Source organism: Camelus bactrianus, chromosome 8 (genome assembly GCF_048773025.1).
Source record: "Camelus bactrianus isolate YW-2024 breed Bactrian camel chromosome 8, ASM4877302v1, whole genome shotgun sequence".
In the NCBI taxonomy this organism is placed as follows: Eukaryota; Metazoa; Chordata; class Mammalia; order Artiodactyla; family Camelidae; genus Camelus; species Camelus bactrianus.
Genome location: NC_133546.1, coordinates 60,987,237 through 61,563,952, shown reverse-complemented (window position 1 = coordinate 61,563,952; position 576,716 = coordinate 60,987,237). Strand labels below are relative to the sequence as shown.

General features: G+C 38.4%; 11 protein-coding genes, 1 long non-coding RNA gene and 2 pseudogenes across 30 annotated transcripts; 8 read left to right on the top strand and 6 right to left on the bottom strand.

The window, feature by feature from the left end:
- The first annotated feature begins 35,150 nt into the window (after positions 1-35,150).
- On the top strand, positions 35,151-36,615 carry HTR1E (5-hydroxytryptamine receptor 1E). The gene has a single exon (XM_010948967.3). The coding sequence runs from the start codon at positions 35,296-35,298 to the stop codon at positions 36,391-36,393; it is 1,098 nt and encodes a 365-aa protein (XP_010947269.2). The 5' UTR covers positions 35,151-35,295; the 3' UTR covers positions 36,394-36,615.
- A 17,641-nt stretch (positions 36,616-54,256) lies between these two features.
- Positions 54,257-75,607, top strand: LOC105064145 (N-alpha-acetyltransferase 40-like; annotated as a pseudogene).
- An 11,786-nt stretch (positions 75,608-87,393) lies between these two features.
- On the bottom strand, positions 87,394-99,785 carry CGA (glycoprotein hormones, alpha polypeptide). Its single transcript, XM_010948966.3, has 4 exons — positions 99,684-99,785; positions 89,415-89,521; positions 88,176-88,360; positions 87,394-87,730 (listed from the first exon to the last, which is right to left on the bottom strand). Exons 2-4 carry the CDS (start codon positions 89,512-89,514, stop codon positions 87,653-87,655), a joined length of 363 nt encoding a protein of 120 aa, XP_010947268.1. The 5' UTR covers positions 89,515-89,521; positions 99,684-99,785; the 3' UTR covers positions 87,394-87,652.
- Positions 99,786-142,459: 42,674 nt separating this feature from the next.
- ZNF292 (zinc finger protein 292) lies at positions 142,460-231,988 on the top strand. Of its 5 annotated transcripts, XM_074368655.1 has the most exons (9): positions 142,460-144,958; positions 145,158-145,354; positions 184,693-184,847; positions 185,044-185,122; positions 187,358-187,493; positions 202,627-202,829; positions 208,949-209,085; positions 211,279-211,420; positions 222,448-231,988. In XM_074368655.1, exons 2-9 carry the CDS (start codon positions 145,187-145,189, stop codon positions 229,600-229,602), a joined length of 8,175 nt encoding a protein of 2,724 aa, XP_074224756.1. In that variant the 5' UTR covers positions 142,460-144,958; positions 145,158-145,186; the 3' UTR covers positions 229,603-231,988. The 5 variants fall into 5 exon arrangements, with proteins under 5 accessions (XP_074224756.1, XP_074224759.1, XP_074224757.1 ...); XM_074368656.1 differs by lacking the exons at positions 142,460-144,958; positions 145,158-145,354; positions 187,358-187,493 and having other exon boundaries at positions 184,817-184,847; XM_045512162.2 differs by lacking the exons at positions 142,460-144,958; positions 145,158-145,354; positions 184,693-184,847; positions 185,044-185,122; positions 187,358-187,493 and adding an exon at positions 208,429-208,489 and having other exon boundaries at positions 202,814-202,829.
- LOC105064138 (small ribosomal subunit protein eS26 pseudogene) lies at positions 198,973-199,891 on the bottom strand (annotated as a pseudogene).
- A 13,676-nt stretch (positions 231,989-245,664) lies between the features above and the next one.
- GJB7 (gap junction protein beta 7) lies at positions 245,665-258,157 on the bottom strand. Its single transcript, XM_010948970.3, has 2 exons — positions 258,038-258,157; positions 245,665-249,628 (listed from the first exon to the last, which is right to left on the bottom strand). The coding sequence occupies exon 2, from the start codon at positions 249,599-249,601 to the stop codon at positions 248,795-248,797; it is 807 nt and encodes a 268-aa protein (XP_010947272.1). The 5' UTR covers positions 249,602-249,628; positions 258,038-258,157; the 3' UTR covers positions 245,665-248,794.
- Positions 258,158-270,699: 12,542 nt separating this feature from the next.
- On the top strand, positions 270,700-277,015 carry SMIM8 (small integral membrane protein 8). The gene is made up of 3 exons (XM_074368654.1): positions 270,700-270,814; positions 273,916-274,067; positions 275,769-277,015. Exons 2-3 carry the CDS (start codon positions 273,933-273,935, stop codon positions 275,925-275,927), a joined length of 294 nt encoding a protein of 97 aa, XP_074224755.1. The 5' UTR covers positions 270,700-270,814; positions 273,916-273,932; the 3' UTR covers positions 275,928-277,015.
- A 152-nt stretch (positions 277,016-277,167) lies between these two features.
- C8H6orf163 (chromosome 8 C6orf163 homolog) lies at positions 277,168-296,516 on the top strand. The gene is made up of 5 exons (XM_045512160.2): positions 277,168-279,165; positions 282,462-282,556; positions 284,148-284,255; positions 288,833-289,035; positions 294,633-296,516. The coding sequence occupies exons 1-5, from the start codon at positions 279,018-279,020 to the stop codon at positions 295,060-295,062; spliced, it is 984 nt and encodes a 327-aa protein (XP_045368116.2). The 5' UTR covers positions 277,168-279,017; the 3' UTR covers positions 295,063-296,516.
- Positions 296,517-296,661: 145 nt separating this feature from the next.
- CFAP206 (cilia and flagella associated protein 206) lies at positions 296,662-344,976 on the top strand. 6 transcript variants are annotated; one of them, XM_074368651.1, is made up of 13 exons: positions 296,662-301,695; positions 321,755-321,863; positions 322,485-322,568; positions 324,037-324,127; positions 325,600-325,788; positions 326,651-326,809; positions 327,936-328,144; positions 333,647-333,766; positions 334,881-335,079; positions 336,618-336,758; positions 339,102-339,295; positions 341,306-341,449; positions 344,529-344,976. In XM_074368651.1, exons 2-13 carry the CDS (start codon positions 321,756-321,758, stop codon positions 344,757-344,759), a joined length of 1,869 nt encoding a protein of 622 aa, XP_074224752.1. In that variant the 5' UTR covers positions 296,662-301,695; position 321,755; the 3' UTR covers positions 344,760-344,976. The 6 variants fall into 6 exon arrangements, with proteins under 6 accessions (XP_074224752.1, XP_010947261.1, XP_074224753.1 ...); XM_010948959.3 differs by having other exon boundaries at positions 321,751-321,863; XM_074368650.1 differs by lacking the exon at positions 296,662-301,695 and adding an exon at positions 313,818-320,365 and having other exon boundaries at positions 321,751-321,863.
- A 6,692-nt stretch (positions 344,977-351,668) lies between these two features.
- Positions 351,669-377,257, top strand: SLC35A1 (solute carrier family 35 member A1). Of its 2 annotated transcripts, XM_010948954.3 has the most exons (8): positions 351,669-351,925; positions 356,181-356,358; positions 366,147-366,306; positions 366,502-366,654; positions 371,345-371,411; positions 373,505-373,681; positions 374,126-374,260; positions 376,330-377,257. In XM_010948954.3, the coding sequence occupies exons 1-8, from the start codon at positions 351,820-351,822 to the stop codon at positions 376,455-376,457; spliced, it is 1,104 nt and encodes a 367-aa protein (XP_010947256.1). In that variant the 5' UTR covers positions 351,669-351,819; the 3' UTR covers positions 376,458-377,257. The 2 variants fall into 2 exon arrangements, with proteins under 2 accessions (XP_010947256.1, XP_010947257.1); XM_010948955.3 differs by lacking the exon at positions 356,181-356,358.
- On the bottom strand, positions 373,795-438,803 carry RARS2 (arginyl-tRNA synthetase 2, mitochondrial). Of its 3 annotated transcripts, none has more exons than XM_045512158.2 (22): positions 438,666-438,803; positions 425,966-426,039; positions 418,011-418,113; positions 416,570-416,653; positions 410,254-410,351; positions 407,826-407,881; positions 405,414-405,497; positions 402,396-402,472; positions 393,982-394,140; positions 392,648-392,754; positions 391,234-391,329; positions 387,939-387,999; positions 386,680-386,756; positions 386,060-386,184; positions 385,397-385,464; positions 385,203-385,312; positions 384,672-384,767; positions 383,652-383,726; positions 382,059-382,122; positions 381,524-381,595; positions 375,403-375,473; positions 373,795-374,482 (listed from the first exon to the last, which is right to left on the bottom strand). In XM_045512158.2, exons 1-21 carry the CDS (start codon positions 438,699-438,701, stop codon positions 375,420-375,422), a joined length of 1,776 nt encoding a protein of 591 aa, XP_045368114.1. In that variant the 5' UTR covers positions 438,702-438,803; the 3' UTR covers positions 373,795-374,482; positions 375,403-375,419. The 3 variants fall into 3 exon arrangements, with proteins under 3 accessions (XP_045368114.1, XP_074224748.1, XP_074224747.1); XM_074368647.1 differs by having other exon boundaries at positions 425,961-426,039; positions 438,666-438,718; XM_074368646.1 differs by lacking the exon at positions 438,666-438,803 and adding an exon at positions 437,371-437,394.
- Positions 438,804-438,827: 24 nt separating this feature from the next.
- ORC3 (origin recognition complex subunit 3) lies at positions 438,828-499,482 on the top strand. 6 transcript variants are annotated; one of them, XM_074368645.1, is made up of 20 exons: positions 438,828-438,931; positions 441,277-441,331; positions 445,506-445,603; positions 447,265-447,409; positions 449,686-449,790; positions 450,776-450,927; positions 452,206-452,333; positions 454,135-454,294; positions 455,551-455,664; positions 459,419-459,552; positions 460,252-460,315; positions 474,022-474,138; positions 475,010-475,089; positions 487,349-487,482; positions 490,158-490,237; positions 491,184-491,284; positions 495,570-495,711; positions 497,330-497,446; positions 498,375-498,454; positions 498,972-499,482. In XM_074368645.1, the coding sequence occupies exons 1-20, from the start codon at positions 438,908-438,910 to the stop codon at positions 499,075-499,077; spliced, it is 2,136 nt and encodes a 711-aa protein (XP_074224746.1). In that variant the 5' UTR covers positions 438,828-438,907; the 3' UTR covers positions 499,078-499,482. The 6 variants fall into 6 exon arrangements, with proteins under 6 accessions (XP_074224746.1, XP_045368109.1, XP_045368112.1 ...); XM_045512153.2 differs by having other exon boundaries at positions 452,203-452,333; positions 498,965-499,482; XM_010948952.3 differs by having other exon boundaries at positions 438,829-438,931; positions 452,203-452,333; positions 490,161-490,237.
- Positions 499,483-505,628: 6,146 nt separating this feature from the next.
- On the bottom strand, positions 505,629-524,343 carry AKIRIN2 (akirin 2). The gene is made up of 5 exons (XM_074368648.1): positions 523,514-524,343; positions 509,107-509,250; positions 507,233-507,382; positions 506,239-506,310; positions 505,629-505,981 (listed from the first exon to the last, which is right to left on the bottom strand). Exons 1-5 carry the CDS (start codon positions 523,746-523,748, stop codon positions 505,971-505,973), a joined length of 612 nt encoding a protein of 203 aa, XP_074224749.1. The 5' UTR covers positions 523,749-524,343; the 3' UTR covers positions 505,629-505,970.
- Positions 524,344-556,413: 32,070 nt separating this feature from the next.
- LOC123615064 (uncharacterized) lies at positions 556,414-561,906 on the bottom strand. Of its 2 annotated transcripts, XR_012508870.1 has the most exons (4): positions 561,440-561,906; positions 559,787-559,905; positions 558,335-558,395; positions 556,414-558,055 (listed from the first exon to the last, which is right to left on the bottom strand). It is a non-coding gene; the product is annotated as an uncharacterized LOC123615064 (long non-coding RNA). The 2 variants fall into 2 exon arrangements; XR_006722585.2 differs by lacking the exon at positions 561,440-561,906 and having other exon boundaries at positions 559,787-560,208.
- Positions 561,907-576,716: the final 14,810 nt, after the last annotated feature.

The window sequence follows — 576,716 nt, the reverse complement described above, 5'->3', positions numbered from 1 at the left end:
TGTTTGGGAGGTTTTGCTACACGGCAATAGATAATTGGAACTGCAAGTTATATAACTTTTCTGAGGTTTGGTTTAATACTTTTCTAAGATTTTGAAAGGTTGTGTTGAAAATTAGAATTAATGTATGTAATTTACCTGGCACAAAATAAGTGCTCAGTAAATGATATCCATTCATGATAATGATTATCATTCATGTGCATTAACTATTGTCTCTTTAAGACCTGGCTGCTGCTGCTGCTACTTCATAATTGCCCTTCAAATTTGGTGATGCATAAGAATGTGAACAAAAGTTTCTGTATGACAGATGCTCTTTCAAAGCTAGCCATGCAAAAGGACCAGCCCTTTGGTTTCAGGTGACATCAGTCATTTGCCCAACAACTTGATCATAAGTTACTTTTTCGATTTATGTTTTCCTGAGTAGTTTAACAAATTAGAGGATGTTGTTTATTGAGGGGTCATGCTTCTGCAAAAGATACAGAGGGCACTTGCTGGTCCTGCACAGTCACAGCTGAAGACAAGAAGTGGTACCCATAGCCAGTCTCTTCCAGACTGATAGCACCAGTGTGTATATACCATGTGGCTGAGAAAAGAACTATCTCAGTGCCATTAAGGATTCGGCATCAGATTTAAATGTCAGCCTTGCCAACAGTTACAGAAACATTAAGCACTCTGACACATGTTATCTTTCTAGCTAGTTTTAATGATCTTCTATTTTCACTCTTAATAAATAAGCTTGTAAAATCGTGATTGAACCAGCTTTAAACTGTCATTATGCCATTATTTTTTATGATCTGAGTGAAATTATTGAGGCAGATATTGCATTAATGGTCATAATATAATTAAACAGATGTACTATTAAAAAAAAACAGTGGGCTATGTACAATGACACAAAGATAGGGTTAACAGTCCAAAAGGAGTTAATAGTCCTAATAATAATTAAGAAAACAGTCATCAAATAGACCTAAGAGAGCTTCTCAAGAATCCTTTCATTTTATATTTAAGGAAACTGAAATCGAGAAAAGTTACTCGAGCTGTTCAGGACCACACGTTCTTGGCGGCAGAGCTGGGACTCGAATCCAGGACTCTTGACTTCCAATAATTTATTCACTCCTTCCTTTAGGAAACATTTGTTTCCTGACAAGCACTTCCTGTGCTCCAGCCACTGGGGACTCAAAGATGAGTAGGAAACACTCTCACTGACAAGGAGGCCACAGTCTGATGGGAGGTACAGTCACAAAGGCAGATTAAGTCTAGAGCTGCAGGGTTGGAAGGTGGTCTGGGAGCCGAGAGGGACTGCTGACTCTTCTTTGTTGGGGAAAGATTCAGAAAGGAGATGGCGTTTGGGCTGAGTTTTGAAGGCTGAGTAGGAGTTTGCCAGGCAGAGAAAAGTATTCCAGGTAAGAATAACCAATTTTTATGACACCTTAGAGATATGACTCTGCATTTTTATTACACCAGAGTTTCAGAAATTCAGCTCCATAGACATATTCTCAAAGGACCTAGAGAATTTTTATCCTTTTTTATCCTTTTAAAGGGTAACATTTCAAGTTTATTAAACAGACATAATTCTTCATAAATAAAAACAATACAATACACATATAATACACATCTTTTCTAAAGAAACGTGTAGTGTCTAAATTGGAGAGGCCCTCCAAGCTCATTTATCTCAGCTCCCGTGTACACGCGGGCCACAGCTGAGGAGGAATACAGCTTAATAAGTAGGAAGATTGAAACCAGAGATGTAAAGAGCAAGAACAATTAAATGCTAAAATTAGATTATTATTCCCTTTAGTGCCCTTCCCCTGGCACATCACAAAATATAAAAGCAAAAGAGAGGGGAAAGAAAAACCCCAGCAAATGGAAAGACGCTACCTCTAGCCAGCTGATCGCCATTATAACATGGTATTTGTAAGAAGAAAAGACATTTTCAAAGGGCACCATTATTAATGCCACCAGGAAAGAATTGGAAAGTTGCCATTTAAATCATGGGTTTTGTGCCAGTTCTCTTTTTTACATAAATATCAATTCTCACTATGAGTTATTGCACCTTAATTTAGTTAGCAATACATATTAAAAAAGGCTCACGAGAAGGTGTGATTCAGTGGAGGGGAAGTATTACCAGCTGCTGCAGTGATCCATTAATAGCTGTTATTATTATTTAACATTCGTTAAACACCCACAGTGAGCTAAGTACCGTACGTACGAAGCTTTGGGAAGATATGGTTCTTTCCCTGGCAAGGAAAGACTAAAGACACAGAAGAGAGGAAAGCTTAAATCTACATAGGATCAGGGAAATTCATTTTTTCTACTCCAACTTTTCCTTGCTTTGCTTGTCGAATTAATATATTCAAGACAATAGACTAGTATTAATAATAGTCATTCCTTTCCTGTGCTCAGTGTTTTACCTTGCAAAGGGTTTTACATACACATCTCACTAGAGAACGTGGCATATAGTCTCTGGAAGGTGTGAGCGTTAAGGAGAGCTGGTTCATTTCAGGAGAAGACCAGAAAAGTTAGAGGGATCAGCTGACCTTCAGAGCATCAAAGGGCAGTTAGTTGTACCTGGTAGAGGAGAGAGATTTTCTTGGATAGGTAAAATATGCACAAAACCACCATCCCTCCCACCTCTGTCTTTCAGCCACAAGTTTCCCTTCATGGAGGCAGGCAATGAAATCAATTTGTGTATTCTTCCAGAGATATCAAATGCATATACTGGCATACAGCTTACACGTATAGTATCATGTTATCTGCACTGTTCTACACCCCACTTCTTTTTCTTATAATATATTTTGGAGATTATTTCATGCTGCATTATTGTTTTTAATGGTTGCATCATATTTCAGCATCATATTTCATAAACATGCCATAATTTAACTAGTCTACCAGCAAAGGGTATTTATGGGGAGTGTTGTTTTGGTTTTTTGTTTGTTTCTGGAAACTTCTATTATAAAGATTCAATACATATCCAGTAGAAACAACTCTGCAAGTATATAAAAATGTATATGAACTGGTAATGTTGATAGCTGTTGCCAAATTCTTCTCTGGAAAAATCTATATGGTTTGGAATTCCCAGCAGTAATGTATATAATGTATAGGAATGCCTATTACTCCACCGTCACTGACAAAACGTTACCAAAATTTGTGATCTTTGATAATCTGATAAGTAAAAAATAGATTCTCATGGTAGTATCATTTGCTTACCTTCCAATTTTGAGACTGCTTTTTGTCACAGTTTAAAAAACATCAGCATTTCTTTCTGGAACTCTGCTTGTAAGTTTTTCTTTTGGGGGTGACTGTCCTTTTCCTGATTGATTTTGGGGAATTATTTTAATACTAATGAAATACATAATCTGAATTGCATATATTTTTTTTCATAGTATGACATTTGTCTTTTGACTTTGTTAATGACATTTTTAACTTATAAATATGTCTAGTTTTAATAAATTAGTGAATTAAGCAAGCTTAGGAATGTGATGGCGATCTGGCTGCGACATCTATCACCCCATTGATCGCCAGGGTTGATTCAGCCGATCTGGCTGGCTAGGCGGGTGTCCCCTTCCTCCCTCACCGCTCCACGTGCGACCCTCGAAAGCTGCACGCTCAGTCAAAGAGGACAGCCATCCCCAACAGAGGAGGACCATTCTTCTCGGTCAAGGGTATACAAGTAGCTACACTTCTGGGCTAGAACCTCCAAACAAGCTCTCAAGCAAGCTTCGGTTTAGTTTCATGTGTATAAAAGTCTTTAACACAAGATTATTTTTAAAAGAAAAATTCCCTAGTTTTCATCTAATACTATGATTTTTGTGTGTAAATGATAAACCCATTTGGTGTTTATTTGGTGTGGTAGGGCTCTAACTTTTTGTTTTACTTGATGGCTCCCAAGTGGTCCCAACTCCATTCACAAATAAATCACCTTTCCGCCACAATTTAAAATGCCACTTCTATAAAATACTAAATTCCTTTATAGACAGGAGTGCTTTGCTGAGGCTATTGTTCCGTTTAGGGATCTAGAAATTCCCCCGGGTCAGTTCACCAGAGTCAATACTAGACATGACCCACTGAATCCTAGCACACGTGTGTGACCAGGAACACAGAAAAAGTGATACCCAGGAAACAGGCAGAGCACCAGCTGGCACCAAGATAGCAAATAAGAACAGAGGAAAATTAAGATAAAAATATAAAGGAAAAAAGAAAGATCCCAAAACAAATGCTTTATGATGCAGGAGTTGATCTACATTCCAAGTGCCTTCTTGATAAAATAGGTAATTGCCTATTCCAGTTGCCCTCATGATCAAGTTCAAATTCCATCACATGAAATCCAGGAACTGTCTGGTCTGACCTCTGCCTACCTCTCTAGCCCAGGATGGGTTACCCCTCCTTGTCTGTCAGGTTTCAGCCTCAGCACTATTTCCCCAGGTCTACTTCCCTGACCTGGCCAAGACTGAGCCAGGTGCCCCTCTTACGTGTCTCTGCAGGATTCTGTGCTTTATGGGGTCTCACAGTCTAGTCTCTGTTGTGGGTATTTTCCCCTAGCCCCCAGCTTCTGTATCTTTCTCCGGGTAACTGCATTTCTCTCTGGCGGACTGCCCCTTCTCTTACAGCAAAGCTCCACATTTCTGGTAGCATTGACTCCGCCCAGCCCAGAGGTCCCACCCGTGATCTAGAGCAAAGCCATGTAGCCCCAATCATTCTCCAAGCCCCGGTGATTGGTTCAGGGATGGGCATGTGACCATGGAAAGCTAACAGGACACAATGACACTTAGGCGGGGGAGCCTGAACACAGACTCACACCGCACATCATCTTAAAACAGGAAGCTACAGAATGAACTGAAAATAAAGAAGTGGGGCCAATAAATGGAGAGTGCAGAGAACTGCACTTGAAGCCCTGGCTCAAATCTGAAACCGGTCTTGTCCCTGGACTATTTAATGTTATGTGGCTTAAGACATTTCCTGTTTTTCCTTGAGTCACTTCAGGTTGGGTTTTCTGCCACTGCCAACTGCAACTTCTTAACAGCTCCTAAAATTTAAGCTTCTTAAGGGCAGAAACTGTCTTAATGCTATTGTATTCCTAGCACCATGCCTGGAGCACAGCAGCCTCCAATATGGGAAAAAACAGAATAAATAATCTGACAAAGTTCTTTTAAATTTAAATACAGTAACAATTGCTTCCATGTATTGATATTCTACTTGCAAAAGATCACTGAGCTGGCAGTTGTCTGGCAAAGCCTGGATTCAAATCCAGGGCTCCCTGGGTCAGAATCCTTGGTTTTCTCATCTATAAAATGGCAACAATAATACCTACTATGAAGTTCAACATAAACATGATGGTAAAATAGCAGTCAGAAGACCCGCCACACACCCCGCAGGCCAAGTCCAAGGTCAGGCGCATGGAGACCCATCCACACTGGATCCTGTGTTCTCCTCCATGTGGACCCAGCACTACCAGACCATGCGTGCCCTCAGGCTGAGATTAGTGCCTGAGGTACAGAAGAAGGTGTACCAAGTCCAGCGGAGTGCAAGGGGCTGGAGGACACCAGAGAGGGCCTGGAGATGATGGCCTGGAACCAGGCTGAGAACCTAGAGCAGGGGCAGCAGCTGGCCAAGCGGAGGGTCCCCAGGCTGGAGAGGCGCAGGCCCTGGGCACAGCTCAAGAAGCAGGAAGTGCTGCAGCCACAGGAATGAACGGAAAACCTCTTCACCCGAGAGAACCTGGAGGTGCAGAGACTAGAAGCACTAGGCCCCCCAGAGAGCTACAACTGGCCATCCTAGAGGGGGCTGGCGGCCAGGCCACAGCACAGGGCTCCTAGGGGCCCAGTGGGGACAGTGCCCACCCAGGGCCTGGAAAGCATGTGTGTAGGGAGTAAGGAGAGTTGAGTCTGATCTGGAATAAAGCAAGTGGTGCTTCTTACGAGGAAGGCTCAGCCTGTTCCAGCACAGCCCTCACCTTCTGGCCTCTGCACCCACCAGGGGGTCAGAAGCTCTCCAACCCAGTGCCCTGTTCCACCCACATGCACAACTCTCAGCACAGCACCTGAACCTGAGATGGTTTCCATCTCACAGAGGAGCAGACTGGACCAGAGTCCCCTTGGGCAGCCCGGTCATCTCTGAGTATCTTTAAGGGTGGTAGTTAGCACATTACAGCCCATGGGTCAAATCTGGGATGCTGCCTGGTTTTATAAATAAAGGTTTACCTTTATTTATTTACCTATTTATTTACCTAAAGTAAACCTTTACATACACACACATACACACATACAAACACACACACACACATACAAACACACACACATACACAGAAACACACATACACACATACAAACACACATATACACACATACACACATACACACACACATAAGTTGATAATAATCACAGCAAATATCAAATGTTTATTCTTAAACTGATTATTTCACCCTTTTTCTCCTATCGGCTTAATCCCCTTCCAAATCTTTATAGATTATGAAAAACCACATAGGAACTCTCTAAACTCTGAAAGGTATCATGGCTAAGAGAGATTACCCTGATTTTGCAAATAAAATCCTGTTTTCACTCAACTTCCAATTGTCTCTGCTGATGGGAGAATACAAAGTAGTGAATAATCCAAAGTCATTTATACGTTTTTGGGGACCTTGTTCTTTGATGAGTTCAGAGGTAAATTTTCCTTCCTAATTGCATTTTGCCCAAAGTGGCATTAGAATGAGTTTGGATTGTGTGAGTATATGTTAGCTGGGTGATAAAGAAGATAATCATTGTGGAGGACAGGAACAGAAGCCACTTTTAAATGTTTTAAATTTTTTCTTCATGCAATCCTCAAAGCAGATAATCCACAAAGCAGAGTGGTGAATGTCAATTGAGTATAAGAAATGTTTTTGTTAGACTCCATCATTACGATTTTTAACACAGCATTATGATTTTTTTATTTGGCAATAATTAAAAACAATTTTACCTACTTTGGTTAGAAGAACTTTTATTAATTGTAAGATTTTGTACCACTTCAATAATCTCCTGTTTCAATTACTATCTTCTCAAAATAGCACAAGTAAGAGCTGAAGCATTATTCATTCTATTCATAAGTTAATGCTGCTTTAATTCTGTTAGTGAAAGATATTAATAATTCTTTATGGAATTCTGCTGATCCACAGGTCACAGTAGGGGTAGCTGGGCTTTAGAGAACAAAATGATTCCTCTGTGCATGTATGACTGGAGAGCCAGGACAGGAGACACAAGAGCACAGATTTGTTTGCAGTGAAAACTTAGCATGCGCAACCGGAATGGGAACTATCCTCTGAGGTACTCCCCCATGAGATTTACAGGTCCAAGGCATTGCTAGAGGATTCCTTTCTTAAATGTCTGTTAAAAAGAAAATGTATTCCCATAGTGACATCAGCATCATGGCTTCAGGAGTTGCTCCCTTTATCTCTCCCCTTCAACTTAACCCTGATCCTAACTAATAAAACATCCATAACCCAACAAAGTTTCCTCCGCCCAACACACCAGGACGCCAGAAAGATCCGCACGTCTGTCGATCTAAAGGTGAGTGGACTGGAACAGAGGAGGCAGAGCCGGGGGACCAATGGAGGCGGTGTCCACAATCCCAGCCCCCCAGCCGCAACCCCAGAGAATGCAGAAGCAGCAGCAGAGGTGATGCTCACAACTCTGGCCTCCCAACACAGTAGCACCTGCAGTCACAGGGAACCAGGCGCAGTGGCGGAGGCACCTGCAACCTTGGCTCACCTCTGGCTTCCCTCACCACAGTGTAAGGAGGGGCGGGGGAGGGGCATGACCCACGCAACCCCAGACTTGGAAGAGGTGCCCACCATCCCTGTGACCCTGGTGGCAACACCAGCAACAGCAGCGACACTGGCAGCAGCAAAGCCCCAGCGGCCCCAGAGGTACAAGCCGTGATGACAAGGACGCCAGCAACATCCCGGCAGAAACAGTAGGGGATGGAAAGTGCCAGTTCTCAAATATAGCCAGAGGCAGGCGGTGCGGGTAAGAGAAACCAAAAACTTGTGCTATAGCGCCACCTACTGAAAACAAAAGAAAGGTCTCTAATTACCAACCTGTTGAATTGTTAGACTCAAGTTAAAAACAAAACAAAGAACAGCTTTACCTAAAGAAGAAAAGCGTTTGCTAATTCAGATGCATCACCAGCAAAGGAACAACTCCTCAAGCACCATTAAAAATCATGGTCACACAGAATCACAAAAAGAAAATGACAGTTCTCAGGAAACCAAACTTAAAAGTCATGAGAGATTGTGATCTGATAGAGAATTCAAAATAGCTGTTGTGAAGAAATTCAACGAGTTACAAGAAAACTCACATAAGCAGTTCAGTAAGCTCAGGAATAATATTAACAAACAGAAAGAATATTTTACCAAAGAGATTGAAACTAAAAAAGAACGACACAGAAATTCTGGAGCTGAAGAACTCAATAAATGAGATAAAGAATGCATTAGAAATTGGAAATAGAGCAGACCATATGGAAGACAGAATTAGTGAACTCAAAGGCAGAAATTTAGGAATGATTCAGGTAGAAGAGGCGAGAGAACCATTTTTTTTTTTTATTGAGAAAACTATGAGAACTACCTGAATCCATTAGAAAAGGCAACATAAGGATAAAGTTATCACAGAAGGAGAAGAGAGGGAGAAGGGAACAGAGAGGTTATTTAAAGAAATAACAGCTGAAGGGGGGATGGTATAGTTCAGTGGTAGAATGCATGCCTAGCACTCATGAGGTCCTGGGTTCAATCCCCAGTACCGCCGTTAAAAAATAAACAAAATTACCTACCCCCCCAAAAAAATTCAAAAAAATAAATTAAATTAAATTTTTAAATAAATAAAATTTTTTAAAAGAGAAAAATGTTTTTTAAAAAGAAATAAAGAAATGATAACTGAGGACTTTCCAAATCTGAGGGAGGAACTGGATATACAGGTCCACAAAGCTAATAGAACACTTTTTTATCTCAGTGCAAAAAAAGACCTTCTCCAAGACACATTATATTAAAGATGTCAATAGTTAATGATAAAGAATTTTTAAAACATCCAGGGAGGAAAAAAACAGTAATCTACCAACGAATTCCCATTAGGCATCAGCAGATTTCTCAGCATAAATTCTACAAGCCAGGAGAGTGGAACAACATACTCAAAATATTGGAAGATAGAAACTGTCTGCCAAGAATACTCTATTCAGCAAAGTTATCATTCAGATATGAAGGAGAAGTAAAGACTTTCTCAGACAAACAGAAGCTGAGGGAGTGGTAGAGTGACATTCAGGAGAATCTGACTTGGTCACAAAATCCCCTGGCAAAGGGCTTTGACCCTATAATCAGCTCCAAAGCAGTGCTACTGCCAAAATGAAAAAAATATTATCTATCCCAAGATTGTGGACATGTTTAAGTAAGTAATGCAGAAATTGTTAGTTCCTTTAATACACAACTGAATCAAACTGGCTTCTACAAGCATGGTATAGCCAATTTCTAGATTTTGTCTACATATTTCCTTACTGACACCTTAAAATAATTTCTATTTTGAGAGTCACTTTTGGAACCTACACAAGCATTGACATCTGCAAAATTGTGAGAATGTTCTTAGTCAAAACTTTAATGAGGAAAAATATTGATATTACATGTATAAATGGAATGCCTGCAACTCTTAGCATCACATTGATTTTGCTGCTTCAATAAAGAAAGAAACTACATATGCTGTAACTCAAGATGTCAATTTATCAGACTCAATCCTCTATCAACCACCCAGGAAGATTTTTTTTTTTTTGAGTGCTGTGGTCTTGTCAAAGTTATGATATTAAACCATTGCCTTTTTAACAGCTTTGTTTCCAAAAAAAAGTGTAACAGAATACGAAGTTCTTCTCTACTACACCTAAGATTGCTGGGTTTCCAAAAAGCATTCTTGAAACACAGTAGAACTCAGAGCAAGAGATGTAGAGAAAAAGAATAGCCATTCTCAGAATAACTCAATAGAGAGTTAATCCATTGTCTGGTTTAGTTAGCAGATATTTTAAGCTGAGGTAAGTCTTCCCACATGCTTCCTAAAGGGATATTATACATAACTGAAAAGATCAGTGGACAGCATGAGCTACCTTCCCAACATCCACTTCTCTTTCTCCCTTCCTCACAGAAAGCTAATTTTGTTTGTATATCTCCCCCAAAAGACTGAGGGAAAAAAGACCTCATTTTCAAAGTGCTCCTGCCATCAGTACATGATGTTGCTCTGGCTCCTGTTGTAGATGGAGAAGTCACGTGACTTGTGTTAGTCCAATCAACAGCTAGGGGAAAGTGTTCTCTCTGATTGAATAATAACTGGAGGTGGTCAGGAATTACCATGACAGGGAAAGAACAAGAAGGAATAAAATAAGATGTATTTTAAGAGTTTTGATACCGGCAGATAGGAAACTACCTCCTGGCTATGGCAAAATGGTTGCATATGTATTCACATCTGTTGCGGTGTGGTGGGGAAACACAGCATGCACATAGAAGTAACTGGAGCCTGTAAGATATTTAATGACAGTATACTCCAGTGCATGTATAAATTAGGTGCATGCCTCTATCAGTAAAAGTTCTGGCAGGAATCTTAAGGCACAACCAACAACCAAAAAGGGTAATTGAAGAGACTTTAATGAAAGGGATATTTACAAAAGAGTAAACACGATTGAGGGAAGCCACAGAGATGGTGAAGGAGCCTAGGATTAACAGCAATGAAACCTGTTACCACTCACTCTTAAACCCAAAGAGGTGAGGAGAGAGTTTTCTCAGAAGCTAGCCTAGTGAGAGTCATAGCTAGAGGGCAAGGTGCCTGACAGGAGCTTCGACCCTAGACAGGGATGCAGAAACTGCCAAACTGCAGACCAACAAGAAAAGAGTTGGGAACGTAAATGCCCCATCCTCGGACCTTCCACCAAAGCCTCTCATTGACCAAATCCAACACAGAAGCTAAGGGAAGGGGAGCTGGATTATCCTGTCTGAAGATGTCAGTCCCTAGGATCCGAATAGGATCAAGGGTGGAGAAGGGCCTGACAGGGCAGACACCATCCAACACAGCAGCTGCCCAAATGAGCGCGTGGGAGGGACTCTCATTAAGAAATGGATGGGTGGGGAGTGTAAAGCTCAGTGGTAGAGCGCATGCCTAGCATGCAAGAGGTCCTGGGTTCAATTCCCAGTACCTCTGTTAAATAAATAAATAAACCTAGTTACCTCCCCCCACCATTAAAAAAAAATTTAAGAAAAGAAATGGATGGGGGTAAGGATGGAGCCAGTGGTAGAGTGTGTGCTTAGCATGTGTGAGGTCCTGAGTTCAATCCCCAAGACCTGCATTAAAAAAAAGAAAGAAAGGAAGGAAGAAATGGAGATATTTGGTTCCACAATAGCTCTGGTATACATTTGGGCCAAGGTGCATGTTGTAGAATTCCTCCCATTTTGTTAATGTTAATTTTGCATCATTATCCTTCATGTTGACAACTTTTTGAATATAAACAAATCCATATTTCATAACTATTAACTTTCTGACAGTAAATCCAATCCTTTTTCTCTCCGGCAAAATCACTCTCCCAGTTCCATGATCTTGGCAGTACCTCATTACTGCCAAAGAGCAAAGTGTTTGTGTAAACTTGAGGTCATTTGCTTTGATTCCATCTCCAAACTATACTCCTTCACATTAGATTCATCTTTCTCTTTTGAGCTGCTATGAGCATAAATCGTGTCTGGGAGTGTGGGTAGGTGTGTGCAGCTAATTTACTAAACTGATCAACGGAGAGGTTGTGTGTACAGATGAGTTGGAGGCCACCACTAGCTCAACACGTCTGTGTCTTTTCGGGAGCTGATTGTATAGGTCGTGCAGTGCAATGGAAAACATTCTGGATTTGGGTCTGGAGGCACTGGTTATGATCTGCCTTTTCATTCACAAGCTGTAGGACCCCACAGATCCCTTCACCCCTCCAGCTTCACTTTTCTTTCCATTAAAAAAGGCTGAGGCAACAAAGGCTCTGATGTCACTTCCCACTTTAAAATTCTGTGGTTCTCACGCATGACCCTAATTACCACATCTAGTAGCTTTAGTGTGAAAGGGCTTTTTTCAAACTGATAACAGAGAATGCTAAATACTCTACTTTAAATTTTAATTTAAAGTAGATAAAGAGACAAGCAGATGACATTAAAATCCAGCAAATCCTCAGTGACTTTTTCAGAGTCTAACAGTTCTAGTCTCCCATGAATGCTGGGATTTCCTTGAATTGCATAAATTGTATTTACCATCTCACAGGTAAATATTTACACGCCTAAGTAACAACACCACAAAGCTATGAGGAATGAAGAGGATAATTTATGCTCTAGAGCAGAGCTGTGCCTTGTGATTCAGCTCCCTTGAAGAAGCTTTTCTTAGTAGCCTTTATTTCTTCTCCAGTGGCCTAGAACACAGAAAAGAGCCACTCAGCCACTGCTGAGGCTGAAGGATTCCATGCAAACTGGTACCTGTTTACGAAGGTAAATAAATCATTACCTTCATATTTAATACCTGCTCCATGCTGTATTGTGTATATTACATATGCTATTTAATGCTCACAACTGTCCTTTGATAATAAGTCCCATTTACTGGTCTCAGAGAAGTCAAGTAACTTAACTGAAGACAACCTAACAAGCAATGGAGCCAAGGTTTGAACCACACAGTCTACAGCTGATGCCTTCATTCTTGTTCCCCCTGTGTCTCCAGCAACACTGGTCCAATACATCCGCTACATCTCAAATATTTCATTTGTTTTTCATAGAAGATGAAGCTTTCCACTTCCCTTTGCTTTCCCCCTTGAGCGATACCTCTGCAGCCTGAGCCGTCTACAGGCTCCCTAGCAGTATCCACCACTCCGTCTGGAATGAGATCCAGGAGGGTTGCCTTCAAATTTCAGTGTTCTCAGGCTCCGTATCAGGGGCAACTGACACATCAGTGAGGCTTGTCTGAGGCATGAAAAGCCCTATCTCTTTTCACTCTTCTTAATTATTGACCACATTTTCCCCATAAGTATCTACCTCTTCTCTCTTCCACCGTAATTACCAGTTGTCCCCTATCTCAGGTCTTTCTAGCAAACACCTACCATCTAAATGCTCTTCAGAAAATGTTACACCTTTACTGGTCTTTGGAGAAGTGTGTGCCAAAGTTTGGTTAGAGCGTCCTCTGAGAAGATACATCTGCAGGGAAGTGAAGAAAGAAGGACTGAGGGAGGGAAGACCCAGGGATGGGTCAGCCCTGAAGAGTGGTCTCAGATAAGCCACATGGTGCACGCTGCATCCTGTCAGACTGGTGAACCTAATTTCTGTCTTCAGCTTAACTACCTGTTTCTCTTGCCAACAAAGGGTTTTTAAGGTTCTAAAGACCCAACTGGAATCTGACTGCAGAATTTAAAAGACCCTGATATTTCTCTCTGGGGAAACTAAATGAAACAAAGGATGACTGTGAAAGTTCTAAAAAATAAAAGAATGAAACCGGGTAATTTGAATAAAAGCCAGTCAAATCTGTGTGGAATATAGCATATTACTGATTGATTATCAGGCCAAATAACTTAATTATATTCTACTTTCCATGTAATTTTCACACCTTAAAAATTCCAGTGTGAAGTCCACATTGTCTGATTAGAGAAAACAGAAGAGACAGAGAAAGAAACCATGTAAAAAAAGTTTAGTTAAGGATGGCAGAATGCATTGCAAATTCAGAGACATCTTTAATATGTAAAAGAAATGATGCAAATTCATCTTTTGTTTTCTATAAATAAGCAGGGTTTGATTATCTTAAACTATTAGTAAGAATATCTTCACTTTCATCTTTCCTGAACTTGAGTCATTTATGGTTTGTATCAGATCTAACGTAACACGTAACTCTGTTGTTTCAGTTGAATTTAGCAAAACCCTGAAAGAAAATTCTTCCCAAAGATATAATTAATTTCTACAAAGTGTTGATTTAAGAGCTACTAAATTAGGAACATACATATCATTATTGCTAGGTTCTTCTGGTCAAGCTTTGAAGCTGTTCTCTCTAAATATATATATACCTCAAGTTCTGGGATAAGGAGGTTTTAGGGACTGAAAAATGCTGAGGAAAATGTAAAACTCTTACTTAAAAGTATCAGGTCAAACACATCGGTGACATTATCTATGCTGAAAACAATTATTTACTTTTGTCCTGACAAAAGATTATATAACAAATATGCAAATAATGCTGTTAGGTCTGATCAAATAAATAACCCCATAAGCAGTTCTAAACCCCATAAGCAGTTCTAAAGTTCTGAGCAGTATTTCTATATAAAGAGGTATGTATGTATGTATGTATATGTTTAAAATACTTCCCATAGTTTATAGTGTCCTAGGAATTATATACAATGCACTTTTAAGTCTGTCTCTAAAGGAGCCACCAGTAACACTTCATTTTAAATTAATCGTGCTTGAACAAGATATAAATCGTGGAAAGCAAAGTTTTTTATCTGTTTGATTTACACCATATCCCCAAGTGAAAGAGTAACTTGCCCAGAATAGGCACTCAATAAATATCTGTTGAATTAATAAATTAGGACAAGGTTAGTGAGGACTGTAAGACAATACTAAGAACAAGAAATGGTCCTGGCCATTCAATGAATGTACTTTATCTTAGAAAGAGAAATAGCAGGTATTTAAAACAAAAGGGTTCAATCTAAGTTTGGGTTAACACTAAAACTGTCTGTTGACATTTGTCCAAATTCTATCCACAATCTTGGATTCTTACATAAATGTTCCAAAACCTTTTAAAATAGGACAATAGGCATAAGCCCAGAACCATGACATCTTTGTTTCAATAAATAGAGACTTAAGAGGTGGCCTGTTTATGTAATGTCTCTAAAATGAAGTATTCATGCTGGGAAATCAACAAATCACTTACTAATTTCAGCCATAATGCTTAACTGTGTTGTTTGACCAAGAGATTGAAATGGTCCTGAAAAGCTCAGGAGAGACAGGAAAACTCGACAAGGAGTTACACCCCATGGAGTCACATAAAGACCCTAAGTGCTGCAGTATTGTCACTATTACATAACACACTTCACAGTTACCAAAGCACATTGATATACCTTATCTAAGTTGATGCTCAGGACAACTTTGTGAATCAGGTAACAGTACTGAAGCATGTTGGAATTTGGGAGTACTAATTACAACCCTTGGCAATCTAACCATTTAAAGTAATAACAATCATCATAATCAGCACTGAATAGCATTTATTTAAGTGCCAAGTACTACCATGCACTTTTATATCTGATAACTCACTGACTCCTCATAACAGTCACAAGGTTCCAAACAGGAATCAAGGCATCTGCTTCATTAAAGACAGTTGGCAAAGTCAGTTTCTACCTGATGCAAAAATTACAGTTTTTGTCCCTCTCGCCTCAGCTGAAGATAATTAGGGAATGACCTCCCTGACTTTTCCACCCAGGGTCCTGCTGTAAAGCTAGAACAGACAGAACTGAGGTCAGGCTGCACCAGGTTCATGCAGTCTGGGTTTGTTACTGTCAGGGCCTGAATGGGTAAGCTTCGGGCTTTCCCCAGTTTCACCAGGCTCTCACAAGTCTGTTCAGTGGGTGGAAAACTGCTGCTGAAGATGCTGCTGCTCCTTCCTGGGAAGCCAAGCAGATACCCTCCAGGTCACCACGGGAAACTGCAGGGAAGAAAGTAAGTGTTCTAGTCCATCCTTCCCCCAACATCTCCAACAGCCAAACGAGGAGAACTGAGGATCAGGTAGGCTTAGAAGCTTCCTCCAAATCAAAGATCTGGCACGTAGCAAAGGCAGGACTTGAGTGCTAGCACTCTGACAGCCATCCACACCACATTCACTCCACAGGACACGGGGAAAGTCTGATGAAAGCTGAAAGACAAAATTCTTTTTTGGAGGGAGGATTGGAATAAAAATTTTTTTAATCAAACCACAGAATTTATTTCTTGTCACAACCGTTGGCCTACTTAAATAGTTATTTGCAATTAGGTATCAACGAAGTAACAGAAATTTTACTTAAAACTTTACATTATCCTAACTAGATCTTCTCTCACGATAGTTTACTTTTTATTTAAGGATTGTTGGTTTACAATGATGTGTTAATTTCTGGTGTACAGCATAGTGATTCAGTTATACATATACATATTCCTTTTCATGTTCTTTTTCATTTTAGGCTATTACAAGGTACTGAATATAGTTCCCTGTGCAATACAGTAAGACCTTGCTGTTTATCTATTTTATATATAGTAGTTAGTATCTGCAAATCTCGAATTCCCAGTTTAATCCCTCCAGCTCACCTCCTTTCCCCCCAGTAACCGTAAGTTTGTTTTCTGTCTGTGAGTCTGTTTCTGTTTTACCACTAAATTCATTTGTCTCATTTTTTGAGATTCCACATGTAAGTGATATGATGTGGTCTTTTTTTTTTTCCTTTCTGGCTTACTTCACTTAGTATGACAATCTCCAGGTCCATCTATGTTGCTGCAGATGGCATTATTTTATTTTTTTTTATGGCTGAGTAGAATTCCATTGTATGTATATACCACATCTCCTTTATCCAGTCATCTGTCAATGGACATTTAGGTTGTTTCTATGTCTTGGCTACTGTAAATAGTGAGGCTATGAACACTGGGTGCATATATCTTTTCAAGTTAGAGTTTCCTCCAGATATATGCCCAGGAGTGGGATTGCTGGATCATATGGTAAGTATTTTTTTAAGGAATCTTGAAAAGCAAACCTTTTGAACACGCTTCTAGGAACACTTTCATGCCTTAACCAGATCCTCTTTTTCCCATAATTTTTTGCCACATGCTCTGAAAAGATATCATTCAAACCATTTCTTTCTGAGCCAAGTTAAGGGATGGAGTGAACAACAAAAAAGAGAAAAGAGAAAGAGATTGTAATTGTACTCCATCTCACATCAGTGTATTTAAAATTTGACCTTGCTCTATTTCCATTACTCAATAAGCACTCATATTGAGTAACACAGCAAAACATCTTCCATTTATAGAGTTACCCATTGTGCCAAAAGCATGAATATTTTGCTTTGGTGGACATCAGATTCAGGAGCAGATGGTGCATTGCTCTCTTATTTGTATTTTTTCATCAGTCTTCATTCAACAGGTATCCCAATATGAAACTGCTTGTTAGTTTACTTTCCACTAAATATCTACACGTAATTATTATGTGCTAGTTCATGGAGTATTTACCTTACTGTTTATTAATGGGCTCAAACTGCAGAGTATGAATAAATCTGACTACATGTTACCACCAAGAAAAAGTCTTATCAGTCTAATTCAATTAGAGGAGCTCCTCTCTCTAATTCATTTTGTGGGTTTTTAAATGACTAGTTTGAACGATTCACTGTATTTCTAAAGTCCTTCTTAAAAATTCCACCCTGGGAATTTAGAGTTTAATATCTAATCTCTCATGTAGCCTCTGATCTCTTAAACTATTCTCCCACCAATAAGCTCTCCAATTGTAACTATAAGAGATTCTATAACTTGTTAGAGTAGAATGTGAGACATGGGGTGGAAAGGGAATTAAGCAGGTCCCACAGTGCTGCCAATTTGGGACACCCTTAGTGAGTCTATGGGGAGCTCAGCACTTTCTCTTTCTGCTGTAATGCTTCCCGATCAAGTAAAAAATCTTAAAGGTTAAGTAACTTCAAGATCTCATACAATCATGAGAAAAATCATTTCAGTTTTGCACTAGCCACTAATTACTTTAGATAATGATATCCATTGCCTCTGTCTTCTACTTCTTGTGGACAAATTTTCCTGGGTGCCCTTTGAAAGGTCACTTGGTTTTCTGTTTGTTTGTCTGAGTAACTGTTGTTATGGTTATTCTTCATGGTATCCAATGTTTGCTTTTAAAAATCAACCAAAGTTGTTCTCACTAACCCTTCTAGAGCCAGACTATCCTTTCAGCTCACCCATCTTCATTTTATCTTCCAATGGATTTGGTTAGGTGTACAGTTGTATCCATTATTGGAGTCATAAGTTCTGAATAACTTCATTGCCCATGAAAATACAGAGCAAAAGCTTAAAAATCATCAAAGAAATGCATCTCAGTAGTATGAAAATGTTCCAAATCAATTTTTTTCTCTATTTCTGATTGAATAAACCTATTCATCTCACTAAGCAATTAGCTTTCAAAAATAACCAATACATAAAACTTTTAAAAAGTCAAAGATAATATCTTGAATTGCAACAAAGCTATATTTAAATAGGTATATACTTCTAGACTTATTTGACCTTTACTTAACTAATACTTTTCGTGATCAATCCCCTGATTAAACTCAATTTCATACTGCTCTATACTCATATTTATTTTTGGAAGCACTATGAAAAATTTTCCAAATTGGGCTTATTAACAAAGTTCATCCTCCCTACTGCTGTAAGATATTCCAGTATGATCCATTTGCTGGAGGTAATTGGATCTTAGTTGCTGTAGCCTTTGCTTCCATCGTTTTAATTTTTAAGATAAAAACTTCACTTCCCTAATACATTCTATTTCTGGGCATATGTATTTAGGCCTCAAAAGGCCACATTTTTAAACTTAAGAAACAAAAGCAGTAGTGGGTTCAGGATACATATGTAAAAATTATAAAATTGTCTTCCAGAGTGGGGGTCCTTTCATTATTAGGAAGTCCAGGAATCTGAGATGGTTTTTACAAAGTGAATAAATGAATTTGAACTGTTCAGTCCACAGTCTCTCAATCAGCCTTCCTTGAAACCAAAGCACAGCCCTCTTGAGCTTCAGTGCTTAGAGCAACTCTCTGACCTACACAAGGAGCCCATCCATGAACTTGGGTTTCAATACTGTGTCCTTAACCAATGGCAAAAGTGAGCCATCAAAAAGAAAAAACAGGGACACAAACTTTAAGTACTTAACTGCAATTCTATATAGGTCAGAGTCACCCTAAGAACTGGAGCAAATAATTCCTGAGGTGTCAGTGGCTTGACACAGCAGACATTTATTTCTTGGTCAAATACGATCCAGCTCAGGAACTCCTGACTGAAAGGTAGCTCTCCTATACCTGGTGATTCCAGTCACTCTCCTTTGTCTTTTGGTCCTTCCATTTAAAGCTTCATAATCTTCTGCATTCAGCTAATGAAAGAAGAAAGCATGGATAAACACCCTTGCTTCTTTAAAGCCAAGGCCCAGAAGTAATGCACATCACTTTTGCTCACATTTCTTTGATGAGAAATAATCACAAAATCAAACCTAGGTGCCAGGGAAGGGGTCAGAAAAGGGTCGAAAATGTAGTCCTTGAAGGGATGACGACTTCCCAGTGATAAACCTAGACTACTGAATAAGAAGCCCAAGTTTGCTACATAGCTAATCATCACCACTGCAAATACCATCAAACAACAATCGACTAACACCTGTTTTGTTCTAGATACCACATGAATAACCAATATATGTGTAGTGACCATAATTACAGTTTTTTCACTCAGTCATTCAACAGATGCTCATTAAACATCTACTCTGTGCCACTTGCTGGGCTGAAGGAAACAAGGAAAGTGCTCTCAATTCAGTGTAGGAGACAGGGCTGAACAGTACCAAATTACTGCCAAAGTAAATCAAGTACATTTTTAGGGTTCCAATGCAAGAGCACCAAAAATAGAGACTTCTGTTTCTTTTTCTCTAAAAGAAAGATTTTGAGACGATTTGATCTTTGATAGATCCTTAAAAGGCATTAAAATGTTCATCAAAAGAAAAGTGAGAACTTTGTGGGATCTCCTTATACTAAATTGTTTAACATTTTAAAATTACATGTAGGAAGAACAGCAAAATCCTTTCACAATGCCTGAGCTCTCTAAAGTCTCACCTTGCTCTTGGATATTCAAACAAATAACTTTAAGAATGTCAGAAAAGACCTCACAAATTGGATGGGATTTGGATGCTTTAAAAAAGAGTAGGGTTCAAATGAGGAGAGGAAATGAGGGAAGGTGTTCCAGGCCAAAGGCACTTGAATAGTGCTAGTCAGTAGACAGCGTTGGGGGTACCATTATGACTAGGAATGATCAATTAACACAGGATAGGGGGTGCATCCTCTAATCACTAGCTTCACTCAGGCTATAATTTAGAGGAATCGAGTCTATCTTTCCTGGAAAACTGTGAGCACCTCAAGGCAAGGACCACAGTCATCCTTTAGCTCCAATAATATCTGTCCAATGATAACTGCTGGCCCAGGTTTGGAGAATTGAATAAAATTGAATGTGTGTCCCAACTTGAATGACATACATTACATATCTATGGTGTACATTACAACAAGGGAAACTTTTAAAATAAATATCTTGACTTTGAAAACCATGTGCTGTCAGATTGAGATGGGAGGAAAGGAGCACTCTAATCTGTCTAGGATGGGAAGGCGTCTCATTTATATCACAAGTTAAATTCTCTGTACACTTCTCCTGTCATCACCTCTTACTTTGTATGGTAAATATATGTTCTCCACATAATCTTCACCCTAAAAAACTGGCATTATATATTCTATTAGTCACAATTATCTGTGAAGTGTTGGAAAAGCTATTAGTTAAAAATTCATGGTGGCATTCTTCACACACTGCAGAACAAATTCAGGTAATGATTATTATTTCCAACATCTAGAAGGCTGTTATTTACTATTCATGCTGTTGTAGAAGGGGAGAAAGTTATATCACTACCTTGCTGTGCTTCTTATAAACAATAAAAAAGTAGCATGGAGCGATACAATTCTACCACTTTTCTCATAAAGCTTGAATTCATAAACATGGTGATTAGAATTTATTTTTCTCTAAGTAGAACTGGGATTGAAATTCGAGTGAATCAAAATCATGGTCCTCAAGACATTTGCTGCCATTTTGAAGGACAATGGCTTTTTTTTCCGTAGGGAGATAAAAACATCTTAGGGAAATATAAAAAAATCTTGGCTATTCAGATACCAATCTAGTTATTAGTGACTTTTCACTCATCCGTCATAACCGCTCTTTCTGAGTCTAGATACCACCTCTGAATCGTCAGCCCAGGCTGAACTCCAGCAGCCAGGATCCATGAGTTGGAGTTTATATGAGGTAAAACTATCTGCTTCTCCTATTATACCTGAAGTACCTCACCTGTAACAGTTTAAAAAGAAAAATACATAATACTATAAAATTTACAGAGATATCCGTGCCCTTTAAAATTCTGATTAGTGCTACTTTCAACACTTTGCTGGAAAATAGTGAAATCTAATTAACCGTATTCTAGAAGGGACTGTAGCTGATAATAGCTTAGCAACTAAGAGGGTTCATCAGGGGTAAAAACAAACAAACAAAGATTCCTTGGCCCCCTAATAACCATAATATTGATGAAGGGGGGGAAAAAGGAGGCAAAATTTGACAAAGTAAACATTGTAAATTTGGGAGTCAGACAATATAACTATGGGAAAGTCAAATCACATTTCACTTTTAAGGCAAGACAGTCCAATGCGAAGTAAACAAATATAGGGAGGGGACAGCTCAGTGGTAGAGAATGTGCTTAACATGCTTGAGGTCCTGGGTTCAATCCCAAGTACCGCCATTAAAAATTAATTAATTAATTAATTAAAGTACCTACCCTTCCCCCCCACCAAAAAAACATAAAATTAAAAAAAAAAAAACAAGGAAATATAAGACAAAAAAAGGGCAAGTATACAGGATGCATGCTCTCTAGCCTTGTCCTACCTTTTGCTACACCCACAGCAAATATCACTTGCCATTCACAGCACTTCCAAGCTGAGCCCAGATGCAACCTTAGAAAGTCCAACACAGCAGTCCACGCAGCCACTGGTACAACTGATACATGAGACGAGGCTTAGTTATCATTCCCAGTCTTTTCTCTGTTGCCAAACTCCTTCTAAGTTTTTACTGTATACAGAAAGGCAGGGTTCTCCATGGCATATTCATGAGTCTTGAAACTTGCCACAAGTTAGCAATAAGGCAAGTAAACTGGTCTTATCCAACCTCCCAATAATAGCAAAGGAACTGGAAAACAAATGATAATTCTATGACACTCCATAATGTATAAAGAGATTTGTCAGTGCTGTCCAATAGAATTTGGAGCATTAGTAGAAATAGTATATATCTGTTCTACTCAATATGTAGCCACTAATCACATGTGCCTATTGAGCATTTGAGAAGTGACACTAGTTTAACTGAGGAACTGATTTTTAATGTAATTCAATTTTAATAGCCATATATGGCTGTCATATTGTATAGCACCAGTATATATTATCTTATTTTCTCTTCACAATAACCTTGTGAAACAGGTCATCTTCACTAAAAAGAACAGGAAAAAGAGGCGCAGAGATATTAAGTGACTTGCCAACATTGCAGAGCTAGAAAATGACCTAATGTATTCTTGAATCTGGTTCTTTGAGAATCCAAGTTCTCAGCTCTTTCTATGCTGCCACATTAAGTTCATGGTAAATTTGAATCAAGAAAGGACCACGCCCAAAACAAGTGATTCTATACAATCCACTAAAAGCTCACAATGGGCAGTACACTGCAAAGCACTAACTGTGAAAATCTGAGATTTTACCCTACTTATAAGCTAACAAATTAGCATGCCACAGTTTTGTGGAAACCATCAAAAGACAGGAGACTCCTGAGTCAGAGAGTAAGGAATTTATTATAGCAACAGCAGTGGCCAGAGTGCAGGAGACCTCTGAGATTTGCAGGTTTGGTTTCAGACCACTGCAATAAAGCAAATATCACAATAAAGCAAGCCACAAATATTTTTAGTTTCCCAGTACATGTAAAAGCTTACCCTATACCATAGTCTATTAAGTGTGCAATAGCACTATATCTAAAAACACAACATAGATACCTTAATTTAAAAATACTTTATTGCTGAAAAATGCTAACCATCATCTGCGTCTCCAGCAAGTTGTAACCTTTTTGCAATAACAACATCCAAGATCACTGATCACAGATCATCATAACAAGTATAATAATAATATCAAAGGTTGAAATGTTGCAAGAATTACCAAATGTGACACAGAGACATAAAGAGCAAATGCTGTTGGAAAAATGGTGCCGATAGACTAGCTCAACTCAGAGTTGCCACAAACCTTCAATTTGCAAAATATACAATATCTGCAAAGCTCAATAAAACAAAATGTGTCTTATTAGCATTTTTTGCACCGATTTCCCATGCCCAGATACCCACAGAGTGATGCAGAGAAGGCCAGATGACTCTTGCATATGCAGTGAGTATATTACAGGTTGAATACTGAGCTGCAGAGCCCAAATCTTTTATGATGGGCAGTAAACATCCTGCCTCTCACTCCAAAAAGGAGGCATTATCTTTATCATACTAGACTGTAAGCATGCCTTCCTATTCCCAATCTCTGTCATTCAAAGCTATTCTCTATACAAACATCCTTGAAATGATAGTCTGGCACAAAGGCAATCCCAAGATTTGCATAAATGTGAGAGACCACACACCAGCCATGACAAATGGCAAAGTGGAGAAAGTCCAAAAAAGAGAGAGATGGCTAAATATCAACATGAGAGTCATAGTGTAGGGATAAATGTGTATGTTTGACAGAAAGAGTATGTGTTCAAAGTTAAAAATAGAAGATTAATATTAAGACTATAAAATTAATGTGAAAGTAAATTTGAAAAATAGTAGTACTATATAAATGTCAGGAATCCTTGGCACTTTTATTGGGCATCAATAGTACATTTATAAATATAATTTCCCCTGACTAGAGGCTAATTCTCTCTCAGAATTGAATCATAAATATACTCACATAGCCTTCTTCCAGCCACCATAAGATCGTAGCATAAAAATTGTAGAATGTTTGACCTAAAAGAGTCTCAGAAATAATGTTCTAATTATACAGATAGGGAAACTGAGACCCAAAGGCATGGAGTGACTTTTTCAGGGCCACACAACCAATCATCAATATATCTAAGGTACATTCACAGGAGCCCTCTTCTCTTGACCCTTCCATTTCTATACAACACACTATTTCTCGCTTTTCAACCTAAAGTAGGTTGAGCCAAAAATAAAAATTAAAAAGAAAATGTACGTGCAAACCTCCCTCTTACAAATATACCCTTGGAGGCAGTTGGAATGGAGCCAAGTGGTCTGGGATAGCAATACTTCCCAAGGTGGAATCTCAGTAGGAACCCTTAGCTCTGCGGGCAGCTTCAATGCTCATTTCCTTGAGTTGGCTACAAAGGCACATTGCACTGCAGAAGATTTAAAAGAAAAATACATGCACAGCACAAGATGGAGCCCAGATCTTCTCTGGGGAATTGAGTACTTTAGTTGTGTCATTAAGCTGGGTCAAAAAGAAGTCATTTCATTTTTTTTAATGCTAATATAATCTCAAGCACCAGCTAGCTTAAATGACAGGCACTTCATAAAGTTCATTTTTATTAGTCTCAGCTGAAAAGTAAATAAGACTTCTACAGGTGCCTTTCATAATAAAAGGCTTTATTTTCCTGCAATAGAGACTGTCTATTGACTAAAACTTTATCTATACTTCATAAGACAGGTTATTTTTCCCTATCACCTTTCAAAGAGTTGTATCCAGTCCATATAGAACAAAGGAAAACAATCTGATAAAAGAGATGGTGCAAGAGAAGCTAACTGAAAGAGCTCTCAGTGACAATGACTGAAAAAGCTAGGACAATCTGAGCAGGAATACAAATAGCATAATATTGGATTATAACCCAGAAAATAAAATATTCATGAGTCTACACTGATATGAATAAATAACACAAATAAGCGTCAACAGCACTTTAATAAAGGTAATTTCCCTAAAACTAGAGGCTATTGCCCCCTTAGGACTGAGTCATAAGTGTATATACACATATATATGTATATATAAATTATTGAATAAGTAAATGAATGGTAGAGATGAGACAAATCTTCCTTAAAGAAGAATTTCAATAATTTACCTACATATTTCCCACTACAAGAAGAGGAGCTTAATTCCCCACCCTTGAGGGTAGGCTAGTCTTCCTGACTCACTTCCAAAAAATACAGTAGAGAAAGGGAAAAATAGTACCTTTGCAGTGGAGGATCCTGGCAAGCATCACCTTATCCAAGTGATGAAGGTTAACATCCCAGTGATGTCATGTGGATGGGCTGTGCTCCGATATGATGTCATGAGAAGGGCACTTCATCTCCATGGTATTCTTTCCCCAAACCCACAACCCCAGTCTCATCATGAGAAAAACTTAAGGCAAACCAAGATCAGGGGTCATTCTGCAGGATACCTGGCCAGTACTCCTCAAGACCATCAAGGTCATGAAAAAGAAGCAAAGAGTGAGAAGTTGTCACAGGCTAGAGGGAAATGTGACAATTAAGTACAATGTGATATCCTGGATTGAAACAGAAAGAGGGCATTAATGGAAAAACTGGTTAAATCCAAATAAAGTCTGGAGTTTAGTTAAGGGTAATGAATAAAAGCCACTTTCTTAGTTCTGATAAATGTCCTAGGTAATGTAGCATGTTAACAATGGGTAAAACTGGGTGATGGGTATACAGGAGCTCTCTGTACTTCATTTAAAACTTTTCTATAAATAAGAAATTATATCAAACTAAAAGGTTTATTTTAAAAAATAGATGGTACAAATTTATCTTACTGTATGCTCCTGCCTGAAGCACAGTAGAACTTTAGAGCTAATGAACTGCCCACAAAGCACAGTTAAAGAAGTCGAATGCTAAATGAGTTCAACAGGCAGAGCGGAGTGGGGAAAAACACACTGCAGAATGAAAGAGAAAGCAAAGTTTGTTCTTCACCAAACAAAGCGGTATCTGTGTAATAGTCTAAGAAGCACAATACGTTCTGAACATTATAAAAATTGAGCCTCTCCTTTACAGGTCAGCAAACATGATAAGGCAAAAGCCCAAACCAAACCAATGAGCTAACCAGATTTTAAAGAAACATACTCGCACTTACAGTTGGGAGATTTTAACACTCTTCTCGCAATCATTGACCAAACATCAGTAAAGGTATAGAAGATCTGAACAATTCTGTCAAGCAAATTACATGGGACAATCACAGAACACACATTCTTTTTAAACACACATAACATCACCAAGATAGACTGTGAACTGAGCCATAAAATAAGTCTCAATAAAATTTAAATGATTGAAATCATGCAGACCATATTTTGTGAGCCTAAGTACCATGGAATTAAATACCAATTCTTAGAAAAATCTATATAACCCTTAAATACTCTGTTAAGTTAGGTTAAGGAATGCACTCCTAGCTGTTGCATACGTCAAAAAGAAACCATGAAAGAAATTAGAAAAGATTTCTGACTGAATGATAATGAAAATACAAATACTAAAATTTGTAGGAGTCAGCTAAAATAGTGTTTAGAGCACATTTTTAAATTCTAAGTTCTTATACTGCTGGTGAAAAAAGCTTTAAACTAATTATTTTAGCTTCTACATTAAGAGACCAGAAAAAGAAGGGTGAGTTAAGTCAAAGTAAGTAAAGGAAGGAAATAATAAAGTCTGAAAGTAATTAAAGAATAGATAATAAAGGAAATCAAGTCATTCAAATGCTTATTCTTTGCAAAGATCAAGAAAATTGTAAAACCCTTACACAGGCTAATCAAGAGATAAAAACTAAAATTACCAGCATCAAAAATGAAGATGAGAATATCCCTATGGACGTTACAGGCATTAAAAGGGTATGAAAGGGCTATTACGACTAACTTTATAACTATGAATTTAATAACTTGGATAAAATTGACAAATTCCTTAAAGGATATAAATTACCAAAAGTGACACAAGAATAAATAGAAATCCTAAAAAGCCCTATATATGTTAAAGAAATTTATAATTTAAAATCTTTTCACAAGGAAAACTCAAGATCCAAAGGGATCCACAGGCACCTTTTGTTAAACATTTACAAATAAAATGACATCAATATTTCTCAAACTTTTTCAGAAAGTTTTTAAATTCATTTTTAATTCATTTTTTTTAAGGCCAGCACAGCCTTGATTCCAAAACTAGGCAAAATCAATACAGGAAAAGAAAATTTCAGACAAATATCTCTCCTGAACATAAATGAAAAATCCTTAACAAAATATTGGCAAATCAAATTTAGCAATATCTAGAAACAGCAATACACCTTAACTAACTGGGGTTTTTTCAAGACTGCAAGATTGGTTTAACATTCAAAAATCAATTAATGTAATTCACTACATTAACAGAATAAAGAAAAGATATCATAAAATCATCTTAATAGTTGATACATTTGGTAAAATTAAATACCCACTTTTTATAAAAACTATCAGCAATTCAGAAATAGAAGAAAATTCCTCAAACTAAAAAAAGGGATCTAAGAAAACCTTACAGCTGATTTCATATTAATGGTGAATGTTGAACATGTCTCCTTCTGATACTGGGAACAAGGTAAGAATGTCTGCCTTCACCTCTACTCAGCATTTTACTGGCATTCTAGTCAGTATGATAAAGCAAGACAAATAAATAAAAGCAATAAAACTGGAAAATGAAACTCCCTATTTGCAAATGACATGACTGTTTTCACAGAAAAATCATCAGAATCTACAAAATATCTACTAGAATTGATGAGTATCTAGCAAGATCACAGATTCAAAATTAACATCCAAAAGTGCATTGTATTTCTTTATACAAGCAATAAAATGGAAATTGAATTACAAATACCACTTGCAAAAACATCAAAAATATTAAAATACATAGAGATAAATTTAAAGAAATATGTACAAACCTCTGCACTGAAAATTACAAATACTACTGAGAGAAATTAAGAAATAACCAAAATAAATGGAGAATGCTACTTTCTTCATGGACTGGAGGACACACAATATTGATAAATTTCAATTCTCCTTAAATTAGTCTATAATTTCTACACAATCATAAATAAAATTCCAGCAGGGTTTTCATAGAAATTTACAATTTGATTCTAAAATTTATATGGAAATTCATAGATCCTAGAATAGTCAAAACAATCTTTAAAAAGAACAAAGTTGGACTCATACTACCAGATCTGAGGACTTACTATAAAGCTACAGTAATACAGATATTATTATATTGGCACAAAAGTAGATCAGTGGACCAGAAGAGAGGGTCTATAAATAGACTGACACATATTCAGTCAACTGATCTTTTTTTCAGTCAATTGATTTTTGACAAAGGCACCAAAGCATTTCATAGGGGAAGGAAAGTCTTTCCCACAAAAGGTGCTGAAACAACTAGACATCCATCTGGGGTAAAAATAGCCCACCCCTTGATAGGAAGGGGAGTTCTTACTATGATATGCTGAGAGGTTCCACCTGGAGGAACATGTCCGTAGGGGTTGGATAGGTTTGCACATTATCAACCACAGCTTCTGGGACAACATCCATGTTACCCAACCAAATGACTCCTCAAAACTTTATGGCAGTGCCTGAGCCTTGAATTTTTGCGGGTTCATTGTCTATCCTCTCCACAGAGGTTCCAGCAAAGTCTACAGCAGCAGGGGCCAGTCCTTATATGTTAACATTATATCATCAATGCAATGGGTCCGTTTTGTTCATGTGGGGAGAACGCACAATTTGCAACGTCAAAGGGACCTTCCTGACCGTAACTCTTTGTCCTCTGTAACCATCGATGGTGCTGAGGGGGCCAGAAAACTTCTAGGGTTACAATGTATTAGAAAACATTTGGCTCCCGTATCAACCGGAATCATCAAACTGGAATCATCACCTTTTGTTCATTTCTGGGGGACCAGTGTATAGTGACCTCGACATGAGGCTTCCAACTGCCTCCAGTCGCCCTCACCTGGAGGCGATCTTGGCCTGCATCCTCTACCTGGGGTGTGGGAGGCACCCACCCCGAATAGGACTGTATCTCTGAGGTCTGCTGGAGCAGGTGGGGCATCAGGAGTGATAGGGGCAGGTGGGGCAGGTCTGAACTGTTGTCCAGGTATTAAGGCTTTTCCACTGGCCAACCTGCCCTGCTTTGTGTTGCTGGTCTATGTTTTTAGGTGGGGTCCTGGCAACAAGGAAGTAAAGCTATATTTGCTTCCAGGTTACCTTTACTGGGTTACTTTTACAGCAGGTTGGGATAGACTTTCCGGCTTTATGAGTTCCCTCTCTGCCTGGGGGCTTTCCTGTAGCCCAAACCTGTTCCCAGGATTTGTCGGTTTCCCCCAGATCAGCAGTGGGTTGCCCATCATCGACGTGTCACCTGACGACTGGGCTCAGCGTGGAAATGAGCATCCCACACCAGGTGCTGGGGGTGGACTGAGGGGAGTGGCTTTCACTCCCACAGTGACCGTGGCCCAATTAGGGCTCAAAGACAAGGATATAGGTGGCCTGTTTTACCAAACTCCCCCAGAACTTGTTTACCTCCTCTATAGATTTCCAGGGTCCCACGTGCCCAGGGAGACGCCCCGCCTCGGTGGGCCGAGCCTCCCTGTAGGATAGAACACTCCCGTCTGTAAGAGAGTATCTTGCACCCTCTGAGCACCACGCAGACACTGCTAGAGGGCAGGAGTGTGGTCAGGGTGCTCATTCTCTCAGCTTCCTGGCTGGTCAGAGAAATGCCACCGCTCCCGGTATCCCCTGGCCTGGATACTTTCCCTGGCCTTTTGTTGGAATTTGGTAGTTACATCAATACGCTCCGTAGGGGCACATTCTCTCACTATGAGTGTTTCCTGAATTGGGGGCTGTCCCACTGGTTAGGGTTGTTGTTGCTGTTTTTGTTTTCCTTTGTATTAGGCAATCAGACGGCACAGCATGGGGCGTTTCATTGTCAATCATCATAACATCCTGTTCTTCATTCTAATCACCTTCCCAGGGATTCCACCTCTTAGCATCCCAATCAGGCTTTGTCACAAGCACTTGGACCTTAATTCTCAGCAGGCTGTGCCCTCCTAGCTTTGCAAGCCAGCGCACTAAGGTCTCTAACTTATTACCGTGCTCTCCCACCTCGTCTTAGAGCCCAGAAGCTAGCAGAGCGGTGGATAACTGCAAGTCCTTCTCCAACCTCAGCTCTCCTTCCAAATTCTAATGCAAGCTTGCGCCTCTAGTTGGACACCAGTAGCCAGCAAACTGACCACAGTAAAGCCTAGCCCACTGCCAGCCCTTCATTTCCGTTCTTTGCCTCAGTGCACCATGTAGAGTTCCTCAAACAAGCCATTCAGCCAGCCAGAGTTTCAGTGTCCCCGAACTCGTGTAGAGGACCACAGGCATCTGACATACACGTAACCCTTCCCCAAGGAGAGGTCGATGACCAATTCAGGGTTTCCCCCACAGGTGCCTCCTTCCCAAGACCCATTTCTCCAGTCTCCTGGCTGGCTCCCAGTTTGATTTGCAAATTCAGGAATTTCCGGCATGAACCTAAAATTGGCCGCCCTACACAGAGGGCAAGGAGAGACCAAAGAAAGAGGCAGACTACTCTAGATCGGCAGGTGGCAGGTTTACTAAGCAAGGGGCCTTAAATATGAGGCTGGTCTTGAGCGACCACAAGATGAACAGATCTCCACACCCCACCCACCAGAATCTTTATAGTATACATAGGAGCTGTAACTGGGTGCAGTCACATATCCCATCCAGATGGTCTCAGTAATACCTTAATGTCTCAAGACTGCGTCCTTGAAAACAGCTCCCCCTGTGGGAACTGTGAGCAGAACATATATTCCAAGGACGGGGGAGGGAGGAGCCTCCCGTTGCCCAGGTCCAGCTCACAGGTCAATTGGCAGTCATGTCCTCTGGGTGACCTCCCCCAAGATGAACATAAAACCTACAACTATTAAGCTTCTAGAAGAAAATATAGAAAAATACCTTTGTGACCTTGAGGTTAGGAAAAACATCTTAGGGCACAAAAAGCTCTAACAATAGAGAAAAAAATGGATCACTTAGATTTCATCAAAATTAAACTTTTCTGCTTTATCAAAAAACATCATTAAAAAATACAAAGGCAAACCACAGAGTGGAAGAAAATGTTCACAAAACATTGTTCTGACAAAAGACTTCTGTCTGGAACATGTAAACATCTCCTAAAACTATGTATGCTGTTTTGTTTGAATTTTTACAATGATAACGTTTTCCTGTTGTTATGAGTAAATAGCCTTGCAATAACCATATCATGTCCCAATCACAATTTAAATAAGAAAAAGAGAATAAGGAACCCCGCACTCCAGCATCTCCTCTACATCTTCCTTTGCTCGTACTAAAGATCAGCTTGAGAAACACACGACTGTCCAGCCTTCCTTTCCCCTGGACAGGCAAAGAAGAGTCTTCCTGAAGGCTGAGGAAGTGAATTTAACAAACAGTCAGAGAGATAAAATTAGTAATAAGAGGGCAAGCTGCTACTCTGGAAATAAAAAAAGAAGAAATTGGCACATATTTTCTAAATGATTTGAAGAAATTTGGGCAAAATGGTAATTAAAGGAGAGATGAAAGAATAGTTATGGCCAATTTTTAATAGTGCTTGAAAACCAACAGAAAACTAGATAAGAGGGTGAAGTTAAAATGAGTTGACTGTGCTCATAACTTCGTCTGGTGACTGGAGCTCTAACTGTCACTGGGATAATACAAATCAGAGGCTCTGAAGCATCTTGGTAAGTGGGAGCAGCAGGCAGTGAGCCGCTTGGCTTAAAGTGATTCTCTCCTATTTGTAATTTTAATGAAAAACCATTTCAGTATGGCTTTGGACTGCACTGGTATTTTCCATGTCATAATTAGAGCAGAAACTGAAAGTTACAAACCCCTCAAGATGATCCTGCATCAGCTCCTGACAGGATATGTCCGTTTTCAGCTATAATTATTGCAAGTAATTTTCCATTCCGGTGGACTAATAAAAGTTTGGTGCGTTGATGTCAGTATTTGCATTGGTTCTGCAGAATGTGTTCTGAGTTAAGTGTTATTACAGTCCCTTCTCCTGGACTATGTAGAAGCTAAAGATACTTAAGAGATTTTTCCAGGGCTATTTAACCAGCACTGTTCTAATTAGAAATCATACCACCTCCTAAAGGAGTCAATAGTGATTGTCAAAGTACGTGTTATTTTCTTAAGAAGGTAAAAGGAAGCCAAGACAATCACAGTTGGATAATTTCCTGAGTACGGCTGTATCTTTGGTCCCTTCACTGCCTCCAACATGATCCCTTAAATTGCTCTAGGAATCCACCCACCTGGTGTCCCCAGCCCCCCTGACTGACCCCAGTCTCCTCCATTTCTGCTTTCCTGCTTCCTCTTTTACATGTCACTCACTCCAAAAATGCTCTCTGTCCCAGTATAAAGGATATTGAGTGTAACAGTGAAGAAAACTATAAACAGCCTGGTTTAAAAAGACAATCTCTCCTCTTAAAAAGAAAGCAACCTTGACTCCACATTCCCCTCTACAGCTACTACCTTATTTCTCTGCTCCCCTTCTCAGTAAAACGTAAAGCAACTGCTCTTATTCTCAGTCTCTATTTCCTCTCCTCCCCTTCCTTCTTGAAACTGCCACGTTCAGCCTTTCACCGCCACTGCTGCACTGAACTACTCTTGTCAAGTTCATGGATGTCACCCAGGTTGCCTAGCCCACCACGGTCTGTCCACAGTGTTTATTTCCACAGTGGATCACCCTCTTACTTTACACACTCTCTTCACGTGGTCATGGGATGGAATTCTCTCTCAGTATCGTTCTCCTCCACCTCAGGAGCTTTTCTAGTCCTCTGATCTGCAGGCTCCTCCTTACCCACCTGATTTTTAAACAGTGAAGAGCTCCAAAGCCGAGTTCTCATGTTTGTTCAATCTCGCATCACTCCCTAGGTGATCTCACCCAGCCATTCAAAAGAACGTGTTACACGTGTTGTTGTGCAACAAACTTCAAGATAATGAAATGGAAAAAGATGGAACAGGGCAAGTTGGATGTATGCAGGAGTTCGGGGTTGCTGTCCATACAGGAATAGAAAACTTGACTTCTCCTCTGAAAGGCTCGGGCACCAATAAATCAGGAAGTCACATTAAAGAGCTGACAATGTAGTCCCCCAAAGTGTAATGTTTTTACTAATTTAACTAAAGGCAGTTAGAAAGAGGAATCAGGCATACATCCCACTGTCCAGAAAGGTATAGTCCGCTGGGGGAGGAATAAAAAATACCTATAAAATAAGGAACAAAACACTGTCACAATTGACAATTTGGAGCTATGGGAGCTCAGATAAACAGAGCAGCTTTTAAAAGCTCTATGAAGTTGAATAGGTTCTGGTTTTTTTTTACTGCACCCTTTTAAAATTAATGTATTGCCCAACTGCTTCTATTGTCAAATTGAAATTTCTGAAGTTTTCTGTCCCTTGTTCACGCTTGTCTCTATGCTCCCAATCTTACAACCAGAGTGGAAAAGCCTTTTTATTGAGAACTACTCTATCCCTCAAACCTCAAGAACCCAAGAAAAACATAGCTAAGGGTTAACATTTGGAGGAAAAAAATTATATAATTTTATTAAAGAGAAAGGTGTCAAAATGGAGAATCAAACACTTGGGACACAGGGAGAAATGCAGAGAGGCTGCCCTAAGCAGCTAGTAGACGGCACAGCTAGGATATGAATGCAGCTTTGTCTGATTCCAGAGCCCAGACTCTTTCAATTTAACAGCCTGGTCTCAAATATAAATGCACATTTAAACTGATTTAAAAAGGAGGGAAATGTACCGGTGGAGAAAATATTCAATTTACAAGAAAGAGGAAATTGTTGGTGGAGAAAATCCCCTGGAAGAACTAAAGAAACACAAGACATTCAAAAGTAGGTACATCCACAGAAACACTATAAAAATATAATGGAGACAGAAAGGCAGAACCATGCTCACTTAACTGCAGGAAGATGCAGACTATCTTAAAAACAACTGCCCTATTTTTGGTCGTTAGTGAAATCATCATTACTGTCTTTTATTTTCTATATCCATTTCCCTTCTTCTTGGTTTTTGCCCTATGAACAGGAGATATGAAATTTAGAGCTAGATCTCACCCAGGCTGGAGATCTTGATTCCTGCTCCCTGCCTTCCAGTCCCCACTTCATCCCAAGACCCCACCCACCTTCACTCCCGTTTCACACATCTTACATGCTCTTGCCCTCATCCTTTGCTAAATCATTATGTCTGTTGGGCCAAATCCACATCAGTCTATGTCCCTTCTGAAAATTGCTGAAACACCTGTTTTTCTTTGACGTTTTCCTGAACCTGATGCCATAGAGTCAAATCAGAGGATTTGATCTGTGGTGTAACCAGCTGTCATTAGCTGTGAATGTTCCTATGCAGATTTTGATTGAGTTGTTCTCATGAATATACATTTATTTTTGACTTTACTTTTTAAAAATTCCTTACAGCTGTGCATTCGATAAATGTCACTGTCTCACTGACTTCTCAGCTTTATCACAGCTACCCAGTATACAGATGATGACGATAGATAGATAGACAGACACATAGATAGACAGACAGACACACACAAACATACACACACACACACAGAGGACACAAATGCTAACCAAAACTAAATACATTTTTTTAATGTAGAGATCTTTGAGATTGTTAATAAGGTTGTTTCACAGTCAATTTACTGTATTCCTCTGAGAATAATTTGCCATAAACATCAAAGTAACGTTATATGCTTTTTTTCTCTCCTTTCTCCAAAGAAATGCACAGTGGGATATGTGAAGTGTCAGAAATAATTAGACAAAATTGCAGAATCCCATTGTGACACTAAAAATATCTCGAGTTGAATATTTGCTATGAAACTTTAAAATCTGGTTTGAAGGCTGCTTATTATAAACAATGTAATTTTTTCTTTAATGTAATGGCCTCAGAATTTTGAAAGCATATTATGTGAATGTGTTTCCAAGTGTAAAAAGCCTTATAAGTATAAATAAGAAAGTAATTTGGGTGGCAAGACACACTTAAAATTTGGTAATATCTTCCTCAGAAAGAACTTGGGAACTTAACTTTTTTTTTAAAAGTAGCATTTGAAGAATAATGTAAAGATGAAGTTTAGACTCAGAGATGAGAAATAAAATTATATCAAAAAGATGTAAAGAATGTATGAAAACCAAAATATTTTCATGTTTTCCAAGTAAAAGAATACGGTTTTTTCATTCCTTAACCAGTAGCATACTGTTTTCCAGAAACCCTCCATTCAGAAGAAATGCTGTGTTGCTTCCCTTTACCCACACAAAATGGAACCCAACAGACTACATAACTGAAGAAATTACAGCCTCCTTACAAATGAGAGACATTCAAGTCTACGTAGTTTCCAGCTGAATGAATATACCCAACAGCTTCTCCACAGTGTAGATCAGAACTAGGGAAAAATGAACATCACTAACTGTACCACAGAAGCCAGTGTGGCTGGGAGACCCAAGACCATCACTGAGAAGATGCTCATTTCCATGACTCTAGTGATCATCACCAGCCTGACCATGCTGCTAAACTCTGCCGTGATCATGGCCATCTGTACCACCAAGAAGCTCCACCAGCCTGCCAACTACCTGATCTGTTCTCTGGCTGTGACGGACCTCCTGGTGGCCGTGCTTGTCATGCCCCTGAGCATCATGTACATTGTCATGGACAGCTGGAAGCTAGGGTACTTCACCTGTGAGGTGTGGCTCAGCGTGGACATGACCTGCTGCACCTGCTCCATCCTTCATCTCTGTGTGATTGCCCTGGACAGGTACTGGGCCATCACCAACGCCATTGAGTATGCCAGGAAGAGGACTGCCAAGAGGGCTGTACTGATGATCCTCACCGTCTGGACCATCTCCATCTTCATCTCCATGCCTCCTCTGTTCTGGAGGAGCCACCGCCGGCTCAGCCCGCCCCCTAGTCAGTGCACCATCCAGCACGACCACGTCATCTACACCATTTACTCCACATTTGGGGCGTTCTATATCCCCTTGACTTTGATACTGATTCTGTATTACCGGATTTACCACGCAGCCAAGAGCCTTTACCAGAAAAGAGGCTCAAGCCGGCACTTAAGTAACAGAAGCACGGATAGCCAAAATTCATTCGCCAGCTGTAAACTGACACAGACTTTCTGTGTGTCTGACTTCTCCACGTTGGACCCTACCACAGAGTTTGAAAAGATCCACACCTCCATCAGGATCCCTCCCTTTGACAATGACCTAGATCACCCGGGAGAGCGCCAGCAAATCTCAAGTACCAGGGAGCGCAAGGCAGCCCGCATCCTGGGGCTGATCTTGGGTGCGTTCATCCTGTCCTGGCTACCGTTCTTCATCAAAGAGCTGATTGTAGGTCTGAGTATCTACACCGTGTCCTCTGAAGTGGCCGATTTTTTGACATGGCTTGGTTATGTTAATTCTCTGATCAACCCGCTGCTCTACACAAGTTTTAATGAAGACTTTAAGCTGGCTTTTAAAAAGCTCATCAGGTGCCGAGAACATACTTAGATGGTAAAAAGCCAGAAGGCATGACTTTTACCAGCCTCGTGAGTGCACGGGGATGAGGGGTGCAACTTACTAATTCTTGAACATAGTTGGTTCAGGAGAGGTTGTAAGCATGTGTGGTCTTGTTTTTTGTTTGTTTGTTTCTGTTTGAGGCTTGTTGTTTGGTGTGCTGTTTTCTACCTCTGGTCTTATTTATGGTACATAATTTCAAATAAACACTATCCTACAAAAACCAGAAATTTCATAGAAGTAATAAGGTAAAATAGTACAAACTTTTTAAAAATTTTTTTAGCTATTTCTGTTAATCCTGCAATTAAAGAATGCCAAAATAAATTTTCACTTGGAGAATTTCTTATTACTTATAAATCAAATGTCTGATAACTTGCCCTTGTGTGTGGCATTAATTCTGAGGTTATAGTTCCAAATGCTTACAAATGCCAGTGGGAATTGCCTGTCTACATAAAATATTTTTTTAAGTGGTGTGCTGTCATCTACTGCTTGCAGACCTGAGCTAAAGTCATTTACTATGATTACATAGCCCACTCCTTTCAGGCTCAGAGAGTACAGCTCGTATGTACTTTTTGGTTCACGATTAAATAAGCATGCTCATTCTCTAAAAAGAACCTAGAATGAATGTACTGTCACTTTGCTAGGCCTTTGACTATGAATGTGAAACATAAGCAAATAATGTTATAAAGTAGTCATCAAAATTGGTCAGTTTGTTGCTATATTACCTGAGAGACACATTGGGTCTCCTCCAGTGCTAAAAAGTGTCCCAGCTAAGTCTCGAATACCCTCTCCCACTCTAGCACAATCAAGGAGAGAACATATGTCTAATTTGCAGAACTTTTAAAGCAGCTTCATGGGATGCAGTGATTGAACGAGGGAATGTATGACCTGAAGAACTTTGTTGGAGAATGTTACTCATTAAATTACCAACTACTGCGTTTGGGGAAAAAATAAAATGAAAATTGAAAATCTGTTTACAGCAAAGTCCACCCACTAGGAAATGAGTATGAAATTGTGTCTCCTGGAATCTCTGTGGCCTCCCAATCAGACTGCAGCCTGGGGCCAGAAGGCTGCAGGCAGGAACCAAGGCCACACAGTGCATGGCCTGATTCAGCCTCGCCCACCTGGAGTGACCACTCCAGTCACATGGAAAAGCTTGCCACTAAGTCAGGTGTGATGACAGGAAGGACTGAAAGGGTGCAAGTTCTTGGACACTCCTAAGTGAGTGACTGTTCTAGACCTCTGTGTCTCACCTCTCATCCACAGCCTCCCCCCATCTCTTCACTCCCCAGAGGTCAGGTCTCTTCTTTATTTTCTGAGAAGACATCGGTTTGCCCCCAGTTCCCCACCTACGTCCATATTTTAGCCCCTAATTCTATGCCCTCTCCTTTCTATAACCTTGCTCCTTTCCTCCATCTCTCTCTCCTTCGCTTTCTCTCTCCCTCCCACCATCCCTTCCTCTCCGCATTCTTCTTTAATCTCACCTATCAATTTGCTGAAGCCTCCTGGACCCTAGAACAAGCATCTTCCGGCCCTAGTTCCTCCTTAAGCTCCTGCTCCATCTCTCTCCTCACTCTCGCACCTGAGTTTCCCCAATCATCAACCCAGTCCTGCGTTCACTCCTCACCTTCCACTGACTCTTCTCTCCTTTGTCAGTTGTGTGTGCCCCTTCCAGTTCCCTGAAAACACATCTCCCACAGGTCATTGGTGACTTGCCAGTAGGCAGATCTAGTGGCCTTCCCTCTGTCCATATCTACTTACCCTCTCATCACTTAAAACCATCCCTTTCTTGTTTAAGCCCATGCCTTCCAGGAGACTTTCCTCTCCTGGTTTTCCAGCTGTCTTCTCATTCTTTGCCTCCTTTTTTTTCATCCCAGGGGTTAATCCTCAGCTCTCACCTCCTTTGTCTTCATACTTTATCCCGACCTCCAACATTTCCACAGTTTCATGCCTGAGGCTCTAAAATGTGTGTCTATAATTCTGCTCTCTCTCAACCCCAGGCCCAAGAATTATGTCTGGTGAACAGCTCCCTACAAATACTCTGTCGGTGCCTCAAACACAACCTTTCTAAAATGAATTCATGGCTCATGATCATTTTCTCACACTCAAACCTTCTCCATTTCCACCTTCTCAGTCTCAGAGAACAGGATTAGCATGCTTTTTCTCACTCACATTAGGTAAATGAGATTCTCTCTCTTTATGGCTTGTCTCTCACATCCAGATAGTAATAAAGTCTTATCCATTTACCTCTGTAGAATTTGTTGGAAAGCAAAGGTCTAGGGCCCCACTGAAGACCTACCGAATCAGAAATTCTGAGGTGGGGGTGGTGGGGCATCACTCTCTGTCCTGCCAAGCCCCACAGGAGATTCTGGTGCATGCTCAAGTTTGAGACTCACTCTCCTAGAATGTACTATGATTTTTCATTGCAGTGCTCAAAATCCCCTATTATTTTCCCATCAATATACAATAAATTAAAATTCCTAAATATAACGTTCAAGGCTTCTTCTCTGTGTGGCTTCCAACTACCTATACAGAGTTATGTCTCACCACTTCTTCTCACCCACCTCACATTCCAGAGAAGTCTGGACATTTCCTATGTTTTCTGAGCTCCCCTAACATTTGTCCCCACTGCTTCAGAAACCTGACCCCATGGCTTCCCACCTTTCTTCCCTTAATCCTTCATCATGGAGTTCAAGTGCAATCTCTTCGGTAAAGTCTTCCTGAGACCCTCCTTCCTTCTCTGTCGCTAGGGACGTCCTCTCCCCCAGCTCTAAGCTCCCACAGAACCTCATTTAAATCTCTGTTATTTTAGACGTCCTATCCTGTAGTGCATTCCTTTGTGTATTTCTGCTGTCTGCCCTAGTAGAGTGTGAGCTCCTTGAAGGCAGGAACTATGTCTGTTTCATCTCTGTATCCCTAGAGGCTCCTACAGTGTTTTACACACAAGAGGCACTCAATAAATGTCTGCTAAAGTGAATGAAATGATGTCCCCAGAAAAGAAATGTAAACGTGCAATCTTCTCTCCCTAAGAAGAGCAAACATTTAAAATCCCGTGATACAATACGCAATTCCTTTTTCTTTAAAATGTACCCTCCCATTCCCAGCTGTGGTCAAAAGAAAATGCTAGAAATGCTTCCACATGCAAAGAAAATGGATTTCTCATTGAATAGAAATGAATGTCTTTATTAGTCAGTATTCAGGCTAAGCTGCTCTCCAGGAAGTGACCCCAAATACAGTCGGTCAAACGTGTCTCTCCCATGGCAGTCAAGAGGTAGGAGGGCAGCCAAGAGTGAGGAGGCTCTGCCCCACGACGTTGTCCCAGGACTCAGGCTGCTTGCACTTGGTGGCTCTGCCGTCCCCTCAAGGCTTGTCCTCAACCACATGGCCGAAGCTGACTCACCATCACATCCATGTTCCAGTCCATAGACAGGAGGAGAAGGAAGTGGGGAGCAAGCAATCTCCCTTTAAAGAAGGCCTATGGAAGCTGTACACATCACTTCTCGTATTCCACTGGCAATAACTTGGTCCCATGGCCACATCGAGTTGTGAAAGAGAATAAGAGAGTGAATCTCCAGTTGGGACACCATGCGCCTTGGTAAAAATGAGAACTATTTAATAAAAGGAAGAAGGAGAAAATGGATACAATGGGTCAATGAGCAGTCTCTCCCACACGGGGGACACCGGTTTCTGCATGTGCAAGTCAAACAACCTGGAACAAGTCAAATGGCTGCCCAGCTAGTGGCGATCTCTGCACAACGATGTCGAGACTTCCATTACAGGTGATTCAACTGAGATGGTGCCTATGCTGAAAGTCTTATCGTGACTGTAATACCTAGAATATCTAGAAACTATATGGGCAACCCACTTGCTTTCTCACCTCCCTCCATATGTCACTGTTGAAAATTCTTGGCAATTATAAGACTTTTAACATTTTAAGAGTCCAAGTCAATAAAAAGCAAAAAGCAGATGCATAACTAACTTTCACTTACTCGTTGTCACTACCTCATTTTCAATTTACTAGCTATATCCTAATGAAATGCATTTTCTCATGCCTACCTCAGACCTCAGCAAAGGAGAATCTGTATCTATTTCCTAAGATAAATCAAAGCTGTTGGAGAAAAAAAAATCTGTTGTTTGATTTACTCATCAAACTGATAATGCTACCTGCGACTTACCACTATTGCCCCTTTAAATTAAAGCTTGAATAAAGTAACAGTACCTTCTGATATGGTCGGTGTTTCTAGGGTAAACATTAGCAGATTAAAAGTAAACCCCAGGGATGACATTTCAATCACCTCTGTTAACTAATAAATTAGGACTCCCTGGTTTGTGTACTTGGTGAAAAAGTCTTGGTACCTGTCAGTCCCTTGGAGACCTGGTAGATGCTTGGGTTAAACTGGTGTCAGTAAGAACCCCCAGTAGCACTGCTACAGCTCTCTGCTTTGAATAACTGTACAGGCCTCCCGCACTTCTGAACTTCAGTATGCAAACTCTGATAATGATGTACAAGGTCAGTTGTAGTGCAACATCCCGCGACTGAGCTGGTTACCAGCCCACGTTATTTTCGTTTCAACCATCACATTGGTCTTAGTCTACTAGTGTATGTTTGCTGTGTTTGCTTTATTTTTAAGGCCTTCTATACACAACACCTTTTCATTATGGATTGTATTTGCAAAACCACTGAAAACAGAAAAATTAGTGAATGGGAGTCTATGACAACAACAGAAATACAAATAGGTAATTTTTAAATTAAAAGCGCTGAGAAAATGACAACTGTTGCATATGAGAATGGGATGAAGCCTTGTTCAGTTTACAAATGCCACCATAAGCAACATGTGAGAAGGCACTGTGTCTAAATTATCAACTATAATCAGCAGGAAACAAGGACAAGTGATTAATGAGATGGGAACATGTCTGAGTATCACACGGGAGTTCTAAAAGGCATTTGGGAATGTGTGTGGGCATGTTTAGTTACTTCAGTAGAGAACACTAGTGGTATTTTGTGGTAGAAGGCAGGGAGGCTAATCCTGCAATTTAAACAAAAAAGCCAGTCCCCCTCAATAAAGAATTGCCCCCCCCCCAAATACCATTATTATCACTGTCTGCTGAAAAAACCAGGTGTGTCAGCATCAATGTGGGACGCTCAGGAGCCTAATGTTAATTCAGGTGTTGGCTTGGGATATCTGAGAACTTAAAGCCCATGCATGGTGAAAGTGCTGCTTATGAGCTTTTATTGCAAGCTGTGGAGGATTTCAAAGGCTCAGGGCCAATTTGAATCTGCTCAATATCAAAATGAGGACCAGGCCAACAAACACAGACACCACGTTGGCTAAAGAGTTCCCCATGACATTGGCGGAGGTCATTAAGAAAAGGGACCCAATAAAATGTCTATCAGAAAAGAAGAGGTACTGATGCTGGAGAGGATTGACTCATAGCCTTATCTGCTGGAAAGGCTTTTGAAGACAAATACAGCCCCACTTAAGTCACCTCAGACTTAGAATTAAAAGAGAATCTCAACATCAACCCCATCCAAAACTGGGCAGAAGACCTAAGCAAGCAATTCTCCACTGAAGACATACAGATGGCCAGTAGGCACATGAAGAAATGCTGAATATCGTTAATTATCAGAGAAATGAAAATCAAAACTACAATGACGTATCACCTCACACCAGTCAGAATGGCCATCATTAAAAAGTCCACAAACAATAAATGCTGTAGAGGGTGTGGAGAAAAGGGAACCCTCTTACTCTGTTGTGGTAGGAATGTAGTTTGGTGCAGCCATTATGGAAAAGAGTATGGAGATTCCTTTAAAAACTAAAAACAGAGTTACCATATGATCCAGCAATCCCACTCCTGGGCATATAGCCAGAGGAAGTTCTAATTTGAAAGGATAAAAGCACCCCAATGTTCATAGCAGCATTATTTACAATAGCCAAGACATGGAAGCAACCTAAATGTCCATGGATCAAGAATATGTGGTATATTTATACAACAGAATACTACTCAGCCATAAAAATAATGAAATAATGCCATTTGCAGCAAAATGGATGGACCTAGAGATCATCAAGCTATGTAAAGTAAGCCAGAAAGAGAAAGACAAATATTATATGATATCACTTATACGTGGAATCTTAAAAAAAAAAAAAAAGGACACAAATGAACTTATTTACAAACCAGAAACTTACAGACATAGAAAGCAAACTTATGGTTACCAGAGGGGTAAGCGGTGGGAAGGGATAAATTGGGAGTTCAAGATTTGCAGATACTAGCTAATATATATATTATATTATTATAGAATATTACATATATAATAAACAAGTTTATACTGTATAGCACAGGGAACTCTATTCAATGTCTTGTAGTAACCTATAATGAAAAAGAATATGAAAATGAGTATATGTATGTATATGTATGACTGAACTGTTATGCTGTACACCAGAAACTGACACAACATTGTAAACTGACTATACTTCAACAACAACAAAAAAAGAATGTCAGACACCTGTCAGGAGGAGGAAGTGATATAGTAAATGGTAGGAAGGAAGACACTGAATGTTCCTGGGACGCTCAAATTATCCAGGGGACCTCCTTTCTCCCCATAAACCTTAGAGAATACACAGCAGGTTTCAGCCTTGCCATAAATTTGAAATTATTCCCTTCAGAACAGAAGGGAATCACTCTGAGGGGAGAACCACTTCAGGAAAGCAATCTGTTGGCTCCCTGGAAGCTCCTAGCACCCAGCACAGAAAGTGATGCATAGTAGCATTCAGTTTATATGATTTATGTCTGTTGAACTTGATTGAAATGAACACATTCATTACAGACTTCAAGAAATTTAAAAGCAGAACTATGTCCTTGGTAAGGATTGTACCTTCTTAGATGGAAATGGAATTGTCAACTATTTAATTTTTTAAAGAAAAGGAGGCATCAGGACCATGATGATATGTCAGAAACAGCAATGAGAGGAAAATAATTATCAACAGAGTCTCAGGTAATCAAAACTACTGATTGGCCATCTGCTATCAGTGTGGGTAGATCATGACAACTTTTCATCGAAAAAGAAAAAGAGGTATAACAGCAATGATACAAAGAAAGCAAGAATACAGCAACAGAAAGAGCAGAGGCCAGAAGATAATACCGGTGGTGGTTTGGGGTCCATAAACACCAAGTGAGCATCTGGCATGAGTCTGGCATCTACCTACGCACTGGGATCTCTGGAAGGGGAAAACAAAAGGGGGAAAAGGGCAGATAATCCAGGTGGAAAACTATGAGACCCTGATCTTAAGGGCAGATTTGCAGAAAGCTGATTATATTTACTTCCTATTCAGATAAAATAGAACTTTACAGAGAATTATAAGCATTGCCTTTGCTAAGAGGGTTGGGGAGAAATTAGGCAGAGGTGAGCATTCTGCACATCTGAGTCTTAGGGAAAATGAAGGTGATGCCAAAAACTCTGAAGAATGAAGGAGAAAGGATGGTTCTTCAAAGAAAATGTCTAAACTACAGGGATACAAGAATTTAGGTGGTAGTATGGACATGTTTCTCTAGTTTGGATGGTATCAAACAGTCACACATCAAGGAATGAGCAGGAAAAGCTAATTTATGAAGACTCCCAAAGGAATGATGATGGAAACCGTTCTCAGAGGAAAACTTAGACTTATAAACAACCCAACAATAAGCAGACCAATGACAATGACCCCAAGGGTTTCTGGTTCATGGTTAAGCACTCAGTAACGGATTGGCAAGTGAGTAAATCAACTACTCAGTTAAGCAACCAAGGCTGAGTTGGAATTTGGATGACAAAGGCAAGTAACTTGGGTATATATATATAGTATTTATGTAAGTCAATGAAAATAAAGATGCTGATAAAATATTCATTCAGTGGTATGAAACAGTGATATAAAAAGGCTGAGACTGCAAGCTGAACCATCAGCCATCCTTTCTTCTAGCTGTACTTTGTAGGTCGGGGGGAAGAAGAGGTGTTTCATAGAGAAATAAAAACATCCTAATGTAAATGGTGCTGACATAGACTATAAAACCTTTGAGGCAGGATGCAACTTCTTACCTGAAAACTTTACCTGACTACTTCTTATTCATCAGTTTCTAATGAAGAATTAAGGCCTGACTTCCCTTTCCAATCACATATACACCCCCTTAGAAACAACAACAGTGTCCTCCACCCCAGCAAGGAAAGCAAAGGTGTGTTTGATACAGGCAAGTGTCGTTGACTGAGTGGTTACAAGAGTCCAATTACAAATGCAAAGTCAGGTGTACCATGTACGGACATGTCATGTCCCCTATGACTGCTGAATACACTACAAACTGGAACAGGAGGATACAAGGATACCAGCCTTACCTGGACACCTGGGAGAAATCACGATCAGGTTTCCAAAATGTGTCTATACTGAAGAGGTCTTGTCTTAGAATCCCCACCTTGCCCACAAACTCTTCCTAAATTATTATGAGACGTGGCACCGGCTGAAAAAAATCAACTCTAGGTGGTTTTTTAAGCAGAGTCCACCAGGTGGCACCATGCCACAACCCCTCCCCAATTGGCTGGGGCAGGGGACAGAGGCCCATGAACAGCTGGATCTATCGGCTGGCCCGGTACAAAAGCTCCCTCCATACAGAAGGTGCTCAGTTGCAACGATGACATTCTTAACTCTCAGGAATTGGAATGGAAAAAAATATGAAGAGACCTTCCATCGTCAATAGAAGCGGGATTGGAAAGAAAAGCGAAAGGAGGCTGAAACAAAAAGAGCAGCCAACTCGTGCGGGTTTGTGGCAGAGCAGAAGAGTGAAGCTCATCTAATTCTTTCTGCCAAAGAACTGACAGTCACCTGTCTTCAAGAGCTGCCTCTCACAATCCCCAATAGCCTTCCGGTGCCCAAACAATGCTCCAAGCCCTGGAGGTTTAGCTGTAAAAATATTTCAGAATATGTCAGAGACTCGTGTCTTTTAATAGCAGTTACCGTAATGGTCAACCCCCACCACCTGACTTAACCTGCACTGTTCTCTCTTCCAACCATGGGAGCCCCGAGCTCCTAGACAGGCCCACTGGCTCCACTGGGACAGTAAGTGCCATTGGGCTAGGTTGAAGTCTTCTCTTTCCAGTAACCTTTCTAGAGTGAAAACATACAATTTCCATGACTCCCTGATAACCTTCAGTTACCCTCATAAAATGAAATCTCTCCATTTAGTTTTTACTGCATGGATTTCAAGTCTATCCATCATAGGTTGTTTTTGTTTTTGTTTTTATTTTTGTTGCTATTTGCCTTTTGTTTTGGTTCCTAGGATAAAGTGACCTACTCTTTGCCCAAGGAGCAAGTGATTTTGATTTCCTCAAATCTTAGCCTTGGGAGTGTTTGAAAGGACAAGGAAGGGGTCAGGGGGAGAATGGGCAGAGAGATCAAAGTGCTGTCTTAGTTTGCTGGGGCTGCTACAACAACAACAAAGAATGCCATAGAAACAGCAGAAATGGTTGACTTAGAAATAGAAATTTATTCCTCACAGTTCTGGAGGCTGGAAGTCTGAGACCAGGGTGACAGTACGGTCTGTTCTGATAAGGGCCCTCCTCTGAGTTACAGACTGCAGACTTTTCGCTAAATCGTCACCTGGCAGGGAGCAGAGAGAGAGACAGGAAACAAGCTCTCTCATGACTCTTATAAGGGCACTAATCCCATTCATGAGGACTCCATCCACCCTCAGGACTTTATCTAATCCAAACTACTTTCCCAAAGCCCCACCTCCCAATATGTTGTGCAAAGAGGGTTTTGATATGAATTTGGGCAAGATGCAATATTCAGTCCATGACAGGTACTAACAGGTATCTTTAAAGGTTTTGTGGACCAGGCTTCACTGATACCACTTGCATCTTCCCAGGGTGTTTTGAGGATTTGGGGGAGCAGTGGCATGCCATTAACGACCACTATGGACTCAGCCAGGCTTAACTCAATCACAACCACTCAGTCACAACCATCCAAGGGGATAGAATCACTTTCTTTCAACTTAAAAAATGTTGAATGGCTGAATATACTCCAGCAAATGGGCATATTTCCAGCAAGATGAGCCCTTTCTTAATAAAAATAACCAGGAGAAATTAATAAAGTCCAGCAAGGTTAGGAAGGGATTTAGTATACAAAACATTCAATTAACAAACATTTATTAACATCTGTGTGTCAGGCTTTGCAACACATTGTGTTGCAAATGAGACACAGCCCAGCCCTTAAGGAAAATATGGTCTACTGGAAGAGAAAGTGAAGTAAACAAGTCAGTGAATGCCATAGAGTGTGATACATTGCATAACAGCGATATGTATGCTGAGGTATGTGAGCACAGGAGAATAGACAGTTCTGTGGGAGACATGGGAGGGGAGCCTTCCCTGAAAAGTTGAGCTGGAACATAATATAAGAGTTCACTAGGCGGGGAAGGTATAGCTCAGTGGTAGAGCACATGCTTAGCGTGCACAAGGTCCTGGGTTTGATCCCCAGTGCCTCCATTAAAAATAATAATAAATAAGTAACCCTAATTACCAACACTCCCCAAAATAAATAAAATTAAATAGTTGCTTAAATAAAACTATAAATTAAAAAAAAAAGAGTTCACTAGACTGACAATTTATTCAGAGAAACAGCATGAACAAAAGTGTGGAGATGCCAAGATCCAAATGACAAGTGGCGCGTAGTGGCCAGCGTGCGGCTCAGAAAGGAGAGGGACAGGAGAGGAGGCTGGCTGGGCAGCCAGGTCCATGAGGGGCCTCCAGTGCCTCACTTAAGGACACTGGATATTTTTCTGCAAACAGCAGAAAACTGCCTGAGGATTTTAACCAAAGGAGAACAAGACCGGACATGCAGTTTCCAAAGCATCTTTGAATGAAAGGGGGGTGGAAGAATGAAGACTAGGTAAACAGGTATCGGAATAAGCCAGAGAGGGGTAAGAGGGAGTCTGTACCAAAGAAGAAAATTAAGAGAGGGGAAAGACAAGGTGGGGAGATTTTCGATTTCAGAGATAAAACTGGAGGACAGGCAAATCCGTAGATTTAACCGGAATATGATCTTTTAAATTGAAAGAGAGCAAAGTTTCAGACTGCCAAGGGGCAGATCATCGATCTCCCAATTTGAGGATAAAGTAGTAGGGGACAGCAAGAGCCCCCTCCTTTGCCAAATAGACCAGTCCTTTTCCCACTCTGGAGATGTCTACCCTCGCTTAATCACAGGCAACTGGGCAGAAAATCTCTTCTAGGAACTAACAATAGGATCAGAGGTGTTAATTACACACCTCATTTGTCTGCACTGTTAGCACTACTCTTTCATTGAGTCCCTCTAAACACACTGGTTACTTAACAACTGGGTTAAGCAAACAACCCCTACTCCGCAGATTTCCATTCATTTATCATTCAACAAACATTTACTGAGCACCTACTATCTGCCAAGAACCATGCTAGGTTCTAGATAGCCAATGGTGCACTAGACAATATAGATTCCTTACCTAACTGAGATTTTAGCCTAATGGAAGAGGGAGAGAATTTAAGTAGCATTTTCAATACAGTGTGTTAAAATGCAGTAAAAGGCCACATTTCTTATACTTTTTATTTGGTAGGTCAGGAGTGAGACCTGAGAGTGCGCATTGCTAACAAGTTCCCTGGTGATGCTGATGTCGCTGGTCTAGGGACCACACGCTGCATGACACAGAATCATGTAACTCAGTCTGGAACACTCTCATCCAAAACCATTTGAAGAGAAATTGGCAAGAGGAGGAAATCTCCTGCATTTCATAACTTGAACAGTGGCAATAAATAACAGAAAAAGAAATAAGCATAATACAAGCGTCTTTGCAGGACTCTGATGAGACTGAAGCAGAAAATCTGAGCTCATCTTTGAGCAGGCTGGAACAGAAAGACGGTGGGGATGGGTCTCCACACTGAGGACCTCAAGCACACGTGGAAGCAGAGCCGTGAAAGTTTAGAGAACAAGGGCCAGGACAGAGCACTCACCTCATCTCTCAGGATCTCATTTCTTTTGCCCATGGCACAGTGTAGAGGGATCAGATGACCCCAAATTAAGTTATACCAGTACTTTTAAAATTATTTTCTGTGTGTAGTTATGCTGAAGTTAACTGTTCAACCAACAAATGTAGTTTATAAACTTGGGCTCATGTCTTTTCAGCTAATCCATTGGTTGTCCTAATAAAATCTCTAGATCTTAAAAATCCTCTTCAGGCAACATTAAAGAAAGGACGTGAGCAAGGAGAATTTAACTAATCTGGGTCCTGAGACTATGTAAGCCATTGGGCACTTTGTCTTTTTTAAGGAAATGAAAAGGTCAAGAGAAATGGGAAGGAAATGGGAAGAGGCAGACAAATGCTCTGTTAATTGAGTCAGCCTCCTTCCCACCTGTCTGCATTGGACAGCGAAAACCCGGCATCCAACAGATGCAACAGCAAGATGCAGAAGCATAAAGCAGACCAGAAGGAGACATCAAGAAAAGACGCTTTCCTAAGGAAATGCTTTGTACTTTGCATTTTAATACAGTGTGAAGAACCTACAACGTGTGATTAAGTTCCACGATTTACATCTATTCTATTAACAGAAGATACTTAAATGTGCACCCAAGTCAGCATCCTGAGAAATGGCTCACCTGGCTCCCAGAGCTCCACCAGATCCTGTTCTATGAGTTTGGTACCCTCCAGGAAGCTGGAATTCCCAGCCCTGTGTATCCTATAAGCCCCAGGTGATTATGTACGTCATATCTCCTCACTGGACTGGCCCTACATTGTCAAGAAAAGCCAAGAATCTTAGTTTTACATTCCTTTGCTTTTATTATATTGGTAACCAAAACAGATAAAGATACATACATACACACACACACACACACACACACACACACACACACACACACACCCCAATCCTATCTTACAGGATACTTCTGAAGATAAAACCTTAACACCCTTAGACTCTGGGTCTTTCCTACACTTGCTCCTGGTTCTGTTCCTTGGCTGGCCCGAAGTAAAGGAGTCAGGTAAGGGAAGTTTGTTTTCTGTGTTCCTTCACTCCTTTGATAAGCATCAGACGCCAAGGTCCTCCTGCTGCTCCCAGCTGCCCACAGACCTTCCCTGAGGCCAACCATTTTATTTCTCTGTGCTTCTGGAAACAGCTCCTTCAATAGCTTGGAGAATTTCCCACTGAATTCATTTCATGTGGCTCCAGGGAGGATTTCAACTACAGCAAGCACCTTAACACCGCTCCCAGAGAGGAGTAGGCACGTGACCAAGGCCTGGTCAAAGTCCTTCCCTGGGATTTATGCATGGTCCCTGGGCATTGTAAAAATACGAACACAACAACCATATTCTCTGCTATCTGAAGGAGCCTGAGTTAGCGAGACCAACCCAAGAGGTAAGATGAAATGAGAGTTGGAGATGAGGGGAAAGCTGTAAGTGTTTTTGCTAATGCGGAATTAGAACAGCTAAGTCCTTCCACCTCTAAAAGCTTATGATTTGCAAATATATCCATGAGGAATTACAATTTAACAGACTACTCCTCTCAAGTAACATCAGGTGAGTTAGGACTTACCCTGGTAGACTGAAAAGAATATTGAATGTGGAGGAAGACAACCTAGATTTAAATTTCCACTCCAAAATTATTCGTGACACTGGGAAAAGCTGTTTAGTCTCTCTGATCCTCACTTTCTTCATCCATCAAAATAGGGTGAAAATATTTACTTGCCAGGTTGTTGTGAGACCAAGAGAGAGAGATTGGAGGGAACAGAAAGTGAAATCAGAAAACCTCTAAACTGTATAAGATAACTCAATGCAACAGGGTTTTATTTTGATAAATAATGCTGAGAAATCAGACACAGCGTCCAGAAACTGCAGGGCACTGTCAATCTGAGTTCTGGTTTGGTCGAGGGAGCCCTCCAGTGGCTGATAGGCAGAATGCCTCTAAATTCTGTTGGCAGTGGTGTTCCCAGAAGACAAGTAGACTCACTGTCTGTCACATCTTGATACTGCGTAGCTAGAAAAGACCTTGGAGAGCATCTTCTCAATCTTCCACATTAAAAGATGAGGAAACACTAGGAGGCTGTAGATACATATTTCAAAAGTTAGAACTCATATGACTTTTAAATATTTAACACTTTATATTTTCCCTAAGACTATCAAAATTCAACAATTTTTGTTTCAACATGAGAGCTACTCTCACTTTCAAAGTGTGTAACTAAGGCATGTCTCTAGTGACAGAGACCCGGGATTCTCACTCAGTCATGTAGCCATGATGTTGTCAACACATTTGCATCAGGGAATTACTTTAGTACAGATGCTTTGGCTGAAACTGTCCTGCAATTAAAACTGCAATATTTTTGTCTTTTCAAGACCTGTACTTGTGACAATTCCTTGATACCTTCTACTGGCCATCATGTTAGTATCCAGTGTACAATATGAATTATTTCTGCGTGGCCTACTCATCTACTCCATAATATGCCTCAACATTAGAAAAGCTGACTTTGGGGATAAAATAAGTTTTCTAAAAAAAGGAATACACAAATTATAAGTACACATCCAAAAAAAATGTAGGCAATGAAATAAACCCAAAATTCATTACTGGAGTAAGTTTTTGGAACGTTAAACAATTATAACATCAACTAGTGTCATCTGATATTTGATCTGGGCTGTAAATTTTGTTCTCAATGTAAAATTTTCCAACTGCATCAAATTCTATAAGGATGGCCTACTGAATGATTTATCATGGAATTTGACACAGAAAAACAGAGTTGCTAAAATTAAATCATCAAATGTTGAAAGATGCCGGGTTCAGAAGTGCAGGCAACAGAAAAACGTGAGTGAATGTCGTATCCACTCAAATAGCCTTTAGATTAAAATAAACTGAACTAAAATATATTCCTGGCTCCCATATGGTTTTATACCTACAAACATGCCCTCATGCCCTCCTGCCCACCCTGCACAGCATAAAATCATACTTTTGACCCAAAGAAAAATCACAACCCCTAAAATAAATCAAATTATGGTCATTAATTCCATAACCAGTCACATCACTGATGATCGCCCACGGTCCCCACCTACCACCACCACCTCATCATCTCTGGGTTCCCTGCCTTCCTTCCCCAGCCCCTCGGAGGTAAATCCATTTATACCTTTCCCACATGGAGGCCCAACAGGCTCTACCTCCCAAGCAACTATTTTTGGGCCCCCACGCCCCAGTCCTGTTGCATATCCTAAGGGAGGGGCTGTGATGTTCCCTGGGTCACACTCCCGGTCGGACCTGTAACTTCGCTCCATGTAGCACAGCTCCTTTCGCCCCTGTGCTCCCCAGCTCTGAGTCCCAACCTCCTCTTTGGTTCCTACTTGCTCCCCTTACTCTACTGGCCCCCGTATCCCAGCCTAATGTCTATCTTCGTTGCTAGGGCTGCCGTAACCCAGTACCACAGACTGGGTGGCTTAAACTAGAGAAACATACCTTCTCATAGTTCTAGACGCTGGAAGTCCAAGATCAAGGCTGCCCACAGATTTGGTTTCTCCTGAGGCCTCCCTCCTCGGCTTGCAGCCAGCCACTTACTGGCTGTGTCCTCACATGGTCTTTTCCCACGTGGCCCTAGGTACGTCCAAACTTCCTCTTCTAGTGAGGACACCAGTTAAATCGGATTAGGACCCACCCCAATTGCCTCATTTTCATTTAATCTTCTCTTTAAAGGCCATAGCACCAAATACAGTCACATTCTGAGGTGCTAGAGTTAGGGCTTTAACATAGGAATCTTGGAGGGGGACACAATTTAGCCCATAACACTGATGCCTAATAAGCTACAAGGAACAAGACCTCAGGCTCATGTGTGATTGAGGATCCCCAGCCCAGATGCTCTGCTCATCGACTGAGCCCCTCCTATCCACTCACGGAAGCCAAGGTTCTGACTGCTGCTTGACTCTACCCAAAACTTCTCCTTCCCTGACCATGGAATCTTCTCAATCTTGGGAACATCTCCAGCTCATGTTGACCATTACACTGCTTACTCTAACCTCCTGGGTGGGTGTCAGACAAATCACAGGTTCATCTATCTCCTCATCTACATCATGTCGCCAAAATATTACTCCTAGTACTTATAATAATAGCAGTTAAAACATTTACTGAGTTACAGCCATGTTCCAGTTACATCTTATGCATAATTCTCACTGTAATCCTATAAATTGGGTGCAGAATACATGAGAACTAACTGTACTATCTTTGCAACTCTTTAGTGAATCTAAAACTATTCTGAAATAAATTTTTATTTTAAAAGAATAGAAAGAATACCCACTACTGCTCTATCAAATTTTGACTGCTCTTTACAAAATTTCGGTGCATTACCTTCACTCATTTATATATACATTTTTGTAAACTCAGTTAACCATCTCATTATCTTAGATGTGACACTTAATAAACCCAAAAATCAAATGCTGCACTATTGACATGAATGTTTTGCTAAGCTGTACTCTCTAAGATGTCCCCTATAGTTTGGCACTTCATGTACATGTCCCGTAAAGAGCTCTCAAAGTAGGTGCCCAGGTAGCATATGGTGTATTTATCATCTGTGCTTAACTGTCCTTAGTGTCATTCATTACCACACTCACAATTATAAAACATATTTTTCTGTTGTGCTTTTCTACTTTGATTATAAGTTATTGATGGCTTATATTTAGATTTTGATTAATTTTCATTAATCATTTTGATTAATCTTCTTTCAATCTCCTCTCGTTCTCAATTCCAATCATTCTTCTTATAATAGAATGTTAAATGGGACATTTCCTAATCTCAGCTGAAACTAACAGGGGTCAAGTATCCCTCTGTTCTAAAGAGATGTGCCAAAAACACAAACAGAACTAGCTAAGAAGCATCCAGAAAACTGAAAATGACAATCCTTGGCACATTACCAATCTCCAGGATATGGGAAAGAAAGCTAAGAAATTAAAGGTATTGACAAGGCCTTTGAGCAGAACTGTTAGTGTTAAGCATTCCCCATTCCAATCCTTGTTAGAGGAGTGTCTCCCCACCCCCAAGCCCCACCACTAGCCAAAGGACAGGGTTTCCAGAGAACTATTCAGAGAGAACAGAGGATGAAGGGTGGACAACGGGAGGGTGCCCCAGGCGAGTGTTTACTGAGAAGCAGGTGTGTGTTAGTCTGCCTGGCGCCTGGGAGGGAGTGTAGCCCTGTGTCCTCCGGGGATGGAGAGTGCAGATTCTGGGGCCTGCTCTTATCTGGAAAATCTTAAAGAGACAGGCTGACTGGAATGCGTCTTGACTGCAGGGGAAGAAAAGAAGGCTGGGATGCAGAAAGCTGTCCTTGCACACACTGGTCAGGTTTCCTGAGGGCTAGAGTGGACCCAGCAGAAGATGCTCAGGCTTGAGTGACCTCCATGGGACCCTGCCCCAGGGGACAGCTGGAGAGATGAGGTGAGCTATGCAAAAGAAGACTGTATGGCATGGACTCAAGCAGGCATGGGATGGGGTCAGCCAGGGCACACTAAGCCAACTTGGAGAAATAGTGAAGGCTTTCCGCTGCAGGGGATGGGGTGGTGTCTGCAAAATCCACAAAGTGCTGCATGAGACAAAGAACCAGCCTCTAGGCATAAACTGGTTATAGCAGAGAACACCCATTCCAGGCTTTCATCATACCAGTTGAGGCAGAATTGCTTCTGTTTCAAATGACCAGAACTGATCTTGAAGCTATAGTAAGTAACCTACTAAAATAAAATGCTTCTCACCCTGAAAAGAAGACATTTTAATAGGTTCTGCATGAATTCACTGTTTTCTATTACAAAGAGAATAAAAACAGGTAGCATTTTGGAAGGGAGGGAAGGAGGCAATATTACTAGTATTATGCATCTTGGAGCACAAATAGTTTCTGGCAGACCAACTCTCACCATAGAATTGCACAAATTGAGTTTTAATGGAATGGAAAACCTGAAAGAGATCTGGGAAACACAGGTAAGAATTACCTTTCAAAATCATATTGATTCTGCCTGGAAACCAGCTATTATATAAACTGCAACGCAAGTCTGTTCAGGAAAAAGAGCTGGCTGGCATAGTATCAAATCATGCCCACCAGCCAAATGACAATCTACTCGCTCACAAATAGATGTGTCCATCCCTGTATTGTCAAGAGGGCAGTCACTCACCAACCTAAATTAGAGCCCATGAATCAATACTGTTTTAGAAAACATAACTACTCTCTCTCATCTGCACAAAAGTGCAGATTTCCTCAGGGAAATTTTCTCATGAATTTCTCACCCATGACCAAGATTTACAATAGCCCTTGCTAAGGTTTTGTCAAGAAATTATCCCTTAACACTTGAGAGCTGAATGTACATGATGATGTACAAAGTCAAGATCTGGGACCTCACATCCTTTAAAGTAATTCTAATAGAAATCTGCACCCTAGATACTTCCCGCGCCTAGAACCTGGTTATGGACAACAAGGCAAATAAAGCAGCTGTGAGCCCCAGCACACGTGCCCTAACGTCCTTCATTTTGAGGGTTACCACCTGCATGAGTCTGCTCTGGCTGCCATAACAAAGAACCACTGGCTGGGTGGCTTAAATAACAGAAATTTATTTCCTCACAGTTCTGGAGGCTGGAAGTCCAAGACCAGCGGTTGGAAAACTCAGCTTCTGGTGCGATCTCTCTCTCTCTGACTTGCAGATGGCCACCTTCTCACTGTGTCCTCTATGGCTTTCCTCTGTGCTCACACAGAGAGAGTTCGTATGTGTCTCTTTCTCTTCTTGTAAAGACATCAGTCCTATCAGATCAAGGTCCTACCCTTGTGACCTCATTTAACTTCAATTATCTCCCTAAAGTTCCCTCCAAAATATAGTCATATTGGGATTAGGGCTTCAACATATGAATTTAGGGGAGAGGGAGACACGACTGAGTCTGTAACATGATCGTTTCTGCAGTAACAGCACCCTGATTAACGTTAAAACAGCTTGAGATCAAAATGCAGAATATCCGTTCTCTAGCTCTTTCGAGTTCTAAGATAACGATTCAACCTAAGCAAATGCTGTTGACCTAGACACCACTAACGTAAAACTGATGTTGTTTGAACTGGGCAATCTGAAGCATCCACTTGTACCTTAAGTGCGAAAAAGAATTACTGAGGCAATTGCAAGTATTAACAAGTATGCAGGACTGGGGAACCAATAGAGAATAAATTTTACTTGCTTTACTTGCTGCCATTGGCATATAAATAACGAGCTGGTTTCCAATTACCCTTACCTGGTCATAAAATACTCTTGGTGGGCTCCCCCTTCAGGCATTCATTGACCAACTCCAGTCAACTAACTATAGGTTCAGTGCTCTAATCTTAAAATAGACAAATCTTCTCAAACATTTCTTAGTCCCTAATGTATAGAACTCACACTCAAGATCCTCATTTGGATAATCAAGGCCCTCCCTAATCCAGCTCTGTTTACATACCCAGCGCTGGCTCCCATTACTCCCAGCATAACCCCCTACTTCGGTAAGGCTACTTGTCTTCTGGCCCCTGGTCATTTGCCCCTTGCTTGCAAGGCTCACTTGCTCCTTTTGTCCTCAGTGCCTCAGAACCTTGGAATGAATTCTAAAGGCAGAATCTGGAAAATAGAGATGCTTCTCATGCTTCGGACTCCAACAGCTATGACCGAGGCTCTCAATTTCCTAGTCACTTTCACTTGAGAATTCCCACTTCCTGTAAATATCACCTCAAGTCCCACCTCCTTGAAGAAAGACTTCTGCTTCTAGTCATTTTTATGGAGTTGCTCTTTTCTGAATTTCAAGGCCCATTCCACCCACTCTAGCTATGCAGTGTAGCTTCTCTTCCTAGTTTGGTTTTGCTTTTTTTTTTTTTTTTTTCATAAGCAGGTCTTGAAGTGGAGTGTCAGTTTCTTCCAGTCAGGTATCACTGACTTTTACTGTTTTTAAACATCCAAAGAGCTCAACAGAGTGTGGAAACATAATTCAATAAAAAATTTTTTTCTTCAAAGTAGCTTGAGTTCAAACCTTTCCCTGCTTCAAATCAATCTTCCAAGTAATGCTAATCACTGAGGCTGGCTGTATCTAGCATTTTATTCATGCTTGACATCACAAATCAATTCTGGAGCAACAGGTATGTGACAGCAAGAAAGAAACTTAAAAAGGGTGTTGAAAAATCAACAAATTCCTTTAAAGAGGTGGAAAGAGTCACTGAGCAGTAGTCAAAGAATCACTTAGGGAAGTTTTAATGTAGAAAAGAAAGTTCTTACTTGAAATGTCAAGTGGGAAAACAATTTAACTTTATGTACTTTGGTGGCAATTATTTAGATGATGAGAACTAAATCAGATTTTCTTCTTTCTTAAAATTCAAATCTCTTGAATTTCCTGGAGCACTAAAGCAAGGTTTTGAGAAGAGTGGGCTGGGATAGATGAGGTGGGGAGGGTGATTGTATTTTATTTTTTAGATGCATCCTATCACTGAAGAGCAGTTTCTGCCCCTTTCCAAAAATGAGTTACAGGGGTGACACTCTAATATTGACAGTTATGGAAAAATGCCTCTTTCAGCTCTGTGAATTAATAATTCTCAACCACAACTCCACTGAAAGTCATCCGTGGTATAATTATATACACACTCAAAGGATAGAGGCTAAAAATACATACTTTTGCAAAAAATCCAGACACAAAAGGATGGAATGGATTGCACTGAATTACCTGAGACAGCCATTCTAGAATCCAAGCAAAGCTTCTCAGCACTTTCTAATACAAATTATAATTTCTGAACAGAGAGATCTCATAACCCCTTCTGACTGAATTTCATGAAGTCTGATCATCCAAACAACATTCCCAAAAGTTTTTGGACAAAGTGTTAATTCTAGCTGAACAGAGGGAGGGTATAGTTCAAGTGGTCGAGCCCATGCGTAGCACACATGAGGTCCTGGGTTCAATCCCCAGTACCTCTTCCAAATAGAAATAAATAAATAAACCTAATTACCTCCCCTTCATAAAACAAACAAACAACAACAAATTTTAGCTGAATATATCTATTATTTTTCATGAAGCCTGTCTTTGACCGGTCTCCAAAATATTTTTTTAAATGACAGATTTCGAGTTGTGCCAAAGTTATACAACAAAAATTCCCACTTAATTCAATGGTTGATCTTAATAAACCATATGGAGCAGGTTGGAAAAATGACTACACATTTCCTCTCCTTGTATCCATACTCTCTTTATCGTGGAAGTTTGCGCACCCTCAAACTTGACTCTGAGCTTGGCCATGGGACATGTATGACCAATAGGAAGCTAGCAAACATGATGCAAGCAAAGGATTGAAAAGCACTTGTGCACTGGGGCTCCTCCTCTTACCACTACCCCCCCCCAAATGAAGAAGCCCAAACAAGTGTATTGATGATGAAAGGACTGTTTCAGTCAGCCCTGCCACCCAAGCCAAGAGCGATTCCATCCCCGGAAGCAGAGCAGACCAAGAGCTGACTGCAGATAAATGAGAGTCAGCCTAAACCAGAAGAATCACTTCATGCGTTCCAACTGCAGACACATTCCAACTGCCAATGCAAAGAAGCGTGAACTAAATAAACGGCTGTTGTCTCAGACCACTAAGTTTTGGGGTGGTTTGTTATTCTGTAAAAGCTAATGGACACACCATGAGATTTCAAATAATATCCTACCATTCTTCCTCACCCCTCGTCTTCAACTCCAATTATCCCTTGTTTAAATCAGTTAAATTGCTAGATCTTTCATTTTCCCTAAACATAGTGGGATTATGGGATTGCAGTTCGGAAACCAATTCAGAGATTTAAGAGACTGTCTCATAAATGGAAGAATGGGAGTGTAATAGTTTTCACCAGCTGGGTTTTACTAATATTCAGCTGTCCTATCTCTACAATGTATTCCAAGTGGCTAAAACACACTGATGGCTAAAATACAAGCAAAAAGTCCAGCATCTTTTACTTGCAAAGTTATTTGAAATCTAGTGAAACAATGAAAGCTTTCAAGCAGAACAAGAGTTTTTCTTTGTGTTTTTTTTTTTACACTAAGCAGGTGGCATACAATAGCCACAAAAGAAGCATTCAAATTTCAATCCATCTCAACAGAAATTAGACAGTTATTTGGGTTAATCATGGCTCAAAGCCCCCAGATATCTGTAGTTTTTGTACTAGAGATTCCAAAATTGACCCAAGGGAGAATCATAGAACCAAGTTGTAGCATGTCCAAAATAAACCATTCATTTATGTCACTGATAAAAAATCATTGTTTTAATGCTACTACAGCCACAATTACTATGGGACTTATTTTTTCTGAATCATATCACATAATATGATGCTTTTTATTATTGCATATTCAATGACCATTCCTGTTTAAACTTTAGGACATTTGGATAGATTTCTCCATAAATTGCCAGGCTGAAATCCACCTTCATACCAAAACTTATACTAAATTATTTTTCTCATCTGCCTATGAGGAAGCAAAAATTGACAACAATTATTGCAAACAAATTGCAAACATATCATTTGAAAACAAATATGCTGGGGGAGGTTCATTTTAACATTTTCAGAGTAAAATCTTCAGATGGTGTTATTTCTAAGTTATCTTTTCTGCCATTTGGATGCTTGTTGCATTAGAGGGAATTAAAAGACAGAAGCGCTTTAATAGATCAGACTGGGAGACACTTTACAGGCTTTCCCAGTGTTCAAGAAATATGATGGTAACGGGTTAACCGTCTCCACTGAATGTAAGCGAGGGTCCGGCCTGGAGCCAGTCGCCGTGGGTTGGGCCTCTACCTGACCAAGACCGACAGGTAAATCATGTCTGAGCAAAACGAGTGGGGCTAGAACGACCGAGAGAAACGCAAGGAAAAGAAGGATGACCCAGCCTGGTACCTCATCGATTTGGAAAACATTGGATCCTTGGCGCCTTTTCTCACTTCCGGTTTGGTGGGAGCGCGGAAACGAAGTCCTGCATCGCTTCCAAGTGCGGATGGAGAGCCAGGTGCAGCCGGAAGGCCTGGGGAAGTCCCTCGTGCAATCCTGCAGCTCAGGGCCAACAGCACCCAGAAGGAGAAAGTGATGTTAACGGCATTTAGGCACAGTCGTGGGGCCTACCAGTTCTTCAGAGAAGCGCCGCAACTTGAAATCCGCGACCCTTCCCCATTCCGGCTGCTGTGGGAAGGAGGACTGCACCCTAGGAGATCCTGAGTTGGAGAACCAAGCTTGGGAAGAGCCACACTCCCCTGCGGCGGGCCCAGTGGTAGCGGCTGCCACTGAACTCCCGAGCCAGAACACCCTCTCCAAGGCCTGGCCTCTCCCCGCTCCCTCGTCGCTTGCTAGGAGCTGTGGTCTCCTCAGCCCTGCACGTTCCAGGCTGCACCCTGAGAGCGCAGACCCTGGGGAGGAGCAGGCCGCCAGGCGGGAGCAGAGCTGGTGCTGCGGAAGGAGCTGGCGGAAGTCTAGGCACAGCTGGCATTCTCCCACGGTGCCTGCCTTCTCACTCTGCGCTTGCGCCCTTGGGCGTACGCGTCTCCGACTTCCCTACAGCTGGATTCCGGACACGCCCTCCGCCCACCTCCCCATCCCACCGCCACACACAGTGGGACAAATGGAGTGTTTATACTCCTTTATGAAAGTCCTGGAGCCCTGGGTCAGGGTCTGGCTGGTTCTCAAAAAGGAATGGACTCTTTGTGAGATCTGAGCGCAGAGAGAGTCTTCGGAGAGAATCACGCTTCGTGGATGGAATGCTCTGATGGAAACCCTGGGGAGGTCTTTGGTGCCACGACGCTGGGAAGCGAGGGAGCTCTTTCTGGCAGTGTCCTTGTGGATCCACAGTTAAAGTGGAGTTGTCCCAGAGGACCAGCCGACTCTGGGAGGAAGGCTACCTCCCCCCTCCATTGCTGTCAGTGAGGGGCCTAGAGGACCAGGAACAGGTATGAATGGGGCCTGCCACCAGGACTTGCTCCTCTGGGCTTTTGGACTTGGCTGCATTCTGAGCTTAACCCCTTGATCTCCTGGCCGAATCGAGTTTTTCCTTCTGCTCTCAGTTTGCTCACGCCCCACCCTCTGCCCTGACTCAGGCCGCCTGTACGGGCGGAGCTCCCCAGAGCTGTTCTTGCTTCTCCCTAGATTACTGCTTGTGCATGGCCTGTGCCCCCGGTCTGCTTCCCCCCGGCCCATCCCCGCGCTGAGAGCTCTGCGTTGCTCTTGACCGCCAGCAGTGGACATGGCATGCCCTTGGAGAAGGCGTTGCGGCTTCACGCTGGAATAAGCCCACCTTTGCCCCTACCCTGCTGGCTCCGAGGGGATTTCACCCTAAAGGGAGAGTTTTAATTGCTAGGAGGACATTGAAAGGCTCCTTCCAAGAATCGTGAAACAACAGAAGCACATTTAGACAGAGTTTCCTCTGATCCCTGATGTCTCTCAAAGGACACAGAATGATAAATATTTACTGTCTCAGATTATGGATTTCTGAAACCTCCTACTCAAAAGGAACCCCAGTGTAAATCCTACATACGGTGAGTTCAGTGTGCGACATCTCTTTCCCCTCATTGGATATCTGCACCAAGCCCATTGGTAGACCGGCTCTTGGTGCCGGGCCCTGCTGGTCCAATCACCTCCGCCACTCCCCAAGGGCTGCTGGGAGCTGGGGGCTGGGGGTTAGGGGCTGGTGGGGGGTGTGGCTGGGCAGGGAGGCGCCACGCGAGACCAACGGGTCACCCTGTTGGTGATGTTGAGCCCTTTCAGTTCTCAACCATCAGTCCTTCTCCATTTCCCCAAGGTCTTGGTTTTGAGAAACCTAGCAGGACTTTTGACTAGGCTTTTCTGTTTGCTGTTTGTTTGGGGCATGTTAAAATATTGAGTTTGAGACTACTTTTTCGTTGTATGCACACTGTTTCAGGTTATTTTTGTTGACGGCAGATGTGCATATGACATGTATGTGGTTCTTCTTAACCCTTCCTGGGTCTTTTTAGAGAAAACTTTGAAGATAAACTCCTTCTTGAGATATAGAGAGATATATATAGATATAGATATAGATATATTTCTTTTTTCCTTTAGCAACTTATCACTGAAATCAAAGGGAAAACGTGATCTCTTTTTGCATTGGTTGTATTTGTATGTAACAGGTAAAAGACACTTTGTTCAGCGGCAAAAACAAACAAACAGAAAGAGGTTTAATGCTCTCAGTGGAATCTTGAGGGAGATACTGGACCTCTGTGAAGAATATATTTTCACCAGGGTTTCAGAAACTGCTCATGTAAGGCCAAAATGAGCTGAAATTAGAAACACTCCATTTAAAAAGCAGGTGTCTAATAGGCAGGTCAGCTAGCTATAAGAAGTTTCTGACCACAAACCAGTCATTTGTTGGTTTTTTTTTAAACTAAAAACTTGGTGGAATAAATACAGAATTGACATTCTCAGATTGAACAGACCTAAATCTTTGTTAAAACAGTAATAATTTTACTTATGTGTTGGATAAGGAAACGTCACTGAGTAAACAAGAGAGGGAATATTTAAGAGCATATACTTAATAAAAATGAAAAATAGATTTCTCATCCCATCAACTAATGATTAGACATTATTTAATAGCTTATTAGATCCTGGGAGAGAACAGACTAAGATCAATTTCATGACTGTTAGAAACCAATAGTGGTACCTGCAAGAGGAAGCTTGTTGAAAATTATACTCTAGCTTTTCTATAATTGAAACTATAATGTCCTGTCATTTAGATATTGAGTGGGCCTTTGGTGAGCACAGGCTTGAGTTCACATTATAAAAATAAATAATCCAGTGAAGCGCCTTCATGAGAGAAAATTTTTTAGAGCTAGAGGAAAAAGAGAAGGCCTGGTCTATTCAGAGTAAGGTTTCTGTGGTTTGCATTACATAATGCAAGTTCAATCCCTCAGGACACTGAACAAGTAATAAAATGAATAGCTATAACCCCTTTATGCAGAATCCAGGAACCAGGTTGACAGAAAGGCAACTCTGTGGGGCTTTCCTTCTGGTGGGTGTGAATTTATGACAGCAAGTATAACCTTTTCCAAACTTTCAATAGCTATGGACACTGTATTCTATGCGCTACATGCGAGATAGATGAGAAAATTGAGGTTAAGGAGTAAAGATAACTTGCCCATGATCACACAGCTTATAGACCATTAAGACAGAATTTGGACCAAAGAAGGGTTTTGCCAATAACTACATTCTTAGCCAGTCTCTTCCTCTTAACAAAAGAAGTAGCATTGGGGAAACTGGAAGACCCTCGGCTTTGTACTTGTAACTCATGTTCAACTTGGCCAATAAAGAGAGACCAAAAACAGTGGCTAGGCAGTACCAGTAAACCCTGCCATATATTACCTCTGACCCCTGGCGACATTTTCCTTATGTGCCTTCAGTCATTAAGCTTCAACACTCTTAATCAATGGAAACATATGTCAGCTGGGTTTATTGCATATGAAAAAATATCCAGGAACAAACAGAAAAAATAATATGTTGTTTCCAGGAGCAAGTGAGAGATTATTGATCATGGTACGTGAGCGTTCACTCAGGTGCTTTGCTGTAGTTGAGTGAGCAAGAGAAAAGAAAGCCAGGCTGGTGAAACAGAGCCCCTGTAAAGAGGTGGATGTTCTCCATGCTTCTGACAAACTCAATTTATGAGGACAAATCTGTGCCACAGACCTTGCCACCCAGCAACCACACAAAACCATCTGCACTTACCTAGTAACTGCTCAGAAGAACTTAATTCTCCTGTTTTCAAAGCTAATCATATACATAAAAGGAAAACATAGGGAATGGAAAGAAATTGCAGGGAGGTGGCATCTTTGCCGATGGTGGACTTAGCATTCTGAAAAAATTTCACCTTTAACAGATGGCTCTACTACATGACATTTTAATCTAAGAACCAACTGTCCTTTAAAACTCAGTTTTCAAAATTGACCTGTGTATACTGAAAAAGATCAATAGCAGGAGAAATAATAGCCCAGGGAAATAATGCAATTCAAATATACCAGGTTTTGGTAGAACATGTCTTCATGTGAGGATTGCATACTAGTTGGAGACCAAACATGAAAGAAAAAGCAACAGAAGAAAATTTTATGAGAGAGAATGCTCACAGTTCCACTTCAGTGGACTCTGAATAAAGAAACAATTGTGAGTTCTTTTGAAACATTTCTTGCCTCAAGCCATTATGAAGCATTTACACTATGCCTTTTACAAAAAGTAGAATTAAATTAGATTTTTCAAAGCTCCACTAACTTTGCCTGACATACAGTTCCTTGGTTACAGATTTAAACACCTCTAAAATTCAGAGTAAGCATTCTCACCTACAGGAGAAACACTCAGGATGAAATCACACATTCAAAACATTAGCTTGAAACTCACATAGTAAAGTGTGTGAGGAGAGAATATTCTAATGACTAAGGTGAGGAATACAGTCAAGGTGGTGCCTTTATCCTTAAGGAAATGAAGAAATGTGGTAAATGAGAGTGAAAACACAGATATCATTTATAAAGCTGTGAATTGTTTGCTTCGACTTTCTGTGAATTAAATAACTAAACTTACAGGCAAGCATTGGATGTCATTGAATCTTTAGAGGAAAACTATTGATATGTTATTCTACTCAGTTTTTCAGCTAATCTATCAGATAGGTGTTGTTACAAATGTCTCTCAAACAACTAATAATAATAATGATCAATTTAACACACTAAGCTAAGTTTAATATTACTAGTTCCTTATGAAAGCAAACATTTTTCCAGAAGTACAGCAAATAGGTTGGACTAAGTCAGTGTTTCTCAAACTGGAATCCACAGATGTATCCTCAAGGGAATGCCCAAGTACTATGAGAAAGTTATTATCGTCTTTCTATTTTAGTGATAATCTTTTTTTTAAAGTATATGAGTCATCTGGATAACTGCCTTACTACCAAGACTGCCCTATAATGCAATATTGTGTTTGTGTTTGCATTTGCAATCCTGTGGTGCCCAAGGAACACCTGTAATCATGGTATTTATTATTACGCACATGTCAGGCAACAAGTGTGACCACCTTTCTATTGGCATATTCTAACATCAAAATGACTACATTTCAAGGAGAGGGTAATAGCTCAGTGGTAGAGCACATGTTTAGCATGCAGGAGGTCCTGGGTTCAATCCCCAGTACCTCCATTAAAAACAAATAAAAATAAATGACTACATTTGCTTTTGTTTACCAGTCATAGATTAAAGAAATTTTTTTCTCTTTTACAATTTAAAGACATTTTTATAAAGTAGACTTCATTTCCTTAATTTACATATTAAATTGAAATTGATCTAATATTATTTTTAAACTGTAGTAAAGCAGAATGATGTGGTTCTTGCCACAGGCTAATGGGAAGAAAATAGATATAAATGTAATAAATAAATGATTCAGTTTGTACCAAGTTAAGTTACATGGTACCACAGCAGCAGTGTGCAATGAAGGGTTCAGAGTGGTTTGAACAGAGAATAGAGGTGCTAGGATTCAGGTATCACAACGCAGACTGAACGCACCAAACTAAAAACAAAGCAAATGACAATAAAAACAATGTGGCAGGCAGAGTCAAATGCACTTTGCTTACAAACATATTGCTCATCTATACCAATTGTTAGGATACATGTAGCAGCCAAAACTCAGAGAAGTGTTTTGGTTGAAGGAAAAGTTCTGTATCTCCAATGTTGGGATGTACCATAAATTTATAGGACCATTCAATAGATCGGTGCTTTCATGTGAGATCATTTTCTAAAAGGCAGAATCAATATCAATTGTAATAAAGGCTCAAATGATGGTCCAGATCAAAAAATCAGATCAACAAATGAGATACAAAACCAGAACATTTTTTATATTTTTATATTAAATTCAAAGTTATAAATTTGTTTTACCAAATAGTATGTCATACTGAATTGATAACTAGTCTTTGCCTGGGTTTTATAAATGTACCTATTTAACTATCATCATAATAGAGTTTAAGTCAACACCGAAAACGGAAAGAATTTTTCCTTTAAAGGAGGCCATGCTTTAATCCAGTTTGAGAAACCCTGCATAGATGAAATCTAAAATGTTTTCCAGCTATACTTTTCTACATCGCTAGCTTTTTATCCTCATGACCATGGACCCCACTGCCAGCTGGGTATCTTGCACAAGCAAGCTGATGATGACCATGAGCTAAAAAGAGAATGAGGCTCAAAAAAATCAATCTGTCATCACAACTGAGATACTATCACAAAGAGACTGATGCCAAGACGCTCGGGTCTCTTTCAGATAAAAAAGACAATGTGCATACATGTTGGATATCATCAAATTCATCTCCTTCCTTCAACATGTATTATCCTAAAAAGAATTATTTTTATCAATAAAAATGAACAAAGCAAGTTCCCCTGAAATGAAAGTGAGTGGAAAGTTAATGAATACAGCCTGTTCATGATTCCACACTGTTTATCAAAGATCCGCCGCTAGGAAAAAAAAATTATCCAGATCTCTCTTATCAAAAATTTTCAGGGAGCACAAGGGAAGTGGCAGGCAGCATTCTGGCCTTGCTGGGCATGAGTGTTCATGCCGGCTCTATTTTTCTCCTTGTTATCAGAGCTGGCAGTCAGTCATAATGAAATTCACATTTCCAGTGCTTCTACCTGAGATCCTCTTTGAGGAGAGTTGAAATTATTGCTTATTGCTTGTAAGTCTCAATATTTGACTATCTTTGGTGATTCTTATTGGGTTTTCTTTTTAAATTTTTAATTCCTATTAATGCCAATTAATAACCAAACATATCAAGTTTTTAGCGGTTAGGACTATATATAAACCAGATAAACAACTAATTTCTACTGTGTAGCACAGGGAATGATATTTAATGTCTTGTAGTAACCTGTAATGAAAAAGAATATGAAAAGGAATATATGTATGTGTGTGTATGACTGAAGCATTACGTTGTACACCAGAAATTGATGCAACATTGTAAACTGACTGTACTTCAATTTTTTTTAAGTAAAAAAAGAAAAAAAAGGTTCTGGCAGTTAGGAAGCACTTGCAGGACCTCTCATGTCCTACTGAAGTTAAATGGAAGCATCGTGCAGAGAAGGTGATATTTACTACCAAGATGATTGAATTCAGGGTGAATTGGCTTGTTTGCAACTTCTAGCTTTTACTAAACCAACCCAACAACAAAACCCAAAACAAAAGCTTTGTGAACTCCTAAGGTTGGGCTTGTTGTCTGGCTGGGCGCTGAGAGTAAGAAGCACTGCACACAGAAATAAATGATAAGGAAAACGGACCTGGATTCTATAACTATCTTAGTCTGGGTTTTATGAATGTACCTATTTAACTATTATCATAATAGAGTTTAAGTCAACACCGAAAGCTGAAAGAATTTTGCCTTTAAAATTCTTTGCTGTGAGGCCAGGGTCTGCAGCACAGTGAGGTTTTCTGTTTCTCCACCGGGATTTTGAGAGGATTATAATGCATGGTGTTTATGAAACATCTGCTACAGACAAAGCACTCAGTATAAGCTTTCCTGGGGAAGGTGTATCTCCTAGTGGAAGAGTACATGATCAGTATGCGTGAGGTTCTGGGTTCAATCCCCAGTACCTCCATTAAAAAATAAAAAATAAAAATAAGTAACTAAATAAATAAACCTAATTTCCTTCCCCTCAATAAAACAAACAAAAAAACCAAGAAATATAAAAAAGATTAATCTCAAACATAAGAGAACAGATTCTAAGATAGGTAGGTAAAATATGTATATATAGGTTGTCTTTATTTTTCAATACTATTATTATTACTGTAATTATTATTAACACAGTACCTGGCACTGAGTCATTTCTGAATAAATGTAAATTCTCATCCCTATGGCTCAGGTTACAAGAATCATTCCTCTGAAATTTAGTACATGGCACTCAGTAGACCAAAGATGAGCTACGGCATTTCTCACCCTTACTGCATCCCCCCTGCCTAGCCTGGGCCCTCTCAATGCAAATTAAACTCATGTTGTCTGGAAATACCAGCTCCCCTAGAAGTCCTTGAAGACCTTGTGTCTCTCCCCTCCACTCATCCTTCTCCCTGCATCAAGATTAATGTAATTATAGGAGGAAGGGATAGCTCTGTGATAAAGTGCCTGTCTAGCTTGCACGAGGTCCTGGGTTCAATCCCCAGTGCCTCCACTTAAAAAACAAGAATAAATAATCCTAACTACCTCCCCCTCTAAAAAGAAAAAAATGGAGGAAAGATTAAAGTAAACTACACTTGCATGACTCTTTACAATTTAAAAAATGCATTCACCTACATTACTGCATTTACTTCTTTTAATAGCTCTTATTTTATGTCCACTTTACAGATGAGAAAAATTAAGGTTCAAAGAAATTATAACAATAATAATAGTAAGTAACATTTGTCCCTAGCACTGTGCCAAGTACTTTACATCACTCAGCAAGTCCTTAAAGCAAGTCTAGTAGTGTGTGGGCACCATTCTGGGACGAACCTAAGACCCTGGCCTCACCCTTTTCCTTGTGCATACATACCCTGTACAACCCTTGCTACTGTGAATCTGATGGTTTTCTTTTTTTTTTTTTTAAGCTTAACATTTTCTATTGAGTTATAGTCATTTTACAATGTTGTCTGATGGTTTTCTCATTGAAGTAATTAAAAGCGGAGCTGGTAACCTCTTTTCATAAATAGCCATTGTCCTAGCCCTTTCCTCTGCCCCCTACCCTCCCATCTCCTCAAAATTCAAGCACTGAAGAATTAACCGCTGGCACAGCACATCCAGAAGGCACTCCTGAAGGGCTGATGACTGCGCCTTTACCATTGATAAATGTTTTTGATATTAACTCTGATGAGAAAGGCTCCCTGAACGTCCCTGATGTCCTGATGTCCACCTGTGTCCTTTGTGCGAAATGTATCCTTTGGATTTATCTCAGTAAAACATAACTTGCATATGGTTCACATCCTATCTGCCGAACCTCTCTGGGATTATATCAGGTGCATGATGAGGTGGTTGTAAGTGGCAGAACCCTGCAGGCTGTGTTCAGAGCCCTGGCTTTTGGCAGAGCACCATTCGGTTTTCAGACTACAAGGCTTCTGATTTTTCTCTGTTTCTTCCCATGATATCAAACCGTTGTCTGCTATTCCGTGTAGAAGTTAGTGTCACACAGCAGAGGGAATGACGGCTTTAACCTATAATGACACATTTTAGGGTGAGTTAAACATGGAGAACAGAACTGAAAATGGCACTTCAGGACAGAGTAACATAGCTCTGTCCCATACTCCAAACTTAGTTAAAAACAAGGAAGTTAAAAAGTGACTATGTAATATCACTTACGTGTGGAATTAAAAAAAAAAAAGGATACAAATTCTATTTACAAACCAAAAATAATTTCACGGACATAGAAAACAAAGTACGATTACAAAAAGGGAAGGGGTGGGGAGGGATAAATTAGGATTAACAGACACACACTGCTATATATAAAATAAACAACAAGGACCTACTGTATAGCACAGGGAACTATATTCAATAGCTTGTAATAACATATAATGGAAAAGAATCTGAAAAGAAAATGCATATATGTATGTATATGTGTAACTGAATTGCTTTGCTGTACAACTGAAACTAATATTGTAAATCAACTACATTTCAATAACAATTTTTATATAAATAAAAAAATAAAAAGTGCCTATGTAGCCAATCTTGATACATCATCGTTCATTTACTACAGTTTTTGCTCTGTCTTGAAGAAAAGACTCCTGCTCTTTTCTCTGTCTACTTACTCTTCTTTCCTGCAAAGCTCTACCAAATGTACAATCTACATTCTAAATCCTCAACAGTTAGAAGCAGGATACAGGCTGACACACTCACTTCCTCAGGAATAGCAGTCTGCAGGTTGATATCGTGGGAAGAAACATAAAAATCAGGAGCCTAGTTGTCTGAAAACATTTACTCTAAAGACAAAACAACAACAACAACAACAACAACAACAAAAAAAACCCTGCACATCTCAATAGCCCCTAAAGTATCATTAAATCAGAACAAATTATAATGAAAATTCTTTCATTATAATTTATTTATTCATTTATATATTCAAGAAGAGTTAACTCAGCATCTAGTATGTATCAGGAAGTGGACTAGTTGTTTGAGATACAACCATGAATGAGACAAAGTTCCAGTTCATTAAGGTTACATCTAAATAAGGACACATAGTATTTTGTTTTGTTTTGTTTTGTTTTTGTTTTTTTACTTCCTTCTTTTTTTAAATTTTACTTATTTATTTTTTTATTGAAGTGCTATCAGTTGTAATGTGTCAGTTTCTGGTGTACAGCACAATGTTCCAGCCATGCATATACACACATATATTCATTTTCATATTTCTTTCATTAAAAGTAATTACAAGATATGGAACACAGTACCCTGTGCTATACAGCAGAAACTTTTTTAAAATCTATTTTTATACATAGTGGCTAACATTTGTAAATCTCAAACTCCCAAATTTATCCCTTCCCACCCCCTTCCCCCGGTAACCATAAGATTATTTATTATGTCTGCAAGTCTATTTCTGTTTTATAGATGAGTTCATGGTGGGTTTTTTTTTTCTTTTTTTTTTTTTTAGATGCTACATATGAGTGGTATCATATGGTATTTTTCTTTTTCTCTCTCACTTACTTCACTTAGCATGACCATCTCTAGGACTGTCCATGTTGCTGCAAATGGCATTAGTTTACTCTTTTTATGGCTGAGTAGTATTCCATTGTATAAATATACCACAACTTCTTTATCCAGTCATCTGTTAATGGACATTTAGGTTGTTTCCATATCTTGGCTATTGTAAATAGTGCTGCTATGAACATTGGTGTGAATGTATCTTTTTGAATTACGGTTCCCTCTGGATATGTGCCCAGGAGTGGGATTGCTGGGACCTATGGTAAGTCTATTTTTAGTTTTTTGAGGAATCTCCATACTGTTTTCCATAATGGCTGCACCAAACTACATTCCCACCAGCAGAGGACACAGTATTTTAATACAATACAGTTGATTACAATAGAATAACAGAGAAAGGCAAAGAGTGCTACAGCTTCACCAAGGCCAGGAACACAGCATAGCAGAGGAAGCTCAGGAGAGGCTTCCCAGAGAAACTGGGGCCCACCAGAGGGCCTGAGTGATGAGTAGGAGTTAGCAGGGAAAGTGGAGGCTCGAGGAAGACTATTCCAAGCATCAAGAATAGTATGTGCATCTGCAAGTCCCAAACTCCCATATCCCTCACCCCCCTCCCCTGTACCCCACCACAGCCAGTAACCATAAATTTGCTTTCTACATCTGTCTGTCTCTGCTTTGTAAATAAGTTCATCTGTGCTATTTTTTTAGACTCCACATATAAGTGATATCATATTTGTCTTTGAAACTAACACAACATTGTAAGTCAACTATACTTCAAGATAGATAGATAGATAGATAGATAGGAATAGTATGTGCAAAGGTCCACAGGAAAATAACAGCCCAGGCCCAGCTTTATGAGCACACAGCTTGTCCACAGGCCCCCATGCTCAGAAGCCACGTACATACACACACACACCAGATTTTTTTAATATTCTGCTCTCACTGCCTTGAAATTCTTAATGATTTTATCTCTGAACTTGTGTTTTTGTAAGTGAAGTCCAATAAGACAATGAAGCATGTGTGTGAGCAGAGGACATACGATACATGCCGCCACCACCCCAGCTGCTCCATTTGCCTGTAGCATCATCTGACACACAGAATTCCAGCAGACCCACAATAGGTGAAGTTCAAAGAGACTCCATCACTCCCAAGTTGGGATGACCTCGGGCATGTCGCTTCATCTTCATGTCCATGCTTCTGTTTGATATAAAGGCCTAGATAGAAAAGATGATCCATAATGGTGCTGTTGTGATTCTTAATTTCACAACAGCCAGCTAAATTCCTGAAGCTACCCCCCAAAATGTTGATTAAGGGTCCTGGAGAGGACCCTTACGCATTATGGCCTTTGCTGGCCCTGTCCTATCCAACATGTTTATCGATAGCTTGAGACAGAGATGAAATTTCTAGACAGCACAAAAGTAGACCAGATGACTAAAACACTGAAGTGGACCCCAACAACACCAGGACCAAAGCCAATAAGGGGAAATTTGATGTGACTGAAAGGAAGACCCAGGCTTTATCTTCCTGACATCTGCCATTGAGACCCCACGAGCAGCAAGCCTCGCCTAAAACACCCCCGTGGCTTTGAGTGTGATATGAGCTAACAGAGCATGAGGGCCCTAGAATTCAGGTGACCTGAGTTCAGAGCAGTGTCCCAAAGAGAGCGGCAGAGGAGATGACAGAGCTCGCCCAGGCTGCAGGAGGCGGAAAAGGCAGCTCTCTCCTCATTAGAATCCGGTTACCTTCTGAGCCCCTCAGGATGTGGTGGGAACATGCAGACTTGGATTTCATACCAACCCAGTTTTAAACTACTAAAATCTCAATTTCCATAACAGCCTCAGGAAGTAGGTACTATAAACATCACAAAAGGTTTTTTTTAAAAAAAACACATGGTAGCAACAATATAACAAAATGGCACGAAATAACTAAAGAAACAAAAGCAAGAAGAGAGAAAAGGTCAGGATAACCGTCACGGTGATTGCGTGACCTGGTCATTCTCCTGCTTCTGATGCACCAGTTACTCTAGTTCCTTTAAAAGAAATCAATTTTTTTAAGGTTTTAGCTACACATTGCCACTGGGTGGCGCTCAAGGTCTATAGGAACGTCTTGGAATTGCCGGGAGCCAGTCAATAAAAAGCGGGCAGCCACTGACTGCTTCTCAGACATACTCAGAAAACATTTAAAATATTTTCCCTCTGGTGTTGACGCATAAAGAAGCACAAACACCGAAGGAAAGGAAGTGGCCATCTTTAGGAAGAAAGAAAGCATCTCTGCGACTGAAACAAAACAAAACAGACCAGCTAGGAAAGAGGCAGCCGAAGCAGATTTCAGATCAATAAGGCGCGATCTCCTTTGGCTGAGAGTGTGATGGGCGGCTTACAATAATGACAGAATTGAAGTCCTTGCACAGAGGGTTGTTGGTTTTTTTAATCAGCTTTTCTAGTTGCACAGAGGCGCTTGCCTCTTCTGCAGCTATATTTTGCATGTGTACACTGCGTGGACGTGTGCGACTTAGGAACATAGTTAAACAGGTTTCTATAAAGAAGGCCGGGGACTGCCCCTGGGGCCCAGACAGTCTGTCTGGCTCCAGCAACTCTCCCCTTGGGAAAATCAAATACAAAATGCCGCTCAAACAACCAATTATTGCACTGTTTTAGATAAGGCAGCTTGCACTTTCCCCCTTTGTCAAACTCCTGAAAGGAAGGGTTGCGGACCAGAAAAGGAAAGAATAATGAGCTTTTCATGATCTATAGGGCCTGTGCTGAAAGGTCCTTTGACAAAGAGAAGATGGGAATCAAGTGAGTCCTGACTGGCTCTAGCATTTTCTTTCTTAGCTATACTAACATTTTTCCAATGTTCGGTTTCCTTTTATCGTACTGATTTACCTACTACATGTTTAACAAAATGTAGTTGGGAAATACCAAAATTGCTGGTGGTGCCGGACAATTAAAAAAAAACAATAGCTGACACTTAATGAGGTTTTATTGCACGGCAGGTGCCAAGCAGTCTACCTCCTCGCTCCTTTTAACACTCACAGCAACCCTCTAAGGAAGGAATTTGTATCATCTCCACTTTGCAAATGTGAGAAAGAGGCCCCAGCGAGGTTAAGCAACTTGCACAAGGACACACAGCTAGGACGCGGCAGTACTTAGCTCAGACGCATCTCTGCACCAAAGCACACCCTCTTCCTTTCCCATAAGCACATTTCACTGAGATTTCAGGATGCCCCAGTTAAGGAACTCAGCCTGTGGGAAGGTGTCCTCATTAGGAGCTATCTTGCTGGCCCTGCCCGGTCAGCCCCTCAGTCCCACAGAGCAGCGCTGCCATCTGAGGATGAAGGAAATTCGGAATATGACCTATGTTTTCTACTGAGTGTGTATTTTCTTTTAGGTGAACTAGAGAAACTGGTGCTTCGAAAGCCAGAATGTGACCAGGTCATTGCAGTCCCCTTGGCTGTTATCCTCACCATCTGTATATTAATTTCTGTAGCTAAAGGTCCTCAGCTTGGCCTGGGAGATGTTCTGCAGGAATTTTTCACAAGAACAAAGCTGGAGAGAAGTCCTCTTCCAGCCTACCAGGAATCTGTATTTGTGGTCCTGAGAGGCTGGAAATTTAAGTGGAAGGATCTAAGAAGATGGAGGGGTCAGTCCTAGATTTCTTGGGGTGGTGAGGTATGGTTAGAATTGCCAAAGGGGGAAAACAGCCACCTCACTGGCACCAAGCTCTGAGCAGGTGGATCTTCCCTGAAGGCTCTAGCCAAAAAAACACGCCAGCAGCCTCTTAGGATGCAAGGGAGACTCCTATTACCAAGAAATATTAGGAATGATCAAGAAAGAATATACCATATACATATTATTTAAATGGTTTTAACATTCTTGACTAAGGAGCTAGACTCTAATTAAGTACCAGGGTCCTCTGGCCAAAAAGTTTGTAGAATAAAATATGTGCTTGCTTTCATAAGCAACTCATTGCTCTTCCAAACATTCATCACGCTGAAGAAAAACATAGCAAGGGAGCCCAATCTTGCAGTGTTTTCAAATACCCCATGATGCCTGTATTGGTCCTTCCGGGTAGGCAATACTGCAGAAGCCCAACAGAACAAAGTTGAATTTTTTCCCTCATGCTGCGTGTCCACTCCCATGCTGCAGGTGGGGAGCCCTACTGCACAGAGTCTCTCAGGGACCCAGGCGCAGAGAGGCTCCACTGTCTGGAACATCACCCTGAAACAGTGCCTGTGGGAGGCAAAGAGAATTCACCTCAACCTGGAAGTGACAAGTCACCCTTTCACTCGCAACTCATTGGCCAGAAGTGGTCCCACAGCCCTACCTACCTGTAAGGGAGAAAGTCTATCCAAAATGTCTTAGACACACTGCCCTGTGTCTCTGCTATGGGCAGACATCAGTGTCCACTGCTTCTGGGAAAGGTATAGGGACTCAATAATGTACTTAAATAAGTCACACGTGGGAAGAATAGAAAGCCCAGGTGGATGACTTCAGTGTGTTTAATTCCTGGATCAGAAATTAAATTCCTCCTGAGCCATATCAACATCTGTCTCTCTGGGTTAAAATACACATGGAGGCCTTCTTTGATGTTTTGATTCATGGAATGATTACAGAATGTGACTCAGTGGAACCTTTTCTCTACTTTCTGAATAAAGAATGGTCAGACAATAAACACTGGAATTTGTTTGGCCAAGAGTCAAGTTAAAGACCTAACATTTTCATTTATGTTGTGACTTCATGGAGTTGTTATTTGTGGTGGTAGTGATTTTTTTTTTTTGATCACCTATGTCCTAAAAGAAAGAAAATGCATTAATAAGAACTCCATAACCAGCTTTCTTCACATAAAACATGTGAAGTGACAAATGAATCTCCCGGGAAATTCCTCTCGTTTGAGTGAAGCCAAAACCCCTGAGACTAAAGGCCATAGTCCTTGCTGCTTTCTCATGCTGCTGCTTAGCTCAAGATGTTTATTCAAGAGAGTTAAGGGAGAAGAAATGCAAAATATAAGATTTTCAAGCAGTGCTTTGCAATTACAAGTAACACCCTTAGGGAAACGGATTTCAAAAGGAAGAATGGATGACACTAGTCCTCATTCTTATTTGAGTCCTTATAGCAAACTGAAGAGGACTTTTATCATCACCGGGAGCAGCATTTTTCAATCAAGGATGCACATAAGAAATATCTGTGGAGCCTTAAAGGGTACATATACTTGGACTGAAGCATCAGGGATTCTGATTCAGTGGTCCTGGGGTTGGGCACAAACAGCTATAATGTAATTTTTAAATTCTTAGATGATTTTTTTTTTGTAATTAGGAAGCAAAGTTTTAAAAGTATGATCTCTATTATCTAAAGGAAAGTGGCATTCTGCCTTTTCTTTCCCTGTGGAATTTACAGTCACTAATAATACATCCTCCATTTATTCAAACAGGAAAACTGAGTCAGACGACCAAGGCCCCACCACCACAGAGTCATTATTGGAGCTGAAATTACACCCAGGATTTTCTCAACCCATAATCATGCCCGATTATTTGCAGCCATATAAGTGATCATTAAATCCTGCTTATCAAAGTGACTCTCTGATTGTGTCCGTTCTTTATCTGGCTCTGAGCAGACTGTCAGTGTGTGACAGCAGAACAATTAGTGTTTACCTTCTTTTTGTATTTGGGGCAAAAGCAAATCCGGTGTGACACAGCCCCTGCCTACCTTCACTCAGTCCAGCCACACCAGCCAGCATTTTCTGCCTCAACACATCAGCTGGTCTCTAGACGGGACAGACCTGGATGGGCAGGAGCGTGGACTACAAGGCCCTTAGCATGGAGCAGCATGGCAGGGATGCGGTGGTGGGCTTTGGAACCACTGGACGAGCCTGTGCTCCACTCAGGGGTGGCTGGTCCGTGTCAGGGAGGTCCACCACTGAGTAAGGAGGGCAGGTGGCACCTGGTCACCGGGAATTCAGAAGTAATTGAAATCTGGAGAGCCACTCCAGCTAGACTTTCAGAGTCTAGAAAGGCATTGAATTCAGCCCCACATCTGGTTCTGAGTCTCCTTAAAACTAAGGCAAAAGGACAACAAGCTGATTTTAAGATTCATCTTCTGCTCTAATAAATACGGAAAATTATCTTACATAAATGTTTAATGAGTTGAAAGGTAGGAGGAATCTGTGACAGGAGTCATTGGTTAAGAAACATTTAAGTAGTTTAATTGACTTCATTAATTTTTTTAATGAAAACATGGATATGTCTTTCACTGACCTTCTTATTTTTTTATACCTCCATATTTTATTCATATTTTCTTAATATTTACATAATGTCCTTTCTTCTGTATATATATATTTTTATTGAAGTATAGTCCGTTTACAATGTTGTGTCAATTTCTGATGTACAACATAATGCTTCAGTCATACATGAACATACATATATTCGTTTTCATATTCATTTTCACCATAAGTTACTACAGAATATTGAATATAGTTCCCTGTGCTAAACAGTATAAACTTGTTATTTATCTATTATATATATATTAGTATGTGCAAATCTTGAACTCCCAATTTAACCCTTCCCACCTCCTTCCCCTCTGGTAACCATGTTTGTTTTCTATGTCTGTGAGTCTGTTTCTGTTTTGTAAATAAGTTTGTTTGTCTTTTTTTTTTTTTTTTTTTTTTTTAGATTCCACATATAAGTGATACCATATGGTATTTTCTTTCTTTTTCTGGCTCACTGACCCTCATATAGATTGAGAGCAAAACTTTCCCAAGAGGCAGACCAGCCCCTTCGTCATCTGGGCCTCACCTACACATGGCCATGGGCCCCCACATTTCACAGCCCACAGCACTGAGCACCCTGCCTGGGGCTGGAGCATGTCCTCACTCACACTCACAGGAGGCTGTGTCCTGCCTCAGAGCATGAGGACAAGGCATTGCTTCTGGCCAAAAGGTCCTTGGTCCTCCTGTTCTGCCTTGTGAAGACATGTTTATGGGTCAAAGCTCGGCTTAGACATTATCACCTGTCAAAAGTGTTCCCTGGGGGAGGGTATGGCCCAATGGTAAAGTGCATGCCTAGCATTTACGAGGTCCTGGGTTCAATCCCCTAGTACCTCCATTAAAAAAGTAAATAAACCTAATTACTACACCTCCAAAAAAAAATTTAAAAAAAGAAAGAAAGAAAGAAAGTGGTCCCTACCCCAGGCTGAGCCGATTCCCCACCTCTCTGCGCCTTGTTGCTAGTCCACCTCAGGGCACACTAGGGGCAGCCAAGGTTGAAAATCAATGTCTTAGAACTATTATTGATTACACATTTATTTGAAATTCAACAATTCTATCTTTTTCAACTCCAATAGGCTGAATCCAAGTGAAAGAAAATGTAATGGTTTTTATTAAACAGAAATATACAGTGTATCATGTTGGTCTGCGTGTTTATCCTTCTCTAGGTGTATCTGTTTCAATATCTGATTATGCTGATCGTTTCTGAGTCATGGGATTATGAGTAATTTTTGCACTTTTTTATGAAGTTACTTTATAAAATTCAATCATTCTATAAAATGAATAGTTGTTTTTAAAGAGGCCTTCTGACTCTCCCATCTAAAACTGCGCACCCACCTCCATGCCATTACCCTCTACCACTGCATGTGATGGATTTTCCCCATAGCCCCTCACCAACAATTTGTAATTCTATACTTACTTACTCATTTGTTTGTTTTTTGTATCTGCCTGTTAACTATAAATTCCAGGGAAGGACTTATTTTTATGTTATTTGACTCACCAAAGTACACTCAAAATCTAGCTCAGTGCCTGGCACAGAGCAGCTGCTCAAAAATCTTTGTCACTTAATGAATGGGTGGACATATGAATACGTAATATAATAGAAGGGAGTCCAGCATGCCTTGGAGAAAAAAAAAAAGAACAGGAATAAAGTTAGAGAGGATCCCAGAAGGCATCAAAGAGAAGAAGACACATGAACTGAGTCTGGAACAATTAAATAATTTTCCTGAGCAGTGAAGAAGGAAAGCTTATAAAAATATAAATACAAATTAAAAAAAAATATATATATATATATATAGTGATACATTTTTAAAGAAGATAAGCTTTCCAGGCAGTGAGAATACCCAGGACAGGTATACAGAGGACAAAAGTTGGCTGTGGCCAGAAGATTGGCAGGGTTATAAGAGGAAACAAGGCTGAACAGATGGATTGGAGCTCATTTTAAAAAGCTTTAGAAGTAGTGGGGATTTTAACTTACAAAGAAGACAACCTGAGAGCAAATAGAAAAAAAGGAGGGCGAAGGGCGAAACTCCCGGAAATACCTTCGTAAGAGAAGTAGAAAGAAAATGGGTTCAAACAGAAGAGTCAGAGAGAAGGAAAACCAAGGGAGGAAAGTGTAATGAGAGGCAGGGAGAAGATTTTAAGGAAGAAGAGGCCAAGAGTGTCAGATGCTGCAAAGAGGCAAAAGCACTAGAATTTGACAAATAAACAGATTGATCATGACCATAAGGAGACTCAACACAGTAGAGTAGGGGATGCAGAAATCAGATTAGAAGGAGGATGTTTGTTAACTTTTTACTTTGTTTTTTGTTTTGGTTTGGTTTTGGTTTTTTGGTGGGGGGAGGTAATTAGGTTTATTTATTTATTCTTGGAGGAGGTACTGGGGATTGAACCCAGGACCTTATGCATGCTAACCATATGCTCTACTACTTGAGCTATACCCTCCTCCCTAACTTTTCACTTCGAAATAGTTTTAGAATTGCAGAAAAGTAATAGTAAGTAATAAATTATAACTTTGGAGACATAGAGAAAGCTGGCAGTCCCCGCCTTCACCAAGCAATCACAATGAACATCCCCAGTAACAAGGTGTTATCAACATCACAAGCTCCTCAGAATGGTGTGCTGAGGACCAAAAATGCACAGCCTCAATCTGATCATGAGGAAGCATCAGGCAAACCTAAATTGAGGGCCAGTCAACAGAATAGCGGGCCAGATCTCTTTGAAAGTTTCCAAGTCATGACAGATGAGGGAAGATGAGCTGTCACAGATGGGAAGAGACACAAGAGACACCACAACAAAATGCAAAGTAGGATTCTTGGATTGGATCCCAGAATAGAAAAAGAACTGTAGTGGAAAAACTGGTGAAATCCAAATAAAACACATGAGTAAATGAGCCTACAGATACGAAGAAAAAAAAAGATATTACCTAGTGGCCCTTTTCCCAATCACAGGAGAGAAAAATGGACTTGGCGGAATGAACCTATGAAAATGCTTATAAATATCCTCATGTTCACTAATGTGGAACAATACAGACAGCAATCCAGATGAGGAGAAGTTTAATGCCATGTCACACATCTTAAATTAGTAATAGCATGGACTATGCAACTAATTCTATTTTCCGTTCTTAGTTTGCTAAACATTCTTCAGGATCTCCCTTTTCTGAGTGTTCTATAGATGCTTTGGGATATGCTTTGCTTTGTTACAAATGGCAACCAAACACAGCCTTTTTTTTAATCTGGTCATCATCCCACTGTTTCCCAACTTTTCATTTCATGGCACGGGAGAATTAGGGAAATGATGGGGTGAACTGGAGGGTACTTGGGGATGCCCAAATGGGGCTTGGTTAAAAAAAAAAGAATAACTATAGTTATTAGTAAGTATTGAGAAATCTACAAAGTAGCTAAATAGTATAAAACTTTCAAATAAAATATTTTCAGATATTTTAATGAGAAATGTGAGCTTATTTCTTTCTCACTTTTTGTCAAGTTTTACATTTGAAATGACCACATGAACTTCATCATCAAACTTTTTAATGACACTCTTCAAATTTTTCATAGTCACTGCTGACAAAAACTGTGCATGGAAGGAACAAAAAAATTCTTAAAGTCATTATTTCACAACCATTTAAAACTTTATAATAGTTTAAATTATATGTAAAGGACTTAATAGCTTTTCCTTTTCTTTCATTAGCGAATGTCATGTTGAAATCTGTGCAATAATGTCAATGCATTTGAGCTTATCAAAAATTTTTTGAAGTATAGTCAATTACAATGTTTCAATTTCTGGTGTACGATGTAATGTTTCAGTCATAATTATATATACATATATTCATTTTCATATTCTTTTTCATTATAGGTTACTACAAGATATTGAATATAGTTTCCTGTGCTATACAGTAGGGCCTTGTTTGTTTTATATATAATAGTTAATATTTGAAAATCTCGAACTCGCAATTTAATCCCATCCCACCCTCTCCCCCCTAGTAACCATAATTGGATATTTTTAAATAATGAAGCTATAATTTGCCAAGTGCCCACGCATTGGAGCTTTCACCCTGCAGCTAGTTGGATGCCACTAAAAAGGGCACAGCAGAGGCAAGTGAACAGAAGGATCCCATCCATATGAAGACAGTAGTCAGCTGGACCCATCTTGCCAAGCATCCTGGAAAAGCACACCTGCTCCCCTGCCCCAACCCCTGCCCAAGCCCCAGTCCCAGCCCAATCCACATCCCCGTGTTCAAAAGTGCAATACACCACTTGTCCACCAGGGGCAGCAGTGCCTCTGCAGCTGCCTGATGGGATGGAGGAGCTGGCAGTTGGGGAGAGGGCCACTCTCTGGCTGCACGGAGTTTTGCAGTGCTGGGGTGAGCTCTTGCGTCTTCAGCTTTAGGAACCACGGGGCACACCCAGAGCTCACTCTGCCCATGCAAAGGGTGACTACGTCCCTAATGTTCTGACTCTTCCACATCAGAGAGCGTTCCAGAGACATATAGTCACTAGAAAGAACCAGAATTTAATTTTTTTGAATTGAAGTGTAGTCTACAATGTGTCAATCTCTGGTGTACATTATAATGTTCCAGTCATACATATAACACATATATTCCCTTTCATATTCTTTTTCATTATAGGTTACAAGACATTAGATATAGTTCCCTGTGCTACACAGAAGAAAGTTGTTTATCTATTTTATATATAGTAGTTAATCTTTGCAAATCTCAAACTCCCAATTAACCCCTTCCCACCCCCTTTTCCCCAGTAACCATAAGTTTGTTTTCTATGTCTGTGAGTCTATTTCTGTTTTGTCGATAAGTTCATTTCTGACTTCTTTTTTCTGTTTTTAGATTCCACATATGATTGATATCATATGGTATTTTCTCTTTCTGGCTTACTTCACTTAGAATGACAATCTCCAGGTCCATCCATGTTGTTGCAAATGGCATTATTTTATTTTTTTAATGGACATTTAGGTTGTTTCTCATAATTTAATTTAGATAGTCAATACATTCTCCCCCTAATACCCAAGGTTAAGGGTTTAGTTCATCCTACCATGACATCAACCCAAGCATCCGCCAGCGGATCCTTGTATGCACACCCTTTCCCCTTCCTCCATCTTGTCAAAGCTGGGTGCTTTTCCAGGTCAAGGCCAAGTTTCCTTTCTTCCCCTTCCTTCATTCCCCTGAAGCCATCTTGGGCAAACCTCTACTTCTGCTCTGCCTCCCAATTCCTCTCCATTTCCTAGGCCTGGCCCTAATGCTGGCTTTTTCTAATAGCTCCAACATGAGTTGCAATTGAGAAAAAGATGTGTAGAAAGAATTTCACACATTCTGAGATTCTACTGACTGTCAACTTAGTTGGGACTCAATTAATGTTCACAGACAATTTACAACTGAATAAGTAACTGTAATTCAAACACACTTTCTGATCAAGAGCATTTGGAGAAAACTGATGCAGTTTTTTTGTGCTTCCCTACTTTTTGCAAACATTCCATTAATGAAAATGACTTTAAAGCAACAGAATGTCTTCTTTGAAAACATTCTTACAGATTCTCAATCATGTGCCAAGCTTTCAGCCACTTCTTCAGAATGTCCTACCTGACCCCATTTCCCTCACTCTCTTTCCAAAACCTCAGCTTTCAAGTCCTTCAGACGAGTAAGCCCTGGATGTCAGGTTCAGTAAGAAAGTACTTTTTGGAATACATACTCTTCGGAGGGTCAAAAGAAGAATTCATTAAAAAAGATCCAGCAGTTATTCCTTTTATATCTCCCGTTTTGAAGTTTGATGCAATAATTAACTTCTCTCTTTGCTCCAAAAAACCTCAAACCTGGCTTCAGTTCTTTGTGAAAACAGTGTTTAATATTTACAATTCCATAGGCTGTGCAGGTTTGAACAGGAGAATGTGGAAATCCTACTTAGCTTTCAGAACAGAGAAGTCTCTTTGTGTTCTCCTAATTAAGTTCAAAAAGGAAGTGTCTGAAGGAGTTGTTGAGTGAATCAAGAGAAACTATAAAGGTGAAGTTGAAGTCCACACTTCTAGATAGAACCTCAGTGGACAAGTCACACAGTTCAGGCTTCAATTTCTTTTAATGTGGTGGCTTCTCACCCGGGGAAAACCTCCAAGAGCGTTCTCCTCTTCATTACCCAGGGAGAAATAGGTCCTTTGTAGGTAAAGCAAAAATTTTATACCTTGAGAAAACATTGGCATTTGAAAGAAGCATCACAAAGCTGGAGCCGGGCAAAGCCGGGTGCTGGGCTGCACCGCGCAGCCCTGCAAGCCCTGTCCTCGCCCGGCTTCAAGAGTGAATAAAGAGCTGGAGTGAGAGACAGAGGCATCAGTGGTTTCATGAATGGTGAAATCTTACATGTCTGAATCAAAGTTCTGGAGTGACACTCCACTGTGTGCAGCATACAGCAGGCGAGACGAGGTGACAGTCTTCACCCCCAGGAAGGGAGAGGGGTCACCAGTTATAGGGAAACTTTTGTCAAGTTTGCTCATCAGTTACTTGGGAAACTAGCAGAGAGTCACGCCCCTCACTGCCCCTTTGATAAGCTACCCTGGTGGAGATTTTCTGATCTAAAGGTCAGAGCAATCACTAGCTGGGATGGGGGCAAGTACGTAGGAAGGTCAGTCATGTGAGGAGGGTATAGGTGAAGCAGGGACTGGTGGGGCAGGGGATGTCTGGAGAGCAAGAGAACAGCCACCCTGAGTGGTTGGTCCTACACCAGGGTCCCATGCATTCTCAGTCATACAGCCCCAAAGCTTTTTGTGCCCCTGTTTAGCTGGTTGTCAAATAGGGATGGTACCACTTGTCCCAACTTGCAGTCCACAAGGGGCTGAGTGAGACTGATTGAGGCATCAACTCAGAGGTTTCTGAGAAAGTTAAAGTGCTGTACTAAATTAAGGTGGTTTGATGTCGATTTATTTTTTATCAAACAAGCAGGCCTCTCTGGACCTCTTGAGGTTTGCAGTTCTAACCAGCCTCTTCTTGTCAGCTTCATGGTCATTTACACATGGATTCTTTGATTTTTCCTTCCTATTGGACCAGATTATGGGCAATTCATTTAGTTCCCTCATAGATGGCCAGGGCAAAAGAAAACAACCTGGGGCAGTATTTCCTCCAGAAGCTTCCCAACAGTGTAAGGATAATAAAGATATAAATATTTGGACTCTAAGATGTCAACTAAGATTCTCACCAATTTAAGACATCATCTCTCCAAAATGCACCAATAGTCATAGTAGGATGATGAGATTATGGGCAGGGCTGCCATGTAAGATTGCACAGTGTGGGCACTGCACACAGGTGCCCAGCCTGGGGTGAGGGCGGCCTGATATCCACTTTTCTGTGCCATTTAATTATGAAGCCATTTACTCAAGATGCTCTGCCTGCCCAGACAGACATCTTTTTCCGTTTATACAAAGGCTTTCTACAGGCTAGACGGCTTGACTATGGGTAATTACTTAGATTCCGTCGGTAGTTGGGAGCAATAGAAACAAGCAGAGTCAAAGCTTTTTCCTTCTGCTTTAATCCAGTCCAGCCACGACTGAGGCTCCAGACTCCTCTTGTGGCCCTTTTTGCCTCCCCTACTTCCCTCTCACACATTTTCCTTCCCCCAACTTGTCATGCCTGCCTCATGCTTCTTTTCTTCCCTTCCCTCGATCTCTTTCCCTCCCATCTTTTCCCGCCCTTTTCTCTCATTTCCAAGAGACAGACAGGAACCATCCCTGATTTCCTGACCTCCTCCTTGAGCCCTGGTCAACAGTGACACCCCTGCCATCACTTAGGAGTTTCTACCCGTGGTCAATTCTCAACACAACTACAAAGTAGAAGAAATCTTGCTTCTTTATTTGATCCCTCGACCGTCCTGCCTGACACCCCTCCCTCCCTGGTAGACAGGATCCAGGACCCGCAATGCAGACAGACCTGGTGGTCTGTTTAACTCATCTTGTGGTGTTAATGGCCAGCTGTGTTTCCCCAGTCAGAGGTGCTGTCATTTAAGAGGAAGGTGTGTGGGATCCCATGTTTTAGCCATAAAGAAGGAATCTGAAAGCGGAGAGTCTGGGGAAGCTCTCTGGCTGAGGTGAATCATGGAGCAGTTTTTTGCAAAGAAGCGCCCCTCAAGCACGTGCTTACCCTGTGGCACCACTTTTAGGCATTTTTCACAGGGAGGCTTAAAACAAAATTTCCAGCTTCCACACCCTCTCTCTTCCTCCTCAGGCTTATATATCTGAGACTGTCATCTTTTCTCCAGAGGGCTCCTATCAGAACTTCCTAACTGACTGTCCCAAAACACATCACACCTGCTTTCTCAGCCGGGCTGGTCCAGAATCTATCCTTGGTGGTCCGGCATCGCTTCCTCACACCCTCACACCCTCCAGAGCAATCCTAGCCACCCCTGTGGTGTTGATGCCACTGGCCATGGGTGACCCTCAAGCCCACACCTCCAGGCTGGAGGCCTTTCCTAAGCTCTGTGTCTGTCACTGTACACGCTGCCTGTTAGACACGTGCACCTGGTACCCCCAAGACACCCCAACTCAGCGGGTCCCAAACTGAACTGTCATGTCCCCACTCTGATGCTACAAAAACCTTTTCCAATTCCCAAGTTTGGGGCACAGTCATCCAGCAGCTGCCCCCTAAAAGCAGGAGGCACACTCACAGTCATCTCTTTGACTCCTCCTAGTTCCTCCCAAATCCACCCCTTCCTCTTAACCTCACCCTCGCTGCCACAGGGCACCACCATCTCTTGCCAAGACTATTTTCCAAAGGCCCCAACTCCTGAGCCCATGTCCAGCCTCTCACCTTCTCAAATCACACTTGACTTGCTGCCACAAAGATTTCTCCAAAGTGCAAAGCGGAGAGTGTTACTCCTTAAATAGCACCTCTCAAACTCCTCCACGTAAGTACTCCTAACGCAGGAAGAGGGAACCCGCTCCCAGGAGTTTGGGGACAGTCAGAGAGCAGGATCCAGAAGGCTCCACCCACAACAAGAAGTTTCTTTTTAAGTCACAATTTTTTACCCCATTTTGGCAATTTTCTACTTTATAACGTATGTGTTTCTGTTTTGAAATTAAGATAACATTGCTTCCAAATCTTCCATCCAAATTGATCCTACAGAAATCTGCATGTTTATCCTGTAGCTTCAGGAACCTTCAGGCCCACTAGTTTGAGAAGCGAGGGTCCGAGCTGGAATGCACACTACTTTGCATGTTATACAAGGACCTTCTTGGCGGCAGCAGCCCTCCAACCAGCTCCCTGCAGTCCAGGCACACTGAACTGCTTGTGATTCTGTGACCATCGGACTAGTTCCCATCTCAGAATATTTACCTCTGCTGTTTCCTCTCCCTATTGAACCCCTCCCCAATCTATCTACTTATCTTCTAGACTCAGGTATCACCTATCCTGTGCAGCTCTCCATGACGAACCCCAGAAGATGGACTTAACCATCCTTCTCCAAAATCCGTACCTCTCCCATAGTGTATCTCTCAATAGATCTTAGTTCTTTGGTTATGGCTTTTTCCCACCAAACTGTGGGTTGCTTCAGGGCAGCATCTGTGTCTTATTCATCTTGGCTTTCCCAAGACCAGCGCCATGGCCGGCACGCAGTTAGATGAGAGGTCAGTCTGGCCAAGACATTTCACCCGAGTGCTCACTAGGTAGATCTGATGGATCTGAACGACCTTGGGGATGTCCTCTTCCTCTCTCATTACTCCCTCCATCCCCTCTATCAAATGGGGTGATCCCAGATGGACAAAGGCATTACAGTCAAGGAGGTATCGTTAGCTTTCCTCTCCCGCTGATTCCTCCTACAGACTCACAAGACCTGACACATAGTAGATTCTCCATGAATATCTGTTAAATGTGTGAATGAACAGATGAGTAGCACTATTGCTTTCTCGAATTAAGGTGCATTATAGTTTCTCAATCTTATCTTCCAGAAAATCCTGAGATCTCTGAACCCCATGATCTAACAATGTGCCAGGACTTATTAGACATTAAATAAATATGTAATAAATGAATGAATAAGTTAAGAAATGGGTTTGTGTGCATTACAGTTTCTTTAAGAGTACATGCCCTCATTTTGATTTTTCACCCTAACATCTGGTGTGTCTACCAATCTGTTAGGAATTGGTTTTTCACTCAGAAATGGAATCTTGACAAATTGATGATAACTGAATTTTTTTTTTGAAAGCCCAATCTGTGACCAGTGTGATTTTTTTTTTTAATTTCAGGCTCCTTTAGGAGTTGAGCTTTGGCGTGGCTTTGATCTCTACCATAGCTAATATAATTTAATGGGTAAAAACCATGGTCCTCAAAGCAGGGACTATCTCTGTTTTTAAGTATAAATGCTCAATAAATGTGACTTTGAAGCATGACCCTGCTCTTAAGCATTTGGACAAAACTAAATGAAACTGACTGATCCTCTTCCTAGCCAACAGTGGGTGCCCATTGAATTCTTTGCTTATCATTTTTTCATACCCATCTGGACCTGGATGTGGAATATAAGAGGATGCTATCCCTGCCTTAGCCACCATTCGGTTACAACCTGGCTGCCAGGGACTAATAAGATGTGCTTTTTTTTTTTTTTTTTTTCTTGCCAGATATAAGCCAAGTTGATAGGAACTTCAGCCTGGGGAGGATTTTTGTCTTTACCAAACCCTAGAGCAGCATTCTTCTTCTTCTTCTTCTTTTTTTTTCTGACTGAAAACTTCTACCAGTGAAAAAGTTTCTGACCAAACATCCCCAATACATGCCTAATTATTTCTTTATAAATTTTATACAAGCATGACCATACTAATGTATCTGTACTTTTATAAAACTCATGAAAAGGGGCATCTTAAGGAGTGATGTAGAAATGAATATTCTAGAAATAAAAGTTTTATTTTCTTCCTTCACCCCAATTGATCGTGTCATCACCCCCTGGCTGAAGGACTCACAGCTTGCTCTGGAAGGCGTGGTGGGAACAAGGGTCTTCAGGGTCAGGTCACAGAGTACATAAGGGCCTGGCCAACCCACTGGCTCCCTCCCTTCAATTAATCCTATCAAAAACAACTGGCTTGAAACTTTTCAGAAAAAAAAAATTAGAATTCAATGATAGTATGATGATTTAAAAGACTTTATTTCCAGTGGAACCAGCTTTTTATGGTTATGCTAAATGCTGTAGTTCATTACAACTAAAAAGAGCTAGACTGCTGATTATACCGCAGGATAAAGAGAAAGGCAATAAAGCTGCAATCTAGTCTGAAAGCGCGTAAAAATGGTATGGTAAGGAAAAGGGGGGTTTTATCTCGCAAAGCCATAAACCCTGAACAAATTAATTTTCCATTCCAGGGAATGGGCAGTCATCAACACAGCCCTTTGCGAAACATTTAAGATTTGTGATAATAACAAGTACTGCAGTGGCACTCCGTGTGGTTCTCCACCCTGGCGTTGCCCAGGACTGTGGCCTAAAGGGGAAGGGAAGGGGGAAAAAAGATAGATGACAGCTAGATACATATAGATAGGTAGGTAAGCAAAATTGAAAACTGTTAAATAAAATTGTCTGTAGCCAGCTGAACTAAACAGATGCTTGCCGTATTTGCATACTCGTCTTTTCAGCTGGCATCTTCGCTCTGAAAGGTTAGGTCTGCACTGTGCTAATCTTCTATGCTGTCTCCCAGCCTGTCCCTCATCACCTCGCCCCTATTCTCTTCATTCTGAATAAACCCAGCCTCTGCCCACAAGCTTGCTGACTCTTCTGATTAAGGTGGCCAATTGCAGCCCTTCCCTCTCCAGATACCCAACCAAGGATGGGTCACTAGATACCTCTGGCATTAAGCCCCACAAATGGGCTCTGGGGACATTTCTCTGGTAGAACTGTTAGAAAGTTTCTGGGGCCCTTTAAGTTCCCACCTTGGTAAATGCTTTGGCCACACAGCATGTGGCTTCTGAGGTGATGTTCTTTGGGACCAACATTGTCTTCTTGGATCTTGCTGGAGTCGGATACGCTCTGGAGAAGCAGCAGCCCATGCACTGATAGACGGGGGCACCCAGCTTAGAAAAGTATTTGTTTTCCTTTAGCTTGCATTCTGGGCAGACTATCACAAAAACAAAACAAAAAAAAAAAACACAAAGAGTAAAATACTCCAAAAATTTTTTAAAGGAACTATGAATTTTTCCTTATTATGGGGTGATAAATATTCCTTTTTCTATTGGAAATAAAAGGAGATTGAATAAATAAATAAATAAATGGTTTGGGGCTGTATGTTAACCTTCATGCACAGTATCTATCGCGCTGATTACAGTTATCTTCATGGGAAAACAATTTTTGCAGCTATGCATGGGAAGTCTCAATAAGAGTCGTTTTTCTTTCTTTAAGCATGACTTCTTGATCTCAGTGCTAACAGTATGCCTATAGGGAATGCAAACGTGACAAGATGAAAACACCAGGTTCATCTGAAAGGAGAATTTTGCCCAGAGGCAAAATGTTTTCCCCTTTAGAACCTGCTATTGTTTTTTCCCCCACAGAAACTCCAAATACCAACAAAGGAAAAATATGTTGGACTTAAGAAAGCTTGGTGAGTGGGACAGCCTGATATGAGATCAGGCATCTGCATTTGGAAACTAGAATTAAAATATTACCACTTGTCTAGAGAAAAAACATCACCAATAGTAGCTCACAATTTCACAGCAGATGGAATTATATTGGCTACTATATGAGATTTTTCAGAAAATACAGCAAAACAAATTTACTGCATAAAATGGTTTTGTTTTCTCACTTGTTAACTGATATGAAAATTCATCGACAAAGGCAAATCTTCTGGGAGAAATGTAAAAAACAAAAATGAACTAAACTAAATAAGGAGCATTTTCTGCTTGTAAAACTCAGATAAAGAATAATCAGGATTCTGTTTCAGATGAAAATGTACAGACTGCTGTTTAAAATGGACATGTAAGATATCATTTCCACTGTACATTTTTGGAACCTAATTTAATTTTATGTTCACAATCTAAAAGTGCCTAGATATATATCCAGCAGCAAAGATTTATCACATTTGAAAAGGAGGTGGAAATATAATTAATAGAGTTATTGATGTACATCTAGAAATGTGTGCTTTTCTTATTACTGCAAACCCAAGTTTGGTCACACACCCTGCATTGTAAACTCTCCATCAGGAAAGGAATGGAGAATTTGCAGAAACACAGACAATACGGCCAGAATGACAGCTGCGTACTTTCCGTAGTAATCCATGGCTCTTCTGCAAAACAGATATGGGGGGAAAAAGTTACTCTAAAATTGGCTTACCAAGAACAACAACCAGTAGTTTGCACATTACTACTACGAAGTCATCAGTGTCTTGACCCCTCTGTTTACAGCTTCCAACACACTCTAAAGCCATGTATAAAAAAGCAATTTCTCTTTAGGAAAGAGATAGATAATTGAACCTTCCCATTTCTCGCATCAACCAGTAAAATTGGGTTTCATGATAACAATAATCAATTCTCTTTTTTTAATCTTAACATCCTCTTAAGAAGCCTCAATGTTCTTATTTATAAAGCATGAAACTTCAACATGGATGGATAGATAGATAGATGAATGAGCTTATATGTGATTTATAAAATATACAAGCTTTTGAGGACTTCCTTCCCACCACCACATTGCCAGGTGGGAGAACAGAAGGAAAGGACAATGTCTCTCCTGCTTTTTATTCACTAGTGGTAGGTGAACTGTAAGGCTAATTATCAGTGTGCAAAGTAAATGCTAACCCAGTAATGTGGCAAGAGTAGACAGCGGAGAGTATTAATCAAAGCCTTTCTAAATGCTTTTCCTGACTTGCTGTAGATACGGCTTTACCTCAGCATTCTGAGTGCATGAGAGCAGGCTATGCAAGGTCAGCCGAGTGATCGACCATATCCAGGCATTGACCTCACTGCATCTGAGAACTAGGTTGTATCCCTACATGTTATAGAAGAATCTTGAGTAAGATAAAAGGGACAGGTTTTTTAATCCCCATTTGTAGTGAAAATGTTATAGATTGCTTATGTTCAAACCATGGAAGATAAGAAAGACAGAGAATCATTACTAATACAAAGAAAATTCAGAACATTTAAAGAATTAACACCAATCTTACAGAATCACTTTAAAAAAAAAAAATAGAAGAGGGAACAGTTCCCAACTCATTTTATGAGACCAGGATTACCCTGACACCAAAACCAGACAAATATAGAACAAAACAAGAAAACAAGAGACCGGTATATCTCGTGAAATTAGATTAAAAAATCCTAAACAAAATAATAGCGAATTCAACCCAGAAATGAATAAGAAGAGTTATTCAACACAGCCAACTGGAAATAATTCACAATATGCAAGGCTGGTTCAATATTTGAAAATCATTTAATATAATTCACCACATCAATAGAATAAAGAAGAAAAATCATTTGATTATATCAATTGATACAGAAAACCATTTGACAACATCCGATACTTCTACCTGATGTCTATAGTTATACACAAGTCATTATGAATTTTATGTATCTTCAACCATAATTAACATGGAGTAAATATTGCTCTAAGTTGGTGGTTTTCAAAGCGTGATCTGAGGACCCTAAATACTTTTAGTGGGTTTGTGAGATCAAAATAATTTTCATAATAATACTAAGATGCTATTTGGGTTTTTCACTCTCATTCCCTTGTAAGTGTTCAGAGAAATTTTCTAGAGGCTATATGGCATATGAAATTTCAACAGATTGAAGAAAGAAGTGCGTGATGGGGGAGGGTATAGCTCAGAGGTAGAGTGCATGCTGCACAAGGTCTTGGGTTCAATTCCCAGTACCTCCATTAAAAAAAAAAACAAACCTAATTACCCCCCCGAAAAAAAAGAAGAGACAAATAAACAATAAATAAATATAAAATTTTTTAAAAAAGAAGAGCATGAGAATGTAGCATGTCCTAGTAGCCCAGCGCTTTTACAATTTTTTCAAAAAGATGAGACAATGCCATTCTTCTCACTGAATTTTTGTTTTGGAAATGTCATTTTTTAAATAAATATATGTTTGTGTTAACATGTGATGGCTTTAAAGTTGTTGCTTTTAAATGCATAAATATTTAAAAAAATTTTTCCAACATAATTCTGAATCAGTAAATACTGATAAATATAATTTCATTTAAAAAAAAAAGTTCTTTGGGCGCTTCAATAGTTTTTAAAAGCATACACAAGTTCTGAGACCCAAAAGTTTGAGAACCACTGCTCAAGTGATATACAAAGCCACAAGGAAAATTTCAGAATTGAAACTGGTTTCCTTTTTAAACTAGTATCATTTTTGTGCTTTGATATTGCAGCCCATATATTATGAAAATTCAGCATTATGCAGTGAACAATTATATCAGAATGAATTCAGAGAGAAGCGCTTATAACAAGATCACAGAACGTGAGCTCTCAAAGCCAATGCACATGTTAGGATTTTCTTTATGATAAAGTGAAGAGAAGACTGAAAAAGCAGAACTGCAGTCACCATTGCTTCAGCTTTAATAACAGAAATGGCTTTGTCTTTATTTCAAAAGGAGATGAGATTAACCAAGCAGAAAAGGATTAACCCTCAAATTCTAGGTGTTTTTGAAAACATTTTAATAAATGTTTTCATCATCCTAATCACCTTTAAGTCTTTCTGTTTTGGAATTTGGAAGAAAAACATTAAGATCTGGGACAGGAACAATAATTATGTTCAGCTGGGATTTATGCTATTTTGCAAAACATGCTCCATCTAAATCAGATGTACTAATCTCAGCCTCTTGCTATTCCGAGTTAGTATCTTGCAGGCATCACAGACTCTGTATAACCAACCCTGCAATGCATTTCCAACACCCACTCAGCAAGCTCCACCTCCTGCCACCTGCCACCTGCCACATCAGAATGACATGAGGCCAAGAAAATGTGTGTGTTCTCAACTTGACCCGTAAGGCCTTTCTCCCCCTTCTCAGCCCACCCACTCAGTCTTTTAAGGAGATGCCCAGCCTCCAGCTTCTCTGTGAAAGTTTTATCCAATCCCAAAGTAAGAATAAATAACTTCCACTGCATTTACCTATCACTGTGCTTATAATTTCTAGATGAAGTTCCACAGTCCGTCCTGAACACTAGGCAGTTATGTACATGTTTGTCTTTTCCATCCCTTCTTAAGGGTGGAAACTGCCCCCTCTCTCCTACCACTACCCTAGCACCAGCCCTCGCGAAGGGTGGATGCAGTTATGTTGCATTGGGACTTTAGAACAGCAATAAAAATATCAATCAAAAGTTGCTTGTATAGAGCTGTCATTCATACTGAGGAACAAGATAACTCTTGAATGACAACTTAGAATAAATGTTTAATAAAATAAAATATTTTCAGATAATAAATTCATTGGAGACAATGGTATTCTCACTTAGCTATAGAATTCGTAGCTGGCTAATATATGAATCTCTAAGTGTTAAATATGCCAAAAGTAGGAGTCATTTTATGCTAATATTTAAAAATGATAAGAATTCAAAAGAAAGCTGTAATAAAAAGCATATATAAAATCTTCAGGGTTTCAACTGAGTGTCTCTTAGTTTGTATCAAACTATGTATGTACACAAATTTAGATTCTTAGTATCATATGACTCCATGAGATTAAAAAAGTGTTCTTGAAATTATGAAATATTATTGCCATAATGTACTATTATTTAACATGTTTACATAATATTATATGTTGTGATTATATATAATTAATGTATTAAGTGATTTATAAAATATGTAAATCCCACTGTACCATACACACACATATATAGACATCATTATATATCTGTATATATCTCTCTATATGTATTGACTCACCAAGTACCATACACATACATGCCAACCCCGTGTAGGAAATGGGGTACAAAGATAGACACACTATTTTATGATGTGGGAGTGGCAAAGTCATACTGCAGAGGGAGTTTAGATTGAGAGATATTTTTGCAGCCACCCTTGATAAGTACACCTGACATAGCAGTGAAAACTTAGAGGCAAAGAACAATAAGGCAGCTTCCCTTTGCAGCTCTTCTGCTGTTTTTATCACAGAAAAAAAAGTATTTATAAAGTAAGGTGCCAAGATTGAGAAATCTGTAATCCCAGCCTGTCTACCCTAGTATTGAAAGGCTTCAAGGCAAATTAAATATATATATGTGTGTGTGTATATATGTGTACATGTATGTATGTACACACACACATATATATGTACATATATATATATATATATATATATATATATATATATATATATAAGATTGTTCCAAGAAGATGACAAACACTTGGTACAGTGTGACATCCTGTCCTTCATTTGTTTGCAGAGATGCTGCCATTGCTCCCCCACTGCCAGAGTGAGGTTTTCGATTTTTCTAATGATGGTGGTGATAAATGGGGTGACTCATTCATGCTCCCCACACCAGGAAGCCTAGCTGACTCATAGCACAGTTTTGAGATGACTGGCTGAAAGTAGAGGCATAGATCTTTGTTAACAAAACAGACTAAATCTAACCGATTTCTAGAGGGTTAACCTAAGCCTTCACCTCATTAGCCCCATCCAGCCCAGCTAACCACCAAGGACCAGAAAAGCAGGCTGCCTTCAGTGAACAATCGCTAATGAAAGAGACCCTTGAAAGCAAAGCCTTTAATCCTCGGCGCACTGCCTGGCATGAGATAGGAGTTCAAGAATTGTTTGTTAAACAGAGGAGAGGTCTGTAAGTTTTAGCATCTTGCCTGGTCCAGCAAAGATACCAGTAGTTTAGCCTGCATGAAAGATTTGGTGGAGAGTCACAAGCGTAAGTGGAATGTTCGGAATCCTTCATCCCGGCAACTCCCACGGACAGGTCCCTGGACAGGCTCACCTCTACCTCCTACCGAGTGACCACCTCTTGTCTCCTGGTGGACGAATTTAAAGAGTCTGGAGTCAGTGGTCAGGAAACTCAGCTTGGAGTGGCCTTGCCTACTAGTGTTCTCTCTTTGTTTGCTCTAGTTGCATTAAGTGGGTTTTTACCCTGTTCTTGTAGCATATTTTGAACCGCAGGTCTGGCAGCAAGTGTCTTCTATGAACCCATGCTCCAGCCCCCAACCTCGATAATCCTCCAGTTTCCCAGTTCTTCCAAGGAGACGTTCAAATATTGCTCCCAGGCACTAGAGAGACCTTGAGACCCATTAACACATTCACTGATCATTTACTCTAAAGGTAGTGACAAAGGATGGCTAAGAGATTAGGGGGATGGACGAAGAGAAGCTGGTTAATACTCTCATGATCTGCCTCAAAACCCCTCATCCATTCTTTGGTATAGATAATTAATGTTTTCTTTATTTTATGAAAAGATGCATTTTGGATAATTTGACAGTTCAACATTGTGAAGTGCAAAATATAAGGTCCAGATTGAACATCTGAAAGATTTAAAGACTTTGAATAAGTACCTGCTACATGCCAGGCACTGTGCCAAGTAGGGATGACACAAATATGAATAAGTTTCTTGCTCTCTGACCCAGATACAAAGGCAAATAACTACGAGTTAGAGTGATGTGAATGCTGTAATAAAAGCATTTGTAGACGTTGAAATTGATTGACTGGGGACTGGAAGATGGAGAGGTGAAAAACTAATAAGAATAAAGAACACGTACTTCACAGGGACGAAAAACATGACAGTAGTAAATACGTATTTTACTGTTTTGACATTTGTTCAAGAGTTTCAGGTATTCAGTAGTCCTCATAATTTCCCCAGCCTAATCACAGAGGTTGCAAATAGTGTATCCCCAAAGTGCCCCAGTATCCAGAGGAAACTAAGTCACAGAGTTCAGCAGCAGTATTTGGGGTGGAATTTCTGTTTATCAATCACTTAACAGTGTTTTGTGACTTCACAAAATTTTTAAAGGGAGCCACCTTTCCAGACGAAACAGAGAGAAAAAGAGTGAAAAAGGGGTCTCAGAGACCAGAGTTATATAAAACACAGCTTGTATAGCTATGCTTTGCAAAAGGAAGAAAAAGGGGGGAGGGTTCCATAAAAAAGAACAAAAAAAAGATGACCTTTAAATATTTATTCAAAAAAAGAAAAAGAAAAAGAAAAAGAGTAGGCAGTATTTAGAAGGAAATTGAAGTGCTCACAGAATTATAAAAATTTCAATTTCTTGAAGACCATTCTTGTAACAATCATATTTTGAGAAGTTTCTTTTCTTAATTGACTAAATTTAAGAGGCTTATAATAAGATGTACACTTTCTACTTTAATTGTTATTTAAAAGCACTTTACGATGTTAACATAATTATGTAGTTAGAATCTTAGTTCTTCTATTACCCTTCTAGTTTTTCTAGCACATCAGCATTTTTTAAACTGTCTGCATGCTAAATCAACAAGAAATTTTGATAGGACAAACTCTGTGCATTGTAAAATATTGTTTTAAATGAGAAATTCAAATATTTGTTGTTCAAAAATAACCATTTTTTTAAAAATTAACATTATTGCAGGAAGAAATGCTATCAGGAACAAAACATTGAATAGTATCAATTTATCACTCAGAAAAGTGAAACATCCAAAGGCCAGAAAAGTTTTATATGCAGCATTATTATATCACTATAAGAAACTTTCTTGTAACTTTTACGATTTGTGCATTATGTTTTGCTATGCTTATTTCAGCAATTTGCATACAATCTTTTGACACACCAAGCATCATTCCCATTTGAAAGCACTAAAGCACAGAAACATATTTAATTCACCTTATAGTCTTTCCATAATAGGATAGACAGGCTAGGATTATAGATTTCTCAATCCTGGCACTTTACTTTATAAGCATTTGTTTTTCTGTGATTAAAAACAGAGCAGACCTGCAAAGAGAAGCCTCCTTATTGTTCATTGCCCCTAAGTTTTCTCTGCTATGGCAGGTGTACTTTACAAAGACAGCCACAAAAATATCTCAGCCTACATTCCCTTTGCAGTATGACTTTGCCCCTTCCGCATCAACAAGTGGTGTGTCTATCTTTGCATCCCATTGATCTAGACGGGCCCTATGACTACTCACACCAATGTAATAAGGCAGGAGCAACACTGGGCCAGTTGTGGGGATATCCCTGCGTGGACTAGGCAGTTCCTGCTTCCTGCATCTTAGAAGCCAACTGCCTTGTAAGAAGTACTACTACTGTGAGACCACCATAAGAAAAGAAAGCTAAGATACATGGAGAGGCCCTGGAGAATGAGAGGCCACATGGAGAGAGAGAGAGGGGCCAAGAAGGAATGAGTGAAGAAGCCATCTGGACGACTAGCCCTGGCGAGCCTTCAGGTGACTCCAGCCCCAGCTACTATCTGATCACAAATGAATGAGAAACCCAAGTTAAGAGCTGCCCAGCAGAGCCCAATATACCTACAGAACCCTGAGAGATAATAATCACTTGCGTGAGGAGCGGGGTGTGTATAGTTCAGTGGTGGAGGGTGTGATCATCAAGCACAAGGTCCTGGGTTCAACCCCCACTGCCTCCATTAAACATAAATAAACAAATAAGCCTAATTACCTCCTTCCCCCAAAAAATAAATAAATAAAAAGAAAGAAACTGCCACCTTAAAAAATAAAAAAACCAGAAGTTTCAAAATTGAAATAAGTACCCAAAAAAGCCTTAAAAAATAACTTTTGTTTTATCTGCTGTTTTTCAGTACTTTGATGCACAGCAATACTGGAACAACTGCTCTCTCTTACAATAAAAATTTCTCCTCCAGGGTCTGAGATAGGGGACTCCAGTCTTTTCTCTCCACTGTCTCCTGGTACTTTTCCTCCATGGGGGTTATTTATATGACACATATTCAGTTCATCTATTAAGGGAAATCTAACAAAGTGTGAGGAAAATTTTGGAGTTAGCATTCTACACAGTTTCTGCCATATTGAATTTGGTAATAATAATAACTTCTACTCGAAAAAAGAATGCCTACCGTTAATTGAGCACCTGCGTGTTCTCGGTACTCTTTTGAGCTCCTTGAATACACAAATAGATTCAATACTCATGACAACCCTGTGAGGTATTATTCTCGTTTTGGCAGATAAAGAAATTCCAGAGGTGAAGTAACCTATACAAAGTCACAAGATCCATCACTGGCGGGGCCAAGATTTTAGAATGTATCTTTCCAATTCCAGACTCCAAGCTCTGAACCACACTTCATTATGCTGCCTTCAAGTCTTTCTGTTTCACAAAGAACTTCTTAAATGTTTTGTTTTTCAGGTGGTACATTCCTAAATAAAATGTTGACGTCTTTTTTTAGAGCAGCATTTTGTGGTGCTAGCTCAAGTATAACTCACTGACGTAGTTTTTATTTTGCATATTTGCTGACATTACCTTCTTTAGAACAGCTTTAAGAAAGACATTTCATTTGGATAAAGAGGCATCTGACACCCAATCAAGTTACGAGGACTAGCATTTGACTGGTGGGGAGTGGGAAAGCGGGTAGAAGCATTGGCTTTCATATCCATTCCCTTGTTTGGTTCTCTTTTTATGTTTCTCTGGAGAAAGTATTATTATGGCACCTATTTTATAGACTAGGAATCTATGCTTCTGAGAAGTAAAAGGATGTGCCAAAGTCACCTGGAAAGTGATCTGATGGCATGATAGTCCCCTTACTACCCTAGCCTAGAAGTACACAGTTAATCCATTTCCTCTCTTAGGACATGGATTGTGCTGTTACTGTTGTCTTTTCAAATTCAATTCAATCCAAATTCAATTCAATTCAAATTCAATTCAAGTGGGAGTGATTCAACTCCCACTCCAGCCTAAGCACGCGCTCTCTCTCTCTCTCTCCCCCCTCCTCAGTCCCCAGTGTATTAAGGATGCTGGAGCGTTTCTATGATGTTATTGCTGAGTTTGATGAAGCAAGAAATTACTGGATTACTTTGTGCAACATTACAATGCTGAAATGTTCCACACCAAAACCAGAACTTGCAAGGATCATAAGTTGATAGCAAACTACTCTAAGATTCACAGTCTATAAAAATGGAAGTTTGGTGCTGTAGGTCACACTGTTCTCAGTGGAAATATTAATTGATTCCTGTATATTTTCTCTTTGTGAAAGCAGATTATCTTGATCTACTTTTGAACAAAATGCACTTGTTACCTTCTAATTTTACTATTTCTATTTCCCAAATCTTACTATGAGTTTTCATGGAAACGTGAGTCCCACCTTAAAAAGAAATACACAATGAAAATGAGAGTCTGATCTGGAACATAATCAATGGCTTTTCTAACATTGTTCACCTGCTACCCTTTCCAGCAGGAAATGGTGAGAAATATGACTCAAAACTTCAAGTTAAACCAAAACCAAAGTTAAAGTTGAAACGAAAACACATATATTTTCCATAAATGATAATTGTTCTTTTCTTTTTAAAATAATTCAATAGGAAACTATTACAATCTGTGTGACTGATATTTTGAATAATTAAACTGGTGTTAAGTCAAGTTATTATTTAAAGACGTCTTCAGAAACTTAAAAATATTCCTCTATTCTAATATAAAGTATCTTACATTTGAGTGGGGAAAAGACTGTAGAGCTTAGGAAACAAAAATTCCTATAAAAGTGAAATGGAGCTCCTGTATTCTTAAGGGAGCCACATAGTGTCAGCCCATAATTCTTCCATGTGCCCAAATCCTGATCCTCAATGCTAGTAAGAAGGGACAAAAGGAAATTTTTATTTTCTAGTCTCAATTGCTCAACCAGCTGCCCCTTCAAGTAGTACTAATACAAATATAATTAAGATTAGCAAACATTTCTAGAAACTCTCATCAGAACAAACCAATTAGACTTAGCCAAGTGATTTAGAATCACAAGGTCCATCAGCAATAGTGAAAAATACTACCAACTCTTATTTTTGTAGCATTTTATGAAAGAAGAAAAAGGAAATGATGATGTTCAAGAGATTTTGATGTTATAATTCAATTTTACCCAAGAACATCTATTCAAAAAGATATCAAAAGCTATGGTCATTGGGATGAACAGGTGAGCTGTGTTACCACTGGCCAGCTGCAAGATACAGTTGTGCATCGTTTAAAAACTGATGATAAAACAATATCAGCAACTTATGTAAAGTCTACTCCCCCTCTGCCTGACCCCCAGAAGCCACTCAAAAGAATGCCTTTCAAATGACATCCAGTATTTCTTGAAGAAAATTTTTAGGTACTGATAGGCACTCACACAACTCAGCAGGAGAGAGTTGGTTTCTAGCTTCTGTTAGATAAAATCTTAGCCTGTGATCACAGACCACAATTTTGCAGACTTCCTCCCAGTTCAATCATGAGTGCTGAAAAGAGAATGTGTAAATGCCTGCTTCTCTTCTTACTAAGATTTATGCACAACCAGCTCCCTTGTATTCACAAATATTTTACTCCTCAGTTAAAATCCCCCAATTTTTTCATTCATATTACCTTCCTCTGGATTTTTTGCAGGATGTATTCAGGGCAGTTGATTGTGGATCTGAAGAGGGATTTTTAGCTTCGTCTTGTGATTTCTCAGTAACTGCAGCAGTTAATAAAGTCCTCACCTGTCTTTTATACCAGCAGAGTAACAAAAGCTGCATGTTCCCACTCACATCTAAGTCCAGGGAACAACAGTAAATTCCATCCAATGATTGAATGGTACTTTGTGTAATTACCATGACATCAATTTGATCTTATCTTGTTTCAACCCTTAGATCATTTTTTGTTTTGAGCCATTTTCAGGTGGTGTTGACTGCAAGGTCAGCCTATGAAATGAGAGTACCCTGTTATTTGTTCCATAATTTTATCAAGACTTAACACACAACATCCTGAAAGTTGACACTTTCCTATAAACAAGGCCCTACAAGTATCACATTTAATTAGCTAAGTACCTGCTGTTTACTTAAAACAGAGCTGTAAATTTCAGATAATAGATAGAGAGCATTCTAGGCTTACAACATTATTCCGGTAGAAAACAGGCAAATAAAACACATACCTATTTAAAGACTTCTAAAATTAAACGTGCACCTGGATTTAATGAGGATGCATGGAGAAGGTATGAGGCAATGCTGAGAAGGACTGGTTCTCAATATTTGTGCCTTTCCCCCCCCCCCGCCCTCATTTCACTGTTATAAAGCTCAGTTTCTTCCTAAAGCAGAAAATACATGTGTTACAGCTTGCCAGCCATGGGACATTTAGCCCCAAGGTTCCCAGGACAATGTCTTTCTAAAATCTACCAAGTGCCTCAGGCTACGGCTGTGGCTGCTTTTATCCTCCGTTTAGGATTAAGCTCCTGACAAAGTTTTCTGTCTTCATCTACTCTGCTCAATGCCATTTCTGTAGGAACTGGCTTAGACACAAACTACCAAATACCTCCCCAGGGTGGAGTTTAGAAGGTCCCCGGAACACAAAAAGGAACTCTTATTTAACATAAACTGTTAGAGCTGGTGAGAAATCCAGTCCACTCATTCATTTAGAGTTACCTCCCAGGTGCTAGAATTTGGAGTGCTCATTACCCACAAGGCAGACTGGCTAAAGACACTGGGGTGACAAGGCAAATAGCCACATTTACCAGGCAAAGTCCCGAAAGCATGTCATGGCACAGAGGGAATGTCAGGAACTTCTTCGCACAGCAGTAGGACACCGTGGGGTACCTACAGGCTATGCTAAATGCGTGAATTTTTTACTAATGAAGTTTTGCCATTTAATACACTGAATTTTTAAGAAATAATCCCTTTTGTAAATGTTTCATAGGCTTAGTTGATTTGTTTTATAAAACATAATTTGATCTTTCTAATACCAAAATACGATGATCACAAACACTATGCCATAACCAGAACCGCTGAGGTGTGTGACATCCTAGCTTTTCCAAGTGGCTTTTCCTTCCATAATTTAAAAGATCCACTACATGATTTTAAAATTTCAAGCAATACAGAAGTATATACAATGAAAAATAAGTCTTCCTCTTACCTCAGAGTCCTCTCTCCCATTCCCAACAACTTCTTAATGTTTCCTCAGATGTTCTATGTATATAAACAGGTTTTCAGGGGTGTTGCTGTATGCACATAGAAACATAATATAAGCACTTAGTGCCCTGATTTCTCTCTTCTTTTTAAATCTAATAGTGTATCTTGGTGGTTTTTTTCCTCCATATCCAAATATACAGCTCTAATCATACTTTTTAAATAATACAAAGTATTATGAATCATTAATTACTTAACCAGCCCTCTAAATGATTATTTGGATTATTTCCAGGCTTTTAACTATTACAAACAGTGCTATAATTATCATCCTTGTTCTCATGTACAATTATAGTTCTAAGGTACACTTTTATTAGTGGAATTGCTGGATCAAAGAATATGAGTATTTTAAACTTATATAGTAATTGCTTAAGTACCTTTCTCCGCCTCTCCTTAAAGCTGATGTCATGAAACACATTATTTTTTGTGAATAGATGATAAGAGTGTCTTATTTTCATTTATGTTTATATAATTTTGAGCAAGGTTGAACATCATTTCATAAACTAGGTCATTTATGGATTTTTTTCTGTAACTGCCTACTCAAAAATCATTCTCAAGTTTTTAATTTTATCTTTAATTTTCAGCTTGAGTTTTGACTCTTTTATGAAGTTTCACCAGACAATAATTCTTAGGTAGTCAAATATGTCTATCTTTAACTTTTTGACTTGTTGGTTTTATGCAATGCCAAGACACTAAAAAGAAGTACTTGTATGTTATTCTCGAGTGGATACAACTTTATTTATTTTCAGTTTAGATCTTTAATTCATCTGTAATTTATTTGAGGTTGAGAAGTGAAGTAGAAATTCAGCCTCTTTTTAAAGCTAAATGGCAAACCAGTTGTTAAAATACCAGGCAGGAACTAATCAATCTTTTTTTTTTTTTCTCAATTAATATGAAATGCTACTAAATTCCCAAATATTTGGGGGTCTAGTTTTGGGTTCTCTATTACGATTCATATTAATAAAAATGTTCAACAAAGGATAAGTATTTTAAATTTATTAAGATCATTAAGCATTAGATTTACTTAGTGTGTATCCACCAAGTGTACCAACCTAAGTGTATCACCAAAGAGAAATTAGACATAAATCATATCCTTAAATTGCTAACAATCTGGTGCTATAAATTTAAAATATTGGGATTTTTTTCCCCCTGAATATTCTCTTTGACTTGTCCTGAGGCTACTAAGACAAAACTCTGATTTCCTAACTTCCACTCAATTCTTTAATGTGTATATAGCTCCATCTCTGGTAGTCTGTCCCATGTTTCGTCTCAATCCAATTGATCAGTCTGTTTGTTTAAAAGACAGATTCCTGGGTCCCATCTGGGACCTACTGGATCAAAATCTCTGCCTGCTGAGTGGAGGTATTTGCAATTTACATACCAAAGCCTGCGAACCGTGATGGTGCAGCATTGTTTAGTAAGCCAGCAGTGTTGTTAAGGAGCAATATGGTGTGTTTTCATCTTCCGCTGCCCCTGTAGCACAACTAAATTGAAAATGGTGAAGTCATTTGTTCAGCTCTGTGAGCTTCCACTTCGTACAAACAGCTGGGACCCCTGGCTACAGGGAATCTGCAATAAAGATAAGCCCGGAGCACGGAGCACCTCTCCTATGGCCACAGGAACAAACTCAAGCAGGAGACAGTTTCTTGGTGGAGATAAGGTTTTTAATCAGCAGCAGCAGGTACAATGACTGACAGCCTGAAAGGACAACCTGAGACGTGATGTCTAACACATGTGGCGGCAGCATTCTCTACCCAGAAGTGATGGACAAGATGCACACCAACTTGACACATGCAAATCAGCCGAGAATACTCTCTGCTGTTTCCGTCAAAACAGCGTGGCCTGATCAATAATGCAAACGTCTTGTATCTCAGGCTAACAGCCTCTGTCATTTGAACCCTTGGAGAGATTTAAAAAACAAAAAACAAAAAACAAAAAACTGTCGATACATTTATGCCAGTAATCTTCCTCGAGTCTGAAATGTCAATAGACTAGGCAAATAATGCTGAAGATGAAGGGAGGAGAATCTCACAGGTGAAAAGTAATTTGTTTAACATTTTCCCATTTCTTTCTGCTTTGCACATATCTCCTCCCACTTCCATTTCAGAAAGCTTTCGGTAACAGACTATAATGAAAGACTTCACAGGAGAAATCGGTTTTGTGCAAAAATTTAAAAATAAGCAATTGTATTGATAGAGCAGTTTGGTTATATTCACAGGGCAGTAGGAGAGAGGAGAGTGAAGCCCAAAGGCCCTCTGTACCTCGCTTTGCAGGAGAAGTCTTAGGAGACATTAGATATGATACAGGGTTTGTCTAAAGCATCTCCATCCTAAAGGGCCCAGCTATTTTGCTGTGAGAGGTAAGGGTGCTACATTCAGAAAACTGTATTTTCCCTCTGTGTCTGTATAAATGGCCATGTGCAACTTTAGAGACAGTGAAGAATTTGGTGGGAGGGAATCCCAGCTACTTTTATTAAGTAAAAGAGATTTCCTTTGGACGAAGCTTTGCTGTGGGTCACAGGAGCCCTGTGATTCCTTCAAGAAGGAGCCCATGGTGCCAGCTGTCCCGGACTAAAGTCTTGGCTGCTATTCAAGGAAAAATATGTTTAAAGGGAAAGAGGGAGACCTTGTCACAAACATTATCCTGACACTCTCTCATCACATAACCAACCATCCCTACCCCGAGATTCTAGCTGAATTGGAGGGTGGAAGGATTCTGTCTAATCTCAGCGTCTAAAAGCTGCCTAAGCCTCATTTGGGCTGATAAGTCCCAGTCACTGTTCAGATAGTGGGAGACTGCTTCTCACCAAGATGCCTCTATATTTCTCCAGACTTGTAGAGGTAGTAGGAATCCGCCATCACCCTCCAGCCCTCTCCATCCTCATCTATTTCCCACACTCACTTCTCCAGGAAAACCGTACTCTCTGGGATCTGGGGGCCAAGTAGGAATAAGGGAACAAGCTGCCCCCAATTCATTGTTCCTCTCTGTGCCTGAGCAGATTCCACGGGAGTTGTTTTAACTGTGTCTCTCTGTGAAACACTAAAGGTGGGATCTGAGGTGGGGGGAAGGGGGAGAAAGAAGAGGAAGAGTGGAATATAAGGAAGTTGTATTTACCTGAAAATTGCCAAATGAATAGAACACCATAAAATACTGCAAGAGGGTAGAGATGGAGGGAAACCAGCATGGAAGGTGCAGTCTAGAGCTCAGAAAATGGGGAGAGCACAATTGTTATCCGAGTACGTGACCCCCGCTCCCGACCACCCCCCCTCCAAATACAATATTTTTATTTAATTTTGTTTTGAAAATTATTTATATCCTTTGAGATAGAGATATTCTGGATATGGTCCCAGAAATAGGATTGGAAGCTGTGGCCTCAAGCACAAAGCATTCAAAACTCACCCTCTCTCATAGTTTCACACAAAATCTCTGTTCCAGACCTGCCATCTCCCTTGAGCATCATGCCAGCATCTTTGTTCAGTGTACTAACTATCTATTGCCCAAACTTAACAGCTTAAAACAACAAACATTTATTATCTCACAGAGTTTCTGAGGGTCGGAAACATGGGAACATCTTAGTCAGGTGGTTCTGATTCAAGATCTCTCCTGAGATTGCAGCCAAGCTGTCAGATGAGGCTGTGGTCATCTCAAGGCACAGTCAGGGCAGGGAGCCCACTCCCAAACTCACTCACTCGGTTGCTGGCAAGCTTCAGTTCCTTACTAGCCAGGGTGGACAGGATAGTTACCAGGTGAACCTCTCCATAGGACTGCTAAGAACATAGCAACAAGGTAGCTGGTGAGGGTGGGGGGAGAGGGAAGAAGCATCCCAAACAGCCACTGGAACTCTCATAAATTATTAGTGGGAATACAAGTGATATTGTCACTTTAGAAAACAATTTGGCAGCCTCTTGAAACAATAAATATATATTTATGTTATGATCCAGCAATCTCTCTCCTAAGTATTTCTCCAAGAGAAATTAAAACGTGTCCATACAAAGACCTGTATGTGAAAGTTGACAGTAGCTTTAAGCAGAATAGCCAAAAACTAAAAATAATTCTATTATTCTTCAACTGGTGAAGATATATACAAAGTCTGGCACAGCCATACGACAAAATGCTATTCAGTAATAAAAAGAAACAAACTGCTGGTATTTGCAACACACAAATGAATCTCAAAATCCTCATGCTAAGTAAGGAAGTCAAGCACAAAGAGCTAGACACAGTATGATTCCATCTATATGACATTCTGGAAAAGGCAAAACTATAGGGAAAGAGATCAGATTAGAGTTTTGGAGATGAGGCGAGGGGTTTTTACTCTAAAGAGACACAGGGAAAATGCTCTGTTTGAGTGTAGTGGTAGTCACATGACCATATACTGTTGTTGATACTCGTACCATACATCTGGAAAGGATGGATTTTACTGTGTGTTGATTATACATCACTAAGGCAGACTTTAAGAATAATAAAAAATAAAGGTGGGAAGGACAAGAGAAAAGGCATGGAAGTATGACATATGGTGCACACTAGAAAGAGACTACAACAGTTCAAGGTCACAAGAGCATAACATTCAAAGAGAGGAGTAGCAAGCAACAGAGTCCTGAGCTTTTCACTTACGTGTCCAGCTTGCACCTCAAACTCAATATAACCAGCACTAAAGCCTCCACCTGTCTCCCCTGGAAAAGTACCATCTTGCCTGTTAATAATGTCATTTTCCCAGTCACCAAAACTGTAAAGCTAGAGTCATTCTCAACTTCTCCCTTCACCTGTCTCACCAAATCCATGCTACTCTCTTGCAATGCCATGGTTTTTGTGGTTTTGGTGTTGGCAGCAGTGGTACAATGATGACAGTCAGGGTGTTTCATTTCTCTCATGTACCATTTTTTTTCTTACCCCCATTGCTCTCATATAGTTCAGGCTTTTAGTTCTTCTCACCAAGATTGGAACATGGCAGCCCTCTAACTAGTCTCCGTGCATCCAGTAACTCTCTCTTCTTGCCAGACGAGTCTTCTGAAAATACCAACCTCATCCTACCACATCCTAATCAATTTTGATTGAAGCTTCAATGTTGGTTATATTGAGTTTGAGGCAAAAGCTGGTCAAGGTCAACGAAAAAGACTCTACTTGATCCTAATCTACTTTTCAAGTTGATTCCTCAATACACTCAGGTCAACAACCGGCTTCAGAGCCAGCCAGCTTGATGTGTCATTCCCACCTATATGCATTTTCTGCAGAATAGACCTTACAGCTCTGTCTGAGTTGCCCTCTCCTGCCCTCTCCATGTGTTTAAATCCTCCTCTTCCACCATGACTCAGCCCAAGTCCTACCTTCCCACTGTCACCTCTCTCTCTCAGTAGAATTCTTCAAGCCACACTGGCTTCCTTCTCAGAACTCTGCAACCCTGATTCTCCCACCCGGCTTGGGTTTAGTGGTCATATTGATCATGGTATTTCTACAGCCCTCAAAAGATTTCAAAGCACCTTCCTATTTACCATCTGATTTGAGGTCATCTCAACAAATCTAGGAAATTACTCCTGTTTCAAAGATAAAACATTTGAGGCTCCATAATGCACAGGGATTTGCCGAAGGGCACACAGCTAAGGAGAAGATTTTCAATACATTTTTCAAATGAACAAATGAAGACAGAGCCAGAAAATTAACTTAGCAATCAAGAGGAAGAGGCAGGATTGTTGTTTGTTTGTTGTTGTTTGTTTGTTTTAAAATCCCTATAGGCACAACCATAAGGTCTTTGAGAAAGGATATCTAGTTTATTTATTTTTTAACACCTTTACTGTGGTATGATTCCTGTACAGTAAACAACACATATTTCAGATGTACAATTTGATGGATTTCGATAGATGTGTACACCAATGAATCCACCACCACAGTCAAGATAGCTAACATTTCCATCACTCCCCAAGAGGGAAGCAAGACTGTTTTTAATGGAGAAAAACTATTTAAAGTCAGAAAAAGATTATGAAAGTCAGAATTTGACCGTGATTGCATTCAAGTAGAGCACACGGTCTGCTGGGCTTTTGCGAGATTGGTTAAGAGACAGTAAAGGGCAGAACTTAACCTAAACAGTTCAAAAGATGAATTTTTAATAAGCTTAAAACTGGAGAACTATACCCTCAGCAAGCACTTATTTCTGCCTTTGTGCCCGTTGGAGCTGGCTGTGTGGGAGAGTTAAGTGCTGCGTAAAATGTGGGATTAAAATTAAAAAGTTCTGATGTATATTTTTAGAGAACAGAAACAATTAAAATTAAATGTAACTCCAAATTCAGTAAGTAGAGTTGGCATTTAAATTGGCTGTTTAATTAGCAAAATTCTATATGATTAAAGTAGTCACTTGAAAATGGCTTTCAAAGTAAAGCGTTTTAACATGCTCCAATATTTAGATGATCCACATCACTTGATCTTTGTGTTCCCCTCTGGAATTGACTTGTTCTGCAGTTTGAGTTAAGGAGCTCCTGGACTCGTGTTTTAGAAAGGAGCTTATCAGAATGAAAGCAGAAAGTGAGTCTTATTTGACACTAAAATATACCAGGCCTTGAGATGCTATTAGTATCCTCATTGTAGAAAGGAGTATAGGGAGAAATCTTTTTCTTCATATTGAAGGTTTGGACCCTTATCTCACATTCCATCTGAGGTACTGAGTGGGGGATTAGCTTTGAGGGCACTGTTGAATCAGAATTCTTGAGGTTATGCTTTTGACCTAAAACATTTTTTAAACAAAGGGCACATTTTTTTAAAATCCCTATATGCACAACCATAAGGGTCTTTGAGAAAGGATGTCTAATTTATTCAATTTTTTTTTCATTTAAGCTACACCAAAACCACAACTTCTTTATTCATTCATTTGTTGATGGACACTTAGGTTGCTTCCATGTCTTGGCTATTGTAAATAGTGCTGCTATGAACAGTGGGGTGCATGTCTCTTTTCAAAAATAGGTAAACAACAAGGTTCTACTGTATAGCCAGGGAACTCTATTCAGTATCTTATAGTAACCTATATTGAAAAGAGTATGAAAAGGAATACACATGTGTGTGTGTGTGTGTGTAATTGAATCACTATGCTGTATACCAGAGACTAACACAACATGTAAATCGACTATACATCAAAAAATAAATAAAATAAAATATCCTTTAAAAAACGAAAAACCAAAAAACCATGACCAGCAGAAAAGAATCCAGTTTTTTAAATTCCCCATGGCAGAGAACACCTAGATATTCACCAAATACATTTCCTCTTCCTGTGCACCCCAATAAACCACACTTCCCAACTCCCTTGCACTTAGAAGGGACCATGTGCTTAGTCCTTGTGAATGACATGTGAGAGAGATGTGCCCTGGCCCTGCGAAGGCAGTTAAGAGGGATGCGCCTTCCCCATGTGCTCCCTCCTCCCCTGTGTGCTACCTGGATGACACCAGGTTGCCTTTGAGCTGACATGTTGAAGATGGCAGAGCCACAGCATGGAAGGAGCCTGATCCTTAACAGACTGTGTGCAGACTGCCCCCCATACACACACACTGATGCACAGTCCCACACCCTCCCATCTCCCACCAGTGACCGCACTGATCTTCGAGGTGACCAAGAAGTAAATTATTATGATAAGGCACCGGGGTTTAGGGGACTGTTTATTAGACCACCAGGTGTTGGTCCACCTGCTAGCTCTACACTCCCCCCAGAAGAACTGTCTGCCACTCTCACCCACCATGCAGTGTCTAAACAATGCTGTTTCATGGCCTTTTGTTCTAGTTGCTGTGCTAGAAGCCAGTGGGTCTTAACCTTCTTGAAGCCGAGGACTTTTTCAAACCTGATAAAAATGCAAAACCCCTATCCTTAGGAAAATAAACAACTGCACTCATGCACAAAATGTTGCCTAAAACTTCAAGATATTTTCAGAATCCCAAGCTCATCAACAGACCCCTCGGGCTAGGATCCCCGCTGTTAGCAGGGAGTGCGTTAGGAATGTGGAGGTGCCCTGAGTAAGTATTAAGCTTATATTATTTTCAGTCTTCCCACCTTTACTTGTCATCACCTTCGTATACAGCTGCCCAGTCATACCCATGTCTCTGATCTTTGAATTTTAAAAATGCAGAAAATTTAGTTCTTCAACATTGATTTTTCCCTCCCAGAGCAAAGATGTCAGTGTAACAGTCCCAAAGCCAAACATCGATTCCGTGACTAGGCCTTTGGATTTCTGTATCGATTGTGATCAGTCTCTGCGTCAGAACCATTAGCGATGTGACAGTCAATATTTTCTGCCAGGCGCTGTGCAATTGCTTTTGGAAACAGAACCTTAACTCCCTAGCATGAGCCTTGAGACCTTTTCAGTTTTGCACTGTCAAGCTCTCTAACCTCATTTCTCCTCAGTCTCCTGCGTAAACTTTTTGTTCTTAAAAAATCACACTGCTCATGGTGCACTGAATCTGTGGCTTTTCTTCATGCCTCTGTGACTTTGCCTGGAATGTTCTCCCTTGACTGTCCCCAAACTCCTATTGTCTTCTAAGATTCAGCTCATGCACCACCTTTCTGGTCATCACCCCTGGCCTCAGTACCCATCACACACAGTGAAGATTTGCTCCTCTACCTCTCATGAGACCGTTAGCTCCTTTCAGGAAAAGATTATATTTTATTGAATACGCTTTACATAGTGTAGGACCTGACATGCATCGAAGCATGCCACGTTCTCCAGGAAGTCAGCTTTGAGGCAGATAGTTAGGGACACATGAAGAAAATCAACCCAATGTAACATCCCATGGTTTAGTACTAGGGGAACACACAAGATGGAATAATTCATTCTGGAGGAGTGGAAGGTGATAAGAAAAAAGGGAGGGAAGGAAAGAAACAAGGAAGGTTTCACAGGGGGAGGGATTTTTGAGTTGGGTCTTGAGAACTGAGTTAGAGTTTACTAGAGAGAAGTCAGGAGGGCTTTGTTCTGGATCTCCCACTGGGACCCCATATGGGGAGGAGCTCTACCTCATTCTTGTAGAACCTGATCTTTCCTAGGCTTGCCTGGTTCTCAGTCATCTCAATCCTTTGTCAGCTCCACTCTCCCCAGGGTTCAACCTTGAATATCTTCCTGGTTTATCTGAAATGCTGACCACCCTGGACCAGGAGTGTGGCCCAGGAGGCCTGTCTTCTCTGTGAACGTGGCAGACATGTGCAAATTTGATTTCTATGACCTTGGCTTGGAAGAACTGAAGTGAGTTGTCCCACCTGTAGCAAGAGCGTAACTGAATTCTAAGTGTGATTCATTAGGTCTTCTTGGGTTGTAAGTGTTAGAAAGCCATTCAAATTAGTTGAGGCAAAAGGTGGAAATTTTGGAGACTGTGCTGACTCTTGTAACCTAACTGTAAGAGGCAAAAGTACACCTCGGTCTCCACCCTCTGCTTCCGTTTTAGTCTCCCTTCCAGGGGGCTCCATTCTTTTTCATTTATGCCAGCCTCTTCTGCACCTCAAGAAATATGATACTCCTGATGGGTCCTACACCTCACATGTCCATCACCATGGGTGATTTTTCTCAAGTTCCGAGGCAAAAAAAAAGAAAAAATCCAGAAGGACGCTGGCCTGACTTAAGGTCAGATTCTTACTCCTGGACCAATTATGATAGGGTAAATCATGGTCCTCTCGAAGATGCCCACATCCTAATCCCCAGAACTTGCCTTACATGGTAAAAGGGATCTTGTAGTTGTGATTAGGTTAAGGATCTTGGAAGAAAAAAGATTATCTTGGATTATCTAGGTGTAATCACAGTATACTCACAAGGGTCCTTATAATAGGGAGGCAAGAGGATCAGAGAGAAACAGAGAGATGTAAAGACAGAAGCAGAGGTCATGGAGGAGAGAAGATGCCACACTGCTGGCTTTGAAGATGGGGGAAGGGATCACAAGGCAAGGAATGCGAGAAGCCTTTGGAAGACACAAAAGGCAAGGAAAACACATTCTCCCCTAGAGCCTCCAGAAGGAATGCAGATCTGCTGGTACCAGTTTTTTCGAACGATTTTGGACTTCTGACCTCCAGAACTGTAAGATAATAAATTCATTTTGTTTTAAGCCAGTAAGTTTGTGGTACTATGTTACAGCAGCAGTAGGAAACTGATATACCAATCAAATACACCCGGGCAGCTGGCTAAGATTCGTCCACCTTGAGTTGGATCCTACCTCACATTGATCTCCTACGACCAATACCATCCATTAATAGTGTCTGCTTCTGGGCTACATCGGAAATCCAACAGATACGGAGTTATCTTTTTTATTTAAGCTATTAAACTTCCTTGACTATTCTCAACGTCTAAAATTTCTTCACTGTAACATGACCAATAAGGGGAATTAAAGCTAAGGATTCTAGTATCTTGACTTCTGAGTCATGTTTTTATTACTTTATTTTTTATTTGTTTATTTATTTATTTTCTTGGTAGGGGGTAGATAATTAGGTTTCTCTCTTTTTCAACGAAGGTGCTGGGGATTGAACCCAGGACCTCATACATGCTAGGCATGCACCCTACCACTGAGCTATACCTTCCCCCTCGAGTAATTTTAATATATACATTCTAAAAAGAATTAAATGTTATAACACATATATTATATGATGATATAACATTATAAGATTTAACTCTCTGTTCAGTCACTATAATTGATGGCCTCTCATGGACCAGACACCGTCCACCCAGATGCTGGTGATTATAAACAAAAATTTATATGTGAACAAATATGATCTCTGCTTTCAGTGTGTGTATTTTGAATAGGAGAGTAAACACTAAATAAACATACATAAATATATAATTACAAATTATAATAATGTTCTGAAGGCAAAGAGGAGACAAAACATGAAATAAAATTTAAAGGGAACAAAATTTAGCTGGGAAACAAGTCCAAGAACTTTTAGAGTTTTTACTAGTTCAAGATAAAAAAAAAACCATCAGAAATAAAGGTGAATTAGCCACACTTACCTCGTTTATCCTTTGGTAAATGTAACACTTACATTTCCTGAATAAAAGGCCACTCTAAATTTTGAACATATAGCTTCTCTTTTATGTTGTTGTATTTTTTATTTATTCTAAATAGCCCACTAAGGATTGGTGGTGACTTCCTGTGAAGCCTTATCTTAAGCTTTCGGGTGAGCCAATCTTTATGATAGAATATATTTATCTAAAAGGAAAAGTTCTCTGTTAATACGTTGGAGCACAGAGTCTGTGTGTGCTGAAAGTCAGCAAGTGAGAGGAATCTAGACAGAGCTCTGGCTCTCCTTCTACCTTGGATGTAGTCACAGATGATACCGTGTTTATTTCCTCCCTGTTTTCTCTCAAATTAAATGTTTGGACTAAAGTTATTATTTTTACCTTTTAAAAATTTCTTTCCACGGTTTACCAAGAAGCCATTTACACTTGGGGTTGGTAAAAATTAAGGCCGTGGGAAGGGTAAAGGGATCAGGAGTCTTCCTGATTTTGTGGCTGGCTTCTTGCTCAACGATGACTTCTAAAATTCAGCTCTTCTGCTTCAGAAGCAAGCTTGCTCCTCTAGCCTCCTATCAGTGGATTGCTGACCCCATACACATTGCTGCCTCTCAGCAGACGGGGCTCTCTCCTAGCAAGGAGTTTGATAAAGATTACAGGAGTCAAAAAAGCCACAATTAGTAAGACATCTGAAACAAGCTGGAAGATGCTGCTGGCTCCTTATTCCCTACACATGGTTAATCTCCTTAGTGATTTTTAAAATGGGAGAAAGAAATCACACGCACACACACGCACACACACACACACACACACACACACACACACACACACACACACACACACACCATCTTGGATTACAATACAGTCTGAATTTAACCATCAGATCACATCTTATAATGAGGGCAAGCTCTGGGGCCAAGTAAATTTGTAAATTAAGCTATGGAATCTCAGATCTTTGTCAATGAAACCATCATCATTTTCATCACATTATGAGTGATTTCTGAAGGCCAGAATCCAGACTAAGAAGTTAATATGCGTGATATTGCCATAACCATTTCTCACAACAACTCTGAAAGATCAAAACCTTTATCCCCATTTTACAAGTGAGTGAAAAGACACTTAGAAAACTATAGAACGATGGAGCCAACATTAAAGCCCAAACCCTAACTTTCCACATCCCAGGATGCTCTCTGACTGCATATTACTATTATTTTCATTGTTTACTGACTTTAAAAGCTCAACCAAAATAAATAATAGTACACTATTTTCTGACTCTAGATTGTTAAGCCTTAAACACTGTTTTGAATGTAGCCAAATTGTTTTCCTTCATTAACTCTACACATGTAAGCCTGTCATTTTAGATCCCAACACTAGTTTAATCTTCTTTGTCAAAGAACAGTACTTTACCCTACTGATTTACTATGTCTTCCATCCAATGTGTATGCCACTTCTGTGTTTTTTAAACTAATGCTGGCTTTCTCAAACCAATATTCATTGTGAAAAGAAGGAATTCTTTAGAGAAAGCCATTTCACTATTAACGTTTTTAAACTCTCCTTTTACCTTGTGGAGAAAATCTATTACAAAAATGCATCCTTTTTTTTTTAAAGACATAAACATGAAAGATTGGAAAAGGAAAAATGCATTAGTTGACATATACTGGGTTATACTGTGATAAAAATTAATCCTGAATCCTCAGTGGCTTAACACAATGAAGATTTATTTCTTGCTCATACTACATGTCCATCACAGGTTAGCAAGAATCTCTGCTCCAGGATGGGAGGGTATAGCTCAGTGGTAAAGCATGTGCTTAACATGCAGGAGGTCCTGGGTTCAATCCTCAGTACCTCCGTTAAAAAATAGTCTCTGCTCCATTCAGGAACCCAGACTGACCAAGACCCACCAACTTGTAGGTGCTCCATGTGGAACACATAGCTTCCTCATTTGGGAAAGATGAGAAGCGGAAAATTACATATAGGCTTTTGATTGCTTCAGTCTGAAGATCACTTTTGCTCCCATTTCATTGGCCAAAACTAGTGCCATAGGCTCACAAACTACAAGGGGGCTGAGAAACGTAGGAGAGTAAGTGGGACATTTGGTAAGCATTGCTGTGTCTGCCACCAATGATACAATAATCCTCTCATCCTTTATTCGTCTTTCTCGTCCTTTGAGAACAGTGTAAATTATTGGCCAAGTGGCAGGAACTCAAATAGAAATCCTTTTTAAATTGTGCTGTTTTGTCTTTTATGCTCATTTAAAATCTGTATCTATTTGAACTAGCCTATGAATTAGAGCTTGAAAAAGAAGAGTGGTTTCTTGGCATGCCAGCTAACAGTTTCCATTGAGGCAAAGCAGGCATCTGCAATGCACCTCCCCTTTTATATTTTCACCCTTGTGATTTGACAGCACTTTTCCATGATCTGGGTGCATGACCCCACCATGAAGAAAAGAAAGGTAAACACTCTCATCTGTAGATGACATGTCTATTCAAACACTCCAAGAATGGCTTTAAGATAGAATCAACTTTCGTATCACATTACTTCCCTCAGAAGTCTAGACAGCAAGTATTCTAGAATTAAAGTCAGTATTTTTGTTCATTATCACCCAACATTGCATGAGTTCATAATTTTAAACTCCATAAATCCATTTATTGATATTTTACAATCAGTTTAACTTAATATGTTCACCAAGAAATTCTATTTCTTAAATGTATACATTCTCTGGCTCCTTTACCAAAATAGTTTTACAGCCAAGGCCATTGCTTAGTTATAGCTGCTCTGAAGTTTTTCCAGAATGAAGTAATTGTGTACATGATTAGAGTGAAGAACTTTAACCTTCTGAGAGCTCGTTTGTCTGTGTTTTAGAGCTCACTATTATTACTTTTTGAGAAGAATCTTGCCCTGCCTAAAGATGCCATCACAGCTATCTCTGTGCAGAGGTGAGCTGACTTCCTTTTGAGACCCCTAAATTGTGCTCCCAGCCAGTTTGGTGTTAAAAGTTGAGGCTTGTGGCTTTACACATTGAATAATTGCTGCTCTCCAGACATTTGTCAGGGAGTATAACCTCAAACCCACTGCTGGCCCATCCCTATCCAAACTCCCAGAAAGGAAAGCAATATTCATGAACGGCTACCCTAAGAACGTGCGGGCTATCCCTTCATCTCTCTTATTACTCAGAGTGTGATCCCAAAACCAGAAGCATCTCCATCACCTGAGAGCTTGTTAGATTTGCAAAAACTGAGGCCCCCAACTCAGACCTAGAAAATTAAAATCTGCCTTTGAACAAGATTCCTATGCACAGTAAAATTTAACAAGCACTACTGTAAACCACACTCCTAACCATGAGTATATAGTTCCTTGGATGGGCCTCAGGAAGACTGTGAATTCCTTGACACTGTATTTAAGGGTTGTGCGTGTGCACTTGTGCATTTTCTGTGGAGATATTGCATGAATGTCTTCAGATTCTCAAAAGCGTTTGCTTCAGACATATTCACACAAGGTTAAAACCCCTAACTGTGGATTTTCTAAAATAAATTTCTTTGGTCTTGACTAAAGCATCAGAGCAGTTTGTACCTTTATCACTGCTCTTAGTTATCTGTTGCCACCTAACAGATTACTCCTAAATTGCGTGGTTTAAAATCACAAGCATGTATTAAATCACAGCTTCGTTCAGGAACCTGGGAGTGGCTTAGCTGCATGCTTTGGCTCAGCATCTCTCAGAGGATGAAGCCATATGAAGACTTGACTAGGGCTGGAGAATCCACTTCCGAGCTCCCCTGCCATAGCTATTGGCAAGAGGCCTCAGTTCCTTACTGGCTGTTGGCTGGAGAACTCAGTCCCTCACTTGATTTAGTCCCTCCATAACCCACCTGAGTGTTCTCTCAAACAACAGCTGGCTTTCCCCAGAGTGAGTGAACCAAGAGAGAGACAGAGTGAGACAGGAAGCCACAGTGCCTTTTAAGACCTGTCTCCAAATCACACACCATCATTTTAGCCTTACTTATTCCATCGCACAACGTTTTTGCGAGGATTGGATGACATAAGGCATGTAAATAAATATCTTAGGTATTTCTCACATGGTAATTACTTAGTAGATGTACCTATTGCATTGAAGGCTACTGTAAGGAGAAGTCCTATGAAGATCACTGTTACATAAACTGTAACAGTCTCGTTGAGGACACTGTCCACTATGCTTCACAGCAATGTCTTCACCAAAAAAGCCATGGGAGGATTTCTATTTGGCCTCAGTGAAATGAATGGATAATCATTGCTTGGATATTTTGAGTCAGATGCTTGTGGATTTCTTGTGTTGACTGCTAGAAAGCACATAACCACATTCATGGTCTGATCATAACAAGGAAATGGAGACCCCTTTAACAAGCATTTTGGGTTCCAATCTTGCTCTTGCTTTATGATACTTTCCTATCCTATATTCCAACTACTTTGATTCTCTTACATGTCTAAAATAATGTTTTATTTTGTTTCATTATATGTAATTTTACAAGCTATTAAAAACCTCTTTGGAACCATGCAAGATATAAAGCAATCTTTTTAATTTCGCTAATAAGAAAGCAGGCATTAGTTATAGGAAATCTGACCTAGCATACTCGCTTCATAAGTGGAGAGATATGGAATCTAAACTTTTTTTAGTAATAGTCACTTACTGATGAAAACTGTGAAAGTCCCCCACCCCTGCCCATGCATAAACACACAGAATTTTTAGCACAATTTTAGGGGGCTTTTGTAGCACACTGGAGCGCATCCACAAGTCCCGGTTGAGAACCAGTCTCTGTGGAGTGTCTCTGATATTTAATTCAGAGGATTCATCTTCCCTCTTCCAAAGCACAGTCTTCAAATGGGGTCTGCATGCCCCTGGGGTTACTCTAAGACTTTTCAAGGGATAAAGTGGCATGACTAGTTTTTGGACCATCAATTTCCAAATCCTCAGATTCCACAGGCATTATTTTCTAAATTTGATCTGCCTGGGAACATGCCACATTCAAGACATGATGCCTGTTTTCCTTTCCCACCTACTTTCCTTTCCCACCTACTTTCCTTCACCTTTCATAACAGCATTTCCCCATATTACAAAATAAAGACATGCTTCTCATGCATTCAAAACTTCCTATATTTTACTGCCCTGAGAGTAAACGCCACAGAGTGAAAACATAGGGGGAATTCAAAATATCTGTGTTGATGAAGCTATCTTTAATCAGGATACTGTTACTGAATTTGTCAATTGGACCCATGCCAGTGTCGGGGCCCAGGCCGAGACCCCTTGTCTCTGCCAGGAAGTCTATTTTTCTGCTCAGATTCACAGAGCCAGTAACAAAACTGAAGCTGAGGCTGGACCAGCACAAGCTTTATTCAGTAACAGAAGAATGGAGAAGCAGGAACTCAGTTTGCAAATCTTCTCAACCCCATTTGGGCAAAGACACCAAATGTAAAGAAGGGTTGAGGTCAAAGGGAAGGAATTGGAAAGAGTGGGAGGAATTTTCATAACTTATCCAAGAACAGGGTTGTGGTTTGGCCCCAGCACTGATGCAATCCCCCTTTTCAGTCCTTGCATGGGCTCTTCTGGTTGTTGTCATGGCAACTGTCAACTGTCATGGTGTCCGTGGGTGTGTCTTTTTGCATGCTAATGTATTACAATGGACGTATAGTGAGGCTCAAGGTTTACTGCAGGTCAGATCTTCTATCTTGGCCTAGTCCGTTTTAACCAGTTATTGTTTTTAATCTTTGCAACTTCATCCTGAAACTTAGAAGAGAGTAATTGGTTTCCATTCAAGGGAGGGGCACGGGTATGACTGTGGGGCAACGGCCTTGGTAACAATACCTTAAACCCAAATAGACCTTAGCACACTTCTCTGTCTTAAATCTGTATCTATTAAGAGTGAAGCAAGGTCTTAGATATCTCTGTTGGGATGTTTCAGTTTTAGATGTATGGTGTAGTGGAGCAGCAGAAGTCATGGCAATTTTTTGCTCAACAACCTCAACCCTTCCATTTTTTATCTATTTTACAAAACGCATTGCCCCTGAAGATAGAGTCTTCTGAGAACAAAGCAAAAGCGTCTCAGTAAGACAAAAGTAGCAGTCTCTTATTTCATTTAGTAACAAACTCCTGGCAAAGCTCCATGACTTATCTAAATACGTTAGCATTAGAATTAGAAAGGAATAATTGGTGGGATACAGACTAACTCTTATATTTGATTTGAAAATGAAACCATATTTCTTCTGATGGAAAGTAAATGTGATTGGGCTCATTGGTTTGACAAAAGGGCTGGTTTGGCTAATCATTTTACATGTCAGATATTTTCCACAGATTGAATAAACTAAATGTAAATATCCAAGGATGTAAGAAAAAATAACCAAGTCACATGTAAGATAAAATATTGTATTTGCAAAATAAAATAAAACTATGCCAAAAGATAAAAAATATATTTCCAAAGGGGAATTGACATTAACCATTTTTCAATTTTCCCAACCCTTTCTGAGTATGTCAAGATGCCTCTAAGTTATCGAGTAAGAATAACAAATACTCATCTGATAACTCTGACTGAGGTCCCTTGGGGTATTCCCAGAAATGAGAAGACTCTAATGACTGAGTAACAAACACTTTGCAAGTTAGGAGGTTTCTAATTCTGTGCTTTTGACAAAATTGAAAAAGCACCAAGCAGAGTTGTCAGTTACAGTATTTTTAGCACTTGAAAACTTGAAAGAGATTTTAAAAATTGAGTAATATTGCCAAATAAAACTTCTTCCATTCCCATTACTTAGGGGAATAAAGATTTCTCAGAGATGACATCATTAAAATTTTTTAAAAATTGAATACAATTGATTCTGAAAAATCCATCTTCTATTAATAAGTAATAGTTATTCATAGATGCATGTAAAATGTGAGTGGTAAGAATCACCACATCATAGGATTGCCGTGAACAGTAAATAAACTAACACAAAAAGAATGTAGACTATGCGTGGCAAAAAATTAGCAGAAATATTTGTTAGTTATTATTATTATTATTATTATTATTATTATTATTATTATTATTATTATTATTATTATCATTATCATTATCATTATTACCCTTGTGCTTTGCATAGAAGTGACAATCATATGAATTACAGCAATCTCCACATGCATTTCCAAAATGCTTTATGCTAATAATAATTTATCAAACCATAATATATGTATGTTGTTTTGATACATTGACCCTAAAAATAGTTTTTGTGGCAGAGAAGTATGTTAGGATTGAAACTGAGCGGAACTCTGTGGGGCCCTTCTGGGTACAAAATCCTTCATGTCCTCCATTTCTTGTTTGTAGGAATCAAGGAAGGAAGGGAATGCAGGGACATGGAAGAAATAGTCAGGAAACAATAGTGCAGCTCTGGGGCAAGGTCCTGGTTCCTCCAGAAGGAACATACATAACAATATCTTTGAGTTCTTCTGCGGGAACTAAGGCCCCACCCGTTGGATGATGGTAACCTCAGGCTGAGCACCAGATTCCTGGAACACCACCCTGTGACCTTACCACCAACCAGTCAGAAGAAAGTCACACACCTTGCAGTCCTCACCCCAAATTTTGCCTATAAAAACATCTCTTGGAAGACTACCGGGGAGGTCAGGGTGATTTCTGAGCACAAGCCACCTGTTCTTGCTTGGCCCTGCGATCAACCTTTCTCTGCTCCAAACTTCAACATTTCGGTTTATTCGGCCTCACTGTGCATTGGGCACAGGAACTTGTATTCAGAAACAGGATTACCCACCAAAGATTTTCCAAAATTAAAATACATTATGTTAGGATAAAATTATGTGGGTAAGTGCAATAGAAATAAGTTTGAAAGGAAAAGGTGACAATGTAAAATTCCTATGTCAAAGAAGATGTTCATATTTTTTAAATGGCTTATGATAGACAGCAAAGCGGTATAGCGTTTGGATTCCATGTGATAAATTTATAAGAGTGATGTAACCATTTTAATGTAAAATATCATATTTACTGGTGATCATTTTGTAACGTTTAACAGTTTTGTGCCTAGAACTAACGCAGTGTTGTAGGTCAATGACACTTCAATTTTTAAAATAAAATAAATGAATATATCAAACTTAGAATATGCAGGAAATCACACACTTTGCAACTACTTAAACTTGATGAGAAATTTTCATTACCTAAAAAATGTATGGACTGGGCGCATCTATTAAGTGCTATGAAGACCATTGCCCTGGAGGTCTGTCTGGCTTTCCACTCAATTCTGTCTCCTCTGCTTACATTGTTCAATTAGCTTCTCTATCATCAGCATTAACTGTTAAAGGAAGAGCCCCCAAGCAGACATCTCCCTCCCTCAAGCTTGCATTTTAGTTTGTATTTCCAAATGCTTGTGGAACGTCTCCAGTTACTGTTCTGCTATCGACCTCAAACACAACTTGTTCAAACTGAACTTATTTCTCTTCCAAATTCTGCTTTTTTATTCTATATTTATTAGTGCATTTTTTAAATTTACAAAGAACCTAATACAAATGGAGTTAACCTTAAAAGGGGATTTATTGGCTCATACAAATGACACTTCCAGTGAGAGGGATAGATGGAGCATGGCTGGCTTTAGGACTCTTTTTCTTTGAAGCCCAGCCTCCTTCTGCAGCCCCTGCCACTCTGCTCCCTTCTACCTTGCAGGCATCAGTCACATGTTCTGTGTAATAGCAGATGGCTGCCACAGCCCTGGACATAACCATCTCTGAATTCTAACTTGGCAATCAAAAGCATCTGCCTCTCTCCCAAAAACCTCAACAACAGACTCCTAGTGTCTTACAGCCTCCCTCGGGGGATCGGTCACTTGTTGGTAAACCAATCACTGGGGCCAAGGGAATGGAAGCCCAAAGACAGCATCATCTGGATCACCTACTCCATGTCCCAGAGCTGGATGGAATCCAATGCATGAGAGGTACACAGACTGAGACTCTGAGAGGAGATTCCAAACCAAAACATGAGGGCTGCATCTACAACCAAGGCGTGTGGATGTCGGGACACAGCTCAGATGTGCACTCTACAGCCTCACTTCGACTGCAGCTTCGTTCTCCATTTTTCTGATAATATCACCACTTTTCTTGGAACTTCTTTTGACTTTTCCTCTTTTGATCCCCACACTTATGTGGTCACCGGTATATGGTAGTGGTTAAGAATGAAGACTGTCTGGGCTTAACGCCCACCTCTACTCTTTCCTAGCTCCACTCTTGCCTTAGTCTCTTCATCTATAAAATGTGGGTAGTAATAGTACTGTCGACTGAAAAAAATACACAACCTAAAAGTTGAGAATTATGTTTTATTTGGCAGGCTTTCTGAGGACTTCAAGCCCAGGAGACAGCCTCTTAGATAGCTCTAAGGGACTGATTCAGAGAGATAAGGGAGGAGCCAGGATATATAGGAATTATTGCAACGAAGACCAGATAATCAGAACATCAAAAGATTACTGTTAATTAAAGAAAACCAGATATCTCAAGTTTAAGGAATTTAGTGCTTTTTTTGTGTATGGGAAGATGCAAGAGTCTGGGCTCATTGAAATCATCCCTTGGATGTGCACCTGGCTATCTATCCAGGGCCAGTAGACTGTGCTTTCCCATCCTGAGTCTCCTCAGGGTGCACTGTTAGGGGTGGCTGCAGGGGCTGAGGGCTTGATGGTGGGCATCCTGTTTGCATCCTGAGTTCCCTCAGGGCTCACCTTTGGGGCAGCTACAATGTGATGGCTTGATGGCTGCAACATCCTTCATTTACTGATGTGGCAGGCAATATTTTTCATTCACAGTACCTACCCTCTTCATGGGGTTGCTGTAAGATGTGAATAAGCCAATTCACATAAGGCATTTAGACAAAGACATAAAAACTGCTCTATCCATATCAGCTATTCTTCTTCTTCTTATGTGTAGACTTGGCACAGAGGTTACAAAGATCAATAATAGGGGCACGTCAGCACAAGCATACCAGCTCCTCCCTGGTCCCACACTGTTTTTCCAGTTTTATCTTGTTAGGATCAAATATGAAATTACTCTGGGAGCCTCTTACCTACTTTTCTGTATATTCTTTGTATTTCCTATTTTCTGCTTCTCCATTCTGTTCAGTTTACTCATTTTTCCTGAAGTGCCCCTGCTTTGTATGTCTGGGTTTGCCATGGTTTGGTGTTGGTTTATAGTTCTTTTGCTCTGTTATAGAGGCATGCTAAAATACTTGCAGGCTGGGTTACTGCGACCTCATCAAATACAAAGACATTTGATAAAATTGTGAAAATTTTGGGCATGTCCTTCTGACCAGCATCACAGGGCAAGACAGTCCCAGTGGCTCTGTGCAGGCCTGGTCACCATGAGGAGATGCCTCCCTAGGCAGCTGTAAGCGGGGAGGCCCTATCAGCTTGTCCGCATGCGATACTTTGTACAGCCCAGATCCTATGACATCCATTGTCATGGAGAAAGGATAATTTGGCACAACTCTATAGTTCTTAATCAAAACTAAGTTTGGGGTTTTTTTTAAAAGTAATATAAATTCATAATCCCACAGCTCTACATCTGAAATCTAAAAATCTCTTAAAACTGAGATTTTATTCATTACTCATTTGGCAGTAAAACCCGACCCAGCTCAGACTCATTTGGCAGTAAATCCTGGCCCAAACTGAGGAGATCATTTATAACCTTTATTTTACTTTGTGTCAATATTTATGTTTTGCTGAGAATTATTGGAGTGCTTGATTACTTGGTTACGAGTTACTTTCCTAAACTCTATCAGAGGAGATATACTATGTGTGTGTATATATATAGAGAGAGAATTTGTATATAAATACTTACATATATTTATACATATAATATAATATGTATACAGAGAATATATATTATATATAACTATTATATTCTCTCTCTATGTCTAGTTATGGCTTTTGGTGGAGTTTAGGAAAGTAAACTCATAATCAAGTAATCAAGCACGCTAATATTTTTCAGCAAAACATATATATGTGTGTGTATATACATAGATAGATAGATAGATAAAATTTTTCTAAAATTAATACTTAAAAATACTTTGAATGCTGAAACACATCTGTCCCCAAGAATTGCAGATATGGGCTTGTGAAACTGAACAGATATAAAAAAATCTATCAAACACAGTCTTCCTTCCAAATTTCCAGTCATAAATGAGTCATGGGGATGTCATATACAGCATAATGACTATAGTTAGTAATACTGTATTTCGGGGAAGGGTATAGCTCAAGTGGTAGAGCGTATGCTTAGCATGCATGAGATCCTGGGTTCAAGTCCTAATACCTCCATTAAAAAACTAACTAAATAAACTTAATTACCTCCTCCACCAAAAAAAAAAAAATACTGTATTGCTTATTTGAAAGTTGCTAAGAGAGTAAATCTTAAAAGTTCTCATCACAAGAAAAAAAATTCTGTAACTATGTATGGTGATGGGTGTTAACTAGACTCATTGGGGTGGTCATTTGAAATTTGTTTAAATATCAAATTTTTATGTTGTACAGCTGAGATTAATATAATGTATGTCAATTATACCACAATAAAAATTTTTTTTAATACAAAAAAAATACAGTCTTCCTTTCACCATGCATTTGACCTACTAGATAGGCCCTGGGGTTGAGGCTGGGTCTAGAAACATTTTAAATGAGTAATAATGGGCAACATACAACTAATTTCCATTCACCATTTCCTGTTTGCTGGAAACTTTTTAGAATCTCCTTAACGTGTAATCTCAAGGAAATGCTAGTGAACTTGTTTGACTTTTCTGGAGATAATACATACACCAGCTCTTACACTTTTCTTGTGCCTGCTTCTTTAGTCGAATGTTAAAGCCTTTCTGCTTTTATTACTCAGGGCTCTTACTGATACCCCAGAATCCCACTGTAGGCCTGAAGGGTGTTTCTGATTCACTTGCCCTTTTAGAGGCATTTCACTGTCCTTTGTTCGAACAGCTATAACAGGCTGTTTCCAACATTTGGATTTTTTGTTGTTGTTTTCATCTTTGGTTCTCTAGCTCAGGCTTTCTAAAATCCTATTTTTCTAATCTGCCATCAATACTTGTCATTTTCCTTTTTTTTTTTTTGATTTCTAATTCTCTCTCTTTCCTTAATTGACCCCTAAATAATCATTTACATATTTTGGAAATAAATTTCTCACGATTATCAAAATGCACATGAAAATGAAATTGAGTGTATTAGAATGTCCTGTAAAGGGAAGTTGTCCTTAGAGAAGGATTGCTGGCTTTACAATATAATTTGAATATAATTTCCAGCCATTACTTTCATGCAGACAGTCCCTGATTTTATATATATGCAGCACAGTCATAATAGTTTATGGGATATGTGACTTTTCCCAAAAGATGAGACTGAGCATTTCTGTTCCTGGCTTATGAGCAGCTTTGATAACTTAAATAGTTTATCTCCTGCACATGCCCTCACACCCAGTGCAAGCCATTGTCCAATCTGGAATTAATTTTATCTTTTAGTCTGATCAGTCTTTTAGTCTGATCATCCTGAAGGTTCTCGACACTATGCTTTGGAAGAAGGCTTTGCTACAGAGTCTGGCATTTGCTGTGGTAGATGGTTCAAATCGTGTTAGATTCTGCCTTTTTTTTTTTTTAGGTTTATGCTGATTCAACTAGACATACACATCCTTCAAGCAAAAAAAATCATGAGTTCTGTGTAAGCGACAATAATTAGGGGTACAAGATTATTTTTTTCCGCAAGACTGGCAGAGGAAGTTTGTGATCTATACAAATTGCAAAAGCATGACCCCAGGAGAGGAAGATATGAGACTCGACCCCTGAGGTAACCTTCGGGGCTCCTCTGTCATTCGTGCATAGTTCTCTTCTCTCAGCAAATACTCTCTTAAGTAAGTAACAATTGGTGTCTCTTTGCCGCTGGTATTTTAAGATTCGACCCAGTTCCAGCCCTGATATGATGATGCGTAACAGGTAAGAAGCCAAAGTTTATGTTCATCACAATGTATTCCTGTAAAGTAAATAATCAATTGACATTCAGGAAACATCTTCGTGCTGGTAAGTCCAATGCTTCAGTCTCCTCCGGCTGCCACAACTAAATACTGTAGACTATGGGGCTTAAACAACAGAAATTTCTTTTCTCACAGTTCTGAAGGCTGGAAGTCTGGGATCGGGGTGCCAGTGTGGTCGGGTTCTGTCTGAGGAGGATCCTCTCTCTGGCTTGCAGACAGCCACCTTCTTGCTGTGTCCCCACACGGCAGATAGGACAGGGCCAGCTGTGGCATCTCTCCCTAAAGGTCACTAAATGCATCACAAGGTTCTCAGCCTGATGACCTCATCTAAACCTAATTTACCTCCCAAGGGTCCTATCTCCAAATACCATGACAATGGGAGTTAGGGCTTAAACATGTTAATTGATGGGGAGAAGGGGGCAGGGTACACAATTCAGTCCTTAACAGCTTCACAATACCTTTTCCAAGCAAGCGACAAAATAGTTATGCAGAGGCTAATTTCTATGGGACAAGCACCCAGAAAGGAGTGATGTAGCAATAGAGGTACAGGTGCAAAGACTTTATTGTGAACGCTGTACACACACACACGCACACTCACACACACACACACACAAGCACGCACAAATGCACACATGATTTCACAACATGGCATCTGAGAAATTTCCCAAAACTTTAGTGCTTAGTTCTTTTTTTTTAAGCTTTATTTTTTAAATTTAATTTAATTTAATTTGGTGGGGGGAAGTAATTAGGCTTATTTATTTTTTTAGAAAAGGTACTGGGGATTGAATCCAGGACCTCGTGCCTGCTTAGCATGAGCTCTACCACTTGAGCTATACCCTCCTCCCCTAGTGCTTGGTTCTTAACATAAGCAGCAATACACTCTCCTGTTTGTTGATTTCATTAGAGAAATTTACATTTCAGAATCATTTTTGCTGGTTTTTGATGATTCCGCCTGAAGACTAGCCAGAGAAACAAAAATAAGGTACATTCTCCCCTGGCTGTTTTGCCTGTTGAAGTGAAGTCTCCTTGTATATCTACACCCACAGCTGAGCCTTCAGAAAGACCACGGTTTTCTCACAATGGTCTTTGCCCATTACTGGGTTGAACCAGTTAAGGGAAAATGAGTTATTATCATTTATCGTTAGTTCTTAGTTCTTTTTGGTTTCGGCATGTGATCACGCTTCAGTGGTTGGTTTAGCCTAGAGAGAATTCCAGAAATAAAAAGATTATCCTTTTGAAGACCTATTTTTTCTTTGCTTGTTTTTTGTGTTTTGAGTTTATTTTTACTAATAATCAATATGTCTCCTCCTTCTACCCCAAACCTATCACCTCCATAAATCTTATTTCATTGAACTCTGAATTTTTCTTTTTCTCTGGCTCTTAAAACATGTACTGTATGGGCTATACAATAATTTCCTCAATAGCTCCCTAAGGCAGTCACACAGAGCAGTCAGTAAATATTGGATTGATTCATGGATACTCTTTATAAATATTTCTAGTCTGTTAATTATGAATCTGTTACACAGTTTTTAAAAAGAGAGACAGAACAGGAGAGAAACAATTTGTATGCTTCTTCCTGGAAGCTTCTTTATTGTTTATACCACTCAAAGCATCTCATCTGACCCACAGGGCTACCTGGCAGAAAGCAGGATACCAGACACAGTGACTCCTGGATGCCCGACTTGACCTGGAGAGTCTATCAACATCATCCCTCTCCCAACCCAGACTTTTGTTTGGAGAGGTGAGACCTCCTTTCAAGGAACCACTCATCAACATTTACTCTTATTTTCTTTCCACTGTACCCTTCCTCTCCCAGTGTAAGATGAAAAAATAATTTTTTTTAAAATTTGCTCTCAGATAGGAATGAAAGGTCAGGGCAGAGTGGAACTCCTTTATCAAGTATCCTTTCCAGTCTTTCTGCTTTATACTTGGTCCTGGAGAGTCAAACTTTAAAAGCAAGCAAAGAAATGAACAAGAAGTTGCTGCCTTAGTTCTCTGGTTCCATTATCCTCGGGGCAATGGTGGTCCAACATCACACAGCACAATTGGGGCAGGGTTAGGGGAACAAAAGAAAATGCAGGGGACCACATCCATTACTACTTTGAAACATCCTTCAGGTGCAGATTATGGTGATTTGGTTCAATATCAAAGGTCATCTAATAATTATTGAAATTATTATTAAAATAATACTTTAGAGAAACAGAATTTAATAATACATTTAAATAATACTTTTAAAAGAATCATAAAATTATCTTTGTCCTAGATTCCTTCAGGTTTCTCCAATTCTTAGCTCAGGCAACAACTACCCTATCAACAACTTTTTTTTTTCCTTTGGAAGTCCATTAACAATGTATATCTATAAAGTGTGGTTTTGATCATTTGGTTGCTGTGAAGAGCAGTAGTTTGCTTTCAGCAAAGGTGACATTTTGCCCCTAATCAAGCAAGAGAATAGCTGTGTGAGGAGCTGTTATCTTGGTGTTAAAAATGGAGACTGTTCCTCTAACAAAGAATGTATTTGCAAGTTGTTGATCTCAGGGGAGATTTAGAGGAGGAAGTTAATATTTTCTTGCTAAATTCTCTTTTACCATAATACTATAGATTAAAGGGCATAAATAATGCAAAGGTTTGTAGGAGTGAAAATTATCTACATACAAAGAGCTGCAGGAAAGTAAATTTAGCTGCTGAAAGATACATGTTATAATGTTTTTTATTGAGAAGTGGTTAATATTACATTCTTCTCCCAATATTTCTACATTCTTATAAAGCTACTCAACTATGTTACAACAGGAATTTATTACATTCATTGTATTCCCATTAATCTTTTAAAAATAAATATTATATTGCTTTTCATTTTATTTCACCGCTATTGTTTTTCTGCTAAGCAATGATTTTTACCGTGAGGCTGAAATCAATAGAAATTTAACAAGTGCTGTACATAGGTTTATCATCAGTCAGAAACCCCAAGGACCTAACAAAGCACTTACTAAAATTGAATTTGAATTCATCCTCGCTATTGTATATTGTGAAACCTCTCTTAGAGGCTCTGGTTTATTTTACCCAGAAAATGATGCAGTTCTCAATAATAATTGACAAGAGATTTAAGGAAATGTAATTCAGAAAAAAAAATTTACTGCACATAGCTGGAAAATGAAAATGTGGAACCCTTTGCTTCCACACTCATTCTGCCTTGGTAATATAATAGAGAAGGATATTCTGAGACCACTTTGGTTTTATGTAACTTTTACATAGAAAACCTTGATTTAAAAAGGAGGTTGGAGATAGAGTATCTGCTTTTCAGGAAGGCAAAACCAAACTAACATTTTTTAGAAAGATGCAGAGATGACAAAGGTGAGTTGGATAAAACATGAAGTTGCCTTTGGTTGTCTGATTATGCTGCCTATCCCTCAGTCAAGAAACTGAAACAGGACAAGCCAAAAACTTAAAGGTCAAATTATTAAAACAATTGCAGCACTTTAGAATTAGAATATGGCACTAATCACTACTAGGAGTGGAAGGGAAAACATATAGTTAAAACTCAAGAAAGTTGAAAATATGGCTATAGATAGACCTATGGATCAAGCAAATCTAGCAAACAGTGAGGGCTCCTGGTGCTGACAACCAGAAGACTCCAGGTATAAAGATGCAGAGATGCCAGAGGTGAGCTGTTATGCCAGGACTTCAGATTTTTCATCCATCAGTTTCCTTGTATAATCTTCCGTAATCTGGTGCCCTCTTCGTTTACCATAGCCCGTCACAGTCCAGCTTGCCGTGCTTCCTTGGGTTCTGGAACCCACCTGCAGGTTTCTCCCACCTGCCGGGAAGAATTTTACGGCTGAGTGTTTACCAAGGAATAATTCTCACTTACATGAACACAGCACAGCGTCAACAGTGCTAGAAGCACTTTCCTTTCACTTAAAGAAACTTGCAGCAATTATTATTACACATTACCCGTACTAACTTGAACTTGATATTGTTTGAAATGGCAATGCTGCGTGTATGTGCATATGTACAGTTATAAAGGAAACTTCTCAGGGAATGTTTTGAGAGTAGGGAAAAGGAAAAGAAAGGAAGGGAAAAAACACTTTGTAGAGAATAAAACTTAGCAGCTAGAAATAAATCTCTGCAAGAAACGGGGAATTTTGTAGGCCTACCCGTAAAACCTCTGGGCTCACAAACCCTTCTGTAGTCAACCTGTCTTCTCCATAAAAGTTCTCAGAGGGCTATCCCTCCTCCTTCTCCTGCCTTTGGGTTTATAAATTAGAGTCAGGGGTATTTTGTTGAAAAGGACCAACAAACCAAAAGGGGAGAAGGCCCATTTAAAATGTGCAGTTTATGAAAAATCATGGTCTCTGGTCAGGGTCAGAGAATTCTTGCTTCGCTAAGGCTAATATTACTTTTGCGGAATATGATACAACTTAAATATGTGGTAATCTATAAAATGTTAGAAGAAAAATCAGGGTAACAATCATCACTCCAAGTTTACTTGGTATTTCTTGAGAATAGGGTGATTTTTCAGAGCCTTAAATGCTTACAACTGAAAACAGCTTATATGAATAAGAATAAGGTAGATTCTTACCAGATCAATAACTTGTTTTCAGGGGGCCAAGTTCTCATTCTATGTAACTATGGAAATCAGCTTACACAGGAAGGCAATCATCCCCAGAGAGAACTGGTTACAGGTGAACTTTCTGATACTGCTAGTGAAATTAAAATTCTAAATCCAGCTATATTGATTGAATTCAACACACTCTAATGGGCGTATGCATCCATTTTGTAGGCTTTATTTTAGTAAAGGGAAACAAAGCACAAATAATATGACTGAAAGACTTATTTGGTTTCTAAATATAATGCCACTGAACAAATGCAGAAACGTCTGGTGCATCAAGAATCTGGTTTAATGTAATATCCTTCAGCTACCTCCAGCAGTAACGCATTAGCAGTTGGTTTTGATAAATTATTATCTGAGTCAAATTATTGATATTTTTTCTAACATCTATCTTAAACATATCTATTTTAAAGTTTCAGGTTGTTCCTAATTATACTAAAATTTGTCAGTTTAAAGACAATCTTCCTTCCTTATATGATGTTAACATTTGCATTAGCTTCCTGTGACTACTGTAATAAGTTATCACAAACTTAGTAGCTTAGAACAATACCAATTTGTTTCCTTATAGTCCAGGAGTTCAAAAGTCCTAAAGGGGTCTTACTTTGCGAAAATCAAGGTTTTGGCAGGGCTACATTCCTTTGGGAGGCTCTAAGGAAAGAATCCATTTTCTTGCCTTTTCCAGTTAGCAGAAGCTGCCGCATCCCCTGGCTGGCGGCTCCCTTTCATCTTCAAAGCCAGCAATGGCTAATCAAGCCTTTCTCACATCAACTCATTCTGACCTTCTCTTCGGCCTGAATCTTCCACATGTAAAGGATACTTGTGATTACACTGAGCTCTCTCTGAGAACAATCACTTTATCTTAAAGTCAGATTAGCCACTGTAATTCCCTTTGCGACCCTAATTCTCCCTTGCCATGTAACCTGACATAGTCACTGGTTATAGGGATTAAGACATAGACATAGACATCGGCATAATTCTGACTATTGTTATCAAACCAAATTTGGGTCCATTTACCCACATGCAGGAAACATGTACACACTGGGTTCTAATGAAGAAAAGTGCAGCATTTATTGCAGGTGCCAAATAATGAGTACGAGCGGCTAGCGCTCAAAAGGTCTGAACTCCCCAGTGATTTTCGGGAAAATGTTTTCAAAGACAGGGTGATGGAGAGGATTGTGGGGTATGCGATCAGCTCCTGGACATTCTTCTGATTGGTTGCTGGTGAGGTAATCAGGCGTCAACGTCATCAACCTTCTGGTCGGACCTTCTGAGTCTGTAGTCTACGTGCTTGAGGTCAGCATACTGTTAACTTCTTTCACCTGGTGGGGGTTTCATTTATCTGCAAAACAGCTCAAAGGATATGGCTCAGAATCTTATCTATAGCCCTTGAGGAGAAGCTAAAGTCCTTGACTTTGTTTAATGGCTAAACTATTACTATTTTGTCCTGCTTGACTATTTTCCTTTGTTTCTGCATTTTCTCACTTTTCTCATTAAATTTATTCGTTGAAATTCAGGGAAGGCCTAGAAAGCTAAAGCTTTCCCACAAACAAGAGTCAGGCAGAGGACGTAGGTGTAAGGGTAGGAGCCTGTCCTGGGAAGGCCCCATAGGGTCCTGCTCAGTTACAACTATCAATACACTCCAGTATTTATTGTAATTTATCACATCATCACAGACTCATTTTTAGACTAAAATATATTTTAACTTTAAAAGATCTTTGTAGGTCACACTCTGTTATGGGTTGGATTGTGTCCTTCAAAAAGATATGTTGAAGTCCTAACCCCTGGTACCTGGGAATTTGACCTTCTTTGGAAATAAGAGTCCTTGCAGATATAATCCAGTAGATGAAATTGTTGTGGGGAGGGGTGCTAGTCCAATATGATTAGTGTTCTTAAAAGAAGCAGAAAATGCCATGTGACACATAGATACATAGGCAAAACGTCATGTAGACACACAGTGAAAAGGCTATGTGATGACAGAGGTGGAGATTGGAGTGACGTTGTTTTCAGCAACAAAGTGACATGATAGTAATAACTATTACCATCTGTTGGATGCTAATAAAGTGCCAGGGATAAGTGTTTTCTGAGCATATTTTCATGCAGTTGCCACAATTACAGATTGTAGGAATTATTATTATCCACAATACAAATAAGAAATAGAGAATAAAAGAGAAAGTGGCTTACCTAATTCTCCACCCTTAGTTCACTGCAGATTTGGGGGCTCAACTCTTCTAGATTATGTTGCCTTAAAGTCAGAATTATCCTCAGAAAAACAGCTCTAGCCAGAAATTCTTAGCACAAAATAGAAGCAGCAGCAGAGGTAAAGAGGCTAATTAAGAAACCCTTTCCTAGAGAGATTTCTGAGAGCCACTGAGGGCTGACTTTGAGAAGGGAGAAGAGGTGATACAAAGATTTATTTGGCAAGTTTGATTGCACATAAGGAAAGGGGAAGCAAAAAGTCAAAGCTGAAGTAAAGATTTGGAACCTAAGTCTTGGAAGGGCAGTAATGCCCTAAACAGAAGTAGGATAACAGGAGAAAGCTTATCCTGGGTGAAAGCAAGGGTGGGAGGGGAATTTATGGGTTCATTTTGGGATTGAGATACCAGAAAAACATAGGTGATGCTGTCCATCAGGCAGATGGAGATGAGAAGCTGAAATCAGGGAAATGTTCAGATGGGAGATACTGATTTGGTAGTCACGTTCATAAAAATAAGAATTAAAGTCATGAAAATGGATGAGATTGCCACAGCAGAGGACATAATGAGAAGGCTGATGGCAGAAACTTAGAAAAACATTTAGCAGCCTGAAGGAGTTTCTAGTGAGATCAAAGAGTCAATGTAACAGAACCACGTTATGTCGCTGGAGGCAAAAACAAAGAAAATAATTAATCACTTAATATCGAGAGCAACTAAGACAAGTTCAAGTCTTAAGGATTTTAGAAGATATGCCTCCCCCTCCCCCCATAGAAACTCAACAGTGGTAAATGTGTCAAAGGGAGTTATTTTCTGAAATAATTGTACAGAAAACGGCTTTATGAGATCAGAGGTGGAAATGAAGAGCTTAGGTTTCAATTCATGAAGGTCTTCGCTACAGATATTCTGGGCATTCTTCTTCACACACTGCAAGGCACAAGTATGAACCTGCAGTCATCTTCAACGGAACAAGGGGCTTTACTTTTACTATGTTTGGAAGGGAAAGTATTTGGAGTAACCGTGAAAATTCTTAGTGAAAAAACCTTATATAGGAAAGTAATGGTGAAGCAGGTACCCTTTTAAAACTAGCCTTTTGCTTCCTATATATATAGCTCAGTATATGAAAGATACAAAATACTCCAAAATCTTGCTCATCATAAAGCTAGTTTTTCATAGTTACAGCATTAGAACCTCAAATGAGTATGTACAGAGCAGTTTCTAATAATTCTGTGAGGAACAATGCTGATCATTTGGAAGTTGAAAAATAATGTTTGACTTTAATCTTGAAAATGTATTTGAAGCACGTTTGATTCATTTTTAAGTCCTGGTTTTACGCATTTGACAGGAAACCCAAGCAAAGAGAAACCATGAGAAATTCAGCTTTACTCCCCAGGTGTGTTGTACCAGTCAGCGCTCAGTGAGAAATGATTCTTACTCTCTAAATGATGCACCAAAGCTGCAGACAGTTGAGTGCTTGTAGGTGTTCAGTTACTTTCTACACTTGAAATAGGGCAGAGCACCAAAGAAGGAAATCCTACAGTGGGATGAAAATGAAAGCAGGACTTGAGCATATCCTGAAGCAAAGGTAAACAAAGTTACCTCCTTGGTTCACTGAATATTTCATATAAAATAAATAACTCTTACTAGAAATCAAGTCATTTACTTTCTGTCACTAATACAAAAGGGGAATAGTATACCGGAAAGTCATTCTTTTGGCTGAAATATTAAATAAGAAAAAAAAATGAGCTGTGTTTCAATTTTCCTTTATTGATATAAGAGAATAAGTTTTCCCCTGAAAGGTGTATTTTAACATCTAAGTTAATAAGCAATTTCAAGCCTAGTATATTCATGAAATTTTATATTCATATTATACAGAGTTAACAATTGCTTAAAATATTGTCTCTTAAGTGAATAAACAAAATAGGAAATGAAAGAGGAGAAATAAAAACCAATACCAAAAAGATGCAAAAAATCATAAGAGAATACTAGGAATTGTTATATGCCAATAAACTGGACAATCTACAAGAAACAGACAAATTTCTAGAAACATACAGCCTGCCAAGATTGAGCCAAGAAGAAACAAACAAATTGAACAGACTGATTACTAGGAGTGAAATAGAATCTGTAATTTAAGGAAGAAAAAAAAACCTTGCAAACAAAAGTCCAGGGATGGATGGCTTCATTGGGAAATTCTATCAAACATATAAAGAAGAACTTATACCTATCCTTCTCAAACTATTCCAAAAAACTGAAGAGGAGGAAACACTCCCAAATTCATTCTACAAGGCCACCATTGCCCTGATTCCAAAATCAGACAAAGACTACCAAAAAAAGAAAAAGACAGGTCAATATCTTTGATGAATATAGATGCAAAATCCTAAACAAAATATTAGCCAACTGAATCCAACAATACATAAAAAGGATCACACACCATAATGAAGTCGGATTTATTTCAGGGCACAAGGATTGTTCAACATATGTAAATCAATCAATGTGCTACACAACATTAACAAAAAGGAAAGACATAAATCATATGATCATCTCAATAGAAGCAGAAGCATTTGACAAAATTCAACATCTATTCATGATAAAAACTCTCATCTAAGTGGGTATAGAGGGAACATATCTCAACATAATGAAGGCCATTTATAACAAACTCACAGACAAGATAATACTTAATGGTGAAAAGCTGAACACCTTCTCACTAAATTTAGGAACAAGACAAGGATTCCCATTCTCACTGCTTATATTTAACATAGTATTAGAAGTCCAACCCCAGCATTCAGACAAGAAAGAGAAATAAAAAAAGTCCAAATTAGAAGGCAAGAGGTGAAACTGTCACTATTTGCAGATGACGTGATAGTCTATATAGAGAACCCTGAAGTCTCTACCTAAAAACTATTAGAACTAATAAGTAAACTCAACAAAGTTGTAGGATACAAGATTAACAGACAGAAATCTGTTGTGCTTCTATATACCAATAATGAAATATCAGAGATAGAAAGTGAAATCTTATTTTAAATCACATAAAAATACCTAGGAATAAACTTAACTAAGAAGGTGAAAGATCTACACACTGAAAATTATAAAACACTAATGGAGAAAACTGAAGATGATTTGAAGAAATGGAAAGATATTCCATGCTCTTGGATTGGAAGAAGCAATATTATTAAAATGGCCATATTACCCAAACAAATCTACAGATTTAATGCAATCTCTATCAAAAGACCCAGGAAATTTTTCACAGAATTAGAACAAATAATCCTAAAATTTATATAGAAACCACAAAACCTATAATTACCAAAGCAATCCTGAGGAAAAAACAAATCTAGAGACATAACCCTCCCAGACTTCAGACAATACTACAAAGCTACAGTAATAAAAACAGCATAATATTGGCACAAAAACAGATATATAAATCAATCGGACAGAATAGAGAGCCCAGAAATAAACCCATACACCTATGGTCAATTAATCTACGACAAAGGAGGCAAGAATATACAATGAAGAAAATACAGGCTCTTCAAAAACTGGTGCTGGGAAACCTGGACAGCCCCATTAAAACAATGAAATTAGAACATTCTCTCTACATAAAAATAAACTCAAATGGTTTAAAGACCTAAATGTAAGACATAACACCATAAAAATTCTAGAAGAGGACAGAGGTGAAACACCCTTGACGTAAATCAGAGAAATATTTTCTTGGATCAGTTTCCCAAGGTGAAAGAAATAAAAGCAAAAATAAACAAATAGGACCTAATTAAATTTAAATACTTTTGCACAGCAAAGGAAACCATCAACAAAATGAAAAGACAACCTATGAAATAGGAGAAAATATTAGCAAATTATGCAACTGACTAGGGGTTAATATACAAAATACACAAATAGCTCATACAACTCAAAATTTTAAAAATGAACAATCCAATCAAAAAAATGGGAAGAAGACTTAAACAGACATTGTTTATAAAGAAGACATACAGATGGCTAACAGGCACATGAAAAGATGTTTAACATTGTTAATTATTAGAGAAATGCAAATCAAAAACCACAAGAGATATCACCTCACACTTGTCAGAATGGCTATCATCAAAAAGTCTACAATTAACAAATGCTAGGGAGGATGTGGAGGAAAGGGAACTCTTTCACACTATTGTTGAGAACGTAAATTGGTGCAGCCACTATGGAAAACAATATGGAGATTCCTTGAAAAACTAATAATAGAACTACCATATGGTCCAGCAAACCACTTCTGGATATATATCCCAAAAACACTAATTTGAAAAGACACATGCACCCCAACATTCATAGCAGCACTATTTACAATAGCTAAGACATGGAAGCAACACAAATGCCCATCAACAGATGGTTGGCTTAAGAATATGTTATACATATATTTATGACAGAGTAACATTCCATTATATATATAATATATAATGTTATATAAATGAAAGCCAATATATGCATGTTCATATATGACTGAAGCATTATGCTGTACACCAGAAACTGACACAACATTGTAAACTGACTATACTTCAGTAAAAATACGTATACAAAAAAAGAGGAACTCCCTCCCCCCCAAAATTCTGTTTCTTAAAATGTTTCTTAAAAATGTCATTCTTAACTATATATATAGATATGTAAAATAAGCTTTTTATAAAAGGTCATAATAAAAATAGCTCTTTTCTTTGAGGAAAAAAAGATGCTCAATTTGACTCAAAATTTAAGAAATGCTCATCAAAATGAGATATGATTTTTAAACTATGAAATTTTTTTTAATTGAAGCATAGTCAGTTTACAATGTGTCAACTTCTGGTGTACAGCACAATGTTTCAGTTATACATATACATACATGTATTCCTTTTCATATTCTTTTCCATTACAGGTTACTACAAGATATTGAACATAGTTCCCTGTGCTATACAGTAGAAACTTGTTGTTTATCTATTTTATATATAGTAGTTAGCATCTGCAAATCTTGAACTCCCAATTTATCCTTTCTACTCCCATCCCCCCATATCATAAGTTTTAAACTATGAAATTATTTTATAGGCTTAACAAAACATAGTCAATTCTACTAAGAATTCCTGGAAACTAAATTCTTTCACACATTGTTGATGGGACTATAAGTTGGTCCAACATTTTGGAAGGGCAATTTGGCAACATCTGACTAAATTAAAATCACAAATTGCTTTGATTCAATAATTCCTCATTGAGCAATTTATCTCATAGATATTTCCTTGCTCAAATAATCAGATATGTGCACCAGGAAGGCCCCTGAAACAATTTTATAGTTAAAAAAAGAAAAGAGAAAATAACTTAATTGCTTATCAATGAAATAATTAATTAAATTACCTTCATTCATACCATGGACTATCATCTGGCCATTAAAAAGAATGCTGATATGGAAAATTTATAAATGAATTATTAAGAGAAAAAGATGAAGTGGAAAACTGCCCAAATGAGTCGTATGAGTAGATTTGTTAAGAAAGTAGAGTGGTAATAAGCACACAAACGCTTACATATGCAGAAAAAAGTTCTGAAGAATAAACAAACTATCGCTGAGTCAAGTAACAGGGTGGAACTCTATTCTCCAGGACAGGAGTGAAGAAAGATGTTTATTTTTTATTTTATGTCTTTCTTTACTATTTGAAAATTTTACCCAAACATGAATTATGTTTATAATTTAAAACTTTATGGCACCTAGTTAGCAATTACAAGAAATCTCAGGACCATGGATAATGGAATTCACAAATCCAATTTTACATTAATTCTTTCTTCCCTGTCCACTTACCCTTATACATATGGAAAAATGCATTTTATTAAGACTGATAAATACAGGGAAATTTTTGAACTCTCTTCTCCAGTCCTTTCATACCTCTTCTGATAGGGCTGTTAAGAAGTAATCATGTTGTTCTCCTCAACCAGTAGTCTTGCTAAAGAATGCATGAGGAGGAGGTTGAGAAATGCATGTCTAAGGAGAACGCACTTCCTGTGTGCCAAACATTAAAATGGCGGTTTAGAAGTCAGATGATTCACAAAACAAAGGCTTTGGATAATTAGACTGATTAGAACAAATAATGAAGAGTTGGCTACAACTTTTTAAAAGGTGGTTTGTGCTTGCTGGTGGATGGAGCAAGAATGAGGGTGTCCAGGCTTTTTTTTTTTTTTTTTTTTATACTAAATTGGTACCAGCCCCATGAGTTAGAGGGAAGGAAGGGAAAGCAGAAATTGGACAACTTCGGGTCTGGAACAGTATGAATAGAAGGATCCTGAAGTGATGGTTAGAAATGCAGGTTTCTAGGACCCAACCCCAGTCTACTTAATCAGACTTCCTAGAGTTGCAGCTTGCAAATCTGCATTTAAGTCAAAATATTTGAGTGATCTGTATGTACACCAAAGCTTTAGAGATTCTGCTGTAAGAGAATTCAGTTCCTGAAGCATAAGCCCTACCTGAAATCAGAGACAATCTTCTTACATTTATTTTCTCCTTAGATTCCCTAGGAAGGTAGTAAGGTCCCATATTAAGCAGTGCACTAGGTATTAGTGGGTAAACTCATGGTGAAGAAATTGAGAAAAGATTCAGTTATGTTAAGAAAACAATTGGATTGAAAATTTGGAATCTCTTGAGAAGATGACAAGAAAAAAATCAATGTGATAAAACGTAAGAGCAAAGACAAAATTAAATTAGATCTAAAGCACAGATTAAGTTTATGAAAGAGGATAGAGCCAGCATTTCTGCAGTTCATCTGATACAGTGTAACAACTGAGCATCTATCTTGTCTTCGTTTGATTCTACTTGCTATAACATTTGATTACAGATACTTTGGTTGATAAAACACAGATGCTCCAAATATTAGAAAGCCAGCTGTAAACAAGCTCCTAAATTTAGAGAGCATCATTGCTCTTCCTGTAGAGTCTAGGAGATTTTAGATAACAATGAGAATTAGTACAAATTCATATCCGTGACTGCCAAAAGTAAACTGAATTGAATTTAGTTCAATGGGCATTTATTGAATACTTTTTAAAAAATGGGGGTAATTTGGTTTGTTTGTTTGTTTATTAGAGAAGATAAAAGAGGATTGAACCCAGGACCTCCTGAATGCTAAACATGCGCTTTACCAATTCAGCTATACTTTCCCCCTTAAATACTCATTTTTACCTTGAAATGTGCCATAGGGTATTCAGGAAGGAAGCCTGGATATAAGACACAGTCTCTGCCCTCAAAGGGCTTACAGGCTTGTGAGTGTGGCTCATCTATAACAAGAATAACTGTCATAAAAGACAAGATAACAGATTTCAAGTCAAAATGCAGTAAGTGGTAGATCAAAGCTACATGAATTTTAAAGGGTGGTTGTTTTTGTATGGGAAATAGGGCTAAAGGAAAGCAGTACAAATCAATCAACTTAACTCTGGTGACAGATGTGTCCAGACTTCACTCCACCAGGAAGACAAAGGAAGAGTTCACAGAGGAGCTCTGGTTAGAGAGGAAGTCAAGAGGTTGAAGATGTGCAGAGAGGAATAGTGAGTAAGAGAGCATTTTTGTAAAAGTGTGATAGAGGGTAAGTGATTGGTGGGACTGATCCTGGTCCAGTGTATGAAGAGAACATGAAATACTCAAATTGATACTAACTGAATTATTATTTTTGTTGTTATATGGAAGAATATGTCTATAAGAATCACAGAAATTAGGGCACAGAAATTGGGTCCTTCCTACGAACAAATATCCTACAGGAGTCCCCCTGCACCACCACATTGCTGTTGGGCAGGACTGGTGGGACAGGGCTCAATACCGGAAGAAAAGCAGTAGTACTTAGTGGGAGAATTTGCCACCTAGAACCTGTTTGGTCCATGCATGGGTGGGCCATGTTTTATAGACATAAAGGCTTTGAACCTCTTTTCAAGGGAAAAAAGAGAGAGATTGTATATGCCATTCTATAGTATGGAAGTTATTTATTTACTTATTTATTTAAACTTTTTATTGGAGGGAGGTAATTAGCTTTATTTATTTACTTTTAGAGAAGGTACTGGGGATTGAACCCAGAACCTCATGCATGCTAAGCATGCACTCTACCACTTGAGCTATACCCTCTCCCCTACCCCAAAGATTTTTAGAACAATGGAAACACTTTGTATGACATTTTAACAATGGATATCTGTCATTATACTTTTGTCCAAACTAAGGTGAACTGTGGACTTTGGTGATTATGATGTGTCAGTGTATGTTCATCCTTAGTTTAGAAAAAAAGTACCACTCTGGTAAATAAAAGTAACATCTATGCATGTGTGTGGAGAGGAGGTATATGGAAATTTCTGTACCTTCCTGTCGATTTTGTTGTAAACCTAAAACTGCTAAAAAAAAAATCTTAAAAACCAGAAAACTCAGGGTAGACATTTTTGACAAAACTTTGATTTCAGTTATATACATATATTATATGTGTATGATTGTTGAATTGTGATGTAAAATGTATTTTTTAGGTCAAAAAAGTTTGCGAGCCACTGTAGCTAAGTTACACAGGCAAATAAAAGCAAAAATTAACCTCAAAAAACTGAAAAAGAATCACAGAAATCAGCAAAACTCCTAGGAAGAGAGACCCATGCATTTGCAAGTTCATCATACTTTGACATTCCTGCTCTTAAAAATTCAGATACCACATAAGTGATATTCTCTGATGGATTTCCAATGAGGTAAATGAGATACAGTGACTAAAACTTAGAAATATAAGAAAAGAGTCACTTTCTATATATCTCTCTTTGCTTCTTCGGAGAGATACTGTGAATCAATGCAAAGATTCTCTGCAGAGACAGTGTGTATCACATTTACACCTTCAAGATTTCATTATGCTTTGTTTTGCAGTTATTTTCACCTTGGTTAATTTGTGCTTGAACAATTCAGGTTCTAATAAAAGCATTTTCCTTAGAATGCTTTCTTATTTGCACTTGGTTGTTACTCATGGAAAGAAAAAAACCTAAAACAATCCAAATAAGCAATACAAATATCCTTCCTCATTTAGTTACCTGTTCATTTAAATATATATGCTCTCTTTCTGGGAAGAACTCAAGGACTAGAATTAATCCTTTTAAATGTGGGCCCAGTGTTTCTGGTGCCTTTGGAATCATTTCCATATGTGGCACTGCACCTGCCTCATGTCTTCAACATTGATTGGACTCCCTTCGCTGTTTCTCTCATGAAAAATGTCTTCCTCGGAAAAATGTGGTGTGTTTTTAACCGATTCCAGTAGACCTTCAATCCATGCTCCCTCTGTGTGTCTGTGGGCACAGGAGTGGTCCCCAGACTCTGGGGGGTACTTTCTAACGGGACCGATCCCCAGACAGACTCCGGCCCTCACCTCAGGAGGCGGCCTGGCTGGCGCAGGCGGCCAGCCCCTCGGAAGAGAGCAGGTAGAGCCTGCCGGGACCAGCAGCCGTACCCGCGTCGCGGCCTCCGCAGGACAGACTCTAGCATCGCTGCCCGGTCGGTTTCCGGAGCCCCGGCGCCCCGCCGCGCCCTGGAGAGGCTCCAGCATCCCTCGGCCTGGAGGCCCCGGGAGGCGGCGGCTCCCGGGCCAGGAGCCACAGCCGCTGTGCGGCCTTGATCTGCAGCGCTGGGTGGAAAAGCCGCGGCGGCTGATGTCGGGGCTGCGGCTGCAGAGCGCCGGCCCCCGGACGGAGGACCAGAGCACCCGTGCGGCTGCCAGGCGAGCGAGCTCCGGGCTGTGCCCCGGGAGCCCCGTCCGGCCTTGGCCAAATGGGGACCCGAGAATAGGGTCAGTCGAGCCGATCGGAGCCAGTCTCCGCCCGGCTCCAGCCCTGCGCCGCTTCCCGGTCGCGGTGGCCAGGGAGAGAGCCGGGGAAGGGAGAAAGAGCGGCGGGAGGGCAGCATGCTCTCGGCTCCGCGATCTCTCCCCGGGAGCGGGGCGGGGGCCGGGCCGTGGGGTTGCTCTCCGCCCGGGGTCGGAAGGACCTGCCGCGCCTCAGCCCTGAGCCGTCCGCCGCGCCGGCTGCATCCCTGGCGCGGCCCTCTGGCTCTGTTAGCCGGCACGACTCGGCTCTCTTCCTGACCCCAGGCCCTGCTATTTCAAGCATTTTAGGGAAAAAAATGTGCACCGGCGAGGTGGGGGCCGGGGCCGTCCGGGGAACTCGTGAAGCAGGTAGGCAGGCGCGGCCTGGACGCAGAGACATCTGTCCCCTAAGGGTCTCCCCAGCTTTACTGATCGCAGGGGTGGAGTAGTGTCTATTTCTGTCTCCCTGATTTACACTGAAATCGGTTCTCTTGGGAGTAAAAGCCCATATGATTGTATCACGTCCGTAGCAGTCGTGCTGTGTCCAAAATGGGCACGGGCAATCGCGGCGCAGGCACTGAGTCCCCCAGAGACGCGGAGTTTCTTGGCCCCGGGGCTTATGCTTGTTTTCTCGATGGAATGGGCCTCCGAATTCCCCCAGGAACGTCTCAGTAAGTAGGGGTCTGTGTGTGCGTGTGTGTAATGATTCCCATGAAGACAGACTTAGGTATTTAAAGAACAAATCGACCCAGGTACCATAAGCCATGTGTACTTGTTGATATATTTATTTTTTTAATGGATAAGAGTGAAATTTTTGAGATCGCCAAGAGAAGGTTGACCTGTCAAGGGATATAGTATTTCCAGTCCTCATTTAATTAAAACCCCTGCACTTCCGTAGAGATTAGGTGGACATTCCAGTCAGCACCTTAGACTACTCTGGTGTTCTGAGTTGAATCTACATGCATTTTCTTAATTGAACACTTGCCTCATGTACTGCCATTGCACGTCACTCTTCCACAAAACTGTAAGCTTCTCCAGGGATAGTTTTCACTCACCTTTGACTTTCCCTATATCAAGCAGTGCCTGCACTGAAGTACTCAATAAATGATTGTTAAATAACTACACCACTCACTCCTAGTCCTTACATTTCCTGTAGGCTCTAACAGAGGAATGGAGGAAGGGGGAGGCAGGGATGAAAGATACCAAATAAAGGTGAAGGACCTAGTTGTTCATGCTGAGGGACATTAGCCAGACAGTGATAATGCTCGGAATCAGTTTGCTAATCAAGTCTTTGATTTTAGGGCTATCATGGGCAGGAAATGGGAATGACCTACGTTCTCCAGCTTTTTTTTTTTAAATCAGTATGTGGATACATTACTCTTTAGATATATTTTCCTTTCTTTCCTCCTCCCTTTTTCCCCTTCTTTCTTTCTATAGATTAGGTCTTGGGGTAAGCGATTATACTTGAAGTGAAAATGTGCCTTGCTAGCCTTTGATAACTTGGATGTCCTTGGATTTACTGGGATATGTGGCTAATCTCATATTTTCCATTTTTTAAATGTTTTTCACTGGCATCCTAAAATAACAAACTGGAGGAACCTGGTTTGGATATCTAAAATACTTCACTTGGGAAACTGAGCTGCAAATATTAAAATCCATTAACTTTCTTAACTGTTGCTTTTTAAGCTCTCGGCGATACTTTTGTATCTTTGTTTTTGAGACTTTGAGTGTATTCCCCAGCCTCTTCCATGAGTAAATATTTGAAGAACCTGTATTGCTAATGTGTATTATCAGCACACATATACTATACTATTATTTTAGCTGATGCTGGTTTTCATGAAGGGTTCATTTGTGCAGACTCACCTTAAATAATGGCACTTATTATTCATCGTCATCACTGATGCATTACAAAACATTAATTCTGGATAACATACTGTCTAGAGCATTTTCCACTAACACTAGAAATCTCTTGAAGAAGATGCTACACACGATAGGGATTCTTTTTATCTTAAATGCTTGTACTAGAGAAATACACTTCACTTGGAATATGATAGTGAAAAGCCTAGGTGCCTCATCACTACCCTTGTTTCTGAATTTCCGAAGACCCATTCGGTTGTAAGAAAGATAAGCCTTTTTGTCTAATTTTCGGCTACTAACAAAACATTTGTTTCATTCTGAAATTTAGGCTTAAGCACTTGAATTTCTGTAGTACTTGTAGTGTTTTGTTCAAGTGCCAAGGGTTCATTCTTCCCAGGTTGTAAATAAAATATGGTTCAGAATGGCACCTCTACTTGCAGCACCAGGAAAAAACGCTGTTTAATTTATAATAACTCTCCATAACCTTGTTCTTTTATTTTAGCAATTTCCCCTCCTCCGTTGTGATTTTTAATGGAGTCCTTATTCCTGGTCTCTTTCTTTCTTTCTTTCTTTTTTTTTCTTGACCTACTTTCTTTTCAAGAGCTTTCATATATAGCATGTTTTCAGTGGTGGTGATTTCTGTAGCGTGTAGGAGAGTCCTAAATCACGGTGAAACAGATTAGTTGGCTATCGCTTATTCTAGAAATGTTTCCGTGATTTAAAAATCATCTGATTCCAACGTCCACAATTTCATGGTCTGAAATCTCGTTAAGCTATGCTTTTCTTAAGTTTGCTCCGTTCTCCAGACTTAAGATTTGAACTTCATTCCGCTGTGCTCCAATTGTTATTTTTCTTTGTTGCCTCCACCCCCTAGAGATTGTTTCCCAGGGAGAGGCGTTCTTGGGGCTGGAGAGGAGAGTAGAGCGGGACGAGATCTGGTACCACAGGCACTAGATCCCTCCTCCCCCTCCTGGTGAGAAGTCAGACAATTTTGACAGTTCACAGCCCTGCTTTGGCTCTCACGTTTGTGGGCCATGGATGGGCTTTACCTTCTCCCTCTTGCCCTGCCTCTGGCCTGCCTTCAGGCCAACCGCACATGCGGCCATTACCCCAGCCCACCCAGAGCTCTCCTGCACCGGTCCTCTTGGGGAACTGGGGCGTGTGTCCGTAGAAGTCTTCGGGGGACTGGGAAAGCTACGGCGGGATCCGGACGCTCGAAAGGACAGCCACTCCCCAGGCTTTTCCCCGCGTCGCGGCTCCCACGTGACCGAGAACAGGCCTCCACCGGCCCGCCCCTTTCGTCCACGGCTGCCCACTTCCCGCTCGGGGTAAGTAAACCGCGGTTTTCCGCACCGCCCAACCCCGCCCGCCTCCGTTCTCCTTCTCTTCACCTCCCTCCGGCCCCCTCGCGCCACTCTCCCCGCCCCCCATCCTCCCCACCGGGCCCTTTGTACGTGCTCGGCGGCGTGCGAGCGCGGCCGGCACGTGACCCCGCCGAACGTGGCATTGTGTTATCACGTGACCCAGGTGCGTACGCGACGGAGCGGGGTGTGAAGATGGCGGACGAGGAGGCCGAGCAGGAGAGGTTGAGTCGCGGCGGAGGCGGCTGCGCCGCGGAGCTGCAGCGCCTGGGCGAGCGGCTCCAGGAGCTGGAGCGCCAGCTGCGGGAGAGCCGGGTGCAGGCCGTGGAGGCGGCCACGGAGTACTGTCAGCAGCTGTGCCAGGTGAGGGCGCCTGGGGTCCCCTCCCCCTTTCCCCAGGCTGGAGAGGGAAGAGGGCGAGTGAGCGCCCGGCGGCCGAGCGGTGGTCGTCGCTGCCGTGGCATCGTCGGCGCCGCCGCCCGGGCGGGAGCGGGGAGTACGAGGAAGGCGCCTTTGTGTGGCTGCCGTTGAGGCGGTTGTTGTCGGCGGCTCTCGGCTGGGGGAAGGGAGTTGTGGTCAGGGCGGAAAATCCCCCCTCCTCTTTCCTTCCCCGAAGTCGGGACTGTGCGGTCCCTGAGGCCGAGAGATGTAGACGGCGAGGACGAGGGTCCGCTCCACCGCAGGGAGAGGAAAAGGGGGGAATGAAGGCCAGGCCCCTTTCTCCTCCTCTTATTGTGCTCTGGGGATTACCGCGCCCCCCGCCTCTGCGCCCCTGTTTCCCACTCCGACGGGCCTCCGCCCCCAGTGGTTTCATTTCTTTGCCTCTCCCTGCTTTCATCCGTCCCGCCCCGGCCCCGTTCTCGCTGTCTCCGGGCCTTTGTTGTTCGAGTTTCGCCTTAAGACTGAAGGGGCCTTTGTTGATGTTCCGAGGAGCAGTCCCCGCCGACCCCTTCTAGCTAGGCGAGACGTTCGTGGATGAGGGGCGCGGAGGTGTCCGTTCCTGCCTTTGCTTGCTAGGTGCACCGCTTCCAAGGTAAAGGTTGCTCTCGTCGGTGGAGAGAAGCTGTCCCTGTATGTGTATCCTAGGGTCGAATGTCCCTGTGGAGTAGCTTTTCCATGAATCCGCTTCTCTTGCTTACACCTTTGGAGGCGTATGGTTTTCTCTGTTCCTCCCCCGGCTACACACCCCCTCTGTTACTTGGACTCTTCCCTGTTTGGCCTCTTGGTCAAACGGAGAAGACTGAGGCCCATGTCGACCCGTGCTCTGGTCAGTTTCAGGCCTTTCCTTCCCTTTCTTGCACAAGGACAGTGATTTCCAGTAACTGCGTTCTAACCAGGATTTGGAATGTTAATAACACTGTTTGCTTGATAGAAATCGGAGCGTTTGGGTCTACATTTGCGCTTGATTACATACCCTCCAGTTTCGTTTGCAATTTCAAGGTGCTGCTGTTGGCTGTGGTGAAGATTTTGGTTAGATTACCCTCTTGAGGGGGGAAGAAGAATTTATACGGGTCACATTTAGAGTTAGCTTGTGAACGTATCGTTACAGAGAAGTTGTTTTGGAAAGATACTGAACTTAAGGTCGAACAATCTTGGACCATTTTAGCATTTCAAAGTAGATACATTTTCACTTAGTTTTTACCCTCCAAGTTCTGAAACTTTTCTTTATAAGATTAGGGAAACTTGATCCCATACCAAGAAATCTCCATTGCTGTATGCGCTTTATTGTCACAAATTATTTGATGGTTGTTCATTGTCTTAAAAAAACCACTTTTTGAAATTGGTGACTTGTCTAGGAGTATATGCAATGTGAAAGCCCCCCACTTAGGTAATGTAGGTCTAGTGAATACCTATGGCAATATTAGAGATTCTTCATTCCTTTGAGTCTTAGTTTTAAAGAATTGTTGAAATTTACCTACTTCACTACCATGGCCATACCCACTTTTTCTTAATTGATCTTTTAAATTAAAATATTTATTTTAGGTATTTTTAAAAAGTTAGTAAGGTACCATAAAAGGAATTCTTTTATTTGTAAGTGAAATGAGCTTTTTAAAAAGTCAGTGAAAAGTAAAGTCTAGCTTTGCTGAAAGACATTTTTCAGGTAACAGTTTCCACTAATGGATTTAACGCTAATTACTGTAAATACTGTTGACCAGCAATATTCATAAGTAGGATTAATAATTCTGGGAAACAGGAATCTCATGCACGTTGGACTTAATTTTGAGGGTGTGCAGCATCATAAATTTATCACTTTAAAATTGTGATGTATGAAACAACTTTTTTTGTCAGCATGAAAGTAATTTCCTGTATTAGCTTTAGGTGATCAGTCTAACAGCACGTGAATTGTTTTTACTGACCAGTGCTGCATGAAACAGTAATAAAACATGCTGGGTTTGTGGATTTCAAAAATAATGAAATATTTCAAGCACTAAAATCCCACAATAATGTAAATTCATTTAAAAGTGATCTTCATTATTTGAAGAGTAGAGTGTATCTGATGTTTGAGATCCCCTGTAGAACATTTTTCTATGTATTATTTTTAAAGTTTGCTTCTTGTTTCAGTGATCTTGCCAGATAGGAAGTAACTTGAAACATAATTGTTTCTTTAAAATTGTATCCTAGCCATTATTAACATTTTGATACAAGTTGAGCAAAGCAGTGGTTAACAATTACAGAATTCATTGGAGTCTAAAAACAATGCTAGAAGTACTAGGAGCTAGAAATTATAGCTTCGTTTCTATCCTTGAGATTATCATTTAACTTTTTCTATCTAAGCTTTTCCTGTAAAACTGGGATATTCACATGCTTCAAGAAGGAAAAGATGAATAAATACTTGCCAGAGTTAGTGGGCTTCAGAGTTAGTATTCTATAAGTGTTGATGCTTAGTGCTTGTGCAATCCCTGTTCTTGCATTTATTTTCAACATGAATTAGTTTATATTCTGAATTTTTTACCTCAACAAAAGGTGAATTTCTGAAGAATATAGGAAACCTGCAGGAATAGAAGTTGCTTACTCTTTCTTGTTTATAGATTTTTTTTTCTTTTTGAATGAGGTAGAATAGTAACAGATTTCTTAAGTTCTGAAAAGTAAAATAGAAATGAAAAACATTAAGGTTTTCTTATTGTTAACAGTATTGTTTTGCTCTTTATATTAGGTTGCTTCCTGGAAGCATGCCCCACTTTTACATGAACATTTGCTTAAAGCTTGAGTGGGAGGAGGGGAAGGTGGTAGAGGATGGGCATATGGGAGTGCCTGTCAAAAATCTTAGATTTCCTTATATCTTTACAAGCTAGCTGTAATCTGGGTAATGTAGTTGACTTACGAGTTTTCTTAAAATCAACTTAGAAAAAGAATATATTATAACTAGGAATAATTTCTTGCATTTATTTATTTCAGTATCATTATTATATATAAAAACTGATTATAGTTGGAACTTACTGGACAGTTTATTCTATTAGACTAGGCCAGTATTCACTCACTCATTCAGCATTGTTATTGTACCTACAGTAGGGTCCAGGCAATTATGATCATGGTCCCTGGCTACAAGGAGCCTGCAGTCTGGAGGAAGGTAGACAAGTAATTGTAGTAAATTGTGATTTATATCTTTTATTTCTGAGATGAGTATAGTACAGTAGCAGGTTATTTATTTGGGAGTTTAAATAGAAGCATTCTAAAAGAATAATTGATTATTGAAATGATTTGAAATGATTATATATTTTAAAATGAAATGATTATATATTTTAAAAGTTATGATTATATATTTTAAAAGTTAAGCCATTGTAATAATTGATGAATGATTTGTTGGACCATGATGTTTGTTGACAGCATTGCGCACTGGACTGGATGACCGGTTGATTGATTTATGAGTTGTGACTATTTTTGGTTGTTTATCATCTGGTGACTGATAATTGTTTTAAAAGGTTGGATTGCAGTTGTGGTATCATACACACACGCGCGTGCGCGCGCGCACACACACACACACACACACACACACACTTCATACATTGGTTCATATAAGCAGTTCTTCTCAACTGGGCAGAGTACTTTTTTCCACTGCAGTTCTCCCCTCAAGGGCATTTGAAAATATGCAGGGTCAGTTTTTTGGTTATTGAAGTGACTAGGGATGTGACAAGTGGTATTAAGTGCCCATGGTTCATGGATGCTACATTTTCTGAAGTGATCAGGACTGTCCCAGCCCATGGAAATTTATCCCTCTACCTAAATACCCACAGTGCCCTTTTGAGAAACGCTGAAGAGAAAGAAAAAGAATATGTTAAGGTTCCCCCCCCCCGGTCATTATGCTCTTTTCATGTTAATATAGTTATATTAAGAAATGTAGTTAATCTGGAAGAGATCCAGGTCAGTGCTCTTCAACCATATATAAATGCACACTGAGCTGGAGTGCACATTGCACTTGAAATTTTCTAATTTTTAGAAATTATGAGCAATTGTGTAAGCAATTACTAAAACAATTCACTTTTACTAGGTTAAAGAGGTAGCAAATTCAGCATAGTTAGTTGTCGTTATTAAAGCAGACCTTTTGATATAATTGAAATTCTGTTTTTAAGAAAGCATTTATTGCAAGGACCAGGGTTAAATGTTAGTGGATAGAAGATGCAGGAGATTCTAGTAGGGTATAAACTAATAGGGTATTTGAATATCACTTCAGGATGACAAGTGAGATGTCAAAAAGCTGTGTATCGTTAACAAATTTGTTTTATTCTCTTTTTTATTCTTTTTTTTTTTAAATCGAATATGTGATACATTGAAATGTATAGAAGAATGCAAGAACTGAGAAAGGGCATACAATGAAAACTTGATCTCCTTCCCACCCTAGGCCTTCAGTCACCTTCCGCAAAGACAATCCCCGATAGTATTTTATGCATATTTCCAGAAATACTGTTCACTCTTTTTAAAAAGAATAAAAATGAGGACATACTGTACATTGCATCTTGCTTTTTTCACCATGAAAGATATCTTCAAGATCATTCCATAGCTGCACATGTAAACCTATGGCTTTCTGTTTTAAACTGTATAATAATAATTCTAATCCATGGCTGTGTCTAATTAATGAGTTAATTATTGGTGGTTATTTGGAGGAATAAGTTAATTTTATGTATAGTAATTTCAATAAAGAGTTTAAAGAAGGTAGTAAACACTTCAGGCTAGGGTATCAGAGAAGGCTTTACTGAAGAGGTAGGATTTGATCTAGACCTTAATACCTTTATTAACTATGTTTAATGCCTTATTGGTATAAGAAACAAAAATCAAATTAAAACTTTAGGAGAGCTACTGAGTATTAAAATTGTGTAGTTACAGTATATACTTGTATATTTTTGTTTTATCTGTTTGATACAAGTTGATTCTTTTATTGGCATATTTTGCTTAGCTTTGGTTATAGTGGCAAGAATTTTGAAAATGCTTAAACATTTTCCTTTAGAAACTAGACTTTCTTCTGATTATTAGAGGATATCTTAAGCTAATTTGTAGGACACTTCAAATCCTACAGAAAGAAAAGATGGCTTACTTGTTAATTAGTGATAATTACTTTAGGTATTGAGGGAGTAATAAGTCATTTAAACTTTAAAAGTTTAGGTAATTCTCAGGAGAAATAATTTTTTAAATGTTCCTAATTAGTATGCATACTAGAGATATTCAGTTCCACTTTCCAGAATATACTTATACCAATTTTAGCAAAGGAAAGCTTTACCAAATTTTACTTGCTTCCTTCTTGACACTTCTTCTTGGTCCTAAATTAAAATGTGGAGGGGAGAGAAGATGTATTCTGCTATTGCCGTTCATGAAAATTTATATGGATAACTTGCAAAACCAAGGATTTTTGAAAATATATGGTCTTAACTATATGAACTGCTGTTGTACTTACTTTCCTTGAGATTCTGTCGATGTTGAGAAATTACCTTATTTTTCCCAACTCTCAGACATAAATTCAGTTCATGAAATTAACCAATCAGTATGTGAGTAATTCATTTATAAAATGGAGAGTTTACTTTCATTGATGTGTTTGTCACATACCCACTGTAACTTGTAACTATATGTTGTTTTCCAGGAGAGCCTCTTGATTCATTGTTTCTCTTTTGGCATTTAGAGTCACACAGTGTACCTCATTCCTTTTTCCCCTTTTACTTACATTTAGCGAAGATGATTTGTTGAGATTTAACCAGTTATACATGTCTTTTCTTAGTTTATTTTAATCAGATATTAAAATTTCTCTTTATGTGAGAGCACTAAGGGAGCTATGGAGAATAATGGTGTGGATAGAGCTTACAAAATCTGGTGCATATATTAATAGTTAAGCAACTAATACTACTTGGTAGTAAAGTGTCTTGTGGTAAATACAAAAAGTGGAGTATGAATTAACAGAATTAGAGCATTCTGAAGATACATAATTTAGCTAAAAATTGAACAGGAAACGAAAACACTGTTGTCATGGGTCTTGAATGTGGATAACCGAAGTGGGATGGATGGGAGTAAACCTTAAAGGAATAGAACAACTGTTCAAACTGGCATCTTGGAGAAAAATGTCAGGGGTTGGGATGAGAAATAGGATAGAAAGGGTAGATTAGAACCAGACTAAGGGTTTAGCATCCAAACCAAGGAATTTTAATTAATCTTGTAAGTGTAGATAATGTACGGTTACATATCCTAAAGACTTAGCCTTCCAAGTTTGAGGCATTGAAATAAATTTTTTTAAAAGATCAGAATGTTACAATCTTTGGTTTTTCTTGAAGTGTCCTGTATCAGTTATTGCCGTATAACAAACTGCCCCAAAACATAGTGACTTCAAAAGAACAGCCATTTTTATTACTGTTTTCAAGGCTGTGGGTCTGTTGGGGGGGTCTGCAGTCAGCTGGTCAGTTGTCTGCCATTCCAGATGGTCTTACTCATGTGTCTGGTGGGTTGGTTGAGGGGCCTCAGTTAGGTTGGCTCATCTCTGCTCCACTTTCACCCTGGAGCTCTTTACATTGCAGCCAGAGAGCAAGTTCTGTAGCACAACTGTTTTTCAAGCTTCTGCTTGTGTCATGTTCAGCATCATCCCATTGGCTCAACAAGTAGTCAAACCCAACCTCTTTGTGGATACATGGAGATGTGATTCTTCAGGGACCAATTTTATAACAATCTACCACGTATCCCGTATCCCTTTATTCTCCAGTGCAATTCCAAGCACTTCTATGGGTCAAATTTAAATTTTTCGTCTCTAGCCCTCCCTCTGCTCTCTGTCTTGTCACCCATATTCTATCATTGAAGCACATCCAGTTGGCCCTTTAGGGTTGGCAGAAGGTATTTCCATTTCTATTTTCTAATCTCAATCTCCAGATAGAAGAAGGGCATCCCACTCCATCATGGTAACTTTGGGAAATTTGTGGAACCACCTCTTATTTGCCATGGTTCTTTACCTTAATGTTATACCTAGTCTGTATTTTGTGTTTTGTGTTGTCTCTACCCTGTACAATCTAATGATAATATCCTAGCTCTTGTCCTGTATTTGAACTTCTTTTTTCTTAACTGGAGAACTTGCTTTCAGCCTTCAATTCAGTCTGAAATTCCCCAACACCCTGCTTTTATCCTTCTACCTTAGAGGCAGTCCAATACTCCTAACAGTGTTTCTCAAATTTGAGCTTATAGAAACCTAAGAGTGAGCCTGTAGATTTTAGAGTTACAAGTTTTTGACCTCAGCTCATAATAAGATGTAACTTTCTTTCTTTCCTTTCCTTTTTTCCCCCTACTTCCACCGCTTAGTTGTCACATTGAAACAAAGTTGTCACGGAACAATACGTATCTTTACTATGTGTGATGCATTCCACTTTGATTTCTTTGTCTGAAGTGAGGGTGAAGCTTGAAGTTAAGAGTCTAGACCAAAGAGATTGAAGAGGAAGAGAATTCATGTTCAAAACAGGCACTGTGTTAGATGCTTTACTAACAATGAATTGTTTAATCCAAAGACCTGTGAGATAGTAGGATTAAAAACCATTTAGCCTGTTTAAATGTCTCAGTTTAACCCAAATTGTCTCCTAGCACCTCTTCATTGCTATATACTACTTGATAGTGTGACACTGAATCCTCAGAAAATGTTCAGTTTTATTAGGCATTTGAACTGAGATGTATGGTTAAATGGCTAAAATGAAGCAGTTCTTTAAAAAATGAATTTGAAATATATGGGTAATGTATTCATGAGGAACTTTTGGCATCCTTTTTGATGACTAACATAAAGGAAATATTGTGTTTTAAGTTCATAACTCCTAGATACATAACTCCTACGTTTTATATTTAGAAAGAGGTAATCTAAATTTAAAAGTAGTAATTAATAATTCACTTGATCTCCTTCACAGTCAGTTTTATGGGGATATTAGAAAGCTATCATATCAAATATTTAAATTGTCCTGTAGTATTTTAATTGAAACAGATATTTGTGATTTTGAGAGAAATTTATTTCCAATAAGTCAAGATGATTTTACTACTTCTTTTAGATGAGCCGTAATCATCAAAGGTAGGCATTTAGAATTTCTATTTATACAAAATAAATAGCTTACATTTTGTATTTTCTAGATGAACATGTACATATTCTTTATATTTTCCTAAGTTTTGCAAGTATGATAAATCCCAGTCAACATAAACTTGAAACATTACACATCTAATTCAGAAGAATGAACATTTCTTCAATTTATATTCTGAAAAATACAATTTTACTTTCTGAACAAAACTTTTACAGGATTATATTTCAAAAGAATAAAACAAAGTTTAATGAAATACCTATTAAAATAGATACTTAAGTAGTTTAAATCTGTGACTTTCTATGACTTATCCAGTCCATATTTGTATAACTTTATTTTTAAACTTCTATTAGGGAAAATTAGGAAAAAAATTGCCTAAAATGAGATACTGCACATAACAAATATTGTGAATAAAATTTATATCTTCAAAGAAATTGATCATGAAGGTTATCATCAGCTTGAAGATATTTTATAGGAAACATTTCTGAATGCTTGTGTCATAACTACTGCTTCTTTAGTAATTAAGAATTTAACCCTAGTATGTAAAATTGAATATGTTGGCAAGAAATGAGTCAGACTTAGTATATTTCAATATTGTGCCCTATTTAGTATTTCTGAAAAAGCAACCTGATGTGGCAAATGCTGTCTAGAGAGAAAGGGACATTATTTTTAACACAAAAAGACCTTTGAGGATTTACCTATTGATTGAAAAAACATTTGTGGTGTTTGACCCCACCCCCCACAATCATCTTTTATAGACATTGTTTTACCAGATGAAAAAACCTACTCTATGAATTCTGTCTTTCATATATACTTTGCTTGGCAGCCCATTAGATACTGTGCATTAAAATATTGGAATTCTAAGGACAGCGGTTTTAATTTTCACAGAATTGTGTGTTGTGACCCTTGGCGTGCTACTTCTAACTTTTCTGTTTCATTATCCTTGCAATAGAGACCTTACAGACCATTGTTATAAGAATTGATCAGAGGCATGGTTAAAATATTTTAAATGATTGTTGTCAGACAAAGTAACATTTTCATTTACATTTAGAAATTACTTTGGAAACACCTTTGATTTTTTTAAATGATAATGACCTAGCATAATCTTATAACATTAATAATTCCGTAATTTTAAAGTCATCTGTTACCATTTTGAAAATAGTACTAGGTTATTGGTTTATCAACTTATTTGAAGCCTACATTTTAGAGAAGACAGGATTATATTTTATAATAATTCAAGAACGATCTTTTTGTCATTGGGGGTGGGGTGGCAGATTACTCGATGTGTGTGAATGTGCCAGGAGAAGATCATCGGCTTTGCAATTAAAATCTCCTTTGTCCAAAATTTTAAACCTGGATTTGAGAGGCTGGAATGAGAGAAGCTAGTATTATATAGTAACAAAAAGTATAGATTTTGAGCTGTTTGAATTCTGACTCCCTTATTTCTGTGGGACTTTAGGCTTGGTTTTGTGTCTAGGTCTTCATCTCTAGACTAGAGGAAGTAATAATATCTGCCTTAAAGCTGTTGTGATTAAGGTAGAATGTTTGCTGAGCCCTTTGTGTATTATGATGCTGAAAGTAGACAGTAAGTGTTAGCTATTAATGTATTTATAAGGACTAGATCTGAAATTTTCCTCACAAAACATTAATCTTAGGGTTTGTAAAATATTCTTTAGTTGCTTATCATACAGGTAGGGGCTTTCAAACTTAAAAAAAATAAAATGAGGGTAACTCCCTTTTCCTCCTGCCCCCAGAGTCTTACTTGATATCTTGATGTATAAAACAGAAAAGTTACCTCTGCAAACAGTTTGACAAGTGCAGTACTAATCTAGAAAATAACGTCATTTATTTATGCTCCTGCCAGAGCTTGTGAAGGGAGTTCAAGTGTAGTCCTCTTCTGACAGTACTTTCTTCTCAAAATTTTTTTTCTTATTTTTCCTTATTCTGCTGCTTCTCTACACTCTTCCAAAGATAATGAATGTTTTTGTGTTAGAGGCATAATAAAGCCGTTACTGAAGATTTTAATATATTTAATTTAGTTGTTAAAGACTTTTGCTTAGTCTTGTCTGACATAATAGGGCACATTAAAAAAAACTCAGTTTTTGGTACCTAAGATTTAATGTAAGTTTACTTTCTCTATTCATATATTTATTCTATTTTATATATTTATTTATATATTTATATTTACTTTATATTTATTTATTGCCTTCATTTCTTACCTTCTGTTGCTGTTTGGATTCTGCCCCTCACCACACCAAAGGAAATGCTCTTTTGAAAGTCACTTGCTTGACATATTTGTTGTACTTTAACAACTGTAGACCCAAGTAGCAATCCAGCAGTTCAGGCTATTTTATATGCCTGCACATTGTTTTTAAGAACATTTAATTGTCAGCATTTTAAAAATCATAAGCCTTCATGTTGAAATGAGGATGTTCAGCTTCTCTTTGAAAATCAGATCTGGCAATATTTGGACTCATTCATGGCTACAGGCTGAAGTGACTGCCTGCTCAGTCTCTTTTGGACTTTTAAAATGTTTGTGACCTCGTCTTATGTTCATCTCTCTTCAATTTATTTACACTACTCTCCTGATTCTCCTACCTTTGTGACTCCTCCTTTGTCGCCTTCACTGACTCTTCCTTTCATCTGCTGGGAATGCATGGTAATTGTTAGCTGGTATTAGTATATTTAAGAGAACTAGATCCAGCATTTCAGTATTTTTTGTGGCATTTCCTCAATGTTCTTTTCTTCTCTTTTGCTCTTCATTAGTGACCCTCAGCCATTTTCCCCACCTCATCATCATGTCTGAGACAGGACTCTAGTCAGAAAGTGGTTCATGAGCCCTGGTTGATGACCCATACTTCACATACTAATCTTCAGCAGGCATCCACTGTGACAGCATCTCCTGTAACTCTGGTAGGATTTCCAGACGTTTATTCATTTAGGCCTCACCACTCTTCTTAGCTTTTGGTTCCTATTTCCAACTGCCTGTGGAACTCTTCCTTGTAGAGTTCAGTAGGTAATTCTAATTAAATAGGTCTGAAATTGAACTCAGCCACTCTGCTTTTCACTACCTGCCCCTCACCCAAAAGAAAGCCTGTTGCTATTGGTGACATTCTTCCCCTTCCCCTCCCCCTCAAACTTAGGTTTTGAAACTTCGAGTCATTTTTAGCCCCTTCTTTCACCTCTATAGCCCAGTCACCAAGTTCTGTCAGTTTTATTCATGCACTGTTTCCTATATCCTCTGGTTAGATCTGATGTTATTAATGGCTGCTTAGTTTCTTGTAACAAAAAATTTAACAAAGTGTTTTATGAAGCTATTTTTCTGTCTTTCGTTTTCTAATCTATCTTCTTCTATATTGTCACTAAGATTATGCCATCTTTTCAAAGCATGTTTATTGTATTTTTTCCTTAAAGACTTAAAAGGCAGCACGATGTGGAAGAGTTGAGATTCTGTGTTGGACACCATGAGTTGAAATCTCAGGTTTACTAGTTATGGTCCCAGTTTCTTAACCTATTAAATGAGGATAATGGTACCTACTTCATAGGTTTGTGAGGTAAATGGGGCATCAGCACAGCACCCATCACATCAGTGAGCACCACATAAAATGCTAATCCATGAAAAATAAAATTCAAGCTCCTTAGCTTTTTTCATGACCTGGCACCTAGCATGCCAGCCTGGCTAATTGGTAGCCATATCTCTTATGTCTTTTTAAGCAAAGCCTTATGGATTTGTAGTCTGTCTTATACTACAGTTCACATAACCCCTCTCACCTCTGTGCTTTGGCTTTAACGTTCCTCTTTTATGTTTACTTCTTTTACCAACTCCTTTGCTCCATATTTCTTTCCCTCAACTTGTGATAGGATTATTAGATTTTACTACATTTTTCTTGAGGTTTTCCTATACTCCTAAATTGATTTAAAAACATATTCCCCATCCTTTTTATTGGACTGCATAAGCTTTCTTGGCTTTTATCATATTTTTTCTGTTTTAAGATTGTGATTGGAGCTTCTTAAAAGCAGGGCCGTGCCTTATTTTACTGAATCATAAGTGATTAAATCTTGTTGAATGATTGTGTCCTCTGTTTTGCTTAAATAGGCTGATTTTAATTGTGGGGTGAGTTTTGTGCTACTTACTGAAATTAGGTTTCTTCTGACCACTCTTATCTCAGTTCTGACATTGGGTATCTATGTTCAGGGCAAGGATTCAGTTTGATCAAGTATGTATATAGTTTTTATAAAGCAAATGTGGTTGTATGATAAGTAGTTGCCATCTTAATAGCTTATTTATTAAGGGCTGACTGTGTACCAGAAACTGTTAAGTGTGTATATGTGTGTGTGTGTGTGTGTTTGAGAGAGGGAGGGAGATTGAGAGAGACGGGCTCATTGTAGTCCGCAACAACCCTCTGAGGTAGAGAGAGGTACTATGCCTATTTATGTGAGACTGCTGAGGCTCAGAGAAATAAAGCAACTAGCACAAGTCAGGTAATTCAGACTTAATTTTTAAAAAACAAGCAACAAAAGCAGAACTGAAACTAAGTAAACCATTTCTGGGGAGGGGAGTAATATGTAGGTGTTGATTGTTAAAATTAGTTTTAGGGTACAAAGGGAATTTATAGTAGTAAACTTTAATCACTTGAGACTAAACTTCAGGAATGCAGAGCAATGAATGGAATTTGAGTAATAGCATTTTTAAGAATGTGTTAATGTTCTTTGTTTAGTAGTAGTGAGAATTTTATTAGTTTTTGAATTTCTTTGAGTAATGTATGGATCTTTTAAGGGTAACCAATACATATTTATAAATTACAATGAGAGCAACTTGTTGAAGAAGTCGGTTTCTAATCTCCAAGTATAACTAAGATCAATATTTTATTGGATTAAGGGGAAAAAAAACCCCTGCATTTGTGATATGTTTGGCCTCTCTGTATGGTACAATGAAGTACCTAAAATCCATGGGGAAAAAGTAGGTCATCAATGATCTTTAAGCTGCTTTTAACTGGGTATCCTATAGGTAAACATTTGGATATGAAACCTTAATATAGGACTATCTAATTACAAATCACATGTAACATACTATTTCAGCTTGTATGGTTGAGTCTGTTTATTAAATAATAATGTTTATATTTTAGATCAGTTTCATAAGATGGCCAGTGTTAAAAATAAAGATTCTAATGGCAGCAAGAGAAAATCAGAGTTAGTTACAAGGGAGCCCCTATAAGGGTCTCAGCTGATTTCTCTGCACAAACACTGCTGGCCAGAAGGGAGTGGCAAGATATATTCAAAGTCTTGAATGAGAAGAATCTGTAGACCAGAATACTCTACCCAGCAAGACTATCCTTTAGAGTAGGAGAGAGGAAGAATTTCTCAGACAAGTAAAAACTAAAAGAATTTAGTAATACTAAACCTATCCTAAAAGAAATACTGAAAGGTCTTATCTAAATAGAAAAGAAGGAGGAAGCTATAGAAAAGAGAAAACCATAATTGGAAATGTAACTACAATGAGCTACAAGAGAATAAACATGAAGATGTAAAAGAGGACATCAAAATCACAAAATTTGGGAGATGGGAGTGAGAAAATGTAGATTTTCTTTTCGTTTTTCATAGGATGTGTTTGAGCCTATATGACACCATTCTAAAGCAGACAGATATAGTAAATGGGTTAACATACTTGAAAACAGGGTAACCACAAATAATAGAGTCACAAAACCCGAAAAGAAACCAAGCAAATGCAAAAGAAAGTTATCAATCCACAAGAAGAAGAAAAAAGAAAGAAAGAAAGAAAGACCAAATCAACAGGAAAACAAATTTTAAAGTGGCAGTAAACACACATCTATCAATAATCACCATAAATGTCAATGGACTAAATGCTGCAGTCAAAAGACATAGAGTGGCATATTGGACAATTTCATAGAAAAAGTTTTTTTCCCCTTCTTCTGTCTTTCATTTTATACTCTATTTGGAAACCATTGGTTTATAGTTCTATGAGTAGCTGAGTTTCTGAGATATATTATTAAATAACTGCTGGATTTATTTTCCCCATTTTTGTAGTGTACTGGAGAAACGACAGTAGTGACCTAATAAGAAATTTTTTTCATACTGTCTTTTAGTCAAATTTAAAATAATGTGTATTTCCAGTTTATTGTTTCTGTCATGCTTTACCCTTTGTAATGATCCCTGAGTATTCAGTGTGCCAGCTTTCAGTTTCCCTCTCAGCTCTGAATCAACTCTTATTACTTGCTCTGTGATATTAGAGCTTGACCCTTTAAGCAGTTCTCCATTGATTGATGTTAAGCTTCATCAGTAGAGAATGCTGAAATGACACAAAGAAAGAGCTTCTGTTTTTGTTTCTTGCTCCTACTGCTTGGCCACTCTCATGGCACGGATATGGGGACATCCAGTGGTCCTCTGCCCCAGGTGAGTGCCCAGAATGTATAGCCTCTTGGTGAACTCACAGCCCCAACTTTGTGACCACCTCATCACAGTTCTCCTGACACGGACATGGCACACCCCAGCAGCCAACACCCCACCTTCCCCTGCATGTCTGCTTGCACCATAGAAGGTTGTTTTTCTTGGTCCTTCTTATGCAGGCACTGCTGGTAAGCAGGTTCTCAGGGTCTTGGCTCCCTTTGTCTGCTCACCTGCCAGCCACTTAGGCCCAGAAAACCCAAACTGGGAAACCTCTTTGCCATCCAGTAGTCTGTAGCCATACCTTCTCCAACACGGTCCAGACCCTGGGTTTGGGAAGGGCCATCTTCCAGCTTTGTTTCTTCCTTTGGTACTCTCTCAGCCCTCGGGTATTCTTTAGAGTTCTCTTATATGTGTTTATATGCGTTGCTCTCTTGTTACTAATTTTTTATGTGAAACTTTCCCTCTTTAAATTATTCTGTAGTCCCCAGTTTTTTGGTTTGACCCTATTTGATGCAGTGGGCTAAAATGAGATAAATTATGTACTATACTTGTGCACAAAAATCATAGGTTAGTAACCAATACTTTCCCCTTCATACATAGTGCATATTTGGGTTACCTGGTGGTCCATGGAAAGCAGTTTTGGTATTAGAAAATAAAATACCATGGTTGTAAATTCAGTTTCTCATTCTAGTGGGATTATAATTATGCATAATTGGTCCTTAAAAGTTACTGGTCCCAAAAATTGTTGAGAGGAGGAAATGGAATAATTATGTAAGTGTGCTCATACTTTATAAACAGTCAGGAAACACCAAGTGAGAACTTTTCAGTCCTGGTATTAGTATATTTGTTGCTCAGAAAATTTCCTCCTGGTTATTTCTTTTTGAATAAATTAGAAAGTGACAGGCATGAGATACCTTTAAAAAAAAATTCCCCAAGTAGGAGGTTGGGGTAAAAGAAAAGCACACCCACACTCCCAGAAGATGTGGGGCTGGTGAGGCAAGGAGACACAGAAGAAGAGCTATTTTGACTAATTTAATACTAGTACTAACTTGGTAAGTGGTTTATTTGTAGACATCTCAATTTGATTCTATTTATCATTTTCATATTTGAGTTTTCTTCTGGATATTTAAAATCAATATCTTTGCTAATTTTAAGATCCTTGTCATATCTTTAATAACATTTACTACATGTCTGCAGTTACTTATATACAGTTGACTGAAGTGTTCTATTATAGTACATTCATTCCCAGGAATTTTTTCACAATTCACTGGTTACTGGATTTCTGACTTATACTTTGGCTTTTGTGCACCCTAGTTCTAGCTTTTTCTTTGAAGCTGTGCTATATATTTAAAATGGATGACAATAGTGTTTCCATAAATCATAGGAGAAAAGAATAACAGTAACTTAATGATCATATTGTTGATTCTATAAAAAAACTTGTCAAGTTTGCTATGTCCAATAGCCTTTATGCTTGTATAGAAGTAATGAATCTGCATATTGTATTAAATAAATTATATATTTTTAAAAAACCAATTAAATAGTAGGACACCAGAATCCTATTTGAGGTGCTTCTTACCTCCTGGTCCTACTGCTTTAATTTCATGGTTTGTGACAACTTTGGGTAGAGATATCATTGAAGATAAATAAAACTGATGGCCCTGACTCTGTAGATGATGATCTTCCCAATGTAACATTCAGCCAGTTAATTTTTTAAGTAAAGTTTTAAAAGCAAATGATGTTTCCTATAAAGGAGCCAATTTTGTTTTTAACTTTGCTTATAATTACTATGTATACAGTGAATTTTTTGGAAAAGAAAAAAATGTGCTTTTTAATACAGTTACCAATAGGAATATTTATCCCTGCAGTGAAAAGAATTCTACTCTAAGTCTTGACATGTGAGATTCAGTAAGGGTGTGATGTGCTAGAGAATGAATATAATTACAAGGAGATGAATCTGATTATCTTAAAGGAAAACAATTCCTTGCAACAGTAAAAGTAATAGGATGAAAAGTAATTTATAATATGTGTTGCTGTCAAATGATTTTTTTCTTGCAGGCTGGCCCCTGCAAGAAAATACAATATGAAATTGAAGTATGTGGTATATATTGTATCTTATTAAAATGAAATTCAAGTATATTGTGCATGTTGTAACTTAGTAACAAACTACTTTAAAAACAAAAGCCCCTTCAGTTGACACAATATGGCAATTTATTTAATAGTAATAATTTAAATTTTGTTGGTGTACTCTTTGTGTTCTTTTAAAACTTTAAGCATATTTTTCTGTGTTATTAATGAAGGTAAAATTACCAGGCTAATCACAAGTCTTTTTATTCAGAGTGTGCTTTAATGTTGTTTTGTGTTCTAGGAACAGGATGTAATGCAGGAAAGAAGGGTTTCCTACTATTTTTTTTTGAGTATTAGGCAAGCTTACTGTCCAATTTAGAAATAATAGTTACTTTTTTTTTCCCCTTAACACTTCATTTTCGTTCCTTCTCCCTTCCCCTGTCCTCTTTCCCAAATAGCCATTGTTCTCGTATTTTGTGAGCCCCACTCTGCATCCTCTCTCAAACCCCCTGTTTCATTAGTATTGGAGAATTCAACTAGCTGTTAAGGAACTTCTGAACTAATTTATGATAACATGTGAGTATATCTTAGGTAGATAAGATTACAACTAGATAATAAAAATAGGGAAATATGGGTAATTTGGGGAAGGATAATTTGGAATGGAAGGGTTTTCAAAGAGACAGACTACCCTTGTTGCTGTTATCTGACTGAGTTCAGTTTTTTTTTTAAAAGAGTTGTTTCTGTACTCCTGAATTCAGAGTTTCTCTGAAAACTTGAACTCAAAACTTTCCTCCAGCTACTCCCATTGCATTATAGCCAGGGTTCATGGGGTAGATGAATAGGGTAAGGCTGGATGGAACCTTTGGTATGTGTGGTTTTGTAAACTTAGGATTCTGGTTATGTCACCATCACTCTAGTATTTTCCAGTTATTACATGAGTTAATAAATTACTTTTTTTTTCCCACTTAAGTGACATTGTGTTGAATTGAATCTAATTCTAATACAAATAATAATCCAAATTTTTAGGGAAAAATTAACTACAAAAATATAACAAGTTGTCAGTCTTCTCGACTTAAGTACATAAAATATGTACATAATTATGGGTCCAAATAAATCATGGTAAGTATCAGTGAACTTTTAAAAAATCATCTTGTCCAATAACTTACTTGACCTAATTTTTGGATTCCAAGGCCTGGCCACTTAGTACCAGAAAATACACATGTCTGTAGCCAGATCTTTAGCTGAAGGGTGGCTGGATAAACCTATTCTGTGGACAGATGTTTGATATTTACTGATGACCTAATGTAGTTCGGTGTTGCTGAGTTAAAAACTGCTTTCACTACTTGACCCTGTGCCAGTAGTGACAACATTAAGTGCCTGTAAACCCCAGGAATGTAAAGTAAATGAATGACTTGGGTAGGGAAAGAGCAGTGCTGGAGAGCTCCTACTGCGATTCCCCAAGTGCTGTCTGCCTGCCTGCTTATTACTGCTGTGCAGGATTCCTGACCCAGTGTTGCTAAATCATCTGATGTTTCAAGTAGAACTAGAAATCCAGATTTTTATGTGCAGTGTCCCAATTTTGAAATACTGGCATCTAATTCAAAATGTCTGGGGGAAAAGCCCCAAAACACTATGTGAGCCAAACAAAACATGTCTGGGGAATTTAAATTTATTCTTGGATATTTTGAGTAGTGTGTAGTTTGCCAGAAATAGAACATGAAAAAAACTCCTCCCCCAGAGTGAGATTTGGTTCTTTATGATTTCATCACAGTCAGTGTATTTCCCTTCTTCATTTGAATCTCCGGAAATTGTAGTCTCTTGAATGCATCTGGAAAGAGGTGTGTACAAATGGCCAATATGGTAAGAGGAGGGAAATAACTTGAAATGCTTTGGTGCCTTCTTTAGAATAGAGAGCTCTCTGAGTAAAGATTCCCATTAGCAGATACCTAAGAAATCTCTTACTGTCCTTGTGGTTTTGTATTTCTGCTATAGGACTCTGTACATTGTTTAATTTATCCTGAGACCTGACAGATTTCCAAACAATATTCTAAGTTTCTGGAACTATGTAAACATTTATATACCCAAGGGTGATTGTATGAGTTTATCAGTGGAAAGACAGAGGAGAACAAATCAGATAATACCAAGTTGCAACCATGTTAATTTGAAACTTAGGTGATTTATTTAAAGAGTTAAAATATGTTTATATTAAAATTAGGTTTTAGAATGTCAATATTCTTGCCTAATTTTTTGCATTACCTAAGAAAAATTCTTCAGTTTAGATTAATACATGGCCAACTGTATTTTTTTATTATTTAAGAAAGTTTAGTTCACTTGTTCTGTTTCAAATAAAAATAGCCAAATACTAGCCATTTCAAGTTTGAAAATGAGCATCATAATGAAAGATTTTTAAAAATTAAAAAAAAATTTTTAATAAATTTTTTAATTTGAAGAGTTTTAGATTTACAGAAACATTGTGAAGACAGTACAGTGAATTGCCATATACTCTATGTTCAGTTGCCCAGATTAGTCACATCTTGCATTCATGTGGCACATTTGTCATGATTAATGAATGTATAGTGATACAGTATCATTAACTAAAGTCCATACTTTATTCAGATTTCCTTAGTTTTTTAGCTTAATGTTTTTCTATTCCAAGATTCCATCCAGAATACCATGTTACATTTAGTTGTCATATCTCTTTAGGCTCCTGTGTACTGTGATGATTTCTCAGACTTTTCTTGTTTCTTAAGTTTTGAGGAGTACTGGTCAGGTTTTGTGTAGAATATCCCTCCACTGGAATTTGTCTAATGTTTTTCTCTTGATTAGACCAGGGTTATGGTTTTTTGGCAGGAAGACCACACAGGTAAAGTGCCATTGTCATCACAATCACATAAAGGGTATATATTAACAATGTGACCTAACACTGTTGATGTTAACTTGATCACCTCAGTAGTGTTTGGAGGTTTCGCCACTATAAGGTTACTCTTTTTATACCCTTTCCATGCTGTACTGTTTGGAAGGAAGTCACTACACTTAAGAGGTGGGAAGTTATTCTCTACCTCCTTGAGGGTGGAATCTAGATAAATTATTCATAATTCTTTTGCATGAGAGGTTTGTCTCTTTTCCCACATTTATTTATTTGGTCATTTATTTACATCAGTATGGACCCATAGATATTTGTTTTATACTTTGGGCTATGATTAATACTGTTTTGTTGCTCAGATTGTTCCAGTTTTGATCATTGGGAGCTCTTTCAGTTGACTCATATTCCTTTGAATTCCCCCACGCCCCCACCTCCATTTCTGTGTGTGTGAGTGGTGTGTGTGTGTGTTTTAGCTCAGTCTTTTGATCTAGAAGAAAAAATTTTGATTAGAGGTTAAGTTATATATACAGATAATCCTTCCATTTTTTACACTCTTGCTAACCCTAAGACCCCATAATAACTTAACAAAATTCAGTCATTATCGTTATGGGCTACTCTCAGCAATCTTTATTTAAGTACTTTCAGAGGCATTGATGAACATTATCTGGGAAGTGAACATTGTCAAGATAGAAGGTCCTGGAAGATGTTGAAGTTCTTGAAGCGGTGAAGAATGTCTATGCTTGCTGCAGGGAAATTTACCAGAAAATGGAGTTCTTAGGCCAGTGGATATATATACAGAGAAATTCCTGCAAAGGAATATTTAAATAGCTAATAAACATCTTTGAAACATGTTTATTTTACTTTTGATCAACTTTAATATTTTTTGATGATCAGACTCATTTCCAGAAATTAGACTGTAATATATAATCTGGCTGTAGAATTTGATATGCTAGGAACCAGTGAAGTCATTGGTTAGGGAGGGGTCACTGGTGTTAGTATATCCATAGAAATGTAATAGTTATCAGCATGCTCTGAAAGTCAATGCTAACGGTTTTCTAGGTAGTGGAAATATTCTTTAAGTTAGATAGATAAAACACTTTTATGTGATAAGTTTTTCTTAACTCCCCAGTATGTAGTACTTGTAATCTCTTTCCTTTTTTTTTTTTTTTACTGTTTTCTTTTTTAAGTTATAGAAATAACAATCTTGTTATTTAAAAATCCAAGCAGTACAAAACTGTTATCCTCCCTGTCCTGTTCCACTCTTCACTCCAGAGGTTACAAAATTGAGTATCTTTTTAGACATTTTCCTGTGCATTCACAGAAATGTAATTCATTTATATTTATATGTTCATATTTAAATAGCAAGATCATCTGATACATACTGTTCTGTGCTGCACATTTTTTTTTTCACCTGATAGTCTATCCTGGTCATCATTCCATGTCAGTAATTCAGACTACTTCATTCCTTTTAAATAAAATATTTCATAGTATCCACATACCCTAATTTATTAAACAATGTTCTGTCAGCGACTTTTAGATTGTTTCCAATATTTTGGATTACAGAAAGTGTCAAATATCCTGGTCTTTACATGTATGTGGCAGTATGTGGTTAGGATTGTTTTGTGGAACCAGAATTTTTGGTTCAACGATATGCCCATATGAAGTGTTTGTATTGCCAGATTGACCTCCAAAAGACTGTACTAGTAAACATTCTGCAGCACTGGTTGTTTATAAGGTTTTATAATTTTTGCCATCTTTGCTTTTAATTTTATATTCCTGGCAGCTGGGGATGTTTGAAAATTTCTTTTTCATAGACATATGTTTTGCAAAGGAGAAGAAGCCTTTCAGTTTTTGTTTTCCATCTCTGATTCTGGGTTATGAGGATGCTACAGTTAAAGTGGTTTTCAGATAATTTACATTTTAGGAGTATTTTTTGAACCTTTATGTCAGGTACCCCTGAATTGTAGTTAATTTTTTCCGGAAAAAGTAGTATGATCTTGAACCATTAATGTTTTAAGTAATGTTTAATATATATTGATCAGTATTTTCTTTCTCATTAGTTTCAAATTGATTCTATAAATCTGGTGAGTTAAATCAGGAAATTCAGACAGCTAGAGGTCTACATCTTAAATGTCACTAATTTGCTTAAAATTTAAATTCTAATATAATCAAGTCGCTTACAATTATGTGCTTCATGTTCAGTCACTTTAAAAAATATTAAAATAAGAACTAATTTGTAGTTGGGAAATGGATGATGCTTAATATAGGTTATTGTAAGATATAAAATACTTAAGTGTATTAGAAGAGCTTGGGAAGGTTATTCTTGTGAATTCACAATTCTTATCTGAAACCACTGAGGTCAGTTGCAGTTCAGATTTCAGAATTTTATGGGTTTCAGAAAAGTAACACAGTGCATATACTGTATATTACACAATACCTTCAGAGGGCTTTGGGTCACATCCTATAAACACACAGCAAAATATATGAATATTCTCACTAAATGAAATAAGAGCTATGAAGTACTTCATTCCTTTTCATTCTTTTTATTGGATAATATTCAGCCGTATGGACATGATATGTTTTATTTATCCAACCACACCATTTGATGGACATTTGGCTTATTCCCAGCTAGTGTTTCTATGAACATTCATCTTTTTTTTTTTTTTTTGTCGGCATGTTTTTATTTGTTTCTGGTGCTTTGCTAGTTGAATTGCTGTTTTGGATAGTAAATTTGTTTAACTTTTTATGAAACTGTCAGATTATTTTTCCAAAATGGCTGTATATACCATTTTACATTCCTCCCAGCAATGCATGAGGGGTCCAGTTTTTTTTTTTAAGTATTCTCACCAAAACTTGGTACTGTCTCTCTCTTTAATTACAGACATTCTAGTGGATATGTAGTGGTGTCATGTGGTTTAATTTGCATATCCCTAATGACTGGTGATATTTAGCATCTTTTCATGTGCTTTTTAAACCATTTGTTATCTCTGATAAACTGTCCATGTAAAACTTTTGCCCATTTTGAGGGGAGGTCATTTGTCTTTTTATATATTTCTTTATGTATTTTGGATACAAGTCCTTTATCAGATATATTATTTGCAAACATTTGTCACAGCCTAAGCCTTGTCTTTTCATTTTCTTTTTTTTATAGATGCTTTTAATTTTTTCCCAGATCTATTGAGATGTAATTAACAAAATTCTGTATATTTAAGGTGCAAGATGATGATTTGATATACATATACATAATGAAATGACTAGAATCAAGTTAACTTAGCATATCCATTACCTCACATAGTTACCATTTGTGTGTGTGTGGTGAGAACACTTAAAATTTACTCTCTTAGCAAATTTGAAATATCTAATACAGTATTAACTCTAGTCACCATAGTATACACTAAGTCCATAGAAACTGTTCATCTTATAACTGAAAGTTTATAGCCTTTGGCTAGCATGTCTTCATTTCCCCCACCACCCAATCTCTAGCAACACCATTCTACTCTTTGTTTTTGAGTTTGACTTTTTAATTTATTTTATTTTATTAAGATTCCACATATGAATGAGATCATGTAGTGTCTTCCTCTGGCTTATTTCTCTTAGCATAATGTCTTCCAGATTCATCCAAGTTGTAGCAAATAGTAGGATTTATTTTTCTTTTTTATGGCTAAACAATATTCATTGTGTATATATCCAACATTTTCATTAGCCATTCATCTGTCAGTGGACAGTTAGATTCTTTCCATATCTTGGCCATTGTGAAAAATGCTTCATGAACATGGGAGTACAGATACCTTTTCAAGGTACTGATTTCATTTCCTTTGATATATATCCAGAAGTGGAGTTCCTGGATCATATGGTAGTTCCATTTTTAAGTTTTTGGGGGATCCTCCATACTGTTTTCTGTAATGACTGTACCACTTACACTCTCGCCAATGGTGCACAAGGATTCCCGTTTCTCCACACCCTCACCAACACTTACCTGGTCTTTTTGATAATACTTATGCTAAAAGGTCTGAGGTGATAGCTTATTATAGTTTTGATTTGCATTTCCCTGATGATTAGTGATGATGAGCACCTTTTCATATCCTTGTTGGCCATTTGTATGTTGTCTTTAGCAAAATGTCTGTCCAGGGCCTTTGTTCATTTAAAACATTTTTTTTCTATTGAGTTATGTTGAGTTCCTTATATATTTCAGATACTAACCAACCCCTTATCAGATATAGGCTGCCCTTTTTTTTTGGTTGATTGTTTCCTTTGTTATACAGAAGCTTTTTAGTCTGATGTAGTCCTACTTGTCTATTTTTGCTTTTATTGTCTGTGCTTTTGGTGTCATAGCCAAAAAATCATTGCCAAGACCACTGTCTGGGAGCTTTTTTCCTATATTTTCTTCTAGGAGTTTTATGGTTCCATGTTTTCCTTACATTTAAGTCTTTGATCTATTTTGAGTTAATTTTTGTGAGTGGTTTAAGATGGAGTTTAATTTTGCACGTGGATATCCAGTTTCCCCAACAGCATTTATTGAAGAGACTATCTTTCCCTATTGTGTGTTCTTAGCATCCTTGTTAGAGATTAGTTGACCATATATATATGGGTTTATTCTGGGCTCTCTTCTGTTCTGTTTATCTATGTCTTTTTATGCCAGTACTTTACTATTTTGATTACTGTAGTTTTGTGATATAGTTTGAAGGCAGGAAGTATGATACATCCAGCTTTGTTCTTTCTCAAGATTGCTTTGGCTACTGGGATCTTTTGTGGTTTTGTACAAATTTTTGTCTCTATTGTGAAAAAATGCCATTGCAATTTTGATAGGGATTGCATTGAATCTGTAGATCACTTTGGGTAGTTATGGATATTTTAACAGTATTTTTCCAATCCATGAACATGGAATATCTTTCCATTTATTTGTGGTTTCTGCAACAGTGTTGTAGTTTCCAGTGTATAGGTCTCTACATCCTTGGTTAAATTTACTCCTTTTTTTAAAAATTGTTTTTGATGCTTTAGTAAATAGAATTGTTTTCTTAATTCCTCTTATAGTTTGTTTTCTTATAGACACAGTTTGTTCTCATAGTTTCTTAATTCTCTTATGGTTTGTTCTCATAGTTTTTTGGTAGTGTACAAAAATAGAATGATTTTTCTGTTTTGATTTTGTATCTTGCAACTTTACTGAATTTGTATTTTTTTCAGTATTTAATGAAGTCTTTAGAAGTGCAAAAGCTTTTAATTTTGATGGAGTTCCAATTTATCAACTTTTTCTTTTCATAGATCACGCTTTTAGTATTGTATCTAAGAACTCTTACCCTAATTCAGCTTCATTAAGATTTCTTATGTTTTCTTCTAGAAGTTTTATAGGTTTAGCTGCTTATTTAAGTATGGTCCTTTTTGAGTTAATTTTTGTGTATGGTGTAAGGTAAATGTCTTATTTCATTTTTATACATGTAAATATCCAATTGTACCAGTAGCATTTGTTATGTTGAGAATGGATTATAACCCATCATAGTTTAGCCTATATTGGTTAACATTTTTTCTAGAAAAAGAAGTAATTTTTTCATTTGTTTTTAATAAAAGCTCTTTGTAGATCAGTGGATATAAATGACTAAGGAAAAACTAGTTTTCATTGAATTTTATTACCATCCAAGATAATTATCATAAATTATAGAAATGAAGGGAACTGAACACCTTTTAAGCTGGGCTTTCTGCTAGTGTATTTCATGTTCTAAAGTAGATGTATTAGTCCATTTGGGCTACTACAATAAATATAAACTGGATGACTTATACACAATAGAAATTCATTTCTCACAGCTCTGGAGGCTGGGGAGTCCAAGACCAAGACACCAGCAGAGTCTGGTCTCGTGAGAGCCCACATTCTGATTCATAGACAGCACCTTTTCATTGGGTCTCACGTGCTGGAAGAGGCAAGGGAGCTCTCTTGGGTCTCTTTTATAAGGGCATTAATCCCATTCATGAGGGCTCTGCCCTCCTGACCTGATCACCTCTTACAGGCTCCACCTTCTAAAACTGTCACCTTAGGAGTTATTATTTCGACTTATGAATTTTGAGAGGACACAGATATTTAGTCCATGGCAGTAGGCATGTCATATATGTGGCAATTGGCCCAAGATAGAGAGACACGCCCAGTAGACTACAGTACCCTTTCTGGCTAAGCCGTAACAAGTTGAGATTAAAACTCATGCTACTAAGAAAAAAAAAAAAAAAAACAAAAAACCTCATGCTGCTGTTATTACTGGCAGCTTGACTATGCTTAGTATGATTTGAGTATGATTACACATGTATACTGTGCTTGTGGGTCCCTGGAGACACCAAGGTTATATTCTATGTAGGTTTTCCTCTCTGGGATTATGGATCTCCCATGCGGTATTTAGTTGTATGTTGGAATAAAATTATCACTATGAACTTGAGTCATACGTTTACTTTTGCTGTGACTGCTTCACTGTTGGAGTCATAATGTAAAGGTACAGGGCAACCAGACATATGCTACCATGATTCTTGGAGTATAAATACAAAGGTTGGAAATATTACGGAGACTAAACTGAAGTCAGAATTGTCACTTTTAGAGTGTCCTGGTGCTCACTTCAGCAGCACGTGTACTTTTAGAGTGTCCTGTATGCAGAAACAGTTATATAATGTTTTGAGAATTAGTTCAGTGGACGGAATCTTAGGTTATATACTAAATAATCTCTAGGTTATGTACTAAACATTGTTCTTTTTTTTTTTTAATCTCTACTCCATTACATAAGGTGTTTTAGGAAATTAGAATCAGTTGTGGGCATTGTGAACAGGTTAGTGTCAAACGTGTTCATGTTAGTCCAGGACTGAGACCCACTACTCCAAGAAACTGATCTAGTCGCTTTTGTAAAACTTGCCTATAACAAAGGATATACTACAAGAACTAGAGGAATTAATGGGCCACACCGTGTCAAGGTAGGGAATAGGAAATGTTGGGATTATGGTATTCATGCCACCAAAATGCTGCAAAGAAAATAAGCCTTGGGATCTGAAAAATTATGGAGAGTGTTTATAGCATCCATACTGGAGATTATTTAGAATTTAAAGCTATCAGAAGATTGGTTTCTGAATGATTACCTCATATCCTGAAATGAGTGTATGGGAGTGAGTTATGTCAAATTCATAATTGATTTCCTTTGAAAATGCTCAAGTGCTACTGAAATAACTACAGCAGTGGGCCGTTTGCCAAGAACTGTAGACTAAAGTATGGGGAACAGGTAGCTGGACCAGAATAATGTGGAAGTAAGATTATGAAGTAACCTTGGCTTTCATCACAAGTAAGAGAGACTCCTGAATTCTCACTGTGTAAGAGAAAGATGATAGAAAAGCAGCACTCTCGTAAGAAAATACTGTGATGGATAAGCTCAAACCTGAGATGCTGAGGCAGAGTTGGGAGGTGGAAATGATGCAATTGAACATCAGTTCTTTGAAGTCATGCTTCTGACAAGTTTGGTAGTTAGGAGTACCTTCCTTTACCAGTTCTAGTCAGGGGAACCTTTTATTATTAATATGTTAATATGTATTCTTGGGAATATGGGTTACAGATATTTTTTCCCAATTTGTAGCTTTTCATTAGGTTTTATGTGGGGTTTCAGTGAACCAAATTTTAAGTTCTAATGGAGCTGTAGTTGTCATTGTCTTCCTTTATGGTTGTGTGCTTTGTGTCTTCTTTAAGAAATCCTTCACTGTCCCTCGAGATAATCTCAAAATCTTGAGATATTCTCTTCTTGTGTTCTTAAAGTTTTAAAGTATTGCTTTTCACATTTAGTTATTTCATCCATGTGGGATATGATTTTGTTGTATGCTGAGAATAGTTGTAATTCTTTTCCGCTGAATAACTGGTTGTTTCAGCATTGTTTATGGAATGGCCTATGCTTTTTTCATTGATTACTAATGACACATCTGTTATATACCTACGTTCTCAGAAATACCTAACAGTTTTAAACCTCTAGTTCTCTCATCCATGCCTGTACCAATATCACGTTCTCTTAATTTCCATCTCTTTTAAGTCTTGTTATCTGATTAGGGCAGATACTCCCACCTGGCTCTTTCAGAATTAGTTTGGCCTTTTGTGTGAATTTTATAATCGACTTGTCAAGTTATATGAAAAGTCCTATGGGGAATTTCTTTGGCATTGCTTTGACTTTATACATTAAATTTGGGTCATATTGCTGTTTTAAAATTTTGTCTTCTAACATCTATGAATGCATTATTAACATTAATGCAAGCCTTTTTTATGCCTTTAAATGAAGTTTCATAATTTTTTTTAACATTTATGTTTTCTACTTGTTTGCTTATGAATAGAATTGATTTTTTTTGTATTGGTTTCATATCCTGTGACTAATCTGAATTCTCTTGAACTTCTTATGTATGCATTTTCTGCAGTAATGACATTTTAATTTTTCCTTTTCAGCCTTTATTATGTTCATTTCTTTTTCTCATTGCGCTGATTAGGCCTACAGTGTTGAATGGAAGCAGTGATAGCAGGCATTTTTATTTTGTTTCTGACTATAAAGGAAAATGCTTTTAACATTTCACCCTTAAGTATGAGGTTTGCTGTGGGTTTTATTGAATACATTTTGTCAAGTTAAGAAGCTTTCCTTCTATTCATTGTTGCAAAAAGGTTTTATTTTGTTTTGTTTTCTTTACCTTGAATGTGTTGTATTTTTATCATGTTCTTTTTTGGGTGATAATTGAGATAATCAGATAGCCTCCCTTTTAAATCTGTTACTATGATAAGTTAGTTTAAAATTAAAGAAATCTATACTGTCTTCATATTGCTAGAATAGATGCTCCTAGTCCAAAATATTTTTTAAAAATACATTGCAGCCCTCCCTCCTTCCTTCCTGAATTCATTTTGTGGGGAGGAGCAAAGTAGATGTCTAGGGGTGGGAGCAGGGGTGTGCTACATTGGTCCAGAATGAGTGTCAGAGCCCAGACTGGGTGACTAGCAGCGCTGTCGGGCAGGAGTTAGAGCTCAATTAGGACGAGGAGGGCTCCATACAAAGTTGGCAGGTGTGGCTGTGTGTCGGGATTTTTAGAGCTCAAGTGAGATGAATAGGTCATCCATGGAGAGGGGAGGGTGTATCCTGAGCCAGAGAAGGGTAAGGGAGGTTATTTCCATAGAGGGCAACCTGGCAGAGGATGTCAGAGACTATGCAGAGGGAGAAGAGGGAACTACTTAGAGACAGCCAGTTCCAACATGCTGAGCCCAAGCAGAGTGAGAAAGGCAGATCCTAACTTAAGTGATCAAAATGAACATCATCCATCATGGGACAAACTGGAATCATGTACTGCTTGATAGGATGCAGTGAGCAGAAATCATCATCGCTCCTGTGGTATTCCTGCCAAAACACATTACATGGATAAAATTATGAGAAAACACCAAACCCAGATTGAGGGATATTCTACAAAATAACTGGCATGTAATCTTTGATAGTGTGAGGGTCCTAAATGAGCCTGTAAGTTTCACTTAGGACTTAGAGACTGAAGGGACAGCTAAGAGCAAAGCATGGTTCTGAACTGTTCTTTTCTGTAGAAGACATCATTGGGGCCATTGGCACACTTGAATGGTGTCTGAGGATTAAGTGGTAGTAATGTATCAGTATTTCCTGATTCTCGTGGTCATACTCTAATTATGTAGGAAGTTCTTGTTTGTAGGAAATACACGCTAAAATATTTGAAGGCATTGGCATCGTTGGCAAGTAACTCTCAAATGGTTCAGGAAAAAATTAGCTCTGTACTGTATTTTCAACATTCTATAACTGATCATTTCAAAAATTTTTTTTACAGTTTTAAAAGTTTATTGGAGGATTTGGTTTGGTGATATTTGGGATTTTAAAATGAGTTTGTTAAGTGAGATTGGCCTGTGATTTTCCTTTCTTATATCACATATACCGAGTTTCCAAGTTTATAGTAGCCTCAAACAATGAATTGGGGAAATGTTCCCCACCTTTCCCCTTTCCTTTTTTCCAAGTTTTTATAGTAATGAAACAGTCTGTTTCTTAGAGGATTTGCTGGGTTTTCCTCTAAAAACCATTTCGATTCCTTTTTTAAAAAAATAATTGGATTTAATTTCTTTAGTGGGTAAAAGACTTCCTATTTCTTCTTGAGGTAGTTTTAGTAACTTTTTCTGAAATACTTTCCGTTTCATTCAGATTTTGAAGCTATTTCATTAAAAAACAAGTTTAAAAAAAAAGATTGTAAAGCTATTTAGGAATAAGGTTGTTCAGTGTATTACCATGGGATTTTTAGAAAATCTGGTTTGCTCCTGTAGCTGTGTTCCCTTTCTCATTCCTAATTATATTTGTTTGTGCCTTCTCTTTTTTTCTTGGTCATTTTTGCCAAAGGATTCTTTTGTTTGTTTGTTTTTGTTTTAAGTCTTTTCCAATGACCAGTGTTTGGTTCTAGTAATCCTCTCTGTTATATCTTTATTTTCTGTTTCATTTATTTCTGCTCTTTTACTACTTTTAAATTTTTGTGGTTTCTTTGAATTTATTCTCCTCTTTGTCTAAGTTAAGGTAGCTACTTAATTCAATTGTTTTCACAAAATTCTGCATAGTAACCACAAAACCCCTAGTGATATATAATAGTAAGTATGTATTGCTTATTCATCTGAGGTCAGGACATGGTTGGCTGGGAAATTTGCTGGTATTGTCTGGAGTAATATACAGGTTTGAGGTTGACTGGATGTTGATTGATAACAGGGTGACAGCTGGAGCAACGGGGATGACATCTACTTCTCATCTTCCTAGGAACAGCAGGCTAATCTGGACATATCTTCTTTTGATGATAGAAGCATAAGAGGGAGCAAGATTCTTAAACTCATAGATGATCTATCATCACTTCTGCCCCATTCTTTTGGTCTAAACAAGTCACATGGGGTAGAAAAATACTCTCTACCATTAGAAGTATTCCAAAGTCATGTGAAAAGGGTCTGGATACAAGAAAGAATGAAGAATTCAGTCTGCCACACTTGCCATCCTCAATATTTTGCTTTTCCAAACTTTTTATTATAGAAGCAGTGTGAAAATAATGCACTGAATACTCATATACCTTTCACAGGATTTCACCAGTTGTTAATATTTGCTATATTTGCTTTATTTCATTCTTTATTTCTTTTCTCTCTTTTTTTCCCCTAAATCCTTTAAAAGTTAGGCATCATGACATTGCTCCCCTTGTTATTTATCTCCTAAGTCCAAAAACACAATTGTCACATTCAGGAAATTTAACATTGATTCAATAATATTATCTAATTACAATATATATTCAGATTTCTCTGTTTGTCCTAATAATATCCTCTGACTGTTTTTCATTTATCTTTTCTAATGCAGCCAGTTTTGCCTTATCACAACATATGTATTCCTAGCAATCACCTTGCTGTGCAGAATTGCACAACAAAAATCATAAGGCTTATGGCGTAAATGAGGTTAGAGGCACAACACTCAAGAACTTCATCAGTGTCACACACACACACAGAACCTTACAAAGACAATAGTACAATTTTATACCCATTTAGTGGTTATGACATACGTTAAGTACTAAAATAAGTGTAGTGCTTTACCTTGTAAAAGACCTGAAGTTTATAAAAGTGGGTGTCGGCAACGATGCAGTTTGGGAGTTACTGTGTGATGGTGGAAGGCAAGTTCTGAAATTGGAGAGAAAGTTGTAACACCATGTGCAGATGGATGTGTCTCATCCCACACCTGATGAACTGACATAGCTGGTACATGTTTGAGTTGTGTGCATTTTGTATATTCCTACACAGCTTCATTCATCTGAGTATGTTTTACTGCTTTCACCTCATGTTTCTCCCTGAAAAAGATCACACATAAGGAAATTGAAGATTAATGTTTTGCTTATACTAAGTTGGAACAAATTCAGCTTTTTTAAAGTTATAGTAGAACTTGAAGTTTAAACATTTGCATCTGTAACTTTCCAAATTTAGATTGCTCTAGTTGCATCCTAGAAATTTTGATTTGTTTTTGCAGTAGTTCAAGTCTAAGTATTCTTTGATTTCTCTTATGGTTTCTTCCACCTATGATTTAGAAGTACATTTAAAAAATTTTAAGTTTATAGTTTTCTTTGTAGGAGTATTCTTTTGTTAATAGTTTCTAACTGTTAGTAGTTTGAACTGTGTTCAAAGAGTATGAAATGTATGATACTAATTCTTTGTTATTTCTTGTGATAGTGTGGCCTAGTTTGTGGTCAGTTTTTGTAAATGTTTTGTGCTTTTAAAGGATATGCATTCTCTGTTGAGTGCAGGTTAATATAGGCTTAAACTTTCCTTAGCTGAGTTTTCTATGTATACATAACTAATTCAATCCAAACTCTCCCTCAGTTGTGTAAGTCTCCTCTCAGCTTATTTCGGCACATTAGATAGTTTGTCAGGTTCGCCTTGAAGAAACTTGTCCTTGAGCCATCTGGTATGCTACAGTTATTCTTCAGGGCCGTTACACAGCTGTCTTCTTGGGATCTTTCTTCATCACTTCTTTCTTGTATAAGATCCCCTTTTTTCTAGATATCATTTTTACTCCTTTCCTGATTTATTCCCTCATTTTGGTGAAATTCCCCTTTCCGTAGCATCCTGAAAAAAAATATGCCTAGAAGTTGAAGTTTTTGAGAACTTTCATGTCTGAAAATGATTTTTCTGTCTTAATGCTTATGAAGGTTGGACAAAAATAATTTCCCCTCAGTTTTTAATGCAGTGCTTCATTTTCCTTTGGCTCCAGGGTTGCTGATGAGAAGTCTACTGTCCCCCTTTCCCCCTAAGCTTGTTGTGATCCTCTGTCCCTGAACTCTGAAATTTTATGAAGAAGTGCTTTGGTATAGGTCTAATATGAGTAATTGTGCTGGGCACTCAGAGGGTCTTTCCATTCTTAAAATTCATATCCTTAGATTCTAGAAAATTAACTTGAATTAGTTCTTTGATTTCCCCCCCCCTTCTCTGTTCTAATTTCCCAGAATTCCTGGTGTCAATTATGGGACCTCTGGCACTGTTCTTTGGATTTTCTTATCTTTTCTTTACTATCCCTTTTACTTTAATTTCTGGGGAGGTTTCCTCAAGTTATCTTCCAAATCATTTCTGCTATTATATTTTTAATTAAAATTTAAAAATAAACATTTCTAATGATGTGGTGTTTTTTCATAGGCCTAATACAGTCTCACTCATAGGATATTAATGACAGTTTTCTTGGAATTTCTTGTCTTCTCCCTGTATAGTCTCTGTGTGCTCCAAGTTTCCCTACCCCCTTTTTTAAACTAATTTGTTTTGATCTCTCACTTACTAGATGCTGTCCTCAGATGTCAAGCGAGCAGTCCTTGGCTGTTCATATTTAAAGTTATAAAATTGAAAAACTGACTGAGAGCTTCAGGCCCCTAAGTAGGATGTGTTATAGTCCTCACCGTAACGGGACCTAGCTGTTTTCTGTTCCCGGGGAAGGCCTGGTATCAGATCTTTGGTCTTTTCTCTTGAATTCCCAGAGCAGGACTCAGCTAAGGACTCAGCAGAGGAAGTTCTGGCAATGATTAGGGGAAAAGGACTTGAGAAGAGACATCTAGAGTCAGTATGTAAAGCTGACTTAATGCTTCCCTTAAACTCTGGCAGACACCTTTTTTTAATGTTTCTCTCCAGAATAAACTGCTGGAGATAGAAAGGAGTATCTAGGCTGGGTCACCTGGCTGTGGACAGGAATGAGGAAGCAAGAGAGGCCAACTGCTGAAATAGACTATCAGCCAGTGCTCTCAGTCTTGGTCTCCCCTGTGCCCCATTTCCAGAAGCGTCTAGTGCTCCCTAGTTCTTGAGCCCTTTGGTGATTCTGCAGAATTAGGTCTTTCCAAAGCCTACTTAGGAGTCACTTTTCCTAGAGTGCCAGTCTTCCATATGCTTTCCAGCATTTAAAATTTTGTTTCTCTTTATTCCTCTGTGTGTGTGTGTGTGTGTGTGTGTGTGTGTGTATACACACTTTTTTTTTTTTTTGTCCTTGTGGGTTTATGCCACTTAAAAAGTTACTGTTGTTTTAGTGAGGCTTGGAGAGAGCAAGGTGCAAAATGTGTGTGTCCAATCTACCATTTTCACACAAAACTTTCAAATGAGTATTGCATGCTCACGAAGGCTCAGTGGATACAAAAGGTCAAAACTATAAGATGTTATTTGCCTTCTTCATTCTTGTACAGTGGAGTTTTTCCAAAGGTTACATAATGTGTGATGTTGCAGCAGATTAAATGCAGAGATAGATATGAGAATCTTGCTCTTTTCTATTAAGCCAAACATTGAAGAGATTTGAAAGATAAAAAAAAATGCCACTCTTCTCACTAATTGTTTTGGAAACATTTTTTTCATTAAAAATACCTATTTACAGTAACATGTGATGGGTTTATTGTTATCTTAAATCCATTTATAAGTATATAATTGAACATTTCAGTTTTCATTTCTAATGTGGTGAATATAAATAGTTATAACCCACATAAACAAACGCTTTGGAATTCTCAGTAATTTTTAAGAAAGTAAAGGGTCATGAGATCAAAACTTTTGAGAACTTCTTCTCTAGAGAATCCTAAATTGGAACTGGAAGATGAATATAACAGTATAAACATAACCAACACTCCACTAGTCTTATCTTTACATAGGACAATAATGAAATTTAATCCTCATGTTCATTAAATTTAAAACCCCTGTGGTTTTCTTCCTCTTTTGTTTTCGCTCCTAGTAATCCTTAGAGGAACTGAAGGAAGCTGCTGGAAGTTAATCTATACTATCTTTCTCCCTAGAGTATATATGTTCTAGTCTCTGCTGATTTAGATAATGAGAAATCAGCTTAACAGCCAGAATATTAAACATGCAGTTTTGTTCCCAACGGGGTGAAATTTGGCTCTTAGGAGAGGGGAGAAAAAAAAAAAACTTAGATATCATAATAGCTTGTGGCCCATAAACAGATATATAGTACATCTATAATATTAAAATTTCATTAGGGGTGGGGGACAGGGAAAAAAGTTCAGAAGTTTCCTTAGGTGGGAATGATAGTGAAAAAGAGGTTGAGAAACACTGGGTTAGAGATCCTGTTGGAATATGATCCTTTAACTTTTTTTTGCTCATGTTTCTCCAATCCCATTGCTCCATAATACACACTATAGAATAGAAGTGGTGACCACAAATACCATGTAAGTGTCCAATAGGTCCCTTAATGGGGAAGGCAGCTAGGCGAGGCTTCTAGCAACCAGAGAGCCCACTCAGCTCCAGCCAGTTGTTGCAGTGCTGGAATACGGCCCCAGGTTGCCAGATTTCCCAAATTAAAAAAGAAAAAAGAAAAGCCAGAAATCCAAGTTTTATGAAAAACTTACGGTTTTTAAGTGTTAGAAACTAATTAAAATAATTTTTAAACAATATGCCCACCATTCAGAACTTCTGTGAGCCACCAGTTTAGGGACCCCTCCCCGACCCCCAGTACACATAAACTAGCGTAGTTGCTTCTGGTGTGATGAACTGTGTCTCCTCTGCAGCATTCTGAACTCAGAGTCACCTGCTCCTGCCTGAATTAACTTTGGTAGTAGGTTCTCCTATCCCAGGAGGCCAACCTGCCCTATTTTTGGTTAACTTTGATTGTTCGATGGTTAGCTTCAGGAAACAAATGTATCTCCTTGAAACTTTAACCTGATGGTCCTGGTTTGTCCCGTGAGACCTCGGGGAATAAGACTAACTCTTCTTTTATGTAACAAGTCTTCAAATTTGTTAATTTGGCTGTGAATCAAATTTTCATTTCTCTAAAAATGTAGAGTATAGTAGTTAAGAACTCAGACTCTGAAGTCAGACTATTAAGGTTTGAATCTTCTCTCTGTTTCTTAACTAGCTCTGGGATCTTGGGGGTTATTACTTTAACTGTTTTATGCCTCCGTTTGTCCATTTTAGTATAAGCATATTACTATAATTTACCTAATTGCTAATAGGTAATACATGTAAAACTTGCAGAACAGTGCCTAGCATATAGTAAATATTCAGTATGTGTTACTTATTGTCTTGACTAAGCATCCCATCCTTCCGTAGTTCCATCAGTCATTCTTCATATAACACAGCTTTAAATTTTCTTACCATACTTAGTTTACAGTTTACTCATTAGTGGAAGCAGTCTGGTGCCTCGTAGGAAGACTTCTAGGTGTCTTCCCTCATTATCCTGTGTACCATCTCCTCCCATGCCCCTCTCCAAACCAGGTCAGAATGACTTTTATTTTTGTTCATATGTGTGTGTGTATATAAACATAAACACACACACACAATGACTTACTCATTCTTGAATGCACGTGGGAATAAAAACATTGGTGAGACAACCAAAGTGTGAGACGTAGGCCCCTCCCCCGCTTTCCTAATAGAACCCTGATTTTATTCACACATTTTCCTTTCTCCACATGGCTTTGTGCTTCAGAGAAGCAGGCCCTGTCTTCCAGCTTAGAGAGGTGAGATCTAATTAGTTTAAAAGTCAACTATGAAATTCCTTTATGGCTGCATGATTTTTGACATAGGTGTCTGATGGAATTCTGGCCATTGAGACCTGGGGAGAAATCTGCTGATAGAAATTGGGTTTGAGGTTTCTGGGAAAGGTTTCTTGTTCCTAAAAGAGGTGCACATGAAGAGGAGGTCTCACATTTTCTTCTGGTTATTGCTGAGACCTGGAGATTGGGTGGGAGGACCACCTGAGAATGACAGGGTGAAGACAGAGGAAGGTCCTTGAAGACATTGTTGAGCTACTAAACCAACAAATCCTGGAACCTACCCTTCCTTTTAATTTCTTATTATGTGGGAAACCTTTCTTACTGTTTCTGCTTTCAGTTTGATCTTCTTACTTTCAGCTAAAATAAGTTCAACCAATAAGTCAAATTATTTATTTCTACTATGGCTGACAAATTGGATAGATTGTATACAACCTCATAGAGTTATGAGGAGTAATTGAAATAATAAAGTAATTAGAGATTTATAGTTCTGTGACATTATCACAAACAGTATTTGTAGTGGACAGAATGTTTCAAAGAGATTGTGGCTGCCTGGCTTTGCTAATTACCAATTCAATTAATACTTCAATTACTACTCTTTAAAACAGAATTAAGTGATCTTTAAAGTGTCTTCTGATTCTGTGTGAAGAATATGAGTCTGATTATTCTGGAGTTACCACCTGAAAGCCCTTTTTAATTAATTATTAACATTATTAATGTTGGGGATGCTTCCAATTTCATAATGGTTCTAGCGATCTTAGTGTCTTGAGAAACAAGGGAAGCTCTCCTGTCAATAAACTTAATGGTTATGAATATCAACTCATAGCTTTATACAAATACATATTTGCTTTTTAATCTAACTTTTTAACTTATTCTCCTGTGTGTAATCAGTATGAATATGTCTTTAGTTTTCTTTTCATACCATCTCTCATAATCTGCTGTCATCCTTTTCTTCTACCCTCTCCCTAGTTACATTATTCCCAAACTGTTAAAAAAAATCACCTAAATGGTTTGCTTTTCACCAGAATCTGCTTCCTCTCCCTCTTTCCTCATCTATAAAACAAGGTGAAAGGATATAATCTTTAAGATGATTTGTGGTTCTAACATTCTGTGATTTGCCAATTATTTTTCTCATCAGTTCGGTCTCTCATAACCAAAAGAACTCATCTTTGGTTACAATTAGAGTTAAGTTTAAAACTTTGTTCACCTGAGGACAGTAGAACTCAGTTATATACAGGAAAGAAGTCATGTATAAGTACCTTTTGCAGAGCTAGATGTATCAAGAAGTGTAGGGCTTGGGCAAAATGAAGATATATGTACATGCATGTAGATATATATAATTTTTAAGGTTTTTTTTTTGAGGGTTGAGAAACAAAACAAAGAAGCTTATCATTTCAAAGCTTTTGGAAAATCAGTGAGATATATTTTCTCTTCCAGCAAAAGTTAAAGCTATTACAGGAAATTGATTCATTACTTCAAGAGGACTAATGGGGAAACCTAAGTGTTTGATTGAATCCATGTTAGATTGGGAGCTTTTGCCAGACATGAAATTCCCTAGACATCTAACCTTTTTCCAGAAAAAGGAAAATATTATTTAATAACTTTATGTAGAAAGACAGATGTTAGCTAAAGAATTATATGCATAGTTGGTATTAATTCTGAAAACCTTGAAGATGAGAATGACCTCTTTCATCATATCACCATAAAATACCCAAGGAAAATGTTAAAACCAACCATGCCAGCATTTGTGTGTGTAACATTTTTTTAGACACAGATCATACTCAAGTTTTATTCCTCAAAATGGAGAGATAATCACAAAAGAGTTCCAGTATGTAATTTTCCCTTCAAATGGTAGGTTTTGTTTAGATTTTTAAAGTCCTGTTGAGAGATATTTTTATTGCTGACACCTAATACATGGTGTCTTTTCCAGTACCACTTCTCAAGCTCTCCAACACCAAATAGATGTCCTACAATTCAATTCAATTCAATTAGCATCCAACTCCTCACGTTAAAGGGCTCAGTCCCACAAGACTGCCCTCACTTCGCATGCCAGTTGCAAGTACTCGGTCTTCAGGTGACCTACCTTCTGTCCAGCTTGGAGAGGGACAGGGTCCATGGATATATGACTACTCAGAAAGTGAGTTGTTACTGTGTTACTCTTTAATTCACCAGGTTACCTTTTCTAGTCTTCCTTTCTTATTCTGTCTTTACTTACTACTTCTACTAGTTAAGATGTTAGTAAGAGGACAAGGTAGTGTTTTCTTTTGAGTGTTTGATAGTAGAGTTTAATCCCTTCTTCCCTTCCACCTGCCTGCCTGCATGTTTTTTAAAAGCTGCTTCTGTATGCCAGAGGATACAAACAATCCCTCATGAAGTTTTCCTTCAGGATACTCTCTTTTCTAGGAAATAACATCTGAATTGCCTCATTTTGATGAGTCTTAAACCTAGAAGTGTGAGAGAACTAATTGTGGCAATCTTCCTTATTATGAAATATGTAATTAGAGTTCTGTTTCATTTAACATAATTGTAGAACCTTTTAGATAGTTTTTAGTAACTCAAGATTTTAATAGTTGTAGAACATGTGGGTGTCTAACTTCTGCCAGTTTCTTCCATCTCTGTATTCTGTAGGATGAATAGCATTTTTGTTTTTCCTTTTGGTAATTCTGATAAAAGTGTATTTGAAATACTTCATTAAAGGGTGAGGAGTGTTTTTTATTTTTAAAAAACAACCACCTTATAAAATTTTCTTGCCCTTATAATCATCCTTTAATATCTTTAATTCTGATCTTATACATGTTGAACATCTTTAGATGATTTTTCAATGATAAAACTTATCATGAGAAACAGTAATATGCTGTGTACTATTATTTTTTATTAACTGAAAAATTACATGTCTTTTCTGACCATATGCAGTTGATTTATTGCTAGGTTGATTTTTATGCTCTTTGTATGAAAAATAGAAAACATAAATATTTGAAATTCTTTACTGCATGCCTTGTCAAGTGTTACTTGCCCACGTGTCTTCTTTTTAAAATTACTTTTAAATCTTATAATTTGGGAGTGGAAGTTGGCATTTTTGACTAGAGAAGAGAGGAGATAATGCTTGCACTATTTAAAACCAGCCTGTGTGAAATGACGCTATTGTTAGATGATTTAACACTAAACTTTTCTCCTACAGAGAGCTGCTGGAAATGACTATGGCTTTATTACTTTTCATATTTTAATTGGTATAAGTACCTTTTGTTCTTATAAATAGAAGTTATTTTTCAAAATTTCTCAGGGAGGAAAGAAAAACAGTTGATTAGTCAGTGTGTTCCTTGATTTACATTGAATACTTTTTATTATCCCTTCCAAAACAGACACTCCTTGAATATGCAGAGAAATGGAAAACTTCAGAAGATCCTTTACCTTTATTGGAGGTATACACAGTGGCTATCCAAAGTTATGTTAAAGCCCGACCTTATCTTACCTCTGAATGTGAAAATGTAGCATTGGTTCTGGAACGCTTGGCATTGTGAGTAGACCTTTGAGTAAATAAAAAATTAGATTTAGTTTTTCTGTTTTAACTCTGTATATCAGGTCTTATGACAGTGTAATTTTTAAATGGATTTAGCTATGGGGAGTTTACTGATACTAGAATTACTCATTTCATTTTATTTTACTTTAAATTTTAATAATCATTTGTATTCTTACCAACTTTGTTTTTTTAGAAGCTGTGTTGAACTTTTACTGTGTCTACCTGTCGAATTATCAGATAAACAGTGGGAACAATTTCAGACACTGGTGCAGGTGAGAATATTTACCTACTAGACTTAATATAGGTATATTTTATGCCAATTTTATTATTAATAAATTATTTGGTTAAACTTTAAAACATCTAAACATTAATTGCTGTTCTTATTAACACTAGTGTCTTGCCTACAGTAGATGCTCAGTAAATATTTGCTAAGTGACTATATACATTTAAATAGATTGGCTGAATATTGCACTTTTAGGTCAAATAGGACTTTGCCAGAGCAGTAAGGGAACACAAAAGAAAATGCCCTCATTTGTATTTAGAAACAGTTTAACTAGTTGCTGAAAATTGCAGTATGCTTTATAAGAATGAACATATTTCATTTAATCCTTATGAAAACTTTGTGGGGGTAGGTATATTTTTTCCACTTTAAAGGTGAGGAAACTGAGGCTCAACTCTAAAATATATATCTGCCCAAACTTACACAGCTAATATCACAGACTAGTTATTTGAACAAAGGTTCCTTATTCCCTAGCCCATACTTTTTCTTCTGTATCTAAAACACATGCTTTGTCTCTCATCTAGTGCTGTTATTCTACTTATAAAAGTATTGCACAGCTTAGCATTTAGTTATTTTAGTATTTTCAAGAATGTTAAATTTTGTTTAAGCACTAGATTGTGCTGGATATATTTTAGCTTCGAGTAAATTTTGATTAATTGGTTAGTTAAAGAGAATGATCCTGCCAGCTAGTCTCAAAAAATATAGCTGTCTCTGTTTATCTAGCCAGAGTTCTTAAAATATCTTTTGGCCTTACCTTTTTCTGTAGAGAGATATTAAAAGAGGGTTAGTCTCAAATTTTAGAAGCATGTGAAATAAACTGTAGTTAGGCAGAGAAATTAACTTTCTATTTTAATAATTAAACGTTAAAATCTACATCAAGTGCAAAATTCTCAAGGTAGGATTCATGTCTTTATACCATAGGATTCTATGTGTAGTTTTACACATAGTAGATAATAACTGTTTGTTGAAATGAAATTGTCTTGTCCTGTTTGTCACATTGCAACTAACTTTTTGATCATGCAATTTCTACTTCAGCGTATCAGTAACTTGTATCTCAGGTTTTTTCCCAGCAAGTGTTTATTTCTAGGTAAATGATTACTTAAGAACTTTTTTCATTATTTGGCATTCAGATACACTGCCACAGAATTAAGTAAGTAAGTTGTTTATAAACAGGTATACTGAATTCCTCATACTGTTTACTTTGTTTGTCAATATAAGGTAAACTTTTATCCTTTTTGAAACAATAGCACTAGATGATAATTCTTCATATGGGTTAATGAGAAGGAAATTAACTCTTTAAATCCCAGTATGGTAGCTCTCAGTAGTTGGTCCAAGAAAATTTCTTAATGAACTTGAACTTATTGCAGTTAGAAGGTTTTTAGGTTTTGAGGAATAGACTTTTTATATAAACATAGTATGCAGCTTTAAGAATTTCCATGACACTTTGCTTTCATTTCAGAGCTTCCTTGGGTTTATTTTTATACCTGCTTAACAGAATTTGTTTTATTTTGCCTGTGTTTAAACATTTCTTTACCCCACTAGAAGATAAGCTCCATAAACATAGGTTCTGGTTGCCCTCTTCCCTAGTACTTTGCCCATAGAAATTCTCAAACATTTTCTGAATTGCATAAGAATTGTTGGTCTTTGTGGCCTAAAGAATAACACTTGCATGAACACTTGGAAACAACAAGTAAGCAAAGTTCATGTCAGCTTTAATAAGATATCGCTAAGGCCATGTAATGAATAAATAGAAAATCATGCATTTAGTTATTTTCTTTTCAGAAGTCCCTTTTAATGAAATACTTGTAAGTTGTCACTTAGGCCTTGATGTACATTTGTCATTTGTTAATGGTAGAAGTTTTGGGGGAAAATTTTTTTTTTACTAACACAGAGGATGTAAAATGTTTTAAGGTCTTTCATGCTATGGATATTCTGATAGCTGCCTTGAGAAATAACTGCTCTTGGTTTAGGTTTTGGGGAAATAAATAATACGGACTTATTTCTAACAATACATTATATTTATTTAAAATTTATAATTAATTTAATTCTTATCCTTGAGACTCAGCTTTAAAAATCAGAAGTAAAGGATTCAGCACTTTGTATTGTGACAAGAAAAATTTAAGATAAAAGTCTTATTTTTCAAAAGTTTAGTATTATATTTAAAGCCTGATAAGCTTGCTTTTAAAAATCTGTTGTAATTCTTTGGATGTTTATTTAATATTTATAGGTAGCTCATGAAAAGCTGATGGAGAATGGCAGCTGTGAATTGCATTTTTTAGCTACTCTAGCTCAAGAGACTGGGGTGTGGAAAAACCCGGTACTGTGCACTATTCTTTCCCAGGAACCATTGGATAAGGATAAAGGTAAATTTTCTAGAGAGAGAGAGAAAAAGAGAATCATTAGACTAGAAAAAATAAGTACTTAAAATTGTCTTGATATTATTCATCTCAAGCTATTCCAAGAAGGACCGTTTAATTAAATTTTATATGAGGTACTTGAGGCCCTTCACCTTTATTTTATAGGGGGAAGATGTATTTATAGAATTACACAATCTGAGAGTAACAGAGAAACTCAATTTTTTTCCCAACATCATTTTATCAGAGGAATTCCCTCTGCAACATCCTGACAGGTGGCAATCTAGCTTGTATTTGATAACTAACTTATTTGACAGATGGAGAAGCAGGAATAGGGTAGTGAAATGATTTTCCTCAAAACAGAATGAGAAATTAACCCTAGAACTCTCAAGTCTTCTGTCTCTAAGATTAGTACTCTTTCTCAAACAGCTTATTGCCCAGACTTATTTTACCCTGCTTTGTTGTTACTGTATGAACTTAGGCAATAAAGATCCCAGTTAAACTCAAACTGGCAGGTATCCTATTAGAAGTAGATGGATGGCTAAATCACTAATATGTATAACACTTAATGTTCAGAGTTCAAAAATTGTATGTGCCACAAAGAAGCACAGTTATTATCTGATAATTTTCTTGAGATTATTTACAAAATTGCCCAGATTTCACCCCAAGCTTTCCCAAGGTATTTAACTAGAGAAGTAAATAAGCTACTTCCATTGTTTATTGATGTTTTTTCTTGTTGATTGATGGCAAACTCTAGGTATTTTGCTATGTGATAGGAATTTTTGAAGGCACAGAGAAGGGAATGTAAGCTCATTGTTTAACTCTTCTGGTACTCTGGTATTTACCAGGAGGCTTCCCAGCAAATGTCCAAACTTCTCTTCAACCTGGTTGTTCCTCTCTGACTCCCCTCTTAACATTTCTCCATACCTTCTGGATAGTTCTAGCAGTGTTATCTGTTTCTTAGTTTTCACAAGTTTATTTTTAGTACCCGCCCTTCCTTTGTGGGTATCTACAGATTAGCTCCATTGTTCTCAGACCTCAGAGAAATGGTCACTCATTATTTAAAATAATAATAATAAGAAGATTTAAAAGTAAAGAATCTTAGGAGTTTATTTGTCTTTGACATATCAGTTTTATTCCCAGTGTATTAATACCACCATGTTTTTACTCCTATTACCAAATTATACTTTTTAGTCTTCTCAGCTTTAGAAATGTTGGATGTAATATATTAATAATATCAAATTACATAGTATAGTTCCTAACAGTTTGAAATGTGCTTTTATATGCATGTTTTCATTTAACCTTCACAGTGAGTCCGTGAAAAAAGTTAGGATCTTCATTGCCCATATTTTACAGATGAAAAAAATAGAGGCTCAGAAAGATTAGTTGTCTTTTCTACATCACATTGTCAGTGATGTGAAGTAGAGCCAGGGATTGAAGTGAGGTCCCCACCCTCTCTCCTTTTTATATTATGCTATGTCGCACCTAGCCTAATAAAATAACATCACATCTAGCTTAAATAAAGAATTAACTCCTTTTTTCTATTGTCAGTTTCTGAAGAATGTCTTTGCCAAACTCACACATTATGCTATGGAACCCTTACCATAGAAGAGATTTAAAGTTTATTTTAAAAGAATATGTACTAAATTTCCTTACTTCTTTAAATGTGCCTAACATTGTTTCTGTTAACAAATGTCTCTGTCTGTCTCTGTGCTGCTTTATTTCTTGGTCTTCACCTGGCATAGCTACTGGAATAATTTGGACTATTAAGGCAAGAGGAATTTCTACAATAGTAGATAGATTATAGGTAGCCAGATTTTAATGCAATTTGTGAAGCAACCAGAGAGATGTTATATTACTGAGAGACTTTGCAGCCATAATCTTTACTTTGTCCTCTAGTATTTAGAATACCTCCTTGAAGGGAGCTAATTTATAGATTATCACATAAACCAGAACTGTATGTTTATTTCCTCTTTTGAAAAAGTTGAAGGAATTAACACTATACACATACATACTAATTTGTTTACATTTTCAAATTTCATGGTTCTACAACATTGTGGAACTTTTAGCTTTTTATATGATACATCCTGCCCCTTAGTTTAACTTACACTAACCTATAGCAAGTTTGATAGGAAGAGCTGGAGCTCAGATAATAATTAGTACACCTTAATAGGCTGGGTTTATTAGTTTGTTTTAGTGAAGCCTTTGAAGATTTGACGTAGTATTTGAACAGTAGATAATCCAGCTAATCCTGATTTGTTCTAAATAATTAATTAAATTTTTTAATGACTAATTTGGGAACTACTAAAACCCAGCTAAACCAAGAAATGCTGTTTGATTTGGGGGTTCAGGTTGGTGGGACCCAATTAAAAATGCTGGTTTCACTTGAAGGCCTTAGCATCCTAGAATAAGGTAACTCTAATAATAAACCAGCGAAATTCAAGTCAATGTCCTTTGAATAACACAGGAGCTTTAGGCTTATATATTACTTGTGCCATGCTTTAGTTACAATCTCAGAATTGGAAAGGCATTGAAAGCTTATTTATTTTTTACCCAGTTTTAACTTCCTTCTAAAACATACTGATAAATAATTGGGCCTTTGCTTGAACACCTCTAGAGAATGGTAACTGTGTAATTCAGCCCTTCTTAGCCTGCTATTAGAAAATCTTCATTGTGTAAATTGTGAAAACTCTATTCTTAGAGTTTCCATCTTTTGGACCTAGTCCTACCCCTAAAGCCATACCTAACAAAGTATAAATACCTCTTTCATCCCATAGCAATGGGAATACTTAAGGATCACTATCATGTTTACACTTAACTCATCTTTTTCCTAAAGACTAAAAGCCACCCTGATGTGGCATGGTTTTAAATCTACAATCATGATTCTTGACTTTTTAGTGTATTTTGCTTGTAGTTCTCTCATGGTAATTCTCAGAACTTAATGTGTACCCCAGATATGATCTGGCTGGCTCTGGGGTCGTGGGTACTCTCATCCCCTTCATCCTAACAATTTGTATTTAAGCTAGTATGACTTAAGAGATGACATTACCTTTTTGAGTAGCCTTACGATTCTCACAACTCAATGAGGTTACTAAAATCAGAAAAAAAAGTTTTAAAATACATGCTTCTCTTAAATTAACTGCATTTTTATCCTTTGTATATTGGCACACAAGGTAATCTTTTTTTCTTTTTTAATTTTACTGTGTTAGATCCATTCTATCTCTGCAGTGAGTGTATCAGTATCATTTTAAATCTTGATTTTGTTATTCAAGGTTTTTGTCTTTCCCAATTTAAGCAAATCTTATTAAGCATGCAGTCTGTTGACATCCAGGTCCTTGATAATAACCATTAAAAAGATCATATGCAGAAGCCTAGCCTCTGGGATACTTACAGAAATCTTCTTGTTTGCATTCAGTCTTTTAATCAATACCTTTTGATTATGGTTCATCAAATATGCCTATTTTCCTTATGTCTGATACATGGTTCTCCTTTTTGTCTATAAGGATTTGAGGAAAGACTGAAAGACATTTGGCTGGAGTTGTTTTACATAAGACTGTTTAATATTGAGGCTAGTCTGACCCAATTAATTTTAAATGAACTTTTTATTTTAGAATAGCTTTAGATTTGCAGAAAAATTGTAAAGAGTTTCCAAATACTCAACAATTAGTATTTCCTTAATATTAATATTACGTTAGTTATGATACAGTTGTCACAACTAATAAACCAGTATCAATACTTTGTTATCTAAAGTCCATACCTTATTCAGATTTCTTTAGTTTTTACTTAATGTCCTTTTTCTGTTCCAGGATGCCTTCTGGGACACGACATTACATTTAGTCATCATATTTCCTTAGGCTCCTCTTGGCTGTGACAGTTTTTCAGACTTTCCTTGTTTTTGATGATCTTGACAGTTTTGAGGAATACTGGTCAGGCATTTTGTAGAATATCCCTCAACTGGAATTTGTCTAATGTTGTTCTTATGATTAGAACAGGGCTTATAGGTTTTGGGGGAAGAAGATCTCAGAGGTAAAGGGCCGTTGTTACCACATCATACCAAAGGTCCATGTCTTCAGCATGGCTTCTCACTGTTGATGTTATCCTTGATCACCTGGCTGAGGTAGTGGCTCAGGTTTCTCCACTGTTAAATCATTCTTTTTTTCCCCCTTTCCATGCTGTACTCTTTGGAAAGAAGTTATTATTTGCAGCCCACACTTAAAAGGTGGAGAGTTAAGTTCTACTCCTTGAAGGGGCAGTATCTACACAGATTATTTGAAGTTCTCCACAGGAGGTTTGTCTTTTCTTCCCTCTTTATTTATTTGTCATTCATTTATCATTTATATCAGTATAGACTCGTGGATATTTATTTTATTCTTTTTAAATTTTTTATTTATTAATTTTTTAATGGAGGTACTGGGAATTGAATCCAAGCACTCACTCTATCATTGAGCTATCCCCCTCACCCTGGGGATATTTATTTTACACTGTGGTCATAATCCAGTACTTCTTTATTTTGCCACTCAAACTGTTTCAACTTTGGCCACTGGGACCTCTTTGAAATAAATTTCTCTGTTCTTTTGACATACCCCTATCATTGTGGGTTGTGTTTTTTGTTTGAGTACTTCCTTCCTTTCTGTCACTACAAGATGCTCCAGGCTTATCTTGCATATTCCTGCCCTAATCCTAGAATCGGCTATTTCTCCAAAGAACCCTGGTTCCTTTTGCTGGCAAATAGTATTAGAATCCAAGGCCTGGTAACTGGTGTGCTTGATGCTACTGGGGTGTCTTTGCTTCTAGCAGACAAAGCAAGAAAATACATGTAGGTATAACTAGTCTGTGTATATACACGTATCTATAAGTGTTTCTGTATGTAGCCATCTGTATCTATATTAAACTAAATGTGAGAGTTTATACTGATATCACAAACTCTAATCACATGGATCATTCTAGCCTTCTCTTGCTTATCTATAGTGTTTCACTTCAAAAGAATGTCATATAATTGGAATAATAGTATGAAGCCTTTTCAGATTTGCTTCTCGCACCATTGTCCGTCCATATACTTAGTGAGTCCCAACATACAGGTATAGGGGGTTTCAGAACTGATAATCTGTACCCCCATGGAAAACAACTTTATTGATTAGAGTACAGTGCTTATGTACAATTCTCTTTCAATTATATTTACTGACTCCATTCATCCAAAGTTAGTTAGGTGAGCACCTTGTTCCTCCACCTCTTCCTGTGAAGTTCTTTCATTACATATGTAAGACAGATTCTTTTGCCATATTCTGCATTCTATCCTGGACTTCCCAACCTCCTAAATAATTCTTTTAAATTAGCTTTAAGATTGCTTCTTCACTATTAAAAGTTCTCCGGTTTTTGACAAATGCATAGTACCATGTATCCACCATTACAGGATTATACAGAATAGTTTCACTGCCCTAAAAAAATAACTATGCTACACCTATTCACCCTTCTCCTGAACACCTGACAACTACTGATCCATTTACCATCTCCATAGTATTGCATTTTCGAGACTGTCATATAATTATAGACTTTCAGTCTAGCTTCTTTTACTTAGAATATGCATGTAACTTAATCTGTCTTTGAGTGGCTTAGTAGCTCATTCCTTTTTATTGCTGAATAGTATTCCATTGTATGAAGGTACCACAGATTGTTTATCCATTCACCTATTAAAGGACATCTTGTTTGCTACCAGCTTTTGGCATTATGAGAATTCCTGTTGCTCTAGATTCTCACTGGCAATTGCTATTGTCTATTTTGGGAATTTATCCATTTTAATAAGTATGTGGTGATACCACATTATTGTTTCAGTATATGTGCTGCTGAAGTGAGCACCACATGATTGTTTTAATTTGTGTTTCTGACAAATGATATTGAGCATCTTTTCATGCGCACATTTGCCATCTTTATCCCTTCTTGGGTGAGGCATCTGTTTAGATTTTTTGCCTATTTTTTAATCGAGTTATTTGTTTTTTTTATTGTTGAATAACAGTTGTTTGTATATTTTGGTGCAAGTTCTTTAGCAGATAGGAGTTTTACAGATATTTTCTTTACTCTGTGGATTGTCCTTTATCTTTACAGTGTCTTTCATAGAGGAGAAGTTTTAAGTTTTAATAAAGTCCAACTTACCAAACCAGTTTTTTTTCTTTCATGGATTGTGCTTTTGGTGTTTTATCTAAAAATACATTACCAAACTCAAGGTCCTATAGAATTTTCTTCTGTTTTCTCCTAGAAGTTTTATAGTTTTGCATTTTACATTTAGGTCTTTGTTACATTTTGAGATAACTTTTGTGAATGTATCACCTAATTTATGTTTAGTGAATCTGTCTTGGCTATCAATAATCACATTTTTTTTTCTGAACACTCACAAGCCATGTTTTTAATATAATTAGTTTTGAGACTCTTACACAGGAATGTATCTATTCCTGTAGTCTACAGTTTGCAAAATGGACCTTCAGCCCCATTTTGAAAGTTACATTTTCCCATCTGTTTCAATTTGCTCCATTGTTTGTTCTGCCCTTTTCAATCTAAAGCTTATTTTCAAAACTACCATAAGAATAAAGGAATTCTTTTCTCTGTAGTCCTAAATAATGCATAAACCCAAGGAGCTGGCCTTTTTCAAGAAGTTACTCACCTTCCCCAAGTGGATAATTCTCAACTTTTTTTGGTGAGCTAAGGGTCATCTTGGGTTTTAGCTTTGCTAACAGTTTGCATGGATTAGTACCATGTCTCTGATACCCATGGTGCTTGCATCCTTGGTCTTGGGCCTACTTTTCCTTCTTTGGTATATATCATTATTAAAAAGTCTAAACTTTGAAAGAGCCCCCTACTAATAGTCGCATTGAATTCCTTCAGCCCTTTCCCTTCTACTTCTATAATGGAATAATTTACAGTTGCATAAATTATATTCTTACCAGCTTGACAGTTCTTTCTTGAATCTTAGAGCCCTGTGGTTCTCTTTCCCCCACCCTCTGAACTCATTTTGAAAGGAAATTTCTAAAGCTTAAGCTTCTCCACAGTATTTATAAATTCTTCAGAACTTTGTGAGAAAATAAGTCTTTGTTTCAGAAATAAATTTTGCATTTTAAAGTGAACATGGAAAAAGTGCTGCCTGATTTACCAGATACTAGCATACTTAAGATATAGTATTTTAAAGAGAGAGGTGATGGGAGAAGAGAGAAAGTGAGAACCAGTACTTTCCAAGTAAATAGGGTAAGGCCAGATCTGATTATGTGCAGTGAAATTACGTGCTTTTGGAAGTAAATTTCCAGTTCTTTCACTTGTTAATACATTTGGTATTTTTTTATGTGTATATATCTTTACCTGCCTATGTAGAAAATATCAAAGGGGGTGATAATGAGACCTAGACTTAAACCTATTGAAAGTTTTCTTGTGTTAGGGCATTTCTTGAACAGAAAGTCGCTAGAAAGAACACCTTAATATCTTACAGACTGTGTTAAGTACTCTTAGAAATACAGTTTTCTTAACCTGTTTCTGTTTGGCTGTCTTTTTGGTTTTTTATTTGTTTTTTGTTTGTTTTGCTTCCTTTGCTCTTAACTGACCTTGTCTTGATATAAAAGCTAAGTAAAGAATGAAGTTGGGCACTGTCTTACACCATATATAAAAATTAACTCAAAATGGATCAACAAGCTAAATACAGTATCTAAAATCACAAAACTCCTAGAGGAAAACATAAAGGTAAACCTTCATGATCTTGGATTTGGCAGTGGTTTTACAGATATGACACCAAAAGTACAATAAAAAAAAAAAAGTAAATGGAGCATTTTAGATTTTATTTTTAAAGATCACTGCTAAATTAGATTGCCTTTTACTTGTGTATAACCCTGAGATCATTGAGGATCAGTGACTATGGATAGAATTAAGCTGATAGAACTTAATTGCAGTAAGCTTATAAAAGTATTCACCCTCCTACTTCAGGCTGATGATTTGTTATTTTGTTAACATTAGTAATATTCTACTATTGCATGATTTAATATAATGGCCACCAAATTCTTATTTTTGCTAAAAATGATTTTAAAACACACATTCGTTGGCTTTTCTAAACTTCCTAGAAAAATTCATTGTTTCTGTTCTGATGAGTATATTTCATAATACTGTTACATGGATAAAAATGTCAGAATTTAATTAAATGTAATAGTAATAATTAAATCTTATTTCACACAAACATTTTAGGGTTGCATACTTACGAGGTTCATCTGCAGCATGGAATCTTAAAATTTTTAAAAATTCTGTTTTATATCAGTCATGTAAAAAAATCAGTTATCATAAAATTTCAGACTTAATGAAAAAGCAAGCAACATGATTTAAGAAATTCTGAAATCTTCAAGTGAAAATTCTGTTTCTTGGAAATGTAACATATTCCCTCAGGAAAGAGTGAAAGGTGGGGTGAAGATTAAGACTGTCCCCAACTGGTAATTTGGACACTGGAATCTAGTTACCTAGAGCAGTGGTTCTTTATCCTGGCAGGGCTTTAATTGTCTGGAGAGTTTTTAGACATATCAGTGCTGGAGGCCTACCTCGAACCAATTAAATTAGAGTCTGCGTTTGAGCCCCAGGCATTAGTACTTTTTAGAAGTCAAGATAATTGTACAGCCAGAGTTAAGAACCACTGATGTAGAGCTTAAAGTGTTATGTTTTTATTAAATTTCTGAATTTGGACTTTTTGACTAACAATGTTGAATTGATTTTTAAAATTTTTTAAATTAAAAAATTTTTTTTATTTTTTAGTTAATTGATTTTTAATGCAGTTTTTTTTAACTTAATGCAGTTCTTAATTGTGGTAAAAGACAACATAAAATGTACTGTTTAATCGTTTTTAAGGGTACAGTTCAGTAGTGAGTATATTTATATTGTTTTGAAACAGATATCTAGAACTTTTCCATCTTGCAAAATTAAACCTTGTTTTAAACAGCTCCCTTTCCCCACCCTCCACTCCCAGCCCCTGGTTAACCAGAATTCTTTTTGTTTCTAAGATTTTTGACTACTTCAGGTACCTCATATAGGTGGAATCATACCATATTTACCTTTTTGTGACTGGTTTATTTTACTTAGCATAATGTCCTCAAGTTTTATCTGTATTGTAGCATGTGACAGAATTTCCTTTTTTTTTTCACGTTATCTTTATGGATGTATAAATGTGTGTATGTGTTTATTGCTGGGGGGTGGGAGTTAGGTTTATTTATTTAATGTATTTTTAATGGAGATACTAGGGATTGAACCCAGGACCTCGTGCATGCTAAGCATATGCTCTACCACTGAATTATACCTTCCCCTCCAGAATTTTCTTCTTTTTAAAAAGTGAATAATACTGCATTATTATTCATATATATATATTAAATACACCCCATTTATTTATTCATATATATATATAATACACCCCATTTATTTATCCATTCATCTGTTGATGGACATTTGAATTGCTTCCATTTCTTGGCCCTTCTGAATAGTGCTGCTATGAACATGGAAGTGCAGATATCTCTTTGAGACCCTCCATTTACTTCTTTTGTGTACATACCCAAAAGTAGGGTAGCTGGATCATATCATATGGTAGTTCTGTTTTTAATCTTTTGAGGAACTTCTAGACTGTTTTCCATAGAGGTTGCACCATTTTATAGTACCATCAGCAGTGTACAAAAGTTTCAATTTCTCCACATAGTTGCCAACACTTATTTTCTGTTTTGTTGGTTTTTTTTAAATAACCATTCTAAAGGGTGTGGTGATACTTCATTGTGGTTTTGACTTGTACTTCTCTGATAATTAGTGATGTTGAGTGTTTTTTCATATTCTTGTTGGCCACTTGTGTATCATTTTTAGAGAAAATCCTTTGCCTGTTTTCAATTGGATTATTTGATTTGTTGTTGTTGAGGTGTAGGAGTTCTTTATATATTCTGGACATTAACCCCTTATCAGATGTATGATTTGCAAGTATTTTCTCCCATTCTGTAAGTTACCTTTTTACTCTGTTGTTTCTATCCTTTGGTATGTAAAAGTTAACTATGATGTAGTCTCAATGGTTTATTTCATTTTTGTTGCTTATGCCTTGGTGTCATATCCAGTAAACCATTGCCAAGTCCGGTATCTTGAAGCTTTACCCCCATTGTTTTCTTCTGGGAGTTTTATAGTTTTGTGTCTTACATTTAGATCTTTAATTCATTTTGAGTTTATTTTTTATATGATATAAAATAAGAGTCCAGCTCATTTTTTTGGCATGTGGATATCCAGTTTTCCCAGCACCATTTTTTGAAAAGACTCTCCTTTTCCTATTGAGTGGTCTTGGCATCTTATTGAAGATCATTTGATTGTGTATGTAAGGGTTTCTTTCTGAACTTTTTCTATTCTGTTGCATTGCCTATATGCCTGTCTATATGCCAGTTTTGATTATTATAGCTTTGTAATATATTTGAAGTGACCTCCCACTTTGTTCTTTTTCAAAATTGTTTTGACTATTTGGTGTCCCTTGAGATTCCATAAGAATTTTAGGATAAATTTTTCAATCTCTACAAAATAGCCATTGCAATTTTGGTGGGATTACATTGAATCTGTAGATTGCTTTGGGTAGTTAGACATCTTAACAGTATTAAATTTTCCAATCTGTGAACATGAGGATCTTTCCATTTACTTATGTCTCCTTTAATTTCTTCCCGCAGTATTTTGTAGGTTTTAGTGTACAAGTCTTTCACTTCCTTGGTTAGATTTATTCCTAAGTATTTTATTCTTTTTGTTGCTATTGTAAATGGAATTGTTTTCTGAATTTCCTTTCCAGATTGTTCATTGTTAGTGTATAGAAACGCACATTTTTTTTGTTTTGATTTTTGTATCCTGCAACTTTACTAAATTCATTTATTAGTTCATATATATATATATATAGTGTGTTGGGGGGGGAATTTTTAGGGTTTTCTACCTTTAAGATTATGCCATCTGCAATCAGATGATTTTATTTCTTCCTTTCCAATTTAGATACCTTTTATTTCTTGCCCAAATATTGAATTGATTTTAAGAGGAAATATAAATTGTATTTTTTTAAAGGAATAAATGATGCAGATTCATGTAAGCCATGATGAGAATTTTGGTATTTATCCTTTGAAGGCAAAGGAGAACCACTGGGGGGTTTACCTGGGAGAAGACAATCAAGAGTGTCCTTAAAAAAAAAGAAAAGCACCCTGGATCCTAGTGGAGATGTGATGTGAGAGTGAATGCAGACTAACAGAGTGCAGCAAGAAATGGTCTGGTAGATTAATGATTTGGGTTGGGAGGAGCGAGGGAGTGGTAGGCATAGAGATGGAGAAAAGTGAATGGGATTGAGTACTTAGGAGTTAGAAATGACAGAATTAGATAGTGGATAGTTAAGGATGGGAAGGAGGCAGGAGAGAGCTTTTTTGTAAAGTATAATTTCCATTTTATTATTTTCTTCAGAGAATAGTATTTCTTCAGTCTTTAAGGACTTCGCTCCTTATATGGGCTTTGGTGGAGCTCGTGGGGCAGCACTCGCAGATCTAAATCGGGGTGAAGGTGTTCGGTCCTTCCGGGCTTCATAAGAACGATTTCTGACTACCTTGCTGTAAATGGCACAATTCATGCAGTGATGTAGTTTCACATACACCTTGGGAAGCACATAGGTGTTGGAAACACTTGCTTCGGAAATATCCCTAATGGCCACAACCTCTACTATTTTTCGAATGATGAACTTCTTAATGGCTTTGTCCTCAGGCATACATTAGAGACAGTGCAGTGAAAAAGTTGTGCGTGGCCACAGCCCTTTATGACATGACCATTGTTCCTTCTTTTTTTGGTCATCTTGGAAGCAAGGATGGAAGAAGAGAGAGCATTTTTAATGCCAACTCTTAGGTTTTTGGTGTGAACACAACTAAGTGGACTGAGGTAACACGTACTGTGGTATGGTGATTTTTGTATGCAGAGTTTGAAATGTTTGTGAAACAGCTCATTGGAGATCTGCAGAGGGAATTGTGTGTGAATCTGAGCATGGAGATACACTGCCAGTAAACAAGTTGACTCCACTTTGGCGGGGAATCCAGGACCTGGTCTTAAGTTTTGGTTATGGTACATGCTCAGTTAATATTTGTGTAAAGATTTAGCACAAATATTCAGTTATCTAATGTCATATATTTAAAGTTAATTATCTTTCATGTCTTTCTTTTTTACTATTATGTAAGTGGCATTTTAAGGGAGGAGGCCATTATGTCTTTCTTTCTTTTTTAAAAACATTTTTTTCCTACAATGAAACATATGTCAAAGATTTGCTGCATCTTGCCTAAGTTTGAAAAGACTTATTTTTTTTAATTGAGGTATAGTCAGTTTACAATATTGTGTCAATTTCTGGTGTACAGCACAATTCTTCAGTCATTTATGAATATACATATATTCATTTTCATTTTCTTTTTCACCATGAGCTACTACAAGATACTGAATTTATTTCCCTGTGCTATACAGTATAAACTTGTTTGTCTATTTTATATATACCAGTCAGGATCTGCAAATCTCGAACTCCCAGTTTATCCCTTCCTACCCTGTCTCCATTATTACTTTCTTAACTGAACTGGCTGAATGTCATTCATTTACATTGCCATTTTATGTCCTCCAGCTCTCCTGATGGGCTCAAATGTAGTAAAACTTGACCTTTTTTTTTTCAAGTACATAAATACTGAGGAAATAAATTAAAAGCCTATGGAAGGAAAAAATAAGATTTTTTACTTTTTTAGGATGGGAGCTGGTAAAGTAGGCTATGGAGTGAAAATTGATATGACTAGCAAAATTCTTTTCATAAGTATAGTAGTCTTTGATGTGATATTATAACTCTATAAGGAAAAATATGTCCTGGATTAGAGAGAAATAGAGAAAGATACAGAGGAATGGGGGAAAGGAAAAGAAAATGGAGAAAAGGGGGAGGGAGAGGGAAGTAAGCTTTCAATAGGTTCTGAATTGAGTGTAGAATGTAATCTACTTTTCATCCATTTGAACCATGAGCTTTAGAATACTTACTTACCTTTAAAAGCTAATGATATTTCACAGCTCTTTACTACTATTCTAATAAGAAGTAGACACACTACTTACATGAGAATATTTTTTTTCTCATTGCACCACTGTGCTAAGCTGAAAGTTGCAAGACCCCGTTATTCTGGTCCTGGTTCTGTCATTAACTGGCTTTATGACCCTAGGAAGTCACTTGCCTTCTGTGAGCCTCAGTTTACTCATCTGCCAAATGATGGAGCTGGACAAAATGATCTATGAAGTCCCTTCTCCTCTAGTATTCTGTACTTCTTTGAAATCAGTGTGTGATTCCCCTGTGTGTGGCAATGGTTTGTTTCCCATTGTTTAAAAAAGCAGGCCTACAAGTATGTTTTTGAAATGTGTAGTATTAACATATATTCTCCTACACACTGAGTTAGTACAGAAATTGTTTTGTACAATTTGTCATTCTAAATTACATGCTGCTCTTTGAAATTTTAGGAAGTATTTGAAATTCTCCTATTAAAATTCTCATTAGTTTTGTTAAAAACTTGCCCCCTTTAAATAATTTTTTTGCCATGGTCTTCAGAGTTTGTTGATGATGAATTCTTTTGGGAGTATTTGAAATAATTTCCAGAGTTTGTATTGCTGGAGTTTCCTAGACATTCAAGCTGTTTTTTTAAGTCTATGATTTATTTATAGCCAGAAAAACTTTATTTTAACTTTATTTACTTAACGTTTTAATTGAAAATCTTGACAGATTTTGTTTTGGCCATTGAACTAAACCGTGAAAAGATAGTTGCAATATAATTGTCCTAATAGGATCAGGATCATGTGATATTTAAAAAAAAGTAATGCCCTATCTAGGTCAGACATATTGTGAGAGACAGCAGAGAATTATGCACGTAGTTTATTTATCTGTGTTCAGTCTTTATACTTTTTGGCTTAGTTTAATAGGAAAAATAGAGAGTAGCAGGTACAAAGGTCTAGACTTCAAGAAAAGAATGAAATTTGGGATCCTGTGTTAAATTGCTTATATCTTCATGGTTTTAATACTGAGGAGCTGTGATCATACTATTTTAGAGAAGAGTTTTTTCATATGGTGGAGTACAGTCAGATCTAAAAAATAAAGCTGCTAGAGGGTAGCAAAGGATATTTAAAGAAGGGAAGAACGTCTCTTATTTTCCATCTTCTAATCTATAAATTACTTACTAGACATGTCTTCCAGTCTGTTCACAAGTGGAGAAACTGTGTTTTATTTATAGGGCATCTGAAGTTTTATTACTGAAAGCTTTCCAAAAGTTTCAGGCTAACAACCACCAAGTAAAATAAACATGATTTTCATCCTGGTAAAGGGAATTTAGGGAAAAGTTTAAATTTGCGTATGTTATAATTTAAATTCTTCATAAGTTAAAAAAAAGTTAAACTTGTATTTGTAGTTGATGAAATAAGCACTGGGAAATTCAAAGATTTGAGCAGAATAGAAATTTATTATGCATTAGTGGGTCTTAAGCAAGTGTTGAGGTTTATTGATTGTTTTAAAAATAACAAACCCACAGAACTTTCAGCAGACTACCCCCACCCCCTTATTTGTTTTTCTGTAGATACTTAAATTTGTTCTGAAACACCTGTTGAAGCAAGGTAGACTTAACCTTTGTAAAATGAAAAATACGTCCATTAGTATTGAACACAATGTTAGGTGAATTTCATCTTCTAGAATATCCAAACATCCTTTTATGGTTATCTATTTAAGTGTCTAATGGCCTACCCTTGCAAATTTCTAGAGATGCTAAACTCTGGTATTCAGGACTAAATGCTGTGAGAAAAAGAATTTAGCTTAATTTTAACAATCCTATTAGAATTTAATGCAGAATTATTTTTATCATCAAGAATTTAATGCACCTCTTTCTAAATGGTACTTTAAGGAGCAAAAATATTTAATGCAACTTTAAAAAGTTAGCAGTATAATCTACTTTTGCTTATAAGGTCAAATATTTTGTTTTAGCCTGAAAGTAATAGAAAATTGCAAAAAACCAGTTTTATTTTCTGTGCTTTAAAAAAATATATTCCTTATAAGTATTTGTGTAATAAATGAACCATTACAAAATGTTAATAATCTGTTATGTCTTGTTTTTTAAAGTGAATGAATTTTTAGCTTTTGAGGGTCCCATCTTGTTGGATATGAGAATTAAACATCTAATCAAAACAAATCAGTTAAGTCAAGCAACTGCTCTAGCAAAGCTGTGTTCTGACCATCCAGAGATTGGTACAAAAGGTAGTTTTAAGCAAACTTACCTTGTCTGTCTTTGTACATCATCACCAAATGAAAAGTTAATTGAAGAGGTGAGTATGTTTTCTTTTGTTAGTAATTATTTTTTAAAGTGAAGAAAATTATTTTTAATTAGATTAGGATGTCTTTGATTTCCTTGTCTCTTAGATAGTGAGGGTCCATTGTCAGTCTTAAATTTTTGGTAAGCTCTTGCATAGTGAGTCTAAGCAGCCTTCAGAATTATCTGTAAACTGATTTCACCTAGCTTCTATTTTAAATAATTTAGATATTTTAATTACTTTGACTAACTTATGGGAAACATGGTTGTAACTTAATTTAGTTAGGATGTTTATATTTGTTAGTATATGGGCTTTAATTTCAGTTTTACCTGATTTTAAGATACTTGCAGATATTTTTTAATTGGTTAATTTTTCAATAACTTAAAAAATTTATATGACTCCCCTCTAAGAATACTTTCTCTGTATATGTGTGTCTATATCTCTAACTATGTGTATAATCTCTTTCTGTCTTCTGTATCTGTATCTATGTAACAGATAAAGTATTCCTAGGAGGGAGTCACATGTATAGATAGATATCCAGAGATGGATATTTACCTATATCTATATCTATATATAAAGAAATTTTTATTTACATATTTAAGGTAAAACTTTATTGTAAGACAGGTGATTCTATTTTTTTGCTTTTGACATAAAGCATAGTATTCAAGTATTTGTGTTTTTTATACTACAGAATTCTGAGAGTAGAATCATGGTCCAGATGGGAATTTTGCATTTTGGAGGGCTCATAATTACCAAATGAAATCAGAGACAGGATAGGAGAATTAAAAGTTGTTTATCAAGAAACAAGGAATATGTATATAAAGAGTTTCGATAAAACTATATGTTGGACAGTGTTGTATGAGCATTTAATGTGTGTAAGTGTCTTGTATCTCTAATGTAAGTATCCTTCGACTCCAGAGCAATAGAGATTGGAGAACAAAGGGATTGTGGGACAGATTTTAGGATATGTAAAGGGAAAAGTTGAGATAAAAGACAAGAGAGGAAAGTGATCAGAGAATGCATGATCCCCTGGGTAGATAGAGATTGTAATCAGAGCCCAGAAGGAGGATAGCCCCAGACAGAAAGCTGAATGCCCTCATGAGGTTAGCAGTTGTAATTACAATGGTGATTGTGTGATTTTTCTTAAAAATAGATAATAAAGAGGAAGATGATAGCTTAAACCATGATTAGAAAGAAAGCATGCTGTGTATCTTGAGGATAATGAGAGTACTGGAAAGAGTCAGGCAATTTCTAGGCTGGGTAGAGCAGGCCAGGGCTCTAGCCTAGGAAATATCATTAGTTTGGACATTAAGTAAATTTTTTTTCTTTAATATTTCTCTTAATCTCAAGTAATGGGTTTTTCAGTCACTGTATAACAGATCAAAATAGAAGATTGAAGTTAATTAGTTCAGAATAACTTTGTAGACAAGTTCATTGGCAGATGTATAAAGTTTCTTAAGACGGTCTTTGAAATGTAACTTTTTTTATAGTCCTTAAATAAATTGTGCTGCTACATCTTAGATATTTTTCAGGTCTACTGAAGTTTTCATTATCAGTTCAGTCCCTGCCCTTAAGTCAGTTTGTCCATCTGTCCATCCTTCCTTCAGCAGATTTTTATTGAGTGAATGATGTGTGCTGTATAAACACTGGGGGAGTCAAAAGTCAGTAAGGAGTAGGCCCTATCCTAAAGAATACCTTCTAGTAGGAAACTGTCTAAACATAGGGTGGTTGGGTTCACTTTGAAAGATCTGTTTGAAGCTGAAGACTGAATTTGTAATCGCCAGGAAAACTCTATTTCTAGCTATCTTGAGTAATCAAAAGATCTTGCAATACTGAACCTTAATTCCCTTTTGGTTTAATTATCCAGAGTTAAGTAACAGCAGCCCAGCCTGCTTTGGGAGATCCTCAAGAAAATTCTCTCGGAGGACCCTGGGTATCTCTGATGTCATATGAAATCATTTTTTTTCCTTCTCATGTTAAGCAGATGAAATTAAAGAATTTCATGTTTTTTAAGCAGAGTTCACTAAAGTCTGTTCTCTACCCCAGAACAAAACTAGATCACATAATACAGAACAGGACAGGATATGTGTAAGGGTACACATTCCTTGTTCTTTTGTTTTTTTTCTTTTCATATTCCTTGTTAAAAACCCCTTTTTGCTTAGAGATTGATAACTGTTATTTCTGTTACAAACACAGAGAACATAGAGAAACTTGTTCTTCATTGTTCCATTGGAAGTAAATTATCTTATTATTTCTGCCCCAAGGGAAGGTAGTCACTTGGGAGTAATTGCCTGGACATTGCCCTCTTTGCACGAGGTCTGCTCTCTCTCTCTCTCACATGACTCACTTCAAACATTTACTTTAGCTGTCTGGTTCTTGTAAGCATTTGAGGTTTTTACACATTCCTTAGAGTAGGTGGGAATAGATATTGGAAAGAGTCAACCATGGCCTGGATCTATGGTCCTTTTGAGGAAATCCTTATCCAAGTGAGCCAGTAGGTAAGACTTTCCCGGGACGCTTTCAATGTGATAGAAGTAGCAGCTAGCCCTGGTAGGTGGCAGAGGAGTGGGGCTGAGAGAGATGAGTGTTTAATCTGGCTTCTCTGGAAGGAATGGACTTTGGGCTGGATTCTTGGTATAGGTATAAAAACAATGTTAGCAATGTTTTTATGTATATACATATATATATGTTTATGTATATATCTTTAGTTTTTCTATTGATTTTGTCATTAAAATACTCATAGCAGTTAAAAAAGTAAGATCTTCTATCGTGTCTCTCTCTAACCATAATTTCCCCATTTAATGCTCCCCAGGTAACTGTTAAGTGTGAAATTTGCTGCTGTTTCTGATATTTTATGCACACACACACAAAACATACATACACATTGTGGCTGCTAGTCCTTTTCCCTCCTTAGTATGGACATCTTTCCATATTTTGTATAGATCAACCTCATTCTTTCTCATGGCTGCATAATTCCATAGTATAGATTTGTAATATCTTAAACCAAACTGGGGGACAGTTTGTTGCCTTGTACATACATTTGTTGGGAATATTAGTAGAGTAAATTTCTAGAAGTGGAATTGCTGGGTCAAAGAATTTACACATTTTAAATTAATAGGGCCATACTACCATCCAAAAAAAAAAAAAAATGATGCCAGTTTATACTCCCCTAAACAGTATATGAAGTTTTTTTCTAACACTAAATATTATTTCTCTTTTAATGCTAGCTGAGATTTTTGCTGCCCTGAGAGTTGGAAAATACTAAGTATTTTAGTGCAACAGGTTTACCATTTCAGTTCTTTTCTAGATGGGAAGCAATTTTATTTTGATAAGCAAAAGACTATTCCTGAAATGTGATTACAGCAATACATTTAAAAAGTATACTGGGTAAATGTATGTGAAACATATGAAGTGTTCTATATTTTTTTTGAACACCTGGCATAAAGATCCATATTAAAACAAAAATCATGTCACATTTTTGAAATGATTTTTCTGCTTTACAAAAGGATTTAGCATAGTATATCTGTAACAAACAGATTGTCCTAAATGGCTTTAAATGTTTTATTCATTTCTAAATTTTCTGATACTGAAAATTTTGCTCGTTTTTCAAAGCAATACAGAATAGATACCGGTAATGTATAAATAAATTGTCCCTGTATAGGTAATGATATTGGTAATCTAATCCCTACTTTATCTGCCTTGGATTATTAAAATAATTCTTGTTCATTGATAGCTATATTTAACCTGTATTTCACTTTAATAATTTTGGTTCAGCCATTCATCAGTTTAAATATTGTTTCACTTTCTCGTCTTATTTTTTTCGAGTGGGCCATCTAGTGGCAAATCAGGGAAATGAAAGCTGTCAAGTGCACAGTAAAAATTGTAGGTAGTCATACCTATAAAAAGTAAGGTTTTCCATATTGAATATAACATTTCAGTTGGTATCTTGTGTATATAAGTATGAATAAATATATAGAGGCTATCTTACATACATACAAATACATATTTTTAATTTTTAAGTATAAGCTAATGTAGGTAATATCATTGAGAAAATAAATTTCTTTCCTTATATATAATGTATACATTTTGCATCATTTGAGCATTCAGCAGGAAGAATGGCTTAGGTTTTAGAAGAATAAAAAAATTTACTTCATTCAAAATAAATCAGACTTTCAAGATACAGGAATTTTTGTTAAACCTGAAAGTATAAAAACCAATATTTAGCAATGAAGAGCCTCAGTATGCTTGTGCATGTAAAATTCTGGAAAGAGCCTAGACTTTGAAGCTGGACCTGGGTTGAAATCTTGATTCTGCTAGTTAAGCATGTAAACTTTGAGTAAATAACCTCTCTGAGCCTCATCTCTAAGAAGAAGTAGTAGTATTTACCAGGCAAGCTATTGTGCTGATTAGCAATGCTATTTCTGAAGAATCTGGCACAAATAAATGAATAGTAGCTGCTATTATTGTTATTATTAACATCTTAAGGAAAAGTAAACAAAACAAAACTCAGGTTTATTTCCTAACATTTGTCTGCATGGGTGTGGCAGGATAATTGTTAAAAGTTAACATAACTTTTAGTAAAAAATAATGGGATTAAATGGAAAGAGTATGTAGGACTTTGATGTCCATCAGATATCATTTGATTTGTGGTCCTACCACATAACTTTCATAACTTGGGTGAATTACATAATTTCTTTGAACCCCACATTCCTTATGTATAAAATGTTAGGCATAAATCTACCTAGTAAAAAAAAAGGGTTAAATGGTAATTATATTTATAACATCTGAAATGCATTTAACTTATTGCACATACTTGAAAATATTAATTGTATAAATATGTATTTTTCAACCTTTTTTTGGTTTTGTTTACATGGGATCACTTAAAGATTTGTAAAAAAAAAAAAAGAGGCAGGCAGAGAAGTAATGGAGAGAGCATTGTGCTAGACTAAGGTTTCAGTCTTTTATTCTGCCACTAACTTCATACTTCCTTTTAAGAAACCATTGTTAAACACATAGACTCAGAATTGGGTTTTTTGTGTGTGTGTGTGTGTCTTGGTGTTTTCTAGCTCAATTTAATGTATAAAATGGAACCTCTGAATCTATCTGCATGCAGTCTTTATCCTCAATACAAAAGATCAACTTCAGGATTACCTGTATCCCCATTTAGACATTTGTTTAATCATAAAGATACTACATTTTACACACACACACACACACACACACACACACACACACACAGTTTTCCTATACTCAAAAATTAATGAGGAGACATAGAAGATCAATAAGGAGGGGCATAGTTACCTCTGTGGTACATGAGTGCCGATGGTCTGTATTGGTCTTCAGTTCTTTTTGCCTTTTGTCATTACCATGTTGGAATTAATCTTTCTGATTCTGTAGAACATCAGTGATCTGTGATTGCATGCTGTTTGTCACATCCTTGTCATATAGCAAATGCTTGTAGAGATTATAGGTAAATTGTTTTATGTAGTAAATCATTGTAATGAGATAGTAAATTTTAATTTTTTTAAAAATTAGCAATAGATATAAGTGCATAATTAAGTAAAGCAAGTTGCCTTCATCTAGGTTATACTTATGCATGCATGACTGTTGACAGGCTTTGAGATGGAATGAATTTATATGAAAAGAAAAATAATGGAGATTTATAGAAAACTGAGGTGAGCTTCATTATAAGTGTTATAACTACATAAAATATTTTATATTATACCTTTTTCCCTCAGATGAATAGACAGTATTAGTCTATTTCCAGTAGACCTTTCTATATCTTTTTGCTGATTCTGATGCTTTTTAATAAACATAAAGGGGAAAAATACAAGTACTGCAGCTTTTCTTTCTCAGTAACTGATTTAATGAGTAAAACTTGCTTATAATTAGTATTAGTTATTTACATATAAACGAGTACTTGTAAAGGTCTTGAAAATAGTTCTCTGATTTGAAGAAAGATAATTTCTTTAAACTGTAGCCCAGTAATGACAAATTATGAATTCATAGTGTATGAGTTAATCAGATTTACTGATGAAATTGACCTGTAAATGTCTAATAAAAAATTTAAAGTATATTACTGTATAGTCTAATATACAACCATTTTATGGCATATTTCTATACCCTTTCTCTAGATTTCAGAAGTTGATTGCAAAGATGCCCTAGAAATGATCTGTAACTTAGAATCTGAGGGTGATGAGAAAAGTGCTCTTGTTTTATGTACTGCATTTTTATCACGTCAGCTTCAACAAGGAGATATGTACTGTGCTTGGTGAGTTGATTTTCTTTTGTAAAATTAGATTACAAAATAAGAAATGTTTATTAGATAAGATTACAAGATAGGTTGTGAGAATTCAGATAGCTTTCAGAACATTTAAAAAAAATCTTTGTAGTCTTATCAAGACAAAGAACTTATTTTCAGATATTACATACTCTGCAAACTGGTTATCAAGTAGTTCATATTATAACTTTAAAAACTTTTTATATTAAAGACCACACAACTCCTAGGTATACCAGTAATGATCAATAATGATCAGGAAATTTTTATTGTTGGAAGATGAAAGGCTTATTTTTTTCTAATGCTTCAATAAACATTTTTTTTCAGATATTTAAGCAACCTGTGATTTAATGTGTGTATTTTTCCCCTGCATATTGCGTACTTTTTACTGTATAACTAGATGCTAGTTATTTATGTATAGAAATAAAGTTTACTTACCATCTATGTATGAGATATCATTCTACTTCACTAACTTCTTTAATATACTTTTCTTTATATGGTACATTTCCTAGTGGGCAGACCTGTTATAATCCTTTGGGAGAATAATAACAGAGATACTGACTTTAGTTAACTCAAAAAAACTTAAGATCAGCTGTCTTAAATTAGTGTTAGCTAAAACTAACAATTCATCTGGTTAGTCAACAGCATTATTAGTCTTTAGTTGTTATTATGGAAAAACAAAAGAAAATTTAGTTTACAACATTCTGACGTTTAAGAATATATGCCAAGCGACACATGGCTTACAAAGGAATATAGAACTAAGTAAATGATTGTATAATCAAAAAGAGTAAAGTTCATAGTTACAAAAGTTTTTTGAACAACTGAGCTTTGTTATGAAGGAAAAGTTGTACATGCAATACAGAAAGAATTGATAGATATAAAAGGCAGGTAGATTCTGAAGGGAGAATAAATAACATTTATTGAGGGCAAGTAGATTTTCTATATAATAAGTATCAGTGATTACAAAGATATTAATGTGTTATATGGGTTTAAAAAAGACATAAAAGTCTGGATTTCATATGAAAAACAAATGCATTGTATTTTAAGCCCTTAGTAGAAGGAGCAAAATACAAGTTTATGCTTAAGAAATACTGTTCAAGACAAGCAGTTGAGAATGCATGCCTGCACACTGAGGGCCAGTTGGGGGCAAGAAGGGACAGGGCAGAAGTTGAGTTGAGACAGGAAGATCAGCTAGAAAGCTAGTAAATAGTCCAGCTGGGAAGTTATGAAGGCTTCCTGTGGATGTCGGATGGGGTGGGGGATTGTTGACGATAATAGTCTTGATCAAAAACAGAGGCTGATAGACAGGTTTAGTGATAATGATACATTAAATTAGAAAGATGGTGGACTAGAAGGGATGTTAATCATCTTTTTCATATATTAAGTTTCAGGTCTCAAAAAAGATCAAAGTGAGGAAGTCTTATAAAGAACTAGAGAGGTGAAAGTGGTCAAGACTGGAGAGACAGATTTTGAGGTCCTTAATATGTAGGTTAAAATTCAGTAAATGAGCAGATTATGCAAGTAGATGGTGGAAAGGGCAGCTTTTCTAGGAGTGGAAACTAAGGAGAATACTTGGGGGAGAGGTTGGAGCAGGGAAGAAGATTTTTGTGAAAGTGAACTATGGAGGAAAGAAGAGAAAAAAGGATGATAAGTCAAAGGGAGGAAAATTAATCGCTTTAGTAGGATTATTTTCTATAGAAAATACAGCATAATTGCATTTGAAATAAATTTCAATATCTTTTTTGAAATTTCTTTTGTTTCACTGCTGTGGCACATACTAGTTACTTCTGGGTTCTGTGTCATCATTGATTCTTAATAATAATAAATTTTAAATGTAATTGGCCAGTTAAATTGGTCAATTTTAAATTTAAGTTAGAAGATAACAGAAGTTTCCATTTGTGTAACTTGTTTAAATGTCAGGTGCTTTCCTCGTGAAAGATAGCGAGGGCTTCTCCATCTAAGACTGAAAACTCATAATCAATAAAACGATAAATTATATCCTGATTTTATTTAGTAAGTGTCTAGAAAATTGAGGGTTTTTTCTTTTGAGCCTAATTCCACGTATACAATTAAAGTCTAAAACCAGTTTTAATTTCAAATATAGTGAAGACTGACATAGTTCATGATTTTCCATTACGTCTCCAACTTATTTTTTGCTTTTTTTTTTTTTTTTTTTTTTTTTTTTAGGGAACTCACTCTTTTTTGGAGTAAATTACAGCAAAGAGTAGAACCATCTATACAAGTGTACCTAGAAAGATGTCGTCAACTTTCTTTGTTAACCAAGACAGTGTATCACATTTTCTTCTTGATTAAAGTTATTAACTCAGAGGTAAGAAAGATCAAGGTATCTTAGTTTCAAATATATAAATTATCTCTAATAAAAATCTTTAACTTTATTATTTTGCCACCTCTTCCAGTGAGTTTTGTTTATTCATTTAGTGCTTTGAACATTTTCTTATTAGTCCTTTGAGACACTTGGTACGGAGAAACTTACAGGTACAAATGAGAGCCTGGGGCTTGCTCTTAGCCCGAAGAAAAGTAATATACATCATTTTTCTATTTAAGCATTCCACAAGTTTTACTCTTAGATGTTACACTGTTTTGATAATTTGGCTCTAGAAATTTAGAAAGTGTAAAGAGGAATATAGAGATGGTTTCCTTTGCTAGCAGTCCTGGCAGGATTACATTATCGAAAACTCCTTCTGCAAAACACCCAGAAATACTTGATAAAATGAAACAAACTTTTTTTTTTTTTAATGTGTAGCAGCTGAGATTGCAAGAATATTGGGGAAATCCCTAGGCTCAGAATGAAGAGGAACCTAAAAGCTGGAGCAGAAATCTTGAGCTGATGCTGGGGCTCTCCTAACCTGGTGGGGATTAGGGTATGTTACTACTTGCAGTGACTTGGGGGTTTAAGTTTTAATATCCACACAGGGGGTAGGAGATAAAATCTTAGGCCCTCACAAATTGGGGAGTTAGAACTAAGCTCTGTGTCCCCCCACACCCTTTCTCCCCACCAGTGTGTGAGGTACTATAATTTCACTGAAAAGTAGACTAGAAAAATGTTACTCTGTAGCACAGATGGATGATAGGAAACCATGTGCAAGTCAGACTGGACTGTGGGTCAGAGGAGGAAAATGTTTTCCCTAGGAAATTGTAACCATCGGTCTGTCCTCACACAGATTTGGCGGTCCACATTTACCCTATCTATATATCCAGGAATTCCCATGCTAAGTGTCAGGAAGGAAGAAATTTTCCTCTCCCTTTCCTTAGGTCTCCTGGCTGGTCTAAGAATTAAATTGACATGGAACAGATTAACAGGAGAAAATTAAGCAAAAGTTTGATAACATGTATACATGGGTGAGACCTAGGGAAACTGAGTAACTTGCCAAGATGACCAAACCCTCGCCTTAAATTTGGGGGTAGTGCTTTGGGACTTCTAAGAAGGGGAAGGCAGTTCACATGGAGATGGGAAAGCAAATGTTTATTGGGCAATACAGAGACAATGGGGCACAGTTGACTGATCTCCAAGCCCTGTGGCGTTCCGCCTGCCTCCCACCCCCCATATTCTTTGCAGAGAACTCTGGTAATAACTCTTTTCCAGGAACAGGCCCTTTAACTAAATCCTTTTAGGCAGTTAAGGAGGGGCTGGATGTAACAAGGTAAATTTCCTTAGTCTTCTGTTTCTTTAAAATAATCAGCCTAAAATAATAAAATAACCCTCATGCCAAAGAGACACATTTTGGGGTAGCAAATTTTACTCCATTATGGAGGTAAGTCATATTTAAGAGGGTAAGGATGGAGTCCTGGACTGGTAATACCTGGGATGCCTGGCAGGAGTAAATACAGAACTGCTTAGAAGAGACAGACACTCAATACAGGATTCTCAGATAATTCCTGCTTAAGTAGAGTTCACCATCAAATCAGTTTAAAAATCATGGAACAGTCTGCCATGAGGGAATTTTAGCAGAGAGAAATAACAATAGGATTAAACATGCAAGCATTAAAAACTCTAAATTACGTATATTTAAAGACATAAATAAATTAGCCATCAAGATTTATTAGACATGTGAAAAAAATCTGATGTGAATGAATTTCAGTAGACAGAAAGAATTGTTTGCCTAATACTTTTAATACAATTATGGATAAATCTGTAAAATACATATATTTAAAGACATGGAGTGTTAAAGTATGAGAAAGGAAAGTCCTACAACATGATGAAGCCGATTTTAAAAAGAGTCAGAAGAACTTTTAGGAATACAAAAACATAGTCTTTGAAATGAAAACAGTTGATAGATGGGTTAAACAGTAGACAAGACACAACTGGAAAGGGAAGTGATGAACAGAGATTGGGTATGTGTTCCCTTATTTACTAACAAAATTAGAATCCGAGTTTTATCAAATTATTTTTTTGTAGTAACCCTTGTAAGAATGCACTTGGTTTTCACTTTAAATTGCAAAGAAGACACTTTCCAAAGGTGCTACCATTGCATAGAATGGGATGCCACATACTTTTTAGGAATCCTTGGAAACCTGAATGTAGCATGATAAGAAGTATTTTTAAACTAATTTATCATTTCTTTTTGAAAGGAGGGGCTAAAAGATACTCTTATCCTTTTTTAAAAGTATCCTTTAAGATCTGTGGTTGATCAGCAAATCTTACATGTATCTTTATTTTTTCCTCCTGAAGTAATTTCTCTTCATTTTTCAGGAATAAAGAACAGGAATGAATCCTTCTGCTTTCCAGTTTTTCTCTGTCAACCATGTTAACTCATCCTGTTCTTTGATTTTATGTGTTGTAGTACTGCGGTTAAAAAATAAACTGAACAGTAAATTTCTTAGGAAATTACTATGTATTTTAAAATACATAGTATTTTATAGGTTGTGCCACTAGTTGATACCTAACTTAAAGAAAGCAGCATGGCAAAATAGATGGAGCTTGGAACTAGAAGTCAGACGAACTGAATGTAAATCTTGGCTTGCTGTTGACCACCTGGTAACCTTAACCACTTTGGATTTCATTTCTTAATCAGATGAATTGAGGAGGTTAGGTAAAAATGATTCTCTTCCCTCAGCCTTACACCCCACTCACAAGGAGACCTTGTTGGAGAGGGGGGAGAATCTTGGACAAGTGGTACACTGTTCATTATGGTAGCGATTAGCCTCTTGTGGCTATTGAAGTAGAATATAGAACCTTCTTCTTCAAGTACAGTAGCCACATTTTAGGTGCTCCTATGTGACAAATGACTGCCAGTTTGTACAACCCAGATAAAGGGCATTTTCATCATCACAGACAGTTCTGCTCGAGTAGTGCTTTTCTGGAGAGACTTTGGGTTCAAAAGTAAAGCATATGAGAAAGCACATAAAGCATGAATAGCTTGAGGAAGTTTGGCCAGGGGAGTAGACTTACTGACAAAGATAATGTGCAACATGGAATTGCTCTGCCCCCAAAATCTTGTTTCCCATTGAATAAGATTTTTCCCTTTGTTTTTTACTTTCTGAAATCTGATCAAACAGATTTTATCTTAAAACTGGAATGATAGATTATTATTGTTTTAGGACTGAATGAAACCTTTAGGTTATGTTGTCGTGGCTGTGTTTTGGTGTGTCTCCTCATTTTTACATGATGAAATTTAGCCTCAAGGTTAATGATTTGGATTAACTGGTGCGCCTCCTCTTGGTTCCCCAAAACTCCAGTTGTTGTTGAAAATTATTGCCCAGCTACTCACATATTAACTTAAAATAGTTGTTTCCTCCTTAAACTCTAATTGAGATCTGTAAAGGAAATGAAACAGATAGCTTGATTCATCTTTTTATTCATGCTTCTTGCTAGACTTCTGACGTTAAAGAGGAGAAGAAAATAGCCCTGCCTTTAAGGATTTCATAATCTGTCAATGGAGACACACTAACAGCTGCAGTGTAATATGGGTCTTTCTGTTATAGTGGAACATCAAGACTCCTGTGAGGACACATTGCTTAATACAGTGTTGATATAAAGTAGATACTGAATGAATAAAAGAAGTGGGCCGTCTAACCCATTTGTCTGTTTTGACTCTAAAATAGTGATGGCCAAACAAACCAGGAACGAGAGAGTGTTCCTAGTAACAGAAAAAGCATGAAAAGTGGTGTAAAGAAAAAACTGTGTTCTCTATTCCCTACTTACTGAATACTTCTGGTCACCAAATCTGTGGGGGATTTTTTTCCACACCAAGCAATCCTCTGATTCTCCAGATACCAGCTGGGTGTCCTCAGTTTAATTCAGTCCTGACACTGTTTACCTGGAGAGAGCACAGATTCCATAGGTTAAGGGCTCAGTCCTGCAAGACTGTCATTCTCCCCCAACTTCAGCTACCAACCTCAAGTCCAGATTGTCACTGGTGCTTCTGACTAACTGGCTCTAAATCAGAGGTTTCCATGACTTTCTCCCCAGATTCAGTTAGTTTACTAGAGTGGCTCACAGAACTCCAGAAAATAGTTTATCTACTAGATTACTGTTTATTATAGGAGAATACAACTCAGGAAGAGCCGGATGGAAGAGATGCATAGGGCGAGGTATGGGGGAAGGGGTGAGCTGCCCTTCCCAATTGCTGCTTGTTCACAAACCTGGGAGTTCCCTGAACCCAGTTCCTAGGTTTTTATGGAGGCTTCATTGGCCATTGGTGGTAGATTTAGCCTCCACCGTCTCTCCCATCCTTGGAAGTAGGGCTGTGGGACTGAAAGTTGCAACCCCCTCTGATCACAGGTTGGTTCCACTGGCAGCCAGCCCCCATCTTGTGGTTATCTAGGAGTTTTACAAAAATCCTCCCATTAACAAATTCCAGTGTGATTGAAAAGGCCCTTCCTGTGAATAACCAGAAAAAAAGCCAAACCGAAACAAAACAGAAACCCCACTCATTTCACTTTTGAGGCCGGAGCTATTTCAGAAGCTGGAAACAAATCATGCCCTTATAACTGTTAGCACTTAAGGAAATTACAAAGGTTGTAGGAGCTATGCTGGTAACTGTGGGTAAAGAGCAAAATACGTATTTTTTATCCGTGTATTACAGTGTCACAAGTGGTACCAAGATGAATGAGAGAAGGGCATACTTAAGGGAAGTACAGTTAGCCAGGTTGCCTGGAATATAGGCTGTTGGGTGTCGAGAAGGTAGAAGATGAAGCTAGACCAGGTGAGGCACAGGTCAGATTGTGAGCACCCTTTTGTATTCCACACTAAGAAGTTTAATTCTGAAAGACACAGATAACAACTTAAGATTTTTTTTTCAGTTTTATTGGGTAGAATTGTTACAATTTGACTGCACATATACAATATATTGCATGTAGATACATATACACAATATACTGCACATATTTTTAAATTTACTTATATGTACTGTTAATTGTTTCTAAGAAGTTTAGAGCTTTAGCTTTTTAATAGTTATCGAAGGAATAAAGGCAACCACAAAATAAGAATTAATTTAAAAAGATACATACACCCCGCTATTAATAGCAATACCCTGTTATTAATAGCAGCAGTATTTATAATGGCCAAGATATGGAAGCATCCTAAGTGCACATCAATAGGTGGATGGATGAAGAAGATGCAGCATATATATGTAACGGAATACAAGTCACCCATAAGAAAGAAGGGTATTTTGCCATTTGTGGCCCTTCATTCACTTTTTTTTTCCACTTCAGAAACCAGAATTTTGTAACTGGCATAAACATTTCCCTTGCATCAAAAACAACAAAATACCTGGAAATAAACTTAACCAAAGAGATTACCTATACTCTGAAAACTATAAAACATTGTTGAAGGAAATTGAAGATGATACAAAGAAATGGAAAGATGTCTTGTGCTCTTGGATTGGAAGAATCAGTGTTATCAAAAATGGCCATACTACCCAAAGCAATCTACAGATCCAATGCAAGCCCTGTCAAAGTACTCATGACATTCTTTACAGAACTAGAACAAACAATTCTGAAATTTATATAGAACCATAAAAGGCCCCGAAGTGCCAATCTTTTGTATGTCCTTTTTTTTTCTTTTCTCTTTCTTCTTTTGTTCTCTTTTCTTACGATTTGATGACTAGAGAAGTTCCTTTAACATTTGTTGTAAAACTGGTTTACTGGTGCTGAATTCTTTCAGCTTTTGTTTATCTGTGAAGTTTTTGATTTCTCCATCAAATCCAAACGAGAACCTTGCTGGATAGAGTGTTCTTTTTTTTTTTTTTAACATTTTTTTATTGAATAACAGTCGTTTTACAATGTTCTGTCAAATTCCAGTGTAGAGCACAATTTTTCAGTTATACATGAACATATATATATTCATTGTCACATTCTCCTTCGGTGTGAGCCACCACAAGATCCTGTATACGCTTCCCTGTGCTACACAGTACAATCCCATCCATCTGTTCTGCATTTTAAAATCCCAGTCTGTCCCTTCCTACCCCCTGCCCTCTTGGCAACCACAAGTTTGTATTCTGTGTCTATGAGTCTGTTTCTGTTTTGTATTTATGTTTTGTTTTGGGGTTTGTTTTTTTTCAGATTCCTCCTATAAGCGATCTCATATGGTATTTTTCTTTCTCTTCCTGGCTTCACTTAGAATGACATTCTCCAGGAACATCCATGTTGCTGCAAATGGTGTTACATTGTCGTTTTTATGGCTGAATAGTATTCTGTTGTATAAATATACCATATCTTCTTTATCCAGTCATCTGTTGATGGACATTACGGCTGTTTCCATGTCTTGGCTTTTGTAAATAGTGCTGCTATGAACATTGAGGTGCAGGTGTCATTTTGAAGTAGGGTTCATTCTGGATATATGCCCAGGAGCGGGATTCCTGGGTCATATGGTAAGTCTATTCCTAGTCTTTTGAGGAATCTCCACACTGTTTTCCACAGTGGCTGTACCAAACTGCATTCCCACTAGCAGTGTAGGAGGGTTCTCTTTTCTCCACAGCCTCTCCAGCATTTGTCATTTGTGGACTTTTGAATGATGGCCATTCTGACTGGTGTGAGATGATACCTCATTGTAGTTTTGATTTGCATTTCTCTGATAATTAGTGTATTGAGCATTTTTTCATGTGCCTATTGATCATTTGTATTTCTTCCTTGGAGAATTGCTTGTTTAGGTCTTCTGCCCATTTTTTGATTGGGCTGTTTGTTTTTTTCTTATTAAACCATATAAGCTGCTTATGTATTCTGGAGATTAAGCCTGTGTCGGTTTCATTTGCAAAAATTTTTCCCATTCCATAGGTTGTCGTTTTGTTTTACTTATGGTTTCCTTTGCTGTGCAGAAGCTTGTAAGTTTCATTAGGTCCCATTTGTTTATTCTTGCTTTTGTTTCTATTGCTTGGGTAGGCTGCCCTAGGAGAACATTTTTGAGATGTATGTCAGATAATGTTTTGCCTATGTTTTCTTCTAGGAGGTTTATTGTATCTTGTCTTATGTTGAAGTCTTTGATCCATTTTGAGTGTATTTTTGTGTATGGTGTAAGGGAGTGTTCTAGCTTCATTGATTTACGTGCTGCTGTCCAGTTTTCCCAACACCACTTGCTGAAGAGACTGTCTTTATTCCATTGTATATTCTTGCCTCCTTTGTTAAAGATTAGTTAACCAAAAGTTTGTGGGTTCATTTCTGGGCTCTCTATTCTGTTCCATTGGTCTATATGTCTGTTTTTGTACCAATACCATGCTGTCTTGATGACTGTAGCTCTGTAGTATTGTCTGAAGTCTGGGAGAGTTATTCCTCCAGCCTCTTTCTTTTTCTTCAGTAATGCTTTGGCAATTCTAGGTCTTTTGTGGTTGCATACAAATTTTATTATGATTTGTTCTAGTTCTGTGAACGGTTTGGGTATTCTTTGTATTTTCCAACTTTTTGCTAAAAACTTCACTCTGTGCATCTATACTCCTCTTGAGTTCTCTGAACATCTTCACCATCATTATTTTAAACTCTTCCTCAGATAAATTGCCCATCTCCTCATCACTTATTTCTTCTTCTGGGAATTTATCTTGTGCCTTTGCCTGGGAGATACTCCTCTGCTGCTTCATATTGTCTATCTTTCTATTTGTATTTTTAGGTAGGTTAGTTTTGTTTCTTGACCTTGGTGAGGTGGTCCTCTGTGGGAGACATCCTGTGCATCCCAGCAGCACACTCCTCTCTTGTCACCCAAGGGCTAGGGTCCAGCTGGTTCCAGTGTAGAGTGTGGACTGTATGGAATCCTTCCACAGGCTTTGGGATTTTTGTTTTATTTCTGGTATCTGCCCCTGGTGGATGAGGCTGGGCCAGAGGCTTATGCAGGTTTCCTGGAAGTAGGAGCCAGTGCCTGCCCACTGCTGGCTGGAGCTGGGTCCTGGACCTCTGGTGGGTAGAGCTGTGTCTAGAGGCCTTTGTGGCTTAGGAAGTCTGCTTTTGGGTGGGGCTAGGTTTTGGTGCTAAAGGTCAAATCAAGATGTCAGCCTCCAGGAAAGCTCATGTTGATGAACACTCCCGGAATGTCTGCCACCATCTTTTATGTCCCCTGGGTGAGCTGCAGCAGCCCCTCACTTTCCCAGGAGACCTTCCAAAACCAGCAGGCAGTCCTTGCCCAGGTTCCTATGAAATCACTGCCTCTGCCCTTGGACTTGGCGCATGTGAGATTCTGTGTATGTTCCCAAGAGAATGAAGTCTCTCTTTCCCCAATCCTGTGGGACTCCTGGAGCCAAGCACTTCTGGTCTTCTAATGTCCTGGAGTCTCCTCCTCCTCCCAGTGCTGAAACCCTGGGCTGGGGAACCCGACGTGGGGCCCAGAACTCTCGCTTCTGTGGGAGGGCCTCTACGACCCAGTTATTCCTTGGCTTGTGGGCTGCCCACCCTGGGGATACGGGGCCCAATTATATTGAGAGCACATCCTTCCTACTGTCTAGCTGTGGTTCCCTCTTTATGTTTCCAGTTGAAGGAGATTTTTTTTTTTTTTTTTTGCTAGGTTCCAGTCTTTTTGATGGCTGTTGAGCAGTCAGTTGTGGTTTCATTGTAATCGCGAGGAAAGGCAAGCTCATGGTCCCGTCACTCTGCCATCCTAATGGGAAATCTGACTGTTTAAGAATTTTAAAGCAGGGTGAGCCAGGATGCTATGGGTGGATAGGGAAGGGCTGAATGGGATGTTTATGGGGAACTAACATCAGCATTTAAGCCTTGGGTAGCTTTGGACCAAGGATACTAGGCAGCCAGGGAAAAGGAACAGAAAAGGTGGGTGCCAGTGTCAGAAAGGGGATGAGTCTTTTCCTCCTCTGAATTGACATCACTTCAGTTTCTTTCCTGTGACTCATAAATTCAGGCTGGTGCTACCAGTATTTTTATTAACTGATGTTATTAAGTAGATTTTTATGGGTTAATTACTTGTTTAATCACGTTGTATTTATGGGACATTGTGAATTCAAACTCAACTCTAGAACACACTTGTTATATAACCAGTTCATGACTTGAGTATTACCTGCAACTTAATTTTCAATCACACACACACACAGAAGGATTGAAAACTCAGAAGAATAAAAATTTTGATACAATTTGTTTTGTTGGCCTTATTTGTTAAGATTACAAATTTATTTACAACATTAAGATGTTCTCAAACAAATATATTCAAAGCTGTTTGTCTTTAATGAGTTGAAATGAACCCTTGAATCCAGTAGCAGGCTGTATTAGAAATGTCGGTTGAGTTCCTCTCAAATAATTTTAGTTGCATTTTTTAAGCAGTAAGTAGAATTTTTGAATCAGCTTTTGTCATTTCTGGAGAAAGGGCTCAACATTCATAAGACAGAAAATAGTTACAGTACCTTCCTCATGGCAGGTATCCTTCATCCACAAATCCTTTGTTTCCCGAGTCTTTTCTTGGTCATTTCTTTCTCCAGCATTTCCTAAATTTTCTAAATAATTACAGACTTTTTCAGAGTTCTTGCCCTCTACATACTCACCAGTCCTTCTGACATGGGCCTTCGTTGTTACTTTCAATCATCTTTACAGTTGACTTGGCCTTTAATTCCTCTAAGACTTCCTTCTTCAAACACTCTTCTCTCTAATACACAACTTCACTCACTGTTCACTCATCTTTTTCTTACAAATTGTAACAGAGGAGTGGCCTATTTGTCCACTATTATTAGTAAACCCTGAGGCATATAACAGACACTCAGATATTTTACTGTAAAATCTTTGTGGCTCACGTCTATCTCAAAATAGTATAAAGTAACTGTGCAAGTTTATGTGAACTCTTTCCAAGTTGTCTTTTCTTCTCTGTCACTTTTCAGTGGGTCTCATATCAATTATTCTTGTCTGTTTGCTTATTGGTCTTCGTGCCCTTGCTTTTCCTAAAATCAAGACCAGTTCAGTATCTCAATCTCCTTACTTCAGTCTCCTTTTGACCCACAAATGTAAACTTCCTTTTCAGTAAAGTATTTAATTTCCTTCTTAACCTGTAAAAATACAGAGCCTATCGGCTTTTTTAGACTTCTTTTCTTTCTTGCCTTTCAATCTTACATCACACAGATTCCATTCTCATGAATGTGGCCACATCTTGTGGCTGGCTTATTTCTCATATATTTGTTCCCTTTTAGCCTTTTAAAACCCATTGTTATCTCTTCATTACATGTATCTTTCAAATGACGCTTACCTTTACTACTGCTATCTTATAATATTACTTCAAGATGCTAATTCAGAAGGAAAAAAGCCTATTGTGTCTACTGCCACTCCTAATTCTTAAGATGGTCCAGCCGTGAGGTAGGTGATTCGGCATTCGGTTTTATAACAGAACTAGAATCCCTAGTATCAAGGATCAAATAACTTTATTCTCTTAAAAGTGAAAATCTCCTTTCGTTATTACTTAGGAAAGATGGAAACAAATCTGTTTTGTAATTAGGCTAAGAGAGTTTTGTTTCAGAAGGATTACAAATACAAACTTAGGAAATGAAATTTGTGATAAAGTTAATGACATTTATTGATCACTTACTATATGCCAGACATGATATTAAACTATACCACCTACTTTAGGTACATAATACCCATTAATGCTCACAGTAGTTTTATGAAGTTTAGGTGTTGTTTTGATCTCTGTAATGGGATATGAAAGGTCTGAGAAGTTAAATTTAACTTCCAAGTTGGCCTAGCTATTAGATCATTTTATACTTATCTTAGCTCCCAGTGCTGAGGCTTTTTCTGCTATTCTGTGCAGTTCATTTCACACACACCCACCCAGGCTGAGCTGCAGTGCTTTAGAAGGGGTATCTTCATACACTGGCTATTGCAAAATTTGAGAAAAACAAACCTCAGTTTTAAAATTAGTAATTCACAAGTATTCTGTAAACTGTATTGATTAGTATAAATTAACATTTCTTACTTGCTTTTTCACAGACTGAAGGGGCTGGACTTGCCACTTGTATAGAACTGTGCGTAAAAGCACTCCGCCTGGAATCTACAGAAAATACTGAAGTGAAAATATCTATTTGCAAGACCATTTCGTGCTTGTTGCCTGAAGATCTGGAAGTTAAACGTGCTTGTCAACTGAGTGAATTTCTTATTGAGCCTACAGTAGATGCATATTACGCTGTGGAAATGTTGTATAACCAGCCAGACCAGAAATATGATGAAGAGAATCTTCCGATACCAAATTCTCTACGCTGTGAGCTCTTACTTGTATTGAAAACTCAGTGGCCCTTTGATCCAGAATTCTGGGATTGGAAAACCTTAAAACGACAGTGTCTTGCACTGATGGGGGAAGAAGCATCCATTGTGTCTTCAATAGATGAACTAAATGACAGCGAAGTTTATGAGAAAGTAGCAGACTACCAGGAAGAGAGTAAAGAAACTTCTGTGAATGGCCTTTCTGGTGGAATTGGTACTAATTCTGGCCTTCTTAGGGACATTTGTGATGAAAAGCAGAAGAAGAGAGAGATAAAACAATTAAGAGAGAGGGGATTTATATCTGCCAGGTTTCGAAACTGGCAAGCCTACATGCAGTATTGTGTGCTATGTGACAAAGAATTCCTTGGTCATCGAATAGTTCGGCATGCTCAAAAACATTACAAAGATGGGGTTTACAGTTGCCCCATTTGTGCAAAGAACTTCAGTTCTAAAGAAACTTTTGTCCCTCATGTCACATTGCACGTTAAACAATCTAGTAAAGAGAGACTAGCAGCTATGAAGCCATTAAGAAGGTTGGGAAGGCCTCCTAAGATCACAACTACCATCGAGAATCAGAAGACTAATGCTGTGGCCAAGCAGGAGCAGCGGCCTATCAAAAAGAATAGTCTCTATTCAACAGACTTCATAGTGTTTAATGACAATGATGGTTCAGATGATGAAAATGAGGACAAAGATAAATCTTATGAGCCAGAGGTGATCCCAGTCCAGAAACCAGTACCTGTTAATGAATTCAATTGCCCTGTAACTTTTTGTAAAAAGGGCTTTAAGTACTTTAAAAATTTAATTGCTCATGTAAAAGGACATAAGGATAATGAAGATGCCAAGCGCTTTCTTGAAATGCAAAGCAAGAAAGTTATCTGCCAGTACTGTAGACGGCATTTTGTAAGTGTTACTCATCTCAATGATCACTTACAAATGCACTGTGGCAGTAAGCCATATATCTGTATACAAATGAAATGTAAGGCCGGTTTTAATAGTTATGCGGAGCTCTTAACCCACCGAAAGGAACATCAAGTCTTTAGAGCAAGGTGCATGTTTCCTAAATGTGGCAGAATTTTTTCAGAAGCTTATTTACTGTATGATCATGAAGCACAGCATTATAATACCTATACTTGTAAGATCACAGGTTGTGGTAAGGTTTATCGTTCTCAGAGTGAGCTTGAAAAGCATCTGGATGACCACAGTATTCCCGAAAAAGTGCTGCCTCCTGAAGACCAACTTAATTCATCTGGAGATCCTATTCAGCCTCCCAGAGTGAGTCAGAGCATTGAAGGGAACACTGAGAAAGAAAGATCTATGCTTCCTTCAGGAAATAATGTTGACAACACTTTACCAGAAGATAGAAGTGATGCTTGGGATAAAAGCAAGGCAGAGTCTCCTGTGACCAAACAAGAACAGACTTCTGCCTCGGAGCTCAGGCAGGCTGACGGACTGTTGCCAAATGGTTTGGAAAACCCTGCTGCTACTTCTCTGCTTCAGGCCAGCGAAGTAGCCGTGTCCATCAAGGTGTCCCTCAATCAGGGGATTGAGGGTAACTTTGGAAAGCAAGAAAACTCAGCTGTGGAAGGCACTGGTGACTCACTGGTCACAAACTTACATACACCAGTTGGAGATACGTGTAATGATTTGTGTCATACAGGTTTCCAAGAAGGAAAAGAACAGGATTGTTTTAACGAAGCCCAGATTACTCAGAATCCTTTGGTAGATTCAGAAACCCTCAAAATAGATGACCTTACTCCACAAAACTTGGAAAGACAAGTGAACAACCTGATGACCTTTTCTGTGCAAAACCAGGCAGGATTTCAAAACAGTTTACCAACTTCCAAGTTTGACTGTGGAGCTAGTGTTAAACCATCACCCAATCTGTATAATTTACCTCTGAAGACATTAGAAAGTATCACATTTATTCCACCACAGCCCAACCTAAGTAATTCTTTAGGAACTCCATCAGTGCCTCCAAAAGCGCCAGTTCAGAAATTCAGCTGCCAGGTTGAGGGATGTACTCGAACCTATAATTCTTCACAGAGCATTGGGAAACACATGAAGACTGCACACCCCGACCAGTATGCGGCATTTAAAATGCAGCGCAAAAGCAAAAAGGGGCAGAAATCTAACAACTTAAATACACCAAATAATGGAAAGTTTGTTTATTTTTTGCCATCACAGATGAGCAACTCTAATAATGCATTTTTCACACCACAGACCAAAGCCAATGGGACTCCTACGTGTTCTAACCAGTTGCAGCATGTCTCACCTTCCATTTTTCCAGCTCATTTAACAAGTGTGTCAGCTCCACTATTGCCCTCTGTGGAAAGTGTCATAAGTCCAAATATACCTACTCAGGATAAGAATGAGCAAAGTGGTGGTATGTTATGTCCCCAGATGGAAAATCTGTCTAATACTGCCTTGCCAGCACAAATGGAAGATCTCACCAAAACAGTTTTGCCTTTGAATATTGACAGCGGCTCAGATCCTTTCCTTCCTTTACCTGCAGAAAGTAGCTCAATGTCTCTCTTCCCTTCACCAGCAGATAGTGGGACTAATTCTGCTTTTTCCCAACTGGAAAATAGTACAAATCATTTTTCCTCACAGATTGAAGGAAACACTAATTCCTCCTTTCTAAAGGGAGGTAATGGTGAAAATGCAGTTTTTCCCTCACAAGTCAGTGTTGCAAATGACTTCAGTAGCACTAGTGCCCAACAGTCTGCACCAGAAAAAGTTAAAAAAGACCGTGGGCGAGGCCCAAATGGGAAGGAAAGAAAACCCAAGCACAACAAAAGGGCTAAGTGGCCAGCAATTATCAGAGATGGGAAATTTATCTGTAGCAGGTGTTACAGGGCTTTTACCAATCCCAGATCTCTGGGCGGACACTTGTCTAAGCGATCTTACTGTAAACCACTGGATGGAGCAGAAATTGCTCAAGAACTTCTGCAGAATAATGGACAGCCTTCTCTCCTTGCTAGCATGATTCTCTCCACAAATGCAGTAAACCTGCAGCAGCCGCAGCAGCCTGCTACCTTCAGTCCAGAGGCATGCTTCAAAGATCCATCATTCCTGCAACTTCTTGCTGCTGAAAGTCGCTCAGCAACATTTTTACCAAATACATTTCCTCGGACTGGTGTGACTAACTTTAGTACAAGTGTTAGTCAGGAAGGAAGTGAAATTATTAAGCAGGCTTTGGAAACTGCTGGCATTCCCAGTACGTTTGAGGGTGCCGAAATGCTCTCTCTCCCAGCAGGTTGTGTCTCAGATGCAGCACAAGTGACTGCAACAGTGATGCCAAGTCCACCTGTGCCAGCCCTGCTACAGACCGTGTGCCACCCAGCACCCCTGCTGACAGACCAGAATAGGACCCCAGACCCCAAAGCCCCCTCCATTGAAGAATGCAGCAGTTTGCCTGTTTTTCCAACAAATGACTTACTACTGAAGACTGTTGAAAATGGTTTGTGCTCTGGTTCGTTCCCTAATTCTAGTGGGCCATCACAAAATTTTACCGGTAACAGCTCACGTGTTTCAGTTATAAGTGGTCCTCAGAACACACGGTCTACTCATTTAAATAAAAAGGGAAACAGTGCTTCTAAGAGAAGAAAGAAAGTTGCTCCTCCACTAATTGCACCTAATGCTTCCCAAAACTTGGTCACAAGTGACTTATCGACAATGGGACTTATAGCAAAGAGTATTGAGATACCAACTACTAACCTTCATTCAAATGTAATTCCCAATTGTGAACCTCAGGGTTTGGTGGAAAATCTAACACAGAAATTAAATAATGTTGACAATCAGTTGTTTATGACTGATGTGAAAGGAAACTTTAAGACCAATCTTGAGTCCCATACAGTGTTAGCTCCCTTACCATTAAAAACTGAAAATGGTGATTCCCAAATGATGGCTTTGAATTCATGCACAACTTCAATAAATTCTGATTTACAGATTTCTGAAGACAATGTTATACAAAACTTTGAAAAAACTCTTGAAATTATTAAAAGTGCTATGAATTCTCAAATACTTGAGGTAAAAAGTGGATCTCAGGGTGTTGGTGAAACATCGCAGAATGCTCAGATAAATTATAACATTCAGCTTCCTTCACTAAACACTGTTCAAAATAACAAATTACCTGATGCTTCTCAGTTTTCCTCTTTCATAGGTGTCATGCCGACAAAAAGTAACATTCCTCAGTCTCAAGTACTACATAAGGAAGATCAAATACAGGAGATTTTAGAAGGCTTACAGAAACTGAAATTAGAAAATGACCTATCCACTCCAATATCCCAGTGTGTACTGATAAACCCGTCAGTGACCCTGACTCCCACTCCTGTTAAATCGGTTCCAAATGTCACAGTTGTTCAGCCAGTTTCTGAAATGATAAGCAACATTCAGTTTAGTGACAGAGTTAATAAACCCTTTGTGTGTCAAAACCAAGGCTGTAATTACAGTGCTATGACAAAGGATGCACTATTCAAGCACTATGGTAAGATTCATCAGTACACTCCAGAGATGATTCTTGAAATTAAGAAGACTCAGTTGAAATTTGCTCCGTTTAAATGTGTGGTACCTACATGTACAAAAACATTTACAAGAAATTCTAATCTGCGGGCACACTGTCAGTTGGTACACCATTTTACAACAGAAGAAATGGTAAAACTAAAAATAAAAAGGCCTTATGGAAGAAAATCTCAGACTGAAAATTCGTCAGCCTCACGAATTCCTCAAGTAAAAAGACAGCTAACTGTCACAGAGGAAAATAAAAGGGAATTCCAGCCTGCTTTAGAATTGGGAGTGATGAAGGAAAACGCCCTCAGTAATACAGCAGTGATCCCAGAAAAACAACTTACAGAAAAAAAAAGTCCTGAGAAAACAGAAGGCTCTTCACAGCTGGTTGCAGTTACTTCAGAACAGTGTAATACAAATTCTCTCATAAACATTCAAACCAAAGGACGGAAAGTTAGGAGACATAAAAAAGAAAAGGAGGAGAAAAAACGCAAGAAGCCAGTTTCTCAGTGTCCCGAGTTTCCAACAAGATACAGCCCCTACAGACCGTATCGATGTGTCCACCAGGGTTGCTTTGCCGCCTTTACCATACAGCAAAACTTAATTCTGCATTACCAGGCCGTGCACAAGTCAGATCTGCCTGCGTTTTCTGCAGAGGTTGAAGAGGAAAGCGAAGCTGGTAAAGAAAGTGAAGAAATTGAAACTAAGCCAACTGTGAAGGAATTTCGATGTCAGGTGAGTGACTGTTCTCGAATTTTCCAAGCAATTACTGGCCTCATACAGCACTACATGAAACTTCATGAAATGTCTCCTGAGGAAATTGAAAGTATGACCGCTTCTGTGGATGTTGGGAAATTTCCATGTGATCAGTCAGAGTGTAAATCTTCGTTTACCACGTATTTGAATTATGTTGTCCATCTTGAGGCAGACCATGGAATTGGGGTGAAGGGAAATAAAACTGAAGAAGATGGCATATACAAGTGTGACTGTGAAGGCTGTGACCGAGTATATGCGACTCGGTCTAATCTCCTCCGACACATTTTTAATAAGCATAATGACAAACATAAAGCTCATTTGATTCGGCCAAGAAGATTAACGCCTGGTCAGGAAAATATATCAAGCAAGGCAAACCAAGAAAAGACGAAGTCTAAACATCGGGGGACAAAATACAGATCTGGAAAGGAAGGGATCAAAATGCCTAAGACTAAACGAAAGAAGAAAAATAATTTGGAAAACAAGACTGCAAAGATTGTACAGATTGAAGAAAATAAGCCTTATTCTCTGAAACGGGGAAAGCACGTATACTCTATAAAGGCTCGGAACGATGCCTTATCTGAGTGTACAAGCAGGTTTGTAACCCAGTATCCTTGTATGATAAAGGGGTGTACATCAGTTGTTACAAGTGAAAGCAATATAATTAGACATTATAAATGCCATAAATTATCTAAGGCATTTACATCACAACACCGCAATCTTCTCATTGTCTTCAAACGGTGTTGCAACTCACAACTAAAGGAAACCTCTGAGCAAGAAGTTGAAAAGAGTGATGTGAAAGATTCTGACACGGGTTTATCAGAGAGCAATGATAACTCAAGGACAACTACAGTTCCTCAGAAGGAAATTGAAAAAAATGAAAAAGATGAAATGGATGAGCTAACAGAATTATTTATTACCAAATTAATAAATGAAGACAACACAAGTGTGGAGACCCAAGCTCAGACCTCTTCAAATGTAAGTAATGATTTCCAGGAAAGTAACCCCTGCCCGTCAGAAAAACAAAAAGCAGGTAATTTGAAGAGAGTTAATAAAGAAAAAAATACCTCCCAAAATAAAAAAAGGAAAGTTGAAAAAGTTGAACCAGCATCGGCAGTTGAGCTAAGTAGTGTGCATAAAGAGGAAGAAACTGCGGTTGCAATTCAAACCACTGAGGATCATCCTGCATCTTTTGACTGGAGCTCATTTAAACCAATGGGATTCGAAGTATCGTTTCTGAAGTTTCTTGAGGAGTCTGCAGTGAAGCAGAAGAAAAATAGTGACAAAGACCATCCAAATAGTGGGAATAAAAAAGGGTCCCATTCAAATTCAAGAAAAAATATTGACAAGACTGCTGTGACTGGTGGAAATCACATATGTTCTTGTAAAGAAAGTGAAACCTTTGTACAGTTTGCCAATCCATCACAGCTTCAGTGCAGTGATAATGTAAAAATTGTTTTAGACAAGACTCTAAAAGATTGCACTGAGCTTGTCTTAAAGCAACTTCAGGAAATGAAACCTACCGTCAGTCTGAAAAAACTTGAAGTACATTCAAATGACCCAGATGTGTCTGTTCTGAAAGAAATCAGTATGGGTAAAGCCACGGGGAGAGGGCAGTACTGATGACTAATGTACTATAAATACATTAATTATAGTTTTATTTTAAATAGGAAGCCATCAAGCATGCTAGAATTGTGAAACTCTTTCATTTTTTGTTGTTGCTGACATGAATTAACCTGGCCAAAAAAAGAAAAGGAAAAAAAAAAAACATGACATTTGTCATGTAAAACTTTTTTTTTTCATCCCTATGGGACTTGAGGAACAGAATCAATACTTTAGTACTGTAAATAGCTGAGCTAAACCTCAAATTTCTATCAACCAGTTGCCCTTTCCATGAACTAGGCTGAACTATCTGTGTGATTGACATGTCTCACCAGGTCACTGCTCATGTATAACAGTACTACTCTTTGTAGATACCTTTTTTGTATATATTTATTATTGTAAATCATTTGCTGCCACCAGCGGTGTGTAAGTCTAAACTATTAAATGACACATTTATATTTCGAATTTTAATTTTTAACTAAGTGATCAAGTTTTTAAAACTTCTTTTATTGATTTAAATTAAGAATTTTTTGAACTAAAACTAGAAACTCTGCCATAGTTCATTGTTTTTTTTACATAAGACATTTATTTACAAGATGATCTCAAAAAAAATTAATTTTCACAAAGTAGGCACATTATATCAACACTCTGCTCTGCTTTGTAAATTTACCCTCCAGGATTTTTGGGTGGTACTCGTGAAATTAAAGCAGATTCTTTAGCAGTTTCCTATAGCTACAGTTTTTTCTCAATGCTTCTAATTGGATATAGTTACTATGATTCCATGAAATATAATGGAAATGTGAATAAAGAATTTACTACATCAAAGATTTTAAACATTTGGTATTAAAAAAAAATCCTTTGTGAATGTGATAGAAACTAGTAGTGTGGAGCAGTGTAAATATTTGAGGTGGTGATTTGTGAAGTAGCCCAGTATTGCCTTAAATAAAATCACATTTCATTTCTTGTTTTATACATGTGATCTTATAAAGGTTTTTTTTTTTTCATTTTCTGAGATTTATAGATTGGTGTATAGCTTTAAACTGTATAAACTTTTGTGGAAAGATTTTTTTAAACATTTTTATAAATCTTAAAATTGGTATCATCAAAGTGAGCCCATCTTGTGTTTATAAAATGCAAGAGTCCTTAAACATTTATAATTACATAGATGAAACACTTTCTATAAGGAAGTTGGATGTTTTGATTTTACTGTTTATAGATGTTAGATTGTACAGATTTGTCTGTATTTTCCTGCCATATCTAATGATACTTTTTTCATTAGATTGGTCTTCCAGAGCAGTATTAGTTGTTATAATTATTTTGGTTATTCAGTATATAGTTAGCTCTTATAGTTTAGCTTTATTCACCATATTTATACTGTGGATTTATGGCCAGAGATAGAAGTTATTTCAGGAGCATTTATGACCTTCGTTTGGTTTGAAGTCCAACTAAAATCAGTACTGGAAACAAAAGAAAACATTCTTTAGATTTACTTTTGTTTCTGTTTGCCATAAATAGTAGCATTGATTTTTGACTTTGTGTTTGTTATAAACCAGTTGCGTTCACAATATTATTAGCTTGATACATTGATGATATTGTGATATGAAAATGTGTATATGCCCTGTACAACATCAGACTTGCAGGAAAAATGAAGCACTTAACAGTAACTGAAATTGCTGGTACTCTGAATAAATAAGCATGGTCAAGGAGTGAATTATTTTCTTTTGGAAAATATTTTTTTAAGTTTTATTATTAAAGTATTATAGTTTTATTTTTAGGGCCAAATGGGTTATATTGAATAGTTGGTTTCACCTCCTTAAGGTTTATTACCAATATGCATAAAACTTGACACATTAAAATCCCTACCCTTTGGTAAGCCCACTGTTATTTATTAAAATAAAAGTTCTTATGGGTGATGAATACATGGTTCTTTTCCTAAATTAATAATAACTCTGAGTCATTTTAATATTAAATTTTTGTTAATGACAATGTTTTCGTACAGTTTTCTTAGAAGTTGACCTAGCTCTTAAAGATAGGCATCTGGCAAACTGCCCTATATAGTGCAGTAGCAAGTAGGTTTATTTCTGATAAACGTAGTGATGGACCTGTTAAGTGAAAATGCCATTGTAGTGTATTGGGGCTTTTTTTTTCTCATTAGCTTTATTGACCACTAGACATTTCTGCAGTTGTTCCCCTGCATGTCAGGGGAAAAGCTTTGCCAACATTGATTTAAATTTTTTATATTCCAATTACTGTATGCCAAAAGTAATTACGGAATAGTGGGCTTTTTTGCATGGAACAGAAATCAAATTATGGTATAAAATAAATAATGAATTTATAGAACAGCATGTTGGTAACATTTGATACGGAATGTAATGCCGAAGTATTAAAAAAAAAGGATCAAAAAGTATATTTTTTTCATGGTATACTTTTCCTCAGTCTGTTGTCTTTTGGATATTTTCTTCCTACAGCATAAATTTGCCTAAGGTTTCATCTTTAAGAAATGGATTTTTTCCCCCTTCTTCTAAACCCAAAGAATTTGAGTCTTACAGATCAGAACATGTTATTCAAAATACATTATTGTGTTAAGTGAAATGCAAGTTTGGGAAATTTTCAGAAATTCAGCATAATTAAATTATTATTTTAACCTCCCAGAGGTAGAGTTTTAACAAAGCAAATTTTGATCATCAGGTAAGCTCACACAGTTGCTGTAGCTGTTAAGATAAAAGTATGTAGATATTACAGCTAGAGACATCAAGGGGGGAATGCTTTATTTTTCAGGGAAAAGAAGGTGGGTGGTTATGAGTGTTGATGGAGCTGAGTCTTGAAAGATTGAATGAGTGGTCCTCGGATAGTCGGTGGGGAGAAAGGGAATTCTAGGCATGAGGTATGAGGCAACATAGTGCGTTTGCCATATTGCAGGTTGTCAGTGTGGAAAGAGGGAGTTGGAGGAGCCAAAGCTGAAGCAGCAGGTGGCCTGGGTCATGAAGGTTCTTGTGTGCCATGTTTAGTCTTTACCATGTTTTGCTTTGTTTTTAAAGCAAAAACGTGGTTACTGAATGCATTTAATTTGAACAATTTAACCAGGTACCGATTTTAGAAAGATAATTATCAGTATATAGAGGATGGGTTGAAAAAGTTGAAGGTTAAGAAAGCAGGAAGACTTGCAATAGTCCAGGCAAAAATTGATGGGTACCAGAAGAAAGAATGTTGATGGGGTTGAGAAAGAGACCAGTGGATTTGAGAGGTGTTAAAAAAGTGGAGCAGTAAGGCAGCTTTTTGAAAATGCTTATTGTAGAGTGACACCAGTGGGTTGGAAGGTGACTTCTGTGATCAGAGAAGTTTTCTAAGCTGCTTGTCATAGCTCCCCTTAAAGAATCCAGTACTTATTAGCATATTGAAGATTGAAAAGTCCTGCTGTACAGAAAAGATGTTAACTGTTAATGTGGAAACTTTCCAGATTTAAGTGACCATGTAAAAAATTTTAATGTTAATACTGAAGTATATCCCACTAAATTAGTGTCTTAAGGAGCACACTTTGGGAAATAGCCGTCTAAAATGTCATTCGTTCAACCAGGGTTGATGATCCACAGGTGTGCACAAGTGCACCTGTATCCGCTGTTTACAAACAGTAGTTACTCTGATTCATCAATTTATCCATTCCAATTGATTGATCCCTCCTGTATTGGTTCTTAATGTTTCATCATCCTGCATCCAAATAATGTTTACTGAACATTGGGTGCACTTTGATTAAAATCCAGTCTCCTTGCTCCAAGCCCCTGCCAGTCTCTCCAAAGACTCTTACCCTACTTCTCATTTCCTGATGCTTCCATCCCCTTGAACAAATACCAAGCTTCCCCACCACCGCTGCCACCCTAAGGCCTTTACACATATTTTTTCCCCTGTCTGGAATGCTTACGCGTCTATTGTGGCTGAGCTTAAATGTCAACTCATCAGAGAGACACCCAGATCACTCTATAATGAAGTTCCACGTGTTCATTCTCCATACCAGTGTTTTAATTTTTATATTTGTTGTTTATTATCTGTGCCTCCGAACACTACTTTTCATTGAACAAAATTATGGTATCTTTTATTTCCCAACAACCTTGCTCGTTAGAGGTGCCTCTTATCAGTGATCTCCCCATGAATGGGAGCCCCACACTTTTGACATATTCATAACCTGTATCACTTCCAGATCGAGTTCAGATCCCCTTTTTCCAGCCACAGACTTTTTCCAGCTCACCTGATTGAGATGTCTTCTCTAAAAACTATTTCTGCCTCATCACAACTAACAGTTAATCCCACCGCTTGCTCACCATTCATCAGTTCACTCCCGTCCTCAACTTGTCTGGCTTAGAGAGTAGATCCCACCGTTAAACAAACTACTTTGCAGATAAACTCAGGCCATTCCCCTGCACCTCTCTATGGTCATGATCTGGAAAAATTGCGGAATTTTCTGTCTACCCTTGAGCAGTTGAATGGGAGAAAAATTTTTCAACAGGTAGGTTTATAATCTCAAAACTTAAATAGGCTCAAAACTGCCTGGCAAGTTTCTGCAGTTTTATTGTAACAACTTAGTTCCATAAACTTAAATGATTTATATACTCTTCTTCAAAAAATTTTTCTGCTCCCCTCATCTCATCTTTTAAATCATGTTTTGCTGAGAAAACAAAAACTTGACAAGAACCTTCTCAACTTTTCATCACCAAATTTACAAACCCTTCTCTATCTGCACTCTTAGACCTATCGAAAGCCAATTCCTCTTCACCTTCCCAAAGGCTTTTGAATTAACTACTCTCTTGTTTAATTAGCCTTTCTTTTACTAAATCCTTTCCAACAACTCATAGTATGTCCTTATGAACTACTATTCTTGAAAGAAATGGTTAGGGGAGAGTGGTCACTTGATTCCATCCAGCTATAACCCCTTTTATTTGGTTCCCATGGTAGCTAATCTGAGTTGCCTACTCAAACCCTGCTGTTTTCTTCATTTTTCATTTACTGCCACTTTTTATGTCCCTACGACTTCCATGAAATTGCTTTCATCAGGATCACCAGTCTATTCCATGTTGTCATATCTGCTGGTTCTTTTTCTCCCCTCATTTGCTGCTTCAGAAGCATTCAGTAGGGTTGATGGCTTCCTATCTGAAGTATTCCCTCTTGGTTTTCTCCTTACCCTTTCTGGCTACTCCATCATGGACCCCAACCCTAATACCTCTCCCAGGACCTGACTTTTGTCTCATATGTGTGTCTCCATAGAGTTTAGTATTAATCAGTGTGCCTGTCACACTTAAACTCATAACCCTAAGACCAGACTTACAGTTCCAGGCTTATATGTTCAACCGCCTACCTCATAGTTAATCATATCACATCTAAAATCATCATTTTCCACCACTGCACCTTCAACTCGTTCCTCTCCCAATACTCTTATCTGAAGTTACTACCTAGGTTTCTCAAGTTAGGTTCTCTAGTCCCATGACCAGTTACTCCATGACAGCACTCAACTTCCTTGAGGGCATTCATCTCGTTGTAATTGCTTTTCTTCTGCCTTGCTTAAATCTCACTCCACCACCAAACTGAACTACAGGTTGCACAAGGGCAGAATTCTTTCTAGTTAGCTCACCTATCACTTTATGACAATTACCTGGCCCAGCACCTTGAGCATAATAGGTACTTAACCGTTGTAAAAATTTATTGAATGCTTAAATGGAAGATAAAGAGAAAGATTCAGACTCCTGGAACTCAGAGTCTACACAATTACTGTAATTCTAGTTCTAAGGGTACTGTAGGAATATATATAAGGTTGAGAATATGATTCTGTATGATCTGCAGTGAGGGAAAGCAAAGACTTCACCAAAGAAGGACTTACTAGGGGAAGGAAGGCAGAGAAAGCTCCAGGCTCAGGGGGAATGGATGGAAAGCTCTGACAGGAATAGCTCTTGAGGGAATGGTAGAAAGCTGACAGTTGAAGTGAGTAAGGGAAGGTTAGCAAGGGCCACATCACATAGCTTCTTAGACTTAATTGTATTGGACTTTATCCTGGGTTCACACTTGTGTTTTAAGCAAAAGAATGAGATTCTTGCTTGCTTTTAAAGTTTTTAAGTTTCACTCAGATGAGGGAGCATTCTAGTGGGGAATTCAAGTAGACCAGGCTGGAAGGCTGTCCAAGTCATCCAGGGAAGAGAGGTTACTGTCTTGGTGTGGAGTGGCAATGGCCGAAGGAGAACAATGAAATGACTTGGGAGGTCTAGAATGTTTGACAGGACTTGATCATTATGGGTAATGGGAAAGGAGGAGGAGGGTAGAAGTAGAGAAAACTTCTAGGGTTTGGGGCTTGAATAGGTGATTGAAGATACACGATTTATTCAGGCACGTGAGACTAGATGAGCAGTTTTGCAAATGCATGATAGGCTAGGGGAAAGTGCACAGAAAAAGAAAGCAGGGCTGGACACTGAGGAACTCAGCATTTAAAAGTAGGTTAAGAGAAATAGGAAAATCTTGAGACCAACAGGATGGAAAGTATTCTTTAGATTTAGTGGTAAGAAAGTAATTAGTGATCCTTTGCAGTTACATAGTTTGAGTGGAAACCAGTTTGAGGAGTGTAGTGAGCAAGTGTAAACACCTATTTTGGGGAAGTTTGGTTGTGAAGGAAGGAAGATAGAATGGTAGCTGGTGAGTATTACAGAATCCAACTAGTTTTTACAAATAGAGCATATTCATGTGCCTATGAGAAGGATTTGGTAGAGAGAGGTTAAGTTGTGAGAAATAGCATATATTATAAAGTTCTGAAGTTTCTGGCTTGGGTAATTGTGACTGATGATGCTGTTCACCAAGATAGTACACTGGCACACTTCAGGCATACTGTGGGTTCAGTTCCAGACCACCAGAACAAAGCAAATATTGAATAAAGTGAGTCACACAAACTTTTTGGTTTCCCAGTGCATATAGAAGTTATGTTTATACTATACTATAGTCTGTTTAAGTGTGCAATAGCATTATGTCAAAAAATTTACATAATTTAAACATACTTTATTACTAAAAAACGCTAACCATCATCTGAGCCTTCAGTGAGTTGAAATCTTTTTGCAAGAGTAACATCAAAGATCATTGACCACAGACCACTATGACAAATAGAATAATAATGTTTGAATTATTGCAGTTACCAAAATGTGACTCAGAGACATGAAGTGATCAAGTGCTGCTGGAAAAATGGCACCCATAGACTTTCTCAATACAGGGTTGCCACAGAAACCTTCAGTTTGTAAAAAAAACAGCACCTGTGAAGCACAATAAAGTGAAAAGCAATTAAACATATGCTTATAGAAAGAATATAGGATTGAAGGAAATGTTAATACTGAGTTTGAGTTTCTTGTAGGTAATTAAGGCAGAGTATAGTGATAATCCTTTATAGGGGTCTGAAACTACAGCTCTGGACTTGAAATCTCTTGAGGACAAGTGTACTGTCTTTGTCTTCTATCTCCTGGGCATTTAGCCGATAACTTGAGGTATAGTAAGCACTTAATACATTTTGCTGGAATTGAAAGAAGAAGCAAGCATGTAGGAAAAAATAGGTCACCAAGGAGAGAACCCTGAGGAACACCAACACTTAGCAGAAGGAAAGAAACTAGCAAAGGCAACTTGGGGAGGAAGGGTTAGGTGGGAGCCAGGAAAGGAGATAAGAGGTATGGAGCATTAAGGAAGCCAGGAAAGAGAAAATAGTAAAGGAAATTAGCCAGTAGCTGGCTTTATTTGAAGGCCTTTAAGGTAAGATAGTGTACTATCTTAAATATATATGGATTCTGAGAAGGTACCCATTAAAGAGGTAGAAATTGAAGCAGAGGAGTAGATAGAACCTGGTCCCAAGAGCACAGAGGGAAGAATTAGCATTACAAAAATAGGAAGGGCATCTCTTAGACTAAGTCTTTGAAGTAGGAATGTTGAGCTGCTCATCACAAAGAAAGGAAACAACATTCCTGCCCAACAGCAAGACTAGGAAAATTAGGAAGTCAACCTTCAAATGTTAATGTTTGGAGTGAAGAATGGAAGAAGGAGCTAAGTAGATATAAAAGGAGTACGGATCAGCATTCAAGGCTGCAGCAGGTTAGGAGAGCATAGTCACGTAGCAGCACTGTGTGCGTGATTGTGCTGTATTGCCAGTAGTGTTCCTCAGCTTGAACGGAGTACGAAGAGGGAGGAGGTTGCATAGTCCCAGTAGGATATTTCATCAGTGAATTGAACCTGGGGTTAGGGTAGCCGACAAAGCTAAGAGGACAAAAGGAAATGGAGTGGTCAAGGGACTGGAGGTCTTAATGTGCCAAAGAGACGGTACAGTGGGAATAAGGCCTAGAATTAGGTATGAAAGACTAGAGCGTTGAAATTTAAGGTTGTAAGAGTAATGTAACTTGCAGTGTCAATAAGTGGCCATAGAAGTATATTACTGAAATAGAATGTAGATGAAAGTTGTTGGAGTTGATAAATCGAAACAACTTTTGGTCTAATTTATTGGATAGGCTGTATACAGAAGATGCTGTTAGTAGGAACTGGTGTAAGAAGACTGAGTTGAGGGCTGGAGTCCTAAATAAGGAGTTTCGGAGGGGAGCATGCTTCCACGCTATGTGGCACATGTAAGGAGTTTTGGAAAGGAGCTTTTTTGTGGTGTCCTTTTGGCTCAAAAGTCTTGGGAGATCTGGGTTGAGTTAAGATAAAGTTGCAGCATATACAGATGAGCTTTGAATTTTTTCTTCAAGACCAAGGGTACAGCCTAACAGCAATCTGCTCTATCTTGCTTTCCCAGGCCTAGGTCCCGTGTATCAGATCTGCTGGTGGTAGTAAAATAGTTAATGTTATTTGACTATTACTGTGTGCTAGGCACTATGCTAAGAACTTTCCTTGCATTTCTGTTTATTCCTGTATCAACTCTTAAGAGTTTGGTGTTCTTATCTTCATTTTAAGATGAGGAAAGGCTAGGTGTCCTGCCTAAGGGTCACACAGCTAGTATGTGGCAGAGCTGAGAACTGAAATCAGGGCAGACTGACTCAACTGACTCTAGAGTCTGCAGATGCCTTCTCGGTTTGGAGAACGTAGCCAGCCACATGAGGCAGCGGGCTGCTCAGTGTCTTCAGCCGGCATGATGCTGTGAAAGTTGTCCTGGTAGCTGGAGAAGATTCTCCCCAGATGATTAGGAAGCAGTATTAGGAGATGACTTGTAAATGGTATTCTTTTTTTAAGACCCACATTTATTAATTTTTTGTTTATAGTTTACTACTGAGTCCGGAAGGAGGGTGGAAACACTCCTGGAACCCAGTCTAGAGCCACAAAGGAGGTGGCAGTACTCATGAAGGCAGGGGACATAGAGGAGCGAAGGGTGCCCTACTAGAGATTGTCACTGAGGGTGTGAAAGAAAGCAAGGAAGCTGGGAGAGACGGAAGTGAGAAGCAGTTGTGGAGGGTTGAGTGGATTCTGTCCAGCTCTCTGCCTCTAGGCAGTGTGTATTGGGCGCCCTATCACTGAAACTGTGGTCAGAGATTTTGTTTGCTGCCCTCTTAGCTCCCAGATTGTCGTGTTCCCTTTGGATAGCCCTGTGCATGGCAGAAGAGCATGCCCTACGTGAGCTACTCCTGCCCAGGCTTTAATGCTCCCAGCCCTAGATGCCCTCAGGGCGGGTGGGGAAGAGGAACGGGACATCAGGGTGGTAACAATAGCCCTCATGTGCCAAGGTCCTGAAGAGCAGTGAGATGTGGAAATCACTGGGCTTTTGGGGACACAGGGTGGGTTTCAGACTATTCAGGAGCAGATCACACCAGGAAGTTCTTCATAGGAATCAGGTACCTACGAGTCATCCTCACAAGGGGAGAGCCCCGCTTCTTGCCAAGTCAAAAGGTGCCCTTTTTGAGGGCATCACGATGTTAACCAACACCCGGACACCAAAGGATGGGAAGGCGGATGGGATTAGTCACTCTCCCTTACGTGTTTCCAAAACACTTCTGCAGCCAACACAACCTAAATGCAAACAACTAAGTCATCTTGGTAATTCTTGCTTGTTGCCTCCAACCTTAAAAAACCACTTAGTTAGCTGGTTAACTCATTACATTTACTTAAAAATTTCAAAAGCATCCTTAATGTATTTACTGAACCTACTTACAGCTACTTAAAACTGGAGCATTACAAAGTTTTTTTCTCAACTATATCTTCCCTCAAAGAAAGTTTTCTAATCCACGATGGCAGTTGGGTGGTGTGCTAATCTGATTTATGCAGTTTAAACTGTAATTCTCAAACAATACCTGCCCCGTGAGAAGAATAGAGTTAGCAACTCTGTTTTATAGATGAAGACAGTGACATACAGGGAAGTTATTTTCATTTTTCAGGTGGGTAGGTAAATAAGTTTACTCATTTTGATGAAGGTCCTAGGGACTGAACCAGCATCCTCATTCATGCTAAGCACACACACTACCACTGAGCTATACCCTCCCCTCGACATATAGGGAAATTAAATGACTCATGACAGCAAAGGTACAGAACAAGCCTCCTGCCCTCTGGTTCAGAAGGCTTTCTCTGTCCTGCTGGCTGAAAGTATTGCCATTTCAAAGCAGAAGAATGAAGGTGGAGGCTGTCAGGGTTATACAGGGAAGGCTCTCACTGCGAACGTGGGAAGCAGTGTGGTATACTTATTTTAGTAATAAGGCAAAATTAAGTTCTGTCACATGTCATGGCATACGTTGATGTCTTACACTTTAAAAATAGCTTTTCTTTAAAAAAAAATGTAGTCTACGTATTACTGATATAAAATGTGAAGCTGAAGCATTCTAGTTTCTTCCAACAAAACTTTGATCCCACACCAGCACCCCAGCCAAAGGAAATGAAATATGAAAGGCAACAGCTGCTCTGTTAGAAGTGCGGCAACCAGACACCTCCAGAATGTTCTATGTGATAATGGCATGTGCCTTTCCAGCAGAAAATAGCGATTGGTTGTGTGTCATCATTGAGCTTTTAGCTTGTATTATTGGTCTCCCTCTCTCTCTCTCTCAGCTTGTATTTCTGACAATGAGAGAAAATTAAATTTTCATTTTAAAACTATGGGCTGGAACCCAGCACTTCTATGACCTGGCTACGTTTTCTTTCCCTCTTCTCTGACAAAGCTGTAACATATGCGCAGGCAGCTTTTCTCAGAGGTTCAGCACCGAAGCAAAGGGCAGACCTGCTGCGACAGAGCTTTCAAGCCTTTGGTGCACCGAGTCGGGCACTCAGTGGAGCAGCAGTTATGAAGCGCTAAGTTCCAAGATCCTGGGAGGGAGGCTTGGGAAACCCAAGACTGAGTCTGGCTCTATCTATCTGATAAGGACAATGGGTAATATTTAATAAGCAATCGTGTCAGACACTGCTCTGAGCTTCCTATATGTCAGCCCATTTCATCACAACCAAACGAATTAGCTGGCATTGGAGGTAACTGTCACAGAGGTTTAATTTGTGTGTCACCCATCATCTGACTCATCTACTCTGAGAGACCCATGTGTTCTTGCTGAGGTTAACAAGCCTAGAATGCTGCGTGAAGGAAGATGTATACAGTCGTCATAATAGTCTGTATGTATGTGTACCTTCAGCAGAGAAAGCAGACATTAGAGGAGATCTTATAATTCTGTCAGAGTGAGAAGAAAGACCTTGTCACCACTTGGATTTGGTGAAAATCTGTATTTAAAACCCTGTTATTACCTTGCTTTCCCATCTTTATTGGAGGCCATGTTCTTACTGGCTTCACGGAAAAAGTCCCGTGCACTCCTTTTCAGCAAACATGTATACATGTTCTATTCCACAAATATTTAGATGTTTTTTGATCGCTTGTGTCTCAGTGCATAGTTTTTAACTTGGTCATTCACTTCACTTGTAGCTGCCAGCATCTGCCTCTCTGATTTATGGTTTGTCAGCCTTTGCTGGAATGAAGTTGGTCTGGAAGTGAAGTTTGAGGTGCAGCTAATTTACATGCATATAAAATAAGTTAAAGAGTGGATGTGTGTGTATAAACTCATCAGTTTCAGAGGCCTCACCATATGTGGTGGTCAGACGCTGAGTTGCGCAGGAGTAAGAGGCCACAAGGTGGCAAACTAACACTGGAAATGTGTGTGCATCGCTAGGGTCCAAAAATTGAACCAAAAATTACCTTTTCATTGTTTTTAAATGTATACTATATAAAGGACATGGGTTAATATGAGGTGGTCATTTATATTTTTGAATATTTATAAACTGAACAGTTACTGAAACAGTTTTAAAAATTGGGAGATGACTACATCAGCTGTTGGTTCATTTTAGGATGACTAGACCGCCATTTACGTGGAAACAGACGAAGGTCACCTTGCATGGATTATACCTATTTTTAACTTTCCCCAAAGCACCAGTCAAATAATCTTGTTTTGATAAGAAGGTAGTCACATTTCTACATCTATATGCAAAGGAGACTTGGAAATGTGCCTTTTAAGCTGGCCATGTTGCCACTCCCGACAAAATCATAATCAGCAAAATCAGAATTGCATCCCTAATAAGGTAAAAAAAAAAAACAAACCCCAAAAAACAAACCAAAAAAAAGATATAACACAGTTGATCATTACTTAGAATACCAATATTCCAAAGATCTTTGAAACAATTGTGCAGAAAGCTTCTGGAATACTAGACTTGGAGTTTTAAAGAAGTGAACGCTTGCCCTGTCATGTCATTTAACACTAAACCAGTCACTTTATCATTCTGAGCGGTAGTCTGCTCATTTGTAGGTATTTTTAAGATTTCTTCCAATTTCAGAAGACTCTGATTTTTTTAGTTTATACAACGTAGTTATGCTGTAATTTTCATGAATACGTTAATTACTGCCAGCAACTACTGTGGGTTAAGTCCTAAAGGTCTGATGATGAAGGACTTGGCTCTTGCCTGCATTCAGTATGCTCATTATCTAGAGGGAGATTAAAAAAAAAAAAAGGACCAGCAGATACTATAGGGAGAAGTGATATAATAAAGCCGGGTAATGAGGGGGGGAGGGGGGCGCAGATCATCGAGGTGGTTTTTATTCATTTCTCCGTATTTTGATGTATTTTACAAGTTTCTTCAAGAAACATATCTTATATTTACATTCAGAAAATAACATTAAAATTCCTAAATATTTAAAACTGTTAAATAATTATTCTTGATCATTTGAACCTGAACGTAAGCCAAAAGCTTCCACTAGTTAAGAACAGAAAGCTTTTCAGCATTAAACACATAATAAAATATTCAACAGACATTTTATATGACTTGATCCATTAGTAGCAAGATAATCACATTTTTAGATGTAGAATAACAAAAAATTCTTAAGAAGTTTGCATTTATTTTAAAATTCATGAATTAGTATATTTTAGATTTGGTTTTTAAATCTATTTTTATATATAGTAGTTAATATTTGCAAATCTTGAACTCCCAAATTTATTCCTTCCCACTCCCTTTCCCCCATAACCATAAAATTATTTACTTTGTCTGTGGGTCTGTTTCTGTTTTGTAGTTGAGTTCATTAGTGTCTTCTTTTTTCTTCTTTCAGATTCCACATGTGAGTGATATCATATGGTATTTTTCTTTCTCTTTCTGGCTTACTTCACTTAGAATGATGATCTCCAGGTCCATCCATGTTGCTACAAATGGCATTATTTTATTATTTTTATGGCCGAGTAGTATTCCATTGTATAAATATACCAAACTTCTTTATCCAGTTATCTGTTGATGGACATTTAGTTTGTTTCCATGTCTTGGCTATTGCATATAGTGCTGCTATGAACATTGGGGTGCATGTATCTTTTTGAATTAAGGTTTCCTCTGGATATATGCCCAGGAGTGGGATTGGTGGATCATATGGTAAGTCTGTTTTTAGTTTTTTGTGGAATCTCCATACTATTTTCCATAATGGCTATAAGCTGTGAATTGTTAATTACAATATCTGACATTTTAAAAAGTAACCCCTATGTGCAATGCTTTTCATGGGTCATCTCATTTAATCTGTTCAACAATCTAGGAGATAGGTATTATTTATCCCTATTTTACATCAAAAATTTGGTCTCTGGTAGAAATAGTTGATCCAAGCCTTGAAATGAAATTAGAATTTTCCAAGGTGGAGAAAAGAAGAATGGAGTCATATAAAACATTGATTATTTTTACATGTCACTATAATGCCATGATTTTAAAGAAGATAAATCTTACAACTAGTTCTATGGAACTGCCTAAATTGTTTTAGTGAGCTCTCTTGTCATTGTACATGAAATTTGTTTTTTTAAGGTGATTCTCTATTAATCAGAGACCTTTCTGTGGTATCAGGTTTATATAGTGATATAGCCAATACAAAGTCTCCTTTTTTTGCATACATATTTTTTTTTCACTGAAGTACAGTCAGTTTACAATGTTGTGTCAATTTCTGGAGTACAGCATAATGTTTCAGTCATACATGCACATACATATATTCCTTTTCATATTCTTTGTCATTGTAGGTTACTACAAGATATTGAATAGAGTTCCCTGTGCTAGTCCAGCAATATTCTTGATCATCTCTTTCAGTGTTAGGCATCTCACTGCTTTATCAGGCAATCATATAATTGTGAGGCAGTTCAAATTAATAGAACATTTCTATATGAGGCAAAAATCTTTATCCCTTTGATGTTCACCCATTGGTCCTGTTTCTGAAATCTTGGCTCATAAGCTATTTGTCTTCCAAGCTTTGGGAAAGTCATCCCATATAGTCTGGACACAAACTGCTAGTGACACAGGATTCAATAAACTTTTTTTCATTAGTCTCATACTACACTTTGCTCATGTTCAGGTGATGGACAGCTAAAAGTCCAAGGACTTTATGTCATGAACTAATATCAATCCTGGTCTTATATTAAAATTTAAATCTTGATACAGAATGATTACTTGTTCCGTATCACCTGACTTGGTCTGAACAAAATTCTATTGAACTCATGCTTCACTTTTGTCATTCAATATCCTGAAATGTCTTTTGTCTTCAGTAGATATAAGCATGCCTTCTGTGTCTTCATCCGAATCACTAGGAACTGTTTTTGTCTATAAATAAAAGAGAGTCAATGACTTGCATCAGGTAGAAGTTAAGTTGTCTCTCACATAACAACAAGCCTTGACCTAGAAGCACGCAAGCTAGGTCAGCCCCACTTTTGAATTCTCCCCGAAGCATCAGTCAAAACATCTTGTTGTTTTGACAGAGTTTTCACACTGCTACCTCTACATGCAAAGGAGACTTGGAAATGTACTTTTTTAAAAGCTGGGCGCATTGCCACCCCCAACAAAAGTCAGAACTTTCATGTAGGGAGGAATAAATATTGGGTAGATGGAAGAGGTGAGAGGAACACAAAGATATTTTTCCCCAGAAACACTGCTCTTCGGTACCAGGGACCCAAGCTGTGGGGCTGCAAGAATGTGAAGAGGTGAGTAAGACAAGATTCTTGACCTTGGCCAGGCAGTAGTTTTAATGTCATCATCAAATTAATGCCATTAGGGGCAATCTTCTCTAAGAAGATTGGTTTATCAGGTTTGCTAATCTTCCACAGAAGGTCAAGCCTTAAGTTACTGCACTCACTCTGCTTTGAGGTAAATGCTTGTTAAATGAAGGCATTGGCTAACCTAGTGATTGATACTTCTTTCAGGGAATTGATGATCATCAATCTAGTTAATGACATTTTTATAGCAAGACTGTGGACATTGTATTGCTTAATATTTGTCTCCTCTGGCCCCAATCTACTGCAGAGTTTTAACAGTGACCTTTTCCCACAAGATAGGAATCTGGAATCTACTTCCTCAGCTGCCTGTTACTCTGCACAGACAAATAGATCCATCCCCAATCCTATACCACAGCCATTCTGTCCATCTCTACTCTAACAGGAGGCATTAATGTCTGAAAAAAATAATGAAGATAATAAGGTAACAAATTACGTTTATTATTTTTGTCTGAACAACATTTTTTGTTAATAGAAAAATCTCCACATCTGGGGAAGGATCTGATAACTTCACTCGTACGTAAATGGGAATGTTGTCTCATCTGCGTAACACCCAGAACTCACTTCCCTTTACTTTCAAACAGAATGTATGGAACAGAACAGAACAGAATTTTAAAAGATCATCTTCATCTTCTCAGACTAGGAAAGTTGTTTATCAGACTCTCTGGCACAATGGAAACAGACAGGTCTCACAACTCCCCACGGTCACCAATGTCTTTTGCAGCTGAAGGAAGATTTGCTTTGTGAGAAAAGACCCAATTGTATATTAAAGAGCTGTTGGCAGGTCTCTCCCAGAACACCCCCCTGGGGTTTTTATCATCAAAATTCAACTGAACACTGACATTTTTGCCTCCACCTGCCCCACCCCCACTTCCCTTCCTCACCAGTCCACAGATCTGTGAAGTACCCTCTCTTTTGTGCTCTGTGCCACATTAACTGTACAAACAAAATGAAATGTAAACTAGGAATAATTTGGCATCAGTATTTAAGGAAATATGCATGCATGTTACATGCATGTGCTGGGGGATGTGAGCTAGAAAAAGACACAGGGCACTTTGGGGGTTTTATTGCTTTATTTTCTTTATTAAAAATTTAAAAACTAAAGTACATGTGAAACAATGAAAAAGGTTTATAAAGAAAATTTTCTCTCTCCCTCTCTTATTGTAACCAGAGTTGACCTCCCTCCACGTCTTTCCTCCTATTTACACAAACATTCTGTACGTACACATGTGTAAAAGTTAGGATGCTTGAAGCCTGAAAAGGAAAGGCTGATACAAAAGAGGAGTCCTACCTCTTTTTTTCTATTCTACGGGGGAAAATGTATGAAGAACATGATTTTATTAGGACTCTTTCAGTTGCAAAACCCAGAAACCCGATTTAAACCAGCTTAAACAAAAATGAGGAATTAATCTTCCATGTAACTTAACTCCAGAAACTAGGGGTGGAGCCATCGTCAGAGACAGCAGGGGTGAAGAGTGCAAACGTCCTCAGGTCTTGGCCTTTCCCGCTCCCCTCTAGTTGTTGCAGTCTGTCTGTCTGAAGAAAACTGGCTCAGTTTCCTTGGGAAGATTGGAACCATAACCACTTGCTGGCCTCGGTATTCTTTGTCTAGGTACCTGAAAAAAATTTCCCTCCAGCTCCAATCAGAAGAAACCCTGTGGCCAGGGACAAAGTCTGTAACCAGTAAGATCTGGAGGGACAGTGCAAGGGAGTCAAAATAACTGAGTCAGGAATGGCTTGAATGAAATTAGGAAGACATTTGTTCAGTGATCTGGGAAGCCTGGTACGGGGAGAACGTGGTTTCAGGAAGACCAACGGTGATTTTTAATTCTGCTTTTCCTAGACCTATGTCCCAAATTATTCCCCTTCCTATCTAAACAACTCCGTGCATGGCCCTGGCTCCCATTACCTTTCAGTCTCCCCTCCACGCAAGGATGTAGATATCTAACCAATCTGTTTAGCTTGAGCAGAGCTTGCAGTCCTAACTGATGTGAAGAGGCTGAGGTCCCTAGAAATATTTTGGCAGGAAATTCATCCTCAGTCTGAAAAATTCCCTGGAATCCATTCCAGTTCTGGGCACTAAAACCCTGTTTTCTAGATTCCGTGCCATGATCAGGGCCTTCAAAATCTTAAACCTCTTTAACCACCTATTACTGTAGGAAAAAAAACAAAACATATTCCTGTAAGTCTTCACTGGTTATCTGTGTTTGTGAAGGCTGGCTTTTTCACATCACATGGTGCAGAGCAGTGGACGTAGTGCGTGAGTCCCGCAGTGATCTGCAGTGTAACCGGAGGAAGGGGAAAACCACAAAGTTCACGTCCTCTCTGCTGTCTGGGACACAGTTGCTAAGACAGATTATGACCCCTGTGGGCTGTGTCATGACACAAATCACCTTCATTATGCATGAACTGAAATGAGACATTTTAGGTTAAAGAGGGCAGACCACGGAAGACATGACATAATTGGTTTTAGTTAAAATTACATTTTTATGTGCTGACTTCTCATTTAAAAAAATCCCAGTGGGGAAGAATGATTTCAGAGCTATCTTTACCAAGCAGGGTTGCAAATCCTATTCTAAAACTGTCAGAACAAGTTTTATTTCACAGAATAATCATGCCCAGTGCACCCAAGTAACACGGTATCAATGACAGCCAAATAATACCTCAGAACCACTTCATTTTCATCCTGAAGAAGTGTGCATATGTTAGAGAATTAAATCCAAGGAGAATGTACCTGTGGTTTTTTTTTTTTTTCAGTAGGAAAGTAAAAGAAAGCCACAGTCTTCAAATCAAGTGATAATAAACATCTTTTTAAACATTTTTTTGCACCAATATGACAGCACAGTACACATCTTATTATCTATTCTAGAGGGAGATATACTAGTAAATTGTAGTCAAACTATGACAAATAGTACATTATGAATTCCTGCTTATTAAAAAGTCCAGTGACATGGAAATTTACAAAGTATGTCAATGTTCTATGGTTAAAGATAAGTGTTCAGTCATTATCAGGTGGGCATATTCTTTTTCTGGGTCCTTCCCCGCTCCTGCTCCCTCCCTATCAATGTGCTTCCTTCTGTGGGTCCTGCCTTCCCTCGTGACTCTGGAGTGACCCTTTCAGATGTCGGCTAGTTTAGGCTTAAGTGGGTATCTCCCAATAATATTGGTATTTCACTTGGAGACCACTAAACGTTGGATTGCATCCCACTTATATCCAGGGACACCTAGGCTGCAAAGGGTCCTGGGCTCTGTGGTCCCTTCCCCAAGCTGGGCCTTCTCACTGAATGTACTTCTGTGTGCCCTGGTTGGCTGCTCTCCTGCCCTCACCGTAGTCTTTCTCTGCAAAGACTGAGTCGGGCTGAGTGAGTGGAGCCTTGGCTGCCACTTTGGAAAGATTGCCAGCACCTCCATTCTTGCTTACAGGCCACACATTTGTCAGAAGTGTCACTTTTTATATTTTCCAATTGACACATCTAAGCACTTAGAAGAATGCTGTTAGTTCGGTTTCTTCAGACTAACTCGCAATTAACTATCCAGACACGACCCATGTATCCACATAAACCCCATAACCAAACAATGAGACCTCTGTCTAGAATGTACAACTGAGCACATGTTGAAAATTTAAGAAATTCCCCCCTAGTGACATTAAGGCTGACATCTTTTGTTTTCCAGAGTCCTAGGTCTTGCTTAAGAAGGAGGCAGGTTTCCTTTGTTTAACCCTCTTGGGTGTCACAGGGCAGCTTAGTTTCAGCCCCCTGGGGTGCGCTCATGGCTGAGTCTGAATGGTGCTTCTGGAGTAGGGGAGGGGCCCCCATCTCACCACATTTAACATGTCTGAGGTTGTGGCACTCACACACTGGGGACTTAAGTCTTTTGTAGTATTTTTGGAGACAGCACTTAAGAAAACATTTGAGAATCAAAAAGCTCAGTTCAGTGACATTCAACACAATGCACAGGCATGAGGTGACGACCAAGAAGAGGATGAACACTGTCTTCTCCGTGGGTTTGGAGATGAAGCAGTCCACCGTGTTGGGGCACGGCTTCAAATCACACTTCACCAGGTAGGGAACCCTGAAGCCATCATACAGCTTGTAAAATAAAACCAGGAAGCCAATTTCGAAACTAGTCTTAACAATGAGGCTGATGAGATAAGTGTACCACAGGCCCCCATCCATGGTGCCAGGGCTGACATAGAGTTTCTTTCGGTGCCTTTTCTCTCTCCCCTTGCGATAGGCCACATGTAGAACCACCAGCAGCGAAGGCGTGGAGACCATGATCAGTTGTAAGGCCCAAAGTCTGACCTGGGAGATGGGGAAGAAGTAGTCGAAGCACACGTTTTCACAGCCGGGCTGTCTAATGTTGCACTCAAACTCTTTCTGTTCATCTTTCCACACGTGTTCTGCTGCCACCATGTAGACCAGCAAACGGGAGATGAACACAACAGCCAGCCAAATCCGTCCGATCCCTGTGGAGTACTTATTTACCCCACTTAGGAGGTCTCTGAGGAACAACCAGCTCATGACTCAGGTTCGAAAGAAGGCAAGATGCTGCAAAAGAAAGCAGTTTCATCATGATTCCTTTACTCCTATTCCACTGATCATTTCCACTGTCTCACTTGTAGATGATGGCATTATGGAAGATCAACTTGAACTCCTGCATTGTTACAACCCTGGATGTTGAGGGCTTTCTAAGAATTCCATAGGATAATCTCACTTTCATACAAGCAGATGACACCACTGGCCCCTGGGACATGAATGATTCCATGCTCGGTTTAATTTGGAGTTTGGTCAGTCATCCCAAACATGCTGTCCCATTTTCAAATAAATCCTTCTAATCTGTTTCTTCTCTCTAAGAATGGTTGGAGCTCTGTGTCTGATCCAGAAAGAATTAGGTATGAATCCCAAGGTGACTTTGGTACCTTGGGATATCCCTCCCATGCCAGCTTCTTCTTTTTTATGCTTTATTATTGTTTCTGAAGTATAGTTGATTTACAATATTGTGTTAATTTCAGGTGTACAGCAAAGTGATTCAGTTATATTTTTTCAGATTATTTTCTATTGTAGGTTATTACAAGACACTGCTTAGTTTCCTGTGCTATACAGTAAATCCTTATTGCTTATCCATTTTATAAATAGTAGTATCTGTTCATCTTATACTCCTAATATATCCCTCCCTCCCTTTCCCCTTTGGTAACCATAAGTTTGTTTTCTATGTCTGTGAGTCTGTTTCTGTTTTGTAAATAAATTCATTTGTATTATTTGTTAGATTCCACATACTGAAGCTGTGGTCTCTACTCAGCTTTCTCTAATTTGTCATTGCCCCTCCCCAGTCCTTAAAGGTTACTCCCTGCCCCTCCCTCCTCTTATGTCCTGTATCTCGTACCAGCAGCTGGCCTACAATTTGATAGTGAAAAGTGAGGCTCTCCGCTATGAACTTCCTCGAACTCATGCGCTTTCATCCCTCCCGGTCTGCTGACTTCCATGCCCCACTTACTTTCTTTACCCAGTTTGGAGGGAGAGGATGGTCTCTTCTCGCCTTAAAACAATCGTTCCAGCCCTACATCCCGTTCTTGGTCTACCCATTTTCCCTCTTCTGTACTGTATCTTCACATCCACTGTCCCCTTCCTCTAAGCATATAAATGTGCTTACGTGTTGTCTGTTCTTAGTGGGGGAGATCTTCACAGCTTGTCTTTCTGACAGCCTCTGTCTTTATCCTCTATTTCCATTTCCTCAACTATTATTCATCTATCATCTCACTGAGTCTAGTTTTTCTTCTCAGCACTGCACTTAACTTTTCATGCTAAAGTTAGCACTCTCTCAGCTACCAAGCCTTCTGGACACCACGTCTCATTTAATTGTTCAGTGCCATTTGACACTGCCGCCTGCCCTTGTGTTTTCGAAACTCTTTCAGCCTTGACTTTCCCACTACTCTACTGCTCGTTCTGTAATTCTGATCCAGATTACTGTGTCACCTTAGTTTTCTTTGTCCACCTCTGAACAGCTCTTTTTGTTTGTTTTTGGTGGCAGTTGTGTTGTTCTTTCAGATGAGAAAGCAGACTCTGAAAAATGAAGCCACTTCCCAAGGTCACAAAGTAAAATGCAGGGCAGGGTTCAAGTCCAGTTTCCATTACTCTTAAACAAAGTTTCCCAACAGTGGCACCAGTGACATTTTGGGCTGGACAATGCTCTGTTCCAGCAGCTGTCCTGTCCATTGTAGGATGTTTAGCAGTGTCCCTGGCCCCTACCAGTTGACAGGTGATGTCAGTAGCATCACCTCCCACCCCATTTGTGACAACCGAAAATGTCTCCAGACGTTTCCAAAAGTACACTGGGGAGATGAAACAAAATCTCTCCAGTTGAAAACCACTGTTCTTTACTCTCTACTATGATCAGAAGATGTGGGCTGAGCGCCACGTCTGCCACTAATATACTTGGTGATTTCTTAGGAGAAAACTGTGCCATTTCAAGTCCTGGCTCCTATTACAAAGATGAATTATTTCTTGTTTTCTCCATAGACTCAGCCAAAGGAGTATCATGGAAATGATGATGTGAGGGGAGCCAGGGGGTTAAGAAAATTGGGATATTGTTATAACAGCATTCCTGTCAGAGCACATCACATTGTCTCTTACAGAGGGAACAATATGTAACAAGCCCACATGCTAGAGCCCTGAGGAGACGTATGAAGGTTAAGAGGTGCTTTCAGAGAAAACAAAGACACACGTATATAATGCCCTATTCAGCAGGGAACAAATACTTCAATGTCCTTGGTTTTCAGAACACAAACAAAATTGTATTAAATAAAAAGCATTCTCAAATCCACCTGAAAGGTTAAGTCTCCATGAATTATTAAAACAAAGCCCCAAAGATTAAAAACAGGGAAAGAAGGTATTATGTGTCCCCATGACATGTGTCATTGGGCATTTGTCCATATTACTTAGGAGGGTGTTTACGTAATGTTACAACACATTTAAAAGCACCCTGTGTGACATTTTGGAGAAGGGAGAAGGGCAAGAGATTATCTTTCTGTTTTTCCAAAAAGAAAAATAGTGAGAAAGTGACTAATGTTTGAATAGAATCAGAAGACTGGGGCCATCAAGTGTGTCAGGACGGTGAATTTCATTTGACTGATAAATGTCCATTTTATTTTGAAATTCTCTGCTAATGGAAAGGCAATGGCTTTTCTCAGAAGGGAGGAGTGTTCTAACATTGGTTCATTTGTAACAGAGGTGCTTCAGCACAGTGAATAAGAGCCTGGGCACAGTGTTGGACTCTGTGGGTTCAAGTCCATAGCAGTACCCACTTCATGGAGCTCAAAAGAGATTGACACGTGGTACGTGCTCAATACACATTATTATTATAATTTTCAATTTTGTCATTAAAAACCTTTTCTTGGTGCTAAAGTGAAGTCTTTCCAATTGCAAGGTAAATTATATATATATATATATATTATTATTTTTTATATATATATATATTTTTTTTTCCCCTCTAGCTCTGTTCCTGTGAATGTGGATAATATCTTGGAATCTCCTAATAATATCCCTTGAAGCATTTGAAAGCAGTGAAGCCATCAGCTCATCAGCTCAACATTTTTATCTCTTAATAATATAGATTGTCTCCTTATTTATCAAAAGGGTCTTTAATTGATCCCTTTTCTCAAATCACCAAGGAATAAGCCCAATTTTTAAAGACTTTCCTCTTAACAATTTAATGTTCAGGTTACCCTATGACTTTCTCATTTCTCTTAAGAAGTGGCAGTTACCTGCACAGGAATTTAGTTTGGAAAACTCAAATATTTTCAGAAAGTAAAATATTCAGTATTCCCAGTATCAGGAATAATTTCGGAAATCGCAAATTTTCCTTAAACATTTGATCTAAATTAAAAGTGGGAGTGAGAAGAAAGTGCTGGGACAAGCAGATTTCCACGCGCAAAAGAATGATGCTGGATCCATTTCGCAACACCATTTTAAAAATTAACTAAAAATAGATAGATGACCTAAATATAAGAGCTAAAATCATAGAATTCTTGGAAGAACACATAGGGTAAACTTTTATTGGATTTGATAATGGATTCTTAGACATGACACCAAAAGCAAGAGCAAAAAAGGAAAATAAAATAGATAAATTGGACTTCATCAAAATTAAAAACTTTTGTTCATCAAAGGACATTATCAGGAAAGTGAAAAGACAACTTACAAAATGAGGAAAAATATGTTTAAGTCCTATATCTGGTAAGGGTTTAAAACTCAGAATATGTAAAGAACTCCTAAAACTCAGCAACAAAAGACAACTCAATTTAAGAAATGGGCAAAAGACTTGAATAGATATTTCTCTGAAGAAGCTATACAGAAGGCCAATCCACACATGAAAAGATGCTCAACATCGATTAGTTATTAGGAAAATGCAAATCAAAACTACAGTGAGATACCATTTCACACTTACTAGGATGAGTATAATTGACATGACAAGGATGTGGATAAGGCAAGGATGTTTGCAAGGATGTGGAGAAATTGGAACCCTTATACAAAACTTGTGGGAATGTAAAATGGTGCAGCCACTGCAGAAAACAGTTTGGCAGTTCCCCAAAAAACTAAACATAGAATTACCATATAACCCAGCAATTCCACTTTTAGAGATATAGAAAAAAAGTTGAAGACAGGGACTCAAAAACACAAAGAATATCGTATGCCAATTATTGCATATGCATTATTCTCAACAGCCACCAAGTGGGAAACAACCCAAGTTACATCAACAGAGGAAAGGATAAACAAAATGTGGTATACACATACAATGGAATAGTATTCAGTCCTATAAAGGAATGAAGTCGTCCTGATATAGGCTACAGCAAGAATGAGCCTTGAAGACATTACAGTAATTGAAATAAATCAGACACAAAAGGACAAATATTGTGTGATTCCACTTACATGAAGTATTTAGAACAGGCAAGTTCATAGAGATACCAGGGACTAGAAGGAAGGGAGAATGGGGATTTATTGCTTAATGGTTACAGAATTTCTGTCTGGGGTTGAAAAAGTTTTGGAACTAGATAGTGGCAATGGTTGCACAATACTGATAATGCAGTTAGTGCCAATGAATTGTACACTTAAAACTTATTAAAATGGGAAATTTTATGTTATATGTATTTTACCACATTGAAAAATTGTCCCCAAAAATGTGGGTAGAAGGAAGTTTATTTGGAATATAAGGGAACAATAGGGCTTCCCTTATAAGCTGAACATTTAAAGAGAGCTATTTATATAGGGAGTAGAAATAGGGATACAAGGAAGCATAACAAAATATCGATAATATTGATAATAATATGTATCAGTGAAAAAAGTTCTTATATGATTTTTAATGATTTCCTGTATTGCCCACATTTTTTACAATAAGAGCCTACAAAATTAAATCTGAAAAAAAAAATAAACCTAATACAGAAACACTGGGAAATCAGAGAGCCACCACTGTTTCATGTGCATATGTTTTTATAACAATTGAAGAAGGCTGTTTCTACAATCAACATTTACAAATCAAGCCAATCAATATACGTCTGGAGGGTTACCATGTGGGAAAATCATGTGGTGAATTCTCTTTGATCTTTCTTGCCTCTACATTACAGGCCAGTGACTCCCCAGATTACCTCCAGTCCAAACCTCTCAGTAAAGATTTCACTCAGAGCTCTGCGTGAAAGAGAGGTGAACAGAAACTGCATAGACCTGCTCAGAGTTTACATAGCTCTCTGCATGGAGAGAACGCTGTAACATGCGGACACCGCTCTCTCTTCTGCAACCGAGGATCCTGGATTTTCTGGGACAACCCCTATGGCAAACATGCAAGCTAGTGCCAGAGCTGGTGAAGACGTTTGCAGGTCTTCGGTTCAAACAATGGGTCCCAGTAACCATCTGGAAGGTGCAAGGACAGCTGATGCATCTAGCTTCTCTGCATCTTGGATCAAACGTCTGTTGCAGTCATTTGATTCTCACTACTCCAAATTATCAAGCAACTTTCTGAGTAATCATTTTCTTGCTGAGTTTCCTTAAACTGTTCAAGGAAGTTCTCTTGAGATTCGATACAAGAGTTCCAGTCCCTGGAGAGGTGCTTTATAAATCAGGCTCCCCCAGGCTTGGTAAATGTGGATGAGTCCCTTAGCGCTGACTCAACTCGGGATGAACTAACAATACATCTGGCCTTTGAAACTTTGGGCCTGAGAACCAGAGTGCCTGTCCTTTCCTTGTTGCAGGATGCACCATTGGCACGCCAGTAACTTGTCCCCACACAGGAGGCTTTTTTTTGGGTAAATTGAAGTATAGTTGATTTACAATGTGTTAATTTCTGGTATATGGCATAGTGATTCATTTATATATATACATATATATTTTCCTTTTCCTATTCTTTTTCATTATAGGCCATTACAAGGTATTGAATATAGTTCCCTGTGCTGTATGGTAAGACCTTGTTGTTTATTTTATGTATAGTAGTTAGTATCTGCAAATCCTGAACTCCCAGTTTATCCCTCCCCACCCTCCTTTACCACCCTGTTAACTATAAGTTTGTTTTCTATGTCTGTGAGTCTGTTTTTGTTTTGTATGTAAGTTCATTTGTCTCCCCCCACCTTTTTTTTTTAGATTCCACATATGAGTGATATCATATGGTATTTTTCTTTCTCTTTCTGGCTTTCTTCACTTAGAATGACAATCTCCAAGTCTATCTATGTTGCAGCAAATGGCATTATTTTATTATTTTTTATGGCTGGGTAGTGTTCTATTGTATAAATATACCACAGCTTCTTTATCCAGTCATCTTTTGATGGACATTTAGGTTGCTTCCATGTCTTGGCTATTGTGATTAACGCTGCCATGAACACTGGGGACATGTATATTTTTGATTTAGAGTTTCCTCTGGGTATGTGCCCAGGAGTGGGATTGCTGGGTCACAGGGTAAGTCTGTTTTCATTTTTTTAAGGAATAGGGGTCTTCACTTCTTGTGTGGTTCAGGCGTCAGCAAACAAGTTCCCTCTGTGTGCTCCAAATGGCCACAAACACTGTCTGAGAAGCCAGGAGCTGGAGACCTGCTCTGTAATTACCAAGAAGTGCTGTTTTGAAACTTGTGTTAATGGGACAATGGATTTCCAATGCCCCACAGACCACCAGTGACAAGCCCTGAAAAAGCCATTAGTCTCCACCCCAGCTCCTTTCACGTCTCAGTGATAACAGCACCTGTGCTCAGGTAGCGCTGGACCACTTTAGAAACATCTCACAGCATCTCACTAGACCCTCACCCCATCCTCTGCCATAGGCACCGGGTGTGGTATGACCCTCAATGCGGTGATGAAGAAATTGAAACTCAGAGAGGGAAGCGGCTTGCCCATGACTCCTAATAATCAGCAGAAAATCCCGCAGAAGGACCGTCCTGCAGGACTGGTGTCCATCTGCCCCTGGGCCTGATCTCTGCCCTACTCGCACACAAATCATCACAAATTATCTTTAACCCCTAAAGAAAAGTTTTCTCTCTCTCTTTTCACCGCTAACACTAGTGAAGTCTTTAACCCCTTGTTCGAATATAAGGCACTTTCATTTTTAGAGAGAGCCTATTTGGAAAATCCCAAAAGCAGAGAATTTCTCAAACCAGGATCTGTGGCCTCTGAGGGTCTGTTGTTAGATTCTCAGGAGTCTTTGAGAAGTTGGTGTGTGTGTTTGTGTGTGTGTTTTTCTGATCTTTAAACAAATAAAAGCAAGGCTGGATGACAAGGGCTGCCCTGAGACTTAGTGCTCGTATTTACCAGAGTTTGGCAAACTACATAGCCTTCAGGCCAAATCCAGTCCACCAGATGTTTTGTAAATAAAGTTTTTTGGGACACAGCCGTGCCCAGTCATTGACTATTGTCTATGGCTGCTTTCACCCCAAAATGGCAGAGTTAAGTAGTTGTAACAGAGACACAACAGCTCTCAAAGCCTAAAATATTTTCTATCAGGCCTTTTGCAGAAAATGTTGTTGACCTCTGATATTTACATCATGTTTAAAATCACCTTGGAACCAAGTTGCAGAACTTCAATCAGCTAGGCCTACGAGTGCCCACACACCATGGGTTGTGCTCAAGAGAAAGCCCTGTGAAGCCACGGGGAGGGCAGCATGAACTAGGCTGCGAGTGGCCAGACCGAAGACCAAGGCTGGAAGAAGCAGCCTGGACCAGCCCTGGTGTGGCAGGCGGGCCCATCACCTGAGCTCTGCAGTCAGAATCTCATTCTCTCAATGAGGAGCAATTTCATTTCAGCAAAGTGACCTCTTTTGTCCACTAAACTTTACTGAATTTTCATTTAATTTATTGGTTTTGTGACTTTTGGTTTTCCTTTTATACATTTAATTGCATAAAAGCCAGAAGTCTAAGGATTAGCCTGTAGATGTAAAATTATTTTAGATCTAATTTTATATTTTACATTGAAAACATGGATGGTCAGTACTGAAGGTCGATGCGCAGTGCTGAGTAGAGCAGTGCCCACCCAGGCTGACGTGTGTACCTACACACCACTGGCCTGGTATTTCAGTTTCCTGTATGAATAAAGAGTGGCGTTTTCAGAGGATTCTCTCTTAGGCACAGTGCAAAGATTGTCCTCAGGCCACACAGAAAGGGCCACTGAAAGGTCCTGACCTGTACCCCCATCACCTCACTTACATCAGCCCACACCCTGTCCTCGGGCCAGGCTCCTGACCTGGCCATGGCCTCCCAAAGCCCTCGTCACTCCCACATTCCAAATGGAGAACTTTTCAGAGCGGCAGCTCATCCAGAAAGGGCACCTGTGATGGGGCACAAAACTGCACAGCAGTATGTCTAGGTTTGTAATAATTAGGACACCTTCTCTGACAGAAGCTTCTTGGAAAGAGGTAATGACTCCCCAATAGCAAAAAATGGCCTTCCCCCGTTAAAGAAACAGATGCGACCGTAAGCGAACGAAAGCTTAACTTACCTCTTGACCCAGACGTGGAGATTAAGAAGAGAGCCAGTCTGTTGCTCAGGCGATTAAAAAAGTCATGAGTTGATTATATTGTTTCCCTGGGAGGGAACTAGTGCTTTAAGCTGAGGAGAATGGAGTCGAGTGGTTTCCAAGGTAGTGTAAGCCAAACAGGTGTAACCTGATCATTTGTTTTGGCTCATAATGTTGATGAGAATTCTTGTGTCCCCACTGTTTACAATATACATTCAAAGAGAACAGAAACTAGGGAAATGAATTCAAAGCCATTCATGTACCCAGAGTTCATTGAACATCCCTTTTCATAAAACTTTGTCATCCTCCATACAGAGAACCTGGGACAATGAGAGAGAGCGTTTCATCTCTTTAATGATTTCCCAAGGTTATTTATCAAAAGCCATCTAGGGGATTAAAAAAAATAGTAGACAAAAGGACAATTTGAGACAATCTATCTTTAATAAGCTTATTTTAATTTCAGGTGTCCTACTCTTAGAAATTCAGTAAGGAAAAGGCATAGTAAAAATCACTTTTCTAAACTCAGAAAGCGTGGATAACAGACATTTTCTATGTATGTAACAAATGGATGAGAGAGAGAGAAAGAGAAAGGACTATCTTTTTACTGCACCATTTCCAGGCATGAGTTCAGCTGAAATTAAAGACATGTAGAAGGGAAAATGAAGTCCCTTCTCTCTTGGAAGAAGAGCTCAGCAACAGGATTTTACCGTTGGCAATGACAGTGGATGTCATGAAATGTAATGCCTTCATTTTAGAGTTGAGAAAACAGAACCACAGAGAGGGACCTGCCTCAGGTCCCAGAGCCAGTACAGAAAGTGTGGAAACCAAGTGCCAGACTCCCTCACTGTGACAGCCACCCCCTGCTCTCACAGACCGCGTGGATTTCCCTTCTCTCTTACTGCTCTTAACGCATAGAACCTTTAAAATGACTCCATATATTCATATATTTAATCCAAAATTCACAGAAGAGTGCAGTTTATTTCTGAAAAAGCAGCAATCCACATTATTAATTATATTAAAGCTTTTCCACACCCAGCAAAGCAAATCTTGTTTGGTTTGGTTTGGTTTGGTTTTTACAGAGATCTCAGGATCCCATAATAGTGGCCCAATCTCCAAAGAATTACTCTCACGATAAGGTCCCAAAGTCTTGTCTCTGGGATTGAGCTTCCCTTTTAGTTTCCACCGCTTTGTTTATAAATGAGCACTTATCAAACTTTATCCACGGCCTGAAAAAACATTACCTGTTTGTACTAAAATACATTCTGCCAGTAGGACCGAGGTGGTTTGTTGTTAGGGCAACCATCAGGATGGCCTCAGTGAAACCCCAGCGGGTAATGATTCAGAAGACCCCAGCCTTCCAATAAAGTTAGCACCAACAAACAGAGAGAGCATACGGCAGGGGTGTAATTTTCTAGACCAAGGTCTCTGGCCTCAAGGGGCTTGTATCATCTTACACACAAGCTAGGAGAGGGAGAAATTGCTGGGGGTGAGGGTGGCGGACAGTCAGGAGAGGTTCTACGGAAGAGGAGAGGTACGGGTTGGGTCTTTGTGGAGCAAGAGGCAGGAACGTGGATGTGTGCTGGACACAGCGCCTCTGCTGAATCCCCACCTTCTCCGTGAGACTCATGACGCTTTCCATGTTGTCGACAGAGAGATTTAATTCTTCCCCCTCCGCTGTTTGTTGAAGAAACAAGCATAGTAAGGACAGCGAAAGGAGTGGTGTGTTGTAGTAAATAACATCATCTTGAAGTCAGAAAGCTGAGGATGATGAGAGATCAGAGAAGACAGAGCTGGAAAGAGAATGGAGTGAATGCTGTCAGCCTTGTTCTCTTCTCTTCTCTCCTGCAGGACGTCAGCATGAGCAGAGCCCAGAACAGACTGACACCATACAAGTCAGAGCCTTCAAATGTCCAGCATATCCCCCTGGATGAACCACACAGGAGTGGGGGTGCAGGAAGACCTGCTTGGTGAGCACCGTGTTAAGTAAGGCAGCAGAGCTGTATTGAGTGCAGACCCTGTATGGGAAGAACAGGACCAGGGTCTAAGAGCTAACATCATAGCTGGCTGCAGCGATGGAGGTATAAGCGCTGCGTGCACTGGGGACCCTCACGCACATAGCAGTGCTCTCTGAATCTGACCTTTACTGTTTCTCAGCATCGTGTCCCTTCCAAGGGAGGTCAGGAGTCTTCCCTACACCCTTTAGACACAGTTGGAGCACTGCATTTTGTTCTGGCGCCAGTAAGACCTTTGACAAACTCAAGCAGGTCTAGAAGACAGTGACCAGGTTAGAGAAGGTGTCTCTAAATATGTCTTAAAAAGATGGATTGGAGGTGCTTGGCCTGGAGGGGCAAGGTTCAAGGAAGTTACTTATCAGAATTTATGTCAATTCTACATCAAGATTTCTTTTTTTTTTTTTTTTTTTTTTTGCAATAGTAGAAATTCCATAGACTTGAGTTCAGACAAAGCAGGGAATCCTGGACCTATTTTTCATTTAACTTTGTGAACTTGCTCAAGATGCTTGAGTTTTCCTGGCCTCAGTTTCCTTGTCTGCAAAATGGGAAATGCATTCCCTCCTATAGTTTTCTTCTACTGCTTAAATGAAATAATAAGTGCTCGACAATAGCTGTGGTTATATTTGTCCACTGAAGGCAATGCGGACTTTGGGTTGTGAGAGTTCCTGTCAAGAATGTGGGACTAGAAATGAGAGAAACTTGCATAGACTTGGAAAAAAAACAAAACAAAACTGTCTTTTGTCCTGGGCAGCAAAGCCCTTGTGGGGAGAAGCTGTTTCCACATTTCAGAATAACTGCTTTTCAGTACAACTTATGAACACAGGATTCTACATGAAGAAGTACCTGTCTCTTTTTAATGCAGCAATTCTCAGTCACACCAGGAGCGCAGGGGAGATTGGCAGCAACTAGAACAGCTCCAGGAACACAATATATGCGTATTACTGAATAGTGGTGGATATTAACAGTACCAGGTGCTTCTGCATTTTTGTGTCCTGGGAAGCATGGGCTGCAGGGCTCTGTGTCTTGAGCCTCTTCCTCTGGTGCCAAAGAAGAATCATCTGACTTCTGACTGATGCAGGAAAGGATTGAGGCAAAAATGCTTCGTGGGTCCACAGTATCTGAGGAGTCCAAAAGGTCACGTGTTAGCACAATTTCTATATCTCAAATGAGTCTTCAACATTTTCCAAATGAAAAAGTGAGCATCATCTCCTGGCTGCAACCACTCCTGAATCGGCCCTGTCTGGACGCAGTGGCGTGAAGACCTCGCCCGCATCAGCAGAGCCTCCGTTCCTGGCCCCATCTAGGCACCACGTCTCCCCCCCAGGGCACTGAAAGCACTCCAGGTTCAGTATTTGCACTCAAAGCATCAAATATTTTCTAAGCATTTTCCATGTCCAGGAAATGTTTGAGACACTGTTTTTCCTCAGAAAGAGGAACTCACATATGACCTACGATCAGCCTCTCAAACCTTTCAGGGCTGTACTGGCCTTGAAGTTAACAAGCGCCTGGGCCTCTACCTCTAGTTCATTTTTCTTGTTATTGAGTCTACAGATCGAAGGCCGTATTTTGTACACCTCTGCTTAAGGAAATAAGTATGTGGTATCAGAAGACGTTTAGATGCAACTGCTATGTTCACAGCACACAGAGAACAACAGCGACTACGCTTGTACGACAGGTAAGCCTAGGTTTTAGCTCTCGTTCCTTACTGTTTGAATCTTCTTTAAGAAAAACAACACTATGAATGGCTTTGTGTGCATATAAATGTTATTGAGATACAGATACTGGAGGGCAAACCACAAATTTCTCTCTTCTCCGCCAACTTTTGCCAAAAACAGTTCCTAATTTAATCACCTGTATGCCTCCCCACCCTTCCAAAAAATATTATTTCACTTTTATTTAATTAAAGTAATTAATTAAATTTTTTTAGAGAAGGACGTAGTTAGGTTTGTTTTTTAAAATCTTTTAAATAAAAGTACTGGGGATTGAACCCAGGATCTTGTGTAAGCTAAGCATTCACTCTGTCACTGAGCTATACCTACCCCCTCCAAGAATATTATTTTAATAGTTAAATTCTAGATGGGATATGTAAATACAGGCAACAAAATCTCATTTTGTATACAAAAATCTATATAAATCTATAACTGTACCCTGCAGATTAATAATGTGAAATATAAATAAATAAAGACGTGAATAAGGCTCTCCCACTGGAGTGGCCAGAATAGACTCGTTTCAACTGTAACTTCATTATGTGCTTGGGAACTGGTAGCTCTGATGATCCGGCAGCAATGTGCAAGCATTGGGTAACAGTGTCTGACATAGAATAGGCATTAACATTAGTTAAATTTAAGGTTGAAAAGGCAAACTAGTGAATAATAGTTGATGAAACGATTTGAGATTTCCATGTGAAAGGGGACCTCAGTGTGTTAAAAATAGGAGCTGTTTGTTATTCCAATGAAATAGATGGGTAAAAATACTAATATACACATACATGTGTAACTGTAGAAGATGAAATAATTAGGTCAAATGCTTCCTCCAGTGCTTGGTTAAACTTTAAAAAAAATCGAAAGAAAACAAATCCTAGATAAAAAACTACTTAGACACATTTGATGTGGTTCCGATGAGAAGCACACGCTTCAGCTCCTGTTCGGGGCTCAAGGTCTGTGGATTAGCCACTCTGCATGTTGTCAGAATGGCTCAGCAGATGGTGTTCTGTAAAGTAAACATGGACATAAAATAGCCATCCATTCTTCTAAGTTTTGATGCCTAAGTGTGCTTACGTTTTGCTCCGTGTAGTATAATAAACACAGTTAATTCTGCACACAGCCTGTGTGTGGTTGTACATAGAACTAAGACCACAGCATCCGGAGCCACACCCTGAACCCCAGAGACTGCTCAGCGTCTTTAGCTTATTAGAAAAGTTGAGAAGAAACCCCAGCATATGTAATGACCTCTGTCAGGTACTTGAGAGAAAGAAGGATTATTCCAAAGCCCAATTCTAAATCAGCTAACTCTTTTTTGGGGGGGAAGGGGGGGTCTTTAATAATATTTAAATACAAGGCAGATTTACCCTGAAGCTAATGCAGCTTAAACCTTAAGGCCTCCAAGGCCCTGGAAAAGACCCTACCAGTGTGTTCTCATAGTGTCATATGTTTCTATACAATTTGCAAATATAAACTATTTTAACTGCTAAGGTATTCAAATCAGGAAGAATAAGTTAGAAAACCCAATAGAAAAACAGGCAAAAGAACAGATATTTTTGCAAAGAGGGTAATACACTAGAGTTATATAAGATGTCATCATCGGTGGAGGAAGCAGGGTAACAGATATGTGGGATCTCTGCATTGTCGCAATTTCTTGTGAGTCTGTCATTGTTTTTTCAAGTTTAAAAATTGGCATCTGAAAAGGGGATAATCATAAAGTAAATACAAATTAAATCACAATGAGCTACCACTACACACCCACTAAAATGACTAATATTAAAAAGACTGGCAATATTAAGTATTGGTGGGAGTGTGTGGCAACTCAAACTCTCATACACTGCTGGTGAGGGTATAAATTAGTGCAACCACTTTGGAAACTATACAACGTAATAAAATTGAACAAACACCCACTGACGACTCAGCAATTCCAATCCGAAGTATGCATCAAAATACACTAATGTTCATAACAGCACTATTCATAGTAGTCTCAAACTGGAAACACCCAAATGCCTATCAACATAAGAATAGTAAGTGAATTATGAAACGTTCATCTTGTCAACCTCCTCCCAAAGACCACCAGAAAACCTATAGGTCAAGCATAGCTTCCAGAGTCCTAGTAGTGTCTCTAAATGGGGAAATTAGAGAACAGTATTTTTAGGGTTTGGGATTCTGGATGCACAAGATTTGTGGCATGTCTTTCAAGGCAGGGAACTGAGGGGAGGGTATAGCTCAAGTGGTAGAGTGTCATGCTTAGCATGCACAGGGTCTTGGGTTCAATCCTCAGTACTGTCTCTAAAAGTGAATAAATAAACTTGATTATCCTCTCCAAAAAAATAAAACCCTAAATTTAAGAAAAAAAAAAAAAGATAGGGAATTGGGACTGGATTAAGTTCATGACACAGTATTTTAGAGTTGCTGGTCATAGTAAAGCAAAGGTCTGGAAATGAGTTTTATGAAGAGCAAAACATCATCCCAATAAGTGAGTCGTTAACCCAGATAGGAAAACTGCTTGTAGAAATTGGTTTGCAAAATTTTCCTGATGCAAACAGTAAAGCACTTTATTGATCTGAAAAGGTATCTTCTTTGGTAAGAAATTCCTGGGGAATAGAAGCAGTTTTATTGACACTGGGTTGTCTTGGCAACCTGTACCATCAGTTAAGCCTGTATCGAGGCAGGGATCTCACTTCTCAGCACAATGGAATACTATATAGCAATGAAAACAAACAACTGACTGATAAATGCATCAATATTAATGAATTTTAAAACGTGAAAGTTAAAAAATTTAATATATGTTGATAGAAGTGGAAATAGTGGTTACCAGGGGAGGGGATGGAGAATGATTGAGAGGAAGTGTGATAGGGGTCCTGGGATGTGGTTCTGGGATGTTCTAGTTCCCACTCTGGGTGGTGGTCACTTGAGTGTGTTTGCTTTATGAGAATCCACCAAGCTGTACACTCAGGATTTGTATACTTTAGTTAAACAAATGCTTCAATTAAACAAAAAGATGACTTTAAAAAAGAGAGATGAGTAAAGGAAAGGGCTAATTCTAGCACCAGTTGATATGAAATAATTGCTATAGAAAACAAATGCAACAATAACATTAAAGAAAATTTTAACCAAAGAAAATAATGCCTCATTATTAACCATTTCTGTTACCCTGTTTGCCTTGATTCACTCACAGGTACGGAATTGACTGTGTTGAAACAATAATTGATATTGAGGCTACAAAGGAAAAGAGCTTTGTTAGGAGTCCTAAAAATTGTAATTTGGCAGACACATTTGGGTAAAAACAAGAAAGGCTGTTGTGGGAAAGAGAAAGAGTTAAGGGCTTATAAGGCAAAAGCCACAGGATTTTTCAAGAATTATAATTGACTCTGAGGCAAGAAAGGGAATATTTGTCCTTAAGGGATAAGCTGTAACCAGTTATTCTGGGATAAGGGTCCAATAAGTATCTCAAATTTCTGGAAAGTTGGGCAGATGTTCTAGATGCCTGCTTTAGACAGTGAGAGGTCCAAGGTCAGGTTCCAACCAGGCTGGAGACCAGCATAAGTCACACTTCCCCGATGGCCTTCTGGCTCTGTTTTAGAGAGCTCTCTTAGCACTACCTGCAGGCCTGTCTTGGAAGCTCTTCCCGCCTCTACTAGGCCTTGATTCACCAAGCTGAGCTGTGGGTGTGATGTCTCCCTGACTATCCTTATGGAGGGAGGAGTGAGGCAAAGAAAGGGCAGGGGTAAGAGAGAGGGTCCCAGCCGAAAAGTTTCCGCAGAAGAGTGACATGATTAGATTTGCATTAGAAAAGAGAATGATAGTTTGGAAGGGAGTTTGGTGGCAAAGAAGCCTCTGCATTCATCTGCTCTCTTCTTGATCATCTCAACTCCCTTAGCTGTCAGTATATTCACCTCCTTGTTCTCACATCATTCTGATCCTTCCTTCTCAAACTCTTTCATGACATCCTCCTGCTCTGTTCACTCCCTAAATCTTGATGTTCCCAGTGTCTTGTCCTGGCCCACTGTTCTTTCTCTGTCACCCCTCCTGACATATTCACATCCACGCTCTTGGTTTTAACTATCATCTTTCTATTGATTCCTAAATCTTTATTTCCCTTGAACTTCAGATGCCTACACTGACTTCCTCATATGTATCTAGATATCCCACAGGTAGCTCAAATTGGACTCTTTTTCTGTCTGCCTACACCTCCCAAACCTGCATTTCCTTCTGTAGCTAAGCTTTTAGCCAGTGGCATCATTGCCCGAGTCAAAGCCCTGATGGTCATCTGTCTGAGACTAAATGCCTTAGCAAGAGGCCCTGAGCTGGAGAATTGTGTGCAGAAGGTTGTCTGGGGAGCACTCTTGGGAGATGCTTGTAAAACACTTGCAAGGAAGTGGAAAGGCAGGATCAGGCAGAGGGAGCAGCTGTCCCACGGGTGGTTATAACTGAGGTCTCAGCAGATCCTGCCGGAGGCTCTGAGGCTAGGACAGCCCGTCAGAGTTCTCTCACACTGAGACGAGGGCTGGGCCTTTCTGTGCCCTCCTCACCAGTCACCGGTCACAGGCCACCCCTGAAAGACGGTGTGAGGCGGTTTCCTGAAGCTGAGGGAATGCCCCGCGAAGGAGCAGCTCTGAGCAGTCGGCAGCAGATCTTTCTGCATCGCCCCAAAGCAGGGATCTGGGTGGAGCCCCAGAGGATCCACGACATCCTCCTAGTTTCCTCGTTGTTACCACCTCCTGCCCCCATCTAAATCGGTCACTAGTCTTATTAACTTTCCCTGCTAATGCCACCAAAGTGTGGCCCCTGTTCTCTGTAGTGCCTATCACTGGCCTAATTCAGGCCTTTACGCTCCCTCTCCTGGAGTACCGCATTGGCTTTTCAACTAATTCTGTGCCCTTTAGCCCATCCCGTTCTCACAGAGGTCTATGGGAAACAGAAATTTGACCACGTCGCTCCTGGTTTAATGGCTTCAGATCACTGTCCAAGTATTTTATGATGGGTATGAGCCCTCCTAGGCTAGCCCCTGGTTCCCCAACCTCATTTCTTCCCATTTTCCATTTTATTATTCACTCTCCAGTGACTACTAAACACAGCACATCATGCTACTTGGCTGAACACTTTGAGGCCTGTGTTCATTCTGGTTCCCCTGCCCTAAAACATCCTTCCTAATTTCCTTGCCTTAATTAGCGCTCCAACTCTCAGCTCAGTCATCAGCCCCTCCCAGCCACAAACCTCCAGGCCAAGCCAGGTACCCTTCTCTGAGCTTCCATAAACTCTTGTGCAGATCGTTGTGGTATCACTTACCACATTACACTGCAATGACCTGTTTTCACATCTGTCTCCCTCACAGATCTTTAAGATGCTGAAGGGCAGAGGCTATATGTCAATGTCTGTGCTCCCTCCCAGCGTCCAGTATAGTACCTGTCACGTTGAATGCACCAAAATTGTTTTCACTAAACTGAACCTAACTGCAGTGATAAAAAACTTCTGCTCCTTCATTCTTTAAAAGAACAATTGAATAAAAAATGTTTTCCCATTTTCTTCTTTTTAAGGTACTTTGAGATTATGAGACTTCAGAAAAATTCATATAGAATAAACATTGTTGATTCTGGTATCTTGAAATGTGATAGAAATAAATATGTAATAACCTGAAAAGTATCAAAAAACAGTTTTGCTAAAAATGCTATATGGAAGCAAAACAGTGATAAGAAATTGTGATCATCGAAATAATAGGTTCCCCCATTCTAATTTTTTTTTTACTCATTTGTGTCTCCTATCATTTGATAGATTTTATTTCCTTCCCATAACAGATATTCCTATGATATCAAACCACAAGAAAGTTTTCATAAATAACAAGACCTTGGTTCTTCTGACAGTCCCCACTGGAAACAAAGATTACTCCTCAAGCTTCCAGGCAGATGCTCTTAGATTCCAGGGAATTGACAATGGAGGACATGTGTATCAGTTATCTATTTCTGTAATAATGCTGCCCAACTACCAACAAAATCTCAGTATAACAAAACGACAAGACACATTTAGGCTCAGCTGATCTGGGCAGGTAGCTCTGCTAATCTTGGCTTGCTCACACGTCTGGGGGCAAGCTGACTGATGGCCATTCTAGACTGGCCTCAGTTGGAATGGCTGGGATGACTTGGTTTGGCTCTGCGCGTTTCTCATCTCCAGCAGGCGAGTTAGGGCATACCCACCAGTCCAAGCACTTTTTCAGCCTCTGCTTGGAGCTCATTTGCTAACATCATATTAACCAAAATAGGTCACAAATTCAATTCCAGAGTCAGAGTGGGAGGGTGTGGATAAGGATATGGACACAGGGGTTGCGAGGTGGGAGACAGGGGAGCGAAGAATTGAGATTATTTTTGCATTATACCACAACATGATTAATTTTTTCCAGTTTGTCAGCTAATAATTCACTCAGTGGTGTTAGATATTCCCTGAGCCCACATCAATTATGTCACCTGCTCTGATTTGGCTTGAGGTTAGGGAAAAGAAGCCAGCACTTATATTACAAAAATTACAGCAACAGTAACAAAACAAAGCCTGCCTTTGACAAAACACCAATAAATTAATATGATTTTTATCATATCTTGTAAATCAACTGTTGATTCTTGCCTGAAAACAACAAGTACCAGCACACCTGAGATTCCTTTGAGAAGGCGCACAGACCACTAGCATGGTCCCCGGAGCACACTGTGAGAACTTCTGATTTAAACATGTATCTTTTGTAAATTTGAATGCATTTTCCCCGAGATGAACCTTTGTTCTATGCAGCTGATCCCATCAAATATAAAATCTCCTAATCCTAGCAAATACCAGATCTCCTGTTAAATGTTATTAAATATTGATGGTGCTATTTAAAATGAGGATTATAAAAGCTGTATTCAGACTGGCGTCATTCTTCCAAGTAATGTCTTAAAAGCGTCATAAACTGGAAAGAACTATTGTCTATTCATATCATTTGTGTTGTATTCATATCCATGAAATTGACAAGGCCTTTAGGCTTTTCTGTGTTGTCTTTACCCACAGTTTATGCTCCTTTTTTTTTTTTTTTTGCAGGTTCTTAGTCCTTATTCTTTTATTTGATCACTTTGGATAATCATGAAGGTAAAAGTGCTTTTGTTTACATAGTAATATTTGGCATTTAACTCATTAGTGAAGAGAACCCTAAGGGATAAGAAGAACATGTGGGTATGTTGATCACATAACACAACAAAGCTTTGCGGCTCTCAGTTGTTCTGTGTTTACTACACAGCCTTCCCACCCCCACCCACTCTTGGAGAGACTTTTGTGTCTGATATGTAGGCCTTTTGGCTGATTTTGTGGGCAACTTCCCCGCAACCCAGCTTTAATGGTGGAATTGACGACACACAACATTGTGGAAGTTTAAGGTGTACAAGTGTTGATCTGATACACTTATATATTGCAAAATGATTACCATCATAGCATTAGCTAACACTTGCATCACATCACATGATTACTATTTATTTTCTGTGTTAAGAACATTTAAGATTTGCTCTCTTAGCAACTTTCAAGTACACAGTACGGTATTATTAACTCTCATTACTACGGTTACATCCCCAGAACTTACTCATCTTATAACCCGAAGCTTGCACTCTTTGACCAACATCTCCACATTTCCTCTACCCGCTGTCAACCCCTGGTAATCACCATTCTACTCTTCGTTTCTTTGTGTTTCTCTTTTTTAGATTCCACATATAGGTGAGATCATACAGTATTTGTCTTTTCTGGTCTGACTTACTTCACTTAGCATAATGCTCTCAAGGTCCGTCATGTCATCGAAAATGACCTCCTTTTGCATGGCTGAATAGTATATTTATATATGTATATCACGTCTTCTTTATCCATTTAACCATTGAAATACACTTAGGTTGTTTCCATACTTCAGCTATTGTAAAAATGCTGTAATGAACATTATAGGGTACGGGTATCTTTTTGGGACAGTGATTTCACAAACTTTAGCTATATATCCAAAAGTGGGATTGCTGTATCATATGGTAGTTCTATTTTTAATTTCTTGGGGAACCTCCATACAGTTTTCCATAGTGGCCGCACCAATCTACATACCCACCAACTGTGCATGAGGGTTCTCTTTTCTGCACATCCTTGCCAACACTTGTTATCTTGTCTTTTAGATGATAAACATTCTAACAGGTGTGAGGTAATAGCTCATTGTGCTTTTGATTTGCATTTTCCTAATGATTAATGATGTCAAACACCTTTTCACACTACAGATTTTTAATTAAAATTTAACTTATTTGTCAGAAGACTGCTTTCTAATACTAGATGTCAATGAACTTTTAAAAATTAAACATCAAATTAAAATTAATTTGTCTTGAGAGAACCAGTTTTAAATTCAAAATCCATTTGCCAAAGCTTTACATAAATCCATGCCAAAATCTGGACACCTGATACTCTGTTTCATTTATTTTAACACAACCTGTATTCCAACAAACTTCAATGTCAGCAAAGTATGCAAACCGGCATCCGTATCTATTCTTATTGCAACCGTAGCCACACAAATCTTGCACATGGAGTCTCAAGGCACTAATAGAGTGGCAGAGCATTAACCGTACATCTGACTGTGCCCCTAAAATGGGACTAGGAGGAGACCAGGTCCAAGCTTTCTTTAGCAAATCAGAAAGCTTCCCTCTTCCACTAAATACATTTATGTAGTTTGAGGTGATGTCTCCTTTCATTTATAGAAAACACACATACGAAACTGGAAAGTAATCTGAACCTAGGAGGCTGAAAATTCAAGGTAAAAAAAAAAGGAGGAAACCAATCACCCCCGCCCTGCTCCTTGTAAACTCCAGCTGGCCAATCCCGCAGGCAGGCAGGAGGGACTGGGAAGTGGAAGAGCGGCGCTGGCCGGGTCCCCGCTGCCTCCGCGCGTCTGCGCCGCGGTCTCCGGGCTGTAGGGGCCGCTGTGGCGCAGAGCCGGCGGGCGCGCTGAGCCGCTCTCTCCTGCTGGAGGAGACGAGGCGGAGCGCCGCGAAGGCGGAGAGAAGGTGACCCCGCGGCGGGTGAGTGGCCGAACAGGGGTGGCGGGGCCGTGGGCCTGCGGGTGGGGACAGGGCGGCTGCCCCACCGCGCGCTTGACTCTTGCCTTGGCGGGCCCGGTTGCCCAAATGCGCCGAACTCGGCGGTGTTCTCTCGGGCCCGAGTCCTGCCACTCTGTGGGCGCCCCGAGCCAGGGCACGGAGGCCTCTGACCCCACGGGGCGCCTTTCCCGCCCCTTGCATCCCAGAGCCTGGTCCTGCCCCATCTATGGGCACCTCCACCCCCAAGAACCCTCCCGTCTCCTGGACGGTTTTTTGGTATCCCATCTCACCAAACTCCTACTTAGGGGAAAATGGTTTTGTAATTGTTTTCACCTGAGATGCCTCTTTCCTTTTTAGCTGTTAACGGACTTGTGTTCCCCCTGCAACACAATGTCTGGAACTTAATTGCGTGCAGTTTCTTTTTTCTGGAGGCTTTTAAAAATCTGTAAGTAAGCTGTGGGGCAGGTAGCACAATATGGGGAGGGGAGGAGAGCGGACCCAAATAATTCCTTCCAGCCCTCAGATAGTCTGCAACCTCCATTGTCAAATCCTTTCTCCTTTGTTTAGGTACAATACATTCAAGAGATGGAAAGGTACTTTAATAGCTTTTTTTTTTTTTCTTTTTAACATTAAAAACAACAAATGCAGTGGGGAAGGTATAGCTCAAGTGGTGGAGTGCATGCTTAGCATGCAGGAAGTCCTGGGTTCAATCCCCAGTAACTCCTCTAAAAAATAAATAAACGTAATTACACCCCTCAAAATAAATAAAACAACAAATGCAGAATTCATTTTTAAAATTTAAATGATAACAGTTGTATGTTTCTTAAAGCTTGTAATAATTTATATGCCTTATTGATTTAGGAGTAGGGTAGGTTGGAGAGGTGGACTAGGGGCAGGCTGGAAATTGAGAGACCTGGATTAGCTCACTCTCCCATCAGCAAAAACAGACTCTTTGGGTTTAGATTTTTTTGTTTAAAAAAGGAGATTGGCCTCGATGGTGAAGATGACCACCTGAGGAGAATTCAGGAGGGAGAAAAATAGGAAATAGTCTGTGCTCTGGATTCTGGCCCTAGGTAGTTAAGACGCATATCTAAAGAATCATTTCAGTGAGCCCAGACTCTTGCATCTTTCCATACGTGGAAAAGCGCAAAAATAAGTAACTTGAGATGTCTGTTTTTTTGCGATTAGCAGTAATCTTTTGATGCTCAACTAACTACATTTTTTTCCCCCAGCAAAAAGTCCTTTATATTCTGGCTCCTTATTTACCTCTTCAGAGCAGTTCCTCGGAGTTGTCTGAGAGGCTGTCTTCCAGGGTGTAGTTCTTAGTAAGGTCCCCAAATAAAATTTACCTCACAACGTTTAGGTTGTGCGTGTTTCTTCAGTCAACAGTTTCAAGAAGTTTGTGCAACATATGGGCATATGAATGGACTGCTGATTCAGCAGAAAACTTTGGATTTTTTTTTTTTGGCCAACCTTAGGCATGATAAGTTTCAAACAAGTGTATGCCTGCTGAACAAATTTTAGGCATATTATGGAATTGTTTCAGAAGTTGTCAGTAGTGAAAAAAAAATCACTGTTCCAGCACAGAAAATTAGTGACTTGAATATAGTTGAAATTACAAACAAAAAAGAACAATTCTAGTTACAGCTTGAATGATGTTTTAAATGCTGATGAAATAAGTATTTTACCAGTTGTTACTTCATATACTTTGTGTCCAGGGTAGACTTTGTAAAGGAGGTAAACAGAGATTGACTACTGCTCTGTTGTGCTGTGATGCATGCTTGGAGGGAAAAGATGAGAACGTTGTCATTGGCAAGTCTGCTGACCCCCAGGGCTTCAGAAACCCTCATTTGCTCCCCTGTGATTATGAAGCCAATACACATACCCAGAGGAGGCGAGGTTATTTAATGAAGGGCTGAGAATGGTTGGCCAGGGGATGGAAGGAGTGAAATGCAGTATCCTCTCCCTGAGGGACAGCTGCTCTGCCCACAACACACTCCTGTGCTCAGATAGTGCATATGCTGAGTTTTTCCCATTGAACATTTAGTCTTTTTCAAAAACTTGAAAAAAACTAAACTGATTTTCTCCATAAGAAATAGTGTTACAAAAATAATTGCTTTTATAAAGACTATGTAAAATGAAAGACTTAAAGAATACTTGAATGAACAAAGCCCCAAAGAGTGTTTAAATGTGAGTGTTTGACCTTATCGTACCATAGGGTTCAGCATTTCCCCTGAAGAATTTTATTGTCAATTTCAGCCTTTCTTTGGAAGATTTCTTTCCCCACCTGCTCTCTTCCAACCTTCCCCTCTCTCACACCCCTCCCTAGGAATATGCTTTTGTCTAATAATATCTAGAAGAGAAAAATATTCATAAAATGTTGATACTGCAGCTGGGAGGACCAGAAGCCAAAGACATACTTGGATAGGATAGATTTAGAGTAATTAAGAGAAAGAAGGATATTAGGATTAAGGAGGTAGCAGAGCACTTGTTCCCAGAGTGGCCGACAGGCAAGAGGGGAGTGAGGACAGACAGCTGCTGCCCCTTCCTGCCTGGTTCCAGTGCTGAGGGGGCGGCGGCGGAGTGGGAAGGGGAGGTGAGACAGGAGTGGATCTGTAGGAGAAATTGAGCAAAGGAACGCTCGCACTTCTCTCAGATGGGTGTCCTGGCGGGGCTGTTGGAAGGTGAGGATGGAAAGAATGGAAGGAAATAAAAGTGTGACTAACCCTCTGGCCACTCCCACCCACAGTACCCTCTGCATAGAACAAGATGCATTGTGACTCAGACCAAAAAAACAAGTGTTCCAGGCTCTGGGCGCAGTAGGAAAGCAACATTTGGGTACCTCACTAGCTTGTTCTAAGAGATGAAAAGTAAAAATAACCATTTCCCCCAACAAAACTTAAAGCGCCACTTAGAAGGTTTGTGTTATACAAAGTAATAAAATAATTGACAGTTTCTTTTGGTGTATATCTGGACTGGAATTTTAAAAAGGAATGAATACAGGATTTTTTAAAAACCGTTATCCAAAAAAAAAAAAAAATAATAATCTTGAAGGGAAAAAGAGTCTCTTATTTTATTTTTAGGTACTAAATAAATCAAGATGTCTTCGGCACCTGAGCCTCCAGCCTTTAAAAAGGAGACACCCAAGGAGAAAGACTTTGGAAACCCAGGGCTCAGAGGGGTCCGCACCACAACTTTATTTCGAGCTGTGAATCCAGAGCTCTTTATTAAACCTGTAAGAAATACATCCAGGATAAGAATTTATGTGTAATTTAACAAGGCTGTCAGAAATCTTATTTTCCTGTATCATTGGATTTTATAATGGAAACTTTATGTTAACTAAAAGACCTCTTTGTGAATAAAAGGCAGGTGGAAAGAAAATCTTTTATATATATTTTTTAATTGTTGTATTATTTAATTGTTTTATTTTGATGGGGGTGGGGGAGATAATTAGGTTTATTTATTTTTAGAGGAGGTGCTGGGGATTGAACCCAGGACCTCGCGCATGCTAAGCACACACTCTACCATTTGAGCTATATCCTCCCCCAAGGAAAATCTTAAATACTGTTTAACTAAATATACATGTAAAACTAATTATTTTGAGAGCATTTGAGAATTTTAATGGAAAATGGTTGGATTTTAATGGATCAGCTTCTCAAATACCTGTTTAAAATTTTATTTTAATAGCTGCATTAATTTTAATGAAATTTTTATCATTTCCTCATGTGCTATTGAGTAAACAGGACCTTCCATTGAAACAAAACAATGAAAATCTGAGCATTCTTACAGTCTACAATTCCAGGCTTTATTAATATTTTAACCTATGGGATATTGCAAACATTTCTTGAAAAATTTCAAAACATGCTTTTGTACACTGTTAGGGAGTTACCGATATTTTTGGAGCAAATTATTGAGTATATTTGACTTGACATATTTTATTTTTAAATAAATGTAAATCAAATCAAATCATTATAAAATGTACTTAAATATAATGATTAGAATTTTAGTAACATAGTTGCCAGTATAAACTATTTGTAAGTTAAATAGTTCAATTTAACAATCAAATCATTAAATCAAGGTAGAATGTTTTAAAAACTTTGAACTAATGTGTTCTTTCAATTGCCAAATACATTTCAGGAATTGCAGATTTAAACTGCTCTGTGTTTGTGGCCTTTCTCAGGTGTCCATCCAAGTGAAAAAATTTGACCTTTATTTTTTTGATGATTAAGATCTGAAATAATAGTAATACAACAGGTATGGTGACAGAAGCAAAAAGAAAAAACAGACAAACTTAAAAAGCTTTAAAAAAAAATATTCAAAGCTACATCACTGTACCTCTTAGGGTCTTGGATTTTTCAGCAGCAAATCAAGGTTATCATAACAGCATATCTGTTGTAATCACTAAATTTCTTGAATAGAGTAAGTTCCCAGAGAAGAGTGTATCCGTTTTGCTGTACCTTTTTATGACACAAAAGGCTTTCTGCTAATTATCTGTAACTCAGGTGAGAATAGCATGTATACTTCGTTCCTCACTTCCTAATAAAATTAACTAATTTAAGATTTGCAAATGGGAACCTTGGGTCCAGAGAAATTAAGCAACTTTTCCACATCACACAGATAGCACTGAAAACTGAGCGCTGGACCAGTTTCCAGGCCTCTAGTTCCCCCTGTGCTTCTCCCAGGCTCCCCTTCCTGAAGGTGAAGGTGGGAGATGTCCTGGCTGTGGAGAGGAGGGGCAAGAGTCTTGTACGGTCTTTATCAGGAGTCGAATTAATTGAATAGAAAACTGAGTAAATTATTATAAATGAAAATATTGCCATAGGAATGCCAGTGTGGTAATAAAGACATGGCAGATGAACAGGGAACCAAGACAGATACTTGAGTCTCCTCAAATGATTAGTCTTAATGAGGCCTTATCATTTGTTTTCTTTGACAGAACAAACCCGTAATGGCTTTTGGGTTGATAACCCTTTCCCTTTGCGTGGCGTATATTGGTTATCTACATGCAACACAAGAGAATAAGAAGGACCTCTATGAAGCTGTTGACAGTGAGGGGCACAGTTACATGAGGAGGAGAACGTCTAAGTGGGATTAGCAGTGCTGGTGACTGCGGACGGAGCTGCATGGCAGGGCTCTGAAATCTTCCACTCAAGGTTATGCCCGCACAAAAGCATGTTTCTTGTTCCGGGATTTGCTAGTAAGGGAGCAGGGTGGCACTTACAGCCGGACCTCTGGAGTGAGTGTTGTCCTATAGTCGTTGCCTCGTTCTTTTTCCACAGAAAGAGCTTCACAATATTTTCTTTTATTAAATCCTCTTATAAAAGTGCCAGGAGAATGGAAGTCATTTTCATGAATTAAATTTGCATAGTATTTTAAGGGGAATTGTGCATTTACAACTGTCTTGAGGGTTTTAGTTTGTTTTGCTATTTGCAAAGACTATTCATTTTACACCTGGCATGGGACCTATATTTGAAGAAGAAATAATGGTAAATTATTGTAAAGCCTTCATTTAAAAGCAAATCGTTTTTACAGGGTCACAAATCATATATATAGTTTGATTTTTCATTTCAGCTAATTTTGGCCCAGAATTTTATTACAATTGAAGAGATGCTGATACTCCCACACACCTGTTAAAGATTAAATGAGCGAATAACCTAAAGTAATTGGAGCTTTTCTTTTTTTTTTTTTTAAGTATGTTATACTGAGGCTTGATGTTTTTATTTGACTACAACTAAATGTTATCTATTTTGGTTTTTGTAAATTAATGTTAAAGTGATATTATAAACATAAGACCAAGAGTTCTTGTAGTTATTTAAAAATAACTACTCAGATAAGAAAAGAAGGTCTCCTTACTGTCCTGGGTTTACCTCATGTAATTTAACTCTTCCTGATGAGGGTTCTAGACCTGTTTCACTTCTAGATATTTGCCCCATTCTCCAAATCATTGGAATTAGAGTTCAGTAATAAATCTCACCTTTGAAGTTTTGTTTCATATATTTTTACCAAGTAATAATAATTGTACAGGCAGAGTTTATCATGATGTAAGTTTTTAATTTCTAGTGCTTTATGGTGGTTTTGCAAGAAACATGAAAATGTAATTATGTCTGATTTGTAGATATAAGAGCTTAGCTAACTGAGTTATCTACATGCAACTAAATTAAATCTTTACTACTGAACCCTAAATTTCTTTGCTATGTTTCTCTATATAGTGCACTTCATATAGTTTAAAATGCACTCAGGTGGTATAAAATGCCTTTTAAAATATTATCTTTTGCTGTTGGCTGTTACAGAACTAGAATTCTTCTGTTTTCAACTTGTGCATTTAATGTCACATTGTCATCCTTAGAGTCCTACTAGTCAACAAAATAAGTTGCTATTTGGTGGGGGGAGATTTTAGGGGAACTATCAGAGACTATTGCAGCAAAGAAGGGCAGCAGGAACTGGACAGAGGGCAGCCTTAAGCCACGTGAACACGTGTGACTGGTCCAGGGTAGCAGAAGATTCAGCAGGGCACCCAGCTGTGAAAAATTGCACAGGGGAAGAATCACATTGAATTTTAGAAACAGGTAACCTGACTGCGATACTGTTTATGAGGTGGTTACAAATCACATAGCACAGTCTTCCTGTGTGCAGTGTCACCGGCTGCCTGGCTGTGTGCTGTCTAAAGGAAAAGGCCACTGACAGAGTCAGTTGTCTAAGAAGGGGGTGCTCAGGGCGGGATACTGACAGCATTTTTGGAATCTGGGTTTAAGGGGTAGAAGGAGTGTCTTTCAATGCAAGAATCTGGCTGAAATTGGGCAAATTTAGTAACGTAGTCGATGAGGTCTTGAAGCAAGTTTTGATAAGCAAACTATTGATAAGCAGCAAGTGACCTCTGCCCAGGGAAGTAATCTTTTCTCATAGAAGAGCAATTTTTCTAGAGGAGAAAGCAGGTCAGTAGATAAGTTGGTTTTCAAGAATTTCTTGATGTAAACAGTGAATTTATTTATTGTTATATAGCCTTACCTTCTGTAGGATAACCCACCTATCCCAGGCACCAAGAGGGTTCTTGAGATTTAAAATGGTTCAGGACTTCCCATTTTAAAGCAGGGACAACAAATGAGTTAACTGTGATTTTAAAAACAAAGCTTTGTAATTTTGAGTGTTAACTTAATGAAAGTAATTTTTCCTTTAAGATACTGTGATATTTCCCAGTTTTATTGCCATGGCACAAAAGCATCACACATATAGATAACTTGAAAAAAATTAAACTCCCTCTTTTCCTGGCCTAAAGGAAATCAATCTGTTAAATAAACCATTTAAAAGAAAGTGTAGTAGGCTGAATAACACTACTCTCTCCCCACACCACCTGGAGACACTTGGCTCCTGATCCCTAGAGCCTGGGAATGTGTTACATTTGATGGCAAGAGGGACTTGAGAGATGTGATAAAGTGATGAATTTTGAGATGGGGAGATTATCCTTTATCTGGGAGAGCCTCATATAATCACAAAGGTCCTTATAAGAGGGTGACAGATGATCAGAGGAAGAAGTGATGTCACCATGAGTGGGAGAAAGGCAACATTGATGGGAGCCCATGGACCAAGGAATGTGAGCAGCCTCTGGAAGCTGGAAAAGGCAAGGAAACAGATTCTCCCCTGAAACCTCCAGAAGGTACCAGTGCTGCATACACCTTAATTTTAGCCCGGTAAGACTCATTTTGGACTTCTGACCTCTAGAACTCCAAGAGAATGAACTTGTATTGTTTTAAATCACTGACTGTGTGGTCATTTGTTAAAGCAGCAATAGGAAACTAATACAGCAAGTGTCTGGGAAATGAACAGCTGTACCATGCTCCCTCTTGTTATTTCTGGTTGCTTTTATGAGCAAAGCTTGTCTTGCCTAGCAACAGTTGCTAAGTAAGTTAACAGTGTAATCTAGAGTCTGGGAGGGAGCACCTGCTCAGATCTTCCCAAACCCAGTGCCCACACCTCATATGGCAGAGGCTTTCGGTACCGCTCTCTGATGTTAGGCATGTAACCACTCCCTCGTCATGGAGAATCACTTCATCCTTGTCAGCCTCTAGCATTGTCCTAAAACCTTGAACCTCTTCCAGCTTTCTTAAACTTCTAGCTTTTCTTCAAACTCCTTTTTCTGTTCTTTAGAGTGTTTTAACTGTACATAGTAAAAGATACTTCAAATCTAATTATGATCAGAACTCCGAATTACACAAGCTTTGTTTGCTGTGCTGTTTGTAATAAAATAATTCCACCAGCCCCTTTTGGGGAAACCTTCAAACGGATCCATGAATATAAGCCATTTAAGACACGCTTTTACACTCACAAAGATATACTGGGTAAGTGACTTTGCTGTTTCCCTTTGTTCTAAATTTTCATAGCTTTGTATGTCTTTCTTCCTGTTAGATAGACTTTTATTGGCTCTCCTGATTAAAGCTGCCTGTCCTGCAGGGGTGCCTGTTTGACATGAGAAGGATATGGGTTGAAATCTGGCTTTTCTTACTACTTATGTGCCCTGGACAGGATACTTAGACTCTTTGCATATGAGTTTCCTTATATGTCAATAAGGATGTTAATACTTATCTTGCAGGTATGTTATGAGGCTTTAATGAAATATTTGTCCCTAGTCTAAAGCCTGGCACATAATAATAACTGGGAGTTGTTTTTGCCCTTGCCCATACACATGGGAGAGGAAATATCTCTAAGTAACACCTTAATAAATGGTTGAAAGAAACTATAGTCTTTATTAGTAGCTGGTGACATGAAAGTAGATAGATACAGATGACATGAGAATAGGTACTATTAGTGCACTTCTAATAAGCAGATCAAGTTGTGATTACACATTTCCTTCTCTCCTCATTCCTGTCAGATATTTTCAGTGTGACTTTAAGCCTTAGAAGTGTTTTCTAAGGACTTTCAAAATGCTTCTCTGATCCTTTCTTCCTCTGCTGTGTTAAATGAGTGGTGATTAAATTTCACTTCTGATCTTTGAAAACATAAGAAGCTAGAGAGTAGAGAACTTTAGTTTTGGAAAAACTAAAATGCAGAGGAGATCAAATTGGGATCTTCCCTTAAAAATATCAGTACCAAAGCTGATTACTGATTTTTAACTTTGAATAGATGCTCAGTATGACTTATTCATTATAACCTCTAAATGAACTTTTTACACCCAGAACAACGGATCTCAATTTTTAGATATACTTCTATCGATTGATTCCTTATGCCTTCTAGGATATCTGAATCCAAACATTAAGTGTGTAAATTAAAGCATATTGTATAAATGCTAACGAGTTTTGCGTAGGGCAATAGTTCTCAACCCAGCAGTGTCCTACAGAGCTTTTAAATCCACAGTCTCATTGGATGTAATACTAATCTAACGCAGACCCACTAAATTAGAATGTTCACAATCAGGCCTCAGCACATGTGTGTGTGTTTTAATTTTTAAATATTTTAAAACGTATTTTAATAGATTTTTATTTGGAAATAGATGAAGGCTGACAAGTTTTAAAAATAGAACAGAGTTCCCAGGTACCCCTCATCCAGCTTCTCTCATTGACGTCTTACATGACGCTGGTGCATTGTCAAAACCAGGAGACTGGGGTTGGAACAATACTATTAATTCAGGTGCAGACCTTACATGCACTTTTTCTCCTTGGTGTATAATTTTATGAAATGTATCACATATGTGGATTCAGGTAACTATCACCCACAACCAGAACATAGAAATGTTTCTTCACTATAAAGAAGTTGCCTCATGTTATCTCTTAACGCCCCATAACTCGAAACTCTACTCGGTTCTCCATCACTGTAATTGTAGCCCTTTAAGAATGTCATAGAAATAGAATCCGACAGATGTAACGCTTTGAAACTGTCTTTTTTCACTTGGCATACTACCCTTGAGATCCATCTGTGGTGTTCTTTGTGTGCATAGTTTGTTCCTTTTTCAGCGTGTGCATTTTTAGAAAGCTGTGCAGGGATCCTGCTGTACAATCAGGGTTGAGCACAACTAGTATAAAGTAGTGGGACTTCAGTATAAAAAAAAGGTAATAGCAGCCTACACTTGTATCACGTCTTTACGAAGCACAACACGTTGATGGTCCCTGCTTCGTCACATTTCTTCCCAGATCTTTCATAATTATGCCCACACAACTCAGCCTGTGCAATACGTGTCCACCCCTCTCATGGTATTCACTGCCTTATGTTTTTAGACTCATTGATAATCTAGTAGCAAAGACTCTCAGTGGCACCAAGCGTGGACTTTCAGTTGCAGGTGACAAGAACACCACTCAGACTAGATTGTATAAAAGGGAATTTCTCGATCCTTTTAACAGAGAAACCCCAGGGGGACCTGGCACCAGGGCTGTAAATCTGTCCACACCCGCTCTCTTAGTGAGCTGGCTTAATCCTTTACTACTGCGGCCAGGCTTGCTCCAGCAGCTGAGAAAGGAGTAGAAGTAGCTTCCAACAACTCTAATCACCTAACACCTCCAGCTTAGAGACCTTAGAGGAAGAAGAGCCATGTTCTCCTTACAGCTATCTCTAAAATCCTCCAGCATGTGCCCAATCCTGGGTCATTTAATGGGGCCTGGAGGATGGGGATAATGTGCTGGACCAAGCAGGTTGGCTGTTGCAATTGGCAGTCCCAGAGGAGGTGAGAGAGAGTTCTTGAGGAAGATGGGTCCTGTTCCCAGAGGGGCAGAAAAGGTGTTGGTCAGACAAACATGTATGTCCCCAGTGTCTTATCTGTGTTTATTACCAAGTGAGGCACCATGAGAGATGTACTACAGTTTGAGATGTGATTTGTAATTTTAATTTTAGGAAGTTGGTCATCAAGACCTAATCACACAGTTAATAATTCAGTGCATCTAAGATGTGAGCAATGAATGGAGCAAAGACTAATTACTGTCATAGTTTGAATTGGAGATAAAGATCACGGTGTGTGTGATGTCAGCACTCAGAGGGCTCTCATCCCCACGCAGGTCGTGAGCCGCCTCTCACAATCCACTCCGGCAGGAGAAGTTGGAGAAAGGCCTGGGCCCAGCTTAGTGAGCTCAGTCCAGCTCTGTCCCCAGCTCTCTGATAGCATGTGGTCCTTGAACCTCCTCAGGCTTTTATTTTCTTGCTTGGGTGGAGAGGATAATATGAGGATATTATTAGCTGGAAATTAAATGAGATCATTGCTAAAGAAGTGCTAAACTCCTGCCTCTTAACTCACTCCACAACTGAAGCAGCTAACTCCATGAAGACCTACACACTAAAGAGACACACAGCTTATTAAAGAAAGCATTCTGCTGCTGCCTTCCTGGTGGTGGTTAACACCAGCACCAAGAGTGGAGCAGGGAGAGAGGAGCTGGACTCACCACTCTGTGGGTACAGTGTGTACTCCTTTCTGCCACTTTACTCCCCCAGCTGCCTCCATGTGGACCGGAGGTGATGAATCCGGGCCTAACAGTGCCATGAGTTCCTTCCTAACCATTAGGGAAAAGCCTACCCCTCTGCCTGAATCTTTTAAGATTGACATCTCCTAAAGAGTATATCTCAGATGACTCCAATAAAAAAAAACTCAATAACAGTGAAAAGGAAAGCCAAGAAACAGTCTGTGGATATTTATCATTTGTTTTCTTCAAATACACAGATATCGGGACAGATATCCTGAATAAGGAAGAGCAGTTTCAGGAGGCTGTGCTCAAAGAACGTATTGCAAAAGCAGAAGCTGAAATATGGGCTCAGGTAAAAGAGGTTGGAAGTCGACCTAAATGCATCTTTCCAATTTTTTGACTTCAGAGTTGTCAGAAATGGTCAAGTCAGGCAGAACTGACTTTGAATGCTGGCTCTCTGTGGGACCCTGGGAAAGTTCTTCAATTCTGTTGTCTTGGCTTCTTCAAATGTAAAACAGAAACAGTAATACTCACGCTATGGAATTGTTGAGAGGGTTTGATGAAATAACATGCCCACATAGAGCACGTGCTTAAGATGAAGCAGGCATTGTCAGGAGCTTACTTCTGTTTCTTTTTCTTTTCTTTCTTTCTTTTTCTTCTTTTTTTTTTTTTTTTTTGGTTTGTTTATTTGTTTTGAGGGAGGATGTAATTAGGTTTATCTATTTATCTATTTCAATGGAGGCACTGGGGATTGAACCCAGGACTTTGTGCATGCTAGTTATGCACTTTGCCACTGAGCTATACCCTCCCCGCTATGAGCTTCCTTCTAAATTGCCCCTATGTGTGGATGACTCCTGTGCCTTTATTCTCATTGGATTAAAACTTTTCTAAGAAGACATTCTTGTTAATTGTTTATTATTGCTTCATATTTAACATGTAGACCATCCATTTGTGCAGTGTGTAGTACCCTTAACTGCCCTTTGTCCCCAAATGCTGCATCATAGCTGACTCCTTTTCACCCTCTCTCCCTGCTCCCCTTTACTGCAGAGTCCTTTACGCCTGGTCCACATGACTACTGAGGGCCATAAGGCAATTCGAGTGTGTTGGGGCTCATGGTCAGATCCCAGACACTGAAGAGAAGCAGGATCTTCATCCTCCAACCCCCATTTCCTCCAGCCGGAGGGAGAACACCATACATGACTTCCTAAAGAGAATCAGCGTCCCCTGAGAGCAGGGCAAGCCACAGCGCTTAAACATTATTTCTCGGTCTCTCCATAAAATAGACACCATAGCAAAGAGTGTTGGAATTATCTGGTATTAGTCCCAGCAAGAGCTTGGTATGAAAGTACTTTGAAGGTACAAAATGCTCCAAGGCAAAGGGTAATACGTATAAAATCTTAGTAGTCATTTCTCCTTATCAATAATAATAAAATGGAAATTGATTGTGAACTGTTACTTATGTACCCTAATACAATGGAATGCTTTTGTGAATAATCTGCCACTTAAGTATATCGAATGCTTTCTCTTCAAATAAGATAATGAAACGTCTTTCTGAAGACATGGTACAGGGGATCTGGGATGGTACTAAGCCTCCCTTCGCAGCAATTTCTAGCTTTGGCATTTTTCCACTTCTCTGTATTTTCCAGATTTTCTGCAATTAGCATACATTACTTTCATAGTCAATCAAGCAAGAAATAAAGTGCCAAAGAAAAAGACAACCCAGCAGCCTACAGTAAAGCTCTCATTAGCAATTCCTGAAACAGTGATATTAGTCAAGGCTTGGGCTGAGTTACAGCATCTCTGGCCGAGGCAGCCAGTTTGCAAAGGGAGGTTTGAGATGGAATGGAGCCAGTAATCAGGGGATCCACAGTGGTTGTTCATTTTCATTAAACATAAAAAACTTGACATATTAATAAATAAATGGACTCCTCTTTCTTTCCAAGGCTGATGAACGCCAAAGACAAGCAGTGAAGAAAGCCCTCAAAGAAGCAAAGGACATGTACAAAATGAGAATTCAGGTCCTGGAAGAAGAACATCAAAAAGATTTACAGGTTTTTATAGTGGCTTGTTCGTTGTCTTTTTAGACGTGCTTATGATAGTAGAAAGCTCTGGCAGGGGAATGGGAGAAGAAGACAATCATACTTAAAAGTCTAGGTGGGTGTTTTATGGAGGTGGGTTGGGAGGTCTGTGATTTTCATGGAAGAGATGCTGGACTCCATGGTGGCAGTGATACATGGATGCAGGAGAATCCCTTTGACATGATGAACCCAAATCTTTATGAGGTTCCAAGGCACGAAGGAGCCACCTGTACCTGGCGGACCCCACATCTCCTGCCACTGGCTCTTCCCTCTTCTCACCACCCTTCTGGGTCCTCGAACCTGTCCGCACCATACTCTTTCATGCCTTGGGGACTTTGCTGGAATGTTCTTCCTGCATGTCATTAGACATCAAACATCTCTGGTCAAGGGAAGCCTTACCCAACAGCCCTGCCCCCATGCCCTGTCCTTGTCACCTCATCCTCTTTCCTGGCAGTCACCACCCATCACTGGGATCAGTAAATAGACTGGAGGATGACTCATTATGTCTGATGGCCACATGCCTGCAGCCTCCAAGAGACGTGTCTGTCTTGCTACCACCCTTGTCCCAGTGCCAGTACGGTGCCTTGAGTTCGTAACTGCAAAAGCAGAGGCTGAACAGAGGAAGCAGGCTCCTCTCTCCCTTCTTCTGGGCTCTCTGATTGTATCCTTTTTCCTAAATTTCCTAAACAGTGCTGAGAGGGACCCCCGAGCTGTTTCTCAAGTATTTCCTGCAGGACCAGAGGTCATCAAATGAGGGGAACATTTTCTAACCTGTAACCTGTTTAAGTACATGGCTCTAGGTAATTAGCAAAATTAGGCCAGGCAGAGGCCCAGGCCTTTACACAGCTGAGTTCAAAATCTCCTCAAAGGAAAAAGATGCAGAACTCTTCACGTGTGGGCCTTGGGAGGGACAGGACAAGACACAGTGCCGGCGTGATGATTCATGGGCAGAAGCTGGAGGGAAAGTGGCAGACGTCTGACCCCATGTTTGGCCTCATTTAATAAGAACATAACTAACAAACAGTTCAGGGACCACAGGCCCATCTGTCCCTTGTTTCAGCCATGAGCACCTGCCATTTCTCAGATCTGTACTAGATGAGATTAAAGGGACTGTCCTTGTCCTCGGAAAACTTGCTGGCAGGAAAGGGAGTCCACCCCAGGGCTCCTACAGGATGGTGGGGCCCTCCCTGCTTGGCTCCAGTGACCATGGTCCCTGAGGGCGGCTGTGGTGTCCCACTGCCCGTCCCTGCTTTCAGTTCCAGATGTGAGGGACATTTACAGCACATTGGACAGGCCTGCCAGTCAGCTAGCAGGTACCAGAATGGCCATTCTGGTTCTTGAATAGTAAAATATTTCTCTATTGGTTCATAAATAACCACTCCCTAAGCCCCCGAACACCTTCGTCACCCTGGACCTCCCCCAACCCAGCACTTTGAAGGGTCATCCGTTTCCATTGGTGTGGGGCTCTGGGACCCTGCCCAAAGCTTCAGCCAGAGGTGACACAGTTTGAATGTCACTCCTGTTATTAGCATGTAGTGATACAAGGACAACTTAGATATGATGCCTGTTTCAAGGATGTCACATCCTAGTCTTATTTTAAGTAATTTGACTTACCTCATATAGTCTTTGGGTACAATTGGTGCACGTAGTGTTAAAATAAAAGTCCTAAGAAAATTTAAAGGGGAAAAGTTAGAGGGAAAAGTCTCAGAAACTTTTTCTATGTAGTGGAGTGATTTGTCAAAGATTTGTCAAAGAGGGATGCGTAGGGTTATTTCAGCTGTAGGGTACCAGGACATAGACATGAGTAGTTCCTCAAGGGGTGTCTTGAACCTCCTACCTTAGCATCTACTTAGCTGCAGGTTCCTGGGCCCCACCTGACCTACAGAATCAATGGCAGTGTTTGTAACCAGCAGCCCATGTGATTCTTACACCTGTTAAAATTTGAGATTATAGAGAGCAAAAAGCCAAGTTCTTCTAGAACCAAATAGCATTACACTCTGATACATAGATATCACTAGGCATGGCTCTCCTGTGATGTTAAGAATTTGGGGTAAGTCTCAGGTACTTGCTGTTAAATAAAGTTACAAGGTCTCATCCAGTGGAGAGCTAGTATTTTGAAAAGGTGCTCATATTTTCTTGTTCAAATACGGTAATATAAATAGTAAATGATAAAATGGAATCTAAGGGAAAACTAGAGTAGGAGGTACAATGAAGTCAGATGTGAATCTAAAACTTAAAAATATATGTATACCACAAGGTCCTGTGCAGTTATCATTAGTTGGGCCCTGAGCTTTCTGGCAGTCAGCACAGTAAGGAAAATGCCACGAATCACCACGTCCATAAGGTCAAAACAAATCAGGCACTCAGATGGCCCAGACCTTCCTGCATCTGAGACCTGAGGGAAGCTTCTCCTGAGGGAGACGTTGTGTAGTAAATGCCTATCAAACATCCACACAGTACACACGATGGATTTCCTGAGGCTATCTCTCATTTCAAACTAGGGGCTGATTCACTCAAAATGCATTTCAGTTAAAGTAATTTAACTGGAAGACTTTCCATTGAAGAAGAAAACTGCCAAACAGTAGGTCGTTGAATGATTTCTGTAGCTTTAAATATGTGTTGGACATACTATGTGAGGCAGTAAAGTGATTTCGGTTTTATGGAATCATTACATAAAAGAGGGATTGGGTTTAAGTCTCTGAATCCTAGTTCAGCTGCCAGTCAAATTAAAAGGGCTGGGCTGTCATTTTAAAAATCTGTGATTCAAATAGAAATGTATTATGATAATACTTCATCTATCTAGGGCTCAACCATGTGGCAATCTCAGTTGCTGAAAATGTACTTGAAATAATCTGTAAGAAGTTAAAATACCCACTGAGAAGTTAAGTAACAGCCTCTGACTACAAGATAGGGACTCTGGCTTATTACCCATAGCAGACCCTCTCCTTTCCCCAGTCAGTGATGGTCTCCGGGAGACGGGGAGCAGGTGGGAAGCCGTGAGTCAGGGAAAGAGGGAGGAACCTCACCATACTGTCTTGTAAGATTGTATGGGGTTTCTGGAATGAAAATAAACTGATGGATCTCTGGAAAGACCCTCGCATCACAGCCAGCAATGAAGTGAGAAGCTGGCAGGCGAGAATCCTGCTTTCAGTTCCTGGATCTTTTTTTTTTTTTAATTTTGTTTTATTGCAGTTATAGTTGATTTACAATATTGTGTTAGTTTCAAGCATGTAGCAAAGTGATATATATGTATATTATATGAAATATATATATGTTCTTTTTCAGATTCTTCTCTATTATAGTTTATTACAAGCTATTGAATATAGTTCCCTATGCCATTCTTCCTCCATGTGAAATAACTTAGTTTCTTTGTATTCTCCCATTATTTCTAAAATAGAGATACAAATTTACCTTTACATGAGAGTTCTGAAACTCCTGGACAGCATTAATCGCTCCTCCTTTCTGGCACGTGTTTCTGTGGCAGGATTAGGTTGTTGGTCTCCTCCGCTAGGTAGTGGATCCGAAGACAGGGATTCTAGCCTCTTCCTGCTTGTAGCGCTGGTCCGAGCACTGTGCCTGCAAGCCGAGCTGTCAGTGGGCATTTCCAAGGATGCAGGGTATTTTTTGTGAGCCTGTTTCCCTCAAGTCCTGGTTTGACAAGTGCCACCTCTCTTTACTTGGCTGAAGCCTCCACAGGTCCTTATATCCTGGAGTGGTGGAGCCCTGTTCCTGTTGCCTCTGGAAATAAGGAAGGGCCCCTCAACGTGAATGAGCTGGAATGGTCAAGAATGACAGTGGGGACTGGCAGGCAGGCTCCTGTGACTGCAGTCCTGTGCTGCCCGAGCCTCAGGCCCCCTCCTACCCAGGAGACTCTCATGAGGCATAGCCATTATTTTGGCCATCTTCCAGGACTGATTTCCTAAAGCAGCACCATTTTATGTATTTCCAATCACAGATATAATAGAACACTCAAAAATATTTGGGCAATCAAGAAAAAAATACCTGTAACCTAATTCCTTTTCTTCTTGCACATTCCTTTCCAGTAGTATCTGTACTCATACTTAGGCTAGATTGTCTCTGGCTTACCTAGCATCGTCATAAATGAAACCTTTCCATACAGTGTACACTCTTCTTCTTTTTCTTTTCAATAGTCATATAGTATTCCATATTACAGATTTCCATTCCAGTTTTTTTCACATTTTTTCTGTATTCCTTTACTTTTAAAAAATTAATTTTTTATTGAATGCAGGGTTCTTTAAATTCTATAGTGCTTTACTATTTTCAGAAGTTTCACACACATGATTTCATACTATCCCATAACTCTTTTCCACCCATCTTGTCCCTCTCCCTCCCCTCTCCCCACCAGTAACCCTTCAGGTTTGATCTCTAGATCTGTGAGTCTGCTTTTTTTACACACTCTTTTCAAATCATCAGGCTTAACCAGTGTACCTTCCATCGGGTAGGTTAATTACGACTTGAGTAACCTTTTAGTGTGCTTTTTCAAACCCTCAGAGCTGTAACATCTAAACCTAGTTTGCCTGTTGCTGTAGAAAATGGCAGCTAAGACCAAGATCGAGTTACATCAGAACATGGAGGACGAGCTGCAGCGGGAACACTTGGCTGCCGAGCAGCGCATGGTGCACAGGATCCAGCGGGTCATGATGGAATGCCACTGCGAGAAGGTCCAGGCCGTGCAGGAGGCCCGGGCGGAGGAGAGGCGGGCGGCCCAGGAGGAGATCCAGGCCCAGAGAAGGTACTCGAGGCAGCATGTCTGCAAAGCAGCATCTCTCTCTGTCCAGGTCACCCTGGGGAAAGGCGTAAGATCGAGGCACATAGGTGGATATTTCTCAGTTTTTGTGTTTTTGCATTTTTATTATGGCATATATTAAACATAGAAAACCATATGCAATATGTTGTAGAATGTGTGTATGTGTGTGTGTTTAAAAAAAATAATACTACTAATACTCAAGGATCTCCCAGCCCTCTGAAAGGACAGAAAATTGCTAACCCTTCTGATACGCTGTGTTCATCCTCAATCACAATTCTTTCCTCTTTCTTCTCTCAAGTAATAACTGTTGTCCTCAAAATTGTGTTTTACTCTGTCTCCAGCTTTAGGTGAGGAGAGGAATAAAGAAATATTTTTCCACACACACATAAAAGTTAATCTCCACATGCCGTAACCCATATCGTACACTATTGTGGATGTGTTATTTGGGTCTTTTTCTTATTACACAGTCATAATGCTCTAAATGAAGTTGACATATGGAAACATATACAGTACAAATTGCTAAGTCACTGCTTCCTACCCACTCCCTGCATCTGGAAGACAATCACTTTATTTTTATTTTTATTTTTTTAATGGAGGTACTCAGGATTGAACCCAAGACCTCGTGCATGCTAAGTACATGCTGTACCACTGAGCTGTACCCTCCCCCACCAATCACTTTAAATAATGGGGTCTATATCCTTCCATGCCCTGTTGATGTGTTTACAGCCTTATATATGTGCATAATCATAAATAATTTTTACATAAATTGGATCATATTTATATGTGTGTGGGTGAAAAATACCAACCATTTTATATGTGTAATGAACATTTGATGGAATTGGCTAGTTTTAACAGGATGGCAGTCAGGACCCTAGTGATTATCAGGACCAGGAGAAAACCTCAGCTGCCAGTTATGAAGTGAGTGACCTGCCCAAGCTCAGGGAGCTGCTGCAGCAGAGCCCAGACTGAAACCTCTGTGTTGAGCGTCCTGGTCTAGGTCTTGTCTCTTGCTTTGCTGCCTGAGTTAACAAGCAAATCTATTGGTATATAGTTAACAGATAAACTCATCCTCGTCAGAGCTGTTTAGAACAGGGCCAAAGGTAAAATCCTGTAGGAGGTGCGGGTAAATAGGAGTGGGGCCATTTCAGTGGTACCTCCCTTCTTGCACAGGCTGTCAGTCATTGTTGAGGTCAAGGAGAAGGTTCAAGAAGGCAGTAACTCCCTAGTGAGTTGTGGTCCAAAGCAGTAGAAGGTGGGACTCCCTCTCCCTCTGCTCCCTACCCTTTGTCTGCAGGAGCTCTGTCCTGAAGGAACCTCTGGGCCCACACACACCTGCAGCCTCCTGCCCCCTCCTTCGCTCTTTTGCTTTTTTCCCCCTTGGGCCCTTCCCTCCATGAGGTTCCAGTTGGAAGATTTTCGGTGGCCACCTTTCACTGAACTGGTTGACTTAAGATTAGGGGGATGCCATGCCTGTTGTTTGAGTTTATCCAACTAGAATGTCCATTTTGTTCATTGTTGTGTCCCTAGTGCCTGGAAGAGAGCCTGGCCCGTGGTAGGCGATCTTTAAATATTTATCAAAGGTTCAAATTTGTTCCAGTCAGCTGAAACCACGCTGCAGCACACCAGATCTCATTTCTAGACATTGCTAGATTTGAGTACTCTTTAGACCCTTTGCAGAAACTAATATATGGAGAAGGGCCACTGTTTAGAATTCCACTGTTGATCTCTTATTTGGCTATGAACTTTCACTCAAGACTTAAGAATTCAGAACACTGACGTATTATGACACATTTGTTAAATGCTCAGAAAACTTTTTTTGTAGACTGAGGTGATTAAATTCTAAACAGGTTATCTAGGAGACCTTGTACTCTTAAAGTTAAAAAAGAAATGAATTCTTTGCCTGGAAAGGTTCTAAGTGTTTTCTAGCCCAAGGCAGAGGCGTAAGTGGAGTGGGTGCTCAGGAGTTGGTGGTCGTGGCTGTAATTCCTGATGACAGTGACCCTGTATTCAACACCAGCACATGCAAGGCCCTTTTTGTGCTTCCCATTGAGTCCTCACATTGCTTCCTAGGGGATTCAGTCATCCTCCATAGCTTCAGATGAACACTCTGAGTCATAGAGAGAGACTAAGCAACCTGCCCCAAGTTCATGGGGAGAGGAGGTCACAGACCATGTGAACCTTGGTCTGTATGATGCCAAAGCTTGTGACCTTCCATTGTGCTATCCAGTACCCTCTGTGGATGTGGTCCTGAGCTCGAGCACAGAAGAATAAGGCTCTTTTCTCAATGTTATGTGAAGTAACTGAAGCAGGGCAGTCCATGTGAGCAAGGCTAGATGGGTTTGTGCAAAGAACACATGGGGGCTGGAGGAGTTCTCAGTCCTGGGAGGATCAAGCTAAGAGTGTGTGGACTGTGTGGTGAGGTGGGTGTCTTGGAGGAAGTTGGTGTTGGGTTGGATCTTAGAGAGAAGGGTGGAGGTCCCATTTGGGAAAGACTGAAAAGAGTGGGAACAGCATGAGCAAACACATGGAGGGGGAAGGTAGGAGTAGAATGAGGCGGAGCCTGGGGAAGTTGGGTGTGTTAATACCCCTGAGATAAAAATCTGCCGCTGAAGGTTGGCTCCTGGGGATGCTCCCCCCGACCTGTATGACGCCTGCAGCCCCAGCTCAGGGTATCACTGATCCTCCTCCTGTGACCAGGTGCAGTAGGTTCCCAGTGTCTCAGGTAGAACATCAGGATATATTTTCCTTATAAACAAAATGGCTTTAGCTGGTTAAAATAGTGCTAAGTATCCTGTAGTTTGAGTGAAAAACAGATTTGCTCACCAGGCAAACGATTGACTGTGTCCAACGTTGCTCCGAACATTTGATGAATTTGGGGACAGATCCCTTCATAATTTAGGAATCACCCCTGGAGAAATGAAGTGATGATTTTTACTGAACCAACACTGGGGCAGATAACTGGGGAAAATTGGAAAGGACACTCCGAAAAATACCAGATCCTTTTAGCAAGAAGAGATTTTGATAGTAAGGAGTTTCAAGGGGGCTGTCATGGAGGGTGGGAACTGGTCATTCAAGGTACACTTTGTTTGGCAGATGTACCTGAGATCAGCTCCGGTGGGGCCTCCTAGTCAGCCCCCCAGATGGACACCTCTCTGTGGGTCCAGAGAAAGCCAGGCCGCCCTGGAAGGCAGCTCCCACCTGCTGGTGACAGAGCTGTGACTCTAGAGGAGTGTAGCTTCCTCTTTGGGGATTTGGGGCTGCCTCAAGGAAGCTCCTTCCAGTTCTTTCTGATCTAAGCCCTGGGGCTCTGATCAATACCTTAACAGTCTCACCAACAGCCTGAAGGTTTTATAAAACATAGGACTGAATCCTAAGACTGTGTGTAGATGCACCTTGTGAACTCTGTCTATGCCTCTGTTCTCCTGTGATGCAGGCTGAGAATTGGGAAGTTGGTTCTGATTCCTCTTCTTTCTGTAGCCCCTAAATCCTGGCATGTGTGACTTTGTACTGTTTCTTGGATTTATTCCTTTCTCTCCCTCTTCCTATCCCTTTCTCTTTCATCATTAATTTAGACCCTAATCATTGTATGCTCAGAATATTACAAAATTGTACAAATTGATCTCTCTACTTCACCCAACCTACTCAGATTCAGATATTGTCAGAATAACAGTTCTAAAATGTTATTTTCATTGTGTTGCCCTCCTGATAAAAAATGTCTAGTGATCTCTTACACTATTGAAGCAGGTACTGTTTTCTGTTGAAGGGCAGGCACTCTCCCACTTGCTCAGTTGTGTGACATTGAACAAGAACTAAATCCCTAAGCCTCACTGTCCTCACCTGATACATGGGAATAATAAGAGGTAATAAAAAAGAAATAGTACCAGCTTCAGTGGTGAAAATTAAATGAGATAGACTGCATGTGAAGTGCTTAGCACAGTCCCTAAGACACAGTTCATACTCAGCAAATGTTAACCCTTGTTATTAATAGTGGTTATGGCCTAGCTGGTGGGAAGGGGAATGAGGAAAAGCGGCACAGCAGCTGGGGAGGCTAACGACCGATGGTGTTTACCCCAAGGTTGGGGAGGTTTATCGGATTTGAAAGTCAAGTTCAAAGAACCAGAGACAGTCTTGGAGGACAGGCGTGAGGGCAGGTGGTCAGTCTTGGAAAGACCGTATTAGACTAGGGGGCACAGAAAGAAGGATTCTTATAACCATACATACTTGAATTCCACATTTGTAGGTTTTAAATTCTCAAATCTTTAGAGGCTCTGCTCAAACGAGGTTGTCAGGAGACACCCACCAGGCATGTACCCTGGGGCCACGAGCTTTCGCCAGGGACCCAGACTGCCTTGGGTTGTAGTGCTCTACTTGTTCTGCCATTTTTTCTGATTAAGTGGAGCTGAGCTAGTTACTTAACCTCTCTGAGCCTCAGTTTCCTCATCTGTAAAATTGACCTAATAATAGCACTGCCTCATAAACTTGTTTGAGGAATCATTGAGTTAGTGTATGCACGGAATCTCATCAGTCTGCCTGGCGCATGGTGAGAATTTACTATGGTTTGCTGCTGTAAATTATATATAATTATATACATTGTAACAGGTCTGTGAATGCAGTGGTTCTCAAAGGATGGTCCTAGAACCCCTCAGAGTCCCTGAGACTCTTTCAGGGGGTCCCCGAAGTCAAAGCTATTTTCTTAATAATAATAAGATGTTATTTGCCTTTTCACTTTCATTATCTCATGAGTATATAGTGGCATTTTCCAGGGTTTTATGATATGTGATAGATAGCTCAACAGATGGAAACGATACAAAAATCTAGCTTTTTTTCCTGTTAAGCCAGACAGTAAAGAGTTTTGCCAAAAATGTAAAATGATGCCACTTTTCTCACCAAAAGTTTTTTTGATTTAGAAAATATAGTTTTCAGAAAAGGTAAGTTTTTTACATTAACATTGAGTAGATTTATTGATACTTCATGTGACTTTACAAGTGTATTTTAAATGTCCGACTTTTTAGTTTCTAAAACTGTTAGGGTCACTAGAAATAACCCATATAAACAAAAGATCTTTGGGTTTCTTGGTCATTTTAAGAGTGAAAAGTGGTTCTTAGACCAAAAAGTTTGAGACTGCTGCTGTCAGAGTATCGCTCAGGTAGAATCAAGATTAGAGTTAAACTCAGCCTGTGAGTAAGGTTTCCTCCCCTCTGGCCAAAGGTAAGTAGCTGTGTTGATATACAGAAATACTTTCTCTAGGGGTTTGGAACCCTGACCCGATTTCTTCATTTTTTAAGAACTGTACATTCATATTCTTCCAACTCAGATCCCTGAAGTTAGCATCAGACACTAGACCAGTGGCCTCACCCTAGCCCACAGTGGGGAAGTCCATGTGCTACTTCCATGCTCTAGAAAGTGTCTTTTTGATTGTTACCGTCTAATCCAAAAGCTCATCTCTGCCAGCCTGACTCAGACTGGTGACTCATATAAACAACGCAGTCATTTCTCATACGTCTGTGGTGAGAGACAAAGTCTTTTTGTTTTCAGCAGCTAATCCATCTAATATTAATTCAACCCATATGGGTTTTTTGTAGAAAGGCCTTGGAGGAGTTTGTGGATACTGGTGTCACGGTTGTTAAGGATCAGAAGAATGTGAGCCAACTGATAAAGCGGAAAGAGCATGAAATGAATGCCTACTACTGCATGGCTCAGAGGCAGGAGCACGAGGAGGTGCAGGCAGTGCTTCAGGAGGCCGAGAAGACACATCAGGCCGCCCTTGGAAACGTGACGGATAAACTGGTCAGCACGCAGGGGGAGCTGCTGTCCATAGCGAAACAGCTGGGAATTATGACAAATTGGAAAGATTTCCTGGAGGAGGAGTTACAGGAAACGAGGGCAGCATTTCAAAAATACATCAATTATACGTTTCCTAAGCTCTCGCCGGGGCATGCAGATTTCCTTCTGCCCGAAAGAAAGAAAACACCTTCCAGTCTTATTCCTCAGGAGAATGAAACAACTCTTTGACTAGAAGTCTTTGTCTGAAATTTCACTACAAAAGGCATTGTTCTAAAGACTAAATAAATTCACTCAAAGACCATTTGTTGACCCCCGGGTTATATACAGGAACTGTTGAGCTGTAAACATTTTGGTGGAAAACCAAAACATTCGAAAGTACATTCCAGGCAACAATGAGTTCCAAGTCTAACTGAGGAGAGATAACAGTGGGGAGGCTGTTTGATTAGGAGGGAGGAAGGGCCCTTGGAAGAAGTTTAAGCAAACTTCCATATCTGGCTTTATTCATGTTTACATCAGACGTAGTTTAGTATTTGTTGCAGTTGAAAACGAGTACAGGGGCATGATCTTAGATTGTTCCCATTGCGGAGAGGTGTGCCAACTTCCAGGACTTCTAGGAATCCAGTCTAGAAATTGTTATTTGGTGAACAGCAATAGCATTGTAGGGAAAAAAGCAATGTTGCTCAAATTTTAATAGGATAAAACTTAAATTCTGGGAACCCTGTATAATATAATTCAGAAAAGGCTCACTTATATTTGCCATCTGTGAAAGAAAAATATGTCTTTAGAAGTCAGGTTCCCTGCCTGAGGGATGGGGAGTCCTCTTGTGTTTATACCCAGGCCTGGGAGTGCTTTGAACTCATCTCCTTTGGGTCAAAATACAGAAAATTGTTATGTACCACAGTGCTCAGGACCAACACATGTCAACATCTACTAAATTAAAATGGAAGAAGACTCAAGTTGTAAAAGACCTCTCCAAAAAATCTATCCACTTTAATGTAGCATCCTTAAATTATTAATCACTTTAAAATTGGCTTTAAAATGAAGTACTTGGGAAGCAGTTTTCACTATATTAAAAAGTGCTGTTCTCAGGTAAGCCTGAGGGAGTTTGTTTACACTGCCGGGTCTGGGGTTTCCTGGTGGGAAGGTCAGCAGTTTGTTTACGGTTGCAGAATGGTCCGCACTCTCTTAGGGTTTCTGGTGCTGCAGGACTGTTGCCATCCATACTCCTCGATTGCCTCTGGGCCGGAAGTAAGAGCACTTAACCCAGTGCTTTACCCTGCTCTTTCCAGTACATTTTTCTCACAGCAGTCAGTGGGAGAGGCAGGGAGGGGTGGTTGTTACTGCATTTTTGACAAATGATAAAAACTACTATGTACTAAAGTGTTTACATGGGTGAAGCACTTTTTTAAAATTGAAGTATAGTTGATTTACAATATTGTATTAGTTTCAGATACACAGTGAAGTCATTCAGTTTTGTGTATATATATAATTTTTTTAGATCATTTTCCAATATAGCTTATTATAAGATATTGAATATAGTTCTCTATATTCTATGCTATACAGTAAATCCTTGCTGTTTATCTGTTTTATAATAGTAGTGTGTATCTGTTAACCTTATACTCCTAATTTATCTCTCCGCCACCCTTCTCCTCTTTGGTAACCATAAATTTGTTTTCAGTGTCTATGAATCTGTTTCTGTTTTGTAAATAGATCCATTTGTATTACTTTTTAGATTCCACTTATAAGTAATGTCATATATTACTTGTCTTTCTCTGTGTGACTGACTTAGGATGATAATCTCTAGGTCCATCCATGGTGCTGCATTATTTCATTCTTTTTTATGGCTGAGTAGTATTCCATTGTGTATGTACACCACATCTTTTTAAGCCAGTCATCTATTGATGGGCACTTGGATTGCTTCCATGTCTTGGCTGTTGTAAATAATGCCTTGCTATGAACATTAGGGTGCATATATCTTTTTGAATTAGAGTTTTCTCTGGACATATGCCCAAGAGTGGAGTTGCTGAATCATGTGGTAAGTCTGTTTTTAGTTTTTTAGGGAAGCTCCATACCGTTTGTCATAGTGGCTGCACCAATTTACATTCCCACCAACAGTTTAAGAGAGATCTCTTTTCTCTACACGTGAAGCACTTTAAAAACGTTAATTTTTAATCCTCACAGCACCTTTTGAAAGTTATTATCATTGTCCCCAATTTATGGGGGTGGGAAACCAAGGCTCAGGAAGATTCGATAACTTTCCCCAGGCACACAGAGTCGGAATTCAAAATATTGCAAGGCACGGGCAGTTGGATGCATGAGAGAGACCTGAGTTTTTCAGAATTGAATAGATAAGAATAGCAGCTGACACTGGGGAGTGCTAGCATGTGCCAGGCACACGTACGCAAGTGGACTCAGTCATTTTCACAGCAGTCTGTGAAAGCTAGGAACCATTAACATTGGCACAGACAGGTTAAGTCAGTTTCTCAGTGTCACACAGCAAGTAGGCATCAGAGCCAGTTTCAAATCCAGAGAGTGAGTCTTCAGCCCATGCCTTTCATCATTATTTTGTTCAGCTGGATGTAAAGGCTTTGGTGCCTGGTTTGTTGACTCTGCACGTGTGTGTCTTCATGGGTTCTGTGATGAGGACTGGAGAGACATGGTATGTCCATGTCAAGCATCGTTTTTTTCTCTTGTAGAAGTGGAAGGAAGTTGTATCTAGAATTGTGGTGTCTGAGTTATTGGAGTCGTCCACTACATTCACAGTTGAGCACACAACATATGGGAGCGGAAAGAAACTGCCTTCTGAACAGTTCACTTCCTGGCCACAGTTGAGGTGTTTCTTTTGGCATCAGTGACACAGTGAGTAACAAAAAGGAAGCAGGCAACTTATTTTTGGTTTGGAAAGAGGCACCTAGCTTCTCAGTCTTCAGCCAGATTGGAATCAATTAAATTATGCATGTTTTTAGTATTTTCCTTGTTTGTACTCCACCCTCTGCTCCCACCCTAAACTCAAACAACACCTTCCTTAGGATTTTTAAGGTAATCTGCATGCTTCTGAGAAGGGAAGATTTGGGGATCTTACCACTGTCCTGATCCCAGCTTGACCTCCCCGGAGGGCTCCCTGCCCACCAGAGGGCTCCCCACCCACTCCCCCAACGTGCTAATCAGCCCTCACATTGTAGGGGTGATCACAGGGGATCCTGTGAGGACAGACTGACCTGATCCCAGACCCCCATTGCCTCTCACCTTACAGCCTAGAGTCAGTACCAGCCATGCGGGGAGGGGACTTCTCCAGTCCTCTCTTCTCAGTCAGCTCTACCTGTCCCAAGGCCAAAATGAAGAAACAGCATCCCTGTTCTTACCCAAATCCTTCACTTTGATCTGATCACCTCAACCCACAGTTCTTTCTAGCTTGAATGTCTCCCAGGTAATGTACCCCTGAGAATTAAAGTTTAAAGTGGATGGATAATTTGCACTAAAGAGTAGAAAAAGCTGATGGTAAACTAAAAATAAGACCTCACTCATATTTCCGGTATCCCATTTATGGAGCCTCTCCACAGTTTCTTGTTCTTTGGCCCTGAGCAAAGATGATCCTTGTGGATAAAAAAAGAAACAATGGAAAGTATAGCAATGACCATTTATTGAGCCTCTGCTATATCTCAGATATTATTCCAAGTTCCTTACTAAACCTTGTCTCATCAAAATCTCACAGCAACCCCATAACATGCCTCCTGTTATCCACATTTTGAGAATTAGAAAACGGACTCAGAGAAGTAAAATCACATGTTGAAAAATCACAAAACCATTTGACTGCGAAGCCTGGGTGTTTTCTACGAGTGCAGCACATCAGCCTAATTTAGTGCCTGTGTAAACACTGAGTAGGTGTCAGGGGTGCACTAACTTTCAAAATATATTGGAATTGTAGCAGGCAATTCTGAATGACTGTGTAGAACACAAGCTCTTCCTGTGGACATGGGCTAGGGGAGCCAAGAATTAATCACCCTTCCCTGAATGTGGCTGAAGGTGCCTCCCCATGTGGAGCCCCAGGGATAAATGTATGGAGGGGCGCCCCTGGAGCTCCCCCTCACCATTCCAGTGTCAAGAAGGACAGACTCCTCCTCAGGGTTTAGGAGAGGGATCAAAAGCCTGTAGCTCAAAGATGAGAATTGAAGAGTCAAGTGAAAATGGAAAGTGAGGTATGTTTTTGAAATCTCAGTGGGACCCTTACTCCAGTTTTTTAGCAAAACCTGTTTGAAACTAAATCAGGCTGTTTTCAAAAAGATTCACTGAGTGAACCAATTTTTAGTATAACTTGACTTGAGAACTCTTAGTAACTCTCCTGGTACCAATTATTTTGAGTACAATACCTGGAGAGGCCACTATGGACCTCAGATACTAAGCCCCATATAAGTTATTAAAATCGTAAACATTTTGGAGAGTTACTTTAAAAAGAGCTTAAAGAGTGCATTTTTCTTGGTTGTCTTAGATGCTCCCTGTACATTGGAGGAGTACATGCAGTTCCCATGGTTTCTGGTATTTAGGAAGCCATGTTAATTCCTACAGGCCATCTGGGAACTTAATTTGAGGACTCTAAGAAATTACTGCAGTTTAAGTTTCTAGAAGTCATCCCACCAAAAAAAGAACCTTGCTTTTAGGGAAAATAGACCTATGGGCTGGGAAAGAGGTGCTGAGCATCCCTAGGAGAGATGAAGAAGCTACCCTCACCCCCACAACAGTCACAAAGCACAGATGTCATGCTATTTAATAATCAGTGGACCTTCACGTTGCAAAGGAGTCACTCCAGTATTGTCTTTCTCAGACTTTGATTCCATTTGACCTATTTAAAGCCTCCATATTCTAGCTTTGGGGACCTTGCTTCCACTGAAACCACGTAGACACTGTTTGGCAAAACGTAAGTTTGTTTACAGAACAGAGAATTTTGGCATTTGCTGCCTCTAATAAACTCCTGTCTGCTTGGCTGAGATCACTCAGAGGAGGTAACAAATAACTTGCCATTTGCTGTCTAGTTATCAGAAGCCAGGCAATGTGTGAGCACCTCGCCTGCGTTATTCCTGCCTCACAGCAAGCAGGTAAAGAAACTCAGGCACTTGAGGTTAGGTATTCTCATCAAGTCATTCCGTTTGAAAAGTGCAGACACAATCAACCCATTGCTCTCTGATTCCAAATCAGGATTGAAAATAAGTGTTTTTACTCTAGTTCTAAATAGAAATACTTTCATATTGAATTGAATGAAATTAAAATTTTCCTTCTATACATAGCAAGTGCGTGTTAGGTCCTAAAGTTAGCAAGGATCCAAGTTTATTGGTCTGCTTGTCCTTACTTTTAGCCACATGTGGTATTTCCTATTTTTCATAGCATTTTTTTCCCCTCTTACCTGCTTTGGATGTCTATTTTCCACTGCTGGACTTTAAGACCATAGAGAACTTTCTCTGCTGCACCCATAACAAACTCCAGGACCAGGTAGTGTCCTTGACATATCACTCTATGCGCAAGTATTTCTCATCCACTCACCCACCAACTCAGTGTTCCAAGGAGGCCTATTTGTTTCATTGGCCCGTTTGAAGAAATCTTATTTAATTACATAATAAAATTATCCATAGAGTTGTACATTTCAACTAGAAGTCTATGCATCTCTAGAAGCTCTACAATCTGCTCTAAAGAACCTGTATCTCTAGAAGTCATAGAGCTATATGGGATATTAATTATTGATTTTGTTTATTCAGCATGCACCAGGAAGCAACCTACTGTGTATCTGCTGCTGTGTCAGATGCTCAGGTTCTTGGTACGTGAAATAGGTAGTGGTCCTTACTCTTAGAAAAGTCAGTGGGTGTAGCTCAGTGGCAGAGTGCATGCTTAGTATGCACGAGGCCCTCGATTCAATCCCCAGTACCTCCATTAAAACGTTAGCGAAGTGAACAGAAAGATAGTGAGTGCATGTGTTAATACTGTCGAGAACTGGAGAAGCAGCAGTAATAGGCTCACAGCTCATTTCCTAATTCATGTTATATTGAACTGCCCTACATGTGCTCCCATTCTAGCTTCTCATGTGTGCATAGTAGCAGCGTTGTGGGCTAAGTCCAGCTTCCTAGAGGGTGAGTCCTAGTCTACCAGTTGATACCTGGCTGGCTTTGGTTTATTCAGCCTCAGATTTTTTTTCATCTAGAAAATGGAGATGATAATTTTACCTGGACCATAGGGTCTTGGTGAAGATTCAGTAGAATGCTTAGCCTGGCACCTGAGACAAAGTACTTCAACTGTCAGTTGTTACTATTTTTCATCCCTACAAAAATGAGACAACAAGTCATAAATGGCTCTGTATTTCTCATGCAGATCCTAGAGCCATTGATTGTAATCTTTAGAATGCACCAGTTTCATTAATTTTTATGTCTTCAGTCTTTTTATGGGTTCATATATATATATGGATGTGAAGTATAGTTTATCCACTGCTTATAGATTTTAAAATATATTTAGTCAAAATGGTGGGCAGGACTTTATTTTAGCTTTTAAAAATTTAATTTTATGAGATGCCTGCTGCCATTTATTTTAAAAGTGTTTTATTCAGTTCATTTTTTCTCTTGACACCCCTGTGGAGTATGTTTATTGACTACAGATGTTAAACACTTTGCTGAGGAACAGAAAGCTTCAAGATAGAGTATGTACTTCACCTGAGTGGTTGCATGGAAACCGGTCGTGTGTCTGACTATTTAAGAACTCAAGTGGACAGTATGCTTACAAGTTTAAAGGGCGGGATCACAACTTCAGATTGAATTGAAATGACTGCAAGATTGTTTCAGGATTATAAGACTTTATGTAAAAGAAGTTCATAAAAGATGTATTAAGGTAAGTCCTTGTGATTTCAAACACACTGCTTTAAATTATGCTATAGCATGAACTGGTAAGAAAAAAAAGCACAGGGGGATATCAGGATTGCTGGGGCTCAGAGCCCAGAACAACAGCCCAAGGCCGCCATCAAGATGAAATGATGCTTGCCCCTGCCACCAGAAATTCAGAAAGAATTAGCTTAGAGACAAAACAGGAAAAGACTTTGTTTTTCAGTGATTTCGTTATGCTGAAGGCAATAGCTAAGGTTGGAACTGGAGACTAGGAATGTAATAGGAACCCACAGAGAGACCACAGGTCTGCTGTTACTGTTGTTTTGATCGTGGTGTTAGCATTGTTTGAGAGGGAGTAGCAAGCTGATTCTAAATTTCAGGTGGAAAAATAAGCAGCAAGAATTTTTAGGGAAATTCTGACAATAAATGCAATGATGGGGCACTAACCTTTTCACTGTTTGCCATAAGAAACTTGAAATAGTAGTCCTGGGGCATAAATAAACACAAGAATCAGTGGCACAGAATAGAATTTGAGAATAAAATGTAATAGGGAAAACTTTGGGACACTGTTTCAAAATATAGAATATTCGATACAAATCTCTTTAATGTCACTTACTAATTTAGCACATAGCAAAAATGGCATTTTGAAGTAGTGAAAAAAGATACCTTATTTAATTAATGGTTTGGAGGTAACTAGATAGTCATTAAGGTCAGAAATGATTGAATCCTGTCTTGTAATGTATCAAAATATATTCCAAGTGGATCAAAGGGTTAAAAGTAAAAACAAAAAACAAAGGAAAAACAAAACTGCTGAAGTATTAGAAGCCATTTGAGAATGTTTAAATAAATCGGATTGAGGATATCCTTTTATGTTTGCCCCTCAGACTGTGATAAACCTTAAATGAGCACTTAGCTATATTTACGTGTGCCAGGAGCAGGACAGGAGTTGAGAGAGGGTCAGGGAGGGCAGGGGATGTTGAAGAGGAGAGGACAGATTTGGGGGTTTTTAATGCATAACAAATCAGCCAGCTTTTACTCCTAAGCTATATTTCTGAAGATTTAACCAATGAGGCATAGGTACTGAGCTTGAATATTATTGAGACCAGGAACTGAACTTGAGGAATATTACTGAGTACTTAGCCTTCTTTAATCTCAAAGAATAGCATCAGGGACCCTGATTTAGGAATGCTTGCATTCCTGCTTAGTCGCCACTAGGGGCGCTCTCAGGGACATGCTGAGGTTTTCTGCAAAGGAAGATGGGACACATCCCACCCTCCATGAGCCCAGCGCCAAGACCACCTAGCTTGCTTCACTGGTCCCTATTTCACATAGACTTAATATAGTATTTCTGCTACCATATACATTTATTTCTATTTAAATATAGAGTCTTATAAGGAAAAAAAAGACTGTCTATTTATAAAAGATCATCAGGATAGGTTATAAAAATCTTTAAAAGGAAACGTGAAAAATACTGGGTTTTGGGGGAAATTGCTGAACCTGAAAAGAAAAAACACAGTAGCTTTCAGAGAGAATGACTTTCTATTTTAACAAAATTAATTTCTTATGTTGCTAAGAAATCTGAGCCAAAAACATACTTCCTTTCCTTCCTGAGTCAGTGATATCCATCTCTCAAAGGACCATCTGTGGTCATTATGATGTCACCTTGGCAGAAACTTGAAGACATTCGTGGATCAGATGTCTTGAGTCTTACTTAATAAAGCACCCTAGCATTTTTAAATAAACGATTATATAGCCTATTCCTACTTTCTTTGTAGAGAGTGGAGCTTCCAAAAAATATCAACCATATTCTCTTTCAATTATAAATGGATTCGAATGTAATTTTTTCCAGGATGTTAATGTCACATTTTAAGACCCATTGCAGACAAATAAATAATTCAGAGTGTTTTTTGGATTACTAGAATTTAAAAGTAAAGCCAGCTTTGAAGTCATGTAATAGTTTTGCCAAACCTAAAGCCATCCTAAAGGTCAGCATCAGGTTCATAGTCATGTTTGCCTAGTCCTCCTGTGCTTGTGGGGCCTGAAAAAGTGCCTGTGGCAGATGTTTTTATTTTCCCCAGAACTGGGAGTTTAGAGAGAGAAACTCTTAGCAGTGGCATATTGAACTTCATGTCATAATTGCTAAGGTTAAAATTGGGTATTAAATAAAGTGATTTGATTCCCAAATGGAATGAACATATAAATAAACGATTTTTTAATTGAATCTTTTTCAGGTCTTAATAGGGAATTTGGGCTGGACAGAGTAGGTTTGGTCATTCATTAAGTATTCATGGAAAATCTATTGCATGTAGTCATTGTGCTAAGTTTGTGAGGACTACAAAGATGTGTATCAGACAGTAGTGGGAGACGATGGGTTCCTAAACCGTGATACTAACAACACAATTCCAAATCTGGGGAGTGCCCCAATGGAGGCATTGACAAAGGGAGGGTAGGAGTTCAGAGAAATGTAATGGCTAGTTTTTTAAATTTTTATTTATTTTTTAATTGAAGTATAGTCTGTTACAATGTGTCAATTTCTGGTATACAGCATAATGTCCTAGTCATGCATATATGTACATATATTCTTTTTCATTATAGGTTATTACAAGATATTGAATATAGTTCCCTGTGCTATACAGAAAAAATTAGTTTTTTTAAATCTATTTTTATATATAGTGGTTAGCATTTGCAAATCTCAAACTCTCAATTTATTCCTTTTCCCAGTAACTGTAAAATTGTTTACTATGTCTGCAAGTCTGTTTCTTTTGTAGATGAGTTCATTACTGTCCTCTTTTTTTCTTTTTCTTTTTAAGATTCCACATATGAGAGACATCATATGGTATTTTTCTTTTTCTTTCTGTCTTACTTCACTTAGATTGATGATCTCCAGATCCAGCCATGTTGCTGCAAATGGCATTTTATTCTTTTTTTATGGCTGAGTAGTATTCCATTGTATAAATATACCACAACTTCTTTATCCAGTCATCTGTCAATGGACATTTAGGTTGCTTTGTAATGGCTAGTTTTGATGTGGGCCTTTATGGGGCAGTCCAATCTCAATTGGCAGATTTTGTGAGAAGTTGGCTAATCTAAGCCTTTATCTAAGAGTGAAGTTTAGGAGGAAAGGTACAGTCAGAAAAACATAATCTCCTATGGTACATGAAGTAGTGGTTGTGAGACATAAGGCTGGAAAGAGAGGCCAGGGTTAATCACGGATGCTCTCTAACACCATACTAGAGAATTCAGAATTTATTTACCATAACCTGATTGTGAACATCTTCAAAATGGATCAGAGAAAGATGTCCACAGTAAAATCAGAAAGTAAAGAGCTAAATCAACCAAGTGATGCTTGAAGCTCACAGTGCAGGAGGCTCTTTTGTTCAGTCAAGAGACACTTTCCTATTTAGAAAAAAGTAGAGGGAAAGCTTTTGCTGTCATTATTCACTTTTGTAACTCAGAATCCTGTTTTCTAATGGGGTTTTGAGAGGACCTAAAGATTAACAAAATAACGCATGTGAAAGGGCTTTGCCAACAATAAAGTTCTATTTATTTAATTTTTTCTTCTCAAGGAACATAGAACAACAATTTACATGAGTGGAAGAGTAATATAACATTGAGGACATGGGCTACAAGTGTTTTTTCATATAAAAACTAGCAATAAATAGCATTCTTCAGACAAAGTGAGAGCGAAGTAAAGACAGGATGGAGTGGGGGTTGGGAGGTGGGAGAAAGAAACAGAGAAGACAGGAGGAGAAAGAAAGCTGAGGAAGAAAAGACAGCAGATTGATGGAGGTAGAGGGTGCTTAGGAGAGAGACACAGTGAGGAGGTAAGTAACACTTAGGTGCACAGATGACAGGAAACTTCAGAAGATCCTTGATCTGTTCACTTCTGTGTGCTGACAGCTTTCTCTCTCCTTCCATTGCTGGCACCCTGTCCAAAGTTTTGAGCTGGGTACTGCTTGCTCCTTTTCAAACCAAGGAATAAAGAGAACCTTAAGGGTTATATTTAGGTCATAGTTCACGTGATGGCAAAACTCTTGATGGCTTGTGAATAGATAATGATCTTAGGAATTGCCTGCTTTCGCAAAAGGTTTCATTGATGTATAATGGTACTGTAAAGACATTAAACTTTTCAAAGCGCCTTTGTATCTCTTATCTCCTTTGAGCTTTCAGTTGTGCCAAACAAGCATTCTCCTCCTTTTACAGACCAGAAGAGGTAAAATGGTCATAGGGGCTTCCTGAATAAGTGATAGCCATCTCCCCAAGACCTTCTGTGGCCATCATAATGTCACTTTGGTAGAAACTCAAGGATATAAGTGGATCAGGTATATGGGAGTGAGTGGAAACCATCTCGAGTCTTGATAAAACATGAGTGACATTTTAAAATCAATGATTATATAACCTTTTTTCTTTGAGGAGGATACAGTTTATTGTAGTGAAAAAGGCACTAGGCTGAACCAGAAGATGATCTGAGTTTTAATAGTAATAATGATATTATTAGCTAAGAAAAATAGCTGTGCTTAGTAAACACTTATGCCAGACACGGTGCTAAACCCATATATGCATTATTTCCTTTCACCTCCACCACAATTATATGAGGTCAGCACAATTTTTTGATAAGTGGTGTAACTAAGGTTTAGCTAGCTTAAATGATTTGGCCAAGTGTCTTAGTTCAGGCTCTGTGTTATTCAAACTGTTTATAACCTCTCTGGGCCTCTGATTTCTTCATCTATGAAGTAAGGTCACAGAGAGGATTTGAGAAAGAATGACGATATAGTTTGTGCATCAGAGTGCCTGTTACACTATGTCGGGGGTTGCTAAACTTTTTCTGTCAAGGACCAGATATGAATATTTAGGTGTCACAGGCCCTTCCATCTCTGTTGCAATGACTTAAGTCCACTGTCTTAGAGCAAAAGCAGCCTTAGGCAACACGAAGGATGAACGGGGCTATGTTCCAATCAAACTTCATTAGGGACACTGAAATGTGAATTTCACTTAATTTCCCATGTCACAAAATGTTATTGCTCTTTGCTTTTTTCAACTATTTAAGAAAGTCTAAAACTCATTCTTAGCTTACAAGCTGTACAAAGACAGGCAGGGGGATGGACTTGGCCTGTAGCCTGTCATTTGCAGATCTTTATGTGAAGGCTTCACAGGTAACTATGTCTGCAGAAGATTTTCTTAGAAAACAGTTGCATCTTAAAAATAGACATGACTGATAACATTATTTCTACATGATCAGGAAGGAAATGCTTCTCAAGTAGAAGAAACTGTTTCATCTGTTCTCATCAGTGATCGCTGGCTCTGCAGCGCCTTGTGCCCTGGGTATGCTCCATATCAGAGGGAATGACTGGAATGCATGAGCCTCTGTGTGTCTGTTTATCCTGGGGCTAGAAGTGGTGGATTGTAGAGGCAAAGACCAAACTGATGCCAGAGGCAAGCCCCAGAAAAAAAACTTCTAGGTAAAGCATTGTTGCCAGTTTCAGAAATGGTTTTAAGTTGTTTTCTTAAGTAGTGGCTTTTATTTTTTCAGAAGTATAGAAGTATAATTCTTTATCCCTTTTTTTTGCTTCATATTATGACATAAACTTTTCCCCGTGCTATTACCCAGTGTTCTAAATAGGAATTTTAATAACCACATCATGGTATCCCTAGTCAGTGGATTGTATTTTACTTAAACCTTCCCTTACTTTTACGTATAAGTCGCTTCGAATTATTATTGCCATTTTATCTTCTTTATTCTTTTGCATTTTAAATTATAAAAGTAATCACTCTCATGTCCAAAGTTTAAATATGGAGATGTGTAAAGGGAAAAGTCAATATCTTTGTTCCACTATGAAGAGTTTTCTGGGTATCCTTTTAGAATTTTTCTATGCCTATGTAAGCACATTTATATCTATCTTTATGCTTCTTTGTGCAAAAAATTTTTAAAAAGAAGTGGTTGGTTTTAAAAAATAAGAGCATTAAATAAGCACTTAGTGAAATTAACAAATAGCTTTTTGAGCATCTACAATTATGAGTCCCCTTCTCCTCAAGGTAGTCAGGCTCCTGGCAGCAGTGGACACACAGGTTTGGAGGCAGCATCATCAGGAGTGCTCACGAGTGCACTGTGCTTGATTTTGTCTCCACATGCAGTCTTCTTGGTGATCTCCCAGTCATTAGCACCTCAGATTACAGTATCTGGAAGCAAAAACGCACATCACCGCCCCCTAGTCTGTGCTCTTGGGCGCATGTACTCGTGCATACTTGATTGTCAGGATGTGCTTCTGGTCCGACTCCATTCATTTTGTTGTCTTCTCTGATCTCTCAGGCGTCCTGTTGTGAGGATTCCTTTCATTTCTAGATACCCTAACCACAGGGGCTGGTTTGTGGCCACCTACGACCATATGCGTATTTATCTTATACAGACGTTAGTTAGATTTGTGATGTTGTCCTGTACAGGCTTAAGAACAAGTCTCGTTCCTGAAGAAGCGGCTGGAGGGGAGGCATCGCCCCAAGAGAGCACTCATCTCCAACGTACATTGTCTGTGGAAAAGGCAGGTCCTCATACAGGAATTAGGAATGCTGAGTTGGGTCTCACCCCACAGGAAGTCCCACCTCCTCCTGGACCCAGCCCTCCAAGGGCCTGACTCTGAAGAGGAGAGGTGCTGGCTGAGTGCTTTTGTGTGGTAGACACAAGAATGGTACCTCTGCAGGAAGGAAGGTCAGGAGTCTCCACTTTGTTTGAGCCTTAGATAGGGGCCACATCTTGTAACCAGATTATGGTCCTCTCTCTCCCTTATGCCCTTTCTTTATTTGTGTTATTACCCTGGACTTTGGTAAATCCTGACTTAAATGTTCCAGCCTTGCTCCAGGGTTGCTGTAGTTTTTAAAAACAAGCATGTAAAAGCTGAGGTGTTAAAAGGGGAGCAGTGCCTCCCTGAGGCCAGCTCAGTGCTGGCAGTAGTAACCAGTGGGATCCCCAGGGGACTGTGCAGTCCTGTGGGGAGATTCTCCCTCCGGCGTCACTACTACGAGGTTAGAGTTGGTGTTCTATGGGGAAGGCCGTCTTCATCACTGTATGTTCTCCACAGTTTCTAAATCTCCTGGCAGATAAGCATTCCTTTACAGTAAGTGTGAGATGATTGCATGTAGGTTAGGCACAGGCTGGAGTCTGTGTGACCTCAAGCAAGTTACTTCACCTCTCTGTGCTTGTTTCCTCATTGATAAAATAGGTCTACTAGTACTCCTCTGAAATGACTTATTAAAAGGATTAAATACATTAATATATTTTTAAAAACTTAGCACAGTGTACATCCTCAGTACAAGTTCTTTGTAGTATCTTGTCAGACTTGTTTTAAATCAAGTTGATTAGTAGGACCAAACAATCCTCTTCCTTTGGTCTTCTGACTTCCTGGAAAATTAGTAAACTGTAATAAAACTATAAACACCAGCTCCTAAGATTCTAGCACTAGGCTGAGCATTGTGGGAACTCAAAAAATTTTACAACTGAGTTCTTGTCCTCTGGATGCTCACAAACAAGTTGGGAAAGCAGATTCATCAGTTTAATTGTGGCTCCACTGCTTAATAACCTTGATGATGCTGGAAAAGGTGTTTGTTTTTTTTTAACCTCTCTAGGCTTCAGTTTCCTCTTCTGCAAAATGCAGATTATAATAGTGACTACCTTATAGGGTTAAGGTGAGAACTAATAAATTCATAAAAGAAAAGTGCTTGTAACAGTTCTGACATATGGGAGATGCTAGCTGTTAGTGTATAAAAGCAGAACATGTCTGATGAAGTACCAGTAGGAGTGGTGCTCTGGGATAGAGCAGGGTCCACGCAGCAGAGGCCACTGTGGACTGGAGCTTTTTGGAGGAGGTAGGACTTGAGCTGAGCTTGCAGGTTGGGTAGGATTGGGACAGGCAACAACAAGTTCAGGAAGGAATATTATTACCAAAAATACTCAGAAGGAAATTGGTGGGGACATTTGTTATTACAGAGCGCCTTATTAATTCCTGTATGCCAGCACCCTCTTTGAGAATTGTAATGTGTAATAAATGGATATAAGTGCTTGACAAGTGTTTCCTGACTTGCAAAAGAGACAAGGAGGGTACTATGAGTTACTTCTCCCTAAAAGTTATGTCAGCTTCTTAAATTCTATAAAATTCTTGGTCTAGATTACTGGAGCCAAGCATATGCAGTTATGTAGTTGGGAAAAAACGGAAGAATTTGTAGCCATGGGATCCTGTTTTGACAGTAGTTGGCTCCCTTACATATAGGTAAAGAAAAGTGGCACTGGGGTCTATGTAGGAATCATTTAAGTCATTTCATTAGTTGTCACATATTGTGTATGATGGAGGCTGAACTTAAAAGCAGTTCTTTGCATTGATTTTTTTTTTTTTGCATTGATTTTTGTGTGAAAGATGACATTCATGCAGCAGGAGGGAATTTCTTCCTTCTTAGCTATGCTTACCTTGGGGGATTACAATCTGATTATTGTTCTTTCTGGGAATGAAAGTCAGATACTTGGCAATGTACACTCCCTCAGTTCCCTCATTGAGGGAATTCAATAGTACCTTGCTTATACATGCTGTCAGCATCACAAATTTTGACTTCCAAACATTGCAACATTAGACTACAATTTTTGTAACAGCAATAATGACCCACCAGTAACCTTTCATTTCATCACTGCTTGATATTTAGACTCCACAGATCTCAACTTCATCTCACTCAGTATCAGCAGTCATAGTCTTTCTGCCAAGTGGGCCTCCTGACACCCATAGGTGGTACAAGCTCAGTTTTACCCCGGTCAGCTTGGCCCATTGCCCCATACCATTTCCCCACTTCAGCCTGAGCTTTGCTACAGTTTTCTGTTCTGGGGTGCTGCTGGAGAAAGTCCACTAATGGAGCAAATCTGGGCCACGGTAGATTTAAGATAACAGAATTACAGGGCTGGGAGGTTACTTAGGACTCCTCCAGCTCATACCCCTCCTCTTATGGTTTTCTAAAATGAGGAAATTAGAAAGGTTACTTCATCTGTCTATTCCACCTTTGCCTCCGTGGGCCAGCCTTAACTGTCCCTTAACAACACACCCTATGGACTATCTGACTTACTGCATTGGCCACACCTAAAGTGTTCTATAAAGGACAGGCTGGGGCAGCAACATACTGGAAGGAGCTGAGGACTTCTCTAAAAGATGCGTTCCCATAGCCCATGGCTGTTTCTACTTACATGTATTTATTGGGGAAGGAGGATGAACCTAAGGCACTGTCCCCAAGCCACACCTTTGTTCCTCTACTGTGCTGTGTTTCTTCGTCCTCCTGCCCAACATGGTACTTGGGAAGTTTGTTTCAATGAGAAGAGGGGAATGCTGTTGAATGGATGTATCCCCGCCACCACACACCCTGTTCTCACCCTCTCAATATTTTAAGGCCTTCTTAGCCTTTACTGAATTATGAAATCCTCTGAGGAGCTGAAGAAACCATGACCCTTCTTTCCAGAGAAAAAATGCCCATGTACACAAAAGTTTGAATAGAGTGTCAGGTTGACACAGCCTTAGAAACTCCTCTGTGTACCTCTGATTAAAAATCTGTTTTAGAGAAAGAGATACTTTTCCTTAAAAACAAAACAAGACAAAACTAAGTGCCCTATTTGATGTGTCACATTCTTTCTCTCTTTATGAGATTTTCTTCTAACAGTAACTGTTAGTACTTGAATGTTGACCTTGTTCCAGGATCTCTCCTAATAGCTTTCTATTTAAGTGATTTAATCATCCCAAGAGCCATATGGTTGGTAGGTACTGTTGTACAAATTAGAAAACCAAGACTCATGGAGTATAAGTAACATTCCCAAGACTGCACATCCAGTGAGTCTGTTTATGTCCAAAGCCTAGAGGCTTACCCACTCAATGTTTCTTTTCTCTTGTATTTAACTCGTAGGTTTATATTAACAGATGTTATCTGATAAGTTGTATATTAATTTCCTAGGGCTGCTGTAACAAATCAGTACAAACTAGGTGGCTTAAAGCAACAGGAATTTATTTTCTCATAGCTTCTGGTGGCCTGAAGTCTGAAATAAAAGCTACCATCAGGGCCACACTTCCTCTGGAAGCTCTAGGGGAAAATTTGTTCCTTGCCTCTTACAGCTTCTGGAGTCTCTTGGCATTCCTTGGCTCATAGCTACATCTCTCTCTGCCCCACCTTCACAATGCCTCCCCCTATGTGTGCCTGTGTTACCTCCCTTTGCCCAATAAGGGCACTTGTAATGGCTTTTAGGGCCCACATAGGTGACACTGACAGGTTCCAGTGATAAAAGGCCAGGACTAGATGATAATATATATAAATGGTTTTTAACCAAGTGAATGACTACATGTCAAAAACACCGATAATAGATCAGTGTCAGCCTTGAGAGTAGTGTTTCTGCACTGTGGCTGCATACTATAACCATCTGGGCATCCTGGAAAAATACCAGTGCTCCAGAGCGATGCCAGACCAATTGATTCACAATCTCTGGGAGAAGGGTTTGAGCATCAGTATTATTTTTTCAATGGTTCCCAAATTAATGAAAGATATGCAAGACATCTACACAGACTAGTACAAGGCATTACTGAGGGAAATTAAAAGACTGAGTAAATACAGAGATATACCATGTTGATGGATTTAAGACTCACTATTATGAGGACGTTTAAAAATTAACCTATAGATTCAAATTTATCTATAAATACCAATGAAAATCTAGCAAGTATTTTTGTGGAAAGTAACAAGATGATTTTAAGTTTTATATGGAAAAGCAAAGGGCCAAAAATAACCAATACAATCTTAAGGGAGAACAAAGTTAGAATACTTTGACTTTATCAAGATTTATTACAAAGCTACAATAATTAATACAGTAGTTAATAATAATATGGTATTGATGCAAAGGATGGACTAAAAGAATAGGATATATCATCCAAGCAGGCCAGTAAATTTACACATGCTTGATTTATGACAAAGGAGACACTGCAGTTGATGAGGAAAGAATGCTCTTTTTAATAAGTGATGCTGGGCTAACTGGGTATCCACATGGAAAAAAATAAATAATTGACTTCTACTTCACTCCAAACACCAAAATCAATTCCCAGTATATTGTAGATCTAAATGTGAAAGGCAGAAAAATGAAGCTTCTAGAAGGCAGCTTAGAACACCTTCATGACTTTGGGGGTAAGCAAAGGTTTTTTAAACAGGACAGAGAGTATATTAACCACAAAGTAAAAAAGTGATAAATTAGACTTCATTAAATTTAAATACCTTGAAATTCACTGTTACACTTGCTACCAACTTCGTATAACTAGATTTTTCAGTTCATGTTTTATTCTTGCTTTCCAAATCCCTCACCGTCCACTGTTTTCTCTAATTAACTCTTTCAGATTTTGTTCTTATCACAAGTTTCCTACCTCTGATCAAAACAAATAGTCTCTTCTCATAATTTATTCTTCATATCCTTTTTGTCTGAAGAATTTCTTTAAAGTCAGTGAGTTTCTAATCTGTTTTACTTTATTTGATTTTGAGCCAAATAACTTTTGGGGGGGGGGTAATTAGGTTTATTTATTTATTTTTAATGGAGGTACTGGGGATTTAACCCAGAACCTCCTGCATGGTAAGCATGGGCTCTACTAATGAGCTATACCCTCCCCAAATAACTTTTTTTTTAACTTCATTGAAAATGTGGATTAACTATTTGTGATAAGGAAATTGTGGTATGTGCATACAATGAAGTATTAATCAGCAATAAATGGGAAAGAACTATTGATATACATAACAACTTGAATGAATCTCAAAATAATTTATGCTCTCTAAAAGACCTAGACCAAAAACTTACATATCATTTGATTCCATTTATAAAATTCTAGAAAATGCAATCTAATCTATTGGGACAGAAAGCAGTCAAAGATTGCCTGGGGATGGGAATGGAAAGGAAGAATGGAAGGGATAGATCACATTGGGACAGGGGAGAACTTTGCAAGGAAGGGGCTGATGACATGTTGATTATCTTGATTGTAGTTATGCTTTCTTGGGTGTGTACTTGTCATAATCAAAGTGCACACTTAAAACGTGCAGTTTAGTATACTGGAAGTCTGCAGCACTTTTAATATTGGTAAAATAAATTATACATATCAATAATTATGGTAACATTTTTGGTTTTTCAAATCATTTTTAGTTACTAAGTCATCAACATAGCTAATCTACTTTTTTTTGAGGGGTAGGAAAAGACATAATGGCCACAGAGGGAAAAAAGTCACTAGAAAGCTTACTTCCTCTCTCTGCTGTTCACCATATGAAGACACAATGAGAAGTCAGTAGTCTGCAATCCAGAACAGGGTTTTCATCAGAACTCAACCATGCTAGCACCCTGATCTTGGGTTCTAGAGCTGTGAGAAATAAATTTATAAGCAAAAAAAGTGTTTGCAAATTCCCATACCAGTAACAGGGAACTTTCTTAACCACTGCCAACCCACCCCCCACCAAAGTAGAGTATTTATTTTCAGCAAACACTATACTTACTGGGATAATATAAGCATTTCTTTTAAAATAATGGCACTCAATATTACCATTACTATGATTCAACATTGACTAGAAGTCCAAATCAGAATAGTAAAAGGTGGAAAATACATGAAAAATAAATGGGAGGATTGACACTATCTGACTTCAAGACAAAGCTACAGTAATCAAGAGAGTGTGGTATTGGCCAAAGAAATACCACAGTAGACAAACAGATCAGTGGAACAGAATAGGGAGACCAGAAATAGACCCACATACATATTGCTCTATTGACAAAAGAGCAAAGGCAATTCATAGGAGAAAGAGTACTCTTTTCAACAAATGGTGCTGGAACAACTGGACATCCAGAAGCAGGAAAAAAAAAATCAATACACAGATCTTACACCTTTCACAAAAATTAACTCAAAATGGATCATAACCTAAATGTAAAATACAAAACTATAAGAACTTAGAAGATAACATAGGAAAAAATCTAGCTACCATTGAGTTTGGCAATGACTTTTTAAATAAAACACCAAAAGCATAATCCATGAAAGAAAAAATTGATAAATTGGATTTAATTAAAATTAAAAACTCCAGGAGGAGGGTATAGCTCAATGGTAGAGTGCTTACTTAGCAAGCACAAGGTCCTGGGTTCAATCCCCAATACCTCTGTAAAAAAAAAAAATAATAAAACCTAATTACCACCACCCCCCAAAAAGGACACAGTGCTATATATCAACTATGTCTCAATAAAACTTGCAGGGAGGAAAAAAAGAATGATAAAATTAAAAACTATAGTGTGAAAGAACTGGTTAAGAGAATGAAAAGACAAGCCACAGACTGGCTTGAAGTCTTTGCAAAAGACATATCTGATAAAGAACTGTTATCCAATGTATACAAAGAACTCTTAAAACTCAACAGCAAGAAAAAAAACCCCAATTTCTTAAATGGGCCAAAAATCTGAACAGGCACTTCACCAAAGCAGATACGCAGATGACAAGTAGCATTTGAAAAGGTGCTTTACATCATAAGTATTAGGGAACTGCCAAATTAAAGCAACAGTGTGATACCACTACACACCTATTAGAATGCCCAAAATCCAGCACTAATAATACCAAACGCAGGTGAAGATGTGGAGCAAATGGAACTCTTATTCATTGCTAATGGAAATGCAAAATGGTACAGTCACTCTGGAGACAGTTTAGCAGGTTTTGGGTTTTTTTTTTTTTACAAGACTAGACATACTCTTACCGTATGATTCAGAAATTGCAATCCTTAGTATTTACCTAAGGGAGCTGAAAACTTATATCTGCACAAAAACCAGTACACAAATGTTTATAGCAGCTTTATTCATAATTGCCAAAACTCAGAGGCAAATAAGATGTCCTTCAGTAGGTGAATGGATAAGCAAACTGGTACATCCAGGCAATGGAATATTATTGTTGATGGAAATAATCAATAAACAATCCATAACAGGAATAGAAAAGAGTTTTATTTGAGCCAAACTGAGGACTACAGTCCAGAAGACAGCCTCCCAGATATCTTTGAGGAATTGCTCTGGAGAAGCATGGTTTTCAGCATTGTTTTATATTTTGTCAGAACAAAGAACATCAAACAAGTCAGGGATGCATTCTTTCTAGGTTTCAAAAGAACAGATCAGCATGTGAACAGATCAGTTAGTATGGCCTTGGCACCTGGGAAGGAAGTCTTATCATTGAAGGAGTACCAGCATTGGCATCCAAGGAAGGGAGGCATTTAACTTTATTTTTAACGTGGACATTCTTTACTTCTGGTTAATACTCCTTTTCCTTAATAATTAAAATGGATGTACGATGTATTGATAGACTGTTTTAGTTAGCATAAAATTCGAGTTAAATCATGTATGAGCCAAAATGACTTTCTCATACGTCAATATGTGAAAATTTCTTTCATTATTATTCAATGCTAAAAAGAAATCAAACTCTCAAGCCAGGGGAAAAAAAAAAAGTGGAAGAAACTTACATGCATATCATTAAGTGAAAGAAGCCAATCTAAGCAGATTCATCCTCGGGGACTCCCAAGGTATTTCTGATATGCTCTCCCTCACTCTCCAGAATTGAGAATCACCGTCACAGGGGCTATAATTCAAAGGCTTTTATGCTTTAAATCCCATTTTCCTCATTAGGACTATATGTATGAAATTTAGCTGCTTTGAAGGAAAATAATTTTAAGAGAGAACCATTATTGCCTTGGCTTTTTTTTTTTTTTTTAGAGGCTTGATTTTAACAGAATTGGCTGATTTTTTTCATTTTATGTTCTTGTAATCTCTATTCTCTTGCAATATATTAAAGAGCAGGACCCCAAGCTTGGGTATCTGCAGTAAATGTTTCAAATACCCACCCCCTGCTCCCCGATCTAGGTTGTGAAAATCTGCTCATAAGGTTTGTTGTTTCCCCACTGGCTGATTCAGGTGATGGAGAAGAAGATGGGAAACAATTCATGCTTTCGCTCACCATTCATCTTACCTTTAAAGATAATTTACAATCATAAAGAAAAGTAGATTTTTAAAGATCAGATTAATGAGCTTAAGAAGTTTGCTATTTTTGTGTCAGGAAACTCAACTCTCTGCTTTTTTGTGTGTGCCTCTTCATATTGTGCCCATGTAACTAACCTCTAAAGAGGCCTCTCTCTAAGGAAGATGATTAAGGAATGATCTTGTGATCTTTTTCACTGAAAGGATGTGGGAAAGTAGACTGAAAATAGCTCATGCTTATTCTAAGAGAAACTGCAAGAAAAGTGACTTGCATTGTCTTGCTTGTCCCACAGTTTCTTTTTCATCATTACCCTAAAAAGTCAGCTTCCCTTTCTACAACCCAGCATTTTTGTGGAGAAGGAAAGTTAAACTGGAAAATAAAATTGTTAGCTAATTCTAAGACACTATGACGTCCACGGTTTCAAAATTGATAAACTGTATATATCACATTGATCAACACGTTGGCTGGGTTTAAAAAAAAAGTAGCCAATCATTGCATAGCATGTTGATAATAATAGAGAAGAAGAGTGAGACAGGGTGAAAAGCACGAGATCTGGATTTTTTTTTTAACATTTGAGAATTTTTTTGGAAAATGCGGTTGTAGCTCTATTTTAATGATCTACAACTAAAAAGCAACAAAGTAGAGAAGCTCCACATTGTTGTGCCTTTTCTTTTTTATTATGAAATATAACAAACAGAAAAGGTCAATGTAACATATATGCACCACTGAATAAATAATTATAAAATGAACATCCGTATAACCACTGTCAGGGGCATTACAGACTCTTAATTGAGAGTCTGCTGCCACTTGCATGAGCTTCGGGGATCTGAATTCTCTGAAATCATATGTAAAATTAGAAACCTTACGCGTTTTTCTGGAGGAAAGTCTAGAACTTTTCTTATAACCTTAAAAGAGTCCCCTTCAAATATTAAATACTGATATGAGCAACAGGACTAAGAGAACTGTGTAGTCTTGGGTTGGTCTTTTACACTGATTCTTGAATCCGTAGGATGCAATGCCAATAGTTCACTCTCTGTGAGGCTGCTGTAGGGAACAGCCCCTTTGTTATTATCTATGAAATAACTTTGTAAACTCTAAAGTACTCTTGCAAATGTTCATTATATATCTGTGTTAGTAAATGGAAACTTTCTTAGGAAGGCTTTTACAATATCTAAAGAATTGCTAAATTGCTTTCATTGATCAAGGCTGGCTTAAAAGTCCTGGTCTATCTCTTTCTGGCTTACTTCACTTAGAATGACATTCTCCAGGGCCATCCATGTTGCTGCAAATGGTGTTATATTGTCGGTTTTTATGGCTGAGTAGTATTCCATTGTGTAAATATACCACTTCTTTATCCAGTCATCTGTCGATAGACATTTAGGTTGTTTCCATGTCTTGGCTATTGTATATAGTGCTGCTGTGAAAATTGGGGTGCATGTGTCTTTTCACATTAGAGTTCCTTCTGGATATATGCCTAGGAGTGGGATTGCTGGATCATATGGTAAGTCTACTTTCAGTTTTTTGAGTAATCTCCATACTGTTTTCTATAATGGCTGCACCAAACTACATTCCCACCAACAGTGTCGGAGGGTTCCCTTTTCTCCACAGCCTCTCCAGCATTTATCGTTCATGGACTTCTGAATGATGGCCATTCTGACTGGTGTGAAGTAATACCTCTTTGTAGTTTTGATTTGCATTTCTCTGATAATTAGTGATATTGAGCATTTTTTCATATGTCTATTGGCCATTTTTATGTCTCCATTGGAGAAATGCTTATTTAGGTCTTCTGCCCATTTTTGGATTGGGTTGTTTTTTTGTTATTGAGTTGTATGAGCTGATTATATATTCTGGAAATTAAGCCTTTGTCAGCCACATCATTTGCAAATATTTTCTGCCATTCTGTAGGTTGTTGTTTTGTTTTGCTTATGGTTTCCTTTGCTGTGCAAAAGCTTATGAGTTTAATTAGGTTCCATTTGTCTTTCTTATTTCCATTACTTGGGTAGACTGCTCTAGGAGGATGTTGCTAAAATTTATGTCAGAGAATGTTTTAGCCTATGTTTTCTTCTAGGAGATTTATTCTGTCTTGTCTTATATTTAAGTCTTTAAGCCATTTTGAGTTAATTTTTGTGTACGGATTGAGGGAGTATTCTAACTTAATTGATTTACATGCTGCTGTCCAGTTTTCCCAACACCACTTGCTGAAGAGACTGTCTTTTCTCCACTGTATATTCTTGCTTCCTTTGTCGAAGATTAATTGATCATAAACATCTATTTTTGCACAAGCTTCATCCTCATTCCAGGAAAATCTTCTAGAAGGGGAGGATAAGTAAAATCCTTTTATACTATGACTTGCGTATTTTTGTGTTGATTCATTTGCTAATAATTTGTGAATGTCCTTAAGCAAAGTATATTGGCTATATTTCTTTGCAACTTGAGAAAAATTACTGGCAGTCTGTTTAAAAATGAAACTTTGTTGTTTGATGCTCTGCTTCTAATACTAGTTTAATCCTGCTTCATACTTTCATGTCAGTAGGTGGGCCTAATGAACATTATGGTTAAAGGACAAAACCTCATTATCCCAACTCCAGACTCAGATGTGTCATATGTGCTTCTAGAATGTGGAATTTTCTCTTCTGGCATCTTGGATCATCCTGTTACAGGCTTCCTTTTAACACGAGAACATGAAATTAAGCTGTAATACTTTTTACTTTTTTTTTTTTTAAACTAGACATTAATGAAAAAATTTCACATATTGAGGTATGGGGAAAGTCATCTTGCTTATACGTAATTTAACTCGAATTTTATGCTAACTAAAACAACCTGTTTGTGGCCTATCAAATATACACTGTACATCTGCTTTAGTCATAGAAGAGAAGGGTCCATTGACCAGAAGTAAAAAGACTGTCCATGTTAAAAATAAAGTTCTTTCCTTGGATATCACTGCTGGTACTCCTTCAATGATAAGACTTCCTTCCCAGATGCTGGTGCCACACTGACTGGCTGTGCACATGCTGATCCGTGTTTTTTGAAACCTTAAGGGAATGTATCCCTGACTTGTTTTATATTTGTTCTGACAGAATATAAAACTGTGCTGAAAACCATGTTTCTCCAGAGCAATTCCTCAGAGTTGTCTGAGAGGCTATGTCCAGGACTATAGTCTTCAGATTGGCTCAAATAAAACTCTTTCTATTCCTGTTACAGATAGTTTATTATGTCCAGCAACAATACTTTTATAAGAAATGCCTTTCTCAACAATACAACCCTTCAGTTTTCCCATAGTCTCAGAACTGGCTCCTGTCCCCCGCCCACCTCGTCTCCCACACCACCTCCGTTTTTAACAGGGCATAGGTTTCCAGTTAGCAAGTTAATACTCTTGCTTAAGAAATCTTGTGTTAGACACTCTTAACCTACTGAGGTGTAGTGAACCTGCCCTTTTCTGCCTAGGGTTTGGGTCTTTCTGTATGTTGTTTGCTTTTGTTCTTTAAAGTTATGCTCGCCCATCCTTTGAGGAAAGACTCTTAAGCTTGGATCCCGCCGCGCCTCCCTTCATTGGCCCCACCCACGCCCTGGCCACGCCCCCTTGGGCCTTAGCGTTTGGTTTCCATGGTTACACCGCCGACGCTGGGAAGAATCGGGTGGCCACTGCTCTAGCTCTCCATTCCGGCCGAGGTCAGCCCACTCGAAGACCCGCGCCCTTAAGCCGGGACCAGGACGCTAGCATAGGGCAGCGGGCGGAGGCTGGGCGGCTGTAGCATCCCGTCCATCCCGGTTGAGACTGGACTCTCAGTAAGGACTCCTTTGGGGGCGCCGCCACTGGGCAGAAACAGCGGTCACTTCCGGCCGAGGCGCCCAGGTCGGAGGGTGAGACCTCTAACGGCTACTGGGCCGGCTTCAGGGCCTTCCTGCCGCTGCTCGGGGCCGCTAGCGCCCGCAACGGCCGGAACTCGGGAGATTTAGAGCTTCCGAGAGTGGGGCTGGGGAGCGTACCAAGAGGAGCCGGTAGCTACCCGTGCTCCGTGCCCGATCGCGCGCGCGCACGGCTAACATTGGGCGTAGGTAGTTGTTACAAGCCTCTGAGTTAAGTGCTTACCTTACGCCACGCACTGTTTTAACCACTAAGCACATAGAACTCAATTATTCCACGCGACAACTGTGGGAAAAGGGTAGTAGTTGCATCTATATATTTCAGATGAGAAAACCGCCTCAAAGAGAGGAGAAGCAAATGCCCAAAGGCTCAGCTAGAAAATGGTGGGGTCACGATGGAACCCAGGCAGTCTGGGTCTGCTGGACAAGATGCCAAGTGTTAACCTTAGCTGAACACTAGTAATGCGAAAAGTTAGCTTTATCTACCCGGGATTGCGTTTATTCTTCTCTGCATGCTGATTTCCCCTATGCTTAGTTACTAATAGGAATCAGAAAACCAGATAACCATTAAGACCTACCACCTTTTTCTGGTTTTTAGTAATTAATAACCAGGAATTCATTTTTTCCCATGATGTATAGCTCTCTTAATATGTTTTACTTTTTTTGCTTTTATGTTTTTAATCAAGAGTCTAAAAGCCAACTTGAATGTGCAAGAAGAATTTAACGATTCGAGCAAGAATTGTTTTCCAAGAGTCTCTTATAATTATGAAAGGTCATTGAGTGACTGTGGTGGAATAAGTATTTCCTCCTTCAAGCTGTACGCGGCCGCCTACACAGATGAGATGGGGTTTCTCATTAATTCTGCCTCTCCCCGCCACCAATACTGTTTAACCTTCTTTAAATCTAAAAATACCATGATATAAATGTAGTTTTGGTGACCACCATCATTTAAATAAAGAGGGAATGTTTCAATCATTTGAAGTCCCAGTTGCTCTTTCTGTCATCAACAAAGTCCTTCATTTTTATAAATATAAAACAAACTAATGGAAAACAAGAGGGGCCTAGATGCTAGAAAATACTAACACGTTAATAAATAATATGGCTCTTTACAAATATAATAGTGGAGAAATCGCAAGAGGAAAAAGTAATATATAAATACAATTTTGAAAAAACAATCTCTTTTTATTTAGCCAGAATGCCTCCCACTCAGGCTGAAAGTGTTATAAAGAATATCATTCGAGAAATAGGACAAGAATGTGCAGCCCATGGAGAGATTGTTTCTGAAACTCTGGTTGCATTTATGGTAAGAATAATAATTTTTGTGAATTACTGCTTTGTTAAAAAATGTTTTTAAGTGGTGCTCATTTTCTTCTAAAAACTCTGATGTTTTCCTAAATGTTATTCCATTGAAAACATGTTGAGATCATTGGACAAGGTAGCCAAAAAAAAGTTTTTTTTAAGTCTGTACAGCATGTTAGTTCTAGATTTTTAGAGACTGATTTAAAGGATCTTGATGAGTTTTAGAAACATCAATAATGTTTTCCTGTGTGGGAGGTTTTTAAGTATGTAATTTTGTTCACTGTTGTAAAAATTACTCATTGCCTTGGTCTTTCCATTCTTGCTTTTGGTTTAATGATACACAAGAAAAATACGATAAAAAATAATCAAATAATTTCCCAATGTAAAATCTAGCCATTGCTGTCAACCTACTTCTCCACGTTTTCTAACACCACATGCAGATTTAATGTTTATTGTTCCCTTTCTTCAGCCGCTAATGAAGGTGCTGATGAGTTGGGTAATAAGAAAATCAGCCCAATAATCAACCCCTGAGTAATCAAGAGGCAGTTATTTTTAAAATGGGAAAATATTAAACTAATTTTGTAATACTCTGAAATAAATTTAATGGGCTCTTTCCTACTCTTAGGTGAAAGCTGTTGTCCTGGACCCAAGTAATGGCTTTAACACAGATAGAATGCTCCTAAAAAGTGATGTGCAGAAACTTGTTAAGGTGATTATCCAACAGTTCTCAAACTTGGAATTATTTACTTGCAATTCTAAATATAGTGCTTGTGTTGGTCAGTACTGTCTTCAGCTCCATGAAACAAAACCTACCAAATAGTGGTGCAAACATATGAGAGATTTTTTTTCTCATTAAACAAAGTCTGGAGGTCCAGAGGCTGTTTTTCCTGGCTTCCTGAGTCCCCATCATGCATATGCTTTCACCCCATGTCACAAGAGAGCTCGTCCACCTCTAGGCAGATATAAGGTGAGAGGACAAAGGTCAAAATGTATGCAATTGGGTCTGTTACTTTGTTTTTGGAAAATAATAGGCTCTCCCAGAATCCCTCCCATCTATTTGCATTTATTGACTGGAATGATATTGCAGGTGAGCTCGGGACATTGGTCTTTGTTTCTTTCTTTCTTTCCTTTTTTAGCTGAACAGATCTTTGTCTCAATCCAAATTGGGGCTTTGCTATTAAGGAAAATATGACAGGTGCATTAACTGTCAGTATGTTTCATATTCAGGTGATAAAGATTGTTTCCTTTTCTCAATTGAAACTCCTGTGGTTGAGCTAATCTTTGTAAAGTCTGTGCTTGGAGCAGTCCATCTGAACCTGCCTGGAGGGATCAGGTGCACGAGTTCCATAAAGATACAGTGTCCAGGCCTCACTCCTGCTTTCTCTTCTCCCTCCTCCCAGGAAAGCAGGGATCAGTGCTCTGGGAGATGGGGGGAGAGTGAGGCTGTTGATGTGCCCGCCAGGTGCAGACTAAATAAAGCCTAATGGGTGAACTGGGGAAGAGTGGGGTTGAGGGTGGAGAGGAGAGAAGAAATTCAGGTTGATCATCTAATCTAAAGGGGCAAAGCAGAAAAGAGGAATGAGCCATCTATAAATGGGGCAGGGTTGGGGGACGAGGAACAGGAGAAAACAGAACAGAGGAAGAAATGTTGAAACCAAAGACAGCCAGAGAAATCTTGTGAGCAGGGGAGGGTAGCTGCAACAGCTTTTTATAAAATGCACATGACCTCTAGCATCAGCACAAAAAAAAAAAAAAAAAAAAAAGATGTGAAGGCTCAAATAAACAGTAGTGAGGAACTCGGGAAGAGCTCAAGACAGGAGCATAAGCTTCAGGGAACATTTACTCCGACTCAGACGGCAGAGATTAACCGAAAGGGCAAGTTCCTTGCCTCCCACTAGCCTATTAGCCACCTGGGTGTGGTAATGTGGTTAACTCAGGGGAAATAACTTATTACTTAATAAATGTTGTTGGTTAGGTAAACCATAAAGCATGGTTAAGTAAACTATAAGCTATAAAGCATGAACTCCTCAAAGAGAAAACTAATAATAAAAGAAGTTATTGGTGGGGAAATATCAGAAACTATTGCTTTGATGTTTCCCTTTTTTTGAAAATAACTTTGGAAAATACTTCTGATTGTTTCAGAAAATGTAACTAGAAGCATGGGAATTCTTTTTCAGCTTTGTGTGAGTCGGCTATTGGATAGTAAAAATCCATCCCTGGACACCATAAAGATGCAAGTCTACTTTGATATGAATTATACAAGTCGAGGTAACATACATCTACCTATTTTGATATCCTCTTTAAAAAGATTCATATTGTATTTCAGGTAATAAGGGCTTCATTTGGTTGACCAAGAGCAATTTTACTTTTTCATCTCTCCTTTGAAATTTTTTCTAACTTTGAAGAATATAATAATGTTGGAAAGGCTAAATGAGAGAAACACCAGTGGCCTTTGTGAATGTTAAAAATAAATTCTTATTACTATGCCCATAATAATTAGGCTTCCAAGTCTATTGTGTGTTAACTGTTATACCATGAATACATAATAATTTAAATTAAAACAACCAGCCCATTGAAGATAAAAGTTTTTAATTTGCTGATTTTTTTGTTCCTGGTTTATTTTATTATCTAATAATGCTTACCTCAATTATGTAACTTACCCAGAAATGAAGTCAATGATGGTAAATTTAAGTTTAGAACATATTTCCTTATGTAAGTAGTTCATTACATACATCAAAGACAAACTGGATGCAAGAGAAAAAGGAAAATAAATTTCTCTACAGACTGGACTGCCTCTGCCCCACTGTAAAGCAATCATTATTAACCATTTGGTGATTTTTGTTGTCTTTTCCCCCCTCTATGTATTAAACTTTCATTATGTGACGTGTAAAATCGTACATCCTACTTTTTTGCTTAATAATAGTGAAATAATAGTGAAATTTTTTGCTTAATAGTAGTGGAATTGATGACATAATTCAGATTTTTCTTACTTTGCAAAGTTTGTGGTAAAATTATAGATATAAACTGTGCATGGTTGATATGTTAATTATTGCCCTTATAATAGTAAAATAGGATGTCCTATTGACTTAGTTGCCAGAATTGTGCTGGTGAACTGTGGCTCCTGCCACAGTTAAGCCTAGACCTCATTGTATCACAGGAAGAAGGGAAAGGGATACAGTTCTTCATGCAACATCTTGTTACAGTAATGCTATTCAAAGGAAATTTATCTAGAACTAAAATAGAAATACACATAATTAAAGAGGAATATTCATACTACATATATGGATATTCATATTCTATATGCTTACATACAGTGTACTGCATATACTTACCTATAGCATATATATAGTACATATATTTATACTGTATGTGTTTGTAATATATATTATAAATTGTCTTGTGTACTTTCTGCTTTATTAGGAGGTTTTAGCCCTATTTGCTATTACTCTATGGATTATCTGTTTAAAATCTTAATGTGTTTTGGCAAAGTATGCCATTTAAATTGTTGTAATAAATTTTTCCTGCTAGATTTTTGTTCTGAGGTTACTTGCTGGCCACTGTTTTTTTAATTTTTATTTTATTTTTATTATTATTTTTTTGATTACTACATCTTAAGAAAATACTTGTTTTCCTGTAGTAGAATTGCCATACCAAGCTGTTCTTTTCCTCTGGTCCTACTTTCTCATGTTGGAAGAATTCCAAGTATCAATATATATAACATTGTCCTTTGCCAATTTTAGGGGAATTTCTGGAAGAACATCACCGAGTCATAGAGTCTAGATTAAGTTCTGTTAGCAGAGAAATTACAGATAATCGAGCATGTGTTCGGGAAGAACTGGAAAGCCTCTACCGCAAGATTGTCAGCTACGTGTTACTGCGCTCTGGGCTTGGGTCCCCAACAGATATCAAGATTGTCAGAGAGGCAACAGGTGAAAAATACACAATTTCCATTCCATCCATGAAAATACATGAACATTGTATCCTATAAAATATGTTAAACTAGGGGAGGGTAACAGCTCAGTGGTAGAGCGCAGGCTTAGCATGCATGTGATCCTGGGTTCAATCCCCTGTACCTCCATTAAAAAATATATATATTAAATCACAAGTATTGAAGATTGAATTTTCTTCTTTTACATGAAAAAAATATTAGCACAAATAAGAGATTTAAACTTACCCAGATTCCTGTTACAGGCTGTATCAACTCTAAAACTCAAGTAGCACCTCTGGAAAGTAAATATTGTTAATCTTAGAGCTGTGTGTGCCTCGGGATCTCTTACTCCTCACTAGAGAAACATTGGCACGATGATTAAGAGTACCAGTCTGACTGCGTAATGGGACTGCTGGAAAAAGATATCTCATATTGATGAAAGGAGCTGAGTCTGTCACCTAAAATGGATGACGGGAAAGGAAATACTTGCCCACTTTCATGCTTTACAGTAAGGAACAGGCAAGATCTCCAGTCTTCCAATGACTTTCTTCCATAATTATTCTAAAGCATCAATTTTTCTACTCAGAGACCAAATTAGAAAGCTTGTTTTAATGCCCATTGCCAACAAATTACTGACAGATGCTTAATTATTGAAAATAGACATAAGGCATTGTTTTCAGTAGCTCACTTTTGATATATGCTAAATTTGCCATGTATTCTGCAATCAGGTATTAGAAACTTAAATAATCATCTAAGGAACTCTATAAAGACAAGCCAACAAGTCCCTTAACTTCCAGCTGAAAGAGACTTGTTTTTTAAGTTCTGAACCTTTATTTTGTTGTTGTTTTTGTGGTTTGTTTTAGCTGCCCTACAGAGTGTGTTTCCTCCGGTTGAGCTGGGGACCTTTCTAACTCTTTCCAAGAAGGACAAAGAACGCCAGCTGAAAGAACTCACCATGATTGTTACTGGAATCCGTTTATTTAACCGAGACTGTGGAAAGGGAGGAGAAGGCATTGATGACTGTAGGTACATCATTAGGTTAATTCTATACGTTTTGCAGGTTTAAAATGTAATGGTACAGAGGGAAATTGCACATAACACACCACTGGCATTCTTAGATGTAAGGTTTGCAGCTTTAACTATACCTCCGGTACAGCTCCTGTTCATAATGTATGGTAACTTTTTATTTTATTGGGGCAAGACCTTAAGTTTTGTGTACCATGAAGCTAGTATGGGAGTGTGAATCAGCAAAAGGGATGAGAGGACCTCCGGGAGGCCAGCCTCCCCGACTCCATGGGCCTTTGTGTTCTTTACTTCAAGTCAAATAACCAAAAGGGAATATCAATATTCAATGTTTTAAAATATAAAAATCACCTTGAAAAGAAAACCATCGCTGATATGGTTAATGGAATGAAATGGTCCAAGAGGAAACGTCTGCAAGCCTGAAAATTCAGGAGCATCTGCTATGCTTTTATATGCTTAATGCGTCCATTATCTCTAAGTTGGAAAGTACTCGTTAAAATATTTGACCAAGGACCTACCTACGGAATGTTTGGTCATAAACAACTTCCTTGTGAATTTGATATACACTTAGGCCCACTGAGAAGTGTCTTTTACCAGATCACTGATCTAGCACAATAGGGTAATTTTTTTGCAATTTCAAACCTGTTCTAAAAAGCCAATTCCCATTCTTCTTAATGGTCCCTCTCTTGTTAGACTATTCTGCTGTTTTTCAGTATCCCAGTGAGTTTAAGTGGTACACTTTTATTTTCCTTGTTTACAGAGAGTGAAGAAAATATACAGAAGGAGAGATATAGTGGCTTTTCTAGAGGCACATGGTTAATAGCACATAACACCAAAGCTTGTCTGTTCTTCCGACTTCTCTGTGTTTTAGTGGCAAAAGCTGATCTGCTTTAACTTTTGGTTATTATTCTGGTGGTGTCTTTTGTTTGGATAGGTTTTTTTTTTTTCTTCTTCTTTGCTTCATGGTGTAGGACCCATGAAATTCATGCCTCAGTATGATTAATTTGGTTAAGGAAAAAAATGAACTCAGTATTTGAATAGGACCACTTGCTAGGCTTTTTCTTCTGAATTCTTTTTAGGTTCCTTCAGGTATAATAATCTCTCTTATTATATCTTTAAAAACAGTGCCTGCTATTCTGCAGGAAGCAATCCCAGTCAGCACTCAGCATGTTGATTCCCAGCTCGAGGCTGTCCAGGACCAGGCATACCGCTACACAGCCATCCTCGAGAAAGCAGCGAAGAACCCACTCTTGAGTCAAGAACTTCAGCCGTATATGCTCAAAGAAGCACTGTACAATGCACGGCAATATGAGATCTTCCTTCAGATCATTTTGGTGAGTTAATGTCACAAGAGGCTGGTCTTTTCCACAGACTGCAACCTCTTTATATGTTATTAGTATCTATTATTAAATATATTTATATCTGTCTGAAACAAAAGCTAGAACCAGGTCATTGATAAAGAAGGCAACCTTGATAACCACTCAGTTTATATTGCCTCTGTAGGATTAAGAACTAAAATAGAAATGGGGAAGTTGCATTTTGAAATTAATGAAAATATGTTGATATTATATGTTGGTTGTCTTTGGTCCTCAGGAGTCTGGTTGCTGCCTGCTGTGGTTAAGCAGTGGTGTGCGCATGTGTATCGGCCGTGCTGCGTTGTTTGTTTTCATTCAAAGCAAGCATCTAACATATTGTTTGGCAGGTTTTTGGCACTCAGATAACTTTTATGTCATTATTTGTTCTACTTGTACAAATTGGTAGAAGATATTTTTTTTCCTGATGTTTTTAGATCTAATGAACAAGCCAAAGACTGTCCCCAAAGAGTTGAAAAATATGGTAAAGTGGTGATTTTAAGCTTTTTAAAAAGCAGCAGAACCCCTTATTTTAGGTGGAAACTTACTTGGAATCCTAAAAATATAAAGTCAGTCTCTGGAAAGGCTTGGAGGACCTTTTCATCAAGGAGCATCCCCGTGCCACCCTAGGGATCCAGGGAACACAGTTTGTTAACTATGTCATGACAGCAAGCTATGTTTCCACCAGCTTTGTTTTGTTTTGTGGGTTTTTTTCTTTCCCCTAGCTTTACTGAAGTATAATTGACAAAGCTGTAGGATATTTAAAGTGTACAATGTGATGACTTGATCTACATATACATTGTGAAAGGATCCCCTCCACTGAGGTAATTAACACATCCATCTCCCTGGTCACTTTCCACAGCCTCTGCTGTTCAGTAACCATGAGACCTCAGCATCAGCGGGACTGTCCTTTGTGCAAGTGAACACTCATGTCTTCAGGGATAGAGCAGGTCGTGTTCTGGCACTCTCTTCATTTTCCCTTGTATCTTCATAACTTGATGCTACTTTGGATGCACTGGATCTGTCTTTTCTCCTTACTTCCACTATAGAGAATAGAAAAATGAACATTCAGAAGATGTGACTTCATTGCAACATTTAGGAGTGGTCCCCACAACTGACCTACTATCTAATTGCCGTCAGAAGAGACAACCCCAGATCAACTCTTTAACCAAATCATTCTTTAGGGGAGATGCTCCCCTAACATTGACTTGTGGCTCTCAGTCTTGTGTGACTATCAGATACTAAGAGGACTTCACAGTCAGGTTATATTGAAGCACATATAGGTCCACAGGAGCAGAACCTCACATTTACTTTTGCCATTTGTGTTCAGGAGGGATATTATAAGAAGGAACCTTGGGAAACTGTCACACATACTGTAAGGGTGTTGTAGAGGACTTTGTTCATTACATAGTATCTTCTTACAGCTTTGAATCGTGACTCATATTCATCCAACTGATTCACAGTTTTAAATTCTCATTGGTGTTCTTACTCACAGGATAGATAACATAGGACTTGATTTTTCTGATAATGCAAGTAAAGTATTAGGTGGAATTTGTGCTTGTTAAAAAATGTCCATGGAAAAATGTGTGAGAAACATATAAATTAAAAAGTTGGGGAGAGGAAAAAGAATGCTGGGCTCACATGGTTTCCCCAAGCATTTTTTGGCTGCATATGAAAAGAATTTTTTTTAAGTGATAGCATTCCTAGAAGACTAACTTTATTCTTATTTTTTTCCTCCAACAATCTCATTAGAAATATCTTTATGTTCAGATACCATCAAGTTCATAGCAGCAGATACAAGTTTTTCAGAATGTGAATTTTACCACTGGTGACAAAAACTATTGTTTTCTCGAAGTGATGGACTCATTTCATTCACTTTCAAGAAAATATCTGCCAGGGGGAGGGAAATGCTCAGTTGTAGCACTCATGAGTTCCTGGCTTCAATCCCCAGTACTTCCATTAAAAAAAAAAAAAAAGAAAAAAGAAAAAAGAAAATATCTGCCAATAGCTAAGACTCAAAAATCATAGTTTGTCAATTGTTCTTTTAGGTAAAAATGATGTTCTACTGGAAGGGAAAAAAGGCTAGTTCAGCTTGCAACTCCGTCATGTAAATGTTTCTCTCAAGAGAACTGTGTATTTTAATGTGCATTAGAAGTCTTCCTATTTGATCACAAATCCTATTTGATTATTAAAAAGCTGTGCACTTAAGGATCAAGATTTAATAAAATTAGTATTTTTTACTGCATCATCATAGATAGCCTTAAGTGAAACCAGTGTTTTTATTGAGATATAATTGACATATGACATTATATTGGTTTCAGATGTAGAACATACTGATTCTATATATGTGTATACTCTGCAAAATGATCACCACAACAAGCCTAGTGAACATTTGTCACCACGCACATATATAGTTTTTTTTCTTGTGATGAGAACTTTTAAGATCTACTCTCTTATCAACTATCAATTGTACAATACAGTGTTATTAACTATAGTCCTAGTCACGATGCTGTACATTACATGCCCATGACTTATTTATCTTATAACTAGAAGTTTGTACCTTTTGACCCCCTTCACCATTTTGTCCCACCCCCACCCTTTTATCTGTAGCAACTGCCTATCTGTTCTCTGTATCTATGAGGTCAGGTTTTTTGTTTTTGTTTTTTAAAGATTCCACATATAAGTGAGATCATATGATGTTTGTCTTTCTCTGTCTGACTTATTTCACTTAGTGTAATTCCTTCAAGTTTCATTCATGTTGCTGCAAATGGCCAGATTTCCTTGTAAATATGCTGTAATGCACATGGGGGGAGGGGGGAGCCTGTATCTTTTTGAATTATTGTTTTTGTTTTGTTCAGATAAATATCCAGAAATGGAACTGTTGGGTCATATGGTAGTTATATTTTTAATTTTTTTGAGGAACCTCCCTACATTTTCCATAGTGGCTGCACCAAGTTATATCCCCACCTGCAGTGCACAAGTGTTCCCTTTTTTCCACACTTTTGCCAACACTTGTTATTTCTTGTCATTTCGATAATAGCCGTTCTGTCAGATGTGAAGTGATATCTCATTGTGGTTTTGATTTGCATTTCCCTGATGTTGAGCACTTTTTCATGTACCTGTTGGCTATCTGTATGTCTTCTTTGGAAAAAATGTCTATTCAGATCCTCTGCCCATTTTAAAATTCTATTGTTTGTTTTTGCTGTTGAGTTGTATGATTTCTTTATGTATTTTATATTTACCCTTTATCAGATATGTGATTTGCAGATATTTTCTCCCATTCCATTGGTTGCTTTTTCATTTTGTTGATAGTTTCCTTTGCTGTGTAGAAGCTTTTTAGTTTGAGACAGTCCGACTTGCTGATTTTTGCTTTTGTTGCCTTTGTTTCGGGTGTCAAATCCAAAAAACTGTCACCAAGACTGAGGTCAAGAACTTACTGCCTATGTTTTTTCCTAGGAGTTTATGGTTTTGGGTATTACGTTCAAGTTCTTAATCTATCTTGAATAGATAGTGCATGATAGAAAACAGTGTTGTAGTTTCATCCTTTGCATGTGGCTGTCCAGTTTTTCCAGCACCATTTATTGAAGAGGCTATCCTTTCCCCATTGTATAGTCTTGGCTCCTCTGTGGTAAATTAATTGACCATATATTGTGGTTTATTTTTAGGCTCTCTGTTCTGTTCCATGGATCTATGTGTCTCTTTTTATGCCAATACCATGCTGTTTTGATTACTGTGATTTTTGTAGTGTAATTTGAAATCAGGATTCATGATGCTTTCAGCTTTGTTCTTCTTTTCCAAGACTGCTTTGGCTATTCGAAGTCTTTTGTGGTTCTATACAAATCTTAGGATTGTTTGTTCTATTTCTTTGAAAAATGCCTTTGGAATTTTGATAGGGATTGCATTGAATCTGTAGGTTGCTTTGGGTAGACATTTTAACAATCTTAATTCTAATCCCTGAGCAGGGAATATCTTTCCCTTTATTTGTGAGGACTCGCTTTACAACTAAAAATTCCACATGGTGTGAACAAATTCTTTTTGGTAAAATGTAAACAGAGTGAGTGTTCTAGGACATTATCAGGAAAAATCAAAAGGTTCTGCATGCCTAGTCTGTGAATGGAGCCTGCAGACAGCTGGGGGGAGTAGGTGTGGAGTAATCTTTACAGGCAGGTTTTGAGAAGTGTCATGTATTCAATGTAACTTTTACTTTGGAGAACACACGCAGATTTATTTCTGTTTCTTCTTGTTTGCGCATATATCTAAAGACTATAAGGAATCCATTTTCATATTTGATTCCTAAAACGAAACCAACAATCAAGGGGAGAACAACACTCCAGGGTAGACAAGAGACCTATTAGACAGGATAAATAATACTGTATGGGAGAAGGAGGCAAGAGGAGAGGAGATGCTTAAAAAGTAATACGGGTAAAATTAAAACAATGCATGTTATATCATGAATTAAAAAATTTGTTACTTGAATACAGTGGTAATTTTTGATATTTCTCATGAAGTAATTATATTTTGTCATTTAAAAATAGTCTAATGAAGCATATAGTTAGGTTTCAAATATCTGAAAACTCAAATGCACTTTTTTTCCCTTCAAGCATGGTCACTCTTTTACACTGTATGTACTCATAAACCCATCCCACTGCCGTTTCTTGTCACGTCTTAGGGTAAGAGCTGGGCCCTGGGCTCAGAAGATCTGGTGTAGGACCATGATTCTACCTCTCATTAGCTATTTATCCTTGGGCAATTTACTTACCTTTCTGTACTTTGGTTTTCTTATTTGTACTTATTTCTTTTTGTACTTACAAGTATTTAATATGGTGCTTAGCATATAGTAAGAATAAATGTTAGCAATTATTTCAGATTCAGCATTTAGCACCTGATTTTCAGATTACTATTGTAGTATCAGAAATACATTGTTTTTCTTTCAATGCTGTGATTTTAAAGGTCTTCTGCATTCTTGAATGTAATTTTTAGAAATCTTGGTATTAAAATGGTTTTCAGCGGGGAGGGTATAGCTCAGTGGCAGAATGCATGCTTAGCATGAATAAGGTTCGGAGTTCAATCCCCAGGGCCTCCATTAAAATAAACAAACAAACAAACCTAATTACTCCCCCCCCAAAAAAAATGTTTTCAAAGGAGCACCTCATTAATTTTATCTTTGAGGAATGCGAAAATAACAGCTCTGTAAGCTGTCTGCTACTTGGGAATGTGGTTATACTGAGTATCAAAGAGTACCTTTATACATTTGAGAAAAATTGTAGCCATTGTATTTCAAAAGATTCATCCATTCAACAAGTATTTCTGGAGCAGTGTCCATTTGCCAGGAGTGTTCTTGGTGTTGGGGACACCACAGAGAGCAGAACCCTGCTCTCACTGAGCTTACCTTCAGAGATGAGGGGAGCAGATAGGGCTTAAACCACATATAATTTTTGTAGTAAAGTTATAAAAATGTTAATGCAAATCATGTTGTCTTCACAGTCAGATATAATTACTTGTGCTCGAGAAGTGGAAATGATGATAAAGCAGTTAGGAGCCCAACTGGAACAATTAAAAATGACTGTGAAATCAAAGACGGCTGTCCCAACATCACAAGTCTTTGTAAGTATTTGTCCTCAACTTTCACCTTGTTTAAGGGTGAATATACTTTTAAGTCCTATAAAATTAGATCAGAAGTAATTTTACTTATATTTAATTACTAAAAAGATAATATTAGCTTTATACAAGTTGATCCTGTTCTTTTTGGTTATTTTACAGTAATAATCATATAACCTGTATGTTTTAGGTTGGATGAGAGGAGTCCCTTGGTAGATAATTGCAGATGTATGATTATAACCATAATATTAGTATTGTCTGTGGCAACAAAAATAATCCATAGTGTATTGTTGAAAGCGTGTTCACAGTAGCTGGTTGGAAATTACCTTCAGCAAAGAGGTGATGTGACTTGTGACCTTTCTGAAAAGACAGATAATAATCGCTTTGTTTACCAGGCTCGCACTTATTCTGACTTTCTGAGTGTCTGCACCACCTTATGGGTAAATCCAGGAGCCCCAAAGAGGTACAAGATACGTATGCAGCATTTTATAGAGCATTGTGAGCCTCTGATAATTTTCTGAAATCATTCCCAGCATTTGATTTTAAAAACCAAGAAACAAAAGGCTAAGTTGTTTCACTTGTAAGTAGGGACTGATTAATTTTGTATTTGCTCTGTAAGTCAGTGACCTTTAATATGACTGAAAAATATTTTATCTCACTGATGTGAAATCTTTAGCTTGCATGTCACAAGAAATGTCTAAGATATGTCCCTTAACTTTCTAGGTTCTTTTGAATCATGATTGAGCCACATAAATCTAATTATAATGAGTCATATTTAGCTTTTTTTTTTTTAAAGAAGATATTTTCCCCTAGAACTTTTGAGGTGAAGCATCCATAAAGGTTTCTTAGGTGATCACATGTGCTTGGCTCTTTTGAGTCAACTAACTTACTGACAGTCATACCAAAATACAATCCTTTGAAATAAAATACAAGTTTATTCTCTCATAATTTATGAGTCCAATTTCTACCGAGATTCTGTTTTCTAACCCCACAAGACTTGCATTGACTTACGGGAGAATTAATTTCTTTACAAACAAAAATTTGTATTTAGTTTTAAGAGCAGTGTGATTTATAATTTTATTAAATACTGACATTTTGAACATTTTTGACTCTTCCTCAGCCCATCTTCATTGCCCTTTCCAATGTGTGGACCAGCTTTCAGGATGAAACTGTTTTGATTAGCATCCTCAGTAATTTAATGACTCACCTTGAGCCATTTCTGGGGGCTCATGAACTATTCTTTCCTGAGAAAGTAATGCAAGACCTTCTTGATGGAGTGACAGTGAAAACTGATATGTATAGAATGAAAGAACACATGGGTAATAAATCATCCGTTATTTTCTCTTCTTAAAATTACCTCAAGAATAAAGTTACTCTTGTTTTAAAATTTTCATGTTATATCTTTCTGACAAAGTTTTAAACATCTTTCTTGATTATAAGACTACTAATGTTTATTATAGAAAATGTGAAAATATATAAAGTGAGTATTTTGCTGTCCAGCAATGACCATCCCTAACATTATTGTTAGTGTTTTAGTTAACAATGATTTTCTGTGCTTCTGTGTTTCTGTTGTAGTCTTAGTGACTTTATTATTGATTTCTAGTAGAAAAGGATATTAATCCTTCCTATATTTGTTGCATATAAAGCACCATTTCTTTGGCATGCTATTTGCCATTTATCTACTCCAGATTCAGGTTGATATTTATAAATCAATAAGCATTTTCCCTGTAAAACTGAGCTTATTTTAGGCCTTTTTAGAGATGCATTGATTCTTACAGAAAGGTTGTCTTTATTAATAAACTTCTTTTTACTTTCTTGGTCTGTTCAGTCTTAGCTAAAGACAACTTAAAATTCATGAGAAATGCCAAAATAGAGTCTGAGATTTGAATTGTTGCCTAAGAAAATTTTCCCAGCAAGTAAAATTAGATGATTTACTGTCTAAATTTCCTTTTCAAATTCTATTTTTGTAAAAGTGAAAAATAAAAATGTAGTGGTAATTTTCATTCTTAAACTATTAGGATATATAAAATCTGAAAACTAAATCAGAGGGACTCAAAAGCATCCTTCCAGTTAAAGTTTTCCCTACTCATTTCGTTTTATTCAAACAGCATATCTATGCAAATACTAAATGAAATTGAAAAATTGAAGTCACTTCAACAGTGAATATTAAACTCAACCTTATTGGTAAGACATGTCATTTTCTACTATAAATCAAAACTTTTTATTCACTAGAAAACTATTTATCAAGTTACTGCCCCAGTGACTTGGGAGACCCAATGTTCTTCTGAAAGAATTTAATTTACACTTGCCACATCTCATCATTGTTTGAGGCTTTCAGGCGTATCAAGAAAAAAGAGGGAAGAGGGTCTGTTTTCTCCCAAGTGCACATTAACCTCTAGTTGTAGCTCCAGGGTCATTTGTGGTGCCTGCTGTTTGGGTACAGAGCCAGGCCCAGAATGTAAGTATAACTGCAAAAGCTAAGAACCCGGGGGCATACATGTATGTTTTTATTTGTGTGAGAAAAAAAAATTAGCAGCATTAGCAACACTAGGAAGACTTTAAAAGTGAGACGAACAAAAATTACATACCTTGTTATCAAAATTAAGTTACTAAGTGATATCTCCTTGACTCTTTCTGCTTAGAACATTCTCATCTGTTTTGAGAAGTAACAGTCCTAGTATATAAGCATCATATTCAAAGTATTTTGCCACGTTTTTAAATTACTGAGCTACACCATCTTGAATGAAGTTGACTTATCTCCGTTTTAGTCACGTAGCAACCATTCTCTCTTGCTCATTCCCTTGCGTGATTTACTCTTCCCATTGAATAAGGTTTTTCTTGGCCTTTTTCATTTCAGAAGATAGAGTGAATCTGGCGGATTTCAGAAAACTGGAGTGGCTTTTCCCAGAAACAACAGCCAATTTTGATAAATTGTTAATTCAGTATCGGGGATTTTGTCCATACACATTTGCTACAACAGATGGTCTTCTCCTTCCAGGTACATCATTGGAAATAATACTGTTCCCCCTCCCCAGTTTTTTTTTTTTTCTTTTGAATGAAGTGCCATCATTGTCACTCCCTTATTCACTTTGTAAAACTTCATGGAATCTATTGGTGAGTTAGGAAAGGAGCTACAAAGATGACGCAAAGTCTTTATCTTTGAAATGCCTGCAGTATGACCTGGTAGACGGACATAAACAAGAAATTATAATACAAGCGATAAGTGATGGAATGTGTATCTGATGAAATATGGATGCTACAAGATCATAACAGGGGGATGACTCGTATGTCAATGAGGGATTCCAGAAATGTTACGTGGCATTACTAAAATGTGTCATCTTCCAAAGTAATTACTTTTAAGAGCTACACTAGCTTGACTGATATGTTTATTAAAAAATATTCTTTGTCACTTTTTGGTTCCATTCCATTAACCTAGATCAGGATTTCTGGATAAGTCAGATCCATCTCTGGAAATGGCCAATATTTTACCAAGTAAAATTTCTCTATTTTATATATATATAAAACTAGAGTTTCTCCAAAACAAAGAGTAAATCAGAAACTGAGATGAAATCATTATCCAAAAGGTGCTGTGTGAACTGGGAATAGAATTATTGCAAAGAATTATTGGGATTGTGTGTACATAGGCTAGAGAATGTACACACTGACTCATTTTTTTTAATGGTAGTGATTTTTTTCATTATGGGAGTAATAAAAGTTTCACCTTGGGGAACTGAGAGAATAATGTTCTGAGGTCCCATGAGGGCCACTGATACTGGGGAGAAATCAGTCAAGAGCCATGAAGTAAAAAGCACTAAGTAAAAAGCAACAGAATGTAGATGGTTTCTTTCTTCTCTTCTCTCTTCTCTTTCCCTTTCCTTTCTCTTCCTTCTTCCCTTCCCCCTCCCTACATCCCTCCCTCTCTTCTCTCTTCACAAATAAGCAGGGAAGGGGGTCATGAGAGACACAAACCCAGAGAAACATGAATGTAGGGTGATGACACAGGTAGCATGATAGGGTTGAAAAAGCTATGGGCAGGGATTAGGAGAGCCTGGTTTCCAGTCTCAGTTGAACCATTAGTAAACTGAGTAACCTTCAGCCATCCTCATGCCTGGTGTGGACCTCAGTTTCCACGTCAGGAAAAGGAGAAGGACCAACAAAGAGGTCTGCTTGGTCCCTTCCAGCTCCCACCAACTATGATTCTCAGAAAGGGGGAGAAAAGCAAAAGGGTTTGTAGGGCTTTGGGTTTTAGAGTCCTCTCTGAGTAAGCTGGTCTTGAGACTTCATTTCTGCCCTCTACATTATTTCTACTTCGTACATTATTTTTCTGGGCAGCAGCCACTTGCCTTGCCTCGGAGGTGTTTTGTAGGACCCCCTCCTTCTTCAGGACTGCAGACCACGTGGCTCAAATCCCCCAGTGATGCTGGGCTTTCCTGTCTGCGTTCTCTTTAGAGGGCGTCCCTCACTTGACTGCCCACCACTCCTGCCCTTGTGCGCTGCTCCAGCCCCACTGGCTTTCTTGCTATTCTTGAATATTCCAAGCCCATTTTCACCCCAGAGCTTTTGCACTTGCTGTTCCTTCTGCCTGGACAGCTCAGTCCCCCATACCTGGATAGCTCTGTACCTGATCACGCAATTTAAAATATCAACCTCACCCTCCTTCCTTTTACTACATGCTTAACCTGCTTTATTTTCTGTTGTTGTTGTTTTCTGTAGCACTGATCACTCTCTGGCCTATGGTATATTTATTGATTTGTTTTCTTCTATATCCTCAGTGCCAAGAACAGGGTCAAGAAATATTTGTTGAAAAGGATAAATAAGACAGTATTATTGTATCCTATATAAGTCATACAAACTTTGTGGATATTTAAAAATCTGTGTTTTATGTAGTATCTCTTCACAGTGGGAAATGCTTTCTAACATGCAAATTTACATTTAGGAATAGGTGTCCCATATTTGTAGTTCATATAGAATTGTTTTTAAAACAATGCTTATAATAGTCAGTTTAGTTTAAGGAGATTTGAAAAGCCTGCCAGATGACTAACTGGCTTCTCATAAAAGATTTTTAAACAACTTATATCCAGATAGTGAAATATTTTTATATAAAATCATAATGTAAATTTTTAAAAAAATATAAAATAAAATTAATTTAATTTGAACTTTATATAAAATACAATTTATCAAAATATATAATTTAAAATTGCTAGTTGTAACAATTTAGCTAAATTAAAACATAAGTGGTATGTTAAAAATGGAATGTCTAGGAAATGGTTCTGTGGGTGTATTACAAACATAGAATCACTAAGTATTTCATACTTAATTCAATTCCTCTCTTAATTTCCAGGAAATCCAGCAATTGGAATTTTGAAATATAAAGAAAAGTATTATACTTTCAATACTAGAGATGCTGCATATTCATTTGCAGAAAATCCTGAAAATTATATTGATATAATTAGGGAAAAAGCCAAAAAAAATGCAGAATTAATTCAGCTGCTGGAACTTCATCAACAGTTTGAAACCCTTATTCCATATTCTCAGGTAAGCAGGATTGGTATTGTAAAAATTTATGACATTTAAAAGCATAGTTAATTAAAAAGTTACATTTTGTTGCAGAATGGTTCCCCATTTCAGGCAAAGACAGGGTCAGATGAGGGCCTTTACAGGTTATCTGAAAGGGGTTCACATGTGAAGCTGGAAACTAAGGAAATCCACAAAGAATAAATGGAAAGATAAGGAGTCAAATTGATGAATTAGACTGGAAAAATCCCAAAGAGAAAGACGATGTTTAGATAAATAATTGAAACATTGAAGGAGTTCAGCACAGGTAACACAGGTGATAACTTATGCTCAGGGCTGTAAAGTAACTTAACAGATTTGAGTTGCAGTGGTCTGAAAGATCCAAAATGGATCTGAAGGTGTGTTTCTTTGTGCGTTGGCACCTATGTGTTAATTCATTCAGCAGACATTTACTGAGTGGCTTACTGTGTGCCAGGTACAGTTCTCGGCCCAGTGAATGGAACAGGTGACAATTCCTGCTTCCGTGGGGGTCACATTCTCCTGCTGTAGGTCCTCGTTTTCTTCCTCTTCGTCTCTTATTTTCTGGCTTATTTTTTAGGCTCCCTTTTCTGTTCAATTAATCAATTAAACAATATTCCTGTACCTATGTCTTACTATAGCTTTACAATAAGTCTTAATATCTGATAGAGTAAGTTATCTCTTCCTTTCTTCTCTAAGGAGTCTTGGCTATACTTGACGCTTTACAAGGTCCATAAAAAACCTTGAAAGAATTATGAATTTGCATGTCTATAGACAAGAATTATTTGGCCTCGATACCACTTATTTCTAATTTAGGGAGTTGTAAGATAGCACAAAGACAATGAAAGGCTAGAATCAGATGACCAGAAAGGTGTGCTGTATGTAGATACTTTTCCATTAAAGAGTAAGTTTCCTGGGGGAGGGTATAGCTCAAGTGGTAGAGCTGTTGCTTAGCATGCATGAGGTCCAGGGTTCAATCCCCAGTACCTCCATTAAATAAATAAATAAACCTAATTGCCCCCCCCCCCAAAAAAACCCTTAAAACAATAATAAATGTAAAAAAAAGAACAAATTTCCCCTACATATCTGATCCTGTTTTTCCCTGTGTATTTAACCCTTCACTGACCTTCAACACCAATGGAAGTGAGTCTTCTCCCTCTGTATCTCAATGCTGTAGTCCTTATTAGTTTTCACTTGCCATTTACTTGTATAACAATGTTAATTATATTTTGAGCATCTTTTAATCTACCTAACTCTATCATAAGATCATTTTGAAGGCAAAAATTGTATCTTCTGCTAAATGGTAGGCACTCAGTGATTATCTGTTCCTTGATTTGAGAAAAGAAATTAATTTCTTCTCCTTCCTCTTTACTATGGCCTGAGTTTCTTAAACCTTTGTCACCCCTTCCAGCAACTTCATTTCCAGAATAATCATAACTTGTTTAACCTGGACTTACTGAACACTTAATATTTTAATAGTGAGCTTCTGGGTGTCTTGGCAGAAAAAATTAACATATTCAACTAAAATGGATAACAATCTGCTATGTATGCATAGTTTGGGTTTAAGATGTATCCCAAAGATGTTCTGATACTTTAAACAAATGTGATTTATATATAATATTTAATAGCTATTCTTGACTTCTGTCCATTTGCAACAAGGTATTACTCATGCTACCAATTGTGAAAGTTGGAGAGGGGCATTTAACTTGGGAATGAGTGATGTTAGGTTGCTTCCTTTTAGAATACACCTCCTACCTTAAGTTCACAAAATCAGGCACAAATCCACAGTGCCCAGGAAAATAATAACATTTGGGTCACTAATTGTGAGCTTTTTGTTTTTCTTCTGTTATTTACAAGTATGTTTCATATTTCAGAAATTCTTGTTTTCCCAAGAAAGGGGAAAAAATTTTTATTTTCCTAATGTTTTTTGTTAGTTTTAATTAAATATTTTTAGTTATCTGTAAATAATGTTTATATCTGATGAATATTAATGACAAAACTCCATTTTTTTAGATGAAAGATGTGAACAAACATTATACAAAACCAATTACAAAGTGTGAAAGTAGCACCCAGACAGACACACACTTACTGCCGCCAACAATTGTGAGATCATATGAGTGGAATGAATGGGAATTAAGAAGACAAGCTATAAAACTGGTTTGTAACAATATTTTCTAAAATTAGTTCTAGGTTGGGGAATTTTAGTATGTTGTCACTCACAGAGTTGGTAAGCTAAATTAGTGATATAAAATAGTGCATTGTACACAGGGTTTTTTTTTCTAAAATAAAAATAATGAGCATAATTTATGATTTTCCAGCTTTACATTGTAAGATTGTATTCTAATTGTAAGTATATGTGGAAATACAGAAGCATGAAGCTTCTCTCAAATTATGTCAGCCAGTAACTAGAACAGTGATACTTGCTCTCTCTCTCTCTTTCTCTGTACCTCCCTACTGATCCCAATGTATTGTGCTAACCTATGAGGTGCTAGTATTTAAAACCGACCGGCTTCCTCTAATCATTTAAAGTATACCCTTCTCTTTCTTGGACTTTTTTTGGAGTAGAATGTTACCCCTGTTATATCACAGGTATTGTTCCCTCTTACTGTCAACATGTTCTCTTGGCTCTCTTGTCCTTCTCATTCTCAGTCACCTTAATCACAGTAGGTACCTAACCTTGAAGCCTGTCTTTGAAACTCACATCCATGACTCAGTGGAATTCCCCTCCTCACCCTTTGTATAGTATCTTGTCATTTTAAACAGCAAATATTTGTAACGCGAAGGAACAAACTCTTTTTATATCTGTAGTCTTCTTTTAATATATTTCTTCCATCTCTTTAACTGAAATCAAGTGTGGAGATAAAGGATGAGTACTCACGTGAGAACAGAGGCTATTTATTCAGAGCTTGCTGTATTAAGGCAGTCACTTACCAACTCTTGCACTCGGCAGAGACTCAAGGCTGGGGAGAGGAGTGAGAAAGCTTTATAGTGACAAAGGTGAAGGCTTTGGGTAGTCTCTGATTTGAGGTTATTGACGGGGAACCTGGAGGCAGGCTAACTAGCAGCAGGAAGCATCTTACATGATTGGTTTGGTGAGCATACTTGGCTTTCTCTGATTGGGTCCAGAGCTAGAAGGGGAGGCAGAAAAATAATAGGGCTATTCTGGGCTGATTGCTACAGCTACCAAAGCTGTGGTTTGACTTCCAAGACAGGTTGCTGCAGAGGTTGTGGATCAGAGTTCTACTGTCATGTAAGGTCCAGCCTTTGTCCGTTTGTGTGTTCAGTCTCACTTTTCACTAACCCATCATTTCCATTGCTCCCCTCTCTGGTGGCAACTGTTCAGTCCCGATTTCTTGGGATGAGGAAGGTTCAGCTTCCCGGTATACCTTCCAGAGCATCGTTGCATTAGCTTTCCAGTTACTGTCCTGTAGTTGATGAAGCTCCCATTCCCTGTATTCTTTCCTGTTGTGCATGAGACTCACTTGAGCTCTTCAGACGTATACTGGGTAACATTTATATCCTACCACCTGTTCTTCAGGAACTAAGAGTCTAGCAGGTGACACTGATATGTGAAAAATATTTCAGTTCCTCTTTACAAGTGCTATAATAGAAGTGAAATAAAAATTCTACTACACTGACTTAGGTGGCATTTTAAGTTGGTCTTGAGATACAGATAGGCAAAAGAGAAGTGGGGGGTGATGGTTGGATAGGATATGTGAGATGTAGGTGGCAGATTAGGTCTGGACTGGAAATGTTAGAATAGGGTGTTCAGTGGGACTGACCTTCACACTGATGGGGTTCTCTCTTCTCATTCCTCAATTTCATTCTGAGCCTCACCTTAGACCTAATTATCTCCTAGAACTGCAGCATCTTGAATGCCAGCTCCCCATATATTGCCAACAGGACCTGTTGATAAGACAAAGCAGAGGATGTGGTTTAAAGCCATCAGGAAAACCACTCCCTCAGCAGAGCTTTGCAGTGGCTCATGGGGAGAACAGCACGGTCAGGATTTATTGAGACTTTGAAGTTTGGTTGAAGGCAGGTCTTTCAGTGCCAGGGGTTGGTCGGGGGTTGGGTTGGGGGCTTGAATTGGGTTGGGTAAAGATCATGAAAAAGCAGTCCAGGATTGATGGGAATAGCAAGGTGAATCTTGAGGCAAGGGGTGCGAAGAGTTCTAGGGCTTATTCTGTGTGTTAATGCTCACTTCTGAAGGGTTGATGTACCTTTCAAGATGTTCTGTATTGAACAATCAAGTTATTTGCTTTGGCAGGAGTCTCCTGAATAGCAAAACTATGCTAATAGAGACACAGGAATAGTAAAGGCATGTTCATGTAGAGAGTAAGCTGTGTGGTGGGGGGAAAAGTAGTTTTGGTTTTCAGTCACCTGCAGCATCTTAAACTCTGAATTTCCTCTAATTCCAGGTCTCTCTTAACTCACCTTCTCTAGTACCTTCTGAGTTTTTTCCTTGGACTTGACCACAACCTCAGGAAAACTCTTATCCTCCTTTTTATAAACTCCTCCTTCCTTTCCAGCCTGAGTAACCTATTTAACCTCATGTTTACTAATAATCCATAAAAGGAGTAAGTAAAATGTAGCATAATATAAAATATAACCTGGAAATATCAGAGCTTTTTATATTAAAAGTCTTGGGTGAAGCCCATTTAAGTAAGACAATGGAAATCTTAAATTTTTGTCTTTAAAAAAAAAAATAAACCATTCCACCATTCTTGGTGGAAAAAATCCAAGTTGTCTACATCTCAAAGTATACTAATGAATGAATTAGAAGATTATACTAACAAAGAATTGAGTTCACTGTAAGTCTGAATCTGGGGTTAGGGTATAACTCAGTGGTAAAGCGTATACTTAACATGCACAAATGAAATCCTGGCTTCAATTCCCAGTACTCCATTAAAATAAATAAATAAACCTAATTACCACCCCCTCCTCCAAGAAAAAAAGCCATTAAAAAAGTCTGAATCTGTGTGTTCTCTCTTTGGGTCCATTTTCATGATTTAATCTATTTCCGACTTCTCAGCAAAGGGTATTTATTTTCTATTATGTTCTACATTTTCTAATGTTTTAATGTTTTGCAGAAACATGCTATGTTATAGGACTAATTTCTTTGTGAATTGAGAGGGGGGAAGAAAAAGAAAAGGCAGCTATTAACTGGTACCTGAGAGTATTTTACTTGTTCTTTAGAGAGATGTTAATTCCTGTGTATTCTCTTTCTACTTAGGCCAATTTGCGCCAGAAAGTTACTCACTCGGTGCAAACTGATCTCAGTCACATGAGAAGAGAAAATTGTTCCCAGGTGTACCCTTCAAAGGATGCTAGCACGCAGTCAATGACAGAAGGCAGCAGCCGAGTGCCCAGGCCCCAGATCTACATAGCTGGTCTCCGTGGGGGCAAGACTAAGACCACCCGCGGAGTCAAGGTGAACTTAACCAGAGCTGTGGATGAAACTTAGTTAGAGACCGTGTTTTCAACGTATATACCACCAAATTATGAACAATGGCAAATACTTAAAGCAGTTTTGCATCCATGAAAATTTTGTGGGGTTGGCACAGTGGTTGGTTGTATGAATTTTTTGGATTCTCATTTATAGGTACTGTCAAACTGCTACAAAAAATGAAAAATTGTTTTCTGTAATTCATTTTTCATTCTATTAAAATGGAAAAGTAAAACTCTGTCCATTACTTTTTGACTTGTTAGAAAAAATTTGGCAACATTAAGACTGAAATTCTTAGGTACAATTTAGATATGAATATATTATAAGATTATTATGACTTGGCTAGAAGTTTATTTCTAAAATCATACATAAAGTTATTCATTAAAAATTTAAACCATAGTCAATATATTCAGCTTCATTAGCTATTAAATGTTAACATGCATTAAACTGATATATAATAAAAGCTCACTAATTTGAAACAGTTAGAACAAAGGGCCACATGATGTTTTTTAAAATCTGGAAATCTTATATAGAATCTGGATTTCTGGCCCCTTGAAAAGATCAGAACATCCAATGACACTTGGCCAGCAGTCCTGTAAGGAGCAGTGGGGCAAGTACTTCCGGTTCTAATCCCTGCAGCCTTCCAGGGCTCCTACTGGACTCCTTTGCCTTGTTTGCCTGATTCCGTGAGCAGTTGTGTTTAGCGGCCCTGTGAATTCCTGACAGCTAAATGTTAGAACTATAGTTTTGTTACTGCCTTAGGTACTTCCAATACCCACACATGGATAAGGAAGGTTCTCAGGTGGGGGGACGGTTAAAACCTGCCTTAGCAGCTGGGGAGGGCATTTATATTTAGCATATTTTTTGGCTTAGGTGACTTTTACCTAAGCCAAAAAATATTCTTTAAGGTGTTTATAATTTTTTTTCTATGTAGGTTAAAAGTTACTTATGAATAAGCTTTAAAATCCATTTTCCACAGATATTATCAAAGTAAACTTTAAGCAGACCTACTTCTAAGTTGTCTTGATCTTCATACCTATAGTTTAAAATCAGGTTAAAGATTGGCTGGCTGACTGGGTGTGGGAGTGGGGGTGGGAGGGAATCTGTACCTGAAGGTGGTGGGGTGGTTATAGCTACTACTAAACTTGGCAGATTCAGGAATTTGATTTTCCCTGTTCTAATCAACCCTCCTTTGATTCTTTAAGATTCCTAAACACAGAAAAGAATGTCTAATAAGTCCCAATTTGGGGTCATCAAGTTAGGGCTGAAAGTAGAATTGCCAAGTGAATAAAAATATCAAATATAATTTGAAAAGCTAAACTTAATATCAGAAAATCACCTGGTGAGTAGAACAGAATCCGAGTAAAGGGAGCGAGAGCAAATGGTAAACTCATCTTGTCCCAGGACCTCCACTGTCTGCCCAGGCCCATTGCTCTCTAAAGGTTTCCAACCAGATGCTGGACCCTGTGTCATCTGATCACTGCCATTTCAGCAGGTCACAGGCCAGACTTAGTTTCTCTACTGAACTTGTTTCTCCCTCTGTATTTCCTTCTATGGTCAGAGGCATCACCAATTACTCAGTAGCTTAAATTAAAAACTTCTTGATTGCTTTCTCCCACAGCCCCTACATTTAGTTAAGTCATCAAGCTCTGTTGATTTGACCTAAACTGTCTTTCAGACCCGTGTCTCCCTGTTCTCACTGCCACTGCTGTAGTTTAGGACTTAGTCCTACTGATTTCATTGGTGGCATAATTTTTCTAACATACAAATCTGACCAGGTCACCTGGCTCCCTCCCCCCAACCTTTACTTTTCTTGCTTAAAAGAGTTTTCATTATCCAGGGGAAAAAATAAGAACGCCTTCACATATTATGTAAGACTTTTCAAAATACATCCTTTATCTTCCAGGTTCATTTTCTGCCCCCTCAAGCTCTCTCCACATACTGTACATAATAGGCAAGTGGAACCAACACTCTGTGAATACATTAATGGTTTTAATCCCACCACTCTGTGCACTTGCTTTTCACTCTGTCCCTGGAATGGACTCTACAGACACCCCCAGGAAGTCTGTTTGTCCCTAGGAAATCTGTTGATCAGATTTTATTTTTCAGTAAAGGTTTTTCTCCTTCACCTTTGAGGGAATTAATTACTCTTCCTTTGGGTTTTCACTGGGTTTTATTCATACTCTTATTACAGCATTTGAAGTAAAAAAGGTCTAGATGTGTCCATCTGCATTCTCCCTGTTAGTGTGTTTGTTTCTTGAAATTTGAACTATGTTTTAATCACTTTTATATCGCTGGTATTTATATATATCTTGTTGGATAAATGAATTGAAAACAAAAAAGGAATGAAAGAAAGACAAACTGGAAGCAGGGTACTAGTTGAGTGACTATTTTAGTAGTCACGGTGGGAGTTCAGTGGCAAAGTAGTTATTGGAAAAGAAGAGAGAAGAAAACAGAAAGGAAAGAGGAGATAATCTTTTGGAAAAGTGGTGGGAAATAAAGTTGGATAAACAGGGTTGGTATAGCTTTTGGAGGACTGAAAGCCAGGCAGAGGAATTTGTTGCCTCCTTGTAGTAGGATATTAGAAAACCATGCAGATTCTTGAGCAGAAGGTCAATTGTGGGAGAGAGATGCTGGAGTTGGGGACATGGCGAGGAAGTTGTTAGAGTTAGGGTGATGGGGGGAGGGTATAGCTCAAGTGGTAGAGCACATGTCTAGTATGTAAGAGGTCCTGGGTTCAATTCCCAGTACCTACCCTAAAATAAACTTAACCTCTGCCAAAATCAAATAATCAAATAATACAATAATAAATAAAATATATATATAAAAAAAGACGGCATTGGGGTAATGGATGACATGAAGGGGCAAATGTGAAATTTAATGAAGAGGGTATAGCATCTCAGGAAGGGAAGGGAAGGGAAAATCAAAGTTTCTACTCTAGGGTTTCAGAGGAGACAGGATAATTGGGAAGAAGAACTTGTTGGTCAAAAAAGATAGTATGTTCAGTATTAGAGAATTTGAGTTTAAGGAATGACAAAGATAGGAAAGCAGAGGTGACTGGAATTTGAGCTGGACAAAGATAATTTTGGGGGTCATCCGCAAGGAGTGGGGATGAAATGAGGAGGAAGAGATAAGAGAGAGGACCAGTCAGAAGAGTAGAAAAAGACATAAAGGAATTGCTGTGGTCATGGAAGTAAAGTCTAGGTCTACTACTTACTAGTGTGTTACTTAATCTCTGCTGCAATTCCTTCATCATAAAAACTGGGGTAATAACAGTTCCCAACTCACTGGGTTATCAAGAGCATTGAGTTAACACAGGTAAAGCTTTGGTACAGTAAGTGCCTTGTCAATGTCAGCCGAGAGGGGAGAGGGTCCCCAGTGTTTTACTTCTGCCGCTCACCCATCCTCATTTCCCCACTTTCTGTTCTCTAGCTCTCAGTGCCTAGAATAATGCTTGGCACATTAGGACTGTCAGTAAATGTCTGATGAACAAACAAAAGAGGATGAAGAACAGAATTGGCAACTGCTCAGCTCTCTTCTAACAGAGTTGGCTTGGGCAGAAATAAGACTGCAGCCAGCTAAGCAGAACGCTGTAGAAATAAGTGCAGACTACTTACCAGTGACTGTCTGGCAGAAAAAGAGAAATGAGATCACGATAACTAAAAAAGGAAGCAGAGGCAAAGGCGAGAGAAGCTCAAATAAGCCATGTTTAGATAGTGATGATGATTATTTGTGTTTAACTCTCTTAGTCCAGACATTGAATTTTCCTTTGTCTTTCTCTCTCTCTTTAAAAAAAATTCTCAATTCTAAAATGCAACAACACTTCTGGCGTGTCTTTAGTGATAGTATACCACAGGAAAGAATTGTTTTAAAATAACAGTAACTTACCAGATTGGTTTTGGATGTTTTCTTAATAATAGAATGAGCATAATATGCTTCAGCTGTCATGGAAACAATCATGTTTAGGTATCTGCATTTATCTACACAGTTCTTTATGGTTAATGATTTACTATACTTTAAACCTTATCACTTTTAATATTCCATTATATAGCTACCATATTTGAATTGAACTACAACTTCCTTAAGCCTTTTGGTATTTGCTTCCTGCACAGTCTCCTTGTTTAATAAGTTCACACTTTTACTTTATTACCAATGGAGATAGTACCAGGCTTCTTTTCACAATTCATTGAGACCAGGGTAGCTCTGATGCCTGTGCAGAGAGAATTGAGCAGGGTATTGGGACAAATATTGCAGTTTGATAGTGACCATCACGAATATCAACAGGGTCTCAAATAGAAACAGCAACAGCTGCATAAGGTTATTTCATCGTGAGGCAACTGAGCTTACGGTTCGCATGTTGGAGATTGCTGCTCCTTGCTCTAACCAAGGTTTGCAGAGAAAGCTAGGCATACATAAAAGAAATACATTAAACTGATTTTTCCCCCCTCCAAACTTAGGATAATTAGGAATGAGAAAGTAAAAGTTAACTTGAATTGAGAATGTAAATATCTGCCTGGCTGTTCATTGGGCTGGGATACCAAACAGAAATGCCAGCTTCAAAGTTAACAGGAAAATAACATTTCTCTCAAATATTTGTTGCAATTGTAGAGTCTAATCACAACCACCATTTTGAGTGTCTATTTTCTAAATCACTGCAAAATTTTGTTCTCTAAAATCATACACTATTAGAAACTTTGCTGTTGAAATTGTATCAGTAAGAATGAAACACTCCACTCTTGCTTGAATGATGTAAGTAAATTTGACACAAAGAAGCAGCCTCAGTTTGTAACCTAGGTGCAAAGCCGTCATTTAAGGGGCTCCTGAATACAATCGTCCATGTCTATCTGGGACTTTGTAGTTTCCAAGAAACAGGATCCTGAGACTTTTCTGTAGTCCAGATCTGATGTTGGGTTTTTCACACACAGCCCTTTTTTAAAAAAACTGAAGTGTAGTCGGTTTACAATGTTGTGTTAGTTTCTGGTGTATAGCATAGTGATTCAGTTATACATACACACATTCCTTTCATATTCTTTTTCATTATAGGCTCTTATAAGATACGGAATATAGTTCCCTGTGCTATACAGTAGGTCCTTGTTTATCTGTTTTATACCTAGTAGTTAGTATCTGCAAACCCCAATCTCCCAATTTATCCCTCCACCCCCACCCTTTCCCCTACTAGTAACCATAAGTTTGTTTTCACGCACAGCCCTACTTTAAATCTATCACACTGCTTCTTTTAAAATTTCACCTAAGTCCATCCTTCCCCCAGATTCTATAACTTAGTCTTTCCCTTTGTTTCCTGAGACATCCCACAGTCATTCTGGTGTGCAGATTCTCTCACTGGAATGGGTCAATAATCCTGACTCTTATCTGATTATAAGTTTGTCCCTGGTGGTCTTGGGCTGATCAGGTCTTGACAAGAGGCATCAAAATGTATTCAAGGCTGATGCCAATAGAGTAGAAATTCTTCATGGGCTATGGAAATTTACAAGAAAAGTAGGATTCTGCATCATGATATATTACGTGAACCAGAAATGCCACAAAACCAGCCCAACAGCATTTTACCCTAATTATGATGTGTGTGTGTGTGTGTGTGTGTGTGCGCGTGCGTGTGTGTAACACTATTCTCCACCAGAAGTAATGATAGTTCCTTGAAGGGTAGTTGATTCCATGGTCTAGGAAAGGGTAAAATCAAGATTGGCCTGGAACCCCACTGCCAGAAATTAAAAAATGTTTCAAAAAGCTTGTGCAGACTTGAAGAAAAGATTAGGCTTACAGGGACCATCGTGGTACAATTTTAGTGTCCAAAGGAGAATAATTATAATTAACTGAAGTAAGTTGAAACTATAATGATCCTTCAAAATGGAAAGAGATAAAAACCATACAAGGCAGTAGCTATAAAACAAAAGAAAGAATGTATGGTAAAACATTTAAAATTTTTGTCATTAACTTCAAGTACACATGAGTTCTTGTTTAAGTGTATGTAAAAGAAAATACACAACAAGGAAACGAATAATTCTGTAAGTGAGAACTGTACCAGTTACAGGAAGAGGTGATTAGCACCAGTAAGCACACAAACTACCAGGTAGAGGGAAGATCCACCACCGTTCCAAAGTGAAATTAATTAAATGTCCGACTATATAAACTGTGGTCTCCTAGGAGACCCTTCTAATATTAATGTGATGCTAATAAGGCATGCAAAATTTTCTAATAATATTAATAGACTATGTATATCTATATGTATATTTCATGACAAACAATGGTATATAACCTTAACCACTCAAACCTTTAAAAACATTTTGGGGAAAGATCATGCCACAGAAGGTGCAGGCTGCTGGGCATCTCAGAATCTTGTACCCACGTTCTGTAAGAACCGAAGTACTTTTATAGTATTTCTAACCAATCCACATTATCTTGAAAGCCATTCATTTCCACAGTGAATTATTTCTAGCATCGCTTACGTTAATTAATATGCTCTAGTGAAAGTGGACATTATAGCAGTTGAAGTAAATGCCTCTCGCCTTTAGTTGTGCGAAGATCGTGCAGTTATAAAGTCTGGTTAGGTAAATATAATGAGTGACAATGCTAACCGTAAGGACACAGGCACGAAACTTCTGAATCATATGTAATATAAACTATATTACGTTTAAATAAGAGGTAACAATGGAAGTTAATGGGCGAGGAGGAAGTTAACAAAAGTTGCCAACGTTGCCAAGTAGTTTCTGTTACTCTACGAGTTCTGCAACAGCTTTGAGAGGCATGAATCACTAAGTCTAAGCCCAAAGACTACTTGCCGCCAAATCACTTTGATGCGGACTACAACTCCCAGAAGGCAATGCTGCGCTCCCCGCCTCCGCTTCCTTAGTAGGCCGAGAGTTGTAGTTTACAAATGGACGCCTTGGAACCGAGTTTTACGCCGTTGTCAACAAAGACTGGGCGGTGGAGGCCTCCCCTCCATCTGGGTCTTCTCCTTTTCGGTCTCAGTGGGATTCTTGAGCCTGATCTCAACGCTAGGCTGTGGGGGAAGCCGGCGGCCGGCAACCGGAGATGCGCTCTAGGCCGAGCGGCTTTCGTCTCTATGACCACAGGAGGCCGTCCCCGGCGTCCTGCGCTGTGCGCGCGCGCGGAGGGGGCGCGCGTCAGTTCCGCGCGGGGCTGTCGGGGAACCATGGCTGCCCCAAGAGGTGAGGTCGGGGCCGCTGGGACGGGGGTGCTCGGGGGGCGGCGGCGAGCGAGCTTCTGCGCTCGTCTTCACCTGTCGGCGGCCGAGCATCCTCCACTCTCGCCGGGCTCCTGGACCCCGTGGCCAGGCGGAGGCGTCGGGCGCCAGGAGTTTGTGTTGCTCCGCTTGTCCGGGCGGCGCGGGGCAGCCAGCCTCCCACTGCGGCGGGCTCCGCGCGGTGTAGTTCGGCGGCCCGAGACCGCGCCTGCCTGGACGAGCTGGTAGTGGGTGGGAGCCGAGTTCAGGCAGGCCCGGGCTGCGGCGGACCCAGCGAGTGGTCGGGGTTCAGGTCCCGGGCGGGAGCCGCATCACCCAGCGGGAGGCAGGACCGTTCTCCGTCCCGGCCGGGGTCACCGCGGCTGCGGTCTCTGCTGCGCCTCCTGCCCTAGGATGCTCACCGGCTTAAGGGCATGCTGCCGGTGCAGAGCCTGAACAGCGGCTGGTCCGCGTAACAGCCTCTGAAAACATCATTGGGGCGTTAAAATAGCACTGAAGCCGTAGTGAGATGGAGAAAGCAGTCATTAAGAGAGTTACTTCCAAGGAGACTGTTGTATGTGGTTAGAACACTTAGGATGTTTTGGGTAGAGGGTGAGATCCACCCATTCCACAGGGATGGCCCATTAGAGTATTAATACTTGATGACTGATTGCCATTTCTTGAGGGTGAGTCAGTCTGATTAGCTTCGCAGCACTTTTTTTGCTAAGTGGGGTGTGTAAGTTAGGACCAGAGCTAAATTTCTGGATGGTAGAGCGGTAGCTACGAGAGGTTGAGCAACACCCGGATTCTTTCCCCAACTGTCTCACATAGAGCTCTTGGATTCTCTCTGAATAAATGTTGAACAAATATTTAAAGAACAGCTCTTTGCGTGGGTGCCAAATTATTTTCCTGGTTGAAAAGGCCACGTTTATCATTCAATCCCTGCCCAGAGGACATTGTAGTTGCATTTGCTTCTCTGATGCGTTCTCCCATTTCAAATAAGCCCAATCTTAAGAGTCTTCCTGGAGTAACACAGGAAGTGAAGGAAAAAAAACAGAATTATTTTGATAACATAAAGTGGAAGTAGCAAGAGTAATGATGAAGGCAACTTCAGAATTACATAAGTCAAAGCATTAGCTGAAGTAATGGCAACAATGTACAGATTTAGGTTTATTGCCAGTAGCTATTTGTTTTGCCTCGGTCATGTTTTAAATCTTACATGCCCACTAGAAATTGGTAATACAAAATTGCAGTTTCCAGAGCTTCCGGATAGTCACAAAGGATTTATTTATCTGGGACTTCCTGAATTTGCAAGTTCTCAAATATTACAAAAAATGTCCCTGCTAAAATACAGTAAAATATAATTGAAAAAAAAAAAAAAAAAAAAAAAGAACTCCAGACTGTAAATTTCCTTTGGGGGGCATTTTCCATGCAGAAACAAATATTGCCTGGGAGCTCATGGGAACTTTGTGAGATGGAGAGAACAATGCAGTTGTGCTGGTGTGCCCCCTCAGTGCTGTGGACCTGTGAGCTAAGTTTATAGTTACTGGCCTTTGGCATGATTTGAACACTTAGCAAAATTTACAGTGATTACATGTCTGGACTTCTGATATTTCCCGAAAAAATGGAAATTGCTAATAATGGAAATTTCATACTGGAGAATTTATGACGGGAGTGAGGAAGAAACATCTTGATCTAATGTTAAACTGAAATTAGAGAAAATAATGCTTAAAAAAGCATTTAATTGTTTCTAAAAAGTTTATATGTATTTTAAAAATGGTATTCCATTCCAAAGTCCTATATGTTATACAAATATCTAAACTTACTTGATTACTCTCCTATAGAGATCAGTCGTTATTTTCAAGAATAACATATGTTCCCATTTAATAGGTGTATTTTCAAAGTTGATGACAATTACAGGTCAGAATATGTAGGTTATATGTATTTAGTGTTTAAACATTCAGTATGTTGTTTTGGAATCAGGGACCTATATACGAGCTAAAATAAAGTAGTTTTTGGTTTGGCAGTCCTCACCTCTCTTATTTATGGAAGTCTTGATCATCTTGGACATGGGTTGGCAAACTTTTTCTGTTAATGGCTGGATGGTCTCTGTCATAACTACTCACCTCTGCTGCCACGGGGCCAGAACATAGCCATAGGTGACCCGGAAACAATTGAGTGTAGCTGCGTTCCAATAAAACCTTTTTTATGGACACTGAAATTTGAATTTCATATAATTTTCATGCATCACAAAAGGTTATTTAAAAACTTGTTTTCTGACCATTTAAAAATGTAAAACTGTTCTGAGCTGGCAGGTCATATAAAAATAAGAGGAAATGTAGGTTGCTCACCCCTGATCGAGAAGATGGAAAATGCTTCCTCCTGTACCGAGTAATTAAAGGTTATTGCTGTTTGTTTTTTAAGTCTTACATTTTCCCCTTGTGTAGGAAAGTTTTAGAACAAACAAAATATTATAGTGACCTCCTTTACTTCCTTTTACATAAACATTGCTTTTTGGCTCCTCAGAGCTTTTGGAAAGAAAGTTTAGGCAGACGTAAGCTCTGTTTCTCTGTTCTACCATATTACTTCTTAGTTAAGACCTGATGTAATTAAAAAAAGTCTGCCTGCAATTTCCCAATAATTCTTTAATTCACCCAGGGGAAAATATTTATACCAAAGAACTTGTTTCCTTGTAAGTTCTAACTTACCATATAAAGATAATTTATTTGAAACTCCTATTTTATTTATTTATTTATTTAAAGTATAGTCAGTTTACAATGTTGTGTCAGTTTCTGGTGTACAGCATAATGCTTCAGTCATACATATACAGACATGTATTCCTCTTCATATTCTCTTTTGCTGTGGGTTACTGTAAGATATTGAGTATAGTTCCCTGTGCTGTACAGTAGAACCTTGTTGTTCATCTGTTTTATCTTCCTATGAAAGTCACCTTTGAATAGTGGTTAGGCTCCCAAAACGGTGAACAAAAGCGCATGTAGGTGTAATGTAGTTATAGTATCAGCCCAGGGTCACTCCCTGTCCTTCCAGGCCAGACTGTCAAAGTGTGGTCACATCTAGCCTGTCACTTGTTTTTGGATGGCCTATAAGCTAAGACTGGTTTTTGCAGATGAACATTTGCAGTTGATTTGATGAACCACTAACTTTGAAGGCCAGTGAAATGAAATGTTACCCTCCCTCCCTCTTCTCAGTACTCTAAAGCATTGTATTCAATTATTATTTTATTTTGAATTTGTCCAATTAAATATACATTAAATGTGAAAAAAATGTGTTTTTTCCCTTATTACCTACATGGTATTCTTGATTTTGCCTTGTGGCCTAAAAAATCTAAAATATTTACTCTTGGCCCTTTATGGAGAAAAATTTGCTAACCCCTGTTTAACCTGTGCCTGGAGATTTGAAAGAAGGTTAAGGATAGCTGGGGGTGAGAGAGGCATGAAGTGGGTACAGAAAGGAGGAAGAGTTTGTGCAGGAGGGGATGGCAGGATGCGAGCGGAGCCCGGAGGATGGAAGGATGAAGGAGACCTGGTACCCTGTGCTCGCAGTTGTATTGGCGGACTTGGACCGGCTCTGGTGGCAGAGCGATGGCTGCTGCTGACAGACTCGCAAGAAGTTCTTGAGTATTCATAAGTTGTGTGCATTTCCTGGATTTCAGGTTTTACAGAACTTCACTCTTAATACTTTTTTATGTTGTGAATTATCTTTCTGTATAATGCGAAGAAATGAGAGGCTAGATGTAATTTGTTTTTTATTATGATAAAATTCTGTATCAAGCCCCACTCGTACCTCTCAGTTACTCCTTTTGTTTTCCTGCTCTCTTTGTATTTAGAAGACACACTGCTGTACTTGTTTTTATCCTGCTTTTGTGCTTTGCTTTCACAAGTATGAATTATAATTACACATAAAAAGATGTGTAAAATATGTAATTTACAGCATCCCAAATTGGAGTGAGTTAGTTATGCCACATAATCTTGCAATCGAGCCCTCCCCTGGAACAAAATCTATGCCTAACCAGTTGATATTTTAAGTCAAGCTGTGTTTTGTGTGTGTGTGTGTGTGTGTGTGTGTTTGCATTCATGTAATTGGAAAGCACTGTTTTGAAATAAATTTTTAAATTTATTCTGTGCTTGAAATTGGAAAACATTTTGAGGTATAACCCTGGTTAACTTTTATGTACATAATACTGTCTAGTAAATAATGTCTTTGTTGCACATATTTTCCAGAAAATGTCAGTTTATTATTCAAGTTATACTGCTTGGCAGTGATGACCCTGGTGGCCGCAACCTATACCATAGCTTTAAGATACACAAGGACCTCAGACAAAGAACTCTACTTTTCAACCACAGCCGTGTGTATCACAGAAGTGATAAAGTTATTGCTAAGTGTGGGAATTTTAGCTAAGTGAGTATAAATACTTTTTAGTGTGTTAAATTATTAATTTCTTACTCAGTTGTTTTCCTTACTAGAAAATTCAAGCTACATCCTCATATATTTGATTGCTCCAGAGCAGTGTTTCTCAACTCAGGACAGTTTTGCTCCCTAGAGATACTATTTTGGTTGACCCAACGTGGGGGATGCTACTGGCATCTGTTGGGTGGAGGCCAAGGATGCTGATCAACATCCTGCAGTGCTGTGTCCCACAAGACAGCCTTCCGTAACAAGGAATTGTCCAGCCTCAAATATTAGTGGTGCCGAAGTTGACAAACTCTGTTCTGAAGCAGGGGTTGGCGAGCTGCGGTGCGTTGGCCACATCCAGAGTTGGCCACATGTTTTTGTTGCAATCGAGACTGTGGCTCACACAGCTTGAACTGTTTCCCATTTGGTCCTTCCAGAACACATTTGCTGACTTCTGTTTTAGAGGAATATAATAATACAGTTAACGCTTCTTGAGTGTTTCCTGTGTGAAGTGCCAGGCACTGTGCTAAATGCTGTTCATTATGTATCTCATTTGGTCTTTATGGTTTTTTTTAAGGTAAGTACTCTAATGACCCCTATTTTACCTATACAGCATCCGAGGTTCCTCAGTATTATGCTGCTAACATGTGGTGGCACTGGGCTTTGAATCGGTAACATCGTATGAAAGATGTTTTAGCCAGGGATGCTGTACAAGAGAGGGTTAAGGATGGGGCTTTGGAAAGAGATAGACCTAATGTTAGTCCCAGACTCAATGGGATTGTGACTTTCCACATATTGCTTAAATTCTCTAATCTTTAGTTTCTTCCTTTCTTAATTGGAGAAAATAGGGTTGTGAGATTAAGTAAAATCTGGTAGGAAGTTTCTTGGGGGGATTTAGGAGATGAGGACCCATCTGGGTCATGTGGATGGATGACTTCATATTGGTTTCAAGACGTAGGCTGGTGAGAGTGGGGCAACAGTGAGGAAGAGCACGCATGTCGGCTTAAATTACATTTAAACACTTGAAAATTTCATTGAACAAATGTTTATGAAGTGATTTCTGTGAGACAGTTTTATCATAGGTGCTGGATATACAGGTATGAATGAAATAGATATGGTTTCTGCTTGCTGGGAACTTAGGTTCAGTGGAAGAGACAGAAAATAAACTGGTAAACACACACATAGTTACAAATAATCATCTGGAAAAAATAAAAATGGTTTGGGGAGGGGGAAAAGAATAGGAAAATGACTTTGAATTTGTATTTGTTTGAGAATTCTTTCCCACATGATGTTAAATGAATTCTTTCCATAAGGCTAAAAACACGAGATTAGACTTTTTTCTTTGTTTTCAAAGTAGAAGCAGTACTTTATTGTCTGAGAGAAAAGATGACAATTTCAGAATATTGTGGGAAAATGTGAAAGAATTATATTAGAAGTAACTAAAGATTTAGAACTTGAAGAATCTTCTCTTCAGAGAAGAATAAGTAAGAAAAAATTACGTCTTGATGATTAAAACAATGCATTTCCCCTATATCCTGAGGAAAATAGTTAATGTAAAAATTAAATATTACTAAACTTTGATTTGAAATTTTTGGAGAATGACAGAAAAGGGAGAAAGAAATGCACTACTGTTTAGATGGGGAAAACTATTAAAGAAAGTAAAAGCTTCTTCCCCTCCTCCTGCTCTTTACCCTTGATAAAGAGCAGTAACTTTACAGAATTGACACAGTTTTACTCCAGAGCCTCAGCTTTATCTGAACTATGCAGAGCTTACCCTATTTATTTAGGATGGTCTCTCCAATAATGTTCTTTGCTCAGTACTATGTTTAGTCCTGGCTAATTGTTAAAGGAAGTACATATCCTTTTATACTTTGTAGAGATAGTAGCAGAGGCTCAGGAAATTTCTTAAAATTCTTAGTGCTTTTCTCATAATTAAGGTTCCCTTACAGGGAAACAATCACTACCACCATCAAATAATCTGTGTTTCATTGCCTCCAAACATTTTAAACACGTAGCCATGCTATGTCTGTTTCAATATATAGTTAAAAAGATGTAGTGAAATCCATGATCTTTGTTGCCCCAATAATATGTATCAGGCACTTCTCACTGAAGTAAGTGTGTTTCTTCTAAGAACTTAAATATCCTAAACACACAAGGGAGAAAAATTTCAAGTGAATTCCGTTTTTAATTAGTTCTTTTTAAAATACTATAAATAAGTAGGGCAAAGCCCCAAGTGTGTGCTCAGCACTGTTGGAGATGTAAGAAGTAAACTAAAAGACATAGTTCTGTCCTCATGGAGCTTACAGACTAGTGGAGAACCAGATATTAAGCAAATAAATAATAAACTGGAGGTGTTAAGAAGGGTAAGTAGACGATGCTGTGAGAAGTACATTAGGGGGCCTCCATCTGGACCTGAGAGCTTCCTCTCTGAGGAAGTTACTTGTAAACCCAGACCTGGAGATTGAGTAGAAGTTGGGCAAGAAAAAAGCAAAGAGAAGGTAAAGAGAACAGTGTGAAGTCCCCGGGGCGGGAAAGTCCTTGTCTCTTAAAGAACAACAGGAAATCGGTACGTGTGGAGTGTTGTGAGGGGGGGTGGTGCTAGGAAGCCGCGGGAGAGGTGGGCAGGGTGTCAGGAGTGATCCTATGGGCCTGTGAAGGATTTTGGATTTTATCTTAAGTGCATTAGGAAATTACGAGTGGCTTAAATCAGGGACTAGCATGGATGGATTACAGGGTGTAAGAGTTGGAAGGAAGTTCATTAGAGCCCAGAGATTGTGGCCATGATGACAGTGCAGGCGGTGAAGAGAGGTTAGTGGATTTGAGTTCCGTTCTGGGAGTAGAATCTACAAGACTTGCTGGGTTTGGATAAACTGTTTTTTGTCCCCCACCCCCCCCCCCCAATTAAAAACTGGGTACTTCCATTAAATAAATAAACAAACCTAAAAATTGGGTAGAGAGTTATTTTTTTCTGAGACAGGAAGAAAAGCAGATTTGAGGGAAGGTGATATGAAACAATTTCATTTTGGGAAGGTATAATGTAAAATTTCTAATGCCTTTGAGGCATCCAAGTGGGAACACAATAGGCAGTTGAATGAATGGATCTGGAACACAGAATAGAGGTCTGGGTTGGAGAACTAAGTACGCAAGTCCTTGTCACATGAAAGTATTTAATCTCATGAGGTTAGAAACGATGGTTTAAAAAGAGTGATCTGGTAAAAGTGTTGACATTTGCAGCATTCTTCCACCTACCTTAAAGGTGACTTTTCTGGGCAATATATATGGAAACCACAGACCATAAAGGGGACACACAACAGCAGGTGCAGTGTTTAGACAAACGGAAGGAAGTCGGCTGGTTTAATAACAAGAGTCAGTCTGGGCTGAGGCAGTATCCTAGCATTTTGTAAGCGTTAAACTAGCCTAGAGTAAGCAGAACTTTGGTCAAGTGCCCAAGTCAGGCAAATTAGAATCTTCAGGTCCCGAGAATTTAAGCAGAGGCAGTTGTAGCTCCAAGGACAGGTCTTGGTGAGCCTTGGGAAACCTCATGTCTAGTGACTCATGTCTGGTGTGAGGACTTTTTGAGCCCAGAGAGGTATTAAATCATGTCCTCTCTGATGAATGGTTTTGACCTGACCAAACAGATCAGCAAGGTTCCGAGCCATGGTTTAAATGGAAGCTCTGTCTCTGTCAGGATTGGAGGCTGTAGGGGGTTCCTCTGTGTAGGGGATCCTATGTGGCTGAAACTCATGTCGGCAAATGGCCTTAAGTCACATGGCTGAGACCCCATTCCCTTCATTTCTTTCTCTTCCTTTTAACCTTTCCTGGGGTGGGAGTGGTGGGGTTGCATCCCCTGAGGCCTGGGCACCCTAACATTCACATTATTAATGTGGTGAAACTTTGCAGGCTGAAGGGTATTGCTGATTTGCTAAAACACTGGAAGATAATTGCTTAATTTTAATCCCAAATCTTTGCCCTACTTATTTATAATTTTTTTAAAAAAAGAACTAATTAAAAATGGAATTCACTTGAAAGTTTTCTCCCTTATGTGTTTAGGATATTTAAGTTCTTAGAAGAAGAAACAGACTTACTTCAGCAAGAAGTGCCCGATATATATTATTGGGGTGACAAAGGTCATGGATTTCATTTACATTTCTCAGAGAAAAGTAAACACATATTTCAGGTTGTGGTAAAAGAAGAGAAGGGAGAGGAATGCATATCTTGGCGTGGTCTCCAAGAAAACTGGGCAATAAATAAGAGGAAAATACTTAAAATATACTATTGCTGTAATGTAAAATGTTGTATGTTGAAATTGCCTTAGAAAAACCAAAGAATTATGCTTCTTTTGGGGACTAGTGTGAAAAATGAGTCTCTGAAAACCTAATGAACAGATATCTAACTTTTCTTTAGAAAGCAAGTAACTACTCTCTGGAATACCAGCTGTTAATCCCTGTCAAAATGTGTTATGTAAAGTGCCAAACATCCTCTTTTAAGACTGCAGCAACTGAATTTGCTGCCTTTAGACATTCAGGATTGTTGCTGTGGAGGAAGGCAGGTGGCCAGAGAGGGATGGTGTTAAGGAAACACCGTGTCCGTCTCCCCTTAGAAATAGGTGAGGGAAACATGCAGGGGAAACAGCTACTTTTTGTTTCATTCTTGTGCCTCTGTCTTAGCCTTGGCTGTTATTTCACCTTCCATGATGACACATTGCAGGCTGAGGGATGTTTTAATTTGCCAAAGGAACCTAGAAAGTGATTGGCAGTGATAGGATCAAAAGGCAAGTTCCCTGATTTCTCAATTTCAGATTATAAGTCCTTTAGAACAAAGAAATGGTTGAGCTGTTTTGTGATTAGCCAGGACAAAGGTAAGCATGTAGTAGCATAATTAGACATTTCAGTAATTTTCAACAGTTTTATTTTTTGTTTTTCTCTCAAGTTTTTATTTCCAAATGTTGACATTGTACCATGTATGTTTTACCATATCCTTGATTTCTCTGTATTTGTGTGTATGTGTAGTGTTTTTCTGAACTGTTTGAGAGTAAGTTTTACACAAGATGCCCCTTTGTCCCTAAATTCTTGAGTGCATATTTCCTAAAAACAAGGGCATTCACTTGCATAATCACAGAATATCAAAATTGAGACATCAGCATTGATGTCTATTATCTGATTAGCAGACCTTAGATAATTTTGCCAACTGCCCACTAATGTCCTATAATAGTAAAATAGTCACACTTTACATTTAGTTTTATCTCTAATTGCCTTTAATCTGGGACAGTTCCTCCATCTTCCTTTTTTTTTTTTCACGTCTTTGACATTGTTGAAGAGCACAGTCCTCTTTGTAGAATGTCCCTCAGCTTTTAATTGAATGCTTGGTTATGTTGAAATTTAGGTTTTTGGTCATGAGTATCACAAGTGATGTGTCCTCCTTGGGCCAGTGTACACGAGGCACATAATCTCCATGTGCCCCATTAATGGTGATTTAACTGATTTCTTGATTAAGGTAGCTTGCAAGGTTTCTGCAAAGAAAGTCAGCAGTTTTCTCTTTGTAACTAGTAAGTATCTTATGGAGAGATACTTTGAAACTAGGTCAGTGTCCTCTTTTCTCATCACACTTTCACTGGCTAGTTTTATTGTCCTTTGATGTTGTCACCTGGTACTTCCCCATCCTTCCCTGCACATTTGTTAGGAGGCATTCTGCTCCAAGCTTTCCCTTCTCTCTGTCTTCCTCTCCCTTCCCTTGCCTCCCTCCTCCCTCTCAGCCAAGATTCATGGATTATTTTACTCTGTGGGCTGGATCCATTATTATCATTATTTATTTTGAGCTTAGATTGTCCCAGATTTGGACATTGAGATTGTCTTCAAGCTTCCTCCTCTTCTTCTTCTTCTTCTTTTTTTTTTTTTTTTTAACACATTTTCATCAACCCTTGAGAAGTGTCTTGTTAGCACAGCAAGATGTTCAAGGCCTATCTTATGCTTTCCCCACCACAACCCTGAAATCATACATTTCTCTGAGAAGCCTGGTTCCTTTTTTCCACCAGAATGGTATTTGGAAACCAGAATCTAGACACGAGGTGTGCACTTTGCTGCTGGGGAATCATTACATCTGGGTGCTTTCAGTAGACAGAGCCAGGAAACATGTACATGTATATATACACACACCCCTCTCTGCTTCTGTATATGTATATGTATGTGTATATGTATATGTATATGTATATATGAGTTATATATTCTTTGATACCCACAATTCTGAAAACACCACCACAGCGTTATTGTAACTTTCCCTTTTCCCATATTCCCTTTTCTAATAGTGATGAGTCTGACTTCCATTATCCTCAAGATCTTTAGTTATCTGCTCAATCCTAGAATACGTAAGTCAATTCTGAATTTCTAACATACAGCTGTGAAAAAGTAAACCTACTAATTCAAGCTCAGTATTTGTATGTAGTTCTTTTGCCCTTAGTTTCAGAGCATATAGTGAAAAGACTGTTCTAGAATACTTGGATTAGTTCTCTTTTTCTCCTTCAGTGTAATTTTGGTATTCATTAAAAAGAAAATCACAGATTTATTTTTTGTTTATTTCTGTTTATTAACTTGGAGTTTTCCATCATCCTTATTAATTTTACTTATAATGTCCAGTAATTTTTGGATACTTGTTTCAATCGTAAGTTATAGAATTGTGAGAAAAAGAGGGGGGCATGGGGAGGAATTAAGGCATGGCTGCTTTACTTCGCATAAATGAGGTTTAAGGACTACATGGGCTAAGGGAGTTTTAGTTATGCATTGTACATGCATACATAGTTTACATTGTGGTTTGCTTTTTAACTTTTTTTTTCACTTAAATGTTTTATCTTAGAGATGGCATATGCTTTTTGATTATACATGTTCTTTCTCTCATCCAGCAATGTCATTTATATAATTAAATCTAATAGATGTGTTTTTAACAAAAGGTACCCATTAAAGTGCTTGGGATTTGCTTTCCAAGAAAGTATCAGGGCAGGAAAGTGGAAGAAAAAATGGCCTTTGGTTTTTATTTGTTCCTTTTTATAGTATATTCAAGGCTGCAGCATATTTAGAATTGATCATTTACCTTTGTCTGCTTAACGGTAAAACACAAGGATAGATGACTAGTGTTTTCTGGAAGATATATTGCTTTTTTTTTTTTTAAACTTAGTGGGTAAACCTGTAAGTTTTAGAGCTGTATTCTTAGTAAATATATTAAAATGAACAAGATTTAATCTAATACTGAAATCCTTTACCTGCTTTTTTAAACCTTTCTGTGTGGTAAGATTCCCATATAATCATTCTTATACCTTCTAAATCTCTTTATTTTACTCTCTGATATCTTTAATTATTCTTGAGCTTTTGTTTTCTTTTACAAGTTCTTTTAGAATCCTCTGCTATTTTTTGTAACTAACTTCAAAATATCTTACTTAGTATATAATATTGATATAATTCTAAGGTACTATGGGGAAAGTTGAGCTTTCCAGTACTCAACATTCTGATACACCTTGGCTTCCCTAATATCTGCATTAGAGAAGGAACCAGAAAAATATACTAAAACCTTCCTGGAAGTAATGAGATAGTAGTTCCTAAGCATGCAATAAAAAGGATATATCCAGAAGAGCGAGGCCTGGTGGTCATCCTGGATACACCGTCCTCTAACGGTTTGCCACAGTGAAAGAAAGGAGTACTCAGATTGGCTGGTGATGTCTCACAGGTGAAAGCTAGAATGTGTGGGAGAAGAGAAAAGAAAGGAGAAAAGTGACATGGAGCAAAGGGACCACAGCAGCGTTGACTATTGGTACAGTCATGGTGGTAACAGAAGTACCGATTAGATCCTTAAGCAGCCCGTATTCTAGCAGGGCAAAGAGAGCCAGTGGTACAGAGACCAGCTGTTCTCAGGATAGCCAGAAACTCATTTGATCCCATTGAAGGCTTAGAGTATCTCTAAAGCGTGGAGGTAAAATGGCATTGCCCGTAACTGGGGATTAGGGAGGGATAAATAGTTACTGTACTAGAGCTGGAGGAATCGTATGTGAGGCAAATGGACGTGGAAGGAGGTGGAGTGTGAAAGATGGGTACAGACAGGTTCCTTAGGGAACCACTCTGCAGATACATCAGGATGTAAGGCAGTATTTTGGAAGGGCATTAAGTAACAGTACAGTGAAAGCAGTGTCCTGCACTTCACACTGTGAGATTATGCCTCTGCCATCATATGGTGCTTACTGTGAGGAAGATGTTCAATTACGTTTTCTAGTATATCATCTTGTTAAGATGGCTCTTTGAGTTGGACCTCTGTGATTCTTCTTTTTTATTCTTTCTTTTTCTCTTTAGTTTATAACTGAGGGAAAACTTTCTTTAAGAAATTATTCTTTATACCTTGTTTAAGATGTGGAGAGTATATAGAACATCTTAGATATGTGTTGAGAAAAGAATGCCAGATGTTTAAAGGGCCAGTCTTCAGATAAGTGGAAAACTCCAGCATGGAGAATTCTCAGAGGAGTGACTGCTCTGGTGTTCCCCCTGCCCCTGGCTAGGTGCTAGTCTCCCGCCAGGCTGCGTACATGACTTCTCAGCATAGGACTTCCCATTGTGGTGTGGAGTATGCTGAATCTGGCAACAGAGTAAGATCTGTAACTAAGAAGGACATCTTTTGTTTTTGTGGTCTATGCCAAATTTCCTGTCTGTCTTAAGCATTTTCTAGGGTGCTGGACAGTTCTACAGCAGATGGGCAGAGGTGGTCAGTCTGACACTAAGGACTTGTTACTCCCCCTCAGAACTTGGGTAGTTATTTTTGCACTATATAAATATGAAAATAATTCATTTAATGACTGTTGATTCTAATATGTTAACCAAAAATATGTTAACTCATTTTGGGTTGCAATAGATCTGTCTCCCCAACAAATATTATGGTCCTTGTAAGGATATTGTGAGCTGCATTTAGGACCCTTTTGATAAAGCACATTTTTTTGGTGTTGATGCTAATAAAATGTTCTTTTATTTGTACTTTAAGAAAATAAATGAGCTGATTTACAACAGGGGATAATATGAGCCAGATTAACTAGTTCCTCCTGAGGAAACATAATAGTTAAGAGCATACATAATCAATATGCAGTCAGTTAGTAAGCTTTATGTACATTACAGATAGTTTGCTTTTAGTGGCATTAGTGAATTATTCAGATTTCCTGCACAATTATACAGCTACGTACTTGCGTTTTATGAGAATATGCTTAATTAAAGATTATCTAATGTATTGCTTAATCACCGAACTAATTTACAAATAATATTGACCTGAATCACTCAATTCCTATCCCAAGTAACGTCCATACTACTAAAGCTATTTTCTTTTGTTTGTAATTTAAATCTATTGTAATTTTTAAAATAAAAAAATGAATATGCAACCTGATTAATTTAAAAATAATCAGAGTGAACTTGATGCAATGACATTAAAGTGGGATTAAATTAATTTTTATAGGTAATACCAGCAATTCTGGTTTCCTGTTATCTCAATAGTAAATATGCTCAATAACTCCTGGAGCTTTGACTGGAGGTTGATGATGATAAACCTAATTGTTGTCATATTTTCCCAAAAAGAACTTGTAATTGTTTTTCTTTTATGAGGATTCAGTGCTGGTATGTTTCTTTTAACCAATCTGGAAGTAGTTAAAAACAAACTGTTTGCTAAATCAATCAATGGATTTAACACAACGTAGCTGTCCTGTGTGTCATGGACTCTAATCAAAAGGATGAGTTTTCATTTTCTTCCTAACCCTTTCTCATTTCTCCGTTGTGTTTTCAAAGAGAAACTGGTAATTTGGGTAGATTCAAGGCGTCTTTAAGAGAGAATGTCTTGGGGAGCCCCAAGGAGCTGATGAAGCTAAGTGTGCCATCGTTAGTGTATGCTGTTCAGAACAACATGGCTTTCCTAGCTCTCAGCAACCTGGATGCAGCAGTGTACCAGGTACGTGGGGTAAATGATGAAAAGTGCAGCCTCCAAAAAACTGCTTTTATGGTGGTGAAAAGCTTTTTATTAATGCTTTATCACACTATCAAAATTAGTTCTTTCTCTACAGTTCTATTCATGATATCAGAAATAACATATTTGTGTCAGAGGCTAATGTTAACTGAGTTCACTAGTTCCTTGTTTCGTGTTTAGGTGACCTACCAGTTGAAGATTCCCTGTACTGCTTTATGTACTGTTCTAATGTTAAACCGAACACTCAGCAAGTTACAGTGGATTTCAGTTTTTATGCTGTGCGGCGGTGTCATACTTGTGCAGTGGAAACCAGCCCAAGCCACGAAAGTCGTGGTAAGAAACAAAATGCTTACCGTAACTAAAATAGGAAACTTCTTAGTCTTGGGCACTTCAGACAGTCGCGCTGATGAGTGCGGCATGGTTGTATTTCTTTGGCTGAAAGTAATCTATGCCCGATAGACTTTTTCCCCCTTAGGATAATGTTACTGTCAAGGATAGTAATACTTACAGCTTCCTTTTTTTTTTAAAGAGGAAAATGCATAAAATATGTTAGAAATGGACAGTACCTTAAACTTAATATAACACAGCCCCTTCATTTTATGGATAACAAGATTGAAGTCCAAGGAGGTGAAGTAACTTGTTCAGGGTTACACAGTTAATAGTTAACCTGTGACTAAAGTTGTACCAACTTGTACACAGTGTGTATGTCCAGACCCTCTAGGCTTCTTTTAGGTATTTTCTCAGCAATACTGGGCAAGGTTTTCTCCATCTCATTTTCATGCTCTCCAGCATCTCACATCTTTCTTTATTCTTTTGCACATACACCCGCTGTCAATGATAGGATTAGTGAGGAGTAGGGTTTTTACTGATAATTGGTAACTAAAATAGGGCAAAAGTGCCTTTCCTCCTTTTAGTTTAAGAGTTGAATGTTAAGGTACATACCTGATTATTTTTTGCGTTACAGGCTTTAGTTGCTTATTTTCCCAAAGAGAAGTAGGAAGTGGAACTATAGTGAAAGATCTTCTGAAAGGCGGGAGGGCCCTCACCACAGAACGCCTTTCTGCCGCTCTTAGCAGGTGGGAGACTGTGGTTCTCCTAGGAGCATGAGGTAGAGTCTGTGAAAGCAGGCAGTCAGTTCCTTTCTAATGATGTAGGGACTTTCTGGCCTGGAGAGGAATTTTCTTTCCCAGATAAATATTTATTGTCTTTACGTGATGTTAAAACACGCTTATGTTCTTGGTGACATTTTGAAACACTGATCAAATATGCAATGTACATATAACTTGGATGTGGACCCGTAGAGAAATGGTTCGTTTAGGAAGTAAGGGAGACGAAAGTTAGATGTGAACTTGAAGTAACACCTTACACCATTAGAAAAGGTCCACCTCACACAGGTTGTGTGTGTGAAATGTTCAGTAAGGGAAAGCAGAGTATAGGGGAGGGCAGTCTACCTTTGGAACACTCTAGAAAGTTCTTTCACATTTTAAATGGAATGCAGTTCCCTGTAACTGCCTCCTGTTGTTCTTCGTTCTTACCACAATAACTCAAATCCCTACTAACTCCATCTTATGATCCTTTGAATGTCTGAGAACAGTGTCACATCCCCACCCTCCAAGGCTTTTTTTCCTCCCCCATTGAGACCACCTTATTGTGTCTTTCTATAATAACGGCTTCTAGAGACCTGATTCCCTGGCTCTTGCCCCGATCCCGCCTTGTACTTCTCTTCTAGGTTATTTATCTGTTATTTTCCCTTAGTGTGTCCTGAAAGTTCACAGTATCTCCAGATATTGGCTGAGTAGTGTAGACTGAGGTGTAGTTTGCTAATTACCTCCTTTGTTCTGAATACTAGAGACTAGCTAAATCAGCATTAGATTGTATTTGGGGGGGGGCGGAGGTTGGGGGAGGATTTCCATTCTATAACTGATTATACAATCACGTGTAGCCGTTTCACACGAATAGTTTGTCTCAAATATGTTTTGTGGATTGGGCTTCTAAACCCACTCTAAAATGCGAGATGTGTTTACATTTTTTAAGCTCATCTTGTTGGCTTTGGGTTATTGCTCAGGTCTTTGAGGTCTTTTCAGTCTTATCCATTATCAGCTTTTTCTTTGAATGCTATGCTTTCTACAGATTCAACACATACGGCTTCTGGGTCTTCACTGAAAAGTTTAGACAGGATAGAGGACGAGTTTTGTGGCCATACCTTTAGACCTCTCTTTAGCATGACTTTTTTTTTTTTTCTTCCTTGCTTAAGACATTTATTATCTCATAGTTTCATGGTCAGGAATTTGAGGGCGCCTGGGCTAGGTAGCTCTGGCTTGAGGTCTGTCACAAGGTTGCAGTCGCGGTACTGGCCAGGGCTGCAGCCGCCTGGGACCTGCCTGGGCCTGAGGAGGCTTCTAGGGTGGCTCGTTCCTGCACCTGGGAAACTGGTACCGGCTGTTGGTCTCGCTTGCTTTTGTTCTGTCAATTAGCACCTTGCTGTTTGGGCGTTCACTCAGCTCTGAATAGAACTGTACTGTTACCCTCACCATATTTATGTCTTGTTCACCAAAATATTATGCAAATCTGTCAGATTTCTTGCTAAACATCATTTCTGTGGAATCTTCCTCATCACTTACACTAGGAATCCTTTCAGTAAGGAGTTTGGTATGTCTTACTCTTAGGGAAGCCGCACTGTTTCCAAGTGATGACCACTGAACTTTTTCAGTTCCTCAGGCCACCTGTTCCAGCATTTTCCTAGTAATCAGTAACAATAACACCAGCTGCGGCCACTCGCCAGCGATGTTCCCAGTGCCTTACATATATTAGCTCGCTTATGTCCACAACAAGCCTGTGAGGCCTGCGTTTTTATTTCCACATTCACATGAGGATACCAATAGGCAAATGAAAGTAATGGGCCTGTAGACACCTTGCTTGAACCCAGGCAGCGTGGCCCCAGAGCCAATGCTCTTGATAAGCATACTGGACTGCCTCACAGGTCTCAAGCTGCTGTCTATAATTTCTGCTTTTCTTTCCCTCTGTGTTTTTGAAAATCAGGACAGTATTTGCCCAATTCAGATTTTCTGGCACAGCTCTCGTGCCCCACTATTCTTCACAGATACAGTGATCAGTATCTTGATTTGCTACTATTCTTGGTCAAGATACTTTTAAATTTCTTTAGGTAGGTATTCTTTTAAAAGCAAACCAGATGTCTTGGACTTCAGTTCCCCCATTTAAATATTTACTTACATTATTCACAGAGAAGGTGGAAACTAGATAGGGGTAGCTACTTTCTTGCTGTCTAGTCGTGCGTCACCTCGCCGAGGAAGCACACTTTTTTTTTCCTGAACTAAACATACTTTAAACAAGCCTTCTTTAATGTTTTAAATTCTACTTATTCTTAACTTTCTGTGTTTTGATACTAAAATTCCTGGTTAGATTCCTCTTGGTTACGTGTGCTAAGGATTTCTTAAAAAATGTTCCTATAAAATCTGAATTCATGGAAGATGACTTAATTAGTAACACTGATATCTCTTATAACTCTTCACCAGAATCTCATTCTTAAGAAACTCTTACCCCTCTTGAACCATCTTCCTGCCATGGAATTCTAACTAAGTTTTATTTTTTTGAGCTTATTCGTTTATTCAGGATGAGAGCCCAGGGCTCTCAGCTCCGCTGCGTTTGGCTGTTACTCGTGCTAAAGCGACATGGCTGCCATTTCCCAGAGTTTCCATCACTTCCGCTTCATCACCCAGCACTTTCTTATCAGTCAGAATTAATCCAGAGAAGCAGTGTCTATCACCATGTTCCCTAACTGTAAAGATTAAACTGGCAGAAAAGCAAGCCAAGAATTTATCAGACACCATTTTTAGTAGCTTGAGCTTCCTAGCAGTTGTTGGGATAGATGAAGTCTCACCTCTGTGCCAGTCTTGTAGTTTGTATTCAGAAAGCATCCATGTGTATCAGTTGTAGTCTGTAGCAGTGATTCTCAAACTTGAGTGCATGTCAGTTGTTGACGGGAAGGTGAAACAGATTGCTGAGCCCCATTCCCATAGTTCATGATTCACTAGGTCTGGGGTGGGGACTGTCAGTTTTCACTTCTAACAGATTCCCAGGTGACGATGCTACTGTTGGTCCAGGGACCATACTTTGAGAACCACGGTATCTTCTATTTCTCCTTTTATCTTCATGCAGACATTTTATACCAAGCTTTCCCTCTCAGGTACTTAACATAATCATTCTCCTTATTTATCAGGCTTATTTATTCTGAACAAGGCATGTGCTTGTCATATTACAGTCATGTGTCTCAGCCCTTGGGTTTCAGTGTTACCACTGAGATAATACTTAGCTCTGAGGAAGGACTGATGAAAACTCTTGAGGGTTACTTTAGGGAAGAGGAAATAAAGTTGAAACAATAGGTTGAGGCCCATATACCTGCATCTGTTAGCAAAGTATTATGATTATATATACGCGTCAGTCTCTCCCATCCCTGAACTATTTTAAGGATCAGAGCTGTGTATCATCTTCATCTTTATTCATGTAGAAGGTAACACAATACACCTGGGACACAGCAGGTATGCTATTGACATAAAAATTCGGTAAAGTAGGAAATTTCACAAGTCATTACCTCATCCTGTAGGTGACAGGGAATAAATAAGTTAAACCGTTACCATTTCTGTGATTGATGCTATAAGGGCTTGGGTTATGGTGGTGGCAGAAGTTAAAATCAGGAGGTAAGCTGACGATACAGAATTCTGTGCTGCGGTGCCCACTGTTACTGGAAGTTGGCACACGTGTTAGTTACCTGAAGCATTTACTGTGGCTGTGACTTGAGGGGTACATTTTGTAATGTAGGTGCTTTAGCTTATCTCTGGGATGGCCTTTTTGTTTGGCCCTGTCTTATTCTATAGAATAGCTACATCTGATCTGGCACATGCTTTCAGTAGAATTATAAACAGATGTTTGTATTCATTTGTTTGGTCTCTTGGATGAGTTCTATTTATTAGTCACTAAAAATAACTTTTAAACATTACCGTTGCAGGTGGAACAGAATCCACTGTTAGGGTTTGGCGCTATAGCTGTTGCTGTATTGTGCTCAGGATTTGCAGGTAAATTATAAAAGCATCATTTTATTCTATTGTCAAAACATCTAACTTTAGGGATTTAGTTTATCTTGCTTTATCATAACTAACAATTTTATTCCCATTACATCTTACTTTCTTACCTATAGTTCTTTAGTTTTGTGTCATGTAAGCATGTGGTAGTGTTTACCTCAGTTTCGACCTCAGTCTTTATTCATCCCTGCAGTTATCTAAGAATATACTTCTGTCTCTGCCATCCTTCACCATCCTCAGTCCAGCCAAGAACCCCAAAATAAATGAAAAAGACCTCTGCAGATGGAGGAAGTTAGCCATCAGAAAGCTCAAGTACCTCTTGGCATTTTCCTGGAACTGGCACTGTCCTCAGGCTGGCTTCTGCTGCTTTTGGTTGTTAGTTACCAGCTCGGTTATCTGTTTTTCCCTGGTAACCTCAAGTTTTCCCTCTGCTTCAACAAATTAGGAACTACGGAGTAGGGAGGGAAGCAGAGTGAGGTGGAGAGTACCTCAGAAAATCTAGTACACATAAGTAACAGCCAGAAGGGGAGGGACGAACCAGAATTGCTAGCATCAGATAAACACGGAGGTCTGGAAACATGTGTATGGGGACAAGCAAACCTCCACTGAATCAGGAAGAGACAAGGAATGAATGTGAAGTGCAACAGAAGAAATATGTTTTAGAAATAGTTCCAACAGAGAAGAAACTGAAAGTTCTCTTTAGTAAAGAGTCTGTTAGTTATAGCTGGCCATGTTTATTACTTTTCTTTACTCGTGCTGTTTCAAGAGCTTTTACTTTTGTAAAGTAAGTAAGTAAAGTAAGTAAAGTAAGCTAGATACGGAAATGAAATAGTCTTGTAAAAAGGGTATCTGATAAGAGGGGAAAACCTAAATTTAGGAATACATTTAATGATAGCATCATGCTAAGCTTTTCTTCTTGGGAACCACCAAATTAGAAAAAACCCCTCCCCCCAATAGAAACAACAAATTAGAAACAGGAAAATAATGTACTATTTGATTTTTTTTTAGCACAATTTTGAATAGTTAAATATTTGTCTGTCCAACATTCTGTGTAGTTCAACCTCTCAATACACAACTGAGGAAACGGTAGGTTTAATATCCCTCTGTGCTTGTTGCAACGGAGCACTGAATAGGTGAATGGTTTTCCCAGATAGGAAAATCCAAGGTAGAAATAGGAATATCCGTTATATGTTTGTTCCCATCCTCTGGCTCTTTCCAACACAGGTTTATCAAAAACAATCTTGTTTTACATTTGGACTTTTAGTTGATTAGTACTTCAGTGGCAATTCCTAAGTCTCTAAGTAACATGGTGCTTATGACAAAAAACTTTCATGTCCTTGTTAAACATGCATTCATTTTAAGTATAAAACTTACAGCAGCGGTATGTAATTTTTTTTCTTTAGGGGAGGTCATGTGCTCTTTTCAAGTATCTGTAAAAAGCTATGGCCCCTGAATCCCAGAAAAATGCACATATACACAGAATGTGTTCTCTGGTTAGGGAGTTCATGGTCCTTCTGACATTATGAACTTGGCCTGTGGAGCTCAGCTTTAAAGGAAAATGGCTTCACTCAGCAAGTTCTATTTAAATTTTATTTCGATCGCGTTACTTTGAAAAAATCCCAATTAGAGATTATACTGGTTATTTTGCAAAATTGGGAGTATTCATTATGAGGCAGATATTATAGGGGTATAATTAAGGTAATTGACTCTAATAGTATAGTTCTCCTGCTGACCAAAGCAAATCTTTTAGTGGCAATAATAGAGAGCTTTTGTGATTGATCTCACTGCTGTCATAAAGGCAGAAACTATTCTTAATAATTTAAGAGTCTTCCGTTAAATGTGGGTAAAAAGCTCTCTCTTGGTTATTAATTCTATATTCTCTGTAAAAATGCAAGTTGGTAATGTTCGGTATGCCATGTGTCACAACCAACATAATAAATGTGCATTTGATTAATGTAAAATATGTTTGTTCACCAAATCATATACTTTATATTGTCATATCTTTAGGTTATTGTTCTAAGTGAAAGACATTTTAGAATAATTTCTAATATGTTTATTTCATATTTGCATGGCTAATTTTCTTTCAGGAGTATATTTTGAAAAAGTTTTAAAGAGTTCAGACACTTCCCTATGGGTGAGAAACATTCAAATGTATCTATCAGGGATTGTTGTGACATTAGTTGGCGTCTACTTGTCAGATGGAGCTGAAATTAAAGAAAAAGGATTTTTCTATGGTTACACACATTACGTCTGGCTTGTCATCTGTAAGTATCCAGGAATTAAAGGTTCTGGGTAGATCTTTTTTTTTTAAAGTTAGATGTCCATTTTAAGCCTTTACAGCATTTTGAAATTGTTCCTTTGATACTGTGAATACGAGTTTGAAAACGTAATTTTGGTTTTATTGACTTTTGTAGCAAAGCTATCCCAAAGCAATTTTGCCTTCACAACCAGAAGTGTCTAATGTGCTAGCAATAAATCCGTACATTTTAGTAGCAGACTACAGAGCCCTTTGGGCATCTGAAAAACAATGTTGTTTCGTAGGAACTACTACAGGGTTTTAGTACAAACTCTCTCAGATGACTGCTTCTAAGGAAAGCAGTATGTTCCTGGGTAAATTAGTGTGGCTTCTCTGGGGATGAGAACTGCCTCACCACCAGAGGAAGCTTCACTGACGCGAGCGTTAAGTTTTCTCTCCTTCTGTATGCGAGTCCTTGCTAGCGTCGGAGGCCTCTACACTTCTATTGTGGTCAAGTACACAGACAACATCATGAAAGGCTTCTCTGCAGCAGCAGCCATTGTCCTGTCTACCGTTGCTTCCGTGATGCTGTTTGGATTACAGATAAGTATGTCTTAGTCTGTACTGTAAGTTTTTACCATGGAAGAGCTCACTTCCTTGCTTCACTTTACCTTTTACTAAATAGGCCAGTTGGTCATAGTGTTACCGAAGTTCCCAGTTCTGCTGCAGGCACTCTCCCAGTGCAGCGGTTCATAGTTGTGGGCAGTGTGCGTCTGCAGTTCTTAGGTTGGTTAAGTGGTCCCGGAGCTCAAGCTGAGGGGCGCCGCTTCTGTGTGAAAGTGAGCGGGCTGCTCAGGAGTGTTTTGCAGTCAAGGCCTCCCTGTTTCCCAGGTATCAGATACAAGGTAACTTAAGTGCTTCGGGGGTGAATGCAGTATGATGAGGTGCACGAGGAAATAAACATAAGGACTTTAGGGAGTGACTACTTTCAGCAGTGGAATTAGCATACACTTGGCTTTGTGTTTTGAGGAAAGAACAGAAAACTTCTTTAATTTCCCCTAGTTTATACCTTCCTGTTTTGGACTTGGGCGTGAACTGGTTTTGAAGCTACAATCCAAATCTAAATTTTCTTTTGTAAAGATATCTTTGTTTTATTTCATATATAATTAACCCCACATTAATTAGTTTGGCTGGCATTCTGGCACCACCTCTATGCTGGTCCTTCTAGCAGAGTTTTCCCTAGCCATATCCACCTCATTAAGCTGGCTTTTGAATTACCTAAGTAATGCTGTTGACTTAACATTTCAGAGTGGTTTTATGCTGTGATAATTTTCTTTACTGATCAATTATACCATAAACTGATACATGAGAAAAATCTGTCAAATACCGACACTGAGTAAAAGAAATAGATCTGGCCTGTATTTACATTTCATTTAAAATTGACTCTTGTTACAAATGCAAATAGAAGATACCAACCTTGTTGAAATACTAGAAAAAAATTTGATAGTATGGTTCAAATCTTCCCTGTACCATTATATTAGCTGTGCAGCCTTGGGGAGCTTACTTTACCCGGTATCTTAGTTTCTTCATCTGTAAAACGGGGATGCTGATACCACCTATCTCCTGGGGCTGTTCCGGGTGAGGTGCTTAGAACAGTGCCTAGCACGTAGTAGATACTCCATATAAAGCCAACCAGTTACCATTTCAGAATTGGGTATTTGCAGGTCCTCTTTTACATATTTTTCTTACCTGATTTGGGTGAACTTTCACTTGGAGTTCTGATCCATTCTTACGCTCAACAAATCCTTATGCCTGTGCTCCTAAAGAATATTTGGGAACAGTATAAATACTTTTTGGTCAATATTGTCTTACTGGTGGTCAAGGACATTTAATTAGAATGTCTTAGCAACCTTAGATTTAATTTGCCCTCTTCCCCTTTGTTGGAGGCAAAGCTAGTCTTTCCTAGTTCAGAGTGAACTAAAATCATAGCTCATTGTTATTTCTGTGCATGAAACTTTCAAAGCTATTAAGACTATGCCATTGTACTCCACATGGAATATGGTTCAGTTTTGAACAGAATATATAGTTTTGATACAAGGATTTGTTTATATGATGCCTACTTGTCAAGTTTGGGCAAGTTGTAAATCTTGTGTCCTGGTTTTCAGGATTAAGATTTAAAAGAAAATATCAGGCTAGCATAAAATGGAATTTTACTTATTAAATCACTACCTTATCTCCTGTTCAGAAATCTTCAATGGTTTAAATTGTTGGTCATTCTTTGAATTTTGCACAACTGCCTTTTACTCTTAACTTCTACAGGTTTCTAGTATCACAGGATAGCCATATCCTACTGCTTTTTCTTTCAATCTGCTACTGGGAAGTTAGTATGTTCTTTGTCAGTGGTCCAGGACAGGCACAGTTGTGTTCTTGAGAAGTATGTAGTCAGTGATTATTACTCCCTGGACTTTATCACTTTTTGGGGGGGTGGGAGGAAAGGGGTAGAAATGATGACCTTTCTAAACCTTCCTATCATAAAATAGAACCCTTAAATTTATTTAGTTTCCATATAATCTGATGATGTAAACCCACAATTGTCAGTCTTCAGAATTTTAAACTGATCATTATTATATTCTTTTAAGGACTCAAATACAGATTAAGCTTTCCTTTTCTTTTCAGCACTCACCTTTGCTGTGGGCACTCTTCTTGTATGTGTTTCTATATATCTCTATGGATTACCCAGACAAGACACTACATCCATCCAACAAGGAGAAACAGCTTCAAAAGAGAGAGTCAGTGGTGTGTGACTTCAGCCTCAGAAGAGATTCCTACTAAGACTAAACCATTTGCATTAAACTAGAGCCTTAAGTCAATCCCAGAAGGTAGCTTAAACAAACAAACAAAAACTGTGGCATCAGAATTAAGAAGAAAGCCATGTGACTGAGTTGCTATAGAGATCTAATGTGACCTGTTTGGAGTCAACCTGTTTCGTCTTAGAATGGGGGATTTTTATTAATGTGTATATATATAATGTATATATAAAGTATAGAGATGATACGGTGTTTAAAAAAATCAGGTGAGGCTACAATATTCAATTAACAACATTTGAGGTTATGTTAAAGATAAAAGTGCCAAAGTCACTTCTGGAATAACTGTTCTCTTGTTCAGGTACAGGGGAGGAGGACGTCCTCTCCTTACTCTCCAATGTGTGTACAGTATTTGGGCTCAGCTGCAGGAAAGACCTAGCTCTTTCCTTACAAAAGAGAGGCAAAAATAAGACAGGCTAGTTCAGAAACAAACTGAATGTGTAATTTCTCAAGCTGAATCTGTTTCATAACTCAGACAATGCTTTCTGGGTGGTGACTGAGTACTCCTTTAAGTGCTGTATTTGTGCCATTCATTGTCTGGATCCATATTTCTTTGCTGTTAGATGATACACTTTTCTTCAAAAAATATTTCTAATGTCATTTTTGTACTTTTTTTTTTATAAAGTATGTTTAACTGTTGGGCTCCCAGTAACTTGTGAAATTTCAGTGTTTTTTAAAAAAAATTTCTATAAAGTTATGGGAAAATTCAGCAATAAACAATTTATTTATATGAAATCTCAGATCACTTTCTGTATTGTAGATATGATCATTAAGATAATGCAAAAATAAGCAAAAACCCAAAACATTAAATATTTTACTTTATGTATGCTAGAATTGTATCAGTTAGGGTTCTTTGTTTGGAGAAAATGGCTATAAACCAACTCTAGCTAGCCTTAAGCAAAAAAAAAAAAAGGAATTTATAAGAAGTACTGCAGTCAAGGCTAGAGGATTCTAGGTTTTAGGAATTAACGAACAATCTTTAGGGAGATGCTTTTGGAAAGACTTGGCTCTAACCGTCATTGTCCCTATGTCATTTTACTCAAGATACAGATACCAAAGTGACTATCACAGACCTGGGAAGGGGGAACGTTTCTCCAAAGCAGGGGAGAGGGATATTGGACATGAAAACATGTCCCAACTGAACATTTTTATGCCATGGCTGATTTGTGCTAAGGAAATATTGATGGTCCTTTAGAAAATTAGCAATCTGGAAGCTAATTCACTTAAAACTGGAGTCTTTTCTAGGACCAAGAAGGTATACCATCCTTGCCAGTATAAAACTATGCTCATTCAACTAGAGAAGCTTTGGCTCATGCTAATTTGCTTCTCTATGCATAAAAACAGACTGTCATTAGTATTCAGAAGACTCCTAGTGGCACCACTTAGCATAAGTTATAGCAGACCTGAATGGAAATTCTCAGATGAAGATAGCTCTACTGATCAAAGAGATCACATCCTACTCCTGTTCCCTAAGCAAGTCTCACAAAATAAACTTTACCAATATGCAGATACATGAAACTGTTAGAGAAACTCCATTTCAAATGCAGTTTAATGGACTAATTTTTACAAAAGATTCTAATATGCCATCTGTAAAGTAATTCCTTGCTATTCAAATGTATTCAGGGCCCTCCCTGTTCACGCAGCGTGGTCAGAGTCACCTGTACGTAGCAATGAGAAGATAAGTAGGAGAGCTGTTCTCGGGGAGTAGCTGTCAGCTGTATTGGCAAAACCCCTTAATTTTGGTCTCTCTAAATTTATTAAGAACCAGTTATAGTTCCAAGAAAATTGAAAAAAATTTTTCTCATCAGTTTTATTTGATGAAAACATTGGATAACCTCAGTTAAAAGAACAGTTTCTGGAAAAATGGCTCAGTAAGAAACCTCAAGCCAGGGGAGATCAGATGGTGAAGCAGAAGGATGTGGAACTCACATCCCCCCGCGAACACATCAAAAATACGTCTACATGTGGAACACTCCTCACTGAAAACCAACTGCAAACTGGCAGAAAGACTTCTGTGCAACCAAATGAAGAAAGGTCCACATGGAATTGGGTAGGGAGGGAAGAGAAGCAATCAGGTTGGGGCTTGTGCCCCAGGGAGGAGACTGAAGTAAAGGGAGGTTACACAGGTGAGGTACTCCCTGGGAGTGAGTGGTGCAAGCCATGTATGGGACACTCCAGCCCTGGGTCCAAAACAGGGAAAACCAGCCCCCTTGGCTGGTTGGATGGCTGGTGGGAATCCTGGACTCTGTGAGAAGTGCGCACTTGCTTACTCTGGAAACAGGGTGGAGGGGGTGGAGTGGAACTGCACAGAGGGCTGACTGGTTTCCTACCACCACCCTGGGTTGCCCCAGACAGCTGAGCCCCTCTTACTTCATGTCGGCACCATGAGGGGGAGAGGGCTGCCATGACTGAGGAAAGAGCTCGGCCATCAGACACAGAGGTGGCGTCTGAGCAGGTGGGGACAGCTATTACTGGTGCTTGCACAGGCAGCGCATCAGAAGCAGCCCAGAACTCTGTGGTGAGAGGACCTCAGCCCACGCCCTGTCACGTGCTGAGAGCTCACACGGGCCCCTCCTGCTCTAGCACTGCTCCCCTCTGGGGCAAAGATGCTGGTGCTGAGAGTGAGAAGAGCTCACACTTAGAGGAAACAGAACCAGCTTGAACCTGACTCGTAAGGACTTCTGCTTCAGCAACCTGGGACCCACCCCTACCCCTGGTAGGGCAGTGAAGGCCACTGAGCAGAGAAGCAGCTCTGGCTCACACGTGGCTCCGGCTCTAGCTCCTCCATCTCCAGCTCCACCTGCTATCAAGGTGATAGCTGCCAACACACCCTGGGGAAAGAGGTGACTTATGCTCACATCAGATCTAGCTCTCCCACCAAAGCCACTGGGTACATACAGACTGTATAGGGATGCTCGCACACAAGGACACCCACTAAAGACCAGAATAGGTAATTGTTTCACCTGATTTCATAGAGACAGAAAGTTAAGCAAAATGAGAAGACAGAGGGAATCTGTCTCAATTCAAAGAGCAAGAGAAACCCCCTGAAAAAACAAATAATGAAACAAATAATTTATCAGGGAAAGAAGAGATGAACACAGAATTTTAAGAAGGAACTAGAAAGTATTAAAAAAAAAACCCTAAGAACTGAAGGATACAATAACTGAAATGAAAAACACAGTAGAAGGAATTAAAGGCAGACTAGGTAATACAGAAGAATGCATAAGGGAACTGGAAGATCAAATAATGGAAATCACCCAATCAGAACAGCAAAAAAACAAAAACAAAAAAATGAGGACAGTTTAAGAAATCTCTGAGATAACATGAAACATACCAACATTCACGTAACAGGGGTCCTGGAAGAAATAGAAGGCGATTGAAATGTATTTGATGAAATTATGACAGAAAACTTCCCAAACCTGAAAAGGAAACAGATATCCAGGCACAGAAAGCACCAAGGGTCCCAAATAAGGTAAGCCCAAACAGACCCACACCAAGATATATCATAATTAAAATGGCAAAAGTTAAAGAGAATTCTAAAGGCAGCTAGAAGAAAAACAGAATCATATACAAGGGAATCCCCATTAAGGCTATCAGCTGATTTCTCTGCAAAATTTTGCAGGCTAGAAGGGAGTGGGATGATATATTCAAAGTGCTGAAAGGCAAAAGCCTGCAACCTAGGATACTCTACGTCACAAGATGATCGTTTAGAATACAAGGCAAAAGAAATTCTCAGATAGGCAAAAACTAAAAGAATTCATCAATAAACAAAATATATAAAAAGCTTACACAACTCAGTATCAAAAAACCCAACAACTCAATTAAAAAATGGGCAGAAGACCTGAATAGACATTTTTCCAAGGAAGACATATAGATGGCTAACAGGCTCATGCAAAGATGCTCAACACTGCCAATCATTAGAGAAATGAAAATCAAAACCACAGGATACCACCTCATACCTGTCAGAATGGTTACCAAAAAGTCTACAAATAGCAAATGTTGGTGAGGATGTGGAGGAAAGGGAACTCATGTACACTGTTGATGGGAATGTAAATTGGTGCAGCCACTATGGAAAACAATATGGAGGTTTCTCAAAAAACTAACCATATGATCCAGCAATTCCACTCCTGGGTATCCAAAGAAAATTAAACCACTAATTCAAAAAGATACATGCACTCCAGTGTTCAGAGCAGCATTATTTACAATGGCCAAGATATGAAAGCAACTTATGTGTCCAAATGTATATATTTGACTATTAGCCATAAAAACAATGAAATTCTGTCATTTGCAACAATGTGGGTGGACCTATAGAGTATTCTGCTTAATGAAATAAGTCAAAGACAAATACTCTGTGTTGTCACTTGTATGTGGAATCTAAAAAATAAAACGAATATAATCAAACAGAAATAGACTCACAGATACAGAGAACAAACTAGTTATGCGTGGGAGAGGAGAGGGGAAGAGGGAGGGGAAGAGGGAGGGGCAAGATGGGGTAGGGGATTAAGAGATACAAACCACTATGTATAAAATAGATAAGGAAGAAAGATATATTGTATAGCACAGGGAAATATAGCCCCCGTTTGGCAATAACTTTAAATAGAGTAGAATTTATAAAATATATTGAATCACAATGTTGTATACATGAAACAAATATTGTAAATCAACTACAAAAAAAAAAAGAAGAAAAAAAAGAAACCTAAAGCCAGAGTTTAAACTCTAATCCTTTGTCCCTAGCAGATCACAATGACTTTAAAAAAATTTAACTTAGTTTTACGAAGGTCTATTTAGTACTTATTGACCGTGATGGAACTCAGATGATTTTTTTTAAAGATAAAAATTTAGTAAGTTGATAAATCACTTAATGAAATATAGACAATAAAATACAGATTCTGACACAGAATAGTAGTTTCAATTCTATTCTAAGCAGCAAAGCATATAAGAATAGATGACTAGAATTCATTTACTAGTTTAAAAACAATTTTAATTAGAAATTACATCTTACATACAGGTGTTATTCCAAGAAGTTTCATTCCGTTGGCTAGGACACAGCGGACAGCTTTGAAAAGATGAAGTCTGGCCTACAAAGTATATCAAAGAATGAGTAAATGCTCAATTCAGTAACAGGCTAATTATAACAGAATAAACCAGATTGAAAATTACTTTTAGAAGTAATTTTAACTTTTTCTAACTTAAAACAGGAACAGTATCTCCAAGTGCCCTAGGGTCTGCTGTAGGCAGAGGAAGGCACATTTCTGGAATCCATTACAGTAAGACTGGTACCCAAGGGTTGTGGAGTGGGAGGACAGTATCTAGTTCAGCTTCAGACACGGGGAATGCGTCACTCTACCACCGGACATAGGAAAATGTGTTTCAGTCTGGTATGTTGGATTGTTATGGCCCAATTCTAATTATTCCCTGAGTGTGTAAGTACACTGCTATAGTGGAACAACAGGATGCTATTTTAGAAACATTTAAAGACTGACTCTGTAATGACAGTCTGAGGATGCTAGAGATTACACAGAGAAACTCAACGTAACGTACCCCCGCCACTTCAGGAGGACTGCTTTTGATGTGCAGTGTTTTGTGTGCCACAGCTGCAAGATGACTGAAACAGGAAGAGAGAAATCATGATTAGGACCAGCAGTAATTTCCTGTGAAACATATAATCGTGGTATCTAATCTCACTGCCTCAACTTAAAGAAATTGAAGCCGAGAGCCGTTAAAGGATATATCCAAGGTTGGGAGTGGAGACTGAATTCACTGCGTTTCAATAGCTGGGAAGTAAAACACATTAAACTCCAGCTTTAGATTTTGTCCTGGTTCTACTAATACTAGGTGGTATTATGATTGTGATTTCATTGTTCTTAAGAGTATGGTTTCATTGTTAATTTTGTAAGTGTAGGGGATTCCTTTCTAATAATCAGGCTTTCCTCATTTAGGTATCCTTCAAGATGAAATGTAAAACAGCCCGGCCAGTCCCCCTCTGTACGGGGAGCAGGTCGGGTAATACTAGTTATCAATCCACTCTGCACACACTGGCCACTCTTCTTTAAAGCATTTTTTGTTTGTTTGTTTGCTTGTTTAGGTTACGGCAGTACGTAGAACAGTGCGCCAGAGAAATGATGCTTATGACATTTGTTACAGTGATTAAGTGACATTTAATAAGACTTTCTGGTGTCTTCATCTCTATATATCTAAGTGGAAATTAAAGGGGAAAAATCGTTAAATCTGGGGAAGATAGGGTAAAAAGCATAAACAAGAAACAGTCCCAATAAATCTGATTTCAATAAGTCTTGAGTAAAAGCAAATATTTCCTTTCTTAAGAAGATACAGCTGTTGCTATAAGACTCAACTTCTATTCAGTTTTTAAAACAGCTACCATGAAATTTCTATTGAGGGTCACCTACTCGCTTTCCAGCTCATTTTCTACCCTCTATCTGACTGACTTTTCTGTGCTTAAAACCTTTGGATGGACCCCACTGCCATGAAAATAAGATGCCTTAGCACATAACACAAAGGCCTGTACACATTTATTTCTCATTTGTTCCAGAACTATGTTTGTAGTTCTTTTAATGTATCATTTTTTTTTTCTAGGAGGGAGGTAATTAGGTGTACTTATTTTTATTTTTAGAGGAGGTACTGGGGATTGAACCCAGGACCTTGTGCATGCTAAGCATGCGCTCTACCACTTGAGCTATACCCTTCCCCTTAATGTATCATGTTTTTGCTCAGCTCTGGGCTTTCCTCTCCTTCTCTCCCACCTTACTTCCCCTGACTACTGTCTACTCCTTTCTTCTGAGAAGCCCTCTCTGAACCCTAAGGCTGAGATGAGTGCCCAGATCTGTCTCTCATGTCCTCTCTATACTAACACATACACACTGCACTGTAACTACCTGGGATGTAGCTTTTGGTTCCTGTTCACTAAACTGTAGTGACCAGACCTTCAATCACTGAATGAATGAACATTAACTGCTAATTTGCAAAGATGAAGCAAGAATTCCTGTAACTTAAAGCACATAATTTTTTAGGTCAAGGGATTTATTTACAGGAAAACTTTAGATGAAAGTAAGGTCCCTTGTCACATTAGGTCTCAATTGTCTTTTAACACCTCAAAATAGGGAATTTATCAAGTACCTCAGAGTTAGAAGGTAACTGACAATGTGCCTGGGTTGAAGGTCCTGAGATGACCTATAAAGCACCTCGTCGAACCTAAAAGAAAGATGACAGAAGCGGTTGGCAGGGGAGACTGGGCACATATTACACTAAGCTAAGATATTAAGACAAAGATCTATTAAGTAAGGTTGACTTGACCCCATTAACGGTAGAACATATACGGAAAAAGACCTTGTGTAAATTTAAAGGTAAAGGCACATTTTTCTTTGTTACAAATTCCTTGATGGTGGGCATTTTCTAAGTCATCTTCAGATCCTGTAGGCCTAGCCCAAAGCAAAGACTCAAATCATGGCTGTTAAAGTAAATGTAAAAAGCCTCTAGCCATGTTTAGGAACATAACCTAGAAACTAGCAAACAGTCCAAGAAAAGCTGGTTGGCTTAGAGTCAAACGTGAGTAAACTAACCCCTCACCCCACGAAAAAACCACTGACCACTGTGTGCCAATCAGAGAAAACTGCCTGTTGCTAACCATCCACATCCCTTCCAGATATTCCAGAGATCAGTCAGTCTCTCCTGACAAGTCTGGCCTCGCCGATAACGCTTGTGAGAGCTCAGAAGTATGGTCTCTTGCCCAATGTATTTGAGGCTGAACTGAAACCAAGAGGCAACTCAAGGGTTTACAGTCTCAGGGAAACTGCATGAAGGCAGGAATTTTCCTTCACTTCTCACAGAGGGTGAGAAGATGACTGTTTCTAAAACTAAAAGGTTATGCTTTTACCGGGCTTTACATTCTCATACCATGACCTGAAGGATGTTGGGCGCCTGGGCTACTTCAACAGTGACAACATTTTTAAAGCCTAAGGATTAGCCATGAGCACGCCCTCTGCCCCCAGACAATCACTTCCCAGTCACACCTTTAGAAAAGCGCTGTCTAGAAGCAGGCGGCAGGGGCCAGCTACTGGCCTTCTCCCTCCAGTGGTCAGTAAGCCACGAGTCATTTCACTGAGCACAAGCAGACTTGATAATGCTAGGAAACCATACCTGAGAAGATGCTGGAGAATCGAAACCGACTGTGGCTCTTGTAAGCAAGCAGTGTTGAAGTCATTTAGATAACCGCATCCAAAAGTCTCTTCCAAACTGGTATCAAAAGTTTAGAAAAACAACCAAGGATTAAACAAGTCATCCTAGGACTCACAATTGCAAGTGATGAACACCATCTCATAGTACACAGTCTTCTCTCCTTAAAGTCCTACACTTGGAAGCCAACATTGTTTCACTCAATGCTTCAATTTTTCCTAAATCTGTTTCTTCATCTGAAAATGGAGTATATTCTTTGGCAGGGTTATTCTGAGTATCAAATAAGGTAATACACATAAAAGCATTTCTTACATAGGTGCTCAATAAATAAATGTTTAAAAAGCCCCACAAAACCCCAAACCTAACAGGAAGTCCACTGTACTTTAACCTGTTTTGAATATGAGATGTTAGAGAAGCCCAGAAAACAGGGCCTTTGGTCTCAGAATCACTGCAGCCAGGTCCCAGCCTGGGAAGGACAGAGCAGCCTCTTCTCACCTGTGGAGGCGGGCGTGTGTGTACTGCAGGAAGACTCCTGTGTCCCCGCGACTCTGGAAAACACGATCCCAGCTGAACTGGTAGTCGGATAACAGTAAGCCTCTGAAGTCCTAGAACGACACAGTAAATCTTCAGTGCTGTGATTTGTTCTAGCAGCAAATTAAAGGCTCTGCCAGGAAGCAGGCTTCACAGACCTGAATAATGAGGGCTGCGAGCCCGACCCTCTCTGCTGTCTCCTGTGGGTTCTCCAATTCTTTGGTAGCTGAAACAGACAAAGGCAGCTGTCTTTTAACCTGCATGAAACTACAGAATCAGGGGTTGAAGGGGAGATAAAATCTGCCAAAAATGTATGTGGACAGTATCAAGAACAAACAGGTGCACACTGGGCAATCTACTTTCCTAATTTGGGCTAATTTAACTTTGACAATGACGTTTCCCAAGCCCTCATTAAAAGGGGAGAAACATGAATTTATTTTTCTTTCTAAGATCCCTTGTAAGACACTGGATATAGTTGGCACTTATTTTTCCAAGACTGAAGTTAAACAAAGCCATGCGGACTTGTGGCTTGTCTCTGATTATGTAACACAGGAACTCTGCATAACCACTCCAACTGAGTGACAGTGCTGAAGCTGCCTGTGAAAGGCGGCTCAGAGCATACCAATTTCCATTACTGAACTCAGCCACAGCTGAGTGGCAAGTCTAGAAATTCTGGCACCTCTAATTAGTGAAGCTATTTTTGACAAGGTTAGTGAAAGTTCAACGGAGGGATGGTCAGAATAAATTACACTGCACAGAAGTCCAGCAAAGCATAAAAGTGCACTGAAGTTATGACAGCAACAACAACAAAATGAATTCACTCTTAACGGAAGCCATGTTCTGTAGCATCCTTAATCGAATCTCATTTAAAACATCCTCCAGAAAAGTAACATCTCCTCTTCGTGTCTTCATTCCCTGCACTACCCCAAAGGGCACATGCTGGCACCTGAAATGGAGCAGGCATTTAGTTAACAGAAAACTGAAAAGGAGCTGGTGATCCAAGTACATAATTATACCCTTTTAGAGAATAGTTTGAACTTTAACTCTCATAGGTTTTAAAAATTTGATAAATTAAATATGTGACTTGTATGCTACAAGAGATGTTCTACACACAGCTTCATTTTATAGAGAATCATGAGCATCTGATTAGATTACTAGTTGCATTTATGAAAAAAAGATGGGAATTAAGAATATTGAAAATCAAGCCACTGAGAGCAGATGTCTAATAAACCACCTATTAAATGTTTATAAATTAGGTATGAATATAACTAGGACATAAATTAATGCAAAGAACAAATCTGCTTTTCTATACTAACATCCTGAAACAAAGAAGTGAAGCCTGAATGAAGATCTTTAAGAACTTGGTACATTTTTGGACATAGCTGACCTAGCAAACCTTTAAAGATCCTGAGTAGGCAATGAAGAACCATGCAGACATTACCTTTCCGCCCAGTCATATCCCATGATCTGCAGCATTTGGAATACTTGCTGAAAATGCTTTTTTTGCCCTTTATCTGTCTGGAGGGGAAAAAATGTATTTAAAAGAAAAGAACAGGGGTAACTCAATCTACAAAATAGGCTGGACATAAATCAAATGAAAATATTTGAGTTTTGATAGACTATACAGATCACTGTCAACTGATATGCTTTAAATAAACACACAAAGAGGATGCCACTGGAAGAAGGTCTAAGCTGAGTGCTCAAGAGCAGGCAGTCAGAGCTGCAGCACCCCACTGAGTCAGGAGGAAAGAGGAACTCTCATGTTCTGAGTTTTCTATTTAAATTCCTTCTCTCTCAGCTGTTATGACCTTTAACTCCAGGAAAGCCAAAGCTAAGCTCTGAAAGGTATTTAATAGCAACTTTTTTCCTCTGGGGAAAGGGAGGGTGCACATGGAAAGAGAGAAAGGGATGAAGAGACCAGAGCATTATTCAGCAAGAAAAGGAACAAACTATTAATACACGCAACAGTCTGGGTGCATCTCAAGGACATTCATTAGGCTGAGTGGAATGAGCCAATCTCAAAAGGTTACCTACTGTGATTCCATTTATATGAGTCTCAAAGTGACAAAACTGTAGTATGGAGAGCAGAGCAGGGGTTGCCAGGGGTTAGGGTGAGGGGAAGGCGTGGTTACTACGTGGTTGCCACAAAAGAGTTTGTTTGGTGATAGAGCAGCTGTTTTCTGAATATGGTGATGGTTATATGAATCTGCATGTGACAGAATTTCCTAAGAACACTCCCTCCCCCTCCACCAACACACCCCCCAGGCCCACACACAAGTGTGTGTAAAAATTGGTGAAATTTAATTAAGGCCTCTATCAATGTTAGTCTCCTGGTATAGGCAAAGAATTATGGTTACATAAGCTATTATCTTTGGGGAAGGCTGAAGGGTATATGGAAATTCTCCTATTCTGAAACTTCTTGTGATTCCAAAAATATTTAAAATAGAAACTTTTATTTTAAAAAGTGCATTATAGTATGTACATATTCATTACACATGACCATTCAATTGAGCATTTTTTTTTGACTATAAAACAATGTGAACTTTTTTGTTTTTAAGTTTTTTAACATAGTGGTTGCCACTATAAATATACTTAACATTGAATTCTTTCTATAGTTTTTCAACATAGTATTCAATGTCTATCTTTGCAGTTTTCATGAGATAGGGATCATAACCTTTGTTCTTTGTTGTGATTACTTACCACATAAATCATTTTATCAAAATTATACTTGTCCATTCGATCTATAGCAGCTGCAAGATCTCTGAAAAAAATGGCCATAGATTTAAGAGTTACTAAGCAGATCTGGGTAATCATTTGTTTTACCTATTTAATAGTAATGAGGTTTTTGTAATTAAGAACTCCTGTATCCCACAGCCTTGGGTATACCACCCATGTTTATATAATCCCAATACCATACTTTGATACAAAAGAATAAGAACAAATATAGCTTTGGGAAAAGAATTATGAAAGTGCTTGAAAAGATAAAAAATAAATTAAAAAAATCTCTGAGGCAAGTAGTAATGAATTAAAATAGCTCTAGGCAAAGTGTTTGTAGGTAAATGTTTTATGATTTGTTAATTAAGCCTCTATTGGAAAGAATCACCTACCTATCACTTTTCTGCAATACACTTTCTCAAAGAACATATTTAAACAGGTTATCTGCTAGCTACTCTTCTATTAGTATATGAAGGACTTCCAAAGTCTTGGATCATCATAAGCAAGACCTTCTAAAGCATTTTAAAAGACCATAAAGTCCTTTGACAAAAATTCCACTTATCTCTTGCTTCTGATTAAGAACAAAAGACCTTGTTTGCACACAATATGAAATAATGAAAAATAAGCCAAGAACTATGAAGTTTCAAGTCAAGATTATGAAAATATTTAACTTTAAAATTAAAGCTATTTTAATTAACTAGTGGGGAATATACTCAATAACTATATAATATCTTTATATGGTGACATATTGTAACTAGACCTACTGTGGTGATCACTTTGAACGTACCGAAATAAACAGGAACTAACATAGTGTTGTAGGTCAATTACACTTCAAAAACAAATAAACAAACTCAGAAAAGAGATCAGATCTGTAGTTATCAAAGACAAGGGGTAGGAGGAGGAGGAGCTGGATGAAGGCAGTCAAACTCCCAGTTACAAGATCAATAAGTACTAGGGATGTAATGTACAACATGGTGTATAATTAACCACTGTATGTCATATATGAAAGTTGTTTAGAGAGGAAATCCTAGGAGTTCTCATAACAAGAAAATTTTTTTATATTTCTGTAATTTTGTATCTATATGGGATAATGGATGATCACTAAATTCATTGTGATAATCATTTCATGATGTATGTAAGTCTAAATCATTATGCTGTACACCTTAAACTTATACAGTGCTGTATGTCAATTATATCTCAATAAAACTGGGAGGAAAGAAATTAAAGCTATTTTTGCTTAACAATATATGATATTGGGAGGACTTTAAAAGTTTCTAGATATTTTGAAATGTTGGGGATCATCAAAATGTCACTGGTGTAACAAACAGAGCATGCATTCTGAATGGAGGCAAAAACCGGCTCTTGAGGGACAAAAGAAATCTTACTCTTTTTATGTATAAAGTACATATATACATATAATAAAACAGATATATCCATGGTGTTAAAATTTCATGAGGATGGACAAGTAGGAAAAACATGGCTAAAAAGTTTCCTGAGAGGGGTTATAATACAATAAAGATGTTGTAAAACAGACATAGATTATCCCCCAAATGAAGTCACAAATATACACCCCCATTATAGTTTTTGATTTGAGCCAAGGACAAAGAGAAATCTTTTGCTCCAATGAAAGAATAAAAGAGAATTTAAGAGAAAATTCTAGGCTTAGTTTGTACAACCTGAATTTGAAAGCCAGAAGTGCCAAGTCCTTTAGTTCAGCTCTCTCTTTTCACAAAGCAGGAAACCCTGGCCCAGGGAGGTTATGTGATGGTTATGGTCTCAGAACAAAAATCCAGGTCTCCAGCCTCACCCTGTGCTCTTGTCAGTATCCTCCTGCACTTCTGTCAGTTACAACAACTCCTTTAATTCACTTTCACACACACACATGTATTCTCTAAGGAACCCACCGAAAGGGCAGAGACAAAGTTAGAGCAAGGTGAGAAATCAAACATTTCAACAAGTGGCAAAAAAGACATTTATTCTCCCAAAGAAAAAAGAGAAAGTATAGGTATTAAGGTAAATACACAGAAAAATCTAGACCTAAGGATAGCTCCAAATAAGATACCAGATAAGGACAGTTACAGAGTCTTTATGACATGGAGCCTCTATTCTGAGTGAACACATTTCTTCCTTTTTTTTGAGTATAGATGATTTACAACATTGTGTTAGTTTCAGATGTACAGCATAGTGATTCAGTATTTTTGCAGATTATATTCCATTATAGTTTATTACAAGATATTGGGTTTAATTCCTTATTTATATGAGTAAACATTTCTTATAACCACTACTGAACAGTTGATTTAATCTGTCCAGCAATAATTCGCTGACACAAGAAAAATTTTCTACTGTATATTTTTTTATACCCAGAAAAAGAAATGTACCTCTTAGATATATAGGTTCTTCTTACTTCCTAACTCCAATTACATGGAATTGATAAAGGGAAATTCCAAAAAGTAACAGTAAGAGATCAATTTTCTAAGGAACGGTAAAAGAGTCAGGTGGTTGTTTCAGGTTGTTCGGAAAAAATGATGGTAGTTAACAACAACAACAAAACCTCATTCCTTTAACTATGCTGCAAAAAGCAGCTTGTGATTCGAGATAAAACTCTAGCCTGAGAGACACTAGAACCTTTTTGCCAAAAGTGCTTGAGTGTGGCCGTGTTTGCTTGTGTGGCCTTTTTATTGTCGTGCCTCTTTCTGTTAGCTTTGTCCTAGAAATAAGTGTGCTTGACTAACCCAGTTCTTACTGATTAACAGAGACTGCTCCTTTCCACAGGCGTTGGTCATGGAGACAGATGGAAAAAATGTAAGTGACATGGCCTACTTCTCCCTTGGCCTATTTCACCAGTCAGAATGGGGACTGGGACTTCCACGCATGTGAGATGATCTTTACAGAGTGAGGACACCACTGAGCCAATATGGGCACCTTTTAGTATATATTTTCTGCCAATGTGCAATCGTAAAAATATTTATAGTTGGTGATGAGGTATCTCAATTTTATAGTCTGTAGAACAATGTATTCAGTGGGGGAAATTCTAAGATGTTTCACTAATTGCGAAGTTTTTCAGTTACTTTTCTGATGCTATTAAACCTTTCCAGGAACTATGAATGGCAACAAGTAGAAATCCAATTAATATATTTTGAGTAATGAGAACAGGAGATTTTAGAAACTAGGATTTGGTAACAGTTTTGAGAAGAAAATGATTGTCTTAGCATTAATCCTAGAACAAAGAATATGAAGTCATACATACATTCTAACCATGACTTTCACGTAAGATACAAACCTGGTTGTGTAGAGAGAAGTCCCATCGCTTCGCATTACAGTACAAATAGAGGACGGGTCGCCATTCCCTGAAAGATCCACTACAGCTGTGCCTTTTCTAGAAATGCAAAAAGATAACTCTGAAACAATAGAATGAATCAAGACCTGTAGAAGTATATTATCCAGGGGGAAGGTATAGCTTAGTTGTGGAGTGCATGCTTAGCATGCACAAAGTCCTGGGCTCAATCCCCAGTACCTCCATTAAATAAAACCTAATCACCCCCAAAACCCCCCCAAAATAAAGAAATAAAAGTATAATATCTATAATGTTATCTCTGGTGAACCAGAAGCTACTTTTATTACTTAAGTAGCAATAAGCAGTGTAACCAACAATGAAGAAAAACAAAAACTCTGACTGCGACTCTATCAAGAGTAGGTACAATGTAATTAACGTTTAATCCTATCTTTCTAAAACTTGTAGCTCTGGATGACGTGCTTACATACTAAGTCTCTAACATACCCAGCTGAAAAATGAGATTTCAACTATGATTTAGCATTAAAACATCACATTCTTCTTCTAATCCAACTTATTATAACATTCAATAAATAGTGAGCTAATTTTTAACATGCCAGAAAGTACTCTTGAATAATAAAACCATGGAATTTTGTTATTGTCTTTCCTGACTGGTCAAAAATTAAGAGTCTGTATATGGCGATCTAACGATTTCCCTTAAGGACATTACTGAGGACATCACATTGTGAACCACATTCTCCATGTCTTTCTTATAATGATGACAAGAGAAACTGCTCTTTGGTACTATGAAAAGTGGCTCCTCTAAGCGACTGGTTTGCTTCTGTATTACATAGGCCTAGGCGCCTATGAATGGTACCATTTCTGTCTGGCTGACAGGAAGCTTAAAGTTATATCAGAAATCTACCTTAAGCAAAGAAACAGAATCCCAGTGTGTGTTACAGGATGTACTAATACCATTATTTTATTTTTTTTGCCCCCTGCTTCCCGATTTCTTCATTTCACTCTTTCAAAGGCTTGTTGTATTTAACTGTTTTCATAAGCTGCTTTAAGTCCTTTTTTAAAAGGATTTTTAAAAAGCAGGGTTGAGTAAGATGTGCGTTCTAATTTCCTTTCCCAGTTATACCATTATCAGCTTGCGTGACCTTAGGCAAATCACTTGTACTTTCTGTGCTTGTTTCCTCCTGTGTAAAGAGCAGATAATATTCTTTCTCCCAAGCTTACCAGGATTTTATTGAGGCAGCAAAAGACAGCCTGTGGGAAAGTACTTTGATCAGCAAAAAGCACTATGAAAAATGCCAGGAAGGCCACACACCACATTCTGTTGTCCTTCCTAAGAGAATACATCAACACCGACTTCAAAGAAGAACAGATAACTTTCTAAAGAACAGTAACTCGATCATACACTGTTTTCTGTAGGAGTCCTTTACTGTCCAGCAACTTTAAGACTTCTTGAGATTTTTCACGATAAAATGATTCTCCTGAATATTCATCAAAGTGTATTCCTAGACGCTAAAGGAGTTCAAAAACAAAAGAAAAAAAGTTACATAAATGTCCTATTATTTTAAAACAAAATAGGATGCTGTGCGGTCTGTCACACAGATGGGGGAAAAAAGAATTAAATCAAGTCACCCCTTGACTCAGCCCTTCTAACAGCTCCTCCCACACCACTCAAGTCCTCACAATGGTGCTGTGCTGTCCAATTGGTAGTTGCTAGACACGTGTAGCTGCTAAAATTCAAATTAAATAAAATTGAAAATTTAGTTTCTCAGTCACCCTCTTCACACTGCAAGTGCTCAACAGTCATATATGGCTAGTGGCTACCATAGATACGATACCAAAGACGGCACAGATAGGGAACATTTCCATTGCAGCAGAAACTAGACTGGACAGCCCTGAAATAAAGCGTCCTATGTCACGCCCCACTCTACAACCTCTTCAACCTCCTCTCCTATCGTTCATCTTGCTTACTTACTCCAGCCATGTGGCTTCTTGACTGAAATTCTCCTCATTCCATCACAGACAGCACACCTGATCTCTGCCATCCTGCTTCATTTTTTTCTCCCTAGCATCATCACCACCTAACAGACTGTATATGTTTGTGTTTAATTTGCACTGTCTTGAATTTGTTTAATCTGCTGTGTCCACACTAGAATGTGAAGTCCATCAGAAAAGAACTTATATCTCTTTTATTCACTGTTGTATGTCTCCCATCCCCTAAAATGTTATTAAATGAACAAATTTATACACATCACATCTATGCCTGAGGAAGCAAAAGAAGAAAAATTAAGAAAAAGTGAAGGAGATGAGGAGCAGAGGTCAGTGGTAGCGTGTGCTTAGCATGCACAAGGTCCTGGGTTCAATACCCTGTACCTCCATCAAAATAACTGAATGAATGAATGAATGAATAAAAAAAACCTAATTACCTCCATCCCCAACCCACCCCCTCTCCCCAAAAAGAAAGACAGTGAAGGAATAATAGAAGAGAGAAAAGAAAAGCCAGATCGAAATGAAGTATCAGAATGTCACCTCATATGCAGCCTGTGAAGTTCAGACTTTAGGATTATTTCGTAGCTCTAACTTTCAGCCCAAAGGACAATATATGAGTCCTAATTATCAACTCAATGACCAATGACAAATCTGTTCTTAAAACATGAGCTTCAGAAGCAACCTTCCTACCCAGCAGTACCAGTCAAGAGCTGCACCACACGTTAGGAGAGAAGGAGAGGGGACAGGCACCTTGTAAATCCGAGTGTACTCCTCTATGCTCAAGTCCCGAAACTTCTGCCAGAGCGCAAGGGCTTGCGTGTCACCCAGTTCCAGTCGCTGGAAGAATTCATGTGCTGATTTGGCTACATTTTTATCATCTGCTGCTTCTTTATTGACTTGTACATAAACCTAAAAGCACAACAGCATATTAAACGAAGTACATAACTAGTCATTCTTATCTCCAAACAGGAAAAGAAGAAAACAAAACACTGCTGAGAATTCTTATTTAAAGTTTATACAAATGCCCTTGTCACAGGGTGTAACCTCTTTTTGGTTTCATTTTTTGCCATGGGCCCTTAGTGAGCCCTACTGGGACCTATTCTCAAAATGCATGAAGTAAAATACATAGGATTATCAAGGAAACTGTGTATTGAAATGGTTATTCAAATATTTAAAAAATATTTGTGATATAGTAACAGATGAAAATACTCAATTTCTGATTGAGGTTAGTGAAAATAATATATCATTTTTTTCTTCTTATCCAAGTTCACAGACCTTTAGGTTAAGAATGCCTGGAGGAAAAAAAAAAGCCTGGTTTAGACTAAGCTAGCATTTCTTCTTCTTTTTTTTAAAAAATGTGAAATTATTATTGCTGCAACTTTTCCAAGATAAGGTTGAAGAAAGTAGAATGGTTCAATATGGGAATGAAAAGGCCAAAGGACAATTTAGCAGTTGTTTTAACGAAAAAAAATTTAAACTGCTCTCTAAAGCTGCAGACCAGAAAAACAGGTGATCTCAGAAGAGCTTTTGGATAGTTGGCTTAATTACACTCCAACTTGGGCTCTTCAGAACTGTGTGGAGCCCTCACTTCTGGACAGTTTTGCACCATCTGTCTTTCCTGGCTTAGTTCTGTGCCCACCCAATGACAGGAGTGGAGCTGGGTGACTTATTAAGGGCTCTTCCAGCTCTAGGATTCTGTATTCATAGAATCATTTTCCAGTTTTCTAAAATGCAAGGTTAATAAATGAAATTAAGATATCCTATACCTCAATAAAAAAATATCAGCATTGTAGCTTAAGCAGTACTGAAGTTATACATACGGACTACAAAGATTTTATTTACAGGTTGTAACTCATTTCCAGGGTGAAACATGAACAATAAATTTACCATCATTGTATTTTTTCCAGAAAGCTATTTAAGAAGCATGAAAGTAAAAAAATCAGCAGATAAACTACCCAAAAATATGAGGCTTCTATAAACTCTGATGGTAATATAATCAAAATATCATGGCAGCAGCATTTGGGTAGAAAAAGTGATTTTATAGCTGGAGAATATGTTAGGACAACCATAATGTGGCTTATACCCACTGGATACTACCAACAAAAGGGACAGGGGTCATGCCTTCAAGCTAAAAATGTTCCACCTTTCATAGATGGCTTGTGTTAATTACTGGGTTGGCAGAAGTGAATAAATAAGTACTCCTAAATAAAGGTTAAAACTACCTTTTTTTTCCCCCTTCTTTAAAGCATACTGTGCAGAAATGGGTTAATATAGCAGGTCTGGAAACTGCTATCCTTAAAATGTCTAGTTTGCAAGGTTAGCCTTGGCTGGCATCTGGGAACTTGGATTTTGAGAATGTTCCCACCAACCTAACTGGTAAGAGTAGCTCGCGATGCCTAAACTGCTTGTGCAAACAATACGGTTTATGCTAAACACCCGTTCTCCTTCTGGGAGTTTGGAAACTTTGGTACACGCTAAGCAGAGGGTGTCAATGTAATCAACCCACAACAGAACCTACCAACAAGCTTCCGTGGTAGACAATATTTCACACATGTGGTCACACTTTGTTGGAGGAGGAATTAAGTGCATCCTGTGTGACTCTACCAGGAGAGGACTCATGGAAGCCTGGGCCGGTTTCCTCTGGGCCTCTCCCTTTGCTGGCTTTGCTTTGCATCGTTTTGTAGGCACAGCTGTGATTACAACTATCTGCTGAGTCCTGCGAGTCCTCCTAGCAAAGCCCTAACTTGGAGGTGGTCTTGAGAGATCTGACCTGCGTATCATAAAAAATTAATTTTTTCATGGTCCTAAGAATAAGTCAGTTAGAAGACAGAAAAAGATTTTGGTAAGGGGTAGGAAAACTGAGAAAGCAACACTGTAAGACAGTAATCTGCAGACTACCTGACTTTTGAAAAGCCTATCCATTGACAACTGCTCAACAGTCCAGCCTACAGGAGTAAAGACATACGTATGTCTATAAATGGTTTGTGATTCAAAATCAATCTCCTTTTCCCTCTCTCTCTCTCTCACATACACATGTGTGTTTGCATACAATTTATAATCAAACATATATAAAATATCATTTTCAGAAGAAGAAAGGCATTAGTTTTTTTAAAAAATCTATGACTCTAAACTCAAATAGCCAATCATTTAAAAATCTAATATTCATTCAAAACACTGATTAAGAATATTTTTAGGAAAAACATCACCAGAATCTTTTCACTTTCTTAAAATTTAAAATAGAAATAATTAAAATAAAATAAAACAAAACGCTTCTTTAAGAATCTTGGCATTTCAGCAATTTGTGGTTATAAACCAAACATTCCTGAGAATCAGCTGACACTACAAAGAGAAGAACAAAAGAGCCTTAATTAGCACTTAACTGCCTGTAAATGCACTATGTAAAATTGTAATTATTAACATTCATCAACATTTTAGAAAAGAAACATGTTTTCTTTCACAAAATAAACTGAATACGATGTATTTCTGAAATTATAGGCAATTTTTAATTTACAGTCACCATAAACCTTTTACTCTTAGAAATTATGCATTTTGAAGATGGCTCCCTTTTGAGGTTAGGTCTAGATTCAAAGGGAGTAAAAAGGAAATTTTAAATTTGGATTTGGTAATAAGACAGTGTGGCTGAAGAGAAGTGATTCAGAGGATGGAAACACAATTTTTCTTCTATTAGTTACTAGAATGCAAAAGCCAGCTGCATTTACATTACAGAGTAAACTAAATGTCTGAGACTTCCTGAAAGGAGAATTAACCTTTTCCCTATTTCTAGATGTCGGGCTTGCCAAAAAACATAGGACATTTTATTTCTAATTTAATTGATTAAGATAATTATAATCAGCTCTTAGGATGATCTGTCCAAATGTAAAGAAGTAAGCGTGAAAAACTGAAGTAGCAGATAATGCCCTCCTACGCCATCTTAATCCTTAAATTTGATTCTAGAATTCCGTTAGCTACACAGGCACAGCTGAGTTCCTTGGTTATTTAAAAATAACCCCATCCCTGGTTATTTTTGTCTTTAAAACCGAAAGTAGCTGCTAAGGATGGTTAGCACAACTTAGACACTAAAGACCCTCTTATCTGAACATTTATTTGTCCTCCATCTTAAAATGCATTTATTTTTAATCTCATTTTTATGAAAATAACATGTAACAAATTCACAATAATATTTCACGCAAACAAGCTCATTGTTTAATGCTGTCTCAAGTCTTGATCGAAAATTTCTCTTGAGACAGATTCCTAATGTCAAATGAAATACTAGAGAAATTCCAAATAATCTAATTTAAAATATTATCAATACATCAAACAGTTAACAATAAAGTAAAAACTTGCTAGGTAAAAAAATAACTTGTTTAAAGTAATTAATTCATTAATTTCCAAATTTCTCCTCATTAGTACATCATTAGCAGCATATAAACAGCATTTTACCATCCATTCATCTTCTTTTAACATCTGGAATCGCCTCTTTCTATCCTTTGAACGTATATAATAACATCCAAGACATTTTACACTTTTTTCCAAGGGTGATAATTACTAACTTCTCGCAGAGCACTGTGTACTAGAGCCTAATAAATACTTTCTCATGCTGAAAAGAGAGTTTTTTGCACATTTCAGTGGGTGGGATCATGACTGAGCTTTAATGTGTCCTCCTGCCTTACTTGGTATTTCCATCCTTGTTCTAAAACACTCAGAGGACAATGGGACACTGCAGTGCTATTCCAGGAGAGTAGGGGTTAGGGAGAAAGGCAAGTGCCTTGGGGGAGGACGGTCAAGAGCAATGGCGAAGCGGAGAAGTTGCCAGAAGAGAGGAAAGGAGAACTGCCTGCACTGAGGAGGGGATGAGAGAAACACTCCCCAAAACAGCAGAAGCTGGGCAGCCGCTCAGGTGGCAGTGGTCCCGCAGACAGAAATAGTTCACCGTGTCCCTACACAGGGAGACTGGTCTCCGGGCCACAGCAAGACCTCCTGGGTGAAGCCTGTCACACAAGCAGAGCTGTGTGTGCCTCCAAGGCATCATGAAGGTTTGGATACTGGGCATGTCAGTCAAGATTAGTGTGGACTGAAGCCAAGAAGAGGCCTCTATGGCTGCCCTGGATGCACATGAGAGCCTCTGCATGATCTGGAGCGGGGGGATCCCTAACATTGCCTTAAGGTGACTCCCACCACTGTCAAAAGTGATGGCTGGGTTCAGATTTAGGTTTATAATTTAAAAGCTATTTCTGGTATGTAAGTGTTATAATGAGTAAAATCTACACCAACCATTAACAATCACTTTCCCTGAAAAAAGTAATGTGACTTAACCAACAAAGAACTTTTGAATTCAATTCTTTAAAAAATAAAAGATCTTAACTGCAGAAATAATCCTATATATGTCTAGAATTTATTTTGTCGTGAATTACCTTCTTAAGTTTGAGGAACTGTTTTGAGATTCTAAAGCCAGGAAAAAGGAACAGACACTTCCTCTACATTTAAAAAAATGGGAGCAAGTAAACATTACCTCTCATTAAGTTAAGTGCTTTGGTCCTGCCCCATTTTCTACTTACCACTTTTTTTCTTGCTACTGATATAGGGAAACTCAGGGTAAAATCTCTTATAGACCATTACCTGGTAATACATCATCTCTGACTTTCTATGTCTTTTTTTTTTTTTTTTAATTATTTGCCCATCACCATAGTTACCTCAGATCCTTTTAGAAAGGGGCAGGGTCAAAGTAATGAAGTACTGCAGGGGTCATTCTGAACCTTTATAAATGCCAGGGCCGCGGTACAGGGCTAATGCATATTTTATTGGCATGATTATTTACCTTTAATGAGAGGCTGCTCATATTTAAGAGGAATTTCTATAGTTATCAAAATCCATATGAATAAGCAACACGGAATGAGTCAAGTTCTTAAACCTTCTGTGGCAAAACAACAATAACAAACAACAAACAAAAAAAACCCCAAACAGAAACAAAAACCCCAAACAGAAAAAGCAGCTGGGTTATAGATTCTTAAAAGCATAGTGTTAGATGTTATCAAGGTCCATTCAAGTAGTTTAAATCTAGGAGGAATCTGAGAAATTACTTTAAAAAATTATTAAAACACTATTAAATGATGATACCCATATATCCAGGATTTAGATTTAACACTTACTAACTTTTACCATAAGAAATTACTTTAGGTATAAGTGGAAAGGCTCTTTGACAACTGTTCCAAAACTGATTACAAATGTTTTCTTTGAATCCACAGTGTGAATTTTAAATAACAAATACATTTGTAATTTAACTCATCAGCCAATTCTCGGGGGGGGGGGGGGGACTATTACAGAACCACTTCTTTGTTCTGTGACAACAAATTAGAACAACTAAAGAAAAGGTCTCAAATGTTGGCTAACCAAAGTCCTAGGTCCGTAGACAATAGGGCCAGACATCCTGGGAGAAGAATGACTATAGGTACAGAGAAACACTGGTCATGAAGCAAAGCACAAAAATGGAAACGCAGTAGAGAAATGACTGTAAGTGTTAGATATTCTCACCACAGAAAAGAGACACTAAAACTAGCATGTAATATCATTTCTAACAGGCTGAGAAACGCAAACTGGGGGGATACTGATCATGGTGCAATTTAGAGGGAGGTGGGCCACAAAATCTGCCCCTGGATGGCCTAAGCCGAATGTAACTCAAGTATGGCAGAAGGCTGAAACTGCCGAAACCAAACTACTAATTGTGCCCTTGGGACAGCAATTCAAGGATGAAAGAAAGGAAATCGCTTTGTAAGTAATTACAACCAATGGAAATGAATGGCTCAGAAAGGCACTTTGTAGTGCGGTGGGGGGCGGGGCAGGGCAGTGCACAGAGCTCTCTGAAGCCAGACTGCCAGTGTTGCAATCTTCGGTCTGGCCCTTCAGTTCTTCACCAGTAAACTTGCATGATACAGTAAGTAGATTCTGACAGATGGTACATAGTGTATTGTACGACAGTTAGCCCTTCCTTGGAGTCTACAGTAGGTTTTCCACGCCACAACTTAAATGGAAGGGGAAGACGAGATCAAATTCATTTAAGCATTTACTGCATGGCACTTGGTGTGTGAAGCTGCAGGTAAAAGATCAGGGAGACAGGTCCCTTCTCTCAATGAGCTCCAACTATAACTCGAGAAGGGAAAAAATGGGTTCGACCATGGTTCAAGTTTTCTGTTGAGGAATAGGATAAAATCATTTATTAATATTTGCGTAAAGCTCAAAAAAAAGGGGGGGGGAGAAATTCCTCATTCAACAGTCTAGAAGTTGTTGTTGAAAGTAATCTACAGTGACAACTGTAATTTTAAAATGAAACTGGGTCTGCAAAAATTAGCACAAAGATAAAATAACCCAAAGGCTGCCACTTTAGGCTCTGCATTTTCTCTGCCCTGCACAGAAAGGAGAAGCTCTAATGGATTTCTATCTTCCCTTACAAACAGCAAGCTGGGTGTGTCTGACTTGCCCTCTTTTGTCTATAAATACTGCTTCCCAGTGAAGCTATTAGGCAATAGAACACTTAGTGACAGCAACGCTATTGTTCCTTGAGTTTTTAGTGATTCATAAAAGTACCCGCTGCTCTTATTCCTTCCTTATGTGCATCCATCAGCTAACAAACTCTAACACAGATGTGTGATCTCCTACTTTTTATGAGTCTCAAGAGGCAGGAAATTGTATGAAATTGTGTAGAAAGAAACGTATGTCTAGAAACAGCTGGAAGCTGGTTCCCAGAAGACCTACCACTATAATCCATAAATGGAAAAAATTCTAAGATGGAACAGTACAGATTTACTAAAATATTTAAAACATTATGGGCAACAAAGATTTACTATTTTCAGGATTAAATAAAAACTGAGGTTGGGTGGGAGAAAAGTGAGAGTAGTAACTCTCATATGTCAAACTGTACTCTAAATTCTTAAAAAATGTTCTCTCAGTGACACAAGGTCTCCAATTGGGTATCTGTATTTCCTGTACCATGGGTTGTCTCTGGAGCCTGGATCTGATGAAAAGTTCACTAAGCTCGTGCTAAAAATTAGTCACCACTATTTAAAGTTAAAAAAAAATAACATAGTAAAAATTTCAGGCACTAGGGTGGCATACTTTATTTATAAACAACCATAAAGAATTATTAATTTTTTTAACTCTTGCCTCTCAATAAAACTCTAAATGGGAAAGAGAAAAAAATCTTTTTGGTTAGTATTATAAATCGAAATGTAGGCATTTAAAGGACTGTGCAGGCATGGACTCAGGAGGAAATCATAAACTTTTAAAGGTCTTTAAGAATGAGAATGTGTTTTGTTCAATTTAACTACAAAGCCAGCTGCAGGAGAAAAATAATTTAACAGAAAGGAAAATGATGACGCGCTCTCTGTGGCTCTGGCTAGAGAAGTAAGGCGGTGTTTCGGCAAGTGCTCTTCCTCACACACATCCTTAGTCAGATCTCCCCGTGTGTCACCAGCATGGCTGATACACTATCTGTGTTTCTTCTTGCCAGGCCCAGAAACAGGAGAGATAACAGCTGGGACAATGAAAAGGAAACACATCCCTGGGGATTAACTGGACAGGAAGGGCTTTATTAATGAACTCCAGGAAGGACTGAGGACAGAAAAGCAGAATATCCAAGGGACTAAATGAAGGAGAACAGAAAGAAGTTCACACAGGGAAAAAGCCAGGAAAAGGAGCTGAAAGACAGAAATGAAAAAAGAACACACAAATTCACAGAGCTATACATGTGCCTTCCCTCACATCAGAACAAGAGCAAAAAAGTATATACATGTGTTTACTCGAGTCTAAATGAATTGTAGTTATTCCCACGAAGAAAGCTGCAGTACATGTCAGCTAATACAAATCGAGGAAGTTCTATGCTGAATCTGTTATTCTGTGTTTATGCTTAGAAGATTCTATACCTGAAGAAATACTGTCCCGAATCAACTAAAATAGTAATAAAATAAACACTTGGATTTGAAAATGAAAAGATCTTCCTAGTAAAATATAAGCAACATTTTCAGTTGTTTTGGTTCCTTGTTTTAAGGAACAGTTTTTTGGTTTTTTTTTTTTTTTTTTTTAACCTCTGGGACTAAAAATGTGTTACTAAGCTGCACAGTGCTCTGAAAAAAATAAGTTAAAGCATTTTCTAGTACTGTTTGTTGCCAACTTACTTCAAAGAGATGCTGTAAGGGATTGGACTGGAGTTTTTCTTCATAGCCAAACAGCTGGAAGCCAGTTCCCAGAAGACCTACCACAATAATCCGTAAATGAAAAAATTATAAAATGGAACAATAGAGAACAGTCATGGCAGGGAAGAGGTATAGTTCCATAAAGAGATTCACCTCTCATAATTACGCATCCTGAGAATATTGCAAAATACACACTATCACCTCCTGCTACTCCATAAACTGACACAAGCCAAATTCAATATATTGAATCATAAATTGAATCAAAAATTCAATATATTGAGGAGATCACTGAAATTAATTTCACAGAAACCAATAGACTATGAGCTCATCAAAGGCAGAGTCTAGGACTAATTTATCTTTGGGCTAGCAGTGCCCAACACCTCCCTAGAAGACATTAATAAAGCAAGCATTTATTGAGCAAGCCACTCTGTGGAAGGAGAGTGATGCCAGGCACTAGGCATTCAAAATTTCTGAAAAGAAACTGATGGGAAAGTGATTTCAAAACTTTCTTTTTTAAACTTACAGATGTGACAATAAAACAAAGGTAGGAATAGGCTGTGTGTTACAACATTAGCTCTTGAACAAATAACTGAAGGTAAAACTTGAAACAGCCCTGATTACTTCTCCCATTCAAGGTGACCAAGTGACAAAATGCTTTAATCCGGCCATATATTTGTCTTTTATTTGCCAGTGATTTTTTTTTTTTTTTACAGTCTTTGATGATAAATTCAGAGTTCAGGAAGGGTATTATTTTGAACCTTTAAAAAAAATAGTAACTGAAGTTTATAAACTAGCAATGAAAATTCCTCCTATAGACTATGAATATTTATACTCTTAAGATGCTTTGGTAAAAAATGAGCATAATTTTGGTTTGAAAATATATATGCAGCCTGAGGCCAAGAGGAATTTTATAGATAGCGTAATTATTTTAAAAACTAATCTGTTTCCACAACCATATCAGTTACCAAGCTTCCATCTAAAGAAGCTATTGCCCCTGGGTGCTGACATACACTTTTCTATATAGGCTCAGAAGAAAGTGGGATGTTACTAAACACAGGGTAGACAATCTTAGAACCTAGACAGGAACTGGAAGGATGACTAAAATATTTACCAGCACTATTCACTTTCAAGCCAAAGCAAATGTGATTATGATTTAGGGTCTTGGGAGTGGGGTGTGGAAAGATACCCAGGGTGATCTAAAAAACAGAAATATGAAAAGTAAAGGCCAGTTCCATTTACCATTTAACCTATTTTCAAAAACTAATTCTGTACTTAGGAACTGTCTGCCAACTTTTAAAAGGGGATAGCTGAAACAGCCAAAATTAAAACTCTTTAACAATAATGTTATAATGGAAATGTTCATGGATTGTTAACCACAGTAGTCCTTTAGAGAAAAATCACTATAATAAAACCCTGCAGCTAAATTTTAATGAATATCATAATCACATATTTGCTAATGGCTGTGAGATGCCTAAATCAGTCAAACTCCTATAATGCGGATGCCTCTATTAAATCTGACTGCTGAGCCCAGAGCCCAGACCTCTAAGTACCCACTATTGTGAACTGCAGGTGGGTTTTTAAGATGCAGGGCATGTTTTCTGTTCCTCCACAGTGGATAGTAAGGGCACTGTTAGGTTTAAGTTCTGTCCTTTTAAGGGTCTAAAAAAGATTTTTATTAACTGAAAGGATAATATTCGTAAGAGAAGGTCATGATAAATCTGTCTTTTGGAAACTTTGATTTCATCTCACTGGATATGGAACACAATAGTATCGGTGAACTTCAGAACTGGCAGTGCACAGTTCTAAAACATCACCTAGCCTTTCTTTTGGAGTAGTATTGTGAAGTACTTCCCAAGACAGATTCATTCATCATTCTGGGTGCCTCTTATGTGCCAAGCACTATGGTTACAAAAATAATTAAGACACAGCCCGTGCTTCCATGGAACATTTCATCTAGCAGGGGAGAGAGCACACAAATAAGAATCTAGTAAGAGAGAAGCTATTTGAGTAGAGCTGGGTACTAGGAACGTGGAGACGTGAGGTAGGCAAGGGTGTGTCTGGGTGTCAGAGAGTACATTTCAGAGGTGACATGAAGGCTGGATCTTAAAATGCAGATGGTAGCTGCCAGAGATTATTAAAAGTCTGCATTTCACAGGCCACCAGTCCTTCACTACTAAGGCATCTTCACTTATCTTGTCCTTCTACACCTTGATGGCTGGAGTTTATGAGCTAGGAATGGTTCTCAGTAAACTCGAGACATTAGAGATAACCAGTGGCACTCAAATATTTGGGTCTCACTCTTCTCTTCCTCTCTCTTTTTTTCACTTCTTTCTCTTTTTTTTTAATCAAAGTATAGTCAGTTTATGTTGTGTCAGTTTCTGGTGTACAGCATAATAGTTCAGTCATATGTATATATATATATATATTTGTTTTCATATTCTTTTTTTTTTATTCCCCCCACCCCACCCACCCTGCTACCTGCATAATTTAAGAGCAAGCCAAAATACCCTATTTGTTTTTCCTTTAGGCCACTGGCCCAGCGTATGACAGATCCCGGCCCAGCGTATGACAGATCCCGTGTCATACACAATGGCCCAAGGAGGCTGGACTTCACTAGTTTTAAAAATGGCAGGGCTGTGGTTGAAAAGGGTGTATACGCAAACTTTTTCCCTGTATACTCAATTCTACATTTAACTAATGAATGTAAGCTATTTTTCTTTAATAAAATCACAGAACTGTGTATTTATCAATCTTATGTGAATGTGTGAAGCTTCCTCCCTGAAAACTTACTTGTATGGTGAGAATTACTCTAACAAATAAAATACAAGATTTATGCAAGATAAATAACATACAAGAGCCGTTAGGAAAACAAACAGGTAGGAGGCACTACTTCATCCAATGGGATGCTGCCCATATTCTGTCCAGGAGATCAAGTGACATGACGTTAAAAGAAATAAGACTTAACAATGATATGAAAAATAAAATCTCAATCTTACTTACCAAACTGCATGCCCCAGTCTCCAAGATAATTTATTCTTGTTACTTGATGTCCTAAAGCTTCTTTGAGATTTGCTATAAAATTTCCTAATAATCAATAAAATATACAGTTTCTCATTCTTGTTATCTGTTTTGGCATGAGAACCATGTGCTTCTCTAATATCAAAGTATAATACAGAAAATTCTGTTGGCAAAATTTACTAACAACCTTTTTTCTCCCCCCCACTAAAACGTTCATTATTATGTTTTCATCTATGTTACGGAAAGGGAGTAAGGAATCCTTTTGGAGGTAGTTATTCTAAAGAATCTCCCAATTTTCATCAACGTTAACAGGGGTTAGGAACACATGTTAGAGTAATTGCTATTCCAAGGACAGGAAATAACAGAATCTCAGTAATTAATGAGAAATATACAATCTGACTGTGCCCCGAGGAACCCAGCAATGCTGTTCTTTTTTTTTTTTTTTTTTTTTAATAGCTCACTCTGCCTTCTTTCTGTCCCTGAAGCCTATCCTCTCATGCTGCTCCCTAACAACACGTAGTAGTCCAAGGCCTTCACCTTCCTGTACTGCAGATGCTGGTCTGAAGTTCGACATCTATTCCACTCTCCCTCTAATGTGCCCTCACATACTGCAGAGGCTGGAAAGCTAAAGATTACATTGCTCAGAATCTCTTGCAGTTAAGAGTTCCAGAAGTCATTTAGGTTTGGACAATCAGATACACTTTATGTAAGATCTAGTCTAGAAGGTGGGAAGGGAGTTAACTCTATGTTTTCTGACAAGCACAGTAGTGGAGGCTTTGTCTTTAAAATGGCATCACTACTAGAGGTCCTAGTGTCCTGTCAAATGACCTCCAACAAAAGTTGAAAGATAGGATATGGGTGGCCTCTTGTGCTAATCTGAATTCCAGAGGCATGGCAGGAACAGTGGCAGTTCCCTGATTGTGGTCGTGGCAGTGACTGCAGAATAGGCAAAAGTTCCCTTGACCACCAAGTTCTATGGTACAGCTTTGGGAGTCATCTATGTCAGCTTAATCCCAAGCTTCTTTAGCACTCCCACCAACTTTGCAAACTATTCAATATCCCATAATAAATGCCTTCCTGCTTTTACTAGAGTGGATCTAGTTTTCTGCAAATAATGCGTCACCAATATGCAGAGCTCACTTAAATCAGCTGTAGCCACTTCTACAGCTTCCTTCCTTCCAGACTTTCTTAACCTCTATAGTACCAGCAATAGGAATCACCATTTGTAGCTGGTACTTAGGCTGTATTCCTATTTTTTTCTTATTATTTTACAAATCCAACTAAATGCCTGAACCCAGGTTTTTGGAACTGGACTGCCTAATTTCAAATCCTGGCTATAATACTGATTTGGGGAGAGTTAATTTTGGTATCTGACTTTCCTCATCCATAAACCAATAGTACTCACCAAACAGGGCTACTGTGAAACTGAGATAATACATGAAAACATTTAACATGATAACTTTCAATAAATATTACCTCTTCCTAGTTCAAATATTTCCCTTAACAACGCTTAAACAACTTTATCTTGCTTTACCCATCAATTACTCCTATGCTTTTCACATATTCATGTAGCTTTTCTTACACAGTGTATTTCTTATACCCTTTTTATCAAGTTCTGTCATTTCCTCTCTTAAAATGCTGCTTGAGAACTCTGTAATGATGAGAGCTTGACTTATTCAGGAATAATCTATGCCACAAATACTGATTCCTCCAAGTCTTAGAAGTATTCTAGTATGGATTAAACTGCCTTCTCTTAAGCATGCAAGGGTATACAGGAAGACAGATTATGTGAGATAAACTCCAAAGTCCCTTCCAATTCTGATATTATGCAATTCTAAGTGCAGTTTTAAAACTGGGCTGCTACATAATGTCAAGTTTTAAATAAATGGAAATCATAAGCATATTATACACGGAAGAATTACAGCTCTGAAGTACTACAGTAACCTCTCTTTATATAAATAGCCTAGTCTTGTTTCAATTTTCAGTCTTGAAAACTCCAGTTAGTACTCACATGATTGAGACTGAGTTTTTTTATTGAAACAAAATAATGAGCAAAAAAATTGGGAGGATGACTATCAATCCCATATAACTATTTTCATTTTAGCATCTTTCAGTTCTTCTTCATATGCATACATATTTTTAAAAAGTTAAAATCCTAACATACATACCAGTTAAACCAGTTAAATCTTTTGGTTTTGAAACACATTTCTTGTTGCCATTTCTAAACCAATTTTCCACATTTCGTGCTATACTTAATTTGCATCAAGCTCATATAAATTTCAACTTTTTTGTTTTTTGTCCTTTTGTTACTTAAGCATTAAACCATTAGACTGTATTACAGAATATTGCCTGAAAGGCATGTTCAGTATTTTCTGTGAAACTAACAACACTTACCTATGATGGTAGAACGCAAATGTCCAACATGAAATTTTTTGGCAACATTAGGTGAACTGCAAAATAATTGCAAAAATTACTTTTCTGTTCTAAGAACAAGAGTTCTAAAATGAACTAGGTCACAGTGCCATAGTTTAATACAATTGTGGACTAGGGCATTTGGTAATTTAGGGCAAAGATAGTTAAAAATTAGAAGTTTAGAGCAAAGATAAATTAGATCTCAGGAAGAATCTTTCTTAGTGAAACAGATCCTGTGAGTCGTGAGGTAATCAGACACACACAGAAGTGGCACCCTTACAAAGCAGACACATTTAAGGATTGATAAAAAGATGAAGAAATTCAGAGAGATTGTTTTGATACAAACAACGTAGATCACTGGAAATTAAATTTAGTATACTAGTTCTCAACACTATAACCTCTTAAAAATTACTGGAGAACCCAAGGAAATTTTGTTTATATGAATATTATCTATCAATATCTATTGGATCAGAAATTAAAAGTGAAAAATATAAAAATATTTATGTATAAAGCTTCGCAGAATAACCAGAAACTGGATTCACCACTCCAAATTCTCAAGCAACATATTTATCACTCTTACATGTAGTGGAGAAGTTGTAATCAATAATGTAATAATAGCACATGCTTCTAGAGCACTCACTACCTGACAGGCACAGTTTCACACATTTTACATGCATTAACTCACTTAATGCTCAGAAGAGCTGTGATGTGAGGGCTCCTGAATCTCAATGATGAGCATATGGGATTTAATATACGTGTTCTCTCTTTTGTGCATGTTTGAAAATTTCCTAAGTTTCTCGATATTAAAAAAAGATATAGTAGCTTGAACACAGCAGGTTAACAGTGGTAGAAACCACACTTAATTTTGGTCTGTTTCTAAAGCCTTGTTATTTAGCCTTTTAATGGTATTACAATTTAAAAACTTGATCCTACAGGTACCTGTGCGTAATTGTGACATTATGAAACTATAAGTATATCCATGCAATCATTATTGAGAGAGAAAGTAAATGTTCTTCTATGAGGTTGAAAAATAAGGAATCTCCCACTTCTAGTTAAGAGAGAATTAGAAGGATTGGACTTACCCTTTTGCCTTAAACAACCAGAAAAATTTTATGAAACTGAACCACAGAACAAGGAAGGACTATAATCCCCAAGAGAATGTAAGCAAACAAGGTGACCCTCAGGACTGCTTTACTAGCAAATTTGTCAGATGTAGCTAAAAGCAGAAAATCTATAGCATGCAATGTTTGTATCAGAAAAGAAGAAAGGTTTCAAATCAATAAACTAAAGCTCTCCTTTAAGAAACTAGAAAGGGCAGATCAAATTAAATCCAAAGTAAGCAGAATGAAAGGGAATAACAGATAAAAGTAAAAAAATAAAATTGAAAAAAAAAAAAAGACAGAGAAATTGTTTGATATAATTGTAGTGGTGGTTATGTGACCTGGCCATCTTTGCCAAAACTCATCAAATTACATGTTGAATTATGGTGAACTGTATCGTACTGTATGTAATATTTCAATAAAACTGATTAAAAAAAAATCTCCAGACAACAGAATACCATAAAACAATAAAAATAAGTCAGCCCCGGATGTACTGATATTAAAGGAACATAAGATACGTTGTTTAATGAAAAAAGCAAGGAGAAGAACACGTGTAATGGTATAATGCATGTGATCTGTTTATAAATGCCCAGAATACCTCTAGATGGGTAAGCAAGAAATTGGTATTGGAGAATGCCCATATGTAGAGAACTGGGAAACTGGAATAGGGAGGAGACTTTCTTCTCATCCAGAGGTGGGATTGCTGGATATATAACCAAAGTAAGTGAAATTATTGTCTTAAAGAGGTATCTGCACTCCCATGTTCACTGCACCATTATTCACCATAGCCAAAGTATGGAAACAACCTAGGTGTCTATCAGTGGATGAATGGATAAAGAAAATGTGGTATATATACACAATGGAATATTATGCAGCCTCAAAAAGAAGGAAATCCTGTCATTTGCAACAACATAGATGGAACTAGATGGCATTATACTAAGTAAAATGAGCCAGACAGAAAAAGACAAATACTGCATGGTGTTACTTATATGTGGGAACTAAAAACTGAAAAAACAGTCAAAATCTATCCCTTAAGACTCTGCTAAAATGAAGAACTATATATTCCTAAAAGAATAAATAACTGCTAAATACTTAAAAAAAGAAAAAAAAAACCTATAATAATCACTGGGTACTTTTTTGATTAAAGTCCCAACATTTTTATTCATAGTTTAATGATAAATTCACTGTGATTTTAAGAAAATAAAGTAATCTCACTGATTTTTAATTTTTCCATGTATAATTCTGTGAGATCCTAGATGATAATGCCCAGCCAGCTGATTGATCAACACATAAAATGAGCGGGCACTCACCTGAATTCAACTATGATCTTCTTCTGGGGAAGACCAGAAAAAAGTTCACTTTTTAATCCATATTTTGAACCATCTTCCATCACTTGTTGCAGCACTGTCTGAAAAGTAAAAGGTGTGGGATTTAATGACAGAAAAAAAATGCAATTTTCTTAATTACTTTTTTACTGGGAACTAACTATTGCTAATTTGCTCATTTTAATTTATGGGACTAAGAATTTTATAGCATTGTGAGTAGCACCACCTTCTCCTATTGCTAACGCTAGTCTGAGCAGTAATGATACGAGTTAACATCTCCTGAGGCTCTGTGCCCTTTGGTATATACATCTTATCTATTCATCCTTATAGTAACCAATGATGTAGGTATTTCACAGATGAAGAAACTGAAGTTTAGAGAGGTAACTTCCAAAAGTCTCACAGCAGACAGAAACAACAAAACCAGAAGCAGCAGCTGGTATTTGTTGAATGCTTATCATGTGCCAGGCACTGTACTAAACATTTTATCTGTATTATATGTATTAATCCTCACTACAACCCTGAGATGAGGATTATTTTTACAAACGAGGAAATAGAAGCTCAGGCTGGTTAAGTAAAACTTTCCCAAGGTCATACAGCAAAAACTCTGCTCACTCCACAGCTTATGTGTTAAGTCTTCATGGTGCTGATACTTTTGTGACACGAATGATCACAAGTAATGGTTGAAAATGAGTAAAAAATCATAATTCAAATGCCTACTGGTTACAAAAGTTAAAAAAAAAAAAAAAAAAAGAAAGAAGGCTATATCACAGCAACTGCCAAGACATATTCCAGGTTAATTTTTAGTTATTAACATAGATCTACTGTATCGTTCACAAAATTCATACTTAATTTTTGCTAATGGTGATGATGCATTAATTTATGTATTTATTTTTTAATGTAGAGTTTTGAAATTACTGATAGATTTTTATTTACTCTTTATTGATTTTGCTTCTCAAACAGGATTGAGTCCTAAAAATGTAGTTTGTAACATGAAGAATTTTACTTAAGAGCTGGTTACTACAGTTACTTAACGGAAAAGACAGAGAATTTACGGAGGCAGCAAAGCAGCACTTTCAAGAAGCATCGATAGACTGTTAGGCTCAAGTCTAGATGCCTCTGTGTTATCTCCAAGCCTTACAATCTTAAAATGGGCAATATTTCCCATTTAATAGCTTCAAGAACTAAGGTTCAGAAACAGCATTTGCCCAAGAATAAAGAGAAAATAATATTCTCTTCACTCACACTGAGCAGTAGGACAGAGAGAAAGGATTAACATAGAGACATTAAATAGAACAGTGCCTGTCCTATACTAGGGACCCAATAAATGTTAATTACTCAAGAATATGGGTCATAAGAAGATTGAAAGTGGGAAGGTAAACATTAGTAAAAGGGAATTCATATTCTGATTATTCAAAGGTTAAGGCCTATCCATCCTTTTCACTTCCCATCTCTTTTTATGTAGTATATGGTAGAGTCCACAAAAGGTAATAGCAGTAAAGTTAGAATTCTCAACAAATAACCCTCGGTTCATTGATTTCTCTGGCACAACCAAAAAAAGCAACTTTAATAAAGGAGTACCTTACAATATCTTACTTTCAAACCATCCACTGACAATTCTACACAGCTGTTAACAAGTTTCTTTATCTACTATTTCACTGAAAGTGCTTTCAAAATCAGTATTTTAAATGCCAAACTCACTTGAATGCTTGAATTGAATTTAATATACTACTTTTATGAATATATTCTTTTTGTAAAACAAAAAAATTAAACAAGCTAAGGCTACAGCCTAGAGTTCCTTTTGGTCATCTGCCCTAACCCCGGTCCCTTCCTGCCTCCCCCAGGGGCACCCACCTTTCAACCATCATCTCAGCTGATGACTACTCCCTCCTCCTTGCGACTACCCTCCTTCCCTGGCTGTAGTGATGCCAGGCTACTGGTTTTGCTTTCCTGTGTTTCCTTTGCAGTCTCCTCTTTCCTTGCTTGCCCCCACTCCCTACCCTGCACTCCTTTCTTGCCTCTAGCTCCTTACTTTACACTTCTCCTAGGTGTAAAGTCTTAAGATTTTAACTACTAGTTACCTAACAGAATCTCTCCTGTGCTACAGACTGATAGATCCAACTCAGGATTGGACATCTCTCTGGCACTCCAAACAGAATATATTCCTCTTCCTTTCAGTCTCCATTTCCATGAATTTCACCCTGACCGACCCCCTCTCCCCGGCTAACCAAGTCAGAGATCTAGGAGTTCCTAAGATCTACCCTTTTCCCTTAACACCCATAGCCAATCACCTATTAATCACCAAGCCCTGCACATGCTGTCTCCTAAATATCATTATTGTTTTCCCCTCTGCTCTGGTTTAGACGCCCACCATCTGTCAGTTACACCCCTACAAAAACAACAAAACAATAGTACCTAAATGTCTTATTATATAATACACATATTTAATCAGGTCTATGTTCTCTTTAAACCTTTCAGTGATTCCCTACCCCTTAAGAGATTTTACAAGTTTCTGATCTGATTTTTACTTTACACGCATATCATTTCTCCTTTTTTTTTTTTTTTTTAATTTTGAGGAAACTGATCCGTTGAAAGGCACCTTGTGACGTCCACAAAAATCACAAGTTAGAAGTGTTGGGGTTTCTTTTTTTGGGGGGATAATACATAACTAGTAAAGTGAAATAAATTTTATTAGTGTAAGTAATACCAAAAATCATCACATGTGCCACCTGTGTACACATAACACACCAGGGAAAATAATGACATAGGGAAAAGCTGAAACTCTTAAGCAGAGTATGTAAAGCCCTTCATACTGTACAATTTCAGATCCCTCCCTATGCCATCCTACATGCAAACCATACTCAGTCACCTGCTTTCCAGACAACGCGATGTTCTTGACTGTACTCTGGCTCAAACTGTCCCCTCTGCCCAGAATGCCTCCCCTTGCATCTCCTTTATAGATTTTTATCTTCATCCCAATCCAAGGTTACTTCCTCTCTCCTCAGGATAGACTTACCTGTACCTTTCTTTACACTGGGACTGCATCTTACACATGCCTGCATTGTACGATTCATCACATTGTATTGTGATTTTTTTTTAATGCTTTTCTTTTAAATCATAAGCTCCTTGAGAGCAGGATACAAGCCATGGTATCTTTAGATTTCAGCAGGATAGTCCCTGACAAATAATAAGCAGTAGGTTTGCTGAATTAGTGGCACAAAGAAGAATGTCAGTGAGCTAGTAAATTTCCCTGATATTCCAACAGATGAATAAGTTAGAGGTCCATCTACTCACCAATATATATGTTTAAATGTAAGATGCACTCACTAATGTAATGTAGGTACATATAGTTTGTAAACAGAAATCAAATCTTTCAAAGGTTTCACTTTTGGGGATGCTTTAGCCTATTAACAAACATTCCAATTGACTGTATTTTCTGTTTGTGTATTACCCTCACATTTTCTGTGGATGATTTTTGTCACTTTATATAATTCTTTTTTTATTGAGTTACAGTCATTTCACAATGTTGTGTCAAATTCCAGTGGAGAGTACAATTTTTCAGTTATACATGAGCATACATATATTCATTGTCACATTTTTTTTTTTTTGCTGTGAGATACCACATATATAGTTCTATACTGGTCAATATTTCTCTACAGCTCTCAACAGAACTTCTAAGGATGCTACCACCACTTGACTGACTGCTCACTTCCTTAGTCAGTAGTTGAAAAGTGCTTTATTATTCATTCTTTTCCTGTGTTCAGTCAATTGACACTACACGTAACTTGAATGCATCCACTGCCTATTGACAGAAACTCAATCAGTGAAATAATGAGCAGAATTAGAGCCATTTAAATCAGTATCACCTTTTCTGTCTTTTCTCCCCCCTCAAATTTTGGTAGACCATGCAAAGTTGAATTTGGCAAATAAAAAATGAATGTGTGCGTGTGAAATAAAAAATGATGTTATTCAATGTGTATTTCTAAGGCACATCTGAAAAACAGGATTTTGTTTGCCTTTTTCCTATCTGGTTAGATTCCTATTTTCTCTTTTTCACGCCCCCTAAACTCAATTAACTATTATTCGAAGTTACAGTTTCTCTTGAAAGTCATCTATAGGCTACTGTCAGGTAGAAGTTTGGTACCAGAGTGATAGTTCTTCACCATGATAGTTCTAACTTTGAAAAATTTATTATCTAGTCCCAGAGATTCGGCAGTTCCTACTGCCTTTAATTTCACATTTTAGCCTCCTACCTTTGAGGATGATTTATATGAAGACATTATAAACCACTATTAGTGATTCAAACTTAAAACTAACATTTAATCATCTCTGGTGCTACTAGTGTTAATAATTCAATTGAAATGCATGAACAGATACATTTTATGCAAGGCTAAGTTTGTACATGTGTAAGCAATGACAAATTCATAATTCTCTGCTTGTGAGTATATTTTGGACATAGATCACTGGCTACATGTCAATCTTGATAACTTTAAAATGCAAAAAAAAAAAAAAAGTTTTATAAAGGTCCTAGGAAGGGTTGAAGTTTTTTCTTGATGTGATCTGAAAAATTCATTAGACATGCAAATGAACAGTTTAAGTCCTGAAAATAATGGAGCATGATGAAGAAGAAATTAGAGTTTTGAGCAGATAAGGATTATTAAAAAATTATAATTTATAACACAGGCACATCCTTTTTCAGAGTGTTCACTGGTCTAGGATGTATTTTTCTTGTGACACTGAGCAGGGCTACTGTGAGCAATCTGCTTGTTCCTTTGATGAAAATCACGCTAATATCCAGATCCTCAAAGCTCCAATGAAAGAAGGGTTTCCATGTGAGAAAGAGTAGCTGGACCTCAAAGCCTTGACTCTTGCCAACTGAGAAGGATTTGGGAATATTTTTTAATAAGTGAGCGAGTGGGCACCCTTAAACCAGAGGAAAATCTCTTAGTTTATTAACTGCAATAAAGTATGACAATTCATGGCCATTGAAAATTTAAATTATTAACTAAATATATGCCTTGCCTCAAAATATAAACCACAGCTCTTTCAGCTAAGCTGGCTGTAAAGGCAAAATCATTCTACCAAAGCATATTCTCCCATCTCAGAGAAAACAAAAAAGTTAAATATAGCTGCATATCAAGTGGCCTAAAGTTTAGAGAGTCACCTTGGTGAGCTGTATTTCTCCTTCTATAAACACTGAGACATCAACAAAGAGTCACTTATTTATAAATGGTACCTTAGATTCACTAGTTTGCTAAGTTGACATGAAATGTCATCAAGAGCCCAACAAGCTGTAGATACTTTTTAATAAGCTCAAAACCAATTTCCTTCTGGTCTTTCTGACTGATTTTACTTAAAAAGTGTACCTTGCATTAACAATGAAAAAACAAAAAAGTTCAAAGATCTAGAAACAAGCCTTCAGAAGAGTTGCAGGGCTGATGGGTAAATGTCTGTAAATCATATAACCTTGGTAAGAAACTGTATTCTTAGCAATTTTGGTTTTATAATTATTTTCAATTTAAGACCGTAACAGTCACTAAGCCTGACCAACCCAACCCTGGTATGTATTTCTTTTTTTCAAATAATAGACCAAACCTTGCATTATGATAAATTTTAAAGTTCAGCTGAGACAGAACTCTCAACAAAAGGTCTCATACCACTGTTTATCCAGGATTACCTGTTCTCTCCAGTCTCATTCAAGTGAGACCCAGTTCCTCTATGAAGTCTCCCCAACTCCTCCAGGTCATCCAAATTTTCTCCATTTCTGATCTTTCTTATGCTTATTGTATCAAACACTATTTACAAAACTTATTGTTTTATTAAAAGCAGAAGTGTCTTATGGTTTCTTCTCTATAAATCCTATGCTTCCAACAGATTATAGGCTACCAGAGTGGAAGCCAGTAGTATCTTTCCTGTATTCAATACAGAGTACATTAATTCATTTATCTCACACCTACTGAGCACCAGATCCTGTGCTAGGAATGGGGAATCCAGTAGTGAGAAAAACAGATGCTATGAGCCCTAATGGAAATTAATTTAAAGGGCAACAGGCATTAATCAAATTAAAAGAAAGTAAAATATTAACTACAATGAGTTCTGCAAAGGAGAGACATACAGTGTTATGAGAATATATAAATGAAGGAGTCAGAAAGGCACTAGTAGGAAATACCAAGACCTGGAGGAGAAGCAGATTTAACTAGGGGTGGCACTCTAGACAGAGGGATCAGAATGTGCAAAGGAAAATCAAAGTAGCTAAAGCAGAGAGAGGGAGTGAAGGTGTAGCTGGAACATCGCCTGTTCTTACCTTGGTTAATAGTTCTCTGTTTATTTTGAAATTTACAGTCCCTTGACCCGTGCTGATTTCACTCACGACTGTATCACATTTTAGCTGAAAAGATAACAAATCAAGTGAAATACATATGTTATGAAATAGGCCTAGTGAGATTTATAGTTCTAATACTCTCAGACTGGCTTCAAAGGCAGCAGAAGCGTCCCCTCACAGTCATTGTGTCTGGACCTGGGCCTTAGCCAGTCTCTCTAGTTCCATCATTCTCTTTGGGTTTACACATTTTCTTCCCTTCCTGGCTAGAATGCCAATCTGTATTAGGAGTTTCTTTCTTTCTCATTCCCATTCTCTCTCTTCAATTTCTCCATCTAATATGGAAAAAGGGAGCATCACTTTACCCTCACCCTCCGTATCCTGACATGCAAGGAGCTCTTCATTTCACTCACCTTGGATGAGAGTGACAGAACATGACATTCTATCAGGTCCTCCGCTAAAACAACTTGTACCAACACAAAAACATAAATAATTTAAATACTTTGTCTTCAATGAATATGCTTTACATTTTTAATCAACTAGATTTCTAAGCACCTGACACATCCAGGGAGCTTGAAGAGATACCTGCTGTCACTGAAGAGCCACTAGTCTTTATTTTTCAGAACTCACGGGAAAAGGAGGAAATAAATATTGTACTTGGGATAATTCTGTTGCTGGCACACTTCCTGATAAGAATCTGGGGTGATTTTGTGGTCAACTAAACATTTATTTAGCTACCAAAGCTCCTTTACCATACTCATTCTATAAACATCTCTTTCCATGACAGTGACTTTCACTGCTTTGTTTCTTCAGTGTGCCCGTGCCCTCCTCTGTGTCACATGTAATTATTTTTTTTTAAGAACTTTGTCTAAAACATGCCTTTTCTGAAGGTATTACACTAACAATTTTGATGTGGTCATTCTCTACAATCCTTTCCTCTTTTAGACATTGAATCCATCAGAGAAATCAGAAATGAAAGAGGTTTATTAAATCATCTAACTACTTCTTCTCTGCAATCATGGTTCTATTTACATCTAATCATTTGTCAATTTTTAATGTTCATCTCAGAAACTCATTTTAAGAATTGCAACCCACTGCTCTAATTTATCAAGCTTGTTCTCCTAAATTCAGAAGTCCATTCAGCTTCAATCTGTAAATTTAATTAACACTTCACTCTTCCTGTAAGTAGTTAATCAAAAAATTGAACAATGTCAGTACAAGATGAATGTTTTATAACTAATTTGAAAAAGCATCCTAACCTTGTAGAACATGGCTAACATAAATTTAAATTATAATTTCCAAGGTGCCTTGAACAAAGAAACACTACTAAATTCATTATTATGCCTGAGACAGCCTGCAGAGCATATTTTTCTTTAAAATAATATGCTTATTCTAACATCAGAAAGAGAGAATAGTGCTAAAGTACCTTCTCTGCCAGTCTCATGGCTTGAACTTGAACATCTGGTTTTGAATGGTCATTGTTGTTTTCCAATAAAGAATCCACAGAAAGCTGAAAATCAGCTACTTCTCTAAAGACAGACATTGAAATAGGAAAAGGTTGTTACCTTAAAAACATTACTAGGGTAACAATAACAAAAACAGAAGCAAAAACTAATCACTCTATGTTCTCTATGTTGGCACAATTTTACCAGGTGATGGTGTTACATTTTCAAAATATAAAGCCAAGAAACTAGAAATATCATCATCTTTTATTGATTTAGAATTTTTATCTTGTATCATCTTATAAAATTCTTCCTCTTCTTTTACCTGGTTGTAGCTTTATGGTATCTCTGTGAGAGAGGCAGAGCAACCACCTTTTTTATAGACATGAAAAATGATGTCTGGCAAGTTCAATGCCTCCCCTAAATCCTACTGCAACTAATAAGCAGACTCAGAAAAAAGCTCAGGTCTCTTGACCTCTTCTACAATCCTTTCTCCACTATTTCAAATGCTTCCTTCTTTCAAGCTCCTTCATTGATCTTCAACTGACCAAAGCAAAAAAATTTTTAAATGCTGTAATACAAGTTTCAACAGGAGAAAAAGAAGAATATTATTCTTAACACTCAGTAGTTCCTTAAAGAGACAGACATTGCCAATCACCCTTTTTATTGGGTTGGTGACGAAACAATGCAAAAACAAAGAAACCAATTAGTGAACACAATCATTTGTTTTGCTACAACAGTTATCCTTAGGGAAGGACAGTAGGGAGTAGAATCAAAAAAGTATATATAGGTGGCTTCAATGATATCTATAATGTTTGATTTCTAAAAACGAAAAAATTTGTAAAAAAATAAGACCTGACATGTTGGAAAGTGAGCGTGTTCATTACATTATTCCCTATAAGTTTTCTGTAGTCTGAAATTATTCAAGGTATAAACATAATTTTAATTAATATACAAATAGCTACACACCCACATTGAACATCTAACGTTTAATAAGGAACTACAGAATGAGATTCTACGGGCAGAATAAGGGAGTTGAACCATTATCTGTCTGGCCCATCTCTGTATCTATAACACAAAAGACCATATTTTATAGATCCACCAGTGACTTCCTTCTTATCATTCTTGAAATTCAGGCACATGTCTGAAAAATTCTGTGTGACTTCTGATCATATTAAAGAATCTAGTCAATTACAACCATTAATAATTCTCCTGAGCCTTGAGGAGTGGCTAAGATGGCAGACTAGGAAGACCCTGAGTTCACCTCCTCCCACGGGCACACCAAAATGGCATCTATCTACAGAGAAGTATCCATGAAAGCGACCTGGACACTGGAATAAAAGATCTTCTACAGCTGAAGACATAAAGAAGAAACCATAATGAGACTGCTAGGAGGGGCACAGATGTAGTATAGTCAAGACCTACAAATGGGAGGATAATTACAATTGAGAGATTTTCCCTAAGAAGCAGAGAGTCTAAGCCCCACATTCAGCTCCTACACTGGGAAGATGAGCCCCCAGCATGTTTGGCTTTGAAAGCCAGTAAGGCTTACTTTCAGGAGAGCCAGAGGCTTGTGGGAAATAGAGAGTCTACTCTTAAAGGGTGCACACAACATCTCAGGGCAAAGTGTAACTTGAAAGGAGCCGATCTTGAAGAGATCTTGGAGAGGCAGGAGGCAAAGGAGCTCACCTTGGGGTCAGAAATGCTGGCAGCAGCCAATTTAGGGAGCTCATGCCACCACTGGTGCTGGTAAGCACCACTCTGAAATCCTTACTCTAGCTTATTAGAGCTCAGACACAGCCTATGCACTAGCAAGTTCCCACTAGCCTTAGGATACCCCAAGATAAGGACATAGCCCCACTCACCAGCAGGCCAGCTGCCTTAAGATCCTCTGAGCCCAAAAGCCACCCCTGGAATGGATCACACACACCAATGGCTGACACTAGCCCAGAGATTCCCTAGGCTGCTGTAGGTGGTCACATGACCTGCCCTACCCTCTGGGGGCAGGCACCAGCCCTAAAACTCCCTGAGCCCTGCAGCAACAGACATGGCTCTGCCCACCTGTGGGCCGGCAGTGGACTCTGGACCCACTGGGACACAGCCCTACTCAACAGCAGGCTGACATGACTTCCAAGATACCATGAGCATCTCAGCCAGCCACGTCAGGATCTGGCCACACTTTACGAGCAGGCCATCACCAGCTCCAGGTCACCTCAACTCTGCAGCCAGCCCTGTTAAGAATCAGCCCCGTTCTCCAGAAGGTGTACACCAGCCCCAGGACCACCCAAGCTCATGGCCTTCTCCATCAGCAGGCCAGCACTAGCTCTGGGACCCGAGCCCTGCATCAAGCCACCTCAGGGTCTGGCTCCCCACTAGGTCCAGCACTAGCCCCAGGACCACCCAGGGCTCTGTAGCCAGTCACCTTCGACCAACCCCATCCACCTGCTGCCCTGCACCAGGGCCTGGGCTCCCCTGGCGATGCAGCCAGCCACACCAGGACCCAGCCCTGCTGACCAGCCTGTCAGTACTAGTAATGGGATATACCAGGCCAAGCAGCTAGCTGGGTGGGGACACAGCCTCACCCAGCAGAAGGTCAGACTTCTCAGGACCTCCAGAGCCCCCAGCTGCCCTGGGACCTGGCCTTGCTTACCAAAGGGCCCAGGACCAGGACCCACCCACCACTGCCCTGGCACTACCCCAGGGACCCCCAAGATCTCATCAGACCCAGCCCCATCCACAAATGAGCTGACACCAATTCTGGGACTCCCTTGGTCCTGCAGCCAGAGACCTGGCCTTGCCTGCCATTGACCAGGCACTAGCCCTGGGACCCACTGGGCCTTGGCCCAGCTCACTAATGGGCTAACACCAACACTGAGACCACCAAGGCCCTTCAGCCACAGACCCCAGGACTCGGCTCTGCCCACCAATGGGCCAGCACTAGCCCAAGGACCCACAGGGACTCTGTAGCCAGTTGCCTAGTAACCCTGCTCCAGCCATCTAATGGCTGGCACCAGGACCTGGACTACCTTGGCCATAAACCCAGCTGTGCCAAGATGTGGCCCCACCTACCAGTGTCTAGAAATGCTGAGCCACTATGTTGTGTAATAGGAACTAACAGAGTGCTTGTTGTAGGTCAGCTGTACTCAAAAACAAACAAGCAAACAAACTAACAGACTCAGATGTAGCTACCAGAGGTGGGAGTTAGGGGTGGGGGGATTAGATGAAGGTACTCAAAAGGTACAAACTTTCAGTTATAAGATCAGTACTAAGGATGTAATGTACAACATGACAGAGATAATTAACACTGCTGTACATTGTTAAGAGAGTAAATCCTGAGTATTTTCATCATGAGGAAAATTTTTTTTCTCTGTTTCTTTAATGTTGTAGCTATATGAGATGACGGATGTTTACCAAATCTATTACACTAACCATTTCATGATGTATGAAATTACAAATTACTATGTTGTACACCTTAAACTTACACAGTGTTGTATGTCAATTTTATCTCAGTAAAACTGGTGAAATAAAGGATTTTCCTGAGCCTTAATCGGTTAGCCAGCAGCCTAGTATGGATTAAACTCACCAACCCAAACTAAACTACTGACATGTGAGCTGTAACCAAAGACCCAAATTCACCTATTAATCTGTGTCTGTGTGCTCCTGGGCATGTTGCTTAATCTCTTTGTACCTCAGTAAAATGGTGATGATAATGCCACCTACTTAAGTTCTGGTAAAATAATTTTAGTTCTGATGTTAAATAAAAATGTTGAATAGCGACCAGGACTGAGCCGTGGGGAATTATTCTGCCTGTAGTTCTTCACATACTAGCTTGGTTGGCAAACTATTCTGTTTCTTTTCTAAGGCTATTCTCTAATGATTACATAATAATTCAATTTTCTAAAGACTAACTTTCATTGTAGAAACCCATATAAGGTTTGAATGTATTTATTGTATTTATTCTTACCAAAGAACTCTGATAATTTAGTCAGGTGTTTGTGCTAATAATGTAGGAAGCTGAAGTAGGTAGTTTAACAAAATGGGAATAATACACAAACAGATTTTAAAAAATAAAAAATACATAAGTTAAAAGTCATAAAAGCTATAATAATATTAATTGAAAATATACAGATTTGAATATACCAAAGATTAAATTACGATTTTTGATTTATAGCTAGGACACTTTATGAAAGGTTTACTATGACCATAAAAGTATAAGATGGCTCTCAAACATTCAGGAAACCCAAAGAGGTCACGTGATTTTCTGTAGATAGTTTAAAAAAAATTAATAGTTATGAAGTATCTATAATTTTATTTAAGATATAAATAATAAACCAATTCAATAAAAAATCACTCAATAAAAATCACAAATATTTCCAACTAGTTCAGTGGTAGAAGGACAAATTTAAAAATCATTCTTTTAGTCTATTAATGATTAACACCAACTTATTAAACTAAGAATATTTAAAATATGAATTCTGAAATTATGTAAGGGTTATCTGCCAGTATGAAAGGCCCAAAAGAGGAGGAAATGCTTCAGGGAGGTTGAGGGGGTGTTGATCAACCAGACTTGATCCCTGTTTTCCCTTTTGGGAGCCATTTTTTTTAAAAATATTTTTTATTGAGTTATAGTCATGTTACAATGTTGTGTCAAATTCCAGTGTAGAGCACAAGTTTTCAGTTATACATGAACATACATATATTCATTGTCACATTTTTTTTTTTTCACTGTGAGCTACCACAAGATCTTGTATATAATTCCCCTTTTGGGAGCTTTTAATTACACACCCACAAGGAACTTTTGCCTTGTGTATTGAGAAAGAGGTAATTCTTGAATGTGAATTATATAAAAAGTCAGAACTGAAAACAATCTAAATGTCCATCAACAGGGGAGCATTACAGTATTACTCAGCCATTGTTAAAAAGTGATATTTCTAAAGGTGTTAAAAACAGTGATATTTACAAAAAGGATGATGCCAATGGAAAAGGTTCAAAATACATAAATACAGTAGTTTTATAGTTATGATTTTGAAAGACATATTTAAAGAGAAAATATAAAAAATACTCGCTAACGTCAGTGTTCTTACTGTTTAAGAGTATTGGGGACTTTTTCCTCTTTTATTCTGTATTTTACTGAACTCCCTTAAGATTATCTGTTTTGCTTTTGTGATAAAAATAAAAACTAATTAAAAGAAAACTTTTAAAATGACATAACATCTAGAGTATGAAAAGCAGCAGCTGTCAAAATAGTCCACTGTGAAGGAGGAGAGTGGGCAGGGGTACGGACCAAACAGAATTGCCTGTGTGCTAATGACAGTGGTGGGCACATAGAGGTTCATTAAACTATTCCCTCTACTTTTGTATTGTTCATAATTAAAAAAAAATAAGTTTAAAAAGCAATAGTTATTTTCCTACTACTTCTGAGGAGTTGTGGTTTCAGAGTGGAATCCACTGAGTTAGTACTGGCTTATAACAAAGTTACTAATCCTGTCTACTACGAGCAGTATTAAATAGAATTTCACAATAGGTGAAAATACAGTTGATCCCTGAATATGGCAGGGAGTTAGGAGTGCTGACCCTCCAAGCAGTTGAAAAATTCGAGTATAATTTTACAGTCAGCCTTCCAAATCCATGGTTCCATCTCCACACAGTTCAAAGCCATGTTGTTCAAGGGTCAACTGTATAACTGACAGAATTAGGAGACCTGAGAAAATTGATTCATATCTCATTAAATAAACAACATAAACAAAAATAATATTTCTTAATTCTCCTGGCACTTAATAGCATTTTAGAATAAAATTAGAAAAATAGAAGAGTTAGGCTTTGTTTTAGTTCTGTAAATGATACCCAGCTTTATTAAGGCAAAGCAGTAGAGATTCCCTTTGTTTTAAATAAATTTAATATGCAGAATTTTAGACTTGTAGACTAGAAAAATTGAGGTACTCCCCAATATTTATTTTCTATAAACCAGTCAGTAATTCACATTGTTAAAGTGGAGCTGCCCAAAAGAACTCCAAGCAGGCAAAGGAAATCTTATTCAAAAGACAAGCCAAGAAAATAGGCACATGAAAAGATGTTCAACATCACTACTTATTAGGAAAATGCTAATCAAAACCATAATGAGATATCACCTCACACTTGTCAGAATGGCGATTCTCAAAAAGGCAAGAAATAACAAATGTTGGCAAGGATATGGAGAAAAGAGAACCCTCAGATACTGTTGGTGGGAATGTAAATTGGTGCAAGCAATATGGAGATTCCTCAAAAAATTAAGAATAGAACTATCATATGACCCAGCTATCCTACTTCTGGATATTTATGCAAAGAATATTAAAACACTAATTTGAAAAGATACATGAATATGTTCATTGCAGCATTATTTATAATAGCCAAGGTATGGAAACAATTTAAGCACTCATCAATGGATGAATAGATAAAGAAGATATGGTATATATATACAATGTAACTAACACTACTGAGCCATAGAAAAAGATGAAGCCTTGCCATTTGGGAAAATGTGGATGGACCTTAAGGATACTATGCTAGAAGAAATAAGTCAGACAAAGAAAGCAAATACCATATGATTTGGCACATATGTGGAATATAAAAAACAGAAACACAAACAGAATAAGTGATTAAACAAAAATAAACACACAGATAGAGTAGTGATTACCAGAGGGGGAGGGGTGGAGGGAGGGTGAAATATGTAAAGGGGATCAACTGTATGGTGATAGATGAAACTAAAATTTTAGAGATGAACATGCTGTAATGTATACAAAATTAGAAATATAATGTTGTACACATGAAACCTATATGTTATAAGCCAATGTTATGACCTCAATTTTAAAAAAAACCAATAACCAAACAAAAAGATGGACTAAGACAGTTCAGCTTATTACAGGCCTCTGAAATATGAAATAAAAACTGAGACAATCCCATTATCATGCAAAATGTCCTTTATAGATTTTATGAAACAGGTAACTGGTTTGTAATATTACCTCAATTAAATATAATTATAATTACATGGCCCATCTTTTGGTCAGTGGTTGCCTCTGTTCTTGGAACTCAATATAGATGAAGTTGTAGCAGGCCACTTTAAAGATGCTCTCTTTGACAAGGCCACATGTAGCCTTTCTCTTCCCTTTCCACTTATCTCTTTCTCCTTTTCTAGGAAGGAGAATATTCATTCTACTCTATCTTAAAATTCTGACAGTTAAGGGGACAAAATATAAGGACATAATAGTACTGTTAATTATATCTTTCTAAAGCTTAGGGCTTAAGTGTCTACTATGCAGCTCATTTCTTGTCTTTATTAACTGACTGAGAGCGTATCTTATCCAAGTATTAAAGTTCTCTAGCCTACTGGTAAACAAGTATCAATGACAATGACCAATCTCACAAAAAGATAGATATCTCTCTGAATCCAAGAAGCAACTATAGCTTATATGTAGTCCTAACCAACTGTCCTCTGTCACTGGGGGGTCCTCAAATGGAAACAAACAAGCAAAAAACAAAACAAAACGCCAAACCACAAAAAAACCTAGCAGATAAATATGGTATATTGTATTATTCAAGCATCAGATAAGTGTATAATCTAAGATCCCTTCAAAAACCCTGATTTTCTATCCACAATCTTAGTTCTTTTATTTGCTGTTACAGAATTAAATTTGAACCTCGTTCCTAATTTTTCTCAAGGCTGCCATATAGTTATAAGAATAAATACCAAAACATGAGAATACTAATAAAATCTACCATATAAGAGTATATAAAATACAGATTTAAATTTTATTATTTAGGTACGTGGGAATAATAGGTTAAATCAAATCTTAAGGTTAATTTCAAAGACTATTTTGTAAATTAAATAGTAGTTGGGCTTTTTTTTTTTTGGTATATTGACAAAATCAGCAACATTTTAGATCATGACAAATATATCATACTTAACTCTTTTCTGGAAACTGGAACTGCAGATATTGATTTGATCAAGTTTTCTGGTGGAAGATCCAACACTCTGGAAAGCTAAAAATCAAAAAGGATAAAACAGAGTAATTTTAATATATTTGTTTAAGATGCAATGGAATGCTACTCAACAATGAAAAAATATTGAGCCACCAAGCATAAATGAGCCTCAAATGCACTAAAAGCTAAGTAACAAAAGCCAGATTCAAAAAGATGTATATTGTATAATTCAATTTATTTGACATTCTGGAAAACCCCAAACTGTAAGGATGACTAATAGATCAGAGGTTGCCAGGAGTTGAGGGTGAGAAGAGGGCTTAATCATAAATTGGCAAATAGAACTGCTTACCAAAAAAGAATGAATTTTATATTTGTAAATTTAAAAATAAATCAAAAAAATTTTTTTACAGAAAGAGAAGGGATGAACCACTGAGGATCAAAGATACTTTATGAATGAATAAAAACCAAATTATTTACTGAGTGCTTATTTTGTGCTAGGCACTGTTTTAAGAGTTGGGGATACAGTAGTGAATAAAAGAAAAAATCTCATGCTACTTAAAAATAAACAAGCAAACAAAGAATGGGGAGTGGGAATCTGATCCCCAGGCTCTATCAAAAGTTTACTCATTTGCATTTTTGAAAAGCTCACTAAATGACTGTAACACATGCAGTCAGAGTTGTGAACCATTGTCCTAATTAGAAACTTGGAAGTTTGTTGGAGACATTCCTATTTATTGAATGATTCTTATATGACAAGGATGTCTTACATGCCTAACTTTTCTTTGAAACAATCCCCTGACTTTCACACTATTATAGCCTTCATTTCAGGAGTGATGAAACTTAAGTACAGAGAATATATGTAACTTGCTTACGTGGAAAAGTTAGGATGTGAACACAAGCTATCTATAACCAGAACCTACATTTAGCCTCTATGTCATATCTATATCCTTTCGATGAGAAATGCACAAACAGCCAAACAGCAGTATAGCCATAATGAATTTAAAACTTTCATCTTTCTTCCCCACCACCTCAATCTTTACGTAGCCTTTGCAATGGACAAGTCACGGCTATTGAGAGAGAAGGGAAGGGAGTAATGGGGTAAATAGAAAGAGCAAAGAATGTGAGAAGAGATTATAAAGCAATCTTTCTTAGAGGTGTTTGTAAGTGTTCAGAAGGAGAGGAATTAAACTAAAATCACTACCTCCTGATTAGTAATAATATTTATTCTCCTATTATCAAAAGAAATAATTTTTTGAATTTTATAAACATTAAAAAAAAAACTTCAGACCTGGAGCTGTCTTTAAGATGCTCTGTATATTTCTGCTTTGATCTAGTATATATTGATTTTTTAATTTAAATCTCAGAGTATAGTCTTTCTTTTTAAATTCTAATCTTTAGAAACTGAATTGCCATACCCTTTACAGAAAAGTCCTTTTCCTTAGGGTATTTTCCCAGAAGTGGATAAATATTCAAAAGCACTTACAGAATAAACACCGTAACAACTCATGTTTATATTGCAAAATGTTCCTGCCAATACAGATACATCTGTAATAAATGTTCTATTTTAATTTCTCTTTGGGGGGGAGGTGAGGGGAAGAATCAAATTCCAGCTCCACTTTTACCAGCTATGAGTCCTTGGGAAAGTCATTTTACATCAGTGAGCTTAAGTTTTCACATCTGAAAAATGGGGATAATAGATCTGTTAAATAATAAACTAGGGCTCTTGCAAGGAGTAACAAAATTGTGTCACATAATAAGCATGTAATAAATGTTATTTTCTTCATCCTTTAAAAGGTTTTATTTTGGACATAATGTCCTTCAAACTTACCCATAACCACTAAGATCTTCTGCCTATCTTAAATATAACTAAATTCTGCTGAAAATAAAGAATGTTGCTCACTATCCAGTTATACATGGATTAAGTCATTACCCACTGCATTCACTGCCCAATAATGCACCCTGAGAGTAATTCAGGATGAAAACCAGAACGAGGCACTCTGTGCTTTGAACAAACAGCCCCCTTACATAGTTAGACATATATCTCAGGAAGAATTTTAATGAACCCAGACTCCTGCATTATCGCATACCTAGAAAAACACTAAAATCATTAACTGAGATATCTGTTCCTTGTGACTAGCTATAATCTTTTACTGAGATGCAAGCTCCACTGCATGTATTCTCCAGCCAAAAATCATGATTAAACTAGCTTCTGCCTTTACTTCTTTGGAGCAGTTTACTCAGAGCTACTGAGTCGCTGTCTCCCAGGATATAGTCCTCAGTAAGGTCCCTGAATAAAACTGAACCTCACAACTCTCACACTGCATTTTTCATTCAGTCAATGTAGGCCAATTTAAAGCATTTCAACTCACAAATAGGTTGTGAGCTTAGATGATAAAATGTTTACATTCAGATGAATAACATAAAAAATTCTCTGATAGACTAAAAACACTTAAAAATCATTTATTTCTTCTATTATTATATCTTATTTGTTCCAAAAGAGCTCTGAGGGAACTTAAACCATAAAAATAAAATGGAAGCATAAAATTATACCAGAAAACCAAGCTAAAGATAATTATGCTTCTTGGCAACAAGGTACAAAGGGAGTCTACACAGCACATTTCACCTCGCAAGAGATCCAGCAAGTCAGTAGGAACAAACTTTTCCTAAAAGTAAATTCTTAGATGAACAACAAGTTTATACTGTATAGCACAAGGAACCATATTCAATATTATAGTAACTTATGGTGAAAAAGAATATGAAAATGAATATATGTATGTTCCTATATGACTGAAGTATTGTGCTGTACACCAGAAATTGACGCAACGTTGTAAACTGACCATACTTCAATAAAATATTTTTTAAAAAATAGGAAAAGTCAAAAAAAAGTAAATTCTAAGACCAAGTTACATACACATGAAGACATGAAGACCAAAACAGAAAAAATCTCAAGTGATTTTACAAAAACACGGAAACATTTTTATATGATGTAAATTAACAAACCAAAAAAGAAGGGACTGGGGAGAAAGGAGGAATAGAGAGTAACTGTTTAATGAGGACAGTTTCTGTTTTGCAAGATGAATAGAGTCCTGGAGATGGCTGTTGGTGGCGGTTGCACAATGTACTTCATGCCACTGAACTATACATTTTAAAATGGTTAAGATAGTACATTTTATGTTATGTGTATTTTCTCACGATTAGAAACAAACCCCAAAAAGAAAGACTCTGGGATTAATGGAATGAAATCTTCTTTACATAATCTCCCAACTCCCACCCATCATCAAATCAAAGTGAAAAGGAAGGAAGAAAGGAGGGAGAGGAGAAAGGAAGGAAGGTAGTAATAAAAAGGTAGGTTGGTTGGTTCTCAGCAACAAATACACCCAACAGACATAGCCCAAAGTTATAAACTTTAAAAGTGGTAACCAAAATAAAATACAGCAGATTTTGAGAAGGAATGGAGAGCCCTGCTTGGCAAGGTTCCTACACTGAGTTAACAATTCTCATTGATACCCTAAATCTGGAGAGAAAACATTGAATGAATTCCATTTTTTTTCATCTATGACAGAGAGATGCTACAAAACTGCGGGAAAGAATGAGTAAAACAGAGAAGTGAATTCCAGCACTTCCCAACACAAGTGAAGACTCTAGGGCAGAATCTGAGGGAATTCTCCAAGGGAAACACAATACATTCCCCAATTACAGGGAGTAAATCCTGATATTGTGTTGTATGGGCAGGAAGAATCAGAGGTGGAACTTTTACAGGAAGATGGAAAAATATCAGACTTAGCGAGCAAAAAATATGCCAAGTCAAAGTTTAGGAGTCATGTATACAGGTCACCATGACCTCCTGGAGAGACAAAACGAGTGGAAAGCTGCAGACTTTATATTTTTGTAACCACAAAAGTGAGGTGAGCCAAGAACAAATCTGGCATGGAGAATGAGGAAGTCACCCACACAATGCAGAAACAAATAAAAACTCTGGGCAGAGCTGTCAAGCACTAGCAAGATGAGAAAGAATAGGCATGAAAAATAGGCAAACTGAGAGAGAGAGAGATGAGAGAGAGAGGAGAGAGAGAGAGAGAGAGAGGGAGAAGGAGAGGGAGGGGCAGGGGCTTTAAGAGAAAAAGACAGAATGAAAGGAATCCAGCATACAGGAGATGAAAGAACTCTAGCAGAAAAATACTACCAAATGAATACAAAGACATTCTCCACAAGTGCTTCCAGATGTGACTACAACAAACAAGAACCAAAAGATGGAAAAACAACAATGTTAGATAAAAAGGGAATCTAAAGATTAAATAAACAAATTGATGATCAAACTTTTTTATAGAACTAATTATTAAGAAACACAAAGCAAGAGTACAATCATAATTGAAAATAAAAATATAACATAGAAAGGCTAAGATAATCAGAGAATACAGATTTTCAAAAATATAAATGAAAGCAATAAGACAAAGGTAAATAAAATTGTGTGCAAGATAATTCAACCTTAGGATAACTAGCATCCCTAAAATACAAAAAGAAGAGCAGCAAAGAAACAAGCAGATAAGAAGACAGGTACACTGGTTCTCCAGTAGCGTTAAGCATAGAGAGAGAAAGCACAAAGCCACAGTCTTCAAAAAATGACAGTGAAGGAAAGATACAGCAGATTCTCACAGATGACTGGATATACACATACACACACAATGGAATACTACTCAGCCATAAAAGAGAATAAAATAATGCCATATGCAGCAACATGGATAGACCTGGAGATCATCATTCTAAGTGAAGTTAGCCATAAAGAGAAAGAAATACCATATGATATCACTTATATGTGGAATCTAAAAAAAAGAGAAAAAGAGGACATTAATAAACTCATCTACAAAACAGAAACAGACTAGCAGACATAGAAAATGATCTTATGGTTACCAGGGGGAAAAAGGGGTGGGTAGGGATAAATTGGGAATTCCAAGATTTACAGATAATAACTACTACATATAAAGTAGATAAACAACAAGTTTCTACTGTATAGCACAGGGAATTATATTCAATATCTTGTAGTAACCTATAATGCAAAAGAACATTAAAAGGAATACATGTATGTATATGTATGACTGAAACATGTTGTACACCAGAAATTGACAAAACATTATAAACTGACTATACTTCAATTAAAAAAAAAAAAGACAAGAGATTCTCAAGCAGAATGGAATAGCCATATTTAGCAGGGCTCCTAATTTGGTCTCATTTACTTGGTCTCAATCAACAAAACCCAAGAAAAATAAAAGTATTCATAAATATATATCTTAGCTCCCCCAAAATCAGGGCCTGGGAAAAGGACTGTGTGCAGGTAGTTTATTTGGGAGGTGATTCCTTGAGGGCAGAAGTGATAGACTGGGAGAGTGAGAGAGGAGAAAAAGTTAATATAAGACTGTGCTATTAAGGTCTCTGCTATAGGCAATAAGGGCTTAATTTCCATGGTACTTTCCAAGAAGCACACAGAGTGTCTACCAAAATTGTCCATCCAAAAATAAGGAGCAGGAGACTCCACCCTCCACTGATTGAGGGCTGTTCTTGGTGGATTTAATATCCTCACCTGTAAGCTGAGTACAGGCTGGAACTAGCAAGCTTTCAGACAGGATGAAATGCTGTTAACAGTAAGTGAGTGGAAGCACACAGGAAACTATTCACACAAGTCACACAAAGAGCAGATAGAATCAGAGGTTTAGCCAAGATGGTGGGAGATAAGGCAAAATATTCTATAAATAGGAAAATGTTTCTGAAATAAAGAAAAAATCCAAATTGTGGTATATTATTGCAACAGCACACCATTCAGCAGTAGAATGAAAGAACTGGACCTCCGTGTACCATTATGGATCAAGCTTTTTTAAAATTTGAAGCAAATAGACAAAAAAAAAAAACCCCAAAAAACCCCAAACTGCAGAAGGATAATTACAGTTTGATTACAACTTACATAAAATTTAATAACTTGCAAAAGAATACTATTTAGGGATACATTCATAGGTAGTAAGTGACGTGCACAGATATGATAAACACAAAATCTCATATCTGAGGAAAGAGTTTGCAACCAGGGATGGTTACCCAGGAGATTTTAATAGTATAGGTAATAGTTTATTTTTCAAGCTGAGTGATGGGTACATGGATAGTAATAGTATTCTTCCCCATGATTAAATATTTTAAAAAAAGAAACAAAATCTACAGATCAAAATAAATTACTATGTCAGGAAAACATAATACAGAAAATTCAACACTGAAATACATCCTGGTTAAATCACTAAATTTCAAAAATAAAGCATCCAATCAAGAAAACTCCAGAGACTAAATAAATGTACTTTACTTTGTAGCCACATTACCTAATCACAAAGATCATGATCTGGTTAAAGCAAATAATTTGGCAATAATATTATATAGGGCTAGATTTATCCACTGGAGAAGCTACAAACTGATAATGCTTGTTTCACCTGCTCAGTTGTTGTTTTTTAATTTGAATTAGTTGCCAACATCTGAAAATAGGAAAATTTTAATATAACAGTAGAATTGTTGTATGCATTTGCATCTGTGGTATCAGACTTTGGAAAATCAAAATTAAGAATGAAACAATCTGGTGTTATTGCTTTATTTCTAAAATGAAGAATTTTAAATATTATTTATAAATCCATTATTTTGATATTATTTCTAAACATGCTAATTTTCTAGTGATTAATCCTCCTTTTGATACATCTAGGATTTTATCTGAGAAGTCATAATTTCTTTAAGAAAAAAATTAGAAAAAATAAAGCTTCTTGAAAAATCTACTCGAGGAGATCCAGCCAATTAAGCCATATATCAAGAAAAGGATCGGTGGTAAGCATCTTATCAAATTCTATATAAAGTCAATAGAAGACAAGTCGTGCAGATATCCTTAATACACAGACTATAAGTGCTACAAACTTTGAGTGAGAAAGTTACTGAAACAAATCAGGAAAGGTAGAGGGGAAAGTTACAACTATAAGTGTACTAATGTCCTCATCTCTCATGACAGGGGTTGATACTGTCTAAATCTGAAACATCAAGATATTTGAAAATTTATAATTAACATACAACATTATATTAGTTTCAGGTGTACAATAAAGTTATTTAGTACATTTACTATCATGACATGATCACCAAAATAAGTCCAGTTACCATGTGTCAGCACATGAAGTTATTATATATTACTCACTATATTCCTTCTATGTACATTATATTCAGCAACCTATTTATTTTATAAGCTTGAAGTTTGTACTTTTTAATCCCCTTTAACTATTCTGTCTGACCCCTACCTTGTCCTCTCTGGCAACCACCAGTTTGTTCTCTGTAACTATGAGTCGCTGAAACATTCAGCTTTTAAGAAAACACTCCAAATTGTGATGTTCTTCATAATCTCTTAACTGTAGAGGACTCACTTAGGAAATATATCAATAATTCTTTGAATTGCACTTCAGTTTCTTTTTCTTTTGTTGAATTCAAGCAAAACCATGTTTAATACTTTTTACTTAAAACTGCATTTTGTTTATGGGTACATGGGGAATCATAATACTATTATACTTTAAGCAGTTGGACATTTTCCACTTAAAAAAATAAAATAAAAACTCATTACAATATTGCCTAATTTTAATAAAATGAATATTTATCCTATCTTACTTCCTATCGTCCTTTTTTTTCCTGCCTACATATCTGCAAAAAAAAAAATCTAAAATACAAGTCAACCAATGTTAATGATGATGATCATTTATGGGGGAAATTTTTAATAAAAATTCCTTCTACCTCTTTGTATTACTTTATTCTTTAAAATAAGCAAGTATTTTTGTAAAAATGAGAGATTTTTTTCTTTATCAAAGCAGAAATTTATAAGTATCTACTGTTAAGGAATTCTTATTGAAAATTAAGCAGTGTAGTTCAGATACATAGCTTTCTGGCTATCTAACTTCTTGTGGGGCTGCTGGGCTGCACCCAACTGGCCTGCAAGCCTTGTTGTTGCCTTGTGTGGAGACAGAAGAAAGAGCCCAGGGAAAGTGACAGAGACGTCAAAGATTTGTTGGATAGGGGATCTTATAAGACTGAAGTGAAAGGTCCTGGAGAAATACCCTACTGTGATCGGCAAATAGCAGGCAGGACACAGCAGCAATCTTCACTACTTCGGGGAGAAGGAGGCTACCATTTATAGGGGGAATTGACCTCAGGTTGGTTCATCAGTTACCAGGGAAACCCGTGACTGGGGCAGGGAGCAACGTAGGCAGTTACTGATTAAGCTCTACAATTAAGAGGATTAGATAGTCATGTGAATGAAGCAGGGACTGGTCAGCAGGGGATGTACAGAGAACAAGAGAACAGCCATCTTGAATGGCCTGACCATACAGGGGATAAAGTTTTCATGTAGGGTAATGGATAATGATTAGGTCCCCAACACCAGAAAGCCTCTGGGGTGGTAATGGTGTGGAGAGGGGGTTCAAAATACTCCATCCTCAGGACTCTAATAGAAGATAATGACTATTACATGTATATAAAGTACCAAACACAATCCTAAGCATTATATATGTATTGTTTATTGACTCTTAATGACAAGCCTATAAGGTAACTAAATAATTTTCCAGATTCTACAGATGAAGTACAGTGAACTTACATACCTATCAGGAGAAACTGGATTTAAACCCTTGTGTCTTCTGTTGTTAATCACTATACCAGTGATTCCCACATTTTGCTCCACATGGGGATGACCCAGGGATCTTTAGAAAACACTGATGCCTGGCTCCCACATGCAGATATTCTGTTTAATTAATACAGGGTGTGACCTGGGCAACAGATATTAGAAAGTTCTCTCCAGGTTGATTCTAACATGCGGTAAAGTGTGGGGGCCCCTGCACTCTACCTTTCTGCTTCCCGGTCGTCCTTGGCTAGTGGTTATCAAGCCTGGATGAACATTAGAATCACCTGATAAGCTTTAAAACTTCAAGACCCCTACCCTACCCCAGGCTGGCCAATAGGCCTGGGCTTTTTTTTTTTTCTTTCAGGCTTTTCAGGTGATTCCAGTCTTAAGCAGAAAAAGCTTGAGAAGCACTGCATAGGGAAATACCAACTGCCTATTAACAATCAATGCCCAAGCTAGTGAGTGTTTTAAATTAGAGGATGATCTTCCAAATGGGTCGGGCACACAAACACACACAAAGTTAAGAACCACTGTCAAGTGGTCAAATGTCAATGAGTAAGATTTTTAATTCACCTACATTCTCACAGGTTCAGAATTATTCTGGAAATAACAAGACTTTCTTCAACTGTCTCTGAGATTGGATTTAGTGTTTTCCCTGATGGGAATGTGACCTATGAGTTTCCTTGGCTACAGATTTCTTTTCTCCACTTCAGGTAGAGAGGTGTTTCTCCTGGCAGTGGGCTCCATCTAGGGCGACCAGAGGTATAACAAGGGCCTACTGATAACTATCTACTTGAGGCCTCATTATTAATGAAAGGATAAAGTTTTACAGAATAAGGTAAAAATTTACTCCATGAAAATGATAAAAGAAGACTACAATGGTAAAACTCATAACTTTAACAGAGAAATAAAATCCACAAAATATTAGGCACAGTCCTTGCGAAAAGAACTAAATAACTCACAGCTGAATGAAGAGGATATCTGAGGTTGAAAGCAGGAGCACTTCATCAAGAGAGCACCAGAAGTGAAAATCCACATATGCCAGATCTGGTTTGAGAACCTACGACCAGAGATTCTAATGTATAACAATAATAATGGCTAATATGTATTGAGTGCTTACAATGTACCAGGTACAAGTCTAAGCCTTAGAGTTGGCAACCTAAGATCAGAGATTCTAATAGAATATTTGGCTCCTATGGCACCCAGCATGAGAAAGCCCATAATTAATCAGCTTGTGGGCATTCTCAAGCATTCCTTTCCTTGGCATACAGGCACACATAAATCCTACCCTTAGTACCCAGGTACTGAACACAATGCCAAAAAATATCCTATCAGCCTGGCTCCAGATAGGCTCCAAATTCAGTTAGGAGCTAAACTGGCCAGGTTCAAGATCAAAATCTCCTGTAACTGCATAAAACCCCTAATTCTGCAAATGAAAAAGAGATCTTTGTGCTTTAGCAACCAAACATATCGGCAGCAGAACTGGTATCTTATGAAAATTAGTTCTGTATTTTTATCCATATAACACAGTCTACAAGGCAATGAACTCTGAAGTTCTTGAAAGATTATCATTCTTTCAGATCCTTAATTACTTATACTGTCAATAACCCCTGGTTATTCCTCATTTCTGACTCTCTACTATAACCAGGTGAGTATGCTTGCCACCAAGCGCCAACACACAAGCACTCCCACATCTGCAGAGACTTTGCTCAGGTACCGGTTTGAATTAGCTCAGACAAAAGCAGTCAGCCAACAAGGTATCAACCGAGACTTGCAGTTTCAGAAGAAAACGTCCCAAATGATGTAATGTGTAAGTTATTAGCAATTATCTATAATGAAAGAAATTTAGCACGACTCTTACAGAACTTGTGGTTTTAAACAGAATTGGATGCTGGTGGGCCTGTAAGAACAGATTAGAAGCGAAGTACACACTTAGATAATTCAATCAGTTGCTGTCGTTCACCTGAGTGTGGGTATCTTCGCAACAGAAATATGTCAGGACTAGATGACATCTGGACAAGTTTAATTGCTCCTTGAAGTCACACCTCAGATCTGACAAAACTCACTGGCAGTCAAGGAGGCCTGTCTCTGTTAGCAGTGTCTCTCCTCTATCAAGTTATGCAGATATAAATTAATGAGGAGAGCCTCAGGCCCTTAAAATGTAACAATTACATAACAAGGAAATGCAGTTTGTGAGCCTATACTGGAAAAAAAGGCTATTGAAAAACATCAACAAAACTGGAATGGACTGTACATTAAAGTATTCTATAAGTGTTATATGAATCTAATAACTGTACTGTGGTTATGTAAGATAAGCCTTGTTCCTAGGAAGTAAACAATTAGGTATTAAGAGGTTAAGGAGCATGAATTACAAAACCTATTCTCAAATGATACAGGAAAAAGATTATATAGTTAAATATAGAGAGAATGATGAAAGAAATGTGGTAAAATGTTAATCGGTGAATCTGGATCAAAGGTTTATGGATTTCTCTTACTATTATCACAACTTTTTTGAAATTACTTCAAAGTATACTCAACACATATTAATTCCTGTTTCTCCAACTTACTTTCTTTACAAGGAAGAACGTAAAACAAAACACAAACGTAAAACTAAACACAAAATGTTCTGGTCATGGCACCGAGGGCTTTGAATGGAAACCATCTCCTCCCCCCCACCCCCACCACATACACACATAGCATGGACACTGAGGTCCAAAACTACCTACCCTGGACATAGTTTACTGTCCATATTAATCAAGCAGAGCAGGACCCTGTGGAGTCCTCCCTGGTACAACTCCTTTCCATGTTCCTAGTTTCTTTTTGTAGGAAATAGGCTTCATTCAGCCTCCTTGATCTTCCTTGAGTTCCTAAGGGCAGATTCAAACAGCTGCTAATCAGGGAAGGAAGGAAACGCAGAAACAAGGGAGGAGCAGTAGTGGAGTCTTAGGGCAGGGTCCTGCCAATATACCTAACAATACTTTTGAGTTCTTCTGCAGAAACTAAGGCCCCCATCCAGGTAGAGGATGGCAACTTAAGGCTGAACATAAGATTCCTGGAACACTGCCCTGTTACCTCACCACCAACCAATCAGAAGGAAGTCACACAGCCCGCAGGCCTCACCCTAAATTTTGCCTTTAAAAACTTCTCTCTGAAAACCATCAAGGAGTTCTAGGTTTTTGATAACGAGCCACAGGTTCTCCTTGCTCGGCATTGCAATAAACCTTTCTCTGCTCCAAATTCTGACATTTGGCTTTATTCGGCCTCACTGTGTATCTAGCACATGAGCTTTTGTTCGGTAACAATTTTGGGGAAAAGTATTTTATAACCCACAGAGTCTTGCTGTTTCATTAACATGACTTAATTGTTTCTTAGCCTTCATTATCATAACTTTCCTCTTCTGGAAGACAAATAGCTTGATTGCTCACTACAGGAACTTCCCTGAAAAAAATATCAACTATCCAACAGAAAGCATCAACAGTTTAAGCTCAAAAATTCCTTGCACTCCTAGCCTTGCTCTATCAATCTTAAAACTGTTAACATCAGTATCCAATCCTCATCAAGCCATCTCTTCCACCACCTGCCCTCTCACCCTCTGCTAGGACAGGCAGCCAATATGACTGCAAGAGAAAACAGCCAGTTTGTGAATTAGACCCTTTCAAGCGAAAAATTCAGACCTCCTCATCAACTTCATTAAGTGTATGGAACACTAATTTCTACAGGGTCTATTTATGACTTTCCATTCAGGTAAAGCACACTGAGTTGTCGGGTGGGTAAGCAGTGAGGGAAGCAACGCGTGCTTTTCAAGGTTTACTTTCCACTTTGGGAAACTGATCTGCGCCGCACGCTTGACCCTCTATGGAGTTTGGCTCAGCGGCCCAAGCAGCTCCAGAAAGGGGGAAGGAGGCAGCAGAAACAAACAGGGTCCCTGCGGAACCTGCCCTCCCGCTGACTGGAGACTGGGCCGCAGCGGTGAAAGGGCTTCGGGGCGCGGGGACTCTCCTGCCAGTTCCAGGGTCGGTACCTGACAAGCGATGGACCTACGGAAACCGCACGCCATGTCCACGAAGCGCGTTCTAGAGGGATGGTCGGGAGCTTCGTTCCGCCTCCTTTTGCATGCCCCGCCTCCGTGCGCCGGAAACCCGCCTCGGAGAGTGCTGCCAGCCAATCAAGGAGCCGCGCGGCCCGCCACTAACCTCTGCCCCGCTGCCGCGAGGGAGCGCGGGAAATCCCGAGTGCGTCTGGAATCCGCTGGTCTCTGGGACCATGGCCACCTCGTCCGTGTCCAAGGTATGTGGGGGCGAGCGCCCACTAGGACTTCAGCACCGCTTCATCCCTTTTGAAGAATGGATTGAGCCGAGGTTACATAGACCTTGGTGTACTGGCTGGAAAGGAGGGAGCAGCGGGCCGAGCTGAGGCGTCTTCGCTCCACTTCCAGTGAAGGCCAACTTCGCTTGGGGAGCGAAGACGCCGATCTGCCTCAGCGTTTTGGCTAGGAGGCTTTTTAAGTTCTGGTTTGTGAAAGTTCAGTTCCCCGAGGATGTGCCCCTGTCGACTCTCCTTTTTCCTTCTCGTAAATATTTGTTGTGCGCCAAACCCGGGATACAGTCGTAAATAAAGTAGTCGCAAATATTTCCATTATTATTGAAAATTCTGTTAGGCGGTACTGCTAAAGTAAGACCTTTAATAATATTATGAGTGCAACCTGAAGCCCCTAGAAGTTAAGCTATCTGATAAAGCTGAGAATGCCGATAATGAAGTTGCAAAGACATTTCTCCCGATGTTAAATTAATGAAGAAGGCTATACCGTGAATCTAATTTTAATTTTGGTTAAAATTAAATTAAAATAAAATGATGAGACTCAGTGCCTTCCAAGACTACCTATGAAGGCAGAACTAAGTACAAGCAATAGGATTTAAGTGTACCGAAGATTGACGGACTGTGATGATAGATGCAATGCCAGAAGAGATTTAACTGCTAGTATTATTTTTGGTTTTTAGTATTGGTGCTGTTTCTGTTTTGTCCTGGTTTTAAAATCCCATAGGTTTTGAGTAGTCTTTACCCTAATCATTTTTGTTGTATAAGCCTCTCTTATTTTTGTATATTTTGAAGAATTGTGAGAGTTTTTTTTTTCTTTCCAGGAAAGCATTTGTGGCATTATAACAGAAACGCTTGTATTGAGATGTTTATGAAGGAGACCTTACACAAATAAGCATCTTTAAGGATTGTTTCATTGGTTCATGAAACTGTCAGCCTTTTTTTTTTTTTTTTTTTTAATCTAAACTTCTCTTTCCTTGTCATATTTTCTGGCTGTTGGCTCTGCTACTGACTTTTTCCATTATAAACACCATCACTTGATTTGTAGTTCAAAGTGGTTAATGATGTTACTACCACTGCCATACATTAGGATCCATTCCCAGCACTCTTCATATATCTCTCCTTCATAGCTCCTTTTCCTTTATTGAATTGTAGGTGGATATGGAAAGGAGGTGATGACAAGCCTGTCATGGCACCACATGATTTTTCTTTTAAAAATTTGTGTATTTTGAATAGTTCCACTAGTTGCAGATACAAGAATATAAGGCACAATTCTTGTTTTCGAACCTGTAATTCAAATGGCCGTTTTATGTTTGCACGCAGTCTTTAGTGCTATCCTGAGATGATTTTTTGGCAGATATATTTCTTTCATTTTCCTTAGAAATGGCAATCTTTAAGAAGCTGTCTATGATGCACAACTTCAGGATTGGTGGGATACATAGGACCAGTAGCTTGGGGCATATTTATATCCCTAGTTAAATAATAACATGAAACTAAATGTAGCTAGGAAATTACCAGGAAAATTACTTGGCAAGCATTTTTCATTCTCTATACTGATTGCCTGATGTATATGTTAACACGATTCTAAACATTGGAGACAATTACGAATTAAATGCCATCTGTACTCTGAAGGTGCTCACAAACTACTTACAGAGACATACCCATAAATAACTATCATATACAGTAAAAGTGACTTAAAACAAGCAAAATAAAGATATTTAAGTACTGTGAGATATTAGGGGAAGGATTCTGACTAGAGAAGTGGGGAAGGTTTCCCAGAACAGGTGAGTTTGAGTTGAACTTTAATGGCTAAATGACTGAGAATTTATCGGATGAAGAAAGATATGTAAGGTGAAACACTAGCAAAAGAATCTATGTCCTGTCAAGGTTCTAGATACTTGGAATTTAATTAAATAATAAATACTTCTTTTGAGATGGGGGGGGCATTCGTATTTTCCATCTGCTTGATTTTCATCTTGATGTATAGTACTAATGTTCTTTATTCATAGATTTATAAGAATGCAACCTTTTTGGGTTTAAATTTCATCAGCTTTTACTTTCTTTATCTCTCTCAGATCAGGTCCCAAAAAGCAAAATCAAAGATGAGCTTCCCATGGGAAGGAGGAGAAAGTAGTGGTTAGTCCCCTTGTTTAAGAATTTCCCTTCTATAATTCAGATAGAAGAGAGATGATTTCTTAGCACTTTAAAGAAATGCCTTTAAAAAAAAATCTGTTTACCCAAAAAGTACGTGGTAAATCATATTTGTCTGCTCCTTGGCTGCTTTGACTTTATACTTTTTTTCTTTTTTTTTTTTATAGGGCTGCTTTGTGTTTAAGCCAAACTTCAAGAAGAGAAAGATCTCTGTGCCAGTAGGTAAGATACCTAATATCAGATTTGTTAGTTTTCCTCCCCCAAGTCTTGAACTAACCTAACTCTTACTGAATTAGTAATTCTCCTTTGTAACTTCGCTTTACTTACCACGTTGATGTAGCAGTTATGTTCCAAGGCGTAGGACAAAGTGGTAAGGGTGCTCCCCAGGGTTCTAATCTAAAAGGGAATCCAAATGTACCTTCAAAAGATAGCGAAAATAAATGTCCTTCAAAGGGTATGTCACCATTCTTTAAAAGAGATTGTCTTAAAAATCTCTGGTTTCCTGGTGTGTGGTAGGGGGAATTGACTGCAAAAAGGCCAGAGGGACTTCTTGGAGTGACGAGAGTGTTCCCTAGATTGAGGGGGTGGTTATGTGAGTATATATTTTCGTTAGGACATATCAAACTGTTAAAATGGGCATATTTTATTACTTGTAGTTTATACCTCAAAATTAAATTATTAAAAAGATACTATCTTCATCTTATCTCTAGATATTTGTTTAGTGATCAAGTTAAGAAGACTTGATTGCTTCAAACAAATCAAGATGGTATTGTCAGTCAGAAAATGTTTGTTACACTGGTTCTCAATTGTGGCTATGAATTGGAATCACATGGGGGACTTTTTAAAAAATGTTTTTTTCCTATGTAATAGTAGATTCACATGCAGTTTTAAGAAAGAGTGTAGAGAGTTCCCTTGTACTCTTCTCTCAGTTATCCCCAGTGGTAATGTCTTGCATAACTATAGTACAGTATCACAACCAGGAGACTGACAGTGGTACAATCCATCGATCTTACTCAGATTTCAACTTGGGGAGTTTCTTAAAGATACCAATGTCCAGGCCCTGTCCGGGACCACCTGAATCAGAAGCTTTGGGAGTGAGACCTAGGTGTTGGTATTTTTTCTTAAAAGAACCTCAGAGGCATATTGAGTATTTATACTCAGTATTCAGCACTGTGGAGATGAATTCTGATGGAAAAATTATGACGTGCAATTAAGCATTACTCATGCACTAATTTTGAATTAAAAAAGAAAAACTGAACTATACTATTGTTTGACTAAGGAAATAAACAGCTCAAATATATGGAATTGGATTATTCTAAATCATCACATAATGTAGACCTTAAAGGTGTTAATCCTTCAATTTGAGACCAACTAGATGAGATATTCGTGCTCAAAGATTGAGCAAGTAATAAAATAATGGTCCATACTGAGGGCAATAGAGGGTAGAAAGTATGACTTATAATAAGAATCTAGTTTCTTATTTACAGGAGAATAAGCAATGAGCTTGACCTTTGCTCTCTTAACAGGTTTAGTCTCAAAAACAAAAAAACAAACCCCTGAAGCTTTCTGTATTCCTTGCCCTCCTCACTCCCCAAAATGAAAAGTGACAGTGATGGGCTTGGAAATAGTAAACAAAGGATAGTGATATTGTAAGTTATTTTGTTTTTAAGTGATTGACTTAGAAACATATTTCTTTGATGTTGGAGATTGCTAAACTTAACTAGAAATAGTTCATTTTCAGAGAACATTCAAGACTTGTTCCCCTGTTATCCATGAGGGATACATAGCATGAAATGACATCTGATATCATGAGCAATGTCACTATAACTAATAAAATTGCTGACATTTATTGACTGTTTATTATGTGCCAGACTATTTTAAGAATTTTGTATGTGTTGATTTGTTTAATCCTCTCATCCTGTTTATTGTCTCCACTAAAATACATATGGATACTTAGACATAGAAAGAACTTCCTTAATGATAGTGTTAATAAGTGGCAGAGCTGGGATTTGAAACCAAACCGTCTGATTCCAGAGCCTGTGGTCTAACCACTACTTAATACTGCCTCTCATAACATGAGTCCAATTGTTGCTTGGAGCTTTTTGTGTTGAATTTCAGCTATAATTTATTAAGATTTGTTTAAAGCTTTTTGTATTAGTAAGCCTAATGTGTGTAATTGTATAATTTGAACTTTGCTTTGAAGTACATTAGGTTTTTTTTTTTTTTCCCATTGTGTTCATTAAAGACCAACAGATAATGTTTCAATATGAGAATCTTAGGGGAATTGACCATGATTGATTATAAGACAGATGGAGCAGAAATGAGGAAAACATACCCAGATTTTAGCACTTGCCTTCACTGGCATCAATTCTTGAAACAGATTGCCTGAAGAAGTAGGAAGATGGTCTGCATTTTGCCCACAATCTGTTCCCTGACTTGAAGACACTTGGGCATGTACCTCAAAGAAGCCTGGTACTGTCCCTCTCCTCAATATTGGGGGGATGGCTGCACATCCTAGAAAACAACTGGCAGGAACTGAAGAGGGATAGAGGGAGGGGCTGGCAGCTGCTCTGGCACCGTAGCAGGTGTTCACACTGAAGTGAAGCACCCTGAGTAGGAGCAGGAGGGAGCCTTCAACAGTGAGAGCTTATCTTCTTTAGCAATGCTCAATGCTTATTTATTTATTCTTTACCTGTCTGATCTCTAAATGACTGAGAGAAGGCATGGTAACAGCTTAAAGTTTCCTATTGCTGTTTTTTCCCAATTTCGAAGTTTTTAATGATATATTTTGATGTAGCATTAAAAATTCATGTCTTGATTTGCTACTTTAACATTTTATATGATTTTACTCTTGAAATTAAAATGGCTTTTTGTTCTACTTAAGGGTACTGTGTCATTCTGTTTTATCTCTTAGTGATGGTGTAACTCCTTCTTTTATTTTTTGTGTTTTTATACTATAACCTTGTCTATCACTTTACCTTATGATGACTTAAGTATATTTGAAGGCTTTTGATAAATTTTAAAAATCAGTACTTGTTAAAAACTGAGTCAACTATGATTAGAAGGAAAGTTCCTTAGCATGAAAGAGAATTTCTGTTCCAGACGATTAGTTAACATTAAAACTTACTAGAATATTAGCAGCATCTCAGTGAAGTCAGGAGAAAATGTGTACTTTCACAATTATTATTTACTACATGGAAGTCCTAGCTGTTAAAATACCTAACAGTAAACAACAAGAAATGGGGAGGAAAATAGAAAACTATAAGGAATGTAAAATACTTGATTAAAAAAGACTTGTGGTGTTTTCAGATGTGAATTTTTTTAACATATTAAAAATGTCATTTCTTCCCAAATCGATCTACAGATTTTATTTTATCCAGTCAAATACCAATGTAATTATTTTTGAAAAAATTAATTTGAAATAGTATCTTAAATTTTTTTGAAAGAGAATAACGTTTAGTGGTGGGAGGAAGACCTGGATCTTTTTGATATTAGAATGTACTACAAAGCCACAATATTTAAAGCAGTTCAGGACTGGTTTGGGAATAGAGTTGGGTTCATGAGAAAAAAGAAAAAGTTCAAAAACAGTTTCAAGTGTATATATAACTATTCAGACATTAAGGGCATCTCAAATTGGTGGGAAAAAGGATGGATTATTCAATAAATGAGTGTTTTTCAAACCGAAAGTTATAACACAAGTGTGAGTCTTGAAATCAATTAGTGGGTCATGACAGTTTTAAAAAACAAAATAGAAAAAAGAATTTGCTATCACATGATAATGAGAAGTATTGTTTTATAAGACTTTTGTTTTTGTTTCTGTTATGTGTGTTTATATTGGATTAAGATGTAAAGTGTATTCCTAAATATGGATCATGGTTTAAGAAGTTTGAAAACCATTGCAATAAGTATGTTGATAAATGGCTAATGATTTGAAGGAAAACATTCAAAAAGGATAGATAATACAGACTAAATAAAAGACTGGGCTAAACTATTTCGATCAAACAACAAGAAGAATCATTTAATAAAGGAGAGTTCAAAGCAAAGTATACAGAGCCTTAGCATAAGAGCAAATAGTGAAAATACATTAATATTAAATGTATATACCTCAAACCAAAACCATTAAATAAATACTGTTAGAAATTCAAATGTAAATGATAGAAATACAATCTAAAAATTAAAAAGATACTTTTAATATTATAAATACCATTAATGTAGTAAAAATACAAATAAAATTAAATACAAAGGATGTTGAATGTTAAGTATTCCCAAATATATGTATATATTTTTGATACTGATAAAAAAATTCAACCCTATCACTTACTGTGTGACTTTAGAGAGATTTTCTAACTTTTATTATATATGAAAGAAACTGACTTATTTCTTTCTGTGTTTTTAGAGGACTATTTTAATAAAGGGAAAGATGAGTCTGAGGACAGTAAACTTCGATTTGAAACTTACCAGTTGATATGGCAGCAGATGAAATCTGAAACTGAGGTGAATACCTTTTTTTAATGACATTTCTTTAATATCATAAATCTCCTCTTTGTTGCTTCCCATTTTCCTTTCCACCAATTTATAAGAGTGTTGATGAAATATTGGTAATCTTGGTTACCTCTGTATCTGTATATCCTAAAAAAAAAAAAAAACCAAACCCCTTATGTTCCAAGTATTAAGCATGGCTTCAGGGCCTAGAACATATGTTTATAATGATTGCTGCTAAGGCACGGGGCCCTTTACATATCCCCACAGCTTTTAAATGGTGTCACTCCTAAAACGGTCATTCAGTTCTACAAGTAAGAAATCAAGCTATTTCTAAACTACTTCCTCATCCTCATATCCAGTTACTGTGTTCTTTATAGTCAAGCTCTGAAAAATTTCTCCACTATAGCAGATTGTAGCTGCAGGGCCAACATCTTATTTTTTAAACATTTTTTTTAATGTTTACTAAGCAACTATTTTGTTTACTTTTTCTAGGCGGGGTGGGTAGTTAGGCTTATTTATTTTTTTAATGGAGGTCCTGGGTATTGAACCAGCATCCTCGTGCATCCTAAGCACACACTCTACCAAGGAGCTATTTCCTTCCCCACATCCCCCCATAGGGCCAACATCTTGGGTGGACTTGTTTTGTTTGACCAACACAGGATTGTATTTCTTGTTTTTTAATGCCTTTGGGAGGGTTATGCACTTTCCAATGTATTACTGCTTCCCACCACTTTCTCTTGCTTTATACCCCATGGCTTTGCTGCTTCATGTATTCTGTGAGACCCTTGAAGGTATTTGGGTTTAGGAAACCTAAATTGTCATCATAGATTATCATAATATCCTCTTAACTGATGTCCCTGCCTCTGATGTCAAACCCTTCAGGTCTGTTCCTGTGCTACCAGTGGCCAAATCCCTTCAGGCAAATCTCCCCGTGCGAGGCTACAGGGCTTTTCCAGCGCGCAGCCCCTCAGATCCGCCCTAATCTGGCCTTCACAGTGCTGCCAGATTAACCCTTCTTAACCTGATTTTATCATGTCTCTTCTCCAAATCCCTGTAATGGTTCTCCCCACAGGATAAAATCCAAACCCTTTAACATCAAGTATTTACACTCTTGGCCTAGTCCCTCGAATATTTGTTCAGTCTCATTCCTGGCCACTTCTCATATTCTTTATGTTTAGCGTTATCTATAGTTCCCTAAATGTTTGGTGCTTTCTTGCTTGCTTGTCTTTTCCACTCCTCATTGCTTCTAAGTTTCTTTCAGGTACCACCACCTCCTCCATCACCTGCTCTAATACTTTGGCTCAGATATATCACCTGCTCAGCTTAAGCTGGATGGTCTTACTCTTTGTTCCTATATTATTGTAGCACTCTATGCAATGTATTTTAATTTAATTGTGTTTTAGCTCAGTTTCTTCACTTTTTTAGGGAAGAGACTCATTTGTAAGGTGGTTAGTAAATGTTTGTTGAGTGAGTGAGATTCTTTAATAAGGCAATCCAAAGCACTAATCACTTGAGATTTAAGGGAAAAAATTTTTTAAATTTCATCTATTTTATAATCATTTCACATATGATCTTTAGAATTGAAATCATGACAGTTTTCTCTCCCAAACTTGGAAAGATGCATGAGATTACTGCTAACAATAATTCATAGAATTCTTGTGTTTTCTTTGTAGCGACTACAAGAGGAATTAAATAAAAACCTGTTTGACAGTCTAATCGAATTTCTGCAAAAGTCTCATTCTGGGTTCCAGAAGAATTCAAGAGACTGGGGCTGTCAAATAAAGCTCAGAGAAATTCCAACTGCTGCTCTTGTTCTAGGTACCTGTGTGTGTTTTTAAATAATGGTTTTGTCATTGAGAATAATGGTAATCACCTGTTCTGTGGAATTAAACCAATTAAAGTTCTCATACTTTCAAAACCAATAGCAGTTTCTTATACTGATCATACATCTGTAAATTAAAAGAAATTGATCTAGGGTTAGTGAGTACTCTCCCACATTTTTGTCAGGAAAATGAAGGGGAAATATATTTGTGTTACTTTTTCTTCCTTAGTTATATTAATATTAGATTTGATTTGAGTGGTAAACTACCAGTAGGTTAATAGATTTGATTTTTATTCTCTTTTACTGGATCTTCAATGGAATTACTCTGTGACTATAATTTTATTTCCCTATGCTTATTTTTTCAATCTTGGATTGTATTGTAATACTGTATTAATTGTTTGAAGGGGATTTGGATAAATAATATATAAATTGTTTTCAGGCTGCAGATTGTAAATTTTTTAGGTAGTTATGTATCCATCATTAATATTCCATTTTAACCAAACATGGATTGCAGGATAATAGAAAAAATTTCTTTGGGATATTAGCAGATTTTCTTTATTTCTTTTGAAAGGAAGTTGGATTTATTTCGATTCGAAACATATTCTTCATTGTACTTCCAATTTGTTATTTATTAAAGATTTTTATACTGGTGGGCTCTGAGATAAGAAATTAATTCTCTTGTTTAATCCTGCCTCTGACACTGTTCACTACCTAAATCTTAGTCTTGATATTCAGTGTAGTACTTCTCGAACTTCAACATACCCACAAATAACCTCCAGGGGATCTTAGTAAACACAAATTTTCGATAATAGATCTGGGCTGGGGCCTGAAAGACTGCATTTCTAACAGGCTTCCAGCTGATGCCCATATTGCCAATCCCAGGACCATGCTGAGTAACAAGACTCCATGATTTTTATAATGCTTTTCAGTTACAGCCTGCCACTCAATTTCAGACCCTTTCCTTTTATGGCTGAGAAGCTGAGACCCAGCAACTTGTTCTGTTGGGTGCTTTGTTTCTCTCCTGCCGGGTTACAGCAATTAGAGGTACAATAGGGGAAACACAGTCGAAAGGGACGGCCTAACAGATTGTTGTGAGAGCTCTGTTTAAATCCCTTCTCTGCCTACTGCCAAAAGGAGAAAAGCTAATGAAAATCATACTTCTCAAAGTCAGAGGTCTGAGGGGAACATTTTTCCAGTTAAAGACATTGTTGATTATCTTGTTTCCAATAGACAAATGCATTGTTTTAAGGAACATAAATAGCTAATAAAGTCAGTGAAAAAGACTAGATAAGCCAGTGTTTTAGTAAGCTTCCAGATTTGTTCAGAGATGCAGTACCACAGTCGTAGACTAGAATGCATGCTAGGAATATCATTTTGATTGCATGAAGAAAAATCTGCACTCAAAGAATGCTTAAGCACAGTTGTACATTTTCTATTTTCAAAAAGGTATATGTCCATTTGAAAATAGCCTGCCAACATTTTTGTTTGTCTCCTAGAAAAAAAAAAGTTGCTTACTGGTTGCCTGGATGATTCTGAACCTTTTCTTTCCCTTCCAAGCAGTTGAAGTTTTCATAGTGGCAAGTCTCAAGCAGTTTCAAGATGTCTGCTGCTGGCCCTGCCTAAGCACCAAACCCTTTTCTAGAAATCACAGGTTGTGACATTAGGAGAAGTATAAGTTAATAGACATTTTTCCAAAGTAGGAAGGGAGTTGCCATGCAACTCTGCTAACTGCATTCAGAGCAATAAAACTGTGATTTGTGGAAATGAGAACCAAGGATTCAGTGAATACTTGAAGGACCTAAAGTTTTAATTTGTTTTTAGGTTCCTCCTTCAGGAATCAGCTTAGTATATGCTTTACCTATTGTATTTACTGCTGTGATTATTAATAGTGTGAATGATTGGATTCTCCTCAGTTGTTAAGTCAGGGTCACAATAAGGCCCTTAATTTTGAATGATTATTTTAAAGAGCTCTTCATGAATTTGAAATTACTTCTAAGATGTTTTCAGAGGTCAGCTACAGTTCCCCAGTAATTTTTTTTTAAAGAAAAACTGTGCTAAATACCTTTCCTGACAAGTATAGTGTGTACCTCTGTGTATCTATTTTTAGTGGAGATCTCTTCATTTATGCAGTATATTTTCTTGGTTTCCATTATCAATCATGTTTTAAAAATATTTTTACTTAGTAATTCACTTGACATGTTAAATAGCTTTTCTTGTTGTTAAATTATTAGTGATAAAAATGATGGTGTAGTATTGACTTCTTATTCCATAGGTGTGAATGTAACAGATCATGATTTAACATTCAGAAGTCTAACAGAAGTCCTTCAGAATAATGTCACTCCGTATGTAGTCTCATTACAAGCTAAAGATTGTCCAGGTAAAGTGTAAGTGGTGTAATAATCTTGATGAGATGCTACAAATCTCTTCTGTCATCTTTCTAGCTTCCTTTATCCCTTTTTATTTGTGGGAACAGCATGGCCCTACAATTTTGGCAGGACAAGGTATAGTGCCTCCCAGGGTAATCCTGACTATTGCAGGACTCTTTGCCCCTTTTGCTTTGTTTATTCCAGCCCCACCCTTACTGTATTAGCTTCACTGCCAGTAATTGTCCAGGCATTTCACAATATATGTTCCTTAACCCAGTAAAATTTTAATAAGTTGGGAGGTTTAAGACAGGTAGTTGAGAACTGAGGACTATGGAGCTCTTACTTAATCCAACAGAGAACAGACTACATACATAGGCTCATATTTACAGCCTCAAATCTTCTTACTTCACCAGGCCACCATGGTGAAGAACAGTCCATTGCCAGAGCTAATCTTGGGTGTCTGAAGCCATTAAATCATAAAGGATGTGGACATTTAACAGAGTAAAATGTGCTTAGATTTGGACTGATACAAGGGCTCAAAGTGCTTATATTTATATTCGTATTCATAAACTGTTTGGAATTAAGTAAAAGCCCTTAGGGTGTCTTTAAAAGTGCCTATGGAGAAGAGTTGTAGTCAGTAAAATATCTTATGTAAATAACACTGTTTATCTCTTTTTAGGGGTCTTAAAAATCTTTTGCTGTCCAGTGTAATTTAAATACATATTCCTAAGATAACTTACAGTTTTCATGCTTACACATTTGGCTAGTAATACTTTTATTATAGCTAATAAACATAAACTTTGTCCTAGTGTGAGTCTCAATTAATGAAATTTAAATATTATGGAGAAGATACTAATGAACCTTAATATGTTAAATGTTAATGTTAAGTGTAGAAAAACACATTCTACCCAAATAGTGTAAATACTGATCAAGAAGTTTGAAGTGTTTTAGATTTGTTTTAAGGGAATATGCTTTCTTACCTTTTATATTCTACAGATATGAAACATTTTTTGAAAAAGCTGACCTCACAGTTGATGGACTGCAATATGGATGTGCAATCCAAAGAGAAAGAAAGTGTTCAGGTCACCCAGAAAAAGACACATTATTCAATGGATTCTCTTTCCAATTGGTATATGAATGTCACACAGGTAAATGTAAACTGACAATTTTTTCCTAGGAAATTGGCATATGATTGAAGAGGCCTGGAATTATAGTAAACATAGTACTGTTTTGTTCTAATAAGGATATGTTTTTGCAGCACTAGCTGTTAATTTAATAGTAGCTACTTATTTTTCCAATGGCTGCTAGAATTTAGTTTTCTTTTATCAGTATGCAGCCTAATTTCTGGTAAGTGTTTAGGTTCTTACAAGGCCATTTTCTTTGTGGGAGAATGTCATCGAATGACAGCATCAAGAATTTGTTCTGCTGCAGGTTCTGTCTCTGTGACAATGGCTATAACTTTAATATATCATCTGTTAAGTTCCTCAGTATTTACTTTTGTGCAGTTAAAACCATGCTTTCAGTACCCATTGTCAACTTAGTTATATGAGGAATAGTCATCTATATATATAAATATAATTTGTTCCATGTTTAGAATTCTTGAGGAACGAATGCTGTGTAAGTAAAGTATATTCAACAAGCAGGTATATAAATAGAAGTTCCATTCTACCATGACAGTCTCTGGTGAAAATGAATAACCTAGATGATTCATGGGTAACTGCAGCATAAAACCACAGCCTTAGTTTATGATGCTGTGTAGCCAGATATATGGGAAAAGTTACTGTGGTAGCATTTTCTGATGAACATATTTGCTGAAGTCATCATAAGTGAAGTTTATTTTCCTTTATATAGGGATTAAACTAGGTCTAATGCTTACCATAATACCGTAATTTGATCCACAGTTTTAGATTTTCCAGAAATCAAATGTTGCATACAATTTAGGTCAGAAATCTTTAAAAGATTGGGATTGGACCAGATGATATATAAGATGCTTTTCAACTTGAAATTTCACAGTAATAGAGCAGCAAGTAGTGTTATTCATTACAGATTTTAATTAAAAATACTGATTCCTACCCTAAAGCAAAGCAAAATCTAACATTTTACCGACAGCAAAATCAGTTTTATAGAAAATATTCTCTTCTCCCCATGCTTTTCCTGTTATTTTCTCAGATAGCAGAAAATATAAATATTTCATATGAGTTACAGATTTTACTGAATGTTTTTCTTGGTTATTATTCCCATGTCAGACATAGAAAGATTCTTCTAATAACTGTTGAAATGAGTTTCTGTTTATTATGTGAGGAAATAAAAGAAACAGTGTTACTGTGAGATATAAAGGGAAATATATCACCATGTGGCATTATGGCATTGTTTGGTTGGTAAAACTCACTTTTAACTCCTTCTTTTCCACAATGGCTTAAAAGAAGACAGACCCAAAAATGCCAAGAAAAAAGAGGACTTCTAGCCAATGGCAGTCTCCTCCTGTTGTGCTTATCTTAAAGGATATGGAAAGCTTCACCACAAAAGTACTCCAGGACTTCATAATTATCAGCAGGTAGATGGTGTATCTCCTGGCTTTTTCACTACATTCTTTTTATTAAGAAAACATACAACTTTTAAGAGAAAATGAATGGCGGTTTAATCTTCATTTTATCCTAATGGATTGAAACCAGGATGATTTCAAATTGCTTATAAAATTGAATGTTTAAACACCTCCTATCAGATTTTCATTTGCTTTTTGTTCCAAAAATGAGAATCAAAGGCAAAAGTTAGCCAGTTTTTAATTAGCATGGTAAGTTGATATAAAATGTAGTTTCTCTTACCAAGATGGTCTGTCGTTTACTTGCCTACTAGATGGAGAAACTATGCCAAGTTGAGATATTTTTGTCAGATCTTGTTTTCTGATACCTATCAACCCTTAGAAGTTCTGAGTTACAAATAGCTCTACTGAGCAAGAATGTTTTTAAAATAGCATTATTTTATATGGTATTTCTGATGAGAAACTGCCTTTATGATCTTATTGGATCTTCAAGGCAAGACTTGGAATTGGAGTAACTAATGCTATTTAAAAACCCAGTGATGTGCTTTTCCCAGTTATGTCCTAGTACAGTTTTTAAGATGTATTTTGTTTTGGCTTCTTCTGTATGTTAACTTGCTCAATAGTTATGGCTATATTTGCCTGAAGCTGTACTGTGATAATCTACTAATATAATTCCTATTTTGATAGTATTTTTTTCCCACTTGAAACTAATATTTCTAGATCCTAAGACTTTTCTTAATGCTAACACTGAACTGATCAACATGCTGAAAAAATGCACAGTACAGAATAGTGACAGAAAAGCTCAGTCTTGTGAGTACTTTTACCATCAAAATTAAGGAAGAAGAACTTAAACAGTACTAGAGTCCAGGTACTTTAGTACTATGAAAGTAGAACCGCATACCCCTCGAATACTGAAAAGCAGCAGCTAATGGGAGGGAGCGTCTTAGAAATAATGATCAGTACATAAATGTAAACTAAAAAAAATGTGTAGTATATTGTATATATGTATTTACATGCAATATATTGTATATGTGCAGTCAAACTGTAATAATTCTACCTAATAAAACTGAAAAATGGAAAAAAAAATTAACAGGAGGGAGCAAGCAAAATCGTCAGCGACCATACAGAGGGCTGTGACCTACAGCAGCTTTCAGAGATGTGACTGTTTTACTCTGTGGGAGTCATTTATGTTCATATTGGTAATGCTAAGGATAAATGATGTTCAGTAAGTTTGAGTTAAGAAGGTGGAGAAAGAATGTAACATTCTTTGATGATGTCCATTAAAAAATATGTCTTACACATTTGTTTGAAAAGTTTTCTAGTTCTTAGCTACCATGGCTGGTTGACAACATATCTGTTAGAAGTATCCTTATATTAAATAAGTTACCTTGAAAATTAGTGAGCTTCATGTCGCTGAACTCTGATAGCATAGGCTGGTTGTCTGACCATGAGGAAGGCTATCAGTGGGGCTCAAATTTGGGGTAAGAAGTTGAATGGGATCTAATACATCTACACTGGAGATATATAACCTTAAAGGGAAGCACTTGATCTCTCTGGACCGCTGTGTTCTTATAAAATGAGAGGATCTATTAATAGATTGATTTCTGGACTAGAATGTCTGGGAAATAACTATTTCTGTGTTGCTTTAACAGAGGAAAATGAATGACCTAAAATATTTTTATTATTTAGAATCGTATTCCTTAGCAGTGCCTTATAAAGTAGGCATTAAAATAAAGATTTTCTTATTTTAAAATATGATGTATTAAAATGTATTTGCTAAAGATATTCCACTTTTACATCTTCCTTTGAAAACCAGTCAGCATCGACATGAATTTCCACTTATACTCATTTTTGGAATTGCGACATCTTCTATTATCATCCATCGGTTGCTTCCTCATGCAGTATCATCTCTATTGTGTATAGAACTATTCCAGTCTTTGTCTTGCAAGGAGCATCTGAATACAGTACTTGATAAGGTAAAAAGAAAAAATTTTACCAGTGAAATAGGATTGAAATAAAGCTGCCAAGAATAGATTATAAATATAAATATTAGTGATAAATTTCTATGTCTCTCAGAGTATGATATTGTGTATATTCCTTCACATATTTTAATACTTTCATTTAATGATTTTATAATGTATAGTATTGTCTCTTTAGTAACAATATAAACCTTATGAAAAGAATGATTATAATCTATCTATATCTCCCTATCTACGTATCTGTCAGTCAGTCATTACTCAGTGGAAAATTGTAGGTTTTTAAAATAAATTTATACAGAACTTAATGACTTCCTAGTAACAATAACAATGTTTTGACTTTACATTTTATATAAAATGATTTGAAGTTTTTAATGGACTCTTTCCTATCATGCTGCTTGTGCCAAAAAATAAATACTAACATTTTCCCAGACCTTAGCACTGTTTCTACCTAAATGGAAATACTATTCTTTCATGGAAGGGATTGGTCTTCCATGAATTGTTGCTAAACTCAGCTCCTTGAAGATGTGCTTTGTGCTGCTGCATAAAGTAAACTAACGACGACCTTCCAGTTATTTACTAACCATTACTGCTTTGTTTTCCCTCGAAGGTGGTTTCCACTGGTTTACTGACACCTGGAGGAGAATTTTCCCAGCTACAGTACTTAAAGTTGCTTGGTTGCTTGATTGTGATCAAATTCAATTGGCCTTCTATAACCCTGCTTCTGTTTGAAAACCCTAGTATGATTTCACATTTTCAGATGTAAGATCTTCATAATAGGCCATTGAAAATTAGCTGAATAATACAAATTCAGCTATTTAATATTTTTGAAATAGACATCTATTAATTTTGGGTTTCTCATTCAACAGTACATAATGTGTTACTCTTCATTAATGTGAATCAATATGGATGAAAAAGAAATCTTTCTATTAACAAGAATTGCCAAAGCCTGCAGCTTCTTCAGTGGCTTATCGTGGGAGAAAAGGGATTTTATAGACAGTATTTTTTAGTAGACAGAAATGATGGACATCCCTGATTCTGAAGATATAGTATGAATGGCTTCTTTTGTTATTGTTACTGTTGTATAAGTTAATTTAAAATTTTGGTTGATATTTGACCTAAAAAAAGCTAGCACTATTACAACTTTCACAGGTACTGTGTCATAGTATCGTTCTTTGCCTTATTATTTATACTGGATTTTTATGAAGAGTAATACTAACAAAGAGTATGTCCTACTTCCCTTTTCTCTCTTTCAGCTACTTCTTACAACTCAGTTTCCATTTAAACTAAGTGAAAAAGTGTTGCAGATTTTGACCAACATCTTTTTGTATCATGACTTCTCAATTCAGAACTTCATAAAAGGACTTCAGGTAGGAAGGCACTAATGGATTTGAAAATTCACAAGCTGATTCTAAATAATTTGCATGTTATTTCAAACTGTTTAGCATGATAATTAGGCACTTTAAATGGCAAAATCTAGAATAAGTAAATTCAAATTACATTGTTCTAGGTTCTACAATTCCTTTGTTACCTTGCAGCCAAATGTAGAGAATACATTAATTAGGATATGAAAAATGGAAAAAGATCTCTCTCCATCCTTGTGATTCTTAACCGTTTAAGGATGAGGAGAAGGGGACCTTGTTTTTTGAGAATTTAATGAAAGCTAATGGGCTTTCTGCCTAGGAAATGCTATGTATAAGGGATCAGCAAACTTTTTCTATAAAGGACCAGATAATATTTTTGGCTTTGCATGCTGCATGTGGTCTCTGTTGAGTATCTCCTTAGTTTTTAAAAATAACCCTTTAAAGATATTTAAAATAGAGGAGAATGTGTAGCCCAAGTGGCAGAGCGCATGTTTAGCATGCATGAGGTCATGGGTTCAATCCCCAGGACTTCCTCTAAAAATAAATGATTAAACCTAATTACTTACCCCCTCAAAAAAAAATTAAAACAATAAAAAAAAAAATTCTTAATTCCTGGGCCATACAAAAATAGGCTTTGGGCGTAGTTAGCTGTTCCCTGCATGTACGTGTGTGTGTGTGTTCATTTATATTTATTCCTATATATTGGGAATGCATTTTAACTAAGGTTTCATGAATTGCCAGAGAAAATTTATGAACTTAGCTTTATAACACCTGTTCTAATCTAAAAAAGGATCCCATTCTTCAGTTATTTAAAAGTTAATATTTCCTTCTCTTGGCAACTACCTAAAATACCTTAGCAAAGTGCAGTCATTGTGAACACATGCCAGTTGTCAAGTTCATTAAAACCTACATGTTAGTAACGTTCAACGCAGAAGTGCAGTATGATGACACCTCATGTTTGTGTAGTGCCTTAAAGATTATAAATAATTTCTCCTATGCATTTTTCCTCCACATAAGGCACTATAGTTTTGGTCTCTTATGGCTAACAGGTGTCTTTTTTTTCAGCTTAGACTTTTTAAAAAGCATTTTAAAGCAAGAAAATATTATTTACCTTAGCAATGTGTGAAATTAAGTGAAACTGAGCCATAATAAATTTCTAATTTACTTCTCTCATTCATTTCCTTTCATTTATTTGTTTATTTACTCATAAGTGTTTATTAAGAGCCTACTGTAATCCAAGCACTCTGCTGAGCCCTGGAGATACAGAGGACAAAGAAATCTCTGTCATCACATTGTTTATTATTTAGTCAAGGAGGCAGAAAATTATGATTCTGAGTAGTCAGTGCTATTAAAGAAACATGCCTGGGGATTCCAGTGGAGAACGGGAGTATATCTTAAGGAATCGGAGCTAGCTGGGTCAATATTGGAACAGGAGAGGGAGACAGCTCTGTTCGAGGGCTACTGCAGTAATCTAGGCAAGGTATGACAAGGGCTAAACTAAGGTAGTGATAGTGGGACTAGGGAGGAGAAAAATAATTTCAGGATGAGGTAGAATTGACAGAACCTAGTGACAAAGTGGATGATAGGGTGTATAAATGAGGAGCATCTTACAGACACACACACAGGTTCTAGCTTGGCAGATGGAGGTTGGTACTATTTATTAAGTGTACATGGTAATATAAAGCAAAGAGCCAGTTTGTTAGAAAAGGATAAGTTTCTTTTTGTATATGGTTAATTTAGGGTGTGTTGAATATGAAGATTTGGCATCCAGGAGAAAGATCTGGGCTAGAAATATTTAGAATTTATCATTAGAAGGTGGTGGTTGAAGTCATGCGATGAGGATGAAGTATCTCCCAGAGAAGTGAGGACAGGACTCAGAGAGGAACCCTGGGGCAAGCTGACATTTAAGAGTGAGCAACAGAAAAGGAGACTAAAAATAAGAAGGAAAACCAATGGAAAGTGGAGTCTCACTGAAGTCAAGGGAAGAAGGAGTTTTAGGAAATACAAACTGTAGGCTCAAATACCATTGAGAAAGTGAATGAAGAAAAGCATAATAACCAGATTACTTAATCTCTCTGGGTCTCAATTTTCTCATCTGTAAAATAAGGGGATGTGATTTGATGATTTTATAGGTTCTAATAATTTATGTATGATAGGAGCTTTACTAAGTATTAATAACATTGTTTCATTAATCAGTATTATTACCCTCAGTTTTGCACTTGAAGAAATAGAGGCTTATGTTAAGTGGCTTGGCCAGGGTCACACAGCTAATAGGTGGCAGTCTTTAGACCCTATTTGTCCAGTTTTCCTGATCATCAGTGGGAAATGTGTGTAAGTCTTGATTTCTGTGGAAGGTACGATAAGGGCATGTAATCATTCAGTGTATGTTTAAGTCCTTTCCTCATTAGGTGGATATGTTGACCAACTTGTTAATTGACCCAGATATTGAGATTACACTTGGATAAAATAGTTCAATGTCACTGGGTTCTTGTCCTCTGTCTAACTCTACTATAACTTGTGTGACTTAGTCCCATTCCTTCTCCAAGCAAATCTCTTATGTTTGGTTTTTACTTTTCTTATGTTTAAAAAGTGACGTTAACATTGGAATAAGTATTATCACATTAATATAATTGGAAGTAGAAACAAGATTATGTCAATATGTGCAAAAATAATTTAGCACTTGGCATGAACAGTTACTTTCTGTTTTGTACTTGTTTTTATGTTAGGCTGACCCTTTGCCTTAGAGTATTACGCTTCCTCCAGAATGGACTATTTTAGAGGATTTCTAGCCTTGGGTTTCTGGTCCTCAGCTCTTCAGGCTCAGAAATTCGTGATCAGTTTACCTGGAAAGGATCAAGCTCAAATACCTTAAGACTGATAGATAAACTAGCATGTTAATTTATTCATTTGTGATGCTGAATGCTATTTTCCAGTGACCAAAATGTGTTTTGTCCACTATCTAGGAAACTGTCTCTTTGGTACAAGGTATCTGGAAAAACCAAACTGGGCACGAGAGGCTTGCTTAGAGTCAGAGTTTTTAACATGTGGATAGTCTTGTAAAATACATCTTATGAATTAAGGTAGACTCTGAAAAATCATCCTCCCTTGTACATTCTAGTTATTAGAGTACATATATTTACCAGATACTATACCATCTTTTCCTCCATGAAATAATACTGAATTTTAAAAGAGATTTTTTTTTGGCCATCCTTCATTTTTCATTATTGTTTTTTTTATCAGTAGGCAAAACTGCTGCTGTTGTAGCATTCTTATTTATTTAGCAGACTGTTTTTTACACTGATTTTAGATTGGTATTTTCTTTTGAGTATTTGAGCATCTGTCAGACTTTTAGGTCACACCTTAATCCCATCCCCACCACTAGAATGTATGTATTCTAGTAACTAGAATGTACAAGGGGGGATGATTTTTCAGATACTACCATAATTTATAAGATATAATTCACAATAACGTTTACTGTTATTGTGAGTTGCTTCTGTAGGTAATCTGTCCATGTATATTTGTTTCTTTTAGTTTATCCTTCAGAGATTACAGTTTTCTGACCTTGTCCACAATATTGGAGACTTAGAATATTAAAGGTATATAGCTATTTATTGTTTGTAGTGTTATTGTGGCGTTATTAAATATATTAGCGATAAATATTTTTGCTGTTTAAAAAAACCCTTGAAAATTGAGCAGCCATAGGGCAAAAGATCTGCTACCAAAATACAGCAGCTGTATTTAATCTTCACATTTCTTTCAGCTTTCTCTGTTGGAGCATTTCTGTTCCCAGCCCCTCAGTGTTCTGTGCTGTAATCTTCCAGAAGCCAAGAGAAGAATAAATTTTTTGTCAGATAATCAATGTGAAAATATCCGACGTCTTCCATCGTTTAGGAGGTAAGAAGAGAAGTACATATTTAATGTATCTTATGAAAGAGTTAGGGGCAAAATAAGGGATCTCAGATCCAGTTATTTTTTATGTGAGTAAAGGAAAAATAACTTTTAAAATTTTGTTTAGAACAAAACAAAACACTTCTGTTTTTAATTGAGACATTTCTTTGTTGGATTTGAGTATTTGGCATTAAGAGAAATATTTTTACAAGGGGGCATAACTTGCAAGTTCTCCAGAATTACATTTTATAAATAACATTTCCTATTTCTGGAGTTTATGGCCTTTGTTTATTATTAGATCCCTGCACTGTGAAATGCAGCAGATTTAAGGAGTCAAAAAATTACTGTTAAACCATGACTGTCATCTTGAATTTTTTTATCTTATTTTATTTTATTTTATTTTATTTTATTTTATTTTATTTATTTATTATTGTATTTAATTATTTTATTTTTGGTGAGTGGGAGGGGGGAGGTAATTAGGTTTATTTATTTTTAGAGGAGGTATTGGAGATTGAACCCAGGACCTCATGCCTGCTAAGCATACGCTCTACCACTTGAGCTGTACCCTCCCCCCTTTGAATTTATTTTTGGAAGAAATAAAAGAATATGGCTACCAGTCTAGGAAGTTCTTTTTTTCCCCATATACTATTCAGATATTTAGGATTCTAATTTTCTCTTTTTGTGTATGGGATGGTAAAATTTTAGGTATGTGGAAAAGCAAGCTTCAGAAAAGCAAGTTGCACTGTTGACCAATGAGAGAGTTTTGAAGGTAGGAATATGGATTTATTTATTTCAGTTATATTCTCTTTTTTTTCTTCAAGAAAAAGAATATGCACATAAAACTTATTGAGGTAATTTTATTTAAAAAATCTGTACATTCTAATATGCTTTGCACAGTGAAGTACTAGGTCTTGATAATCATATAGGAATGTGACTATTAAAGATGATACAAAACCTCAGTTCTAAAAGGTTTTTATCAAGAAGGAAAATTAATTAGAACATGAGGTTTCTCCTGTGGTCTGTTTTGAAAACACTTTCCACATAGCAGTTCTGGAATCTCTAGGCATTTTAACGTTCTTATAAAGGCTGTCATAAATAAAAGCGCATAGAAGACATTTAGCTTAGGGACCCACTGCTAAGTGGGTATTGATTTGATTTGAATAAAATATAATTACATATTGTTAATACAATGCCAGGAAAGAAGTAATGAACTTAGAAAATTATGAGTTAGCCATAAAACACAGGGAGTATCAGAAGAGGAAGTTTTTTTCTTTCTTGAATAATTAATGCTTGGATGTGGTACACAATTCAAAGGCAAAGGTAATACACAGTGAAGAGACTCCCTCCCACTTGTGCCTTCCACCTACCCACTTCCCCTCCCTGGATACAGCCAGTGATAGTAGTTTCTTATGTATCTTCCTAGAGATGTTCTCTACTTAGGCAAGTAATTTTATATATTTTGGGGCTTACTCCCCTGTCTTACAGAAGATAAATATATACACTGTTCTGTATCTTGTTATGTTTTGCACTTAATCTTGGAAATCATTTATCAGTATTAAAGAGTGGCATTGTACTTTTATAGACTACCTTCTTTTTTTTTAATTGAGGTATAGTTGATGTATAATATTCAGATGTACAATAGTGATTCACAATTTTTAAAGGTTTTATTCCTTTTATAGTTACTATAAAATACTGGCTATATCCCCTATGTTCTGCAAGATATCATTGTAGCTTATTTATTTATACATAGTAGTTTGTACCTCTTAATCCCCTACCGCTATCTTGCCCCGCACCCCCAGTAAAACCGCTAGTATAGTATTTGTCTTTCTCTGTTTGACTTACTTCAGTTAGCATCATATCCTCCAAGTTGTTGCAAATGGCAGGAATTCATTCTTTTTATGGCTAAGTAGTATTCCATTGTATACATAGACCATATCTTCTTGATCCATTCATCTGTTGATGGACAGGTTGCTTCCATATTTTGGCAATTGTAAATAATGCTGCTATGAATATTGGGGTGCATGTATCTTTTTGAATTGGTGGGGGGTTTTTTTGTTGGATATATACCCAGCAGTAGAATTGGTAGTCATATGGTAGTTCTGTTTTTAGTTTTTTGAGAAACCTTCCTACTAGTTTCCACAGTGGCTGCATCAGTTTATATTCCCACCAACAGTGTTCAAGAGTTCCCTTCTCCACATCTTTGTCAACATTTGTTATTTGTGTTCTTTTTGATGATAGCCATTCTGACAGATGTGAGGTGATACCTCATTGTAGTTTTAATTTGCATTTCTCTTACCATTAACTGTGTTGACCATCTTTTCATGCCTATTGGCCATCTGTATGTGTTCTTTGAAAAAAGTTCTATTCAGGCCTTCTGCCTATTTTTTAGTTGAATCATTTTTTTTAAATGTTTATTGTATGAGCTGTTTCTATATTTTGGATATTAACCCCATATTTGTCATATTAGCAAATGTTTTCTCTCATTCAGTAGCTTTTTTCTTTTTTTTCCTGTTCATGGTTTCCTTTGCTGTGCAAGAACTTTTAAACTTTTAAATACATACTATTTTCAAATTTTGAATAAAAGAATGTTAGTCCCTAGAGGGCATGTTTTCTGTATAGCTCTAAATACTAATTTACCTCCTTTTTTTATAAACTCAAAAAATACTGAGAATGGCTTCTTTTTGTTAATTGAGGTATAATTGACATACATAATTACAGTGGATAATACCTTTTATTAAACGTTATTTCTGATGCAGAATCTACATTGCATCATAACATAAAATCACTTAATAATCATTTAATAATTTCTGTAACCTTTTCAGGGTGGTATAGGAAGTCTTCAACCCTTAATGTAGGTCATTTCAGTAGAGAGGAAATTTAAGAACCAGGGGAAAAGGATGTGTGCCTGTTTATTGAGTCTTAAGATTAGATAGATTAGCTCTCCGCTGAGTCAGCGACTTGCCAAGTGCATTTCCTGCTAGAACTTTCTGTCAAGAGTGTGTTTTCAGAAGCCAGGAATAGATTTTTAAAGAGTACCTTTAACTATTGAGATGACAAAGGGAGAAAATGTCTAGGCTGGTCTGTTACAGAAATAGCATGACATTTATCTTTGCTCTTCAGTAACTTCTTGTTTCTAAGCTTTCATTTTCTTGTTCTTGTTGTTTTTGCACTTATCAGCCCTGTTTGCTATGATCTTTGCTATATTCATTTTAGGACTGCATATTTAATCACTTAGAGGCATATTTTCTTGAGACATAGTGAGCAATATGAAGGAACAAAGATTTGTACCCTTAACCTAAAAAAATTATCTGCAGGCTACTTGCTAAATTCAAAGGACAGAAGATGTCTTAGAAAAAATTAATGTGTCTGTTAAACTTTCTAGTTTAGAGTGAAAGTATCTTTGACTATTTTATTATTATAATGCTTCTCTTGTTATAATTTTGTTTTAAAATACATGATGGTTTTATATGTATTTTATTGCAATAAAAAAGTTGGAAAAAAACTCCACATGAAAATGAATAATATGGTACTGCATGATACGGGGGAAGATCCTGATCATCACCTCAGAAATCTTGCATTTGAACTCCAGCCACTCATTACCCATGTAAGAAAATCACTTATTTAAGCGTCAGTTTCCTCATCTCTAAACTGCATAATAACTACTTGTATAATTTTCTCATAGGGTTAGTGATAATCTGTTCAACAAGTGAGAGTGAGTTAAAAACAAATAGAAAAATGAAACTTTAAAAAATGTAAATCATAAATTGCTACTAATTTTTCACTATGATAAAAAATTAATATAAATACACACTTTTATATATTCTTGAACATACATACTATATATGACATTATATATACAATACTGTTGAATACTCATATCAATTATATAGTTACATAGACTTGCCTGCTGTTAGAGTTTACCATTTTGTACCCGTTTTCTGCACTCAGATTTCTGAGAAATAGACCTCAAAATATAGTCTAGAGGAATTTATACTCTTCATATCTAGATTGTTTTTACTCTAAAAATCCACTTTGCTCTCTCCTCTGATGAACTAAACAAGTGGTTCTCAGACTTTAGCGTACATCAGAATCACTTGGAGGACTTGTTAGAACACAGACTTCTGGGCTCCATTCCCGGAGTTTGTGGTTTTGTAGCTCTGAGCTGGGACCCACGAATTTGCATTTCTAGCAAGGTCCCAGGTAATACTAATCTGCTGGTCTGTAGCCCATTCTTTGAGAACCACTGAATTAGGCTGACTTAGAAGGAAACATTGTTTATTGTTTCCCTTCCCTCATTTTCTTAAGTGTGGAACTAAACTACTAAATCCCAACCTAAACAAATGATTCATCTCAATTATCCTCTGACTGGACTCAAAATGTTAAAAAAAAAAAAAAAAGCTCTTCGATTCCCTTAAAATTTTGGCGCCTCAATCTCACAGTTACTGCTTTACAACTGCATGCCGGTTTTGATTTCATAAACTTAAGAAATGGGTTTTTGAGAGTGTACTTTTAAATTTAAAAATTCAGCTGATTAAACCATGTACATTTGTAGAAGTTTGACTAGTAAGTTCAAACTAAGGTGGGACAGTTAGAAGCTGACCAAAGACCAAAGATACTGTGCATTTTCTCATTTTTGAGTAGTCTGTCCCTTGAACAACTGTACAGTGCAGCTGTATACGATGGCCAAAAAGTGTGCTCTGACAGTTAACAATCAGGTTCTTCTAAATGTAAGCAGAATCAGCTTGCACAGGCTACCACTGATTCAAACTTTTGATGATTCACTAGCTTTCAAAGCCTGTAATAGAAGTTTAACCAAATAATCTTCAGTTTCTTTTGGCTTTAGAATGCTATGATTGTATTTACTTTTTCATTGAACAGATTGGCAATAATTTTTTTCTGACTGGTTAAATCATTTAGATTCCTTATTAAAATTTTACTTTAACACATAGGTTTAATTGAAATCAAATTAGGTAAATTATGGTAAACAAGTGTAGGTTGTAAATGAAATAGCAGCAGTGACTGGATGGATTTTACATGTTTTTGCCCCATAATGTTGCTTTAGTAATCAAGCTTTCTATTTTTTAACTTAAGTTTTTAATTTATGAAACTGTATTTCATGAGAAGTTGAGGTGTCAGAAGTGCCTTAAACAGAACTTTCAAATTCACCATAATTATAGAGATAATGATTTTTACTGTTGTGCCTGAAATTTTATTTCAAGTCAGATATTAAGGAGAGCTTTGAATTTTTGCATAATTGTCATTATTATCTGATAATAAAAAACACTAATTCTTGAAACTCTGTGAAGTTTTTTTTAATAGTCAAAAATTCTCTTCTTTTTCATGAGCAGATGTCTTTGGGGGGGAGATTGGGGAATATTAACTGCTTTTCTCAATTAGTAGATAGTTTTTATGCATTTTCTCATTGTGAGTCACAGCCACTACATAAGACAAACGCTTTTAATCCCTTTGTATAGATGAGAAAAGTCACAAAATGAGTAGGTAACTTACCTACCTGAAGTGTCACAATTAGCAAATGGAAGATCTGGCATTAACAGCCAAGCCTGATGCCAAAGCCCACAATTTTCTACATTTGATTGAAGAATTGGTATAAGCTGATGAGGCCTTTTATTAATGTTTGAGAAATCAGAAATGGGGTTTTCAAATACTGTGGCACGTTAATAGTAAAAATAATTTTTAAGAGGCTTAGAAAACCACTTGATATGAGGCAACTTCAGCCTTTGTAGTCGGGTAGCCAGGTGTCCTACAGCACTGCTTGCTGCTGCTCCTGTTAAAGACAGAAAAGGAAACAACCGCCTTTTCCCCACCAAACATATATAGTTGTGTCATTGTGAGTTTTATATATATACCAGTGTCATTTACACAGACACACACACACTTTATTTTCAAAAGGCTTTTTTAAAAAAGCAAGTCCTAACACTATAGCTAAGATTAGGTCCATTTTAGTCCTATGCTCTCTACACTAACTACATCGTATATTACCAGTAATGATTTGCTGTTCATTTTGATCCTGTCTTGTCAGAACGTTACATTGTGCTCAGTATATTTCATGAATGACTGACTCCTCATACTTCATTTAAGAAAATTAATTTGTATTTTTTTATTCAAATCTTACTTAAAGCTATGTGGCACATTCTCAACCCTTAAAGGGTTAAACTTCGTGGTATGTAGAAAACCTAGATTCAATCCCTTGCAGGTGACAGCTGAAGTTTTATTACTCTGGCTTCTTAATGTTTCATATCTCTGTGCCTATGTGCCCAACTAGATTTTTTTTTAACTGAAGTACAGTCAGCTACAATATGTCAATTTCTGGCATACAGCACAATGTCTCAGTCATGCATATACATACATATATTTGTTTTCATATTCTTTTTCATTAAAGATTATTACAAGATACTGAATATAGTTCCCTGTGCTATACAGAAGAAATATTTTTTAAATCTATTTTTACATATAGTGACTAACATTTGCTAATCTCAAACTCCCAAATTTATCCCTTCTCAGCCCTTTTCCCCTGGTAACCATAAGATTGTTTACTATGTCTGCGAGTCTGTTTGTGTTTTGTAGGTGAGTTCATTAGTGTCCTGTTTTTTGTTTTGTTTTGTTTTGTTTTGATTCCACATATGAGTGATACCACATGGTATTTTCCTTTCTCTTTCTGGCTTTCTTCACTTAAAATGATGATCTCTAGGTCTATCCATGTTGCTACAAGTGGCATCATTTTATTCTTTTTATGGCTGAGTAGTATTCCCTTGTATAAATACACCACATCGTCTTTATCCAGTCATCTGTCAATGGACATTTAAGTTGTTTCCCCATCTTGGCTATTGTATATAATGCTGCCGTGAACATTGGGATGCATGTATCTTTTTGAATTAGAGGTCCCTCTGGATATATGCCCAGGAGTGGGATTGCTGGATCATATGGTAAGTCTATTTTCAGTCTTTTGAGGAATCTCCATATTGTTTTCCATGATGGCTGCACCAGACTACTTTCCCACCAACAGTGTAGGAGGGTTCCCTTTTCTCCATAGCCTCTCTAGCATTATTGTTTGTGGACTTTTGAATGATGCCCATTCTGACTGGTGTGAGATGATACCTCATCATAGTTTTTTTTTTTTTTAACATTTTTTATTGATTTATAATCATTTTACAATGTTGTATCAAATTCCAGTGTAAAGCACAATTTTTCAGTTATACATGAACATACATATATTCATTGTCACATTTTTTTCTCTGTGAGCTACCATAATATCTTGTGTATATTTCCCTGTGCTATACAGTATAATCTTGTTCATCTATTCTACAATTTTGAAATCCTGTCTATCTCTTCCCACTTTCTGCCCCCTTGGCAACCACAGGTTTGTATTCTATGTCTATGAGTCTGTTTCTGTTTTGTATTTATGCTTTGGTTTTTTTGTTTGTTTGTTTGTTTGTTTTTTTAGATTCCACTTATGAGCGATCTCATATGGAATTTTTCTTTCTCTTTCTGGCTTACTTCACTTAGAGTGACATTCTCCAGGAGCATCCGTGTTGCTGCAAATGGCGTTATGTTGTCGGTTTTTATGGCTGAGTAGTATTCCATTGTATAAATATACCACTTCTTCTTTATCCAGTCATCTGTCTATGGACATTTAGGCTGTTTCCATGTCTTGGCTATTGTAAATAGTGCTGCTGTGAACATTGGGGTGCAGGTGTCATTTTGAAGTAGGGTTCCTTCTGGATATATGCCCAGGAGCGGGATTCCTGGGTCATTCGGTAAGTCTATTCCTAGTCTTTTGAGGAATCTCCATACTGTTTTCCACAGTGGCTGCACCAAACTGCATTCCCACCAGCAGTGCAGGAGGGTTCCCTATTCTCCACAGCCTCTCTAGCATTTGTCATTTGTGGATTTTTGAATGATGGCCGTTCTGACTGGTGTGAGGTGATACCTCATTGTAGTTTTGATTTGCATTTCTCTGATAATTAGTGATATTGAACATTTTTTTATGTGCCTATTGATCATTTGTATGTCTTCCTTGGAGACTTGCTTGTTTAGGTGTTTTGCCCATTTTTGGATTGGGTTGTTTGTTTCTTATTAAGTCTTATGAGCTGCTTATATATTCTGGAGATCAAGCCTTTGTCGGTTTCATTTGCAAAAATTTTCTCCCATTCTGTAGGTTGTCTTTTTGTTTTACTTATGGTTTCCTTTGCTGTGCAGAAGCATGTAAGTTTCATTAGATCCCATTTATTTATTCTTGCTTTTATTTGTATTGCTTGAGTAGACTGTTCTAGGAGGACATTTTTGAGATATATGTGAGATAATGTTTTGCCTATATTTTCTTCTAGGAGGTTTATTGTATCTTGTCTTATGTTTAAGTCTTTGATCCATTTTGAGTTTATTTTTGTGTATGGTGTAAGGGAGTGTTCTAGCTTCATTGCTTTACATGCTGCTGTCCAGTTTTTCCAACACCATTTGCTGAAGAGACTGTCTTTATTCCATTGTATATTCTTGCCTCCTTTATTGAAGATTAGTTGACCAAAAGTTTGTGGGTTCATTTCTGGGCTCTCTATTCTGTTCCATTGGTCTATATATCTGTTTTTGTACCAATACCATGCTGTCTTGATGACTGTAGCTCTATAGTATTGTCTGAAGTCTGGGAGAGTTATTCCTCCAGCCTCTTTCTTTCTCTTCAGGAATGCTTTGGCAATTCTAGGTCTTTGATGGTTCCATATAAATTTTATTGTGATTTGTTCTAGTTCTGTGAAATATGTCCTGGGTAATTTGATAGGGATTGCATTAAATCTGTAGTTTGCCTTGGGCAGTGTGACCATTTTAACAATATTGATTCTTCCAATCCAAGAGCATGGGATATCTTTCCATTTTTTAAAGTCTTCTTTAATTTCCTTCATCAATGGTTTATAGTTTTCTGTGTATAATTCTTTCACCTCCTTGGTTAGATTTATTCCTAGGTATTTTATTACTTTGGGTGCTATTTTAAAGGGGATTGTTTCTTTACTTTCTTTTTCTGTTGATTCATCGTTAGTGTAAAGAAATGCAACTGATTTTTGAATGTTAATCTTGTAACCTGCTACCTTGCTGAGTTCTTCGATCAGCTCTAGTAGTTTTTGTGTGGACCTGTTAGGGTTTTCTATATATAGTAACATGTTGTTGGCATATAGTGACACTCCTCATTATAGTTTTGATTTGCATTTCTCTGTTAATTGTGACATTGAGCATTTTTTCATATGCCTATTAGCCATTTGTATGTCTTCATTGGAGAATTGCTTGTTTAGGTCTTCTACCCATTTTTGGATTGGGCTGTTTTTTGTTTTTGTTGTTATTAAATTGTGTGAGCTGTTTATATATTCTGGAAATTAAACTTTTGTCAGTCACATCATTTGCAAATATTTTCTCCCATTCTGTGGGTTGTCATTTTGTTTTGCTTATGGTTTCTTTTGCTGTGCAAAAGCTTGTAAGTTTAATTAGGTCCTATTTGTTAATTTTTGCTTTTATTTCTATTGCCTGGATAGACTGTCCTAGGAAACATTACTAAGATTTATGTCAGATAATGTTTTGCCTGTGTTTTCTTCCAGAAGGTTTATAGTGTCTTGTCTTATGTTTACTTCTTTAAGCCATTTTGAGTTTATTTTTGTGTGTGGTGTGAGAAAATGTTGTAACTTCATTGATTTACATGCTGCTGTCCAGTTTTTCCAACACCACTTGCTGAAGAGACTTTCTTCTCTCTATTTTATATTCTTGCCTCCTTTGTCTAAGATTAATTGACTGTAAGTCTGTGGGGTTTATTTCTGGGCTCTCTCTTCTGTTTCATTGATCCATGTGTCTGTTTCTGTACCATTACCATGCTGTTTTGATTACTGTAGCTCTGTAGTATTGTCTGAAGTCTGGGAGGGTTATTCCTCCAACTTTGTTCTTTTTCTTCAATATTGCTCTAGCTATTCTGGGTCTTTCGTGATTCCATATAATCCAGAACTATAAAATGCTTAGGAATAAATCTGACCAAGGAGGTGAAAGACATATGTGGAGAACTACAAAACATTGATTAAGGAAATTAAAGATGACTTAAAGAAATAGCAAGATGTCCCATGCTCTTGGATTGGAAGAATCAATATTGTTAAAGTGGCCATACTGCCCAAGGCAATCTACAGATTTAATGTGATCCCTATCAAATTACCAGTGACTTTTTTTTTTTACAGAAGTAGAACAAATAATCCAACTAGAATCCATTGAGAGTGGGAAGTGAGTCTTGAGAACTTCTTGGAATTGTAATGCATTACTGTTAGAAAGATAACCTGATTAGTCATGTTCATTTTACAAGTGAAGAGGCTCATTTTGCTGCAGCCAAGAGAAAGGAAGTGAGGAAGTGAAATCAAGAGCAAGTTAGTGGTAGAGCCAGAACTTCTTGTCACCATTTAGTATGCTTATCATGGTGATTCATGAAGAAAAGGCACAGAATTAGCCCCTGAGTTTGGTGGAGACCTGCCTTTCACCTTTGCCCTGACCTCCTTCTGTTTCTTTTGGCATAACTGAAGAGCAGGAGGAGGGGGGAAATCTATTGAGGGGAGGGATAATAAAAGGAAAAAAGAAGGAGAGAAAACCAGTACAAACAAACTACCCAATGTGATCAAACAAGCTAGGCATTAACCTGGTAGTGTGTCAGGAATAGGCAGTTTAAATCCAAGCCGCTCATCAGGTGCTTCTGATGTAAATGCCGGGGAAGGAGCGTGGAGGACGAAAAGGCTGAGACACCAGAGGACTAGCACTCAAGCTGCAGGAGAGCTGGGAGAAAGTCGTGGTTTGCTCTTCCCTGGGTAGCTGTTATGTGATCAGTCAAGTCTGGGGAACACACAGTCAGCCAAAATTTCTCTCTAATGAGAAAAATAATGTTTACGTCTAGCAAGATGATAAATGAGAAAATGCTGTGTTGTTGGACAGCTGATGCCTCTTAATCCTAAAATTCAATATAAGTTTGTTTTACCAGCTTTTAATAATCCATGAATTGATTGAAAGAAATGAATTGTAGAAATTTAGTCATTTTTACATACTTTCTTTAAATCTTCTTGAGCTCATTCTTCACCCCTATGCGTACCATTCTAGACACAAAAGTGATAAATGCTGTGGAAATAAGAGAAATAAATGCAAAAACTAAGCATCATGGCAAATGTAATTCTACTGATCATGTTTTCTTTTCCTGTATGTATTTGTTTTACATTGATATTGACCTCTCCAAAAAAGTAACTAGTTCAGTAATGATAGAGGCATTATCATATGAACAAATAATAATACATAAATGATTTTTGAGTGAATGACAGGATTGATGTCATTGGAGAAGGTTGATTTAAAAGGGTATACTACACACTGACTGGCAACTGACAGCATGCTATAAAGGGTTTTTTTTTTAGGACTATCATTTTGTTTTTTAAAAATCTGAGCCAATAATTACAAATTGAGAAATTCTACATCACAAAATCAAACTTTTGTCTTCTTTTAAAAAAAATCAGTAAATCTGGCCCACACCCAGCAAGACAACAGTGGTTGCTCTTATTTAGAAGAGAGACTGAATGTTGGCCTCCATTCATTCATGTACTTCCTCATTCAGCAAATATTTTTTGAGTGCCTACTGTGTGCCAGGTATTAATCTAGTATAGGAGTGAACAGAACGGGTAAAAACCCCTGCCTTCATGGAGCTTACATGCTATCAAGATAAGTAGGTGAAATGTCTATGTTAGTGATAATTGCCAAGGAGAAAACAACAAAAGAGACAAAGGGAATGTGAAGTTCAGTGTGCGTTGGAAGTGGGATCGAAGCTTTAAATAAGAGCCTGTCTGAGAAGTTGAGTTTTGAGTGAAGGAGAAGTTACAGAGCTTGCCATGCAGGAATCTGGTGGAAGAGAATTCCAAGCAGAGCGGCAGCAAACGGAAAGGACCTGAGGTTGGAGCGGGTCTGGCACGTTTGAGGAGGAACAAGGAGGCTGCCATGTTTTACTTACAGCAGAGAAATATTTCTGTTCCTGTAAGTGTTTCAAAGATCAGTAGAGACTAAGAGGTCTTCGTGTTTTAAGAACAGAAGAAAACATATTTCTTTGGGAAATAATGAATATTTCTAGGCAAAGTGTATGCATGAAAAGAATCATCTGAAATACAATTTTAAAATTAAACAATGGCAACTGTGGCTAGTCTGCAGAAAAGATGCTGCAGGAAAAATTTAATGAATGGAAAACAAGAGTACTGTTTCAACAGGCTTTGTTTTTGCATGAGTGTAGTGTGTTGCTTGGTGTAATGTATCAAGTGGGGAATTTTCTCATATGTTAAAACGTCTTACAGACTTAAGTTTATTTTTAAAAAGTTCATAAAATGCATTAGAAATTGTTGCCCTGGATAGATAAAGACATTTGTAGATAGGTATCTCAGTAAGACAAAAAGCTTCGAGGACAGTTTACATTAAGAGGTTAAATTAGTCTTTTGTGATGTTTTCTGCTGCAGCTGATAAGCAGGTAAATACAAATGTCAGTGGAAATTAGGTTCTAAAGTCAGCACATAAGGCAAAGATCTGGGATGGTCATAGTTAACTCTAGAAAATCCCTTAGAAAGGTGTAACAGATCTTCTCTCAGTTAAGTCCAACACAGCCAGTTTTATTTCCAGTGTTGGAACCGGAAATCTCATTTCCTCAGTCGGGCATCAGATGATACAGTCTGCCATGTTATAGGAGCAAAACAAAACAAAACATTTTTTTAAACGCTAGAATTCCACTCAGCACAGGAGTGTAATCACACAGTGAGAAGTATGAAGGGACTAAGACCATCTGGGAGGAAATTATGTTCGTATCCCTCATCTCACACTTATCCCAAGGGATATTTGCATAAAAGTTCCTTGAATGTGCAATATTGCCCACGTTGCCCACTTTTCATGCAAGTAAATTCAGTGAAGATGTCTTTCCATTCTACTGTATCACTTAGTTATTTGTATTAACAGCCCCTCCACAAAGCAAACATATTAGGTAGTACAAGCAGCATGATGTATGATTATTACTCAGTAATAGACTCCTTCTTCTCCAGAATACTCCCCCTGTTTAAAAGCTATTTAAGCACACATTAAGGCAAACAGTTAGTGGCTTTATGCAATCTCTGTATTATAGCTTGCAGTGAAAATAGACTTAAAGTATACTGTCCCAGTGGTGATTAAAATACTCTTTGTTAGGAGACCTAGATTTTTGAAATTACCAACTAACTCAAATACTGGTAGGAAAATGTTTTGATACTAAAAAGCTTTTCTTTAATTTGCCCTATAATTTGAGGTAATGACCTATAGATTTCTGACTAAGGAATTGATTTCTAAGTGAGTTAGAATTTAGGAAAATATACCAAATTTGTTGCTTTATATTGGTTAGATTTGCTTGAATTTATCGATATCTGAGATGTTATTTTCTGCATGGTTGACCACTGAAAATAATGGGATGGGTGTCTGCACGATATTACTGCGAAAAAGACAACCTGGTAGTTAAAGTCCTTTGTTTGACTTCTTATCGGAGAAAAAAATTTGAAGACCACGTCACAGATCATAATCCTCTTAAGAAAATGTTACAGAAATAAGAAATTAAAGAAGTGTTTGAGGCCTGAAAAATGCTTGATAGGATGTAGTGTTTTAAAATAATTTCGAAGCCATTTCAGAAGGTTCTAGAAAAATTAATCTCCATTCCCCCCAAGAAAAACCTTTTGAAGTTAATTTGTGAGATTTGTCACCCCATAGACTTCTTAAGAAACTGTCTCCCTTATCATACTTGTTGGATTCTAAATTATAAATCTTGTTGGCTTCAGATTTCTCTTTTTCACTTTTTTCCCCTTAATTGGTAACGTGAATAAAACCAATATTGGAGATTCTCAACAAAAAGGTGGATCTATCATAATCACTTGTAAGCATTTCTTCTGCAGTCTCCTTCCCTTTAAAACACAGCTTTAGCAGGAATTTAAGAAAAGCATACATACGTCGTAAGTGGAGCCTCAGCAACCGTTCATTACAGTGGTCCTGGGCTCTCTGGGGATCTCCTCACCCTTCTGATGCCAGTGAGATAGAGGGTGATGGGCATACCTTGCTAAGGTCCACACTAGGGGACTGGCACAGGCAGGCATCCAGCAAAGTGCTCTTCTGCCTGCTTGTATTTTGGTGGCCAAATTATGATGGCAATGCTATCGATAGGAGGAAATTAAATTACAGTGTTAATTTTGGTGTGTGTAAAATATCACCAGACTTGATACTAAATAGAACATATCCAGCCTTTATCCTAGATTTTGTGTGCATTATAAATTCTCAGAATTAGGGTTAATTTGTAATTCTGAATCTTCTCTCATCAGTTTTCCAGAAATTAAATATATATCCATAAATTAGATTTTATTATTATATTCTTTTAATTGCTGACTTACATATTTATAATGTATTTGATGATTTTTTTTTTTTTTTTAGGAGGAAACACAATCATTACTAGAAAACCTGCATGTTTACCATATGAATTACTTCCTGGTTTTGAGATATCTTCATCAGTTCACCTCTTCTCTTCCCAAGTACCCATTGGGTCGACAGGTAACCACAACTTACTCATTTGGAATCTATAAAGTGGGAATATTAGTGGTTTTTTGCTTTGAGTTTGGTAGCATTCAGACATTAGAATTTGAAATGGATCCAAGTCTTGCAGTGAGTGTGCAATCTGAATCCATTCCAGCTGAACACATTATTGGTAATTTAAACAGTGTGTTTTGTTCTAATGGTCACAACGAGAAACAACCACATGAATCCAAGTGGTGCTGCTTTCCCTGCGATGTATGTGTGCTAATGAGTTTTAACTTTTTTTCTTTAACACTTTTTGGTCACTTACACTGAGAGTTGATCCTCCACTTTAGGGAAATGGGAAAAGGAATCTGTCTGAGACCGCTTAATAAGGGTTGACCTTGCCCAGAACTAAAGGGAAGCAGTACTTCTGCTTCTTGCAGAATTATGCTCTGCTGGCCTTTGTGTCATAACCTGAACCTATGAACCGTTTGTAGAGTGGATGAAATGGGAGAATTCTGTGTTCCTGAGTCTTTGCATTCTTAACTCTGAGGTTTAGAGAACAAGTAAAATGTATGTAGAATGACTTGTTTATAAGATGTTTTCTGCCACTAAACCTTCCTTTAAATAATCACGGTATCATTTTTAGAATTTTCTTATTGCAAAGTGACCAGTGAGTGAGATCACCCAATACCAGTATGGTTTCATTTTGCTTTTATGTGAATGGTGGTTTATGTAAATGCCTGGTCCATGTGATATGTGCCAGGTCTGTTGTCATCTCCGGAAAATGGCTGTCTTTAATAACATGATTATTTTTGTCTTTACATTTTATAATTTTGCCAAGCTAATAATGTGCAAACTTAGTATATCACTTTTGGTTCCTCACAAGTGTGCTGTTCACTTACAGATCAGAGAGCTATACTGCACATGTTTAGAAAAGAACGTGTGGGATTCAGAGGAGTATGCGTCAGCCTTGCAGCTGCTGAGGTAGTTTGTTTTTTATCTTTTTTGTCTGCTCTAAGCCTGCCAATAAGTTAACACCTTCCTCCGGAACTCTGCCTGCCAAGGAGTTTCATAAGAGGCCATGTTGTATCTAATATTTATATATATCTTGAATTTATGTTTGCAGCTTATGGTGTTTTTAATGCAGCAACCATCCATTTCTTTGCTGATTTTCCCTTGTTTTTGAACTTGTGATTTTTTAAGTAAAATGAGTGTTTGTGTTGTCAAATATTGACACCACACAAGGAGAACTTAGGTGTGGATCATTTTGATCCAGCCAGCTTGGTAGCATGGTAGGGAAGGTAGCCGTGGAAAGCACGCTCACTTGGCCCTGACCTGGTTGGGTGGAGGAGTAGCATCACTGGGTGCAGTGCATCCTGTGAAGGAGGTCACTGCTGACCTTAGTGGAGAGCCACTACCAGTAGGCAGTGACTGATGCCTTCCCCCCCGAACTGGATTTGTCTACATTAACATTGGATAAGTCATAAATTATGTATCTAATATTATATGAATAAATGAGGTATCTTGGTGTTATTATGAATTATCAAAGATCACTTATTATCCCTGACAGATTTACCTTTTAAAGTTATGATTGTTTTCTTGGCTTTCCTTCTTTTATCTGTGGTGACTTCTTAGCCTTTCATGGAAATAATGACCACTTGGATAGTGAGAAAAGGAAAGTCAAGTGTGACTTAAGTTTCTGCAGAGTCTTATAATTTTCCTCAGTGGATATAAATGCTTATATGAAAATATCACAAAGAAGTCTGAGAACTGAATATTTATTAAGTCTTGGCTTCCCCTGGGGCCAAAAGAAAAGAACAGATGGGCACAGTAGGAGGAACATTCATATTGAAAGTACTTTAAGTCCAGAGACTTAATAATACAAATGTTAGTAATCTAGCAGGTGCAGCTTAAGATAGGAAACTAATTTTATGCTATCTGGAAAAATAACTCCCCATGGAAACTAGATTGCCACTGAGAAGCTGTGTTTTATTTCATTTTTTGAAATGCCAATAAGAGATTTCTGTGTATTTATGTACTTCAGTGGGAATGTTTCTGCAACTTCTTTTGCTTTCTATTCAAGTCAGCATGCTTATATCTCAAACACCCAGTTGATTCTTGCTGTGTTTCCTCTTTAACCTTCGTAATTAGTGATTGTTGTCTTTTTCCAGTTGGGTATTTTCTAAATTCATAGGTTCCTTTGTCAGGAAGGGACTCGTTCTTTTCCTTCTGCTTCTCCCAGGCACTGGTAATCTTGGGGTACAAATCAAGGATCAAGAATGCCAATTCCAAACTAGGCTAAGGAAACATGAGTTGTAGTCACAGTGGTATATACTACTGGGCAGTAGTGACCAGAGTTTATGAAGGCTTGCTGTGTGCCAGACTGTTTTGGGCACTTTCAGTACATTTTCCAGTCTAATACTCAAGTATACCTTTGTTGCAGACACACCTTACAGCTGAGGAAACGGAAGCATAGATAAGGTTTAAGTGATTCGCCTGAGATCTCTTAGCTGGTGATGGAACTAGGATTCTAATTCAGGTCTGACTTCAAAGCTGTTGTACTTTCCACTCTTCTTTGCTAAGATCTAAAATAGGAATTTGGGGTCTGAGTGAAGCAGAAGTAATAAAAAGAAAGCAAAGCTTCAGTCATTTTGCTAAGCTTAGATCAGAAATATATGAATATAAAAAACACTAAGGATCAAATATAACAGCTACAGCAAGGATAGGCGAGTCTGGGAACTATAAGAAAGGAATTTGGCACCCTCCAAACTGGAATTCTTTTTTCCTTTGTACAGTTTAGATGTGGACAAAAAGTCAGGAGCACTTGTCAGTTTAGGCATTCTAAGTAGGAATCATCTGAATTCAGGAAATCAGACGTTCTTGTCACCTGTCTTCAGACAATTCAAGTCATGAGAGAAGATAAGGTTAAAATGATCACTGAACGTTACTTTGGAAAGAAAAAATAGGTAGTGTTAGAAACATCGTCTACTAACATTTCCAATTTGAAATTTTTTGTTAAGAATCACCTTAAAGGCAGTATTTCTGAAAAATCTCTTTTGTCTAGAAACTGATATGTGTATATAACCATAGATCTACTTGATGAAATATTTTATGACCATTAAAAAGTACTTAATTCCTAACATTTGTTTGGAACTGCTAAAGACCCTGAAGAGCGAAAACAGTCTTGAGAAAGAAGAACACAGGTGGAGGCATCATGCTTCCTGATTTCAAATTATGTTACAAAGCTGTAGTAATCTAAACAGTATGGTATTGGCATCAAACCAGACACATAGATGAATGGAGCAGAATAGAGAACCCATAAATAGACCCATGCTTACATGGGCCTTAATTTAAGACAAAGGAGCCAAGAAGATACAGTGGGGAGAGGGCTGTCTCTTCAGTAATTGGTGTTGGGAGAACTGGACAGTCACATGCAAAAGAACGAGACTGGACCACTATCTTACACCACACATAAAAATCAACTCAAAAGTGAATAAAGACTTGAACATAGACTTGAAACCATAAAAATAGAAGAAAACATAAACAGTAAGCTGCTTGACATTGGTCTTGACGATTTTTTTGGCTTTGACACAAAAAGCAAAGGCACAAAAGCAAAAATAAACAAGTGGGACTACATCAAACTAAAAAGCTTCTGCACAGAAAGGAAACCATCAATGAAATGAAAAGGCACCCTACAGAATGGGAGAAAATATTTGCAAATCATATATCTGATGATAGGTTAATATCTAAAATATATAAAGAACTTACACAACTCAATAGAAAAAAAAAGCTGATTAAAAAAATGAACAGAGGATCTGAATAGCCATTTTTCCAAAGATGACATACAAATGGCCAACAAGTTCATGAAAAGGTGCTATACATCACTAATCATCAGAGAAATGCAAATCAAAACCATAGTAAGATCTCACCTGTTAGAATGGCTGTTATCAAAAAGACAAGAAATAACAAGTGTTGGTGAGGATGTGGAGAAAAGGGAACCCTATGTCCTCTTGGTGGGAATGTAAATTGGTGCATCCTTTATGGAAAACAGTTTAGAGTTTCCTCAGAAAAAACATAGAGCTATGATGTGACCCAGCAATTCCACTTCTGGGTATTTATCAGAAGGAAATGAAAACACTAATTCAAAAAGAGATCTCTACTCCTATGTTTATTATAACATTGTTTACAGTGATCAAGACATGGAAACAACCTGGAGTGTCCATTAGTGAATGAATGGGTAAGGAAGATGGGTATGTGTGAATGTGTGTGAATATTGTTCAGAAATTAAAAAAAAAAAAGGAAATCCTGCTATAACACTGAACTCATAGATATGGAGAACAGATTGGTGGTTGCCAGAGGTGGGGGGTGGGCCAAATTGGTGATAGTGGTCAGAAGGTACAAACTTCTAGTTAAAATAAAGAAATCCTGGGGATGTAATGTACAGCATAGTGACTATAGTTAGTAATATTGTATTGTGTATTTGAGAGTTGCTAAGAGAGTAGATCTTAAAAGTTCTCATTAAAAGAAAAAAAATTATAACTGTGAGAACAGATGTTAACTAGACTTACTGTGATCATTCCTCAGTATATACATGCGTTGAATCTTGTACACATAAAACTAACATACGTCAATTATATCTCAATTAAAAGGAATTTGTAATGTTGGAAAATGTCATGTATTCATGAATGGAAAAAGACTTATAGAACTTTATCTCATAGTAATTTTAAAATGTAGGCAACAGACACTGATGTGTGGAGAGCATGCAGGTATTCCTTTAGAGTATGTCATAATTTGGCAGGTGTGCAGTGGTTCTTCATGTCTTCCGTAACCTTTCCTCCTTCAGTTAATTCTTAGAGCATGAAGATCACATTGCTGTAAAGGATATGAGCTGGTTAATTTTCACTCAACCATGTATCATTATATAAGGATATATTTAAGTTAAAACACCATTTGGAAACAGGAAGGGGTAAAAATTATGCTAACTCAGCAGTGAACTAGGTGAGTGGCTTTTCCTGGTCAGCTGTGAAAGACATTAAGAGGAAATTTTTATCTTTCTATTGGAGAAAATGTCAAAGCAGTCATCTAAAACTCAAACACTAGGTCAAGAATTTTTCAAACTTTTCAAATTCAAAAAACCATGCTTCAGTAATGAGGTTTTAAGGGTTGACATAAATCATAAAGTCCTCAACTTACAGGAACCTGATGAATCAGCTGGCCCTGAAGGATGCTGCCCTTTCACAGCAGGAGCAGTGGATGACTACAGCAATGATTCTTGGATTGTGGGTAGTGAAAAGTGTGCCCCTCTTTTTAGGATAATTTGCTGCCCCCCACACCCTGTCAGTTGAGAATCACTCATCTAGAGTTACCAATTTTTTTCCGCAATAAGGAACCCAAAGCCAGAAACATGGAGTGACTTACCTGCAGTTGGCAGAGCTAGAATTTAAATCCGAATCTTTAAAGTTCAGTCAGTGTTTCAGCCCTATTCCAATTATTTGAGAGGCGGTATAAAAAGAAATTTATATGGGTTTGTGGCCAGTAGTCCATGTTCAGAGCATACCCAAAATTTTTAAATGAGCCAGCAGAGCAAGCTTCTGTGGACTCACACCGTGCCTCCCATCTTGACACTAGTCATCTTGGCACAGGGGGTGGACATAAATGAAAGGAGCCACAGTGTCTGGTCTGCTTGTCCCGAATGTAACCTTATGAGCTTGCTACAGAAACAGATTTGTAAATTTAAGTTGATTGATAGCTGAAGGAATTTACTTTAAGCTGAAAGAGATTATTCTAACTTCTGAATAAGACTTTTGAGTTAACAGTAATATATTAGCAGGTCAGCTCAGCTTTCATTGAGTTAAAAAAAACATGACCCAAGTAATATTAACATTTGATCACTTTAGCTTAGTTGAAAGAGACCACAGATTTGGAATCTAAATAATGCATTGTTTCCTGACCTTGTAGATCAACTTTAGATGATATTTAAAGATCTAGTCATGAAAAAGGACTCTGTTCCACAGTCTGTGGGATGCTTCCCAAATAGCAATAATTTAACTTTTGATGGTCAAGATTTGTCTGTGCAGAAGCCATGGGACTGCACCATTAAAATATGATTCCTTTTAGAACAGGGATTGCTAACCCTGAGTTTGCATCATATCAGATCCTTCACAATTTTCTGTAGGCTTGTGGTAAAATCAGACAAACAGCTGAATTATTGAAGCTCATTTTAAAGCAGAAGTTGCTAAGAGTCACTGTTTTTGGAGTAATGGTTTTCAGGCTTTTGTGTGCGTAAGAATCAGCTGAGGTGTGTAGATTTTTGCACTCCCCCCAAAGATTCTAAGTCTGACTGTTTGGAACTTGGGTGTGGTGGTCAGCAGGAATCTGCACTTAACAAGCACTTTACCTCATGGACAGGTGATCCAGGGATCACACTTCGAGAAACACTGTTCTAGAAAATAAAAGGGAGTAAGAAGGAGGTACAAAAAAATTGAGGGAAAAATGAAGCCATCAAAGAAAAAGAGAAAAGTCTTTGTGGAGAAACTGGATAGCATTAGGCAGTTGATCTTACATTGGTTCCAAAACTGGACTAAGGTATTCCACTACTAATAGTGAGCAATGATTTTTATCTCATAAACAAAATAGTCTGAATTTGTATTTTAAGGTTTTCTTTATTAAACATTTAATGCCTACTACTACTGTGCTACTTTTAAAGTGATAGGTTGCTAAGAAATACTGATTAAAAAAAAATCAAAAATAGCTGATCAAAGTTAGACAACTTTTTTTTAGTTCTTCTGAACTCAGGGTTGTACTTTTGTAGTGTGTCAGTAAAATTTGTATATATTTTATCTTCCTAAGTTTGTTTCTAACCATATGGTAAAATTAAATTTATTCATTTTTACATAAAAAAAAAAGAGCATGTTGTTGTTCCACAGAGGGCACCGTGACTTTCAGGTACTCCCCTACAGGAGCCAGTTTGAGACTAGAGAAACTATTCTTCACCTGAGGTTATCAAATTCTTTACCAATGCATAGCCATTGCCTTGTTCATCCATTCAAAAAATAATTTTTTAATGCTTGATTTGTGGAGCCACTGACCTGATGACAAAGATGCCCCTGGCTCTTACCTACAGTGAGTTTTGGCCCAGTGGGAGGTAAAGGTGGGTAAGTAGACAGGAGTTACAGTACAAAGTAAAAGTGCTGTGTTGGGTGAGGTGTACGGTGCCAAGGAACTGACAGACTGAGCAGTTAACCTCTGTTTTGGGAGGTCAAGCAGTTTCTCAGAGGAAGTGGCCTCTAACATGAACTACCAAGGCTTAGAAGGAATTGTGCGTATTTTTGGTTTCTATTTTGCTTGTTATGATCACATATGATTGCTTTGTTGTGTTGTCTTTGAAGAAAATCTCTGAATTTTTTAAAGCCTTTTTGTTTTGTTTTCTTCTAGTCTTTATTGATATATTTGCAGGTTTGAGTCTTTGAATATTTTTCAGTGCTGTTTTATTGATGGTAGTGTCTATTTAGACCTTGAGAACGCATTATTCAGAAGATCTTTGCATTAGCCATGGATTGGCCAGTTTCTCCTTAGAGCCTGTTCTCATTCAGACATTTATATAATCAGTACTTAACCAGAAATTACTGGCTTTCTGCATGATGAAGCAGAACACTCATTGCCCTGCAGGATGGCTGCTTTTAATGATTGCTAAATCATTCTCTTTCTGTCTTAGTTAAGGGAATTTTTTTTTAAATATAACAACCTATAAAGCTTTTTAACACATTAAGTATCACAAGCTTTTTTTGAACCATTTACCTGAGAGTGATATAATCATTTAATCAAGTTGGTTAAAAATAAATAGCTTTTTCAGCATTAATGTGGCCTGTCTTAGATGTGTTTGTTTTTCCTTTCCCTTTAAAGTCATCTAGTGTGCTGGTTTTCAGACATCTAGTTTTGATACAGTTCGTCCTCTGTGTCTGCAAGTTCCACATCAATGGATTCAACCAACCACAGATTGAAAATGTTAAAAAAAAAAAAAAATCCAAGAATTTTGAAAAAATCAGAAAAAAAAAGCACATGAATTTGCTACATGCTAGCTATTTAAATAATATTTATACTGTATTAGGTTACACTGTATAAGTAATCTAGAGAAAATTTAAAGTATTAGGAAGACTGTGCATAGGTTATATACAAATACTATGCCATTTTATATAAGGGATTTGAGCATCCTCAGATTTTTGTATCTGCAGGGGTCCTGGAACTGATCACACATGGATACTGAGGGACAACTGTATATTCTTTTCAAATTTATTCTATTTCTTTTAAAGCAAAATGTTAGATGGAATCCATCAAAAATTGAAAGCATTGTCACACTGTGTCCAGTTCCTCCTCTCTCCTCTCTTTAGCTGATTTCGTTTTTGTATTCTATTAAAACTACTTTGACCAAGGTTACCATTGACCTTAGTGTTTCTAAATCTAGTGGTCAGTTCTTTATTTTCATTTGCATTAACCTGTTACCAGTGTCTAACACAGTTCATTACTGCTTCCTTCATGACTTCCAGGCCCAAGAATCTCTTGGTTTTCCTCCTACTTCAGTGCATGCTCCTCCCCCTCAGTCTTCTCTGGTGGTTTCTCTTCTCCCTAACATCCTAACGTTTCGGTGTCCCAGGGCTTAACCGAAAGCCCATACTTTTCTCCTGAGTGCCAGACTTCTGTGTTCACCTGCCTATTTACACCTCCACTTGTATATCTGATGCACATCTCATAGTAAACATGTTCAAAACTGAATGCCTGATCTTCCCCTTGAAACCTACAGTCTCTCTGCAGGGTCTCTATCCTTCTGATTGTTCAAAGCCAAAAATTTGGGTTCTGCTTTCAGAACCTGTCAAGAATCAAATCTCTTGCCACCTTCCCTCCCTGGTAGTAGCACCATTGTCCAAGTCACTGTCACCTCTCCCCTGGATTATTGCTGTAGCCTCCTACCTGCTTTCCTTGCTTCCACACATCCTCCCCTACAGGTTTTTTCTCAAAATAGCAGTCAGAATAATCCTTTTAAAATATGTTGGATAATGTCAGTCCTTTGCTCAAAACTCCCGTTTTCACTCAGAGTAAAACCGGAGTCTGTACAATGACCCTTCATGACGAGCCCTCCGTTCTTCTCTCTGATTTCATCTACTGCTCGGCCTCCCTTCCACTCCAGCCACCTCAGCCTCCTTGTTTTCTTGAACATGCCAGATGTACACTCACTGTAGGGCCTCTGCCTTCATTGTTCCCTCTGCCAGGAAAAGCTCTTCTAGATTCTTGTATGGCTGTCTTACCTCCTTCACATGTTTGATCAAATGTCATCTTCTCAATGAGGCCTAAAATAACCATTTTAAAGTTGAAGCCTATCTGCCCTTTCCCCAACCCTTCCCCCTTACTCCACTCAGTATTTTTGCATTATATCAATTTTTAACATACACATAGTAATATGAGCTAGACAGTATTTCTTGTCTCTGCGCCACCCCCACCCCACCTGTTAGGATGTAAGTTTCATGAGGACAGGGCTTTTTGGTTCACTGAGGTGTATCCTAAATGCCTGGTGCTTACTTATTCAGTAAATGTTCACTGAATCAGTGAATGGTTTCATGACTGACTAATGGTTGAAACCCACTTTGAAAACCCTGTTTGAAAAATGCTGGTCTAGTGGCCAGACTCAATCCTTAGTTTTCTATTTGGGCTGCTATATATAACAAACTTTGGGTGATAAATTAAATTTTTCATTGTTTAGTGGTTTTCAGTTAATTTTGGTCAGTTAAGTTTGGTTTGTCCAAAGTGCATGTTGGAGTCACTCTGATAATCTAAATGAAAACATTTAAGTACTTTTCTGCTATTACCCCTTGTGTTATATATCTTTGAAAGCCAGTCATTCACTCTTAGCAATTTGTACTTTCAGACTTTTTTCCAGGCACAAACATATTAAATCGTACTATATATGATATTTCACAACTTGCATTCTTTTGTTTTTTGAATTTGTCTATTTGATTGGCTTTGTCATGGTAGTTACTTGTTTTGCACCTAATATTCTACCATGGATACTGGGTCTCGAGATGCAGTATAACATGGTTGGGAAGTGCATGGATGCCAAGACAGACTAGGTTCAAATCCCAGCCTTGCCAATTACCAGACCCTGGATAAGTTTTGTAAGTTTTGTGCCTCTGTTTTTCTTATCTCTTTATGCGGGAATAATAATAGAACCTGTATCATACAGTGTTGTGGGGGTCAAGTGACACTTGGTATATATACGTGTGCATATAAATGTTAGCTGTCACCCCCTGTATTACTTCATTGTTTATCACCATTATGTAATATCCCTTGAGTATAACTCTTAAATTAGTCCTTTGTTTGATACATGGTTAGGTTGTTTCTAATTCTGCATTTTTACAAACAGTAATCACTGAGGTTATGTGTTTGCACATTAGTATAATTATTTTCACAAAATAAATACATTGACTTTCTGAGTCTAAGATACAAACACTGTTGTACCAAAGTACAGCTGCACCAACAGTTTGTCAGTATTTGCTTCCCTGCACTCTTGCTGGTGCTGGATGTTATCAGACTTAAATATCTCTGTCTTCTAGTATTTCATGATTGATGGGCTAATTCTTCCCCCACACCCACACCATACTCATATTTTTATTCTTTCTGAAATATATTGAGGTAGCGATCTACTTTTTTCAAACTTGTTATTTCCAGTACTCCCCATCTCTTCCCTACTGATTTGAAATGCTACCATTGTGTCATGTGCCAAATTCTCACATAGACCTTGATCTCTTTCTAGACTCTTTCTCCCTTCTGTTGGCCCATCTATTCCTATACAAGTATCATCTGATTTTAATCACTATAGCTTATACCTTTTAACATATTAATAGCCCCATTACACACACTCAAGTATACACACATTATTCCTCTTTTTTAGGAGCAGTTACTTTTCCAGATAAATTTTAGAATAACTTGACTGGGCTTTTAAAATATACCCACTGGAATTTTGTTTCAAAAAGTGTTTAAAAATATAGGTTAATTTGGAATGAACTTACATTTTTATGACATTGAGCATTAAAACTTGAAATGTCTATTTATTCAGGGCTTTCATTTTTTGGTGTCTTACACATATGTTCTGTAGTTTTTGTTGCCATTTTGAACATGTTCTTTTTTCAGTTCAGTATAAAATAACTGGTTACAGGTAAATGTAAGGTATTAATGTGTGTGGACATACTGTTCACACACACTGTTACACTCTTTAATACTTCCGTCGTTCTCTTAAGACTTTCTAACCTTACAGTCATATCATATTCAAAAAATATATCTCTTCCTTTCTGATGTTGGTGCCACAACTTCTTTTTTCTTAATTTGTTATAAAATGCTTTCTAGGTGCTGTTGAATAATAGTGATGGTAGCAGGAATCTTTGTTGGTTCTTTGTGTGTATGTAAAATCTAACTGAAAGTTTTTCATTAATAACTTTATTGAGTTGATCACATTATTAGCTCTAATCAGCCTTATTTCGACTCTTGTTTTATATTAAATCTGAGAGTACTTGGGAAAGTGTAAGATTGTTTGTTACTCTGGAAAAATAAGAACGTAGTATTTGGCTAAGAATACGAAGAGTGATAATTGTCGGAGTCCCTGGAAGTTTAAACCCGGGATGACAGATCTGTCCCTTCCAATCAACTGCCACATTGAGAGGTATGCTTAATAACATTTGCTTTCAAAATTTTATGACATAGTGCCACTTTTTCTTCCATCCTGAAAATGAATAATAGACCTCCTCAGCCTCTGTCCTTCCAGCAAGCCTGTGCTATGAGTCCTTGGACCCTGGAAGTGCTGAGCTTGTCTGTTTGAGTAGGGCTAAAGGTCAGGTATGACACATTGTTCAAGAGTATCTGACTTTGAGTTAACTCTCTTAATAGTTTGACTCCATCTGGGCGATAGAAGGCCAGAAGTTTTATGTAACCTCAAAAATCAAGAATTAAGTGTGTTGGCTTAGGTTTCTTTGACCTATTAAATGCCTTTCAGTCACACAGATTATACTTTGAATGATTATTTCATTGTTGTAGAAAGAGGAAGAGAAAATATTTTTCCTTAAAACTGGAGAAAATTTACTTTTTGTCCACTTCTACCAGTTTCCATATGTATTGACTGTATGACTGTTTTCTTCATTTGTGTTGGGGTTGGTTTTGGTTTTTGGTTTGTCTGGGTTTTACTTTTAGTTGAAGTAACCAGCTTAATTTCTAGGTAATCACAATCTACTTAGCTTTATTATTTTTTTTTCTAACTCAGTAGTAGTAGTATTTTCCCCAAGTTTTTTTTATTATGAAACATATCAAAGATAGTTGTCTTACAGAATGGCCCAGATTCTGGATTTGTCTGTCTGTTTCTTCATGATAAATATAAGATCTTTTTATCATCGTACTTTCATCTGTTACTGAATATGATCTTAGGGGAAGAGATCCTGTAAGTAATGTCTCTGAGAATAGGATCTTAGTTTTAGAGTATCTGTGTTCCTTCTCTGTTTCTAACAAAGATTTCCTCTGTGGCCTTGAATGAGTTACACAGTCATTCTACCTGTGCCGTAAAACAAGGAGAATTGCCTACTTGTTTAAAGTTCAGTGGATTTACTGACTGATGTTCATAAAGCCCATAGGTGATGTAAAGCATAGCTAAAGTGGCAATAATAAAAAATCATTATGATATTTTTTGGTCATTTAAAACAGGCTTTCATGTAGCATGAGTGTTATATCTTCAGCAGACATTTCTTGGCTCTTATTTATATAGTGTAGATCTGAAGAAAAGGGAAACTAACCTTAAATGCCTAAAGTGTGATAAGCTCTGTGCTGGATTGTCCACATGCATCTTCTCATTGAATTCTTAAGCCTCCATCTAATTTGTGAAATGTATGAGTTCCTATTTCCATTTTATAGACAAGGAAACCAAGGATGAAAGATGTTTAGTCACGTGTTCTATATTATAAACATAGTAAGTGCCAGAGCCAGGCGATGAACCCAGATCTTCGTAAATTTTCCAAGTTGAGCTTTATCATGAGAACTTTTCCGAATGCTCATGATTATCACATACATTGAGGAAAATCTCTCCCAAAAAAGTTGTTAGCTACTAATGAAGGATTTGCACCATCTTCTTCTGGCCAGAAACATTTACTGTGTAGACAGTGTTAAGTATATTAATTTTCCAGTTATATTACATCTCCTGTCACTGATTCTGTTCTAGGATGTTGGCAAAGGATGAACTGATATCCATACTTCAGAAATGTTTCAAGGTTTTTAAGTCCTCTTCTGAAAAGCAGCTTGGCAGCTCAGCAAAGAAAATAGAAGAGTTCCTGGCCCAGTTTCAGAGCCTTGATGGTGAGAATATAGTATCTTGCCAGTTCTACTGGCTATGACAGTCACTTAACTAAAATAACATGGAAAACCCCACGTTCTGATGTGCTGAGAGATGGAGAGATAACATAGTTCGTGATCAGTCAGTATACCAAGCCTCAGAATATCACATCTTGACAACCACAACTAGGCCAAATGGGTCTCTTCCAGATTTGTTTTAAAAAATGAAAACCAGCAAATGAGCAGGAAAAAAAATTTCTTTCTCTGGATGGATTGTTTGGAGGACTTACCTTTAAAAAAAAAAAGCAACAAAAAGAAATCAAAAGGATTGGAGAGAGTAACAGGGCATCATAATTGAGGGCTCCTTTTAGATGCTTTTTCTTTAGCATTTCATCAAGTTCTTCATAGATTTCAAAAACACTGCATAAATCATATGAAAGCCTGAAAATTAATAGCTATGAACTGCTTTCACAGCAGCGAGGCTTATTGGTATGCTGATTACCAAGATATGCATGAGGCTTGCTTTAATCAGATTTACAAAGCTTACTCTTTCAGTCCTAAATGAACTGCGGCCCCTGGCATTTCAGTATTGGAGGGCACGGTTCATTTTGCGTGGCCTCCGCAGGATCGTCATTTGTCGGGTGCTGGGGTGCCCGCTTGAGCACAGGTAGCCTGTTCTGCTCTCTGAAACTACAGGACATCTTTGTTCTGAGGTGGGGCTCCCTGGGTGATACTGATCTTTAACTTTTCCTGGGCTCTTGCTCTGTTTCTAGCACCAAAGTACTCTTTTGGTAGAACAAACAAAATGACTGTGCACTTTTTATTTTCCCCTATTGAAGGCAATTTTTAACACAGTTTGGAGAAAAGAGGCAGCTTGGTGTATAAGCACCAAGATTGAATGTGGTGAAAAGATTTCACATGGGATGTCCTTCTCAATCCTTTCTGTGTTTGGCAAGTGTTCCTTTGTCTTAAAAATCTTTTGGATTTAGGAAACTGCTTTTGCTGAAATCCCTCCATAGCTGCAGTGCTAGGTACCTAATGAGTACGTAGCCAGTGGAAGAGGAAAGAGCCAGTTTGCTCGACTGGAATGGCTGGAGCCTGAGGAGGAGCCGCCACACAGGACAAGTTGGGCAGTGCTCTGCGGTGCATTTGCATGACAGTGTGGCTGAACCATTTTCAAATCATAAAAATTGTATAGGGCTGGAAATTGGTCTCATGGAGATTCCTGAGTCCAGCTGCAGCAGACACTAAAGCCCAGGAAGAGGAAGTAAGTTGCTTGAGATCTCACAGCTGGACAGGGTGGCTCCCAGCCTACAGCCCACCTTTTTCTTAACCACCAGCTCATTGTTTTTTTCCTCACCATTTCACAGTTTAAATGCCACCTAATTAATGGTCACTGGGACAGTCAGGGGCCACCCTTAAGTATCTAAATAGGGTAAAAGACTTAGAAGAATATAAGATAAATTAGGTAAATTTCAGTCTTTTACAGAATTGGACCTAGGGATTTTTGTAAAATGAAACTGCAGATATTATAATTTTAATTAAAGTTTCTGTAGCATAAGCTAGTGAATAAATTCTGTGATGTGCTAATGCTAAATAAAGGAATGTAGTTTTTAAAAATGGGAAGGTTGGAAATTAAGATGATTAACAGTCTGAAAAACACAGTATTTTACAAGTTGAAGTGAAATCAGTGTCTTGAATAAATGTGCTTCTCTATTTTCAAAAGTGACACATTGTTAACAACACAGTGAAATTAACCTCGCCCCTCGTATTGGACAAGTAGAAATACTTGATGATATGCGATCTCTGTTTCCTTGACAGTTATTACATACTACAGTTTGGGTCTAAAATTACATTTGGAGGGTTAAGTAGGTCAGACTGTCATATCAGATTTATTTTTAAGTCTCTGCTACATGTTAATGAAATGGGACAAAGAATTTATTAGCTGTTTTAATGTTAAGTCATGTCTTTCTTGGGCCAAGAATTATCCATAGCTAAAAAGAAATTTATTCTTTGAGAACAAGGCAGATTCTCCAGCTGCATCCTCCTGTCTTAGATTTGGCCAAATAAACCATTTGAGTGTGAAGTTCCCCAAACCTGCCCTGCACCAGGAAGAGCCTGTTAAAGCCTCATGTTCTCTGGAAACACAGATATACCTTTTATCAGATATGGTTTTCTGTTCCTTTGCTAAAGAACCATGATGCATTTTGTGTTTTAGATTATTTCAGAACTTTTGTGCACTACCCTCTTCCATTAAATAGTGTTGTGTCAGGTACAGTGAATTGGAAGATCGAGCCCATGTTTGCCAGGGTATAGGTTTATATTGTTTACAGCCGTAGCATAATCAAAGGAACATGATTTCAGTTTGTTTGTTTTTTAAAAGCTATTACAGCAGCACAAAGATTGGAAGCTTTTTCTGTTGGTTTAGGGGTGTTTGTTTATATTTTGTTTTGTTTTCATTGTGGTCACATTTTTTAAGTTCCATAGCTGGTTTTTTGAAGACCTCTCTGCAGCACAACTTATGTAATATTTATTGACCTTAAACTTCTGGAAGAAATCGTTTATCTGATGGCACATTGATCCCTTGCCACATTAAAAAAAAAAAAAAAGGATGAAACTTTATTTCCCTTGGAGTAGTAGAATTGTTTGTTCTTGAGTGGATTTACCTTAGCTGCTGTATGTTGGTTGTATATTAAAAGCAGAAGCCAAAGAGGAAGAAGATACGCCTGGGTCACAGTCAAAGGGGCTTCAGAAGACAGACCTCTATCATCTTCAGAAGGTCAGATCGCTTTCTTTTCCTTCCAGCCACATGCCGTGATGCTCCCGTGTGCTCTAGATTAGCTCTGCCTGGATGTTTTTGTTTTCATTTTCAAACCACAAGTAGGAACAAAGCAGACTTTGTAACTCACTTATAAATTGAACATCCTGTTTATCCCATACTGCTATCCTCATTCTCCATGTAGGAAGTCTGGAATTTACTAGCCAACATAGGTGGAAACTTTCCTATAGCCCCAGAGAGAGAGACAATTAAATAGTAATAAAGGAAAATGGGAACATGGTTACAAAAAGGAGCCTGGATTATTTATCTGATGTATTTGTTTTTCTGTTTAATCAAATTGAGAGATTCAAAGGAGCCTAACTCATTAGTTTTAGATGCTTTTCTTAATTTGAAAAAAATGCATATGGAGCAGAAATTGAGCCTCAGTGTATCTAGTATAGTCTTTTTCAGATAGTTCTAACTTTAAGATCTTGGTTGTCAAAGTAAAGAACCTTCTTTGCACCATGATACCAAGTTATGATCAATGTAGAATAAAGTATCAATCTAAGCAAAATAAAGCAAATGGAGTCTGTTCTATTAGTGTGGCCAAAGAGCAAGGGTTTTTTTTTTTTTTTTCTTTTTTTTCTTCTTCTTCTTCTTGTAAGTCCTTTTCTTAAATGAACTAATGAGCACTCCCCCTGTGGATAATTTAGTGATGAAGCAAGCTGCCCTTTTCCTCTTTCCTTGAAAAGGAACTTGGTATTTTTTTAAGCAAAACACCTTGGAGAAGAGATTCTTTCCAGTCCTTAAAAATAAAAAAGAAACACAGCCCATTTTGATCTGGTTCTGTCTCTGCACATCCTGTCCGAGGGCAGAGGCATCTGCTGCCTCTGCGTGAGCAGCAGAGCTCCCCTCGGAGGGATTTGCTGTCTCAGTCACCAGAAAAGTTATGTTCTTCCATCCGTAGTCCTTACTGGAAATGAAGGAGTTAAGAAGAACAAGTAAGAAGCAGACCAAATTTGAAGTCCTCAGAGAACAAGTTGTGAACTTCATTGACGGTCTGGTGAGGTGAGTCTGTTGTTGCTCTTAAGAGCTAAAAGGCAGCCTATTTGCCCAAATAACCCTGGTGTGATAGCTGTTCTAGCCAGGCCAGGACACTTCTCCTAGATTAGGCTTCATGCTCCCCTGGCCCCTCCATCCAGCTTAGACTTGTAGTTTTGATTCCTTTCCCATCGTTATTAAGGTGGCTAATTAAATGACTTCGTTCATTCTTTCATTGCCATTTCAGGAACATGGGTTTAAATTTGATCTGGTGCATTATTAGGCTGGGGCGGGGATGGGAGTGGAAACAGAAAAGTGTTTTTCCCCTTTCTAGTAAGAAAGTGCTTGCATCCCACTTTATCCTTGCTCTGTCTCTGCTAGGAGTATGCTGGTCTGGGCCAAGCCTGGAAAACAGATACACCAGACCAGCCATAATGCTCTATTTTATCCAGAGTAAAGAGCTTCTAATTCTAAAGAATACCAGTGCAATTCATTATTATATCAGCCCTACATTCATAGTAAATGTAGAAGTCCACCAGTCCTACCTGTATTTTAAGATGATTCCTTTCTTAGGAAATCCACATCATTCTGATTTTTGGATTTCCCAAGAGCCAGCTCTGTGTAGCTCTGTAAAATCACCCACCTAACCTGCAATTGGGACATACTATATAGAAAAAAAATGAGAAGTGTGAAATATAAAATGATTTAATAGTTAAAAAGTAGGAAAAAAAACTCTTATCATTGTTTATTCTGTTTCTAATGGCAATTCAAAGTCAGCAGCAGGCTAGGCATTGAATGGAATCGAGTACTACAAAAATAGCAGCCCAGTTATTGAAGACAGAGTGGTTTTCTGTTAGATTGCCTGTCCTTCTTGAAAGTGAACAGTTCCATTTTGCAGGACAGTGTGGGGGCCGAGGCATTGTTCCTAGTCATTCGGGAGAAATTACTAATGTCATGGACGAGATCCAAAGGATCAACCAAGTGTGACAAGAGGAAGGTTACAGGGAGAAAAATGTGTCACATGAAAGTGATGCAATGCAATGTTGAAGTGACCTACTGGCTAGAAATGACCTTGTAGAACTCATAGAATTAACCTTGCCCTCCTGGGCTTTCATGTTCTTGTAGTTTCTAGCCCCAAGTTCCTAGCTCTTCCCTTTTACCAAGTTACAACCATTGTAGTTGCCAAAAATAATTTTGCAATGTAACTTGGCATAATTTATAGGTCAAATGTCATATTCCTTTCTAAGTTCCCACAGATCCCAAATTGTAAACTCCGAAACCAAACAACCATTCCCCTTTGAATGATCTTTAATCTACTATGTCTGACCTGTCAACTTTCTGAGCTGCTGAAATAAAACTAACTGTGATTGAAACGTTTTGTGTTGTAAAAATCAAGAAATTTTCCAAGCAAGAATTTACTATCTTTACCAAGATAGAGCATCCCGGAAGGGGAGAGATTAGGGTTGTCGCCTATTAGAGCTAAGAGGGACCTGAGGGGTCATGTGGCAGCTAAAGCCCAGAGAGAGGCTGGAACTTGTGGAAAGTCACCCAGTCCCAGTCTGCTGACCTCTGTCAGAAGGCCTGCTCCATTTCTCCACACTGTCCCCAAGGACCACATCACAGATGTTTGTACAGAGCTTGGAGTTCTGGAGAAAAGATGTCCTTTAAAGATAAGTATAAGCAGTAGGCTCCAGGAAGCAGAGTTCCTGGTGTACCATGGGCAGCTCTTGTGAAATTACTGAGTTGAGAATAAGTTGCACTTTCTGAGTTACTATTTTCACCAAAATGCAAGCTTCAACTTTGTAGCCTCTGTGGATAATAAGTGGTCCTGCCAGTTTCCCCCAAACCCCCACGTCTTTTGCTTGTGGACGCTGATCTGAGTCCAAAATGAGCATCATGCAGTGCTCTAGTGCCAGCTTCACTGCTGATTCCTCACAGCAAGTGCACAGCAGAAGTTTATTTCTGCGCCAGTCTCCTCAAGTTTGCAGTTGGACAAAAATTCTGATATATGATGATGTTTTGTCACTGTTGTTCAGCTAGCTTTGCCCAGTGGAAACAAAATGCAGGCAAATATTTTATTTTGACTCTGCTGGAAGTTCTCTGTGGATATCCAGGAAGGTCTTTTGTGTTGGGAATTACTGGAATCTCTAAACATTAAATAGAAAGACATTAAAAAGGGAGAGGAGGACAAATATGAGACAGTAGTTTTTCTGAAATGGACTCTAGCAGGGACTTCAGCATCTTTTTCTTTTTTTCTTTGTATATGTGTTTTTATTGAATTATAGTCAGTTTACAGTGTCATGTCAATTTCTGGTATACAGCACAATGCTTCAGTCACACATGAACATACATATATTCACTTTCATATTTTTCACCATAAGTTACTACAAGATATTGAATATAGTTCCCTGTGCTATACAGTAGAAACTTGTTGTTTATCTATTTTATGTATAGTAGCTAATATCTGCAAATCTCAAACTCCCAATTTATTCCTTCCCAGCCTCTTTCCCCACCCTGGTAACCATAAGTTTGTTTTTTATGTCTGTGAGCCCGTTTCTGTTTTTTAAAAAGTTTATCTTTTTTTTTTTTAGATTCCACATTTCAAGTGATATCATATGATATTTTTCTTTCTCTTTCTGGCTTACTTCACTTAGAATGACAATCTCCAGGTCCATCCATGTTGCTGCAAATGGCATTGTTTCATTCTTTTTTATGGCTGAATAGTACTCCATTATATATGTATACCACAGCTTCTTTATCCAGTCATCTGTCAATGGACATTTAGGTTGTTTCCATGTCTTGGCTATTGTAAATAGTTCAGCATGATCTTTTAATGACAATCATATATAGTGATTGGAGAGAAACACTCTGTAGTTGCTATAGGGATAGTTTATAGTCAGAAGTTACAAATGGGTAGCCAGCCATCCAGGTAGGCAATCGGCATCACAGAAACCATTCCTGAGGCTACAGCTTAACTTAATCTTGAGTAAAATGTTAACAGTACTTGAGATATAGAATGCTGGTCCTCAGGGCCAAGTTAGAATCACACACTCTTTGTAAATTGGTTTTATTTCAATTGACTGGAGAAAGAGCAGCATCCAGAAGTGAAATGAGCAGGTAGCCAGGAGTTCTTGAGACGGGCAGGACGGAGATGGTGAGGAGTGATGTGCATGGTTAATAACTGCCTCACTTCCTCTCTTCCTCAAGGCCAGACCACATGGGTGGAGCAGATATGGTGGGATTTTCTAGGCAGTACTGTCCTCTCCAGGAGGGACGAAAGGCAGGACCCCAGGAAGAAGAGTAATCCCCTGGTGGCTGGGCTGAGGGGGCTGCTCTGTTCTGCCTGCACTGGTGGGAAAAGGAGCTGACACAAATCTGTCATGTGGCCAAAATACTTTAGGCCCCAAACTGACTAAGCCCCAGGAATCTTTCTGAAGGCGTATGAGTTAATGACTTGAACTGAGTTAGTGACTTATTACTCTCTGGGTTATAGGTGCCAAAGCTTCTCCCTGCTAATTAGCTGCCCTCTGGGCCACCCAGGAACCTTGAACTGTCATGGCCGAGACCAGCTGATGGGCTCATTATATATTCAAAGTGAACTTTTTAATGCTTCATTAAAATTGATTTGTCATCTGTCTCATAACTAAGATAGGAGAATCCCAAGTTGCAGTGGGTTTTTTTTTGTAATAACTGATATTTTAATAATAAACAATTTGCTTACTTTTTAATACTCTGAAGCTACAGTTTAGCCTTTTCTGCCTATAAAGTAAAAAAGTAATTCTAACATATAAAAAACTTTCCAGGTCTTAGTTCTGTGAGAGATAGCAATTAAAATATTTTCTGTGGTCCAAAAAGAATTTTCTAAATTCTTAGTTCCAGGTCTGAGGCCTGTGTTTAACATTGCCAAGAGTTTAATGTTTGCTATGGTAAGGGATACAGAAATCTCTTTTTTCTAAATAATTTTAAGAAAGCATTAATACTTTAAGAAATTCTCCCTTACAGATTTTGAGCAGAAATGTAATTTATATACATTTGTTCCTAAAGGTTTAAATCAGAACTAAAATTGTTTCTTGTACTCCAAAGCCAAAGAGTCTGGAAGTTTTAAACAATATTACATAGAAGAGGTAGAATTCTGAGTGCAGCTGCACTGGATTTGATATTTGGGTTTTGTTTCACTTGTTTGGTTTGGGTTATTGTTGATTTACTTTTTTAAGTAAATTACTCCATCTTCCACAGAGGATTGCTAGAAATCTCATATGGAGAATAAACCTGTGCTTATCTGAAAGCTGATACCTGACTCTGGCGGTTTCAGGGAATGCCTCCTGCCCCCAGAGACACAGCCGCTGCACGAGGTGGGGTACTTCAGCGCGGCCCACACCCTGCGCGAGCGCCTGAACGCCGCCCCACGGGTTGCTCTCCACACCGCGCTCAACAACCCGTATTATTATCTCAAGGTAGGAAGCCGCCATTTCTGACAGTTTAGTTCAGACTCCAGGCTTTATGTACCACAAAAACATTGTAAATTTGCAGTTCTAATGATCAGGGAATTGGAAGGTCAGGGTTGCATCTCTTTCAGATTATGTTAAAAAAAATTCTTTAGATTTTTAGAGGGCTTTTTCTAGGCCAGTGAACCAGCGCTGCCAACTTTTGATCATGTGTAATTGTCTTCTCCTTCACGTGATAAAACCAGATCATAGGCACTAAGACTTGAATTTATTGCTCCTACTCTTGAAAATAAAGGAAAGGTTTCCTACAGATGTAACCACAGATAATAGGTCAAACCATGTGGCTGAATGAAATTACTTAAAAGGTCCAAATGATTGTTTCTGATGGAAAAAAGAAATACTTTGGAATTTCATCTTGGATTTTAAACCAAAGATCTACTCTGAGAGTATCTGCAGAGCTGAGTGTAGAGGATGCCAGCAGTCAGCCAGGGATAAAACTCAACTCCAGACACACTTGCCAGTACCAAGCTGTTCTTTTAACAGAGAGTTCAAGACAGTTCAGAATTTTAAAAACCAACTTTTTTATGACCAGGTAAAGTGATCACTTTAAACATGTCAGTAAGCGATATTTCAATTATATATACACACATAATTTGTTGATAATTTGCTAAGTTAATATTAAATTGTTAATAAGTTATCAGCTCAGTTAAGCACCTAGAAATCTTGCAACAGAGGATACTTAAGAAATGACTTCATAAAACCTATGAAGAGCGTTCCAGTGCACTAGTTTCCTGTCCAAAATGGCACACGAACTAACGTGCTAAGCATTTCACGAGACTACTGAGTAGGAAGATGTAAATTAGTGATTTTCAATGATGGGGGCAGTGAGGTGCTTGAATAATTTCATATTTACGGCACCAAATATCAATTATTTTTATTATATAAGTGACAAATTAAAACTTAAAAAAAAATCTTTTTGGCCAATAGTAGGTCACAGAAGAGAACTGGTGTGATTTCACAGTCTTTGGGAGGATATATTACAATTCTCATGGTATGTTTGAAATTCTGTTTCTTAGTAAGAACCATCGATTTCAAATAGGTTGAAGAAAACCTGAGGATTCTGTAGGGGTTAGGATCTGCAGTGTTGACAACACAGCCTTCTTTGAGAGAGAACTTACAGCCCTGGTGGTGGTGTGTTAGTATTTATCAGTACATTGTTGTAATTGCTAGAATTCAGGTAATTACAAATGTTGCAAGTGGCATTTTATTGAACATCTATAAAATTCCATAAACTTTTATGGAAACCAGAAATGCATTAGAGTTTCATCAATTAATAATGTATGATTAAAATGAAAAAAGAAATGAATAATTTATAATAAAAATGAAAAATATGCTTATCTTCTTTCTGATCCTGAGACTAGTGACTAGGAGCAGGCAGATTCTGACAAAGACCTCATCCTAAGCAACTAGCTAACTATTGGAGAGTAAATGCAACTCACCAAATAAAGGAAACCAAAGATGCCATTCATTGGCTTACTAAATTTAGGTTAGGAGGTTAATTAATGTCTGGTTTTTGGTTCCTCATCATTTCTGAAAGATAGTTATCTTAGTTTACTATTACTTCTAGAATGAAGCACTGAGAAGTGAAGAAGGCTGCATTCCAAATGTGGCCCCAGACATCTGCATAGCATACAAACTGCACCTAGAGTGTAGCAGGCTGATCAACCTTGTGGACTGGTTGGAGGTAGGTCGGGGGGGCGGGAAAGAGCAAGCTGTATCTGTGTCCAGCCGTCCATGGCAGCTTTCCTAGGATGTTTTTATACTTTTGGTACTTTGCAACTCATCCTTAATTTTTTTAATGCCTTGTCTTTGGTTTGGGAAGCATTATAAATCACCTTATAAGTTTCTCCAGAAAAGCAGCCAACTGCTGCAACAGTCCTACTCCCCAACTCCTGCACTCTGATCTCACCCACACGCCTCAGTCAAGCCAATTCTGCATCCACACCAGGTCAAAATAAGCACATTTTAGTATGTCTAACAAAAGCTAAATTTTAGGTCAGTTCTTTTATTCCACAAAATAAAATTTTAAAGTATATTATTAACAAGCATTTCCCTTATTGCATAAAAGAAAATAGAATACTAGAATAACTACACAACAGAGGTAGCAATCAGGAAGAACAAGGAATACTTGGCAAGGCAGACAACTGTTATTTTTCTTTAAGATAAATGATTATTCTTTCCCTCTTAAGAATATTAAAACTTAACTCTGTTAAAGACCCTATTTGACAGCTGTCTTACCACCATTTGAAAATATGCATAATTGGCTGCTTCCAAGAAAAACAGGCATTTTCCTAGGGTGATGGAAGTTGGGAGGAAAGGATATAGGGCATCCTTTGCTTTTCAACTTCAAATAGTTTTGTTGGTTTTTCTCTGCACATTTCTTAGTTCTTTGAAATAGAAGATTATTCAGGTACCATTCCATTATCTTCTTACTTGATTTAAAGTGATCATCAGTATAGTTTCTTGAATCTGAAGTTTGGTGTAATAAAAAAAGTGTGCCACTAGCAGCAGCGCAGTGTTTGACCTGGCTTAAATACAGAGCCATCAAGTGCAATAAAAGATGTTTAGCGATGGCAGAGATTTTTATTTTCTTCTGTGCTGTCTTTCAAAAGGCTTTTGCAACAGTTGTGACAGCTGCTGAAAAAATGGATGCAAATTCTGTAACCTCAGAAGAAAGGAATGAAATTATCCAGTATCCTTTTAAAATCAGTTCTTCAGTGTCCAGGTAGATAACAGAGAATAGTCTATAGTTTCTCCAGATCTGCATTAGAGATTTAACCATAGCATCCCAGAGTAACTCATTTCTAAATACTTACTCCGAATTAAAAGTGAGACCAAGTCTAAAACACTTGGTCTGAAACTTCTATCAAAGTCATAATCCAGAATTCAACAAAAATGTCCCCAAACTGCCATTATTGAATTCTCTGTTTTTCTAAGGTTATTAACGTACTTTCAGAAGTTGGCGGAGAAGCAGTTTTCATACTATTTAAAAGATGAGAACTAGGCAAGTGTTAAGCACTTTTCCATTTGTATCTTATTGACAGTAGAGTCTAATTACATTTCACGTTTTCCAGTAAGGGTTATAGTTTAATTTAGTAGTGTATATTTGAACTGTAAACTTCAGTTTACCAACTAATGTTTTAAAATTGAGATTTTAACCTTTTTGTCAAAGATACAACATGTTGAATTTCCTTAGCTACAGCCTCCAGTGCTCGGTTTATTAGAGCTGTTTCTGAACTAGAACTTTTAGGATTTATAAAACCTACCAAACAAAAGACTGACCACGTGGCAAGGCTAACATGGGGAGGCTGCTAGAAAGCAAATGAGTGAAGCCAGAAGGATAACAGCTTAAGAGAAAAAGGAGGCCAGGGGCACTTACACATCACTGAGGAAGAGGAATGTGCAATCCCTATGTGATGTTTAAACAGAAAAGTCAACTGCTTACCCCACAGAGGACTCTATCAAAACACCTCGGGAGTACTTTAGACTCCAGCAAATAACACGCTGCCATTGTAACATTCTGTCAGAGTGTCACTGTTATTTTCAAAGCCATTAAGGAATTATAAACAAATTGTTCTTAAACAGGTATGATGTATAAGTGTAACAATTCCTTTGTCCAGGAGTATCAGTAATCTGCAGTTGATTTAACTGTACTTGTTCCTGCTCCCCCATTTCTTGCACTGGCGTTCCTCACTTTAGTAAACGAGGTGATAAGATGAATATTCTGCTGGCTTATTTCTCCTGGTGACTGCATAGGTTCTAAAACCGCCTCTGCTGCCCCATTTCCTGGCCTTACAACTTTAAAAGTCCTGAGTTGTTTGGCTTTATGCTTAAAGGCAGTGAAGATTCTACCTCAGGATGACCCATCATGGAGTCTGAGAGCCTCTAAGGCCTTCTCAGATCACATCAACTGTATCAAAACCCAGATGAATAAAGTAAGGCTCAGGTGGAATGACATCTGAATCTCTCCCATGACAGCAACTATTCAATACGATGAAACAAACCTCAAGTTCATTATTTAATGTTCTATTTCCAAGAGAATTATGGGATGTGTCTTCAAGTATACTCAATCACATACCAAAATTACCATGCAAATATGACCAGGAGGGAAAAAAAAGTCCAAATTCAGTAAAGACCATTTTGGTCGCAAATCTTAGAACTATGTACCGGCAAGCCTTTGTGTGTGTGTGTGTGTGCGCTCTGAGGACAAATTTAATGTATAATTGTTTTAAAATTTAATATATAATTTAAACCTCATTAATTCTGGAGTGTAAAGGAGATATGAGCCCAGAGGGCATCTAAGCAGGCTCTTCCCCGCCTCCCACTCCAAAAACTGAAAGTGCTTGATGAAATACATCCCAAAAACTGCTTGTCAGAATGTTGCCAGGGTTAGAAAGGTAATCCCAAGGTACGAGAAAGAATCAACTGCAAGCCAGAGCAGAAAGTGTCTAGCCCTACAAAGCTTCGAGAGAGACAATTACCAGAGCAGCATTAGTTAGGATTGACTAAATGCCTTATCATCTTCATCTAAAAGATGCCAGGATTCCTTATTCAGCAGAATTTAAACAAATGTACATGTGCACAAAAGGCTGTCAACTTGGAAATGAAGGAATTTATATGTAAACACAAATACCACCGCCATGAAGAAGAAACTGGACAAATGTAAGAGGCTTTTGACACTTTGTATCAAAAAAAAAACCCAAAAAACTTTAACATGTGTTAAAGACACAGCCTCTGTCACCTCAGGGGTCCCTCAGTGAGGATACGGAGCCGAGCTCTGCTAAATGGACATGATCAGAGCTAAGAATTTTCCTATTACGTGAAGTCTTCCATGATTTATCTTCACAGCAACTGTTTTTCCCTCAGTATTCTCTGTAGTCATTCCCCTCCAATCAGATGCGCCCTCAATCATGTTTCATTTTTGACTAAGTTAGTACAATCTAGGGAGAGAATGTGTGGATGATTCAGGACTTCCCATGTGTTGTCTGAGCGAGGCTGTCCGCAGTGGGGTTTCCCAGCACTCCATGTCTTACTAACTGGAAGACACCGTCAGTGTCTACAATGAGATTTCCTCCCGCTGTCAGCATGGTGCAGGTGAGTACCAGGTATAATCGTGTTTAGAAACCATTTCTTTCAACAACGGACTCATACGGCAAAATGCTTACACTGTAAGGTAGAGGAACTGGCCTCACAGACCAGCAGGTAGTCCTGCTTCCAGTTTTTTTTTTTCCCTTTTGCTAGGCCCTTAGTTGAAGTCAGCCTACCTAAATGCATGTCATGCATGCACTGAATCACTTTGATCTTCCTTACTATCTACTTAAAGATTAGGTAAGAGAGTAGCAGGCTAGAAACTGCCCTATTTTCAGTGAATATCCCCCAAAAAACTATAAAATTAAAACATGCACTGCATTTGTGGTGGCCATTAATGGAGCACAAAACCCTCAAGCCAGCATGTGAAGTGTCAACTGAATTGTGTCCATTCTTTAATACAGTAAAACCTCAATCAGAATACCTTACAAATGGGATATTCTGATGCACTAAATCTTGTGTTTAATGAAATGCTAATCTGAAAACCCTGAAGTAGTTTGAAATTTTTCAAAAACTTGAGTGTGTACCACGCACCAGACATTGTTCCAGACACTTGTGACACTTCAGTGAACACCGATCTCTGCCCTCACTGCATTCTAGTAAAGGCAGTGGAACAATTAATTATATGTTACAGGGAAAAAAGAAAAGAAAAACTAAAACAAAACAGCAAAAAGAAGCAAGATGTCATGCTGCTTTTAATTTTAAACAGTGGTCAGGACAGGCCTCACTGATAATGACGTTTGAACAAAAAGATTTAGCCATGAAGTTTTGTAGGAAAAATGCACTGTAGGCAGAGAACAGCAGTAACAAAGGTCCTAAGGGCAGGACTATGTGAGCTGTATTGGGGAACGGCAGAGGGGGCCAGTGTGGAGATGCATGGAGTTGAGCAAGAAGGAAACTCAAAACTGAGTGAGGTGGGGTGGAGTGCAGGTGAGTCACGGCCCCACAGACCGGTAAGGCCTTTAACTCTGATAGGTAAGGAGCCATCTAAATAGAAGACTTACTAGCCCTTTAAAGGCTCACTCTGACTGCTACGAGAATAGACTAGAATAGGTGAGGAAACAAATGAGGCAAAACAAAGAGCAGTTAGGAAGGAGGTCACTGAAATCATCCGGACAAAGAAAGAAAATACCTTAGATGAGGGAAACAGAGACAGTGAGGTCTTAGATAGAACCAAGATTAGATGAAGAACCCGAGGAATTGAAGGCTGTTTTTTGGCTGAGAAACTAAAGGAATAGAAATGCCATTAACTAATTGAGGAAAGGTTTTAAGAGGCAAAAATAGTTTGGTCTTGGGTGTAAGTTTCGATACCTCTTAGATCTTCACGTGGAAATGTCACACAGGGAGGCAACTATAGCCTGTCTTTAGGATTAGTGAGATAACCAAAGTGAGTATGACCAGAGGAGGCAAGGAGCCCAAGGTTGAACTCCGAGCATGTTTTAAAGTTCAGAAGACTAGACCAGCAGCACCAAAAAAAAAAAAAAAAAAAAAAAGCAATTATGTAGAAGAACCAGATAGACTGAGGAGCAGCAGCCAATAAAGGGAGGAAAATCTTGCAAGCCAACTGAACAGTGTTTCAAGGTCTAATGTTGATTAGATTTGGTGGTGTGGAAAATATTGGTGACTAAGTGGCTGGGTAGTGAAAACAAAGCCTGACAGGCATCACCTGTCAGATGAACGATCATGAGCCCTGGGAAAGCCATACTTTGTGTGATTCAGATGAACGATCATGAGCCCTGGGAAAGCCATACTTTGTGTGATACATCACAGAGACCACAGCACATCTCATGCTCTTGCACAAAAGGTTTAAGCTGAAACTAATACACACTTTAGACCTAACTTCTAGTTTACAGGAAGTTCAAAGGGATAGAAGAGTTATTATATCACAAAGAAACATTCAGTAAGACAACAGGCCTAGCTGTTCCAGAAAGTCAGAATCTTGTTTGAATCCCGCTTTAGGGAGAAAAAAACCCGCAAGAGACATTTTGGGGACAAATGCGATCTGAGTATGGACTAAATGAGGGAAGCGTTCCTTTAAGTGGGATAATGGTATCGAAGTTGTGTAGAAGAACCACCTTATTCTTAGGAGACACATCATGTGTACGTTCTTTGAAGCAGTTAAAATATATAAAAAGCAAATACAGCCACATAATTGTTCACTTTAAGTGGATTGTTGGACTGTTCTTTCGGCTTTTCTGTTTTGATTTTTCCCTAATAAAACTTGGCAACAAAATTATGGGAGGAAGACGAAGTTTAGAAAATTTTTAAGTTTTGCTTTAAAGGTTATAGAACAGAAGAATCGGGTAGTACAGAAGGATTACTGGTTTAAAAGACGACGGCATGTTCATTATGCTCATGGGCATGATCTAGTAGAGAGAAAGAAAATGGATGCAGGCGAGGGCTGCTGGCACTGTGTTCAAGTGAGACGAGGTTCGGAGCTAATGCTCCTTACCCAGGGCAAGTGCAGGAGCAGAGAACTGCTGGAGCCGTATCTGAGGAGACAGGGACAGGCTTGTTAGGTGCTTTAGCAGAATATTTACTTACAAATACCAAGTACTGTATAATTTTGAAATAAGGGAGTCAAGAGAACTCAGATAAGGCAACTACAGTCAATTCAAACCCTAGCAGTTTGGACCAGCTGGGGAGCATACTAAACAGACTCCAGCAGCCTTCCCTCCCGTCTTCTGAAGCAGTCTCTTGGGGTAGAACCTGGGGAAGTGCTCCAGTTAATACTGCTGATGCAATAAATGCCTCGTTTGGAACCCGTTTTCTTTAGGGATGTAAGTCCTTGCCAAAGGCCAAAGATAGCTTTAGTGTTTTAAACCCTCTCTTTTTCCAGATTGCCTGTCTGTTTTAACAGAGAATCACACCTAGTGATGCTCTTGTTAATAGTGATTTACTGAACACATTACAGTAACCGAGGCACAGCACTACACCCGCACTGCTTTTTACTATAAAAAGAGTAAGATGACTGTTAGCACTAAATTCTGTAGGTGCTTACTGGAAGCAATTTCAGGGATCTTTGGGAGCTCAAAGTGTGGCTGGTATTTGGACTAATCACCACCTACTGGGTCCATCTGATTACAACTAATTTCAAGAAGTTGCCCACACTTTTTACCTTCTGAAACTACCTCACACATTATTTGAAGTCAGTAAGCAGCAGATCAGCTAGGACATCTTTTGGGTAAGGTGATATGCATAAATTTGGCTGTGGGGGAAATTTTATTGATCAAAGTGAAGTCCAGAATTTATTAACTAAAACATTTATTACTTGTGGCTCCATTCCGATTGCCAGCACTGATTTTCCTTTTCTCTTGCCCTCCAGGTATAAAAACCGCTCTTTTATAAACTTAAATCTACATGAAAATTCACACACTCTTATTACTTAAAAGAATGTTCAACATTTTAGGGTTTAAGAAGAGAGAACAATTTGCATTCACTCTACCCCTACTCCTTCACATTTTAACGTACTGCTTGCATTCTAAAACGCTAGCCCACCCTACCAGTGGTTCTCGGCTGGGGACTGTTTCCTTCCCCGACCCCAGACACTTGACAGTATCTAGAGGCACATTTTTGGTTGTCATCACTGGGGGAGATGCTACTGGCATCTAGTGGTAGAGGCCAGAGATGCTGCTAAACAGCCTATAGTGCACACGACAGCCTTGGCCCAAACTGTCAGTAATGCTGAGGTTGTCTGTATTGTCCATTAAAACCGGGCAGAATTACATCCACTTTGTTTGTGGCCACCCTGCACTATCCCTGTGTCTAAAACACTTAATGGGCACATGAATTACCTGAGGCTCTTGTGAAAGCCCTATACCACCTCTTGGCCTTGTTTCAGACAAAGAATTGGTGAAATATAATCACCACAGTTAAAAAGGGGGGGTGGAGAATCCTTTTTCTGTCTTTCACTAATTAGGTCAATTATAAATGTTCCAGTGTATTTATAACTTAATTATGCCAAAGTGGTTTTTGCTCGCTTCATTATAGAAAAGCTGTGTTTGGAAAGAAAGCGTGTGTGGAGAGGAGTTAAATGTACTGAATCATGCTTTCATATATTGTCTTAAAAAAATAACAAAACCTGGATTCTACTGGTTGAGGCAAAAACTCTATAGCTATTTAAAACTGACTTATTATTTAACATCCTATCATGCAGTCAGTCAGAAGAGAAACAATTTGGAGTTAGAACTCAGTTTTTGAAAATAGCACTCAAATCTTAGGTTATTTGGTATGTTAAAAGACTGATTTTGAAATCTTATCAGAAAATTAACTTCAGTGATTCCTGGAAGATGCTTCAAATCTTAGGTTATTTGGTATGTTAAAAGACTGATTTTGAAATCTTATCAGAAAATTAACTTCAGTGATTCCTGGAAGATGCTTACATTTAAAACACTGGCTTTATTCAAATACTACCCACCTGTACATTAAAAACAAGCAGATTAGAAGTAAATGTTTTATTCTTCCAACTAAATTCCAGTACTACAAGGGCAGTAAAACAATGATACACTGGGGGAAAAAAATGCAGCAATAAACACTTGTTAAAAAGACTGATAGAATAAATAAAAACTACCAAAAAAAAAAAAAAAAGGAAATCATATAAACCCATTCTGGACAACCCCAAGAAGTCCTGGAATACAGAAATGCCCTCCTCCTCCACTATTTCACAGGAAGCACTGTAGGCTATTTGCTTAAAAATGTCCTGGAATTAACATTCTAAATTATTAATAACTGGTTACAGCTTGGTTGTAGTGCACAATTAAAATCACACTAACTTCATCTGAAGTGTCATTCTACAGTTTTATTTACACAACCGGTGAAGGGCACGTTCTTAGAATACCAGCTTTAATCCTTTTCAGACATTAATATAAGAAGCCAAATTGTAATGATACAGCAAATGAGGCCACTGGCATTAATACAAGTAGCAAAAGTCCACATCCGGGTGGCACTGACATCAGGGAAGTTTCCAAAACCGGTTGCTGCCTAAGAGTGGTTGCCACTGACGAAAGCTTGAAATAACCTGTATTCACAGGGGGGTATTGGCATTGCTGCATGTCATAATTGGGACCTCTTGCAACAACTCAACAAGGAACGAGGCAGCCCATAAATGCAGAAAACGTGATTCATGAAACATCTAAAGGGAGAGAAAAGGGAAATTAGTGCAAAGTCCAGGTCAGAATTTAAGTACATGCCGGATCCTCATCCCTAATATATTGCCCTAGGTATTAAGTAACCAGAAGTAAGCCTCAGTGAAGTTTTGCTGCCTGTTTCCTCCAAACATTTGCTCCATGATTTTCTGTTAAATTCTCTTCTTGGTTGTGAAGATAATTATAGTAAGTGTCTTCTCCTTAAAAGACTGTCTCATCTTCAGCTCAAAAATGAAATACTTACAACTAGCAGGCTGTTCTCCATATCGTCGCATTATTTGATCATGCGTAAACTTCACAAATGCATCATATTGTTCTATAAATAAAGGTACATGTGAATTACATGTTTTGAAAAAATGCCCCATTCTCTAATATATTACAGCCAGAGAAACTGAAAACTCATATATATATATATATAAAAATTCTAAGTTAGCACTTAATCAGATATATAACCTCAGTAATAGCATATCAGATGGAAAGAGCACAGAGCTTAGTCAGGAAACCTACATTAGTTCATATCACACAACATCATGTATAGGCTGGGTAGGGCTTAATGTATTAAAAATAAAAGTCTTGAAATAAAAAGAGATCTTTCTCTGAAAGTTTATTGTAAGTGGTCTATGAATGGCAACTTACTGCAGTGACAAAGTAGGACAACAAAAGCATAACAAAATATATGATATGTCCAAAAATATTACCCGTAACCTAATCAGATGCCACAGAAAAAGATGTTATGTAACTAAGCAAATTCTCTCATGTCTATTAGCATCCTGATTTAACAAGAAGCTTACAATATCAATATCCAGCAAAATCTATGGCTTAAAAATCGGGGGGAGGGGGACTGATTAAGTTACCATCCATAGTAAGTTTTATTTATTGCACTTAAATTATCAAATTTTATGGGGAAAAAATTATGTACACAGTGCCACCTAGATTAGTTCATGTGTCCAGACTGGTGGTGAAGTTATCGTGAACAAGACAAAGTCAAAAAACCCACAACCAAATTGAGGTAAACAAAGTCAAGCACAGGGTGTATCAAAAGAAAAATCCAGGTCCCTAATACTGCTGCTGATCTACATGGCTAACAAATGCTATTAAAGGTCACTAAGGAAATTCTCAACTTCTCAGAAAATACCCTACACCAGTGTATAGAAAGAGAAATCTAACTGACATGAAGTGTACATGGGAAAGAATGCATTTCTTAGCTTGGGTTTCTGACTCTAGAACTCATCTTGTACCTGCAAGTTTTGTGTTCAATATTTCTTCATACTCTTCTCGAACTTTCTCTTCACGTTCTTTCAATAAACGCTCACAGATCATCCCAACCTGCCGTAGAGTGAATAAGGGCTGTTCTTTTTTTAATGGTGAGGATGCTGCTGATGGAGTCCCTATGCACAACATGAACAACAACAAAACACCAGATTTAGAGCTATCACAGAAAGCATCATCTAACTGATGTTTTATCTGAATCTTTTCAACGCTCATATAAAAGCATTTTCTGTATCAGTTTTTAGCACAGTATTTCCCAAGTAGTCTTAAAACAGGTTTAATCCTATCAGCTTATGATTTTGGGAAAACACAGCAAGATGCAGGCAATCATACAGGGGGAAAAGTCTGAAGGTGAGTGGAGAGAACAAGATACAAACAAAACTTAACAGAAGTTTTATTTTTAAATTAATGATACTAGCTAGGACAGACTCTGTAAAAAGAAATACTGAGAACATAGTCCTAATATTCAGCGTTAAATTTTATGGTTCAGCCTCCTTAAAGATTATGTAATAGCCACTTAGTGATACGTAATACATGATATAAAAGATTTCTTTAGAATGCGTGTTACTTAAGGCACTTTGATTTCCCAAAAACATCATTCTGTTCTTGAAAATAACATCTGAAATTTATCTTTCTGAGAACTCAGGATTATGATGCCATCCATGATAACACTGCTGCATCCTATAACAGATTTGCTATCAATTGTTTGTCCAGCTCTGTTCATCTATCTGCTCCAGTTCCTTTTTTTACTTGCTCCTTGTAACCTCATGCAGTGCATGGCTGGGACCAGTTAACTAATGTTTGAACTGTGTCTATCGACAAGCCGTAACTGTATTCTGCTAGGTAAGAATAAAGTATACCAATGTTAGCCCACAGCTACTGAACTAAGGCTGTCTTTATTTACTTTCAAATTTGCTTTGTTAGCTGCCAGTTAACTGAGGTTGTACAAAGTAAACTGACAAATGATGATGAGCTTGCCTTCCTGCTGATACGGTCTCTACCCTCACCCCCCTTCCCAAGTTTCACTTCCTATACTTGGCCCTCCAAATCAGCAGTACTGCAGAATTTAGTTTTGAACAATTTCACATTTCCTAATTTTATTTGACTGGTTTATAGCCTTTGAAATGTTTTGTTATCCTGCCCAGTTTTCCTATCCCTGTTGGGAGGGGAGGGGAAGGCAGGCAGGCAACTACTGTCACGAGAACTGTTTAGCTGAGAACTTTACTGAAGGCAAGAGCCACTTTTGATGGCTCTTCTTCAGTAAGAAGTTTTACTTCACTTCAAATAGCCCTCTTTTTTATACCTTAAGGAAAAAAAAATATGTATTTACAAACTATTCTCTCCAACCAAAGGTAGGTAAAAACAGATACAGGATCAAAATAATCCACACTTAGGAATCTATCCTAAAAGACAAGTGTGTGAGTATATGCTCAGGGATATTTTTGTAAATAATGTAATAGCAGAAATTCTGAGACTATCATTAATAATTAAATGATTCTGGGAAATCCATAAAATGGCATAGTATTCAGCCATGCAAGGTGCATCTATACCTAATAGAGAAGCATGTGGCTATATATATGTATATGTTTTTAATGGAGGCTACAAATCATAGCACTTATGGGGACATCCACTTAGGGGATATAATATACAGGTGGTTGTCTTTGAGTCACGGGAATCCAGGTGGCGACTACTTATTTCGTATCCTATTTTTAAAAGATCGGCATTACTTGTATGTTTTTTAAAAATCAAGGGGAGAAACAGGAGCTTGAATGACTAAAGGCAACTTGGATTACTTTTCCCGTGCTAGGAAACATTTCCTTTCACCTATTAAGTTTATCATTACCTGGTGAAGCTGGTCCGCTGAGGAGAAATGCATGTGGCTGTGCATCAGAAGTACAACATGGATCTGTCTGTTGGAAACTAGTTTCTAAATGTCTTCTCTTCTGCATACGCTTATACTCTTGCTTTATGTTGTACAGAATTTGTTCTAAAAGAAAAAAGTCAAAATTTGGCAAGATAAAACTTTCAAGTTAAAAAACAAAATTAGGTTGGGTTTCCAACAATTATTTAGTAGAACCAATCTACCAAAAATACTCTCTTCAAATAGCTAGAAAACGTACGTCTGGGAGGAGTTAGTTTCAGCACAGTGGGGACACTGATTCAGAAATAGCACATACACACCACCTGGAATTCAGCTACTCCACAATACCATTCTTTCTGAGCGCTGATTAGCACAAACTAAGTTTTTCATTCAACATAAAGATAAGGAAGGGAGTCTGTGAACTGAAACACATTTTTTACTCAGATTCTTAAGAGTACCCAATTCAAAGGTCATTTATTCATCACACACGAAACTATTTAACAGGCTTTTCCCAAGACCATAAATAATTAGAAGCAGGGAGAACTATGTAAATACGTGCACATACCAGTGAGAGATGACAGTAGTAGGTCAGCAATAATGACAGAGTAGATGCAAAGTAAAAAATCATCATACATTAAATGGCCGTGGCCATTAATAGTAAGCTCAACAGAACCTATGAATATAACAGCATTAACAGCAAAGTGTTCTGAATCTTGAGGGTAAAAACCCATGTAATGTGACTGGTATGTAACAGATAGTAAGTTTAAGAATCACTATACCACAGTCCCATTATTTTCAACCACAACCATCGAAATATATCAAACTATCCAACATACCGTTTAGGCCAGTATGATCCATTTTAGAAGATTCCTAATTCAAAATAGTTACCATTTAGCCTCTTCAGAAAATCCCTTAGATTTCCACTCCCTTCCAAACAGACTTTCTCACCACTACCACAGCTCCTAAATTAATAGGTTATCCATGTGAAGCTATATCCCAAGAAGTTTATTAAGCCCAATCCAAAGCAAAATTAAACAAAAATTAAGTTAAGGTGGCAACAGGCAATAAAATGAATCATAAATATAATGGAGTATAACTTTAACAATTCTACAATGATGCAATTTAAAAATGAACTGAAACTCAACTGAAGGCTAAAGATTTATACAAGATGAACTTTGAGGGCTTTTGAGAAAGAGACTCTGAGGGGGCATCTATCAGTCTCTTAAACATTTAGATTATGCCAGTTTCATTACTATAACAAAATCAATTTTGAAAAAAGTTGTAAAGGATATATCTAGTGAAGATTCCTTTATGTAAATTTTGTGTGCAAACAAATCTGTTTTACAAATATATGAATGTGCAGTTACAAAATCAAACACTGGAATAATTAACCTCAGGATGGTTGTGTGAGCAGTCCTTTAGCCGTATTTAACATTTTTCAGAATGCTACATATATGTATATGTTTTTATAAATATATAAACGTATACATATGTTTCATTTGTTTATATTAAACATGGTCATTTTCAGCTCTTTTCATTTATTTGAAACTGTAATTTAAAAACAAAGTTACCAGTGTGAAATAAAATGGCTGTCTACTGTACAGTTAAGCACACTGATAGAGATGGGCTTCCTAAGATTTCAGAGGTGTCCAATAAAACTAGTGCAGCATCTTATACCAACCAGGTCAGGCACACATATCCTTATTTTTTAAATAACGGAACTCTTTCAGTAGCAGTATTCTAAAAAGTTTTAAAAGTAATGATGTTTGATCTCATAGCAAGCTTCACTCATTTATCATTTTTTTGTTCAAAGCTACCATCATCCTGATCAAAAGTGCCAAAGCATCCTGAAGTTTATTCACAACCAAAGACTTCAAATATGCTTGCACAAAGTAACGTGACCTTGACCTCTTTTGTGTGACTTAGTCTTTGATCACCACACAGCTGTTCTCAGATAATTCTTCCTTTTGCTTCACAAAATCAACCAAAGCACAACTAAGATGTACCAAAGAACAGCTGTAGAGAACTCTTATTTATCTGACAGTCTCAAACAAGATCTTGCCTAAGATTAAGATACAGTAAAACTTCTTAAAATGAAGCTCTGTAAATCTCCATACCATCTAATATTTAAGAGACATCATTACAAGCTAAGGAATTTTCTGGCATAATTTACAAATGAATTCACCAATTTAAAGGTACAGTTTGATGAGTTCTGACAAGTGCATACATACAGTCTTGGAACTATCACAGCCACAATAATGAATTTTTATCACCCCCAAAAGTTCTCTCATACTCCTATTCACCCCCTTTACCACCACCACTACTCATCCATCCACTGTCATTATGTAGTTTTACCTTTTCTAAAACTGCATTAAATGAATCATAAAGAATGTAGATTTTTTGTGTCTTGTTTCACTCAGAAAATGCTTTTGAGTTTCATACATGATGTTGCATCAACCAGTAATTCCTTCTTTTTTTATTAATGAGTTAGTATTCCATTGTGTATATATAGTATACACCACAATTTATTCACTTTTAGTGGACATCTAGATTATTTCCAGTGAGGGCGGCTATAACAAATATTCAAGTACAAGTCTGTGCAGGTGGACACATTTTCATTTCTCTTGAATACCCAGGAGCGGAACTAGATGGCCTGATTATATGGTAAGTATGTGGCTTTATTCTGTACAAAACTGCCAAACCATTTTCCAGAGTAACTGTACATTTTGCATTGAGACACATCTTTCTGCTGACACATCTATGCCAACACCTGATATCGTCAGTTAAAGAACTGAAGAATTTTGAATGCTACTGCCTGCCCCGTTTTTCGCATCTAATGATACAACTATGTCATCTAAGCCTCACTATGCCCTCAAATGGTCTAATACTGGCAACGTGATCAACAGTGTTATGCAGTGAATGATCCAATTTAACTTGATCAAAATCTCAGCAGCTCAAAGTAGCAAACAGCTAAGTGCAAGCCTCAAGCTCAGTTTATCTGTGCAATTTTGAAGCTGATAACCAAGAAATCTCCCAGATTCAATAATCCACAGTTCACATTTCTAGCTCAGCCTACATACTTGGCTGACTTAAGCTGCTTCCATACCAGCTGGATAAAGGCCTCCATACATCAATAAAGTACGTACGTCTTCTTGGTCTTAAGCTACTTAAATCTAGCCAGCTCTTATCAAACTAAAAAGTGACATCTTACTCCAAGTACATGTAACATCTGATATTATGCTGCCAACAAAATATACTGGTCTATTAAAGAAAGTCAAATAAAGGTTCACTAACATCAGCTGCACATTCCACTTTTAATCACACAGGCTTCATATTTGGCTTATGAAGCACAGATTAAATTTGCAGGAAATCACTTAAGAGCAAAACATGTAGTTATCTTCATGACAGTGTATACTACAAATGGTTGTGGTAGATCCCTTTTCAAAATTCTTAATAAACTACATCACCCTTTTACTATACAGTTAATCCTTGAACAATGTGTGGGCTTGGGACACAGACTCCTTTCCCACAGTCAAAATCCACGTAACTTGTAGTTGGTCTCCATATCTCAGGCACAGTTCCTCCACATCTGTGGTTCCACATCCTTGGATTTAACCAACTTTGGATCATGTAATACTATAGTATTTACTACTGAAAAAATCCACATGTAAGTGCCCCTGCGTAGTTCAAACCCACATTGTTCAAGGGTCAACTATAAAATACTACTAAGACTTCCTTGCACTGTACTAGGTTAAGTGAAAGTCAGTATTAGCAAATTTATGGCTAATGGCACTTTCATTCCCAAATCTAGTTAATACCATTGATATTGCTAATAAAATTCTTTTCCATAATAGGCAGATTATCAATGAGCCAGCACTTACTCCTTTGGAATATTTAAAACCCTAGGTAAATGTGGAAAGGCCTGGACTGAGAAATAAAGCCTGTTTTACAACTCTTAGTTGCCAATGATTACTTTAAAAACCCTGGACACAAAGAACAAGGTCAACAATATAAACAGGAAAAAGCAGTTGATGGCATAAAAAAATAACAGTTGATGATAATAAGAGAAACAGCAACAAGATGGGACTGCAGGCAAAGGGAAAAGGAATTAGAAGCAACTAAAAATGTGTTTAAAGGAGAACCACAAAATGGGGGGGGGGGAGGGGAGCAGGGTCCTTCTAGAGTCCATTAAGATGTCTAAAAATCTGTAATATGGGAAACTAAACTTTTGCTCCAGACCTGTATGGACTTACTGTTTTCCTCCTGACATAACTACTAGATCAAACATTAAGGTTTCATGAATACTTTTAAGTTTAGGTGTGTAAGACCCTTTTGTTATCACCTTACATGCTAATTTCTCTATGGAGTATCTTTGAAAAAAACAAGACAGATGTTCATCTAAACAGCTCAAACAAGAGGATTAAAAATAAATCCTGAAAATCTGTCAGTTCTAGGGAAGAACACAAATTAAATGGAAGACCTGTACACAATTAAGTATAGAAAACCCGCAGTAGCTATTAAGACCTAAAACTGAAACTGTTCCAAATAAAATAACAGACCAAATCTAGAGCTCTGAACTACATACTAGACACTGCCATGTCTACTTTATAAATTAAAATGCACACAATTAATTGTTGCTCTGGAGACCCATCACTGTAATTCAACTATTCTGCCAGACCTTCTGATCAGAAACTAAAATAATTCTATGGACTCCTTGAGGGAACCTTAAGGACAATGTTCGTATCCAGCCAAGAGATATCTAACTAAAAAGAATGAGGTGATGCCATTTTAAATTTACTTTAAAATTACTGCTATGTCAAAGGAACTTGGAATCAAATTTTAACCCAAGATTGTCCAGTTATGTCCACAGCTTTAACTTCTATTTGGATTAGCATGAATCCTAATAACCATAAGATAGCTGCACACACGTCTAAACACGAGAGTACTGGCTACAGTACTTTAAAAGCAACTGGCTAGATTCTAAATTTATGTTATATAATATTTTACTGTATAGTAGGCATTCATTTATCTCCTACAAGAGGAAGAATAATCGCTACAGCCCAGATTCTGTTATTTCACTGGTGCTGTAATAGCCAATGATTACTTATTTGAAATAAATGTTTCAACTTGTTAAAACCCTTCAGGTCTAAGCTACAAATCAACTGCAATAATGCAAGGAGTCCAAACCAAGAATGCTGAAATCAGCAGGTGGCTCCTCCCTGATATCCAAAAGTTTCATACATCTATTTTATATTACACTAGATTCTAAAGGGATATATGTAAACCATGTTGCTTCTGTTGTTTACTTCTTTACTATCTGCCAGTATCTTCTCAAATAGCTTATAAGCTAGGAAAATACAAAGAAATAAGAACCAAAAAAAGCAGTAAATGGTGAAAAGAAAGGGGGAAATTAAACCATGCAAAATCTAAAACCCAATATGCAAGCTACAGAAAACATCTAATGCCAAGGCAAGGTTTGGAAGGACAGAGAGCAGACTCCTTCAAGAGGGCTGTAAGGCAGCACAATCAAGCTAAAGATCAAATCTGTCTCTTGTAACAACTTATTAGGGCACCCGAAAAACACATACACACAAAAATACTGATACAGCATACCTGGAAACCAGGGGTTGCACACTGATGATTCATGGGCTAAATGGAGCCCAAAGGCATGTCTGGCCTGAATATTTTCCTTTCAAAAACAAGTGTGAATTTGTGGCCAACATTTAAAAGTTGGGTGATTTTACATTAAAAGATTTCTGGCTACTTATGGTGGGGAGTGGTGAGGGGGGAGTTGGACCATGTGGCAAAATTCAGCTGAAGAGTGGCTGCTGCCTTTTGGGCTTAAATTCTCAAGTACTTCTAAAACTTTAATGCACGCACAAATCACCTGGGGATTTTGTTAAAATGCAGACCAAAAGGGATGGAGCCTGAGATTAAGCATTTCAAATGAATTTCCAGGTGATGTAGCAAGTCAGGACCAGGATCGGAATTTACAAGTCCCCACCTAATTTACTTCACTCATTTTTTACTACTTGCCTGGAACTATGGCCATTTAAGTTTCTATCCTCTGCTTAAAATAATAACTCCTCTACTTTGGCAATTAAAAAGAAAAGTGGTTGGTGTATTTATTATTGGACATGCCGGGAATAAAGGGGAAGAGAAGGAAAGCAGTTAACAGCAGAGATTATTGCAAGTACAAAAATACTCAAGGTGATCTAAATCATTTTGCCACCCTCACCTACATGGCTTTTGTATTTCTAAGTGAGACATCCCTGGCAGGAAAATATTCTGCAAATCAATTTAAATTTGACTGGACCTACTCAGGGAGATTCATTACGTGACAGTAGCACATAGATTGATTCATTTATATGAATTTTATGTTCATTATTGATTGATAGTGAACAAACACATTTGCTTTTCAATTTTGTCTGCTTTAAAAGAGCAATTAAGACTCTTTCTCACACCAGAAGGCACTGACTGGAAACCTACAGACATCTTTGGTTTATCTCATATATTTTGTAAATTCATTGTGAATACTGAAAAAGTTAATGATTTCACAAAAATACTGACTTCTGGGGAGAAGAAAGGTTACTGGAAGGATATGACAATAAAAAATACAAATTTCTCATGGCCAGAACTGAGAGGAATGGTCTGAACTAAAGATGTAACTTAGAAAGTCCACCTGTAAGTGAAAAGGGATGTCAGGAGCATGCAGATAGGATTGCTTTGGGGGCTATTAAGCTAGACAGGAATGGAGCTGAACTTAGAACTAAAGAACTCCTAAGTTTAATGGCCAGATAAACACAGAGCAGCTGGAGAAGTGGAAGAAAACAATGCTGTCATAGGTTTTTTTAAAAAGTATTTCAACAAGAAGGGGGTGTCAGCAATGTGAATGTTGTAAGAAAGGTCAAAGAAGATGAGGACTGACTGTGTGCCATGGAAGTCACCGCTGACTTGACAAGAGCTGTCTGAGGTACAAATACTAGGAGTACATTTAGAATCGAAGAAATGGAAGCAAACAGACTATATCAAAGCTCTTTAGTTTCAAAGTGAAGGAATCTGGATGACTGCTGGAGGAAAATGAGTATGTTTTATTTACTTTATAATGGGAGGCTTGACAATATTTAAAACCAAAAGCAAAGAGCATCTGGTTGAGAGAGAAAAGTAATCACAGGATAAGGTTCCTTTGGAGAGAAGTGGGATCCTTCCCTCACTGTTAGGTTTTAATTATCTCATTTAATCTTCCTCAACCTTAATGGAAAAAAAGAGAACAGGCACAAATGTTGGTAGTGTTGGTACTGGGAAAAATGAAGCTGCTGTTTGATGCCCTCTATCTTTGTGAAGTAGAAGGCAAGGTTGGTTACTCACTGAAAAATGGCAGGATTGCTGGACAGAATAGAAAGTTCCATTTGAGGTTGCCCTATTGTAACTATTTCCAGCACTCAGGGACAGAAAATGCTCTTAATTCTCACAACATCCCTAGGAGGCAGATATGACTATTACCACGTGCATAATTTTATAGATGAGGAAATAAGGCTTGCTTCAATGTCTTCTTAAAGTGCACACAGCTGAAACACGGCAAAGCCACACCTGATCTCAGGGTCTACGTTCTTAACACCTACTACCCTCTCCAGTATTTTATTACTACACCTAGCCAATATTCTAAAAGTACCTAAAGTTAAAATAAATCACAATGAGGAGAGCTAATTTTTAAGAAACAAGATGTCAGACAGAATAGAGGGATCCACTGCCATGTTATTAATACTTCATATACTGAGATGTCAAATTCTGTAACTATTAAGGTGGTGACCAAAATGGAGCATAATTCTCATTTACCTGGAGCCCTGGAAATGCCATCACTGGCTTTAACAGAATAATTCTAAGAAATTGTCATGTTACATTCAGGTATTTACGTAAGGGATGCTTCAAGAGTCTCTAAATTGCCACCTCTTAGGATAGGCATTTTAACAACTGTAATGTTTTACTAGTGTTTCAGAAGTAAGGATCATTCTAAATTGGTAGGTCAGCATTACCAAACACACAGGACTGATTACAATGCCAGCCCTCGATAATGTACAATTTCACCCTGGGCCATGCATAAATCAGGTTCCCCTGTTCTGTCACAATTACCCAAAACCTTCTATACTTTTAACCAATTATACTGCTTAGAAAAGATTTTCTTCCAGAGAATTATATATCAGCATTAGGAACAATGCAATCTTCTGTAACAAAAGGCAAAGTTCAAGGAAAGTAATGTTTGAAAAGTTGGCTTTCTACAATCTTTCAAATTCCACTCCACGTTGTATTCTTCAGTTGCCACATCAGTTCAAAAGTATTACCTTTAATTAAAAAAAAAAAAAAAAAGGAAGAAAGAAAAGAAAAGAAAAGAGAAAAAAAGGGAGGAAAAAAAAAAAGAAAATCAACTCTTCCAGGTCTCTCCCTCGAAACTCCCCACTTTAGTTTGATCTTTGGAGGGAGTTTTCTAAGAATTAACATTAATGGAAATGAAAATAAATGCTAAACCAAAGTTAAGAATGTACATCAAGATTAAAACAATTTCAGCCAATAAGCTTCCAAAGTAGTAAAAGTGTGATTTAATCAATAAACCAATTTCAATAGTCAGGCTGCCAAAGGTGAAAATAATGCTCATGTGGACAAATGTCCACAAGGAATTAAAATAGGTATACTGGTAAAGCATAAAGTTTACAGTGTTTTTATTCAAGTTTAGCTGGCTTTATGAAGTATCAGCAGTGAAAGCTCTACCAGTCCCTGAAGAGACCTTGTCTTTTCTTTGCCTATCCAGCATAGAATCTGGAAATCAAATGAGGTTCATATAAGCTTGAACAAGTGACTTCTACAGGAAGTATTTACATTTTTAAATAAGGCTGAGAAAATGGAGGTACATGAATAGACATAGAAATTAAAAATTTAGTCAAATTCAAAAATTGTATTACTGGAAATATCACAATTTTAATAAAATCAAAATATTGCAAAGCACTAATACATTTCAGGATGATCTGCCTATTTGCATTTGTGACAGACAAAAATTAATGACTTACATTTTTAAAGGGATGAAGAAAAGTTTCTCCAAGACAAAACTGCAAGCATATTATGAGCTGTTTTTCTAGTGCTGGAAGGATAAAAACCACTACCACTACCACTACCCAAGAAAACCTACCATCACAACAAAGATTACACAATCTGGCATAAGGCAAAAATTATAATCAAAAGGCCCAAAATAAATATCAAAATCATGTAAAATCTTTTAAAATATAATCCTTCAAACCAGCAAACCTCTGAAAACAATAAAAATCCTGATAATTGGGGCTATTTCAAATACTGTAATGCACATAACCATGTTTATCATTATCATCCCAAAAGATGAGGGAATACTGAGAAGTATATATACTTCAAACACCTCAAAAAAGTATTGTTCAAAGTCTTAAACTAAATAAATCCTGTATTTCTTGTACTACTCATTTGTTTGAATCATAATTAAAAAAATATGTTGTCATATATTGTGGCTTTATTGTTACAAAAGAGTCTCAAAAGAAAAACTGGTATAGAAGGAGTGGAACTGAAATTACATTTTTTCCCTTAAACTTCCTAAGTTTCTAAGAATCTTGGAAGACGTCAAGGCTTGATTAACTCAAGAAATACATTCAATAAATATTTTAAAACGTTATGGTAGGTAAGACATTAACTAAGAGGTAAGGTATGGCAGATAAGAATACTTTTGGGGTTATTTTCGAACAGTACAAGTCCCATATGTCCTACCTCACAAAATCCAGGGGGCGTTTCTTTTAACTAACAGTCTTTGCTCCCAGACTGCTACTAAAGGATCACATTTCGCAGGTGTGTTTATAAAGTTGAGAATTACTGGTAAGCTGAGTTCTAGAACACTTATATTCAGCAGTAAAACTGAGGATGAATCTCTTAAATTTATTTGTGAAGACCTCTTTACCATCGCAGATGTCAGACTGGTTCATATAAGCTGGAACAAGTATTCCACCCTGCATACTTTTCTGAAAGTAGGCAGTCTTCTCAAAAGCAAGAAATACTGTGGTTTCACATATGCATAGAGAACATTCTGTGAGTCAACAGTACTTGTACAGTGTTAATGCAAAGACCACAAAGACCATAAACTGATGATTAAATCAGTTATGGGTATTTGAAAATGCCCAAACCCAATACCATTCATTATCTAGTTTCATGGACCAACTATCCAAGAGGTTCAAACTTAACCCATGCTATCATTATGCATCCCTCTTCAAGTGGAAAGAAAATCAAGTTTCTTTTCAAAGAGGAAAAATACACAAAACTGGGCCCTTCCAATTACTCCCTTATTCTCAACCTTTCAAAACAAAAGCGTTTCTATCACTGTGTCATCCTAGGTCTGTCTAAACACTTGGGAAAGATGTATCTGGGTAATATAATACACAGTATATGCTTTTTTCTATAAAGCCATTCAAGAACTGAAGAAATTTATTATTCTTCTTTACATCTCAGATTCTGTCTTTGTGGCAACTATGGTAGCTAGGAGCATTTTCACCTAAAGAAGAACTAATAAATCTCTCCTCTGAACTACCCATGTTTACCCTATGTGTTTCTGTGCTCAAGATAAGTATAATTTTTCTACTTTCAAAACAAAATAGCTCAATAATGAATACAACTGCACCCCGCTTTTAATGGCTATAAACTTACAGGACTCTTAAATGCATAATTCACAGAACTATGAAATAACTGCAGCTACATACGCATTCCTAAATAAAATATCAGGTTTAAAATCCAAAGTACAAAAGACCATTAAAAACAGTTTATTTGCCAAATCCACTGAGAAACTAGAAGCAACTTAACAGCTGTCTAAATAACCACAAAGTATTAAAAACACTTCTGGCTCAATATAAATGACATCTGAAGGGAAATGCTGTCTCCTCCAACAGATATCTCATTTGTTTGCCTAGAACCATTTATACTTCATTTAAGCCAGCTGGTGTCTCCATTTGCAGGCATGCATCAATGTCTACAGAACAATCTAAGTTCCTGTAAACCCTTCCCCATTCACAAGCTGCAATTTCCATTCTTAATGGCAAGCTTCCAGCAAATACAATGAGTTTTTACAAAGGAATTTAACTCTTCATCCAACTCAGTTCCTAAGGCAGGCTAGAGCAATGGAAACAAGTCAAAAAAATGTATAAAAATACCTATCAAACTCACAAACAGGTTCAGTCCATAGAAGGATTTTTTTCATCCAGCCATTCATTCATTCACTATACAATCATGAAAAACAATGTGTTGGATTTGACACTCTTGTAATGTTGGATAATATTTTGGTTTTATTAAAATAATTTTGTTCTTGGGCATGTGATGACAATCTTTTGGCTAAATTATAGTATTCAGAGAGGTTTCAAAAGCCAATTGAGAAGAATAGAACACTTTGAATCTGTTTTCAACTAACTTACCAACTGGATGAGTACTGATAAAGCTATTAGAGGCATTCATTTTCCCAACCACAACCAATGGTTCCCCTCTCCCCACACCTCCAGTTATTCACTTTTCCTTTTCCAAATCCAGGGATTATTACAAACCTCACTGCTAACATCTTAGACCAGCGGTGGACGAACTTGTTCTGAAAAGGACCAGACAGTAAATATCTGAGCTTTGGGAAAATAAAGGCTCTTGTCAATTACTCAACGCTACTGCTGTAGCCTGTAAGAGACATGGACAATACTTTAAAAAAAAAAAAAAAAAAAAAGAGCATGGCTGTGTTTCAATAAAACTTTATCTGCCAGCTCTCCTTTTTCCTGGTATTAGTTGCAATAGTTTGAAAAACATTGAAATAAGTCATCAAGTCAAACTTTGGAATAATCTTCATGGAATGACTTAAAAACAAACTAGGGTTTAAAACTGATGCCCAAGTTCCCAAAACTACTAGTAAAGCTGCAACATGACTTAAGCTACATATCAGAAGACACTATTTACATATTTAGAGAAGAACAATGATAAAATATTGGTAAATTATACACAAGCTCTGAAAAAAATTCACTTTCGGACTCTAGTTCTAAATTGTTTAAATTATATTTGATCTCACAGAAGTGAAAATGAAGCGCTTCCAGAGTCCTGGTGAGTTTAAGTCATTTTCCATTTCCAAACTCAGCTACTTATTTCTGCTAAGGATATATGGGTATTCACTCTTGTAAAGTTTAAGAATTAACACTTTTAAAATAGGAATCTAAAAATTAGGTACTTTGGAAAATTATTCCCAAGTTTGATGACATGAAAACTGGGAAGCTCTTTTGATACCTGCACAGCACTGCAGCTCCCATTATGACACCATCATTACAAAAACCACACAGGAGCATGCCCAAAACTGGACATGTAAACACAAGGCTATATTAAACTAGATGTAGAATGTCATTCAAAATTATAGTTAAAAAAGTAAATTTTAGCTATCCAAAACTTTAACAATAACTACTCTTCTCAAGTCAACTTTTTATGTTAATATTAAAATTCGCTGAAATAGCTAAAAAACTTTTTTGCAGGCTCAATAAATGTCAATTAGGGTGTGATTTTAAAGTTCAGGATATGACTAAACTTCAGGTAGACGTCAAAAACACCTTGAAGAAGAGAAGACACAGCAATATTTTGGAAAATGTGAATTCGAATCAGTAGGCTTAAACAATTCCAGTGATTCCAGTTGTTTTACTATTATAGTCCACTTGACTGAAATTTAAGATAATATGGAGCCAATTGCATTAGCCAGTGCTACAACTCTATCAATGAAATGACAAATTTGCAAAGGATCACAATTCTTTCTGAATTAATTCCCTTTAAAACTGAGGACAAATACAGCCCCTAGGTGACTTACCTTATATACTCAAGACTATTTTAGCAAGGAGATATACTTTAACTCCCAAATCTAAAACTGTATTAATTAACCCGCCTCGAATAAAATTTATTGCTGGTTAGCTAGAGCTATTTTTAAGTGGCCTTATTAGTTGTTAAGTACAGATTCCATGGTATCATTTCAATTTTCAATGATACCATTTCACTAAAAAGACAAACTCTAAAAATAATGTTAATCACTGGGAGCTCATTCTTGACACTGTTTCAACAGCAAAAAATGGTAGCCTAGGCATCTGGGGGTTTCCCCATATATCTGGAGAAAGGATATTAAAATCTGACCTGAAAAAACAAAACTAAGTCAATTCCAAATGGAAGTTACAAAATAGAGGTAAATACTGCCCACATATTTTTTAAGCAAACGATAGAGAAACAAATGTTTCTCTATCAAATCAAGCAATGAAAAAAGGCTTTGTCTACGGATCATACTATTACCAAAGGCAACACACGAAACCTTTGCATGCTACACACACAAAAACATTTACACTACCAATCCATAAAAGCCTATCCTAAGACTATGCCAAGGGGACACAAGGATTCTCAAAGTACAGGAAAAACTGGACATACACATGCAGTACTAAGCAGCCAAAAGGTAATTCCCCATACATAGCCACTTTCAGGAAATGTTTCAAGATGAAAAGCAAAAATAGTCTTAAGTCCCTTGGAATCTTGGGTTGATTTCTTTATTATTCTCAAGGCCGAGGCTTGTTCTCCCAACCTACTTCGCCGAGCTGAAATAAAGCACTTTCAACTAAAAGCAACTACTCAGTCCCGAATTTCAATACAATTCGCTTTTCATTAAACGTTCATTTCTCAAGGTCTAGACGTATAGTGTGATCATATTACAGTAATCGGGAAGAGAATTTTCTTTGTTGTTGACCCTGCTAGGGAAACAGGTCTTGACTCAGCCAAAGTGGCGTTCTTGTGGGTGATTAATGACAGGCCTAGATCTCGCTTCAGTGACATCCCTCCCCACCCCACCCCCTCTGTACTAAAATCAGCCATGTCTGAACTGGAGGAGGGGCTGCTGCCTCGCCTCCAACCACCCAGCCCCAGAGTTAGTAGCTGCCACCAATCGATTCCAGGAGACAGCCATCGAGACTCGGGTGAAATGTGTGACCCTTCTCCTGCCTAGATTTCCGTGTAGCACCCTCTCTGATCATTTCCGCTGGGGCTCTCCAGACTACGGAAACGCTCAATTCCAGTCATTCGGCCCAAAGAAAAGGCTCTTCCTCTTCCCCACAATACCTGGCAAAGCACGGCCCCTACCCACCCCATCTCTCAACTCCCCCCCATCCCACGCGCCCTCCTTGACATTGGACCATTTCTATTGTGACTCCGAGGCTGGAGGGTCTCATTTAAAGGAATGTGGTCCCCTGAGGACTCTGCTAAGGTCGGGGAGGAGTCCGGGAACCCCCAACCCCGCGGCCGCATCCCGCGCCCCCCGACCTCTCGCCCATCCGGCGGCAGCCGGGCCGAGTCCCACCTGTGGTGAGGCGGGAGGAGACGTCGCCGAAAGGAGAGGGCTCCATTCGGAGATACTTCTGCGGCGAGGCGGCTGCGGCCGAGAAGGAGGCGGCGGTGGCTGCGGCCGCCGACGACGGGGAGGCGGCAGCCGAGGTGGGCGCCGACAATGGCGCACATCGCCTCCGCTTCGGGGACGCCGGGCTCAGCAGTGGGTCGAAATCCAGAGTCCTTTTCAGAGTGGCTCCGCACGCCATGGCCGGGGCCGCCGGCTCGGGTGGGGTCGGGGACGGGTGACGGGAGGGGAGGGCGAGGGAAGGGGAGGAGAGCGGGGCCGCGAAGAGCCTAACCGACGGGCTCAGGAGCGGCTAGGCGGGTGGCGTGGCGCCGGTGAGGAGAGGAGAGCCGCCGCCACCGCTGCCTCCGCGGCAGGGGCAGTGGTCCGCACCGGCCGGGGCGAGGGCGAAAGGGGCGGTGGCGACAGCTCACGCCGGCCGCGTCAGGGGGCTCTTCCGCCTCCTCAGGCGCGGCTCCCCCGGGAGAGGCTGCGGCCGCCCCCGCCGTCCGTTCGAGCTTTGCGCTGCGCCCGAGGCGCTCCTGCTCTGAGACCGGCTCCTTCAGAAGTCGATACCAGCCCCGGGAGGCGTGAGGCTGGAACGCGGCTCCTAATACTCCCAGGCAGGGTCAGAAGCTAGAGAGCGGCGGTCGATGCGGCGGGATTACAAGGTGGTGCTGGTGGTGGTGGTGGCGGCGGTGGTGGTGGCGGCGGCGGTGGTGGTGGCGGCGGCGGCGGTGGTGGCAGCAGGAGCTCCAACAAACACGTCCAGTCGCTTCCCCCTCCACTGTACGACTCTTCCACCCGTCGCCGGCCCCAATATGGCGTCAATAACAACGCCGCCGATTCAAATCCTGCGGCCTCAAGGCGCGTGCGCACAGGGGGGGTGGTCGCCTCGCGGATGCGTTCTGGGAGTTGTAGTTTTCCACTCTGAGGCGGAATCGCCGTGAAAAGCGGTTAGGGAGGAGTCACGAAAACTACGACTCCCGTCATTCAAGGCGCGCGAGTCAGAGTTCCGGATTGGAATTTAAATCCCCCTGCAACTGCTTGAGTGTAAAAGGAACTGAGCGAAAGAGAAAAAAGAAAAGGCTGTGAAGGGGTGGGAGAAAGGGAAGCCAACCAGTGGGGAAGGCAGGCTTAAAAAAACCTTTAAAAATTCAGGACATAGTTGTCCTGGTACCGCTCCCACAGTGATTTAACTACCGGGAAATAGAAAACTAAGCCAACCTAACAGTTCAAGACAGATTAATTTCAGTAATTAAGAGTGCCAAAAACGAAACCTGTCACATCAAGGAGCTAAGAAATAATAAGATTGTGGAACCTGTTTAGGACTGCAAGAGAGAACAACAGTTGATAGTATCAGATTACAGGAGCCTTGATTGAATTTGACGCTTTGCTTTTCCCAGGTAGCTGCTTGCATCCACTTACTAAATTCTGCAAGCCCAGCTTTACCCTGTAATGAATAGGATTTGAACGACGTACAGAACCAAATGTTTTGCTTTGGATAAAAAACGAGTGATATTAGAAATTGTACTATCCCTGTTAAGTAATTGTGTGTATCTTGTGAAAAGTAAAAAATTAAATCAAAAGACATAATGAAATATCTAGGGAGTAGATAATGGGCCCATTTTGCCAGCAGAGAAAACACATTTTTTTCTAAAAGTTGTACTACCTAAAATAAAAATCAAATACAGCATTAACAAAAAAGTGATTTATGGGAAAACTGCCATCAGTCCTTTGCCTGTGGAAGGTATCCAATACAAAACTAGTTGTCTATGTGAATGACATTATCAAATGATCTTAATTATCAAATACTGGCTTTCAATGCTTATTCATTGATGTCATTTATTCAGTAAGTAAAAGATGTTTGGATCATTTTGTCAACTATTCTTTATACTGTTTTTGGACAGTAGTTTAATATATTTATTCTTGTTTTATAGAACTTTTCGAACTCAAAGATCAACAGTGCTGATCACACTTTTTGTGCCAAGAACTAAGCTGTGCTAATTTTAACATACTGTTTGGGAAATACCTTTGGAAAAAGATCAGCATTTAATGAAACAGCAGCTTAACTGTGACACCTAATAGGTAAATTTTTACTAAATTCCAAACACTCCATGAAATCTCTGATATGGTGAAAATAACAGAATATACATATTTTATGTGAATAAGTAGGAAACTATAGGTTAACCCATGGAAAACAAGCAACAAAGCATTTATGTTCCTGGTAAACATTTTCTGAAATTAAGATAGAACCTTAAATTATAGAGCTTACATCTGAAAAGGAATGTTATGAGTTGAATTGTGTCTCCTCAAAATTCATATGTTAAAGTCCTGATCCCAAGTATCTCAGAATGTGACCGTATTTGGAAATAAGGTCATTTCAGACATAATTAGTTAAGATGAGGTCATACTGGGTCATACTGGAGTAGGGTGGGCCCCTACTCCAGTATGACTGGTATCCTTATAAAAAGGAGAAATTTGGACACAGATGCAGAAATCTAGGTGATGCATCTACAAATCAAAGAAAGCCCAAGATTGCCAGCAGCGAACAAGCAGAAGCTAGAAGGAAGGCATGGAACAGATTCTCCCTCACAGCTCTCAGAAGGAACCAACCCTGCTGACATCTTGATCTCAGAGTTCTAGTCTCCAGACTGTGAGATAATAAATTTCTATTGTTCAAGCCACCCAGTTTGTGGCACTCTGTTACAGCAGCTCCAGGAAACTAATAAAGGAGGTAGTGGTTATTTGAGTTACACTGAACTGCCTGGAAAATGAGGAAAGGGTTGTATGTAAAGGTGGCAGGGGATATCTGGCCAACTTGACAATTTAGTCATAATAACTGCCCATGCAGTCACCGCTGCACAGCATTATCTGCAAAAGGCTCTTTGTTAGGATTAAACAGTGACAAGGTGGGGCAGCCTCCCCTTCTACCAGTGACTAAGGAGCATGTTCATAAGCTTAGAGGAACAAGGGAACTCTTCCCTCTTCACCTCTGTGTCTTTACTAGGGTTCTCTTCCACACTCTTAGGCCTGACTACTTTCAGACTCAACCCAGGCATTACCTCCTATAGGAAGCCTTCCCCTAACACGTCAAGGCTGAATTCATTTCCTAGACTCACAGAAAAAGAAACATCTATCTGCATAACTTCATCATTACCCTCACCACTTTGTAATACTGTAATTTTTCTGTTGATGAATTTGCCTCTCCCACCGCTGTGTTATCTCCTTGCCAATAATGGGTTACCCCATGCATTTCAACAAATACCAACTGAATGTTTTTTCAAACATTTTTTAAATCACCCTATCCTCCCAGTAGTCCACATTATACATGTCCCTTAAGATAGATACCTACTAAAATATTACAACAACCTTTTAGGGTAGAAGAAAATTGTAGAAGTTAAAAACTCTAAAAAATATTTATTTGACTAAAATTAAAAATATAATAATGCTTGAAAGCCTATAAGCATTAACATAGTTTAGAAGTGAATTTTTATTTTGTTGATCAAGAGGAAAAGAGAATTGAACACATTAATAAGTTGAATCAGGCCACATGAACCTAAATATATAGTGCAGATAATGGCTCTAGTGACCTATACAGATCAGAATTGCTCTTGTTGTGACTAAATGGCCTGTAACAAGTTTTAAAGGCTTGAAATATTTAGAATTGTTTTGTGACAATCCAGCAAGTATTTCTGATTTGTACAATCTCTGAAGTCTCTGAAGAAAACCAAACTCTTTACCAAGATGCTGGTCTCTGCTTGGTATGAGACTTCTCTAACAGCTCCCAAAATATTCCCCAGGATCTGATTCTGATGAGTCATTCTTTGACTAAAGCCAGTAAAAGTATAAATGACTACTTATGGTTACCAAAGGGGAAAGGGTGTGGGGGAAGGATAAATTAGGAGTTTGGAATTAGCAGATCTACACTACTGTATACAAAATAGATAAACAACAAGGTCCTACTGTATAGCACAGGGAACTATAGTTAATATTCTGTAGTAAACCATAATGGAAAAGAATATGAAAAAGAATGCATATATATATCTGAATCACTTTCCTATACAACAGAAACTAATACAACATTGTAATTCAACTATACTTCAATTAAATATATATATATATATATATATATGTATGTATGTCACTGGATGACACAAAATGTCATCATCTTGAGCCTGAAGATCCTCTTTGTACCATAAATCATTTTCAAACAATTTTTCTGACGTCAAATAAGTTAAATACAAATACGTAAGGTGTGGAGAGGTGTTTGCTGACTTTGCCTGTAGTGGCCGGTTCAGCATTAGGAAAAGCAGCTCTAATTTAGGAGTCACTTCAGATCTATATTCAGAGCAAGCATTGCCGAGGGCAAAAAAAAAAAAAAAAAGTTTAATCATCGTGTAAATGAGTGCAGTAGGAAGAAGAGACATTGTAATTCCTTCCACATAACATCTTGCAGGCTGGCCGAAGTCTCTTTTAAGCACCATATTTGGAATACTACATACTAAATTTTCCATTGTAGGTACGATGCTGGCTAATTTTAACTTTGGTTTCATTGTTTTGGTTGTGGTCATTATTTTGAGTTGACTGGATAGACCATAGAGTCATCAAAACCATATATCTGTGACTGATTGCAAGAGATCATCTAGTCTCGTCCCTAGCCTCCAAGGCATGACTACCTGTGAACTACTCAAGCCAAATCAGTATCTACCTGACTCCTCCTAAAGATTTTCAGGAACAGCATCCAAAACTCCGTTGTGTAGGCAACTGCAAATTCTCATACCTAGCTTCCCATCAGAGGTTGATTTCTACTTGTGCTCTATAAAAAACAATGCTCTCCAGGAAATAAGCATGATTCACTTATCCTGATGGTCTTTGAGAGAAACCACAGGATGCTCTCTGGGCAGTCAAAATAAGTTTTTATGAAATCATTTTTTAAAAAAGTATTTGCATACTTTTCTCAAGTATGTGCCCTCAAGGACCTGTATCCTTTTAAAACCTATTTACTCTCACTTCACAGAGCAGTCGGTCATGTTTGAGGATCTCACTTCTCAACCCAAACCAATTAGAAGAATCAAGAAGAGGGGAGAGGGAATTGAAGACACTCTGTACTGACTACAACAAGCAATACAATCATTGGATAGCAAAGAAAGTGACTGAAAAATAACTACAAAATTCTAAAAGCACAACAGCCTTGAACCACAGAATGTCAGGATAATGAGCCCAACTGCACTCGAGGCATTACTGAGTTATTACAACATCGTATAAAAATGATAGGGTTGCCAGATTTAACAACAACGACAACCAAAATAAGATGCCTAGTTAAATCTGAATTTCAGATGAACAAGGAATAACTTGTCCTTAGACAAGGAATAACATGCATGTCTCAAGTATTGCCTGTGTTTACCTGAAATCCAAATTTTACTGGGTGTCCTATATTTTATCTGGCAACCCTAAGTAAGACAGTGACCCCAAGTGATCAATAAAGCACACACTGTGCCTAGAAAACAGTTCAAAAACTGTGTAACTAATATTAGAAAATTTTTCATTGACTGTATTTAAGGTTAAGAAAATCAAAACTTTCAGTTGTCTGGAAAGTTAATTTATGTGAAATACTTTGAATCATGAATGTTCTATTCATTGCAGAGTGTCAGGCATAGAATAAACACTTAATAAACTGTGGATGAAGAGTGAAAAGCTTAACACACCATCTCCCCAACGGTGGGACCCCTCAAGCCCCTTGAGGGTAGCCCCTTGCGGTCATTTAGTTTTAGAGTTCCTTCACACCTTCTACCACAGAGGTCAGTTCTGTTGTCCTGCTCGAGTCCAAGCCTGATTCAGAGCTGGTGTCACTGTCCATGTCAGGCTCCCGTGCCCTCTTGTGCCTGTTTTCTTGGGCTTCCATGACGCCACCGTGAACCTTCCCTGATGAGGCTTTCCAAGAGAATGAGACGATGCCTACACTTCCCCCAATATTTTGATCTTCCTCCGCAAGCCCATTGATATAAGGGGCAGTCAGGTGTGAGGTATGAAGGAAATGAAGACACAGGCCTGACTCTTTCCCTAGAAGCAGCTTTTCCAACCCCACCTGCTGATAACAGCATCAACCTGGGACCAATGATTGGTCACTTGCAGCCCTCCTGGCTTATATCAAAGTTAGGGCTTCCCTGGATGCCCAAGAAACTGCTAGATTTCATCTGGAACTCTTGTCCCACAGTTAGTTATTCTTTGTGGTCTGATCAGTCCAAGCAATCGTCCCATCTGAAAGGAGACATCGCCCCTCTTAACAGGATTTGCCCCTGAGCTGTGGAACAAGGAATGCATCGGTGACAAGATGAACAGAACACGGCTCCCACCTTCAAAGAGGATTACTTTCTACTGTATCTGGTCATCTGAAGATACTTTTGCAAGAACCCCCTTTATCATAATTATTTGAAAAATAAAATACAATTTTCTGGGAAAAAAAAAATACGACATCTCAGTGACCATCAGCCTGAAAACTGAAAGCCCGTACATCCTCAAACATCTCCCAGCACATAGTAAACCCTTAGTGAGTGACGGCTGCTATGGCCATGCTAAGGCCAACTCCAGAATTTCCCCAAGCCAGAAGCAGGAATATAGAGAGTACCTTATCGTCCATTAGACTGCACAGAGGCCAGTCACAGCTACTGGGCTCTAGTTTCTGAGACAGTCTCTCCCCCCTCTTCTCCCTCCCCTGCCACTAGGAGGAACTAGACAAGATCTAGGCTCCAAATTGGTGTAGTTGGGTTACAGAGTGTGCCTCACTTTAATCCCGGATAGTTTGAGCCTAGGTTGGCAATATTTGGGGGAATAAAAGTGTTATTTATAGGGATCCTGCATTGGCCCAGGTGTTTCCTCAGTTTGTCCTAATAAAAACCTAAAGTGGTAGTGTTAATCCCATTTTACTGTTGAACCTGGGGCTCATGCTTAAGGTTACGCTGTCTTACATGGGTCAGAGTTGGGACAATCGCCCCAAGTTTGTAAGATCCTAAAGGTGTGTTCCTGCACTCCACACTATTGACTTGAGCAGTGAAGAAACCTGGAAAGAAAGAGATGGTTTAATTTAAATTTTACAAAGCGTCATAATGGAAATAAGTAGTAAGTGGTTGATCAAAAAAGTTTTTTTTTTAAAGGACAGTTTAAGCATATGTTCCAGAAGACACAAAAGAATGTATCCTATGACTGCTTCACTGTGTTCTGTTTCCCTATGGAATCTGATACTTGAGTATTAAGCTTTAAAAGATGATGGGTTGTTGTGGTATCATGTTTCCTTCTAAGGCAATTGTGAGATCCCGGGGAGTATTATGGAATCACATCTGGCCCACATGACTTATTTTCCTTTCCTAAGCAGCTCTTTGGTCTTGTCTCCAAAACAGCTAGCTACAGATCACTAAAAATCATTCCTAAATAATATTAATCATGCCTTTTACTTCATTTGCTAACACGCAGCTAAACAGAAGCTCAGGTTCCTTTCGTTCCTTTTGGTTGCTTGCTACTTAAAATGTGGCCCAAGGACCAGAAGCATTGGCATCACCTGAGCGCACACCTGGGGCTACTGCATCAGAATCTGCATTTTCACCAGCTGCCCCAGGGGATTCATGTGCATATGAAATCTGAGAAGCTCTGCTCTAGTTCACTTAGCCTCTCCCTCGCAGATGCGCTAAAAACACTATGCCGTGGTCCTCAGGTGTGTGCCAGACTCTCTGTGAGGCCATAGCAATACTGAGATAACTAAGATATGGCTCCTGTGATAAAGAGAAAGTGGAATAAAAGGAGGTCCAGGCAATTTAAAAATGCTCACTTCGATCAGTGAGAATTCCTGTATCAAGTGTCTTTCTGCTCTGTGAAAGAGTGAAGTTCAGAATGGCTTTCAATGGAGACAACACACCTGAAGGCTGTGTTTGCTTTTCAAGAGATCATAACCCAGGAATGCAGTGAGAAGAAAAAGAAAAGATGCATACGTCTCCCATTCTGCTAAACTGTTCTTTCTTAGTAACCATCCCTCTGTAGAATGCCAACAGAGATGTAAGACTGCTAAAATTCTTGGGATCCACTCACTTAAATGTTTATTGAGTGATTTCTATACGCCCATCTCGGTGCTAGATGCTCCAGTTACAGATTAAAAACTACATAGTCCCAGCCCTTATGGAACGCATAGGTATGTGGGAACAATTATTACCCAGCACTGTTTGAACGAAGGCTGAGGCTTGCAGTTTGGAAAGAAAGGACTAATTCTGTCCCAGTTTTCTTTCCTTTCCTCTATAAATTTTCTAACATTACTTTCATGGCCTGAGTGTTCCTATCAAGAATTTCTTTAGCACCTGACATGCAAGGGTGTAAGAAGGAGACAACTACTTTCTAGAAACGTGGAAATGGTCTTGATAAAAAACTGAAGCAGTGTCTCCCATCCACAAATGTTTCTCCTAAAATTGTGTAACGCATCATTCCAGCTCTGTGTTCCATACCACTGCTACTCAAAGTGTGGTCTGTGGGTTTGTTCCCAGCTGCAACAAGATAAGCATAGACATCAACAATGACATTAAGAAAATTTCAGAGCAATTTGACATTGTCACAACATGCAAGGGCATCACCAGAGGACCAGTCTTATGAAACAGAGTGCTGTGGATTGAATGTGCTCACCTTCCATATTCATATGTTAAAACCTAATCCCCAGTGTGATGGTATTTGGAGGTAAGACCTTTGGGAAGTGATTAAGTCAGGAGGGTGGAGTCCTCATGAATGGCATTAGTGCCCTTTTATAAAAGAGTCCCAGAGAGCAACCTTGCCCCTTCTGCCATGTGAGGACACAGAGAGAAGGTGATGTCTATGAAATAGTAGGGAACCCTCTACTGGTGCCATAATCTTGGACTTCCCAGCCTCCAGAACTGTGAGAAATAAATGTTTGTTGTTTTTAAGCTACTCAGCTTATGGTATTTTGTTATAATGGCCTGAACAAACTAAGATACAGGGTACAGGTCAGGCACTGAACTGGAATGGGTGAGTCACAGGTGACAGTAGCTTCCTACTAGCCACCCCAATACACATGTGATATTTTAAGGTCAATTTGTCAACTGTAACCCCAAGGTGTATAAAATCCAGATTTCATCTTGTTCATTTGTTTATCAAAGGTAATTTAAATTTACCTATAACTTTAAAGGGTTAGTTTAAAAGATCAGTTTTGGAACTGACTACCAATGAAGGATTGAAAATGAATGTTGAATATACCACATGATGTGTGCTTCATTTCAGATAAAAGTAGAAAATGAATCTCTAAAGCTTGCAGAAATGGCTTTAAATTCTGTTTTTCCTTTCTCATCAACCTACCCTCTGTGAGACTGGTTTCTCTACTATGCACATTATTAAAGCAAACAGAAACGTTTAGATATAGACGATCTCCTCTTCGTAGGACTTTCATCTGTCCATTGTAGATTACATAAGTTAACAAGCATAAAGCAAGCTCACCTATAATGTGAAAAACTTTAAATATTAATATACAAAATGTTTGTTTAAAGTACACATATCAGTATTTCATGTGGAAAACTGCTGTTTCCCTCATGACTTTCTTTCAGCACAAACGTGGAATGACAAAAAAGTACTGAAGCAAAGCTATCAATTGCCTATACTCAGGCTTTCAAAGTGTACATTTTTGTAATTTATTTTACCCTATATTTTATTCTCTGAATATCTTTATTAAAATATATGTTTTGAATCTAATAAAATATGTGGGCTTTTATTTTATATTTTCTCCTTTTTATTTCCTTTTTCTCATAATTCTTTTTTTTTTTTTTTTTTTGCTCTATTTACAAAAGTATTGGTCCACATGGATGGAGGTAGGATGGGTAAACCTGATCCTTCACTTCAGACAGTTTGAGAAAAACTTCTCCATAGTAACCTGCATGTTAATGACTACTGTCAAGTCCAGCTGGTGAAAAAGAAAGAACACAATTAGCTTATATGTATAATGTTTTGGCTACCTGCCAGGCATATTCTGTGTGCTTTACAAGCATGAACTCATTTCCTCTTACCTTATGAATTAGATGCTATCATATCACCATATTACTGTTTTGAATACTGAGGCACAGAGAGGTTGAGTTCCTTGCTCAAGTTCACACAGCTCTAAAGTCACAGAGCCCAGTTCCAGAGTCCACACTCTTATCAGCAGAGGGATGGAACACAGGCTTTGTAGTCATGGCCCTCCATCAAATAACTATGAGCTTATATGAGTCATTTAACTCGTGTAGGAAAAGAAAAGGAAGAATTAGAAAAGATAACAAAAAGCTGCAATGCAGAGTTTTTCCCATGTGCCAGGCACTGAGCTAAGTGCTTTATATGCATGATCTCAGTGTCTCCCGAGGGTGGGGTGCTGGAGAGAATGGTTTAGGTAGTAGGGGAGATGACTTAGTGGCACATGGGCAAGGCAGAAGTCCAACTGCATCACATAATGAGAAAGCTATTCTTTCTTCAAGTCTCTGACCCCTTCTGATCACATCTGGTCGAGTCTCTTTGGTGCAAGTCTTGAGTGACTCCCTTACATTGACTTATTTTCTTTTATTACAAGTGGAGAGCAGACCTAAGCTGGATACTTGTCTCTGGCAACGAGATCTTTTTTATTTGCACTGCACCTTCAATTTAGGGCAAGTGGTTTCTCCATTTATAATAAGGATATAAAATATCCCTTCAAAATGTATTTAAGTTTAAAAAGTGAGCTATGGAAAAATGCAAAGAGGATAATAGTGCAGTTCTCACATGGACTTGGCAAAAGTTATGACTAATGAAGTTTGGGAAACACTTTGTTATCTTTCAACAATCCGGCAAGGTAGGTATGATTGTTCTCCATGTATAGGTAGGAGATCTGAGGTTTTGAAAAGTTCAGTAACCTTCTGTAGGCTACTCTGTAGGAAGGGGAGGAGTTGGGATTCAAACCTCGAAGTGTTTGCTTTCAAAACTAGTGCCCTTACCCACTACATAGAACTGCCTCCCTTAGATGTCAGCCCTGCTTCTTTCCTCCCAGGACTGGCATTCCAGCATCCTCTGATTATACTTCACGATCTAAATCAGCAGTCCTCACCGCGTGCTCCTTTCTGGAGGTCCTCCTCTGGGGATTTTCATCATAAAGACTTTGTCTCTTTCACTCTCATACACTCATGAGTGTCCAGGGAAGTTTTCAGAGGCTGCACGGCATGTACTATCACAACACATCGAATGCAGAAGCAGATATGAGAATCCAGCTGCCTTCGATTAAGCCAGACATTAAAAAGATTGACAAAAATGTAAACATGCCATCATTTTTGTTTGTTGTCTCATTTTAGAAAATACAATTTAAAATAAAATTTAATTCATTTTAAATTAAACAATATGTGATTGATGTTAACATAGAATGAGTTTATTGTTGTTATTTTTAAATGAATAAGTAACTAAATATTTTACACATGTATCCATCTTAATTTTGAATACACTCAACATCAATATATATATTGCTCACATAACCAAGTTCTTTGGGGTCATCAAGAGTATAAAAGAGTCTTGGGGGAAAGGGAGGAGGGATAAATTAGGAGTCTGGGATTAATAGATACATATTACCAGATATGAAATAGATAAACAACAACGACCTACTATATAGCACAGGGAACTATATTCAATTTCTTGTACTAAGCTATAGTGGAAAAGAATCTGAAAGAAATATATGTATGCATGTATATGTATAACTGAATTGCTTTGCCTTGCACCTAAAACTAACATTGTAAACCAACTACACTTCAATAGAAAATAAAAGACTATGAAAGGGGTCTTAAGATGGGAAATCTGTGGTGGAATAATGTTTTCTAATTTTAATGGAAACTTTCTTTCTTTCTTTCTTTCTTTCTTTCTTTCTTTCTTTCTTTCTTTCTTTCTTTCTTTCTTTCTTTCTTTCTTTCTTTCTTTTCTTTCTATTGAGTTATAATCAATTTACAATGTTGTATCAATTTCTGCTGTATAGCACAATTCATCATACATGAATATATATATATATTCATTTTCATATTTTTTGCTGTGAGCTACTACAAGATATTGAATATATTTCCCTGTGCTATACAGTATAAACTTGTTCATCTATTTTATATATACCAGTCAGTATCTGCAAATCTCGAGCTCCCAGTTTATCCCTTCCCCCCTCCCTCCCCACTGGCAACCACAAGTCTTATCCTATGTCTGTGAGTCTGTTTCTGTTTTATATGTAAGTTTTTAATGGAAACTTCTATTCTCCCAATATTTCCACCCTTCCTTCCCTCCCCTGCATACTCCCCTCTTCCTTTAAGTAGGTAATCCCTGTGATTCATTGTTTCAGGGGAAGGACATGAACAAACGGAAAGCAGAAATAGTGTCTAGCTTTTGTGTTTCCCCAAAGCCTAAACCCATGAGGGAAGTTATACTAGGTGCTTTGAAGCAGTTGTATCAAAATATAGCAAGTGCCACTGAGAAAAAATCATAGCGATATTGAGAGAGGGCACTTTTCCCAGAACTAGAAAAATATTTCTCACTTCTTGAGGGTGGAGGGTGAGGGGAGAACAAATACAGAAGAGAGATTAGGAGAACAGAAAGGTGAGGATGGGGCTGCAGGGGCCAGGAAGACAGAAACTAGGCATGGCTCAGCCACGGTCGGGCACCTTCCAATGTTCAAGAGCCATGTGGGAGCTGGGAACTGCCAAAGCCTAAATCCAGTGTCTCTAGGAGCCAGCTAGACCGTCTGCAGGAGTAACACTTTCTGATCCAACCCACCTGTACCGTCAAAACACCCTGGCCCATCAGAAGCCCAATGGAAGGTGGCTGGGACCTTGGATGCCTGGAGGGATGGGGGGTGGGGTGGTGGTGGTGGAGATAATAGCTTTGGACTCTGAAATTGGAAGATCTGACTGGAATTAGCTGCAGATCACCCTGAGCTAGGGGAGCAGATTTTGCAAATATTAGGAGCAACAAACATGCCTGTTGGCAGGTGAGCAAATAAAGGACTGTGTTGCATTCTAGCAGAAATTGCACATTGATGGCACTGTCATTGAATTCAGCCCACAAGTGAGGGTTCTTCACCCAGTACAGGGGATTTGCTTGGTTGGTTAGTTTGTTTTCATCAGATGCTTTTGGAAGGAGTCCATGAAATATCCAGGGCCCACAGTCCTTTCTCCCACTCAGCCCCTTCACTCATCAATGTTCCCTGCCTTGCCCCTGAGGACGTCTGAGTTTTCTGGGCCCTGCAATACAACGTGCGTGGTCTATGGTAGGAGGACTCCTCAAGATGAAACCCTGAAACTACACTGAATCATGAACCTATTTTTCTAAGGAGAGCATCTCAGCTTTCATCAACTCTACAGAGGAGTCTCTGACACTTGGGTGGGAATCCTGGCCACTGTTCACTGGCTGTGACCTTGAGCATGTCACTTAACCTCTCTGTTTCTCCATTTCCTCATCTGTGAAATGGGGGTATTAATAGTATCTAAGTCTTAGGGCTGATGTGAGGATAAATGAGCTTATACTATATAATAAAGTGCTTTGAATGGCAAACTTTTTTTTAAGAAAAATCACTTTGTTCTTTCTGTGAAAATAAGACATGCTCCCCATAAAGAGCTTAAGCAGAAAAGTACAAAAAGGAAATAAAAGTATGACCTCAAGTTTCATCATTCAAATATAACCATCATTAACATTTCTGGCACAGCATCCTAGAAAAATTTCTGTGCATTTTTACTGATAGAATGAGAGTGAATGGCAAACTCTTCATAGATGTTGGCTGTCATTACTATAGAGGAGGTAGACATGGGGGTGGGTAGGGTGGAAACTCTGTGTCAGAGGGGCCAGCCTAGAGTGGACAGGTAAGTCAGGATGTCTTTGTGACTCCAGCCCATCTTCAGGATGTAGTCTGCACAGCTGTCAGAACTCACTCATTCAACAAAGGGTCCAGCACATTGAAAGTGAACAGCAAGGCTTCTCTGCATGTGACCAAAAAGGCAGCTGGGATATGTGGACCTCTTGTTCTGGGTAAGACAAGCATCTAAGGTAGCAGTCAGAGGGCACCTGACCAGCCTAGTGAGCAGAAGGTATAACAGAGTCAGTTAGAAACTGGAATCCCGCTCCATCACGTTCTAGCTGAGTGTTCTTAAGCAACTTACTATAAACCTCCGTAAGCCATGGTTTCCTCTTTTGAAAAATTGAGTAATAATATACCCATGTTATCAATTCAATAGCATAACAGAAGCAAAACACTTAGCAAGAATAGAGCAAGTGCCAGTAAATGGAGCCATGACTCTGGTAAGGCATGCAGTGCTGAGACGGGGCTCCCGGCGTCTAGTTGGATGGGAAAACCTGGAAGAACAAATCAAAAGACTACCACAGTGAAGACGTATTTGGCCCATTTTTAGTGGGTTTTTTTGTTTTTTGTTTTTTGTTTTTCTTCAGCTTCTCTTCAGGCTTGGGAATTTGATTTCTTAGGGCTCCTGTGGGCTTCTTAGGAACCATGAAAGGGGAAAATTAAGATGAAAACACTCTTTCAAAATTATGTCTTTCCCTCCCCTCCACCCAGTATTCCCCATGGTGAAGAATTTGTGGTACTGCTTATCTTAACAGAAATCCATTCAAACTTGCTTAAGGAGACGAGAGCTTTCACACAGGCTTGGAGGAGAGGAAGTACTCAAGACCACAGGCCCTCATCTCTGCTTCCAGGATACACCTGCTTTTTCCTTTTCTCTTTGCAGGTCTACTTTCTCTTCTTTATAATACATGTGACCAAAATGGCTGATTCAGGCCAGCTTTGCACCATTTTGTTGTTTAAATGCAGTAGATTAGAGGCTCCTTGTTCCGTGTCCAAGTTTCCAGGAGAGGAAATTTATTAGCCAGCTCCTGTAACATACCTGCTCTTGTCAACCAAAAGGTGTGTATATGGGGCAGGAGAGGGAGGAAATAGAAGTGAGTGGTACGGACACACAGGTTCAAACAACTCACAGAAGAAGAACACCAAACAGCTAAGGAACACTTGAAAAGATACCCATCTTCACTAATATTCAAACAAATACAGATTAGCCGACAACGTGAAATGCTCACTTCTTCTTTTTGAACCATTATATTGGCCATAATGAAAAATAAAGGTAATTGCAGGAAACTTGTTAAAACTGTAAGGTAATATAACTTTTCTGGTTTGCTGCTGGGCATTAGGTTGTAACATTTTAAATGTGCATAAGCTTTACCCCAGTAATTTTAGTTGTAGGAATTTATCCTAAAGAAATAATCTGAACAGGAACAGGCATATATCTATATGTATATGCATACATGTATATAGATGTTTATTGCAGTATTTTTAATATTTAAGGAAGACTTAGAACATTATAGATGCTCTTCAGTAGAGGGGAGAGATTTTGGTACAAAGGATTACAATTGAGAGGCCGTTATAAAAGATGAGATAGATTTATATATCAGATGTACACAGCCAGTTGTTTAAAGTAAAAAAAAAAAGCAAACCACAGAAAAAAGTAACTAATATGATTCCATTTTTGTTAAACACATAAGTATATAATATATACTGTACTACTATCTTAGAAATATGTATGCATACACATCTATATGTATTTGCCTGTGTATGTGTGTGCATATATAATATATAACATATTACACATTAGATATAGTATAACCATTACACATATACACATTTATATTTATCTATAAGGATAGATAAAAAAACTAATAATTGTGGCCATCTCTGGGAATAAATAGAATTATGGAAAGTTTTCACTTCCTGTTTTATCCATTTCTATACTGTTGAACTTTTAAGAAACAAGCATAAACTATTTTGAACACTGGATGAAAAAAGCCAGTAAGATGTTCTTTTTTTGTCATGGGGGAAGAGAATACAGATTTTATACACAAAAGAGAAGCATTTGCTATTTTAAAATGAAAGAAGGACAACAAAAATCCATTTTCCCAGTAGCAAACAGGCACAGGAAGGGGCAACAAAGGCTGCCCCTGCCTCGCCCTGGGATTGCTGGGCAAGAGCTTGTCAGGGTGGAAAGGAGGAAAGTCAGCTTCTCCCAGTACCAGGTGCATTAGGGCTAGCCTACTGGGAGACTTTGGCTTATCTGCAACCCAGAGGGCCTTCCCCTTCTGCTGTAGATGAATTAATAAACTCAGCTGAGTTGAACTTCATCAGCTCAAATCTAAAGATAACATATCTACATATTTACATATAAAAAGAGGAGGCAGGTTGTAAATGATGACAGTTGAGGTGTACAGTCAAGTGAGGGTTGGTTATGGGAAGAGTGAGTGGCCAACCTGGAAAAAACGGATGTCCTGGGTCAATTCCAAAGACACATTGACCTGCTGTCAATGATGGGTTTGTGTGGGAGCTTGAAGCCTTTTTAAAGGAACTTGAATAGGCTGGGAAATTGAAATTCTCACTGCAATTATTAAGCTTTTTTAAATGTTTCCCTTTGGATCCTTCCTTTCTTGATAGGAACAAGCTAAATATTAAAAGAGCCAGTTGTAACTTCTTTCAGTACCATAGTAGATTTCAATGGGGATAAAAATTAAACTTGCTGTGGAGGCAAATTAATAAGAATGTCTCAAGTTCACATATGGCAGGACAGCTGTATTAATTTGACACAAATAGAAAGTAATTTCAATTAACACAGTCTTTTTTCTTTACCTACAGTAGGCAGTTTACCAGTAGTGCATTTTAGAGCATTGTACACCAACAGCATTAAAACTGAGTGGATTTCACCATGTTATTTTTTCAAACCTCTAAAACCTTGACAGGCAAACTCTTGTAGAACAAGATTTGTTTTTCCTCTTCTTTTAGAATTCCACTCTAAGCAAGAAACATTTGCTGAATGCCTACCTAGGGACTTCAGCATCGCTAGTGCATACAATGGACTTGCAAAAATGTTTACAGTAATGGTAATGTTGGGGATAATACACCACCGGACATACTGTAAAGACAGATTTTTGAATGATTGTTCGTATAAAACCTGCCAAATTGTTGATATTAGCATTGGTCATTCCTTACATTATGAGATTCTAAAGATGAAAATAATAACTGAAGACAGCAAGAGCTGGAAGGTCATCTTGTTCAGCTCTCTCAGGTTTCATATGAGGAAATGAGTCTCTGAGAGATCAGGACCGTTGTTTAGTTTCATGACTAAGAAATGTTAGAGATTTTTTTTTTAAACTCCAAATCCTCTGCTCTTTTTATTACAACTCAGCATGCCTCTCTCAGACCCAAGTCTGTCTCAGAAATGCCAAACATTCCCTTCTCCCTACCCACATTCCACCTTGGAGACTCTGCCCCACTCACCACCCTGGGAGGGGTAGCACTACATGCCGTGTGACTGTGCCCCACCAGTCTCAGTGACTGACCCAGGGACAGACATCTGACCTAAGCTGGGCTGAGAGGATACTCTCCCAAGAATTTGGAAAAGGGACAAAGAGGCTGAGTCATTTAGCTACGCGGAGCCAAGCTGCAAGGTCATGCCCAGCTGGCCTGCCACCGCAGCCCAAAACCTCATACCAGTGAGTGAGGGGAAGCTGAGAAATCATGAGTCAGCAGAAAAAGTCCACCTGCAGAAGGATGGAGCAGATGCCCAAAGACAAATAGAGAGACCATGTACCCAAAAGGTAGAACAGAGACAGAGAGAGAAAAAAATCTGCATAATCCCCTTTTGGTTCCATAATGCCTAGCTTTATCTCCTGCATGGGCTTATTGTAACCCCATAATAAGCTCTGCCTTTCCATTTTTTATTTGAGTGAAGTGGAATTCTGTTCTTTGCAACTAAATTTTTCCTGTCTAAGACATGCCAATTCATAGTGAATATAATTTGGGGTGAAAAGACCGTTCTGTTTTTTATGAAGATTATGGAAATTAAAGTCTTATCTCAAAACCCACAACAGAATGAGTGGTTTTCTGTGTTCCCTTTACTAACTATCCAGACCTTGGTGACCAAGCTTTCTAGGTGAATAATTTCATTTTCTGATGGGAGTTAGTCCAACTTTGGGTTTTCTTTCAAAGTATACTAGAGTTATTCTGTCCAGAAATACAGATCTTCTTGAGATCTGTAGCTGCCACCTTGGACCTTGGGAATATATGTCAGCAGTAACTAGAGTATTTCCACTTAAAGTTTCCAAGGGTTGAGCCTGTTTTCTCGTAAAGGCTGTGTTCCTTTAGATGAACTTGTTGCCCAACATTGACCCAGCTGGGAGGTAGCCATTGCCATGAAAAGTTCAGATGCTAATCTTGAATGATGGAAGGAGCCTTTCAAAAAATTCTACTTACCCTTCTAAAATTCTTAGAACTAATATAAGTATAAAATAATGGAGAAATGATTGAGTAAATTAGGGTTCACCAGCTGATGGGACACTATACAGATGTTTAAAAAAGGGTAACTGCCAAGATTAAACAATGTGGAAAGATATCTATGAATCAAGGAATAAGGGAAAAACCAGAATACAAAATTGTATTGACCATATGAAAACAGGTTCCCATGAGGACATTTTTTTCCTGATAGCCTCCACAAGGTAATTGAGGTAGATCCCTAGATCTTCGAATGTAGGATAAAATTTATGGGGGCATTTCTACCTTAGATGATTTTGGCTAGGGAAAAGTTGCTGACCTGGTTCGGGTCTTGAATTTTTTCTTCTATTGGCCTGGTTCCATGCCCTGTGCTGATCTGCTCCTGTACCTGTCCATCGGACTCCCAGATGATGTGAACTACTGATTATGCTTTTCATCATGATCTTCAACAACGGTATTAAGATTGGTTTCCTTCTTCTTCTTCTTCCTCTTCCTCTTCCTCCTCTTCCTCCTTCTTCTTCTCCTCCTTCTCCTCTTCCTCCTCCTCCTCCTTCTTTAAAATCTACTATTTCTCAAATTGGTGACAAGGTGGAGATGTGACTTTCCTGCAGTGTGCTGATAACTTCTGCAAGGTTTCTGAGAATACCCTGCAAAGCTGGGGTGAGAGAGAGAGAGACATTTACTCTCTTCTTGTATTTGGTAGGAAAAAAAAAAAAAACAATTTATAGACCAAATACCACCTAAAATACTTCCATTAACAGAAAAGTTCTTCTATGGCTGTTTTCTGAGCCAATCTTGACATGTCTCCTTAACAAGCAGAAGGAGTTAACCACTGGCCTCTTGCTGCTCTACAAGGGTTTGTTTGCCTAATTATCTCATGCCTGCTCCGGTAGACATTTGTTGTGTTTGTGGCCACACATCATCTCTTGAAAGCCTTTCCCATATCAAGAAAACTTGTACATTTTGATTCCTGCCTACTCAAGGTAAAATGAGAACTCACTATCCTAGCCTTCTTTGTAACTGGGGTGTAAGCATGTGATCTAGTTTCTGAAATCAGATTCAGCCATGCAAGACTGCAATGCAGAAGAGAAAATCATGAGAAGGCAGCTGTCATGCAGAATCAGCTTTTTGGTTAAGGCTGTAGAGGCTGGCAGAGGCACTGAGGCAGAAAGGATAGCAGCCCTCATGCTGGTGTCCCTTGCAGGGGTGGGTGGTGCCACCACAGTGCCTGTGCCTGTGGCAGTCCCTGCTACACCGTCCAGCCATGTGATTTGGATATGACTTCTTGCAAAGTAGCCTCAGAGCCTCTTACCCTTTCAGGAGATTGCACGCTATCTAATGTTCTTGAAAACATTCTTTTTATTTTCCAACTAGCACCAGTGGATTCTATTGTCTGCAACTAAAAATCTTGAATAATACACTGACTTACATGATTTTTTTTATTAGGCTGAAGGACTGAGAAACGATTTGTTTTTCTTACTCAACACACTTCACCAGCTGGTAGATACAGAGAGGGTCACATTAATGACAATTCCTATATTTTACTGGCTCTTGCTCCCAATTACATAATGTAAATTTTTCTGGCCTTGCCCAAAGTCTCTTCAGAACCCCTAGAGTTGTTTCCTACATGCTCACAGACAGTTCTCTCATGTTCTTCTCTGTTGCCTCCTGTGTTTTTGGCTGTAGCCTGAGAAGCCATGTGTGGGTGGGTACCTATATCAGTGCCAAGCATGACGAGATTGATACCCATGTCAAATGTGTACTACCTCTAACGCTTTCACTCTGTGTCATGCCTGGACAGAAAGTCTCACAGCCTCTGTCCACGTGTTTTACAGGTGACCCTTACAAAAAAACTTCCTTTAGTGATTGCACACCACCCTTTTCTCTAAGGCTCAAATGTGTGACTGATCCGAGGGATCAAAGAGGGTGCTGTTTATCTTTTCCATTTCCTTATTCTAACTCTAACGCACAGGCTCTCCTCCCTTCATCCCCCATGCAAATCAACTCATGCAAATAGCCATCCACAAATAGGTATCGCCGACTATGATATTATAGTTCCTCACTCAAGTCTTGTCCTATCCATGTCCTCAAAATGGGAAGGATTTCAGACCAAGCTAGTGGACTTCTGAAGCATGATTTTTATTTTTCAGCATTTCAGTTACTGTTATAGTGCTATTTTTCCAACAAGTAGAAAAGCATGACCTGAAACAGTCAATATGTCTGGTGGAATTTATGCTGATACAGCCTGCCTTTGCCAGGATACTTTCTTACAGATGTCTTCTTCCCCTACACCCTCAGGTATTTCTCTATTAACAGAATATAGGCAACTTTTTTGGCAAGTAGATACAGAATGTCATCCCTGGCGATGATTCTTAGGAAAATGGAACAATTAGGGGATTTCTCAGTGGTACCACTGCCAGCTTTCCCTGGGCACTTATATCAGTATTTATTTTAATGACTTCAACCAGGAGATTTTATTCACCCTAACTCAGAGGCTCAAGATTTTAGAGATCAGCAAAAGATTCAATGTATTCTAGTTTTGCTTTGCAGAAATTATTGGGTGGAGATTTTCTGTGAGTAAATGGAGCAGTAAAAATCCTTTCTTACCACTACTTTCCATCCCAACTTTGGCATTTGGCATCTGTCCACCTGTAGTTATTTTAAAAATTCCAGCTTACGGTTCGTAAAAGATCATAAAGCAATCTTATGCCCACAGATTGAGTCCTGCAAATAGCATTCACAAATCTCTCCTTAGAAAATATTACCCAAAACGCCTCAGAATTCTATATTTACAAGATTTCCATTGCTTTTTTGGTCTGTGTTATGATTTGGGGGGAAATGGTTTGCTCCTGTAGAATAAATTCCTATAAATTTTTCCAAATTCATCGAAGAGTAAAGAAAGGAAACACTGGCGATGTGATGAGGGACAGCCAGTCATGTTCTGAGAGAAAGATTTCACAAGCTGCCAATGTGGCCCAAAGGGAGTTGAAGGGACGAGACAGTCCAAGGAAGGTGTAAGCCCGCTAGTTGATGTCAAGCTAAAGATGCACTCTAGTGTGATCTGACTGTTGAAAAAGGATCTCAGGATCTCAGTTCAGTCCTCCTATCTCTAGTTGAATCCTAGAAGAGAAAGGAAGCATATTCTGAGGGTGTGTTAGGAAGTAAGATAAGCTTCATGAGCAGGGATCGCAGGAGATGTAGAGGAGGAATGTGACTCAAGATGTACATGGGGGATAGTCTGACCCTCAGGGAGAAGTGATTCTTTTATCAATGCGTATTCCTACCACTGTAATGCAGCTTCTACCTTCTCACATTTTATAACAACGAGTTTTTCAAAACATCCACAGGGACATATACAAGTACTAATTTAAAATATCCAACCACGCGTGAATTAAACATCATGTTTTAGTGTATATGAAATAGATTATCAGATCATGTTAGCAGTGGTTATATTGAAAATGTAGAGTGAAAAAAAGATAATGAGGGAAGAAGAGACCGAATATATCCAATTATTTTTGTAGGATATAAAAAGTCTCACGGTACATGTAGGGGCAACCTGAAACCTTAAAGTGCATTAATTATAACGTTTAAGTAGATCTGAGATAAGGTACGATTTTGGTTTAGTCCATAAAGTAAACTTTGAGTCTGGGGCACATGAACGAATTTTCTCGGATATTGTGCTTGCTTTTTCATTTTTCTTATTTTTATCAGAAAAGTATAAGGATAAAGTACATAATGTATGGAAAGGTGAAACCCTTCTTGAGCCTTTCTGATGACAAAAAGGTGAGTGAGTCATTTGCTCAAACACCAGCCCAGAAATTTTAGCTCATGCATCGTCGAATGAGAAGCGTCAGCTGGGCACACCTCCAGTAGGTAAGAGGATCTTTGAGTCGCATGATGAAAAGGGGAAGGCTGAACCTGCAGCCCTGACTTTCTCCTCCCTCTGGTTTCTGGCAGGCTTTCTGCACCCAGATCATCCTCTCCCACGATTCTACATGCAAGTTTCCAGTACCATTCCCCCTGGGTCACTTCCATTTGAATCAGAACGCTGAGCCTCTGTGGTGATGCAAAAGCAGGCAGGTCTGGCTTAGTTTCACTTTATGACAAAAAGGGAGATGACTTTTAGGTTCCCTGGGAATGGTTTATGCAGTTGGCTGAGCCCCGAGATCAAGGTCATCGATGTGATTCCTGGAAAGAGACACAGAGCAGGTGTGTCTAGTCTGGGCCAGGTGCCTTAAATCTAAACATTTTAGAATAGGAAATGTATGTCGTGGTTCTTGAGAAGCACCAGGCAGGTAAGGAAGGTTGCCATGATACATGTCAACCTGCATGATGCACACACGTGAAGGTGTGTGTCCTTAGCTGGGTCACCTAGCTCAAGCACAAATGCACCCCAGCAGCATAACTGTTGGAAATCAGACAAGGCTCAGGTCGTGGCAGCCCATGCTCCTCTCCAGGAATGCAAGTCCCAGTCACTTTCTTTTGTAGAGAGAGGAGGGAGGTCTTCTACTGTGAATTTCCATCATGATAACTACGCAATTGGAAAGGAACTCAGATGAAGGAAACTTTGTGGCCTCCTTGGTGAAGTCAACCAATTTGGGCCAGAAATAGGTGAATAGCCAATGTCAGAGTAGGAACAATGCGTCCTGTATCCCTTCCTGAATCATCGTATAATCGGCTTCTGACATGCAGAAAGCCCTGAAGAAGTGAAGCGGAGACAGAAAAGAATGAGCCAACTGCACTGGCTCCAAGCCAGAGCAACACCCTGCCTTGAGGATACAATTGCACATCTCATGCCAACAGTTCAGGCAAGGAACCACACAAAAAATCCTTGGAAATCAAAGGAAGAACAGCCCAAAGAGATCTTGTAGTCTTTTTTTTTTAAAACTGGCCTCTAAGATTGCTCCTTTGCTTGGTTTGCTTGCTTGCTTGCTTTAGCTCAGGTGATGAGAGGAAGGAGTAAATAACCCACCTTCTTGTTCTGAGTAGCATCTGTTTAGATGACACAGAGGGACGTCATCCAGGTAAAATAGGGTGTGGAGCCTGGCTACCTCACAGCTCATTCCCGGATAAATGAAAAGCCAAGGGCCACTCTAAAAAGTAATTTGTGTCCAGCTGTTGGGGGAGGGAAATGTTTTCACACTGAGAATGTCACACTCCAAATTTTAACCTAGTGCTGTTTCCTGCTCTTACTCATGAAGTGATTCACATGACTTTTAGTAGCTTTAGCATCTTCAGAATGGAGGAACCAGCAGGCCAGTGGCCACCTGATGGAATTACACAACATGGCTTATTTTGGAGGGAAGGAAAGTCAGGGTGAGGATCATTTATTTCACCAGCCTCACGATCACATAAGTTACCCAGGCTAAAAACAGTCCTGAATCACTCTGCCATTTATACTTTTCCCCCTGGCTTCCAAATTCTCCTGCTTAAATTCTCCTTTCGTGAAAGCTACTTTTAACTTCAAAATTTCTTCCTTCTGTCCTCACTTTTCTGTCACTTTTCTCCTTGTTTAATTCTTTCCATTATCCAGTAATAGAAATAGGATGGCATAAGGAGTTGAGGAGGTTTCCTAACTCAACCCCAAACCAAGAGGTAAGAAGAGAAAAATGGAAGGCATTCATACCCCAGTTTCTTGTCTATAATTAAGAAACCAGCCTGTGGCCAAATCCAGTCAGTTAAATGAAGAAAGCTGTAGACTGGCCGTGTGCGTTACCGTCAGATGGAGGTAATGATGACCCTAGTATGGAGGTCTGACAAAGGAGACCCAAAGATCAAGAATTTCAGGATCTGACAGTAAACACTAGGAAGACAATTGATCTGGTGAAATAGCTAAGACTTAGGAGTTTACTGTGTGCTAAGCACTTTGCACATGTTACTCATTTAATCCTCATGATAAAGCTACCAGGTATTTACCATTATCATCCCCATTTTGCTGGTAGACATGGAGAGGCGCTATCGTTCAAAGGATCCCTGCCCCCCCAGCCCCTCCAGCTGTCAGTAACTTCAGGCTCTGCCTCAGGTATTTGGCCCGAGGTCATGGCCTTCCCCGGGCAGCCTGCATTGGACAGAGAGGAAAGGTATAAAGCCCAGCCAACAGGGGACAATTCTGCTGGGAAATAGTCACAGCAGAGCTCCCTGCCTCATTGGTAGAAGCTTTGATGAGCCTGTATCACATTTCAAGTTTTGCCGCAACTAGGAGTGACTAACCATCCCAGCTGGCCTAGGACCATCCTGGTTTTAGTGCTGGAAGTTCTGTGTGCCGAGAAACCTGCATCCCAGGCAAACCAGAATGGTTGGTTGCTCCGGCCCAGTCTTGCTTCCTTCTCCTTCCTAGTACAGGTATTGCACCCCAAACTCCATCTCTGCTTCCTGAGAGCCCCATGTGGGCCAGTGCCCTGATTACATCACAGATAATGGACATTCTGGCATTAGACTCTGTGTTCTTAATCTCCAAGCTTCAGTCTTCCTCTGTAAAAGTGTTCCAGTTACTAGACAGGGTACTCAACAGAGAACAGAAGACAGGTTCTCCAGGCTCCATATAGCCTAGATGAAATATTTCTCAATAAGAATGAAAGTAGTTCATGTTATTAAATACGCTAGGCAATGAGCTAGAAGCGCTTTGCCTGTGAAGAAGGTTTTAGTCAGTGTTCTTATTTTACAGATGAGAAAGCTGAGGCTGAGACATCAGCTGAGGTATTTACTTGCCCTGGGATTTTTAACTTAGGCACTCTACTTCTAGACTGGAAGTTTAGACAAACCTGAATAGCTTAGCATTATACAATGGAAAGAGTTTTTTGGAGTCAAGGAATAGAGTGGGTTTCAGTGAAGATTATATATTCAAAAAAAGTGCAAAAAAATGGCTAGAGGCTACAATCCAACTTGTTAAAAAACTGAGTGAGTTTAAGAACAGGGATGTTAAATATTCAATTGTAAGTTGATTATATTGTAGTGAAGTCAACCTCTGTCACTCTCTCCATCTTTCCAAATTTTCCCAAACCTTCAGGGAAGTTTGGCACAGAAGAGCCTCATATTCAATATGCGTGTAAACCACAAAGGGGCTGCCTGAGCAGAAAACAGGGACAAGCAGAGGCAAGAAATCAGAGCAGGAGGGGCCACGGGACAGCCCTCTCCAAATTCCCCTCATCCCCACCTGCCACCAGGCCTGGAGGAATTTGCAGAAATATTCAGGAGGTTACTGGATTTTCCAGGCCTGGAAAGAGATTTGACTTTAATTTGTTTATATCTTTAGGGCTAGGGAGGTTCCAGATGACTACTGATATTGACATGCATGCCAAGAAGTTTATTAAGATAAATCAAGATGATAAAGGTGGCTATCTAGGAGAGGGAAGTAGGAAAATCAGTCATTTGTATTTTCTTTTTTGGGCTTTTTCTGGGTTTCTATGATTCCTACAAGAAATATGTGTTACCTCTGTAATTTGAGGAAAGAACAGAAAATGATCAGTGTCTATTTCTCCCGTGTTCCTGATTATATAGACTCTCGTGTCTCTCGGGGGTGCCTAGTCACGAACAAGAAACAGATGAAACAAACTTTAAGATTTTAAGTCAGTCCTTGAGCCAAATTGATATTGGTCACGTCAGTGTTTAATTTTGAGTTGATTCTTGACTCATGTAATTTTGAGGGTGTATGTAGTTTTCTTCTTTTAACTTTCCTCTTCTTAAAGTGACCAAACTGATAATGCTTATAAAAACCTATGAGGACTCTGGATTAACAATTCTTTGTGAAAGGAAACTTATGACACATGACTGTCCAATACTCTAGATTATAGGGCTGAATTAGTCCTTGGTAACTGATAAGCCCACCTGACATCAACTCCCCTCTAAATGGAGGCCTCCTCCCCCAGCGGTAAGAGCTGCTGCTGCATCCTGCCCGCCATCTGAAGTACACGGTGGGCTGTCGCTCCCGGACTTTGCTTTGAACGTGTAAGATCCCCTTGTCCAATAGACCCCTGATGTCTCTGTCTCCTCCTCTAGGGCTCTTTCTTCGGTCTAGAGGCTGGGCAGCTACAAGGCTCGCAGGCCTACGGGGTGCAGCCCAATAGTCATTAAAAAAAAAAAAAGAGTTATCCTCATGACGTAGTTGAGTGTTACTGATCAAGCAAGTGACTAACATTCAGACCAAAAAACAAAATTATAAACAAGTTTCCTTGCTTCTTTTGAATAACACAGGTCCTAGCAATTAACAAAATGGTTAATTAAAAACATTAATGTTTTTTCCCCTATTCATCAGAAGTGTTTAATAAAAAAAACGAAGGCACAGTTTATTATTTCAAAACAGTGCAAATGCTCTGGGGTGTAGAGAGATGAAAGCTCCATGATTTCATGTCATGGATATATCATCTTTGACTTGCTAATTTCCAGCTTAGGCAGAGAGTGGTTGAAAAATGAATACTCTTTGTTCTTTTAGAAAATGAACAGATCCTGAATGAAGGCATGGAAAGTTTAAAGTGCCATTATAAAGTGAAAGGAGTGTCTGTAAGCCTTTAGATCATGTCCTCTTGACTGACAAGTCGAAATGTATTGTTTCCCTCATGCCTGAAGTCTTAGCCTGAACCTGGCCATCAAGCTTTGCTTTCTTCTGCTGAGATGTCCTCGCTGCTACGGAGCTGCTTCTGCTTCTGCTCCTGAGTCACTGGACAAGATTTTCTGCTGGGACCCAACCTAGAAACAAACATATTTAAATCTCATAGTCACTTTAAGATTTCTTTATTGCTAGTAAGGACTTGAGGGTCATGATGATGTAAATGTTATCATAAACTCTAGAGCTGAAAGAACTTGCAAATATTCTAACCAGATGCATGTGATATCTGTTTAATGTAATAACAGCAACAAAATATTTCTTTTTTAATTAGTGGGTAAAATATGAAATTAAAAGGAAAAGTTTGTCTCTAAGTGATATACTGTTCTGAAGTTTTTGTATTTAAAAACTCTGGTTTAGATCCTGGTTTAGAAGCCATCTTTAAAAGACATTTTGAAGATAATTAGGGGAAAATTTTAACACGACTGCATATTAGGTGATATTAAGGAGTTAATGTTAATTTTGTTCGGTAAGATAATCTTATTTTGACTCTGAAGGAAAATATTCTAATTTTTAGCGATGTATATTACAGTGTTTGTAGATAGGATGTCTCTGTCCGTCTCTAAGTTGCTTTAAAAACTTCAACATAAAAAGTAAAGTGAGTTAAAAATTTTTATTTCATACTCTCTGTTTACATTTTTATTCATGATTTTTCTTCTCAAAACATCTTATCTCCTTGAATTTTATTTATTTGTACATTTATTATTTTTATTATTAAATGAGATAAAATATTACTAAAATTGAAAAATTCAGAATCCCACCTCCCTACCCCAAATATCATTAGCTGTATTTTCTTTCAATTTTTTCCTGAATTATACTTTTTACTTTGATCAGAGTGTATGTATAATTCAGTCTCCTATGTTCTTTTCCTTGACATTGTATTTTGAGTCTTGTATTCCCTTAAATTTCCAAACCTACATCCTGTCAGTGCTAGTAAAGGACAAGGTATTTTTAACTTCCCTACATCCCATAACTGTCCCTACTGTCTGTCTCACGGCCAGTCAAGCCCAGGTGACCATTTGCTGAACACACAGGGATTGCCTCATGGCCAGTGTGGCACAGTGGGAACGGACACATAGCATGTGAAAGTCTGGGCTCCTCCCTCCCACTCTACACACAGCATGGAGGCAGCCTGTGGGTCTCTGGCAAAATGGGAAAAAGTCCATTGTATATCTGCATGGGGCCAAAGGGTGACTCCACAGATGACTCACCAGTTATAAGGGGAAGCACAGAAATTACAATGGTGAAATCTAGGGGAGACCATTTCAGCATCACCAATAGTGAGGCACTAGACCTCTCTCTTAATATGGTGTAATATGTAAAGTATTTATATATATATAAATATATATATATATTTTATATATATATATATTTATTGAAGTATAGTCAGTTTACAATGTGTCAGTTTCTGGTGTACAGCACAATGCTTCAATCATATATGAACATACATATATTCGTTTTCATATTCTTTTTCACCATAAGCTACTACAAGATACTGAATATAGTTCCCTGTGCTATACAGTATGAACTTATTGGTTATCTATTTTATATATATTAGTTAGTATCTGCAAATCTTGAACTCCCAGTTTATCCCTTCCTGCCCCTTTCCCCCTCTGGTAACCATAAGTTTGCTTTCTACATCTGTGGTAAAGTATTCTTTATCTGTGAATTATTGTGGCCAAAATGTTTGATCCAGATCTAATCAAGCCTTCTATATCTACATTTCACCTTATAGGAAATCCCAGGGATTATAAGGAATATGCAAAGTGAGACCACGAGGAAACTATCACACAAATCTAGAAGGTTGGACATTCCAAAAAACACGTCTCCTAGGCTTCTCCACAAGCCGAAGTCATGCAGAGAAAGGAGGAGGGGGAAAGGGGCTTGTTCTAGCTTAAAAGGACTTGAGATCCACAGCAGCAAACTGCAACGTGTGTTCCTTGTTTGGATCCTTGTTTGAATAAACCAGATATAAAAGAAAGTTGGTGGAAAGCTGGGTGTTAGATGGTAATAGAAATTACTGAAATTTTGTTATGTCTGTTACATAGGAGAATGTTTTTATTTATTGGTGATAAAGGTTCATTGTACTATTGTTTCTACTTTTCACTGTGTTTATTTTTGTTGAGGTATAGTTAATTTACAATATTGTATTAGTTTCAGGCGTACAGCAAAGTGATTCTTTTTTGCATATTATATTTCATTATAATTTATTACAAGAGATTGGGTATAATTCCTTGTGTTATACAGTAAATCCTTGTTGCTAATCTACTTCACGTATAGTAGTTTGTATCTGTTAATCTCATATTTTTAATTTGTCCCTTCCCACCTTCTTTGGTAACCATAAGTTTGTTTTCTATATCTGTAGTCTGTTTCTGTTTTATATAGATTAATTTGTATTATTTCCTAGATTTTACACAGAAGTGATAAAGTATGCATTTTTTCACGACTTATTTCACTAAGCATAATATTCTCTAGGTCCATCCATGTTGCTGCAAATGGCAATATTTCATTCCTTTTTATGGCTAAGTAATAATTCCATTATATATATGTATATATACACACCATATCTTCTTAAGCCAATCATCTGTTGATAGGCATTTGGGTTGCTTCAATGTCTTGGTTATTGTAAATAGTGCTGCTATGAACACTGAGTGCATGTATCTTTTTGAATTAGAGTTTTCATTTTCTTTGGCTATGTCTACCCAGGAGTGGAATTGCTGGATCATGTGGTAGTTCTATTTTTAGTTTTTTAAGGAGCCTCCATACTGTTTTTCATAGTGGCTGTACTTTCTGAAATGTATTTTAAATATTTCATCATTAAAAAGGTCTTCTGGGAATGGAGCAGAGGCACGGGAAGAGTTATGCTTTCACTAGGAGCAGGATGAGATGTTTCTATTGCTTTCTGTTATAACAAATGAATTACTGTTCAAGACATGAGAGGTGAGATAAGCAAATAATATAAGTGTAAAGTTACGCAAAATGAAACAGACTGTATTTTCAAAGTGTGTTGTAGAATTTAATTTCATTTGCTTCCCTCTAAGATGGGGATAACACAGGCAGTCTTAAAATAGGAATACTTACTACAAAAGTTCAACTGCACAGGAGGAGAGAGGAGATAATCACAATGCATATTGATTGTGGACCTACTGCGTGCCAGGCACCATGCCAAGTATTAGAGATACTGCAAGAAAATCCAGTGTGGTCCCTGCCACAGTGGAATGTCCTCTCTGGAGGGGAAGACAGAACTTGCCAACAGAAAAATAAAACAGGAGCAATTCCTCTTACGGGGGAAACAAACAAAGGCTGAGAAAGAGACCAGGTGTGATGGTCAGGAAAGGGGTCTCCTGGAGGCACGCTCAGGCTGAGCCCTACGAGAGGAGGAGGAGTCAGTGAGAGGAAAGGTGAAGAGAAGGGCAATCCAGGTGGAGGAGACTGTGTGCAAAGGTCCCAGCGGGGGGACCAAAGAATACCAGGGCGACATAGGTGTGGTGAGCTAGAGAAAAAGCTTTTAAGCCATGGCAAAGAATTTAGACTTTTTTCCTAAGTGTGTTGGGAATCCATATTCAGTAGTATTCATTTGTTTTAAAATATCCCATTTTTAAAGAAGATTTAAGGACAGTGCTAAGACACCAAAAGCTCAGGAACCACATGTCCCAAACTCTAGCCACACTCAGTATAAACACTCAACCACTCAGTATAACCCTTTCAGTTCTTCTGATTGGATACCTCCTACCTACCGGTATGGCCACCTGATACTCAGTTGGTGGATTAGAAATCTATCGTGGGCTAACAAACGATCTCAAAATGTAACGACTTCAGCCAATAATAAATACTATCTCAGAGTTTCTGGGGGGCAGGAATTCAAAAGTAGCTTTGCTGTCTGGTCTGGTTCTGGGGCCTCTCATGCAGTTTGAGTCCAGATGTTGGTGGAGGCTGTGGTCTCTGGAAGGCTTGGTTGGAACTGGGGGAGCCCCTGCCAAGATGGCTCCCTCACATGGCTCTTGTCAGGAGACCTCACTTTCCTGCTCCGTAGTCCTCTTCTTAGACCCTCTTGAGCATCCTCATCACACGCCAGTTGACTTCCCTTAAGTAAGTGATCTGAGTAAGAGTAAGGAGGAAACCCAGTGCTCTTCATAACCTAGTCTTGGACACAACACTGTCACTCCTGCCTCCCTAAGAGATGCGTTACCATGTCCAGCTCACACTCAAGGGAGGTGAATTAAGTCCCACCTCTTGAAAAAAAGGGATTCAAAAAACTTGTAGGATTGTTTTTGTTTTGTTTTTTAATTTTGGGGTCAGTAATTAGGTTTATTTAGTTTTTTTTTTTAAATGGAGGCACTGGGGATTGAACCCAGGACCTCATGCATGTTAAGCACGTGTTCTCCTGCTGAGGTATACCCTCCCCCCCAAATCTGTGGACATACTTTAAAACCACCACGCTCAGCGACCCAACTCCAATGGCATCCTCTATGTGAAGGCTTCCATGATTTTCCTGAATGGAGCTAGTCCCTCACTTCTCTCAGGTTTCAGAGCATTTCATTTCCATCTCTTACAGCTCTGGCCTTGTTTATTGAAATCTCCTGACATGTCTATCTTTCTCACTAGATTCAAAGCTTCTTTAAGCCAAGGGAACTTGTCTCCTTGATCATCGGCATCCTCAAATCTGCTCATTAGTGACATTCTCAGACCACCAGAGAACACCACCATCTGCCACTCCTAAGGCAGGGATTTTAAAAGCCCCTGCCACTCAGTGCTTTTCTTGCCTCTCTTTTCTCTTGGTTTACTCTTCATATTATATGTAGACATATCTTCTCAACTGGTTGATGAAACTCCAAAAATAAGACTATCTTAGTTATCTCTCTTTTGAAAGTCCTCATATCACAAAAGGAATTGCTCCGTATTATAATAATTAATATCTTTTTTAAAGAATTAAATGAGAGACGGCCTTGTACAGTTAAAAAAAAAATCTTTCCAGCTTCTTTAGTAATCAGAATATCTACTGGCTCCCTCAGCTCTATGTAAACTCGAATAAAGAAAAGTAACCTCAGTTTATAATGCATAAAACATTCAGTGTTGCTAAAGAACTCTGGAGCACAAGGGGTCTTCTGTTTTGCTGGCTCCCTTACTGCCTGGGAGAATCAAAACCTAACATGGCGAGGGTCTCCTTCACAAGCAGTGGAAAGACTATGAGGACATCTTTCTCTAAACACGAAAAGCCATATTCCCTTTCCTGGTTACAAAGGATTATCCTGTCCTTGGTCTTAGTTAAGAGAATGTTATCAATTCGGTAGTTTTATCCAGACTGAGGTAGAGGCCTGGATGGCCTTGGTACTCATGACTAGACATCTTGAGACATCATGAGAAGTCTTCTGGGGCAGATTTCTTTCGGTTTAGGAGACAAGGTTTGACCAGCTCTGAGCCTGTGACCGGCCCAGTGTCGGGGCAGTGCGGGAGAGGTGAGCAGAGGATGGAGTGTGGCCTGCCCCTCAGCCCTGCTTCACCTTGACAAGGAAGTTCTTCCTCATGGTCCCTCATTAAAGAATCAAGATGACAGCACGTTAAAGCTAAAGAAAAATAATGGAAGAGCCTTCAGCAGAACAGCCAGTGCAGCACGTTAGAGGGTCACTTTCTTCTCAAAAGGAAAAAGTGAATGCAAATCAACTCCTTTCCTTCCTATCTCTGCCCTGTAAAGACAGAACGCCCTTGCCTGGACAAAACTGCTGGCTTTGATGGGCCTCTTCTGGTTCTAAGAAGATAATCTAGTCACACTAAGTCGATGAACAGGGAAGCCCAGAGCATGGTGTCCGGCCCACAACAGGCTCTGATGGTTGTCATGGTGACGCGGGTTGGATTCTCCGGTACTGCGACAGCTAAACTGTCATGAAATTCCTGGACATCTTTGCTCCAGAAAGAGAGCAAATAGGTCTTGAAAGAAGAATCAGGGAATCTGGATTTAACTGAGTGGTATTTATCTGGCTTTGACACATTCACATTTTGCATGTCTCAGTTAAACAGAACAGTCAACTTGAAAGAAAGAACTAGGCTTTTAAAGATGCTTGAAAGAGGTGCATCCTGGGAAACCTGTTCTCCCCAGGGGAGTGTGGCAGGAGGCCTCTTGGGAGAGAAAGACACCTCCACCCTTCTAAGTGAGGATAGAAGACAGAGGTGTTTGTCTTACACAGGAGTTGACAGCATAAATGACTGTTTTCTTTGTTAAATCGATTTCTGAAACATGTCGGGACCTTGCCTGACTGTTGCCTGAAAGGGCGGAGGTAAGAGAATAAAACTGCAAATTGCTGGTTAGTTATCCAGTGTTCGAGTTTTGACAAATCTGGAATTCACACTAACGTTATATTTAATTTCAAATTTAATGTGAAATCCGGAAAAACCTGAAATCTTGGTGACGACGAATGAAATGGTAAATGAATTTAAAATTAAATGCAGGAAGATCGAGTTTAAAAGGAAAATCATTTCAGTTAATACAGACTCTCCCCTGTGGTTTCTTTTCTCAGTCAACTGAAAAAGTTTAATCACGTGCCTTTAATTAAAGCTCCGCACCCACGGAGAAGCACAAAGTGGACTTCGTTTCACTTAGACAAGAGTGTCCAATGGTTCTGTTGCTAGAAAATTGATATTTAATAACATACATTTCTAACAGAGACTCCCATTTTGTTTCAAATAGTGAGAAAACTGAACCTTGCTGATGAGGAAACAGCCTTAAACATCTCTTCCTTTTTTTGTTTTTTGTTTTTTATTTTTTGTTTTTTGTTTTTTGTTTTTATCTTTCACAATGATATGACTGGTGCATTCTTAACTTAGCCTGAGCATATTTAACATAATGGCCTGGTGGGATGAGCACTCTGAAATTTATTTGCAAAGAAACACCAATTTCTCCAACTACCCCCAAACCAACTAGGAGAATTCACACGATAAGCACAGATGCTGCACTAGGAAGAGAAAGGAGAGGCGAGCGGAGGGTGGCATCAGGCCAGAAGGTGTGCTGAGCGAGTGCCGGGGCCCTCAGTTTTAGCCCAGCCCTGCTGGGAACAGTCTGTAAACTAGGACAAGCCATTCCCCGCTGTGGTCTCCATTTCCTTCTCTAGACCTTGAGTGGGCTGACTAGATGGCTCATAAGATGTAGCTAATATCTAGTGAGTCTTGCACGTCTGTATGGGGCAAGTTTCCATGATGTCCAGCGTGATGTAGAGCATAGGCAAGTCTTGGAGCAAGTCTGGTGCAAGACGGTCTTGGCTCAGAGTGACTCTTAGGTTAAGTGACTCACTGCCCCATTCCTCATCTATAAAGTGGGACTGATAATGGACCCCACGTTATAGGGCCTGCTGTGAGGTTTAAATATGATAATACTCCTGAACTCCTTAGAATAGAATCCAGTGTAAATGTTAGCTGACATCTGATTTAAAAAATATTTCCCTCCCCAGATCGATTTTCCTGAGTTCAGGGCTTTTGCCTGGCCACCACCCCCAACTGTCTGGAGCATCCGTATGTTCCCTGTGAATACTTCATGACTTTTATTATTCCGTGGAGTGTTTGCTGGATGTTCTCCATGGCTATTAGAGCTCTGATTTTCAAGCTGTGAAAAAATAAAGTGAAACTTGTTAGAGAGAAAAGCCTTAAGCTTTGAATACCTCTAATGTTCCTTGGTTTTAATCTCCCGTGCAGTGGCTGCTGTTTAATGCCTCTGCATGGCATCAAGTATCAGGATCCGAAGATTAAACATGAGGATCTCAAGGGTGGTATTAGAAATGCTACTGGTGGCTCCCACAGCTTTGGCAAGTCATGGACCTAGACCCCAACTCAAAGGCATTTATTCACGCACTCATTCACTCGCAAGTTTTTATTAGGTACTTACTGTGTGTCAGTCACTGGACCAGAGAAAAAATACATGGTTTCTCCTTTAGAAGAGATCAGAGCTGATGGGAAAGACAGATGAAAAAATTTATAATTTACCAAAGTGGTAAGTACTGTTGCCAAGACATGAACAAAATACCCAGAGAACCAAGCAACTGGAGTCTGAAAGTGACAACCGGGCAAGTGAAATCTTTGTGTGTGATTGTGTGTGTGTGTTTATCAGTCTGGACATTGCAGGGAGGGGCAGAGCAAAGGCAATGGGAAAGGGTTGAGGCCCACTGGGAGGCACAATCTATGTCCCCAGGAAATAATCAGCTTTTTTTTTTTTTTTAAGTGGTGGCAGTGAGGAAACAAACTCATCTAACATCCCACTTTCCTCTGGGAATGAGAGCATTTATATCATATGTCCTGATGGCAAAGAGAATAGCTCTGTGGATACTTAAGTGTTAAGTCTGGAACTTGAAACAGGTGGATAATGATTTTGAGGCCCCCCAAATAACGTGGTGTAGCCACAGAGCAGCTAAATTCATCCTACAGTGTGTGTAGCATGGGCTGCATCCACAATTCCCCAATAGACTTTTTGAAGGCAGGCTTGTGAGTCAGGTAAAGAAGATGGGTGTTAGAATATGGAAGATAAACAGAAGGAGAATCCCACAAAATTAATACCATGAACATTCATCTGACTACCGCCTAGATTCAACCATCATTAACATTTTTCCTTCACCATATGTGATTCACATATAGGTTTTTATGTCTGTGTGTGCATATATGCATATTTTGGAATCATTTTAAAGAAAATTGCCAGCACCACAATACAGAAATACTCAGCACACATACACATATGCCCCCCTAATAAGGACATTTTGCTATCTACCCAAACACCAGTATCACATCTAACGGAATAAACAATAATTCCCTAATTTCTAATACTGAACTAACATTTATTTTCCCCTGGTTGTCCCAGATTATCTTTTATAGCTCTTTTTTGAAAGGTAAGGCAAATATATATTTTTTTAATGGGTGGCATAAGATTTTTGGACTCCTTAGACATAGACAAGCTTAATTTCTACTTTAAGCTGTATTTTGCCCTCTGCCAGATTTCTCTAAAGCCTGAAATATCATTTAGGCACATAAGGCTTGAGTGAAATGGGATTAATCTGCCAGCAAAGCCAAAGAAAAGAAGAGCTGGGATTTAGAAAACAGTGACATTCTAAGAGCCTTGGCCCTTTAGGCTGAGTCGCTCGGAAAGATTGGTTTGCTTTTTTTCTATCAGAGAGCCCTGGAGAGATTAAATTGATGGTAAAACAAAAACGCTAACAGATGACACGCTAACCCAGCTTTTCTTCTGTCTGACACTCCATAGTGAACTTGGGTATTTTAATCAGATGTTAGGAAATAAACAAAGAGTGAAGCAAGTACATTCTGACTGCTTTTCAAAATCATCTTTCCACACCTCTGCTCACCATCTCGCACCACCCAGGATTCAATCAGGACTGCCACAATTCCTGCCAGGCTCCATGCCCCAGACGCAAGACATCCTCCAAGCTGTGCTGTCTGGAGTTGCTCTGACTTCTGGGACATCAAAAAAAAAAGTTCATTTCACCAGGAGAACAGAAGTGATGGTTGGAGGGAGAGGACCTCATACAGTATAAGAGAAGAATTTAAGACCAAAGGCTATTTGTTTAAAATGTTTTGAAATGATCTCCAGTTTAGAGATAAGTTATAAGTACAGGACAAAGAATTTTGTCCCAGAGCCATAAGAGAGGAATTTGCCAAAGTGATGTCCCATGACCCCTAATATTTTATTCTCCTACATAACCAAGACACATCTATCAAAATTAGGAAATTAACCCTGACATGTTTCTATGATCTAACACTCAGATCCTATTCAAGTTTCACCAAATTCCTATATAGCAAAAACGATTCAGTTTTAAATCACATGTTGCCTTTAGTTGTCATGTCTCTTTAGTCTTTTCCAGTCTGGGACATACACACATATATATACATATACACAATGAAATCCTACTCAGCCATAAAAGAGAATAAAATAATACCATCTGCAGCAACACGGATGGAACTGGAGATCGTAATTCTAAGTGAAGTAAGCCAAGAAGAGAAAGAAAAATACCACATGATATCACTTGAAATGTGGAATCTAAAAAAGAGACACAAATGAACTTATTTACAAAGCAGAGACAGATGCACAGACATAGAAAACAAACTTATGGTTACCAGGGGGAAAGAGAGGGGTGGAGGGATAAATTGGGAGTTTGGGATTTGCAGATACAAACTACTATGCATAAAATAGATAAACAACAAGGTCCTACTGTATAGCACAGGGAACTATATTCAATATCTTATAATGTCTATAATGAAAGAGAATATGGAAAAGAATATGGGTGTATATATATATATATGTATGACTGAGTCGCTTTGCTGTGCACCAGAAGTTGATACAACATTGTAAACCAACTATACTTAAAAAAAAACAACCCAAAACCAAAACACCCAAACCCCAAATTCTCCAATCTGGAAGAATCTCTCCATCTCTACTTGACTTTTGTGATCTTAAAATTTTTGAGGGCTGTGGACCGGTTGTTTTGTAGAACGTCCTCAGTCTGGTTTTGTTTCCTTGTGATTAGATTCAGATTGTGCATCTTCGGCAGGAATATCACAGAGGTGATGACGTGTTCTCTCTGCATCCTATTGGGTGGTGTGTGATTTTGATTTGTTGCACTGGTGATAATATTCACTCTGATAATCTGATTGAGGTGTCACCTGCCAAGCTGCTTTTATGTATAGCTACTCTTTCCCCTTTTGTAATTATTCACTATTTTGTGGGGAGGTATTTTGAAATAATGTAAATGTCCCAGTCCTAATCAAACTTTAAGTTCATTCATTTCTTAATTTATGTCCTTAAGGTTTGTGTTTCCATTGGAGTCAATGGTTTGTCATCTCTTACCATTATTATTTATTCTGATGCTCAGATTGTCCCAGATTTTTCCAGTGGCAGTCCCTTCAAGCCAACTCCTGTGTCCTTTAGACAAAGCCCCACCATTCTTTGAGCACTTTCTTCTTTCTGATACAAGATATATTCCAAACTTACCTTGTACTTTCCAGGCTCCAGCCCTGCATCAGCTGTTTCTCCAAGGAGCCTTTGTTCCTTTTAATGGAGAATGGTGTTTAGAAGCTAGGTATGCTCCTTGCTATGGGGGTACGCTGTTCCCAAGATCTCTCACTGGACAGAACTAACCAATATGTAGGTAGACCATTTCCTTGTTGCTGCTGTAACAGACTACCACAAACACAGTGGCTTAACACAACACAAATTCATTATCTTACGGTTCTGGAGGCCAGAAGTCCTAAAATCAAGGTGTCAGCAGGGCTGTATTCCTTCTGGGGGCTCCAGGAGAGTATTCATTTCCTGGCCTTTCTGGCTTCTACAAGCTGCCTGCATCCCTTAGCTCATGGCCTCTTCACAAATGTCACTTGGTGAGGAGCCACAGCATCTTCCAATCACTCTCTCTTCCTCTCTGACCTCTGCTTTGGAGATCACAACACTGACCTCCTGGCTTCCAATATAATCACAAGGACCATTGTGATTATACTGGATCCACCCAGATAGTCCAGGATACTCCTCCCTCTCAGGATACTTCAGCACATCTGCAAAGCCCCTTTTGCCTCATAAGGTAACACATTCACAGGTTTGGGGCATTAAAATGTAGACATTTGGGGAGCCTGTTATTTTAGCTCCCACAGTACGTATGTGGGTATATATAGATTTATTTCTATATCTATATAAATATATTTGAAACCGTAAGTTCACCTCTGATTCTGATCTAATAACTACAGGGTTAATTCCAGATTTCTCTGTTTCAATATTTGCAGCTTTCTTCACCAGTGAGAAATCTAGCTCCCTTTGTCCTTAATAAGTTACTTATTTGATTTATCGCCTCTATGTAGCCAGCCTCTTATTCCACTTCCTGCCTCTTACCCACGGAGGGATGTCCCCCTGCTCGGCCTGGACTCTGATCTGTTACCCTTGGCTGCCCTTTCCTCAGGGACGCCCTCCTCACTCCATGTGGACTCTGCCACTCCAAGCCAGCCTGCTCCCCCCCTCCCCCCGGTGTGGACACCCTTCTCACCTGCTGGCGCTCCCACAGCCAGCTCTGATCACCTCTTAGTTGCTGGGCTCTGCCCCATCTAATAGTTTTAGGAGGAAATTGTTGCAAGGAGGAAGAATTAAAGTCCAAAAGCACAGTCTTAGGAAGGAGACAGGACACTGAAACTCTGATCCCACTAAGGGTGGGAAATGTGGGTTGCTGCAGTGGGATGGGGGTGGGGGGAGTGGGAAAGAGGTAGAAAGAAGGACACAATAGAAGACTTGAGGCCTGAGAAATACCGCTTGCTGGCATGGGCCCTGTTCTTGGGTCTGTTTGCGTATTTGAGGAGTCAACTCATATTTTTCTGGGCTGAGAAGGCCGCCACCAGCCTGGAGTAGCATCAAACCACTTTTTATTAAAAAACCACCCTTTGGCTCCTGATGTTTTTTATGCTGATTAAGAACACTGACTTGGCTAAACCAACAAGAGGGCTGATTGTTGCTCTGTCTCTTGAAGCAGAAGAGGCTTTTGATCAAGTTGAGTGGGAGTTTGTGTTTGAGGTACTTTAAAAAATGAAATTGGGAGATAAGCTTATGAACTGAATTTGAACTTCATTCCAAGCTCATTGTACAGAAATGTTTCAGATCCTTTTAATCTGGAAAAAGCCCATTGCAATTGCCCTTTTAATCCCTTATTTTTCTTGAAGATAAAGTTCCTTCTCAATTTGCTTAGTGTTTATCTGACTGAGAAGGGCACTTCAAAAATCGACTTGGAAGCTTAAAGATGTATCTGTTTTTTTCTGAGGGGATAGGTCCTTGGCTCAGTGACTTCTCCCTTTTGCCTGGCACCCTGAGCTAGTGACCAGGGAGAACCAGCTTCTCTGAGACAATCCGGGGTCTCGGCTGGATGCGCAGTATGGGCTGGGGGTTGGCTGCACAGAACACAGCTTGTGGGTTGCGATCTCAGTTCCTCCCCTGGCTTCTGAATGACTTTAGGTGAGCCATTTAATTTCCATGTTTGGTCTGCTCCATCCGCCATACAGACCTAATGATACCCCTCCCCTACTTGGCTCATAGGGATGGCCTAAACGCTGATTAATGTACAGGGCGGTCAAACATTGCATACATGAGATGAGCTAAGAAAAATGAGACCATGAGCCCGGAGACCTCTTCCAATTAGGGCTGATCTTTCCCTTCAGGAATGAGCTATGCCTATGGTGCTAGTAATTTGGGGCTGTTTCTCTGTTTGTCTTACTAGTTCAACCCATGCAATCATTATTTATATACATAATAACACACATGGTTTAGCACAGATGAAGTCATTGACTTCAATTTTTTTTAAAGCTAATTTTTTTGTTCATTTTTATTTTTAAGGGGGAGGAAATTAGGTTTGTTGGTTGGTTGGTTGGTTATTTATTTATTTATTTATATATTTATAATGGAGACTCTAGGATTGAACCCAGGACCTTGTGCATGCTAAGCAGGCACTCTACCACTGAGCTATACCTTCCCCAATATTTCAGTATTTTTTTGTGTACCTCCTATGTGCCTCACACTCTCAGTACTCGAATTAAAAACCTAAGGAAAAACCAAATGATGAGAAGGTCAAAAAATGTGAACTATTTGTGAGCAAATTCATGTTTATATTTCTACTGTTCACACATGATTTATTTGTCTGAACAGAGGCTCCTCCTCTTTTTATCATCAAACTTGTCTGAGGGAAGCTGAGCTTCAGTTCCAGAGTATTTGTGAGAGATGTAGCTCAGTTTTTAAAAGGAAAGGCTCCCCATTAGCCAGTTTCTCATAGAACAATAGTCTCCCTAAAGACATGGCGTTCCACTTCATTAATTTCCACGGAGCTGTTCCCTGCTAAAAGGGGCATTAGCCCAAATTAAGCCCGCCCCTCTGCAGCAGCAAGCAGGTGGGAAAATTGAGTATCATCCATGTATCCTCAGCCTAGGGAAGTTAAGCCAGAACTGTATGTGAACTGAAAACTACACTGAAAAGGATCATCTCACACCCCTGAAAGGCCTCATTTATGCACATGTGGAAAGAACTTCTTTCCACACACAGCCCCCACCCCGTGCAGGTGGCCACTGCCTCCAGTGGCTTTACCTTTGAACAGGCAGCGGCAGGGCAGTTTGCGCTTCGGGATCAACAAGAGCTGACATCTCAGTTCAAAATGCCGAAGGGAAAATAAAAAACACAAAATAATACGACGCAGAGTGGGATATCAGGGTTTGGCAACTCTTTTTCCAGTTGCTGGCTTTGGCTCTGAGTAGGGCTTCTGGCTGGCCGCTGTTGGAAAACTTTTGGACTATTTTCGACAGACAGAACAGGCCACATGAAATGTCTATTATTACTTCAGTCCTGGCTGGCTCTAGAGCTCAGAACCGGCTGCCTGCTGTCCCTTGTCTTGCCGCGTGCGATTACTGAGCGTCGCTCCGATGCACAGAGACCTTCCCCAGGGCCTCTTTGGGGATCGTTACCTATTAGCGCTGAGACCATCCTCAGGAAGGTCTTGTCGACACTGGCTGCTGATGTTCCTGGAGGAGAATGAAGCCCAACCTGATTTTTCTTTTCTAAAACGGTCATAACTAACGGTGTCAAAAATCGAAGGTACCAACAAGCCCTTAAATCGGAAGTCAGATACAATTCTATAGGGTTGTAATGGTTAAAATTCATGCACATTTCTAATGTGTATTCAAGAACCAGGGAGAATGCTATCAGCTCTCGAAGCAGCTCCCACATGGAGAGCTTAGTTTTGCTCCCCAAACTCTCTTTTCTCCTTCTTGGTTAAGGAGGAAGGATGAGGCAGTTTAAGGGACCTCCTTGGGATTTAAGAAGGATTTATGAAGCTTCAAGTGTTTAAAAGTAATAATTCCCACATCTTTACATGTGTAATCTCAGCTCTTAAAAAACCCCAGAGGCCTGCGGCCTCACCTGGCGATGTCCACGTTCCCTCGCCTCCTACACAAGAGGGAAGACTTGTCCATTTCCCTGGACTTTGGACCACGCGAAGTCCACTCTACAGTGTGCAAGAAGGCTGGGGTGGGCTGATTTCTATTTACATTAGGAATCCTGAGTTTTAGGAAAATAAGATATTAGCAGAGGGCAGCTTTGCTTTTGAAATGGATTTTTGTTTCTTCGAGCTCAAGTCCCATTGCGCTGGGAACCATTAAAAGCGGAAGAATAATGAGGAGAGAGGGAAGGTATTTATGCAGTTTGGCTGATACAGAAACTGGGCCGCGAAAGAGCCAGGGTGGCAGTGCTGTGACTTGGCCACTGACCAGGTGTCCGGGGAGCTGAGACCGTTCTCTTCGCTGCTTCACAACCCAGTTTCTCTCTCGGTAAAATCAGGCTGCTGACGTTCATTCGCCGGCAGTGTGGCGGGGGGTTAAGAGCATGGGCACTGGATGGAGGCAGATGACTTGCTCGAATTCTAACTCCTCCACTTCTGAGTGTGCGACTTTGGGCAAGTTGCCTGACACACCTCTGGGCCTCAGTTTCCCCATCAGTAAAATGAGGATGACAATAGTACGGATGTCTTAGGACTGTTGCGAGGAATACGTGCCATGGTACCTGCACGTAGTACCTGATCCAGATGAGTATTAGTGCTGCTTTATTTATCTGGAGCTAATATAGGTATTATTATTATTTTAATTTTTAAAAATTGAAGTATAGTTGATTTGCAATATATTAGTTTCAGGTGTACAGCAAAGTGACTCAGTTATACACACACACATATATATAATATTCTTTTTCAGATTCTTTTCTATTATAGGCTATTACTAGAAATTGAATATAGTTCCCTGCGCTATACAGTAGGTCCTTGTTGTTTATCTATTTTATATATAGTAGCGTGTTATTATTATAACCTAACCAGAGATACTGAGGTGCAAAGAAGTGGAGAAACAGCACAAAGAGAAGTTTACCTTGAATCTACTTTTCTTTTTAAACCCAGCATTTTCTGTGCGAGCCAAGATGTCAAGAACTTTGGCAAATGTGAATTCGCTGGAGCTGTTTCACAACCATTGATGTCAGCAAACATTTAAGGCGCATACAGAGCTACGCAAGGTCAAGGAGCCGAGTGGGAGGTCCTGGCCTCTGGCGTCACATCCAGGGTTAGGCCAAGGCACTTGCGGGATCTCTAGCAACATCCTCATAACAATTATTTTAGGTGGCGTTTGAATTTTACAAACATTCATTTGTTACTTGGGTGAGGTGTGCACCACGTCACTCCCTGGGCTGGGTTAACTGAGTTACAAATAAACAGATGCTCAGAGGTGACTCATCCTACAGAGAAGAGAAAAGCCACTGCCATGGAGAGGAGGCATGGAGTCAGGGGAAACCTGGGTCTCAGTTTGGTCTTATCTTTTCTGAGCCAGACCTTCTCCATCTCTTCAAGCTTACTTTCTATTTTTCCTCAACATACTTCCTTCTCTCTCTTCAGCTCTGCCTCCCATGGTCCCATGGCCATGATGCAGTCAGGCTTTTGTCCTGTTGGCCTTCTTGGAGAGCTTTTCATTCTTACCTTCTTATCTATATTTTAAGCCCCCAAGCACAAGCTTTCCTCTCTATACATCTCTCCCTCCCTGCACTGCTTTCAAAATTTCTTTCAGCATCTGGAAGTATCACACGGGCAAAAACAGGGTTTCTTTTTTTTTTTTTTTTTGCTTTGACCATAGTGTCCCATCTTGCACATTTATTGAATGTTTATGACGTGGCACCTCTGTTCTAGCCAAAATGTTCTAAGTGAATATTATTACCACCTCATAGATTTAAAAGAAATGAGATTTTAAGATAGTTAAGTTATTTACTCAATGCCCTGAGCTAGTAAGTGACAAAGATGGAATTTAAGTAAGAGTCTATCCTTTTTTTACCTTTTTGTCGAGAATCTCATGTATTGAATGTGAACAAGTTGTGGTGAGAGGGTAGGCAGGATGCCAATGAGCTCTTAGAAGGTCTGGAGATGAACTTGACAGAGGAATTAGAATTGGTTAATGGATTTAGTGGGTGGTTGGGTAGGGGTGGGTTGGGCAGAGTGTTCAGGACTGAGGACACGAAGGAAGGAATGAGAGGTCAAGTGGAATGTTTGTGGAACAAATGTTTGTGGAACTGGGGCCTCTGGGTTGGGCAAGGGCCATAGCTCTCTGACCTCCTGTCTTTTGGGGAGACTTGCCCAAGCTCGGCCTGAGTGCTGGCCAGATGTCAGGTTGAATGTTTGCCAGGTTGAAAGTTTCTCCAAACAGCAAAGAAAGAGATGCAAAGGATGCACACAAGCTTTGCCCTTAGGCAGGAAGAAAGCCAAATTGGGCTGCTTCCTCAGTCCCTGAAACCAACTGCTGAGAGTGGGGCCTGAACTGGGAGACCAAGCTGAGTGTCGGAAGTTAGGTGGACACTAGATGGAGTGGAGAGTCAAGAGTAAGTGTCAGAGCACATAGTAAACAATCTTATGGTAACTGGGGGAAAGGGGGGTGGGAAGGGATAAATTTGGGTGTTTGAGATTTGCAAATGTTAGCCACTATATATAAAAATAGATTTAAAAAACTAAGTTCCTTTTGTATAGCACAGGGAACTATATTCAATATCTTGCAGTAACCTTTAATGAAACAGAATATGAAAACAAATATAGGTATGTGTATGCGTGACTGGGACATTGTGCTGTACACCAGAAATGGACACATTGTAACTGACTGTACTTCCACCTTAAAAAAAAGAAGAAAGTAAGTGTCAGGGCAGAACTTGGACCCAAGAATGTTTGATAAATAGGGCTGGTGGGCTGGGGCTTGTTTGAAATAACTGCAAGAAGTGAGAGTAAACCTGGGTGGCTTATAAGCACAGGATCTGGAAAGAGAAGACAAATGAGGGTCATAGGTGATCGTATTAAAGGGCTGGGACTTTAAAAAGATCTGACATCCCTCTGACCTCAGAGTGAGTTGTCAGGGGTAGGAGTGTCAGGAGGGAGCAGGACTGATGGCAGCAGAATCGGTCAAGGGCATCTGTAGCACTGATTCATTGGGAGTAGCAGAGGTACGGGTAGGATGCCATATTCTCCCCAAAAGTCTGTTACTGTGGAGTGAGATGTGTCAGGAAAGAGATACATTGGGTTGTCTGGAAGTGTCATGTTGTCTGCGGGAGAGCTTCTGCATGGAAGCTGAGGGATGTTTTGGGGATTTTTGCTTCCCTTCCTTCCATAAATATTCATCTGTTCATTCATTGACTAATTATCTGTTGAGCACATAACATTGTACTAGGTCCCACTCTGGGCACGGGGAGCAGTGGGGCCCAAGGCATCGATGTCCCCGTATGCACAGAGATTTTTTATAGTGAAGGAGACAGAGGTAGGACAAATAAGTGCACAAGCTGATGGGCACATTTGGAAAGCGAGTGCTGTGAGAGAGGTGATAGAAGGGTCTGATGCAGATCAGGATGAGTGGAGAGGCCTCTCTGAGGAAGTGAAATTTAAGCTGAGATCTGATGTAAGAGCAAGAGTTAATCAAGTGAAGCATGGGGAAAGAGCATTCCAGGCCAAGAGGATACTACGTGCAAAATCTTGGAGGTTGGAAAGAACTTGTAGTTTTAAGAGAGATCAAGGTCAGAAGAATACTATTGGCATTCAGAGAGCAAAGTAGGGGATAGAGAAGTCTGCAGGGGCTTCAGAGCCCAAGTTGGAGATCTCAAATTTTGTCTTCTACTCAAGGGAAAGCCATTAGCGATAGTTAAACAGGGGAATGACATAATCAATGGACGTTCTAGCTCTGCTGTGTGGCGGATGGATTGGTGAGGTGAAAGCGGGAAAAACAATCCAGAGGCTACTGCAGAAATCAGGCACGACTCGACCACATCCAGAAAGAGAAGCGACAGGGACAATGAAGAGTTAACAGTATACGAGAGGTACCCAGTATTTTCAAGGTAGAATCCACAGAGCTTCATGATATACCATAATCTCTGAAAGTGAAACAACTCTTCAAAATTACATGGTGTGTGGGGACCCTGTACGGTAAACTCTGTCTGATGCCAAGGTTTCAGTGAAGATGCTCGTATTCTTTCCAGCATCTACCAAGAAAGAAAACAAACCCTGTGTCTTCTCTTTTTTTTTTAAACCAGAACTTGTAAGATTCTTTTTTTTTTTCCAGGTTTCACTTATTTATTTTTCTTTTGTGGGGAGAGGTAATTAGGTTTACTTGATTATTATTTTTAGTGGAGGTATCAGGGATTGAACCCAGGACCTTGTGTTATAAGTACCATGTGCTAACTGATTGCACCACTGGAGCTACTGACCTTGTCCGTGCTAAGCACGCACTCTACCACTGAGCTATATATCCTCCTCCCCTAATGTGTTTTCTCTTGATGATCCTAGAAAATTGGTGCATTAGGTAAATCTGGAGAGTTGTGTGCTCTACTAATGTGCTCTTAGTTTCAGTCATTAATCTCTGGGCTGCTCCAGTTATATTTGCTTGTATAAGACTGCAGTCTGGATGAATTTCACTAGATGAGAGTCTCCTTGGTGAGAGGGTCACAAAAGGACAGTGAGGATGTTACGTGAGCTGATATTAAAACAATACACACAGCACAGGGCAGACAGGGGCTGTACCCTTCCAGGATTGCCTGATGCTTCATGAATCTGCCGGTGTTTTGAGAAGAGCCTCTCCTTAGAAAAATACTCTTTCTACCTAGCTAAGTAGCTTGCTGGTATTTATTTGAAAATGTACCTAATAATAACTTAATAATACAAATATATAGATGGTCTTAGATTTCAAAGGGTCTAAAAGTGAAAGTATAAAAGAGAGATCTATAAAGAATTTCGACTTGTCGAGTCTGGATAGAGACGTCTTGTGGGTGAAGTCATGGTTATAAGTGTGTTGTGATGAGGCTGTATTTTTGAGAATGTTGGAAAAGGACAAAGCAACAATAACAAAAAATACCTTTTTTTTTTTCTTTCCAGTTCTCTCTCCCCTACCCACCTACAGTCCTGGAAAATGTTTCCAAAGGAGGAGCCGAGGGCAACCCTACCGTCTCTTTTCCCTTCTGATGTCTTCCTCCTCTAATCTCTTAAAGAATCAGGTCTTCAAAAGAGAGAGTGCTAGAGGAGCAGTGCTGTGGGGTCTCTCTGGACACGCAACGTGTGATGACATTTCACACTTCCTTCATTCAGAGTTTCGGGATGGCAGCAGAGAGGAAGTGAGAGGGTTTCGAAAAAACTAGGAAAGATAAATATCTTTGCCTCGTCCTTTTGAGACTGGAGTCAAGAGTCTGGAACTAGGACACCAAAGTGGACACATCAGAATGAGGGACAGGGCCCTGGGGGATCATAAATGTCCCTGCAAGACTGACGGGGCCTGGGTTTCGAGGTCTCTTTTCTGAGACCTCCAAATAGAAAAAGAGATAAGAGAAAAATAAGGAAAAACAAAACAAAAAAAGAAAAAAATAGAGAATAGATAGAAAAAAATAGAAAAGGAGATAAGAGAGATTGAAGAAGGAGAACGGGCGAGGAAGCCAAGGGGAAGCAAGCAGCATCTAGTCCCAGTGGGGATATGTTCATGCTTCTCAGTCTTCAGAGGTGTGAATGGTTCTAACTACTTGATGAAGGGGGTCGATCAACCTCCCATTAGGTATCGTTTTCTACAGCTAGAAATCAAGGTATCTGTTGTAATAACCAGCAGATAATGGAGAGCTTAGTTAAACTGACATTAAAAGACAATTAATTGTTAGTGAACCATTCAGGGGCATTCTGTATCACTTTTAAGAAAGAAATCTCTCTTTCCTGTTCAATATGGTGCAATAAGAGAGTGCAGTCTTTCCAGCTAAAGAAGTCTTAGTTTAGGTTTATCAGCTGTGTGAAGTTGAACAAATTCCTGCTGGAATATAAGCTCCGCTAGCTTGGGTTCACTGATAAGCCAGTCTATAGGAGACACTCAGGAAATACTTGCTACCTGAATGAAGCCATTTATATTTCTGAACCTTGATCTCCTCATAGTAAAGAGGGAAATGTAATACTTCAAAGGGTTGTCATGGAGATAGTGGGTGATGCATTAGAAAATACCTGAGCAGAGGAGACAGTCTGATTAGAGAGAACCTTGGAATAACATCAGTGGTATTGTTGCCTCCAGGCATGATTTGTTCTCAGTCTCTTTCAAGTTGTATATTTTGTTTTGCTTTTATCAGTTTGCTCATGAACCTTCTTTCCTTCTCTCCCCGTACCACCTTCAGATAGATTTTAGCTTTATTGTAAAATGTAGGCAATTCTTCAATTAAAAACCATCAACCAGAATGCAGAAGAATCCTACCACATATGCTGCCATTGGGCAGCATCTTAATGATGTGCTAAAAGAATATTTATGTATAAATACAGCGTGTTGTTCTTTGGGGACTTTTAGCTCATCTGAACAAATACTTTTGAACAAATAAGATCCTTCAGCCACATCCTTTTATCTCCATGACTGTCTCTCCCCATAGTTTCTGTTTTCTGGCCACTGTAACTTGTTCTCAGTGTTTGAATAAATCACATTCTTTCTGAACCTCTACCTTCATGTATCTGTTTCCTCTGTCTAGACTTCCCATCTCCCCACCTGTCCTTTCGGTCTCATTTTAAATGTCACATCCTCAAAGGTGCCTTTTCTAGTCTCTCATCATATGATTTCTAGTCTCTCATCTGCATTTCCTCTTTCATAATACTAATCACACCTGTCATTTCTTCATGACTTTTCTCATTATACTGTGAGCCTCATGATGGCAGAATCGGCTGTGTTCACCATTACATCCCCAGTGACTGGCACAAAGTAAACACTCTGAAATTTTTGTTGACTTGAAATTGAACAGGCTAACCCAATGCCTCAAAAATACTTCAGCACGGGGTCTCAAATGTATGGTGATATTTTCTTAAACAAAAGGCAAAAAATTATGTCTGGATATTGTTTTTGATTTGTTAAATAGTTTCTATGAAAATTATAATGAACCTGAAAATTAAAAATCTTTTGTTGTATATTTAATAACTTGCCTTTATCAAAAATATCAAAGTTACTTGACATTTTGTTAATCTAGAAATATCTGGTATGAATGCTTCTTATACCTAGAGCAACCTAGAGTTCAATAAAAGAAAAGCTTATGTCATGGGTTAATATTTTTTAAAATACTGAGGTATTTTTCATTCTGGTAATTCCTAGTTCCACAGTACCTCATAGCCCTTGATTCTAGAGCCTGACAGCTTGGGTTCAAATCTGGTTTCCACCACTTAGTTCTTATTGATTTTAGGCAAGTTACTTAAACTCTGTACACTACAATTTCTTTGTCTGTAAACTGGGATAATAATAGTACCTGTCTAATAAGATTATTTTGAAGATTAACTGAGATAATAGATGTAAATTACTAGAATGATGCTTGGTACATGGTTCTCAATAAATGTTATATTATTATCATTATCATTATCATCATCATCATCATCATTCAGTGAGAAAGCAGGCACAGCTGGAAATCAAATAGTCATTGCTTAGCTTTGCACTTTAAAATGCTTAAAAAATATGTAATAGAGTGACATCAGCAAAAATGGCAGCACAAGGACCCCCAGAAATTACATGAAAGCAGCAAGAAAAACAAGCAAAAGACAGAATCGACCTTTTTTGGAACACTGGACATTAATCAAAGGCTTGCAGCATTCCAGGGGTCATTTATTAAAGAAAACAGCTGACTCTCAATAAGAATAGTGAGCTTTGTGGCATTTTAACTTGCCTGCCCTATTCTCATGCCCCACTCTCCAGCTCCATGTTAGCCTAAAAACCAGGGACCCACAATCAAGATGAAAACCAGCAGTGTGGTAGGCACTGGAGAGGGCAGAATGAAGATGCAGCTCCTCAAAGCCTCATTCCCAGGGAACTGTCATTATTTGACCTGTATGATGGTTCTCTGGAAGACTCATTTCAAGACTACCTTTATTTAACTTTAACTTGGAGTTGCTTGCTGCCATTACAAAGGGCCCTTTCCTCTGGAATGAGGTGTCTGTTGAAAATGTTTAGAGGCAATTGTTTAACTTTGTGGTTGCCTAAGGTGATGAATAACTGCTGGGGCAAATGATAGGCTAACCCAAGAGCTTAAAAGGAAACACTGAGGAGTAAGATGTCTACAGGGGCTTTGAAAACCTCTGACATATTCCTGGGAACTTAGAAGGCCATGTGCATATGCAGGGCTCTGTGCATGCCAAGACCTGTGTATATGTTCAGGAAAGACCTGAGAAAGTCTTAAGCTGTCACCATTGAGTGACTTTGAGGCTCTACGGAAAGTGAAGGCTATGGCAAAATTATCAGCTTGGCTAAGTATTGAAGGTATGTCCCATCACAAACAGAGCCGTTCAGCAGACTGGGAAACTTACTAATTCTAGGTATTCCAGATTTCACATAGCCAATCACTAGCTGACCACTAAGGTAACTGAGGAGAGACCTCAGCAGCCACTCATGAAGATAATATAGGCTTTCAAAATTACTTCAGAAAAATTACTAAACAAACAACAGAAACCCTAAGCAGGCAGCAGCATTTGGCTTCCTGTGTTGTTACATTATATTATTTTAAATGTCAAGTTTTCAGCAAAAATTCTAAACTTGCAAAGAAAAAAGAAAGTACTACCCACATATAGGGGAAAAAAATCAATAGATTACTTGAGGAAGATTTTAAATCTGCTATTTTAAACATGTTCAAAAAACTATTGAGAATCAAGTCTAAAGAACTAAAGGAAAGTAGGAGAATGACATTTCACTAAGTAGAAAATATCAGTAAAGAGATAGGAATTATCAAGGACCAAACAGAAGTTCTGGATTTTAAAAATATAATAACTGAAATGAAAAATTCACTAGAGGGCCTCAATAATAAATTTGAGCAGGTAGAAGAAAGAATCAGTAAACCTGGAGATACGTCAATTGAGATTATCCAGTATGAGAAACAGAAAGAAAAAAAATGAAGAGAAATGATCAGAGCCTCAGAGCCCTATGGGACATCATCAAGTATACATATTTATAATGGAAATTCCAGAAAGGGAGGAGAGAGAGAGAAAGGAGCAGAAAGAATACCTGATGAAATCTCTGTAAATTCTCCAAATTTAATAAAAAGTCTATAGCAGAGATGATACAGTCTAAAAACTAAAGAACTTTTGGTTTGCAAGAGCCAGAGTTTGTGGGGAGAGAAGCCTATTTTTATTGAAGGCATACCATCTATACACGGCATAAGGAAGCACACATAATGATATCAGATGTTTCCAGCCAGACTGAGAGGAGATATGACCCCTTTCTGGACTAGCTGGAGGAGCTCAGAGCATTTGAAGAAGAAAATTAGAGTTGGGATGTTAGTGTGGGGCTTTGCACTTCACACCCTCTTTCTAAAGATAAAAATTCTGGTTGGAAAGCTCAGACAAGTCTAGGGATTCTTCAGTCCATCTGGAGCTCTGGGAAGTGTGCCCTGGACCAATCTGTGGGTCACCATAGGGAAGAAAAGGAAGTGAAGTATGTTTAGTGGGAGAGGATGTGAAAGAGTTGGTTTGCTTATCCTCTCCCTATCCATATCCCTCAGTCCATGGGCCTGGAACAGATCTGAAAATTATTTTGCATGTCTTAGTGGGACCCTGAATGAAGTTCATAGCTGAGGGTGGATGTGTCTGTCAGAGGGTCACCATGGTGTGGAACAAGGGGACTCAGAGTAGAGGTCATGGGGGAACAGTCCAGCAAAGTGATGGGATGAGAGACGTGGCTAAGTGGCAGAGGATCCGCAGTGCCGTTGACAGCTGGTATGAGACCACCATGTCCCCAGCCTGTCCTGGAACACCGAAGTAGGAAAGAGGACAGATTACTCCAACCTGACTTTGGCCACGATCACAGAAGAAACAGAGGCTACTGCCCAAGACTTGGTGAAACAAGCCACACCTCAGGAAGGCCAGTGAGGACAGAGATGATACATGAACCAATGTGCTTCCTCTGATGCTAGAATGATATGTAATCCCCCCCCCCCGGAACTTAGATTATTCTGGGAAAAAGAGGAGGAAGAAAAGGGAAAGGAAGAGAATCTTAAGAGACTACACTTTAAGGTGGAAATGACTCAAGTCTCTAGAATTGGCACAACTAAGTGTTCTGCTATCCAAGGAGATGGGCTCTTGAGAGCTAAATTTAATTTCAGGCGTAGACAAAGAAAATTATATCCCTGCACATCTGGACTCCTGTGCTGTGGAAATGTATTCTCACCATACCTATTTAGATTACTCCTCATTTAATTCCAAATTATACATATTTTGTGTCATATATGCATTTAATTGTATAAATTACATACTCTGCAAAAAAAGGAGAGAAATATTCTTTGATTAGTGTGAGAGGGTCCACCCACCATTCTGCTCAGTAAGCATAGATCCCTGATTGAATGTGAGCTGAGACATGTGAATAAGCCATTCTCTAACTCTGCTCAAGTACTCAAGGGCTTCTCATAGAGGGAAGATTTCACCAAACTGAACATGAGTCTATTGCTGAAGACACTTACTTTTTTAAAATCCTAAATGCATGGCAGTAATTTCATCTGGTGCTCAACTAAAGAGAGAACAATCTGTTTCAACACTGGAGCAAAAACCATCTCCGTGGAATTTACTGAGTGTAATGGTCTCCAACATGGAGCCTTCCTACAAGATGGTCAAGGGGAATTTGCCTACGCGTGCTTTTTTCTGTATTTGCTAACATTTGAACTTAACCTCAAGGTAAGGTAAGACGTCATTGTAGGTTCAAGTTTTCGGCTGAAGAACCAGAGAGCAGCTCAAGACACACTGCCTTTAAAGAGCTTACAGTGGCTTAATGTTTGCAGCCTAAATTTTCTTTAATAATTTCCCAGATCAAGTTAAATTAATATTTACCTTTCTCAAAATTTTGGGATGATCACCCTAAATTAAGTTCAAATGTGGTAGGTTAATATCTTCTTGCAACAAAGTCCAAATGTTTGAGGAGAACGATTGCCTTGTGGATTTAGTTTCATATATACTGGGGTCTCTCAAAGATGAACAAACATTCGGAGGCAACAGGAATTCAACGCTGAGTTAAAGCATTCAGCTGGCTAAGCACAGTTGCCAAGGCCTTGGGCAACGATCCTGAAATGGGGGACCTTGCAAGTGGGGCCGCCCTGTTTCTAATTCTCAATAAACTCTAGAGTATAGCTAGGTATTTCCCCCTCTTCTATTGGCCAAAAAATTCAAAAAGGGGAATTCAGCATTGACCACCGCCCCATTTTTTGTAGACTGATTAGGAAGTCTTCGTTTAAAACTGAAATT

What these genes read in the sequence shown, in the direction of transcription:
- CFAP206 (XM_074368651.1), top strand. Translation starts at nt 321,756, where the DNA reads ATGCCTCCCACTCAGGCTGAAAGTGTTATAAAGAATATCATTCGAGAA. An exon ending in TAGAATGAAAGAACACATGG is followed by an intron (nt 335,080 to 336,617) that starts GTAATAAATCAT and finishes TTTTCATTTCAG; the next exon opens with AAGATAGAGTGAATCTGGCG. An exon ending in CCCTTATTCCATATTCTCAG is followed by an intron (nt 339,296 to 341,305) that starts GTAAGCAGGATT and finishes CCATTTTTTTAG; the next exon opens with ATGAAAGATGTGAACAAACA.
- SMIM8 (XM_074368654.1), top strand. Translation starts at nt 273,933, where the DNA reads ATGTCTTCGGCACCTGAGCCTCCAGCCTTTAAAAAGGAGACACCCAAG. An exon ending in CAGAGCTCTTTATTAAACCT is followed by an intron (nt 274,068 to 275,768) that starts GTAAGAAATACA and finishes TTTCTTTGACAG; the next exon opens with AACAAACCCGTAATGGCTTT.
- RARS2 (XM_045512158.2), bottom strand. Translation starts at nt 438,701, where the DNA reads ATGGCGTGCGGTTTCCGTAGGTCCATCGCTTGTCAG. An exon ending in CCTTACAGCATCTCTTTGAA is followed by an intron (nt 394,141 to 402,395) that starts GTAAGTTGGCAA and finishes TTGTGCTTTTAG; the next exon opens with GTTTATGTACAAGTCAATAA. An exon ending in GAACATGGCTTCCGTTAAGA is followed by an intron (nt 385,465 to 386,059) that starts GTGAATTCATTT and finishes TGTCTGTTTCAG; the next exon opens with CTACCAAAGAATTGGAGAAC.
- GJB7 (XM_010948970.3), bottom strand. Translation starts at nt 249,601, where the DNA reads ATGAGCTGGTTGTTCCTCAGAGACCTCCTAAGTGGGGTAAATAAGTAC.
- SLC35A1 (XM_010948954.3), top strand. Translation starts at nt 351,820, where the DNA reads ATGACCACAGGAGGCCGTCCCCGGCGTCCTGCGCTGTGCGCGCGCGCG. An exon ending in AGTGTGGGAATTTTAGCTAA is followed by an intron (nt 356,359 to 366,146) that starts GTGAGTATAAAT and finishes GTGTTTTCAAAG; the next exon opens with AGAAACTGGTAATTTGGGTA. An exon ending in CCCAAGCCACGAAAGTCGTG is followed by an intron (nt 366,655 to 371,344) that starts GTAAGAAACAAA and finishes TTACCGTTGCAG; the next exon opens with GTGGAACAGAATCCACTGTT.
- AKIRIN2 (XM_074368648.1), bottom strand. Translation starts at nt 523,748, where the DNA reads ATGGCGTGCGGAGCCACTCTGAAAAGGACTCTGGATTTCGACCCACTG. An exon ending in CTCCTCCCGCCTCACCACAG is followed by an intron (nt 509,251 to 523,513) that starts GTGGGACTCGGC and finishes TTTTTCTTTTAG; the next exon opens with AACAAATTCTGTACAACATA. An exon ending in ATTGAACACAAAACTTGCAG is followed by an intron (nt 506,311 to 507,232) that starts GTACAAGATGAG and finishes CTTTATTTATAG; the next exon opens with AACAATATGATGCATTTGTG.
- CGA (XM_010948966.3), bottom strand. Translation starts at nt 89,514, where the DNA reads ATGGATTACTACGGAAAGTACGCAGCTGTCATTCTGGCCGTATTGTCT. An exon ending in TGGAGAGTTTACAATGCAGG is followed by an intron (nt 88,361 to 89,414) that starts GTGTGTGACCAA and finishes TTTTTGTGATAG; the next exon opens with TCTGCCCAGAATGCAAGCTA. An exon ending in TGGCCAAAGCATTTACCAAG is followed by an intron (nt 87,731 to 88,175) that starts GTGGGAACTTAA and finishes CTTCCCCTTTAG; the next exon opens with GCCACAGTCCTGGGCAACGC.
- C8H6orf163 (XM_045512160.2), top strand. Translation starts at nt 279,018, where the DNA reads ATGATCAGAACTCCGAATTACACAAGCTTTGTTTGCTGTGCTGTTTGT. An exon ending in AAGCTGAAATATGGGCTCAG is followed by an intron (nt 282,557 to 284,147) that starts GTAAAAGAGGTT and finishes TTTCTTTCCAAG; the next exon opens with GCTGATGAACGCCAAAGACA. An exon ending in GAGATCCAGGCCCAGAGAAG is followed by an intron (nt 289,036 to 294,632) that starts GTACTCGAGGCA and finishes GGTTTTTTGTAG; the next exon opens with AAAGGCCTTGGAGGAGTTTG.
- ZNF292 (XM_074368655.1), top strand. Translation starts at nt 145,187, where the DNA reads ATGGCGGACGAGGAGGCCGAGCAGGAGAGGTTGAGTCGCGGCGGAGGC. An exon ending in GTTCTGGAACGCTTGGCATT is followed by an intron (nt 184,848 to 185,043) that starts GTGAGTAGACCT and finishes TTGTTTTTTTAG; the next exon opens with AAGCTGTGTTGAACTTTTAC. An exon ending in TTAAAGTTATTAACTCAGAG is followed by an intron (nt 211,421 to 222,447) that starts GTAAGAAAGATC and finishes GCTTTTTCACAG; the next exon opens with ACTGAAGGGGCTGGACTTGC.
- HTR1E (XM_010948967.3), top strand. Translation starts at nt 35,296, where the DNA reads ATGAACATCACTAACTGTACCACAGAAGCCAGTGTGGCTGGGAGACCC.
- ORC3 (XM_010948951.3), top strand. Translation starts at nt 438,908, where the DNA reads ATGGCCACCTCGTCCGTGTCCAAG. An exon ending in GGTATATGAATGTCACACAG is followed by an intron (nt 450,928 to 452,202) that starts GTAAATGTAAAC and finishes ATGGCTTAAAAG; the next exon opens with AAGACAGACCCAAAAATGCC. An exon ending in ACCTCTATCATCTTCAGAAG is followed by an intron (nt 490,238 to 491,183) that starts GTCAGATCGCTT and finishes TTCCATCCGTAG; the next exon opens with TCCTTACTGGAAATGAAGGA.